This window comes from Hemitrygon akajei, chromosome 29, assembly GCF_048418815.1.
Source record: "Hemitrygon akajei chromosome 29, sHemAka1.3, whole genome shotgun sequence".
NCBI classification, from domain to species: Eukaryota; Metazoa; Chordata; class Chondrichthyes; order Myliobatiformes; family Dasyatidae; genus Hemitrygon; species Hemitrygon akajei.
The window spans coordinates 11,191,465-11,768,180 of NC_133152.1; the positions used below are offsets into that span (position 1 = coordinate 11,191,465).

At 40.8% G+C, this 576,716-nt stretch overlaps 1 protein-coding gene across 3 annotated transcripts; it reads left to right on the forward strand.

Annotated features, from left to right (window-relative positions):
- The first annotated feature begins 154,581 nt into the window (after nucleotides 1-154,581).
- Nucleotides 154,582-454,484, forward strand: ajap1 (adherens junctions associated protein 1). 3 transcript variants are annotated; one of them, XR_012096654.1, is made up of 6 exons: nucleotides 154,582-154,962; nucleotides 239,592-240,403; nucleotides 329,858-329,945; nucleotides 362,562-362,804; nucleotides 432,265-432,391; nucleotides 444,322-454,484. XR_012096654.1 is itself a non-coding variant. In XM_073031684.1 (5 exons), the coding sequence occupies exons 1-5, from the start codon at nucleotides 154,835-154,837 to the stop codon at nucleotides 444,341-444,343; spliced, it is 1,293 nt and encodes a 430-aa protein (XP_072887785.1). In that variant the 5' UTR covers nucleotides 154,582-154,834; the 3' UTR covers nucleotides 444,344-454,484. The 3 variants fall into 3 exon arrangements, 1 of the variants encoding a protein (XP_072887785.1); XR_012096655.1 differs by lacking the exon at nucleotides 154,582-154,962 and adding an exon at nucleotides 155,219-155,563; XM_073031684.1 differs by lacking the exon at nucleotides 432,265-432,391.
- Nucleotides 454,485-576,716: the final 122,232 nt, after the last annotated feature.

The following is a 576,716-nucleotide window of genomic DNA, read 5'->3' on the forward strand; positions in this document are numbered from 1 at the left end:
ATGCACCATCAATAACTCTTGGAGACGTGAGGCGAGATATAGACTTTAATTGGCTGGAAGAAAGAACAAGCAGCAATTGACCACCACACTGCATCCTGGAGACTGAGGCCGGGGCGGAGTCCCCAATCGCCTTTATACCGGGGTCCGTGGGAGGAGCCACAGGAGCAGTCATCAGGGGGCATGTCCAGACAGGTATATGTAGTTCACCACAGGGATACGAATTGACAATAAACTGGACTGGTCAAAGAACACTGAGGCTGTCTACAAGAAGGGTCAGAGTCATCTCTACTTCCTGAGGAGACTGAGGTCCTTTAACATCTGCCAGACGATGCTGAGGATGTTCTACGAGTCTGTGGTGGCCAGTGCTTTCATGTTTGCTGTTGTGTGCTGGGGCAGCAGGCTGAGGGTAGCAGACACCAACAGAATCACCAAACTCATTCATAAGGCCAGTGATGTTGTGATGGTGGAACTGGACTCTCTGACGGTGGTGTCTGAAAAGAGGATGCTGTCCAAGTTGCATGCCATCTTGGACAATGTCTCCCATCCACTCCATAATGTACTGGTTAGGCACAGGAGTACATTCAGCCAGAGACTCATTCCACCGAGATGCAACACTGAGTGTCATAGGAAGCCATTCCTACCCGTGGCCAACAAACTTTACAACTCTTCCCTAGGAGTGTCAGACACCCTGAGCCAGTAGGCTGGTCCTGGACTTATTTCCACTTGGCATAATTTACCTATTATTATTTAATTATTTATGGTTTTATATTGCTATATTGTCGACACTATTCTTGGTTGGTGCGACTGTACCAAAACCCCATTTCCCTCGGGATCACTAAAGTATGCCTGTCTGTCAAATTAACATGTCACTGTCAGTTAAGTATGTTGTCACCTCATCCCTGGAGAATGACAAGTACACATTTATTTGACTTAGAGGAGTGCTGCTGTAAAAGAAATACTGCACAGAGAATGGGGACAATGGAAGCAGAAACTCTAACAAAATTTAAGAGGAGCTGAGATCATTTGAAACAAGGTGGCATAGAAGGCTACAGGCTTAGTGATAGTGGGATTAGTTTAACTAGGTAAATGATGGCCAGCACTGAAACAGTGGGCAGAAAGTCCCTTCACCATTCTGTATGTTTCTGAGTAGTTATACTGCTTGATACTTGTCTACTCCTTATCAGGCCAACTTATACCTGAGCTCCTTGGGCAAACTTCCAAAATGATGGGAAACAGACATAGTTGTTTTTGTCCTTTACTCCATCATAGAGCAAACAAACAAACAGTAGCTCCACTGGATATTAATTGGTTTCTAAGCAAATTAAATCTTGATTTGCTTTGATAATGCTTCAAACCTGCCCAATAATCTACTTCCTTGAAGTATTTCTTGCAATGTAGTAAAGAACATTTGAAAGTTAAAAAAGCAGATTTTGCATTTTATGCCATTGAACTTTCCACTGCAGTGACAGTTGACATTTAGGAGAATGATCAGTTATTCCCCAGCTGTCTCTCCACATCAGAACTTCTGCAGACCTCTGAGCATCAGTCACAGTGTGTTCATAATGAGCTTCAAGTGTCCCTGATTGTAAAATAACTGCGTCTCAATGCCCCATAGATCTCCACTCGCACCTGGTACTCAGCAAGTTTGACAAGATCTGACAGACCTTAAATCTGAATTAACTTCCTCTTTCACTTCCTTTGCTGTTACTCATATTCCATTTGGTTTATTTTCCTTTTATTTTTTTAAAGTTAGTCTCAGATCTATTGAGTGCTTATGGAGATCACAGAAGATTACTTACTCCAGTTTGGCTGTGGATTGAACTGGGGAGGAGAGGGTGGTCTCCGAATCAGACTCAGCTTTAGAATGAGAATCATGATTTCTATCACTAACATATTGTGAAATTTGTCATTTTGCGGCAGCAGTACAACGCAGGACAGAAAGTTACCTTAGGTCGCAAAAATAAATACATAAACAAATGATGCAAAAGAGGAATAGCAAGGTAGAGATCTGATGGCAGGGAGTAAGAAGCTGCTCCTAAGCATCGGGTGTGCATCTTCAGGTTCTTGCATCTCTTCCCTGATGATGGTTTTCTAAGAAGAGGACATGTTTTGGAAAGTAAGGCATCCTGAGTGATGGATGTGACCTTCTTGACGTATTTGAGTTGTTGGGGTCAGTCCCATACTTGAAACTGGAACCACTTGTACATGCAAGAAAGCCATTTTGTGCCATCATTCCCTTTGGAAGGTCCACGCATTGAAAAATTATTCCCAGTGGTTCCGGACACAATTCCCCTATTCTCCTTCATGCGGACATGGACTTTGTTTGCACGCTCATTCAATGTCACCTGTACATGGTGTTCATCTGAATAGGAGAAACACTGTACGACCTTTGGACTTTCTTCATAAATCCCTGTGGAACAAAGAGCAAAACCCTGCAGTAAGTTAGCAAGGATCCACAAACTAAGATTTCCTTAATGAATCCATGTGCTACTCCCTGCTTCTGTTTTTAATATTCAGTGTATTTTTACATCACTGGGTCTTAATGCTTGTTGTAAACTTTCATGGCATTTTATTACTTCCATGTAGACTGTTAACTCTGCACTCTACATCCAATTCACAAATTTGAGGTTGGGGCTCTATCTTCCCACAGGACTCGATTTACAAGGATGACTACAAGGGGACCAAAGAGATGGTGCTACAGCTGCTCACACTGAAAGCAAAGGTTACTGTTTCCCTGTTTACGTCTACTACCATTGCATTTGTGCACGTTGCTGCCCTCTTACTTTGCTATGAAGAGGGGTTCTTATGATAAATGAGAGATAGAAGTATTTGCAATCCTGAGCAGGATGAATGAGGCAGATAGTAAGAACCTTGTTCCCAAGATGAGTGTGTCTGAAACAAGTAGAGATAGATTCGGTGCGAAAGGTAGGAGATTTGTATTGGATCTGATAGGTATATTTTTCCATAACGAATGGCTGGCATCTGGAATGGAACCACTTGTACATGCAAGAAAGCCATTTTGTACCATCCTTCAATTTAGAAGTTTCACACATTGAAAAATAATACCTAGTGGTCCTGGAGAAATGGATAGAGGCAAATATTGTCAAGCCATTTAAGGAGTATCTGATGGCATGAACGTCTATTTATCTAACTGCTGGTAACCATTCCCTTCTGTTTCCTTCCCCCGCTTTGTGTTTTTCCTTATTTCTGTGACCCTCTCACCCTTTCTCTTCCCTTTTTCTACCCTCATGACTTGCCCATCATGGCCTTCTGCTTTCCCACCACCTTTGCTTTGTTCCATGACCTACACTCCTCTCCTGTCAGATTCCTTCTTCAGCCCGTTAATCTTCCACCATCACTTCCCAGCTTCTCACATCATTTGCCCTTCACCTACTCACCCACCTGGACTCACCTATTACCTGCCAGTTTGTACTCTTTCCCCCCACACACCTTCTTATCTTGGCTTCTGTCCCTTTCCTTCACAGTTTTGATGAAGAGTTTTACTCTAAAAACATTGACTATTTATTGCCCTCCATAGATGCTGCCAGACATACTGAGCTCATCCTGTGTTGTGTATGTTGTTAGACAAACACTTGAATTTCCAAGGCATAGAAGCCAATAGACCTAATGTGAGAGAATGGGATTAATGTAGATGGATGCAAAGGTCAGCAAGGACATGGTAGACCAAAGGACTTCATGAAGCTGTGACTCTACGATGCTGTCTTTGTGAAATGCATAGATCGCTTCACAGCAACTGTCCGGAAGAAGACCACCCTAAAGCTTCTTCTAAAAGTACATTTCACCAATTTGATAACTCCCTGACTGAGTGGTTGCTCTACATACAGTTTAGCACGTGAAGAAAGAATAAAAACCAGCTCCTTTGCTTTGGTAAACATGTACAAATCAAAGCAAGTCTAGTTACAAAGTGCCCTCAAGCAGGAAATTACTCGTCATACTCAGCCAAGATCAGTTCAACAGAATGGATGGATTTAACTGTTCTTTTAAGGTTTGCAAAGCTTAGTGTTTCAGACAAAAGGGTGCTTTATGCCAGACAACTGGGGAAGGTAGGTGCAGGTCTTCAAATAGAAGCAATTAATATAATGAATGTCATAGACTGAATAGTCAATCGGATGGCGTTCTGATTAGCATTATAATACAAAGTATATTGATTTATTCATGACATAAGCAAAGCAACACAAGTGCATTTTAATAAACATGAGTTATTGCTAATATACCACAGAATTAATAGAAGAAGAAAACAAATTGCAGAAGACGCTACTAAGGCAGGCACATTCATTATTCATGAGGCAAGGAAGGCATTTGAATGTTGATTGTCTCCTTCTGAATGTGCTTTTAATTATGAACTGCATGTCAGTGAGTTCATACTCCTGAGTGCACGAAAGCCCAGGCAGCAATTACTCATTTAATTTATTTATGATTAGACACTTTTCCTCATTTTGACTTAATCATCTTTGTGAGTGAAGTTGCAATATTTCATGGCAGAAAAAAAAACTCTGAGCTGCAAGATGGACTGAGAAGTCACCATGAGTTTCCCCTGATACTGATACTAATTAAATATTTTCCATGTCAGTTCTGCTGAATTCATTCAACATTATCTTCATGTAGGATTCAGGAGGAACTGAGTTAGCTTTATCTATTTAAAACTTACAGTAGGTGAAAGGCAGAGTTCAGATACCAATATCAGCAACAACCTTCAGTCATATAACATCTGTATTGCAGTAAAGTTTCTTCACAGAAACGTAACCCAGCAGGATCTGGGAGAGCGAAGTCTTGAACATCAAAGAGAAAGAAAGTGCAAAGCATGTAGTTATAGTTAAGAGATTGCATTTTATAAAGATGCAAGACTTTTGTAGGAACACTTTTCTATTAAATGCCACTTGCTTTTACTGTTTGGACAATTTGTATTTTTTTTCTCTCTTTGCACATTGGGTGCTTGTTGACACTGCAAGTGCTGGAAGCTGGAGCAAAAGCAAAATGCTGGAGGAACTCAATGGGTCAGGCATCATCTGTGAAGAGAAATGAACAATTGATTTTTGGGTCGAGACTCATCATAGTTATGGTGAATAAAAGTAAACGTAATTATATCATGCTTTCAGTTGAAAACACACAGCCAGGGTTTGGTCTGAAATATTGACTCTCCAGTTCCCTCAACAGATGTTACCTGGCCTTCTGTGATCCTCCAGCATCTTGTTCATTGCTGTTGGGTTTCATTATACTACATGGTCAGGAGAGTGATGAAGTAGCCAGGCCATCCATTTTGGTAGGTCAAATATGGTGGCAGAATATAGTATTAATGGTAAGACTCTTGGCAGTGTGGAGGATCAGAGTGATCTTGGGGTCTGAGTCCATAGGACACTGAAAGCTGCTGTGCAGGTTGACTCTGTGGTTAAGAAGGCATATGGTGCATTGGCCTTCATCAACTGTGAGACTGAGCTCAAGAGCTGAGAGGTAATGTTACAGCTATGTAGGACCCTGGTCAGACCCCCACCTGGAGTACTGTGCTCAGTTCTGGTCACCTCACTACAGGAATGATGTGGAAACCATAGAAAGGATGCCCAGGAGATTTACAAGGATGTTGCCTGGAAGGGGAGCATGCCTTATGAGAATAGGTTGAGTGAACTTGGCCTTTCCTCCTTGGAGCGACAGAAGATGAGAGGTGACCTGATAGAGGTGTATAAGATGATGAGAGGTGTTGATCGTGTGGATAGTCAGAGGCTTTTTCCCAGGGCTGAAATGGCTAAAATGAGAGGTCACTGTTTTAAGGTGCTTAGAAGTAGGTACAGAGGAGATATCAGGGGTAAATTTTTTATGCGGAGAGTGGTAAGCACGTGGAATGGGCTGCTGGTAACAATGGTGGAGGCAGGTACAATAGAGTCTTTTAAGGGACTCCTGGATAGGTACATGGAGTTTAGAAAAATAGAGAGCTATGTGTAACCCTTGGTAATTTCTAAGGTAAGTACATGTTCGGTACAGTTTGTGGGCCGAAGGGCCTGTATTGTACTGTAGGCTTTTTATGCTTCTATGTTTCCATGATTAATTCAGCCTCTTGATTATATTATATAGGAACTGGGAAATATTTGAATAAATCTCAATGTGATAAAGAATTAATGAGAAAGAAACAGAAGGGTTTAACAGAAAGGAACAATTTGTTATTGCAGAATTTGTTTTATTTGAGCCTCATATTGAAGAGAAGGACATTTTAAAAAGAAAGGGCCAGATCATTTTAAATAAACAAATTAATTTCTGTATTTTTGCTTCAAATGCAGGGACTGGTAATAGTTTTGGAACACACTCACCAGAGCAAATGTGGCCACAAGTGTATTGATCTTCCGTCATAGATGTATCTAAAACTGAAGGAAATAGGGTTAGCAGGACCTGGGGAAGAATTGCTTTCACCCTTAGATTGTGAGAATCTGGAATGCACTGCCAGAGACGGATGCCCTCATAGCATTTAAAATATATGTAGATGAACACAGGCATTTGAATCACCACGGTATAGAAAACCATAAGCCTAGTACTGATAAATCGGGTGGTATAGCTAGATGTTTGAAGACCAGCATGCACATGGTGGAATTCATCCATTTCTTCACGTCTCCCTTGGCCATGGTATAGAATCGATGTAAGACTTTTTTGAGGCATTATTAATGTACTGTAACATCACAAAAGATTCATAGTAGAATAATTGAATAGAATGCTCATCTACAGAAGAGAATAAGTTATCAAAGGGTCAACTATCCATTCCAGTGATGGAGAGGGCTGAAGGGGCAAAGGATCTTAATTGTCAAGCTCATTGATGACACAACAGCGGTGGGGCTCATTGCCAACAATGATGAGACAGCCTACAGACAGGAGGTGGAAGAGCTGAAGGCCTGGTGCCAGGCAAAAAAATCCTCTTTCCCAAAGTCAACAAGACAAAAGAGAGGGTTATCACCTTCAGAAGTACTCACACCACTCACACCCCTCTTTATATTGGCGGCATAGCAACGGGAACTGCAAGTAATTCCAGATCCCCGGGAGAGCACATCTCTCAAACTCTCATGATCCCAGAGCACATCCTACGCAACCAGTAAAACTCATTAACACCTCTACTTACTGAGGAGGCTGTAGAGAACTAGGCAAAGCACATGTATACTTACGGCATTCAGCTATCATGCTGCACCACTGCACGGCACGGAAACTGCACTGTGGCAGATAGGAAGGCTCTGCAGCAAGTAGTCAAAATTGCCCAATGCATCACTGGCACCAGCCTACCTGCCATCAAGGACATAGATACAGAAAGGTGTCAGGAAAGGGCCTGTAATATCATGAAGGATCCCACCCAGCCTGCTCATGGACTGTTTGTCCCATTCCAATCAGGGAGGAGTCTATGTAACTTTCATGCCAGGACCACAGACTCAAAAATAATTACTTTCCCCAAGCAGTGAGGTGTTCAGAATTTCCACCCACTAACCCACACTTCCACACCCCCACCACCACAACTTCAGTCATTTCCTGTCAGTGTAGATATGCCTGTGCTTAACATCACCTCATGGATATTCAATTAATCTATGTATATAAACTACCTTATGTACTTATATTTATGGAGTGTTTTTATTATTATTTTCTTTATATTATTGTGTTTTTATTGTGCTGCATTGGATCTGGAGTAACAATTATTTTGTTCCCCTTTACACTTGTGTGCTGGAAATGACATCAAGGAATCTTGAATTTTGAATTAGGATTCTTCAGAGTCTGAGGTTTAGGCAGCAGAGATCATGATTTCCAATGGTAGAAGTGCTGGGACAAGAAGTGCAAGAAACTAGAGTAAGATAAACTGAAAGAAAGCGATCAGGGGGTTGGAAAAAAGGTTGGAGAGCCCATGAGAGCTGGAATTGTAAGTTTTGGGCAGAAAGAGGTTAGGAACCAGTGGAAAGAATAAACATTGTAGTTGTGGGATGATGGAATTAGGTCAAGGATTGGGTAAAGCTGGAACTGGAGTTTTGGATGAGTTGCCAGATACAATAATAATAGGCACATCTGGAACCAACAAAACTGTGATTTAAATAGCAACGAGCCTTGGGTAGAAACACTGCTGTCTGTTGTGACAGCGTGGATGAAGTGAGCAATTGTGAGATACTGGAAAGGGTTCAGCACTAGAAGTAGTGGAGTAACATGACAAAGTTGTGTATCTCAGTTTATCTAAGTTTTAGCAAAAATGACACTGTTGCCAGTTGCACATGTTCATTGCCTTGAGCAGGGCCTAAAATTAGCTCTTTTTTTTTCTTCCATTTGTTTACCGGGCCTTGCTGTTCATGCAAGACTGTACATTAAGTTCTGGTACCATCTGTGGAGATAGAAGCACATTTAAGATTTCAGGTTGAAGATCCAGATTTTCTTTGCAGGAATTTTGACCTGAAACGCTAACTCTGTTTCTCTTCTACATATGTTGCCCAAACTGCTGAGTGATCTTGACATTTTGTTTTTTTTATTATTATTTATTTAGAGACGCAGCACAGAACAAGCCCTTCTGGATCAATGAGCCATGCCTCCCAGCTATTTAACCCAGGCGTAATCACCAATTAACCAACTAACTGGTACTTCTTTAGAACATGGAGGAAACCCACGTGCTCACAGCAAGAATGTACAAGCACTAGAGGGTGCAGGAATTGAACTCTGAACTCTGACACTCCAAGCTGAAATAGCGATGCACTAACTGCTATGCTACTGTGGCACCCCTACTATTTTCTGTTTCAATTTCAGATTTTCAGCATGTCCATTTTTATTAATGTTCATAAATATCAGGGTTGACAACTGTGTGCTCCTTCCCACATATTGTATGCAGCTCAGGTTGCCACACTTTCGGAAAGATGTGAATTCACAGGAGAGGATACAAGGGAGATGCATCAAGGGTTACCGTGCTCCAATTATGAGAAAAGACTGGGTAGACTAGGTGTGATTTCCTTGGAGCAGTGAAAGCTGATGGAGGCATGGATTTTACTGACAAGGTAGTTAGTGAGAAACTTCCCCCAACTCCATTCAGGGCAGAGAGTATATGGAGTTTATTGCTGAGCGCATAAAAAAATATCTTGCCATGAGGATATTGTGCATTTGGTCATTGACATTTTGAAATAGCTAACTGGGCAACTTCTTTTGAAAATTAATTGACTAATCATTTTTAAAAATTGTCTTGACTACTGTCTTTGATTCTGAATGGTACGATAAATAGTCTTTTATGAAATGAAGCCATGGATCACTCCACTTCATAAATGGTGATTCTAGCTTGTAGAAAAATATAACAGTCAGTGAAACTTTTAAATGAAGATTGAGAGTGAGCAGTTAACTGTCCTTTTATGGAAGAGCATCTTCATTACACATGATGCATTTAAGAGGATGTGACAATGTGTTAACATGATTTGTATTGTTGCTTAATGGATTATCTTAAAAAAAGATGTGCTTATTACTTTTTCATGAAAACACTGCGCTTTATTAAAATAATGTGATGGAAAGAGAGCAGTATTTTGCCATAAATAAATCTCAGTTTATGTCTTGGCTTTCACCCACATGAAAATTGTTCTGGTTATTAATTAAGGATGTCAAGCAATACGTTCTGATTCTATAAACATACTGAATACTGATTGACCCAATTCTTTGCTGCCTCATCTTTAACACTGAACAGGAGTGAGGCAGTTCCTGCGCTTTTGCACAAGTCACTGTTGGCCAACACACAGATGAAACAATTAACTAAGAAGGCATCTTCGCTGTCATTATAAAAGGGTCTATAAATAGAAGTTTAAAAAAAAAGACTTGTTGCAGCTGTGTAGGGCCTTGGGGAAAACCTACCTGAAATATGGACTTATCAAAGAAAATATGTATTTCCAATAGGAATATAGCAAAGGTTCGCTGGACTGATTGCAGGGAAGGTGGTTTTGCTGTATGAGAAGGGATTGAACAATATTCTCCACAGTTCAGAAGAACAAGAAGAGATCTCATTGACGTACAAAAACACATAACGGGTTTGGCAGTCTGGATGCAGGAGGTGATTGCCTCTGGCAAGAACCAGGAGGCATAATTTGGCAATATGTGTCATCATCATCATCAGGTGCCATGCCCAGTTTGAGCTTTGACTGCCATGGCCCACACACTCCAGTTTTGGGTCAACTGGTTCAATTCATTGGAATTCATTCCCAGTTCTCTGGCTGCCGTCTCCATCATCATTTGTCTTTGCCTTCCTCTTGTTTCCTTCCCTTCAATCTTTCCCACAGTTACTGTGCATTCTAACTCCTCTTTCCTCATCACATGTCCAATGAAGTTACGTTGCCTTGTCATGATTTCATACATTATTTCTCTTTTTGAGCTTGCTCTGTTCATGACATCCGTGTTAGATGTTCGTTTCGTCTATGATATTCTTTGCACCCTCCTCAAAAACCACATCTCTGCTGCCACAATTAATTTCCTCATGTCACTAGATATTGTCCAACATTCTGAGCCATATGACATAACTGTGCATGTGTATATGTGTAGCCCTTTGAAAACCAAGATGAGCAAAGATCACTTGAGGGCTGGTCAGCTTTTGTTACTCTCTAGCTTCAGTTGACTTATTGCTATATTATTTTGTGCTACAGCACGGCCACAGGCTCGTTTGGTCCAATGAGTCCATAATGATTAATTACACATTTGTGACCAATTATCCTACAAGCTCCTGCGTCTCAGGGATGTGGGTGGAAATGGAACACCTGGAGGAAACTTACATGGTCATGGGTAGAATGTACAAAGTCTGTACAGATAGTGGTAGAGTTGAACACTTGCCACTGGCACTGTAATACTGTTAAACTAACTGCTATGCTGCTGTATTACCCTAGAAATACTTACTTTATTCGTACCAGTGATGAATGGATTTTTCAGTGTTAAGGGAATTTGGGAATAGCGCTGGGGTTCAAGATCATCCATAATCTTACTGTTTGTTTGGTGGAACAGGAATAGGCCCTACAGTCCTACTTCACATGTACTTTAAAATCTGCAATAAACTGAATGTTCCCAGTGAACCACACACATCAAGAATGATGGAAATAACATCATCTCTGGAGAAATTTGACATGCCCACAAATGAGTCAAGTAAAACCATAAGACCATAAGGCAGAGGAGCAGAATTAGGACATTCAGCCCATCGAGTCCACTCTGCCATTTCATCATGGCTGATCCCAGATACTATTCAACCCAATACATCTGCACTCTCACCATGTTCCTTGATGCCCCTACCAATCAGGAATCTATCAGCTTCAACTTTGAGTATACCCATGGACTTGGCCTCCACCACAGTCTGTGGCAGAGCTTTCCACAGATTCACCATTCTTTGGCTAAAATTTTCCTCCTTACTTCTATTCTAAAAACTTGCCCCTCAATTTTGAGACTGTGCCCTCTAGTTCTGGGTACCGTCACCAGAGGAAATTTCCTCTCCATATCTACCTTATCTGGTCCTTTCAGCATTCAGTAGATTTCAATGAGATCCCCATGCACTCTTCCAAATTCCAGTGAGTATAGGCCCAAACTCTCCTCATATGTTAACCCCTTCATTCCTGGAATAATCCTCTTGAACCTCCTCTGGACTCTTTCCAATGACGATTCATCTTTTCTGAGATAAGAGGCCCAAAACTATTGACAATACTCCAAGTGAAGTTTGACTAGAGTCTTACGAAGCTTCAGCATAATATCCTTGTTTTTATACAGTAAGCCATTCCCCTTGAAATACATGCCAACATTGCATTTGCCTTCTTTACCATAGACTCAAACTGTGAATTATCCTTCTGGGAATCTTGCACGAGGACTCCTACTTTTCACTTCTGATGTTTGAATTTTCTCCCCATTTAGATAACAGTCTGCATTATTGTTCCTTTTTCCAAAACGCATTATCATACATTTCCAAATACAGGTAGTCCCCGAGTTACGAACGTCCGACTTACGGACAACTCGTACTTACAAACCGATGAAGGAGAACGCCGTCTGCCATTTTAAGTTGTTGCCATTGACACTGTGTTGAGTGTTTAACTTTGTATTTGGCTTAAATTTTTCTTATTAAGAGTCACCCAGACCCCGCCCACCCCTCCCCCCATTCCGGTCGGCTGGTGGCTCAGCGAGATCAGCGAGTTCGATCCAGTGACAGACCACTCCCGTGCCGGGTTGTTGTTGATCCAGTGACTCTCGTACCATCCGTGCTGGGTTGATGTTGAGCTTGCAACTCGACCTCGTAAAAAAAACACTGCCACCTCCAGTTTAAATACCTACGCGGAGTATTGTGGAGGAACAAATACCCATACCCAGCACAACCCCCACTTGTCCCATTCAGCCTGTCTCAGTGCGGTGGTCCTTAGGACCCAGCAGACCTCGGGAGCCGGCGCAGCTCGGGATCCGCCGCTCGTAGTGTTTCTGTTCCATTGATGGGAAGCGATCGCGATTGAAAATAAAGTGGAAATAATAAAGCATTTGGGAAGAGGTGAAACTTCATCGGTCATTGGAAAAGCATTAGGCTATAGTTGGTCAACAATCGGAACAATTTTAAAGGATAACAGATAAAGTGAGAATAATGGAGCATGTGAAACGCCCTGCCCCGATGAAAGCTACAATTATTACTAAGCAATGCAGTGGTTTAATTATTGGAATACATACATTTCTTAAATGTTTTATATGCATAGAAAGGTAAAATGTATACTGTATACTAAGACAAACGTTTGACGAACTAACACTAAATAATACTGGATGTACATGTTCCGATTTGCGTACAAATCGGTCTTAAAGACGGTCTGAGGAACGGAGCTCGTACGTAACCCAGGGACTGCCTGTACTGTATTCCAGATGCCACTTTTTTGCCCGTTCTTCCAATTTCTCTAAGTTCCACTGAAATCGCATTACTTCTTCAGCACTACCTACCCCTCCATCTATCTTCATATCATCCTCAATCTTTGCCACAAAGTTATCAGGTTCCACCATATAAATCATTGACAAACAATGTGAAAAGTAGCAGTCCCAATACTGACCCCTGAGGAACACCTCTAGTCATTGGCAGCCAACCAGAAAATGCACCTTTTATTCCCACTCACAACCTCCTGCCTGTCAGCCATTCCTCTATCCATACCAGTATATTTCCTGTAACACCATAGGATTTTATCTTGTTAAGCAGTCTCATGTGAGGCACTTTATCAAATGCCTTCTGAAAATCTAAGTAAGTCACATTCACTACCTCTCCTTTATCCACCCTGCTTGTAACCTTCTTGAAAAATTATAACAGATTTGTCAGGCAAGATTTTCCTTTCCAGAAATCAGACTGACTTTTACTTATTTTATCATTGGTCTCCAAGTACTCCGAAGCTTCATCCTTAATAACAGATGCCAACACTTTCTCAACTTCTAAGTTTGGCCAATAATTTACTCTCTTTTGTTTTCCTCCCTTCTTAAAGAGTGGAGTGACAATTGCAATTTGCTAGTCATCTGGGACCATGCCAGAATCAAGTAATTCTTAAAAGATAATGACTAATACATCTGTTACCTCTTCAGCAACCTCTCTCAGGACTCTGGGATGTAGTCCATCTGGTCCAGAAGACTTATCCATCTTAAGATCTTTCAGTTTGCCTAGCACTTTTTCCTTTGTAATAGCAATGGCACTCATTCTTGCTCCCTGACACTCCTGTTACCTCAGCTAGTGTCTTCCACAGTAAACATTGAAGCAAAGTACTGATTAAGTTCATCTGCCGTTTCTTTGTCCCCCATTACTACCTCACCAGCATCATTTTCCAGTGGTCTAATATCAACTCTCACTTCCCTTTATATAACTTTATATAACTTCTTTATATAACTGAAAAAAACTTACAGTATCATGCTTTATATTATCAGCCAGTTAGCCCTTATATTTCATCTTTTTCCTTCTTATAGTTTTTTATTTGCCTTTTGTTGGATTTTAAAAACTTCTCAATCATCCAACTTCCCACACACTTTTACTACCTTATATTCCCTTTCCTTGGCTTTTTATGCAGTCCTTAATTTTCCTTGTCAACAATGGTTGCCTACCCTTGCTATTTGAGAACAACTTCTGTGGGACATATCTATCCTGCACCTTGTGAACTATTCCCAGAAAATTCAGCCTCCTCTGTTCTGCCATCATCCCTGCCAGTGTCCTCCATTCCACCTGGACAAGCAACTCTCCTATGCCTCTATTCCATTGAGATACTGATACATATGACTTATGCTTCACCCTCTCAAATTGCAATATGAATTCAATCATATTATGATCACTGCTTCCTAGGGGTTCCTTTACGTTAAGCTAACTAATAAAATCTGGGTTATTACACAAGGCCCAATCTAAGATGGCCTTTCCTCTAGTAGGCTCAAGCACAAGCTGCCCTAAAATGCCATTTCATGAGCTTTCAACAAATTCCCTCTCACAACCTGAGACCATCCCGATTTTCCCAATCCCCCTGAATACTGGAATTCCCATTACAATTGTGACGTTACCCTTATTACATGCCCTTTCCAGTTCCTTTGCAATCTCAACCCCACACCTTGCCTACTATTTGGAGGCCTATATATGATTCCCATAATGTTTTTTTTTACCCTTGCAGTTTCTTAACTCCACCCACAAGGATTTGACATTCTCTGACCCTATGTCACCTCTGTCTAAAGATATAATTCCATCTCTTACCAATAGATTCACACCACTGCCTATGCCTTCCTGCCTGTCCTTTCGATGCAAAATATATCATTTGATGTTAAACTCCCATCTATGTCCTTCTTTCAGCCATAACTCAGTGATACCCAGAAAGTCATACTCTAATTGCACCATGGGTTTGTCCACCTTGTTCTGAATGCTACTTGCATTTAAATACAGCACCTTCAGTCCTGTGTTCTTTGACCCTATGAATTTTGCCTCTGTGGTACAACTTAACTCTTTGCTCGGTCTCATTTGCACTCAATCATTGGCTTGTCCTTCCTTACATTCATATTACATCATCTACTTGTAATAGCTGGCTCTCGCTCAACTCTATCATACTGGTTCCCATCCCCCGCCATATTAGTTTAAACCTCTCCCAACAGGTCTAACGAACCTGCCCAAAAGGATTTTGGTCCCTCTCGGATTCAAGTGCAACCTATCCCTTTTGTACAAGTAGTCAGAGAATGGACATCCCTTGGATAAAACTCCTTTCATTTTTCTTTCAGATGATGATTTTTCTTTTAAACTTTACAACATTTTCTTGTGATTATCGGCAATCAGCATTTGGAACAATTGTACAGAGCGTTTCTCAAGTAAAATTAAGAATGTGTATTTTGTTGACAATAGATGTCAATAAGTCATTAGCCCATGTTATTTGCAGAGTAAGTGTTCACCTTCTGCATCTTTTATGTGGTTTGATGAATTTGCGGTTGAAATCCAATGGTGCAGCAGCCACGCTGCAGCAAAGCAGCGTCCATCCTCGCAACGCTGGGTTTCAAGTGTGTGACGTTCCTCAGTGAGGTGGTGAGGAGCATCTCCGCCAACTGGGACGTGAGGTCGATGTCCAACTAACTGCCTGCGTACGGTGCCTCTGCCTTAAGAGAAAACAGCAGGGATAAACCCAGCAATCACACTGAACAAACACGATTTTGCTTGCTGAATACTTTTGGGTGTATCTTATGGACGTTGGGCTGCTGATCATGAAATCACCATGAAATTTCAATATCAATACCACTTTTTTGGGAATCACCTATATTTGTTATTTCAATTCATAATTCATTACCAATTAATATGTTGCCCACACTGTAAGCTGATAAACTTTCTAACTTGTCCCTAGGACGCCTGAGAATGCTTTAGGTTGCCAGCATGACACACAACAATGGCTATTTTTTTCTGTGCTTCATCAGCATTAAACATGAAAGCTGGGCTGGTGCACAATAGCAATGTTCACCCTTCGATCCCAATCGGTTATGCCGTACACATGGAAGAAAACTACCAAAATTTGGAAGTCTTGTTGGAACATGTACAGTACAGCAACTGGAACATCTCTAGTGATCTGAAAGCTCTACTGATAGAAATGTAGCTCGGATACGCCAAATACTGTGGTTTTATTTGTGAACGGGACAGCTGTAATAAAGAATCTCATTACATTAAGAAGGATTGGCCACTCCATAAACAGTTGGTTCCAGGTCAGAAAAGTGTGGCACATTAGCTGCTTGTAGATCCAACTAAGATATTTTTCCTCCTCTTCATATAAAACTGGGGCTTGTGAAATATTTTGTGAAATCAATGAACAAGGAAGGTGAAGGACTTTGATATTTAGGACAGATGTTTCCCAGAATAACTAATACCAAGATTAAGGAAGGCATTTTTTTTTGGCCGCATATCAAATAGGTCATTCACGACAGGCAAATTCAAAATCTTCTAGTGGGACCAGAGAAAATCACATGGAAGGCATTCAAGAATGTTATTGAAAATTTTCTTGACAGCTACAGAGCACCAAACTACATGTAGCTGGTTGACAGCATACAGAACCATAATGCTCAACATGTCACTAAAGATTAATTTTCTGCATTCCCAAACAGACATTTTCCCTGCAAATTTTGGCATTGTCAGTGACGAGCATGGTGAAAGGTTTCACTAGGACATTGCCGTCATGGAGAAACAGTATCAGGGCAATTGGGATCCATCAATGTTGGCTGATCATTACTGGACACTTAAGCCAGAAGCCTCAGACACTGAGTGCAAATGAAAATCATCAACAAAACATTTTTAGCTTAGTTGAAACATTGCAGAGCATCAGCCCTGTTAAATAATTAAGCACGTTATATTTAACAAAGATTAATTTCTTGTTTCTCCAAATTCCTACATGATACAAATAGTCTGAAAATATATTTGTGTTCAACGTCAAGATTTCTATCGTAATCACAGAAAAATTCTGAGGAAACAACGCATTAAAAAAACATTGCTGTCCAGTGTCACAAGCCTGTACTGTCAGTGGTGGAGAAGTTATTAGGAAAATATCCAAATGGCAGAATTAGGATCATGCAAGTCATCGAGTTTTATTCAGGAAGGAAACAGGCCAATTGGATCTATTGGTCCATGTTGACCAATATGTTCATCTAAGTGTTCCTGTTTACACACATGAGTCTCATATCCCTCTAAAACTTTCCTATCCATGTATCTAAAAGTCTTTTAAACATTGCAATTGTACCTGTCTCTTAACAATTCCAAGAGCAGTTATGTTGGAGTATTGTTTTTGCCATTGGAAATTTATTGCATAGTATGCAATAGGGATTGGTGTGAGACCTTTAGTATTTCTTAACTGCATTAACAATTTGGATTAAAAAAACTGCCATTCCCTCTCTCAGTTCCTCCATCTCTCCCACATTTGCTCTCAAAATGAGTCTTTTTATTCCACAACTAGAGAGATGTCCTTCTTCAAAGAAATGGTCTTTCCTCAACCATCAATGCTGGCCTTACCTGCATCTCTTCCATTTTGCACATATCTGCCCTCACCCCATATTGTTCAGTAGATAAAACACACAGAATTAGCAAGTCAAATTTAATCTCAATAATTGTAAGGCTATACTGCTTGGGAGGACTAACAATACAATGAGTTGTATCAAAACAGGTAGTTGGAACTGTTGAAGTGTCATGGATTTGTTTCACTGACCGGAAGATGGTGACTTTCCATTATGATTCCCAAACACAATATTTAGTGTGCAAGATTTTTGTTCAGCACTCCAGTTTTGAACACTGTTCTCAAAGAAGTACATTCCAGGTAGTGGTACGCAAATCATTATTGTTAGCAATGCTGATAGAGTGCTTTGTCTACACGATTAAATATTTTTGTTGCAGTGATAATATGTAAAAGAAGAGATATTGGTTTCCGAAGGGTTTAGTGATACAAAGCTTAGACACAAAGAAGATCCATATTTGTGAGACATCTCTTAGACAACGAATAAGCAGGCTGGCTGAGAATGCTGTCCTATCTTCTGCCCTCTTCCAATCTACCCCTGCCACTTCCTACAGCAAAACGTTCTAGTTTCTGTCATCATCCCAGCTAACAGCAGTTAATTCAGAAATGACTTGTGATGACTTTGGAAGCCTTTCCTATCTTTTTTGTGTCAATATTTTATACATAGTGTATGTGTCCTGATAAAGAGTCTCACCCTGAAACATCGACAATTTATTCCTCTCCCAGAATGCTACCTGATTTGCCAAGTTCCTCCAGCATTTTGGATATTTTGCCCAACTTTTTCAACAGTTGCTGTATCTGTTTTGTGTACATGTATGGTTATCTGCTTGCTGAGGTTCAACCACTTCTGGTGTACGTTACTTATACCCATAGTCCATTTTGGATGATGGAAATCTGAAATAGAAAAAAATCAAAAACTGCTAGAGACATTCACAAGGTCAGGCAAAAATGGTAGAGGAAGGAAATCAGTAAACATCTCTGATTGATGACCTTCTATCAGAATTGGAAATTGGGAAGACAAGAACATTTTAAGTTGAAGGGAGTGGAAGAAGTGAATAGGATGGAGATTAATTTAGTCCAAGTATTAAATCCTGCTGATTTGTGTGGAAGGAAATGAATGAGAAAAACAGATGAGATAATATCTGCAAGGAGGGAACAATCAGATAATATTAGTGAGCAGATCAGTTCTGATGAAAGTTCCATCATTCTCTTTAGCTTTCAGTAAATGCTGCGATCTGTATCTCAGCTCCAGAAGGTATTTTTTTCTCTCTATAACACTCTTTTGTCTCTCGCTATTTGCACTCTGTCAGACAGATCAGCTCTCCCTCTGCATCTCAAAACACTCTCGTTTTTTTCTCTTTCTAGTACCAGCGAAAGTTCACTGACCTGACATATTAACTCTGTTCCACTGTCCACAGCTGCAGATGGGCATTTTTTGAGTCTCCAGCATTTTCTGTTGTAAATAAGAATAGATTCTGTATGATGCTGTGGAGCTATGGGACTGGCTGGTGTCAGGGGAATTGGCCCAATGTTAAGTATAGTCTCTTCTTATGAGTGCCAAAAGCAAACTACTGCATATGCTGTGAAAAGAAATTGCAGAAAATACGCAGCAAGTTGGTTGGCATCCGTCAAAGCAGGTACTACATAGTATTGATTCAAGTACTGGAGGAGCTGCAGCACACCAGTTGATTTTAGCAGTCTGATGAACTTATTTTTAATTTTTAAGCTTTGAAGAGTGAAAATAAACATGTTAAAAGATGAAATGATCACCAATAAGGCATACAAAGTGGGAGTAGGGGTAGGAATAGGCCATCTGCCTCATCAAGACTGTTCTGTACGACTCATAGAGCACTTCACCACTGAAACAGGATTTTCCACCCATTCAGTTTGTGCCAGCCTGTTCTACCTAGTCCATCTATCTACATCCAGGCATAGCCCTACGTATCACTTTCATCCAGAAAACCACAAGACATAGGAGCAGTATTAGGCCATTCTGCCCATCAAGCCTTCCATCATGGCTAATTTATCATCCCTTGCAACCCTATTCGCTTGCCTTCTCCCCATAATCTTTGACACCCTGAATAATCAGACTCCGCTTTAAATATCCCCAATAATGTAGCCTCCATGACTGTCTGTGGTAGTAAATTCCACTGATTCACTGCCCTCTGGCTAAAGAAATTGTTATGTATGTCTGTTCTAAATGGAGGTCCCTCTATGTCCTATCAGGCTGTGCCCTCTGGTCCCAGATTCACCACAATAGGAAATATCCTCTTCGCAATCACTCTGTCTAGGCTTTTCAATATTCAATAGCTTTCAATGAGATCCTTCCTCATTCGTCTAAACTCAAGCTAGTACATGTACTTATCCAAATACCTCTTAAATGTTACAAATGAACCTGCATCTTACTCCTATATTGACAGCTTATTCCACACTCTGAGTGAAGAAATTCACCCTCCGGTTCCCTTGAAATATTTCACCTTTCACTCCCTAAACCTGTGACATCAAGTTCAATTCTCACTCAACCACAGGGGAAAAAGCCTGCATGTATTCACCCTGTCTATAACCCTCATTATTTTATATATATTTATAGATCTCCCACCATTCTCCTGCACTCCATGGAATAAAGTTCAAATTTTCTCTATAACTCAGTTCTTCAAGTTCCAGCAACATCCTTGTAAATTTTCTCTGTAGTTTTTCAATCTTATTATTATCCTTCTTATAGGCAAATGACTAGGACTATACACATTGCTCCAAATTCAGCCTCACCTTCATCTTATACAGCCTTAATGTGACATCCCAAATCCAGCACTTAACACTCTGATTTTTGAAGGTCAAAGCTCTCTTTATGACTCAATCAACCTGTGATACCACTTTCAATGAATTAAGGATCAATATTCCCAGATCCTTTCTAAGGCACACCTCAGTGCCCTAGTGTTCAATGTGTAAGCATTATCCTGATTGTCCCCACACTTGACCACATTAAAATCCATCTGCCATTTTTCAGCCTGTCTCCTCAGCTGGTCAAGGTCACACAGCATGCTTTGTTAGCTTTGTTGTTCACTACATCTCCAATCTAGGTGTCAGCAACAAATTTGCTAATCCAGTTTACCATGTTATCATTCAATCATTACTATAGATGATAAGTAATAAGAGACCCAGCACCAGTTCCTGTAGCACACCAATAGTGGCAGGTCTTCACTATCTGGCTTCTCCACTAAGCTGATGTTGAATCCAATTGGCTCCTTGATACTGAGTGCCAACCAACCTCACATTCTGGACCAGCCTCCTATGTGGGATTTCATTAAAGGACTTGCTAAAGCCCTGTGCACAATGTTCACAGCCTTTCGTTCATCACACTTCAACTTGTTTAATGAATTATGGATGTACTGATTGCAACCTGAGCTCTGATGTCTTGCATACACCAAGTAATTTTTGCCCCAATGTTTAGGAATGTATTTATCTCTGAATTACATAGATGTAAAAAGCATTGGATACAGTAAAGTCTACAGAACTAGGAACTATCCCAGCTGTAATAGCCATGTATCTGTCTGGTGGAGCCATTTACCTATTTTGGTCTGTATTGTAGCTTGTGACATGTTTATTATGGTAACCTGTCATGTGGGTTGAAGCGTGGTAGAAGCAAATAAGTATACTGTAGATATGTATTCATGCTTTGTCTAAGTTAGTTTACTTTAGTCTAGTGGAGGAGGGTGTGAGCCATGGAGAATGATAGTTTATTTTGCTGATCACTAATTTATTTCAACTGCTAGCTAGACTGCTGCTTGAATTGCTAACTTCGCTTAGCTAAATGGAACTGTTAATTATGCTATTATATTATATCACTAATGTAGTTTTGTTAGTTTTATATTGCTACAAGATTGCTTGTCTTTGCTGGCTTCCTAATAAAAGATTGAATGTACCTTTCTCATTTTGGAAATTCGTTATTTGGAAGTGTGTCCTACAGTGTTGAATATCTTATCCTAGTTCTCAGTGGTTTTGATTTGTTTTCAAGTTGCTGCTTTCACTTTGCCAACAAAAAAATAGTCACACCAAATAAACACCAGTGTACGGCAAAGATCTCTTGGCAAAACTGAAGCAGCTTTTGGCAAGTAAACTACCTTTTGTTGATTCATGCTGTGTATCTGGTCGGTGCTGCCTGTTCATTTGGAATCATTGCTTGATCATGTGGTGTTTGCCTGATGGTTCATCATTTTGTTTTTATTGAAGTGCTGAAAAATTCCAGTTGCTGTTTGTTTGGTCTGGTTTAAGTGCTGTAGATGTACGGACAGTTTGTTTGTTAACCACATTTATAGAATTGAATATCATTGGTGCTGCGGGCAAACAAGGAGTTAATTGTGAGTTGTGCAACTAGAGAAGATAACATGAGTGTATTGAAGTATGGAACCGGTGCCAATGACCGTGATGGTGGGGCTTTCATAAGAGATATTTAAGCTGAAGTTAAGGTTAACCTAATCAAAAGTCTTTGCAAGGAGTACAAAACAAATGTGAACAAAATTAGTGGTTTAATACATCAATTAATGATCTTAAAAACATTTTCAAAAATACCTTACAAGTACATTCTCATCTTGAGGACTGGAATAATCTCCATGAAGCTGTTGCTTAGCAACATCACATGCTAATCTCATTTGTTCTCAAGGCCGAACAAGTAAAACAGAACCAATGATTTTTCAAACATTGATCGTTATTGTTTAGAAGATGTGTAACAACGGTTGAATCAAACATATTACATTGAAAGCCATGTTGCTGCAACAAGTGAATATGTGTCTCACCTTCCATCAGACAATGTTTCTCAAATTCCAAGGCATGGTTTGACTACACATATAGCAGAGGACCCACAAGATGATGTGAAACCGAATGATAGTGTGTCAAATGTCTCTGCTCAAACTTCTGTTGCAGGAAGAAAATCTTCAGTATCTACTATCTCCTCTGTATGCATTAAATCAGTGGCTGATTTAGCTATATTAATAGCACATCAACAATTATTGAAGGGCAGACGTGTGCTGGAGAAGCAAGAGGAGTGATTAATTGCTGTGGAGCTATGGAGAAGGGAAGAACAGCTTAAGTTGGAGGAAGAAATTGCTACACAATTTCTGTGCTAAGGGCTCCAAGTGTGGAGAGTGCTAGAAGTGCTCCAGCAGGCCAATGCTGAACTCAATGTGTGAGTTCCTATATTGAAAGGACACAGAGGAAAACAAAAGCACTCTAGGTCAATGTTGATTCAGGTGTTTACTCTCAGCTTGCACTAATGAGGTACTTTGAACCTATGTCATATCTAACAGCTCAAAGGGTTCATGGGGACATTCACTTACTGCATGGAAACACTTGTTTCAGGTGATAAATATCAAAAGAGTGTTATTGATATTATGATGAAGCCAAATGGGATAACAACCTTATTGGCTCAACAGCAATGCATTTCATCTTTGCCTAAAAGAGAGATCAAATCTTTCATGAGGATCAAATGCAACATCATGCATTCATGAGAGCTTTTGAAAATAGTGTTGAAAACAAGGCTGACAGCAATAGTGACTGCCTCTATTTCCTTGAACAGTATACTAGAGGTTGTCCTAGATACATTGTCAAGAGTTGCCAGCATTTTGATCCTAAGAAAGGATATGTAAAAGCTAAGGCTTTACTACAGGAACATTGTGGTAATGAACAGAAAATTGCATCTGCCTACATGCAAAAGGCTAGTTTTTGGGTACCTATTATATCTAAAGATGTGAAATCTCTTCAAGACTATAGTCTTTCACTTAGAATCTGTTGCAATGCCATGGAAGATGCGTGAGCTGGACCTGCCAGCCAATATGTCGATTGTCATAAAGAAATTGCCCTGTATGCTCAGGGATAAATGGAGAACAGTGGTCTGTAAACTTCAAGAAAGGCACAACTGTAAGCTTACTTTTACTGACATTGTTGATTTTATTGAGAGGCAGGTAAAGGTTACAATATACACAGTGTTTGGAAATATACAGAAGGCTACGTCACCTGCATTAAGCAAAGATGTGAGTAAAACTAAATCACAGATTCATTCTAAGGCAAAAGGATGTAGCTTTGCCATGACTGTGGCCACTGTGAGAAGTAAAGCTAAAACTGAACCTAAACTAATGGTAGGGAAATAGTCACATTAATCAAAAGGGTTTGTTTGTTCTGCAAGTGTGGAGATACATTGGATTTAAGAAATTGCTTGTGCGTCTCAGTTGGAAGAGTAAGCAATTGAACATCACTCATGCACACTCTGACTTGGATGAAGAACAACAAGTGTATGCCATGGGGAGAGAGACCGAGAAAGCTGGTCACATCAGCCGAGATTGTGTCTCAGTGGAGGAGCTCAGAAAGGCTGAAATAGAGATCATTGTGTTTTGCCAAAGAAAGAGATTTCCAGATCAATTCTCAAGTTTGCAAAGGGAAGAAAGTGTGAAAAGGAACAGCCATACTTTTAAACTCAGTCAGTACTTGAAGATGGTGTCTTGAGGATTGGTGGCATGTACATCACGCATTATCCAGAAATATTGGATTCCCACTGCTATATGAAGAACCTTGTCTAAGTGTGTTGTTGGTCGATAGTGGTCCGCAGCTTTAGGATGCTGCACATGGTAGACCTACCTCTGGACAGGGTCCCTCCAGGTGAACCTCCATTTACACATGTAGGATGGACTACTTTGGACTTTCTGAGATGAAGAGGAGTACAGTGAAGGGGCATGGGGTTGTATTTACCTGTCTAGCCATTTGAGCTATTTGTATCGAAGTGACGTCTTCCTGAAACACAGATTCCTCTGTTAATGCTTTTCGACATGTTATAGTAAGACAGACAGGTATGTGAGCTGCACTCTGATGATGGGACAAACTTTGTTCAACAAAGTACGAATTGCGAGAATTGGATTTAAGTGGATTTTTAACCCCCCGGGCTGTTTCACATCATAGATAATTGGAAGAGTCATTCAAGTCTTTCCAGACAGAAGAGGATTTGTGTATCAGCTGTGCATCAAGACCAAGTCCAGCTGTCTGGACCGGTCTATAAGCAAGATCTGTCTTCTTCGAGAGGAAGAGGTCTGAAGAGCTACAGCTCTGGAAGCTTCATGATGTTGATTTAATTTCCTGACTTGACAAAACGCGGTGGTAAAAAACATTCTGTACTGGGCTAAGTGCTGGGAGCCTCTGGCCTAGATGACTGCTACATGATTTGACTGGAAGGAAAAAGAAGAAAAATAAGAATATTTGTATAAATGTTAAGATGTTTGTCTTTGAAGGTTTCATGTTCCTATCTTAGTAGTATGTGGTTGTAGTAATTGAGGGCTGGGATGTAGGGGCCAAGTATCTATTTTCTGTCCATTGGAGCCATGTAGCTATTTTCTGTCTGTATTGTACTTTGTGGCATGTTTATTGTGGTAATCTAGCATGTGGGTTGGGGTGAGGAAGAAGCAAATGAGAATTTGTTACATCTGCATACTTAGTTTAGTTTAGTCTAGTCTAGTGGAGAGAGGTTGAGACAAGGTGAATGATATTTTATTTGTTGACTGCAAATTAGTTCAGCCACTCACTGGATCACTAATTGGAATGCTATCTTTGGTAGTTATGCTAAAGGAACACTTTGATTAGCTAATTATGTTATTATACCTTTATATCACTAACACAAGAAAATCTGCAAATGCAGGGAATCAGCAGCACACACAAAATGCTGGAGAAGCTCAGCAGGTCAGGCAGCATCGATGGAAAAGTGTAAACAGTCAGCATTTTGGGCTGAGATCCTTCTTCAGGACTGAGAGGGAAGAGGGGAAATGCCAAAATGAAAATGGTGGGGAGAGGGGAAAGAAGATACCTGGAAACTGATAGGAGAAGCCAGGTGGGTGCGAAAAGTTAAGGGCTGGAGAGGAAGGAACTGGATTGAAGAGGAGAGCGGACAATATCAGAAAGGGAAGGAGGAGGGGACCGGGGGGGGGGGTGGGGGGGAAGTAATAGCAGGTGAGAAGAAGTAAAAAATCAGAGTAGGGAATGAAGGAGGGGGTAGGGGAATTTTGCTTACAGGAAAGAGAAATCGATATTCATACCATAGGGTAGGAGGATACCCAGACAGAGTATATGGTGTTGCTCCTCCACCCTGACAGTGGCTGTATCTTGACACAAGGATCAACATGTCGGAGTGAGAATGGAAGTCGGAATTAAAATGTTTGATCACTGGTAGGTCCTGCTTACTCAACGAAGCAGTCTCCCAATTTACACCAGGGCTCACCAATGTAGAAGAGTATGCATTAGAAGCACTGGTTACAATAGACAACCACAGCAGATCTGAAGGTGAAATGTTCCCTCATCTTGAAGGACTGAATGGAGGTGAGGGAGAAGGTGAGAAAGGTTAGGTGTAGCATTTAGGCCACTTGCAGAGATACATGCCTGCAAAGAGATTAGTGGAGAGAGACGAATGGACAAAAGAATTGCAGAAGGGAGGGGAGGTAAAGATATGTCTAGTAGCAGGGTCCCTTTGGAGATGGTGGAAGTTGTGGAGGATAACGTGTTGGATACGCAGGTTGATGGGATAGTAGGTAAGGTCAAAGGGGACTCTATTACTACTATGACGATGGAAAGATGGGGTGAACACAGATATACAGAAAAAGGAGGAAATGAGGTTGATGGCAGCATCAAGAGTAGAGGAAGGGAAACCCTATTCTTTAAAAAAGGAGGACATCTCTCTTGTCCTGGAAAGGAAAGCCACATCCTGGGAGCAGATGTGGTGCAGGTGACGAAACTGAGAAAAGGTAATAGCATTTTTATAGAAGATAGGATGGGAAGAAGTATAGTTGAGATACTGTGGGAAGCAGTTGGTTTATAATCGATGGCGGTTGACAGTTTGTCTCCAGAGATGGACACAGAGAGATCAAGAAAGGGGAGGAGGTGATAGAGTTGGCCCAAATGAATTTAAAGCCAGGGTATAGCAGAGGAAGAGCTGGGGAGTATACTGGGGGAAGGCTTCAGGCATAGACTGTTCCACATAGTCGATGAAGCGATAGCTTGGACTCATGCAACTGCTCATGGCTACCTCTCAAGTTTGGAGAAAGATTTCACTAATTTAGTTTTGTTCGTCTTTGCTGGTTTCATAATAAAGCATCAAAATGTACCTTTTTTAATTTAGAAATTCATTATTTGGAAGCATGTCATACAGTGTTGATGATCCTGGCTTAGTCTCTCAGTGATTTCAGTTTGTTTCCAAGTAACTACTACGCCAGCTATAGTAGTGAAGATCTTTAGTGTAGAACAATTTACCAAGATGGTACACTTAGAACAGTGGCATGTACAGTGAATCATAAACACGAGAAATTCCTGCAGATGCTGGTAATCCAAAGCAACACACACAAGATGCTGGAAGATCTCAGAAGGTCAGGCAGCATTCATGGAAATGAATAAGCAGTCGAGGTTTCACGTCAAGACCCTCAGGACCTGAAAGGAAGGTGAATAAATTGGCGAGAGTGGAAGGAGGATAGCTGGAAGGTGATAGGTGCAGCCACGTGGGTGAGAAAGGTAAACAACTAGAAAGGAAGGAATCTTATAGGAGAGCAGAGGGGATTACTAGAGAAAAGGAAGATGATAGACAGGTTAGAGGTGGTAAGTGGCCAGAGTGGGGAATAGAAGAAGAGGGAAGAGGCAAGAGTTGTTTTTATTGGAAGGAGAAATTGCCATCAGGTTGGAGGTTACCGAGACAGAATATAAAGTGTTGCTCCTCCACCCTGAGGGTGGCCTCATCTTGATATGTTGCAACGTGGATGGGAATTGGAATTAAAATGTTTGGCCATTGAGCAGTTCTGCTTTTGGCGGATGGAGCGGAGGTGCTCGATGAAGCAGTTAAGCAGTTTACAATTTACAATGGTTTTCACTAATGCAGAGAAGGCTGAATCGGGAGCACCAGAGACAATAGACAACCCCGGCAGATTCACAGGTGAAGTGTTGCCTCAAATGGAAGGACTGTTTGGGACCCTGAATGGAAGTGAGGGAGAAGGGCTGGTGTAGTACTTTGGCTGTTGCAGGGATAAGTGCCAGGAGGGAGATTAGTGGGAAGGACAACTAGATAAGGGGATCACACAGTGAGCAATCTCTGCAGAAAGAGGAGAGAAGGGGAGGTAAAAATGTGTTTGATGGTAGGATCTCTTTGGAGAAGCTGAAAGTTGCAGAGAGCGATGTGCTGGATGTAGAGGCTCTTGGGGTGGTAAATTAAAAAACACAAGGAACTCTATCACTGTTAAGGCGGTAGGAATTTGAGGTGAGAGTGGATGTTCAGAAAATGGAGGAGATGTGGGTGAGGGTAGCATCTATGGTGGGGGAAAGGAACCCCTGTTTTTTGAAGAAGGAAGACATCTTTGATCCTGGGATCAGGTACAGCAGACACAAAGGAACTAAGAAAAGGGAACAACATTTTTACAGGAGACAGCGTGAGAAGAGCTATCGTCAAGACAGCCATGCAAATTGATAGGTTTATAAGAGATGTTGTCAACAGTTTATGTCCAGAGATGGAGATTGAGAGATTGAGAAAGGAGGATGAGGTGTCAGAAATGGACCAAGTGAATTTAAGGGCAAGGTGGAAGTTGGAGGCAAAGTTGATCAAATTGAGGACCAGCACCAATGCTCAGTGTAGCGGAGGAAGAGTTGGAGAACATTACCAGGGAAGGCTTGGAATATGCACTTTACAATGTAGTCAACAAAAAGGCAGTCAAAGATAGGACTCATGCAGGTGCCCATGACTATCCCTTGAGTCGGTGAAAGTGGGAGGAACAGAAGGAACAGTTGTTAGGGGTGAGAACCGTTTCAGCCAGATGGAAAAGGGTGTTTGTGGAGAGGAACTGTTTGGTCCTTTTATTGAGAAAGAAGCAGAAAGCTTTAAGACCTTATTGATGGGGGATGAAAGCATATAGGGACTGAACAGCCATGTGAAAATGAGGCAGTCATGGCCAGGGAATTGAAACTTACCGAGGAGACCAAGGGCATGAGAAGGGCCATGGATGTAGGTGGGAAGGGACTGAACCAAAGAAAATTGAATGCATTTGGGATATGAGGAAGCAATTTCAATGGGGTGGGGAGAGTCAGAGACAATAAGCCTATCTGGACAGTCAGGTATGTAGATTTTCTGTAGGAGGTAGAAGCGAGCAGTGAGGGGAAAGGGAAATATAAGTTTGGTGACAGTGGATGGGAGTTCTCCAGAGTTGATGACGGTGAAAGCATCAGAGACAGTTTTCTGTTGGTCCAGAGTGGGGTCTCTTCAAGGGGTAATTATGAGGAGGTGTCTGATGGTTGTCTCAGCAATGTAGAGGTCAGTGCACTGCACTACAACTGCATCCCTTTGTCTTCAGGTTTGATGGTAAGCTTGGGATTGGTGCAGTGAGAGTGGATGGCAGTGTGTGCAGAGGGGGCAATGTTCGAGGAGGAAAGAGGAGTGCTGAAGTTGAGCTGGTTTATGTCTTGTCAAAGATGAGAAGATCCAGAGCAGACAGAGAACCAAGGTGGGGTGATAAGAAGATACAAAGGGTTGGAAATGGGAGAATGGTTCATCGATGTGTGGTATGTACCATGTACAGGAGCTGAATGTTGTTAAAGTTTGCTTAATTATGCCATGTTCACAAAAAGAAATACTAATCCAAATCAATCTACTTAAAATTAGTAGTGACCTCAAGGAAGTTTTTATCAACACTGCTTTTAGATGGCGCTTACTGATACCAATTTGGGTATTCCCAGGATGACTTTGTTCCACCTGTAATCATCATCTTGGCTTAAAGGCAGAGCAACGAGTTGAGTTCTGCAAGTAGGGTGAGTGTGACTACCTTTGACTACAAAGTACATTTGACCATGCGAGGCAACGAGGAGCTCTGGACAAACTGACGTCAATAAGACCATGATTTCCAATGTCATACAACATGACACATAATAATAATAATGAACAACAATGTAAAACCAAATTTAAAGCTTCTTTAGATCTGTTTTTTCAAAAAAAAAGTTGGCAATGTTTAGTAAGGTGAAAAAAGTTGTATTTAGCAACTTGAGGAAATATTTTGTGTTGGTATTCATTGGGGTGTGTGTTCCATGTGCACATATCATTGTAAGTTAATGTACACAATATGGAAGGAAAATAGTATGTTGGCCTTTATTACAGAGTAAGAATTAAGATGTCTTATTGCAACTATATAATGCTTTGACAAGGCAAGATTTAGAATATTGTGTACATCCCCAGTCGCCTAATTAAGGATATCCTTGTGACAGGTGAAATACAAGAGGGTTCATTGATTGATTCCTGGAACTGAGCTTCATCCTATGCGAAGCAATTAGACATAGATGGGAGGAATGAGAGGTGATCGCATAGAAACAATGAAAATTCTACAAAGCTGTGCAAGTGTAGAGGTAAGATCAGGCTCAGAATAGGGCATTGGCCATTCAGGGGAGAGATTAGAGAAAGTATTTTCACACAGAGAGCAGTAAAGTCTGGAATTCTTTACCAAGAAGGATGTGGATACTTGGTCACTGAAAGAATTCAAGTATTATTAGACTTTTAGAATTTCAGAAAATTGAGCAACAAGGCGTTATTGCAGAGAAATGGTCCCGGGTTTTAAGCAAACTTGATTACAGTGAATAGTGAACTAGCAAGGGGCTGAATGGTGTAACATCACTTCTGAACTTTGATATTTCTCTTGCACTTACCAAATAAAGTTAAGTGGAGGGATAAAATGTATGGACATTCTACTGTCTAACACAGCCTTTCTCAACCTTTTTTCTCCTGGAAGAACCCTTGAAATAATTTCAGGTCTCATGGAACACCTGTGTTAAAAATATTATATCTACAGCTCATGGTATGTTAGTGTGATCAATAAGTTATAGATGTAATAATCCAAAAATAATAGTTAATGCTCTTTTGAGTAGAGAATACATTTTAGCCAATCTTTCTTGAAAAAATCAGGTAGTTAAGCTTAGCTTACCTTTCTTGAAATTAATCTCTTTTTGGCACTTTCATAAAAAAACATAAAGCAAATATAATAAATTTCTGTTAAATAACTAGCTTAAGCCAAAATGGGATTTAACTTTTCTAAAAGTAGACTCAGTAGATTTAATTTAAATAAAGGCTGCAAGTTGATTTTAAGTAATGCTATTTACACCATGAATTTATTAACAATGTTGAATAATAAAGTTACTAAAAACCATAACCAAAGCAATATAAATAAAAATATAACCTAAGACACAATTTTATACAAGACTTTGAAAAATCATTTTTTGTTTTCGTTGCATAAGTACTCAGTTCTGGGTCGAACTTGAGATAAGCACACATGGATTTCACCTTCAATTGAAAAGAGGTGATTTATATCTATGCTCTTGATTCTTGTTAAACAAGAAAAAGCTTGCTCCCACATGTAAGAAGTTGAAAATTGCAGCAAAATGTTCATTGCTGTGCTATGAATGGCAGTACTGTATACTCTTCTTTCACAGAAATCCAGAACTTGTCCAGGGGTAGGTCAGAAAATCTCATCTTGAGTGCACGATAAAAGCGCAGCTCACAAAGTTCTTCCTCTTCGCTCAAAGTCAAGTTCTCAGGCTGAGCAGTAGATTCAGAGAAAGGGTCCCTCACCCAGTCATACTCTTGCCTTGAAAGAGAGGAAAAATACTGTTCAGTTTTGTTCTCCAGTTCTTCCAGGTGGTTTTCAATAAGACTCAAAACGTCCTGATATTCTTCTTCACTCTCGAGTCCAAGTAGCAGCGGAAACAGAAGATTTCCTTTTGTAACATGATTTTTCCAAAGATTCAGTTTCCTTTTAAATCTGAGAATCCGTCACTTGAAGTCAAGATTCAGGAGGAAGAGGCTGACGTCACAGCCCAAGTTAGGCAAGTCCATTTAATTCTCAGAAAGCACACTTCACACTCTTCATTAGCCTACCATCCACCTCTCTCAACACTCACCAGTTATCAATGGCCTCCCCTATATCACATCAAAAACTTAGAGTGGAACTGAACCAAATGAACACGGTTCAAATGCGCACTGCCATGTTGGGCTGAGGGACCTCTAACGAGATTGCTAACAAGGCTGCTCAGTCACTGCCCACCATTGCGAGAGCTAGTACTGCACCTTGCGTGAAGATCAATAAATCATGTTTACTTTTTTTAAATCACGATCTCTTGTAGAACCCCAGCTACCTCTCAAGGAACCCAAAGGCTCTACAGAACCCTGGTTGAGAAATCCTGGTCTAATATATGCCTTACTCTTGAACAGAATATTGACTTCACAAAGAAACTTGTTATGTTTTGTAACTTATAAACAGTAAACTAATTCAAAGGAAGACACGAGATTCTAAAATGTGAGTCTAAAATGTCTAACTTCATGTCTACTTTAAGCAAGACATGCATGTATCATGTGATAGTGTGAAGACATGTAATTAATAGATAGATAGATAGATAGATAGATAGATACTTTATTCATCCCCATGGGGAAATTCAATGTATTTTTACATACAATACACAATGATGTAAACTAACGAATGCTTAATCAACTATATATATATACACACAGGATTCCTCAAATATTATTGAAATATTAAATACATAACAAAGATTATTGCTGGTTATTTTTTTGATAACTTGGTATTTGAATGGTGAGGGAGCTGGCGAGGCAAAAATATCTAGAGAGAAATTCCTGAAGCAGGGAGTGTTGGCAGCTGACAGCATGAAGGGTGATGTTTAAAAGCAGGAAGCCACAAGAGGCTGGAATCAGAGAATGACAGATCTCAAAATAACCCTGAGTCAATTTCAGAGAAATGGAGAGTGAAGCAATGAGTTAATTGTAAAGTAACAAGCAAATTTTAATGTTGAGATTTTTTTCTGAGCCAAGAGGCTTTAGCAGTTAAAAATGCACAATGGCAGCTTAGCATTCCAAATAACAGTGAAATCCAGTATAAATGTCAGCCAAAAGTTGAACACCTTATGGGAAGAACTTCCTTTGGTATAGAGCTGCTGATCATGTTTCTGACTAATGTAGCACAGTGTAAATGTTTGCATGATTAAGACCTGCCTGGAGCTCACTAAGACATTGTAAAAGGTGCTCTAAACTTTGACAATTGCCTTCACAATAGATTGGATGCCTCCTTCACCCTCAGACATATTTTTCCTTTGCTCTTTGTTGTTACCTTATCCACATATGAACGTTAGTTCTCTATTATCTCACACTAAAACTTATGGATAAACATATCTACACCTCTTTGTATTCCATTGAAATCTCTCATTACCGGTCTGAAACAGGATTCTCCACTAATTGATTTTCCCTCCTTTGCATGGGGGTGCCAAGGACACCAAGGACACTAAGGACACTAATTGCATGGGGATGCCAAGGCTAATTTCAGCCTTTTGCTTCCAAAGTAAATAACATACTATTATATTCTGTATCTTCAAAATATGAAATGAATTCAAAGGAAGATGCAGGAGTCCAAAATGTGAGTCTAACTTCAGGTTTACTTTAAGTGAGGTGCGCATGTATCACATGGTACCTGATGATATGTGCAATTCACATATTTATACATATAATTTATTATTTAACCTTACATGTATTTAGGATTGCTCAAACATTTTTGAAGTATTAAATACACGACACATACATTAAGAATGCAATCCAGAACCACAGATGGATAAATTCAGAGAAGACTTCTGGTCACATCAATTTATACCTTAGCAAGGATTTTTGGAAGGGAAGTTGGAAAAAGTAGGAAGAGCTGAAAATGTGCAGGAAACCATAACGATAATCACTAAGTTTCCTACAGCTAGAATTGCAAAACGAGACGTGCAAGATTTATACGAAGGGTTAGTAAATGAGGTCCAAAGGGAACAATTTTATACTACAGCCTGTACTGATTACATCTTATCATTCAATTCTTCAGTATGCAAAGAAATAATTAAACTATGAATGCATGACAACTTGCTCATAGTTGTCTAAATGTAATTCACTAATGGTTATACTGCTGGACTGTGAAGCCTAGATTTCAGTCAAGGCTTGTCACAAGAATCCACAGAGGGATAAGCAGCTTGTGTTTGCTGTGAAGATGTTTTTTTTTTGTTTGATGGTTTCTAATTTGCTGAAGTTTCAAGCAGCTGAACAATGACTTAGCTGGGGCAGGCATCTCATGTGGTGTTTACACAACATTAGACTTGAAAAATCTTCTCTGTTTTGCTGCAGGAAATGTATACTTTTAAAGTTGCCTTGTTGTTTTGCACACCATTGTTACATCTATCAACCCTAGGCAGTATGTCTCTTCCTTGTTCTTAATTGTTATCTTATCCACAAATGGAAGTTGGTTCCCTATTATCTCACCTTGGAATTGATCCCTACATCTTTCAAAGTCTATTGTCTCTTGGCTGTAGCTGGAGCACAGAATATCAATGCACCCTGATTACTTCTGGATATTATGAATTGGAATATTTAATAATATATCTCTTCAAGGGTCACACAGACATCTAACAAAATACTTTATTCTGACATCCATCTTTGCTTTCTTATATCAACCATTTTTACCTGCTCAGCTGTGGTTCTACCTGGATGGTTAGAAACATTTCCTTGCTTCCATGGATGCACTTAATGTAAATGTTCATTGTGGATTATCAGTGCTTATTATCAATGCCCAATGGTTCCTTTGCTATCTAAAAATTAAAATCAACGTAGATTACATCAACTGTGCCCTCATCAATATATTTTATTTCTTCTCAAAATCCTAATCAAATGAGCCCAACCGATTCATCGCAACTGTTCTGACCATCTCTGATCACCTCTTACCCTTTTCAGGTACAGATTAATCCAGTCCCCAGAATAAGTTCCCTGCCTTTATAAGGCTTGTAATTCCTAGCCTTATCTCTGCTGCCTTTCTTGAATAAAGCTACCATTGGTGGTGTCCTCTAATTATCTAGTACCTGACCTGTGGCCAGCAAATCTCTGTTTTGCAACTTTCCTCTAACCTCCTCTTTTGCCTCTCCAAGCAGCTTGGAATACACCTCATCATCCCAGGGATTTATGCAACTACTGTGGATTCTGATTAACTAGAACACATCGAGACCAGTACATTTTGGCCCAATTAAGTGGCTGCCCCAGTTAGCTGAAGTTTCATGTACATCTATAAAATGAGCAAAAAAAAAACAAGCTACTGGTTAGCTGAGTAGCAATTTATGGATTTAAAGGAAATGCAGAACAAATTAGAACAATACTAATATCTCTACATTGCTACAAAACTGTGTATTAGTTCCTAATAGTTATTGATGGCTGCATTCATTTTCCACACTATTTGGTTTGACTGTATATAAACAAAATAAGTGCAGACAATGCACCACCTTCATACAATGTTTTAGGCAATTGCATCCTTCAAAGCTTCATTTTCATTGTAAAATTCAAGATGATTGCCAATAACTTTGTAACTCCTAATATGTTGAAGTAGTAAAATCATTTCACTTTTACTCCTGAATGTTTAGGCACTTCCAAGCCTCAATGCTTGAAATAGTGATGAATGAAACTGTTCCCAATTGTCTTACTGCTTATTTCTTGCCACTGTCAGTGGCAATAATCACTTCCATTTGATCACAAACACATGCAACAGACTCTATTTAAAACTGATCACTCTAAGCAAAGTGTAGTGTTTAACGGCCAAGCAAGTACAAGTGATTGACGCTAGTTAAAAAGGGTTTGGCAACAATCTCTTACCCCAATTAAGTGGCATAGTGTCCCAAATAAACCAAGGAAGTCCTGGTTATTTTCTTGATTTAGTTTTTGTTCTTTAAGAGTTGTCTGAAATAAACAGCTGCCTGGATTAACCGATTAAACTGAATCTACTGTACAGTATATGGTTGCTGAAACATTTAATGTCTGTTGCTCTTTAATCTTAAAACGTTCCAGAATATTCCATCGAAAATCTAAAACTGTAATCTCTTTCTCCTTCGTGATGTGCATGAGAAGTATTTATTTAAGAACTGTCGATGTCTTTGGCTCCCAACACAGATTGCCCATTTATTCAACTGGAGAACGCATCAAGTCAGGCAGGATCTGTGGAAGGGAACGAATGGTCAACATTTCAGACCAAGGCCCTTCACTAGGACTGAAAAAGAAGGAAGCAGAAGCCTCCTTCTTTCTCTTCCTCCTGCATTCTTATTCTGGTAACTGCCCCCTTCTTTCCAGTCCTGATGAGGTGTCTCAGCCTGACATGTCAGCAGTTTATTCCCCTCCATAGATTTTCCTGACCTGCTGAGTTGTTCCAGCATTTTGAGTGTTGGGACGCCGTGTGGCACTGATTACCTCCATAATCAATACTCCAAAACCCCTGAGATCACAGCAGTCCTGGATCCATTCTGAAAACCATGCTGTGCTTTCTGTCTTGATCCACTCAAACTTCTCTAGTCCAGACAACTGAACATAATTGACCTCATCTGAAGTTACATAGGGAGATCCTCACTCTAGTTAGTTGTTAACCTGCTCAAATGAAACTGCAAACATTCTCCATAATATGTGGATAACAGTAGTGCTAAATAAGATAGATTCTGAACAGATCCTGCAGCCTGAAAATATGGACTTTTGAACATTAGTTACACCACTAAATATACATATGCCACCAACTGCTACCTCCATGGCTCAGCATAAACCTACGCACAAGGGGCAATTTAAAGTGGCTAATTACCCTACCAATCTGCTTGTCTGTGGGATGGGGGGTGAAACTGGAGCACTTAGAGGAAATTCATGCAGTCATGTGGCCACAGAGATCCCACTAGCTAACATGGAAACTCCACAATGACCATTCCCAGGTCCCTGGATGGATAGACAATGGCTCTACTGGCTGTGACATCCCTTCACTGGGAGGAATATAACAATTCACGATGACCACCTTACCAAAGGTAACTGGGATGAGCGATAAAAGTTGCCATTGCCAGCAATAACTCCATCCTATTAAGGAATAAAAACAAAGACATGGTTTATTTTTCTCACGTGTCAGGATGAGCATAGTTAAGTGTTTAGTTACCATTTGTCACGTTTGTCAGCTAGTTTTCCCATACATTTCATCTTCAACCTTACCATTTCCCATGCTGAGAGATCCAGACGGAGAATCTTCCCTTGGCAATTCCTGGATGTACAAAGGTGACCACAGTTAACTTCTGAGACTATCGTTAACCATCTTAGCCCATAGATATACAGAAGATTGAAAACTGAATTTGGAATCTTTTGACATAAATACACATCTACCACTATGACTTGAATCATTCACCAAGCACCACAATTCTAAACGGCACTTCAACATGTATTAATTTTCATAATTGCTAACACTGGTATTCAGAAGGCTCTTGTTGCCAATGATGACCTGCTTTTGTCTCTAATGTGTGAATTTAAGGCCAGCACGCTTAATTGGATGGAAGTCTCTCCTTGGCAGTTTGAGATGCACTTAGAATAAAAGTGGTTTTGATCTAGTTTGTAATGAAGATGAAATCACAGCATAAAACAGAGAGAAAGCTTGATACCAAGGTCAGGATGCCGCTCCAGAACAGAATGTGTAATGTCTCTGAGGCTGAGACTTTATGAAAAATAATAAATATCTCAACAGCAATATTCACTATAATTTTAAATTTATAGAAAAGAAAATCACTGCCATTTAGAGAAATGCGGATGTTATCTAACAAAATTATCTGTGTTGTTTTCAAAAGATATCATGAGTTCTAATCTTATAGATAATTTTTATATAATTGACAGATCTGGTTTATTATTGCCACATGTACAATGAATGCTTTGTTTTGCCTGCTTTCATTACCGATTATTTCATCAGGTCAGTACATTAAGGGAGTATAAGGGAAAGACAATAGCAGAATACTGAATAAAGTGTGACTGTTAACAGAAAAAGAGCAGACAAACAATAAGGTGCAAGGACATGACAAAGTAGATTGTGTGGTTATGAGTCCATCTTATTGTATTAGGAGGCCATTCCATAGTCTTATAACGGCAGGATATTATCTGTCCTCGAGCCTGGTAGTACATGCTTTCAGCTTTTATTATTTTCTGCGTGATGGGAGAGGGAGGAGATTGTCTAGAATGAGGGTTTTTTTTATTATATTGGCTGCTTTACTGAGGCAGTGAGGTGTAGTCAGAGTCTGTGGTGGGGAGGCTGATTTCCATGATGTGCTGAACTTAAGCCATTAGATTAGGCCCAAATTATCTTATGAGGACTTGGTAGACATGTCTAAGGGCTCAGACATCTGCTGACTGGTCTTAGAGAGTGAGCACAGTTCATCCGGCAATGAAAAATAAAATGGTTAGCTGTCAAATACAGTTTTGCTCTGTTGCCTTCTGAGTCAAAGATTTTGGCTTGAATCCCCTTCTAGGACTTGAGCATATAATCAGGATAGCTCACTATTGACATTGACATCAGGTGCAGTCATAATATCTAAGACTCCATCAGGTAAAATGCCACAAAGGGAAGAAAGTAACTTATCAGGGGCATTATTCCTTCCCAGACCAAATGCCACCAAGTAGCTATTCCATGATTGATTGTTGTTGCTATGTGCAAATCAGCTGCTGCATTTAACCCACAAAATGAAGTGAACACGATATAACTCATTAAAACATTTTGTTTTCTTTCTGGGAAATTTGGTAAGTCCCTAGAGAACCGGATATTCTTGGTTATATATTTTTTTTCAACTGACAATGATACGGTTGAGCTTTTTACAGAGCTTTTCAGTCAAAGTTAAAGTCCTTGAAGGATTATTGTTTCCCCATGGAGCTCTTTTCCCAGTTGAACTTAATCACTTACAACCTCAGTAACATTTTGAAAAAGAGATCCCACAGAATGTTAAGCAATTTTAAATAACCATCACCTTCAGCTTTTCATCTACTTTGCTGGTATGGAGACTACAATTAGGAGGAGAGGACCTTAGAAGATTCCTTATCTTCCTTATAAGTAATCGAGAGGCGTGGCCAGTGCATGCCACAGTCATAGCGACATGTGATGTCATTCTATGGGAGGCATGAGAATATGTAAGTCATGCCTCTTTAAGGCAATGCTGACTAAGCAACAAAATTCTCATCTATCAAATAACCTAAGTTCTACAAACTTACTCATTCTAAATCTTAGTGCCTGTTAAAGAAGATAATGAAGCCCTGGAGGAGTACTTGGAAACTATCCTGTTTCATTTGCTGTTGTCCCTCATTGGCAGTCTATTTAATAGTCAGTGCCAATATCTCAAAATACGCTGCTCATTAAGTGAAGTCGACCCAGCAATATGTACCTTGGCTGGTGCAGTAATATGCCCCACGACTGCAATGAAAGCATCCAGATTAGTCAGTGTTCTGTCTCTGTTCACATACACAAGCCCCTTCCATCAGGAAAGTGCTTTCAGCCCATTATAAACCCTTATATTTTCCTGCTTTCTCTTCGTCCTACCTGAAACATCTGATTCATTCTGAGGTAGAGCTCCCAATTACTGACTCATATTACCTTGAGAGTAAGCATTTAATGTTTCAGCAATATTTGAGTAATCTTTTATATGAGATTTACGGGAAGGTGTTGCTTCCTGTGTGGCGTTGCTGTCTGCCGCACCTCCAGCAGTGTCAGCTGCAAGCTCATTAGCCGGGGACCAGCGCTCATTGATGCTTTGCTCCCTTTGCCCTGGGGAGGACTCTTGAAGGAACTCTTGGGTGGGTGCATTCACCATCCTTGCCAGCCTTAACAAATAGGATGAGTTGTTGTCCCACTGGGGAAAGGCTGCTCCTCGCATCCCACCTGTAGGTCTCCAGGATCTCCACCAGCTTCTTTAGGGACCTGGTCGTGCCACTGTCTGTTGTGCCCTGGGGACAGCACAGAATTGTATCCTGCCAGGCTGTGTTGGAACTTGGCACTGGTGGTATCACAGTTATCTTCACTGCTAAACCACTGGTGAAGATTTCGGGAGCAGGCAAGGTGTCATAAATTGCCCTGATGAGGGTGCTGACTCAGAATTGTGGGATCTTCCACTGGTCAGACCAGCTGAATGATGGTGCCCTCCCATGTTGTCCAGCTTTTCTGGTGGTCCTGTGCCACCGCGTTCACCCTGTGACTCTCTTGCTCTGTCCTTGTCACCTCCTCCACTACCATGGCTTTCCTCTCTTTTATTTTTGAGGCCTTGGACCAGAATCATCCTGCCTTCTCCCAGTCAAGTAGTCAAGTCCTGCATTTCCAGCGTGGACTCTGCTGACAGCCTCTTGGTGTTGCAGCCTGTCGATGGCCTGGTCTGCTTCAGCTTGGACTCTCTGTTTACAGCCGCTGTGGATTGGGGCGCTGGCACTCCTCGCCAGTGGGTTGATGGACATCATCTCAACGACCAGTTGGGTTTTCCCCTGCGTGTACCCCAGGCTGATGGATATCAGTGACAGGTACAACATGCTCTTCCGGAAGTGTCCAGGAAAGAACGAGACAGCCCTAGGATGTACAAGTTAGCTACCCCATCCATTCTGCTGGCTCTTGATGAGGGGTTTTACACATTTTCAGGGGCACATCACCCTTCGCTTCAGTGTGACCTGTAGCACAACACTCTATACTTTCCAGGTAATTGGTTCTAGTTGATTCTGTCCAGGCCCTCTGCTAGCTGAACTACTTTTCTCATCTGCCTGTCAGAGAGCTCTGCAGAGTAGATCATAGACCATAAGACCATGAAACATAGGAGCAGAATTAGGCCATCTGTCCCATCAAGTCTGCTCCGTCATTCAATCATAGCTGATCATTTTTATCTATCTCCTCCTCAATCCCAGTTCCCGGCTGTTGTGTTCTTTATTCATACATACTGCGGGTTACTAATAAAGAAGCACCTTCTGGAAGAAGTAGAACTTTTATTTATAAACAACCACGCGTGTTTACAATACCATGTATTTCTCGATCTTTCCATCATTCCTGCGCATGCTCAGAACTCTCTCCAATCAGTTTCTTACACGTCCTATCACCACATCTTCCTTTCCCTAAAAAGAAAAACAATTAGCAACATTGACCAGAGCAATTGTATAATTTAACATTTCTCTGTCTGTGGAAAGCGGCCAGTGAGTGAGTGGGCCAGTGAAGGAGTGGAGATTTGCGGCTTTGACTCGAGAGATTCTGGCAGTTTTGGCAGTTGGACTGTGCAATCAAGTCAATCAAGATTTGAATAGCTCAGCAGAAAGCCATTGATTAGTCAATCAAGATTTAAATAGCTCAGATTCAGCAGAAAGCAGCTGATTGGGCAATCAAGGTCAGGTGACCAAGCAGTTTGAAAAGCTCAAACAAATAAATAGAGGGTTACCTCAAGCGGAGCGGCCTGTGGAAAGCGGCCAGTGAAGGAGTGGAGATTTGAGGCTTTGACTTGAGAGCCTTTGAGGAGAAGAGGCAGAGGACGAGCTTGTTCTCAGTTAGTCTTTGCAATGCCTCCTGAGACGGTGATGTGCCTCTCCTGTGAGATGTGGCCGTCTTGGGGGAGCTACCCTCTCCTGCAGAGTCACATCTGACAGAAGTGCTTGCGGCTGGGCGATCTGGAAGACCGTGTGAGGAATCTAGAGCAGCAGCTGGATGACCTTCAACTCGTAAGGGAGAATGAGGCAGTCATAGATGAGAGCTACAGGGAGGTAGTCACACCTAGGCTGCCGGAAGCAGGTGGTTGGGTGACAGTCCGAGGGGAGAAAGCGAAGGAGAGTAGACAGGTAGTGCAGAGCACCCCTGTAGCCATTCCCCTGAATAATAAGTTTACCGTCCTGGATGCTGTTGGTGAGGACGACCGACCAGGTGTGAGCCACGGTGGCAGGGCCTCTGGCACTGAGTCTGACCCTGTGGTGCAGAAGGATGGGACGGAGAAGAGGAGAGCTGTCGTCATTGGAGACTCCATAGTCAGGGGAGCAGACAGGAGATTTTGTGGACGTGAGAAGGAAACCCGTATGGTTTGTTGCCTCCCGGGTGCCAGGGTCCGGGATGTCTCTGACCGGGTGCATGACATCCTGGTACGAGAGGGAAAGCAACCAGAAGTCGTGATACATGTTGGGACCAACAACATAGGCAGGAAGAGGGATGAGGTCCTGAAGTGTGAGTTTCGGGAACTAGGCAGAAGGCTGAAGAACAGGACCTCAAGGGTGGTGTTCTCAGGATTGCTGCCAGTGCTATGTGATAGTGATGGTAAGAATTGGAGGAGATGGCAGTTGAGTGCGTGGCTGAGGAATTGGTGCAGAGGGCAGGGTTTTTGATTTTTGGACCATTGGGATCTCTTCTGGGGCAGGTGGGACCTGTACAGATTGGATGGGTTGCACCTGAACTCGAGGGGGAGCAACATCCTTGCTGGTAGGTTTGCTAGCATGGTTTGAGAGGGTTTAAACTAATTTGCAAGGGGGATGGGACCCGGAGCGATAGAGCAGTGAAAGAAGTGCATGGAGTAAAGCCAGATCTAACATATAGAGAGGCTTTGAGGAAAGAGCAGCAGAATAAAGGGTTTAAAGGTAGTAAGGTAGAAGGGCTAAAGTGTGTGTACTTCAGTGCAAGAAGCATCAGGAACAAAGGTGATAAACTGAGAGCTTGGATACATACATGGAATTATGATGTAGTAGCCATTACGGAGACTTGGCTGGCACCAGGGCAGGAATGGATTCTCAATATACCTCGATTTCAGTGCTTTAAAAGGGATGGGGGGGGGGGGGGAAGGGGAGGAGGGGTGGCATTACTGGTCAGGGATACTATTACAGCTGCAGAAAGGGTGGGTAATGTAGCAGGATCCTCTTTTGAGTTAGTATGGGTGGAAGTCAGGAACAGGAAGGGAGCAGTTACTCTGCTGGGGGTATTCTATAGGCCCCCTGATAGCAGCAGAGATACCGAGGAGCAGATTGGGAGGCAGATTTTGGAAAGGTGCAAAAATAACAGGGTTGTTATCATGGGTGACTTTAAATTCCCTAATATTGATTGGCACTTGATTAATTCCAAGGGTTTAGAGGGACAGAGTTTGTTAAGTGTGTCCAGGATGGATTCCTGTCACAGTATGTTGACAGGCCGACTAGGGGGAATGCCATACTAGATCTAGTATTAGGTAATGAACCGGGTCAGGTCACAGATCTGTCAGTGGATGAACATCTGGGGGACAGTGATCACCGCTCCCTGACCTTTAGCATTATCATGGAAAAGGATAGAATCAGAGAGGACAGGAAAATTTTTAATTGGGGAAGGGAAAACTATGAGGCTATAAGGCTAGAACTTGCGGGTGTGAATTGGGATGATGTTTTTGCAGGGAAATGTACTATGGACATGTGGTTGATGTTTAGGGATATCTTGCAGGATGTTAGGGATAAATTTGTCCCAGTGAGGAAGATAAAGAATGGTAGGGTGAAGGAACTATGGGTGACAAGTGAAGTGGAAAATCTAGTCAGGTGGAAGAAGGCAGCATACACGAGGTTTAGGAAGCAAGGATCAGATGGGTCTATTGAGGAATATAGGGTAGCAAGAAAGGAGCTTAAGAAGGGACTGAGAAGAGCAAGAAGGGGGCATGAGAAGGCCTTGGCGAGTAGGGTAAAGGAAAACCCCAAGGCATTCTTCAATTATGTGAAGAACAAAAGGATGACAGGAGTGAAGGTAGGACCAATTAGAGATAAAAGTGGGAAGATGTGCCTGAAGGCTGTGTAAGTGAGCGAGGTCCTCAATGAATACTTCTCTTCGGTATTCACCACTGAGAGGGAGCTTGATGATGGTGAGGACAATATGAGTGAGGCTGATGTTCAGGAGCATGTTGATATTAAGGGAGAGGAGGTGTTGGAGTTGCTAAAATACATTAGGATGGATAAGTCCCCGGGGCCTGACAAAATATTCCCCAGGCTGCTCCACGAGGCAAGGGAAGAGATTGCTGAACCTCTGGCTAGGATCTTTATGTCCTCGTTGACCACGGGAATGGTATCGGAGGATTGGAGGGAGGTGAATGTTGTCCCCTTGTTCAAAAAAGCTAGTAGGGATAGTCCAGGTAATTATAGACCAGTGAGCCTTATATCTGTGGTGGGAAAGCTGTTGGAAAAGATTCTTAGAGATAGGATCTATGGGCATTTAGAGAATCATGGTCTGATCAGGGACAGTCAGCATGGCTTTGTGAAGGGCAGATTGTGCCTAACAAGCCTGATAGAGTTCTTGAGGAGGTGACCAGGCATATAGATGAGGGTAGTGCAGTGGATGTGATCTACATGGATTTTAGTAAGGCATTTGACAAGGTTCCACACGGTAGGCTTATTCAGAAAGTCAGAAGGCATGGAATCCTGGGAAGTTTGTCAGGTGGATTCAGAATTGGCTTGCCTGCAGAAGGCAGAGGGTTGTGGTGGAGGGAGTACATTCAAATTGGAGGGTTGTAACTAGTGGTATCCCACAAGGATCTGTTCTGGGACCTCTACTTTTCATGATTTTTATTAACGACCTGGATGTGGGGGGTAGAAGGGTGGGTTGGCAAGTTTTGCAGATGACACAAAGGTTGGTGGTGTTGTAGATGGTGTAGAGGATTGTCGAAGATTCAAGGGAGACATTGATAGGATGCAGAAGTGAGCTGAGAAGTGGCAGATGGAGTTCAACTCAGGGAAGTGTGAGGTGGTACACTTTGGAAGGACAAACTCCAAGGCAGAGTACAAAGTAAATGGCAGGATACTTGGTAGTGTGGAGGAGCAGAGGGATCTGGGGGTACATGTCCATAGATCCCTGAAAGTTGCCTCACAGGTAGATAGGGTAGTTAAAAAAGCTTATGGGGTGTTAGCTTTCATAAGTCAAGGGATAGAGTTTAAGAGTCACGATGCAATGATGCAGCTGTATAAAACTCTAGTTAGGCCACACTTGGAGTACTGTGTCCCGTTCTGGTCGCCTCACTATAGGAAGGATGTGGAAGCATTGAAAAGTGTACAGAGGAGATTTACCAGGATGCTGCCTGGTTTAGAGAGTATGGATTATGATCAGAGATTATGGGAGCTAAGGCTTTTCTCTTTGGAGAGAAGGAGGATGAGAGGAGACATGATAGAGGTGTACAAGATATTAAGAGGAATGGACAGAGTGGACAGCCAGCACCTCTCCCCCAGGGCATCACTGCTCAGTACAAGAGGATATGGCTTTAAGGTAAGGGGGGGGGGAAGTTCAAGGGGGATATTAGAGGAAGGTTTTTCACTCAGAGAGTGGTTGGTGCGTGGAATGCACTGCCTGAGTCGGTGGTGGAGGCAGATACACTAGTGAAGTTCAAGAGACTACTAGACAGGTATATGGAGGAATTTAAGGTGGGGGGTTATATGGGAGGCAGGGTTTGAAGGTTGGCACAACATTGTGGGCCAAAGGGCCTGTAATGTGCTGTACTATTCTATGTTCTATCAGTCTCTCTGGGGGTTAATGAACACGAGTAGATCTTCTAAGTGGTTCACACAGTTATTGGGTTTCGTTGTTATTTCCATGTTTTGTCTGGTCTGCATCAGTTAACTGAAACTCTGAAGTTGGCTCTTTCTTGAGGTCTTTGCAATTTCATCTTAACACCGCTCCTTCTTCTGTCTGGACCATGTATGATCTGGGTTGTACTTCTTCAAGTACTGTAGCTTTCTTAATTCCTTCCACTTCCATTTGTAATGAAATGCAAATCTTCTTTTCTTCATCTAATTCATTCATTAACAGTGTAATCTCTTTTTTATACTGAGACTTCATCACTTCAATAAAACTTCTCAATTCCTTCATTTGTGCTTTCACTTTTTCAGTTGGATCCTGATTCTTGTCGCTTTTTTGGCTTCAGATCAGTATTGTACTGTACCGGCAAGTTTGGTCTCTGTCCTCCTGCAGAGGTGAGATGGTGATGGAATGCATGGCCCATTGAGGCATGTGCGTTACTTCCAGAGGGCAAAATTGCAACTCTTGGTTTTGGTGGCAATGCTTTGTCAGATGCTGGTAACAAGGGGATGACTTCTAGCTGTTCCATTCTGTCCAGCTCTGTTTTCAGTTGATGATGTAATGCAAAAGGCACTTTTCTACATGGATGTACTATGGGTGGTACTGTGCTGTCAATTTTAATCATGTGCTCTCCTGGAAGACACGCAAGCTCTTTGAACAAGTCCTCATACTCTTTCAACAAATGGCTGTATTCTGACTCTGTGTCTGTGTCCAGGACTAAATCTCATTTCACCAAATTCGGTCTCTCACAGGCTGATAAACCCAGTATTGAATGTACATTCCTTTGCACCACCAAAAGTAAAAGCGTGTGCACAATATTTTTGTGTGATACTTTTGCCACACATGTTCCTTTAACTGGAATGTCTGCACCTGAATACCCAGTCACTTTTATATTTGTCTGATGTAACTTTGGTCTTCGCGTTAATGCATTAAACTCATATTCTGCAAGAACATTTACTTGTGTTCCAATATCAAGTTTAAACAGAATATTGTTTTGGTTCACTTGCAATGGAGTAGTCCATTCTTACTTTGTTTGTTTCCACAAAGCACATCGATACAAAACTCCTCACGTTCATTTTCAAGCACTGCATTTACTTATTTATTTTTTTTCTATTTCTGCTACAGCGTGAAAAATGATTACTCGTACCGCAGTCATTGTACATTTTCCCATACGCTGGACACTGTTTTGCCCGATGCTGCTGCCCACAGTGATCACATAGTTTTTTTCTCTCTCAGATAACACCTTGCTCTCTGTCATTTTTGTTGTTGTTTTATTATTCTTTTCTAATATGTCCAAGACCAAGGAGATGGTGGTGGACTTTAGGAGATCTAGGCCTCATATGGAGCCAGTGATCATTAATGGAGAATGTGTGGAGCAGGTTAAGACCTACAAGTATCTGGGAGTACAGTTAGACGAGAAGCTTGACTGGACTGCCAACACAGATGCCTTGTGCAGGAAGGCACAGAGTCGAATGTACTTCCTAAGAAGGTTGGCGTCATTCAATGTCTGTAGTGAGATGCTGAAGATGTTCTATAGGTCAGTTGTGGAGAGCGCCCTCTTCTTTGTGGTGGCGTGTTGGGGAGGAAGCATTAAGAAGAGGGACGCCTCACGTCTTAATAAGCTGGTAAGGAAGGCGGGCTCTGTCGTGGGCAAAGTACTGGAGAGTTTAACATTGGTAGCTGAGCGAAGGGCGCTGAGTAGGCTACGGTCAATTATGGATAACTCTGAACATCCTCTACATAGCACCATCCAGAGACAGAGAAGCAGTTTCAGCGACAGGTTACTATCGATGCAATGCTCCTCAGACAGGATGAAGAGGTCAATACTCCCCAATGCCATTAGGCTTTACAATTCTACCGCCAGGACTTAAGAACTTTTTAAAAGCTTTTATTAATGCTTTTTGAGATGGTGATTTAGATGCATATCATATTTTTTTACTGAGTTAAGTATTGTATGTAATTAGTTTTGCTACAACAAGTGTATGGGACATTGGAAAAAAAGTTGAATTTCCCCATGGGGATGAATAAAGTATCTATCTATCTATCTATCTATCTATCTATGTTTGCGCTTTCTCAGAGCATTTATATTGCAGTTCTCAAAGACTTCAGCCTCTGATGTCACGGTTTCCGAAGCTTTGCAGAGCATCAAAGCTTTTTCCAAGTCTAAGTCTTGTTCTCTTAACAGTCTTTCTCTCAGACCTTTATCCAGAATGCAACTAACAATTCTGTCTTTAATGAGTCTATCAGTTCTCCAAACTCGCATGTTTTACTCCAGTGTTTCAACTCAGTAACATATTGATCAATAGTTTCACCAGCTCTCTGCGTACATGTAAAAAATCTATGCCGCTTATACGTCACATTACACTTCAGTAAACAAAATGCTTCAAATTTGTCCATTATCGATTTTAGATTTAAATTATTAAAAGTAAAATGGTCATATACCTCAATTGCGTTGTCACCTATTATGTGGAGTAGAAGCGCAGCTTTCATTTTTTTTCGGTTTTTTATCCATTCTGATTGCCAATACACATAATTCAAAACATTGTTTAAATTTTCTCCAGTTCTCAGCTACGTTCCCAGACAATTGAAGTGTCGGTGAAGGTTGCAGCCCTTTCATTTGTAAAGCTGGTAGCAAACACCAAAACAGTTCAAACTCTTTTGGATTATCTTCAATTCTCCCGTGTTAGGTAACATATTATTCTTCCAAAACGACTTCTGAAACCATGTTGTGTTCTTTGTATTGATACATACTGTGGGTTACTAATAAAGAAACATCTTCTGGAAGAAATAGAATTTTTTTTTAAGAACAACCACACGTGTTTACAGTGACATGCTTCCAGATCTTTCTATCATTCCTGCGCATGCTCAGAACTCTCTCCAATCATGTTCTTACATGTCATATCACCACGCCAGACTTCTCCTGGTAACCTTTGATGCCATGTCCAATCAAGAACCTATCAATTTCTGCCTTATATACACCCAGCAACCTGGCCTCCAGAGCTGCATGTGGCAACAAATTCCACAAGTTCACCACTCTTTGGCTAAATAAATTTCTCTACACCTCTGTTATGAAAGGGTGCCCCTCTATCCTGAGGCTGTGCCCTTTTGTCCTAGACTCTCCCCCCCATGGGAAACATCCTTTCAACAAGATTCCCCCTTATCCTTCTGAATTCCAACGAGTACAGCCCCAGAGCCATCAAACGTTCCTTGTATGATATCCATTTCATTTCTGGAATTATCCTTGTGAACCTCCTCTGGAACCTCTCCAATACCAACACACCTTTTCTAAGATGAGGGGCCAAAAACTGTTCACAATACTCAAGGTGAGGCCACAACAGTGCCTTATAAAGCTTCAGCATCACATCCTTGCACTCCTACCGCCTCCTAAGGCTTTAGATGGGCTGCCTGGCCAACAATGGGATTTCCTCACCCCCTACAACAAAGATGATGTTGCTGCTTCTGACCCCTTTTCGGAGGGATAGGCCTCGTGACTTGAAGGGCTTGATCTTCATCCTTGCCCATGTCACTAGCTCATCCAGCCTCTTCAGGAGCTTTCCTGTGCATGCAGCCATCTGAAGGATACTTGTGACATCATTGCAGTGGAGGTAGCCTCTGTCCTGACTGTAGCTTTATCCCTCTAACCAACTGCCTTGCTCCAATAAGGATAATCTTGAGGGCTGCCACAAATATGACAGCAGAGGTGGAACACCCCATTGCAATGCCTACTTCGTGCTGCTTGCCACCCTGTTGTTAAATCTCATAAAGAGCAGCCCATCTGGAGGTTACTGAATTGATACATTTTCTAATGCAGTCGGGAATGTAAAACAACTCCATCGCAAAGTTGATGAGCAGGTGAGACATAGATCCATAGGCTTTCGCAAGATCCAGCAACACAACATGTAGGTCACCTTTCTCATGCTTGGCTCATTGGATCTGGTCCCATATCAATGATGTATGTTCCACATATCCCTGTCAAGCCTGAAACTCCTGCCTTCTAGCAGCTGGTGTCAACTTATCCATGTATGAGGTAGCTGGTCATTCCCTTAGCCACAACGGAGAAGATTTTCTCATTCATGATCAGCAGTGCAATGCTCTAGAACTGGCTGATGGAACTGGAGATCTGCTCTGTCACAGTCCTGACTGCCAATTCCCCATATTCTCCTAATTCCCTTTGATTGTGACACACCTGATTCTCATCTAGATCTGCAGCATAAATATCCCGGCTTTGCATCCACTCATCACCAGATTGTTGTTTTAGCCAGTGTGGTAATTCATGTTCCCAGCCGCTTAGGATTGTGTATTCTAAGTTTTACTTCAGTACTGAGGTTTGCCTGTGTAACTCTGTCTCTCTGTGTCAAGATAAGCATTGCCTGCCACCTGTGTCCTGTTTGCTGTTCAGCTCCAGTAACACCCTGTTTCAAGCTAAGTTTTGCCTGCCTCCTGCTTTTCCGTTCACCCTACTCTTTCTTGTTCAGCTCTAGCCACGCTCATGCCCTCGTCTGCACCCTAACTCTGTCTCTGTGCCAGTGTCCTGAGTCTGGGTTCACCCGTTCTCCGCAACAGAACGATCTGGCCTTACGTGGACCCGGCGGACACAAACACTATCCAACAAGCCCTCGCCAGTCAGGGGTGCCTAGTGGGACAGCAGGACCAACTCCTCCGGGAGGTCATGGAGAACCTCCATTCCCCGTCTGCTCACATCACACAGATCGGTGACCAGGTGGACGGCGTCTCCACTCAACCCACACCTGGAACCCAGCTGAGCCAGCCTCGAGAGCCCCATGTACCAAAGTCCGAGCACTACGCTGGAGACCTGGGGCAGTGCCAGGGTTTCCTCCTTCAATGCTCCCTGGTGTTTCAGCATCTACTCCACAGATAAGTCTGAAGTCGCTCATGTCGTTGGGTTGTTAAGGGGAAAGACTTTAGCATGGGTCACAGCAGTTTGGGACAACCAACCTGATACCTACTCCTCTTTCACCAGTTTCATTTCGGAGATGAGAAAGGTCTTCAATAACCCAGTCCAGGGTAAAGTCGCCGCTAAGCGCCTACCCATTCTCTGCCAGGGCCCCGCAGTGTTGCTGAATATTCAGTGGAGTTCCGGACGCTAGCGGCCGACTCGGGGTGGAACGATGAGTCACTCCATGGGGTATTTCTGGATGGACTTTGCGAACTGGTGAAGGATGAGTTGGCGGCAAGAGGCAATTCCGACAGCGTGGATTCCCTGATCTCCCTGGCCACCAGGTTGAACAATCGCCTCCGGGAGTGCCATAGAAAGAGAACTGGTCATCCACCACCTTTGGACACCCCTCGGCTCTCCTTACCGCCCCTCGCCAGAACAAGCCTCTCTCCCCCTCCTGCACCCCGAGTAGCTCCCAGCCCTGCCACCTCTACCGCCCGGGAGAGGAACCCATGCAGCTGGGTCGGGCCCGCCTTTCTCCCACTGAGCATCCCCGGAGAATGAGAGCCGGCGAGTGTCTATATTGTGGTCAGTCCAGCCATTTCCATGCCACCTGTCCCCTTCGGCCAAAACGGGGGGAGGGGGGCTCACCAGTAGCAGTGGGGACCCTAGTGAGCCAGACAACCTTCCCTTTCGACCCCTGACCCCAGATGCAGCTTCACGCTGCTCTGTGTTATAATCAACAGTCCTTGCGACTGCTAGCGCTAGTGGACTCCGGCGCAGAGGGAAACTTCCTGGACGAAAGCCTAGCCCTCCAAGCCAGTATTCCTCGTGAGCCTCTGTGTACCCCCCGGACGTCAATGCGCTAGATAGAAGATTCCTGGCCCATGTCACGCACTGCATGGAACCCCTGCTTCTCCTTCTCTCCGGGAACCATCGAGCACGGATACGGTTCAAACTAATCTCTTCTCCTCAGGCCCCTTTAGTTCTCAGTCACCCACGGCTAAGCTGTCATAACCCCAACATTGACTGGCCCACCAGGAAGACAGTCAGCTGGAGCTCGTTCTGCCATTCCTCTTGCCTGCAATCAGCCCTTCCCCCAGTGGAGATCACTGCTACTTCATCCTCCTCTGAACCCCCTGACTGGTCCACCGTTCCTGTAGAATATCATCATCTTGGAGAGGTGTTTAATAAGCAATGGGCCCTTTCTCTGCCTCCACATCGCCCTTATGACTACGCGATTGACCTTCTTCCTGGAGCCTCACTACCCACCAGTTGGCTATATAGCCTGTCCCATACAGAAAGCATATAAGCAAAGTCCAAAGATAAAGCACAAGGTGGTGAGGAAGGATCAGGAAAAGGTAATTTTGAAACAACTCAGTCATGTTCTGAGGATAAAGTGCCTTATCTGATTTGTAACGAGAAAACTGAAGAAACTGTAGAAGGGAAAAATGATATTGTACATTTTGAGTTGAAGGAATGGTATTTAGGAGAAAATGAAAAAGATAGTACAGAAGAAAAATCTAAAAATACATTCTCTAAGTCAAGTGAAAAATTTGAAAATGATCAGTCTAATGGTGAAGGAAATTGCACACGCTTCTCCAGGAAACATGGTACAAATTGTAAACTTGATAAAATCTGACGAGGAGAAATCGCCTGGAGTGGATGAACCTGTTGAACTAGTTCAAGCACAAGAGGAGGGAAGTCCAATACAATCACTAGAAGAGACTACAAAGGTTAAACAAGAAACCTCGCCAGTGATGTAAGTAGCCAGAATAAACCAACCACTCGTGCATCTATGAAAGTAAGCAGTCCTCAGCATTTGTCTGTAATTGAGCAAGAAAAGCATTCACTGACTTCCACAAAAGGGAAACCAACAACTGATTTAAAGTCGGGAAAATCTGCAGCACCAGGATCAGTTACAAGATCAAGAAATCAACCATCTCCTGTGATTAAAAAAGGCGTAAAGAAGAAGCAAGTCCAGAACGCAAAAGACGACAGCATGAAACTCAAGCTACCCAGATCCATGCGCGTTCATCCCATGTTCCACGTCTCCCAACTGAAACCTGTGTCCGTCAGTCCGTTGTGTCCCCCTACCGAAACCCCTCCATCCACCCAGGTCATCGACAATCTGGGCAAGCCTGGTGGTTTGGCTGGAGGCTGCCGTTGTTTGGGGAGTATTGTCACAGTCCTGGCCGTTAATTCCCCATATTCTCCTAACTCCCCTTGATTGTGGCACACCTGATTCTCATCTAGACCTGCAGCATAAATATCCCAGCTTTGCATCCACTCATTGCCAGCTTGTTGTTTTAGCCAGTGTGGTAATTCACGTTCCCGGCGGGTTAGGATTGTGTATTCTAAGTTGTACTTCAGTACCAAGGTTTACCTGTGTAACTCTGTCTCTCTGTGTCAAGATAAGTGTTGCTTGCCACCTATCTCCTGTTTGCTGTTGAACTCCAGCAACGCCCTGTTTCAAGCTAAGTTTTGCCTGCCTCCTGCTTTTCCATTCACCCTCCTGTTTGCCGTTCCCCTCCAGCCACGCTCACTCCTTCGTCTGCATCCTATCTCTATCTCCGTGCCAGTGTCCTATGTTTGGTTTCACCTGTTCCGTGCAACATGCTCTTTGTGGAAGGACACCTCCACAGCTCTTTGCCACTCTGATGGGATGTGCTGGTTTTTCCAGACAGTTCTCATTAGATTCCACAGGATCTTAGGCACACAAGGGACATTTTTTAGAGCTTGCAAGGAATCCTGTTCGGACCTGATGCTGACACAAACCTTGCCTTTTGGATGACTTCTCTGACTTCACTTAGTTTGGTGGGGGGAGAGGGGAAGGTGTCAAACTGGACAGTTGGAGGAGCAGGACATGGTGCATATCCTGGTGACCCAAGGGAAGTTTTCACTGTACTGGCCCTGGATTTACTGCTTCAGTTCCTCTTTGGTGGTTTCCAGCTTCCCACAGTTTTATTAAGCAACCTTGTTCATTTAAATAATTCATTACTGTTACATGTATAAATACGTCAATTGCGTAAGTCAACACACTAGCACATGATACGCATGTGCCTTGCTTAAAGTAAAACACAAAGTTAGAGTCACATTCCTGGCTCTCTTGTTTTCCTTTGAATTAGTCTGATGCTTTGAAGCTACAAAATGAAGACACACCAAGATGAGCTATATGTTAAAAAGACCAAATTCAATTAGTTTGTCCATCCACACATACCGATGTAAGAACATTTGGGTCGGTCTTGATTTTTTTTGCATTAGTGTAGATAATAGCAATTTAGTAGCCTGTTTTGTATCTTTCCTGCCGTTTCACTTACAATGGATCCTTAAAAATAGGCTGGCCAGTTTCCCTGCTGCAAAATGGCAGCATTGGCTCCTCGTGTTCTATTTAGAAATGGTTGGGCAGTGGCAAGATATCTGTCACTCCCTCCTAAATAGGCTTGGAGCACCTTCGAGCCAGCTGCAGCACCTGTACCAACAATCAGATACATAAGCCAAGATTTAATTTAGAATATCATTGGCCCATACATGCGTTATGAAATAGATCATCTCAGAAACAATGGTTTTTATCCTTGGCATATGTAGTGCCCTGGTTAAGATTTCTATTGCTATGCTGTAGGTATTTCACTTTAGTAGTTTTCTGCAAAAGCAGTGTGTTCTGCTGGTAGAATGTTTTGGTTTTGGCTAAAGATAAGATATCCTGCTGTTCAACTTAGGAATGTTGAATCAGCCAATCAGGATGGTGGGATCTGGAGAGAGTTCTAGAAAGAATGGGGTGCAGAGAGTTTTGTGAGGGACAGTAGGCTGGCATGGTTTTTTATTTTGGTGAGAGCTGTGGAACAAGGCAGAAGGAAAGATGCTGCAGAATGCCACGGGGAAAGAATCGGTTGCAAGAAGTACTCTGTGAAGATGAATAGTTCCAAGGAGGAATTGTTTGCGATGGACTTCAAGGGAAATTTGGACTGTGACTGGTGCTCTCATGCAGACTGTGGATTCAGCACTGACAGCAACATTTTTATCCAGCTTTGGAAGAGACGAGTTCCAAAGGTCATGTGACAGGTTTAACAGTAAAGGGGCCTTTTATTTTTTCTTTTCTTTCTCTTAATAGCTGTTTGATAAATCTGAAATTAGTAAATGTACTGTAGCAGTGTGCTACACGCAGCGCTGAAATAACGACATGTAGTCGGTGAGCTGCAGTTGCAAAGTGGTTTATTCAAACTTTGCGGCCTCGCTTTAAAGCCTTCCCGTTCCTGCCCTCCCCGGGCGGGAATGCTGTAGGGGGCACGTATTCACAGTCCCGTCCCGTGTGCGGGCTTTTCCCCTTGCTGGTGAAGCAGGCTTGGCGCCCTCTTTGGGACCGGCCTCAATGCCGGCGCGTGCCACTTTGTGAGCCAGTTCGAGTGCGCTGGAAAGTGGGTCGCCACATAACCCCCCCCCCCCCAGAACCGGCGATACACCCCCCAATGTCCTTAGTCTGGGTCCGACTCTGTTTGGGAGGTCCGCCTCTGCGCCGCGGTGCCTGAATCTCGACCGGCTGCGCCAAGTCCACATGGGCCGGATTGAGTCGGTCCACTGTGAAGACCTCCTCTTTCCCCCCGATGTCCAGCACGAATGTGGACCCGTTGTTCCTGAGCACTGTAAATGGCCCCTCATAGGGCTGCTGTAGCGGTCCCCGATGTCCGCCCCATCGTACAAACACAAACTTACAGTTTTGCAGGTCTTTGGGTACGCAGGTCAGGTTCTGCCCATGCTGTGAAGTGGGTATGGGGGCCAGATTACCGAGCCTCTCGCATAGTCTGCCCAGGACTGCTGCGGGTTCTTCCTCTTGCCCCCTTGGGGCTGGTATGAACTCACCTGGGACGACCAGGGGCGCGCCGTACACCAACTCAGCTGACGAGGTGTGCAGATCCTCTTTGGGCATCGTGCGGATTCCGAGCAGGACCCAGGGAAGCTCGTCCACCCAGTTAGGCCCTTTGAGGCGGGCCATGAGAGCCGACTTCAGGTGACAGTGGAAACGCTCCACTAGTCCGTTCGACTGTGGGTGGTAGGCAGTTGTGTGACGCAGCTGTGTCCCCAAAAGGCTGGCCATAGCTGACCACAGGCTGGAGGTGAACTGGGTGCCTCTGTCGGAGGTAATGTGGGCCGGTACACCAAAGTGGGACACCCAGGTGGCGATCAGTGCCTGGGCGCAGGATTCGGAGGTGGTGTCGGTGAGCAGGACCGCCTCTGGCCATCTTGTGAACCGGTCCACGATAGTTAGGAGGTGCCGCGCTCCTTGTGACACTGGCAGGGGGCCCACGATATCCACATGAATGTGGTCGAAACGCCGGTGGGTAGGGTGGAACTGCTGTGGCAGAGCTTTGGTGTGCCGCTGCACCTTGGCTGTTTGGTAGTGCATGCATGTTTTGGCCCATTCACTGATCTGCTTGCGGAGTCCGTGCCAAACGAACCTGTTGGAGACCATCCGGACGGTTGTCCTGATAGAGGGGTGCGCTAAGTTGTGAATGGAGTCGAAAACGCGCCACTGCCAGGCTGCTGGGACGACGGGACGGGGTTGGCCGGTGGTGACGTCACAGAGCAGGGTCCTCTCACCTGGGTCTACGGGGAGGTCCTGGAGCTGCAAACCAGAGACTGCGGTTCTGTAACTAGGGATCTCCTCGTCTGCCTGCTGCGCCTCTGCCAGCGCTTCATAGTCTACCCCCTGGGATAGGGCTTGGATGTTAGGACGAGAGAGGGCGTCCGCCACGACATTGTCCTTTCCCGAGACATGCCGGACATCCGTCGTGTATTCAGAGATGTAGGACAGATGTCGCTGCTGGCCGGACAACCAGGGGTCAGATGCTTTTGTGAACGCAAAAGTAAGAGGTTCGTGGCTCGTGAACGCGGTGAAGGGCCTACCTTCTAAGAAGTACCTGAAATGCCGGATTGCCAGGTATAGTGCCAACAGTTCCCGGTCGAAAGCATTGTATTTGAGCTCGGGTGGTCGTAAGTGTTTGCTGAAAAACGCCAGGGGTTGCCAACGACCCTCGATGAGTTGTTCCAGCACTCCACCGACTGCCGTGTGTTAGGGTTAATGTTAGGGTTAATTCGAGACTGCCATTACAGGTCAGGAGTGGCTCACGTAATATTAGGAGGCCGGAATGCGAGGGAGGGGGTAGCGAAACTGGGGATTCCGCTACACCGAAACTACCAGTGTCACGCGATTCAGTAAACAAAAGAAACAGGTAACACGTGAGTGTATGGCATCGGGCCAATAAGATGGACACAAGTGCCCGATATTACCTAATATGTAGCGGGGGGTTGTGCTGGGGGGAAAAGGGATATAAATAAGAGCAGATTGTAAGGGGAAGTCGGAACTCGCCTTCTCCAGCGACTCCGTGGATTCGCTGTGCCAGTTACGGATTCTGCAATAAACCCAAGTTTTGTAATATTCCGGTGTTGGTTGTCTCTCTTCCTAAACGAACACAGGGCAGAATTTCAAGCCCAACACGTGTTAGATGCGTCCACTGTGAGGGCGGTAGGGACGTCCATTCTGGGATGCACTAGCATCGCGGCGTTTGCCAAGGTTTCTTTGGTTTTAATGAAAGTGGCGGCGGACTCCTCGTCCCAGGTAATGTCCTTGCCCTTACCCGACATCAGGGCGAACAGGGGCGCATGATTCGGGCAGCTGAAGGGAGGAAGCGGTGGTAGAAATTCACCATACCCACGAATTCCTGAAGGCCTTTGATTGTGTTGGGTCGGGGGAAATGGCAGACTGCGTCTACCTTGGCGGGCAGAGGGGTTGCCCCGTCTTTAGTAATCCTGTGGCCCAGGAAGTCGATGGAGTCGAGCCCAAACTGGCATTTGGCCGGGTTGATTGTTAGGCCATATTCACTCAGTCGGGCGTAGAGTTGACGGAGGTGGGACAGATGCTTCTGACAACTGCTGTTGGCTATGAGGATGTCGTCCAAATAGATGAAAGCGAAGTCCAGGTTGCGTCACACCGCGTCCATTAACCGCTGAAACATCTGTGCGGCATTCTTTAGGCCTAACGGCATGCGGAGGAACTCGAAAAGGCTGAACGGGGTGATGAGTGCCGTTGTGGAGACGTCGTCCGGATGCATCGGGATTTGATGGTATCCGCAAATGAGGTCTACCTTGGAGAAGATCCATGCGCCGTGCAGGTTTGCTGCAAAGTCCTGAATGTGCGGCACAGGGTAGCAGTCCGGTGTTGTAGCCTCGTTCAGCCTGCGGTAGTTGCCACATGGTCTCCAGCCTCCTGTTGCTTTGGGCACCATGTGCAGGGGGGAGGCCCATGGGCTGTCAGACCGCCGTATGATCCCCAATTCCTCCATCCTCTTGAACTCCTCCTTCACCAGTCGGAGCTTGTCTGGGGGAAGCCTTCGAGCACGGGTGTGGAGAGGTGGTCCTTGTGTTGGGATGTGGTGCTGTATGCCATGTCTGGGCATGGCTGCTGTGAACTGTGGCACCAGAACCGATGGGAAATTTGCCAGGACTCTGGTGAAGTCGTTGTCGGACAGTGTGATGGAGTCTAGGTGTGGGGCTGGCAACTGGGCTTCACCCAGGGAGAACGTTTGAAAGGTCTCGGCGTGGACCAGCCTCTTCCTGGGCAGGTTGACCAGTAGGCTGTGAGCGTGCAAAATCCCAGGAGCGGTTGGGCTACGGCGGCCAGTGTGAACTCCCACGTGAACCGGCCGGAGCCAAACTGTAGCCGCACCGTACTGGTGCCATAGGTCCTTACTGTGCTGCCATTCGCGGCCCTCAGGGTGGGACCCGGTTTTCTATTGCGGGTGTCGTAACTCGTCGGAGGTAAGACGCTGATCTCGGCTCCGGTGTCGACGAAAAAGCGGCGTCCCGACTGCTTGTCCCACACATACAGGAGGCTACCCAATGGCCAGCCACCGTAGCCATCAGTGGTGGCTGGCCCTGGCGTTTCCCAGGAACTTGCAGGACGGGCTACAGTGGCGGGCTTCTGCGCCCCACCGCTGGTGGTAGAAGCACCATTGCTTGTTGGTCTCCTCACCCCTCCCTCTGGGGTTAGCGGGCTTTGCTGCCGGGCCTGGTCTGGTCTGCTGCTGGGAGCGTGGCCTGGTGATCTGTGCGACGGACGCCCCACTCTCCTTCTTAGCTTTCCACAGCACGTCCGCCCGGGCTGCCACCTTCTGGGGGTCGCTGAAATCCGCGTTGGACAGCAGCAGGCGTATGTCCTCGGGCAGCTGCTCCAGGAACGCCTGCTCAAACATGAGACAGGGCTTGTGACCTCCGGCCAGGGACAGCATCTCATTCATCAAAGCCGACGGTGGTCTGTCCCCCAAACCATCCAGGTGCAGTAAGTGGACAGCTCGCTCGCGCCGTGAGAGTCCGAAAGTCCTTATGAGCAAGGCTTTGAATTCTGTGTATTTGCCGTCCGCTGGGGGAGACTGTATGAACTCCTCAACCTGGGCGGCTGTCTCCTGGTCGAGGGAGCTCACCACGTAGTAGTAACGTGTGGCATCCGAGGTTATCTGCCAAATGTGGAATTGGGCTTCTGCTTGCTGGAACCATAGGTGAGGTCGCAGCGTCCAGAAGCTTGGCAGTTTTAACGAAACTGCATGAACAGATGTGGCGTCGTTCATCTTTGGCCCAAATATCGTTTGGGCCATCGGGGTCACCAATCATAGCGGTGTGCTACACGCAGCGCTGAAATAACTACACGTAGTTGGTGAGCTGCAGTTGCAAAGAGGTTTATTCAAACTTCGCGGCCTCGCTTTAAAGCCTTCCTGATTCCGCCCTCCCTGGGCGGGAAGTATTCACAGTCCTGACCTGCGCGCGGGCTTTTCCCCTTGCTGGTGAAGCAGGCTTGGCGCCCTCTTTGGGACCGGCCTTAATGCCGGCGCGCGCCGCTTTGTGAGCCGGTTCGAGTGCGCTGGGAAGTGGGTCGCCACAGTACCTTCTTTATAACTTTATGTGGTGTATGAACTGTTACTTCTTGCCAACCGAAAATTGTGTATGTGCAGTATTTACACAGCATTCACTCAAATCAAAGTTTCTTTAATTGGAACAGCACCCAAAATCATACCATCCCTAGACGTGCATTGTTTATGAAAGGTGACCTTCTCACCACAGAGTACTTGGCTGTTAGTAAAGCAAGCTAAAGAGCCAAGTTTGCACGTGAGCATGGTGATAGGGTTATATCCAGTTTTCAGTTGCTTGGAAGTAAGTACAGAGGAGATGTCAGGGGTAAGTTTTTAATCAGAGAGTAGTGAGTACACGGAATGGGCTGCCGGCAACGGTGGTGGAAGCGGATACGATAAAATCTTTTAAGAGATTCCTGGATAGGTACGTGGAGTGTAGAAAAACAGAGGGTTATGGGTAACCCTAGGTAATTTCTAAAGTAAGTACATGTTTGTCACAGCATTGTGGGCCGAAGGGCCTGTATTGTGTTGTAGGTTTTCTATGCTTCTATAGAGATTACATCTCACCCAAAACTTGGAGTACTGGCATTGCAGCAACAAAACAGAAAAGTATTTAGTTGGCTGAAAATTACTTTAGAAACTTGTGAAAGGGAATGAGAAGCATCATTTTTGGTGTATGTGATTTTGTGGATAGACTAAGATGGATGTTTGAAGCACGGTAGCAGTACAGGCAGTGCAGCTACCTGATTGCTCGTGCAGCTAGGGTTCAATTTCAATCTCCAGCACAGTCGATATTGAGCTTGTGCATTCTCCCCGCCATTGTGCAGCTTCCTTGCATACCGCCTCCTACATCCTAAAATTTGTGCAGCTTTTTGAATTGATTCATAGAAAAGGTTACAGGAAATAATTGGGATAACAGGCCTAATAGGATTGCTCTGACATACAGGTTAAATCTAATCAGACAAATAACGTTTGTAGTGAACAGATCTATTTATTTCAGTGCAATGACTCCCCTTAGCATCAGTTATTGACTTATAACTTACCCATGCGCATAGATACATAGCTCTCTGCAAAGTGAATAGACAAGTTCACTTCACCTCCCAGTTCATACCTTTATTTAGTTGATATGTAGTTGTACAGACACAACAAATTGGTGATGAGTAGAAACCTGAATGTCAGCGAATATTATCAACAGCACCAACAGTTACAAGATGACAAAACTTGGAGGAAAGGAGAGAGACAGCGAGAGGAAAGAGTGAACTAATACAGGGAGGGCAGTCACTGATGCTAGTACAGTGATGCTACAGTTCTTAGTGAGAGATGCACAACTAGCAATGCTAAAGTGAAAATAATGTGACAATGGCCTTAGTCAGGAAAGTTGATGAATTTGATAGTGCTAATGGGGACTCGGAATTATCTATCAAGAGGGTTGAACTGTTTTGTGATGCTAGCAATATCAATATGGAAAAGGAAGTCTCCACTCATCTTAGCTTAGTGGGTGCTAAAAAGTACAGTCTCAGAAGCAACTTAGTAACTGCTGAAAAACCAGCAAGCAAGACGTTCAATGAAATTGTTGAAATTTTACAAAATAACTAGACCTCAAAACCATTACTAAGAGCTGAGATTTAGATTTCACAAAAGGAGCCAATGAAAGCATTTCTGAACTTTCCCAGTACTGTGACTTTGGAGATGGAATTTCTGATACATTAAGACATAGGTTTGTATAAGGCATACAACCTTTGGCATACAGAGCCAAAGCACTCAAAAGAGGCAACTGTCAGAAAGAGACCTAGCCTTAGAATGGGCATTGACCATTGTAATATCAATGGAGACAGCAGCAAAGAATGCATCAGAACTATAGAAAAAGAGTTTAGAATGTGAAACACACAAAATGTCCCTAAATGGAGCAAAAGGCCAAAAATGTTATCAATGTAGCAATCCCTCCTATGATATAAACGACTGTTGGTTCAAAGAACAGGTTTGCAGAAAGAGTGTGCAAGTCAGACAAAAAGCACAACCAAAGAGAAAAATCACACAGAGTGAAAAGTTTCAAACAAAAAACTGAACAAATGCATAAAGTGAATGAGTGTGAAACTGAATCAGGCAACACAGAGTCTGACAAGATGAGCTTTCATGCTTAGCATCACTAAAGCAGATTGCAAATTCATATGGATCACAACAGATGTGTCTGGAGTAGAACTAAAATGGAGCTGGATACATGGTCAGCTTTGTCTGTAATTTCAGAGGGTGACTACAACAGATTGTTTTTTAAACTACCATTAGAAAAGACTTAGTGATGCTAAAGACCTATACAGGTGAAAAAATATCTCCTAAAAGCAAACTGAAAGTGAACGTGACATACAGACTAAAAACACAGCAGTTAGATCTTTATGTGTTGAAAAGTGGAGGACCAGTACTTTGTGGATGTGAATGGTTGAAAAAAAATCTAACTAGACTGGTACACAATCAAAATTATCAGTATGTCATCAATAGGCAAATGCAGCCCAAACAGTAGCACCAACCAGAGACTGTCCCAGCTGCTTAATGCTAATGTGAAGATGTTTGAGAAAAATTCTGGTAAATTCAGAAAGGCCAGAATTGAACTGGATGAAGTAGCAACACCAATATTCCATAAAGCACATCCAGTGTTTTACACATTATGTCCTAAAGTGGACGCTGAACTTCAGAGGTTGGAAGCATCTGGCATTCTCTCCAAAGTTGAGTGGAGTGACTGGGACATGGCCATTGTCCCAGTGAAAAAGAACGGGAGGACTGGAGCTGTTCTCATATGTGAGGTCTTCAAAGTGAGTATCCACACTGTGCAGTATCCCCTGCCAGGAAAAGAAGAAATTTTTGCATCTTTGGCAGGCAGGGAGAGGTTTTCAAAGATTAACTTTCACAATCCTATCTGCAGATGGAGACTGAGGAGTCAAGCAGGAAATTCCTCTCAATCAACACTCATAAGGGACTGTTGCAGTATAATCTTCTCATCTTTGGCGTCACATTAACTCCAGCAGTTTGGCAAAGAGTAATGGACTAGGTTCCCATGATGTCCCAGAAACACAATGTTGCCTTGACGTCGTTCTGATTGGCAAGAATGATGATTGGCACCTCTAGAACATTGGTAAAGTGCTTACCAGGTTGAGTGTGTATGGTCTGTGTTCAAAGAGAGAAAAATGTGAGTAGTTTTGGGAATTAAATCTCATATCATGGACATGTCATGACAATTATGGCTTACATAAGTCACAAGAGAAGGCTGAACTAGTGCAGTAGACACGCACTTTGGAAAATATGTCACAACTCAGGTCATACTTGGATTTGTAAACTACTTCCACAGGTTTCTCCCAAATCTCTCTGCAGTGCTGTACCTATTGAACAGACTGTAGCAGACTGGAACAAAGTGGGAATGGTCAAAAAGATGTGGAAGTGCATTCAGGAAACAAAGAGACCGTAACATTAGATGAACTGCTCACACATTATGATCCATCTCTATCCATCAGACTGGTGTACAATGCATCCTGTTATAGTGTTGGTGCCATTTTGTCACACTCTATGAAAGATGGATCTAAGCATCCGATTGCATTTGCTTCAAGATCACTGATGAATGCAGAATACAACTACCACACAGATCAACAGAGAGGCCCTTAGATTAGTATTGGATGTAAAGAAGTTCCACCACTTGTAATGTAATGTTGTAAGGTAATATTGCAGCTATATAGGACCCTGGTCAGACCCCACTTGGAGTACTGTGCTCAGTTCTGGTTGCCTCACTACAGGAAAGATGTGGAAGCCATAGAAAAGGTGCAGAGGAGATTTACAAGGATGTTGCCTGGATTGGGGAGCATCCCTTATGAGAATAGGTTGAGTGAACTCGGCCTTTTCTCCTTGGAGTGAAGGAGGATGAGAGGTGTACAAGATGATGAGAGGCATTGATTGCGCAGATAGTCAGAGGCTTTTTCCCAGGGCTGAAATTGTTGCCACAAGAGGGCACAGGTTTAAGGTGCTGAGGAATAGGTACAGAGGAGATGTCAGGGGTTTACTCAGAGAATGGTGAGTGCATGGAATGGGCTGCTGGCACCGGTGGTGGAGGCAGATAATAGGGCCTTTAAAGAGGCTTTTAGATAGGTACATGGAACTTAGTAAAATAGAGGGCTATAGGTAAGCCTAGTAATTTCTAAGGTAAGGACATGTTTGGCATAAATTTGTGGGCCGAAGGGCCTGTATTGTGCTGTAGGTTTTCTATGTTTCTATATTTCACCACCTCTACTGACAAAAGTTCACTCTAGTGACAGAGCACAGCCTCTTGTGACCATTTTCAATCCCAGGAAGGAAATCCCAGTGATGACTGCTACCCAGTTGCAACATTGGACACTTTTCCTTCGAGCCCACTCTTATGACATAAAGCGTAAGGAAACAAACAACACAACAACACTGATGGCTTGTCATATCTTCCATTGTTGGCAACTGAAGAAGAGAAGTCTTCATTCTGCGGAGTTGTTCCACACAGTTTTGGTGGAGCAGCTGCCAGCAACAAATTCTGAAATACAAAGAGAAACAAGGAACGACCTGACATTGCCAGAAGTCTATGACATCACCATGCAAGGATGGCCAGCTCAAGGTAATCCTATGTTTCCAGAGTTCTCAGTGAGACGAGACCAACTGCCTGCATGTCAATGAACCCTGATGTGTAATTTCATGATGTGGTTCCCTTTGAACTGCACACCAGTGTTAGAAAATCTGCACGAAGATTATCTGGGTACAGACAAGATGAAGAGTCTCGCACAGAGTTATGTGTGGTGGCTGGGAATAAATAGATAGATGGAAGACTTGACCAAAAGTTGCTTGACATGCCACAAAGTTCAAATGCACTTTTACACCTGTGGGAGTGGCTGTTGTCACAATGCAAAGAGTACATATTGACTTTACTGGGCTATTCATGGACTCCATGTTTCTGATTGCTGTGGATGCCTGAGGTCATACCAATGAAGCCAACCACATCAGAGTTACTGTTGCCGCTCTGAGGATCATCTTCTCCAGAAGTGGCTTTCCAGAACAAACTGTGAGTGACAACAGATCACAGTACACTTTCAGAGAGTTCAGACTATTCATGAAGAAAAGTGGCATCAGACATTTCAAGTCATCTCCTCACCACCCAGCAACAAATCGGTTAACTGTAAGGTTTGTCCAAACCTTCAAGAAGTCCATTAAAGCCATGGTCAAGGAAGACATTTCTCTTCAGCACAAGGTGGACAACTTCCTTTTTGTGTATCGGAACTCTGTTCATGCAACGACAAATCAAACATCTGCAATGCTGTTCATGAGCAGGAATCTGAGATCTTGTAGAGACCTCCTGTAACCAGATCTATGGACGGAAGTGCAGAATAAACAGTTCAGCCAGCTGCCAAGTAGATCAGCAAGGAGTTTTGAGTCTGGACAGGAAATTAGTTATGGACTGTTATTTTTAAAAAATCAAGCAAACCCTGTTACGGTGAAAGCATGTTTGTTTGAACATTGTCTGTTAAAGGGAAATTGAATGTTTTGTTACATATATAGTTTTATGTTACACTAATCTAAAAGGGGGAGGAAGTGTAGTGTATAGATCTATTTCTTTTAGTCCAATGACTCCTTTTAGCACTAACTATTGACTGATAACTTACCCATGCACATTGATTCACAGCTCTCTCTGCAAAGTGAAAAGACAAGTTAACTTTACCTCCAAGTGTGTGCCTTTTAGTTGTACGGACACAGTAATCTCCTTCCATGTTATAAACCAATGCGAACAAAACAATAATCTAATTTCCTCTTTGGCCATATTTTGTAATCAAAACTAGTCTGGAGAGATGGTTGGATAAAGAAGATTATGAAAAGCGTGGGATTTAGGAGGCAGCAGAATTTGTAGTTAGAGGTGAGCATTCCTGTGCAGGAAAATATGTCTCTTTTTTTTCTGAGGAGATGAATTTTAATGTTCTTTTTTCCTTAGGAATCAAGAAATTTATTAACCCAAACAAAATGAAATATCTTATTTTTTCTGTCACTGCAAGTACCTTAGACAATCACTCTGATGTGAGAGCTGTTTTGATGTTAATATTGAGGAGGCTGAAGCTGTGTAGCAATCTTTTAACAAAGGTTGTTAATTATGGCAAATCTTGTTGATAGCTTGATTAACAGAAAACCTTGCCAATTATTGTGCAGGCTTTCTAACATTTAAGGTAGGTCCAGACATAGGAGCATGTTCATTCTGTTTTATGTGACCTTGCTTCTGACAAGTACTGCTTCTGTCACTTACTGTTGTCAATATCTTTTTCATTCGTTGTCTCTCACTCACACCACTGCAGATTTCCCTGTCTCTCGGTTATACTATGTCTATACTTACAGCTTTTTGTAGCCCTTGCCAATAAAAGGTTCCAAACACATGACCAATGGAGGCTTATTCTTGGCATCATAGTGTCACTGAGTACTACAACACAGAACCAGGCCCTTCATCCCATCTAATCTGTGGCAGCCTGGTCTTCTGCCTAGTCCTATCTACCTGCACCTTGATCAAAGCCTTCTGTATCTTATTTTCAGCCATGTACTTGTCCAAACATCTCTTAAATATTACAACTGAGCTCCAATCTACCAATTCCCCAGGCAGCTCATTCAACACTCGCACCACCCTCTGAGTGAACAAGCTCCCCTTCAGATTCTCTGTAGGTATTTCACATTTAGCCACAAATCCATTAATCCCACAGTCCAAATCATTGACATACATCGTAAAAAGCAGCGGTCTCAACACTGACCCCTGTGTAACTCCACTGGTAACTGGCAGCCAGTCAGAATAGGATCCCTTTATTCCCACTCTGTTTACTGCCAATCAGCCAATGCTCCACCCATGCTAGTAACTCCTGTAATTCCATGGGCTCTTGTCTTCCTAAGCAGCCTCACGTGCAGCACCTTGTCAAAGGCCTTCTGAAAATCCAAGTGCAGGACATCCACTGCATCTCTTTTGTCTGCCCTGCTTGTAATTTCCCCAAAAAATTGCAGTAGGTTAGTCAAGAAGGATTTTCCTTTCAACCACTTTCAAGCTGAAAAAGATTATATCAATATTTATGTTCCAAATTATTTACTGTAAACATTGTTTATTATATTTACAAAGTGTTCGGTGTAGTTGTAAGGTGCTTCAAAATAGGTACCAAGCGGATGTCAGGGGTAACTTTTTCACACAGAGGATGGTGGGTGTGTGGAATGCACTGCCTGCGGTGCTGGTGGAAGTGGATAAGAGCCTGTTAGATAGGTACATGGAGCTTAGAAAAAATGGAGGGCTATGTGCTAGGAAAATTCTAGGCAGACTGTAGTGTAGGTTACATGGTTGACAAAACATTGTGGGCCGAAGAGCCTGTAATGTGCTGTAAATTTCTATGTTCTATGTTCTAGTTCTAGCAGTTAACTGGAGCGGTTTTGCTAAATTTAGTTTTTACAATTAGAATGACGGTAGTGTGATTTGTGATCTTTCATGTATTAGTACAATAACATGAAGAGAGAATTCTACAAGAGCTGAAAACAAACAAGAAAGCGGAGCTGAAAGAACAAAGAAAGGACAAAGGAAAAATGCAGCAGTGGGTGTATCATATTCAGACTAGAAATAACAAAATTCCAGTGCTAACAATTGACCTATAAACACAGCTCCTTCTAAGCTGCACAGTGCGAGGTCGTGCAGAAACTGAAATGCTCCTGCGCATATGCATACAGCTTCCGTTGCCGCACAGCTGGTATTTTCTTAACATTTAAATATTTAAAATTCCTCACAGTTTTCATGCTCCGTAAAAAATTTCTGCTCAGAGCAATGGCTGGTCTGCGCAGTTGTTAAAAAAAAAATTAGAGGGAAGATTCAAGTGGCCTGACATCTCTTGAAAACTTAGAAGTTTCTAGAAAAGTACAGAAGCAACTTTATTATAATTTCTAGAAAATTTACTGAACAATGCCATGTGTATGGGTGATTACATAAAAATACAAGCAATCATTGTAAAGTTAAACTACCAGAAAAATAATAATTGCACACCCCAATTGTAGTAAAGACAACAATACAACCAAATGTCTTGGTAGCTCAGTTTACACCACAGTGGATTGGCAGTCATCTATCAAGCTGTTTGCATGAAGGAGGGTTTCCTCCCAATTTGTGAACCAGATGGATTTTTATGCAGTTTATTAGGTACTTTCATGATCATCATTACAACTGATTACTTGTTGCATTTTTTTAAGTTCCACAGCTGGTTTGGTGGAATTTGAAATCTTATCCCCAGATTGTTAGCCCAGAACTAGTTGAGGATGAGAGTACCGGAGGTGAATTGCTCACAGAAGAGGTTTGGAATGATTCAATTTGGACAGGGAAATATGGGAGCATTTTCTGATTTTAATTAGAGCTCAGCTCTTGTCACATCATCCCCGACATCCTCTGAGCTTGAAGCAATATCCAACCTTCAGATCCGCCTCCTATTTATTCACATCTCCATTGCCACTCAGGTCAGCGCTTGTGCAATGTCACCATCTGTCTCATGGTCAGCAGTGCTGAATACACAGATGACCAGGGATGTCAACCTTGACTTCACTTATTTACTGATTTGTGTCTTTCCTTTCTGCATCTCCTCACATCCCTAGCCTTTCATGCTGAAGAGGATGAAAAATGGCAGTAGGCACATACCTCAAATAAAGAACTCACTGACACAGATAACTTTCATAGATGGGTGACCTTCTGCTCTGCTCCCAGTTACAGATGAGGTTCTGGTAACTCATAGGTAGCTGACACCAGAATTACGAAGTATTACTGTCACAAATACTGCCTTGATGCCATCAATGTCTGAAGCATGGTGATTGGCAGGGATAAGACGTTGCTGGAGGTAGATCATCTTCCTGCTTTCATGCATGTATCAAGTACAGTGGACATCAATAAAGACCATTCCTCAGGGAACTCCTTCCTTCTGAGGGTACGGTTTTACCCACATGTAGTCTGGCACAATGTGCACTTCATTGGGCCCATTTGGTTGGGGTTCCACCAGAAAGTTTGCATCATGTAAAACTGTACCCTCAGAAGGAAGGTACAGTTCCTGAGTAAATGGCTGACAGAGCTATGTAAAGTTTGCAACAGGGATGAGCAATATCTTAAAAACATGTTTAACTAAGCACAGACGCTGACTCCAGGAACTGTCCTTAAATGTTAGAGATACATCAGGAACCTAATCATGGGGATCGTGAATTAGGATTTGGAACAAGCTCTCAAGTTGCTCGAACATTTAATGAGATCATGACTGACTTGATGAGACTGTTGGGTTCACCATGTACCTATTCCAGAGTGGTTGACTTTAAGACCACAAGAACATAAGATATAGGAGCAGAACTAGTTGAGTGTAGGAGGAGCAAAGGCCAGTTCCCCATGCACTGGCAGAGGGATTTTGAAAGAGTGATGGACCCCTCCATCAATTTTTAAATGTGTTTTTGAAATGAGTTTCATGCTAGACATGATCACAGCTGGACAGACTATGGATGCAAGTTTCTTGGGTTTCTTAAGCAACATTTTTCACCTTTGGCCTCAACATCTCATGGCTCTGCCCACCTCTCCCCCCCCCCCCACCAAGTCCAGCTCTGCCTCTGCATGTGTACAAATGGAACAATCAATACAAGACTCTTGAGGGCTACACATCCTAATCTATTATCCTAAATCCCAGCAGTAAAGCAGGGATTTAAACAGCTTGTTTCAGCTGAAACCACAAAGGAAAAGTGGCACTAACTTGCACAGTGTTTCACACCATGTCATGCTGCAAGGTATAAATTTAAACAAATACTGACTGAATTATTGACCTGCAATACATCTCCATCTGATCGTTGTGCTTAATTTCATTAAATTCAATGTGTGTAGTGGGTGGCCGAGGATTGAGATTGAAGAGGGACGTGGTGGAAGAGATTGCTGGTACCAGTCGTGTGAATGGATTGCAGGATTTACAGTATCATTTACCTTTGTGTGTTAGTACATCTTGAGAAGCAATGTAAACAGTAGGTCTAACCACTGATGAAACACATTCACTGAGAAGATCATAAGACATAGGAGCAGAATTAGGCCATTCTGCTCATCAAGTCTGCTTCGCCATCCCATCACGGCTGATTTATTATCCTTCTCAACCCCATCTCCTACCTTCTCCCTGAAACCTTCATGTTATGTCTTTCCTGATGTGTTTTGTTAATCTCTCATTATTAGATCTCACTACTTGCATGTTCACAACTGTTGTTCATTACTTATTATCGCATTGTTAGGCAGCTGACCTTTGACTTTGGTCGACCATTATATAATCTCTTGTTTGTTCATTTATTCATTCGAAACACTTGTCAAAGGAATTTCAATCAATATTTGAATCTGCCTTTCATTAGAATGCCATGTACTGTCTTTTTACACCGGCTCCTTATGTACTCATTGGTGAATAATAAAACTGACTCCAAATACAGCAATGTTGGTACTGGAGTTATATATCTGTCTAACTTAAGAAAACAGGGAAAACTCTTGAGTGAGAGCAGAATAGATGCCACAACCCTGTCTTTTAAAGTCAATGAGAGCCCCGACATAGAAGTTCCTTCTGTGAAGGTGAGGTTAGTCACTCAGGAGAGGAGAACATAGAATCAAAGGCAGGTCTGAAGATCAATCTCTCATAAGACCATATCACCATAAGACATAGGAGGAGAATGAGGCCATTAGACTACTGAGTCTGTTCCTCCGTTCCCACACACCTGGTTTGTTCTCCTCTCAATCCCATTCTCCTGTCATCTCTCTGTAACCGTAATCATGAACCTATCGACATCCGCTTTAAATATACTCCACAACTAAGCCTCCACAGCTGACCAAGGCAATGAATATCGCCACCCTTTGGCTAAAGAAATACTTCTCATCTCTAATCAAAAGGGACATCCTTCTACTCTGAGGTTGTGCCCACTGGTCCTAGACTCTCTCATTAATGGAAGCATCTTCTCCACATCCACTCTATCTAGGTATTTCTAAACTCTAGCAAGCAAGGCAAAAAAACATTCAAACATTCCTCATTCGTTAATCTTTTAATTCCTGAGATAATTCTCTTAAACCTCCTCTGGACTTTCTCTAATGACAGCACTTTGTTTCTTCGATATGGGGCCCAAAATCGCTCAGGCTACTCCAAGTGTGGTCTAATCACTGCCTTATAAAGTCGTAGCATTACATCCTTGTTTTTTATATTGTAGTCCTGCGAGGGTGGCTCTGGAGAGACACGGTGATGCTTTGCAGGCAGCCAACAAAATTATTAAGAATCCTACTAAATATACTTTTTTGAGACTATGAACACTGCAATCTGCAGCCTACAATTTCCCATTGGGAGATGTGCTTTTGAACCCTCTGTACGACCTTGTGTTTTTCTGTGATACCCTGAAGGACTCAGTGAACTGGACTCTTGAGAATGCAGGTATAATCGCAGTCACCATTGCTAGAGTGGACTTTAGACTTTGGAGTGGACTGAACTCCAGGCCAGAATGGAACGGAAGGATCTGGGCCTGAGAGGGGATATGAACTGATGATTGGCTAATTAAAGCACCGAGCTAGATGAATTGATTAAGGCGTCAAGGCTGAGGGGGAAGGATGACTATGGCTCAGCTCACTACTCCATGAGGCTTGATTCAATGCTAAACTGACTCTGCAGCCATTGTCACTTGTCTCAGTACTGAATCAGGCTCCGTGGCTGTGGACCTAATTTCAGGAACTCTGCAGTTCATGTTCTGTGGACTGCCTGTGTCTTTTATTGGTTTGTACAATTTGTTCTTCCTTTTTCGCACATGGGATGATGGATTGTCTTTGTGGTGTAGGTTTTTTTTTGTGAATTCCATTGTGATTCTTTGTTTTGTGGCTGCCGGCAAGAAGATGAATCTCACGGTTCTGTAGGGTATACATACTTAGATAATAAATAAACTTACAAATTTTGAAATTTGAACTTTGCATTTGCCTTCCTTACTATTGACTTACTCTTGCTGGCTGGTGGCGTAGTGGCATCAGTGCTGGACTTTGGGGAGAGAGATCCCGAGTTCAAATCTAGCCGGCTCCTGTTAGGAGCTGGTGATTTCTTAAAAAGGAAACTCACCCGGCAGAAGGCAATGACAAACCACCGCTGTAACTTGCCTAGTACGCGATTTCCCAATACGGCAGAGCGGCATGGAAGGAAATTGTCCGCAACCTGGAAATAATTCTGGATGTGACATATGCCCCACTATTGACTCACACTGAAAGCTAACTTTTAGGGAATCCTGCACAAGGACTCCCAATCCATTTTCTTCCTGTTTAGAAAATAATCTGTGCCTTTATTCCTTTTACAAAAGTGTATGACCATACATGTCTTACACTGTATTCCATCCGCCAGTTCTTTGCCCATTCTTCTAATCTGCTTAATTCTTGCTGCAATCTTCCTGCTCAAGCTATCTTATCATTATCTTCCCCTCAAGCTATCATTTTCAAACTTGATCACAATGCCATCAGTTCTGTCATTCAGATCATTAATCTATAAACATGAAAAGAAGCAGACCCCACACGAGCCCTTGCAGAGCAACACTAGTTACCAGCAGCCAACCAATAAAAGGCCCGTTATTTCCTCTCTTTGCCTTCTGCCAGTCAGCTAATGAACTGTCCATGCTAAATTCTGTAATACCATGAACTCTTATCTTGGTTAACAGCCTCATGTGCCCCACCAAGTTGAAGGCCTTCTGAAAATCCAAGTAAGCAACATCCAGTGACTATCCTTAGTCCATCATGCCTGCAAATGTCCTCAGATTCTTACTGAGTATATTTAAAGTGGACTTTGATAGGTTCTTGATTCATCATGGTGTCAAAGGTTATGGGAGAAGATAGGAGAATGGCGTTGAGAGGGATAATAAATTAGCCATGATGGAATGGCAAAACATAATGAGCCTAATTCTACTCCTATACCTTATGGTCTTATGGTCATAAAGAGTCCTCTGTCCCCTATCCATGTCCTTCATCCCTTGTAGTTGAATTAGAATCAGTTTTAATGTCACTGTTTTATGTATGTAACATCATATATGATGTTTTGCAGTAGCAGCACTGTGCAAAGACGTAAAATTACTATAAGTTACAAAACTGTACAAAAATAATGAGATAGTGTTCATGGGATCATGAACTATTCACAAATATGATGGTGTAGGGGAAGAAGCTGTTCCAGAAACATTGAGTATATGTAGAGTCCCTTCTCCCTGATGGTGGTAACAAGAAGAGGGCATGTCCTGGATGGCAAGGATCCTCAGTGATGAATGTGGCTTCCTTGAGGCACCGCCGACTTCAAATTTTCAAGACTTGAAGATGTCTTCGATGGCTGTGAGGTCTGAGCCCATGATGGAGCTGCCTGGGTCTACAACCCCTTCCAGCCTCTTGTGATCCCATGCATTGGATCCTCCATATCACAATGATGCAACAGTCAGAATTCTGTCCATGGTACTTCTATAGCAATCTGTAAGTGTCTTTGCTGACATACCAAAACATCTCAAACTCCAAAGGACATAGATCCACAGGCATGCCTTTTCAATGATTAAATCAATGTGTTGAGCCCAGGACAGAAATTTGGAGATGTTGGCACTCAGGAACTTTAAGTTGCTCTCCCGTTCAACTACTGACTCCTCAATAATGATTAGTGTGTATTCTCCCAACTACCCCTTCCTGAATTCGACAATTAGTTCCTTGATTTTGCTGATGTTGAGTGTCAGGTTGTGTTTGCGATGCCACTCTTACATCTGTATGCCTCCTCATTACCATATGATATTTTACCAGCAACTGTCAACTGTGAATTTATAGATGACATTTGAGCTGTGCTTAGTCATGCAGTTATAGAGAGAGTAGAGCAGTGGGATAAGCAAACATCGTTGGAATGTCCCAATGTTGACTGTCAGCTGGAAATTATTACCATCCATTCTGACTGCTGTCTCCTGAAGAAGGAATCAAAGATCCATTTGCAGAGGAAGGTTACAGAGCCCTTTAAGTCTTGGGCACTGGTGGCAAACACATCCCAAATCCTCTCATCACAAAGCTCATTGATTTTAGGCAATTTCAGAAGTTGAATACTGTCCCTGACGAAGAATTCTCTGTCAGACACATAATAGCTGGAAATGAGACAACAGCTGTAATGTGTCTCTGAAATTCATAAATTTAACTAGTGGTATCCACATATATCCAATGAAGAAATCAGTGACAATTTCTAGCATCCTAAAAGACTTCCACTAAGTGTGAAAATGAGTGGGAATCACAGTCAATTAATCACAAAAATATATTATTGCCTTACCTTCACTCATCCCAGCCTCTCTTGATCTGGGGTTTAAAATACCCCTCAGAGCACCAGCTCTCACATCAGATCTGTTCCTGAAGAGCGTACCTCTTACAATGCAGCAATCATTCAGTACTGCATCAGGTTATGTCTGTCAGTACCTCAGGTCTGAAGTTTAGAAACTTGAACATTACAGGCACTTTTCCATGCACCAGGGCAGCCAATATGGAGCGTCCATTACTCATGCTCAGTCCACACTGAGGAATGCTGTATGCCATGCTGAAGAAGGGCTGATTTCCATATGGAAATAGACCCCATGTATGTTAAGGCTGAATGGTCAAATACATTTATAACTTGTCCTGGAGTCCAGTGGAACTGAAAGGGTGGGATGGGGTATACCTTCTGGTCATACATTCCTATTCAGCTCAGAGCATGGCGAGCCAAGGGTACTTTTTCATGTTCAGTATGGTTTGATGTCCTCTGCTCTTGACTATGAGTCATCCTCAAACAGATTGTCTCAGGTGTGTAAACGGTTAGGTCAGGCTGGATGTGGATGATATTGTAGGCTTGAGTCAGGTTTAATTTTGTACTTGAGTAGATCTTCACCTGATCCCAGACTGTCTGCATTTAGGAAGATGATGGAGGAAGCTTGTGAAGCAGTCAGATAGCACTGACAAATTCTAACCATAGCATAGTATCTTAGTGATTAGTGAAAAGCTATTACCTTGCCAGTGACCTGAGTTCAATTTTGCCATTTTCTGTAAAGGTTTGTTCATTCCCCTGGTGACCTCATGTCTCCAATTTGCTCCCACATTCCGAATGCAAATGGATTTGCAGGTTAATTGGGCATAATTGTGCAGTACAGGCAAGTGGGCCTGTAAAGCCTATTATTGTGCTGTATCTCCAAATTAATAATGTCCAGAAGATAGCAAGAGTTTCAGAACAAGGTGTGTACTTACTTGCAGACAAAGAATGATTAATACATGTAGTTATGTCACACATATGATGATATTAATGTGTTACATACTCACTTTAATTTCTACACAGCTTAACACCACAGAAAATGTCATCCACTTTGACCTTATAGATATGTTGAGTTTTGACATTGGGTGACCCAAATTATGATCAGTGACATTCTGTTGGGATCAAAAAAGAAACATTCCATTGGCATTAAGTGTGGGCTATGCATTTTCTGATTCCTTGAGACACTAGACCCATCTCACAGAAGAGATTGTCCATCTGTTGAGCAGTGTACACCTTATCTGTGTCTTGTCTGTGTGAATTCAGTACTGCAGTGATGGTCCTATTCAGACAGATTTGCTTGGGGGACTGGACAAGACACTCTCTGACAGGAACAGCTGCTGCTGAAGTTTTCAAGTGCCTGGCTGCAGAAACAGCTCGATGAGGCTGCTTGATGGATCACAATGTTAGAAGCCTGTTGATGTCAGTTTAGAATTGATTGTGATTGCTTTGTTAAACTGCCATAGCACTGAGATGGGAAATGCTGTTTTCTGTTTCTTTTTTATCCATTTTTTCCCCAGAAGAATCTGTAAATGAAATGAATTATTACAATGAATTAAAAATTAAAAATGCAGATGCTAAAAATCTAAACTAAATGCAAAACCTGCTGGAAACACATCTGAGGCCAGGCAGCTTCTATGTCAAGAGAGTCCGAGTGAACTGTTCTGATTTCATTTGTTTGATGAAGTGGCATTAACGATTTTCACTTTCTGTAACTGCTCCAGTTTCCAGCATTTTCTCTTTTGGTAATATTAAATTAACACGGTCCTTTTATCAATACGCAAGCCCCAGTGAATCCAATAGCAAAAGTGTTCGGCCTTTGTAGTTGGTATCAATGAGAAAAAGAACAGATCTCTCTGGGTTTTTAACATTTTTACATCAATGATCTCTTTTCCTGCTGGATTTCTGAAATGTTTTGTTGCTGCGACCATTTCAATGACAGTGTTTGAAGGGAATCTGTCATGGATTTCGCAGCTGGTAGCCAAGGTTGCGTACTGGCCATGTCATCTTGGGGAATCGGTGTTACAGATCTTCACACAGATATTTTGCTAGTAGCGGCCCTGCTCTGTGTGACAGATGCATAGAGTTCCACCAATGCCTGGGGCAGCGAATTACGTTATCCTCAGTGACAAAAACTAGAAACTTTTTTTGAAGGATTCAGTGATTTATAGGATAGTTTGTTTAACAGAAATTTTATCACTAAAAGTGAGTAGGCTACTGAAAACATGCAGAAGCTGCAGGAAGCTGCTCCATCTGTAGGGGTGGGGGTATGGAAGTACTGAGTCCCATGGCTGTGATATCAGCCCATGATTTATGTTGCTGCTGTGGTGTTCTAGTGTGAGAACATACTTCATAGATCACTGCAGTACAGAAGCAGGCCCTTCTGCCCATCCAGTGCTGGCTAACATGATCTGCTGCCTAGTCCCAGTGACCTGCAACCAGATCATATCCCTCCACATCTCTTCCATCCATGGACCTATCCAATCCCAATCTTCACTTAAGTGTTACAATTGAACCTACATCTTACCTCTTCCACTGGTAGCTCATTCCACACTCATTCCACCCTCTGATTGAAGAAGTTTCCCTCAGATTCCTCTTAAGTATTTCTCTGTTTACTCTAAATCTATAACATCTAGTTCTCGACTCACTGAACTTGAGGGGAAGTAGCTTGTATGCTTTCACCCTATCTGTGCTCCTCATTATTTTATATAATTTACCTCTTTTCAGCTTTACTTTCTACTATGCTCCAGGGAGTAAAGTTGTAATCCATTTAACTTTTCAGTGTAACTCAGTTCATAAACGATACAAGCCTCAAGTACTGGAGTAAGCCATACCTTAAGGTCAAAACCTGCTCTATCATCCAAGCTGAGCTTTTGCCAATGAACTGATGCTCCAAATCCTGATCGATGTTTCCAAGGTTTTCCAGGACTTGTCCTTTCTCAGTGAGGGATCTTGATTTTTATGATCCCTCCCCAGTGCCTAGGTACACCAGAACAACATCTCACCATTTATTGCCGTTGCTCCAGGAGATGCCACCGCCAATGATACACACAAAGAACATGGCGGTTAATTCACAATTTCCACATGTAAGTATTATAAAGGCCAAGAACCACTTTTAATGAAAATTAAAAACCTTGCCAATCATTCACGCAAATTATCTCACCTGTAGACCTCAAATTAACTCACCTGTCGACCTCAACATGTATTTCACTGCTACTGCAAGTTTCCGGGTTTGGTTTCTGTTGGTGCAACAATGAAGGTTGAACTCCAGCGACACAGGCTTAATTTCTGCCCTTGGGTACAGTGAGCTGCTTATCTTGCTCAGGAAGGCTAACCCTCAGGACCTTAGTGTAACTACCAGAGCTGGATCAATTAGATAAAGGAAACAGACTGCTTGTTCTGGGGTTGCATTCATTTAATGACTCTTTGTTTCAATCAGGTCATTTCAGCTGTCAGTTAAATGTGACACACACAAGAGCCTTCAAACTTAAATCCTGATAAAGCTCAGAATATAAAGCAGGCTGTCCATTACATTCTTATTTAGTCGTCATCTTGTGTTTCATATTTGAAATCCCTGTGCGAATTGAAGTGATTACACTGTACGAGGGGTGAATTTGACTTCTATTATGCTGTCGAAGATTTGAAATGAAATGTTACAGCAATAAACTCTATTATTGCAAGAGAGACATTATTGGACACGTGGGAAGTCTCAAAGGTTACTTACTTGTCTATGTTTAAAATGTGCTGTACCATATCAAGGCAATGCTGAGATTAAGAAGGTAATCCCTGCAAGGACTGAGAATAAACTTAAGGAAAATACAACTCATGTCCATATGCTTCTCTTCGGACATTTTATTTTACATTGCAAGATGTGTTTAAAAATGGAAATGCATATTCTCCGTAGTCAGTTGTTTTTTTTTTAACTCTTCTCCACAGCTGGCAGGTCACAACACTCCAAAATGAGAGTTCATAAGTAGCATTGATCTACCAAAACAATCCTCATTAATTAGTCCTTTCTCAACTTGGATCACTTTTCCATCTGAGTGGGTGAGCTTTGGCAGCAGTGTGCTAATAGGATTAAATACAGGTTTGTTAAGAACAAAATATTGCAATAATGTTCCAGAAAACTAACAGGCAAAGCAGAAGTAAAATGATATTTTTCATTTATGTTCCATAACCAGCTTTGTGAGTGAAAGTTCAAATTAAACTTATTATCAGAGTACATACTACCCTGAGAGTTATTTTCTTAAGGGAATTCACAGTATATAGAAAGAAACACAACAGAGTCAATGAAAAACCATACATGACAAAGACAGACAAACACCAATGTGCCAAAGACAACATATTGTGCAAATACAACAAGACGATAAAAACAATAAATAAATAAGCAATAATTATCAAGAACATGAGTTGTAGAGCATTGAACCTCGAGGTTGAGGAATCAATTCACAACCTCTGATTCAAGAGCTTGTTAGCTGAAGGATAATAACTGGTTCAGAACCTGGTCATGTGGGACTTGAGGCTCCTGTACCTCCTTCCTGGTGGCATCAGTGAGAAGAGCGTATGGCCTGGATAGAGGGAGCCCTTAATGATGGATTTTGCTTTCCTGGAACTCCACTCCTGTAAATGTGTTCACTGGTGATGAGGGCTATACCTGTGATGGACTAGGCTGTATCCACCACTTCTCCATTCAAGGACAATGGTGTTCCCATACCAGCCTGTGATGCAACAAGTCAGTATACAATCCATCGCGCATCTGTAGAAATTTGTCAAAGTTTTCGATGACATGCCAAATCTGTGCAAAAATTCTAAGAAAGCAGAGATGGTTCCATGTAATGGCAGTTACTCACTGGATCCAGGACAGCTCCTCTGAATTGATAAAGTTGAGGAATTTAAAGTTGCTGACTCTCTCTACCTCTGACCCTCCAGTGAGGATGGAGTCATGGCCCTCCCATTTCCTCCTACTGCAATCAGTAACCAGCTCTTTGGTTTTGCCATATTGAATGAGAGGCTGTTCTTGTGGCACCCATCAGCCAGAATTTCAATCTCCCTCCTATATGCTAATTCATCACCACCTTTGATTCAGCCCACAACAGTGGTGTGGTCAGCAAATTTAAATATGGAAATCTAGGTGTACTTAGCCTCACAGTCATAAGTATAAAGTGAATAGAGAGAGATCTAAGCACACAGTCTTGTGGTGCACCTGTGCCGATGGTGAATGTGGAGGAGATGATGTTGCCAATCCAAAATGGCTGCGACTGCAAGTGAGGAAATGATGGATCCACTTGCAAAAGGAGGTACTGGGGCTTAGGCCTTGGAGCTTACTTATTAGTTTTGAGGGGATGATAATACTGAATGCAGAGCTGTAGTCAATGAAGCGCATTCTGATATATGTGTCTTCCCTGTCCAAATTGTCCAGAACTGAATGGAGAGCCAATGAAATGGCATCTGATATTGACTGCTGTGAGGGCAGGCAAATTAGAGCAGATCCAAGTTGCTCCTCAGCAGGAGTTGATATGTTTCACAACTAAATTCTAAAAGCACTTCATCACTGTGGATGGAAGCGCTACTGGACGATGGTCTTTGAGGCAGGGTACAATGTTCTTCCCGGGCACCAGTATAACTGAAGACCAATTGAAGCAGGTGAATATGTTAGACTGCCAAATGTCTGATATATTCTGTGGGTTCACCCTCCTGAAGGATGCTCTCATGTCAGCCTCAGAGACTGGAATCACAGGGTCATCGTGGCAGTGGAGTTTGTGATGGTTCCTCCATGTTTAGATGGTCAAAGTGAACGTAAAAAGTGTTGAAACCTTGTAGTCACATATGTCGCTTGGTTTTACTTTGAAGGAGGTCATAAATTCAAGCCCTGCCGCAGCTATTGACAATCCTTTGGTGATTTACATTTGGTACAGTATTGCCACTTTGCACATGAAATGGCTTCCCAGAGATCACACTTGGACCTCTTGTATCTCAGAATTGAATGCCACTGAGCTGGCCCTCAACAGATTCTGGATATTTTAGTTCATCAAGGTCTTTGGTTGGGGAAGACCCTGAATGACTTTATGGAGACACGCTTGTTCTTTGACTGTCTTTATAAAGTCTGTGACAACCATGGTATATTCATTCAAACCCTAGTCCACTACCTCATAGCAATCTGGTAGTTGCTCCGCTAACTCCCACAACCACTCATACAATGTCCTTACTTCTGGAGCCTTGCTCTTTAGCCTCTGTCTGTATGCAGGTAGGAGGAAGACAGTCAGATGACTGGATTTCTCAAAATGCTATCTAGGAATCAAACGGTAGGTTTTCCAAATCATAATATAACAGTAGTCGCATGTGTTGGGACACCTGGTGCTACAAGGGATAAGTTGATGATCATTAGGCAGATGTTTCTTCAAACAAACTTGATTGAAGTCCACAGCAATGATTTGAAAAGCATTGGGTAGGGCAGGCTGTCTCTTGTTTGCTAATCATTGCACTCAGTATGTCTAGTGCTTGCTGAATATCGGACTTTAGTGGTACGTAAACTGCAGTCAGGATCATGGAGAACTCTCTAGGTCAGTAGAACAGATGGCAATTATTCATTAGATGTTTCATGTCAGGAGAACAAGAGGCCAACAGGACTGCTATGTCCAAGCACCATGAAGTGTTTATCATGAAACATAGTCCCTCACCTCTTGTTTTCCCAGAATGTTCTGCAGATCAATTCATCTGGTAGATCAAGAACACCTTGGACTGGATTGTCATATCCTTCATGTCCTGAGCAAGCCATTTCTCCCTTCAGCACAGAACACAGCAATCTCTCGTTTCCCTCCAATACAGCAATCTTGTCCTTAGGTCCTCAATATTGTTCTCCATTGACTATGCATTTGCTAACAAAAGACTAGATAGACGAACCTTTACACCCTGCCGTTTCAGTATGGCTTAGATTATTCTTCTCCTTCCTCTCTTCTGGCAAATGCAATATAATTTTGTTCACTCTAAGGTGCTATATCTGCATTCCTGAGAGTTAAGTCCATCAAGTCATTCAGAAGATAGTGAAATTTGCTAGATTGTGATCATTCAGATGGTTCAAATGTACTTACAAGGGAATTACAGGCTGCAGATTGCAGAGATAGCAGTACAGAAGTATATTTAGAAGTTTTGTAGGCTGCCCACAAAATTTTGCCATGTGTCACCAGAGCTTCCTTGAAAGTTATGAAACCTCAGCTGCATATTTAGATTTGCCAGCATTCATGTGACATATTAAGTTAAGTGAAAACTCATGTTGGCTGTCATTCACATTTAATGGAATATATTCATTTTGAGTGCATTTCATTTAACATAAACCAGGCTCTTATTTGGCCAGTTGAATTAACTTCTGTGCTGTGCCTCTTAAAACTAACCAGTCTCTTTCCTTCGTGGCTGGAGCAGATGTCAGCAGCCCACCCTGGAGACAGTAAAGGAAGGTCTAAGATCTAAGGAGTTTACCTTCAAATACAGGAGGTAGAACCTGGGAATGACCTTTCCCAGGTCCCCCATTGATTAAGATCTTTTATGGTCGCTCTGCTCTGCACTGCACCAATTGTACATCCTTTGATTCCCTTAGTATGTAAAAAAAATCCTGACCCAACTCAACAACTCCTCCTGAGTGCTGAATTCTGAAGTTTTAGAGCAGATAGTTCTGGAGGTTCATTTCAGGGTCTAGCTGCAAGAGCTCAGAATCAGTGCCAGAGGAGGAATGGGGGAGAAGGAGGTGTTGAGGAGAGAGGATGAGGAAGAGTACGTGAGATACCAATCAAAAGCCTGGTTCAACAACCTGGGTGATGATCCCAGTACTTTTCACCACTATCTAATTTCTCCACTCCAGATGTTCACACCACTCCCCTTGTCACTGCCAAATAATCCTTTGGAATATCTGACTATGAATAATGCAGTCTTAATATAACAACAGGTTGGAAGGATTTGTTTAAGCAAGTACAACAAAAGGGCAAATGGAGCACTAAGCTGATGGGAATTTCAACGATCTAGCGCAAACAAAATGGTTGAATAGCCTCATTCTGTCCCTTTGGAATACAGTCATTTTGAGAGTGTTTCACTTTGTGCTGTATGACTCAAAGAGCTGCGATTAAGTTTATTGTCATAGGCACAGATGAATTACGATGCTCCGATGAGAATCCTGAGCTAAATTACTTATTCCCAAATGATAGCTCTGAACATAAATGCCGGCTTACAATTTGATAATGGTGCAGAAATTTTGGATTCCAAATCACAGGCACATGAATGTGGAAATCCAAGGCTAGCGAACTGCTGATCATTCTGACTCAGTGTTTTCCAGGTATAACACTAGGCATTCAGAACTGTGTGGCTCAAAGGCAACTTTATTGTCATGTGCACAAATCTAATGGTAAACTTACTTCTGCAGCATCACAGACATATAGCACTCACAATAAAAAAACATAAATTAAGCTCAAATATACACACATTTTACAAGAAAGAACACAATTCCAACCAAAAAAAAGTCTATTTTCATTTAAAGTGGTCATAGTGTTGCTAAATTGCAATGTTTAGGGGTTTGTATGCTGGTTCAAGAACCTAAGAGATTATGCAAATTCTGGAAATCCAGAGGAACACACACAAAATGCTGAAGGAACTCAGAGGGTCAGACAGCATCTATATAAATGAATAGACCATCAATGTTTTGGGCCAAGATCCTTCTTCAGGATTGGATAAGAAGGGAGAAGACATCAGAATAAAAAGGTGGGGGAAAGGGGACCATGTAGCAGGTGATAGATGCTTCCCTTTCTCCCATGATCCATTCTCCTCTCCTATCAGATTCCTCCTTCTCCAGCCCTTTACCTTTTCGACCCACTTGGCTTCATCTATCACCTTATAGATGGCCTTCCTTCCTCACTATCCAACCTTTTCATTCTGGTGTCTTCACGCTTCCTTTCCAGTCCTGAAGAAGGGTCTCAGCCCAAAAAGTCAATCGTTTATTCATTTCCATTGATGCAGTCTAGCCATCTATGTTCCTCCATCATTTTTGTGTGTGTTGTTGTTTTGAGGAACCAAATGGTTGAAAAAAAATAGCTGTTCTTCAACCTGAATCCACTTTTGAAGAAAAATAGCTAATTTTCATGAAGCAAGTCCCCAGTATTAATGAGTTTCCTCCCCCTCCCCCCCAGAAGTTGCTGATCTTGCTGTGAATTTCCAGGATCTTCTGTTCAGATGTCAGGTTCCTAGGTAGGTGATGTTAGGATTTCTTTAAATTGTCTCATTCTGAAGTTAATTCAGTCAATAATTGATCCCGGCCTTCGGCTGTGCACAACGTGTTTACACACATTGGTTGACAGCATTCATTCTCATTGAATAATATCCAACAACATTTTTATTAGGTTTTGCATAGTCTGTCATGCCCTAGGTCACTGCTGAGCCCTTTTAGTTAAATTGCCTCCAGCCAGGTTCAATAGACAGTGTTACTGTCAAGAGGTTGTTGTCATCAGAGAAATTAGGCTAAATACAGGGATGCATCATAACAACAGTAACTTGAACTTAGAAAATTGAATCTCATGAATTAATACTGTATAAAAACATTTCAATAATAGTATGGTTAGACCATATGACATGTAACAGAGTCAGGCCTTTCAGCCCATCGAGTCTGCTGTGCCATTCCAGATCCCACTCAACCCCTTACACCTGCCTTCTTGCCATATCCTTTGATGCCCTGACCGATCAGGAAACTATCAACTTCCACTTTAAATATACCCATGGACTTGACGAATATTGGTTAATATTAGTAAATTCCCATTCTCGTTTGCTAAGATTTAATTGGCATTTCCACATCTTAGAAACTAAGCTACAAGACTGCTATTACAATCTACTGTGGAATGGGGATAGTTCATCCTCTTTGCCCTGGCAGAGGAACTCTGGGACATATCCTCAGCACATCCAAAAGCCCAGGGAGAAGGCCACGACCGCTGGTGCTATGACCAGGTGCTGCAGGCTGTGGCAGAAAGTATCACCTTGGCCATTAGCAACAGATGGTGCCTCCACCAACCCAGATGAAAGCCCATAGCCTTAGTCAATGCTAGAGTTCAACTGCAGCCTCAGCCCAGATCACCAGCAGACTTGCTTGCCACAATGTCTGATTGACAACTGGATGTTGATCTTGGCAAGCAATTAAAGTTCCCTGACTTCATTGCATCATCATCCCTGAGGCCTGACGTGGTCCTTCTGTCAGAAACCGCAAAGCACGAGATCACGGTGGAACTGACAGTCCTTTAGGAAGACTGGATTGAGGAGATGTTTGAACGTAAGAAGGTCAATTACCAGGAGCTAACAGAGCAGTGCCAGAGACATGGGTGGAGGGCACAACGTGAGCCTAAAGAGATGGGGTGTAGAGATTCTGCTGGCTGCTTGCTGTGCAGAACCTACTCACTCCTTGGCGTTACAGGAACTGCAAAGAACAGACTTTCACTGAGGCCACTAAGCAAGCCTCAAGATGGCTATAGACCAAGAGGTGTGACCCATGAACACAAGCCAGGGCTTGATTAACCCTGGCATGGTCACCTGGGTGACAGTGCCCGATGCTGAAAGACCTAAAGCACTGACGACCCCAGGTTAATCACGGAAGAAATGGCCCAGCACCACCTTGGATGTATCTCAGCATCAGTCGGAAATAAATATTTATCCTGTTTTTCATTAACAGTTTCAATGCAATTCATTTGTAGCCTTTGATCTGTATATGTTTGGTCTGGGAGTGCACAGGGATTCATTTGGCACTATTATTTATGTGCTCTGATTCATGCAACATAGCAAACAGAAAATGTATGTGGTCTGTTATATTCATGTTCTTTCGACAAGTTACTATAATGGTGCCTAGCAGCAACAAAATCAACTTGTACCTGTACAACAAACTTCACACTGAGAGAGAAAAAAGAATCCAAGTCAGTCCTTTCCTGAGGTTTAAAACTTGTCACTCTAGGACCATCTATGAACCTCATTTTGCACCCCCTGCTGAGCCTGTATATTCTCTTCATAACCACCAAAGTTCATGCTGTTTAACCAAGGTTCAGTTCAAGTTTAATAACACATCTACTTTTTAATTCTATCTCTCCAGAAATAAAACTCCTTCTTGTTTGCTTTTGTTATGGACTCTCTGACTGACATTACAACTTAAAAGTCATTTGTAGTCGTAGGTCCATTTGGTACTGCACTTCGCTTAGATTTTTCAAGTGGTAAGTGACCTCTTAATATGTAATAAGTCACTCTCATCCATGTGGAAATTCATCTGTCAGTTAAACGCCAGCAGGATTAACCCGTTAGTCTGCAGTTAACTGTCTTGTCTCATTCAGGGCAAAGGAACTTTCACACCTAGTAAACAGAAAATATCAAAGTAGTTACTTGTTTCTGACCGATGATCAGCTCCATGAAATGTACACATATTCTGTTTTTACCAGCATGTGCAATTGCTCCATGACTTGTAAATTTGGTGGGTTTGCTACTTGTTATGGGGATGTTATTTTATGAACATTACAGTGGCACACATAGTAAAGATTCAGAGACCTGGGTTCAATCTGAACCTCTGGTTCTGTCAGCATGAAGTTTACACGTTCTCCCTGTGATGGGGTCAGTTTCCTCCAGATGTTCCAATTTCCTCCCATAACCCCAAAAAAATGTGGGCTGTAGTACTAAAAGGCCACTGTAAATTTCTCGTAGTGTATAGGTAAGTGGTAGGGCCTGGAAGGAGTTAATAAGACCATGGGGAGAATCAATTATGTTATGATAGAACAAGAGTGAGCATGGATGATTGATGGCTGGTGCAGACTTGATGGGTCAAAGGGCCTGTTTTGTACTGTCTGAATTGTCCTTTTCTAGTGTTACTTGTCATACACTTGGATTCTAGGTTTGGTGAAACAGGCTAAACAGTGTTGTAGAGAGTCCAACAAAATGCTCATAGCTCAAAATTAAAATTAATGTCAGGTGTTCCTTTTCCTTAAATTATAGGACCACAGGATCACTTGTCTTTTAATTGACATAGAGACTTTTCAAACTGTTGACTTCCTGCTGGAGGTGAGGCTGGATCAGATGGTAATCTCTGATATGGACTCTATCAAAGATAGTCTGCATTCATGAGATCTTTGTACGGCTCTTTGAAAAATTGGTGCCAATTTGTTCCATTTTCCTTGAAAAGAATTCTTCCATGCTTGGCTGCTTCCTAGGGAAACCACTAGTGTGGTTGGGCACTGATGTTCTTGACAGTGATGCACATTATGGCCTTCCACAGTTTTCTGGACCTTCAGTTATCATTCCACTCACTATCTATTCTTTTGATCAATGTTAGCTCATGGGCTTCAGTTATCCTTATAGCAGCTTCTTTCCTTTCAAAATGCAGCAGCATTTCCAATTCATGAAAGCCTTGCATCTGTGCATAGTTGTCTCTAGGAGCTCCTGGTCATGCTTATCAAGACAGTCCTTGTTATTTTTCTTTTTTGGTAGAGAACTCAAGAGATCTTTCACTTGTATTATTAGACATTTCTTTCTTTAACTTCAGAATAGTTTGGTGATAGGGGCCAGGCTGTTTTCCTTGCGCACAAGTAAATAAAGTGTGATGGAGGAACAAGTGTGAATTATCAACGTCCAGTTGATCAGTAATGAAAACGTGATATTCCAAATTATGTATTACATACTCTGTCTGATGAGAAACATGCTAAATGCTTTCTTCACCATTCTATCTACAAGTACCTGTATCATAAACACAAAAGATTCTGCAGATGTTTGAAATCCAGAGCAACACACACAAACCATTGTAGGAACTCAGTAGGTCAGGCAGCATCTTTAGGAATGAATAAACAACTGAACATTTTGGGCCCAGACTCTTCTTCAGGACTGGAAAGGAAGGGACAGGACTCCAGAATAAAAAGGAGAGAGGAGGGTAGGAGGACCGGCTAGAAGGTGATAGGTGAGGCCAGGTGGGTGGGAAAGGTAAAGGACTAGAGAAGACGAAGTCTGATAGGACAGAAGAGTGGACCATACGAGGAAGGGAAGAAAGAGGGGCAACAGGGAGAAGTGGCAGGCAAGTGAGGAGAAGAGGTAAGTGGCCAGAGGAGGGAATAGAAGCAGAGCGGAAGGGAAGGGAAAAAATACCAGAAGGCAAAATTGATATTCATGCCATCAGATTGAAGGCTACCAGAGAAGGAATACGAGGTGTTGCTCCTCCACCCTGAGAATGGCCTTACCGTGCCAAAAGAAGATGTCATGGACCAGCATGTTGGTACAGAAATGGGGATAGGAATTATCTGTATTGCCATTTTCAGAAAACTATGGATTTATCGCCCAAGGTCTTCGTGTACCATTTACTAATTATGTCTAGTCCTTATCTGACTTTTTAAAATGTATCACACTACACTTGTGAAGATTAAATTTTGTATTGCAGTGCCCAATTCTTGAGCTAATCTATATCTCATTGTAGCCTTAGACAACTATTTTCACTGTCCCCAACACCATCAGTAGTCATGTAATCTGCAAGCCTATTAATGAAACCTTTTACGTCCAAATGCAAGTTGTTAATCTACACTCAATGGCCATTTTATTGGGTACCTCCTGTACATAATAAAGCAGTCACTAAGTGTATACTCATGGTCTTCAGCTGCTGTAGCCCATTCACCTCAAGGTTCAATGTGTTGCCTATTTAGAAATGCTCTTCTGCACACCACAGTTGTAACGCATGGTTATTTGAGTTACTGTTGCTTTCCTGTCAACTTGAATCAGTCTGGCCATTCTCCTTTGACCTCTCTATTTAACAAGGCACTTTCTCCTACAGAACTACTACTCACTGGATTTTATGTTTGTTTGTAAGCTCTACTGATTGTTTTGTGTGAAAATCCCAGGAGATTAGTAGCTTCTGAGATATTCAAATCATCCTGTCTGGCACCAACAATCATTCCACAGTCAAAGTCATTGAGATCAGATTTCTTCCTCATTCTGATGTTTGGTCTGAACAACAACTGAACCTCTTGACCATGTCTGCATGCTTTTATGCATTGTGCTGCTGCCACATGATTAGCTCATTAGATATTTGCATTAATGAGCAGGTATACCTGGAAAAGTGGCCAGTGAGTGTATATATCAAACATCAAAGGCCTCAGCAACAGTCATTATAGTGCGTAACCCATCATTGATTATATGCATTACTCTGCGTGTTGACGAGAATCTCCTGTTTTGTGAATATGTCTTTTTATAAAAAGTGCTAAGATGGTGTTGGTATTTTACAGGTCATCTGTTGATGCTCTATGGCTTATTCAATTTATTTCTGAAAGCTTTAGCCATTAGCCAACTTAGCAACCCAAGTTCAAAGGTCTTATTTCTACTTGACTCTCATTAAATTGATCATTGGAACAAGATGCCTTTATTGTTTTGTTAAAATGTATCACCTGCCTTTATTGCAGGTCAGTTTTGTTCTACTCCGGTAGCTTCAAAGCTGAGCTAGAGTAATTAAAAAAGACACCCTTGTCAATCCTGCACATGAACCAGCTTCACAGAGACAGAGCAGCTGTTGGAGCAGTCACACTGGCCTCAGCTAGGATGATGAGGAATAAACCATTGGGTTTCTCCCTCCTGACCTTTAACCAGCAGTTCATTTTGGAATGTATATATGCATGCGTACATGCTGCACTTGTACGCAATGACTTCCACAATGACATCATCCCCAGTACTTCCTCTAACCTTACGTATTGTTTGTTGAAATGCCAAGGATTTATCAGACTCCATGCTTCAGACAACCAGTTCTGGGATGCTTTATTTTGCAGTACAGTATCTTGGTCAAGTATTGCCCCCACAAATAGGGATATCTTCTCCAGTCCCGATGAAGAGTTTCAGCCTGAAACGTCAATTGTTCATTCATTTCCGGAGATGCTACCTGGCTTGCTGACTTCGTCTAGCATTTTATGTATGTTGCTCTGAATTTCCAGCATCTGCAGATTTTCACATGTTAGGATTATCTTTTGGTTATTGCTCTTCCCAGATAAAATTCAGGACAATAAATGGATGTTAAATCCTTTATTTTGAACTAGTTGTTAAGTTTCCTCAGTGAAATGTCTTGGAGCTTTCTAATCCCAAAGAACTGGACTGCAGGTAATAATCTACTTAGAGGTGTTGTGTGAGTGACACTTACTTGGAAACTTCACACAGAACAGAAAATGGAATACTCTGTAAAGATGTAAGGTATCAATCCAATGTGATGGATGAAGTGCCCTGTGAAATTATGGTTTACACACATCACTCACAGTGTTTGGAGGGACTCTTTTCTCCAACTGTCTAATACTGTCAATGAATGTAAAGTTCAAAATTCAAGTCAATTTATTATCAAAGTATATAGAAGGCACCACGTGCAACCCTAGGATTAATTTACTTGCGGGCATACGAAGTGAATTCAAGAAATCAATAAAAGACCACACCCAACAGGACAAAATATGCAAAAGTTAAAAAACTGTGGAGATATGAAAGAAATAATAAATAAATAAACAAACAAACAATACATATTGAGAATATGAGATGAAGAACACTTGAAAGTCAGTGCAGTTCAATGGGAGCAGTTCAGTAATAGGACTAATGAAGCTGGGTGAAGTTACCTCTTCTGGTTCAAGAGCCTGACTGGCTTATAGGTTAGAATTGTTCCTCAACCTGGTGGTGTAGTTCCTGAGGGTCCTGGACCTTCTTCCTGATGGCAGCAGCAAGAATACATTAAGGGCTGTATGGTGGGGGTCCTTGATGATGATGTTACTTTCCTGCTACAGCATTCTGTGTGCTCAATGCTGGGTAGGGCTTTATTCATGATCAACTGGGCCATATCCACTACTTTTTGTAGAACTTTCCTTTCAAGGATATTGGTGTTTCCATGCCAGGCCTGACGCAACCACCACTCATCTATGCAAGTTTGTCAAAGTTTAGGGTTATATATCAAATCTTTGCAAGCTTCTAAGGAGGTCGAGGCGCTGTTGTGCTTTCTTTGCAAAGGCTTTTGCTAGTTGGGCCCATGATGGATCCTCTTAAGTTATAGTACCAAGGAATTTAAAGTTGCTGACCCTCTCCGCCTCTGATCCCCCAATGAGGACAGTCTGGTTGACCTCAGTTTCCTCCTCCTAACGTCAATAATTAGCTCCTTTACCTGCTGACATTGAGGAAGAGACTGTTGTGGCACCACACAGACAGATTTACAATCTCCCTCCTATTATGCAGATTCATTGCCACCTTTGATTCAGCCAACAACAATGTTGTTGTCAGAAAAATTAAATATGGCATTGGAGCTATGCTTAGCCACACAGTCATAAGTATAAGGCAAGTAGAGCAGTGTGCTAAGCACACAGCTTTGTGGTGCATCTGTGCTGATGGAGATTGTGGAGATGTTCTTGCCAATCCAAACCGACTGAGATCTGCAAGTCAGGAAATCAAGGATCGACAATTGCACAGGGAAATGCAAAGGGTTGATTCATATTATATCGCTGACACTGACATGGGTTCAGGTATCAATTACTTCCAGAACATTCTCTGCTCTGCCCTATTTTAGCCAACTGACTTAAAGTGCAGATGATAAAATGACATTCTGAAATGGCACTTAGAAATGTTTGATAAAGAGCATGCCATTGAGTGTGTTTCAAATCTGTGGATTTCATAATGGCAACATCCATTAAATTTACCAACAGTAAAATAATGAAGTTCATTACAAAACATTATTAGGATCTCAACAAGTTCAAATGTGAATTGTAGCTAATAAAAGACACTTGAGGTATAGTCACTATCATCATGAATACAGAACAGATCATGTAGTACATTTAAACATTCCAATACCACACAATGAAAAGCTTATTTCAATCCAACACAGTGATATATGTTACCTTCTTTCATGCTACCTTTAGATGTTCATTGTTGAGCTTCCTATTGCAAACTGTATCTTTTTTTCATTCTTGTAAATTTTAATTATGTTCGTAGTGATTTCCTAGCATCTGAGTATTTTAAAGTCCAGCAACCTGGCACTGAACAATATATTGTTCCATATATATCAGAATAGAAATTTGTACAAAATCATTTAACTTGACAGAGATTCACTGGCATATGTACAAATTGTGAAATGTGTGGGCATTAACAAGATGAAAAGCCACGGGATTGGGGAAAGAAGTCAGATATTATAGTTCCCAAGCATCATGATTTCAGAAACAAAATGGATTTATATTGGCCTTGATGTTCAATCATGCTGTCTTGTTACTTTTAGAACTACACGGCTACTTCCAAGTAACTTGCTAGCATTCTAGAAATTCAACTGAATATTTTTAGGTGTGAGTCTTGCTTGCTCAGCTGACATACAAGATGCATCGGCCCAGAAGTCGAACGCAATCCTGATCTCCAGTTATCAATGTGTGGAGTTTACATATTCTACCCATGATTATGTGGGTTTTGTTTTCTGCGGGTGCTCTGGTATGCTTCCCAGTCTGATTTGATAGGCTATTTGGCCACTGCAAATTAGCACGAAGATCATTACAGGACAAGGACAGGTCTTTTGGTCCACAATGTTGTGCCTCACCAATTAAAGGAACAATCAAATGCCCAAGTAAACTAATCCCTTCTGCTTACACAATGCCTTTTTCCTTCCATTTCCTGCACATTCATGTGCCCATCTAAGAGCCTCTTCAATACTTAAATCATATTTGTCGTCACCATCACCCCAGGCACCTATCAGACTTGACCTGCACATCTCCTTTGAACTTATCCCCTCTCAACTTAAATGGATTCCCTCTGGTATTAGCCATTTCAATGCTGGGAAAAATAAGATACTTATTGTCCAATATACTGGCATCTATACAGGGACCTCTGCTGTTTCTGATATACATAAATGACCTGGATGAATATATAGATGGCTGGGTTAGTAAATTTACAAATGATATGAAGATTGGTGTTGTGGATAGCATAGAAGATTGGCAAAGGATAGAGTGAAATAGAGAATCAGCTGTAGATCCCTCAGCTTCAGCTGCTCCAAAGAAAACAACCCAAGTTTGTACAAACTCTCCTTATAGCATATAATCCTCTATTTCAGGCAACGTCCTGATACACCTCTACGGTATCCTCTACAAAGCCTCAATATACTTCTTATAATGGGTCAACCAGAACTGAATGCAATAGATTAGATGCAGCCCAACTAGTTTTATAAGGCTGCAACATAACCTCATGAATCTTGAACACAGTTCCTCGACTAATAAACACAAGCTTGATATGCCTACTTTACCACTCTATCAACCTGTGTAGCTACTTTCAGGGAACTATGGATTTGGACTGCAAGATCCCTCTACACATCATCAACGTGCCATTGACAGTGTACTCTCCCTTTAAATTTGATCTACCAAAGCAGTACACTTTGGGCGTATAAAAACTCCACCCATATTTGCAGCTGATCTATATCTCACTGTATCCTTTGCCAGTCTTCTACACTGTCCACAACATGAATCTTCATATCATCTGTAAACTTACTAACCCGGCTATCTATGTATTCATCCAGGTCGTTTATCACAAACAGCAGAGGTCCTAGTATAGATCCCAGCAGGCCACCATTATTCAAGGACCTCCAGCTAAAATAAGTCCCATCAACCAATACTCCCTATCTACTATGGGCAAACCAATTCTGATTCCAAATCACCAATGATCCTGTGTATCTTTATCTAGATGAACCTCCATGTAGACAACATCCACAGCTCCACCTTCATCAATCTCCTTCATCACTTCCTTGAAAAACACAATCAAGTTAGTAAGACGTGACTTGCCCTGCACAAAGCCATGCTGATTGTTCCAAATTAGGCCACAGTTTTCTAAATGTTCATAAATCCAACTTCTAAGGATCCTCTCCATTAACTTCCTTACCACTGATGTGAGATTCACCGGCCTGAAGTTACAGGATTATCCCTATTTCCCTGCTTGAATATTGGAGGAAATCTGTCCAAACTGTAGGTGAGTGATCGAATAGGGGGGAGATAATGTGAAATTGGTGAGAATAAAATGGGTTAGGGTGGGATTTGTATATGGGCACAGAATGGCCACTATGGAATCAGTGGGCTACAAATCCTTCTTTTCATACACCTCCTCTGTCTTTATAGAGAAAAAAAATTGCAAATTTCCCTCTGATCTCACACTGCTTTTTCTCTGTCCTTCCCTCTCTTTTCCTTGTTGAAAATGAACAATAATTCAACTTCTTTGTCCTTCTTGACTCAGCTGTTATGACAATTTTAATGCTTGATCTCCATTATTTTAAATTGCATCACAGATGACAAAATACAACTTGAATATTTACAGAGTTACTAATGTATTTTGGGTGTGAAAAATTGCTTCCAGTAGATTATATATTTATGGTGGAAACACAAAACACAACGTAGGTGACAGCTTTGGAATGACAGATTTGGTTGTATCACGGCCTGGTAAGGAAACACCAATTATAAACACAATAAAGTCTGCAGATGCTGGAAATCCAAAGCAACACACACACACAATGCTGAAGAAACCCAGCAGGTCAGGCAGCATCTATGAAAATGAATAGACAGTCAACATCTTGGGCTTCGGGCTGATATGTCAAATGTTTATTCAATTCCATAGATGCTGTCTGACCTGCTGAGATCCTCCAGTATTTTGTGTGTTTTGCTTTGGAATCTGAGAAAAATTTAAAAATTAAAAATTAAACACCAATGCTTTTGAACAGAAAAACCTACAAAAAGTATTGGATATGGTCCAGTTCATTATAGGAAAAACTCTCCTCAATTGACAAAACCACACAGAGTACAGTTGCAGGAAAGCAGCATCAATTATCAAGGACTTCCATCATCCAAGCCCCATTCTCTTCTCGTTGCTGCAATCAGGAAGGAGGCACAGGAGCTTTCAGTCCCACATCACCAAGTTCAGGAACAATTATTATTCCTCAACCATAAGACTCCTGAACCAGACTGGATAACTTCACTAAACCCACTTTTTGTATTTGCACAGTTTGTCTTTTATTCATTGGCTATTCGTATTTGTGTGTTTTTTTCCCCGGTGATTCTATTATTTCTTTGTATTTATTGTGAATGCCCAGAAGGAAAAGAATCTCAGGGTAGTACATGGTGACATATATGTCCTTTGATAATAAAACTTTTGAACTTTGTGGATATTCAATCAGCCCAGGCAGTCAGATTTGTTAACTTCTCTCCCTCTCACATAGCTCTTTGCTTCTCTCAGCCCCTAGCCAGCATTCAGCACTTCCTGAAAGTCTATACTGAAGCATGATGAGTAAGGATGTTTTTTGATCAAGTTTTGTATCGTTCAAACAAACTTTCTCATTGTACAGCTCTAATAATGTAGGCACAGTCAGCTACTAATCCTGGAGATATCAGTACACCTCACAGAGCTTATATGTACATTTATATTTTGATATCCTATTTATTCACAGCATCTCTTTATACTGCATATATCCACTATCACTTTTTACATCCATTTCAAGGCTAACACTTGAACTATTTTTGCTGGTTAAATATGCCTTATTCCTTCACTCGAGTTGTAACTTTGTTTCTGTTTCACCTGCTTTCATCCCTCTCTCACTTCAGAATCTGTCTGAAATGCATTACACAGCTAGAAAATAATGTTGTGGAATGTGGGATTGTTCACTGATCAATGTCTAATTGTTAAACTTGTCACCTCATGATACTTATTTGATTATTTAACACTACTCATGAACCTCCACTGCTCCATGGACGCTGGATAATAGGGTGAGTGTCTTTCATACCATTATTATTTATAAAGCTTTCACCTATCTGTCAGTGATGAACATTATCCAATATCTAACATTATCCAAGACGAAACAGTAGAGTAGGAAAATGGATATCAATTCCTCACAGGTATACTCTATTGTGGTACAGAACACAACAGGCTTCAGCTCAATCTATTTCATATGAAGGGCACTAGTAAGTTATTTGTCACACAATAGTCACTTTGTACTTTTTGTACAGGCATCATTGGCCATTTCAATTCTGTAACGGTCTTATCACTGGATTGGCTCTGTAATCATGACAGGTAGAGCTCTGAAAGCTCTTCAAGATATTTTTCCAATCCTGTCCATTAAAAAAAATTCTAGCAATCAATTTATGCTCAGAATGCCTGAATTCTCCGTATAGAACACTTCTAAAACCTGAGCATCTTTCATTTAACATAACCCTGTCCTGTCAATGACTTAAATTATTAGTTGGAGTTCTAGCCTCATGTCTTCAGCTTGAATTTTGTGAAGGCATTGCATTCTTTTAAAGGTTTTGTAAACATTGTCGACAACATAACATTTTATTGTCTTCTTCATCAAGTCGTTGACATAACCAGAAATCACCATCTATCACTTTGTCTCCTTGTATTTGCATTTTCACATGGTTACCTAGACAACACATCTCCAATCAACTTTTGTTTTAAGGTTCTATATTCAAATATGTCATCTTGAAGTTGGAGTGCTGGTCCTTTGCATTCTCAGAGAATCTATTGTCAGCTTTGACAATTTAGGTCTAAGAGTTTTTTACAGATATCTGTGACCAAAGCAGAGAGTCTACTTTCTCAGAATTTTTAAATCCTTTTCACTCAAAACATAAATCCTAACGTAACTTACTCAACTAAAGCAGAGTGTTTTTTTCTTATTCTTTGTCACTCTACTTGAAACAAACATATATATTTGCTATTATTTACCATAGACAAATAACACCTCTGATCCCATAACGTGTTAGCTGTCAAAGACTAAGTTCTCAAGTTTTTCTTACAAAGATATTTTCCTTGTTAACCATTTGGTCAGTGCCTACTGCCACTTCCATTGCATTGGTCTCTCTGCCCCTTCATTCTCCTCTGTTGTCTCTCCTTACTCTTTCTCCCAGAGTGCATCACTTCTCCTTTCTCGGAATTAAACTTCACCTACCCATTCCACCAGACATTTACATTGTGCCACACTGTATCATTATCCTCTTTGCAGTTCACCGCATTGGCAAAGTTAGAGTCCTCTACTCATTTAGAAATTGTGACTAGCACCCCAAAGTCTGGGCTATAAATATAAATAAAAATATCAAGAGGTTTGACATCAATCCCTTCACTCCACCAAGGAACAATCACATAGAACCAATACTGACCTTGGCCCAAATATGTTTTATTTTTTGGCTTTCATCTTTCTACATAACACAAGAACATAAGAAGTAGGAGCAGGGGTAGGCCATCTGGCCTGTCGAGCTTGCTCTACTATTCAATAAGGTCATGGCAGATCTGGCCTTGGGCTCATCTCCACCTACCTGCTATTTCCCCATAACCCTTAATTCCCCTACTATACAAAAATCTATCCAACTTTGTCTTAAATATATTTACTGAGGTAGCCTCCACTGCTTCTTTCGGCAGAGAATTCCACAGATTCACCACTGTCTGGGAAAAACAGTTCCTCCTCATCTCCATCCTAAATCTACTCCCCCAAAACTTGAGGCTATATCCCATAGTTCTAGTCTCACCTACCAGTGGAAACAACTTTCCTGCCTCTATCTTATCTATCCCTTTCATAATTTTATATGTTTCTATAAGATCTACTCTCATTCTTCTGAATTCCAGCGAGTTCAGTCCAAGGCGACTCAACGTCTCCTCATCATCTAACCCTCTTATCTCTGGAATCAACATGGTGAACCTTCTCTGCACTGCCTCCAAAGCCAATATATCCTTCCTCAAGTAAGGAGACCAGAACTGCACACAGTACTCCAGCTGCAGCCTCACCAGTATCCTGTACAGTTGTAGCATAAGCCTCCCTGCTCTTAAATTCAATCCCTCTAGCAATGAAGGCCAATGTTCTGTTTGCCTCTTGACAGCCTGTTGCACCTGTAAACTAATCTTTTGTGATCCACACACAAGTATTCCCAAGTCACTCTGCAAGCAGCATGCTGCAGTTTTTACCATTTAGATAATAATCTGTTCTTCCATTTTTCCTTCCAAAGTGGATGACCTCACATTTATCAACATTGTGCTCCATCTGCCAGACCCTTGCCCACTCACGTATCCTATCTATATCACCCTGCAGACTCTTCGTATCTTCTGCACAGTTTGTTTTTCCACTCAATTTAGTATCATCAGCAAACTTAGAAACACTACCTAGGTCACCTCTTCCAGATCGTTAATGTATATCCTGAACAGTTGCAGGCCCAGCACCAACCCCTGCAGCATAATGCTCACCAGTGATCGCCAACCAGAGTAAAACCCATGTATCCCAACTTTCTACTTTCTATTAGTTAACCAAACTTCTATCCATGCTAATGCATTACATCCAACTCAATGGTCTATAAATCCTTATCTTATGGATTCATTTTTTATGCAACACTTTATTAAACACCTTCTGGAAATCCAAGTACCGTAGATGTCGGATTATAAGCCGCTACTTTTTTCCCACATTTTGAACAGCTTTGAACTCTGCGGCCTTTACTACGGTGCGGCTAATGCATGGTTTTTTTTCATGCCGCCAAAAACATTTTGCCTCGTAACAGTAGACCAATAAAATTGATGAGTAGTTCACAGAGGTCCAATGAAATTGTACGATAAATCAAGCGCACTTTCACAATTAAATTATTGTAAATCAGTCATTTGTACTCACCCTCATCAACATGGAAAACACTTGAAGAAAAGCATTGTGCTGCCTTTATGGCAGTTATTTAGTTTATAATATTTTCGCTTAGTAATTCATTTTCTAGTTAAAGTTAGAAGTGTTTTAACTATATTTGTTTTCTGTACTACATCACGGGATGCTATGACGTCACACCCGGTTTCGCCGCGTCTTGTGGGAAAAATGCCAGTTTGCGATAAACGGGAAGGCGGGGGGCGAGCGGCGGAGCGGCATTGGATCTGAGCGAACGCTGCTTTTAAGTTAAAGGCGATCAATAACTTTTCCTGGTAGGCTGCAGTATATATATTTTTTACCAGTCGTTAGGAGATATTGGAATGTTGTTCAGTAAAAAAGTATACGCAACGTATATTTAAAAGTAGCCGCGTTACAGGCACGGTTCGAAAAAAAGCATTTGCAATATGTATTTGTTTATGTTACCATATGGATTTAATTAAAAGTTAAAAAATCCTCACGTGTAATATCTTTCTGTGTAAATATCTCATATTACAACGTGGGACACCTGCGGCCGAAAATCCGGTGCGGCCGAAAATCCGGTGCGGCCTAAAATCCGGTGCGGCCTGTACAAGTAAAAAATTGATTTTCTTTCTAAAATTAGAGACAGCGGCTTTTAATCAGGTGCGCTCTGTAGTCCGGAATCTACGGTAAATAACGTCCACCTGTTCCCCTCTATCCATTGCACTCATTATATCCTCAAAGAACTGCAGTAAGTTTGTCAAACAGGACCTGTCTTTGCTGGATCCATGCTGTGCCTGCCTGATGGATCAATTTCTTTCCATTTCTATGCCATGGAATGACCCAAGCACTGCAACATTTTCAGTTTTTTTGCTTTTGCAATTACATACTCCTAATCGGATGTTTGTAATTCATTTACGGTTAGTTTTACTGTAAGTCATTACACTTGAACCAGTGTTGATAACTTCACTCATCTCAACACTAAACTGATTCCACAACCTATGTACTCACTTTCAAGGAGTCTACAACTCATGTTCTCAATATTATATATTACTTATACATTTATTATCATTATCATTATTATTGTATTTTTATTTTTTCTTAGCTCAAGCTGGTAAAACCTGAGATATGGGTATAGCCAAGCACATTCATTTCTCAATTGCTAGGAACTTTTGGACAATTCCAGTGGAGTTTAGTATTGCGGCTTTCTGGAGATTTACAAAAATATTGCTGTGTAGGCCTAATTGTTTAATGCTATTGCATAGCGACTTTGGGATGATACCAGTTGTAGATATTACTATTGGGACAATGTATGCCCTGCTCAAATTCCAAAGTCTTTCAATTTTCTCTTCTAATTCAGCATTTGTCTAGTGTTTATCATATTTTGATTTCTACATGTTATGTGTGCTTGGAATGGCTATATCTAAGAAGTAAGTTAATGCTGTAAATTAATATAATTATTATTAGTATTTGCACATTTTGTCTTCTTTTGCACATTGGTTGTGTGTCCATATTTCTGTGTAGCTTTTCAGTGATTTCTATTGTATTTCTTTGTATCTATTGTGAATGATGCCACAAGAGAATAAATCTCAAAGTAGTATATGGTGATGTACACATTTGGATAAATTTACTTTGAACTTTTTAAGATAAAATTGAAGGTAAACTATTCTTTCTATAAGACATACACCTGCCTTTTTTGTCTCTTTTTATACAACAAGCCCCTTGGAATAAGGGGCAACCTACCATTAGATTTTTCTGTTACCTGAAGCAGAACATACTGTGCCATTTTCTGTGTAATGGTGCCTAACACCATTCTGCAGCTGTAATATACCTAACCCATCCTGATGAGTTGCCACTGGTTGAGAAACCTCCCAATTTTGCTTCATTTTCAATTTCAATAACAGGACTTAAAAAAACACAGAGACCTGGACATAGAAAGAATTGCAGATGCTGGAAATCTGAAACAGAAGGTGAAAATACAGGAGATACTCAGCAGGTCATCTGTAAAGATAAATACAGAGTTAACTATTCAAATCAATAACTCTTCAGAAGGATTTCCAATAGGGGACGTCATTAGCATAAAATCACTCTCCACAGATTATGCGTGACTCACTCACTATCTCCTGCATTTTCTATTTCATAGGAAAGTTGGATAATTGAAGAGCATTTCTTTCATATAGCAAGATTTTATAGTGTATGGTTAGAATCTATTTCTTTTTGTAGAGTAAAGTCTAAGCCCTCTGTCTACAAAGAAACGGAATTGTATTCAGTATTTACCCTGGCTATTATTTTCAAACCTCTGCTAAACTCAACAGCACCAGCCCTGCCCTGCCTGTCAATCTTACTGTGACATTTTCACTAATATTATTCAGCTGATTTTGTTTCAGAATCCCTGTGGGCATCCAATGAAAACCCTCCTGAAAATTCATAAGCCTACATCTACTCCTGTCCCCTGATGTATAAAATTGGTTATTTCTTCAATAAACTTTTTTATATTTTTCAAATGTGATTTGACTTCAACATATCTGAGTTACTCAGTCTCAATTGTGGAATAGTTTACAAACAATAAAAAAATGCTTTATTTTTGGCCTATCAACAGTTTTCAGCTGAAGAGACCAGATGAATGATTTCCCCTAGAAAAAGAAGATTGGGTCCCCATGGCTAAATGTCTCAATTTTGCCTCAATATGTCAGTCAGTGAAAATGAAAACACTTTGAATCCTGTTGCTGCTCATTTTATGTTGGTGTTCAATACAGAGACAGAGACAGACCGGGAAATTGACGGATTTAAATGAAAATTTACCCAGCAGTTGGAATATTAACCGTCTCCCTGGAGAAAAGGAATAAAAGAAAACATTACCAATATCGCCTTATCACCTCCTGAGGCAAATAGCTTTCGTACCCAGGTGCAGACACCAATTCCCACACCAAATGCAAACTCATTACAGGAGTTACCGAATGAGAAAATTCTCAGCTTCATCAGGTTTGTCTTCTATTATTCAGGTGATTGCATGATACAGTGGAACTTGAGTTGTGGTTTAATCTTTAGCAATCAATCTCAATCAGTTGGATGAGAACAGAACCGGACATGAGATGATGAAACTCCCATTGATGAGCACATTGTGATTGATGGGCCCAAGTTTTGTTCTTCTGCAGAATGAAAAAAAAAACTCCGCGCCCTATCTTACAAAACCTCTTAGAATTTTAATGACTTCTAATAGATCATCACTCTTTTCTCCCTTTAGAAGAGGGAAGAAGTTCAAGTTCAGACAGTTCCACACTGCAGCCTAACACTGAGCCATGTGGAAGAAACCTTTTTGTTCTTACCCCAGCGATGTGCATTCGTGTTTTTTGCCATGGTCATGAAGCTATTCACAGATGGCTTTGTAACTTGTGGCACACAGAATGCAGTAAAAGCATCTGATCTTTTCTAGATCCTGATAGTTGGGAATCTGGCTCACTCATTCAATTTGAATGTGAGCTGGGGAACCAGTGTGCAGATAATAATGTCTGGACTGTGCCTGATACTGGGGTTTGATCTGTGTGCTAAATGTCTAGCAGGATCTGGGTCTGCAGCACTTATAGAACATAGAAGAGTACAGCACAGTACAGGTCCTTCAGCCCATGATGTTATGCTATCCTTTTAAACTACTCCCCGATTCATTTAACCCTTCCCTCCTACAAAGCCAATAGCCCTCCATTTTCTTACATCCGTGTTTGAATCTAAGGGTCTCTTAAGTGTACCTATTGTTTCAGCCTTTTATCACCATCCCCGGTAGTGCACTCAAGGCCCTCTACTCACTCCCAATGTTAAAAAACACCTACCTCTGACATCTCCCATATACGTTCCTCTACTTGCCTAAAAAGTATAATACCTATGTATTATACCATTGTTTAACATGTAAATTAGGGTGAAATATAATGTGCTTGTGTATTAATAGGGGTGACCTCCAAAATTCCAAAAGATGTCTCAGTCTGGCACCAGCAAATTCCCAAGATTGTCAGCTTACAAGAATGCTATCCAGAGCAACTCTGTCTCCGGCAGCCATGTTAAGCCATCATGTCTGTTAATTTTCTTACCACAGGTGACAGAGGCGATGATAAATGCTTGTTTCTCAGACAAAAGGAAGGTGAATGGTTGTTCCTTGGTGGAGTGAGGGGAAGGATGCCAAACTTCTTGTTTATTTTTATTTATACTTCTAGGCCAGACTTTGGAGTCCAAGTCACATTTCCTAAATGAGCAGAAGATTCTAATCTTAACTGTGTGGTGATAGTGATAAAGTGCAGCAGAGTAAAAATGTCTGGTAGGATGGATAGGTAAAGTGTAATGCAGAGAAAAGAGCAGTGATACACTCTGAGAGGAAGAATAAGGAGAGACAACAGAGGATGAAAGAGGAATACAGGAGCGGAGAGACCAAAACAATGGAAATGGCAGGAGGTATTGACAAAGTGGTTAACAAGGCATGCACTGTTCTGGGCTTTGTCAAAAGTGGCATAAGGCATAAACACGTACAAGTCACATGGAGATTTTTAAAAACACTTTCCTAGCTTCACTGCAACATTGTTTTTTGTTCTGATCACCTTATTATGCAAAAGCGTCAGAGGGGTCAGACAAAGGTTGGTGGGAGTGTTTGCTGTGATGAAGAACTGCAGTTACAAGGATAGATAAGAAAGTCAAAGGCATTTCTTTCAGGAGAATGATGCGGGAAGTTGTGATTGAAGTCCTTAAACTGATGGCAAATCTGGACAGAGTGGATGGAGGGGTTGAGCACTTGACATTAAAGCTACAATAAAGGGAACGAGAAATAAGAGTGACCAGAGAACCGTCCTGTTCACACACCCTTTCTCTGGAATCTGTTACGCACTGATTGTAGATGTGGAGAAGACCATAAGACCATAAGACATAGGAGCAGAATTTGGCCATTTGGCCCATCAAATGTGATCCACCACTTATTTCATCAAGATTTGTCCATTTCTCTCTCAGCCCCAATCTCCTGCCTTCTCTCTGTAACTCTTCATGTCCTGACTAATCAAGAACTTATCAACTTTGCCTTAAGTATACCCAATGACCTAGCCTCCACAGCCACCTGTGGCAACAAATTCCAATGATTCATTACTGTCTGGCTAAAGAAATTCCTCCTCATCCCCATTCTAAACAGAAGTCCCTCTATTATGAGGCTGGATCCTCTGGCCCTAGACTCCCCACCATAGGAAAAAATCTACTTCACCTTCACTCTATCCAGGTCTTTCAAAATTCAAAATTCAATACGTTTCAATGAGATCCTCTTCATTCTTCTGAACTCACTGGTAGGATTTTATTCCAAGAACCATTTTTGTGAACCTCCTTTGAACCCTTTCCAATGTCAGCATATCCTTTCTTAAGATAATGGTCCCAAACTGACCTCACCTGCAAATGAACCTTCAGGGAATCCAGCATGAAGACTCCTAAGCTCCTTATCTCAGATTTTTGAATTTTCTCTCCATTTAGAGAATAGTCTACACTTTTATTTCTTCTACCAAAATGCATGACCGTACACTTCCTGACACTGTATTCCATCCGCCACTTCTTTGCCCATTCTTTAATCTCTCTAAGTACTTTTGCAGCCTCTCTGCTTCATCAACACTACCTGCCCCTCCACCTATCTTTGTATAATCTGCAAACTTAATCAGAAATCCATCAATTCCATCATTCAAATCATTGATATATAAAGCAAAAAGAAGCGATCCCAACACAGAGCACAACAAATTACAAGCAGCCAACCAGAGAAGGCTCCATTTATTCCCACTCTCTGCCAATCAGTCAATGATCTATTCATGCTAGTATCTTTCTTGTAATACCATGGGTTCTTAACTTGTTAAGCAGCCTCATGTGTGGCATCCAAGTGCACCCTATCTACCAATTCTCCTTTGTCTACTCTGCTTATTATTTCTTTGAAGAGCTCCAACAGACTTGTCAGGCAAGATTTTACCTTGAGGAAACCATGCTATCTTCAATATATTTTATCTTGTACCTCTAACTACCCAAAACCCACATCCATAACAATTGACTTCAACATCTTTCCAACCACTGAGGTCAAATTAATGACCCATACTTTCCTTTCTTTTGCCTCACTCCCTTCTTGAAGAGTGGAGTGACATTTGCAATTTGCCTGTCCTCTAGAATCATGCCAGAATCTATTGATTCTAGAAAGATCATTACTAATGCCTCCAAAATCTCCTCAGCACCTCATACACAACCCTGTGGTGTTGGTTATCTGGTCCAGGTGAATTAACTACCTTCAGGCATTTCAGTTTCCCAAGCATCTTTTCCCTAGTAAGGGCAACTTTACTCACTTCTTCCCCCAGTACTCTTGAACTTCCAACGTACTGCTAGTTTCTTCCACAGTGAAGACTGATGTAAAATAATTAGTTAGTTCTTCTGCCATTTCTTAGTCCCCCATTCCTTCCTCTCCAGCATAATTTTTCAGGGCCTGATATGTACTTTGCCTCTCTTTTACTCTTTATACATCTGAAGAAACTTTTTATATCCTCTTTAATTTTGGCTAGCTTACATTAGATTCCACCTTTGCCCTCTTTATGAGTTTTTTAGTTGCCTTCTGTTGGCTTTTAGAGGTTTCCCAATTCTCTAATTTCCCATTATTTTTTTGCTGCATTATATGCCTGCTCTTCAAATTTTATATTGGCTTTGATTTCCTTTGTTAGCCACAGTTGTGTCATAAAGAGGGAAAAGATGGATTATGAAGAACAGCAGCCAATAATATTAAAGAGGATTCTAAAAGATTCTGCAGGCAGGTCTCATTGTAACTACAAGCAACAGAGAAGTTGTCTATTGTCTATAGTTAATAGGCCAACAGTTAATAGGTGAGGAGAATTTTTCAACACTATGGAGATAGGGCTGTATCGTGGATCTAGTGACTTGTTCTGCTGGTGAACCAATGCGAGCAGAATGGGCTGAACAGTCTCCTCCTGAGCATCAGCAGCCTGTGATTCTATACTTCAACTGACATGTTTAAATCACTTTTCCTGGTATGCCTCAATGTTTTTGCTTGTCCTGAAATTTGGGAACCATACATTAGAGTGGTTTTAATTAGCAAATTAACTTCCATGAGTTTTCACAGTGTCATTGAGTTATATGGCACAGAAAAGGCCCTTCAACCCAAGTGGTCCAGGACAAAGAAGATGCCCATCTACGCTGATCCTATTTGTTGGCCTAATGATGTACTTATCCAATTGCCTTTTTTATTTTTTTTATTTTTTTTATTAGTTTTTTATACATTTTCTACATAGCTACAGATAAAAAACCCACAGATCAAAATGAAGAACATTGATACAGTGCAAAAATAAACATACAATAATAATATGATACAAAGAAAGATAATTGAGAAAGCACCCAAATTGAAGACATGTAAAATTAGTATCCTCCCCAAGCCCCGCAACAAAAACAACTCCAGACCAACCACAACACAATATAGAGAATATAAATCAGGACAATCAAACCCCCAAAACTGTAAATACACTTAGCAACAGAAGATATTAATGCCTACTACCTCCAATCGCCTTTTTAAAGTTGCATTTGTACCTGTTCAGCCACTTCCTCTGGCACATATATACCACACTTAGTGTAAAGAAGTTACCCCTTAAATCCTTCTCCTCTCACCTTAAACATTTGCCCCCTCGGACTTGATTTCCCAACTCTGGCAGAAACATTAAATACATTCATCCTCTTCCTGACCCTTATTATTTTATACTATTCTATAAGATCAACTCCTGTTTCCTACTCTCCAAGAAATAAAGTATTGTCTTAGTTCTACATCTCCCTGTAACTCAGTATTTCATGTACTGGCAACATCCTTGTAAATATTTTCTGCATTCTCTCTAGTTTATTAAGATCTTTCTCCTAGCAGAGCGACTAAAACTGAACACAGTTCCCCAAGTGTGGCTTCACCTGTGTCCTGAATGACCTCCCAATTCTATACTTGGTGCCCAGACCGATGAAGGCCAGTATGCCAAAGGACTTCTTCACTACCCTGTCAGAGCTACCTCTGACTCCACTTTCAGTGAACTATGCATGAAATGGTGGAAGTCAAAAAGTTGTGGAAAATTATAAGAAAGTATCTTTGAAGCTTAGACCATCAAACAGGTAGAGCTGAAATCACAGAAGCCAGAGATTCTGAGGTCAGCTGATTAATCCTCCTTCATTAGCAAGAGGATAATCAATGAAACCTCTGTCCTTAAATCTGAGGACGAGTATTCAGCCATGATTCCGTTAGCTAGATTCTTGTTAGAATAATGGACATTAAACAATAACAGCAGGAAAAGATAATTTAGAGGTTTGAACTTGTTCCGACATTCAATAAAAACTTGGCTGCTGGTATATCATAAGACTATAGTCCCGCTCTTTCTCCATATTCTTTAGTCTTTCAAGAAATTCATCAAACACATTTTTTGAATGAGCTTGTAGAAGATTCAGAGCAGATTTGATAGAGGTATACAAATTGTGAGCGGTAAAGATAGAGTAATTGCAAGCAGGCTTTTCCTGTCGAGGTCGGGTGGGACTACAACTAGAAGTTATGGGTTACGGGTGAAAGATGAAACATTTAGGGGAACAAGGGGAAACGTCTTCACTCAAAGGGTCGTGAGAGCGTGGATCGAGCTGCCAGCGCAAGTGGTGCATGCAAGCTCAATTTCAACATTTAAGAGAAATTTGGATATGTAGAGATATGGAGAAATATGGTCCTGTTGCAGGTCAATGGGGAAAAGGCAGTTTAAATAGTTCAGCACTAACTAGATGGGCCAAATGGCCTGCTTCTGTGCTATAGTTTTCTATGACCATATGACTTTACCTCCATACTCCACTGGAATGGAGAATTCCAATGATCCACCACCCCCAGAAGTTGTCTTCAGCTCTGTTTCTTATCCTGAGACTGTGAACACTGATACTAAACTCCTAATTAGCAGAACCATTCTTCCTGCATCAGTCTATTGGCCATATGTGTAATATTACTCTAGTCATAATGTATGTGTGATTCTAAGTCATTTAATGTTACAGTTAAAATGGATAATTCCTCAAAATTATGGTTAAATCATTTAAAAAAGGCTTTTTCAAAAGTGTGACTACCAAAGAAATTAATCAATAACACATTTTATAACAAATTAAGTAGCACTTCAATGTTCCGTTTTGTAGACATCCTATTGCAATGAGTACATAAACTTAAAGGGAGTTTATAAATTGGAATCCTGTGTGAATACAGTCCCATGGCGATGGCTGGGAACAGATTCTGAAGGTATTGTAAGAGACTAGAGTAGCAGGTCTATTTCGATGGAGATTTGATTGTTAGCAAAATGATGAAGTATTTTGACAAGGTAAGTGGAGAAAAGACCATTTATTTTGCTTGTGCCATCCATAACAAAGGATCATAAATTCAAAATAGGCATCAAGAGAAAGATTGGGATCATTTTGTGTTCTAGGATAATGTAAAAGCATGGAACACTTTGCCACAGGGAGTAATGAAACAGAGACAACCTTCCAGAAGAAAATTAAGATCACCTTGGACTGTATTATTATTTCACACGGGGCAGCACTAAGAATGAAAACTTAAATTTGAATATTGCTGCGTTTACTACCAAGTAAGTAGGCACTTGGGCTGGGACTTCTCACATGTCACTAAAGTGGAATCGTGAACACATTTTCATACCTACCCTGATGTAATCTCTTTGCATTCAACTAATTTAGTGCATAAAATCTGTGTTCTGTTATTCTGCATTTCATTACTTGCTTCTACCTGGGCTATTAGGAGAGCATTAAATTGGACCTAAGCATTTCATAGACCCATAGACTTTTATAGCACACAAGTAGACCATTGAAACTAATCCAGGCATCCTTACAAAAACAATCTATTGTTCTACTTGATCCCTCAAGGCCTATAAACATCCTGCCTTTTTATATAAGAGCATTCATCCTTTTTTTTTACTTCATAACTGGAAGGAAAGATTGGTATCAAAAGAGTCACATCATCAATTCCTAGAATGACAATGTGAAAACAGGCCCTTCATCCCAAGTGTCTGCACTGACATAAACCATCCATTTAAACTACCGTAATCCTACAACTAATTTTTTGTTCTCCCTACATTCTCATCATCTCCCACAAATTCTACCATGTACCTACACATTAAGGTCCATTCATAGTGGCCTGTTAACCTACTAATGCATGCTTCTTTGAGATATGGGAAGAGTCTGGATGATCCTGTAGAGTTGTACACTATCATGAAGGTCATAGATAAAATGAATGCGTACAGACTTTTTTTCCCAAAGGGGAAAACTATCAAAAAATAGAGAGCATCAAGTTAGAGAGGAAACTTTAAAGGGACCTGATTTAAATTTAAAGGCAACTTCTTCACACAGAGAGCTGCTAGAGGAAGTGTTTCAGGGCTGAACAATAATATTTAAAAACTTCAAAGTAAATTTTATTATTTAAGTACATATATGTCATCATATACATCCAAATGCATTTTTCAAAGATAACTACAATGTTGATTTTTTTCTACCACAGATCAATATTAAAGTGCATAAAAAAGGAATTTAATTGCCTGGCAAAGAGGAATGTTGAAGATGTGGAAAACAAGACAAGAGCGATGAAACTAAATAGATGAAGTAGAATAAAATCACACTACAGAATTAGTGGCTCATTTCTGCACCTATTGTAATATGCAGTGCAGGAATGGCTTCTGGTGGCTTTTGTTATTTTTAGTCACACGTTCCAGGATAATAACTCACCGGACACCCAGCAGAGATCATTTTGTCGTTGTATCTGAAATTTAGCATAAGGCCCAAAATCAACTGACAAGACTGGCAAAAAAAAATAAGATTCTCAGTTGCATTTCATCCTTCAAATATTGGATCACTTAAACAATGACCTCAGGACATCCCAAAAGAGTTTAGCTACCAATTAAGTACATATGAATGGTTTGGAATATAGGAACTACTGAATTATTATTGCCATGGGAAAATAGTCTCTCAATGTAAAACCACCTTGACAGCCAGCAGCGTATTTAATGATGCAATTTAATATTAAGTAGAACTAGTCTGTAATCATTTAACCTTTTAATACTGTAATTGAATTACCATTATCAGAATTTCTATTCATTTGGCACAGTGGAATGCTAATATGCTCTATTTTTTTTTCTATTTTTAGACCAAATCCTAATATTTTGACCTCCTTAGAATCAGTTAAAAAAGTTAGACATTTAAAATTATTTTAATTCTAGTCACATGTGAAATTACCACTGTACAAGTCTTTTAGCAGAAAGGCATGAATATAATTATATGCTACTTTGGAACATCTATTATTCCAACATCAGTCACCAATGAACCTATATAACATCTCTGTGTGATTGGGGATTTGGTTTATATTCATGCCAGGATTTGCACTTTGGGAATACAGAAATACATTCAAGTTTGGAACAGTTTGTGCTTGGCCCAAGATCTTATTTTAACCCACGAAACCTGTTCATATTCTATACCTTCACAGTATGGTCCGGGTCAATTTTGACCGGGCCCAGGAATCCCCTCATAACAAGTGTCTATACCAAATTTTGAACCACAGATCTATTTACAATGTATAATTAGCCCATCTGACATTAATAAATGGGTGATTAATCCTTAATTAATGTTTCAGAGATCTAAAATCCATTTCAATAGATACGGGTCAAATTTAACCCAAAACAGCCTCAATGTACAAAAATTTGTAGCACCCGTACAAAAGTATAAATTTATTAAATATTTTCATTTTTGCGCATTTTGGGTCAGTTTAGGAAAAGTCATCAAACTTCAGCTAAAAAAATGGCATTTAGGGTGTTTTTACTGCTGTCAAATTTGACCCGAACAGTATGTAAGGGTTAACTAATTGCACTCCCAAATCATAATCAATTTGCAATGCCAACCATGGTAGCTGTGCCAGAGACAGTCCATCAGGGATACTAATGCTTGCTAATATCCACCTTCTCTTGCCAATTAAGTAAGGAGAAAACTGGGCTAGCTAGCTGAACTGCAGTAGGTTGAAGCATGGAAGGTATTATAATACACTTGCATGTACTCACCATTGAGGATCAGTTCTGATAGCAAATAGTGGGTTCAGAGTTGTTGCATTATAGGAAGGCAAGCTCAAATGATACATCTTAGATCAAGCAACACTTTGACCCACTCTGGACTCTCAGGCATATTTAAGCTTTGAAGGTAGCATGAAATGTCAGAAGGCTAAGTTGTGAGTAAAAACTGCAGAAACATTTTAACCTAACAGCTGACAGATATCCTAATGTCACAAGGTACAGAAATGAATCCTTTAACATCTACCGTGTCAATGCTGGCCATCAAGTAATCAAGTACCCGTCTATACTAATCTCTTTTATCGTTGCTTGGTCTGCAGCTTCAGCAATTCAAGTGTTTAAATCTCTTTGATATTGTTAATCTTCTGCCAGTTCCCACTTCCACCACTCCCCCCAGTAGAATGGCACAGTATCATTTTGAAGTCTATAAGACAGTAAATAACAGAGTTAAGATTGCAAAGCTAGATTCTGGCAGTGAGGTAAACATCAAGACAAGAAAAAAATCCAATTTAGGTCAGGAAATCCTTGATATAAAGTAAGAAAAATGCACATGGAGTTTTGGGTAGATGCATTTAAACAAGAGCTGAATCAATTCTGGTCACAAATTAAAGTTCAAGGAATTTGAAACAAAACACAATGTGCTTCAATTCTGTCTACTTCTCAACAAATTCTGCTCCTAGATTCAGCCATCAGATTTCTGAATGGTCACATTTCATGTCATGTGTCAGTGAAAACAAATCTGATTGTGATTTTAACAACATAGGTTACTGAAGTAAATAATTGGCTGGTAATGGGGCTGACTGCTTTAATTTTAACATTTAATCTATTTTAAATATGTATTGGCTGGGTTTCCAGGTATTGAAACACTAGAAAGGAGGAAAGAGGTACCTCTTTCTGGATCTGTGAATGGACAAACTTGTTAAAGAGAAATAAACTCCTCTCCAATGTGTGCCTAATAAACCTCTCCCCTAGTGTTCCCTCCCATATGATAGGAAGAAAGACTGGATAGGATTGGTTTGTTCTCCTTGGAGCAGAGAAGATTGAGGCAAAATTTATGACAGGCACAGATAATGTAGAGTGTAAGAAACTTTTATTTATAGGCTCTTCCAAACCTTCAAGCTGCTCTGCCCTGCAAACCCTGATTTAATCACAGGACCATTTACAATGACTAATTAAACCACCTTTGGATTGTGGAAGGAAACCGGAGCGCCCAGAGGAAACCCAGGCGGTCATGAGAAGAATGTGTAATCTCCTTACAGAGAGTGCTGGGAAACGAACACGGGTCACTGGTACTGTAAAGCATCATGCTACCGTGCCACTCAAAAGCCATGGGTTTAAGATAACCAATCAGAGGTTCAGAGGGATGTGAGGAGGAATTGTTTCACCCAGTGGGTAGTTGTAATCTGGGACGTCCTGCCTGAATGATAGTGGAGGCAGAGAGTCTAAGTGGTTTCTGGACAAGTATTTGAAAGACATAACAGGTTATGGACCAGGTACTGGTCATGTGAATAGTTTAGAAAGGTATTTGATGATCAACATAAAGTGGGGCAAACTACCTGATTCTGTGCTTTGGTGCTCTATGGCTCTTTAAGAGCGGTGAACTGACCATAAATCACACAACTATCACGCCCCATAAAAATGACCACAAACCCACAACTGCCCACACCCACACTATTAACCAAAGCCCTACACCTGACCACATCCTACAACTGACCACACCCCCCGCAATTGATCACACTCCCCCACAGCTGACGTCACCCCTCACAATTGACCACACTCACACATCTGACCACACACCCCGCAACAAATCACACCCCTGCAATTGACCAGACCCACGTGACTCACCACATCCCCGCAATTGACCAGACCACACCTCAACAACTAACCACACCCCTACAACTGACTGCATCCCCACTATTGACGAAACCCCCACAACTGACCACAACCTCCACAACTGACCATACCTCCAGAACTGATCATATCCCTCACAAGTTACCATACCTCCACAACTGATGTCAGATGTCCACATCCCTCATAATGGAGCGTATTGCCACAACTGAACACACATCCCTCTTCCATTATCAAGTCAAGTCAAGTCAAGTCACTTTTATTGTCATTTCGACCATAACTGCTGGTACAGTACATAGTAAACATGAGACAATGTTTTTCAGGACCATGGTGTTACATGACACAGTACAAAAACTAGACTGAACTATGTAAAAAACAGCACTAAACCTCCATACTCTACTGCACTCGAGCTTAATTGCAAACTCATGTTTTATCTACAGTGTTTGAGATGACTCCAATATTGGTTGTGGGGTAAAGAAACTCACAAAAAAGGTAAAGTTATCCTTTGTGTGACTACTCCCAGTAGAAGTTGCAAAACTATTAATTCCAAGTCTCCTGATCTCAAAGCAGGCAGCATCACGGGGTTTTAACCCAAAACTTTGACAATTCCCCTTTCCTCCCACAGATACTGCTTGACCTGCTGAGTTCTCCCAACAGATTAGTAGTTGCTCCATCACACCTGATCCCACCCCATGCAGAACGTGGCTCTGAGCAAGAATCCAGGGTCAACGTGATTTGAGAAAAGGAAGGTGGTGTGAAAGAGATTGAGATAGTCCACTTGGCAGAGTTTCTTCAAGCACAAGCCTAGTAATACTGTTTGCATTATTAATGTATGAATGCTGTCTATAATCATAGGACTGTAACATTTTGTACCTCCTTTCAATACTGGACAGAGTAGTGTTGTACAAACCCTTCCAGGATTCATCCAGAGAGATTTCACATTCTGTCATAATACAGCTGCAGCTAAAGGTACCCTTTATTTCACCTCTGACAGCCCACCACAGAATTTACTGGCCTAATGTGAGAAATGCTCTGCAGTCATGTCTCTGCAGTCCTCTTTGTTTCATTATTAAAACATCTGTCAGGCCCAAACAACAGATGGCAGCAGGAGTTCTGGTGAATAAGATGTAATTATGAGCTGAATTGGAGAGGTGAGGGCTGATTATTCTTCCAGTTATGCAGCTGGTTTTAATCCAAGTGATCTACATTGGCTGCTCATTTTGGAATTTGAGGTGCACCATCACCTCTGCATTGGCTGCTGCCCAGTTGTGAAGTATGTTCCCGTTAATCAAAGTATTTGTTACAACATTTGTCTTTATCCACTGAAGTGGATTTTTTTCTCTCCATTTTCTTCCCTCCCTCAACAAAATCATTCAAAAATCTCTGCACTCCTATTTCTGCTTTCCAGGTATTGCCATTCCATTACATTCTGTCATTAATATCTATAAGTCTACAGGACTATGACAAGTTCTCCAAGATGCTTGAAACAACCCACCAGCCGATTTACTTATAAAACTGCACAACAGTGTACCTAAGAGAATTGATGCAGTTTTAAAGGCAAAATATAGATTTGATTTATTTTTTATGGTTTACTGCTCTTTACAGTAAATTTTTTGATACTTATGAAATTTTCATTTCATTATTTTTGAGAGTATCTTTGTTTTACAGAATTTTTTTCATATGTGCCTAAGACTTTTGCACAGTATTTTATATGTCACCATTTTCTCATGGGATTCAGAGTAGAATAAAGAAATGCAATGAATTCAATGAGTAAGTACACACAAACACAGGCTGACAAACAACCCCAATGAGCGAAAGAAAGTAATGTGAGCAAGTAAAATAACAAGTAAGAAAGAAAATAAATAAACAACACAGAGAACATGGATTGTAGAGTCCTTGAAAGTGAATAAATAAATTGTGCAAGCATCTAAGAGTTGAGGTGAGTGAAGTTATTCAAGTTTGTTTAGAAGACTGCTGGTTGAAGGGTAATAACTGTTCCTGAACCTAGTGCTGTGGGGCCTATGGCTTCTGTACCTCCGTCCAATGGCAGCAGTGAGAAGAGTGCATGGCCTGGATAGCAGGCAACAGAGTTACAAAGGGTTCAAAACTGAGAATCTAATTTTCCTTGGTCACTTGACTCTTCGGCCAAACAAGCAAGAAAGAAAACGTGGTGAGGCTGACACTGTCAAAAGAGATGAACTGAGTATTGTTTGTGATAAATAGTGGAGAGTTAAGTCCATTTAGGTAGTTTTACACAGTAAAGGAAAAAAAAACATTGGGAAGAAAAGTGTACATGTCTTCACGCCCCTCCCTCACCCAAAAAGTAGCCACACTGTAGGAAAGAGTGTAACTCAAATATAACAAAAATATGCTAAAAGTGGAAAACAGTGATTATGGGATACTTGAACTTTCTTGAGTTATTTAAATTGTAAAAGGTTGCTCGGAAAACAAATTCATAAAGTGCATTCAGGATAGTTGAAGGAACAGGCTGTCTTTGGTAATGTATAATGAGGTTCGATTTATAAATTGCCTCAAAGTAAAGATTCCCCTAAGAAGTAGTAATCACAGCACTGTAGAATTTAGTATTCTGTTTGAGAACAAAAAACTTGGGTCTGAAACAGCCACGTTTAACTTACAGAGAACTATGGATAAAGTTGACAAAAGGATGCAGCCAGCGGATTAGCAGCAAAGTTGTGGCAAACATTTAAGAAGGTAATTCATGACAAAGTTCTATCCCAGGATAGAGGAATGATTCTAAGGGAGGGGTGAGCCAACTGCAATTAACCAAGGGAAGGAAGGAGAGAAGTAAGCAGAATGCAGAAGCATTTAAAGAGACAGAAGGTACTGGCAGATGAAGAAAGGAACTGGAATAAATTTAGAAACCTGTAAAACATGAAAAGAGAATACAATGAGAGAAGTAAACTTTAATAAATGGCAAGGAATATAAAATTTTTGTACATTAAGTACAAAAGGAAAGCAGAGGTCTGACTGTGCCATGCCGAATGGAGAATCAGCCAAGAGCAATAATTCTTTGTTACAGGGAAATAACAAAGGGATACTACAGATGTTTTACATCAGCCTCTGTGGTTAGAATATATTACAAACATCTCATGAATACTGAGGAGAAATTCAATACCATCAACATCAAAGAATTGGTATGAGATTAACTAAAGTATTAAAGACTCATAAATCCTCAGGTCTGAACTGCATGCATCTTAGAATTCTAAAAAAAATGTGGCTACAAAGATATAGAGATGGATTTTAAAAATATAATCATCTAAAAAATCCCAAGTTTCTAGGGAAGTGTCAGTTGACTTACAAATTACTAGTGTTACATTCTTACTTAGAAGGAGACAAATAATAACTGTAGGCTGAATAACATTTTGTTCAAAATGTTAGAATCCATTATTAAGCAAATAATGGTAGTACATTTGGAAAATCATAATCTAATCAAGCAGAGAGTATGGCTATCTGAAGGAAAGCCATGTGTTTTTAAGCTAGATTGTGCAACTCATAAAACTGCTACCTCCCAGTCCTCGGTTTATACCCAACCTTGGATGCTCCCTGTGTGGAGTCTGCACATTCTCTCTATTCCTTCCCACATGCAGCTCAGTAGTTTAATTGGCAACTATCAATTGGTTTGGGTGTGTTGGTGAGAATCTGGATTTGTTCTTGCCGATTCCCAAATAACACTCTCAAACTGGTGCTACATCTGGATGTCTCTGCCTGCCTGATTCTACCTACCCCTATCAATCTCCCATTGGCCATGTCACAGCAGACACTCCCAATATGCTGCCTCGTTCTGTCCAACATGCCCTCTGGATTATGCAGCAGAAGAAAATCAAAGCATACCAAGCCCTAGTTAGAGGCGAATCAACACTGAACATCCCATTTGGGAAATGGGATGTCCAGTTTTAATTCACCTCCAAGTAGGCCTTAAGAGTCATAGAATTAATACAGCATGGAAACAGGCATCTCGGCCCACCACATTCATGCCAATCAATGGGCACCAGTCGTTCCATCTTCCAACATTGGTACATGCAGAGGTGATTCAAGTGCTTGTCAAACAACTCTACCACCACCATTCTTTCCAATAGTGTATTTCACGTACCTACCACTCTGTAAATCCTCTCCGACTCTTTTTCATCTTTCTCCAAATTTATGTCCTCTAGGTTCATTCACGTATTTATGGAGTTAAAGTATCAGATTGTAGATTCCTCTGTTCTGCATGGGGACAAGGAGAATTCAAGGTCTGTGCAGCCTAAATTAAATAATATTTAAGACCCATATGCTTTTAAATAAAAATAAATCCCTCATTTTGCAATGCAGGTTGTTTGGGGTCTTGTACGCTGCCTATAATTTTAACACAGAAAATATCAGACTCCCAGTGTAAAACGATTTCCTTACTATATTTAACATTTATCCAAATTCAGTAAATCTTAGCACTACATATATCACTCCCTAGTCTTCACCTTGCAATTGGGTTAATTTTAATCATTCCAACATTGGAAAAGTTACTGACAGATTCGGAGGAGCTCACCTAGCTGAGTAGTGGATATGAACTATGTTCCTGAATGAAGCAGCAAATTTATGAGTCTGTGTCTTGTATTTAGCAAGAGAAACAAGTAAAAAATCAATCCTGTTAATGCAGAACACTGTGAAATGCTGATGATACAACCATTGTTTGCAGAAACTCTGTGGAGATGAGAGGGCATACAGGAGCAAGATATATCAACCAGCTGAGTGGTGTCACAGCAATAACCCTGAACTTAATGTCAGTAAGACCAAAGAGCTGATTGTGGACTTCAGAAAGGGTAGAACAAGGGAACACCATCCAATATTCATAGATGGTTCATAAGTGGAGGGACTGAGCAATTTCAAGTTCCTTGGTGTCAAGATCTCTGAGGATCTAGCTTGGTCCCAACATATCAGTGCAGCTTTACAGAAGGAAAGACAGTGACTATATTTCATTAGGAATTTAAATAGATTTGGTTTGTCACCTAAAACACTTGAAAACACCCATGGTGAGTATTCTGACAGGCTGCATCACTCTCTGGTATGGGAATGAGTCTACTGCACAGGATCAAAAGATCCTGGATCCAGGATCAACAGACAGTTGTAACATTGGTCAGCTCCATCATGGGTACTAGCCTCTGTAGCATTCAAGGCATCTTCAAGGAGCAGTGCCTCAAAAAGGCGGCATCCATTATTAAGGACCACTATCACACAAGGCATGCCCTCTTCTCATTGTTACTGTCAGGAAGGAGGTACAGAAGCCTAAAGGCACACACTTCGCTTCTTCTCCTCTGACACCAAATTCCTAAATGGACATGGAACCCATGAACATGACCTCACTTTTTAAATTATTTCTGTGTTTGAACTACTTTTAATTTAACTATTTAATATACATATTTGGTATATATGTACTTGATTGATTTACTTATTTATGTTCTATATCATCATGTTTTGTGCTGTTCTGTTGCCACTAAGTTAACAAATTTCACGGCAAATGCTGTGATTTCTGATAAATGTTGATAAATTTATTCTAGCAAATTCTGATAAAATACAAAACAAGAACAGTGAGTTCATTTGAAAGGGTGTGGTTAGTTTATGCCAAACTTATGTGTTAAATAATTCGCCAGGAGTGGGACTTTTTGAGGTCTTAGAAAGGGAACTGCTAGTGTAGGAAATGAAGATGAGTGAAGATGAGGATTAATTGCAGACTGTCAAAGAGCAAACATGACTGAAAATTTCCGGCTTGGCAAAATCAAGCATGCTCAGAGAACTAGCACTTGATATCAACAGGTTGAAGAAGAGCAAGAGAGAGAGAGTGTGTGCGTGTGTGGGTGTGTGCATATGCGTGAGAAAGAAAGAGTTTTTGCAAACCTTTAGTTGTTTAAGTGCAAATACATGACATAAACTTTTGGGCTGTACTTTCTTGATTAAACCACTCACTTTACCAGCCTCAGGATTTGCAGGCTGTGGTTGTGCTGGAGCTTCGTGTCAGGACCCCGTGAGATGAAAGGGACTGGAAGAATGCATTGGGACACATGGCTACGCTAGGATAATCCTACCTAGAAAATTGCTCTGCGAAATGGATAATAAAGTCCTGCTCACAGATTTGGCATGCTTTGAAGCTGCGATCCTTCCATTTTCCATTATTGAAAACCTATTAAAAGCTAAGCAACTAAATGAAACTTTTATATAATATCTCCTTAATAGCATTTCAATGTGCTATTAAATGATTAACAGAATTGGAGAATGACGGAATTGAATTATTATTGTCGCATGTACTGAGCTACAGGGAAAAACTTGTCTCGCATTTTGGTCATACAAATTAAATAATTGAACTATGCATTGAGATAGTACAAGGTAAAACAACAGCAATGAAAAATGAAGTGTAATAGTTGCAGAAAAAGTACAGTGTGCTAATCAATAAGGTGCAAGATCATAAAAAATAGATTCTGAGGTCAAGTGTACATCTTATTACATGAGGGAACCATTGCATAGTCTTTTAACAGCAAGGTGGAAATTGTCCAAAAACCTGGGGGGGGGGGTGTGTGCTTTCAGGTAGTACATACAAGGTAAATGGTAGGGCATTGAGGAGTGCAGTAGAATGGAGGGATCTGGAAATACAGATACAAAATTCCCTAAAAGTGGTGTCACAGGTAGAAAGGGTTGTAAAGAAAGCTTTTGGTACATTGGCCTTTATAAATCAAAGTACTGAGTATAAGAGTTAGAATGTTATTCTGAGGTTGTATGACGCATTGGTGAGGCCGAATTTGGAGTATTGTGTGCTGACAAAGGGTCTCGGCCCAAAACGTAAACAGTACTTCTCCTTATAGATGCTGCCTGGCCTGCTGTGTTCCACCAGCATTTTGTGTGTGTTGTTGTTTGAAAGAGTGCAGAGAAGGTTTACAAGGATGTTACCAGGACTTGAGAAACTGAGTTACCGAGAAAGGTTGAGTAGGTTAGGACTTTATTCCCTGGACCGTAGAAGAATGAGGGGAGATTTGATAGAGGTATATAACATTATGATGGGTATAGATAGAATGAATGCAAGCAGGCTTTTTCTACTGAGGTTAGGGGAGAAAAGAAACGGAGGACATGGGTTAAGGGTGAAGGGGGAAAAGTTTAAAGGGAATATAAGGGGGGGGGTTCTTCACACAGAGAGTGGTGGGAGTGTTGAATGAGCTGTCAGATGAAGTGGTGAATGTGGGCTCACTTTTGACATTTAAGAAAAACTTGGACAGGTATATGGATGAGAGGGGTTTGGAGGGATATGGCCCAGGTGCAGGTCAGTGGGACTAGGCAGAAAAATGATTCAGCACAGCCAAGAAGGGTCAAAAGGCCTGTTTCTGTGCTGTAATGTTCTATGGTTCTATAAGTATAAAGGGCTATGGACCTTATGCTGGGCAGTGGGTTAACATGGGAGGGTACCCACTGGTCTAAGTGGATAAGTTTGGTCGGATTAATTCTTACCATGCTATCCAATATTTTGATACTGTAACATTGTAGATGGAGAATTCAGGGAAGTGGTCAGGAATATTCAAGCACAATTCATAATTAAAGAAGGATGAGATGCTGATGCTGATGCTTAAAGGTGTATGCTAGGCTTCAAAGGAAGCCAAGGAGGGGGGAATATTGCTGGGACCCTGACAGAAATCTCTGAATCTTCACTTGTCATTTGTGAGGTGTTCAGATAGCTTGAGGACTGACAACACGGTATTGTCAGTCTGGCAATGTTCAGGGGGCAGCAGGGATAAGGTGGGTAATTAATTACAGACTAGTAAGTCTAACATTAGTGCTGGAAAGTCATTGGAAATAATTTACGAGGGACGTGATTATGCTTGGAACAATAGAAGTTCAGCAAAAATACTCTGCATGAATTTGTTAACGGGATATCCTATTCAATAATTCAATATATTTGATTATATTTTACCAAAGGATGGAAAGTCTGCTGGACAGGGTAGTGTGATTGAGGTAGGTTCCCTAGATTTCAAAAGTATTTTTGACACTGTCCCTCATGGGAGACTGGCCCAGAAGGAGAGAGTACATGGAATCTACTGCAAGTTGATAAATTAGTTAGGTAATAAGAGGCCAATGTTTATAATAGAGGGTCAATTTTGTAATTGGAAGTCTGTGAACTGTGGCATTAATCCTGGGACTTTCAGTCATAGTTTTATATACATCTATGATTTTGATGTAAATGTTAGAGGTATGATTAGTAACTTTGTAGTTGGTTTTTTTGATTATGAGGAAGTTACTCTTGGCTTACAGCATAACTTTTCTGATGATATTGGGTTGCCTGTCTGCAAAGCCCTAAATTCAAAAGGTAATTTTAATCCCTATCTGATATAGGTATATGCTATGGGTATTCTCACTACAGGGAGGTTAATCTGTATCTACCTACTCTTCCCTGTCTAGTCTCTGCCCTGAGGTCCTGTTGTAATGCACACTGGGTCCCCCCCTTCCTACCAAGAAGGAGGTACTTCAAGCTAATAAAGTTATTTATACACGATGAAAGATCGTGTTTCTTCCCAGGAATTATAATGAATTACATGCTTCTCGAGCTTCCAGGTATCAATTATAACCAATTTTTGATGCCACTCAGCCATTTTCAACATTATTTTAATGACACATGTCTAAATTTAGACAAATAGCTCTGAACGCACATTTAACAGAGGATTTCTGATTTATAAAGCACTTTCTGAATGACAAATGATTTTCAAACTACAAAGTATTTTCCAACATACATACAATTCCTATGAACAAGAGGTACATACAAATGAACTGCAGACAAACACATCAACCGTCACAGAAACTGTAGGCTGAGGAATGAATTCTACTTCTTCTTTCTGTCACCCCATCTATCTGTCATTCTCCTTGTCATTTCTAATAATCCCAATTTTTTCTAATATTTACACTGTTTATATTTATACTGCTACTAGATGATATCATTGGCATATGTCGTTTTTCAGATGCATTTGCTGGGACAAAGTAATTTACACAGATGGTATAAAAGCTTTGGAGGACCATGGTGTAAATAACATAGGTGCAGTTGTCTGGTTTAATGTTGAGAAACTTAATGTATTCCATTGTTTTGCATTTGGCTATTGCAGACAAAAAGGGTCTCATGGTCACTTCACTTTGCAAACCACATCTCTCAGCCAGCCGAGGTGTCCTTTTAACTTCAAGTAGATTACTGCTTGCAATTTACATTAAGGGCTGAAGACTGGTTCTTGTTTGGAACAGGAAATTGAGTAAGCAATACTTGTCGGAAGTTTAACTTCGCGAACAACTCTGACCCGTTGGAAAGGCCATGTTGCTGTAGTAGAAAACTGAAGTTAGTAATAAGCTTCTGGAGCCCTGGAAAGTGAATATCCATCACACGTTGAGAGTTGTGAGATAGGCAGAGCAAAAGAAGATGGAATTTACTATTTGAATTGGTTTATTATTGTTATATATGCTGAGATATGGTGAAAAGCTTTTCTTGCATACTGGGCGTACACAGTGTATTGAAGTAATGCAAGATATACCAACAACAAAGCAGATTAAAGTGTAACAGCTGCAGAGGAAGTGCAGTGTAGGTCATTATTACTGCGCAAGATCATAGCAAGGTAAATTATGAGGTCAAGTGTCCAATTAAGTGAACTATTCAATTATCTTATAGCAGTGGTATAAAGCCTGGTGGTATGTGCTTTCAGGCTTTAATTTAGTCATAATAGGTATGAGCTGGTGCACTTTGTACAGTCTAATAAGGCTATGATATACATAGTGAATAACAGAAGGAATTGGGTGTACAAGACCAAGGATCCTTGAAGGTGGTAACACAGGTAGATAAGGTAATAATGAAAGCACACGGGATACTTGCTTTCATTCATCAGGGCATAGGATATAAGAGAAGGGAGGCTATCGTGTAGCTGCAGTCCACAGCTGGTGTACAGTATCCAGTTCTGGCCATCCCACTATAGAGAGGATAATTTTCATTAGAGGGTGCAAAAATGATTCGCTAGGATATTATTAGGGCATAACATTTCAATGGTGAGGAATGGCTGGATAGTTTTGTTTGGAGTGAGGTTAAATGGGGTCCTAATGGAAATATACAAAATGGTGAAGGGCAAAGACTGGGTAAGCAAGAAGAGATATTCAACAGGTTTCAATAGGTATATTTCATGGCAGAGAAATGTATAAAATATCCATTCTTAAATTCTTTATCTTCGCAGCTGTTCACGAAAACAGAGGAGTGCCCTAAAGAATGAACGGCAGTTAAATGTTAGAACCCCCCCAGCTCCCCCCTCCCACGCGTAAGCAATGACAAATGAACGACCCCCCTCCCCAATACTGCAGTGTTTAACATTGAGGACACAGGTTTACGTTAATGGACAGGAGGTTTTGAGGGGATCTGGAAAGTTTTTTTTCATACAGAGGGTGGCTGCCCTCTGGAATGGACAACCAGAGGAGATGCTAGTGGGAGAGACTCTCACAACACTGCAGAAGCACTTGAGTCACCGAAGTATAAAGAATAGCTATGTCCTAGTCCCCATAGCTCAGAGGCACAAGAGACAGCATATGTTCGAATTTGGAGCAATAAACAATCTGTTAGAGGAATCCCGGTATGGGAGCAGAATAATACCATTCAGCCCATTGAGTCTGCTCTGCTATTCAATCATGGCTGATGCTATTTTTCAGTAACACACACACACAATGCTGAAGTGTCTCAGTCCAAAGCATTGACTTTTTATCTCCCTCCACAGCTACTGAATTCTCCCCACCTTTTTCTCTGTGTTTCTTAAGAGTTCCAGCATCTACAGAATCTCTTCTGTCTGTGAATATTTTTGACAAACCCATTATCCTGCCTTCTTCCTGTAACATTTAACACCCTCACTAGTCAAAAATCTATTAATCTCTGCCTTCAGTACAACCAATGACTTGGCTTACATAGCCTAAGAGGCACAGGATTTCACAGATTCACCATCTTCTGCTTTTGTTCTAAGTACATGCCCCAACTCTTATGGTAATGGAAACATCATCTTAAAGTCCATTTTATCCAAGCCTTTCAGTATCTGGTAGGTTTCAATGAAATACCCTGTTATCCTTCTGGATATAGGCCCAAAGACAATGAAACACTGCTCAAAAGGCCCTTGAGTTCATCTCCAGGGCCTTCTCTGGGACCAGCACATCTTTCCTTGGATATGCGGTCCAAAACTGCTTCCAATCTTCCAAATTCGGTTTGACTAACACCTTATTACGCCTCAGCATTACAACCTTGCTATCATATCCCTCTCATAATGAATGATTATATTGCATTTCTTTTATTTACTATCACCTTAGCCTGCAAGTTAACCTTTAAGAAATATAATGGATCATGTGGATCTGTGGAGAGAGGAATCGTAGATGTTCAGGTCTTGTTGATGGATTTCTGTACTCCCACAGGTGTATTTCAACCAGCTAAGTTCCATCTGTTGCTGGTATGCTCCTGGTAAGCAGGATTAGTTATGATCAATACTGAATGCTTAGGATGGACATCCTGTACTGAAGCACCTCATTCTCTTCTGTAGGACTTTAAATTGAATCTCGCTGATGACAGCAACATTATAATCTTGTTAATATTTATAAGGGCCAAAGGATTTTAAGAATATTGATTTTCAACTTTAAGTAGTAAAACTTAATATTTCAATTAATGTAAATATATCATCAATGACGGTGTAGAAAATTTAGATGGAGAATCTCATTGTACAGTAATGTTTCTGTCTGCAGAACATTTGGATCAATTTTATAATTAAATGACATTATTTAATGGAATTCACTTCATCCCTAACACCATGTAAAGCATTCACAATTTAACCTTACATCTAATTAAAGATGCTGCAGGCAGATACCCTGTGAGTTTGTTTTCTCACATTTCTTAATGAGAATAGTGTGCTAGTGTCTGGTTTATACCATAAGATCATAAGATATAGGAGCAGAAGTAAGCCATTTGGCCCATCGAGACTGCTCCACCATTCAATCATGGACTGTTCCACTTAATCCAGTCATCCCACTCCACTGCTTTCACCCCATACCCTTTGATGCCCTGGCTAATCAATAACCTATCTATCTCTGCCTTAAATACACCCAATGACTTGGCCTCCACAGCTGCCCATGGCAACAAATATCACAGATTTACCATCCACTGACTAAAGTAATTTCTCCGCATCTCAGTTCTAAAAGGAGTCCTTCAATTCTGAAATCATGCCCTCTTGTCCTAGAATCCCCTACCATGGGAAATAACTGCCATATCTAATCTATTCAGGCCTTTTAACATTTGGAATGTTTCTATGAGATCCCCCCCCCCCCCCCATCATTCTTCTAGGGACTACAGCCCAAGAGCTGCCAGACGTTCCTCATACGGTAACTCTTTCGTTCCTGGAATCATTGACGTGAATCTTCTCTGAACCCTCTCCAATGTCAGTATATCCTTTCTAAAATAAGCAGCCCAAAACTGCACACCATACTCCAAGTGTGATCTTACGAGTCCCTTATGGAGCCTCGACATCACATCCCAACTCTTATATTCTATGCCTCTAGAAATGAATGCCAACATTGCATTTGCCGTCTTCACAGCCAACTCAACCTGCAGGTTAACCTTTAGGGTATCTTGTACAAGGACACCAAAGTTCCTTTGCATCTCTGCATTTTGAATTCTCTCCCCATCTAAATAATAGTCTGCTCGTTTATTTCTTCCACCAAAGTGCATGACCATACACTTTCCAACATTGTATTTCACTTGTCAATTCTTTGCCCATTCCCCTAAACTACCTAAGTCTCTCTGCAGGCTCTCTGTTTCCTCAACACTACCAGCTCCTCCACCGATCTTTGTATCATCGGCAGATTTAGCCACAAATTTGCTGCTGTTTGGAGGCCTTTATACAACTGCCATTAGGGTCCTTTTACACTTGCCATTTCTTAACTCAAGCCATAGAGGCTCTACATCTTCTAATTCTATATCATCTCTTTCCAATGATTTAATATTATTTCTTATACACAGAGATACATCTCTCTCTCTGCCAACTAACCTATCTTTCTGATACACCATATATCCTTGGACGTTCAGCTTTCAATGGCAGCCATCCTTTAGCCAAGTTTCAGAGATGGCTGCAACATCATACTTGCCAATCTGTTTACATTGTTCTCAAGCACATCTTAACTCACCCCCAATGGGATACTGTCTTTAAACTCTTCTACCACTGCTCCTTGCTGCAAACAGTTAGCTTAACATAAACTGGGTGTGGAGCTTGGGAACATTCTAGAGATTTCTTCATGCTTCAAAACCAGTAAATAAGTTGGCAAATGTGTGTTGGCCTATTGGCATGCTGTCAATAATTATTTCATTCATGGACTTGCAACCTAAAAATTCTGTGGTGCCTAAGACACTTGGCATGTTAATTTCTGTACAGGGTTTAACTTGAAAATTACCTCATAGTGGGGGAAGAGGTTTGAGGACTGGGAGCTGGTATGATGTAAGGCACTGTTTAGGCACCTGTCAGTCAGTAGTCATTGAAGTTTAGAGATCAGTAGCTACGGAGCATAGGGTGCTGACAACCAATAGGCAAGCAGTATGCATTCAGCTGGCCCATAGTATGGGGACCAATAAAGGAACAGTGCTGTCTGAGACAACTAGAAGCTCATATCTGGCATTGCTCTTCCGAATCTTCTACCAACTTGGGCAGTTCCTCTTCAAATAACTTTGGCTGATCATTGTCAGCCTCGGTCCATGGAATGTCAGCTAACACACTCCAAGTACCCTGCACCCTCCATGTGTTGTATCATGAAGGCTCTTGAAGAAAAATCATGAACTTTGGCCCAACTCATGGCACATCTTGAATTTTCCTTTGAAAGTGATTTTTCATTGAAATTGAATCACAAAATTCACAACTTTGAAATTAGTCCTTAAAACAAAAAAATGACATCTATGATTACCCATGGCATACCATTCATTCTTCCCTGAAGTATTTACAGCCCTTAATAAAAGCACATTCTACAGATAAACTAATTTATTATGGTGAAACAACATCTTGAACTCGCACTACAATTCTTTAAAGATGGATTAAATTGTATTGATTTCCCTTCAATTCTCTTATCCGCAGTAATGTTGACAATGAGAGAATAAGTACACAAAAGTACATTGATTGCTTGAGCAAATATTCATGTTCTTATAAAATGTTGACTGGTGTCCTGGGAGAGTATGGGAAAGTTGTCGGCCAAGGGATTTTAATGCCACTCTGCCCTCTACTGTTAAGGAATTGTGTATTCCAAGTTACACGAGGCACTGCAGAACAAAGCTCAGTTCATTCTGTAAGAATGTAGAGAGATCTGGATGTGGTGATGTAAAACAGCTTACAATAATGTGTATAGAAATTTCACTAACACAAATTCTATACACAATTATTTCTATACACAATTATTTCTATACACAATTTTCACTAACTTCAAAAGCGGATTTTAAAATTTTAATATGTCAGTTTTAATTTTATTTATTGCTTATTATGTCCAAAATATATGTAAAATATAGATTCTTTATACTTTCTTATTTCCAGGCTTTTCTCATGTTAACTTTCATTCTTTCTAATTTTCTCTCTCTTGCCTTTTTCTTTTCTCCCTGTTTTTCAAGGAGAAAAATATTTTTTTTGGTTCATAGGGATTGTTTGGGGACAGAGAGGGGAGTTGAGGATCAGGTTGGGTTTAGGAACGGGGGTATGGGGAATTGAATGTTGCAGTCCAAGTCTAAGCCTCCGGTCCTAGTTTGAAGGCCTGCTGCATTGGTCAATTGAAACTCGAGACCTAGTTTTCAGGGTCCTGTCATCACTAACGTTTGAGGCCTAGAGTTTGGGCCCTCATCCAGTGTCTATATTCATCATCATCTGCAAGTCCTAGGCTGATACATGTTCAAAGCCCAAAGGTTGATCTCTTCCCCTTGGCCTTCCTTTTCACATTGACTCGCCTTCCTTTATCATCTAGCTTTTTGTCTTCGATCTCTTTCTAATCTTTTCAGTCTACTAGTTATAATTTATGCAAGTTTACCCTTCTCCCAGTCTTTTTGTCTTAATACCTATTTACTCAGCCCATTTTTTTTCTGAATTATTCCTTGTCATTTACACGTCCAATAGTTGCTGTCCACTGCATATTGTAAGGGACCTGGCACCTAGACAGAACCCACTTCAATGCATCTGTGGTCAACAAAATGGAGGTAGAAGAGACTGCAGATGCTGTAATTTGGAGCAGCAAATATGATGCTGGATGAACTTGGCATGTCAGGCAGTGGTTGACGCTTCAACCCAAATTGTTGATTATCCATGTGCTTCCACGAATGCTGTCTATCTCACCAAGTTGCTCCAGCATCTTATTTTCTGAAGTCATCAACATACAGCTTCCAGGTCAGGAAAATGGAAGGATCGATTGTATTAAAAAAGTATTAGTTGATTGAATTAAGAAAATCCTATTTTCAAAATATAATTAGAGATAATTACCTAGAAATTGGATTTCTAGTTTAATAAATTTCTGTAATTAGCCTGAGTATATAACAGGGAAACCTGCTAGAAATCAGTCAGTTAGGAAAGTTACCATGGGAAAACCCTTGAAGTGATTTTCCTTTAACTTTATGCATTCCAATATGACCTTTGTAATCCCAGAGGTAGTTACTGCTCGGGTTCAGCCTGAAAGTACACTCTCTGTGACCATCCCCACAACCCTACAACGGGCTTCTGTGGAGAGAAAATATTGGTGGAAATGCAGAATCGAATGAGCTCGGAACTAAAGATTTGCTGGTGGCAGTATAACTAATTGTCTGCACAACAGAGCAGTGATCAATTAGATGACTGAAAAATCCATGCTGTGACACTTGAATTCATGCATGCTTGGCAACTTAATGGAGGATTTCCATGAAAAACGCAGAGCACAGATTGCACATTTTTACATCAATTTCAATCGTTCTTCAACAAGTCAGCATTGCGCAAGTTCATGACATTATCACAACATGACAAATGTTGAGGCAATCTTGCCCTATTTTAAGATGAATTGAGGCAGAAGATACAGCGAATGCTGGAATCTGGAGCAACACACTAAGAAGCTGGAGGAACTCAGCAGTTCAGGCAGCATCTACAGAGGGAAATGGACTGACAATGATTCAGGACAGGACCCCTCATCTGAACCCAAGATAAATGGTCTCAACCCAAAATGTCAACTGCCCAATTCCCCTCATAGATACTTCCTGAAGCTAAGTTCCTGCAGTTCCTTGTGTATTGCCTAAGATAAGTTGAAAACAGAAGTCCATGAAATTTACACCGGCAAGTGGCACAAGCACTAACAAAATGCTTAAAAGAATGTTATTATGTCCTTGATACATAAAATTGAATGCAAATGAATCATAGTGATTGTTAGACTGTATATATTGCAAGATACCAAGTTAGAGTCGAAGATACAATGAGAAAAAATGCATTAATGTGAAATCATTCGATGCAGTCAAAGGACTTTCATTTTAATCTTTGCATCTAACAGTCGTTCATTTGATTACCTGTGGTTCAGGTGCTCAGACCAGGAAATACTGTATCAAGTTGATTATTGGACTGTGGCGAGCGTGCATGCGGTCAGTTGATCCTGTGGTGAATCGATGGGGACTCCAACGTGCAGGACGCTCTCTCTTTTGGGCATGGGCTTTCGAGCACGCATGTCATTTGTTTCGGGGCCTGGGTGTAGCTCCCACTCAGTAAGTTGGCCGGCATGGTCTGTTACTAATAAAACTCAGTTAATAGCATTTAATGATAATACTCCCTGTGGTGCCCCTTGTCCCGCTGATATGTAACAGTAATCATGCTTGTTTTCAAATGCACTGCACAATTTACCAAAGCTCTGTCAGTGAGCCTTTCCTAATCCTCGGCACAATTTTACAATTGCATTTTTTGATGGAAGGCCTATAATTATGTCCATTTGAAATTGGGTAACTCATATAGAATAAAATCATGCATTCTTTTGGGAGGTGGGAACTCGTTTAAAAAAAAAACTCTTGAATTTTCTCTGGAGTCATGCAAGCAGCTTTCATTCTGAGTGTAATTATGTGGTAGTTATCGATTAACTATTTTACCATGACGGCACAAGGGGTGAGCTTGATCCTGTCCAATTATTTGCTTCTAATCATTCATTTTTCACTAGGGTTAACAGACAGATCAGAGGTGAGTGATCCCATCCTAAGAACTCCAATGAAAATCACTGAAGAAAGTCAGAAAGATTGATTGCTTCTTCATACATGGATGCTACCTTCCAGAATTTTTTTTTGTTTAAATCTATAAGGCTCATCATAGCCTCTCATCAGTACACAGACTGAACTAATTTGGGGATAACTGACTCATCATAACACCAATATTTTCAGGGTGAATATTCTTGAATAAGTAGTGATGCTCATGCTAAAACAGCAAAGATACTTGAATAATATTTCATTAATGGTGACGCACTTTGAGACAACCTGAGGCCATGAGCGGTATCTTGGTTCAAATTCCATCTTGCTTGATGCTGCTCCTGGGATGAATGCTTAACACAGACTCTGGCTGCATAAAATCAAATTCATTTTTTTTTCTCCGGCACCCTTACCACTCAGCAAAATATGCATATTGATCAAGAGAAATATTTGTACCAACAGCAATGAGTTTCTCAGCAACTGTCATAAGAGTTTCACAGCACAATAACAGGCCCTTTGGCCCATCTAATCCAAGCTGACCTGATCTTCTCCCAAGTCCCATCGCACGCAGCTGGATCATATCACTCCAGATCCCTCTCACCCACCTACGTATCAAAACTTAATTGTTACAACCGTTTAATAAAAATGCCTAATGCTGGTTGACCCAATGATTTCTTCCAACAGTTTACTTTTTGTTTCATATTGTGGCAGCTTCAGGCTCTCATGTCTGAATTTAAAAGTAGTTCATTGGCAGTAAAAGTCCTGAGCTCACTGGAGCCATTAAATGAACTCAGGTTGGTTTCGTTCCTTTTCTTGTTATCGTTATCAGGAGCAAAACTGCACCAAAATCATTACATGGATGCAAATTATATCAACAAGGTAAACAAGTCATGTTTGAGAGGTTTCTGTGAGTAAGGTATTCATTTTGTAGATAATCTAATTTTAACCGGGACTCATAGATGCTGCTCTTCCCTGCCTCTTGGTGACTTCTGTCTTCTGCATTGTTCCACCGTGTCATAAAGTTCAGCTCAGAAAGTCAACCATTGCTTGAGCGATTGACATTCATCTAACTGAAATGAATTGGAAGGCAGTACTGTAAATATTACTCAGGATACAGATGATAGATCTTGTACTACCAACGGCAGGTATAGCTGCAGGTTTAGAAAATTGCAGCCCTAACCCATAACGGAAAGGTAGAATCCCTATCTATGTTAAAGCTTAAATTCACTTTTCATAAAGTGTTATAATTTGTTATATAAAGATAAATGTAAAACATTTCCAAGGTAAGTTGATTAATTCATAAGAAAGAGCTTATGTAAAACATGGACCGTAATAAGGAAGGATAATTGCACGGTGCACTTCTCAGAATCAGAATCAAGTTTAATATCACTGGCATATGTCATGAAATTTGTTGACTTTGCAGTAGTAGTACATTGCAAAACATAATAATAGAGAAAAAAACTGAGAATTACTTAAATATATATCTATATTAAATAGTTAAATTAAATAAGTAGTGCAAGAATAGAAATAAAAAAGCAGTGACGTGATGTTGAAGAGTTTGATGTCCATTCAGAAATGGGATGGTGAAGAGGCAGAAGTTGTTCTTGGATTGTTGAGCATGGGCCGTCATGCTTCTGCACCTCCTTCCTGATGATAGCAATGAGAACAAGGAATGACCTGGGTGATTGGTAATGATGGATACTTCCTTTCTGAGGTGTTGCTCCTTGAAGATGTCCTGGATAGTATGGAGGCTAGCGCTCCAGACATACTACAGAAGCTAAGTCTCACAGACAGTTTTCTTTTCAGCCCTTATTCTGTGCTGAATTCTGCTGAACAGATTGTCAGTGGGGTCAGACTGGTGCTATATCACTGTTTCATAGACAGGCAGACTAGGTTCCTCATCCTGATGCTATCCAGTGACCCCTGCTGGAATCTCCGGGTATATGGTTGGAACTGGACTCAAATGTATGGTTTCCCACAGCTGAACATTAGAACAAGCCAGATAGCAATGTAGTTAAAGTGACCAGTCTGTCAAATTCTAGCATTAGCATTCAGGGGAGGAATAGAAATGAAGTGTATGACCTAGGGTTGACTCAGTTGGAAGAAAAATATCCTGATTCCTTTTGCAGTCTATATGAAAGGTTTTGACCTGAAATATCATCTGTCCATTCCACTCAATAGATGGTGCAGGACCCACTGAGTTCCTACAGCAGCTCAATTTTCCTCTTCTTAATTCCCAGTTTTCATTTCACATCCTCCTCAACTTCATCTGGTTCTCTTTTCCACAGTGTGGATGCAATGGTGATCATGACTAAATAAGTCCAAGTTCAATTCCTCTTTTAAAGCCTCCCGCAATTCTTATCCCTCTCATAATAGCTGTTAGAAAGTAGTCACGGCAAAGCCATAAGTTCTCCTCAGCGGCACATTCAGACAGGCAAACATCCATTATTCACGGATGGCTTCATATCAGGAGTGAGAGTCTTGGCTCTTCCTAACCCCTGAGGCCAAAAAACCTTCTTGGGAAAACCAACAAAGCATGGCACAGTAATCAAGTCTGCTCCAGACCAATTTATTAAGATCAATGATACAATTAATAGCAAAATCAAACTTGTCTAGTCCATTTCGGTAGCCTCTAAACAAATGGCATGAGTATCAATTTCTCCATCCTGTTAAAAAAACAATTCTCCCTCTCCCCTTCTTCTTTTCACCACTTTGGTCTATTACCTCTTCTCACCTGCCTAACACCACCCTCTGGGTCCCCTTCTCCTTCCCTTTTTCCTGTGGTCCACTCTCCTCTCCTATCAGATTCCTTCCTCTCCAACCCTTTATCTTTCCCACCCACCTGGCTTCACCTATCAACTTCTACTTGTCCTCTTTCCCCTCCCCCCCACCTTTTTATTCTGGCATCTTCCTTTCCAGTCCTGAAGAAATGACTCGGCCTGAAACGTCGACTGTTTATTTTCGTGGACGTCTGACATAAAAGAACATTTTATGTGCGTTGCTTTGGACTTCCGGTATCTGCGGAATTTCTCGTGTTTAAAATGAGTTTTTATATTTATTGTTATTGTCATGGGCTGGGTAGAAATACCATGAAAATATCATTAAATACCATTAGGTTTTTGTAGCCACAACAAGTCATATTAAATAAATGACAAACATTCATTTAAAAAAAACCTTAAATGAACATTAATTAATTATACATAAATTACAAACCAAGTAAATAAAAATAACATGATGGCATTAGTGGAAGTTGAGGTAAATATCATCTAAGGTGGAATTAGAGTTTTTCAGGTCAGTTCAAGAACCTAATGGCTCTTGAAAATTCAGAGATTGGTTCAGATAATGGTTGCCCTTTGGCCCATTTGATCTCACTTTTCAAAAGTAAGCAACGTACTGTCCTCTCTTCATATTATGGAACTATTTGTTAAGTGACTTGAGTGCCCTGGCCTTGGCCATACTTCATAACAAACTGTCCCTGCCATTGATTGTATTGTGTACAATGAAGTTCTTTTTGGCATCCTGCCTTGAGTTTGTCCTTCATTGTCCTGTGCAATACAATCAACTCCTGGCTATTTTCAGCACCAAATATAATATTGCATACAAATGATTCAGACTACAGCATTTTTGAATGGTGCATTTATACTCTATTGTAGTATCAAGTGGTTCTGCCAGTACACCTGAGATCCTTCCAGTTAATAGTGCTACTCAGATTATACCAAAATAAAACATGGATATGATTTTTCATGACATCTCATGAGCTTCAAGCCATGAAATAGTTTTGAAGTGCTTTACTACTGTCATCTCGAAAATGAGGCATAGTAAGCTCCCACTGTTGTTTTATTATCCAGAGCATTAGGAGTACTCCACTATCTTGTTCAGATTAGTACTGTAAGTCATTTCAAAGTAAATTTATTATCTGAGTACCTATGCGTCACCATATACTGCCTTGAGATCCATTTTCTTGCAGACGTTCACATTAGAACAAAGACATACAAAGGAATCAGTGAAAAACTCCATACAAAGACTAACAAACAACTAATGTGCAAAACAAGACAAGCTGTACATCTACAAGTAGCTAAATCACAGCTGAATTTATGGTCACCTCTTTGAATGAAGAAATTATTACTTAATATCCCAACTAAGAAATAAGTAATACTGAGAACATGAGTTGTAGAGTCCTTGAAAGTGAGCCCATAGGTTGTGCTTAGTGATTAGTTCAGTGTGGAGAAGAGAGAGGTTATCCACGCTGTTGACTAAAGGGTAATAATCATATCTGAACCTAGTGACGTGGGACCTAAGGCTGCTGTACCTCCATCCCGATGGGATCAGCAAGAAGAGAACAAATCTCTGTGGTGGAACTTGAACCCCTAATCTTTTGGCTCCTCCCTAAAAGTATTGACTTCTTCTGAATTTTTGGAGAAAATTCCCCTACCCAGTCTGGTCCCATGGGTGCTTTGGATCATGCCCTCAAGCATATTGCCCATTTCATTTCTAATCTCAATCTAAAGTACCTTTTTATTAGTTTTGCTCCTTGTTTAATGTATTAATGATATCACAGCAGTTATGCATGGAAGAAAAAGGAAAGAATATAAAACAGAATGTGAGTCAAATGACAGTCAATGCAATTGCGGGTATGTTCTGCTGAAACCTAATTACAACATGTCTCCGTTGAAAAAGATGACGTCTCCCAAAATGCACATAATTCTATTGGGCAATAGCTTTATAGATGTAACAGTCAGAAACTAGGCCTAGATTAAATGTTAAACATGTCCAAAAATTAGGTCAGAACTATATTAGAAAGAAAGTAATATTTCAATATGGGTCATGAAAGAGAAATGGGATATTAAGTAATAATTTCTTCAATCAAAGAAGTGACCATAAATTCAGCTGTGATTTAGCTACTCATAAAATATGGACAGGGGAGAGAGGCCATTCTAGGTCATCTTTTCTTACCCATCCGGAAGGCAGCTATTTCTGAACTATCTCATTGTTTTATAGATCCAGCACCACACTGAAAGTCTATTTGAAGTACTTGATCCATTCCCTGGTATGGATTACTCACTCATTAACAGTCATCAGAGAATAGCAGTTAAATTATTCCTGTAAATGGTTACATCAACATTGGCTAAGTGAACAAAAGGTTGCTCATGGATTAGTTCAGGATAACCATGATATAGAAATATTTGTTTCTATGGCAAAAAGGCCAATTTGTTTCCAATCCCTAATGTTAAACACATGTGCAGTCATTAACCATTGCTTGTATTCACCAGCTCATATTTGGTTTCACTGACCTCTAAGTAATTAAAGGTTTACCAGTGATTACAATTGGTGCCCAATACTCAGTGTGCATTTGTTGCAAATTACCAGAATTAAGTTCTTCGCACATTTTATCTATTTTAGCAAAGAGGCAGGGGGCTCTGATGTTAGATAGTGCAATTGGAAACATGGTGTGCAGTTGAAATTAATTTGGAAACTGAAAAACCATCCCCCATAAAAACCTTCACTATAATTATGGATGCAAGGCAATGTCATTCATGTCTTCGGCAAACCTTGAGGTCAAGATGAGAACAAAATACATTAAACAGAAACATATTAAACTCTTAACATGCTGGCCTAGAATCTGGATGCATTGAGAAACCTATTTTCAAAGGTAGAGGTTTCTCAGTCACAGAACTTTAGAATGACTGCATTGTTACAGCTTGGAGAGGACCACTTGACCAAAGTCTGTGTCAGCTCTAAATAGAGGCATCGCCACAGTTCCAGTCACTTACCCTTTCACATCACACTATAGATTATTCTCTCATCAGAGCCAAGCCATTTCTTTTTTGAAGTCATTGATTCTATTCCTGACATTCTTAGTGGAAGGAAATTTCAAATCATAGCCATATGAATGAAAAGGAATTTTCTTACATCCTCCTTTTTGTTCTCCCCCTGGTATTATTGATAAAATGTCATTATTCTCAGCTGCTACAGGTAGGAGAATAAATGATTAAATCAAAGTAATTGATTAGTGACATCGAGTTTATAGAATGTTGTTGGATGGAAAAGTAATAAAGGTGAGTGGGAAGAAGGGAGGTTCAAGAAAACAAAAGAATGGAGAAGAGTTTAGTTAGATTAGTGAAATTCCTTACAGAACCTATTATGATGGTGCTAATAACGAATGCAATGTAAGTAGCCTACCACTTCTTTCAGCTTTCAAATATTTATGATTCACTTACATTTATTTTTGTTAGCACTGTTCAAAGTGCCAATGTGCAATCAAGGTTCAACACCATCGAATAGGTGATTTTGAAAGATAATTTGATTTCTCTGCAAGCATTATTTTTGTAACAAAAAAGCAATGGTAATTTTTAAAATGCATTTATTGTTGGGATATGGGCAATGTCAGAAAGCTGATGATTACCTTCCTTTGATTGCCTCAGGATATGTTTAATAGTCAATTATATTGTCGTGAGATTGGAATTACACAAAGTCAGCTTGAGTAAGAACAATGATTTCCTTTCTGAGTGATATTAATGAACCATTTGTTTATTTACAACATTCAATTAATTTACAATGTACTTAATGGCAGAGAAAATTCAGCCCATCTTATAGTTATTGAGTTATACTGAATGTAAAAAATGCTGTTCAGCCTAATTTATCCATGCCAGCCAAGGTGTCTTTCTGAGATAGTTCCAATGCATGTATCTGTCCAAGTGACTTTTAAATGATGTGATTGCACCTGCCTCAACCACCTCTTCTGGCAGTTCATTAAATGTACTGATCACCCTCAATGTGAAACACTTACTTCTCAAATCCCTTTCAATCTTTTCCCCTCACCTTAACCTAGTTTTAGACTTCTCTACCCTAGGAAAAATTTCCGGCCATCATGATTTTATAAACTTCAATAAGTGCACCCCTCAGACTCCTCCATTGCAAAGAAAATAGCCCCAGCCTATCCAGTCTTTCCTCATAACTCAAACCCACCAGCATCCTTGTGAATCTTTTCTATGCTCTCTCTAGCTTAATGACTTTCTTCCTGTATTATGGTGACCACAACTGCATGCAAGAACCCAGGTCCTGTCTCACTAGCACCTTTTACATCTATAACATGTTGCCACAATTCTGCTATGCAATGCTTTGTTCGATTAAGTCAAACATGCCATAAGCTGCCCTCTCCACTTCCTTGTCTAGCTGTGCCACCTCTTTCGGGAGTTATGTTCTTATACCCCTAAATCTCTATGTTCTACAACACTCCAGGCTCCTACATTAAACTGGCCTGGTTTCACTTTCTAAAATGCTTCACACAGAGTTAAATTTTTGAATTAACACACACAAAATGCTGGTGGAACACAGCAGGCCAAGCAGCATCTATAGGGAGAAGCACTGTCGACATTTCGGGCCGAGACCCTTCGTCAGAACTAACTGAAAGGAAAGATACTAAGAGATTTGAAAGTAGGAGGGGGAGGGGAAAATGCAAAATGATAGGAGAAGACCGGAGGGGGTGGGATGAAGCTAAGAGCTGGAAAGGTGATTGGCAAAAGTGATACAGAGCTGGAGAAGGGAAGGATCATGGGACAGGAGGCCTAGGGAGAAAGAAAGGGGGAGGGGAGCACCAGAGGGAGATGGAGAACAGGCAGAGTGATGGGCATAGAGAGAGAAAAAAACAAACAACTAAATATGTCAGGGATGGGGTAAGAAGGGGAAGGGGGGCATTAGCGGAAGTTAGAGAAGTCAATGTTCATGCCATCAAGTTGGAGGCTACTCAGCTGGTATATAAGGTGTTGTTCCTCCAACCTGAGTGTGGCTTCTTCTTGACAGTAGAAGAGGCCATAGATAGACATATCAGAATGGGAATGGGACGTGGAATTAAAATGTGTGGCCACTGGCAGATCCTGCTTTCTCTGGTGGACAGAGCGTAGTCCATCAGTCTCCCAGTCTGCGTCGGGTCTCACCAATATATAAAAGGCCAGACCGGGAGCACCGGACGCAGTATACCACATCAGTCACCTCACCTGGAAGGACTGTCTGGGGCCCTGAATGGTGATGAGGCAGGAAGTGTAAGGGCAGGTGTAGCACTTGTTCCATTTACAAGGAACGAGTAGACAAGGGAGTCGCGTAGGGAGCGATCCATGCAGAAAGCAGAAAGAGAGGGGGGAGGGAAAGATGTGCTTGGTAGTGGGATCCCGTAGGAGGTGGTGGACGTTACCGAGAATTATACGTTGGACCTGGAGGCTGCTGGGGTGGTAGGTGATTTTCAATTGCCCTCTTTCCCTGTTATAACCTTGATAATCTTCACTACTATCCTCTACATCACCCACTGTATCACACAGTGTCATCTGCTAACTTACTAATCATGCCACTTTGATGGATTATGAACATTACAGCGAGGAAAACTTTATTGCCCACCCAGAATTCCTTTAAGCAGATTGTGATGAGTCACTAACATTCATGTGGTAAAGCTATTCCTAATGATGACTGAGAATACTACACCTTGGGTGCTGTCTGTGTGGTGTTTGCATGTTCTCTGTGTGATTGTGTTCATTTCTTCCAGTTTCTTCCCACATCCCATGTATGTGCAGTTTGGTAGGTAGATTGATGACTGCATAATCCCCTGGGTACATACGTAGAACGGTGGCAGAATCTGGGTGGAGTTAATGTGAATGTGGTGATGACAAAATAGGATTAGTGTGAATAGGTGCTTAATGGTAGTTGTGTATTTAGTGTGCTAATGGGCTTATTTTTATTGTGTCCAGAGCTCCTTATGTGGCCTCCTCTACGTTGGTGAGACCCATCACAAACTGGGGATGGCTTCATTGCGAACCACCACACCATCTGCCAAAAGCGGGACTGCACAGTGGCCAAATATTTCAATTCCCATTCCCGTTCCTGTTCCAATGTGTCAGTCCATAACCTCCAATTGTGGCAAGATGAGGTCACCCTGAAGGTGGACGAGCAGCACCTATAATCCATCTGGGTAACCTCTAACCTGATGGCATGAATATCAAATTCTCCTCTGTTCCCCACTCTGACTTTTTACCTCTTCTCACCTGTCCATTACCTCCCCTGGACCCCCTCCTCCTTCCCTTTCTCCTATGGCCCACTCTTCTCTCCTATTAGCTTCCTTCTTCTCCAGTTCTTTACCTTTCCCACCCACCTGGCTTCACATATCACCTTCTAGCTGGTCTCCTTTCCCTCCCCCTACATTTCTATTCTGACAACCTCTCCCTTCCTTCTCAGACCTGGTGAAGAGTCTCAGCCCACATCGCCAATTGCTTATTCATGCCCATGGATGCTGCCTGACCTGCTGAGTTCCTCCAGCATTCTGTGTATCTTGATTTTGTTTCTATGCTGCATTTTTTTTCTGTGAGCTATTCAATTCCCTTTGAACAGTACTGTTAAATCTGCTTCCAGCATTCTTTCCATAACAGCTCATAGTTTTTATAAAGAATCATAGAAATATTGTAACACAAGAGGTGGTCATTTGGGCTATCACATCAAATCTAGTCAAAGCACAGAGACTCAACGTAATCCCGCGCTATAGACCATGGACTGCAGGTCTTGGCTCCTCAAATGCACATCAAGCATCTTTAACAGTAGTAGGAGTTTTATCTTTTGGCATTCTTTCATCTTGTGTGATCTAGGTGAAAAAAAAAGTATTTTCAGCTCCCATTCCTCTTTCCTTGATTTTTTGATTCTTCTACTAAGAGAAATGTATCACTTTATTCTGGTCTCACATTATCAAATGCACCTTCATTTAGTCTCCCCTTAGTCTCCATTGTTCCAAAGTAAACAAATTCAGCCTATACAATGTTTCTTCATTGATAATGTTCTCCAGTCTTGTCAATATTTTCATAAGCCTCTCCTGCTCCTTCTCCATACAGTATCGTCACATCCTACCACTAGTACAGTGACCATAACTTCTCACAGTACTCAAGCTGTAGCCTTAACTAGTGCTGTTCATAATTCTATCACAACTTCCCTAGTCTTATATTCTATGCATTGCCTAGGAAACAAAAATATATTGTATGCTTGCTTAACCATTTTATCAATGGGTTTGGCTACTTTAAGGACCTGTGAGTAGATATGAAAAAAATCTCTCCATTCCTTACATTTCACTGGATATTCCTTTCTGTTTACCAAATTGACTTCCTTCTTTTCTTTTCAATTGACTGGACCATTTGTATTCTTCTCTCTTATGTTAAGAACTTTCCTCCTTGTTATTGTAATATGAACAAAGTCACTGGAGGGACACTGAAGCTAGAGAATATAGAAGTGTTTTATTCGACACAATGAGACCCTCTTGGAGGAAGAGGCCTGTTCAGCACAATATTACATGATGTTATATATGCTAAAGTAAATAGTAGTAGGACAATTCTATAGTTACAATGTATCTACAATGCTTCCTTTAAATTACATATAAATTTCACACTTCCTTCTTTGTACCCACATTCTCCAGTCAACCAAACTGAAGTAACTGACGTCCACAGCTCCAGGAAACTATTGCTGAGGGCTGCATTTTAAATTTAATCTACACTTCATATTCAGGTGTAAAGATCGGTTTCTGAAGTTAGTTATTTCTATATACCATAGCTCCAAAATACACCCTAACACTGTCAACCACTAGTTTTGTACTCTTTGTAAACTTCTTTATCATGCCCGCAACATTTATATCTAAATTATTAACATGTATTATAAAATCCAAATGGTTGAGTATAGAGTCTTGTGATAATAGCATTCCTCGCAGAAGAAAATCCATGAAAATTTTGTCTTTGCACCAATTTTAGATCTTATTTATTGACCTCACTTGGATCCTATGCACCTTTATATTTCAGATCACTCCTCTTGCTAAAATTCATGTAGACTACCTTAAACATTGGTTTTACATGTCCCCTCCTTACAAATGAAATCAAGTTGGTCAAATGTGACCTTCCCTTACAAATCCCTACTAGCAGACCCTGTTTAATCTATCTTTGTAACTGAAGGTTGATACGGCCCTTCAGAATTGAGCTGAAACTTACTGGCCTGTAATTATTTGATTTGTCACTTTGTTCCTTCTTAAACACCACTACAGCAAAAGTAGTCTTAAATCACCACTTTGGACTGGCTTAGAAAAAATTGGATCATCCTGGTTAAGGACATTGTAATTTCCTCATTTGCTTTGAATAGCAAGGTAATCCACTTTGGCAGGGCAGATTCTGGCAGGACATACAGAGTAATTGGCTTTAGAGGAGCCACTTTTGCTCCCTGAAAACAGTGCAACAGGTGGATGGGATATTGAATAAAAGCATTTTGTATGTTTGCCTTAATAAGCTGGGTGCACTCAATGTAAGGATTGGGACATCACATTGAGATTATACAAGAGATTAGTTGGAGCATACTTTGAGTATTGTGTGCAGTTCTGGTCACCACACTTCATGAAGGATGTGGTAACAATGAAATAAGACTATAAGACCATAATGCATAGGAGCAGAATTAGACTATTTGGCCCATAACATATAAGAGCAGACACAGGCCATTCAGCTCATTGAGTCTGCTTCACTATTCCATCATGGATGAGTTATTGAACCCTCTCAATCTCATTCTCCTGTCTTCTCCCTGTAACCTTTGACACCCTTACTAAGCAAGGACCTATCAACTTCTGCTTTAAATATACCCAATAACTTGACCTCCACAGCCAAATGAATGCAAAAGAGGTTCTCCAGGATGTTGCCTCAAGTGAGAGGTTGTAGTTAAAGGAGAGTTTAAACAGGCTAGGTGTATTCTCATTCGAATGTAGGAGACCTGAAAGAAATTTACAAAATTATAAGGGACATAGATAAATATATAGACAAAAGCTTTTTTTCACAGACCAGTGGAGGTCAGAACTAAAGAGCACAGATTTAATATGGGTTTAATTTAAATGAAATCTGAGAGGTAAATTTTTCACAAGAAGGTAATGAATATCTGGAATGATCTGCCAGAGGAAATGGTGGAGGCTGATACTATTACAATGTTCAAAAGGCATTTGGATGGGTAATTGGAGAGGAATAGAGAGTTGGTCAGCACAGACAGAGTGGGCTGTAAGAGTCCTCAATTGTGATATACATCACTATATTTCTATCATATTCTTCACTCAAGCCTAGTTATTTCAAAGCTATTACACTGGCATTTACCATTGGATTTCTGAATGGGCATTAATATCATCAATGCTACATCACTACTTTTTGCACTACTTATTTAATGTAACTATTTTATATATCTATATCTATCTATATATATCTGCAGTTTTTATTATTATGTATGTCAATGTACTGTTACCACATAACAACAAATTTCACAACATACGTCAGTAACATTAAACCTGATTCTGATAAATACTTCACCTTTACTGTGCTTATCCTATCCAACATTTTATTCACATTCCCTCTTTACCGTAACATTGACATAGTTCTCTCTGTTCTGTAAAGACAAATGTAATTTATATGTTAATAGTCCAACCCTTACCCTCTGATTCCCCATATGGCTCACCTGTTTGTTCCTCAATGAGACCTGGTCTCTCTTTTCTTATTGTTTTGCTATTTGTACAAACATTCCATTGATTTGATGCTAATTGTTGGTACATTTCATTACCTCAATTTGCTTTGCCTATCTTGATTTTAATTTTTACTCACACGTTCCCTATATTGCTCATAACTTCCTATATGGGTTTCTCTCGTTTCTTTTTCCTTTTCTGCCCTCTGCATGGAGGGTAGATCATCCACGATTGTCTAGGTTTGGCAATCCCACACGTTTTCTTCCTGGGAACATTTTATCCAGTGTTTCTTGAATCTCCTTTTTAAACACTTACCATTGCATAGGGCTGATTTACCTTCATGTATCCATTTCCAGTTCACCTTTTCTGAATCTCCTTTCCATCCAGTAACATTGGTTTTATCCAAACTTGTAACTTTTACTCCCATAATGTCCCTGCCTGTTTCTGTTAATATGCTAAATCTAACTGAATTAGAACACTACCATAAATAGCTCTCCACCAATTTCCATTTGCCCAGCCGCATTGCCTGAAAATAAATCTAGAACTATATCTCCTCACTTTTTGCTGGGCTTTTTTTCTACTGGATAAAAGTGCTTCCCTTTGGAAGGTACAAGCTCTGTATCCTCTTTCCCATTGCAATAACAGTATGCCTGTTGATATTGGGGGTATTTAGAACGCTCTTCTATAATGATCCTGTGCTTTAGGATTTGTCAGAAATGTACTTATAAATTTGTTTTTCAAATCCCTTCATTTTGTTTGGAGCTCTAAGATAGCTAAATCACTCATAGAAATGTGGACCATAACCTCTAAATCTTTACTCTTCCTTTCAGAACTTTCTGCAGCTGCTCAGTGATATCTTCAACCTTGATACTATGAGTTCACCATACCACCCTGAATTCACATCCTTGATCACAGAAATGCCTGTCTCTTCCCTCATCATGGAATGCCATCACATTTGCTTCCATGAATTTTCTCCGCTCTCCTTGTACACTGAGCCACCCTTAGTTCTCTGGTCTTAATTCTGGTGGCTTTTCCCCAGAGTACCATCTGTCAATTGGGATTCATGTAGGGTTTTGACCTGAAATGCCAGCAATTCATTTCATCCCATCGATGCTGCTCAACCTGCTGAATTCAATCCAGCAGATTATTTGTTTCTACATACTTAAATTACTGTCATAAATCACTGAGCCTCTCTTTCAAACATTCCTTTTAAAGTCTTGCTGATTACCTTGAAGTACTGTTCTCTGGTTACTGACACTTCAGCCACAGGATAAATTTTTTCTGAGTATAACTTTGTGAAAATCTTCCCTCATTTTGATCATCTCCATCAAATCTCTTCTCTATGTTACAGGCTCAGGGAGAATAACCCTTGCTGGCCCATGCCTTCTACGTATCAAAGTTGCCCAAACTTGTTACCTGTTCTCTGGTCAGCATTTCTTTTATCATCCCAAACAGTTTCTCTGTATTTGCACACGTATTTAAAATATTTAATTTTTCGCTCAAATAGTCCTAATTTTAAAAGGTAGCTTGCCTTCTGGCTGCAAATATGTGATACAAATAAAGAATAAATTTTAGCAATATTTATTCCATAAAGCTAGTGAGAGATTTCACTTCCAATTATTCTTCCCAGTGGAAACTGAATTGAAAAAAGTGTCGCTTAAGGAAACTGTTGAATCAATAGGCAGATGAAGCTAAGTACCATACATAACAATGAACACAACTGTACCAATGAGAGCAGCTTTTTATCAGCGAAGAGATGATTCAACCAGTGATATGTTAACTCTGCACTGAGAGCAGTAGACAAAAGATCGGAGACAAAGGGCACTCGGGAAAGGATGACATGGTTTTGCAGTTCACACTGCAACTGACTTGGGTTCAATCCTAAATTTGGGTGTCGTCAGTATGGAGTGTGCAAGCTCTCCTTGTATCTGCATGGGTTCCTGACAGGTGCTCTAGTTTCCTCCAATGTCCCAAAGGCCTCACAATATGAAATAGGCATTTTGGCCCAACATGTGTATGCTGACTGTGTTGTCCAATGAGTTGGTCTCAACTTCCTGCATTTGGCCCATAGTGCTCTCTCAAACTCTCCCATTCATAAGGCTTTTAAATATCATTAACGTGCTTGCCTCAGCCATTATTTCTGAGGTGTATTCCAAATAAGCAATACACTTTGTGAGAAGAAAATGCCCACCGCAATGTCACTTTCAAATTTCTCACCTGATATTAAACAATGTTTTTGGTTTTAGCACCTCTTCCCTGGGAAACAGAAAATGTTCTTTCACTCTGTCTATGGCCATCATAATTTTATATACTGTGGTTCTGTAGATTAGTTGGCCACTAGACATTGCCCCTAATGGTGACTGTAGAATATGGATAGGGTGGGGAGGGGGGTGCTGTTTGGAATTGGGATAGCATTGAAAATGGGAAAAATGTAAGGTTTCTGCAAATGGGTGCTTGATGGTTGGCGTGAAATTGATGGACCGAATGATTTATCTGATTCGACCCCCAGGATTTGCCGATCACAAGTCTCTGACCTTAGGACCTAGCAACTGACCTCAGGCCTCAGATCTTGGGACTTGCTGACCTCAGTCCTCTAATCACAGGACCTGCTAACCTCAGCGATCACTGGCCCTTGCACTCATGGCCCGTATACTTCAGACCTCCTCTTGGTCTCCAATATAGGAACGTTCCAACCTGAACTCTGACCTCGCTGTCTCCTCATCCCTGTCCCTACACACTAATCTGACCCCTAACATCCTGTACTGTGCCCAAAAACCTTCCCTATGAAACTAAAAACCTAAGTTTCAGCCATGAAACTGAGAGATAATGCAGCTCAGCTTCCTTGAAAAATGAAAGGGAAAATGAGGGAAGGACAAAAATTAGGGAAGAAATACTGATGGGGATTCCATTTTAAGGAAAATGGCAGATGGACATTTCTGATATCATAGATCTATTCCATTTAATACAGCAGTAGAAAAGAGGGAGAACAAAGCCAGCATGTGTATGATTCAAGGTAATGGATACTAAAGGATCCATCACAATAATAGGCATAGGCTGCAGATCAGTCAGGATTCCATCTGCAAGAAAGACTTAACTCATGGTGAAACAAAACTGATTAATGATGATAATATTCTACATTCTGGGCGCTAAGGAACACCACTGGCAGAACATTTGCTCTGACTCTGCTGATGATAGTTACCTAATCTTCTCTCCATGCTGACATTTTCTTGACTGTGATGAAATATTTGAGCTATGAGGAAAGATAGGATGCGTTTGTTTTCCTTAGAACAGTGGGAATGTCAGGAGAGGGGCACTTGATGGAGGCATACAAAACTATGAGAGTATACTCTACCTCTACCTCTCTATCTCTCTATCTTTATCTCTCCATTTCCCTCTCTCCTTTGCTTTCTCTCCCCTTTCCCTCTCTCTCCCTCCTCCCCATTTCTTCTCTCTCACTCCTCTCACACTATCTCTTCCTCCCACCCTCTCGCCATTGCTCCCTCCCTCTTGCCCTCTCCCTTTCTCCCCCTCCCAATATTTCCCAATCTCTCCCTTTCTCTCTCTCACATTCACTTTATCATTCTCCTTCCCTCTCTCCATCTCTCCCTCTATTCTTTTCCTTTCCTCTTTCCATCTCTCTCTCTTTGTCTCCCCCTCTCCTAAACTTTCCCCTCTGCCCCTTCCTCCTCTCCCTGTTTGATGCACCATCAATAACTCACTCTGAGACGTAAGAAGTGAGATATCGGCTTTTATTGACTGGAAGAATGAACAACACAACATCCTGGAGAATGAAGGCCGGCCTCAGGCCTCATTCGCCTTTATACAGGGGTTTGTGGGAGGAGCCATAGGAGCAGTCAGCAGGGGTCTGTTGGGAGCAAACCACTCTGGTATATGTAGTTCACCACACTGTTTGACTCTGTTCCACAGCTATTCCCTCTTTTAATCATTATCTCTCTCTCTCTCTCTCTCTCTCTCTCTCTCTCTCTCTCTCTCTCTCTCTCTCTCTCTCTCTCTCTCTCTCCCCCCCCCATCTCTCTCTCTCTCTCTCTCTCTCTCTCTCTCTCTCTCTCTCTCTCTCTCTCTCCCCCCATCTCTTTCTCTTTCACTCTGGTGATCAAGAATACTTGAATCATAATTGTGTTGGGGGCTGGAACATATGATTGATTGTTCATTGCCAGCTTGCCATTAATGATTTGGATGAGGACACCCCCTTCAATGATAGTGAATGTTACAAAATTAAATGCTAGTGTCGGTTGTGAAGAGAATGTAGAGAGATTTTCATGGAGTATGCACAGGCTAAATGGCATAGCAAATTGTTCATAATGTGAGATAATTTTCAATTTTTAATATAATGTGAGATAAAATTCTGAGGTAATTTTCTTTGGTGGTAATGACAGAAAGGCTGAACATTTTTTAAATGTGCGAGACTGAAAGTTGTTGATATTCGTAGTGATCTGTATAATCTTTTAAATAAATCACTGAAACCTAACATGCAGTAATTTGGAAACCAGATGTTGGAGATTTATAATAAAAAAGATTTACTGCAGGTGCTGAAACTTTAAAATATATTTATATTTTCTTGCAATATAGCCAAAGGTCAGGGTTATTTTGTTCCAATAATATAAATGTTTTGGGAAAATTGTCTACAGGCTTAGCCTCGCTCCTTAAGGAAGGATAAAGGATATTCATGAGACTGCAGATGCTGGAATCTGACCAGATGAAATTCTTCAACCCAAACTTCAACTGTCCACTTCCCTCCAATGATGCTGCCTGACCCACTGAGTTCCTCCAGCATTTTAGTGTTGCTAAGGAAGGATGAATTTGCATTTGAGGGGATCCACTGAAGTTCCACCAGGTCCGTTTCTGAGATAGTGGGTTTGTCATATGAGGAGCTTACGTGTTATCTCAATGTAGGAAGATTGAGAGGTGATCCAGTTGAAGAGAAGAAACTTCTAATGGAATTTCTTCACCCCGAAGGTTGTGAATCTAGAATGTTCTAGCCAAGGAGGCATCCACTCCAAGGACTTCCTTTACACTTGTCACCTCCTTGGTAAAGCAGCCAACTGAATCAAAGACCCTACCAACCATATGCAGTCTAATTTCTCTCATTTCTTCTCAGGCAAAAGATACAAAAGCATTCTGAGTCAGGCTCAAGGACACCTTCTATCCTACTGTTATTGGAGTACTGAAAAGTGTCCTTGTACAATAAAAGGTATAATTGACTTCTCAACTTCCCTCATGTTGACTTTGCATTGTAATGTCTCCCTGCACCATACTTTCTCTGACACTATATTCTGCATTCTATTATTACTTTCCATGATACCACCTAAATGTACTGATGTAACAAAAGTATCTGTATGGATAGCACGTAAAACAAAGATTTTCACTGTCCTTTGGTAGATGTGACAATAATAAACATATTTACTTTGGAGTTAAAGCAGGGAAGTACTCTGAAATAAAAGATTAGCTGTGATGTTATTGCATGGCAGAGGAGTAACTTGGGCTGAATGGCCTAATCTTGTTTCTACCTCTTATGTCTTCACGTTCACTTTCCTTGACTTCCACTCCCTTTCCCCAAAGTTTTTATACTGTCTAATGGAGCAGGCTTCAGGAGACTGATTAGGGAGATGTTCAGTGAAACACTTGGTGCGTTATCACATCTGTCAGATAGCCTGTGTGCAACACAATGGAACATGAGTGGGTTCAGCATCAACCTTGAAGCTTGGAGACTATCCTTCCCACTGTAATCCTTGCAATCAATTCCTGTGTCATACTTATTAACCAAATCCAGTGTTTCAGTTTCCATTGCATCACCATGTCCATGTAATCCAGTAGGAACTCAGATCAATGCCAGCTAAGATCACAGAAGCCCAGGCAGCTAGCATCATGGCCTTAGATGCCAGTGCTATCTCCAAAAGACTGCAAGGACTACTGATATAAGCTGCAGCCAATGACAATGCCTCTGAGGATCTGCTGCCTTCTCTCAGTTGGACAACTTTTGTCCTCCCAGCACTCCCTGTCTGACTGCATCTTTGCTGTTGCCTTAACAGTGCTGTGGATGTGCTGTAATTCAAAAAGCAAGGACAACAACAGGGAGAAGGAAACTGGGAAGCTACAGATCAGTTAGACTGGCGGCTACCAGACTCAGAATCAGATCTAATAGCACTTGTATATGTCATGAAGTTGGTTGTTTTGCAGCAGCAGTACATTGCAATGCATAATAATAATAATAATAATAATAATATTGCAAACTATAAATTACAAGTATATAGATTAAAAATTCAATTAAAAAGTATGCAAAAAGATACCAAAAAAACTGAAGAAATGTTCATTGGTTCATTGTCCATTCAGAATTCTGATGGTGGAGGGGAAGAAGCTGTCCCTGAAACTCCAAGTGTGTTTTAGGACCCTATACCTCTTTTTTGGATGGTAGCAATGAGAAGAGGGCATGTCCAGGGTTGTGGAAATCCATAATGGTGGACGCTGCCTTTTCGAGGCATTGCTTTTGAAGGTGTCCTCCATGCTGGGGTGGCTAATGCCCATGATGGAGCTGGTAGAGTCTACAACACTCGGCATCCTCTTTCAATCCTATGCATTAGAGCAGAAGGTGACATTAGTAGTCAGAATGCTCTCCACCATATATCTGTAGAATTTTGTTGGAGTCTATCTACTAAATCTCCTCAAACCAGTTACTGCATTTATTACTACTATGGATACTGTTTATTCTGTGAACGTCAGACAAGAAAACAATTCCAGTGTACATAACACTAAACTAACCTGAGACTGAATGTTTGAAAAAGTAACATGCTGTGGACAAAGTTGAATGCATTCTACTTGGAATTCCAAAAAGATATTTGGTAAGTGGTGTGTTAAAAGTTATTGCAGAAACAAATCTCAAGGTATAAGAAGTAAAATGTTTGTATGGATGGAAGATTGGCTGGTTAACAGAAAAAAGAGCGTAGACATGTATTGACTTTTTCCTTGTTGGCAAGATAATACATGGGGTCAGTATTGAACCTCCTTTTATTTACAATTTATGTGAATGATTTAGATAAAGGCATCAAAGGTAGATTTAGTAAATTTGCCGGTGACACGAGGAAAGGGAGAGGAGTAGGAAGAAATAATGAGGAGTCTTTGGAATGTGGGACAAAGCTGGAGCACTCTATCGAAACGAACACTATCACAGGGAAAGCATGCTAGTTCCACACTGCACCAGAGGTCAGAATCAAACGTAGGTCACAGGAGCTGTGTATCCGCTACCTGCTGTCCCAATGCACCATCTGTCGAAGTGATGAGAGGTTGTATAATACTGAGATACAGACAGATCTAGGTGTCCTAATGTAAGATTCACAAGTGGCTAGTTTGCAAGTACAGCAAGTAATTGGCAAGCTAACAGAATGTTACTTGCTGCAAAGAGAATTGCTTCAGTTATAAAGGGTGCGTTGGTGAAATCTCAGGAGGAATACAGTATTGATCTCATTTCAGGAGGGAGGTTTACAGTTTGAAGCAATTCAGTGAAGGTTTATTGCACTAATACATGGAATAGAAAAGCTGCATTATGAGGAAAGCTTTGATAGGAAAGACTTGTACCCATTGGAATTTAGAACAGTGTGTGGGGACTTGGTTGAAATGTATAAGGGATCTTTTAATGATGAATGTAGAGAGAAAGTTTTCACTGAACTATACCACCAGTTACAGCATAAATTTGATGGGCTGCCCATTTAAGCCAGAAGCAGAATGTATTTTGTTTATTTCAGCAGATGATGAGCCTTTAGACCTTTATCTATGAGGGGTGAAGGAGATTGTTGGTAAGAAAAGGGGTTAAAGTTTTCTGCAGGTAGACAGGAGTGCAGAATTGCATTTCCAATCAGAACTACAGTCGTACAAAAATCAAGAATGCTTATTGTATTAAATGGAATAGGGGAACTAAAGGGCCAGATGGTTCACTGCTTCTCCTATTTTGCCTTGTTCTTATGCTTTGCGTTACTGGGGTAGCAACACGTCTTTTGAAGGCTTATGGAAAACAAATGCATTGGTCAGTGTTTCTATGCAACATATACTTAAATCCAAAGCCAAGATGGTCAATGAGGTAGGAAAAGTGAGCTGTGGGACTGGTGCTGTATAGGAAGTGGTTTTTCATTGAATGGATGAATTGCTTTAGAGAATATCAGTTGGAAACCTCCCTTCCTCTTCTTCCTGCTCCACAGCTGCTCGTGGCTACAGTTGCTGGCAAGTGCCATCCCAGTTGATGATGACTGTCTATGGCATACTGAAAACTATCATAAGTTTTAGCGTCTGTTTGGGAGAATAATACCAAAGCAGTCATGTAGTCATATAAGCAATATTTCGGTGTTGTCTGTTTCATGTGACAGGAAATTACACATCGCATGCATGTTGTTTATCCCTCCACTGGGTATCTAGAAGGCATGGGTCAGGTAGCCAATCTAATAACAATGTCACTTTTTAGTCATCCTTTTGTTTCTCTTTGTGGATTGAAAACAAGTGATACAGTGGTTCTCACAGGATCAAGGAATCATGGCTAATGTCAGGATACTTGCCACTGACTTTCATAATTGAGCACATAACATTTGGCGTGGGGGATGGAATTATTTGTGGGGTAAACTCACTGTTATACATATTCAGTCAATGGCCGCCCTTGGGATCATTTCTTCATACCCTCTGTTGTACTGTAAACAAGAGGAAATGGATTCACATTTTTTGAAGGGACTCATGTTGACCTTTGTTAAATAATGACAGTTTGTTGCAATACCCTCAGATCCACCACGGAAATTAAAGACAACAGCAATCACCTTGACACGCACATTGGCTCCTTGCCCTGATCTTGTGTAGTTGTGGCTGGACCAGCAGTACAGCAGAGATCATTCAGTAAAGATGTTCCATTTAGATTCTGAGTGGATATGTCCTCCAGCTACGAAACCTTCTCACCGCCTCCTCCTAATTTCATCAGTCCATCTTGTTCTGCCATTCACACCAGTCATGTCTCTAAGTCATGCCACATTACCAAGGGGATTACTGCTAATGCTCCCATGTTTTGGGACAGCTGAAATGTACAAAACCTTTAAATTTAGCACCAATTTAACAACATATGACTCCCTGCAGACTTTAGGAACTCAAAATAATACCAAACTGAAATTGACAAATTTCAGCAATAGCAGTTGAAATTAATCAAACACTTTCCTGCAAGTTGTGGATGATCAATAAGAAGCATGCCTGTTAATAATTTGATTCAATGTTCAACATGTGTTTAGCTGGGCACAGGCTGGAGTGTTAACATCCTTGAAGACAACCCTTATGATATGCTAATACATATCGATCAGTATTCTGATCTGCCTACTCTGCTTACTTCCATGAGGTTAACGTGGATTCTCCACCGCTGATGCAATCACATACAACCAGTGATGTTTTGGAACCAAAGCATTAGCAGAAGCACCCAGAAAAACACATGCTAAGGAAGAAAAGATGGATTGTTAATATTGTTACAAAATGCTTCCATTCCTTCTGGCATGCTGATTGTGACAATGAAAGCAACATACATATTTAATCCTTATATGATGCACAATTATCATGACATTTTATTGCATACTAATGCATGTAGTAAGATGATAAATATAAAAAGACATTACATTAGCAACCACAATATTTATAGATGATTTTCAATACTTAAACAGTTTGAAGAACTTCTGTGTCATTGATTTAGGACTGTTACCTGCAACAGAACTGGAAAATTAAAATTGTAAACTAATTACCAACTCAGCAGCTACCCTCTGATCTTGGTCAAATGCCAATCTCCACCTGTTCCCACAAACAAAACTATTCACTGCTTTCTTGCTGTGTTTGTACTGACTACCTTTTATGTAAGTATGATCTGAGGGCGTCACTCTTGAGATGAGTACTTACTGCACTTCACTGCCTCTGAGAGGGTGTTGATGAGCCACCAGCTTGATTGTCTCCTGGAGAAGGAGCTTCCATGGCGCTGGTGGACTTGCAGAAATAAGATCCAGTAACAATGAAGAAATGATAATTCACTTCCAGGTCAGCATGGAGCTTATTGTCTAATGTACAAGTACAAGTATGCACAGGTGCATTGCAAAACCAACCTGCAATATCCGAAACATGCAGATTCATATAAGCAGCATTCACAAAAAAAAGGACAAGCATCAATTATAAATAATTATTACAAAAAATAACACAATTAGAAGAAAATGTGCAAAGGCCATATTATTGCAAAGTGATCAAAGAGGTCATGGTGTTTCTATACTGAGGTAATGATTAGAATTTTGCCTTGTGATCATGGAGACAAACCCTGAGTAGCTTAGCCACACAGAGAAAAAAATAATCTTACATAGAAGCATTTGCACACCAGTCCTTGCAGATTTTAAAGAATACCAACTCGCCATACAATACCAAACTCAAGTTGATCAGTAATAGTGGCCGCTAGAAATAAATCAGACGAGTGCCTTTGAAAGTATGCTCCTGACAAGGTGGCTTACTCTTTGATCTGGTAACTGTGGATTGCATGTAAAGGTTACCCCTCTTGGGGGTGGGGGAAGGTGGAAGAATGTAGTTTGGCCATACTAAATTATGGCCAAACAGTATGGAATCAACCCCTTCAGCCCACAGTTCATGCTAGCCATCAAAGACCTTTGGGTCTTTTATTCTCTGTGTCTAGTGATCATAAATGCTGAAGTAATTAGCTCTCACACATCATGATGACCTGCCACAATCATCTCTCCAGTCACCTTCTGAGTGGAAAAAATAAACATCAAATCTCCTTTATCTTATATCTTTTCCCTTTGGTAGCAAACCCCTCAGCTAAGGGTAAGCGTTTCTCTCTATCCACCCCTACTTATTCCTCTCGTAGTTTATATACCTTACTTAGGCCCATCTTTGATTTTCTCCGCTCCAAGGAAGCACATTTCCAGGCACCGTCCTAGTGAATCTCTTTAGTACCCTAACTAGTGTGGTCACATCTTTCCTGTAGTGTAGAGAGTCCAGAAATACTCACAGTATTCCAGCCCCAGCCAAATCTAATGTCTTAAAAGTTGTACCATATATTCTAATATATTGTTCATATATATTCTAAGTCCTGGCTCATGGAAGGCAAGGATCCTACATGTATTCCTCATCTATCCCTTCAGGAATCCTGAACTTGTAGACTACTCCTCGGTTCCGACTATTCATTGTCAATATTATAGCTTTATTGGTCCTCCCAATGTGCAAAATGTGTCTGTGGCCAAGGCCTGATCTCAGCTTGCTCGCAAAGTGAGAGCCCCTCATTGTAATGTCACAGTTGTTACTGCATCCTGAGAAACCTCATTTTGCTCCAGGAGGCAGTGACATTACAACTGGTTCACGCACTTTGCCTGCCTGTAGATAAACAGCTTCTTTCTTGAATAAAGTCTCCCTGCTATAACCACAAAAAAATTACTAATTTACTGTTACAGCAATTTTGTGTGTGTGAGAATATGTGTGGTTTCTGCAGGAGTGTGGGGTAGATAGTGAGGAAGGGGTTGGGAGGAGACTGAGTAACTATTGCTCCTAGGTGCTTCTACTACTTCCTCTGGCAGTTCATTCCATATACGTACCACCCTTTGTGTAAAATATGTTGCCCTCAACTTTTTATTAATTTTCCTTGCCCCCCCCCCCAAACACCTATGCCCTCTCATTCTTGATTGCCCAATCCTGGCAAATACATGGAATGCATCCACCCTATCTATATCCCTTGAGGTATTTATGCATTCTTATAAGATTACCTCTCAGCCTCCTACCTTCCAAGGTATAAAGCAATTGGTCAACCATCAGTTGCTAGTTTGTGACCACAGTTTATAGATTGAAATTGTTAACTGATGTTTTCTATCTAGCTCAATCTGAGATAATATCCCTCCTGTGCATGGATAGGAATGCCATAGTTGGGCTATCATTGATGCTCAGGGCGATTGAACATCCAAGGAAGTGATTTAGCAGGACCAGTTTTCCCTGCACGTTGTATTAATCACAGAGAGCTGAAATACAGGGGTGTTCTGGATGGCCTTTGGTAAAATGAATTCTGCACACATACAGCTGAAATGGCCAAGTTCGTGCCCTGCTCCCGCTTAACAAGATTGCTTCACTTATTGAACATTTTAGTGTGAAAACTATAAACGATGTACTGGCAGTTCACAACGTCCTACCAGCACGGAGGAAGCGAAAATGCAGCTTGGTGCATAGGAAAGAGAACGGACAGTAAATCCTTTTAATGCAACTCATTGTGTCCGTTATGGGGGAGAGTCAATCGCTAACACCCTCCCCCCCATCACGTACCCAATTTCCCTGTTATTTCCTGCTGTATTTCTGATGCCAAATTTGGCGCTTTTTAAAATCGTTTTAACGTTAAACATATGCTGCAGTCACAATCTTCGTGTCTAATTTGTGAACAAGTGCACTACTTGGCGTTGCAATCTGTTCTCCTACAGGGCAATGCACATAAACCTTCATCTTCCATTGCCTGGGGACTAGTTGCGAGAGGCTAATCCTCAGTTCATAGAGAAGGATTTTTCTCGTAGAGCAGTTCTAAGTGCCGATGTTTTAATGCACTTTATTAATACTGACGGCTTTCACAGAAGCTACACGACTGAGAGCTGCAGCGTAACCATAAGGTACTTCACTTCCCGCAGAAGAAATTACGTGCCCACTGGAGTTATTTCTGAAACGCCTCTCATTCGAAAGTCACTTTTTCGGGACAAATTGTATTTTCCCTTCAGAGCATCTCAACACTAGTTAGCGGCTTTGCATTAAACTCCAAATTAGTGTCGGGCCAAAGGTTCAAAATTGCTGCCTGGGATTTTATTTTATAACTTAGAATTTAAGATGGTCTTAATCGTGAAATTCAAATTAGATCAATTAACCACTTAGCCCCTATCAGCACGACAGAATTAATTCTCTCTGTATGCTAGTCTGTCTGATTTTGTAAAGGAAATCAGTGCTCTTTAAATTGCGGATTCTCATTTAGCAAATCAAAAACATGAACTCAAATCATGAGAAATTTTACTGAGAAATCCTTTAAGAAATGCATCTATTTCCCAACAGACAGGCACAGTGCCTCACATTTGGAAGCACAGTACCTGGGAATGCAGGAACAGTCCAAATGATTTCAGCAATAAACTACAAGCATTATATTAAATGGAACATCTTCAGCGTGGTATTTATTTTGTTTTTTGGTTAAGTGTTGATAGGGTTATTCATGTTGTGTGAGCTGCCTGCCACCGTGCTCCATTCTGATAAACGCCTTTAAACCATATCAGATTATCTCAAGGAACATCAATCGCATCTGGCACCCGGCTACTTGGCTGTAAGACCGTTACCCAACTGCCAATCATTTTCACAACCGTGGATAGTCCGTCAATCCAGAGAGAGAGAAAGAAAAACAAGACCCCTGCATTTTGGTCACGGTAGAGCCCAAATAGTGCACATTGGAAATCAGCGATAGTTTTTAGCATTGAATTAATAATTATATCAATAAGAAGTGGCGAAATAATTTTCGGGCATTTTCTTTGATTCAGCGTCAGAATTAAGTTTGCATGTGGAGTGAAGATAAAGGGTTAATATTTCTTGCAGCCGGTTTTTGCAGCTCTGCTTTGGGCCGGGTAACTGACTTGTGGACGTGGTTCCGGAGAACATGGACGATGCTCAACGATAGCGGCATTCCTGGACACTACTAATAGTTGTGAATCAACAGTGACCCGTTCACTCTGTGAATTCCGTTACTTCCAGCGTTTAACATGCTCGCGTCTACTACTTGAACCGGCGGACATCAGAACTCGGGCTTCTGCAAATTTAACGTACTGTTTGACAGTTTTGGCAGTCGCCCTGTGTATTTAGAGAGAGGGTACGCTCCCTTAGTAATGCCAAAGACAGAATTTTACGTGAATTGGACTTGATCAGTTCACGGCTGTTCCTTTGAAAGTAGGTGGATCACTTCCCCGACAATCCGTCGTTATACCAATCCGGGGACCCAATCAAAGAGCGAAAGCAGAACCAAAACGAGCTGTCTCTGCATACCTCCTGTTTTTCGCTGGAATTAAATACTAGAAATCGATTTATCGTTTTACTGCTCGCCCGGGGGTGTTATACAACAGCATTGGCATCAGTGATTCGGAAGTTTAAAGAAATAGGTTAAGCACTATTAATTCCGGTGCTGAGGATTACTCCGGTTTGAGTGTGGGTCTGATACCTTTGGTATTTTTTTTTGCTTTCAGGGTGGTAGTGTAATGTTGGGGTGGGGGGTGGGGATGTTGAACTGACGTCAGCTGAAACCAGACAAGGCTCTTTCCTTAGTCCCTTGGATCCTCATCATTTCATTGAAAGGCTCCGTGAGCCGAACATACGAGAGGAGACTACTCTCAAATCCTGTCAGCCAAGACACTTCGCTTCTCTTTCCTTCTGACCTCTCTTCCTCTTCAGTTTTCTCATATCCGTGTCAACACAGACCCCTTTCTGGAGTGGAGGGGAGCTCTTACTTCCAAGCAATGGCCAGTTCACCACCGACGTTTTGGGAACTACTTGAGCGAGAATGAATTGCAGCTGTCTCTTAGGAAGCTTGGCATGGGATGTTAATATTCTTTGAAACTGTTCGGGTCAAGAAAAAAAGATGGTCTCTCCTTCTTTGGGTTGCAAAGACACGGTTATATGAGAAACGAATGCTGCGTGTGTTCACCATGCTGCTGAAGCGCTTGTGGTAAGATTTTTTTGATGAATTCGCTTGCAGTTAGGAGATTTGGCTGATGTACCTATCCTTGTTGCTGACAAGATGTTTTATTTTGTTAAGGCAGGGTTAGGGTTGCAGCAGTGAACCTTGCCATTGATTTATATAATACCTTTATTGAAAGGCTAGTGAAAGTAAAGTAGTTAGGCATGTGAAAAACAGGGATGAAAAACGGCAACAAAATTGCAGAGCTCTCCACTGGGCAGCGCTAGACATCTACGCACATACAAAGCGGAGCACATTCAGCACCACGGAGCTTGGACAGCTCCAACACCAGGCAGTCAACTTCAATGCTGAAACTGGGCAGTCAAGACTCCCAGGTCAAGAAGTGCAGAGAAATTGCAACGTGAACCAAAAAGAACGAGAATAGTTTAAATCACAGTAGCACAACCGCGTGAGAGCACGTCTTGTTAAAAATGTTCCAGTGCACACCTCTCGGACATGGGATTGGAATAAACCGTTTGATAGCTTTGGCATTTTATTAGTGAAGGCAGATGTTGAATAAAATGCAAGATTTGGAAATAGCTAAGTGTGGACAGCGTACACGGATTATAAAAGTATAATCAACTCTGAGGTATGTGTATATCTGTCAGATTTTGAAGATACGCAGAGCTGTATATTTGACGACCTGCAATGCCATGCTGAAAATGTAGCAAACTTGAAATGAGTGGACAAGGCTGTAATAAATAATAGCTATTTAATATGAATATATCGAACATTATACTCAGAAAATGCTTGTTTTGCTGACACAATGAAATATTATATAACATAACAATCAATACTAAATTAGGGCAGTTTACTGCATCAAATATTGTTAATTTTGTTGCTGAAGTATTCAAGACTAGCTGGTTGAAGTAAGAAAATAGTAAATGCAGGAGAATAAATTGTAAAGAAGTGCTAGAAGCATACAAGAATCTGAATAAAATTGAAATATTAATAGATCATTAACAATATAACATTGAGTTAAACACATTCAGTAAAAAAGATTGCCCCTTCAGCGTGTAGAAGAAAATCAGTCTATTAATATATTTTCAAAAAATGCAAAACTTGTATTAAAGGTTATAACTATTTTCATTATTTATGGACAGTTGATTTTTCATAGGATCACCTTACCTTCCACCCTTTCTATGTTGACAATGGTTTGGCAGATGCCCATGTTAAAAAAAATGTGTCTCATTGTCTGAAGCTGTGATCAGGGGAGTTATAGCGGAGATGGGGGGAAGCAGCAGGATTTCCAAATGGGAGTTTTATGTGGAACAATGGCAAATTAAAGGTTCTATGAAACTAATTAGATTTTCCAGGGAGGGACTAGTTACAATCACATATGAGAGAGACAGACAGGCAAAAAAAAACAGAGGGGGGGGGAGAGAGGGGGGAGAGTGAGAGAGAGAGAGAGAGCGAGAGAGAGAGAGAGCAATATATTTCTATATATATTTGTTCATGCAATGCTTCCTTAAATGTAGTCTGTTACCTTAACATCTAGCTGTGCATACGTGAGCAATTTCTATTCCAGACTACTCCAGAATGGAACTATAGATTCACTGTTTGATATGCTAATGTTTGTACATATTAACATAGGAAAAGACTGATTTTGTTAACATTACTCAGAATTTTAAACAATATGCATGGAATTAGAGATAAATTATGTTATAATCCATATATATTTACTCTATGCATATATGACATAAACATATAGAGACATACAGCTGACGGACAAATAATAAGATATATTATATTTTCATCTACCCTAAGACTTCTTAAAGCACAAAATATTCTTTTGATTTTACTGCACAGGTCCTAATACTCTCCCCTTTCACTCCCAAATCACCCACATGCCTGCCCTCCTTCTGTTAACACTGTGGGCTATCTGACTGTGGAAGGCATTACATATGAGGCTGATCTTGTCCTCTGTTGAAATCCACACACATGTACTTGCCAGCAGAGGTCAGAGCATAGTAATTAGGAGTGGAAAAAGTGATTGATGTTTCCGTTTCTCAGCCTAAGGTCAAGCATGACAACTGAGCCGTTCGTTTAAGATCAAATAGTGCTGGAAAAAATATCAATATTATGGCTTATAACTAACTATCAAAGAGCTATGCTAATTAATGTTTGACATAAAGAATTATCTCTTTATACTAGATTATCTGTACACGTGTTTATGGAGATAGAAAGATGCATGCAACTATACACACCATCTCTCAGCAGGATTTTGATATACTGCTGCCCACCTATACTCATATCTGCTTCATTAATATATATCATCTACTAAACTTAGCAATTCCAGATTGTAGAATTTATCTATGTAGTTTTAAAAGTTTTTTCCCCCATAGTTCAGCTAGTTAGGCATGTACTCACACTTCAGCTGCTACCTTGTTACCATACTAATGTGTAATGAATATATTGGCTGGCAATAGTATGGGCGAGCAGTTCAGAATGACTCATTGATTATTTTCCTACTGCTGAGCCAGGTGGGTGGAGCAAGATGTAATATTGGGTCATTGTCTCACCTCTGCCCAGATAGAGAGAGCGTGCTGCTGCCTATATTGGTTGGTTCCTTTTTATCGAAGGCGTAAGAAAATTGATATATGCAATTCTGCTGCTTAGGTCTCCCAGAAAGAGACTAGATTTTGTGTTTCCGAACTGATTAATATTATTAGAACCAAAATTGCATTAAATTTCACATATTCTCGGCCGTCGTGCATATTTTCTCAACATATTGTTTGGATTATACTGCTATTCTATTGAGCTAACCATGTGTTGGTAGCAGTCTTGGCAGTGAGCCTAAGAATATCTGGTTTGTGTCACACTTCGAACCACAGACCACAGAAATCCAGGCTGACACTTCAGCACTGCTGTGTTGGAGGTGATGTGTTTCAATTGACACCTTAAACTGTCCATGTCTGAGGAGCAAAGGAACTCTCCCCAGAGGGCTGGCCAACATGTATCCTTCCACTAACATAATCAGAATGAATAATTATTGGGAGCTTGCTATTCTCTGATTAGTTGCTGTATTTTCTACACTGTAGCTGTGCAGAAATGTCTTCATTTGGCTGTCAAGTGTTTTGGGCATCAGGACAGATGCTTTTATAAATGCAAGTTGTTCTTTCTTTAAGAAATGCTTTGCACTGCACCTAGTTATGTTGAAATAACCAAAACAAAAGAATAGAAGCTCAAACATGATATGGAAAGATCTTTCTGCACTTGCGCTCATGATTAACCTGTGGAGGAATGGCACATCAACAATTAACACATTTTCTAATACAGCTTTTCAATACTCAGTATGGAAGAGGATTAAAAGAGCAATAGATTTTGTTGGACAGCTTGACCTTTATCCATTTTGTGGCTTATAGTGTACATTGAAAAATCAATTATTGTAAACAATGCCTTAGGATCAAGGATGACTTGCTTCCACTCCAGATTTGTGGGTTCTGTGAAGGCTGATGAAGCCATTCTGGAAACAGGAAATTGTCCCAAAGATGAAGTCGGAGTTGGCAACTCTGATAGGTGGATGAGCGCTTGGTGAGTTTGCGAGTTCCTTCCCTGCTTACACAAAGGGTCTGTGAGTGCCTAGTGCATGGTTTGAGATTCTCAAAGTGTTCATTTTTCACTTTAACCAGGTGTGACTCAGAGAGTTGGAGGAGTCAGATGTTGCATCCCTCAAAGAAGCTTTGAGCACAGCCTCATTTTTTTCCACTGTCTGCCTGATAATCTCCCCCCACAGCACACAGTTTTGGGTGTGATAGTGGCAAAGCCTACCCAGTATAGTCAACTGTGCTTAATTAGAACCTCATTGCTGGGGAGGATACTGATGTTAATTTGCTTCTACTTACAGCGAATATTGAGAATTTTGTGGATGTGATATCATTATCATTTACTTTCCATCAAATTTTTGTTAGAACTCCTCCTTATGTAAACACTTTGTCACTAACAATGCTCCATAATTCCTCAATGTATCCCAGGATACAAATCTGATTTCCACTTTAATTTCCAGGCTCCAACCAATTTTATTTCTGCTTCCTAAATTGTTGTGGGATTTGTTTTATGATCATAAATGACAACATCATATCACAAGATCAAATTACATTGAAAGTAGGAACAGGAAACCAGGCATTCAAATGCCTAGTAAATTATGATTTTATATCCCTGTTTAATTATCCCTTACAGTTTGACCGCACATCAACTAAAGAAGGCATATGATCTGGTTTCCCACTTCCCATAACTACAGGAAATTGACTAATGTTGTGTTTCAAATGATGTTAAAATTGGCAAGATTTAAAAAAAAAATGTTCCTCTAAGTTTCCTGTTTTTTTTTGTTTTCCATTTTCTTTTCCATACACTGGAAAAGTGCCTTTTGACACCTACTATATACTACATATTTCTGACTCACTGAATTATCAGAGCATCAGAAGCAATTTTAATTTCATACCAAGTGCATCATTGAATGAGGTAGATTGTAATCTCTGAGCTGTTTTATTTTATGTCAATATATATCTTATTACATGATACTAAAAAGATAATTGTAGTCACACTTCTATAAGAGAGTAAAACATTTTAAACACCTGTTTTTCTGTTTTAAGTAGATACAATCTCTGTGAACAGTTGGAGATACCATTGCCTCACTGAAAGTATATTCTGTTTTAAAATAAAATCTTGTTGGGTGAGCTCTTTTCTAACTCATGGGTTTAGCTGAAATGAAGGTAAGATCCTACAATAAAACTCAATCCAGTGACAGGTCCACAGCAAGTTCATCTCAGAAGAAAGATGCAGGTTTCATTCATGGCCATAGAAAAAGGATCATAGAATATTGTGGTTTGCTGGGATGTTGGCTGCATTGAAGATTGCAGTAGAACAGAGTGATCTAGGAATAATGGTGCATAGTTCCCTGAAGGTGGAATCTCATGTGGATAGGGTGGTGAAGAAAGCTTTTGGTATGCTGGCCTTTATAAATCAGAGCATTGAGTATAGGAGTTGGATGTAATGTTAAAATTGTACAAGGCATTGGTAAGGCCAAATTTGGAGTACTGTGTACAGTTCTGGTCACCAAATTATAGGAAAGATGTCAACAAAATAGAGGGAGTACAGAGAAGATTTATTAGAATGTTACCTGGGTTTCAGCACATAAGTTACAGGGAAAGGCTGAACAAATTAGGTCTTTATTCTTTGGAGCATAGAAGGTTGAGGGGGGGACTCGATAGAGGTATTTAAAATAATGAGGGGGATAGATCAAGTTGACATGGATAGGCTTTTTCCATTGAGAGTAGGGGAGATTCAAAGAAGAGGACATGATTTGAGAGTTAAGGGGCAAAAGTTTAAGGGTAGCACGAGGGAGAATTTCTTTACTCGGAGAGTGGTAGCTGTGTGGAATGAGCTTCCAATAGAAGTGGTAGAGGCAGGTTCAGTATTGTCATTTAAAGTAAAATTGAATAGGTATATGGACAGGAAAGGAATGGAGGGTTATGGGCTGAGTGCGAGCCACTGGGACTAGGTGAGTGTAAGCGTCGGCACGGACTAGAAGGGCCGAGATGGCCTGTTTCCGTGCTGTAATTGTTATATGGTTATATGGTTTTGCTGGAGTTTGAAGTTAACTCAAGGGGAATTGCACTTGCAGTATTATGTTCAGTTTTTGGTGACACAGTTGTGGGAATATCATCATTAAGCTTGGAAGAATGCAAAGAAGATCTACAGGAATGTTGTCAGGACTCAAGGCCTGAGTTCTAAAGAGAGGTTGGGCAGGCTAGAACTTTATTCCCTGGAGTGTACGAGATCAGGCAGTGAACTTCTGGAATTGTATAAAATCATAACTGGCAAAGATCGAGTGAATGCACTCAGTGTTTTCCTCAGAAAATGAAACAAAGTAAAACAGAAACCGGAAGGGTTAGGAATATGGTGAGAAGAAAATCTTTTATAAAAGAGACCTGAGAAGCAACTTCTTCATGCAGAGGGTAGTGCATATATGAAATAAGCCAGCATTCTAAGCAGTTGTGGAATGTATAATAATAATCTAAAAGACATGTGTAGATAGGAAGGGTAGAGGGACATAGGCTAAATGTGGGCAATTGAGACTAGCTTAAACAGCCACCTTGATAGGCATGGGTGAGTTGGATTGAAGGTCCAATTTCAGTATGTTTTACTCTATGACTAATCTGCTGCCCTGAGAGATGTGAGCGGTGCCAGGTTTTGTGGTTTAATATGGACCACTCCTGCACTGCTTCACTCCACATTGCTTCAGCCAAAGAAATGCTCAACTGAACCTTGCTGGTGGCTTCCTAGGGGCAGAAAATGTGTAATGCAAATGAACAGTCAAAAAAAAAAGTGCCAGCCATAGAACATCTGTTTCCTGGCTGGTTAAGAAGATCTTGATAACTCAGATGATACTGAAATTAGTGAAAAGAGAAATTAAGTGCTTAAGTCTGTGGATAATGTCCTGTCAAAACAAGATATGAGTAATGAAGTAGTGAAACATCACTTAAAGAATCTAGCACTCACCTGAAAGCTGGGACATACTGCAATCATAATTAATAAGGAAACATAAAACATAATTGACGAAAAAATAATTTTGATCACATTTTGAAACCTGTTGTACTTTGGGATTTCAGAGGTCTTCATAATCTGCTTGTTCTATAAACTTGATTGTAAACTGAAAGATTCATCATCACATAAACCTTATGTATACATGATGGATAAATGTTGAAAGAGGTTTAATATGGCAGGGTAGCAATGACCAAAGCAGCTGCATTGTTGTGGTGTGCCAGAAGGTCCATAAAATGTTAATTTGCACAGGCACTGAAGAGCATTCAGAACAAAATTAGAGGGCAGATGCTCTTTTGGTCTGTTCCCTCCAGTTCTTTGCTGACTGGAAAATAAACAAAAGTTGCTGAAAACACTCAGCAGGCCAGACAGCATCTGTTGAAGAAGGATCAGGCTTAATGATTCCGGTCAAAGACCTTATGTAGGAACTGGGAAAGAAACGAAACACGTTAGTTTTCAGGAGTAGAGAAGTGGAGAAGGGATGGATAGAACAGAAGGGATATTTCTGAGAACAAATGGGTTAGTATGGGTGGTTAGAAGTAGATTATGCTGCTTTGTCTGCAATACATGTTACTCATAGCAGAGTTATGGAGCAGAAAGGGAAAAGCTCAGCCAAAATCACAGAGATATGATTGGCAAAAATGGTCAATTCTGATACATTCAGAAATAAGTGTGAGTGATCTGAATTTGCTAAGTTGGATCAGAGTAGATTAAATTCCTTCAGTACTCTCAACAAGTCATCAGTCTTTATGTATAGCTCGCACAGTGATAATTAGAAGGCTTTTCATTTGCAACTGAATGTTGGGGATTTGAATGGCAGCATAAGCTGGATTTGATTTTGTTTGTTTTCAGGTTAATACACTTCCTTGCATCTTGTGCTATGGAACTGACTCTCAAAGACAAATATTTTATACGGTAAAGTTGGCTAGACCTCCGGAGATTTATCACATTAATAATTTGAAGGCATAAGATAAAAAGTCAACACCTTTTGGAGACTATCAATACTGTCATGTGGGGTCAAATGCCACTCTTCTATCATGTTGAATTTCACGACACTCTGTCTCACCTCTACTCAATCGATGACTTTACCTCTATTTACAAAGCCTTTCTTCTCCCTACCTCCTGTGTGAAATAGTGTCACAGAGACCTGTGCTCAATTAAGGATACATTTTTGCCAGTTATCCTCCTCTGTCTCTCTGAAGAGTGATAAGACAACCTCTAGGGGATCTTCCTGATCTGGAGACATGTCCGGGCATTGAATCTAGCATAACGGTGGCAAATAGTATGACACTTGCATTAAATCTTTCTGCCCGCCACCCTTTCCCTAAACTCCTTTATGGGTTATCATTAGTTTGAGGGAACTTGTCAATTGTAGCATTAAGGCAGTGAGAAATATGTCATGGCCTGGCACTGCAGCAACAAATATATCCAATTAAACAAGGAATATCAATTCTAGTGTCAGCAGCAGAAGAAGCAGTTTCATTCCTGCAGCAGCGTTCTCGGAATGCAAAATCACATAGCATCAACCATAAACCACATTTGCATAGATTGTGATCATACTCTTCATATGTGTTTACATCATGTAGCCTCTGATCAATGGAAACATTGCCTTAGTTAAGATCTGATTTCAGTTAGAAACACATAGTACTTTGAAACAATATGCTTCTGATCTCAGATTGCTTTATTTACAGGTTTTATCACTACATTCCAATATGTAGAGTTATGATGGAATATTCCACGGTGTGCAACCTTGCAATATGCATAAAACGAACTCAGCATCTGCAGAGTCAAAGCGAGGGTCGAAACTTTGGTCACGTTGGTGCATCAGGATTACGGTGGATGCTTGGTCTGTTGAGGTCATTCAGTAGTTCATTTATTTTGCTCCAGACCCAGGCACTTGCAGTCTGTTGTGTCTCTGTGTTGCGATAAGCATGGACCCATGTGCAGGAAAAGCAAGTAACAAATAAGGTGGAAGGAAGAAGAGAGTATGTAAGAACCACACAGAACAGAACTGTCTAAGGGTTAGTCAAACTGCATCTGTATTCCTTAACCAGTTGATATAAAGTTGCCAGAAGATGGCATCTCTGATCACTTTCTTAAATGATATAAAGTATAAATGGAATAGTGCTGAGCCGTTCAAATACATTCCAAAGCATTTCTTGTTCTATGCAGCCCTTTTAATCAGTGCAGAGGTACAATTCATCCACTTATGCTGTCTTCTTTCCTGCACGTCATTCCCTAATGTACCTCGATCTCTGCACTGTTCTATATCTCTCGTTATGATAATTGCAGCAATCAAAGTCAGTTACTGCTAATTAGTAAACTGAAATGTTTTTATTCTTTTAATGCATTTACAGAGAATTTGAACCACTTTTAAGAATAAAATCTCACTCAACAGAAGCATGCATTGGGAATGGACTATGACTTCAGCTCCTGAAACTTGTGATGTTCTTTAAACATTGCTCATTCAATCTTAAATTTGGAAAATTCAGCATGCTTTGAATTGATTGTTATTGAACCCAGCAGATAATGTCTCAGAGGGAAATCCCCAGCTCTGGTCCTTGTGTACACCCGTTTGTTCCTCAGTGAAGCAATCAATAGCCTTATATTCAACCCACACTTGTTCTTGAGCTGAAACATATACAGTTCCTCCGGCCCTATCCCTTCTCTTTCCCACCCCACGGCTCAGAGGCTGGTCAACCCACTTTGCTCTTCACTCTAAACTGCAACATTTACAATCCCTTGTGTACCCGTTCTGTGGAATTTGTTTTGTAAATTGTTTCATCTCTTCACCTCTATTTCCTCTTTCAAGGCCCATGAGAAGACCCATCTAGTAAACTAAGCCTCTGCTCAAATATCCTTCATCACAAAATTCTTTTTTTTTGCCTGATTTTGATTATGCAACATAATTTGAACTGCTTTTCAATGCCAAAGACATCAAATAGAGATAAAGCTGCTGCTGTTGTTGGGGTTTGGGTTTAAGGAGCTGATGTCAGTAATCAGGGGTCAGAGTAATAGGCAACACAGTGGCACATTGCTGATTCCTGTGTGCGATGCTGATTTCCAGTGCTCTCCATGTGGAATTCACATGTTCCCTCTGGGATGTGTGGGTTTTCAATGGGTGTACCAGTTTCGTCCCCCCAACCCAAAATCATCTGACTTGGTAAATTATTTGTCCTTTGTGCAGTTGAGTGGTAGAATATGGGAGAAACTGATAGAAATAACGAGAAGCAAAAAGTGAGTAGTATAAATGAGTATATAGGGTGGTTAACAGTCAGTAAGAAACCCAAAGGGTCGGTTTCAGTAACACTGATTTAAGGGTGAAGCCAGAAAAGATATTGATCATTTTAGAATCAATGCTCAATATGTCAGAATAAATGGAAGGTTATTTAAGGTTGAACTGAAGAGAAACTTTTTCATTCAGCGTGAAGACACAAAAGGCTGAAACTGTGTAACCATCAGACTCAAGGACAGCTTCTGTCGCACTGTTATCAATCCCTTGAATGGACTTCTTGTACAATAAGATAGTCTCTTGACCTTGAAATCTACCTCACCATGATCTTACACCTCATTGTAATGTCGCACTTATTGTTTACCCTAACCCTGTCTCATGATTTAATCTTTACGAACATTATGTACGGCAAGCTTTTAAAGTTCAAAGTTCAAATTAAATGTTTTATCAATATACATGTATGTCACCAGACTCTGAGATTCATTTTCTTGCAGGCATTCACTGTAGAACAAAGACATTCAATAGAATCAGTGAAAAGCTATACACAAATTCTGACAAGCAACCAGTGTGCAAAAGAATATACTCTGTGCAAATACAAAAAATATATATAAATAATACCAAGAACATGAGATGCAGTGTTCTTGGCAGTGAGTCAATAGTTTGCAGAATCAGTTCATAGTTGACCACATCTACAACACTCCTTGTAGGTGTCCTCAATAGTGGGGAGAGCTTTTCCTGTGATAGACTGGGCTATGTCCACCACTTCTGTAGGCTTTTCTGTTTTTGGGCATTTGTGTTTCTATTCCAGAACGTGATGCAAGATGCTCTCTACTGTGCATCTATAGAAGTTCGTCCAAGTTTTGGATGACATGCTGAATCTGCGCAAACTTCTAAGAAAACAGGGATACTGTTGTGCCTTTTTGTATTGTCAATTATGCGTGTGTGGCAAGACAGATTCTGTGATATGATATGATATCCACTAATGAAGGCTGAGTCATGGACCTCTGAGTCAATAATCAACTCTTTATTTGAATGAATGGCTGTTTTTGTGGCACAATTCAATCAGATTTTCAGTCTCCTTCATAAGTGGCGATTCATCACTACCTTTGATTTGACCAACCACAGTGGTGTCATTAGCCAAATGAAACATTGGGGATGCCTCACAGTCATAAGTGGAGGAGGGGGATAGCTCACAGCCTTCTGGTGCCCTTGTGCTAATGGTGTTTATGGAGATGTTGTTGCCAATTGGAATTAAATGGGGTCTGCAAGAGAGGAAATCAAGAGTCCAGTTTTACAAGGAGGTACCAAGCCCTAGATATTGATTAGTTTTGAGGAGATTGTAGCATTGGATGTTGAGCTGCAGTCGATTAAGAGCACTCAGATGTATGCACCTTTACTGTCCAGATGCTCTAGAGCTGAGAGAAGAGCCGACAAAATGGCATTTATCGGTGACTTGTTGTAAAGATAGGCAAATTGGCGTGGATCCAGGTCACTCCCCAGGTAAGAGCTGACATGCTTCATGGCCAGCCTCCAAAAGCACCTCATCATATACAAGTGTTCCGGAAAATAGTCACTGAGGCAGGTTACCGTGTTCTACTTTGGACTGGTATTGCTTGAAGCAGGTGGGTACGTCAGAAACAAGAGTTTAAAGATGACTGTGTCTTGTTGCATGGTATCTTGGTACATGTGACAATGATAAAAGAATAATCTTCAAAATTCTCAGTCCTAGAGTGATGTGGTGGTTCACTTAGTGAGCTCATTCAAATGGAAATTGGACGATAAGATACTCAGAAAGTTTTAAGGTTGTGCAGAAAAAATAGCCCTGAGATTAGTGATTATGACCTTAATAAATGGCAGAACAGGTTCCAAGGGCTGGGTTGCATAATTTACTAGTTCTTATTTTCTTAAAGGAGATGATAAGAAACTCATTACAAACACTGATTCTAATATCAACAATCTGTTGATTGAGTGAACACTGAATGCTGATTGAATAGTAACTTCCACAGTAGAAATGGGCATCAATTTGAAAGGAGAGATGTGCAAGCCAATGGAAAAGAAGCAGGGGAGTGAGAGTAATTAGATTGCTTATTCAACAAGCTGGCAGATGGGTGTGTAATTCTTTGACTTTTGTCTGCAGAGTAACATTTTAGCGAAATGTATCATTCATTGTGAGAAAAGGAATGCAGGCTGCACAAGATAATAAGTAGAAAAAAACAATCCCAATATTTGAATTGTCATCATTTGGGCTCTTCAGGGAAATGTATCCCATCAGATCCACAGTTGTCTCTTCAAAACTGTCTGGTGTTTGGAATGATGTCTGCTGCTTCCAGCTGCCTGTAATTCTCTTTCATTAAATTGTAGATAATTCTGTAAAGAAATGAGTGCAGTGCATTTACAATGCCAAGTTTGTGTACGATTATAAAATTATTTAAATGAGCTGTAGCTGCAGACACTAAAAAAAAACTTGTAGCCTCATAACTGTACCGAAATTTACTTGAAATAAAATATTCATGTCCAGATTAATAGCCCCTAAATACATTTTTGTATCTTTATAAATGTCTTTATTGCCTTTTACTGAGTTTTCAACTTTGTCATCTCTTTTCATGTCCTGTGCTTAATATTATGCTTCCTATTAAATGCAGACACTGTAATCAGCATGCCAGTTTTCTGTTGCCATGACTGCATTCTGTAATGATTTTTTATAGGCTTCTCTGGTCCCCTAGATACGTTCCAATGCTTTACCATGATTTCAAAAAGCTGTATCAATCTGTGAACACAACTGCTCACTGTTGCTTTCCTCTTTCATTGCTAGCTGATATTACAGCACAGAATAGATCTTCCGTCACATTAAATTGCTGAACCCTCATTAGCGACTGGAAATGCTGTGGAAATTATCAGTGAGCCTTCGCTGTCTGCAGGGAGTCTTGTTAAAGTTTCAAGAACAAAAATCTGTGCATATGAGACTGACAGTGCATATTTCCCATGCCCTATGTGTTTTCTATAGGTGACATCGGATTGTTTCTTTGGGTTGCTAAGCACAACTAACATTTAGCATAAATCATATGTTTTCAGTGTTATCTAAATCAGAAAACACTTGTCTCACACACCATAGTAAGACTTGTGCATACACCCTAAGGTAACAGTTCAAAGCTGTACTGAGGGAATGCTGTCTCATCACTGTTGGAAGACTTCCAAGGAGACCTGCACCTATTTGTTCATGTGGAATTTAAAGAAAAGGATTTGCTGAAAAGCAATGAAGCCTTTCCTTTTCCTTGCTCTAACATAACTGGTCAGTCATTTTATCCCAGTTTGTGAGATCTTTCTCAGAGGGCTATTGCTATATTTCAATGTAACTACACTATTACATGAAGGCAAAAAAAAGATTGCCAATGCTGGAATCTGAAGCAACAAGGAGTCTGCTGGAGGAACTCAGCAGATCAAAAAGCCTCTGTGGGGGTGGGGGTGTAGGAATCACACCAATAAAGTATTGGTGTATCGTCATGATTGAATCAATATGTTGTCCACAGGACAGGTCCTCTGAGATGTTGATGGCCAGGAACTTGAAACTGCTCACCCATTACACTACTGACTCCTCAGTGAGGATTGGTGTGTGTTCTCATATCTTAACCTCCCTGAAGTCCACAATCAGTCTCCTGATATTGGTGACGTTGAGTGCAAGGTTATGACGCCACTCAACCAGCCTATCTTCATCACTCCTGTACACCTCCTTATTGCCATCCGAGTTCAATAAACCATAAGTCCAATAAACCACTGAGGATTCTATTGGGTATTTGCAAAGTTGAAGAGTGAATATTTCTAGAGGCACAAGAGGTACTGCAGATGCTGGAAGTCTAGAACAATACACACAACCTGCCGGAGAAGCTCAACAGGTCAGACAGCATCAAGGAAGGGGGATAAACAGTCAACGTTTCAGACCAAGACCCTTCATCAGGACTCAATACCCATTTTTCAATATTTCTCAATGCCTATTTTTGTAAATGCATGCACAATTGTGGCTCTGATTCATATCGTTCACTGGTTATGGCAAACAACAACCATTTTCAATCCAAGGGATGCAAACATTCCTCCTTGGTGATTAGCTCACTTTTTTCCATTCTGGTTTAATGCAGTTAGTGCTCTCCATGTGAGTTCAGTCATAGTTCAGTCTTACAACACATGAGCAATTCCAATTGCACATCATGTTTATGTCAATCATGTTGTATGTACAAATCTGCTGATTGTTGGTGGCGAATGACATATGTTGATGAGTCAGTTTACTGGACTTTTTCTTTTTACAATATTTTTATTCAGAAGAAAAAAAAGATTTACAGAGTGCAATACATCTCAACATAACTTGTGTACATTCATATATTGTAATAAAATTGATAAAAATGTTATAGCATAACACATAAAGGTATACCACTCTGTAATCAAAAATTTAAAGATAGGTCATACATCATAAAAGAAATTTTTTTATATATATAAAAAAAGTCAACCCTCTACCAACTACCAAAGAAAAAAGCTGATGGATGACAATGGATAATTAGAAAAAAAGAAATATTCACTTAAGAAGAGAAGATAAAAATGCACATAAAAGTCTGTGCACTGTTAAACTTTATGAATTGGAAAAGTAATTTAGGGAAGGTCATACTGGACTGAGATAGGACACCCGGTTGAGCGGCACTGTAATTTCATCAACATTAGTAATACTAAAGAGCTGTTTTCTAAGTTCAGAAAGAGGAAGGAGGGTGAACATATGCCAGTCTGCATTGCTGGAGGAGGTAACAGCTTTCAGTTTCTGCGCCTTCACATACCGGATGACTTGTGCTGGGTTCAACAAATAGATACAATCATACGGAAGGCACACCAGTACGTTTACTTTTTTAGTAGGTTTAGCTTGGCACTGAATCCTCTAACAAATTTCTACAGATCCCCTGTCCGCCGGTCCAGCCGGTTCAGAGGGTCAGCTTAGTGCTGACAGAATTGTCATGGAAACAATCCTTCTACATCTGAGTGTGTTGGTATTCCTGAGCCACCACCCATGACTGACAGTACCTAAAACCAGTAGGAAGCTACTGACATGGTGAAGGAAGCCCTGAACACCACCAGCAATGGAGGAACTTCGTTGCTGCCCTAAGCTCCAGTGACATAACAGAGAGTAAGTAAGAATACTCTAGCAAACATCTGCAGGTAGATTGTTGAAAGTACCCTGACTGGTTGCATCATGGTCTGGCACTGAAATATAAGAAGCTGCAGAGACTAGTGCCCAATGTATCATGGACATATCCCACTCCACTATCAGTAATATCTATAGGACAGACTGCCTCAGGAAGGCAACAGCCATCGTCAAAGATCCCCACCATCCAAGCCATGCCATCTCTTGCAGCTACCACCAGGCAGGAGGTACGGAAGCCCGAGGTTCCAGACCAGCAGATTCAACAACAACTACATCCCTTCAACGATTTCAGATCTTGTCCTATCTACACAACTCTATGATTCAAATCTTCAAAGTACATTTATTATACGAGTGCCTATACAGTATATAACACATCCTCCTGCAGGTAACCGTGAAACAAAGAAATCCATTCAAAAAAAAAATCATCAAACACCCAAAGTAAGAGAAAAAACATGGAAAAATGTGAGGGAATAGCACACAGAACATCAAACTGCAGAGTCTGAAAGTGTCTAAAATTTTGATGGAATGTCTAAGGATACAGGAAGGTTATAACCATAATCAACAAACAAAATTAGATGGGGGGTTAGAAACTTCTGTTGCATGAGTTGTTATTATCTGGGCTGCCATTTAAGGAAGGACACTGAACCAGATTCAATAGTAGCTGATAATGGAATTGTTTATTTGATGAAGTATTTGTAGTGGTATGGTAAACATACATGTAAGATTAATTTTATAGCCTTTTCAAGAACATATTCGTTGAACCTCCCCTTAAACACCTGTATTGTAATAAATCCAGTTTCTTCAATCATCTTGTAAATTATCTTCATGCCCACACAAAACAATGAAATGACTGCATTGCAATGATGGCACTGAAAGTGCGATTTATTTGGTATGATAGATGGGTTGGCCTTTGGTGCTGCATGATTCTATAATTCTATGATTTGGTTTGATAACAGTGTTAGGACTGTACATAGTGCTTCATTATAGAACATTACCAAATCGCTGGTTACACTTGCACGCAAGGAATGCCCAACGCCAATGTGATGTATTGCTGACTGCCTGTCATGTTAATCCATTCAATTACTGCCTTTCAACGGGACAAGAATTGGCTGTGAGAAATCTGAGTTTACAGCGGCAGATGAGAGGGTCATCCAGCTAGACTTTATCATTGTCATCTGGCATGATAGGTGACCATAGGAGGATGAACATAAATTCAGATTTAAGCCAGCCTCAGGTTTATTCAAGTCTGGCTGTGTCACAGGTATCTTGTTTGGAGATGCGATCTGAGGTTGAAACTGCAATTATTTGATCTACAGTGTGTGTCATGCAAGCTGTGAACTCATCTTAAGCTTCAAAACAACACCCTGAGACGGAATCTAAATGCACTTGCTTTCTTTCAGACCAGACAGAAGTGGGGCTGCGTTCCCACTTTGGGTGAATGAAGAATTTTATTCTGGATACCTAATGCTACAATACTGGTACATAATTTACTCAACTTTGGTCAGTTGCAAGGAGCCCAGCAGACTTATTGTTTAATGAGGGGGGTCTGTTTTCTAGCTGTGTTTTATTTTCTGTGGTGAGCTTTCTAGTCTTGCCCAGCAGAGGTGGCATTGCCTCCTAGAATTACACTGCAACTACATTCCCCACTCAGTCCCACACCATCCTCCTGTCACAGAGATATTTTGCTGTCTCTAACTCCTGGAACACCCTTCCAGCAGCACCATGGGAGCATCTTTAGCAGAGGACTGCAAGAGTTCAAGGCAGCTCACATACCGCCTTCTCAAGGATGAATATGGAGAGAGTAGTAAATCCTGAGAAATCTTGTTTATAAAGAGGAACTTTATGAAGGAGGCCCTTCAAACCTGTTCCACGGTTCAGTCATGTGAAAGGGGAACCATGTTTACTTCAATTACTCTGTTTTTTAAAAAATTTCCTTACTGCACTTACTGAACAAATATGAACCTCAGGTTTTAAATCTGGAAAATAATGCAGAATTAAATTTTTCTATAGAGTCTACACCCACTTTAAAATTATAAGGTAATTCATAACTGCTTTTAATATTAAGTTCCCAGAATGCTATCTTATTCAAAACTTAAATAGTCTGGTAATTCCATATTTTAAGCACAAATTTTGAATTATTAGATACAAACTGCTAATGGTGGAGGAAGTTCAGCCAGAGTGAACAATACTGATGTTTAGAGAGAGAACAGGACTTTTTGTAACAAACAATGTGCCAAGCTTACATTCAGCAAAGAAATAATTAAAAAAGAAAATTGACAGTTTTGTTTTTGCAGAATGCTAAGTCCAGCATTAGAATGAGAAACAGAAGGCCCTTCAACCCTTCAAATCTGTTCTATTATTCAGTCAAGTGTTAGTGGTTTCATATCTCCTTAAATTACCCTGGTTTTTGATTTCCTTATTTTACTTATTAAACAAACATAAACTTTATTGAAATTTTCAGTTATCACTGAACCTCGCTAACATTCTGGTGAAAAGATGTCCAAATTTCCTCTCCCTTTTGTGTCTAGAGTTTCAGGTACATCCTAACATCACCTCTGAACAGCCCAGGCATCTATTCTCCTTTGCACTTTGTGCTAGTGACACCAACCATAGGAAACTGTTTTCTTTTGTTCTACTCTGTCATATTTTCATTATAATTTGATTATAAGTATCCTTCTGAAGTCATGGGAGTACATAAGGACAATCTTCATAAATTAATCCTTTTAAATTTGGGATCTTCATTGATCTGCAATTACAAAATGTGGCCTTGTTTCAATTATATTTAAATTTCTTTATTGTTATTTCCACAAATTTAAAAACAGAAAACACTGGAAAAGTGGAATTAACTCAGCAGCTAGGGAGCATACAGTACCTGACAAATAAAGCAGGTCAGCATTCGATTTTAATGATCTTTGGAGTTTGTTAGATATTGTCAAATATGCCCAAATTTGCTAAAACTCTCACTGTTCAGTACTTCTTTATTATATAAGCACAATTTCCTACAATAAAGTGCAGTGTGAGCACAAGTATTTGTGCATATTGGTGTACTATCATGATATGCAGTTTATGGTACATAGATTATGGCCATACAGGGGCATTTACAAGACTGCAATTTATTGAAAGGTCTGGTGATACAATAAAAGCTCAGTCAGGTGCATGAACAATATTGGATCCTAGCCCTCATGATACCTTCTGTGAACATTGGTGTTTTCTTTTCACAGCACTGATTTCAGTTTAAATCTGCGTGAAATCCCTTTGCAGTCACTGATGTGAAAGGTGGCAGCTTCGCGGGTTAAGTGTTATCCTAATTTTATTCTCTGGTCTCTTTTCTCAACACCTGGGAGCTCTGGATCTTGGTTCTACAGCACGTAGTTGAGTGTAAACATTGAGTCCTGGGTATTACGACTGGAATTTGATCAAATCCAAGCTCAGTTTCATACTCCCAGAACTGTTGATGGACTCCAGCATTACTGTTACTCTGATTATACTTTCCTTCCTCTAGAATAAAGCAGGAAAGGCAAAACCAGCTACAGTCTGTATGCCTACAGGCCTACACAATGTTTGTTTTTATTTGTTTCCAAAGTACTAGTGGTCAATACAGTACAATATACTGGTTAGTATCTTGGAGCAGACTTGATGGGCCAAATAGCTTAATTCTACTCCAAAGTCTTATGGTCTTACTATTTCCCCGTGTTAACCCCATATCCAGCTTCCCTAGATATCTAGAAATCTTTTGCTATCTCAGATATATTCAATAACTATAGATCTCTTGAAATGAGAGTAATATTTTGTTCCATCTAAGATCAGAAAATTAATTACTGATCATGAATGGGTTTTCAATATGCTAAGGTCTCAATTTTACAACAAGTTGTACACTTTCTGAATTTTCATGTTCTCATCTATTTCCATTAGAGTCATAGAGAGATATGGCTTGGAAACAAATCTTTCCACCCACTGATTCTTCATCAACCATCGACAATTGATTTATACTAATCCTTCATTAATCCCAGTTTTCTACCTATCAACCTTCCCCTGATTCATCCACTCACCTACATACTTAGGGAAATTTGCCATGGTCAATTAACTTCTTAGGTTATACATCTTTGGGATGTGAGAAGAAATCGAAACAACTGGGAGAAATCCGCAGGATTACAGAGGGAACATGCAAACTTCACATAGACAGCCCCCAAGGTCAGAGTTGAAACTGGGTGTCTGGAGTTGCGAGGCACTGGCTCTCCCAGTTGAGCCACAAGCAGATATAAAGGAATGACTTCTCGTTCTGAGAATAGAATTATCACCTGATGAAAGGTTTCAGCCCAAAATGTCGACTGCACTCTTCTCCATAGATGCTGGCTGTCCTGTTGAGTTCCTCCAGCATTTTGTGTGTGTTGCTTGGATTTCCAGCACCTGCAGATTTTCTCTTGTTTGCAATAGAATTATCACCATTTGTTCTGATTAATTTCTGGATGCATTTAAGGATTTCCCCCCTGGATAGCTATCTGGTATTGAAGTCTAACATTCGCATTTATATGGAACAAGTTTTTAGAAGACTCAATATCCGTAAATTGCATGCACAACGTGAAATAGATTGAATTGCTTTTCCATGGAAAATAACCTCATGATATTCAAGGTTTACATGCTGAGAGTAGACTGAAGGATATTTCGCTGTTTGCGTGACTTGTTCTTTCTTTATTTTGCACTTGGGGGCTTGATGTTTTTCTTTAAATGGGTTCCATGCTTTTCTTTGCTTCATGGCTGTCTGTGGAGAAGACGAATCTCAGGGCTGTATACTGCGTACGTACTTTGATAATAAATGTACTTTGATTGTATGGTGAAACAAGAACTCTTACCCTACGTGTGCCTTACCTTTTTCCCTTATTTAAAATGTAACAATGAGTGAAGTGGTGTTATGATCAATGGTAATATTCCCTATAAAATGCAAATAAAAGACATTGAGAAATAGGTACACAAGTAACTGCAGGTACTTGAATCTGGACCAGAAAAATAAAAAAAACTGCTGGAGGAACTCAGTAGATCAGGCAACATCTGTGGACAGAAATGGACAGTCAATATTCTGGGTTGTAACCTTTGACCTGGACTGAGGTAGCGGGGAGGTGACAATATAAAAAAAAGTGAGGAGCTCTCAGATTCCACCATCTGTATACATTTCATGTCTCCACCTATCACTTCCCACCTTCTGTTGTTCTGGCGATCAGCCGGATTCACTTATTGCTTGCTAGCTCTTATTCCACCCTTTCCTCTACCCCCACCCCCATCTTTTTATTGGTTCCTTTCTGTCCTTCAGTTGAGGTCTGGGGACTTTACCGAAAATGTTGACTGTCCATTTTTTCCACAAATGCTGCCTGACCCTCTGAGTTACATTTTTTGTTGGAGAATTGAGTATTTGTTAAGTTGCTATAGACTAAGGTATTACATATGGAACATTTTTTTTTATTTTTAGCAATTTTTGCCTCAAAATGCTGCAGTAATGAACTTGCAAGAAGCAAAGAAAACTATGTTGGCTTCATTGTTAGATGTTACCTTATTCTTGTGCTTATGGCTTTTGTGTAAATCATGAATCTTAACTAAACTGAGGGACTAAAGGGGTTAACATATGAGGAGTGTGATGCAGCTTTGGGCCTGTACTCACTGGAATTTAGAAGAATGTGGGGGGGGGGGGGGGGAGATCTCATTCAAACTTACCGAACGTTGAAAGGACTAGATAGAGGACATGTGGAGAGGACTTTTTCCAGAACTAAAGGGCACATCCTCAAAACTGAGGGGTGACCTTTTAAAACCGAGGTAAGGAGTAATTTTTTTAGCCAGAGCATGGTGAATTCCACAGACTGCAGTGGCGGCCAAGTCCATAGTTATACTTGAGGCAGAAGCTGATAATTTCCTGATCGGTCAGGGTATCAAAGGATATGGTGAGAAAGCAGGTGTATGGGGTTGAGTGGAACCTGGGTTCAGCAGAAATGGCAGTGCAGACTTGACAGGCTGAATGGCCTTATTCTGCTCCTATGTCTTATAGAATGAGAAGAAATTCAACTATATATACATATCACAGTGAGTTCTGAAGATTAGAATGAATATATCAGGAATAATCGGCTGTTAAGGATCAGATACGTAATTAAGACACTGTGCACCTCTATCAAAGTTAACATCAGTCATACAGGGCCTTGCTATCTAATGAACTGAAGGCATCTGATTTTGTCCTATCTTATTTTTTGTGCCTTACACATACTGACCAATAATCATCCCTGTTAAGAAAGATTGGTTGAGATCAAGGAAATATTAATTGTGTAAAATTAGTAAATTGATTCATTATTGCCGTATGTACTAAGGTGCAGAGAATCACTTAGTCTTGCACACCACCCATACAGATCAAATTCTCAAATGCGATGCTGTTCAGAAAGGTTATGAGTCCTGCATTTTAAATGAGACCATCAGCCCTGGCTTAAACTTCCACGTTTACTCATTTTCCAAGGCCATTAGCATCCCTTCCTACTATTCTCAAAAGTAAAGGTTTATTATACTATGATTCTGATCCAATGATCCAATCAGTGTGTTTGGGAAAATTGTTTTATTAAGCAGTTATTATCAGGAGTAAACTTTTAGATATGCCTATCTATGAGCCTTTTAAAGCTACTATTGTATTTGTTTCCACTTGCACCCTAGCATTCCAGACACCCACCTCTCTCTGTAAATAATTAATATGCCCCAGACATCTCCTTTGAACTTACTTCCCTCTCATCTTCAATACATGCCCTCTAGTATTAGACATTTTGACTCAGTGATGGGAGGGGTAGGGGAATATCACCTGTCTATTCTATTTATGCTTCTCATGATGATATAATGTTCTACCAGGATTTAAGAAATGTCTAGATGTGTACTGTATCCAATCTGTGGTCTAAATAGTATTGTTTCTCGTCCCTTCATAACCACCCTACTCTTCAATGTTATCCCTTGGTAATAAAGGAAATAGCCCTGTATCCATTTGTAACCTTCTTATGCACATGTCTTATTGTCTTAAAGCATCAATGGGCATTCACTTAAAATCCTTGCCTCTCCTCATATCTAAACATCACCCCATTTACTATCCTTTCCCTTATAGTATTTCCCCTCACATCTTACTGGATTAAATTCTGGTTACCTCTTCTCAGCCCAACAGTATCTCCATGGTGTCTGAAACATTTTCTTCTTTTTCATCACAGAGATATATTTTATATCATCCGCAAACTTCAATGTCATGCTCATACATTTAAATTATAATTATAATCATATATTAATAAAAGCAAAGGACGCTGAGCCACGTGAGCCATTCGAGTAAAAGCCTCCAAAACCCCAAAATACGTAACACTGGTTTACATTGCACTGGTTTCCTATTTAACTGAGCCAATTTTGGGTCAAATTTGCTACTCTTGCCTGGTTACTGTGGTTCTTTCTTTTGATCAGCCTATCAAAAGTCTTGTGAAATACATGTATACCACATCAAATGCACTGTCCTCACCAATCTTCCTTGTTACTTTCTCAATAAGACAATCATATGTAAAACACCACTTTCCCTTAACAAATCTATGTTAATCACCTCCAATTAATATATATTTTTCAAAGTTCCTTGGAATGGATTACAATCAATTCCCGCATCACTGCAAATTCTTAGCTCATCTTTCCTTCGTTTTTGAACGGTGGATGCACACGCAATTTGTCAATGACAATGAGATAATTATCAGCCAGCCTGTTTCAGTGATGATGATTGAAGTGACACTAATTTTCTGCGCTTTCCATTCCACTCCAATTCTGAGACCTTTGTCTGTAACCTCCTGCACAGTTAGAGAGAAGATGAGGTCTTGTTCCCTGGGCTTGCTGGGATGGTGCAAGCTAAATGAACAAGACTTCAAACACCAGAAAATCTGAAGATGCTTGAAATCTAATGAAGAAGACCTTACCTTCTACATTACAGTCTTTTGGTCTTGAATATCCAATTCTCCAAATTTAGGTAACTCTTTCTTTTTGTCTGAAACATTCTTTGCTATTTCTGTTTGTCAGAAGACTAATAGAGTTATCCTTTTTCTGTTCATATAGCCTTGCATTTTGGGCGTGTTCCACACCCTTGCTACCAACAACACATTAAAAAAAGAAACATAATCTGGTCCTAAATTCTACAGTAAATTATTTGGTCGCACCCTGTCAAGGTATTTTGTTTGTTCCACCAATCTTTTCTGATACTTAAAATGTTCGTTTTCTACCTCTGATGAAGGGTCTTGAACCTGAAACATTACCATGTTAGGGATGTGGAGGAGCAGCCGGATGACCTTCAGCTTGTACGGAGAGTGAGGAGATAATCAATCAGAGTTACAGGGAAGTTGTCACCCCCGAGTTGCAGGAAACGAGTTGCTGGGTGACTGTCAGGAGAAATGGGAATGTGAATAGGCAGTTAGTACAGAGTGCCCCTGTGGCCATTCCCCTCAATAATAAGTATACCATTTTGGATACTGTTATGGGGGATGACCTCCCAGGGGAATGCCACAAGAGACCGGGTTACTGGCACTAAGCATAGGTCTGTGGTGCTGAAAGGAAAGAGGGGGAAGAGGGGAGTGGTAGTGATAGGGGACTCAATAATTATTGGACAGGAGATTCTGTGGACATGAACTGGACACCTAAAAGGTATGTTTCCTCCAAGATGCCAGGGTCAGGGACACCTTGGATTGCGTTCAGAGTATTTTGGAGGGGGAGGGAGAGCCAATGACATAGGAAGGAAAAGCAAAGAGATCCTGAAAAGAGAATTTACAGAGCTAGGCAGAAAGCTGAGAAGCAGCACCTTCGGGATAGTAATTTCTGGATTGCTACCTGTGCAATGTGCCATTGAGGGTAGACACAGGCTGATTTTTCAGATAACTGTGTGGCTGAGAAGCCGGTGCAGGGGCAGGGCTTCAGGTTCTTGGATCATTGCGATCTCTTCTGGGGGAGGTATGACCTGTGCAAAAGTGACAGGTTGCACCTGAATCCAAAGGGGACCAATATTTTCACGGGCAGGTTTGCTAGAGCTGTTGGAGAAGAATTAAACTAACTTGGCAAAGTGGGTGGGACCAGAGTGAAGGAACTCAGGATAGGATGGATGATAAAAAAGCAAAGATAGCGTGCAGTCAGATTGTCAAGAATGGCAGGCAAATGATAGGACAGAATTACAGCCAGTGGGGTGAGTATCAGTGCATTAGGAGTGCAGAGTCAAAATGGGTAGCAAACACGTACTGCATGGAGTATAAGAAATCAGATGGATACTCTTGTTGCACTATTACAGATTGTCAGGTATGATGTTGTGACCATCACTGACACATGGCTGAAGGATGGTTGTAGTTGGGAGCCGAATGTCTAAGGTTACACATTGTATCAGAGGGATAGGAAGGTAGTTGGAGGGGGGAGGGGTGGCTCTACTGGTAAGGAATGACATGATATCAATAGAAAAATGTAACATAGGAGCAAAAGATGTTGAATCCTTGTGGGTTGAGTTAAGAAACTTCAAGGGTAAAAAGGACCGTGATGGAAATTATATATCGACCTCCCAACAGTACCTGTGATGTGGACCACAGATTACAAAAGGAAATAGAAAAGGCATGTCAAAAAGGCAATGTTATGATAGTCATGGGAGATTTCAACATATAGGTAGATTGGGAAAATCAGGTTGGTAATGGATCTCAAGAGAGTGAGTTGTACAATGCCTATAAGATGGCTTTTTAGAGTAGTTTGTTATTGAGCCTACTAGGGGATCAGCTATACTGAATTGGGTGTTTAGTAATGAACTGGAGGAGATTAGTGAGCTTAAGGTAAAAGAACCCTTAGGAACCAAGTGATCACAGTATGATTAAGTTCAACTGGAAATCTGATAGGGAGAAAGTAAAGTCTGACATAGCAGTATTTCAGTGGAGTAAAGGAAATTACAGCGGTATGAGAGAGGAGTTGGCCAAAGTAAATTGGAAGAATATGCTGGCAGGAATGACAGCAGAGCATCAATGACATGAGTTACTGGGAAAAATGAGGAAGCTGCAGAATAGATTTATTCCAAAAATGAAGTAATACTCAAATGGCAAAATAGTACAATCGTGGCTGACAAAGGAAGTCAAAGCTAATCTAAAAGTAAAAGAGAGGGCATACAACAAAGCAAATTTAGTGGGAAGATAAAGGATTCAGAGGTTTTTAAAAACCTATAGAGAGCAACTGAAAGAATCATTAGGAGGGAAAAGATGTCATATGAAAGCAAGCTAGCAAACAATATCAAAGTGGATAGTAGAAGCTTTTTCACATATGTAAAAAATAAAAGAAAGATGAGAGTGGATATAGGACCACTAGAAAATGAGGCCAGAGAAATAATAAAAAGGGACAAGGAGTTGGCAGATGAATTTAATGAGTATTTTTCAGTCTTCACAGCAGAAGACACTAGCAGCGTGCTGGATGTTGAAGGATGTAAGTGAAGAGAAGTGAGTGCAGTTACTATTACAAGGGAGAAGGTGCTCAAAAAGCTGAAGAACCAAAGGGAACATATGTCACCCGGATCAGATGAACTGAATGAGGTAACAGTAGAGAGACGGAGGCATTAGCATTGATCTTTCAAAAATTATTGGACTCAGACATAGTGCCGGAGAACCGGAAAATTGCAAATGTCACTCCACTCTTTAATAAAAGAGGAAGGCAGTAGAAGGGAAATTATTGACCAATTAGCCTGACTCAATGGTTAGGATAATTTCGAAGTCTATTGTTAAGGATGAGATTATGGAGTACTTGGTGATGCAGGACAAGATAGGACCAATTCTGCATCATTTCCTTAAGGGAAAATCTTTCCTGACTAACCTGCTGGAATTCTTTGGGGAGATTATAAGTAAGATATATAAAAAGGATAGAGAGAATGTTTTATATTTGGACTTTCAGAAGGCCTTTGACAAGGTGCCACATATGAAGCTGCTTACTATGTTAAGAGCCCATGATATTCTAGGAAAGCTACTGGCATGGTTAGAGCATTGACTGATCATTAGGAATTAGTGAGTCAGAATATAAGGATCCTTTTTCCATTGGCTGCCAGTGTTGGAATCCCTTTGATTTATGCTGTATGTTGATGATTTTGATGATGGAATAGGCGGCTTTGTTGCCAAGTTTGCAGATGATATGAAGATTGGTGGAGGGGCAGGTAGTATTGAGGAAACAGGTGGGATGCAGAAGTACTTAGACAGATTAGGAGATTGAGCAAGAAGGTGGCAAGTGAAATATAATATTGGAAAATGCATGGTCATGCACTTTGGTAGTAGAAATAAATGTGCAGACTATTTTCTAAATGAGGAAAAATCTAAAAATCTGAGATGAAAAGGGACTTGTGAGTCTTTGTGCAGAACACCCTAAAGGTTAACTTGCAGGTTGAGTCAGTGGTGAGGAAGGCAAATGCTATGTTAGCATTCATTTCAAGAGGTTTAGAATACCTGAGCAGGTATATGATGCTGAGGCTTTATAAGGCACTGGTGAGGCCTCACCTTGAGTATTATGTACAGTATTGGGTTCATCATCTTAAAAGAGATGTGCTGGCATTGGAGAAGGTCCAGAGGAGGTTCACAAGGATGATTCCAGGAATGAAAGGGTTATCAAATGAGGAACATTTAATGCTCTGAGTCTGTACTTGCTGGAATTTAGAAGGACGAGGAGGATCTCATTGAAACCTTCTGAATGTTGAAAGGCCTAACCAGAGTAGCTGTGTTTCCCATGGTGGGGCAATCTAGGACAATAAGACACAGCCTCAGGATAGAGGGGTATCCATTTAAAACAGAGATGAGGAGAAATTTCTTTAGCCAGAGGATGGTGAATTTGTCTAATTTGTCATCAAAGGGGCACCTGTGGATGTTAGGTCATTGGATATATTTAAGGCATAGCTTGATAGGTTCTTGATTGGACCCAACATCAACGATTACAGGGAGAAGACTGGGTAGTGGGGTTGAGGAGAGGAGAAGTGTATCAGCCATGATTGAATGGCGAAGTAGACACAATGGGCCAACTGGCCTAATTCTGCTCTTGTGTCTTATGATCTTATTAATAGTTTTCCTTTCCACAAATGCTGCCTGACCTGTTGGAAGCTTCGGTATTTTCAGTTTTGATGGTGCTATACTGCAATCGAAGGGAGCCAGCGTGCAAAACACCCTAATAATCTTTCAGTTAGAAGATCTGGTTTGCAAACGACAGTTGAAAATATTTATTATGAATTGCATTATCTCTGAATGAGAACTTCTGTGTGAAACAGTTCATGTAATTAAATCAATGTGCCTTGATTTTTTCTGCCTTGAATGTTTAACCAGATTCCTCTTAAGTGCTTTCAGATGATGACAATCTCAATTTTCTAACCAATAAATGTTAGAAGGAGATGCTTTCCAGTTCATAGGTTGCCAATTCATTTCACAGCCTTGTGATTGCAGACTAGCACTTGAGAGAACATACAAATTCATTTTCAGTGTCATTTTTCAAAGATCTGGGTAAACTTGTAAAATATTCCCATGTTTACAGAGCCACATTTTCTCCTCTTGCTGCAGTGTTTCACAAGTTAAACAATACAGCTCAACTGTGCATCCAGTATCATCGCCTGCACTAAACTCCAGCTCATGTGTCTTCACCTTGGGATAGAATAGGAGGGACCAAACTGAAATAGCTGAAGAAAGGGTTAAAGTGATGGGACTACTCAAGATCAACAGGTGCACATTAGAAACTTGTTGCTCATATATGCATCTCCTTATTAAAATAATGTAGAAAAGATTTTCTTGGGATGAAAAACCAGTTATGTGGAACCACAAGAGAAACTTTAGTAAAGTCCTTGAAACAGAGATTAAAAGGAGATGGGACTGAGATTATTAAATCCACAAAGACCCATGATACAGAAGATAAGGAAACTAGTTTCCGGTGACAGACAGCCATCAACCAAAGGTTTGAGTTAATGAAGCACATGGAGCATCAAATATTTTTATATATAATAGGTTATTACAACATTGAGCATTGAAAAGGAAGTAGAAGAAGAACTAGTAACAACTTTTGGAATGTAGTTGGATAGATTCCAGAAGCAAAACCATTTTCAGGATGGTGTGGAAAGAGTGGGGATATGGTACTATTTGTGCTCTAGCTGTTTCTAAGATTCTACAAAGAGCCAGGACAAAACCACAATGGCATCAGGATTCCACAGGGATGTCCCTGATCCTGGCACTTGGGAGGCAACAGACTACCTATCAGTCTCTTTCATATCCATAACATGTCTGTTCCACTAACTCTTAAATTCCCTGGCACCACTGTTCTCTTCTGCCTCCTTCCCTTTTGAGGCACAGAGCCAGGCTCACTTCCAGACACCTGGTCACCGTAGTTTTCTCCAGGTATTGGAGGTCCACCAGATCTCCCACATCTTTGCAAAAGGAGCATGCCACCTCATGGATCTATTCTCATTGCTCTACCTAGCCACTAATAAAGAATGAAACGGAAACTTAACCAAAACCTCAAACTAACCTCAACCTCTTTCACCAAAATCTCTTGATTCAAAGCCTCATTTCCTCACTCTAACTTTGTCTTACTCATACAATGGCTGCTCTCACATTGGCCACCTCACTTAAACCTAAATTATTTTCTTCTTTTCGTCCTTGCTGGTTGCTTAGTTATCCAAGCAATCTCAAGGTTTGCAAGAAGTCCTGATAGACACCACGCACTTTTAAAAATCTAGTTCTACTCATCACAAATGTGTTTTTAACTTTTGATAATAGTCATTTATTCAGGACTTCATGGATTGTATTGTGAACATCTGAGTAAAGTTATGTAAAGGTCTGGTAAGACTGTCCATCTAGCTAAAGAAGAGTCTGCTTTCTTTAAAAGGAGTGCAAGAAATATTTACCAATTGATTTCTAAAATCATTATACGAGACATTTACATCCTGGGCTTCTATGCTCTTGAATTTAAAAGAAAGAAATGATCCCATCAGAAAATAGAAAATTCATACAGGAGCTAACAGGATAGATGTGAAACAATATTTTTCCAGCTTTAATGTCCATAACAAAGAGTAAGAGGCTCACAGAAAGCAGATAGATCAGGTCAGATATTGGTAAAATTTTCTTCACCCAGAAGGTTGTATAACTTCCTAGTTCCCCCCAGGACTACAAATGCATGTATACTAAGTACTTCAAGACAGAAGCTGATTGAGTTTTTAACAAACAAGGAATATAGAAAAGGAGCTGAGTGTTATGATTTTGAATGCATCATGTTGTAACCAGAGCTTTATATGAAACAGGTCTTTGCTCAGCACAAGCAAACACCCAAAGGAGACCTGGTGGTAGATTATTGTGGAAAAATCTCTCTGAACTCAAAGTACATCAAGTTTTTTTGTATCTTTCAGCATAAAGGTAGCAGATTATCTATGGGATATAATTTCAAATGATACAGTCATATACTTTGTTTCAGTGTTTTGAGTGTGAACAAATGGTTGCAAATGTCTACAGTGGAAGCAAAACTCAAATGACCATTCTAAATACTCAAGCACCTTTTCAGGGATTCAGCAATTCCCATGGATGGTCTAAAGGCTCTTAGAACAAAATCCAGACACTCAAATACAGTGCTGTGGTGAAAGAAGGTTGTTCAGATGTCTATGAAGATCATTGCTATTGGTTGGCAGAACATATATGTCCATGGTCACGTTTGATGTCTTAGTGGCAAAATGGATAGATTGAAACTTTTCTAGATCTCTTTTGCAGTGACACAAAGTATTTCTGCTCATGATGTTTAAGCCTGGTATAACGTAGGCCTTCAGCGTTGCTCTACGGTCACTACATTTAGCCAATACATTTGAGAATGTTCCATCACCATCAGTTTCGACAACATATTTCTGAAGAGATTTTCTACTGTGAGCTGATAACTTGCCTTCCTCCTAGACAGATTTTATTTTCAAGATGATTTAGAACTTGTTGATTACATATGACAACCGTCTGGAGGCCAGTTCTAATTTGTATTGATGGTTACCGCCCTATAATTTCCATTTTTTGCTATTCCTCCCAAAGATACTGTTGGTCGTGAAGGATTTAAAATATGGAAGAAAACATGGAACTCAATTGAGTCAAAGATAATGGAGGTAGACAGCCAACTGTTCTTGCCATATGGATGAAGGAATAGAGTTTGCCATTTTGTGAGCTGTTTTGTAAATTTGTTTTGCTCAGACATAGCTGGATCAGAATGTTTCAGAATGAACATGATGATGATCCTATAATCTGTTGAACTAAAGATTATTTCCAAATAATAGGTTAATTGTGAGGTGATTTTTGGTATGACAAAACATGCAGGTTTATGAATAGGGGAGCCTGTGTCTGAACTGAATAACCCAAACCTCGCAACTGCTGATTTGATTCAGAAAGAAGAGACATTATGATTTGACACTTATGAGAGGGCAATAAAATGATGCTGGCTTGGACCATAGCCAATGGGAAGCTGACACAAATTAGCCAGATAGACCAGAGATACCAAAATTGACAAAAAAACATTCAAACTGATAAGTAAAGGGTATAAGAATGAGGAGCTTTGAATGCAAAGCAATGAGAACACCAGAGATTAAATATCACAAGGACGACTCCCATTCCAGGGCTGGGAGAAGAATGATCAATTGTTTGGACAATGGAAGATGCCCAATTTCCGAGCTATATATCGGACAACTAGTTTGAGTGAGTATTGGTACAGAGGAAAAAGTAGAATTCATGTTTTGCGTTATTGGCTCAGGATCAACACAGTTACGTGATTTTTGCACTTTAATTAATTAAGGGTTGTGTAGTGAATTGCCTAACTTAGATCTGTTGATGATAGTTAGAAATACCTTCCTGTTGTGCCTCAACCAAATTCTGTCCCAGAAAGGTCAAACTCTGAGGGTGTAAGTTAGATAGGGCTGTAACATCGCTAACTGAAAATTATTCCCAAATCCCAATGTTACCACAAGTGTGACAGATATTGACCGTCCTGGGCCAGGGGCTGGCTTCTGTTTTTGCCAAGCTCTGCTTTCTAAACACAGCCATCTGCACTTTTAAAGATCAAAGTTTTGATTTTTAAGTATGTTAAATTTCCAACCAACATTCTTTATTTAGCTTCTTGTTGTAAATGTGAGCCATTTTTCAGTTCTTAATGCAAATGGCAGGCAGTAATCAATTTGAAATTAGAAAGTCAGCTTTGGAACCAAGCACTGTCTGTAGGCAGTGCAAAGCTGTCTTTTTTAATTTCATTATCTTACACAACACCTGGGTTTACTGTTCTTAAGGTGCAGTGTGAGACATTGGGTTATGTAATTTGGCTTGTTTCAGACGACACTGGCTAGTTAGTTCAAGGAAGTTTGCAGACCAGATTAATAATATCACGTAACACATAAATAGTGGATCGGTAATAATTAGAATATTTGTATACTCAAAAGTCAGCTTCACAGCATTAACTGTGGGTCTCTTGGATCTTTGTCTCCAGAAGCTTTTAGACTATTTGTGTTAAAAGGTATCTGAAAATTATCACCTGTGTGTGAAATCACCCAAGCGGCAGAGAAAAAGTATAAATGTCGAGCTTATTAAAAACAGTTCAGGAACATCAAGAAGAATGACAGAATCCTGAGGTGAACTGGAATCCAATCCTCTGCCTTTGAATTCTGCAAGGAATTCATTACTATGTCTTTTTAGCTTATAGGAATTGTCCCTGTGCTTTGGAAATCTTTTCTGTTTTGGAAACGGTTCGGAAGCCTTTTATAAGATACAAATCCTCTGTGAGTTATAAATCTATTGTAAGAATATATGAATTCAAATTTGTATCACTGATAATAATTGAAGGGAGGGACCCACTACTCAAATAGTGGGTATTGGCAGCTAAACTCTGCATGTAGAATAAACAAAGAAGTGAACTATTATTTGATAATCGGGTTTTTTACAGTAAAATCTCCCTTAGTTGAGGGGATCCATAGCTATCTGTTTTGGATAGGGCTTAAGGTCTTCATTTGAGTTTAGAACTTTTTGGTCAGCAAACCCAGTACAGTACCATCACAGGGAGAGACAGATGGTAATGCATTAGGGTCGCATTCTGCCTATGCAGTTACTCTCAACTGCTTTTCGTAGGTTTTGGAAGAATATTTGAACGACTGCAAGAAGTTTACCGTAATGGTACCCTTTCGTATGCCTTGTTGCTGGCCATCTGAAAAGGGTTCAACTCATAGGTGATCACTCTCAGCCAGGCTGGAGAGACTGGCTTCTGGTGTTCTCTGACAGATCACAGGACAGTTACTTCTGACCTGGTTGGCCATAGAAATGTGCCTGGTCACACACAAGTGTACAGCCTTCAAATTCCTTTCATCATCCAGGCCAATATAATGCCATGCATTTTCCTTCCTTCTCTGGTAACTGAGTCAGCGTTGTTTTTGTGATCTGGAAGCTTGATATATCTCTTGATATAACTCATATTCCTTTCCCTTTCCATTTTCCTCTGCTCTTCTATCCTACTTCACATCTAGATGCGTTTTAGTGCTTCCTTCACAATCTCCAGCAGCATTCTCTCTCCATTCCCATTCCCAGGTGTCCATCCGAAGGAATGAGTTGAGAAGGACGAAATCTCATGTTCAAGTTTCCTGTTACAAGATTGCCCAGGCCGATTCTGCCTTTGGTCCATCTGAATGGCTAAGAAAGCTAAGTGTAAATATTTATCTGAGTCCAGTGCTTCTACTAATTGCCTCAATGTGTCTGTACACAGATTCAGGTATTGTCGGGCAGGAGCACCATTGGTGGTCCAGCCCGCCTGAGAGTGAACCCTGCTTCTCTGGCAGCTCCTTTCCCAACACCTGGTCATCCAGCTGCATGGGGATTCTCCTTTCCCCACTCACCCTCCCTTTTTTGCTCCTCATCTCCACTCTCCTCTGTTTCCAATCCCCTCTCCCTTTTCCTCTCATATTGTCCCAAATCAGGAATGAGCGATGGTGACTGCTGTATGGCCCAGTCCCTAATTCAGATGGAACGCCTTATTTACATTTTAGAAGTCAAAATGTAATTAAGTCAAAGCTAAAGAAGCTTTTCGAAAGAATTCTAAAACTTGAAAATCAGTATATTGAAAAATCCTGAGCAATACTTCTCAATGAAAACACAAGAAGCTCTAAATGCTAGGATCTGCAGCAAAAAGCAATCTGCTACCTCAACAAATTAGGCAGCATTTTTGGTGGAGGGGAAGTAATTGTCAAATTCTTTGGGTTAGGATCCTGAATCAAGACTTAGTTATTTTAACCTTCTGCAACAAAAAAAAATTCCTGTTAAGAAAAGCAACCGTGAAGACTAACTTCCCATTATTCCAAATTATCTCTCAAAATACCAATTTCAAATTCTTAAGTTGAGTATGGATTACACATCAGTCTCCTAATTGCTACTTTTCACTAAGATGTGGAATCTCAGATCCAAAATAGCCAGTGTAGAATCTGGTTTCTCTCTCTGTTACATGAATTCCAAAAGAAAGAAATAGAAGAATACCAAGTTAAGGTAAAAGCAAAATGAACGTGGACAAGTGCTCTCTTTTGCAAAACCCTTGTATAAACAGTGAAGTTCCACAATGGGAAAAAACATTGACCAGTATTCCAAACTGAAAGGAACAAAATAGTTGGTGGAGCCCCACACAACTAATACATTGACCCAGCTTCTTCATTACAACCCTGAAAACAAAAAGCGACCTGCAATTTATTTCACATCAAGTAGAGTATCTTTCACTCGTCACATCCTATTCCTTGGTACATAATATTAGTTCAAACGTCCTCCCAATGCAGTCTTAACACACACCAAACAACCTGTGCATTTCTTCACTTGTTAACTCAAGCAAGGTCTCCTACTGTATTCTGAGCAAGTCAAAACAAACTCATAAATTGCTACATCTCATGCAATATGTTTAAACACATGGACTTTTCATGCTTCAAACTAGCTTAGAAAATAATTTGCTTATCAGGAATAAATAATTAACAGAACAACTTAAAATGCACAAATATGAATTTTAAAGAGGGTTTTATACCTCGGGGCATTAAACAAAAGAATACTGGAACAAACACCTCCACCCAAACTTCGAAAGTTTCTCACATTCTCACATCTATGATGGGATTTAGTTTGAATGCTTTTGTATTTTTCTACAGCTTCAGGCAACCTGTCTTGAATTACAATAATTAAAACATCTATCTCCAGAACAGTCTTTTATTTCATATCCCTACTTTGAAGTTCTGAGTAAATTTATTATCAAAGTACATATATTTCACCATTTACAACCCTGAGATTAATTTTCTTGCAGGCATTCACAGTAGAACAAAGAAATACAACAGCATCATTGAAAATCTACACACAAAGACTGATAATCAATGTCAAAAGACAACAAAGTGCAAATACAAATAAACTTGCACAAAAGTAAATAAAGAATGAGAACGTGAGTTACAGGATCCTTGATAGAGCATCCAGTGTTTGTGGAATCATTTCAGTGTTGTGTGTAGTTATCCATGCTGGCTCAGGAGCCTGATGGTTGAAAGGTAAAGACTGTCACTTAACCTGCTAGTGTGGGACCTAAGGCTTCTGAACCTCCTTCCTGGTAGTAGCGGCGAGAAGAGAGCATGGCCTAGATTATGGGGTTCATTGATTATAGATGCTGCCTTCTTTTGGCAGCACTGCTTCCACATGAGACTGAGATTGGTTATTAGGGAGATACATTCAGCTGTGGTGTGTATCTAGTCTGATGGTGGACTCTTATTGCTGGCTGCGTCTACTACAGCCACTCTGTAAGTTCTCTTTGGTTTATCCCCCCTGCCCTGACACTATTGCATTGCAAACCCCATAACCGGCTGTCCTGTAGAACTCCGGTCTTGAGCATAATCCACATCATCGTACTTGAGCACAATCCACCCAGACTGCCTGCCATTAAAATTTATGTTCCATATATCCAAGGCTTATTGCATTTTTGAACAGCTGGTAATATCATTTCACAATTACTCTCATTGCTCCTACTACCCTATTAAAGTTGGGATACTTCTCCTCATTACTGCTAGCCCCATTTATCAGCTGCCTGAACTAATGCTTCCCAATACACAGCACATCATCTCCTTCCTCTGACAGTTTCCCTGCTGCTATCTAGCAAGTACAGGTCTGTTGGGCCCTATCTGCTTTACCTCTCAGACCATCTAGTTCATCCTTGTGTTGCTCGAATCCGACTGACTACTTCTCACCAACACCCCTCTTTCCCTCTCAACTGATGATCCAGGTGCTCCCAACATTTATTCAGCACTGCCTGTATTGCCTGAATGCATTCTCCAGATTTGCATTCATCTTACACATCTCATGCTGTGCCTGATTTATAGTTCCTTCTTGTAAATATTTCCATATCAATTCCAACAACAAGCAAAAATGAGGGAAATAAATTAAACTGAAGAGTATACCTATAAGCTGCCCCATTTGTGACATTGTAAGTTTTCTTCTACACACAAATACTGTTTATAAACAGACACTTTCATAAGCAAGCATACTGCTCTGAAGATCTCCTGAGTGAGTGTACATGCCCCCTCTGGTATTCTGAAAGAGGCCATGCACACTATCACACATCCTCAGTGCTCACACCATGTAACACAAAGGCCCCCATCCCCAATGTCCTAAAAAATGAGTAACAATGCCCCACCAATAGTGACTCTGTCAGCACCCTCCAAATTGTCTAGTACCAGCTAGAACCTGCTATACTGACACACAATGGCACTTTATGTTTACCTCTCCAGCTCTTTGATCTTTTCTTATTGGCATGTTGTGACTTGTATTTGTTGTACTGAACAGATCAAACTGCAGGGTGTTACACATGAAAACTACTGTCCCTCGTAGACTGCTGGAGTTGTTGGCCATGGACCCTGCCAACTATGTCAATTGTGACATTAAATGAGCTACAAAGAGACTGTAGCTGTTGGTCATTATTCATCTGGAGACCTGGAAGAATCTTTCTGAACTCTTCAAGTGTCACAACATACAAAATATTTTAGCTCTAGATGTTTAATTAGATAATTAAGGTAGTCCCATGTTCTGTACATTTGGCCAACGTGATACAAGTTTATTTCATGGACATGTCAGTTTCCAAATCATCTTGTTTAAGTAGTTTTGAGATAGAATTGGGTTTGCTGTCCGTGAGGTGGGTAGGGAAGATAAAGGGTTGGAGAGGAAGGAATCTTTTAGGAAAAGAGTGTGCACTATAAGAGAAAGGGAAGAAAGAGGGGACCCAGGGAGAGGTGATAAGCAGGTGAGCAGAGGAAAGTGGCCAGAGTGCAAAATAGAAGAAGAAGGAAGGGGGAGGGATTTTTTTTTACCAGAAGGAGAATTCAATTTTCATGCCATCAGCTTGGAGGCTATCCAGATGGGATATAAGGTGTTGCTCTTCCATGCTGAGAGGGGCCTCATTTTGGCAGAAGTCAAGGCCATGAACCAACTTGTCAGAACAGGAATGGGAAATGGAATTAAAATGTTTGGTCACTGGGAAAGTTCACTTTTGGTAGATGGAGTGGAGGTGTTCAACGAAGCAGTCCTCCAATTTATCATGAGTCACACTGATGTACAGGAGGCTGCATCAGGTTCACATTAACAGAGGATTTGTATTTTATAAAAGACTTCCATTTACAAAAAAATTCTAAAACATAAAGGATTTCCAAAACTCTGTTGCAATTCCTATAAGCTAAAAAGACATACCAATGAGTTGCAATTGAATGATTCAATTGTTGCAGAAATCAAAGGTGGAGGAATGGATTCTAGTCAACCGGTCTTTCTGTCATTCTTCTTGTCATCCCCTGATCATTCCTACCTAGCCTGACAGCCTATTATCATTTATGCTTGTTTTTGCCACCTTTGTGGCTTCACACAGATGGTGTAAAAGCTTCTGGTGTCAGAGATGCCTAATATCCACAATTAATGTTTTGAGGGCTGACTCTCTGAATACACAAATCTCTCAACTATTGATAGATCAGCTGTTTGATATGCTAAGTGATAGTGTCAGTCTGGCCTGCATGTCTGGTTGAACTAAATAACTTAGCCAGTGTTGTCTGGTTTATTACAAGTCAATTAACATAAACCCATTGTCTTATATGGCATCTCTTGAACAGTGGGCCTGCAGTCTGTTCTCTGTAGACATTGTTGTTTGTCTGTAAAGCTGTCCTTTTAACTTCAGATTGATTATTACAAGCAAATTACATTATTAACTGAAGACTGGCTTCCATCTATGACAAGAGGCTGAACAATGAATATTGGTTGGAAGTTTAACTTACTGAAAAACAGCTCTTAGATTTCTAGAAATGTCAGTTGGTGTGATAGAAAGCTGAGTTTGGCAAATAGGCCTGCCTAGACCTGAAAAGTGAATATTCACCACAGCTTTCCTCCATGAGATAGTATGCTACTTTCCTCACAGACAATGTTGTTTGATTACATAACAGTCTTCATAATTTTCAGATTAATTTAAATTTATAGATTACATTGAAAGCACTTTGAAGGCTGGTTGAGGTTTGTCTTAATGGTTACTACCTAAAACTCCTGATTATGTTTGTTTCTCCTGAAGCTGAGATAAAGGATCAGTCATAATCTTATTGAAGAGCATGGCAGGTGCAAGGGGTTGGCCTGCTCCTGGTTATATTTGATGTTCTAATTTCCCTGTCTGATTATCTGCCTATTTCTATCAAGAATTCAGTCAGCATTGTCTAGACTGATCTCCTTTTTATAAATGTACAATGTTGGTCTTCCTGCCCAATTGAAAATTTTCAGGAAGTTTACAGAACTTTGAGAAAGAATACCCGTAATGTTCTCAAGTATTACTTACAAGATTCATGTTTTCCAGCGCATCTTTTATCATGAGTTCCATTTTCCACATTTCCACTGTCTTTGGTTAGCCCTATCCTTCATCCAATGTTAGATTCCTTGGGATTTTTGCCATGTTGTCTTCTCCTCTTCTCTAAGCACTGCCACAAAATAATGAATGAAAACAGTATTAACTTTTCAGGTCATTAACACTTTATAGCAGTAAACTTGAGTAACAGCACCTCAGCTCTGTTTGGGAATGTCACGGTCTTCTAGGCTCAGTATCGACTTCAACATTCTCATATAACTTGCTTTTTTGTATCACAGCTGACCTGTTATCTATTAATAATTTTCTCTGTCCATTGATGCTAACCAATTCTAGAATATTTTACTTTATTTTAGATTTCCGATGTCTTCAGATTTTTGGTTTTCATTCACTGCAAGTTATTTACTAGATGTATTTTTTTATGTTTTCAATTTTCTACACCATGATCAATTTTAAGAAGGCACATTGATATGGAATTCTTATCAATAAGTATTTCAACTATAACATATATACGGTCAGAATCAGACCATAAGATCTTGGAGCAGGATTAGACCATTCAGCCACTGAGTCTCTCGGCTATTACATCATGGCTGATTCAATTTCCCTCTCAACCACATTTTCCTGCCTTGTCCCCATAACTTGTGATGCCCTATTAAGCAATAAACTATCAACCTCCACAACCATCTGTGGAAATCAACTCCACCGATTCTCCACCTTGTGGCTAAAGACATTCCTCTTCATCTCTGTTCTAAAGGGTTGCTCTTCTGTTCTGAGGTTGTACTTTCTGGTCCTGGACTCGCTCCACAGTTAGAAAATTTCTTTGCATGCCAATCTTATCTAGACCTTTCAGTAGGTTTCAATTTGCATAGATACCAATATCGCTTGAAAATTTAGCTTCAAATTCCTTTTTGGTAGTTGTTACTATCTGCTTTTCAACTTTTGTCGTTCATTTTCCTTAGTAACAGCTTTGTCATGTTTACTGTGAAAACTCCCAGCCACATCTTGTAAAAGTCAGTCTTACCTAAATCTGGCATCTGAACATCCGTTTCACGTTTCTCCTTTGAACACAATCACAAAAAGCCAAACTGTTAGAAACAACTTATCACCCCAACTTTTCTAATTCATCAGACAGACAGAGCAAGTCACACTCTGTACCGCCATCATAAAAAAAGCATTGCATATGTGAGGTTTTGTTTGCAAAGACCATGTGTTATGGCAGCACGTACTTTGCATCTACATGCATATAGTTAGCACCATTTGCAGCTGCATTATGTGTTTTCAAATTCCTACGTATCCATCCTACTAAATAGCGCAAAATGATGTGGTTAATGACAACAGCATAACACAGGTATTGACAGGCTCAGCAAAAACAAAAATTGTGATTCCCTTCTGTATTTCATTAACAGGTGAATTTATTGTCCAACTTCCTCTTCAAAGCCTTTTCATTCCAATCTCTTCCTTCAACTTTCTTTCTGTACACTCTTCCCTGGTCTTCACCATTGGCTAAAAGTGTGCAGTATGCAATCCAGCTAATGGTCTTCATGGGGAAAGTGACAGGGCTTGAGTGACTCAAACAACAGAAGTATTCTTGTGTACATAGAATAGTACAGCACATTACAGGCCCTTTGGCCCACAATGTTGTGCCGACCTTCAAACCCTGCCTCCCATTTTTCCCCCAGGAACTATACATTTTATATATTTGGCAAGATCTGGTTGTGAGGCCAACATTTAATGCACATCGCTAGCTGTACCTCTATAGATGTACTGTGGAGAGCATACTAACAGGGTGTGTCACTGTCTAGTATGGCACGGAGGGCTACTCCACAGGACCGAAAGAAACTGCAGAGAGTCATAAATTTAATCAGCTCCATCTTTGTTATGGTCCGGTCCGGAGCCTGTATTCCGGATCTTGAACCAGTCCGCGGACTCTGGACTCCGGGTCTTGCAGCCATCCCTCCTGTCACCCTGAAGACAAAATAGGATCATCTTGGCTTAAGAAAGTGCACCTGTTGCCTGTCAGCTGGCAGGTGGATATAAGGGACTCTGGGACCAAGCCTAGTTGGGGGGATGATGATGATGATGATGATGATGATGATGATGATGATGATGATGATGATGATGATGATGATGATTATTATTATTATTGAGGAGGGAATCTCATTGCTGACTTCTTGGACGCTGGAGTTGGTGCATGTGTGAAAGTGGTTTGGAACTTGTTGAGGGAAAGAGAGTGGGGAAGGAGTAGGAATTGCTGGGAGGGGGTTGCCTGGGTCTGGTAATGGCAGACAAGGTGAGAGGAGGGGCTGAGGGAAAGAGAGTGGAGAAGGAGCGGGTTAGGGATTTGGGATCAGAGGTAGGCATCTGGGGAATTGTGAAGGGAGAAATAAAGGGAATAAGGAGATTGTGATGGGATGGATGAATGAAAACCGAGACAAAGGGAATAAAAGAATAAGAAATGACAATGGAGAGAGTTCTGAAAGTGAGGAAGATGAACAAGTTCAGAGAGGAGGTGTTGTCATAATTAGGTTTAATGAGAAGGCGCAAGGACACATGAAGAAAATTAACCCGTTTGTGCTAACAACAACTCTGGCAAATAAGATAGGGGAAATAGTATTTGCAAAAGTCCTTAATGATGGCAATCTATTGGTAAGATGTGCAAATGAGGAACAACTTGAGAAAGCACACAAGCTAAAAGAGATAGGAAAATGCTAGGTGGAATATACAGGGAGGGTGGGAGCACGAAATGGTGGTTGTAAAGGAGTGATCACGGGTGTACCGATGAGTATAAACATGGAGGAGTTAAAGAGGAATATCAAAGGGGGGAAAGTAGTTAATGTTATAAGACTGAAAACAACAAAGGAGGGAATGAAAAAGGAAAGTGAAACAGTATTGATTGAATTTAAAGAAGAAAGAGTTCCAAGGAAAGTGTTCCTGGGTTTCATGAGTTACCCAGTAAGGGTATATGTGCCAAAACCATTGAGGTGCTATAATTGTCAAAGGTTTGGACACATAGCTAAAAACTGTAAAAGGCAGAGGAGATGTGCTAGATGTGGGGATGATCATGAATATGGAAAGTGCGGAACAGGAGTGCAACCAAAATGCTGTAATTGTGGAGGAGCTCATAATGTGGCGTATAGTGGGTGTGAGGTTATGAGATGGGAGAATAAAATTCAAGAAATAAGAGTGAAAAGAAAGATCACTTATGCAGAAGCTGTAAGAATGTCAAGAGCACAGAATAATGCTCCTAATGACCAGAGAGCAATAGGGATGCAAGAGATGCAGAGAAGAGTAAATGACAGGATTTATGTGGAAAAAAAAGCTCTAGTAACATTCATTGCAGGAGTCATTAATAGTACGGCAGAGGTAAAGTCAAAAAGTGACAAAATTCAGCTGGTGGTTAAAGCAGCAGTAAACCATTTAGGGTTAGTAGGACTGACATGGGAAGAAGTGAGGGAGAACCTCACTAATCAGTCAAACCAGGAAGTGTCATAGGTTGGTTAGTACTCAATATGGTGATTCTTTTGCAATGGAATGCAAGGATTTTACTGGCCAATGGCCAGGAATTTAAGGACTTTATTAAGGAAATGATTGTAAAACCGGATGTAGTGTGTATTCAGGAAACTTGGTTGAAACCAGCTTTAGACTTTGTGGTATATGAGTATACAATGATAAGGAAAGATAGAAATCTAGGGGGAGGAGGAGGTTGTGCTATGTTAATCAAGCAAGGTATACCGTATAGAGTACTGGAAAAAGGAGATGATAAGGAATACATAGTGGTGGAAATATGGGAGAGAGGGGAGGGAGTGGTTATAATTAACTACTACAATCCTTGTAAAAGGTTGGATTTGGACAGCCTACTAAGGATACAAGGACAAAATAGACATAAAGTAGTGTGGTGTGCAGATTTCAATGCTCACAGCACAATATGGGGGGATCCGATTACAGTGGATTTGGTACAAATGGAACGGTAATTGAAGATTTGATGGAAGAAAGAGATTTGGTATGTATGAATGATGGTAGAGGAACAAGGATAAACATAAGAACAGGAAGTGAGTCGGTATTAGATATTATGTTAGTGTCTAATTTCTTGGCTGGCATCACTAACTGGGGAGTTCGGACTGCTTCAACAGTAGGCAGTGATCACTACCCAGTTTTATGTTCAGTGGGTGAAAGAGTTGAAATGAGACCAGGTGGGGGAGTCCCAAAGTGGGTGTTTGGAAAAGCAGATTGGGTTAAGTTCCAGAAGTTAAGTGAAGAAGCATTGACAAAGATTGTCATTTCTGGAGATATAGATGAATTAAACAGTCAGGTGACTTCAGCAATTATTATGGCAGCAGAAGGATCTATACCCAGGAGTAAAAATAGGATGAATAGAAAACTAGTGCCATGGTGGACAGAGGAATGTTGTCAGGCTGTAAAAAACAGAAATAGAGCATTCAGGCTAGTTAAAAGAGCCCATAATATGCAGCATTTGATTCAATATAAGAAGGCACAGGCAGTGGTGAGAAGAACTATACGTCAAGCTAAAAGGGCAAGTTGGAGGAGTTTTTGCAACAAAATAGGAAGAACAACGCCTGTGGGAGAGGTATGGGGAATGATTAAGAGGATGGGGGGAGATAGAAGGGATTGGGAGTATCCAGTAATGATATCTGAGGAGGAAACAGCAGTGTCCAGCAGGGATAAGGCTGAGATCATGGCCAAGTCATTTGTAAAGATACATATTTCAGAAAATTTGTCTGAAGAAGGGAGAAGGAGAAGGGAAAGAACAATGAGTCAATACCCAGGTGTGTTAAACAGGAGGAAAGAAACAGATGATATAATTGATGATCCATTTACTTTGGCAGAAATGGTGAGAGCAATAAAGAGATTGAGACCAACCTCCCCAGGGAAAGATCTAATATGCTACGTTATGCTAAAAAATCTAGGAGAAGGAGCACTCTTGAAGTTACTGCATTTTTACAACAGAGTGTGGGAGGAGGGAAGATTACCAAGTGCATAGAAAGAAGCAGTAGTAATTCCAATAAGGAAACCTGGCAAGGATCTGTCAAAACCCACTAGCTACAGGCCAATAGCACTAACATCAAATATATGTAAGGTAATGGGAAAGGATGATAACTGAGAGGTTATCATATGATCTTGAGAAGAGAGGAATGCTGGCAAGTTATCAGAGTGGTTTTAGGAAGGGAAGGAATTCCATGGACTCAGTGATAAGGTTAGAGACTGAAATAAGAAAGGCCCAGGCAAATAAAGAATCAGTAGCTGCAGTGTTTTTTGACATTGAAAAAGCCTATGATATAATGTGGAAGGAAGGATTATTAATTAAACTGCACAAGATGGGGGTTGGGGGGAGAGTTTTTAATTGGATTAAAGATTTTTTGTTTGGTAGAAAAATTCAAGTTCAGATTGGATCAGAATTATCAAAACAGTACATAGTGGGAAATGGCACACCTCAGGGTAGTATGATTAGCCCGTTACTTTTCATCATTATGATCAATGATGTCTTCACAAAGGTACCAGTGGATATAGGTAGGTCACTGTTTGCAGATGATGGGGCCTTGTGGAAAAGAGGCAGGAACACGGAGCATATAATCAGGAAACTACAAGGAGCAATTGATGAAGTGGTAGAGTGGGGTTATGATTGGGGATGTAGATTTTCATGGAAAAAACTCAAACTGTATTTTTCACTAGGAAAAGAATTGAAGTAGGGAAGAAGTTAAGGATGTATGGGATTGAATTAGAAAGGGTTGGATCATTTAAATTTCTGGGAGTTATATTTGATTCACGATTAACATGGGCAGACCATATCAGGAAAGTTGAGGAGAAATGTAAAAAAGTAATAAACGTGATGAGATGTTTGACTGGTAGGGAATGGGGAGCAAGTTGTTCAGCATTAAAGAGAATGTATGTGGCTTTAGTAAGATCTGTGTTGGATTATGGAAGTGTAGCATATGGATCAGCAGCTAGGTCTCTTATAAGGAAACTGGATGTGATTCAGGCTCAGGTTTTGAGAGTGTGCAGTGGGGCTTTTAAAACATCACCAGTACCAGCCCTGCAGGTAGAAATGGGAATAATGCCTTTGGAATTAAGAAGGATGCAATTGATGGCAAACTACTGGGTTAATTTGCAGGGACACAATGATTCCCACCCTGCTAAAGGAGTGTTGCAGGAGTCCTGGGAAAATGGGAGGTTTCAGAGGGAAAACTTTAGTCGGGTAGGGAATGATATTGCTAGATCATGTGGAGTGTTTGATCTAAGGATAAGTCCTTCAGTAGTTTATCCGGTTGTAGCTCCATGGAAGCTGGTATGGCCTGACGTAGACTGGCATTTGTTAGAGGTAAAAAGGAAAGGAAAGTATAAAACTGATTTGGTAAGTGCATTTAACTGTCATGTGATGGAAAAGTATAGTGATTATACTCAGATCTATACAGATGGTGCTAAGGAACCTGAGACAGGAGTGACAGGGTTTGGGGTGGCTATACCAGCAAAAGCAATTGCAATCAGCAGAAGAGCATCTGATAAGTTAGCGGTGTATACAGTGGAGATGATGGCAGTGTTGGTTGCGTTGCGCTGGGTGGAGAAAACTAAACTAGTCAAAGCGTTGATATGCTCAGATTCATCTTCAGTTCTAGCAAGTTTAAGGTCTTCTCACTCAAACAGCCGGCAAGATGTACTTCATGAAGTCCTTCAGTCAGTCACAAGAGTTGCAAATCAGGGAGGTCAGGTTAAATTTCTATGGGTTCCAGCTCATGTAGGGGTGAAGGGCAATGAAAGGGTGGATGAGTTGGCAAAGAGGGCACTAAAGAAAGAAAATATGGAAATGCACATTAGTATCAGTAAAGCAGAGGTTAAGTATGTAATCTGGGAAAAAAATTAACCAAATGTGGCAAGAAAGAGGGGAAAGGGAAGCATTTATATCAAATACAAAAAAGTGTTGCAGGTACTAGGGTAGGAAGTAGATACAGAAGAGAGGAAATTGTGTGGACTAGGTTAAGGCTGGGGCACTGTGCACTAAACCAAATATTGAAATTGACAGGGAAACACCAGACAGGATTGTGTGCGGAATGTCAGGAAGAGGAGTCAGTAGAACATGTAGTTCTGAGTTGCAGGAAGTATGGGATACAGACGGAGATGAGAATTAATCTAAGGGAATTGGGGGTGCAGGAATTCACATTAAAAGGGTTGCTGGGCATGGGTGAGAGAACACAGGTCAGGGTATTTTTAGCTTTCTTAAGGGGTACAGGGGTTTTTTATAGGATATGGTGGATAAACAGAAATAGGGTACTAGGATGGGGAGGATAAAATGTAGGTTAGGGTATGTGTATGTGTGCGATTGGGTGAAGGGATTTAGAATGTGAGTCCATCGCATACTCTGGAACAGAAGGAGGCGGTAATGCACCATTAAGCTGGGTGCCAACCGCCGTAAAACAAGACGGAGAGAGAGAGAGCCTAGTTGGGGTTTGTCCTGTATGAGTTGGTTCGCCATGTTCTGAGGTGTTTTGTCTGATTGGCTCTGTTTGTTCTGGTTGTCTGGGCTTGGAGGCCCACAGCTTCATCCTCAAGTTCTGTGAGTCAGCCTTGGAGTTATCCTGGACCAAGTTCCCTTCTGATTCCTTGCCTCTGTTGGGTAACAGGCTGCACTGCTGTTGCCTGGCGGGGGACTCTGTCCCCTTCCTACCCCTCACCTCTGATGGGTTATACCTGCTACCTGCCCAGGCGTCCTGTGTCTTGCCTGGGCCTCTGTTCCTGCCTGGGAGGTGGCCCTGCCCAGGAGTTATGCGGCTGCCCAGGGAGCTCTCCGGCCTAGCTAAGGACTCTGGGATCCGGCCTAGCCATGGACTCTCTCTGAACCCCAGGATTACCTAGCATGCCCCGTCTGTTTTGCACGCCCTGGTCTCTGCATCTGGTTCTATCCTTTAGTTATTCCTGTCCTGCCCCTAGTACTTCAGTGCCTGTGTCCTGTACTTGCGTCCAGCCAGTCCAGCCTCCTGTCCCCATGTGACAATCTTAGTAACTAGCCTGCAAAGTACCCAGAACATCTCAAAGGAATGGTGTCTCAGAAAGGCAGCGTCCATTATTAAGAATCCCAGGCATCCAGGGCATGCCCTTTTATCACTGTTACCATCAGGTAGGAGGTAGAGAAGCCTGGAGTCACACTGTGTTTCAGGAACAGCTTCTTCCTCTTGACCATCCAATTCCGAAATCAACATTGAACCCGTAAACGCTACTTCACTTTTAAAATATATATTATTTCTGTTTTTGCATAATTTTTAATCTATGCATTATGTTTCCTGTAACTTATTATTTTTATTTTTCCTTTTATATTATGTATTGCATTGAACTGCTGCTAAGTTGATAAATTTCACAACACATGCCAGTGATAATAAACCTGAAATGATTCTGATCTTGGTGCAGTGACAGTGGGCCTCTTGAACCCTTGCAGTCCTTCTGCTGGATGTGCTGTACTGGGTGAGTTCAAGGATTTAGGCCCAGTGATTATGAAAGACCAGCCATCTATTTCCAAGTCACTTGAAGGGGAAATTGCAGCTGGTGGTGTTCCCTGTGCCTGCCAGAGGGCAAGGCTTGGGAAAGCATGTACTGGTCACTGTAGTGCATTTCGTACAATGCCACAGTGCATTAGCGCTGGAGGAAATCAATGCTTAGGATGGTGAAATGGATGCTTTTATCTGAATGGTGTCACGCTTCTCAAGTATAATGGAGCTGCCCTCAACCGATAAGTAGGAAACATTTATTTGCATTCCTGACTTGTGCCTTGCAGACTTTGATGTGTCAGGATGTGTATCATCACCCCAGGGTGTTTGGCCTCTGGCCTTTTTTAATCACCATGATATTTACATATGTGGAAAGAAAGTTAAAATAAGTGCTTCAAACTAAGGGGACCCTTGCAATTCCTTGAAAGCATGTCTGCATTTTAATTGGCATATTTCACATATATTTCCTTGCAACAAACATTCAGCTCATTGAATCTTTGCAATTGTTCAGAAAAAGTCCCTCTGTCCCATGTTACCATTTCTTTCCCTGTAGTTACTCTCTCTCACATGCCGATAAACTCTACATCCACAAATGCAAATAAGAAAGTTACAGTGATTGGTAACTAAATAATCTTCACCCTTCATTTCCAATGAAGAGTAGAGAAAAAGAACAGTATGGCACAGGAACTAGTTTTTTGGCCCACTATGTTGTGCCGAGCTAATTAAACTAATAATTAAACATCTAACTAAATGACTCCCTACTGCCTATGCAATATCCATACCTTTTCACTCTCTGCATTTTCATCTGCCTTTCTAAGAGCCTCTTAAACCCTGCACACATACTTACCTCTGCTACCAAGCTGGGCATTCCAGAAACATGCCATTCACTGTGCAAAAAAAATTTGCCCTCTATTTTACCTAATATATGCCTTCTTCTATTAGGAATTTTGAACCTAGGGATATTGGCTGCCTACTCTATCTACGCCTCTGATAATTTTGTAAACTTCCGACAGGTTTTCCTTCAACCTTAATTGCTCCAGAGAAAACAATCCAAGTTTGCGCAGTCTCTCCTTATAGCACATACCATCTAATCCAAGCAGCATCCTGTTAATACTCCTCTGCATCCTCTCCAAATTCTTCAGACATACAGGTTAGTAGGTTAATTGGTCACATGGGTGTAATTGGGAAGCATGCGCACATTGGGTTGAAAGGACGTTACTGTGGTGTATTACTAAATAAATAAAGCCATCTGAACCAGCTGCCAATTCCTGATGCCATTTTGAATGGCTGTAGTTTGATTGACAGTTTTCCTGTAGAATTCCATGCCAAGGGAAGAGATCAAAACCACAATTTAGAAAGAAAAGCAGAAAGAAAGACTTCATACCTTGAAAGACTAAATCCAAATACAGGTGCAAAAAACAAACCTTGATTGAAAATTGAGAATTAAATAATCAAATCATGGCTGAAGCTGATAAGGAAAGGGAAATATTAAAGTGAACATCCTAGCCACAACTTAATTGGTGACAATTAATGACTATTGGAAACAAATTAGTCCTAAGAAATATTAAAGCATTATCTTGCTTAATCATGTGTGGTGGGCTTCTTGGGATTACATTGACCTTGTCTTATCAGTGTTCATCTGTTATGTTTAGAGTGCAAGATTGGAGAGGAGATACGAAAAGACAAGTTTTAAAGTCAAGAGCATTATAAGTACCATGAATATTGTTTTATTTGTATATATAACTTGGTTTTGGCCAGTTAAGAAGAGCTTGTCAATGAAAGTAGAAGCATTGGAGTAAATAATCATGCATTCAATTGGTGCCTGTAATAATGTCTGTATAGTAGCCCCAGTGCCTTCACATTGTGATGTTTACTGTGTATAAAAATATTGGATGTGGTATGGCTGAGGCTCATCAATATTCATAGTTCAAATAACATTCATTACTTGTGCATACTGTATATGTCACCATAGTATACAAGCCTGTGATTCATTTTCTTGTGGGTATCCTCAATAAGTCTATAATAGAGTAATAACCACAATAGAATCAATGAAAGACTGCACCAACTTAGACATTTAACCAGTGTGCAAAAGACAAAAAACTGTGCAAATACAAAAAAGAAATATTAATAATAAATAAATAAATAAATAAATAAATAAATAAGCAACAAATAATGTGAACATTAGATCAAGAGTTCTTGAAAGTGAGTCCATAGGTTCTGGGAGCATCTCATCGATGGGACAAGTGAAGTTATCCCCTTCTGTTCAAGAGCCTGTTGGTTGATAGGAAATAACTTTTTCTGAGCCTAGTGGTGTGAGTACTGAGGCTCCTATATCTTCTTCCTGTTGGCAGCAGTGAGAAGAGAGCATGTCCTGGGTGGTGGCATTCCTTGATGATAGATGCTGCTTTCCTGTGACAATGCCCACATGGATGTGGTCAGAGCTCGGGAATACTTTACCTGTGAGGGACTGGGTATATCTACTACATGTAGTAGGATTTTTCACTCAAGGGCATTGAGGTTTCCATACCAGGCTGCAATGCGGCCAGTCAATATACTTTCCACTAGACATCCATAGAAATTGTCAAAGCTTTAGACATCATGCTGAATCTTTGCAAACTCTTAAGGAAGGTAGAGGAACTGCCATCCTTTCTTCATAATTGCACTTCCTTGCAGGTCCTTCAAAGTAATAACATTGAGGAATTTAAAGTTGTTGATTCTCCCCATCTCTGACTCTCCATTGTATAAAAAAGTTGAAGAGGCATCCCAGCTGGAGGAAGCTGGCTGCTTCAGACTCCAGACCAGTCTCTTTGGTAAATGGCAAACATTACCTACCCCGGAAGTAGACCTCAGCCCTCCAGTTAATTTCCAGACCTTGTAAGTGCAATAGAATTTCACACATCATTTGTCCAGTTTGTAAAGAGTTTCACAGCCTATTGGCTTCCATATGTCAGTGCACTATGCACATGAAATCTCAAATGAATATTTTCTAAATTAATTTCATAAATCATATTTACCATTATTTTTCTCTTTTAAACAGTGCTTAAACACATTGCCCTACATAACAGTTTATGAGAATAGTAAACTACAGTATTATATAGGTCAACGTGATTAGCTACTATGCAAATCTGGGGTTCCCCTTCGATATTTGTATATTGACCTTTGATGATATGAAGACACATGAATGACCACAGTCACTGGCATCACGTGATCATTCCTATTATTGATACTTGTTCTCCATGCTGATGTATAATGGTCCATGCTTCTGGTTACAGCCCCAGTCAAACTCTTTCAATTATCTCTTTGACTGTTAAAAACTCTGAGGAAAATATTTCCATTTATTCTGTATCTAGTTGTACGAGGGGAGATTGACAAGTTTGTGTCCTAAGGTAGAAGGAGTCAACTTTAGAAAACCTAGCACATTTATTTTTCAACATTTAAACACTTAGTCCAGTGGTTGTGGAGCATACAGACCTTGGACCTCCAGAAAGTGTCCACAGCAGGGGTGATTGATAAGTTTGTGGCCTAAGATAGAAGGAGATGAGTTATTAACTTCAAATTTTCTGCATAATCACTCAAAGAGTTGACCTGCATGTGCATGTAACAAGAGCTGTGTAACTCATCTCCTTCTATATTAGGCCACAAACTTATCAATCACCCATCTGTGGACACTTTCTGGAGGTCCAAGATCCGTATGCTCCACGACCGCTGGACTAAGTGTGTAAATGTAGGAGGGAACTATGTTGAAAAATAGATGTGCTAGGTTTTCTAAAGTTGACGCCTTCTACCTTAGGCCACGAACTTATCAATCACCCCTTGTATTCTGTAAAAAGATCTGAAAGCATATCATGTTTGTTAATGTGCTTTGAAATGTGGCAATCAGTGCATGCACTGGCAAGGTCTATAATGAAAGAACATCTTAATCATGGTGGCATTGAAGTGAACTTTGGAATAGTGTGATGAGAGTTTTTTAATATCTGGACTGGTCAAAGTATGGGAGGGTGAATCCTCCAACATCTCTTATTGCTCGAACAGAACATGCAAGCATCAGTACAGAGAATGCACTGAGAAGCTGCAGAGTATCCATGTAGAATAGAAGAGCATCATCTGAGCTGGATGACGTGCTTCACCCCCAAACCATTTGTTACTTTCTTTTTCATGCTGAACCTTTGGAGACATCAATCGTGAACCTTTTTGCTTGAAGCAGCATCGGATTAGTGACCACCTATTTCATGTCCTCTGCCACACTAGGTATGTTCCTGAGCAGCTGGGTGGTGGGCAGACACCTTGGGTGAGCGTGGATGATCTGTGAAAGCACTCTTTGTGTAGCCTCTCCTATCTCATCTTTCACTGTGTCACTGTGCGCAAGTGGTCTGTTCATGTTATCTGTTGGTCACTGTTCATTGCAGTCGACAGTTCCATTCTGGAAGGCAACTTATCATTAGCCACTGTGTGTTAGTCTTTTCAATTACTCAACAGAGTGCCTTCAAGTAGCAAGAGCAGGCAAAATTCCCAGAACCATCTATAGAGTGTTTGAATGTTTGGTTCTTGAAGTACTGTACATATTTGGCCTATCATTGCTTTTCTATCTCTTTCTTTTGTTCTGAATATAAATCGTCTCTGACGTCATCTGATTCCAGTCAAGTTCAAGGTTTGCCAGAACCCTTTGAGTGAAAGCTAAATGCATTGTTTTTGTATGTGGTTGCATGATTTGGCTTTCTTTATTACAGAAAGGCTTTCAGAGCCAGTGGCTTTGTGCAAGGTTGTATAGAAGGCAGCCATGGCAATTAAGGATATTTGCACGGTGAATTGCAAGCAGTGAGATCTCACAATCAAGTTTGCCATGTGGTTCCTCTATTACATTATGAATTTCTTGTGTTGGCTAAAGAAGTGTGTTAGTGTCATTTACACTGTACAGGATTAAAACAGAGAGGGAAATCATTGGAGTCGGCAGCCTGTTCTGAATCACTGATCAGTGGTGTTTTAGCCCAAATTTTTAATTCACAAGTTCCTCCTCCTAAAGCACCTGTCTGTTGAAAATTATTTATAGACTCCATTTCCACTGACTTTTTAGTCAAAGTATTCTACATCCCGAGAATTTCCCAGGTGAAAATTGTGTTCCTTATTTCATCTGTTTATCTTCAAAGTCTCTAGACACTGGTCACTGACCTCATTAGCAGGAATGTTTGTCTTCTATTTAAAGCACTCAACTTGAAAACTTCTTCTCTGTTCGAAGGAAAGTGATTTAATGCTTTTCCAGGCTCTCCTCATTCCTTCTAACATCCTAGGAAGTTTCCAGTTTCTCCTCACTCCGGGTAAGATAAAACATTCTTCCCTGAAGTTTGGTGTCCGGAGTTGTTCATGGTATTCCAGCTGAGTTCTAACATGATCTTTTTGTACAACACACACAAAATGCTGGAGGAACTCTGCAGGTCAGGCAGCATCAATGGAAGGCAATCAGCAGCTAATGTTTTGAGCCAAAACTCTTCATCAGGACTGGGAAGGAAGGGTTGTCACCTATTAAATGGCAGTTCGTATTCCTCTCCTTCCCCTTCTCCCTATTCTGGCCTCCTATCTTTCAAGTCTTGATGAAGGGTTATAGCTGTTTATTTCCCTCCACAGATGCTGCCTGACCTGCTGAGTTCTTCCTGCATGTTGCTCAATAATTCTAGCATTTTCAGAACTACTTCTGTCTATGATCACTTTTTATCTTCGATATTTCTCTTTGTAAATATAAGTAAACCCTAAAGCTTTTGTAATTACTTGCCTTGCTACATTAAAGAGCTGGTGTAAATTGGCAGCAAGGATTTTTTGCTAATCTACATTATTCAAGGTTGTGCTACCCTTATACTAACTCTTATTCCATATTAGGCTCACCTCAGCATGCACAGCTTCCCAGTTTCCTGCACTTTATTTCATGCACTAAGCTTTGAGAGAAGGAGTATCTTCACTGAACTGGATGTGGATGATTGGATGAAATAGCCAATAATTGCCTATTGGACTCGTGTTTGTTTACCGGATCAGAAATAGCAGCGTTCGCATCAAGATGGCGCTGATAAGTGTTGACTCTTTGCATGTGGTCCAATGGGAATCATCCAATATTTCTGTTTAGGATGTCTGCTGAAAGCCACAGTCACAGCATTGGGTAATTCAGTGAGCAACTTCATTTTAAGATGTTTAAATAATCTATTGATCCTCAAAACTGACAGACCCTGGACAGCAGACTGAGCTCGCGAATGCAGTTCCCCTTTAAGAAAACGGTGCCAAAAAAGTGGGTGGGGCTACAGGTACGATTAGTATGCAGAGACCTTCGACCCCAACTATTGACTATGCTGCTGGTAAATATACAGTCTCTGGAAAATAAAATTGAAGAACTCAGAGCAAGATTGCAGTAACAGAGGATCATTCAGGACTGTTGTGTACTTTATTTCACGGAAACATGGCTCATCCCCCACATTTTGAATGCAGCACCGCAGCCCAATGGCTTCACCATTCTCTGCAAAGGTTACAGACGGTTGTCACTGCCACATACTGGACATATCCAAACCAAACACTATGGATGAATCAAAAGATTCGTAGTCTGCTGAGGGCTAGGTCTGTGGCATTCAAGACTGGTGATCCAGAACTATACAAGAAGTCCTGTTATGACCTATGGAAGGCTATTTTAAGAGCAAGAAAACAATTCTGATTTAAGTTAGAGACAGAATTGGATGCACACCAGCTCTGGCAGGGTTTGTAGGGCATTACTTCTCACAGAGCAAACACTAATATTGTGAATGGCTGTGATGCTTCACTCCCAGATGACCAAAAAACCTTTTATGCACACTTTGAAAGGGAGAATAAAGCTATACGTGTGAATCCCTGCAATTTCTGGTGACCCTGTAACCTCTGTCTGGAAGGCAAACATTAGAACATCTTTCAAGAGGGTGAACCCTTGCAAGATGTCAGGCCCTGATGATGCACCTGTTAGATCATTGAAAACCTATGTTAACCAACTGGTGGGAGTGTTCAAGGATATCTTCAATCTCTCACAGAGGCTATTGGAGATTCTTACTTCCTTCAAAAGAATGACAATCATACCAGTGCCTATGAAGAGCAGGGTAAGCTGCCTCAAAGACTATTGTCCAATTGTGCTCATATCTACTGAGATGAAGTGCTTTGAGAGGTTGGTAATGGCCAAAATCAACTCCAAGCAAGGACCTTGACTCATTCAAATTTGCCTGTTGCCACAACAGGTCTATAGCGGATGCAATCTCACTATTTCTCCATTCGACCTTGGGTGAGCTGGACAGTAGCAATACTTGTGTCAGGCTGCTGTTTATTGACTATATCTCAGTGCTCAACACCATTATATGCTTAGTACTAATCAACAAACTTCAAAACCTGGCCCTCTGTACCTCCCTCTGGCAACTGGATCCTTGACTCCTTCATTGGGAGACCACAGTTACTGTAGTTAGGAAATAACATCTCCTCATCTCCTCCTTGCTGACAATCAACATTGTCATTCCTTAAGGTTGCACAAGTAGCCCACTGCTCTGCTGTCACTATACCCATGATTGTGTGGCTAGGCAGAGCTCAGATGTGATCTATAAATTTGCTGATGGCACAGCTACAGTTAGGAGAACTTCAGATTGTGACAAGAAGGCATACAGGACTGAGATAGATCAGCTGGTTGAATCATGATGCAACAACAACCTTGCACTCAATGTCAGTAAGACCAAGGAATTGATTTGGACTTCAGGAAGGAAAGGGTGAGGAAATACACACCAGTCCTCATCAAGGGATCAGCAGTGGAAATGATGAGCTGTTTCAACTTCTTGCATGTCAGCATCTCTAAGTATCTATCCAGGGTCCAACATATTGATACACTTATAAAGAAGGCATGACAATGGCAATATTTTATAAAGAGCTTGAAAACACTTTGTACGTCATCAAAGATTTTTGCAAATTTCTGCAGATGCACCGTGGGGAGCATTCTTCTGGTTGTATCACTGTCTGCTATGGAGGAATCACTACATAGAACTGGAAAGAGCTGCAAGAAGCTACAAACTCTACCAGCTCCATCATGGGCTAGCCTTCCCACCATCAAGGACATCTTTAAAGGTGTTGCCTCAAAAAGGCATCATTTGTCATTAAGCACACCCATCACCCAGGACTTGCCCTCTCCTCAGTGTTACCATCAAGAGGAGGTACAGGAGACTGAAGACACACACTCAACATTTTAGGAACTGCTTCTTTCCCTCTGCCATCAGGTTTCTGACTGTGTACAAACACCACCTTAACACCAAAGTTAACTGTGTACACCACCTTACTTTTTTTGTTGTTTTTAATTCTCTTTTTGCACTACTAATTAATTTAATTTGTATATATACAGAGGATTCGAGTTAATTGGGACACATCAGAACAATACATTTTGGCCCTAGTTGGTGGCTGCCCCATTTAGCTGGAGTTTCATGGAAACAGTTAAAAAGTTATAAAATAATAAAAAAAACTACCTTTCAACTGAGTAGCGAATTATGTATCTAAATGAAATGCAGAACATGGCATTTGCCAGTTATATTAAACCCGATTTGCAGTCTGATTCCGATTCTGTTATAACACATGCTGTATTCCTCAGAAAGCAATTGACCTGCTCTAGGTAGTACAATCTCCTGACTCCTGGCGAGCTAGGTTTATTCACTTCAGTCAAAACAACTGCACAACGGTTTCTCAAATGAAATTAGGAGAAGATTTCAGGCACTGCTGATCAATATTTCCAGTCAATATTTCTGGCATTTTCCACCCTATAATTGCACCCCCAAGCACGACTCAGCCTATTGAGGATGGTTATACAATTCCATTCAAGCCTTTTTTATCTCTGTGCAATGAAGATGAGGGCAGAGGTGGACAGTCAATAAGAAAAAGGAAAGAGTAACCATTGCTCATGCAGTCCGCTCAATTTTCTAATCTTCCCTCACATCTGTGATTCTTGGTAGAAATTGGGGCTGGAAATCCACTGGAAAGAAATGCTTGTCTGGATGTTTTTGATTGTGGTGCACAGGCAAAGAAAGTAATGGAAAGTGGGGCCAATTTGTTTTCTGTTTATTTTTAACCTTCCTCCCAGAGTGAATTAATTGGATGCAATCAGTGTCTCTCTCCAGGCATATGTAAGGGCTTGCTGGGCACATCCTGTAGCCTTGCCATGAGCATCACATCATGCAATCAAAGAACCATAACACACTTCTGGCTGACACATTAATCCACTGAGTTTCACCCTATCGGTAACATTCCCTTGATTCCGTCTATCTTCTACACAACTGAAAACTGGTTTGTATTTGCCTTTCTCCTAATTCTGACCAAGGGTTTTGGCTCTGAAATAGTAAAACTGCTGATGCTGCCTGGACTGCTGACCTTCAGCATTAGCTGTTTTTATTTCATATTTTCACCATGCGACTTTTTAAAATTGTCTTTAGAGTCATAGAATGCAGGGCCTTTGGCCCATCTAGTTCATTCTGAATTATTATGCTGTCTAGTCCCATTGACTTGCACCCGGACCATGGCTCTTCATACCCCTCCTATCCATGCACTTATGCAAATTTCCCTAGAAAGTTGAATTTGAACCATTAAGTCCATTGGCAGCTCATTCCACTCTCACCACTCTCTGAGTGAAGAAGTTCCCTCTCACGTTCCCCATAAACATCACTGTTAATCCATGACCTTCTAGTTTTAGTCTCACCTAAGCTCAGTGGAAAAAGCTTACTTGAATTTACCCCGTCTATACCCCTCATAATTTTGTATATCTCCGTCAAATGTCACCCGCCCATCCCCATTCTGCTACAGTCCAGGGAATAAAGTGCTAAGCTATTCAAACTTTTCCTATAGTTTAGGTCCTCACATACTAGCAACATACTTGTAAATTTTCTTTGCACCTTCAATCTTATTGGTATCTCTTCTGTCGGGAAGTGATCAGAACCACACGCAATACTCCAAATTAGGCCCCACCAACTTTATTTTCAACTTCAACATAACATCCTAACTCCTGTACTCAGTACTTTGATTTATGAAGGCAAACATGCCAAAAACAGTCCTTATGATTCTACTTCCCTGTAATGCCACTTTCAAGGAATTTTGAATCTGTGTTCCCAGATCGCTCTGTTTTACTGTACTCCTTAGTGCTCTACCACTCACTGCATGAGTTGTACCCTGGTTTGGCCTCCCAGAATGCAACACCTCACACCTGCCTGCATTAATTTCATTTACAAACCAGAGAAAATCCGCAGATGCTGAAAATCCAAGCAACGCACACAAAACGCTGGAGAAACTCAGCAGGGTAGACAGGCAGCATCTATGGAAAAGAGTAAACAGTCGATGTTTTGTGCTGAGACCCTTCATCGGGACTTATGAAGGCTGAGTTTTCATGAAGGAATAGTGTCCCAATGAAAGGTCTCTGCCTGAAACATTGACTGTTTACTGTTTTCCGTAGACACTGAGAGCCCTGCTGAACTCCTCCAGCATTTTGTATGTGTTGCCTTAATTTCATTCTGCTGTTATTGAGCCCTTTTAGATGAACTGTTCAATTTTCTCTGAAACCTGACAGATATTTCCCATATTGCCAGAGCCAAGACAGTCTCAGGATGTAGGATGTTTTGAAGCAGATGGGTTATGGGGATTGTCCACTTTCAAGCATCAGTGGAAGGGAGGATGGCAGATAGTACAGAAAGCTACCACAAAGATAGTTTTGTGGTAGGAATCAGAGGGAAAGAAATGTAGTAGGGTGCAGAGGGGTTGGGGAATGGATGGTACCTGGAAGGGATACATTAACAGTTGAAGAGAGTTTACCTAGTAATGCATACAAAATGCTGGAGGAGCTCAGCAGGTCAAGCAGCGCCTATGGAAAGGAATAACGAGTCAATGTTTCAGACCAAGACCCTTCATCAGGCATGGAAAGGAAGAGAGAAGAGGTCAGCATAAGTAGGTTGGAGGGAAGGGAAGAAGTATAAGCTAGAAGGTCATAGGTGAAGTCAGGTGAGATCGAAGGTAGGTGGCTGGGGAGGGGGAATGAAGTTAGTAGCGGGGAGATGATAGGTGGAAAAGGTAAAGGCTAAAGAGTAAGAAACCTCTTGAGAGAGGAAATTGGACCATGGGAAAAAGAAAAGAGGAGGAGCACTGGGGGAATGTGTTAGGCAGGTGAGGAGAAGAGATAAGAGCGGAGCCAGGAGTGGGGAATGGAAAAAGAGGAATGGGGGGGGGGGGTCTAAAGATTATTGGAACTTCGAGAAGATGTTCATGCCACCAGTTTGGAGGAACCTAGTCCAACCTGACAGTGGCCTCATCGTGGCAGTAGAGGAGGCCATGGACCTGCATATTCGAATGGATTGGGGATTGGAATTAAAATGGATTCCCACTGGGAAATTCTGCTTTTTGTGGATGGACTGAAGGTGCTCGACAAAGCAGACCCCAATCTACATCAGGTCTCACAAATGTAGAGGAGGCCACACCGGGAGCATTGGATGCATAGGTGAAATGTTGCCTAACCTGGAAGGACTGTTTTGGGCCCTAAATGGAGGTGAGGGAGGAGGTGAAGGGGCATGGGAAGTGTAGCAGCTAATCAAACAAACCAACTCCACTCTTAGAGACTAAGCATGGGAAATGATCCCTAATGGCACACCTTCTGATCTAATCCAATAATAATAATGTTCAGAGATCAAAGAAATTGCAGTCAATCCTGTATTAAGCAACTAGCAAAACAAACAATCTTGGAGTGATAATACTAATGAAATAAAAACATAAAATTATATGTTCTTAAGTGGAATTAAGCGGTCAGCAAAAGATATCACCCCGTCTCACTCTCCACACTTCCACCCATGTGACTAACTACCGTAATAAACAAAATAAATACAATACAAAATATAATGTGGATAGAAAGCAGATACATGGCTCTTACAGTTAGCCCTTCTCGTGTTGTGGGGAAATGTACCAGGAGGGAGATTAGTAGAGAGGGAAGAATGGGCAAGGGAAATCAGAGAGTGCAATTCCTGTGGGAAGCAGAGTGTGTGAGAGGAGGGGGGCAATGATGTGTTTGGTGGTCGGAATTTACCTAGAATTTACCTACCTAGGGAATTTACCTACAAGGAATCTGGGCATTGATAGGCCAAGAATGTCTGTTCCCATGAACTAACACTAAAGTATAAATGACTCTTACCAGCTACAGACAATGCATGTGCAAAAGAATTTTAAGAGAATAATGTCCATTCTTGCATTAAGCACTGTCAGATAAGGCTGCACACATCCAGGAGATGCAGGGCAGTGTATAATCTTCCAAGAACAAAGTGGTATATATTAATGAGATTTAAGAAGGGGGCATTTGGACCATTCAAATGGGACACACGCACACACAGTGTTACATTTTTATCTTTCTCCGTATACTTACTTTAAACCTTGCCTGCATATAAAATGCATCATTAATTTTAATTTGTTGATTATTTTAATTTGGTGAGTGAAGACATACTGTAAATATTAGCTGCCACTCTACTGCACCAATCTGCAATATATTTGTAATAGTCACAAAAATTAATATTCTGCTTCTAAAATGCAAGCTGGCCTTGAACCATGAACAAATTGATCAAAGGGAATTTCTAGAAGAGCATTAAATGAAAGGAGTAATACACACTACCCATTTATACAAATGAGACCCCAGCAGGGTTCTACGGTGCACGTCTGCTGACCATACAGTACTACTTACTATCATGTACACCATCCTGTTGCCATTCATGTCCAACAATCACTGAAATAATTAACCTTATTTCTCCAGCATAGTTAGTCTTCCTGGCATTGTCATGAAATAGGCAGCATCTTTACAGTATCCTGCCAGAGACTCCCTTCTTTCTTTCCTTTGGCTGCATGCAGTAACCATAGGTAAGTTCATCGCTGTTGTGACTTTTACAACTACCACAAGCTACGTTATGTTTGGTTTGGCTACTCTCATGGCTCTGGCATAGTCGGTTTTGTAAAAACAACTCTGGCATTGTGTAAGGTGATACTTGTTCAGTAGGTTAATTACCTGTAATTGTGCTACATTGATGCAGGATGCCAAGACCAATTACCCTGTCAAATGGAGAACCATATTTAGTATCAATATACATGTCTTTCAGAACTATATCCTCCAATTTCTTCCTCTAGCAAATGGAATTTGCCCAGTTCCTTTTTGAATACTTCAGCGAGACTGACAATCACACTTGTCAGTGACTGCTGACGTGCTGCTGTTGGTTCTCTTACACCTTCAGGCTTGTGAACTGGCCCAGGATATTTCACGTCATTCTTATCCTTTCTGGGAATGCTGTATTCACGCTGCAGCAGAATGCTTCCAGTACTCCAAAATTACTGACGTGGTCAGAATGAAAACATTTGCAGTGACATCCAAAAGCATCACTGTTTCGTATGGCAACTGCTGTGCCCAAGACCTCAAGAATGGGCAGAGTGTGGTAAAATGCAGCCCAGTACATCACACAGTACATTTTCCCCTCCATTGCTTTGGGAAAGCAACTAACACAATCAAGGACGCTACCATCCCAGTAATCCTCTCTTCTACTCTCTGCTGCTGGGAAAAAAGCATACTCAAAGACAGCTTCTATCACACCATTTACAGACTTTTAAATGGTCTGCTCATACACTGAAAGATGAACTTTTGCTTTCTCAATCTTCCTCATCATGCCTTTGCATTATATTTATCGACCTGCACTTCACTTTCTCAACCTTGAGAATCACCAGTGCTGAAGATCAGCAAAGAGGTGTTATTGACAATCCTCACTGGTTGAAATTTGTCATCAAAGAAGTCAAGGATCTAGTTGCAGAGCAAGGTACTGATGCCCAAGTAGGAAATTTCTTGATTAGAAATGGTCATAGCAATTCTGAGAAACATGAAACAAACTTTAAATTACGGCCATGTTTCTGTGTGTGTGTGTGTGTGTGTGTGTGTGTGTGTGTGTGTGTGTGTGTGTGTGTGTGTGTGTGTGTGTGTGTGTGTGTGTGTGTGTGTGTGTGTGTGTGTGTGAGAGAGAGAGAGAGAGAGAGAGTGAGAGAAGAGAGAGAGAGAGAGAGAGAGAGTGAGAGAAGAGAGAGAGAGAGAGAGAGAGAGAGAGAGAGAGAGAGAGAGAGAGAGAGAGAGAGAGAGAGAAAGAAAGAGAGAAAACAAAGGAGGAAAGAAGGCATGAGGAATGGATTTCCTGTCACATAAGAGGCTTTTTCTTGTTTCCTGTACAGGTGCATAATGACAAGCTAAACTAAAATCTGCCTTTTCTGAATACAGTTTTAATCTTTTGAACTTATAGTCCTTTAACATCTTTGGACTATTTTTACTGTGCCAATGGTCTGTTTTTTTAATCAATTATGCTATTGTTTGAACTGTTGTAACTATGTGGTTTTGTGCAGATCTTGTAGCTTTAGTTTTTGGTCTTGTTTCTGTCTGGTGGATTTTGGAGCTCCTTTCCGGGGAACGCGCTAAGACGGTAGCGCGATATTAATACGCAGCAGCCTCTCCGGACTCTGGATTGGGGATTGCTAAACGTTATGTGGATTTTCTGGTGTAGTCTGTTTTGTCATATGCTTTTGTGATATCATTCTGGAGGAACGTTGTCTCATTTTTTAACTGCATTGTATTTGTGGTTTCTAAATGACAATAAACTGAATCTGAATCTGAATCTTGGAGGCATGCAAATTTGGAAGTGTTATTGAAAGTGACCAAGTGAGATCTAATCTGATTCAGATGATAGTGAACCAACTTTACCAACTAGAGTCTGTCCATTCTAAAAATGCAGGTCTATTGCTGATATTCACCGTTGCAGTGCACATTTGTGCTGCCAATTCATATAAGTGAACTTTACATCTTGCGAGCAACTTTCCATTCCTATTAGCTCAAGTAAATCAGCGGAGCTTCCAAGATTGCTGGCTTCCTGCACTAGAATTTCTGACAAGCCAGTTTGTGCCATGATCATGGATCAATTGCTGTTCTAACTAAAGAACATTGGCAAGAGCTTTTCAGGGTTCTGCTTGAAGTTAATGTGGAACCGATACCAGAGAAGACTGATTAAGTTGGATTAATATCGAGTCAATAGAACTAAAAGTTCAGAGATATGAAAGAGCTGGCTGATTATCCACTTTGCACTGTGGCTTAAAGTTAAAATTATCACAAATGTGATTTTCTTTTTGTCACAGTTGCCAAGTGAAAATAGATTTGAAGTTGACGTTGGGCTGGAAATGACTCTGGTTTATTTAATAGTCAAATGTTTAGGGGAATCTGTTGATGAAAGTGTGAAAACATTGCTATTCTGAAGTTGGAATTCTGCTGGCTGGTACAAGGTGTCTTGTTTCACGATGACTCTGAAGCTCTGTCCACACTAGACTGGATAAGTCCGTAACCAAAGTTTTTTCTCTTTGTTTTGACCCTCTGAAACACTGAAACAGTGTTTTCCTCTCCCGAAAACTGAACTTTTCTAAAACACTCTTCAGAGTGTGTAAATCCAAAAACGCCGATTGAGCAGTGTAACGTGTACGGAGTGACCAGAGCTTTTAAAAAATGCTGTCAAGACGTGCTGGAACAGATGGTGGCGGCAGTGCAGCGTTGCATTGTTTTCTTGAACGCAACCTCCAACACCACAACAACAATGGCGGACGGCTTCAGGAGACTGTCCCTGTTTCTGCAGCTTTACAGTATGACAGAGGATTTCAACCCCCCACACAGCCTAACAATTTCAGAACAGACAGCAATGAGACTGAAGCCAGAAGAGTTAGAAATGTACTCACCAAATACTTTGACCTATAACTTACTGAATAAGTATGTATACTCACTTTGCCCTGTTTTCTGTCCTTGCTTGTATGAAGGTGGTTTACCTATTTATGCAAGTACTTCTCTGACAATAGATGCGTAACAGCCTGATGTAACGTTGTAAGTAAGGACAACAGAGGCATTAAAAGTCAATTGAAACTTGAGTGGACAGCCGATGATATTTAGAAGTTAGTAAATACAACAGAGCCTTAGCTGTTGAGTATGCTTAACGTCCTTCTGTTAGCTCACCTGGCACCCCATATTGTGCAAAAGGATACTATGTGTTAGAAAGACCTTTCTGTAGAAGTCTCAGGACAGAGGCCTCACTTGTTTGGCTTGAGAGCCTGCTGCTGCAGCCTTATCTGGTCTGTAGGAAGCAGAGGTATCTCTGGCGGTTTCATTTCAAAGGTCTCGCTTGACTGCAAATGCTTGAGGATATCTTTGTCTTTCTGCAACTTCAATAAAACCATGTTGTTACTCAAGGAACAGAATCCATATGACACTCCTATCTTCCTAGTTCCCATTTTCTGATAAACTTGCTATTCATTCTACCTTGTTTCATCTCTTTCTCCAATATCTCCGGTCTGTGGCATTCTCCTGGTGATTCTTATTTCCGTTTAATATCTTATATTGACCTTTTCATGGGTTCTTTTAACAATTAAGGTAACTGGGTGATATTCCCCAAAATGCTTTTGAATAATATTCCTCTACCTACTATTTTAAGTTGGTTAATCACTTATCCAGTGTTTTCTCCAACAGTAATCTCCTGGCCATTATGATTCTGCAAGCCCCAGTTTCAAGCTAATTTTAAGATTCATTATAATCCAAGACCGAATAATACCAGATTACTAATAGAGGCTTTAAACTATACAGAGTTCAGTTTCTGTGAATAACATTCACCTTGCATCTCTGTGTGAAGTAATCTGCATCAAATCAAATATTATATGTTGCAAAGGTATTGGTAGTTAAGGAGTTGTTTCAGGATTACGGTATAATACTTATAACAAGAGAGCTTGCTGAAGGAAAAGAACATGTCAAGATGCCAGCACCGACTGCATCATTACAATTGGGATGCTGTTGTGTGTAATTAGACGAAGAATGTGTAGCCCCAGAACCCCTGCTGCAACATACTCCATTCTCACTAAACTGCATTACTCTAGGCTGCATTTCAGTTGTTCATTGATCTTAAGATTAGGAGGACACATTTCAGGAGAGTGATGTGTGTCTGATTACAATCTTGTCCAAACTGTTGAAAAGCCTTAATTATTGTCACAGGAAGGTACACTAGCCAAAAACTGTATAAGCACGCAGAAAAAAAAAATCTGAAGTAAAGGACAGTGAAATCAAAGTGTCATATTGGCATTTCTATTTTTAGTTTTGGTAACTAGAATTGCAATGTCATTTGAAAGCACTAATGAGATAGGAGTCCTGTTATTAAAAAAGCCAGAAGTGGGATTTAGTAATTTTGTGAGTGGTGTAAACTTGTCTTATATATTTATGTTTTAATTAGCAGCATTAAGTCTTACTAAGTGCCACAAGGCAGCAGAGGTCCTTTATCCTTAGAAACTCAAAATGGTTCATTGCCTCTAAGCACTATGGGTACAAATTGAAGTGAGCGTTCTTTTACAGTCCTTCAATAATATTTCACACAAACTCATGCTCTGAATATGTTGAACCACAGCAGTTAAAAAGTGCAGAGTGCAGACATATCAAAGAAGTCTGTCTTTCCATTTTGCAGTGGAGAGAATAAAAGTTCTGCTCCATGTTTTAACTTTGAAGCCTTGTTTCAGCTTTCAGATGGGTTGGAATTAGTTAGATGTAGAGATGAGTGCTTAAACTGGGTCAATTAACCTCTTCCCGAGTGCGTTCACTGAAATATACATTTAGATCTGTTGGTGGATTTTTTAAGAACAGCATGAAAATAAAAAAAGATATTCACTAAGTTAAGCAGCATTCATGGAGAGAAATGCAGTTAACATGTCAAATCAATTACTTTTTTATCTGTGGAAAATTACAAAGCAAGCATATTGCATAAAACTGGGGAGTGTGGGATTAAAGTAGGATGGAGACCAAGAGAGACTGTAGTGCAAGTAGTTATCAAGCTGGCAAGCAGAATATGGTGCATGCAACTGATCTGTCTGAAGAAGATAAAAAGAGGAGATAAATTACTTTGAAAAGATGATAGAGCAAAACCATTTTACTGATGGAATTCCAAGGATTGGAATTTAGGAGATTTAAGGATACAATGTAGAATCTTCTCCTCCTGTCAATGCAAATGCGATCAAGGAGAACATCCAATGAAGATTCAGCAAAGCTATAAATGTCTTTAGATCAATGAGCAACATATGGGGATCAATGGATTACAGCATCCACACTATGGTGAAGTTGTATCAGAGCTGTGTTCTGTCAACACTCTTGTACAGGTCAAAATTCTGGCTCCATACAATGAGCCTCCGGAAGATTTTTCACATTTTCTGGCTAAGTAAGATCTCCAACCATGCCCTACTCCTTCAGTGTCACCAAGTGGACATGGCCACAATTATCACGAGGAGCTGGGTTGGGCATGTTATGAGAAGAAAGGCCAGCGTATTAACCAAGACACCACTTCATTGGATCCCTGAAGGACAGAGGAAACACAGGAAACCAAAGATAACTTAGTGCCGTACTGTGGTGACATAAATGAGGACCCTGAAGTGCACTTGGGGAACAATAGACAAGTTGGCCAAGGACAGACAGAGATGGAGGACCTTCAATGCTGCCCTAAATGCCAGCAGTGTAACAGGCAGTAACTACCTGCTAAAGATGCATACCTAGTAATAATGAAGGATTGGCAACGTTAGTGTGTGACTTTGAACTTGCAGGTGCTGCAGTTCTTGTGCACCTACTGCTCTTGTCCTTGTCCTTCTTGGTGGTAGAGATCAGTGGGTGGAGTATCCTGAGAAGTGGCTGCAGTGCATTTTGTAGTTGATGACCACAGCATCATCGGTGTACCTGTGGTAGAGGGAATGAATATTTAAACCGGTTGTTCGGAAGCTATTTAAGTAGGCTGCTTTGTCCTGGATAATGCCAACCTTCCAGAGAATTGTTGGAGTTACTGTATACTCATCTAAGCATATGGGGAGTATATAATCACACTTCTGAATTGTACTTTTTAGATAATGGAAAGGAAAATGAAATTTAGAACCAATATCTGATCAAATCTGGATGCTTAAAATAACCTTATACTCAGGATATTCATCAGGGATGTTTAAAATGCTGTTTGATGGGACAAGAAATGAGCTTAGATGTTAACAGCTGGTGGGTGGCGTGTCAATGCTGGCACTGGGAACACGAGAGTAATTACTTAAGATAGTTGTTTAGGTTGGGGAGTGTTCATATTTAACTTGATTGAATCTGACAAAAATGTCAGGATAGTTTCAGTCTTCCAAACATGGGCGGGATATTTATTTATCAAATCTTAAATCAAAACCAAAATACCAATCCATGCCCAATTTAGCAACCTGTTGGCTTAACCAAGGAGGGTCTGAGATCCTGAAGCTAACATGCTCCTAATGGCTGGTTAATTCCTTTAAATCTCATCAAGAGGATGGAAATCTCAAAATAAACTTGCTTATTAAGTTACTTAGTCAACTAAGTGACTCCGACTTCTGTGATCCTGACAGCTCATTGAAGATGGCAACAGACTTGAGGAAAAGGTACATTTCCCTGTGGTACAGTGACACAATGTGTAGTGTCAATATCCGTCAGCACCAGTGATCCTGGTTCAATCTTGACTTTAGGTGGTATCTGTGTGAAGTTGGTATGTTACATGTATGTTCTTTCTCTGAGTTTCTCCCATGTGCTTTGGTTTCTTTCCACATTCCAAAGATGTGAGAGCTGGCAAGATAATTAGTTGCCATAAATTGCTGCTGATGTAGGTGTGTGGGGAATCAGAGTGTCGTCAATAGAATAGGGATGTAATAAAAATGAGATTATTTTGGGATTAGTGTAAAAATGGTGGTTTTTGTAGGGCTGGACTTAGTGGGCCAAAAGGTCTGTTTGTAAGCTCTATCTCTCAATGATTCTATCAATGTATTCCAGAAGAATCAGGAGTGGTTTTCCTAGCACTTCTGTCTCACCTACTGCTTTGGGGCTGAACATGTTCCTTATCTAATTCCCATACAAATGCTCTTTCAATTTATAACAGATTGGAACTTTCAGTATTAGGGATGGGAACTCCCCTCTGACTCAGGAATTGGACCATATGGAGAAGGCTGTGGAGAGAGATGGACAGGTAACATTTTGAGTAAATGACCTTTGACCTACTAAGTTCCTCCCACAATTCAATTTTTTGCGCCTTACTCCAGTATCTGCAGTCTTTCGTAGCTCCAGTTGTGGACTGCTCTCTGTTTACCTCCCCTTTGTTTTACAATGGTAATAATTTTATTTCATATTGATGTTTCACCACGACGTGTGCAGATGCTGGTGTGTAAAACCTCTCAGACCAAATATCTCAATGTAAGACAGAGATATTTCAGCCAGATCACACAATTAATTACCAATAGCATGGCTTGACTGAAACATTGCCATCTTTAATTTTGAAGGCAGCCAATTCACAATCAGCATAACCTTTATTCACAAGCTGGAGTTCTAATAGTCAGTCCAATAAAAAATGTCTCAATAATAGGGCAAAGCTGAAAGGGTAGCAATGGGTAAATAAATGTTAGCTTTAAAGACTAAACTACAACAGCTCAGAAGAACCTGGCGAAAGGAAGCGGAAGCATCACCTGACAATAAATCTTTAAATAGTACCTTTGCTTTTAATCAGAATCAGAATCAGGTTTATTATCACCGGCATGTGACATGAAATTTGTTAACTTAGCAGCAGCAGTTCAATGCAATACATAATCTAGCATAGAGAGAAAAAATAATAATAAATAAAATAAAAAATAATAATAAACAAACAAGTAAATCAATCCATATGTTGAGAAGATTATTAAAGAATGTGCAAAAACAGAAATACTATATATTAAAAAAATGTAAGGTAGTGTCCAAAGCTTCAAATTCCATTTAAGAATCAGATGACAGAGAGGAAGAAGCTGTTCCTGAATTGCTGAGTGTGTGCCTTCAGGCTTCTGTACCTCCTACCTGATGGTAATAGTGAGAAAAGGGTATGCCCTGGGTGCTGGAGGTCTTTAATAATGGGTGCTGGCTTTCTGAGGCACCGCTCCCTAAAGATGTCCTGGTTGTTTGTAGGCTAGTGCCCAAGATGGATCTGACTAGGTTTACAACCTGCTGCACCTTCTTTCAGTCCTGTGCAGTAGCCCCTCCATACCAGACAGTGATGCAGCCTGTCACAATGCTCTCCACGGTATAACTATAGAAGTTTTTGAGTGTATTTGTTGACATGCCAAATCGCTTCAAACTCCTAATAAAGTATAACCGCTGTCTTGCCTTCTTTATAACTACATCAATATGTTGGGACCAGGTTAGATCCTCAGAGATCTTGACACCCATTAATCAATGCTCCATAAACGTACTTTCTGTCTTTTTTTTCTTTCAGCAGTCAGGAAGACATTCTTCTGAAGCTACTCTGCCCATTGTATTATTGTGATATGTTAGAAACTTGTGACTCTTACTCTCATATTCTTTTTCCCTGAAGTGGAAAAAAAGGAGAACTCCATTTACAACCTCTTCCTCTTTCTTTAATGCACTTATATTCCAAGCTTGGTCATGACCAATTATTCTTTCTGCAGTTTCACTTTCTCCTGGCTTTACATCATAGGGTCATAGGCTCTGCTGCCCAACTTGTCCATGCTGGGCAAATTGTCTAAGTGAACTGGTCCAGTTGCCTGAATTTGGCTCCACTTTCCCTATCCGTTTACCTGTCCAAACGCAAGTTTAAATGCTGTTATTGTACCCACCTCAACCATTTTTCTTCTGGCACCTCTCTTATTTGTATGTTCTCCCCATGACCCTGTGGGTTTCCTCCAGGTGCTCCAGTTTCCGCTCAGAATCCAAAGACATACAAATTGGTAGGTTAATTAGTCAACGTAAATTGTCCCATGGTTAGGCTAGGGTTAAATCATGCGTTGCTGGGCAGAGCGGCTCAAAGGGCTGGAAAGGCCTATCCAGCACTGTATCTCAACAAATAGGTAAATATACACATTATCTTCTTTTTCACACAGAGGGTAACTCTTTGCAGATGATTGGATCCCAAATCTAGCTGATTCTTCCTTCTCCTGTTATTAATTTCCAAGTATTGTGTCACCACTTTATTAATGAGAGATCCCAGTATTTTGCCTTCATACTGACAACATATTACAGATGATCAGAATCAGGCATTCCCTATTCTTTTATCCTAATCAGGGTGCATATCAATGGTGTCCACAGCATGCTCCCAGCACAGCCAATTGCTGTTTGCTCAATATCTCCTCTTAAAAGAGAACTGTATGTAACACTGTAAAAAGAATAAATACTCTGGGGGATTCAGATAGCTGTAGATGATTAGAAAATCAATGTGACTACAGAGTTCACATGATACAGGTAGTTCTGACATAATGAGACAGTTACATCCATAACAAATCTCATATTATAGTGGACACACAAGGTTTCAGAGATGCTGGAAGTCTGTATTAACACGTACAAAATGCTGGAAGAAATCAGAAGGTCAGGAGGGATCTACAAAGGGAAATAAACAGGCAGCATTTCAACCAACATCTATCACTGAATTTCACCCTCCCCATCACAGAATTGTTCGCACAATCTATGGACTCACTTTCATGGACTCTTCAACTCATGTCCTTGATAATTACTTCTTTCTTTATTATTATTTTCTTTTAATATTTGCACAAGTTGATGCCTTTTGCATGTTGATTATTTTTCCATCTTATTGGGGGAGATCTTTCATTGATTTTATTGTGTTTCCTGTACTTACTGTGAATGCCGATTAAAAAAAGTGAGTCTCCGGGTTGTATATAGTTATATATACATACTTCACTGATGAATTTATTTTGAACTTTCAACGTTTTGAAGACCCTTCATTTTGTTTGGGAAGGAAGACGGCAGAAGCCAAAATAAAGGAGCATGAACTGGTGGGTGATAGATAATCCAGTTATGGGGGAGAAGGCTGGGGAAGGAGAGGGGAAGTGGAATGATGTGAGTAGCTGGGAGGTGATGAGTATAAGAGGCAAAGTGCTGAAGGAGAAGGAATCAGACAGTAGAGGCATCAACATCTTTCTCACTAACAGCCACTACCCAATATCTCCTCTCTCCACGCCAGCTTTGTCTACCCTTATTCCTGTGGCCCCTTTACACCTTCTCTTTCCCATGCCCTTTCAATCCATCCATCACCTGCACTTTCATCTCTCTGGATCCCCAGCTCCTTCCCTTTATTCCATGGTCTTCTATCCTCTCTTTTCAGATTCCCCTTTCTTCAGACCTTTGCCTCTTACACATGGCCTATGTAATGCATCAGTTTTCCCTAATCCATAAATCGTAATATAGCAATTATGAAAACACGCTGTAACAAGGTGAGAATGGCGAGGACCCAACTGCTGGATTATCCAAGACTTGGATTGAGACATGAATTTGAGACTCAGACGAGAACAGGGTTCTTGACTAGATGCTAGACGAGAACCTGACAAGACAAGATGAGAATTCAAATGAGACAGAAATCCTAAATGCAATTGCAGACCGAACTGAAGCTGAGCTGATGATTAAGCCCCAAACCTGAGTCCAGGTGTTCTTTAAATATCCAAATATTGGCACTAAAACATGGCTGCCAATTAGTGGAGCAGGCCAGAATCTTTAAAGGGACTGCACCAGCTATCCATCCTCTGGAGAAATGGAGCATCTAAACCCAGATGGCGGCGCGATCGGTTTTTGAAAGTGTTTTGCAACATTCCACAATACTAGCCTGGCATATCTCAGTCAGAAGAGTATTCCAGATTTTTGGTGAATAAGAGTAAAAGGCTGTATCACCAGTTCTTATATGCTTGGCTCTAGGAACACTAAACAAAACAATATTCACTGATCTATGATTACAATTAAGGATGTTCAAGGATAGACACTCCAAAGGAGGAGCTAGATAATTCAGAACCTTATATATGATTAAGAGTATTTAAAAATTGATCCTAAAGGACACAGGCAGCCAGTTTAATGAAGATGGTTTGATTGGTCCAACTTCATTCGTGGCATTTTTCCAATTTGTGAAACTGGATATTTTTTGAGTTGGAAGTGTGTGATTCTAATTTAGAACAATATTTTTGAGAAACTGCACATATTTTCCAGAGACCTTAATTCTTTTCTGAGGTTAATCATCAAAAAAAAAGTATTTATTATCTGCTTCTGCCTGAGGGCTGTTTCATGTTGAAGATGGTAATACATGCTAAACTCTGAATGCCTTTACTGCAGAAAATATACAGAAAATGCAGAATAACCAGATTCCCCACAGCCTTTTAAAGAGAAATTCTTACAAAAATTATCAGAGAATGATTAAAATTTCAGTGTACTTTATTCCCTCTCTGTCAATCAACCAGTCTTCCTTTCAGTATCAATCATATAAATTAAAAGATATATGATCTTTTAAATCATCCATTTATTAAAGACTAAAGCCTCTCCTGTACTTTTAGCTCTTCATCTTTTTTTCTGAACTAATCCAAGCAGTTTCCATTTGCTCAGATAAACAGCCACTTATTTACATTTATGAAGTGGAAATAAATTAATCGGTTCTCTGAAAGCAAGGACATTGAATAATTAGTCATGGCATAATCTTCACTTTGATAGAATCCTACTGACTCCACAGTGACAATAGAGAAGTGCTCCATTTTTCTTCCGAAATACCCATGGATGATTGCACTCAAACACTTTATCTTATTCTAAATGCAGGCAGCTGTATTTCAAAATAGGTCAGGTCTGCTGGGGTCTGCGTAAACTCTCGGGAGTACCTAATATGAAACATCTTTAATGGTTGTTTTTTCTCATCTGGTAAAATAATCTCATTAAAAGCCCATTCACATTATCTGGCCAAATACTTTCCAGAAACATGGATCTACTAGTCACCATGTTTTTTACATTCACTGATCAAGTCATATTTGTACTCATGGCCATATGATTCACAATATGGCTAGTTCCTCTCATATATATACACACACACAAACGTTGTATATATATATATATATATATATATATATAATATAGCTAGGGTGCCTAAGACATTTGCATACTGTAGTAATTTTGCATATTGCACCCTGTACTGCTGCTGCTGCAAAAAAAACAAATTTCATGACATATGTGGGTATTGATAAACCTGATTCTGATACGTGTCTCTGTTGTGAACTGAGAGTGGGAAGGAGACAGGCAGATGGAAGTAGTGGTTGGGAAAAGGGGAAGGAGAGGAAGCTCCAGACATTCTGTAATGATCAATAAACCAATTGTTTGGAATCAAATGACATTGTCTGGTGTTTTGAGGATGGGTGTGCCTATATCCATGCCACCTCCTGTCCCTGGCACTCCTTCTATGGCACCTGTCCCAGAATCCTCCCATGGTGCTCTATCCATGCCATTCCCAATGTCCTATGCTCCTGTCAGATTTACAAACTCGCCCTCTGATCGACATTGACAAATGCACTACTATGTCTGTAAGACTTTTTGTAGAGGACTGTATGTGGAAAACAATCTGCTGTCCTTACCTACTGTAACTTATATGTGACACCAGACACAATAATGTGCTTGACCCTTTCCTCCTTTATGAATTAATTAATAAAAGCTGGTGCTGCCAGCGTTATCCATGCCACATGGAGTTTTTTTTTCCCTTCTCTTTCCTTTGCCTTCCCTTTCCATTTCAGCCCATAGTTTTTGCAATCTCATTATCCATTCTCCCTTTCCCATCATGATTTTCCCATACTATCACTGCAGGTAAGAAGATATTGTCAAAAAAACGCTTACCTATTCTGCCCACTTTCTACTACTTTGTTCGGCTTTGTATTTAGAGACAGAAGCGAAGACGTGACAGGCATTATGTTTTAGACAATTTGCCTGAGAGGTTAAAATATTTGCTTTTATGGAGATGGCAATAAACCTAACTCTTTTGGAAGAGCATAAGATAGCAAGAAAACACCATCTACCTTCTTAACCACCCTATCAATTTGCTAGACTTCTCTGAGGAATCAATGAACATGGACCCCAAGATCCTTCTGTTCATCCACACTGCTAAGAATTCTACATTTATCTTTGTGCTCCGCCTTTAGTTGTGATCATCCATAGTATATCACTTCACACTTCCCTGGATTGAATTATTTCTGTCATTTCTCTACCCAGCTCTGCATCTTGTCTATGTCCCATGACAACCTTCTGCACTATCCACAACATCATCAACCTTACTATCCCACCTTTCCACTTCCTCATGAACGACATTTATAAAAATCACAAAGAGTAGAAGTCCCAGAACTATCCCCACAGAAGACCACTTGTTACCTGTCTGCAGGCAGAATAAATTCCATCTACTGCCTCCTTCTGCTTTCCATGGGCATGTCAATTCTGAATCTACGCAGTGAAGGCTTGGATGAATCCTCTGTCTTCTGACTTTATGCTTGAGCCTACCATTGGGGACATTGTAAAATACCTTAGCAAAAGTTTATATACCACATCTATCACTTTGCCTTAATAAATTTGTTTGTGACTTCCTCAAAAAAGTTAATCAGGCCCATGAGGCAAGACCTGCCCCTCACAAGACTATGCTGACTATTGCCAAGTAGACTACATTTCTCCAAATGTTCATAATTTGTTTGCCCACTCTGATGTAAGACTAACTAATCCCATGACCTTCTGGATGAAGCTGTGACATAACCCAGCCATCACAAACAATGAAAATCTACCATGACCTCTACAGTACAGAACAAGAATGGTGTTAGAGCAGAGTAATTTAATGATATTTATCTTGAATTCATTCTGATTATCGGGTTTGAAATGGAAAGTAATTCTATAAAAATTCTAATCAGATTGATTTTAAGCATATTTTCGCTGCCTGTATTAATGGCAACTTACTTTATAAAGCCTATTATGATTATGTATTATCATCCATACCATTTGTCTATTAGGTTTACTTTCAGACAGTGGCATGCATTTGTAGAAAGTAGCAATTTTACTGGGCAAATCCCAGAAGTATGTGTGGATTCCAATAGTGGCTGCTTTTCAGGATAGATGTTGTTTACCCTTGATAAAAGTTCTGGACATAGACAGTAGACGTGGGGTGGCACAGTAGCAAAAGGTTAGCACAAAACTTTACAGTACAGGTGACCTGGGTTCAATACCCACCACTGCCTATAAGGACTTCGTACGTTCTCAGCGTGGCTTCATGGGTTTCCTCCTGGTGCTCCAGTTTCCTCCCACAATCCAAAGATGCACCGGCTGCCAGCTGGTAGGTTAATTGTTCATTGTAAATTGTCCGGTGATTAGGCCAGGATTAAAGTGGGGGGATGTGGATGGTGCAGCTCAAAGGATCGGAAGGCCTTATTCCATGCTCTACCTCAATAAATAAATAAATAAACAAAAAATATTTAGACAAAATATTTAGGACTAAAATAAGAAACCATTTCTTTGTCCTAAGATAATCAGAGTTCTATATGTCAGATAGCTGTAAATACAGTCAATTAAGTTATTCATGGCAAAGCTCATGATTTTGATTTCAAGCAAATCGTGATGTTGGAATTCAATACAAAAGACTTTTGTGATTAAGGATCAGCCATGATCTTATTGATTGGTGGAGCAGACACAAAAGGTTTTATAATCTACTATTTATAAAGTGCTTAAAAGTAGTAAGATAACACCTGTGGTTAAATTAAGCTGCAGTCTGTGATATAGGTAAAAATTCATCCTTAATGACTAGTGGTGTTGTGCAAGGATTGATGATGGGACCCTTTCATTTCATGTTATTTGTCAGTGATTTGTATGATGGAATTGATGGATTTGCAGCCAAGTTGCAGATGATACAAGATGGGTGGAGGGGTAGGTAACGTTATGGAAGCAGGGCATCCACAGAAGGACTTAGACAAATAAGGAGAACGGGCAAAGCTGTGGCAGATGGAATACAGTATAGAAAAGTGTATGGACATGCAATTTCGTAGAAGAAATTGATAAAAAAATAGATTGTTTTCTAAATGGGGAACAATTTAAATGAGAGGTGCAAGGGAATCTGGGAGTCTTAGTGTAGGATTGCATAAAGGTTAACTTGCAGATTGAGTCAGTACAATATTAGCATTCATTTCAAAAGGACTAGAACAAACAAGCAAGTATATAATGCGGAGGTTTTATGATTGTCTTTTTCCCCTTATCTGAGAAGGGATGTGCTGACATTGAACAGAGTTCAGAGAAGGTTCATGAGAATGATCCTGGAATGAAAGTTTTAACATATGAAAAATATTTGATGGTTCTGGGCCTGTATTCACTGCAGTTTAGAAGAATGAGGGGAAAATCTCTTTAAAACCTAACAGATATTCGACGGCTTAGATAGTGTGGACATGGTGAGGATGTTTCCTAGAGTTGGGAGACTAGAACCAAAAGGGCAGAACCTCAGAATAGAAAGACATCCATTTATAGAGATTGGGAGGAATTTTTTTTGCCAGTGGTTGGTGAATTTGTTGAATTCAAAGTTCAAAATAAATTTATTATCAAAGTACATATATGTCACTATATGCCACCCTGAGATTTGTATTCTTGCGGGCATACTCAGTAACTCTAAGAAACATAACAGAATCAATGAAAGACTGCAACCAACAGGATCAAACAAACACCGTGCAATGTGTGATGTCCATTGCCGCAGATGATTGTGGAGGCCAAGTCATGGGTATATTTAAGGCGAAGGTTGAGAGGTTCTTGATTAGCAAGGGCGCCAAACGCTACACGGTTAGGCAGGAGATTGGTGTTGGGAGGGATGATAAATTAGCCATGATGGAATGGCAGAACAGATGTGAATAGCTGAAGTATACTCCTATGTCTTATGGTCTTAATAATTTGATGTAACATTAACTCTTTCAAGAGCTACTAGATTTGTTTCTCTGCCTGTCTGCCTGTAATGGGTTAGGTATATAACTGAACCAGTAATATACCTATTGTTGCAACAGAACCTTTAACACCACTGTTTAAAGCAGCCACTCTGTTCTGGGAATGTTAAATCAGTAAACATAACTTCTGATAGACTATATTGATCTACCTGTTTGGTGTCCTACACTTGTAGAAGTGAGGTGATTCATCCCATAATGTATATGTAATTTTAAATGTTATGTAATAACTCATTTCCTATTTTTGATCCAGTATTTATTACACTTAGTGTCATGTACTAAACATATGGCAGAATATCTGATCTAATTCATATTTAGTACCCAACACTAATGAGTTGTTTTTTTTGGAGTAGTGGTCCATGTTATATTTTGCTATTATGTGAAATTTACCTATGCTATGACTGGAGTCTGAGACTTGCTTATTTTCATGTTAAACTTATTTTTGTCTAATATTGTGTAAAGATCTATTTCGAGTTTTGTATCTGAAAAGATATAATCCTCTCTGGCTTGCTCCTGTAGACACCTTTCAGTTTCCACCCAACTAATGGGATTCACCTACCACTCATTCCAGACTCATCACCTGCAGCTTGTTTAATCCCAGTTCTCATCTTTAGCCCTTGTTCACTTATTAAAACAACTGACCGCAGCCAGTTTCTCCTGGACGCATTTTGTTTATGTTCTCTCTTGGCTTGTGGTCCCTTGTGGCTTGTTATTTTGTGTCTGGTATTAAAGTTATCACTTACCGCTGAATCATCTCTGCTGCTCTGCTTTTGAGTCAAGCCTCCTCTACATTTCCAGACGGTGAAACCTCGTTTGACCCAGCAGAGTATGCTCACCTAGAGAAAGCCATTGACCATCTGCTTGCCACTATCTTCGAATGGATGACCTTGGTACAGCAACTCCACACTAGTTAACCTCTTATCTCTGAACTCCAGATTCCTGTGTCCGAATGTTTTGCCGGAGCTCTATCTCGATACCACAACTTCCTATCTACAACTTAGAGCTTCAGCTACCTCTGTAATCTGCCGACTGGGACAAGGTCACCTTCCTCATCTCTCTCTTGACTGGACCACTGCTAGCTGGCACAATAAAAGCCCCACCTGCAACAGATCTAAGGATTTCACTGCTGAGATGCTCTGGGATTTTGACCATCCGGGAAGTGGAAGGAAGACAGTGGATCTGAAACTTTACCTACATCAGGGCTCACGCTCTGTGTTAGTTTACACTGTGGAATCCAGTACCCTTGCGGTAGAGTGCTATTGAAATGAGCAAGTGTGCTGGCCCATCACCATCCAGTCCTCTTGGAGCACGTGAAAGATAAGTTGTCTACCCAGGTGAGGTCCACCAACCTAGAAAGCCTCTTCACTCCGGATTTCCATTTGGACAAGCGTCTAATGGAACATTCCTCTAGATCATCAGCCAGAGCTCCAGTTCCATTTCCAGAACTAGTTCAGCTGCAAGTCCTTCTTCACCAACACCTCAAGAACCCAGACAGCTAAGGGAAGCTCTGTTAAACTGCTCAAAGAGCACAAGAGTCAGTGAAGAAACAACTTGTATGTCCACTTTGGAGCAGAATACCAGCAATGCATTAAATGTCCACTGCATCCAAGAAATGACACCTCCATGTACAGATGAGGGGCCACCTACCTGACAAGTTCTTCCTGGTCCCTCATTCTAGCACCATTACCTGTCAACTCTCTTTGTCCATCTCCACACTCTGTTGGCTCCACATGCCCAGGAAGCTATCATAGATTCTGGCGCAGTAGCCAATTTCTGGATCGAGCTCTGTGTGTACAATTTGGACTTCCTACTGAACCAATCTCTCACCCCTTCAAGATCATGGCCCTTGGGATCTGGGACAGTCGGAGTGCACATACAGCCTGTGCACATGTGTATGGGAGAGCACCACCAGCCCATCCAATTTCTCCTGATCAACTCACCCAACACTCCTCTTACCCCGAGTTACTCTGGTTCTCCACTCATGACCATCACTTCACCTGGTCGTCCAGTGAACTGCAGAGTTGGAGACCCACCTGCTGGACCACTTGCCTGCAAATTCAGTTGACTTCACCTTCTAAATCCGTGGAGATGATAGAAACCCTGTACCTCACCAAGCTCCCAAAGAGCTATCTCAGCTTAGCCAGCACTTTCAGTCAAAGGGAAGCCAGCACCCTGCTGTCTCAGAGATTACACAGTTCTGCAATTGATTTCCTCCTGGGCACCAACCCTCCCCGAGGCCATCTGTTTTTCCTCTCTCCTCCTGAGACCCAAATCATGAATAACTACATCACTGAAGCACTAAAGCATGACTTCATTTGACCATCCTAGTCCCCGGTCAGTGCAGGATTATTCTTCGACCAAAAAGGAAAATGGAGGTCTTCCTCCTTGCATTGACTATGGTGGACTCAACAATCTCATCATTATAAACCACTACTCTCTCCCCTTGGGATCTGCACTCCAAAGGCTGCAGAACTTCGCCAAATTGAATCTAAGTCTGATCCACTTCTACCTGGGAGATGAGTAGAAAACTGTACTCATAGCTCCCATTGGTCACTACGAATACTTGCTGATGCCTTTAGAACTTTCCAGCAGTCCAGTCATTTTCCAAGCCTTCATTAACAAGATCCTCCAAGATATGCCACACAGATATGTGATTGTCTACCTCATCCTCACCCTCACCAAGGACTCCCAAGACCACATTTATCTCATCTGTTCTGTCTTCAGTGTCTCCTTGAAAGCTAACTGTACTGCAAGATAGTAAAATTTCAGTTCCATAACCCAATCATTTCTTTCCTGTGTTATGTCCTTTCACCCCAAGGCATAACCATGGACTCAGAGAAAGTGCGTGTTACTGTTGAACAGTCCTAACCATGCTCTCTCAAACTACAAAACTTCTGGTGCTTCTTCAGCTTCTATCACCATTTCATCAGAAACTACAGCCAAGTTGCCTCTGCCATCTCCTCCTTCACCAAGCCACCTACTTCATGGATAACCTGGACTGCCGCAGACAATATTTCCAGGAACTCCAGAGGTGCCTCACCACTGCTCCCATTCTCCACCACCTGAATCCGTCCAATACTTTTGTGGTAGATGTGGATGCACCAGGACCATTATCTCACAGTGAGGACTGGTTGGGAAGATACATCCTTGTGCCTTCTTCTCACACAAGTCAAACCTACATACCGTTATGCAGTAGGAGGCAGAGAGCCATTTGCTATTAAATGGGCCTTGGAGGAATGGAGACTGGCTGATAGGAAATACCGAACCACTCCTGACCTGGACTGACCACCAGAACCTTAAATCCATTCACCAAACCTGCCTATTCAATCCACATCAGGCACACCAGGCCCACTTCTTCAAACAATTCAACTTCACCATTTCCTATCGATCCAGTTCCAAGAACACAAAGGTAGATGCCCTGCCACAACAGTTCAACCCAGCTGAAATGGAGGCTGAATCCTCAACCTATCATTTAAACCTCCCAGATTTTCACCCTGATTTTCTGGGACCTTGAGAACCAGATTCATCCCTACATCATGAGCCTGGTCTGACTGACGCACCTGAAAACCACATGTATGTACCACCAGGCATGCACTCTGTCAGACTCCTATATATCCACTCCTCACTCCTCTCTGGTTATCCAGGTGCCCAATGAGCTCTGGATTTTCTGCAGTGCTGGTTCTGGTAGACATCATTATCACAAATGTACATCAGGTTGTCATTGTCTGCCCCAGTGCACCCTGTCCAACTCCTCCAATCAGCGGCTTTCTGAGCTCTTGCAACCTCTACCATTCCTTCAAAGTGCATAGTTAACACAGGTTTGCCACGTTTCAATGCGGCCAGAGTGATCCTGATAGTGATGGACTAGTTCTCCAAGGTGGTCCACTTCATTGCCCTCCCCAGGCTTCTGTCAGCTGCTGAACCTATCATTCAGTGGACCAAGGACATTGTATCAGATCAGGGCCCACAATTCATATTCCACTTCCAGTGAGCCTTCATGCCTACCACCCCCTTTTGTTCCCCACAGAGGAGCACATGGTGGACTTCCCATCTGCTAAGGCCTTGATTCGCTGATGCCTCAATGCTTGGAGGAGGGGATGAAGGCCATCTTAGTCTCCAACCATGCCTACTGCCAGCTGACCATCTGCTGTCAGTGCCCAGCCAGACTACTCTGGCCTGGGGACCGTGTCTGTCTGTCCACCAAATATCTGTCCTTGTGCACTGACCCCCAGAAGCTCAAGCTCTGTTTCATTAGTCCCTTTAAAAATCACCCATCACATAAATCATTTACTGTCTTCAGCTGCCACCGGTCCTCATGATTATGCCTACCTTCCACGTGTCCTACCTGAGGCCCTTTGTCTATGGACCACTCAAGCCACCTGAACCTGAACCTCTGGAACCTAAAATAATGGGTAGTGATCCTGTGTACACTGTTCTCCAGTTGCTGGATTCATGTTGCTGTGGATGGTGTGTGCAGTACCTGGTCAACTGGGAAGGATACAACCTGGGAGAAAGGTCTTGCATACCATCCAATTACATCTTGGATCCAAATTCATCTGGGCCAACAGGGGCTGGCTGTAAGGTGGGGTGGGGGAAAAGGTGGAGAGTTATGGTTCCTGTCATCAGGTTGGGCAGCATTTCCTGGAAATGGGCAGTCAACGTTTTGGGCCGAGACCCTTCGTCAAAACTGAAGAGGGACGGGGCAGGGGCCTCCCTCTTCAGTCCTGACAAAGGGTCTCGGCCCGAAACGTGGACTGCTCGTTTCCACGGATGCTGCCTGATCTGCTGAGTTTTTCCAGCTTGTTGTACGTGTTGCTTTGACCACAGCATCTGCGGTGTACTTTGTGGTTCCTGTCAATTTGGTTCCTGCAGTCACATCCCAGTCTCCATGCAACACATAGGATTAATCTGCCACTTGTTCTAGACACATCACATTAAGCCTATTTAACTCCAATTCTCGTCCGCAGTCCCTGCTCACTCTTTCAACTAGCTGGCCTCAACCAGCTGCTCCTAGCTGCCTCTCGTGTTTCGTTACTATTCTCTCTTTATTTGTCGTCTATCGTGGCTTGTAGGTTTGCTGTCTAGTATTCAAGTTATCGGTTAGTGCTGAATCATCTCCAGTGCTCTGCTTGTGGGTCAAGCCTCCTCCATATTTCCTGACAAATCCATTTTTATGATTGATGCATGACATGTGTATGTTAATATGTCTTCATATAGTGCAACATTCCTCTTTGTGATTTGTAATTGCACAATCTGATCAAGTGCAGGGTGTGTCAGTTATGGGTGAGTGGGCTGGTGAACGGAGACTATGCGTACAGACAGCTTTGTAAGGGGCAGATAACACTACGGTACTATGACAGGTGTAATACTCCAGTCCACCAGAATTGAGCATGTAATATCACTGCCTTTGCTTCAGTTCCCACTGTTGATTGCAGTCAGGTGATTCTTGCAGAAGAGAAGGGAAATAGGAATTTTGTAAATGTAATTCCCACCATTTATTATCAACAAAGACTTGCTAAATGCGGAAAACACCAGCTATCAAGTGGATGGGACATTGGCGCAGCTAGTAGAGCCATTGCCTCACAGTTCCAGGAACATGGTTTTGAATAAGACTTCTGGTGCTGTGTTATTATGGGGTTTACACCTTCTGTGTAAAACATAAACTTGCTTCATAAAACTAGTTTCCACCCACATTCCAAATATGTGTGAGGTTATGTGTAAATCTGCCCCGGCGTGCAGGTGAGTGGCACAACCACAGAGAGTTGATGGGAATTTGGGCTGAATTTATAAAACTGCAAGATGAGTGGGATGGATGTGAATGAATGTGTGATGGCTGGCAGGAATTCTCTGGGCTGTAGGGTTTGTAGCATTATGTCTATGTGCTATACACAGTATGTGGTGATGGTGTTACGTCTCTGAATAATGATTGAGAATTCTGAATGATGTCCTTCCCTTCTTTACAGAAGCATGATGACCAGTTATAACATTGTCACCTTTGGACTACTTAACATCAACCAAAATAGAAATGACAAATGTTGTATTGTGTACCTTTTGCTAGATCTTATAACAAAGAAACAAAAAAAGAACACAGAGAGAATCTGTTCAAAAGCACGATTATTACTAGCAAGGATAAGATCACCTCCACTCCTTGAATGGATGGCAGGTGGCTTCTATTTTATAACTTACACAGTTTGTTTTCTATACAAGTTTTCAGACTATTCTTTGGCTGTTATCTGCCTGGGGGTCAGTTTATCCACTTAGCAGCTATGGTACTTTTATTCAAAGCCATGCAATGTACCCTTAGTTACACAATGAACAATGATCAGAACATTACATGCCTCCTTCCACCTACACACATAGGTTATAGCAAAGCAGTCTGAGATTATACAGGTTCCATTTTGGCACATTACAAGATTAAATACATTCAATATCTCAAAGTTATGAGTATATTTCCACAGTTGCAACTTTATTCTCCATCATAGTTAGTACCACATTAGATGATGAGGTTAGTAGTTGAGCCAAATGGGAATTAAAATCATAATTTAAGTCAAATGTGCAATTTTCTATAATTTAAGGGGATTAGTCAATTGTGAACCTGAAGTTGCCTTTAACTTAGAACAGTATGCATTAAAATAGCATGTTTCATTGGGTCAGGGAATTCCATTTTGTTTTACAGAAGTGTAGTTGCTATTCAGAAATGAAGGAGCTAATGTCCATAACACAATTCCTGATAGCACAATGTAGTTTATTCAAGGAAGAAAGCCTTTGCTTCTCTATGTAGCAACTGGATACAATGTGTATTACATCATCCAAGAGGGCAGGTAGAGCTTCGGTTTAACATCTCATCTAAAATACAGCACCCTTGGTTATACACTGAGAGAGAATTTGAACTGACAGGCTTGTGATTTAGTGAAGAGAGTTGTTATCTCTCAAAGTACAGATGATACCAATCAAGGAGAATTACATTGAAGGGAGCATCTAACCTCAGTGACCTTAGACAGAAAAACATTCATCATTGTTAACCAAAATAGCCATGTGGAAACTTTACAAGTCTGCAGTGACATTAATCACAAGATAAAGGACAGCTGTGAGCATATACATCATCCCATACACAGATCTGCAATTCAGGCTGGCCAGAGAAGTCTTAGATAGAAATCAATAGATCTTTGGATATTATAGGATTAAGTGAGGAAAACGATACTGAGGTAAGCAACCAGCCAGAGTCTCTTTGAGACACAGAGTAGCACCAAATCAGACAGTTCTGCTTCAAAATCTTAGTTAAGTTTTATGTTCATACACCAAAGGCAAGCAGAGAGTGAGGGCCATAGGTATAGATATTTAACATGGCATCTGCAGACAAATTGTATATTGTCCAATGGGTTCTCAGCTGAGGAAAACCCTTTTTGATAACATATTATTACCAGGCAGGAGAATCTGACCACCAAGGTGTCAAGGATGGTACTAGTTTGGGTTTCTTATTTAGGTTGCTTCCTTTCTGACTAAGTCCATTTTCTTGGTTCACTTTAGAATGAATCAAATGACCAATTTTTCCTTCTGTCCAGACCATTAATTTGCAGACAACTCAAACAAATGCGATCACAACTAAGACCATTCTCTCCTTTGACTAATCAGTGCATTTTTCCTATGGGGAGGTAACTTCACTGTCATTGGGCACGCTAGCCTGTTTCATCCAGCTCTCTGTTACTTTGGTGGTGCTGAAACTAACTGAAGCTCTTAAAATGTCTAAATATTGGAAAATACTAATTGGGAACTTCAATGAGTTAATTGTATGAGGAAGCTGGTAAATATCTACATTAGACCTCCCTGAGTCTGTGTAATGTTGTCTGACAAATTTTACACATGTTTACAGACAACCCCTACATTACAGCTGTAAGGCTATGGGAATTCATCCTTACAGAATTCACAAATCTCTACTCAAAAATTTGATATATAAAATAATGTTCTCTCACAACATTTATGTGGATTAAAAAAATAAGTACAACATGCTCCTTTTTTCAGCTCATTTTTATTGACACGTACAGATAATGTCTTGCCATTACTATAAACTGCAATAGAGATTGCTTTCTATTTAAGTCACTACCCTCTTTCTCTCTTTCTCATAGCCTCTATATCAAAATTTGTCTGGATATTTCTCCCAAGTTGCCTGCATTAATATGCTATATAAGAGATGCTGTGCATTGTGTTCTCATTCTGAAGTTTACTCTTTGAAGATCAATGAAATAGATTTAGGAGGCGAAGAATAATGTGCTGACTCTGCAGTGCGTTATGTTCACTCCCAGCAATGGGGAATGATTTTCTATAAAACAATCCCTTGTAACTTTCAGAAAGTGGATGAAGATGAAGTTTGGCATGGGGATGCCATGATATTATAGAGGACATTAACACATCTAATGAGATATCTTCAGGTTGTGACCACAGGGACTGCTTAATTGCTTTGTGGTTTCTGTTGATTGGTGGAGGTGCAGTTGCTAGGGGAACATTTCTGGTTTAATTCTGGAATAGGTGGATGCAGTGAAAGCACTTCTTTCGTTGATAAATTGAAACTCAAGTGAGAAGCTATCATGCAGGTCACCTTCAAAACTGGCAGCATTAGATGAAAAGACGACGGTCAGCAAACATCGAGCTCAGGGTTAGGGAGCAGCAGGCAGGAAGGGCTGAGGAAGCAGGGCTTTGGGCTGCTGAGCTTTATTTCATTCATGTTTAATTATTTAGAGATACAGCATGGTAACAGGCCCTTGCAGCCCAATTACAAACATGTGACCAAGAAGCTTGCATTTATTGTTTGCGTGATTTGTTTCTTTCTCTCTGCACATTGGGGGGTTTGATGGTCTTTTTTTTAAATGGTTTCTTTTGGGTTTCTTTGTTATGTGGCTGCAGGGTAAGAGATGAATCTCAAGGTTGTATGATACACACATACTTTGATGATAAATATACTTCGAACTTTGAACCTGCTCATCTTTGGAACATGGCAAGAAACCGGAGCAGCTGCAAAAAAACCTATGCAAACTTTTAATCGATAGCGGTAGAAATGAACCCAGTTTGCTGGCAGTGTAATAGTGTTACACTAACCACTATGCTACCGTGACACTCACAGGACGTTATGAGACGTAGGACTTTAAATGTGATGAGGACATAGTGAATGGGAGTACTTTGCACATTTGGTACTTGGTGTTAGAAATTTGTCGTCATTCACGTGGATATTATTGGATTCATAAAACTGAATTTCAAAAGTGGAGCACAGTATTGTGCATTTAACTTGTGTGGCAGAGGATGATTTAATATTTCTTTAACTTTAGAAGCTCGTCTGTCCCATATACTAGCTCATGGCATGGTCAGTGGTATCAGGAAGTTGGTACAGGACAGTACATTTTATTGGTTGCAATAAAGATCTCTTGAGATGTCATTTTATTTGCATAGCATTAATTGAACTGACTACTGTACTCTATTCTCTTTGCAGCCCAATGCCTGTCAGTAGATTTGGACGAGCTGCTGGGTTCCATGCCTGGATACTGCTTGCTGTCTTTCACCTAGTCATGGATTTTTCTTCTTGTGAATCGAAGATGAGGGATCAGGTTCTTTCTCAATCTTTTGGGTCACTACACCCATCACCACGACACCGAGCTGCCGGTGATCCTCTCTGGGAGTACAAAATTAGCCGCCATGGGAGAGTTTCAAAGTCGTGGTTGCACAGAATGTTCTGGCCTGAGGCTCATCTTGGACAACAAAGCCCGAACAAGCCAACAGAGATTCACAAACACAAGATGGGCACAGGTAGCCTGTGTATCAACTGTCAGACCAAACTATCTGTGTCTCACAAATTGGACCCTCCAGTCTCCATGGAGACCAGGGATTCGGTAAAATTGACCTCCTTGAAAAGGGCAAGAAGGCAGAGTGATAATTTTGCATTTGATAATTTTGAAAAACCCAAATGCACTTCCTATGACAGTGAAGGAATAGCAACTGTAATGCCTTGTGCTATTGAATGGGGTCCCACGAAAGAGGAGCTCACGGAATTCAACATGTTTTCAACTCCAGCGAGACTTTCCACCACAACGCAGACTTTGCTGTTCCCTACCAGAACTACAACTGCCAGAACTACAACCACCACCACAGCCAGCACCACTACCACCACTATGCAAAGCACGACCGCCTCACTTAGGAGCCATAACATAGTGGTGCCAGGGCCAGCTCTGCTCAGCACAACAGATCCAAGCCTTAGGTGGGAGCTGTCCAGCACTGCACGACCCTCCCGCATTGGAGAGACAGGAGGTACCGTCACCACTACAACTAATCAGTTCCTTTAATAAGTATAACCCACAATGAATGGATCATTCTTGATTTTATGAGGAACTTGTTTTTAAAATATTTCATTTTCAAATGGGCACAGGCTTTGATGTTCACCGTACACAGTGTCAGTTGGAAGCTTTGATCACAAGACCAAGGTATTTATTAGGGATTTAAGAGATTGCTGTAGCCCGAGGGATCACATGTTGTTCATTATTAATTCATTCCCACATCAATGATAAATTCCTGAGTCAGACTGAATGAATGCTCAGATGTAAACTTCCTGAGCAAATCTTCCTTAAAGTAGTCAATACACTCTTGGCCCTTAGTGAGGCAGAGAAAGAAAAGTGTGCAGGTCATTAAGGAAATCAAATGTTTAAAGTTCAAGGTAAATTCTATTATCAGAGTACATATTTGTCACCACATATAGCCCTGAGATTCTTTTTCCTGTGGGCAAATCTATAGGGCAGTAACTATAAACAAGATCAATGAAAGGTCAAGTAGAGTATAGAAGACAACAAACTGTGCAAATGCAAATATAAATAAATAGCAATAAATAACGAGCGCATGAAATACCAAGTGATATTCCTTCAGGTGAGATCATTTGTTTGGGAACATCTCAATAGATGAGTGTAGTTAACCTCTTTTGTTCAAGAGCCTGATGGTTGAGGGGTAGTAACTGTTCTTGAACCTGGTGGTGCAAGGGAGAGTGAATGATGCGAGAGTTTTTTCAAAGGACTGTGTTTATTAATGGTTGGGGCTCTGTAAAGGGATTATTCCAATTTTTGGTGACAGAACCAAACACCTGAGTGACAAAAAGGTAAGTGAAGTGTTATCCCATGGGTAAATATAAAGGCAGGGTTTATTAAACTTCAACTCAATAGCTTACTGTTGTCTCCAGTTCTTAAACAGGTGGATGATGACAAAACCTGGAAGTCCTTGGCCAGAGCCAACCAATTGCTGATGTGAACTTTCAGAGTGAGTGTGGGGTAGTAGCAGTAGCAAATCAGGGAGCTGTTGGGCGTATGGTGGGGTCAGGAGGGAGGAAGGGAGGAAGGAGGGGGTTGATAATGAACCGAGGAGGATACCAGAACCTGTGAGAGATCAGGGAATTCTGGGGATAGTGGAAGGTACCTCCTGTTCATCCCGACTCATAAGAGGGCCAAGGGAACTAGATCCTTTGTTTTGATTTGTAGCTAGCTTACTAACTGCTCAAAAGGTCTTCTCTACTCTTGTGCAGAAGGTTCTTTGGAAGTCAAGACTGAGGCATAAATCTTGTGGTTACAGCAGTTAATTAAATGTTCATAACAAAGTGACAGTAAGTAGCAGCAGAGAAGAGCAAGCGAGAATATGAGAGAGAAGGTTACAAGGAAAGCAAAGGGTACCGTGTGTTCCCTCTTTATACTGCAACCCAGTTCAAGGAGGATAGATGAGAATGAGGATAATCTCTGAAAGAGCAAGGACAGAAGTACAAACAAATATAATACAGATTACTGAAATATCACTGAAGATTTGCAAACAAACATGTGACTATAGAAATATTTACACTAAGCAAGCATAAAGGAAGTTAAACTACAAGAGAACTGACAGTTTGGCTCTTTATGTGGCATATGGGTATAAGGTACACAGAGTATAGGGTTATATGATTTAGGTGGTATGTAGTGACATATATGTATTTTGAAAATAAATTTACATTGAACTTCAAACTTAATCCAACATTGACCTTCCATTAATGTTAATTCACTGTCCGAATAATGAACATCATTCAAATGTTAGCTCAGGGTCATTTAATAATACCCACCCTAATAACCTCATAACAATTATAGCACAGAAACGGGCCATCTCGGCCCTTCTATTCCGTGCCGAACGCTCACTCACCTAGTCCCACTGACCTGCACTCAGCCCATAACCCTCCATTCCTTTCCTGTCCATATACCTATCAAATTTTGCTTTAAATGACAATACTAAACCTGCCTCTACCACTTCTACTGGAAGCTCATTCCATACAGCTACTACACTCTGAGTAAAGAGGTTCCCCCTCATGTTACCCTTAAACTTTTGCCCCCTAAGTCTCAACTCATGTCCTCTTGTTTGAATCTCCCCTACTCTCAATGGAAAAAGCCTATCCATGTCAAATCTATCTATCCCCCTCATAATTTTAAATACCTCTATCAAGTCCCCCCTCAACCTTCTACGCTCCAAAGAATAAAGACCTAACTTGTTCAATCTTTCCCTGTAACTTAGGTGCTGAAACCCAGGTAACATTCTAGTAAATCTTCTCTGTACTCTCTCTATTTTGTTGATATCTTTCCTATAATTTGGTGACCAGAACTGTACACAATACTCCAAATTCAGCCTTACCAATGCCTTGTACAATTTTAACATTACATCCCAACTCCTATACTCAATGCTCTGATTTATAAAGGCCAACATACCAAAAGCTTTCTTCATCACCCTATCCACATGAGATTCCACCTTCAGGGAACTATGCACCATTATTCCTAGATCACTCTGTTATACTGCATTCTTCAATGCCCTACCATTTGCCATGTATATCCTATTTTGATTATTCCTACCAAAATATAGTACCTCACACTTATCAGCATTAAACTCCATCTGCCATCGCTCAGCCCACTGTTCTAACTGGCCTAAATCTTTCTGCAAGCTTTGAAAACCTACTTCATTATCCACAACACCACCTATCTTAGTATCATCTTCATACTTACTAATCCAATTTACCACCCCATCATCCAGATCATTAATGTACATGACAAACAACATTGGACCCAGTACAGATCCCTGAGGCACACCACTAGTCACCAGCCTCCAACCTGACAAACAGTTATCCACCACTACTCTCTGGCATCTCCCATCCAGCCACTGTTGAATCCATTTTCCTACTTCAATATTAATACCTAACGATTGAACCTTCCTAACTAACCTTCCATGCAGAAAGATGAATAGTTGATTCAGAAGATGGCAGGGACAAGAGACTGTTGCAGAAAGGATCTTGACCTAAAATATCAAATGTCCGTTTCCCTTCAGCGATGTTGTCTGACCTGTTGAGCTCCTTTAGCAATATTTATTTGTTCAAGATGCCAGCAACAGCAGTTGCTTGTGTCTCCATTAACCCTGGTTCACTCTTAAATATAAAACTGAGCGAAGGAAGAATCATAATGTCAGAAAGGTTGTCTTTGAGGTGAGATGTTCAAACAAAGGTCATACTTTCTCACTTTGATGGACATAACATTTCTTTGGAACCAGTTTGCAGAAGAGCAGGGAAATTTTGCCTGATCTCCAAGCTCATGTTTACTCCTCAAAAAATGGGTTGAATTAGCGACAGCCTTGCCAGATGTTCCTCCACACTCAGGAATGCAGCCAGGTCTCAGCAGTTCATAGCTAGTGAAAAGAAAATGCTCCACATTGGAGCATGCTGGCATCCTGAGGTAGGAGATTATATTGTAAATGAAACCTCGTTGTCTGTCAGAATCCTGGAATTAGAGCTGGTATTGGTTTGTTAGTCTCACATTTTGTATGATGCAGTGATAAGCTTGTCTTGTGTACTGTTCATACAGATCAAGTCATTACACATTGCATTTAGGTAGAAAAAGATAAAACAACAACAGTTCAGAATAATGTGTAACTACACAGAAAGTGCAGTTCAGGTAAACAATGAAATGCAAGGTCAGAACGAGGCAGATTGTGAGGTCAAAAGTCCACCTTACTGTACAAGAGGTCTATTCAAGAAGCAATGGGATAGAAACCGTCCACGAGCCTGAGGGTGCACGTGTTCAGGCCTTTGTGCTTTCTGCCTGATGACAGAGAAGAGGGGAATGTCCAGGGAGAATGTGGTCTTTGATTATTTTGGCTGCTAATGGTTTTTACATGAAATTCAGAAATGTTCACACACCATTAAAATCATCCAAAGCAATTACAAGAAAAGGATATGAGTTTCTGGTCTGAAACTGGCATTGGATTGGAATGGCGGATTATTGGAGGTTCATTTCCGCAGTCTAGTGGGGAACTGGCTGACCACTACAGACATGAGGTCTGTTCATTGTTAAATTGCTCATTGAGGGAGTCTTCACTGCCACATTTTCAGTTGTGTTTCCAATATTCCAACATCCCTAGATTCAGTCTTGCAGCTCAGCAAAGCTGGATATGTTGTTCAGAAAAGGGTGAACAGATAGATTTTATTTATTTGTTTATTTAGAGATACAGTACAGAACAGGTCCTGCTAGACCAATGAGCCCAGCAGGATTAGCCTAATCACAGGGCAATTTACAATGACCAATAAACTTACACGCACAACACGCTGGAGGAACTGAGCAGGTCAGGCAGCATCCGTGGAAACAAACAGTCGATGTTTTGGACTGAGACCCTTCATCAGGACTGAAGAGGGAGGGGGCAGGGGCCCTATAAAGAAGGTGGGGGGAGGGTGGGAAGGAGAAGGCGGGTAGGTGACAGGTGAAAAACCTGTAAGAGGAAAGATCAAGGGGTGGGGAGGGGAAGCAGGGAGGGGATAGGCAGGAAAGGTGAAGAATGAACTTACTAGTCTTTGGACTATGGGAGGAAACCAGAGGAAACCCATATGTTCACATGGGTAATTTAATCTCAGTGGCAGGGTAAACTCGTGAAGCAATATTCGGGAACAGAATTTGCAGACAGTTGGTTAAGTGTGGATCAAGTATGATAAATCTGATAGAGATTTGTTGACGGTAAATCAGCCTAACCATTGTGACTGAGCATTTTAATGACAACACAATGAGAGAAATCTGGTTGATAAGGTACATATGTACATTCAAAAGGTGATACGTATATTTGAGACTCAAACCATAGAGTGAAAAGGTCTGTAGCAATATTAACTCTAGAGTTGTCTCAGTAATTGGAGACAGAGAGCAGTGTTGAAAGGTTGCTTGTCAACCTGGTGAGAATTGCAAAGTGAAATGGGGGAATGGGCTGGCGCAAGGATTGTTGCTCATACGAATACATTTTAATTATTTAGGTTTGGGTGTAGGAAGAAATGAAAGAAATCAGAGTAGGATTTGGTCGTTTGATCCCTCAAGCTAGCTCTGCCATCCATGAAGATCATAATTGAACGTCTACCTTAACATAATTTAAATGCATTCTCCCATACCTAGAACATAGAACAGTACAACACAGGAATAGGCTATTTAGCCCCGATTTTACACATCTCCTTTTCTCCTCTTATTTTAATTCCATATCCTGTAGTATTACATGTTAGTTCCATGAATATTACATGTTAGTTCCAAGTGTGCATGGAACCGGAGGAAATAGCAGAGGTACTTAATGAATACTTTTCTTCAGTATTCACTACGGTAAAGGATCTTGATGATTGTAGGGATGACTTCCAGTGGATTGAAAAGCTTGAGCATGTAGATATTAAGGAAGAGGATCTGCTGGAGCTTTTGGAAAGCATCAAGTTGGATAAGTCACCAGGATGTACCCCAAGCTATTGTTGGAAGTGAGAGAAGAGATTGCTGAGACTCTGGCAACGATCTTTACATCATCAATGAGGATGGGAGAGGTTCCGGAGGATTGGAGGGTTGTGAATATTGTTCCCTTATTCAAGAAAACGAGTAGGTATAGCCCAGGATATTAAAGGCCAGTGAGTCTTACTTCAGTGGTTGGTAAATTGATGGAGAAGATCCTGAGAGGCAGGATTTATGAACATTTGGAGAGGCATAATATGATTAGGAATAGTTAGCATAGCTTTGTCAAAGTCAAGTTGCGCCTTACGAGCTTGATTGAATTGAGGATGAAATTAAACACATTGATGAAGGTAGAGCCATAGATGTAGTGTATACAGATTTTAGAAAGACATTTGATAAGGTACCTCATGGAAGGCTTATTGAGAAAGTAAGTGGGCATGAGATCCAAGGGGACATTGCTTTGTGGATCCAGAACTGGCTTGCCCACAGAAGGCAAAGAGTGGTTGTAGACGAGTCATATTCTACATGGAGGTCGGTCACCAGTGGGTGCCTCAGGAATCTGTTCTGGGACCCCTGCTCTTCGTGATTTTTATAAATGACCTGGATGAGGAAGTGTTGGGATGGGTTAGTAAGTCTGCTGATGACACAAAGGTTGGATGTGTTGTGAAGGGCTGTCAGAGGTTACAACGGGACATTGATAGGATGCAAAACAGGGCTGAGAAGTGGTAGATAGAATTCAACCCAGATAAGTGTGAAGTGATTCATTTTGGTAGGTCAAATATGATGGCAGAATATAGCATTAATGGTAAGACTCTTGGCAGTGTGGAGGATCAGAGGGATCTTCGGGCCCGAGTCCATAGGATACTCAAAGCTGCCACGCAGGTTGGCTCTGTGGTTGAGAAGGCATATGGTGCATTGGCCTTCATCAATCATGGGATTGAGTTTAAGAGCTGAGAGGTAATGTTGCAGTTATATAGGACCCTGGTCAGACCCCACTTGGAGTACTGTGCTCAATTCTGGTTGCCTCACTCCAGGATGGATGTGGAAACCATAGAAAGGGTGCAGAGGAAATCTGCAAGGATGTTACCTGGATTAGGGAGCATGCCTTATGAGAGTAGGTTGAATGAACTCGCCCTTTTCTCCTTTGAGTGACGGAGGAAGAGAACTAACATAGTGAACTAACATGCAAAGGACTGTGGGAACTCAATGGCTCAATCAGCATCTATGGAGGGAAATAGACAATTGATGTTTTAGGTTTAGACCCTTCATCCAGCCCAGTCCCTTATTCCTTCAGAACTATGTGTATTGTGGTCTTCAGTTGGGTTTGTACGGATTTAGTGAGCTGAATGGGCTCTTTATTTAATGAGTCATAGACTCATACATCATAGAAACAGGCTCCTCACCCATCAAGCTAACTATCACATATCCAGCAACACCAATCTCATTTACCAGTACTTGGAGTGCAACCTTCCCTGTATTAGTGATAAAGCGCTCATCTAGATCATTCATAAACTTCCAAATTCCAGCCACCCTCTGCATGAACAAGTTCAGATCCACATCAAACCACTTTCCCCTTAACCTTCTTTTAAATATTTCTATAGGGGGAAAATATTCTATTTACCAGTGCCAATGTGGTCTGGTGCATTGTTCTCTACCTGTAGAGGCCAGACAACAGCTCTCAGATAAAAACCAATGAATAAATTGTCTCTGAGTCCCATGTAGGAATGTTTGATGTTCAACCATTAGCACAACGAAGAAGCTCTGATGGGGAAAAAGTTTTTCTTTGGAGTTTATCAGCAGCCTAATACTTATTAATGAATATTTTGACTAGTATTCACACCTGCAAATGACTGTTAAAGACAGAGTTAGATACACCAGAGTAATCCAGTTATTTTTTGCAGAGGTTTGTTATTTTGGTGACATTACCATGTATCATGGGTCCAGATGAAAAGTCTGTTCCTTAAATAAACAAAACTTGAGGATTTCCTTTCCAACAGATGAGTTTCAGCTCTGTCATTGTGCTCCACAGAGCCTTTAGATAGAAATTTTAGTCAAAATGTTGGTCACAATGAGTTAGGCATTCTTGCTGCAGGCATCAGCCGTCAAGACTATTTAGCCTAGTATCAATATTTTGTTATTTATTTATTTCGAGGTATAGCATGGAATAGACCCTCTCAGTCCTTCAAGACATGTCGCCAGTAACCCCTGATTTAACTGTAGCCTAATCACAGGACAACTTAAAATGACCAACTAACCTATGAACTGCTACATCTTTGGACTGTGGGAGGAAACAAGAGCACGTGGGGAGGACGTACAGACTCATTACAGAGGATATTGGGATGTATTTCTATATTTATGTATCTGTTTGTTAGTTTAAATATTGCTGCTGTAGCAAAAGAATTTCCCACTTGGGATCAGTAAAGTATTTATTATTATTAAATTCCAAACTCCAGTGCCCTGAGCTGTAATAGGATCACACCAACAGCTACGCTACAGTGGTGCCCAGTGCTAGAATCTATTAAATAAGTAGTAAAATAACACTTTGAAAATAATCATGGGTTTGGGCAGAGTCAGGATGGATTTATGAATGGAAAGCTCATTAGAAATATCTGTTGGATTGAGAATCTTACTAAAAAGAAACTCACAGGGAAATCAGTGGATCTGATATATATTTTGACTTTCAGAACGTCTTCTGTAAAGTGTCACACTAAATTGGAGCACTTGTGATGGGTGTAATGTGACCGGTGTACAGTGAGGAATGCTCTTCCAGTCCTGATGAAGCATCTCAGCCCAAAACATCAACTGTTTACTCTTTTTCATAGATGCTGCCTGACCTGCTGAGTTCCTCCTCCATTTTGTGTGTGTAGCTTAGATTTCCAGCATTGCAGGTTTCCTCGTCAAATGGGATTAGTATAGGATTAGTGCAAATGAATGCCTCATGCTGACTGCGGACTCACTGCCGATTGCAGGTCCTGTTTAAGAACTGGGTGATTCTTGACAGTTGATGAGGTAGGCAAATGGTTAATTGGTCTTTACTGCAGGAAGATTTGAGAGCAAGTATAAAGACATCTTAGCGTTACTATAGCAACACACACCAAGTTAAGGAGCAACTTGACATGTCAGGCAGCACCTGAGGAGGGAAATGAATAGTCAATGTTTTGTGTGAAGATCTGTCATCAGGACAGGAATGAAAGGGGGGGGGGGGGGGATGCGGAAGTTCAATTGAGAAGGTAGAGGAAGGGGAGGAATACAACCTGGCAGGTGATAGGCAAAACCATGTGAGGGTTAAAGTGGGTGGGTGGGGAAGAGGGAATGATGTAAGAAGCTGAGAGATGATTCCCCCACCCATCTCAAATGCTTTTTTCAATAGGTAAAGTTGCCAAAATGAAGAACAAAACTCCCTTCAGCCCTTCAGTTGAGAAATTCAGATTGAATGTTTGGCTGACAGCATCTATTTAGTACAGGTAATAATTATAAAAAAACACAGAAGAATATTTATTTGTATTCGCCGCAGTCAAATAAGTTAGTATGGAGACCCAACAGCAATAAAGCACAGAAACAGGCCCTTCAGTCCATCTAGTCCATGATGAACCATTTAAGCTGCCTACTCCCATTGACCTGCACAGGGACGAAAGCCCTTCATACCCTTGCCATCCATGTACCTACCCAAATTTCGCTTAGATGTTGAAACAAAGCTCGCATGCGCCACTTGCGCTAGCAGCTCAATCCACAACCCTCTGAGTGAAGAAGTTTCTCCTCGTGTTCCCCTTAAACTATTCACCAGTCAGGTGAAACACAAAGAGCTATAAGCAATGCTTTCTTAATTTAGTTTCCAAAGACTTCATAGTAATCTTTAATCTAGTACAAGAGCAACTGTACTTCCAAAGGACAAGTTCGGTTTGTGAAGTGAATCAATTATGGCAACAATGAAACCAAGGTGCAATAAATGGCTAAAAGAAGTGACATAGAAACAACAGTTAAAAGATATAATTCATCATGGAGAGATATAGAAAACAACAAAAACCTTTCCTTCAAAAAACAAAAAATATCTTAAAAATGAGAGCACAGCTATAGACAGTTGATAACTGTCTATAACTTATGATACTCATAGAAAATATTTTAATAAGATTAATAATCAAAATCGATTGAATAAGGGAACCATTGGCCCAGGCGATGTCAGCTTTATTCACTGAGATCATTGTCTCAGAAGTGGAAGAGTGTAAAATACCATTGACAGAAATGAGCGACTGAAGGTAAATCAACAGGAGGAACTTTCTGACATAGACATAGAACATAGAACATAGAAATCTACAGCATATTACAGGCCCTTTGGCCCACAATGTTGTACTGACCATGTAACCTACTCTAGAGTCTACCTAGAATTTCCCTACCACATAGCCCTCTATTTTTCTAAGCTCCATGTCCCTATCTAAGAGTCCCTTAAAAGACCCTATTATATCTGCTCCTACCAGCTTCACTGGCAGTGCATTGCATGCACCCACCACTCTATGTGTGAAAAACTTAGCTCTGACATCACCCTTGTACCTACTTCCAAACATCTTGAAACTATGCCCCTTGTGTTGGCCATTTCAGCCCTGGGAAAAAGCCTCTGGCTATCCACATATTCAATGCCTCTCATCATCTTACACACCTTTATCAGGTCACCTCTCACTCTCCGTCGCTCCAACGAGAAAAGGCCAACATCACTCAACCTATTCTCATAAGGCATGCTCCCCAATCCAGGTAACATTCTTGTACATCTCCTCTACACTCTCTCCATAGCATCCACATCCTTCCTGTAATAAGGCAACCAGAACTGATCACAGTCCTCCAAGTGGGATCTTATATAGCTTTAACATTACATCACTGATCTTGAACTCAATCCCACAGATGATTACAGCCAACACACCGTACGCCTCCTTAACAACACTGTCAACCTGCAGAACAGCTTTGAGTTTCCTATTGACACAAACCCCAAGATCTCGCTGATCCACCACACTACCAAGAGTTTTACTATTAATATTATATTCTGTCTTCAACTTTGGCCTACCAAAATGAACCACTTCACACTTACCAGGGTTGAACTCCATCTGCCACTTCTCAGCCCAGTTTTGCATCCTATCAATGTCGCACTGTAGCCTCTGACAACCCTCCAGACTATCTGTAACACCCTCAAATTTTGTGTCATCAGCAAACTTACTAACCCACTATGCTACATCCTCATCCAGGTCATTTATAAAAATCACAAAGAGGAAGGGTCCCAGAACAGATCCCTATGTTCTGGTTTCTGGTTTCTGTCCTCCATGCAGAATACAAACCATCTACAACCACCCTTTGCCTTCTGTGGTCAAGCCAATTCTGAGTCCACAAAGCAAGCCCCCATTCCTCCTTACTTTCTGAAGGAGCCCTGCATGGGGAACCTGATCACATGCCTTACTGAAATCCATAAACACTACATCCACTGCTCTACCTTCATCAACGTGTATTGTTACATCCTCAAAAAAATTGAATCAGGCTCATAAGGCACAACCTACCCTTGACAAAGCCATGCTGACTATCCCTAATCAGATTATGTCTCTCCAAATGTTCATAAATCCTGCCTCTCAGGATCTTCTCCAACAACTTGCCTACTGCTGAAGTAAGACTCACTGGTCTATAATTTCCTGGGTTATCTCTACTCCCTTTCTTGAACAAGGGAACAATATTTTCAGCCCTCCAATCCTCAGCTACTTCTCAAGTCCCTATCGGTGATGCAAAGATCATCATCAAAGTCTCCTTCCTTACTTCCCATGGTAGCCTGGGGTGTATCTCATCCAATTCTGGTGATTTATCTAACTTAATACCTTTCACAAGTTCCAGCATATCCTCTTTCTTAATGTTTATATGCTCAACCATTTCAGTTCGCTAAGTCATCCCCACAATTGCCAAGGTCCTTTTCACTGGTGAATACTGAAGCAAAGTATTCATTAAAAACCTCCGTTACCTCCACTGACACCTTGAATACACTTCCACTATCGCTACTGATTGGTCCTATTCTCACGTCTCATCCGATTACTCTTCACATACTTGTAGAATGACTTGGGGTTTTCCTTAACTCTGCTCGTCAAGGCCTTCTAATGTCCCCTTTTAGCTCTCCTAATTTCATTCTTGAGCTTCTTTCTGGCAGCCCTGTAATTTTCTAGAGTTCTAACAGTACCTAGTTTCTTGAACCTTTAGTAAGCTTTTCTTTTCTTCTTAACTAGATTTTCTACATCCTTTGTATACCCTGGTTCTTTTACCCTACCATCCTTTCCCTGCCCAATGGAACATACCTCTGCAGCATGCCATGCAAATGTCCCCTGAACATCTGCCACATTTCTGCTGAACATTAACTTGAGAACATCTGCTCCCAATTTATGTTTCCAAATTTCTGCCTAATAGCATCATATTCCTCCCGACCACAAATTAAACTTTTTTCTCAAATTGACTACTACTATCTCTCTCCAGCACTATGATAAAGGAGAAAGTGTTGTGATCACTACCCCAAAACGCTCTTCAGCCAAGCGATCTGACACCTGACCAGGTTCATTTCCAATGCCAGATCAGCTACAGACTTTCCTATTGTTTGCTTATCTACGTTTGTACATTGTGCGTCAGGAAACCTTCCTGAACACACCTTACAAACTCCATCCCATCTGAGGAGATGCCAGTTAATATTAGGAAAGTTAAAATCACCCATCAAAACAACCCTATTATTATTGCACCGTTACAGAAACTGCCTCCAGTATCTGCATCTCAATGAATTTAATGAAAATCTTTGAAATGATGTTAATGTGAATAATGGAAATTGAGATGGATAAATCTTGAGAGATTTATATCTTCCACCTGAGGGTAGTAAAGAAAGAGATGAGAAAATGAAGAAACACTTTTCATGATCTTTTTGAGCTCTTTTGGTTTGTGAATCAAGACTTTAAATTGAAAATATGTTAATATCATTACTAATTGAAAGTGAGACAGATTAAAACGTTCGTATCATTTAGCCAGTTAGCATTGGCTAAAGAGAAACACTGAGATTTTGATATTCAGGATAAAGTGTCCAACAGCTTGAACAATTTTAAGATTATTGTTCAGGATAAGCCTTGTTTGCAGTATATGTTTAGATATGTTTCAGATTCACAGCAACTAGCCTAACTATCAAAAAAATATGAGTACATGGAACAGAATTTATTAACATAAACATTTGGCCAGCCTATTAGCAGAGAGAGAGAAGACAGAATCAGATTTCAGTTCTTGTGTCTTCTTTGCTCACTAACGTGTTATGGAAAGTCATTGTAACTACATCAAAACTACATACTGCAGATGAAAAGAAATATCAATTCTCCAGCTCTTCAAAGAAGTTCAATTACTTGTTGAAACAACTGTACGGTAGTTATTTTTTCCAAAGTTAGTCACTCAGTGTCACCTTTGATAAGTAGATTTTACCCTTTCCTCTGGGATGGATGGTTCTGCTTTCAAAGTCACTCAGGCATAAAGTTCTAATCTTACCCATTAGCTCACAGTGGGCACACTGCACTATTGTGGGTCTTGCCTTTCCAGAAGATTTCAAACAGCTCTTGCGGTCAAGATGACCCTGAGCTGTAGTTTCAGTTGAGATTATGGCTCAGACTTAGTTGAGATTTAAGTTCACAGGGATGGTTTTAGGGACAGAGGGGAGAATAATATGTGAGATTAGTGTTGGGGGCATTGACGTAGAGGAATTAGAGATCAGGATCCACTGCATGCTCTGTGTCTGAAGTCTAGTAATGTGGATAAGGAATTTAGGATTACAGACTTCTGCTCTGTATTCAAAGTCCAGCAAGGTAGACATGGGGATGAAGGACATCCAGAGACTAGACTTTTGCTCCATGCTCAAAGGCCACCAAAGAGTAGTTATATCAAAGATAGTAACGACATCCAGAGTATAGATTTCTGCTCCATGTTCAAAGGCCAGCAATGTGTAGTTCAAAGGTTTAAAAGTCAGAGAAATGTATACAATATACGTCCTGAAATGCTTTTTCTTTGCAAACATCCACGAAAACAGAGAAGTGCCCCAAAGAATGAGAACCCCAAAGTCCCACCACAGTTCCACCCTCACGCGTGTAAGTGGCGGCAAGCAACAATCCTCCTCCTCCACCAGCAAAAGAAACGCACCGGTACCATCACTGAGCCCAAGCATGTACTAAGCAATAGCAAAGACATAGACCGAAGTTACCCCAAAGGCTTTGCATTTCATCTGACATTCGACATCCACAGGTTCTCCCTCTCCCTTATAAGGGAGACGGAGTTGCCACTCCCCATTTTCACAGCAGGTGGGGGACATAAAAATAGCCCGCTGGTTTACGATGTTAGAAAGTCCATTTTGTCACTTTTTACGAGCTCTGTGTTTTGTAATATCAAAGGTAGTAATATTGGGATTACTACCTGTGCCATGCAATGGCAAGTTTAGGAATAGAGTGAGGTGGAGGAATAATGCGAGGCTGAGAGATTGGAATAGAGGGCAGGGATTCAGATTTCTGGATCATTGGGACCTCTTTGGGGCAGGTGTGACCTGTACAAACAGTACGGGTTGCACTTGAATCCCAGGGGGACCAATATCCTGGCAGGGAGGTTTGCAAAGGCTATTGGGGAGAGTTCGAACTAGAACTGCTGGAGGGTGGGAACAGAACTGAAGAGATGGAGGAATAGGCATTTGGCTCACAAATAGGGAAAGCTTGGAGACAGTCTGAGAGGGAGGATAGCAGGTAATAGAGAAGGGGTATGTTCAGACCGATGGTTTGAGATGTGTCTATTTTAATGCAAGGAGTATTATGAACAAAACGGATGAGCTTAGAGCGTAGATCAGTACTTGGAGCTATGATGTTGTGGCCATTACAGAGACTTGGATGGCTCAGAGGCAGGAATGGTTACTACGGGTGCCAGGCTTTAGATGTTTCATAAAGGACAGGGAGGGAGGCAAAAGAGTTGGCGCATGGCGCTGTCGATCAGAGATAGTGTCATGGCTGCAGAAAAGGAGGAAAACATGGAAGGATTGTCTACGGAGTCTCTGTGGGTGGAAGTTAGGAATAGGAAGGGGTCAATAACTCTAATGGGTGTTTTTTATACCCAATAGTAACAGGGACATCGAGGAGCGGATAGAGAGACAGATTCTGGAAAGGTATAATAATAACAGTGTTGTTGTGGTGGGAGATTTTAATTTCCAAAGTATTGATTGGCATCTCCCTAGAGTGAGGGATTTAGATGGGTTAAAGTTTGTTAGGTGTGTTCAGGAAGGTTTCTTGACACATTATGCAGATAGGCCTACAAGACGGAAGGCTGTACTTGATCCGGTATTGGGAAATGAACCTGGTCAGGTGTCAAGTTCTTCTCAGTGGGAGAGCATTTTGGAGATAGTGATCACAATTCTATCTCCACTACCATAACATTGGAGAGGGATAGGAACAGACAAGTTATGAAAGCTTTTAATTGGAGTAAGGGGAAATATGAGGCTATCAGGCAGGAACTTGGAAACATAAATTGTAAACAGATGTTCTCCGGGGAACATATGGAAGAAATGAGGTAAGTTCCAGGGGACATTTGCATTGAGTTCTGCATAGGTACATTCCAATGAGACAGGGAAAGGATGGTAAGGTACAGGAACCATGGTGTACAAAGGCTGTTGTAAATCTAGTCAAGGAGAAAAGAAGAGCTTATGAAAGGTTCAAAAAACTAGGTAATGATGGAGATCTAGAAGATTATAAGGCTAGCAGGAAGGAGCTTAAGAATGAAATTAGGAGAGCCAGAAGGGGCCGGAGTATTGGAGGGTTGCAGATGTTGTTCCCTTATTCAAGAAAGGAAGTAGAGATAGCCCAGGAAATGATAGACAAGTGAGTCTTACTTCAGTGGTTGGTAAGTTGATGGAGAAGATCCTGAGAGGCAGGATGTATGAATATTTGGAGAGGTATAATTTGATTAGGAATAGTCAGTATGGCTTTGTTAAAGGCAGGTTGTGCCTTTCGAGTCTGATTGAATTTTTTGAGGATGTGACTAAATACATTTATGAAGGTAGAGTAGTAGATGTAGTGTATATGGATTTCAGCAAGGCATTTGATAAGGTACCCCATGCAAGGTTTATTGAGAAAGTAAGGAGGCATGGGATCCAAGGGGCCATTGCTTTGTGGATTCAGAACTGGCTTGCCAGAAGGCAAAGAGTGGTTGTAGACAGGTTATATTATGCATGGTAACTGGTGACCAGTGATGTGCCTCAGAGATCTGTTCCCCTACTCTTCGTGATTTTCATAAATAACCTGGATGAGGAAGTGGAGGGATGGGTTAGTAAGTTTGCTGATGACACAATGGTTCGGGGTGTTGTGGATAGTGTGGAGGGCTGTCAGATGTTACAGCAGGACATTGATTGGATGAAAAACTGGACTGATAAGTGGCAGATGGTGCTCCACCCAGATAAGTGTGAGGTGGTTTATTTTGGTAGGTCAAATATGATGGCAGAATATAGTATTAATGGTGAGACTGTTGGTAGTGTGGAGGAACAGAGGGATCTTGGGGTCCGAGTCCATAGGACACTCAAAGCTGCTGCGCAGGTTGACTCTGTGGTTAAGAAGGCATACGGTGCATAGGACTTCATCAATTGTGGGATTAAGTTTAAGAGCTGTGAGGTAATGTTGCAACTATATAGGACCTTCGTCAGATCCCACTTGGAGTACTTTGCTCATTTCTGGTTGCCTCACTACAGGAAGGATGTGGAAATCATAGAAAGGGTGTAGAAGAGATTTACAACAATGTTGCCTGGATTGGGGAGCATGCCTTATGAGAATAGGTTGAGTGAACTCGGCCTTTTCTCCTTGGAGCGATGGAGGATGAGAGGTGACCTGATAGAGGTGTACAAGATGATGAGAGGCATTGATTCTGTGGATATTCAGCGCTTTTTCCCAGGGCTAAAATGACTAACACGAGAGGGCACAGTTTTAAGGTGCTTGGAAGGAGGTACAGAGGAGATGTCAGAGGTAAGTTTTTTATGCAGAGAGTGATGAGTGCGTGGAATGGGCTGCCAGCAACGGTGGTGGAGGTGGATACGATAGGGTATTTTAAGAGTCTCCTGGATAGGTACATGGAGCTTAGAAAAATAGAGGGCTGTGGGTAACCCTAGGTAATTTCTAAGAAAAGGACGTGTTCAGCACAGCTTTGTGGGCCACAGGGCCTGTATTGTGCTGTAGGTTTTCTATGTTTCTAATTTTCTAAAATGGGCTATGACAACGGATATTTGTAGATGTCAGGCTGCCACAGGTTGGTGGGTCCCGGAATTAGATGTCCTGATGTAGGATCTCAGCCTGAAACGTTGACTGCTCATTTCAACAGATGGTGACCGACCTGCTGAGTTCATCCAGCTTGTTTGTATGTGTTGATTAGGAAAGGGAAAGATGGAGTTCCGCAGGAGAGCTGTGGGACGGGTAACAGAGAAAGAGTACCGGGGCGGGTGGGTGGAGTGTGTGCAGACACACCCATCCCTGAGACACCAGGCAGGCTCATTTGATCCCAAACAATTGTTTTATTAATCTTTATAGAATGTCTATCTGGTACAACCTGCCTCCTCCCTTATCTCTTCCCCTTTCCCCAACCGCGATTCCCCTCTCTCAGTCCACAATAGAAACCCATATCAGAATTAGGTTTATTATCACTCAGATATGTCATGAAATGTGTTTTTTTTTGCAGCAGCAGCTATATGCTGTATATGTGCCTAAGACTTTTGCACAGTTCTGTATGTCCTGCTGAAGGGTCTCAGCCAGGATCATCAAGACTATTTTCCTTTCCATCGATGCTGCCTGACCCGCTGAGTTCCTCCAGCATTTTGTGTGTGTTCCTCCTCCAGAACCCGCAGAATCTCTTGCATTTTTGTCTACCATGTCTTACCTGTTCAAGTGTCTGTCAAGTGCCTCTTAAGATTATTAATTGTATCAGATTTCATCACCTCATTTGTCGGCGCAGTCTAGGTATCAAACTTTCTCTGCGTCTCTGTCGTCGTCGATTTCAGCAAAAGCATCCATAAATCAAATGAATATCTCTCTGCTGAATACGTATCAACCAGGTTCATGGCTCTGTTCAGCCTATCACACTGCTTGCAAAGCCAATGGGTTCAAGGTCTATGCTAGGCCTTGTGGGCATGAATCAGCACAGTATTGATGGAGGGTTACATACTTGAACACATGTACTTCCAACAAAACAGAAGACCAGCTGTATATCTCTCATGTCCCATATGTCATTGGAGAACAGAGAAACTAGTGACTGAAAATTTTTGGTTAATTATACTCAATGTGTGGCTTTTGCAATCCTTATAATTAACTCCCGTTAATTATCATGTCACTGGGCCGCAGATTTGACACCAACTCCCACGGCATAAGTAAAGGCCAATTCTCTGGTGATTGTGAGTAACGCCTGCCTTTCACTAAGTGTGAAAATTAGAAGTGTGATGCCACAGCTTTGGATTTTCACACCTTCTAAAGATAGACCCGGTGGCACGTTGACTTCCATCCACACAGAAAATTAGTTTAACATGCCCTCACTCAAAATAGGATTAAAACTCACCATGTGTTACTGCTTTTAATTTTAGCAAAGGTCACTAGTCTAAGCTGTCATGTCTTGCTTGAGAGGTTCCTAATACTTAACATGAACTTTAAGAAGGTTAAACCTAACTTAAGACAGGTGATACAAGACTTTTATGAGGGCACCAGAGGATTGCTGGATCATCTTAGGCCAGGAGAACCCTGGAATGCAGGTGACTTCAAGCATGTGCTGAGATGTTGCTGAGATCTACAACCTTTGTTGTTAAGCAGCCACAATGCACCAAGCATCTCCATTGTCCACCTTATTCTATCTTTCCTGGTGTCGGGGTGGTAGCTGGTAAAACTGACTTTTGCAATAATTGGATGCCAGAATTTTCTGACCTCTGTTAACTTCATTGAAGAGCTGTCCCTGGCTGGAAAATTAATGAAATAATTGGAAGAGGACTGGGATGGTGAAAGTGTAGGGATAATCAGGGTTCTGGGAACATTGTAGGGTAGATTGATTATTGAGGATAAGAGAAAAGTTATATTAAATAAAGGGTGATATAACTATAATGATAGATCAATGTAAGACTACCAAAAATTAATCAAGGATGAACTTGCATTAGATCATAAGACTATATTACATAGGGGCAGAATTATCGTCTGCTCTCCTCCTATCGTCTGCTCTCCGATTCCATCATAGCTGATTTATTATCCATCTCAGCCCCATTCTCCTGCCTCCCCACCCCATAATGTTTGATGCCCTGACCTATCAATCTTCACTTTAAATATACCAATGACTTGGCCTCCATGGCTGTCTGTGGCAATGAGTTCTATGGATTCACTACCCTCTGGTTAAAGAAATTCCTCGTCAATTCTGTTCTAAATGGATGTCACTCTATTCTAAGGTTGTGCCCTCTGCTCTTACACTCCCACACTATAGGAAACAACATCTCCACATCCACTCAGTCTAGGCTTCTAAACTCCAATGGGTACAAGCCCAGAGCTATCAAATGCTCCTCTTAAGTTAATCCTTCAGTCCCAGAATAATTTTCATGAACCTTCTCTGGACCAGCTCCAATCCCAGCATATCTTTTTTTAGATAAGGGGCCAAAAACTGCTCATAATATGCCAATTGCAGTTTGACCAATGCCTTGCAAAGCCTTAGAATTATACCCTTGTTTTTATCTTCCAGTCTTCTTGAAATGAATGCCAACATTACATTCACTTTTCTTACCAGTGACTTGCAAGATAACCTTTAGGGAATCCTGTACAAGGTCTCCCAAGTCCCCTTGCACCTCTGATTTTTGAAGTTCCTTCCTGTTTGGAAAATAATCTACATCATTATTCCTTATACCAAGGTTCATAACTACAGGTGTCCTTCGTTTTACGAATGCTTGCTTTACGTCACTTCGCTTTTACAAAAGACCTGACCCGCCGCAAACTGGGAGACCGTTTCGCCGAACACCGGCGCTCAGTCCTCCAGCAGTGGCGGGATCTCCCTGTGGCTACACACTTAAATTCCACAGACCACTCCCACTCCGATATGTCTGTCCATGGCCTCCTCTACCGTCAAGATGAAGGCACACGCAGGTTGATTGAGCAACACCTTATCTCCCGCCTAGGTAGCCTCCTACCTGCTGGCATGAACATTCAACTCACAGACATCCGTTGATACCACTGCCCCTTCCCTTACCCCATCCCGATCTATAATTTTAGTCTGGTTCTCTTTCTCTCTCTTTTTCCCCCCTCACTATAATCTCCCCCCAACCCTACCTTTCTTTCTCTTCTATTTCCCATAATTCTCCACCTTCCCCCTAGCCCATTTCCCTTCAGCCTATTACTTCCCAGCTCTCTACTTCATCCCGCCCCCCACTTCTTATCCCCCCTTGACCATCCCATGTTACTTCACTCCTGATGAAGGGTTTCGGCCCGAAACATCGCTACTACCTCCTCCCACAGATGCTGTCTAGCCTGCTGAGTTCTGCCAGCATTTTGTGTTTTTATACATTAGTAACCTGTTTTTGCATTACAAAGAGGATTTTCGCTTTTATGAAAATTTTTCCCATATAATTTAATTGTTCTTCACTTTACACCATTTTGGCTTAAGAAAGGTTTCATAGGAATGCTCTACCTTTGTAAAGGGGGGGGGACACCTGTATATAGTTCCCTACACTAGATCCCAACTGCCACTTCCTTGCCTATGCTTCCAATCTAAGTCCTTCTACAGGCTCTCTGCTTTCTCACATTACCTGCCCCTCCATCTACCTTCATATCATCTGCAAACTCTGCCGCAAAGACATAAATTCCATCATTCTAATCCTTGACCTATAATGTGAAAAGAAGCAGTCCCAACATTGACTCCTGCAGCAAATGACTAGTCACTGGCAGTCAACCAGTAAAGGTACTCTTTATTCCCATTCTTTGCCTTCTGCCAGTCAGCCAATCTTCTATCCATATTAATATATTCACTATAATACCATGGGTCTTGTGAACATTGATGTATACAACATCCACTGACTCGCCTTTAACTTTCCTGTTTGTTATTCCCTCAAGTAATTCCAACCGATTTGACAGGCAAGATTTCCACTTAAGGAATCCATGAAGACTTTGGCCTATTTTATCATTTGCCTCCAAGAACTTTGAAAACTCATCCTTAATTATGGACTCCAACATCTTCCCAACCACTGAGTCAAACTAACTGCCCATAATTTCCTTTCTTCTGCTTCCCTTCCTTCCTAAAGAGTGGAGCGACATCAGCAATTTTCCATTCCTTTGGAACCATTCCAGAATCTAATGATTCTTGAAAGATCATTACAAGATATGAAGTAAAAATATGTTGAAAGTTATGCATTCAGTATTGCTTGCCATGCAATGGGACAGATGTCACTGAGCTGGAAGGAGAACAAAGAAGATTTACAAGAATGTTGCCAAGTGTTGAGGGCCTGAGTTATAAGAAGAAAATTGGACAGGATAGGACATTATTTAGAAAATAAGAACATAAGAAATATCGGCAGGAGTAGGCCATCTGGCCTATTGAGCCTGCTCCACCATTCAATAAGATTATGGCTGATCTGGCCACGGACTCATCTCCACCTGTCTGCCTTTTCTCCAGAACCCATAATTCCCCTACTAAGCAAAAATCTATCCAGCCTTATCTTAAATATATTTACTGAGGTAACTTCCACTGCTTCATTGGGCAGAGAATTCCACAGATTCAGCACTCTGGGGAAAAGTAACTCCTTCTCATCTCCATCTTAAATCTGCTCCCCCGAATCTTGAGACTATGTCCCCTAGTTCTAGTAATTCCTTGAAGCATACAAGAATGAGGGGTGACTTTACATAGCTGTATAAAATCATGAATTGCATGGATATGGTAAATACACACATTTTTCTTTTCTTGGGGAAGAGGAAAAAAAGTAGAGAGCATAGCTGAACATGGAGGAAAAAGATTTAATAGGGATTGGGGGGAGTGGTATTGCCACATGAGTGAGCAGTGAGTTCTGGTGGGGTATTTGCCACAGACAGTAAGTTCTGAGCCAATACTTTTGATCCAGGTGCACGAACTGGAAAAGGTTACAACTAGGACAGATGCATGGAAGGCGAAGGAGGATGGTAGAGGGAAAACAACAAAAAAGGGAAGTTGGCAACAGGCTGGAAGGCAGGAGCATTTAAGGGCCAACAGAAATGACAGTGCAAGAGATGTAAGAAATAAAAAGGGCAAAAGACTTATCTAAAAGAGGTGCAAATCAGAATAAAGAAACCATTAATATTACCCACAGGGTCAGAAAACAGATAGGGTGACTTTGGTCTAAAAATATAGAAAAAAGTATTGGGTCCAGTCATTGAGTGCAGAGATTGAGCTGATACATTGCACTGCAGCATTGTTCGGGACTAAACACAAAAGTATCCTTAGTTCAAGGTTGCGGGTTCAAATTCAACTAGGTTGACTTCCCTGACAAGAATTTACTACAGTCTATTAAAATAGATTGGAAAATAATTGGCCTCAAGAACTTTAATTAATATGAATGGTGATTCAAGAATGAGAGTATAATCACAGTAATAAGTAAGTATGGATACAATCTATTCAAGCACAGTGATGCATGTGACAATTTGGGCTGCTGAGTTATTGCATGGGAAGCAAGCTTATTTGATGTTGCTCAAGCAAGGGCAAACCAGTCTTGTAAAAGTTTGTAGACAGATTCAGGCAGCTGGACTAAAATAGTGAGCGGACCAGGAACAATCAAAGCAGGTACCTGCAAATCCCACCTAGTCTCCTTCATCATCAAATAGAGTTTTGGCCTTATTTTTCCCTAGTTCATAACCCTTGTATTGCTAATGAATGCAATTATGTTTGAGAAGGCATATTAATTAATATTTTCAGTGATCCAGCAGAGAGTCACATTCAAACTAAGTAGAAGACAGAGCTACAACACTGTAGCAGTGATCTCTTGACACCCAGTCAGAAGCCGGACAGTGACAAATTTGCCTTTACATCCATGAATGCTCTTGTAATATCACAAAGACGTTGTTCAACTGCAGTGCCATTTTTCTGGAATTAGTTTTGATGGTGAATTTTGAACATTTTAGTTGTGATGTATGTTTTGCTAAATGAAATTACGGATAGTTGAAAAAGTCGTGATGAAGGGTCTCGGCCCAAAACTTCGACTGTTTATTCATTTCCATAGATACTACCTGGTCTGCTGAGTTCCCTCAGCATTTTGTGTGTTGTTTATGGATGGCTGTTTGTTTTTCACAAGTTTCTTATGATATTGTCAACCTTCATGTCTATGTGACTGGTTTTATCCATAATTAACAGTATCCAGCAATAGTCTCCCCAGCAGGTCACTCTCCATCGATGGGTCAACCAAGATTGTGGATTGCCGAACTGAGTTGATGGAGCATGGTGAGGTAGTGAAGCCAGGTTTAGTATTATATTGAAGCCATGAAGCATTTAAGCCAAGATTTATTTTTCATGCACTACCGGTAATGATCAATTTGTGGCAGAACAGTAGCATAGTGGCTCGCACAATGCTGAACAGCACCTGTGACCCAGGTTCAATTCCCGACACTGACTGAAAGGAGTTTGTATGTTCCTATGACCATGTGGGTTTCCTCTGGGTACTCCACTTTCCTACCACAGTCCAAAGACCTACCATTTGGTAGGTTAATTAGTCATTGTGAATTGTCCAGTGATAGGCTAGGGCTAAGTTGGGGATTGCTGGCCAGCACAGCTGAAAAGGCCTGAAGGGTTTATTCCATGCTGTACCTCAGTAAATAAGTGAATATGTAAGTAAGTAAATACATCAATCAATCAATCAAACAAGATTGGGAATAAGAACACAACCCATCTGATTTCTTTTGACCTGGAAATAATGATAAACCCTGCAATGCTGAGTAGTTGAGATTACATCACTGCTGTTAGAGTTTACTACTATGAAAAAACTGGGTTCTTGATCTCACAATCCACTTTGTTATGATCTTGCACCTTATTGTTGACCTGCACAGTAGTTTTTCTGTAGATGTTACACTTCGTTTTGCATTGTTATTGTATTATTTTATTCTACCTCAATACATTATGTAGTGACCTAGTCTGTAGGAGCAGTATACAAAGCAGGTTCTTCACTGTATCTCAGTAAATGTAACAATGAAAAATCAAAACCCAAACCATCACAGTCCACAGAGTACAGAATTGAAATCATACCATCTCCCCCAAGCGTTATGGAAATTGAATTTGGCCATAATCATTCCTAAACTTAACGAAGAATTCATAAGCTTCCTTTGGAGCAATTGCAGAAATATTACCAAATTTTGCAGCACTCAACAGACCACAGTTTTACGTGGTTAAAGGCTTTATCACAACTGCGCCTGCCATTGTGAGAACAATGTTGGTACAGTTCATGAGTAGTTACTGGAGAGATCTGGGGTTGTAATTGGGTTTGGAGATTGGGATTGCAGCGAGAACCCTCTGACTGAACTTATGTCTTTTAACTGGTGCAGGAACTGCCATTGTATGCTGTGGGCTCTTTCAGCAAGAGTACCTCTTGCTGCCTGAAAGGCCGATATGGATCAATTAAAATAATAACCAGGTACCTGTGTTAATAGCACATCAGGTGTACAAAACACTAGCCTCGAAACTGGCAATATTTTTGTGGTCCACTGTCAGCCCTTGTTCAGTATACATAAACAACTTCTTGGCCTGTACTGGTATACTGAAAATTGTTGAAATTGGATATTTGAACTCACCATGTTGACATGGTGTAATTAATTTCAAATTTCTTCCTGGTAACTTGTTCAAGCAAAACAACATCTCATGTGGATGAGATGTTAAACCAACATCCCCTGGACTCTTGAGTGGACATCAAAGATCAATGAGTGGAAGAAAAGAGGAATTATTACTGATGCTTTCTTTATCCATTACTTATTCCTCAACCATTACCCCTAATGCAAATTACCTAACCAGACTTTCAGTGGGATAAATCCAGTGCTTTTTCTCTATGTTCTCCCCTCTGCTAACTTTAAATCCAAAGATGCAATTGTCCACCAATCATTCTAGCAAGATCTATAAGGAGGTGTTAATGTGTAATATGATAACTAATTATTTGGTAACTGTCTTACTCAAATTAAGGTGTTTAAATCATTCCTGAAATCCTATAGTGCATTGGGACTCTTGATTCTTGATGAAAGATGTCAAAAAACTCCCCAGTTACATTATTATTTAAGATAAGAAATGCCGGCCTTCATCAGTTAGGGCATTAAATATTGAGTAACACATGCAAAATACTGGAAGAATTCAGCAGGTCAGGCAGCATCTATAGAGAGGAATAACAGCCAGTGTTTTGAGCTGAGATATTGACTGTTTATTCCTCTGCATAGATGCTGCCTAACCTGCTGAGTTCCTCCAGCATTTTGTGTGCTACTGTGGATATCCAGTATCTGCATAATATTTTGTGTTATTGAATATTGAGGTTATGCTGTGATTGTACAAGACATCGGTTAGGCTACAGTTAGGGTAGTGTGTTCAGTATTTCTGGCTCTGCTATAGGAAGTGCAAAGGGAGCATCAAAAGATTTATAAGAATGTTGCCAAAACCTGAAGGATTGAAGTTAGTCAGGCGGGCCTTTACTCCTTGGAGCACAGAAGAAGGAAAGGAGATCTTGTAGAGGTATGTTTAATTCTGAGGGGTAAGAGGCCTTTTTTTCTGAATTGAGGATCCAGAAACTTGAAGACGTACTTTAAAGATTAACCTTTAAATGTTTAAAAAGATCTAATGGGAAACTTTTATATACAATGGGTGGTAGATATATGGAACCAGCTACCAGAGTGAATGGTTGAGTAATGTATATAAGATTATTTTAAGAATTATGTGGTCAGCTATATGGATGACAAAACTTTAAAGAGGTATGGGACAAGTGCTGGGAAATGGGCTTAGCTTAAATATACATTTCGGTCAGCCTGGGCACATATGGGCTGAAGGGCCTTTTTGCATTCTCTGTATGACCCTGTGACTGTATGGCTTTAAATGCCAAGCTGCAAGATCTAAAATGAACATATAATTTTGACATGAACAATTGCAAGGCCTTAAACAGCAATAATTTGCATCTAATTGGCTCTTCTAATTACATTAATCCAAATTAAGGAAACATGCTTGATCACTATCTAGTCCCGATTTTAGTTTTTAGTATTTACATTTTCACATATGAACTTACCAAAAAAAGTTTTAGGACAAACGATCAATAAAGCAATCAATTAAGTGTCTGGTGACGTTTTATGCATTGGTATCGCTTAGTGGAAATGCATTAAGAAATCTGGTATGACTGGTTAAATCATGTCCAGTTAACACATTGTTGTTGTTCCGAAGGCAACACATGTGACTACTCTTTGATGCAAAAGGGCTCCATTTTATATTTATGGATTAGGATAAATTGGCCAAAAGCAGAACTCTCTCAACAGAGTTCTCAATGTGTTAAACAGCGTTTTTCAAAGACGTACATTTATATATCATCTTGCCTCATTTGACAAAAATTTGATAGATTTCTTTGCCTGCAATGGATCACCCTGACACACACTTGTTATCTGAGCAAATATTATATCTATATGCTCTCAAAAGGGTTCACATAATTGGCAGCAAGGAAATACAGTTTGAAGTTGGATGACAGTTGTAAACTAGATGGGATTATGAGTATAGTAAAGGATGTAAAGGAGCTACAGAAGATCTGGAAATCTTAATGTCTGCGCAAGGCAGCAAATGGAATCAAATATGGAAAATGTGTGGCCATCCATTTTGGTGCACAGATCTGAAGGACAGTGGCTAACAGATTGAGTTATATTGCCATCCCATCAACTCTTATTCTGAGTCTCATGTCCCCTTTATCACCACCATGCTTTTCCTCGCAATGATGGGGTGGTTGAGGTAAAACCTTTATTTTTTGTGACACTGATGTGGAGACTTGCGGGCCCAGAAATGTATTCCTATCTGAATGTAACTTTTTAAAAAAAATTCTCTCTGAACTAACATCTATTTCTCATATGAAGGATGGCCCTTCAAACGTTCAGCACTATGATACTGAAATGTCAGCCTAGATCATGTCCTCTTGCAAGAAAACAAAAGCAATAGAAAGAAAAGTTTCAAGGAAGAAGAGTTGACATCACTCGTCACCTGAGTTCTAGTCTAACTGCTAAAGCTTTCTATGTGGAGTTTGTACATTCCTTCTGTGATTATGTGGGTTTTCTCCAATGTTGTTGTTTCCTTCCTCGTCCATAAGAACTGTGCATTAGTTGCTTAATCAATTATTTCTAATATAGATAAGTAATATGGTAATGATTGGCCTCTGAGAGGGAATACATTACAAGAAAGTATGTGGGGAATGGGACTGATGGGATTGCTTCAAGAGCCAGCACACTCAATGTGTAGAAAGAGTCACAAATAACAAGTAAATACAATAAAAAAAAAACTGCCCAATGTTTTGGATAAGGGTAAAGATGACAAGAATGTATTGAGAACTGCCCTGTTCTTTTTAAGTAGTGCTTTGGGAGCTGTTAATTGATAAGATCATAACATTTAGGAGCAGAATTAGACTACTTGACACTTTGACACTGCTCCCCGACTCAATGGGCCAAATTAATTTATTAGACAGATCATTCCCGGCATCAGTACAATAGGATAATACACAAGGAAAATCAAGAATTGCATGTAGAATAAAATGTTAAGACAGAATACAGTGCAGGTAATCAAATATGGTGCTAAGACTAGGAAAAAGTAAACTGAGAGATCAGGAGTTTACTTGTATTGTATTAGAGGTCTATTCAAGAACCTTATAACATCAGGATAGAAGCAGCCTAATGTACACACTTTCAAACTTTCATATCTTCAGTCCAGTGGAACGAGAATAATTGTGTTTGAGGGGTTCTTTATCAAGTTGGTTGTTTTCCTGAAGCAGCAAGTATTGACGGAGTCAATGTAGGGGAGGCTGGCTTTTACGGCACCTGAGAGGCACCATGTTTCCAGTTGTCATTGAGAAAACTGTATGACAATGAAGAGTTCCCTCAAACATGCATCAAATTTGGAAAGCAGAATAACACAGAATTCTCTCTCTCCCTCTCCATTATTCAATAAGATTATTGCTAGGCTTTTTCATCAACTTCACTTTCTACTCAATTCCCATATCTCTTCCCACTCTCTTCCCATCTGAAAACCTATTAAACTCAGTCTTGAATATATTCAACAACTGAGCATTCACACACATTTGGAATAGTGAGTTAGTTCAAAGATTTACCAACCTTTGAAGGAGGAAATTTCTCATCCCAGACCTAAATCTCCTCTCACTTCAAATAAGGTGCCACAAGATGAGAAAACCTGACTGATCTCAGCAATTTTTCAGTATTACCCTTCATAATTTTATACATTTGAGTAGGAGCATTGCACATCATTTCAAAATGCAAGAATAAAGAGACATAAGAGACTGTAAATGCTGGGATATGAGGGGAGAAATGAATTGTCAACATTTCACGTTGAAACTCTGCATTAGGGTTTCATCCTTGCTTTCAATCCTGATGTAGGGTTTTGACCCAAAACATTGTGAATTTCTCCCCCCTCCAATGGATACTGCTCAATCTGCAGACTTCCTTTAGCAAATTGTTTCTTTCTGCAAATATATTGTAATCCTACTCTTCACCGACCTTCAGCTTTGCAGCCTTCTTAACACATCTCCAAAGCAAATACTTTCTTATGTGAGGAGGCTAATCAATTCTGTAAAAAGTATTCCAGATCTAGTCTTACCAAAAAACTATACAATTTGATCAAATAAGCTGCTGGAGGAACTCAGTGGGTCAGGCAGCATCTGTCGAGGAAATTGGTCAGTTGACTGCATATGGATTGAAAGAGTAGAGGGAGATTGCAAGTCTAAAGGGGTGAGGTGGAGGGTTGGATCAACAGCTGGCAAGGGATAGGTATATCGGCGTTGACTGGTAAACAGAGCTAGGTTGGGGAGGGTGTGGTGGGGACAATGTCAGAGACTGGGGGGAAACAACAGTTTGCAGATGTTGGAATCTGATAGGAAAAGAAGGTGCTGAAGAAGAAAATGGAGGGAGCGAGGGTATAGGATGGAAGGGGTCCCAGTGGGAGGAGTATGTGGGTGAGGAGAAAAACTGGAAAACAGAGGGTTGGGTGGGAAGGGGGAGTGAATGGAAAGGAGGGTCTGTGTCAAAGCCTTGGGGAGATCAAGAGGAGAGAAAAGGAGACAGAGGGTGTTCAGATTGCATTAGAGAATTCAATATTCATCCTCTAGATTTGAACCCATGCCTTCCAAATTGATTTCTTCTTTGTAAGTTCATTTGCTTCCTGTGTCGCTAACCCCTTTGATACCAACCTTTACCTTTTCTATTGAGGGAAAACACAGTATGTCTTCTATTTCATTGTCCAAAGTAGATAAGTTTATACTTCCTTACTTTCCTATGAAAACCTCAGGAAACTTGTTTCTATTAATATTTAATATGTGCAATTCTGAAGACTTCTCATGCAGAAAATCATAATCAGATGAAGAAGGAGTACTTCATTCTTTCCTGGAGCAAATAAGGACTGCTCCCAAATAATTTTTGTTTTAATCACAGCAGAGTGCTGCCAAAGCTCCAGTTACACACAACAAATTCATTGCATTATTTCTTCTCTCATCACAGCTGTGAGCTGCAGACACTCAGGACACTCTATCCTCTAGTCTTGATAGTGTTCTTTGTCAAGTGATAAAAATAAGCTGTTGGCATGTTTGCCCAAGGGACAGTTGTCACAATGTTGGCTGAACTGATCTGAACTGAAAAGCTTTTGTTTCAAATCTCACTTCCATGGAATTTAACTTTTTTGTCCTGCTTTTGACTGCATTTTGACTGTTCCCTTCAGCCTAAATTGACCCTGTCTGACTAAATGTGAGGCAAGATTTTTAAAAAAATGACAAGGGTTAAACCAAGAATGCATGTTGGACCAATAATGCAACTTGGACTCCAAATATAATTATTTGTAGGTCCTTGCATTTGCATTGCTCTCTCTCCCTCTCGCTTGCTGGTATTGGAGGAAGGGTGCCAGAGTGCTGGGTCTTGGGCAAGATTTAATCGACACAGTTAGTAGATTGGACTCTTAGTCCATGTTATGATACATTTCTGGTTCTGACTACTCCTTTATTGTTACTATTTTGTGCAATTTTGATCAGAGTGGCCTGAAGTTAATTAATGACACAGCACTAGATTGAAATGACCTGACCTGAACTGAATATGCCTGAACTTTTCAATTATCTGTGGTTCGGTGTTTTATATTCTGATTTTTTTAGCCTTTTTTTTTGTCATTTGTGCAATTTGTTCCTTTCTTTGCATGTTGGGTGTTCGATGGTTTTCTCTGAATGCAATCCATGGTTTTTCTTTATTGTTGCTTGGCTGTCCGTGGGAAGATGAATTTCAGGGTTGTATACTGTATATGTAATGTACTTTGAATCTTTGAATTTTTGAAGCAGAGAGATCCATATAGAATACTACACAGCGTGGCTAGCATCATGGTAAGAGGAGCAATATCTCAATCTTGGGGTCCTGAATTCAAATCCCATGTTGCACATCCTCCCCTTCACTGTTAGGATGGTGGGGATGTGGTGGCTCAGCTAGTGGAGCTGTGCCAGAGATGTGGCTTCAACACTGACCAGTCTGTGTGGAGTTTTTATGTTTTTCCTGTGAATGCATGGGTTTCATCTAGGTGCTCGTTTTTCCAGGCACATCCCAAAAGAATGAATAACATACACAAAATGTTGGAGGAACTTAGCAGATCAGGCAGCATCTATGGAAAGGAGAAACTGTCAATATTTTGGACTGAGACCCTTCTTCTGGACACTGAGGATTGGTTGATTAATTGAGTCCCTAGTACGTAGGTACATAGTTAAACTTAGGGAGAGTTGAGAACACCGGATAAATAAAGAAGTAGAATTACTATAGGATTGATGCAAATAAGAACATAAGACATAGGTATAGAAATAGACCATTTGGCCCATCAATTCTGCTCCATTCCATCATGGCTGATTTATAATTCATATAACATATAACCATATAACAATTACAGCATGGAAACAGGCCATCTCAGCCCTTCTAGTCCATGCCCAACGCTTACTCTCACCTAGTCCCACCTACCTGCACTCAGCCCATAACCCTCCATTCCTTTCCTGTCCATATACCTATCCAATATTTTTTAAATGACAAAATCGAACCTGCCTCTACCACTTCTACTGGAAGCTCGTTCCACACAGCTACGACTCTCTGAGTAAATAAGTTCCCCCTCATGTTACCCCTAAACTTTTGCCCCTTAACTCTCAACTCATGTCCTCTTGTTTGAATCTCCCCTACTCTCAATAGAAAAAGCCTATCCACGTCAGCTTTATCTATCCCCCTCATAATTTTAAATACCTCTATCAAGTCCCCCCTCAACTCTCTATGCTCCAAAGAATAAATTCCCTCTCAACTCCATTCCTAAGAGCATAAAACCATAAGATTTAGGAGTAGATGTAGACCATTCGGCCCATCGAGTCTTCTCTGCCATTCAATCATTGGCTGATCCAATTCTTCCAGTCATCCCCACTCCCCTGCGTTCACCACATACCCTTTGACACCCTGGCTAATCAAGAACCTATCTATCTCTGCCTTAAATACACCCAATGACTTGGCCTACACAGCCACTCATGGCAAAAAATTCCACAGATTTACCACCCTCTGACTAAAATAATTTCTCCGCATCTCAGTTCTAAAAGGACACTCTTCAATCCTGAAGTCATGCCCTCTTGTCCTAGAATCCCCTAACATTGGAAATAACTTTGCCATATCTAATCTGTTCAGGTGTGGTTTCACAAGTGCCTTATAGAGTCTCAACATCACATCCCTGCTCTTATATTCTATACCTCTAGAAATGAATGTCAATATTGCATTCGCCTTCTTCACAACCGACTCAACCTGGAGGTTAAACTTTAGGCTATCCTGCACAAGGACCCCCAGGTCCCTTTGCACCTCTGCATTTACATCACTTTTAACACCCTTACTAATCAAGAACCTATCAATCTCCATTTTACACATACCCAGTGTTTGGGGCTCCACAGCCACCTGTGGCAATGAATTCCACAGATTCACCAAAGATACAAAGTATGTTTATTATCAAAGTATGTATGCAGTATACAACCCTGAGACAAAGAAACACCATGGAACCTATTTAAAGAAAAACATCAAACACTCAACCTGCAAAAATAAACAAATCATGCAAATAAGAAAAAAATGAGCCAAAAACACAGCATATAAGACATCAAACCACAAGGTAATTTCAACAATCTAGGAATGTTCAGCTTAGTGCTGTGACAGCCGTTGACTTCAAGCCACAGAGAGAGTCCGCCCCGATCAAAATCATATAACATAACAATAAAAGAAAAGACTGACCAGAAAGCAGAAACACATCATAATGTCATCTACAGAGTCCAATCCACAAACTCCATTGATTAAACCTTGCCTAAGACCAAAGAGTCTCGCACCATCGTATGGCAGCTTTGAGTGAGAGAGACCAGTCAAACCCAGGCATATGGCGCTGAACACCCACCCGTTTTCTGCTCTCATCCTCGTTGATTGCAATCTTGCTTGACACGTTAATCAGTGAAATCAGCAAGAAATGAAGTTGATCATGGTCTACAGACTTCTTGGACTCGAGGCTGCACTCTGCATTCAAAACCTCTCTAAGCTCCCTTTGAGACAGCAAAGCACCACATCACTCAACTGGCCTGAAAAAACACCATCAAAATGTAAATCACAGGTCTCAATTGTAGCAGAATCACATTTGAAAGAAGAAGAAGTAAAAGAAGTAGTTTTCTGAACAGTCTGAAGGACATCGCCTTTTGGTCATGTTTTTCTCTAGCACCAGACTCTGGCTAAAGAAATTCCTTCTCATCCCTATACTAAAGGGATGCCCTTCTATTCTGAGGCAGTGCTCTCTGGTCCTAGACTCCCCCACTAAAAAGAACAACCTTTTCCACATCCATTCTATCTGGTCCTTTAAATATTCAATAGGTTTCAGTTAAATTCCCTCTTCATTCTTCTAAACCCTCACAGGTACAGGCCCAGAGCCATCAAATGCCGCTAATATGTGAGCCCTTTCACTTCTTGGCTCATTCTTGTTAAACTCTTCTGGACCTTCATCAATGCTAGCTGGTCCTTTCTTAGATAAGGCCCCAAACTGCTTATAATACTCCAGGTGTGGTCTGACCAACGTCTTACAAAGCCTCAGTATCACATCTTTACTTTTATATTCCTGTCTTCTCAAAATAAATGCTGACATTGCATTTGTCTTCTTTACCACTGACTTTCCTTGCCAATTAGCCTTTAGGGTATCGTGTACAAGGGCTCTCAAGTCCATTTGCACCTTTCATTTGTGAATTTTCTCCTCGGTTCGAAAGTAGTCCACGCCTTTATGCCTTCTACCGAAGTGCCGGGCCATACTCTTCCATATGTTATATTCCACCTGCTCATTCACCGGCCTGTTACTGTTTTTATTTTCTGTTGGGCAGGGGTTGGGGATTTGCTGTTACTGTCGCTGTTTTTCTCCACGAATGAGGGGGTCAGAGATTGTTATTGCCGCTGTTCTTTTTTCTGTGGGGGAGGGGTTTGGGATTTGTTGCTATTGTTGCTGTTTTTTCCCCACGAGTGAGGGGTTGGGGATTGTTATTGTCACTCTTTTATTTCTTAGTGGAGGGGTGGAGAATTTGGGGTTTGCATGTTTTATTTCTTTGTATTTTTCATGCGGGGGGGGGGGGGGTTAGTTGATGTCTTTTCTATCAGTAGCTCCCATAGCCTTGCTGCATTTCATGGTTACCTGGAGAAGGGAAATATCGGAGTTGCATTGTACATGCACACTTTGACAATAAAAAAATAACCTTTGAACCTTTGATGAAATCTTTCTGCAGACTTCCTGCTTTCATAACACGACCTGCCCTTCCACCTGTCTTTGTATTGTCCACAAACCTGGCCACAGAGCAATCAATTTTGACATACTATATAACTCAACACTAATCCCTGCAGAATACCACTAGTCACAGACAGGCAACCTGAAAAGGCCCCCTTTATTCCCACACAGTTCCTGCTGCCAGTCAGCCATCTTGTTTCCATGCTAGTAGCTTTTCTGTTACACCATTGGCTCTTCTGTTATTTAGCAGTGTCACATGCAGTACCTTGTCAAAGGCCTTCTGAAAATCCAAGCACACAACATCCACTGACTCTCCTTTGTCTGTCCTGCCTGTATTTCCTCAAATAATTACAAACAATTTTTCAGGCAAAATTTCCCCTTAAGAAAACTATGTTGACTTCAGCCTATTTTATCATGTGTTTCCAAGAACCTTGAAACCTCATCTTTAATTAATGGACTCCCACATCTTTCCAACATCTGAAGTCAGGCTAATTGGCCTATAATTTCCTTTACTGCCTCCATCCCTTCTTAATAAGTGGAGTGAGATTTGCAATGATCCAGTCCTCCAGAACTATTCCAGAATCTAGTGACTCTTAAAAGATCACTACTAATGCCTCTACAATCTCTTAAGCTTGAGTGATTGCTGGTCTGCATGCGCTCAGTGGACAGAAGGGCCTATTGACATGCACGTTGTATTTCTGTGTCAACCAGTACAAATGAAGGTTGCTGATAAGTCATCATGAATAAGTCGATTTATCCTCAGTAGCCTAGGATGAAAACTCATCTCCAAAACACTTTTGACAGCCAGCATAGCTTGGAGAAGAGCCCCTGGTGTAAAAATCCATTGTTTTCCTATAAACTTTTAAAGATCATGACTTAGGGAAAGATTTTAAGTCAGTTGTCACACTCTTACACTTCAGTTAAATATTAATTGCTTTAACTGATCAACAGATTCTGAGATGTTAAAGGTAACTATCAAATAATATGGGGATGGGTGCAGAAGCATTGAATCAGGGCTTTACCATGATCTTGTTTATTGCTAGAACAGGCATGAATGGCTGAAAAGCCTGCAATCTTGGCTGCAATCCCGAGAAGTAATTGCGTGCTGAAAGTTAACCACTCAGCCTGAAGTCTCAGCCTGCCTCCTGAAAGGATAAGGAAGGGGAATCTCAGCCCAGTATTGGGGTCTGACTGATACGTGGGCACTCAGGCGGTACAGCAAGGAAGCTCCTCCTCCAGAACACATTTGACAGCCTGCGTAACTGGGGTGGGAAGTTTCTGGTTGTTACTGATGTAAACATTTAAATATCTCTGCTATTTAAAAACTATTAAAATTGAAGCACTTAATTAAACTATGCACATCTGAATAATTTAACAAAATACTTTATAAAACATATAAAACTTCTATAAATAATTAAAAATATTGAACTGAAGAAAAAATGTAAAAGGAACTTTCCTTTTCCTTTACTGTCTATATCTCCATTAACCTCCATTGTAATTAAAGGGGTCTTGGATCCTACACCAGGTCTAACCCACATCAATGCCAGAGAGCTGATACCCCTGTGTAAACCTATGGAACTGCACAAGACCAGACCTGTACTCACCTCCTTTGCCATTAGACATAGGAGCAGAATTAGGCCATTTCACCCATCGAGTCTGCTCCGCCATTCAATCATGGTCGATCCGTTTTTTCTCACTTGCCAGTCTTCTCCATGTAGCCTTTGACGCCATGTCCAATCAAGAGCCTATCAAGCTCTGCATTTAATACACCCAGTGACCTGGCCTTCACAGCTGCCTGTGGTAATAAATTTCTGAAATTCACCACCCTCTGGCTAAAGAAATTTCTCCGCATCTCTGTTTTAAATAGATGCCCTTTATCCTGAGGCTGTGCCCTCTTGTCCTAGACTCCCTCAACATGGGGAACATCATTTACATATCTACTCTAAGCCTTTTGAAATTCAAAGAGCTTCAATGAGATCCCCCCCTCATCCTTCTATATTCCAGTATGTACGGACCTAGAGTTATCAAACATTCCTCGTATGATCAAATCTTCATTCCCGGAATCATCCTTCTGAATCTCCTCTGAACCGTCTCCAATGCCACCACATCTTTTCTTAGATAAGAGCCAAAAACTGTTCACAATATTCAATGTGAGGCTTCACCAGTGCTTTATAAAGCCTCAGCATCACATCCCTGCCCTTATATTCTAGAAATGAATGCCAACATTGCATTTGTCTTCCTCACCACCGACTCTACCTGCAAGTTAACCTTTAGGGTGTTCTGCAGAAGGACTCCCAAGTCCCTTTGCATCTCAGCTTTCTGGATTTTCTCCCCATTTAGAAAATAGTCTATACATTTATTTCCTCTACCAAATTGCATGTCCATGCATTTTCCAACATTGTATTTCATTTGCCACTTTCTAGCCCATTCTCCTAATCCTTCTACATCCTACCTGTTTCCTCAACACTACCTGCCCCTCCACCAATCTTTGTACCATCTTCAAACTTGGCAACAAAACCATCTATTCTGTCATCTAAATCATTGATATACAGTATAAAAAGTAGTCCCAACACCGACCCCTGCAGAACACTACTAGTGTTTGGCAGCCAATTAGAAAAGGATCCTTTTATTCACGCTCTCTGCCTCCTACCAATCCGCTAATGCTCTGACCATTGTAATAGCTTTCCTGTAATACCATGCGCTCTTAACTTGGCAAGCAGCCTCATGTGTGGCACCTTCTGAAAGCCTAAATATACAATATCCACTGCATCCCTTTTATCTATCCTACATGTAATCTCCTCAAGTAATTGCAACAGATTTGTCAGGCAATATGTTCCTTTAAGGAAACCATGCTGACTTTGTCCTATCTTGTCCTGTGTAACTAAGTACTCCATCATCTCATACTTAAAAATTAACTCCAACATCTTCCCGACCACTGAGGTCAGGCTAAATGGTCTATAATTTCCTTTCTGCTGCCTTCCTCCTTTCTTAAAGCGTGTGGTGACATTTGTAATTTTCCAGTTCTCTGGCACCATGCTAGAGTCCAATGATTTTAAAAGATCATTATTAATGCCTCCACAATCTCTACCGTTACCTCTTTCAGAACCCAAGTATGCAATTCATCTGACCTGGGTGCCTTATGTACCCTTAGGTCTTCCAGCTTTTTGAGCACCTTCTCCCTTGTAATAGTAACTGAACTCGCTTCTCTTCCCTCACACCCTTCAACATCTGGCATACTACTAGTGTCTTCCACAGAGAAGGCTGATGCAAAATATTCATTCAGTTCATCTGCCATCTCCTTGTCCACTATTATCTTTTCTCTGGCCTCATTTTTTAGTGGTCCTATATCCACTCTCATCTCTTTTAATTTTTACATATTTGTAAAAGCTCTTACTATCCAATTTGATATTATTTGCTAACTTGGTTTCATATTTCATCGTTTCACTCCTAATGATTCTTTTAGTTGCTCTTCGTAGGTTTTTAAAAGCTTCCCAATCTTTTGTATTTCCACTAATTTTTCCTTTGTTGTATGCCCTCTCTTTTGCTCTTACATTAGCTTTGACTTCCCTTGTCAGCCACAGTTGTACTGTTTTGTCACCTGAGTACTTTTTTGTTTTTGGAATACATCTATTTTGCACCTTCCTTATTTTTCCAAGAGACTTACACCATTGCTGCTCTGCTGTCATCCCTGACAGCACCTCCTTCCAATTTACTTCTGCCGACTCCTCTCTCATACCTCTGTAATTTCCTTTACTCATCTGAAATACTGCTACGTCAGACTTTACTTTCTGCCTATGAAATTTCAAATTGAACTCAAACGTATTGTGATCACTGCCTCCAAAGAGTTCTTTTACCTTAAGCTCCCTAATCACCTCTAGTTCATTACATAACACCCAATCCAGTATTGCTGATCTCCTGGTTTTAATGGCAAACTGAGAAACTGCTCCAAAAATCCATCTTGAAGGTATTTAACAAGCTCGCTCTATTTTTTTTCCCAATCACCCTGCATGTTGAATTCTCCCATAAATGTCATACATTGTCCATTTGGCATGCCTTTTCTATTTTCCATTGTAATCTCTGGTCTACATTCCAACTACTGTTGGGAGGCCTGCATATAATTGCTAGGAAGGTCCTTTTACCCTTTCAGTTGCTTTACTCAATCCACAAGGATTCAACATCTTCCAATCCTATGTCACATCTTTCTGCTGATTTGATACTATTCGGCACCAGCAGAGCCAAGCCACCCCCTCTGCCTACCTTCCTATCCCTCTGATATAACGTGCAAATTTGGACATTCAGCTCCCAACTACAATCATCCTTCCGCCGCGATTCAGTGATGGTCATAACATCATACCTGACAATCTGTAATAGTGCAACAAGATCATCCACCTTATTTCTTATTCTTCATGTGTTGAGATATAACACTGTGAGTACTGTATTTGCTGCCCTTTTTAATTCTGCATCCCTCACGCACTCATATTTACCCTGCTGGCTGCAATTTTGTCCTATCATCTGCCTGCCCTTCCTGACAGTCTGACTGCATGCTATTTTTTTTCCCATCCATCCGCTCCTGAGTCCCTTCATTCCAGTTGCCATCCCCCTGCCAAATTAGTTTAAACAACAGCGATAGTAAACCTGCCTGCGAGATTATTGCTCCCTCTCAGGTTCAGGTGCAACCCATAACTTTTGAACGGGTCATACCTCTCCCAGAAGAGATCCCAATGATCCAAGAACCTGAAGCCCGGCACAGGTTCTCAGCCACACATTAATCTGTCAAATCATTCTGTTTCTACCCTCACCGGTGCATATCAGGCAGCAATCCAGAAATTACTGCCCTGGATGTCCTGCTTCTCAACTTTCTACCTGGCTCTCCAAATACACTTTTCAGGACCCCTTTCCTTTTCCTTCCCATGTCATTGGTACCAATATGTACCAAGACATCTGGCTGCTTTCCCTCTCTCCCCAAAATGCTATGGATTCAATCAGAGACATCCCTGACCCTGGCAGCTGGGAGTCAACCTACCATCCGGTGTCCTTTTCACGTTCACAGAATCTCCTGTCTGCTCCCCTGGCGACTGAGCCCCCTATTATTACTGCTCCCCTCTTCTCCCTCTTTCCCTTCTGTACCATGGACCAATGCTCAGTGCCAGTAACCCAGTCTCCATGGCATTCCCCTGAAAGTTCATCCTCCACAACAGTATTCAAAGCAGTATACTTATTATTGAGAGGAATGCCCACTGGGGTACTCTGTGCTAACTGCCTATTCATGTTTCCATTTCTCCTGACAGTCACCCACCTACTCGCCTCCTGCAGCTTAGGGGTGAGTACTTTCTCTGTAACTCTGATCGATTGTCTCCTCACTCTCCCATGCAAGCCAAAGGTCATCCAAGTGCTAACGTGGTCTTCAAGGAGCTGCACCTGGATGCATTTCATGCGGATGTAGTTCCTAGGGAAACGGGGTCTCCCAGGACTCCAACATCCAGCATGAAGAGCACACAACAGCCATTTACTATTCTAGGTACAGTAAGACAGAGAAGAAAGGAGACCTTAACAGAAGCTTACCCGGAGCCAGCGCCTCTTTCAAGCCGAAGCCTCCTTTGAGACAAAGCCTGATTCTGCTACTCTTACCACTGGCCTGCTCCGCTTGTCCCTTCTGTACTTTTAAACAAGTGCCACTGACCTGTGGGAAACCTCGTCAAAGTGGCCTGCTCCTGCCACTGATTGGGCCACCTGTCCAGCCTCTCCTTATAACTCTGATGCACCATCAATAACTCTCTGAGACGTGAGGCGAGATATCAGCTTTTATTGACTGGAAGAAAGAACAAGCAGCAATTGACCACCATGCTACATCCTGGAGACTGAGAGGCAGGGCTCAGGCCCCAATCGCCTTTATACCGGGGTCTGTGGGAGGAGCCACGGTCAGTGGGAGGAGCCACAGGAGCAGTCAGCAGGAGGGGCGTGTCCAGACAGGTATATGTAGTTCACCACAAACTCAAACCCTTCAGTCCCAGCACCATCTTTGTGACTCTTTCTTTCTTGCACCCTCTCTATCTTAAGCATGTCCTTCTTCTAATATGGTGACCAACACTCCAATACAGCGCACGATCCTCCAATGTTTTGTAAACTGTAACATGATGTCACACCTCCCATACTCAAAGCCCTGACCGAGGAGGGCAAGTGTGTTGTTTACCTTCTTCGCCACCCTATCTACTTGTGTTACCTTTTTCAAGGAGCTCTTTACATTTATCCTTAAGTCTTGCTGTTCCACAGCATTCCCCGAAGTTCCTAACATTCTTTGCTTATACAGAAAGAAAAATTTCTTCCATTAACACACAAAATGCTGGGGGATTACAGCAGGCCAGGCAGCGTCTATGGAAAAAGTACAGTCAATGTTTCAGGCCGGAACCTTTCGGCACATGTCAGGCTGAAACGTCGACTGTACTTTTTTCCACAGATGCAGCCTGGACTGCAGAGTTCCTCCAGCATTTTGTGCGTGCTGCATCTGCAGATTTTCTCTTGTCTTTTCCATTATTTTTTTTTAGCACTTATTTATTCAGAAGTCAGCTTTGACCATTCTTGCTTGAGTCTCTTGTGGCCCCTTTGTGATCTGAACTGAATCTTTTCAGCATTTTGATTTTCTGTTTTTATGTTGCTAACAAATTAGATATCTGGCTTCAAGGTTAACAGTTTAATAGGCCTGTCATTCTTTCAGAGGATTTCTTCCCAGCCTTGCTTCTTATTTTCTCCTCTCCCACTGGCCCTGTCAGAATATTCAAATATGGCCCAGGTGCAGAGAGCGAGAAACTGAAGCAGGATGACAGTTCACTGACTTTAATAAGAAATGTAGCAAAATTGAAAGAAAAAACAATTAATGCTCGGCCAACAGGGCCATTAACTCTAAACTAAAAGTTAAATACTAAAACCGTGGCTGAAAGCAATATCTATATACTAAATGAATCTTGCTCCTTTCCAGTGTCAGTTGAAATGTAGTCCCCTTTCCTGGACAAGTATGAGGGTAAGCAGGGAGCATAATGATACTGTGCTTTTGGTCAAGACTACATCAAAGAGAAGGGAGTGAAATACTGACATAATGAAACAGTAATTAGCTGGAATGTGGATATCCACAAGCATAAGCCCCACAGCAGAGTCCATTGTTGTGACAGACCCAGTGTCATTTTCCGCCCAAATCTATCCAAGTGATCCTCTTTTCCCCACTCTTTTATTATCTTGTTTGCCATTCCCTTCGATACATCAATACCTTTCATCCCAGTCTTTCACTGTATAGTGCACATCAATTAAAGTCAGAATGAAGTTTATTCTCATTTGCAACATTATATGTGTGTACCAATCAAATTGAAAACTCACTGACATCCGCATCACAGGCACATAGCATCACACACAACATTCACAAGGAAGAACAAATTAAATATAAATTAGACACAAATTTTACAAGAAAGAACGCAATTGCAGCAAATAAAACTCCATTTTAGTGCAAAGTGATCAAAGCGGTCGTAATGTTGCTATATTGAATAGCGATTAGGTTTGTGAAGGTTGATTCGAGAACCAAATGTTTGAAGGGTATTATCTATGCCTGACCCTGTTGGTGTGGGACCTCAGTATTCTGTGCCTCCTTCCCAAACCACCTAGCATGACTTAGTTGTTAGTGATCTTTGCTGCTAGATATTGCCTTCTGAAGCTGGTGCCTTGTATAGATACTTCCAGAGGCTGAGAAGGATATTCCCATAACGTATCGGGCTGATTTCACTACTTTCTGCAGCTTCTTGCCTTCTTGCCCATTCAAGACTCAATTCCTAGGCCAGTTTAGGTCACAGAGCAACACGGAATCAGACCCTTCGGATAATGACGTATGTGCCAACCAAGATGTCAATCCAAACCAATTTCATCTGCAGGAACATGGTCTTTATCCTTCCAGTCCCTTCATCTCTACATGCCTCTTAAATGTTGCTATCAGAAGAATCACACAGTTTCAAAACGCAGAGTCAGATGTGCAGACGGTGGTGGGAAAGAGCACCTTCCTCACCTCAAAACTCAGAGGTGCATCATGGAAGGCAACTGGGGAGGGGATAAAGTAGGGGGAAGATTACATTGGCCCTCGCCTTGCTCACACCTGAGTTCTAGATATTTGCTGACACTCTGTGCTCCCCCCATTTAAATCAGGCTGCATTTCTCAGATTTGGGAAACTCTCTAATTAATAACATTAAACTCATTAATGTTTGCCTGTCAGGCAAAAGCTCAGCAGCTGGAAGGAGACAGGAGCTGGCAGATTCACCAAGAAACAGCTCTTAACAGTAATACCACAGGGCCGCAATACCCAATACTGGCTCAATACATGAGCTCTCTCCCTCCATTCACTCGCTGATTGAATTTCCTAAGAGACCCTTAGGGTCCACTGGTTCCAACCATCTGTCCTTGTACTGCAGTCAGATCAAGAGCAGGCTGTTGTCAGGCGGGAAACTCTGTCATGAAATGGAGTACTGAGATCCAGTAGAGCTTTAACAGTTCCACACTTACATGCATGTGACCATATGGAACTGCACAGAGTTGGGGAAACAGGTTAGCACATCATGGAAAACTGTCTCCCCTCCATAGATGCTGTACATACTCCTTATTGCCTCAATTAAACAATCAATGTAATCAAAGACCATCCACCCCAGATTGAAATCACATTAAACCCAGTTTAAGGACAGCTTGTAATGGGCTTTTATTAGACTCTTTACCAGGCCTCTTGTACAATAAGATAGACTCTTGACCACACAGTCTGCCCTGTTATGAACGTGCACATCATTGTTTAACTGTACTGTACTTTCTCTGTAGCATTTACACTTTATTCTACATTGCTTTTATACCCTTTTTGAGTGCAATGTATTATGTAATGATTTGATCTGAATGAACAGTATGCAAGACAACCTTTTCACTGTACCTTGGGACATGGGACAACAATAAGCCAATACCAATATCACTTGCCTGAGATGCAGCATACAAATATTTGCCAGGTTTATGCCCACTTTCCCAAAATAAAGGGTATTATTTCAGTGCCAGCTGCCTGATAGAGTAATCTAAATGTACGTATTTGCTTCAGTCTCACTGCAATCTGTCTTCTTTCCAGTACTCGTTTTATATATATATTTTCCCAATGGTATTTTCTCAGTCTCCTCATTCAGGGAATGTTTTGATTGTGTGAAGAACCCTCTCGATAAAGGATTCATCCTGACAGTTCATTGTTATGTTAAAAGATTTCAAATTGATTCAGTCAATTTGAAATCCAACTTACAATTCTAATCTCATTTCTGTCTTGTGGTGAATTTATCAGTTCTTTTATTTAAATTGATGTGTGGACTACTTTCATTAATGCAAACTTTAATTTTGAACGGAAAATATCCAGGGTGATTATTTCATCTTAAATAGCCTTTCACAGACAAGTAAATAATTTAGTTTTTCAACTGGTGTTGAATATTTATTGGTTGTAACCATTTAAAGACACATTATTACGTGGTAAGGAATCCTGTGGACAGGCAGCTTGCAGAACAGCCGGGAACAGATTGCATGTTAATGGCCTCCATGGAAATGTTCGCACCACAACCTGCAGCAACTCAGTTTTCTGGCAAATCCAACAGCAAGACTTTGAAGTTAACTGTGTATGTTTAAAAATGTGCAGCATATGCACATGGTTTGATAATGGCATTGTGCTTTTGATGGTGCCATCGTGTGCAGTGTTAGTAAACATGGTAAAATGCCTTTGCAAGTTTTAATCAGGTGACACGAGAATCCTTTGAAATAACGCTGTGAAGTTTTCACAAGTTCAGTGCCAATGCAAATGTGTTTCACTGAAGTACTAATTATTTACTCTGATAAAACTTATCTATATGTGAGCAAATCAAATCAAGAGCGGGAATCTGCAGCAGAATCATCTGATGATGGTTTATTTAGCCACAGCTAAGTGCCTCAGATCAGCTGCAAGTAGTTCAGTGTCATAGAGCAAGACGATTCCAGATTCCTGAATGCACTAACTATAGTCTATCGCCCATTGTTGGAAAAACATGAGGATGAATTTTTAACAAAGTATTAGAAACATATCCAAGCAGAGTCAATGTTACTTTGCAACCATGAAATTATGTCTGACACATTTATTAGAGAGTTCTGAGTATGAAACCAGTAGATATACCGAACATAGTCTGCATTAAGGCAGTGTCAAGGTGTATCACAGAAGATTATGTCGTAAGATTGAGGCGATGGTGCTGAAAGTAACATACGAGCATGGGTGGAGGACTGGATAACAGGCAGAAAGCAGAAAGAAAGGACAAGGGAGTAATATTCAGCCTGACAAACTTGGGCCAGTGTGGTACTGCAGGGATCAGCGGTGGTACTGCAGCAGTTTATAATGTCTATTAGTGATTTGGAGGAAGGAAGCAAACACAGAGCAGCCGAACTAGTGGACAACATAGAAGCAAGAGTTCTCAACATCCAGACCTGCTCTCGCTCACTGCTGCCACCAGGTTGGAGGTACAGGCACTTAAGGACTCACACCACCAGGCTGAGGAAAAGTTATTACCCCTCAATCATTGTGCTCTTGAACCAGAGGAGATAACTTCACTCAACTTCACTTACCCCTTCACTGAACTGTTCTCATAACCTATGAATTCACTTTCAAGTACCTTTCATCTTGTGTTCTCATAATTTATTTCTTTTTTATTTATTGTTATTACTTTGTTTTTTTTTGTATTTGCACTGTTTGTTGTCTTTCACACATAGGTTGTTTGTCTTGTGTGTGTTGTTCATTAATTTGATGGTGTTTCTTTGCATTTCCTGTGAATGCCCACAAGAAAATGAATCTCAGGATCGTATATGGTGACAAATCTATATTTACTTTGCTAATAAGTTTACTTTGAACTTTGAACATTGAACAAACTGCTTATAAAGACATTTTGATTGCTATGGGTAACTGTTGAAAAGTGGGTAAATAGAGCAGAGTGTGGAAAATGTGCATTTGAAGGTTAAATAAATACTATTTAAATTGAAAATAAAACTGCAGAAAGACGTACCACAGGGGATCATGGATCCTTGTGCATTGAATACAGAAAGTAAGCAGAGAAATGCAGCAGGTAGTAGGGAAGGCTAATGGAATGTTAGCCATTATTTCAAAAGGTTTACAGTATATAAATTAGAAAAGTCTAATTACAACTGTACAAGGAACTAGTATACCCAACTCCAGAGTACTATTCAGTATATAATTTTGGTCCCCTTATTTAAAGAAAGATATGACTTCATTTGAGGTGGGTCAAGGATGGTCCACTGGGATAATCCTGCAGATAGAAAGATTGTTCTGTGATAGAAAGTTGAACAGGTCTGGAAATGTACTCTTTGGATTTCAGAAGAACGGTGGGCAACCTCACATCATGATTAATGAATTCTGAGAAGATGTTTGATCTCCTGGGAGAGTTTAAAACCAGAGGGCATGGTCCCAGTTGAAGGGGTTGCCCATTTAACACTGAGACGAAGAAGAATTTCTTCTCTCAGAGGATACTGAGTGTTTGGAACTCCTCGTTACAGACCTGGAGGTAGAGTAAGGGAATAAAACATTGAAGAGTAAGAGAGTGAAAGTTGGGGGAAAAGACAGAAAAGGGAAGCGATCAGAGGAGCCACAGTGGCATTGAATGGAGGAGCAGATTTAAGGGGTGAGTGGCTCACTCCTGTTCCTATTTCTGTTGGCCACCTAGCACATGGCAGATTTCAAATAGCCTCAGGATGTTCCCCAAAAACATTCAGCTTCCACTTAACCTCATAAGATGCCTATTTAGGGTACCAACATTTTTTATGCTCTTTGAGTGGCAAGTCTTTTGATTATAACTACCCAAAATCCCAATACTCTGGGGCAGATCGTAATTCTGTGTACCGATGTGAATTTTGTGACTTGGCAGAGAGAAAGTTCTGATGCAAATTTATGCCCACATCTGCCTTATTGCAGAGGACTTCAGAAATGCTGTAATCACGTTCAAGAAAAGTGAAAAGGAAATGCTGATGTGGTAACTGTAGATGCAGCTGCTTTGTTTCACACCAAGGTCTTCCTCAACTATCTTCTCACAATGGCTGAAAAACTGTCTGTCCATCCATCAAGAAGATATTAACTGTATGGAGAGTCCAAGAGAAATGTAGAGGACAGCATAAACCACTGAATATTTATTTACTTGACCTTAGCAAAGCCTCCTTCTGGCAGAGGTTTCACTCTAATTCTCATCTGCTATGTGATGTCGTGCAGGCTGGGATTCTAACCAATAGACCCCACCTCACACACAACTCCAAATTGAAGTTGATTGACATTGTAACGTGACTTCATCCTTCATCCTTCTACCATCTTAAGAAAAGAGTGCACAAAATCTAAGATCTCAAACCTGGCTCTCTCAGAGGCTTGGATTTCCAACAATGGGCATATTTTTTCGAATTACTCTCATCCAAGCAAATTGAGAATGTGTTAAGCTCGGGGTAGACAATGGAAAAGCAGTAGCTTATGAGGAAGTGAGGCACTCAGCACAGGATGCCAGACCTCTGGTCTGCTCTTGTTGCCACAGTGTTTATGCAGCAGGTCTAGTTGAGTTTCTGGTAAATGTTGACTCCCAGCATATGGATGGTGGAGATCTTGTCAGTGGTGATGTCATTAAAGATTGAGTGGAGGTGGTTAGATTCTCTCTTCTTGGAGACGATCATTGCCTGACCCTTTTGGAGTCATTTGAATCATTCAGCATAGAAACAAACCCTTCAGCTCACCAACCTGCATGTCCATCCCAACCTACAAATTAGCAACTAGACTTATTCCATTTACCGGGACATAGGCACAAGCCACACGTATTTTGCTCTCCGTGTTCTGCATCGTGCTGAGTTGTTGTTATATTTCAGTTCCATTATCATTGCTGGGTGGAAGTAGAGAACCACTCAGCAATTCACTGAGGGTGACTTCACCTGGAGAGATACAGCATTTGAAAAGAATAATTCACTGACAACTTCCCAAGTGGGACTGGGGAATGGAAATAACTGCTTGCTTTAAATCATAAACACGAGAAATTCTGCAGATGCCGGAAATCCAAAGCAACGCACACAAAATGCTGGATGAACTCAGCAGGCCAGGCAGCATCTGTGGAAGTGAACAGTTGATGCTTCAGCCTGAGACTGCTTGCTTCACCAGTGATCCCCAGATACTGAAAACGAATGCATTAAAAATTTGAAAGAAGGTGAGGACACCGGAACTGCACAGCACATTTAATAATTCCCGTGAAAGCTGATGTAGTGGATGAGTCACTTGATTATTAAGTCGAGATATTAGATAGACTGGGATTAAGACTCATGTTCCAAAGATGTTTATTTCATTTAAGTCATTTGGACTGATTCTGTACTTCTGTATACCTGGGCAATTATTGAACAGACAGAATAGATTGTGAGGATCAGCAGATTCTCCTGGCCATGCATTTTGCGCCCTGATATTTATCTCAAACTGTGATTGTAATTATAAAAGATGCTGAGGCAAAGTCCATGCCAGAGGTGAGATCTTGGCTGTGGTTCAGGTTCCTGTCTGATGCTGGATCAGCATTTGAAAGAATGAAGTTCAAGGACTCCTGGGCAGAATATGGGCTGAAATGTAATTGTCCTTGTTTGAGTACTTCATTTACTCCAATACACAGTCGGTGGAAGGAGCATAGGAACTATCGGAGTCCATTTAGTCCTTTATTTACGTGATGGTGTTCAATGAGATCACACCAATCTGCAGTCACATTCCTTCTGCTGGTTTTACCTTTCACCCTTTAACAAATCTCCATCAGTCACATATATAAAAAAAAACACTCCTTCTACCAACTATTATTTACAGAAGAGAGCTTCAAATTTCTCACACCTTTATAGAAATGTTAGAAATATTTGTTTAATTCCTTCCTGAAATGTCAGCTCCCACTTGAATCCATGCAAAAACCTGACAGCTTTTATGCTCAAACTGATTCGATGTCAAAGCTGAAGTTATTGAATTTCAAACTTACTAAAGCAGGATTTAAAAGCCCAAAGTCTGGACTGATAATCTGCTGTTATCTCTGTCATACAGCATGCAGGGTTTGTTTTAAAGGAAGGTTGAGACAAGGCCACATTATACTGTATGTGTTACCGAGTAGAAAATGTACTACAATGTCTTTAAGAAATATTTAACATGAAAACCAGAAGAAACAATGAAGGGAAGCTTAAACTGGAGGATAAGAAATGATGATCATGTTGTGAATATCTTTGATGAAAAAGTTGGCATTAAGGAGCTTAAAGAGTAAAAACTATAAACAGGAAATTGGCAAACTTATTATCTGAACATAAAGGTGAAAAAAATTAGGTAGACTTGTGATGTGCTTCACAACTTCTCGTCAACAATATTCCTTTACAATAAATTAAAGTTAGTAGGTTAGTCTGCAGGAAGGTAATTGGGGAAATGTTGTCAGCATGTTTTCTTATCAAGATGGTTACACTCAGGATAAGATAATGAAGGTGAAAAGCTTTGGGTCATTGAGAGTACTTCACTAGAATGAGGATTTGCAATCCTAAACTGAGATTAGGAAAGGTTGGGTACGGGCAGCAGGGTCCAGGACCAGAGCCTATCGGAGCAACAAGGCCCAGGTCCCAGAGCGAGGAATGACCCAAGGTTTGGATGATTTAAAAAGCAGGATGTCAGGACCAGAGGCAAGGGCCAGACTTGTTGTGCTTGCTGTTCCACAAGCTTACTTGGCTCTGTGTTGAACTGAGACTGTTGCCGGCTCCGGCTGCAGTGATGCTTGGCTTCATGTCTGTGGACATACTTTTGGACTGAATGCTATTTGCTTTCTGTTTGCACAAACTGTTTTTTTTAAATCTCTCTGTACATCGAGTATTTGCCAGTCTTTTTTAAATGTGTTCTATTGGGTGCTTTGTTTTGTGGTTGCCTGTAAGGCGATGAACCTCAACATTGTATAATGTACACATACTTCAATAATAAATGTACTTTGAACTTTAAGTTTTGAGATGAGGCAATGTTCTCCCAGGGATGATTCTTAAATGTGGGAAATAGAAGTATGTAGACAACCTTTAAGCAAATTTCCTGCACAAGGGCAATATCTTGAAAACCACACGGTGATACCTGAAGCTAAAGTTCACAGCTTGTCGGTGTAGAGGACTGGTACTTATTTCCAAGTTCACCATCCTTGCTGTTGATGCATAGGCTTTCTATTAATCCTTGGGGAAAAGATGCAAAAAAACCTCAGTAGAAAATCACATCTAAAAATCGTTTTTTCTTCACCTTCAGGTGATTTTAATATTTCTTAGAGATGTTCAGAGACACAATTTGCAACTTCTATTTCATTCAATGTCATTCATTTGATTTTTCTTTGAGCTCTGTCTGTCTCATTGATAATGGCTTCATTCAATAAAATATAGCCCTAATACTGCACTACGTGTTATCAACAGCTCACAGAATATTACTCTGTTTCATAAAAGGCTTGGACAGTTGACAGATATAAGGTTTGCCCTGTTTCGAGTGAGCATTATAGCATGAACTCAACCCAGTACTCCAGGAGAGGGTTACACTTGCTGCAAACATAGATTTCTAAATCAACACGCTGGGGTTGCTAAATGTACTCTTACATCTCCACATATATATTTCTAACATATTATTTAAAATAAAAGTTGTTTCTGTTTTGTTAAGGTTTGCTTTACCTTGGCCTGAAATGCCATTGGGAAAGTGACAATTTATCAGGCACTCAAGGAGGATACTGTCCTATTCCAAACTATGCAAGCAATTGAGATTGATAACTTAACCTAATTTATCTAACATCAAAGTCACGATCAAAAGAACTCTGTCCCTATTTTGGAAATATTCCTCCCCCATTTTGGAAAGGAATAGTCATTGTATGTTTTTCATTTTCATACACACCAGCTCTTTGGATGTGCAATGCAATGAAGTGTAGTGTGCTTCTTACGGTACTAATCGACTTATACATTACTAGTGGTAAAAGGAGAGATTATTAGCTGTGGAGCATCTTGTATCTTATTCATGAAGTGAAGTCTTATTTCAAAATCATTGCATCCTATCTGGGAACCTTATGTGGTGAGTATTAACAGGTAGTCAGAATTGTAGCCAAAGACAGGTAAAAAGTATTCATATACAGAAATTGTACTAAGCATGAACATTACAAAAATTGATGGTGTTGGTGCTTGGGGGAACCATACAGTATATAAATTTTCTGCTGTATTTCTTTCATTATAATTGCACCTTCACTCGTTCATTGACTCCAAAGCACTTGCATGTCCTGAGGTTATAGAAGATGTTCCTTCTGTCTACTCTCCTGTTGTTTTTGGACCATATATTGGGGATGTGGAAATGCAATGCGTAATGACATTTCAAATCATATTGAATTAGATTTCAGTGTTTCCTAGAGCTAACGATTGAAGGGATTCTTGCCAAATCCTCAATTATCAAATGGTTGTCACAAATTTGTTTTTAATTATGGGACAACATTAATGAAACACATCAGACATTCTGAAGCCCTACGATCATTAGCTTCGGTACTTTGATTTGCTGTATTTGTCATATTGTATCGTCAGGCAACCAGAGTATCAATTCTGCAAACTTCGTAATGAAATATTAATGACATGTAAACTACCAGACCTTTCAAATGATGAACTATTGCCACTACATGTCCTGTAAAATATGTCTGAAATCATAACTCGTGGAATGGTCAGTGTACTTATATTATTTAAACCTTTTGTTAAATGTTTATCCGTGCTATGGATGAAAATTCTTAGTATTAAGGACGTTTTAGCTCTCGCTTTACAAATCAAAACTTTTCCAACAAATACAATTCATGATGATTTCAGTCTATATAAGATTTTGTAAATTATTTGAGATTATGTGATAATCCAAACTGATAAATTCATCTAAATCCTAAAGAAATTGATGATCTACACATTCAGATTATTGACATAAAAATGCTCTTCTTGTTCTTCCAATTCTACACATAACTTGCACAGTTTTGAAAAATATACCATCTGGAAAGTACTATCCTCAGTGGAATTCAGAAAAGGCTATTTGAAAATTAATGGCAGTAAAAATTGACAAGTTCCTGGAACCTTTGGTTTCTGCCATAGGAAACAGAAGAGGCAATTCCAGAAGATTTCCATTCAGGAATTCTTAATTTGGATTGGCGTAAGACCGTAAGATATAGGAGCAGAATTAGGCCATTCAGCCAATTCAGTCTGCTCCGCCATTTCATCATGGCTGATGTACTTTCCCTTTCATCCCTTCTCCCCGTATCCCTTCATGTCCTGGCAAATCAAGAATCTATCAACCTCTGCCTTAACTTGCCCTCCACAGCTGCCTGTGGCAACAAAGAGAAATTCCTCCTTACCTCTGTTCTAAAAGGACAACCGTCTATTCTGAGGCTGTGACCTCTGGTCTTAGACTTCTCCACTATAGGAAACTTTGTATCCATATCTACTCTATCAAGATTTTTCAACATTCAATAGGTTTTATCCCTCATTCTTCTGAAGAAGAGGGAAGAGGGAAGCCAAGATATTATAAACCAGTTACTTATTAACTCTGTCCTTAAGCTATGAGCCAAATAACCTTCTGCAAAAAGTTATTTGGATCTTAAATTAAGGACAGAGTGAATGAATATCTTGGAAAAATTGAGTTGGTGAGTGAAAATTAACATGAATCTATAGAAGGCAGGCCATTGATTGTTTTTGAAGAAGTGAATGAAGTAATGGACAGGAACGTGGATTTTATATCAAGGATAGATATCACATAAAAGGTTTTAGCTAAAATTAAACTCATTGACTTACCTACATTGTTGAAAGAATAATTAAGTTAGAGTAGACAGGGTGTGGCAATATTAGGTATGTACTGATAACATAAGGATGTATTTATTATTGTTATCTTATTAAGATCTGCCCTGGGGCCTGTTATTAGATGATATAGAGAGTAATGAATCCAAGTTAGTGACACAAGGACTGGTGGTATTATATCTCATATAGTCAAGGACTGGAGAGGATAAATATGAGATTCATCAGAACATTGCCTGGGGTGAAGCATTTCAATTCTGAGGAGATTTGGATAGGCTGGGTTTATTTTCTTTGGAACACGGAAGGCTGAAGGGGCCTTGCCTAAGGAATCCAAAATCAAGAGGGGCTAAAATTAGGATGGGTGGTTGGAAACATTTTCCCATTGCCCAGGCAGATAAAATAGAAGGCATAGGTTTATGGTAAGTGATACAAGGTCTGAGCAGCTTCAAAGATGAACATCTTAACCAGAAAGTGATTAGAATCTGGACTGAGTGGAAGATGATGGCAGGTTCTCCCACAACATTTAAGATGTTCCAAGATGATCATTTGAACCACCTGTGCAGCAAGTGATGGTAAATGGGATGACTTGCTGGTTGGCATGGATATGGTAAACCAAAAGCTGTTTCTGTGCTCATTCTCTGACTCTGAATTGACTAAGAAACATGGATAAACGGTGATTAACAATAAGAATGGCAGTTAGATTTTTGTGTGCTTAATATCAATATCACAATTTTGGGCCAAAACTGATTGATTTGCTTACTTTTCAAATAAAGAAAATTACAACTAATGAGGGTTGGTGGTGGATGTTGGATTTATGGGCTGACCCTAGCTACTGAACAGGACCTGAATATATGCAGTCCGAGGTCCTGGCCATGTTGCCTGTCCCTTCTGCTAAAACAGTTGCGAATCTGGTTCAGTACTTTCACCAGCTCAGGATGATTTGGTGAATGTTATTGATGAGATCCTCGATTCTAGATCAGTGGCAATATATACCCAGTAAGGGCAAGTCTAGTTTGTGATTTTTGCTGAATCAGTTCAGGTTGGGTATTGAAAAAAATTATAAGCAATTTAGGTTGGTCATTGCTGGACCTGGTTCTAATTTTACACCCAGCTTTGTGGCCACTGTCCCGTTGTCTTATTATACTAGTACCATCACAATTCTCAGAACTGTTTGCCCAACTTATTATGATTGGGTGGAAAGTATTGCCAATAACATTGGAATGAGGAATCTATTTTACTGTTGGCAATAACAGAGTATTTAATGAAGAAACTTGTGCAACCAGACCGTTTTACCTGACGGGTTGTTAATGTTAGAAATCATACACTGGCATTTGACCTCTATTAACAAATGTCAGTGGCATTCAGTAAAAGACAGGATCTAATTTTAGTTGCCTGAATAATATAGGTAAAGCTGAATTATTTTCTTTGAGTGTAAAATTTCAATTCATAACTGGCAAAACAACATAATTCAAAGATGGCAAGTAACTACTGAAATTGAAATAATAAAGTTAGAAGACATATGATATAGCACAGATTTTGTACCTTATTGCTCATTAACAATAATTTATTTTACCGATATAAAACATCCATTTATCTTGGAACACAGGTCATAATAAGATTTCATTTTGTAATTATTAAACAGCTACAAGGTCACATGATTAAGAAGGGCTTGCTCTGGCTAGCAAGCATATTATTTGCATAACTCAAAGGTTGTAGCTCAGCAAGCTGTACTTCCAGTACCCTTGTGATTTATCAGATAAGATCACCACCCGGTGTCACTTGATATTCTCTAAAGACAGGATCCGATCATTCCCAATCTCTGCTAGTCTTATTTTGAGTAGTGGATTAAACAGTTCAGCAATTGTACATTAGAAGAAAGCTAAAATCAAAGAGTTCCTGATTTCTATCCAGAACTTCCTTTTGGAAGATTCACATATTTCAGGTCAAGTCAAGTTTATTATCGTTAAACTGTATGCATATATACTGCCAATTGAGACAACGATTCTCCAGACCATGGTGCAGAGCAGAGGAGGACACATAACACATGTATAATAGACAATAACTTAAGAAAGTAAGAATTAAATCTACAAATGAATTACAAACAGATAAACAAAGTAAAGTGCCTAAATTAAATATTGGAGGGTACAGTACAAGTTATGTGGTGATGCAGCAGGGTGTTCAGAAGCCCAGTGGCCTGAGGGAAGAAGCTGTTCCCCAGCCTGGTCGTTCTTGTCTTTATGCTTTGGAGTCTCATGTCTGATGGTGGAAGGATTCTGGAAAAATGGGTGGGATCCTTGATAATGGTAAGGGCCCTGCGTATGCAGTGCTCCTGATAAATGACCCCAATAGATAGTAAGGAGACCCTTGTGATCCCTGAGTTGTTGTCACAATCCTTTATAGGGACAACCAATCCGATGCTCTGTTGCTCCCATACCAGATGGAGATGCAGCTTTTTAGGATGCTCTCAATAGTGTTCCTGTACAATTCAGTTAAGGAGGGGGGGATCCTCACTTGCCTCAGGAAGTGGAGGCATTGCTGTACCTTCTTATTCAGGGAAGTGATATTGAGGGACCAGCTGAGGTGGTCCAAGATATGAACTCCCATGAACTTGGTGCACTTAATTCTTTCTCTGGAGGAGCCATGTATGTGCAGTGAGTGATGGTTCATTTTCCACTTTTTAAAGTCCACAATCCTTTCCTTATTCTCCTCTACGTTCAGATTTAGTTTGTTGTTCTCACACCAGTCCACCAGCAGCTACTCTGACTCATCATTGTTGCTGATGAGGCCAACCACTGTTGTATCATCTGCAAACCTGATGATACGGTTTGAGAACAGTCTTGGGTCAGCAGTGTAAGTTGTAAATTGGTTGAGCAGAAGATCATGCTATTATTTTTCTTCAATTTGAAATGACCTGCAATTGGACAGTTGGAACCTTTTGTAGGTGTGCGTCACCAAGGCCAACTATTTCAGAGGCTTCAAAGGTACACTTAATGTCAGAGAAATGTATACAATATACATCCTGAAATGCTTTTTCTTTGCAACCATCCATGAAAAGAGAGGAGTGCCCCCAAAGAATGAATGACAGTTAAATGTTAGAACCCCAAAGGCCCCCCACAGCTCCCCTCCCACATGTAAACAGCAGCAAAGCAACAATACCCCCCACCAGCAAAAAAAAGGTATCAGCACCCACCAGTGAGCATTGAAGCATGCAGCAAAGCATCGCTTGTTCACCTGGTATTCGACATACCAAAGGCTCTCTCTCCCTAATAAGGGAAAAAGAGGGTGTCTCTGTTTCACAGCAAGAGGGGAGACATAACAAACAACTTGCTGATTTATGATGTTAACGGTCTGTTGCATCACTTTTTCCAAGCTCTGTGCCCAAAGAACTTGGGTCTCTGGGCACACAGCCAGCGGCCAGCTTGTTCCTTTCAATCTTCCGTCTCTAATGACACATCGGATTCCTGCAGAGACACCGACCTTCGATCCGCCCGTCTCCAAAGCCACGAGATCTTGGAACTCCAAAGGCGAGCTAAACTCTTAGGCCGAACCCTTGGCACATCGAGTAACGGGCAATCGTGAAACCCCGAGAGCAGGTCCCATTCCCGCAAAGAACTGAAGTCAGCGTATAACTCCAGGTCAGGATCATCAAAAGAATAGAGATATTAAAGATGGAAATAGCGCTGTTTCCAAAGATGCAAGCAAAGGAGTCACCGTTAGGCACCATTGTCTCTCCTTCTCTCTGCTTCAACACCTAACTGGTTCCCGCTGAGTGTATCTGCTGCTGAAGCCATGAACTATGCCGTTGTTTCCTTTTGACGTCTCCATAGCATCTTCAAATAGTCTCTGCTCCGCTTAAGTCAATGTCATTCAAAATTCTACTACCTCTTGTTCAATGCATTTCAGCCTGCACCCTATATCTTCTCTCCTCTTCCAATTCTTATTTAATTCTGTCTCTATTTAACATTCTTCCCGTGCCTTGCACTTCCCTCCATCAACCTGCCTCTGCTTATCCCTCTAATCTCTTCTAGTCTTATCTCCACTTCTCCCATTCTCAGCACTAAAGCATTCACAAATTTATTTGTTCCAATGCTGACATCTCAGTAAATCACAGTAAATTTATTATCAAAGTGCGAAAATGTCACCATATATATTGATGGCGATTCATGTTCTTGCATGCCTTCACAGTAGAACAAAGAAATAGAACAGAATCAGTGAAAAACTACACACAAAGATGGGAAAACAATGTGCAAAAGAAGACAAACTGCGCAAGCAAACAAATAAATAAATAATCTGATAGAGTGAGTTATAGAGTCCTTGATGGTAAGTCCATAGGTTGTAGAATCCGTTCAGTTCTGAGTGAAGGTATCCACGCTGGTTTAGGGGCCTGGTATTTGCAGGATAATAATTATTCCATAACCTGGTGGTGTAAGGTGTACCCCCTTCCCGATGGCAGCAGCGAGAAGTGAGCACGGCCTGGAAGGTGGGGGTACTTGATGTTCGATGCTACTTGTAGGTGTGCTCAGTGGTAAGGAGGTCTGGGCTGTGCCCATTATTTTTTGTAGGCTTTGCTGTTCCTGGGCATTGGAGTTGCCATACCAGGAGGTGATGCAGCCAGTCAGGACACCTTACATCGTGCATCTGTAGAAGTTTGTCAATGTTTTAGATGACATGCCAAATTTGTGTGACTTCAAAGAAAATAAAAGTGCTGTTCTACCTTCTTTGTAATGACACTTAAGTTCTGGTCCTAGGACTGACCCTCTGAAATGATAACACAAAGGAATTTAAAGTAAAGAAGACTTGCTTATGGATCTCTGGTTTCTTTCTTGTCGTCTATAATCAGCTGTTTGGTTTTCCTGATGTTGAATGATAGGTTGTTGTGGCATCAGTCAGCTAGATTGTCAATCTCCCTCCTATATGCCAATTCAACACTAACTTTGATTCAGCCACCACAGTGGTATCATCATCAAGCTTCAATATGGCATAGTTGCTCTTTGCAGACATCCATGAAAACAGAATGGTATCCCAAAGAATGAGTGACAGTAAAAATGTTAGAACCCCAAAGAAACCCCCCGGCTTCCCTCTCCCACCCACAAGCAGCAACAAAGCATCAAATCCTCCCCCTCCCCCGCTTACTTCAGCACCCATGAAGCAACCAATAGCAAAGCCACCAAGAGAGATCATAATCTGCAGTACAACAAAAACTAAGGTTCACCCGACAATTCGACATGTCACAGGCTCTCTCTTTGTTAATAAAGTGGCAGAGAGGTGTTGCACAGTGGGAGGGGAGACCAACAAGTAAAAAATAACTCACTGATTGAGATACTGAGGACAGCCGTATCACTTTTTTTCCAAGTGCTGTAACTCAAGAAACTCTCAGCAAACTCTCCCCCTAGATATATATATATATATATATGTAGAGAGAGAGAGAGAGAGAGAGAGAGAGAGAGAGAGAGAGAGAGAGAGAGAGAGAGAGAGATCTGAGTACAGAAGCCTCCAGCAGTTGTTCCGCTGTTTGTGATGTTCCATTTCACCTGCGAACGTTTCAGGTGGCAGCATCGGCCGAGAATTGGTTGATCCACAGGGCCACAGGACCACAAGGCACGTCGATGGGATATTGAAAAACAGCCAGTTAGTAAACCCTCACCCGGGGAGTGGGAACCATCACCGTAAAGAACCGCAGTTTGTGTGCAGCTGTAGGTCAGGGACTTTGACCGATTCCCGTCCACCTTGAAAAGGAAAAAAAGATGTTAAATGTAGAAGTTAAGCTGTTTCTGCAAATGAGCTCAGAAAAGCTGCTCTCTTGCACCATCACAGCTCCGCTGTAGTCAATGAATATCATCCTAATGTATGGATCTTCACTGTCCAGATGTCCAACGGCTGAGAGAAGAGCCAAGGTAATGGCATCTGCTGTTGAACTGCTGTGAATGCAAACTGGAGCAGATCCAAGTCAGTCATCAGGAAGGAGCTGATAAGCTTCATGACCAACCTCTCAAAACATTTAATCATGGTGGATGTACAACAAGTGCTAATGATGATCATCATTGAGACAGGTTACCAAGGCCGGAGGTTGACAAGTCCCTCCCCAAACCCCTTTACTTCTATATATTTTAGTACTCTTTAAGGATGTTCCTTTCTCAAATTTCTTTTACCTAGATTTTGCTTATGTGCCCCAGTTTCTCTGTGGATTACTCAGCCTGATTTTGTTTGGTAACTCTTTTGTGAAGTGTTTAGGACATAGTATGTTAAACATACTATATCTATAGAACCTACAGCTTCCACTCACACACAGATAAAAGAAATAGAGATTTCGATGAGCAACAAGACATGTATAGAACTATATGTGACACAAAACAAGAACCCCAGGAGTTTGAGATAAATAATGAAAGGAAGGTTAAAATAAGACATCACTGGCATACCCTGTTAGAAGGTCTGGTGCCAATGGGCAAAATGGATCTGTAAAGAATTGAAGTTTCATCTCTGCTCAATGCATGTAACTGCCGGCTTAGAATGACAGAGCATGAGATGGAAATGAAAGAGTCCATCTTTCAACATTTGCACCAAATAGCTGTGCTGTCAGTTCCTTCAAGATTACACTGGGTGATGATTACAGTCTTCCTAATGTAATGCTACTTGAAGATTACAGCTTTGAAAGACAATATCAGATCTCTGAGAAAATCTACTATAATACAACTGAGTTTGCAACCTGACCTTACTTCAGTTTAAAATTAAACCTAATAGCTATAAATATGCAAAGTGATCCAGTAATTAAATAAAATGGACGATCAGTACACAATTGTGGTTGTTTATTAGTCCTGCTCTTGACAACCTCAATAACCCAAAGCAACAAATTATAGACTCTCACTGTTGTTAATATCACTTAAAATGCTTGCATGCAAGGGAAGTAATGTGTCATCTTAGCACTGTATTCCATCAAATTAATAAGATTAAATGCTGATTTGATTAGTTTTAATGATATTAAGGGAAATTTGTAGAGAATAAGGACATGGGTGAATGGTGTGTGTACTACGTCTAGAACTGTATAATGCACTTTTTAGGAAAGTGTTGCTCTCTAGACAAAAATCCTTTTCTCTATGGAAGATGACTTCTTCTTCCTCTGCTTCTCCCTCACTCTCATCCTCTCCCCTCCCTCTCTTTCTGCTGCCCCTTCCTCCTGCTCTCTCCCTCTCCTTCCATTTCCTCTCTCCTCTCGCTTTCCCTCTCACTCCCCCCTCACTCCACCTGCCCTGCCTCCTCTCTTTGTGATTTTACTGGACTCTTGCTGAATGTCCTGCACTGTGGTTGAATATACTACTGCCTTGGAACAAATAGTCTTCTCTGGGTGACAGTGCTCCATTCCACAAACGTACACTGCACTACATATACTATTTATGACCTTCATGAGCCATATGCTGCAAGTTCTGCTGGTAAACACTGCACTCTACGACAGGTGTTCTCAAGCAGAGACAAAACTTCCAGAAGTCAAATTATTTAAAATGTTCCTTACAGAAGGTAGCAAATACCCTCAGCAGGTCAAGCAGAATGAGTGGAGACTAACCGTGTAAGTCAGTAATTCGAGACAAGGTGCTGCAGCAGGACTGAAAGGATAAAGGAAAGTTGCAGGGGAAATGTGTCCTGTAATGAGAGGTTTGGGTATGTGAAGAGGGGTGACCAGACCAGCAAGTCATAAGGGGAGTGTTCACTGCAGAAAGAAGCAAGGTGGGGAGAGAGAAAATGTGACTGGTGTTGAGATCACATTGAAGCTAATGGAAATGTTGGAGGCTGCTGGGGTGAAAGGGGAGGTCTGAGAGATCTCCATTGCTGTTTTACTTTTGGAAGAAAGGTGAGAGTTGTGAAAATGTGCTGATATGAGGAGATATGGACTGTGGCAATCTTGACATCATTTCTCAATCTTTCCATCTCCATTGCATCTGCTCTCAAGATGAATTCTGCTTTAGGGATTGCCCTATACTGTATTTGTTTGAGTTCTTGTGTCTAGTTCCTCCATTTCCCTCACATCTGCTCTCACTCCAGTACAAGCCAATGGCATTGTATGAGTAACCCACATTCTCAGCGATTCCTTCCCATATGCTCTTCACATGTCCACATGGTTTCCTTTGTTCATCTTTCCCATTTCCTCTCCTCCTACCTTGTTCCAACTGCCATCATCACCTCCTCATCCAGCTCCACCTTTCATCTGCCCACCTCTGTCCCACCCCTCCCATATATTCGCTATGATTTCCCTTCTAAATGCAGGGGCTCAACCCGAAATGTTGATTTCGGTATACCTGTTTCTTCACAGACGATACTCAACCTGCTGATATTTTCCTCTATTTGTTTTTTTTAATGCTTACAGATTTGGAGATTTTTGCCAAGCAGAGATACCAAGATGCTTGCAAAGGAGCTTTGTCACTGATTATACTGGATAATGTGTTTAGAGGTTATTGTTGGAGGAGGAAGAGAAGATTCAAAAGATTTAAGATGGAGATTCTAGAGGTAATTTTCTGCTGACTGATAACCCAGCATCAGCATAATGCAAAATGGATTCAAATGCAGTGGATTCTGATTAATTGGGGTAGCCTGTTTATTTGGGACAACTCTTACAGAGGAAAAAAAATTATCGAGAGAGTAGGCAGGATTCCTTTTGATTTTTGGGATACTATGCCACTTATTTGGGATAGGAGATTGTTGCTGAATAGTTTCTGACCAGCATCAGTTGCGTGCAGTTGTGTGGCCGTTGGACACAATACCATGCTTGGGGTGAACAATTCTTAAGTAACTTCATTTGTGCGTATTTGTGTTCAAAAAGCAGTGATTTTTGTCATTGATAGCTCGATGAAAAATATGCAGTAAGGCAATTCAGAATGGCTTTGCTCACTTCATTTTCAAGCAATCAGGGTAGGAGATGCCAGAAATGGATGGGAGTAAAGATTAAATGATTTCATAACTTCAACAGGTTAGGAACTGCAAATAATTTGAAGATATCAACAATCATCTGGGAGAAGATGACACCAGTGAACAACGCTGTGGTAAACTATGTATACCTGTCTGGCCACACCCCTCTGCTGACTGCTCCTGTGGCTCCTCCCACAGACCCCTGTATAAAGGCGATTGGAGGCACTGCTCCTCCCTCAGTCTCCAGGATGTTGAGGTCCCTTTTGCTGCTAATAAAAGCCTATCGTTCACCTCCCGTCTCCGAGAGTTATTGATGGTGCATCAAACGCGACCAAGGGCAACACCCTCCTTCTGCTTCGCAAAACTACTTCTTTCAATTCTTTTTCTTTCATTTGTCATTCTGCTACTGTTGGAGTCTGGTCTACATTCGGTGGCGCGCTTTATGGATGGTTCAGCAATCTAGTGCTTTGCTGTCTTTGAGTGGGTTCCATGAGGCTTTGAGTGAAATGTGTGGCTTTGAGGCCAAAATGCCTACAGATGGGGTGCGAGCCAATGATCAACTCCGTTTTGCACTAATCTTGCCAACTGAAACTCTGAGCAAGATTGAAATTATCAAGGCAAGTGAAGAAGGCAAGGAGGTTTTCAGGTGTTCATGAGGTCTTTGGCCTCTCACTCGCTACTGATGGAAGAAGGTGTCTACATTTGACAGTTCCGCTCACTCACTGCCCCTGCATATGAATGGTCTCTCTCCCTCAATGCTGTCAAGGGATGGGGCCGGATTTCTGGGTCTCAGGCGAGGTTTAATCAACGCGGCTTGTGGTTTGGACTTTGTAGTTTACATTTTGTGTGTCTGGTCTCCGGTTGCTCCAATTTTTGTTGCTATTTTGGGTGACGTTGATTGGGCAGCCTGCAGATAACGAAGTGAGCTGAAATGAATATGCCTGCACTCTTTTGATTTTGAGTCTTATATCCCCGTGTTTTTTCGCTAATTTTTTGTTGTTGCCATTTGTGTGATTTGGTTTCTCTGCACATGGGGGAGGGGCGGCATTGATGTTTTTCATTGAATGGGTCCCATGGTTTTTATTTCACTTTCTTTGTTTCATGGTTGTCGATGGGGAAATCGGATCTCGGGATTGTAGACTGCATAGATACTTTAATAATAAATGTACTTTGAATCTTTGAATCATCTTGAATGTTATAATGAAAATGAAGATTTCGAGGATGCAATTGTCAGAAGCATTGCATGAAGGCAGTCCATTTTCTGCACTAAGCATCCACACTTATTTTGTCATTTACAATCAATCCAAAGAACATACACTGGATGGATTCCTCCAGGAATAATTATTGGGATCTAATACACAGTTTTAAAGCATTGTTGTAATAGTGGTAGTGTTCTAATTTGTTCTGTGTTGCAGTTAAATACATAATTTGTTACTTAGTTAAAGGGTAGTTTGTCTTTTTGTACCTTTTTTAACAATATGGACTTGGACTATAGACTTTTTCTCAGTCTACAGTTCGTTATATTCTGCGTTTCCTGACCGATCTTTCTCATTTTTTTGTGCGGGAGGGGGATTTAGGGGTTGATGTGTCTGTTCTGTTTTTTTTGTTTGGGGAGGAGGGATTTGGGAAGATCGTGCTGCCTTTCTTTTCCTATTTGGTTTCATGGCTTCCCAGAGAAGAAGAATTTCAGAGTTGTATACTTCGATAATAAAATAATCTTTGAACTTTCTAACTATTTTCATGAAATTTTGACTAATTGGGCAAAAATGTATTATCCCAGTATGTCCCAGTTAACCACTGCAGTCAAGTATTGTGGGAGACTGCAAGGCACAACATAAGAGTGTACAATATTCAGTAAGGCCTACATCAATCAAGACCCCACATGGAACACTGACCTAAATGTTATGGATCCATGGGTTGCAATGCAACTTGGATAATTGGATTCAAGGTTGTCTCAACAGTAGAACAAAAAGGTTATGGTGGATGATTGCTTTTGTGATCGGAAACTGACCGCCAATAGAGTCCCACAGAGGCTGGGGTCAGGACTCTAACTGTTTGCCATATATATTACTGATTTAGATATGGTTGTAGGAATTGTATGATCAGTAAGTTTGCAGAGGCCACGACAATTTATGGCATTGTTGATAGGATAGTTTTAGGACAATATTGATCAGCTGGAAATTTGGACAGATCAGTAGCAGGCAGAATTTAATTGCAGTGTGTGAGGCGATGAATTTTGGAAGGACATACACCATGAATGCATGCTAAGGGAGGCCTGAAAGAGAAATACAGAATTATGAGGGACACAGATAGTGTTGATATGAGAAGCTCCCCCTCCCCCCCCCATAATGATTACTTCTACAACCGGAACGCATGGATTTAGAGTGAGGCAGTGGGTGGTTGAAATTGTAACTCACTGTCTAAGAAGGTGGTGAAGGCAGGCTCTCATATATTTAAAAAGCATCCGCGTGAATGCCTGAACCCCTGTATCCAGAGATACCGGCCACGGGACAGATGCACTGCCACCTGGCTGGTCGGAGGACACACCACATGCCAATCAACATTTGGTCCCCCCCAACTAATCAATGCACACCTAAATTATTGCTCACCAAAATTGGATTATCTCGCCCAGCCCCATGCTATAAAAGGTGAGACTTGGCCCTGGCTCGGTCTCTCTTACAGAGCACCTCATTGAAGGTAAGTGCATTGATTTATGTTTGGGAAGGTCTATCGTTTGTCCTGGTAAGGGAGCCGCGGCTATCCAAGGTCAAGGGGGATAGCTGTTGTAGTGCTTTTCCCTTGTTCTTTGTTTGTGTAACTGTACCCTGTCCCCACACCGCTTCCTGTGTATTGTAGTTGCTTGTGTTGACCTGATTTCCCCTTGTAAATAAATTCCTTATTATTAAAACTGTGTGTGTCCAGGCCTCTACTGTTGAGACTCAAAGAACCAGTTATTTTCCATCACAACAACCCCCAACACTTGGAAGGCTATGGACCAAGTGCTGATAAATGGGATTGGTGTATTTGGATATTTGACCATTGGAATGTACATTGTGAACTATAGAGTCCCTTTGCTGGATGTTTTAAGGCTCTATGACTCTGGTCGATAAGGGGATGTGATCATTCAACAGGTTATTTCCTGAAAACATATAAATTCATAAGTGATAGCACAGTGAGATGGATTAATATACTACTGCGCTTACCATAATTTGTTTAATGTTCAAGACCATTGAGAATTTTGATTTCAGTTCAATACTCATTTGCTATAACAAAATTTCAAAAGGCTGGAATGTATTTTTTTCTTGTGAGCCTTACTCTGATGTTATTAGCTGACACACTAATTTCCTGGAGACAGATCTCATCAGTTCTTCATCTCGTTACTTGCTGGGAAGATCTGGAGCGAAACCCACTGACAATTTCTGTTCAAGCTCTTCAGTGAAAATAGTTTGTTTTCTGCCTTGCTTGCATAAGCACAGCACCAAGAATAAAAGCTCAACATCATGTGAGAAAAGCAGCTCATTTAATTGGCAATTCAAGCAATATCTAGAACATTCCTTCTTCCACCACCAAGCTGTAAACACTTCCAAGATGCACCAGAGCAAACGTTTGAAAGCACCTCCCAAATATATCAACTAGAACAGTGGTTCACAAACTTTTTTGGGTTATTGACCCTTGGCTAACAGATAACATCCCCAGAATCCTTCTCTCCCTCTCCATCCATTATATAAAAACTATGAAGGATTTTGATTTATGGAACACAATCAAAATAAAAGGAACTGCAAATTCGATGTGATGACAAACAAAGGCAAAATAAACAAATCTATTTAAAGCTACATATAAAACTATTTATTTAGTTAGAGTAAAAATATTTTTTCCATAATTTTAAAGCATAGTACAACTATTCACTTCCTCATTATTTTTTCACCTTTCATTGAGATGAACAGGCTTGATATCAGCTTCTCAACATCAGGGTGAATGTCACTCAGAAAAAGCTCAGGAATTTGCAATCTGTTTTCTTGCCGTGAAAGATGTTGCCTGACTGCATTGTGATAGTGTTACACTAAATATGCTGTTGGAAAGTCAATAAAGACCTTGACCTTTTTCCACAGTGCTGGATGGCGTTCAGAGTTTGTTTCTGCAAACAAAAGCCTTGATATGATTTTTTGAACCTCAGCTTCTGCTCAAAGCAATTTTGTAGCACGAGCAGTCCTTCCTCCATCCTTCCTGTTAATTCCTCATTACACATCATCAGGATTGGATTTATTAACCAATCCAGAATCTGGATCACGAGAAGATCCTGAAATCTCTCTGACATGTCATTATGCAGCTCATCCAAGTGGGCACTTGGATTGAAAATCTTCATCGGGTATTCTTTCTCTCTCTCTTCCAACTCAAAGAGACACATTAATTGGAAACGGTTACAATGGCCAATCTTACACTTAAATCATGTTAAATTGGACAGAAATCTGGAGATGATTGAAATGACTTTGATAAGATTCACATAATTTCCTTGCACTGATTTCATTGAGTTGATTACTGAATGAAGCATTCGAGTCTTCAGAGAATTTTATCAGTTTCAAATACCCACAAAACCATCTGAGACACTCTTGTCCTTTAGAGTGCTACCTGATTTCTGTGTGCAACAGCAAGGGTTCAAACTGTTCACAATTCTCATTACAAAGCTCTTGAAATAGTAGAGAAATGAGAGCATGGGACTTGATTTTATTTACCACTGTGTTAACAGTATTTAATGATTTGCGCAGCAAATCACTTGGGTTTTTTTTGTGACAATACAATGACTGTGAATAACACAGTACATTGTAAATATGCTAGGTACAACTTTTTTTTGAGTAAGTAATTACCCCATGGTGACGCCATATCTTTGATGGTGCCCTATCTGTTGCACAAGATGAAAGCTGCTGAGTGGGACGTCCTTCTCTTTGGAAAAATTGTTCAAGAACTCAAACTTTGCAGATGTGTAGGCCGGGTGGAATCGCTGCCGTGCAGACTAAGGGTCTGATATTTTGGCAATTGTGTGCACGAGGGGTTTGTGGTCAATGGACGCTGTGAAATAGAGACTGCTGTACTTCCTTTCAGGGGGACGGAGCTGCTGATTGAAGAAGGCAAGCACTGCCTCACGCCTCCAACCAGCAGTTTGTGCACAGCGCTACAGCATTGTCGAGGGTTCAGCTGCAATGCCCATGGGTGTGTTGGGGAGTGAGGACACCAGTAGGGTCACATTGGAAAGAGCTCGTTTGGTATAATCAAATGCCCTGGTCCTGTCCGCTGACCAGTCAAGCACTTCATTAGGGGTATTACCTTGAAGAGCACTATTGAGGGGAAACGTAAGTTCATCAGCTTGAAGAATGAAGCGGTGATAGAAATTCACCATACCTAAAAACTCCTGTAGATTTTTGGTAGTGCGGGGTGGTGGGAATCTATAATGGCTGCTACATTTGATGGGAAGGCTTTTGCACCTTCTGCAGAGATGCAATGGCTGAGAAAGTCAATGGTTAACAATCCAAACTGGCATTTAGCAGGGTTAATAATCAGCCAGTGTTGGCTTAAGCACTTTAAAAGTGTGCGGAGATGAAATCCATGTTCGGATTTGGACGCACTTGTGACAAGTATGTCATCCAGGTAAACAAAAGGAAAATCTAAATCTTTTAATACAGAACCCATCAGCTGTTGGAAAGTCCAGGGAATGCGCCCAGTAGTCAAGTAAACTCACAGGCGATGATGCGTGCACTTGACAGAGTCATTGTGGGGAACATACTGGGGAAGCAGGGTAATGACTTGATCTGGCTACCATTGGCGGCTTCCAGTAAGGTTTTGTCATTTGTCAACAGGCAATACCAGCAGCACACACTTATTTGAGCAGCCGTGTTGCACAGGAGAAGTCTCCCTGAACAATGTCTGTGATGATCAGCAGATGATCCTGGCAGTTGGAACCCAGGCAGATCTCCGATGTCCTGATCAGTCGGCACAGTCAAAGCCGCAAGGCGGTCGGCACTTCCCAGCGCTCTTACCAGAGCGAGCATGGTAAAAGCAGCTGCGGACCTCCTTACGTTGGGGGCCTTGCTGACTGGGCGTGTTGAGGTAGAGAAAGGAGGATGAGTGATGCATTGCTGCCTGGCTGGGTGAAGATTATCAGCCATTTTAGCAAGCTCCATCACGGATGCACTAGTGAGAGCAACGCAAACTGGGTCAGGCATTTGCTATATGAAGAGTTCTTTAAAAAATAAAAGAAAAATGGTGATTTCCTAGGAGAGACAGCATGTGGGCCATCAGCTCCAGAGGCTTACAATTGCCCAGACCTAGTAAGGAGAGCGATTGTTTGGCGCGCTCAGACTCCAATAGTCCAAAAGTCTGTAAGAGGGCAGTTTTCAGTGATCGTTATTTATTTTGCTCAGGAGGGTGTTGAAGCTGACTCACCACTCTCACAGCCGTGGAATTGCTGAGCGATGCTAGCACATAGAAATACTTGGTGTTGTCGGCGGAGATTTCTTGCAGAGCAAACTGAGCCTCTGCTTGTACAAACCAAGCGACGGCATTTTGTTCCCAAAACTCCAGCAGGTTCAAGGCGACTTCATTGGCCGACATACTCAACAACTCCAGAATCATCTGAGAGCATCGGGGTCACCAGTGTAAGTTTCCGCAAATAAAACAAAGTGAGTCATTTCACGTTTAACAAAACCCATAAAATATTTTATTGAACTCCAAAACCAAGCCAACAAAAACACACTAAAAACCTTTTACATAATAACATCATCACATCAGACCAGCCTTCAAAGTGAAACCTCAACTCAATGTTGGTGGTTGTGAATTATGTACATTTCTCTCAATTACTTTACCCTATAATAACATCTACCTTATTCCGTATACAGAGTGCATTCAAATATAACACCTTCAGTCCTGTATTCCTCACCTTTATCGAGGTTATTCCCATGTTACACTTCAACTCATCTTTCTGACTGCAATTTTGCCCTATTGTCTGCCTGTTGTTCCCCACAGCCATACTATACACAGCATCAATTTGTATACAAGCTGCCCCATTCTCAGCCCTATCACTTCAGTTCCCATGCTGATGAAGTGAATATAGCAAAGAAGTAAAGAGTTGTTGCTTGGCAAAGTTGACTCATTGAACTGCAGATCAAATTTAGTTGTTAAGTGGTGGTGGCATCTGTCGGTCTCGAGAGACCATGGATCTGCGCCTGGAGTTTCCAGGGCGCAGGCCTGGGCAGGGTTGTATGGGAGACCGGCAGTTGCCCAAGCTGCAGGCCTTCCCCTCTCCACGCCACCGATGTTGTCCAAGGGAAGGGCACTAGGACCCATGCAACTTGGCACCGGTGACGTCGCAGAGCAATGTGTTGTTAAGTGCCTTGCTCAAGGACACAAACACGCTGCCTCAGCTGAGGCTCGAACCAGTGACCTTCAGGTTACTAGTCTGATGCCTTGCCCACTAGGCCACGCGTCCTGTTAAGTATGCTGATCTATATTTCACTAAAAAACATAATTTGTTACTCAGTTTGTCTTTTAATAGCTTTTTTTTTATCTACTTCCATGAAACGTCAGCTAATTGGGGCAGCCTCCTAAATGGGGCAAAATGTACTGATACCAATGTGTCTCAGTTAACCTGAATCTACTGTAATGGGAGTAATCTACACACTTACGGATCATGAGATGTTAGGACTATTGCTGATGAAGAAAATGCACTAGAAGACTAGGTGAGTGAGACGGTAACTCAGAAAGAGTCAGTAATTTATATACTGTGCCTCATCATCAGACTAAAGGAGAATAAAGTAATTGAAAGAGAGCTGGAAGTCCTTCTGCATTAGTTCTCTAAGGGTTCACTTTCAAGGCACAGGCATCACTGACAAAGCCAGAATACATAGGCCACAACAGCAATGCTGCAAAAGCAATATTTAGGCTGAATGGTGTAGTCAGGGATGGAACAAGACTATATAGCCCTCGTGTAACGATGATCTTGAAGCAAGATATAGATATGCAATAAAGGGATTCACAAAGAGAATTCCATAGAAAAGGCTCACAGTGAGTAATCTTTTTTCTTTTCCCACTGAGGATGGAATGGGAAATGAGGAAGCAGAGTTAGATCTTGCAGTCTTGGACGTGGCTGGAAAGGATTACAGAAAGAGAGTGGGCTGAAGCTACTGTAGTACGAGATTAAACAAAAAATGTATGGAACTTCTGGTGCTGGCAATCTCACAGCAACAGCTCAGTGTTGTAGATCTGGAAGCCTGTCTGTACAGTATAAGAATATCATATTTAAGTATTGTATTTGGATACAGCACAGATCCTGTATTCAAGACCCGTCTCTGGACTGTCACAGTTCACCAGCAGCCCTTAGAATCAGCAATTCTGTGAATGGTATACACAGCAAAAAAAAATGTAGAAATGAACTACCTCAATGGAAATGAATAACCTTAGCTGCACAGGGGAATGCTCAATGGAAGTGAGAGCCTTTGGTTGGAAAAATGCTCAGTGCTTTTATTCAGAAAATGATTCAAGAGCACAGCCCACACATTTCAATAATACCGAGCAGCATTGTGCTTCACACCTTCCTCCCTCACAGTTCATTCCCCACACCCACGCCATCCTCCATACATGTAAACAAGCCAGCACAAACTGTGTGGAAGATTGAAACTTCCCTCCAGCTATCATGAGAATGGGTGGCTGCATAAACCACCTTTGGCTTCATTCGTTTATGAACTGTGAATATCTTTGACAAGGAAGTAATTACTGCCCTTGAGCATAACCAATAGACCATAAGACCATAAGGCATAGGAGCAGAATTAACCATCTGGCCCATCGAGTCTGCTCCACCATTCAATCATGGCTGATCCTTTATTTTTGTCCCCTCCTCATCCCCAGTTTCCGGCCTGCCCATTACATTTGATGCCATGTCCAATCAAGAACCTATCAATCTCTGTCATAAATACACCCAATGACCTGGCCTCCACAGCTGCATGTGGCAACAAATTCCACAAATTTCACCTCCCTTTGGCTACAGAAATGTCTCTACATCTCTGTTTTGAAAGGGCGCCCCTCCATCCTGAGACTGTACCCTCCTGTCCTGGACTCTCCCACCATGGGAAACATCCTTTCCACAACTACACTGTCTAGGCCTTACAACATTCAAAAGATTTCAATCAGATCCCCCCCTCATCCTTTTGAATTCCAGCGAATACAAACCCAGAGCCATCAAACATTCCTCGTATGATAACCCTTTCATGCCTGGAATCATCCTTGTGAACTTCCTCTGGAGAATGACTGCAAATCTTTTCTAAGATGAGGGGCCCAAAATGTTCACAATAATCAAGGTGAGGTCTTACCAGTGCCTTATAAAGCTTCAGCATCACATCCCTGCTCTTGTATTCGAGACCTCTTGAAATGAATGTGAACATGGCATTTGCCTTCCTCACCACCAACTCAATCTGCACGTTAACCTTCATGGTATTCTGCACAAGGACTCCCAAGTCGTTTTACATCCCAGATTCATGGATTTTCTCCAGATTTAGAAAATAGTCCGCACATTAATTTTTACTACCAAAGTGCATGAACATGCATTTTCCAACATTGCATTTTATTTGCCTCTTTCTTGCCCATTGTCCTAATCTGTCTAAGTCCTTCTGCATCCTACCTGTTTCCTCAACACTACCTGCCCCTCCACAAATATTCATATCATTGCAAACTTGGCAACAAAGCTATCTATTCTATCATCTAAGTCATTTATATTCAGCATAAAAAGAAGTGGTTCCATCACCGACCCCCGCAGAACACCACTAGCCACTGGCAGCCAACCAGAAAAGTATCCCTTTATTCCCACTTGCTGCCTCCTACCAATCAGCCAATGGTCTAACCATGTTAGTAACTTTCCTGTAATACCATGGACTCTTAACTTGGTAAGCAGCCTCATGTGTGGCACCTTGTGAAAGACCTTCTGAAAGTCCAAATATACAACATCCACTGCATCCCCTTTATCTATCCCACTTGCAATCTCCTCAAAGAATTCTACCAGGTTTGTCTGGCAGGATTTTCCCTGAAGGAAGCCATGCTGACACCAAGTACTCTATCACCTCATCCTTAGCAATTGACTCTAACATCTTCCCAACCACTGAGGTCAGGCTATCTGGTCTATAATTTACACAAAGTACACTGCAGATGCTATGGTCAAATCAACATGTACAAACAAGCTGGATGAACTCAGCAGGTCGGTCAGCATCTGTTGACTGCTCGTTTCAACGGATGCTGCCCAATCTGCTGAGTTCATCCAGCTTGTTTGTACGTGTTGGTCTATAATTCCCTTCCTGCTGACTTCCTCCTTTTTTAAAGAGTGGAGTAACATTTACAATTTTCCAGTACTCTGGCATCATGCCTGAGTCCAATGATTTTTGAAAGATCATTTCTAATGCCACCACAATCTCTAACTCTACCTCTTTCTGAACCCTAGGGTGCAGTTCCTCTGATCCAGGTGATTTATGAACCTTTAGGTCTTTCAGCTTTTTGAGCACCTTCTCTCTTGTAACAGGAACTGCACCCACTTCTCTTCCTTCACACACTACAACATCAGGCATACTGCTGGTGTCTTCCACAGTGAAGACTGATGCAAAATACTGATTTAGTTCATCAGCCATCTCCTTGTCTCCCGTTATTATTTCTCCTGCCTCATTTTCTAGCGGTCTTATATCCACTCTCATTTCTCTTTTATTTTTAACATACTTGAGAAAACTTTTACTATCCACTTTGATATTATTTGCTAGCTTGCTTTCATATTTCATCTTTTTCTTTCTAATGATCTTTTAGTTGCTTTCGGTAGGTTTTAAAAACTTTCCACTCCTCTATCTTCCCACTATTTTTTGCTTTGTAGTATATCCTTTCTTTAGCTTTTACAATAGCTTTGACTTCCATTGTCAGCCATAGTTGTACTATGTTACCATTTGAGTATTTTGTCATTTTTGGAATACACGTGTCCTGCACCTTCCTCATTTTCCCCAGAAACGCACACCATTGCTGCTCTGCTGTCATCCCTGCCAGCAGCTCCTTCCAATTTGGCCACCTGCTCTCTCACACCACTGTAACTTCCCTAACTCCACTGAAATACTACTACATTAGACTTTACTTTCTCCCTATCAAATTTCAAGTTGAACACAATCAAATTGTGATCATTGGTTCCTAAGGGTTCTTTTACCTTAAGCTCCCTAATTGCCTCCGCTTCATTACATAACATCCAATCCAGTATAGCTGATCCCCTAGTAGGCTCAATGACAAACTGCTCTAAAAAGCTATCTCTTAGGCATTCAACAAACTCACTGTCTTGAGATCCATTACCAACCCGATTTTCCCAATCGAGCTGCATGGTAAAATTTCCCATGGCTACCGTAACATTGCCCATTTGACTCACCTGTTTTATTTCCTGTTGTAACCTGTGGTTCAACCCCCAGCCACTGTTGAGAGGCCTGTATATAATTGCCAGCAACGTCTTTTTACCCTGGCAGTTTCTTAACTCAACCCACAAGGATTCAACATCTTCTGATCCAATGTCATGTATTTCTACTGATTTGATGCTGTTCTTTACCAGGAGAACCACACCACCCCCTCTGTTTACCTTCGTGTCCCTCCAATATAATGTGTAACCCTGGACATTCAGCTCCCAATGACAACCATCCTTCAGCCACGATTCAGTGATGGCCACAACATCATACCTGGCAATCAGTAATATTTCAACAAGATCATCCACCTTATTTCTTATACAATGCTCATTTAGATACAACACATTGAGCACTGTATTTGCTATCCTTTCTGATTCTGCATACCTAATGATTTGATACTCAGCCTGTTGGCTGTAACTATGTCCCATCACCTGCCTGCCCATCCTAACAGTCTGACTGCATGCAATATTTAATTTTTTTTTTACCATCCATCCTATCCAGAGTCTCATCACTCTGGTTCCCACCCAATAATGAGAGGAACTCTTGAATTACTTTCATTCTGTGTGCAGGTTGTACTCTCTATCTGTCAGATAGGTGTCTCCTGGATTTTAACTCAGCAATATTGAAAAAGTAGCAAATAGGGACCTGGGAATATAGATCCATAATTCCTTGAGAGTTATATTATAGATGTCGGTGATGTTAGATTTAAATTATTGTATGCAGTTCTGATCATGTACCTACAGGAAATTTGTCAATAAGCTTGAAGAAGCATTTCCAAGGATGTTGTCTGGTCTTGAGGACCTGATTAATAAAGACAGGTCGAATAGATTAAGACTTTGTTCACTAGAGTACAGGAGAATGAGGGGAGAGCTTATAGAAGTATAACAAATTATGAAGGGTATCGATAGGGTGAATGAATTCAGGCTTTTTCCCCTCAGGTTGAGTAAGACTAGAATTAGAACACAGGTTTAGGATGAAAGATAAAATACTTGAGAGGAATTTGATGAAGAACTTCTTATACCCCTAAAAAAGCTAGGTAATGATAGAGACCTAGAAGATTATAAGGCTAGCAGGAAGGAGCTTAAGAATGATAGAGCCAGAAGGGGCCATGAGAAGGCTTTGGCGAGCAGGATTAGGGAAAACCCCAAGGCATTTTACAAGATTGTGAAGAGCAAGAGGATAAGATTTCAGAGAATACGAGCAAACAAGTGTTACAGTGTGAAAAGTGTGCATGGAACTGGAGGATATAGCTGAGGTACTTAATGAATACTTGGCTTCAGTATTCACTATGGAAAAGGATCTTGGCGATTGTAGAGATGACTTACAGAGGATTGAAAAGCTTGTGTATATAGACATTAAGAAAAACAATGTGCTGGAGCTTTTGGAAAGCATCCAGTTGGATAAGTCTCCGGGACCAGATGAGATGTACCCTATGCTACTGTGAGAGGTGTGGGAGGAGATTGCTGAGCCTCTGGCAATGATCTTTGCATCATCATTGGGGACAAGGGAGGTTCTGGAGGATTGGAGGGTTGCAGATGTTGTTCCCTTATTCAAGAAAGGGAGTAGAGATAGACCAGGAAATTCTAGGCCAGTGAGTCATACTTCAGTGGTCGGTAAGCTGATTGAAAAGATCCTGAGAGGCAGGATTTATGAACATTTGGAGATGCATAATATGATTAGGAATAGTCAGCATGGCTTTGTCAAGGGCAGGTCATATCTTATGAGCTTGATTGAATTTTCTGAAGATGAGACTAAGCACATGGATGAAGATAGAGCAGTAGATGTAGTGTATATGGATTTCAGCAAAGCATTTGATAAGGTACCCCATGCAAGGCTTATTGAGAAAGTAAGGAGGCATGGGATCCAAGGGCATTATGGATTCCAGAATTGGCTTGCCCACAGAAGGCGAAGAGTGGTTGTAGATGGGTCATATTCTGCATGGAGGTCAGTGACCAGTGATGTGGCTCAAGGATCTGTCTGAGACCCCTTCTCTTAATGATATTTATAAATAACCTCAGTGAGGAAGTGGAGGGATGGGTTAGTAAATTTGCTGATGACACAAAGGTTGGGGGTGCTGTGGATAGTGTGGAGGGCTGTCAGCGGAACATTGATGGGATGCAAAACTGGGCTGCTAAGGGGCAGATGGAGTTCAATCCAGATAAGTGTGAGGTGGGTCATTTTGGTAGGTCAAATATGATGGCAGAATATAGTATTAATGGTAAGACTGTTGGCAGTGTGGAGGATCAGAGGGATCTTGGTGTCCGAGTCCATAGGACATTCAAAGCTGCTACGCAGGTTGACTCTGTGGTTAAGAAGACGTACAGTGCATTGGTGTTCATCAATTGTGGGACTGAGTTCAAGAGCTGAGAGGTAATGTTACAGCTATATAGAACCCTGGTCAGACCCCACTTGGAGTACTGTGCTCATTTCGGGTCACCTCTTTACAGAAAGGATGTGGAAACTATAGAAAGGGTTCAGAGGAGATTTACGAGGATGTTTCCTGGATTGGGAAGCATGCTTTATGAGAATAGGTCAAGTGACCTTGGCCTTTTCTCCTTCGAGTGACGGAGGATGAGAGGTGACCTGATAGAGGTGTATAAGTTGATGAGAGACATTGATCATATGTAAAGTCAGAGGGTTTCTCCCAGGGCTGAAATTGCTATCACAAGAGTGCACGGTTTTAAGGTTGTTAGAAGCAGGTACTGTGGAGATGTCAGGGGTAAGTTTTTTATCCAGAGAGTGGTGAGTGTGTGGAATGGGCTGCCGGTGATGGTGGTGGAGGCGGATACGATAGGATCTTTTAAGAGACTCCTGGATAGGTACATAGAGCTTAGAAAAATAGAGGGCTATGGGTAACCCTATGTAACTTCTAAAGTAAGTACATGATCAGCACAGCATTGTGAGCCAAAGTGCCTGTATTGTGCTGTAGTTTCTCTATGTGTCTATGTTTCTTCATCAGAGGGTGGTGCAAATCGGGAAGAAGTTATCAGTGGGAGAGATGGAATCAGGTTCAGTTGTAATAATTAAATTTAGATCAATTCATGGATGAGGTATAGAGGGTGCAGCTAGATGGGACTAGGCAGAAGACCTAGTCTAGAAGAGCAGGCTGGCAAGGACTAGATGGGCTGAGGGGTCTGTTTTTGTGCAGTAGTGCTGTATGATTGTATTTCAAAGTAAAGTTGATTTGTGACTTGGATGGGAACTTGTGTGCTAACGCTCTGATCTACAGCTGTTCTTGACCGATCAGTGGATTACCAAATGGGCAATATCGACACCCTGGTGGTGGTGGGAGTTTCTAAGGGGCAATAACAATAAAGAAGGTGGTGGGGTGCACTTGGTAGCAAGGGGGGCAGCTGTTGAGTAATGAGGTTAATTTAAGAAATGAATTACTGATTATAAACATTTGATCCTCAGTGCCTCATAATTGATTACAATGATCATGTAACCACTTTCTCTTAGACTTTGCTGAAAGCATGTTAAAGTTGTTGAAAAGTAATGTGATGCTTCTGTATTTGGCTTTTCATGAAATATCTGGACTGAAGAAAGTGTGCTATTTCTGGTCCCAGCCTGCACATTATTGCCATTCTTTACAGCAGTATTGTGTTATCGAATATGATCCCCATACTCTAATCATGCAGTGACACAATCCCTGTGAATTTAGGAATGAAGCTCAACAGGGTGAAGTTCAGATTCTGCCCTTTGGAATGGTCCTGACTGCATTTTTCCTAGCTCATGATGAACCAGAATATCGCTGCCCAACTTCCTGTACCTTCCGGCCGAGAGCCATGTTCTGCATGAGTTATAATGGCATCATAAATTTACCCTTTATTGATTACAGCTCTTGCGGTTAGACTTAAACAATGAGCAATTTACTGGTCATTAATCAATAATGAAAATGGCAGAAGAAGACCAAATGAAAAAATAAGTGTTAGAGTATCTGAAATATGGATTTATACCAGCACCCAAACAACCATCAGCAACCAATGTGTCTGTTGATTGAAGAGGTTTTTTTCACGAGGCAATGAAACTATCTAGGTTCCTTAAACATTTGAAGGTAATACCCTCTAATAAAACAAACAAGAACTTGGCTTCTTCTCAATTACTTCACAAAAACTTTCTGAAACTTTCAGAAATCTTCAAAACATGTTTACCTGCACTTCACAGCCAAATGATGATTTGCATTTATTATACAACATTTCAATGCCCATTGCTAAAGCCACGTACAATTAGAGAAGAACTCATACTGCCAGCAGCAAGGTAGGTTGTGAGTAGAGTTTTGCATAAGTCACCAGGCCAAATCATTAAAGTGATACAGTTCAGAGACAACTGTTGTGTTCCTTTAATTGACTAAATGAATTAAATCAGAGCAGACACCTAGTGTAGATGATGGATTGCCTTCACGTGATGCTTTCAACAATTGCATCCTCCAAATCCTCATTTTCATTGTAACATTCAAGAATATTGTCAATACCTTCAAATTCTTCACAGTTCCTAATTTGTTGAAGTAGTGAAATTGTTTCATTTTCACTCCCAGCCTGAATGCTTGAAACTTCAGTGAGAAAAACAATTCTGTATTGTTTTAATGCTTATTTCTCATCAACTGTCAGTGACAAAGATCACTGCTTTATGAACACAAACACATGCAACTGATGCTATTTTTAAAAAACTGTTTGCTCTAAGCACAGTGTAGTATCTAACAGCCAAACAACAGCATGTGACTGATGCTGGTTAGAAACTGTTTGACTACAATCTCCTATCCCAATTAAGCACCTTAGTGCCCCAAATATAAGAAGAGAATCCTGGCAATTCTCTCAATTAGATCTTGATCTGTAAGAGTTGTCCTGAAAAAGCGGCTGCCCTGGTTAACTGATGGCCCAATTAATTGGAACCCAACATATTTCTCATTTACTTTAACAATAATGCTAATGACTTTGAGCAGCTTGATCAAATCTCCCTTTAGCTCTTCCTCTCTGTAGGATGCTAACTCCAGTTTCTTCACATAATTCAAGTCCTCCATTCCTGGTGTAATTCCCATCTCCACTGTTAACTGTTAGAAAGTGGTACCTAGAATTAGAAAAATATCTTCTCTTCTCTGTATTAGGATCCTTTGTGTCTTTTCAATGGACTTTTCAAATGGTGCAAGCTTAGAAACATAGAAACATAGAAAACCTACAGCACAATACAGGCCTTTCGGCCCACAAATCTGTGCTGAACATGTCCTTACCTTAGAACTACCTAGGCTTACCCATAGCCCTCTATTTTCTTAAGCTCCATGTGGCCATCCAGGAGTCTCTTAAAAGACCCTATCATTTCTGACCACACCACCACCGTCGACATCCCATTCCATGAACTTACCACTCTCTACTTAAAAACTTACCCCTGACATCTCCTCTGTACCTACTTCCAAGCACCTTAAAACTATGCCTTCTCATGACAGCCATTTCAGCCCTGGAAAAAATCCTCTGACTATCCACGCGAACAATGCCTCTCATTATCTTGTACACCTCTATCAGGTCACCTCTCATCCTCCATCGCTCCAAAGAGAAAAGGACGAGTTCACTCAACCTATTCTCAAAAGGCATGCTCCCCAATCCAGGCAACACCCTTGTAAATCTCCTGTGCACACTTTCTATGGTTTCCACGTCCTTCCTGTAGTGAGGTGACCAGAATTGAGCACAGTACTCCGAGCTGCGTCTGACCAGGCTTCTGTAAGGATTAGTATTTATATGTCCCTACACTCTGAGGCCACTTTATTCCATGCATGTGTACACTTGTCCATTAATGTAAATATCTAATCAGCCAATCATGAGGCAGAAACTCAATGCACAAAGGTATGCAGACATGGTTAAGAGATTTAGTTGTTGTTCGGATAAAACAACAGAATGGGGACGAAATGTGATCTAATGAATGATCTAAGTTTCCATGGTTGAGTACCTTCGAAACTGCTGATCTGGGATTTTCACGCACGACAAGCTTTAAAGTTTTCAGAGATTGGTGAGCAAAAAAAAACCAATGAGCATCAGTTCTATGGGTGAAAACACCTTGTTAATGAGAGAGGTCAGAGTAGAAGGGCCAGACTGCTTCAAGCGGACAAAAGGGCGACAGTAACTCAAGTAACCATAAGTTACAACAGTGGTGTGCAAAAGAGCAACTGAAAATGATCTCAGACATACACTCAGAGCCCACTGTATTAGGCACAGCAAGTACTGTAATAAAGTGGCCACTGAATATATATCTCCCTTGTCAACATGCACCTCCTTTAAATACACATTATATATTCTTGGTCAAGTTAACTTGCCATCTTGTTGAAAAAGGGAAGAGAAATTTTGAAAGGAAATTTGATTGTGCAATTTCACCAAGCACTGTTGGATATTAAGTACTTCAGGGCTACCCCACTAGCGAGCTGCTGGATAGAGATGGAGCTCAGCATGGGTTTGTTGTGTACGGTGTCATCTCCTACAGCCACCCAGAGAGGAAGGCACCAGAGCAGTGCGTTGTCCAACAAACACTGCTCTGTTTGAACATTTTTCCTCTGATTTCAAGACCCTGTTGGTCATTGGTCATGTGGTATACTGCAAATTTAGTTTATTGGCTCATTGGCAAGACCAACAGTGGCAGATATAGTGCAGGCCAGGCCCGCATGCTGTGGCATCACCTGTAGTAGCCGCCCAGGAAGGAAACACCAGATGCGATGTGGGAGAGAGCAGAGGCACGGCAGGTGCCCTGGAGTTCGAGCTGAGTTGGTGGTAGGCTCCTCCTGTCAGCACTGCCTTGCAGTGTTTGGTCAGTGGAAGACAAGCTGGAGTGTGCTCATCTGTGATTGCACAAACAAGTGATGAGGAAATGCTGCATTACTGTTCTTGCAGAAGCATGGCTCCAGGACAACATCCCATGTGCCATTAATCTTCAGGCCATGCCACTCAGGGATTTGAGCTATATTAATTTTTTTTTGTGACTTTGTTCATCTGCTGCCATAACAATATGTGGTAAGTGTTGTGTGTGACCGTCGGTACCGTGTTTTGCACCTTGGTCCCAGAGGAGCAAATGTTTCATTTGGCTGTATATGTGTGTGTGCTTGAATGGCAATTCAACTTGAACTTCATATCCATGCTCAGTTCTGTTACTTCACAGGCAATGAGTTTTCTTTCAACTGAAAGTACTCTACTGTGTGGGAATTACTGGCTTTGAATTTTTCTCATGAGGCTGAGCCAAGTTTGCGGTTAGGAATCTGAAAAGTTGATATAGATATTCAGTAAAAAAAAATGGAGATGCTGGAAAGTTCAGAATCAAAATTAATATCACGGGCATATGTCCTGGAAGTTGTCGTTTTAGTGGCAGAAGTACATTGCAATACATTGGCTGATTGACTGATGTAGAGGGCAGGGCTTCAGGTTCCTGGATCACTGGAGCATCTTCTGGGGGAGGTAGGACCTGTACAAAAAGCACGGGTTACACCTGAACCCAACGGGGTCCAATATCCTAACAGGCAGGTTTAACAGAGCTGTTAGGGAGGGTTTAAGTTAATTTAGCAGGGGGTGGGAATGATAGGGCTGAGGAAGGGGAAAACAGATATAAATCAAAGATAGTGTGCAACAGAGATGATAGAAAGGACAGGCAGGAGATGAGGCATAATCACAGCCAGTGGGATGAGTTTCAGGGCAGTAGAGGTGTGGTGCAGTTAAAACAGAAAGCAACAAATACTGGACTGAAAGTGTTGTATTTGAATGCACGCAGCAGAAGAAATAAAATGGACAATCTTGAAATTCATCTACAGATTGGCAAGTATGACATCGTGGCTATCTCTGAAACTTGGCTAATGGATGGCTGCTATTGGGAGTTGAATGTCCTAGGACATACAGTGTATCGGAAAGATAGGTTAGTAGGCAGAGGGGGTGGTGTGGCCCTGTGTATAAGAAATAATATTAAATCATTAGAAAGGGATGACATAGGATCGGAAGGAGTAGAGTCTCTAAGGGTTGACTTAAGAAATGGCAAGGGTAAAAGGACCCTACTGGCAGTTGTATACAGGCCTCCAGTCAGCAGCCGGGATATGGATTACAAATTACAGCAGGAGATAGAAAAGGCGTGTCAGAAAGGCAATGTCATGATAATCGTTGGGGATTTTAACATGAAAGTGGATTGGGAAAACCAGGCCAGTACTGGACCTCAAGAGAGAGAATTTGTGGAATGTGCATGAGATGGCTTTTCAGAGCAGCTTGTTGTTAAGCCCACTTGGGGATCGGCAGTGCTGGATTGGGTGTTGTGCAAAGATTTGGAGGTGATAAGAGAGCTTACAGTTAAGGAACCCTGAAGGAACAGTGATCACAATCAATATGATCATGTTCACTTTGAAATTTGAGAAGGAGAAACTAAATTCCAATGAGTCGATAATTCCGTGGAATGAAAAAAATAAAGCAATGAGACGGGAACTGGGCAAGGTTGACCAGAGAGGGACACTAGCAGGAAGGACAACAGAGCAGCAATAGCTGGAGTTTCTGCAAAAAATGAGGGAAGTGCAAGACAAATGTATTCCAAATAAGAAAAAAAAATTGAGTGGAAGAAGGACACTACCATGGCTGACAAGTAAAGTCAGAGCCAAAGTAAAAGCAGAAGAGAGGGCATACAAGGAAGCCAAAACTAGTGGGAAGATAAAGGATTGGTAAGCTTTTAAAAACTTGCAGAAATAAACTAAGAAGGTCATTAGAAAGGAAAAGATGAATTATGAAAAGAAACTGGTGACTAATATCAAAGAAGACACGAAAAGTGTTTTTAAGTATATAAAGGGTAGAAGAGAGTTGAGGGTAGATATAGGACCAATAGAAAATGACGCTGGAGATATTTTAATGAGAGTTGCAGAGATGGCAGAGGAACTGAATGAGTATTTTTCTTCAGTCTTCACAATGGAAGACATCTGCAGTATACCAATCATTCAAGAGTGTCAGGGAAGTGAAGTATGTGCAGTGAAGATTATGACTGAGAAGGTGCTCAGGAAGCTTAATGGTCTGTGGGTGGACCATTAAATCTCCTGGACCTGATGGAATGCACCCTCGGGTTCTGAAGGAAGTAGCTCGAGAGATTGCGGAGGCATTAACAATGATCTTTCAAGAATCGATAGATTCTGGCATTGTACTAGATGACTAGAAAATTGTAAATGTTACTCTGCTATTTAAGAACGGTGGGAGGCAGCAGAAAGGAAACTATAGAGTTGTTAGCCTGACATCAGTGTTTGGAATTTGTTGGAATTGATTGTTAGGGATGAGATTATGGAATACCTGGAGAACAAGATAGGCCAAAAACAGTACGGTCTCCTTAAAGGAAAATCCTGCCTGACTAACCTACTGCAATTTTTTGAGGAAATTACAAGCAGGGTAGACAAAGAAGATTCAGTAGATGTGGTGTACTTGGATTTTCAGAAGGCCTTGACAAGGTGCCACACATAAAGCTGCTTAGCAAGATAAGATCCCATGGAATTACAGGGGAGTTACAAGCATGGGTGGAGCATTGGCTGATCGGCAGAAAACAGAGAGTGGGAATAAAGCGATCCGATTCTGGCTGGCTGCCAGCTACCAGTGGAGTTCCACAGGGGTCAGTGTTGGGACCACTGCTTTTTTATGATGTATGTCGATGATTTGGACTACGGTATTAATGGATTTGTGGCTAAATTTGCTTACGATACAAAGATAGATGGAGGACTGGGTAGTGTTGAGAAAACAAAGAGCCTGCAGAGAGACTTAGATAGTTGAGGGGAATGTGCAAAGAGGTGGCAAATGAAATACAATGTTGGAAAGTGTATGGCCATGCACTTTGGTTGAAGAATAAAACAGCAGACTATTATTTAGATGGGGAGAGAATTCAAAATGCAGAGATGCAAATGGACTTAGTAGTCCTCGTGCAGGATACCCTGAAGGTTAACCTCCAGGTTGAGCTGGTGGTGAAGAAGGTGAATGCAATGTTGTCATTCATTTCTAGAGGTATAGAATGTAAGAGCAGGGATGTGAGGTTGAGGCTCTATAAGGCACTCATGAGGCCACACTTGGAGTATGTGTACAGTTTTGAGCTCCTTATTTTAGAAAGGATATACTGACTTTGGAGAGGCTTCAGAGAAGGTTCACAAGAATAATTCCAGAAATGAAAGGGTTACTGTATGAGGAATGTCTGGCAGCTTTTTGGCAGTATTCCCTGGAGTTCAGGAGAATTAGTGGGGGGGGGGGGGATCTCAGAAACATTCCAAATGTTAAAAGGCATGCACAGATTAGATATGGCAAAGTAATTTCCCCTGGTAGGGGAGTCTAGGACAAGAAGGCACGACTTCAGGATTGAAGGACGTCCATTTAGAACTGAGATGCGGAGAAATTACTTTAGTCAGCAGGTAGTAAATCTGTTGCTATGAGTGGCTGTGGAGGCCAAGTCATTGGGTGCATTTAAGGCAGAGATAAATATGTTCTTGTCTAGCCAGGGCATCAATGGGTATGGGGTGAAGGCAGGGGTGTGGAGATGACTGGAAGAATTGGATCAGCCCATGGTTGAATGGTGGAGCAGACCTGATGGACCGAATGGCCTACTTCTGCTCCTATATCTTATGGTCATATTATAATAAAAACTGTGAATTACAGTAATAAGCACATTGTTAAATTGAGTAAGTAGTGCAAAAAAGTAGTGAGGTAGTGTTCATTCATTCAATGTTCATTCAGACATCTGATGGCAGAGGGAAGAAGCTGTTCCTGAATGTGTGTGTTCAGGCTCCTGTACCTCTTTCCTGATGGTAGCAAAGAGAAAAGAATATGTCCTGGGTGATGGGGGCCTTAACGATGGATGCCTCCTTTTGAGGCATTGCTTCTTGAGTATAGTGCGTGGAATGGGCTGCCAGCGACAGTGGTGCAGGCGGAAACGATAGGGTCTTTTAAAAGATTCCTGGATGGATACATGGAGCTTAGAAAAATAGAGGGCTATAGGTAAGCCTTGATAGTTCTAAGGTAAGGGCATGTTTGACACAGCTTTGTGAGCCAAAGGGCCTGTATTGTGCTGTAGGATTTCTATGTTTCTATCTCCTGGATGCTGGGGACGCTACTGCCCATGATGGAGCTGACTGAGTTCTCAATTTTCTGCAACTTATTTTGATCTTGTGCAGTCAAACTCACCTACCCCACCCAAAAACCAGATGGTATTGCAGCCAGTTAGAATGCTCTCCACAGTACATCTGTAGAAATTTGCCCGTGTCTTTAGTAACATACCAAATCTCCTCAAACTTCTGAAGTGAGGACTGAAAATGCTGGCAATATTCAGTAGATCATCTGGTTTCTGCAGGCAGAAACAGAGTTGATGTTTCCGAATGATGATTTTTTAAAAGGTTTCAGAAAGTTTGGAGATAAATATGCAGAGAAAGCAGGAAAGGAGGAGAAAATTGTAAATTGTTTTATTATTGTCACACATACAGAGATACAGTGACAAACTTGTCTTGCATGGTATTCATATGGATTAATTCATACAAGAATCCATTTAGGTAAGTACATTGTAAAACAACAACAGAATACAGAATGACACGCACAAAATGCTGGAGGAATTCTGCAAGTCAGGCAGCATCTATGGAAAAGAATAAACAGTCAATATTTTGGGGTGAGACCCTTCTTCAGGTCTGAGGAGGAAGGGGAAAGATGCCAGAATAAGAAAGGTGGGGTGAGGGGAAGGAGACTACCTAGAACGTGATAGATGAGGCCAGGTGGGTGGAAAAGATAACGGCTAGAGGGGAAGAGATAGGAGAAAGGCAAGGAGGAGTGGATGCATGGGGAGATGACAGATAGGTGAGAAGAGGTAAGAGGCCAGAGTAGGGAAGAGAAGAAGGGAGGTGGAGGGAATTGTTTTTAACCAGAAGGAGAAATTTATATTCATGCCACCAGGTTTGTGGTTACCTGGATGAAATACAAAGCTGTTGCTCAAGGGTGGCCTCATCTTGACACAAGAAGCTTGTCAGAAAGGGAATGGGAATCAGAATTAAAATGTTTGGTCAGTAGGAAATTTTGATTTTGGTGGATAAAGTAAAGGTGGTTGATTAAGAGGTCCCCCAGTTTATGACAGTTCTCACCAAAGTAGAGCATGCTGCTTTGGGAATATCACTTATAGAGAATGGTACAGGCAAATAATAACATGCAATGTCATAACAAGGTAGATTGTGAGGTCAAGAGCCAATCATTTTGTACCAGAGGACCATCTGATACTCTTGTAACAATGGAATAGAAGCTGTCCTTGAAAGAAAATAGTGAGGCCAGAACGAGGAAGATTACTGTATACAGTTAAATATGTAGTCAAGGAGTTGGTGCAGGAGGAAGGACATAAGACTTTTGGATCATTGGGCTCTCTTCCAGGGAAGGTGGGATCTGTACAGGAGAGTTTATACCTGAACTAGAAGAAGTCTAGTATCCTTGCAGGAAGGTTTGATAATGCTACACAGTGGGGTTTAAACTAAAGTTACAGGGGGATGGGAACCAGGGTGCCAGAACTGTTAGTGGAGAGGTTGTGGAGGCAGATGTTACTAAGACATCAGACAAAGTTAAGATTCAAAAGGTTGGACATGGTGCCACTAGTGCCCTGAGCTGCTTATATTTCAATGCAAGACTAGAAAGGCGGTTAATAGTGCTGAAGACGAGGTAGCTCGTTTACAACGGAGGCAATGTGTGGTGAGGAGAGGCTGTTGACAAGGCAAAATTGCAGTCAACAGGATGAGTTGCAAAGTGAAGTGCGGACAAAATTGAAAAGGACTGAAGGTGTTATATTTGAATGCACACAGTACATGAAATAAGGGAGATGAACTTGCAGCGCAGTTGCAGATTGGCAGGTATAATGTTGTAGGCATCACTGAATCGTAGCTGAAAGAAGATTGTAGTTGAGAGCCTAATGTCCAAGGTTACACATTGCATCAAAAGGACAGGCAGGAAGGCTGAGGGGGTGTCGTCATTCTGTTGGTAAAGAATGAAATCAAACCATTAGAAAGAGGTGACATTGGATCAGAAGGTGTTGAATCTTTGTGGATGGAGCTAGGGATGACAGCAGAGAGGCAATGCCTGGAATTTCTGGAAGCAATTCCAAAGGTACAGGATATAAACATTCTAAAGAGGAAGAAATATTCTAAAGGAAAGCCATGACTAACAAGAGAAGTCAAAAAGAATATAAAACCAAAATGAGAGGGCATATAATTGAGCAAAGATTAGTGGGAAGTTAAATGATTGGGATGTTTTTAAAAACCAACAGAAGGCAACTAAAAATGTTATTTAAGAAGATAAAGATGGAATACAAAAGTAAGCTAGCCATTAATATTAAAGAGGATACCAGAAGCTTCTTCAGATATATAAAGTGCAAAAGAGAGGTGAGAGTGGACATCGGACTGCTGGAAAACAACACTAAAGGAGTAGCAATAGGGGACAATAAAATGGCAGACGAACTGAATAAGTATTTTGCTTCTATCTTCACTGCAGAAGACACTAGCAGTATGGTGGAAGTTCCAGATGTCAGGGGTCATTAAGTTCATGAAGTTACCATAACTAGAGAGAAGGGTTCTTGGGAAACTGAAAGGTCTGATGGTAGATAATTCACCTGCACCAGATGGTGTACACCCCAGGGTTCTGAAGGAGGTGGCTGAAGAGATCTTGGAGGCATTAATAATGATCTTTCAACAATCATTAGATTCTGGAATGGTTCCAGAGAACTGGAAAATTACAAATGCTACTCCAGTCTTCAAGAAGGAACAGAGACAGAAGAAAGTAAACTATAGGCCTCAGTGGCTGGGAAGATGTTGGAATCGATTATTAAGGATGAGGTCTCAGGGTAAATGATAAAATAGGCCATAGTCAGCAAGGTTTCCTTCAGGGAAAATCTTGTCATACTAATCTGTTGGAGAACTAACAAGCAGGCTGAGCAAAGGAGTATTGGTTGATGTGTACTTGGATTTTCAGAAGGCTTTTGACAAGATGCCACACATAAGGTTGTTTAACACGGTACAAGCCCATGGTATTACAGGGAAAATTATAGCATGGATAAAGCAGTGGCTGATTGGCAGGAGGCAAAGAGTGGGAATAAAAGGAGCCTTTTGTATTTGGTTGCTGGTAACTATTGGTGTTCCACAGGGATCTGTGTTGGGACCGATTCTTTTCATATCATATGTCAGTAATTTGGATGATGGAATTGATGGTTTGGTTGCAAATATGCAAATGATATGAAGATAGGTGGAGGGGCAGGTAGTTTTGAGGAAGTAGAGAAACTACAGAAGGACTTAGGCAGATTAGGAGAATGGGTAAAGAAATGGCAGATGGAATGCTGCATCAGGAAGTGTATGTTCATGAACTTTGATAGAAGAAATTACTATTTTCTAAAATGAGAGAAAATTCAAAAAAACTGAGGCGCAAAGTGAATTGTGCAGGATTCCCTAAAGGTTAATTTGTGGATTGAGTAAAGGCAAATGTAATGTTAGCATTCATTTCAAGAGGACTAGAATATAAAAGCAAAGATGTGATGTTGAGATTTTATAAAGCAATGCTGAGGCCTCACTTGGAGAATTATGAGCAGTTTTGAGTCCCTTTCTTAAAAGGATGTGCTGAAACTGGAGAAGGTTCAAAGGAGGTTCACAAAAATGATTCCAGGATTGAATGACTTATCATACGAAGAACATTGGATGGCTCAGGGCCTGTATTCACTAGAATTCAGAAGAATGAGGGGTGACCTCTTGGAAACCTAGCAAATGTTGAAAAACCTTGATGGAGTGGATGTGGAGAGGATGTTTCCTTTGGGGGAGAATCTAAGATCAGAGAGCACAGCCTCAGAATAGAGTGGTGTCATTTTAGAATGGAGAGGAGGAGGATTTTCTTTAGCCAGAATGGTGAATATGTGGAATACTTTTCCACAGGGAGGTATGGAGGCCAAATATTTATGTTTATTTAAGGCAAAGGTTGATAGATTCTTGATTGGTCAGGGCATGAAAGGATATTGGAAAAGGCAAGAAATTGGCACTGAGAGGAAATTGGATAAGCCATGATGAGATGGCAGAGCAGACTCCATGGGCTAAATGGGCTAATTCTGCTCCTATATCTTATGGTCTCATGGTCTTAAAAACCTCTGTTAGAACTTCATATTTCCTTGTCTTATAATCTTTACCTTGCATTATATTTTCTTTTTTATGATTCAATTTCTCTTGCATTCCTTCCTTATTAGAGACCAGTTTTTCTTGCCCTCTCCTCACTGTCTGTATTTTATATCTGTTTACCTCTAGATTTCTTCCAGTTCTGATGAACAGGTTGATTTCTACTTTTGTTGACACAGCCACAGATCCAGATGTTTCCTGTTACTTTCAGCAGGGCTCCTTAATCCAAGGAATTGAGGAGATTCAATGACTTTCAAAAGTTCAGTGAAACCTACGGAAAATGCTGCTGTGAAATGTTTCTGACAGCTCTCTATAGCAGTTTGTGTATCGTGCATAAAAAAAACCATTGCTGTTATTCTGAAAACAAAACTCCATTTTCAATATTCTCAGAAATTTATGGACTGTCAGTTTTCAGTTTGTTGTTCTGGTTGATTTGAGAATTTTAAACTGTTAATAAACCCAACAGTCAGCTGTCATTTGAACTGTGAAATCTTGTCCAGAAACTTGTAAACAACTTCAAATGCTGATTCACTGTTTTATTTATTCACTTAGAGATACAGCACCGAAGAGCCCTTCTGGCCCAATAAGCCACACCACCCAGCAACACATCTATTTAACTTTAGCCTTGTTACAGGAAAACTTACAATAGCCTACTAACCAGTATGTTTTAAATCTGTGGGAGGAAACTGGATCACCCAGAGGAAACCCTTGTCAGATCTCTCTCTCTCTTTCTCTCCAGTTCATGTTTTATTGTTTAATATATTTTTTTAAAGATTATATTTTGCGTGAAAATGTACATTCCAGTTGTTAGACCTTGAAACACCAAGTCATTATAAGGTATTTATGAGCAGCTATAATTATCTGTTTTCCTACTTAGAAGACTTCACCACAGGGATCACAAGAAGTAGTCTTAAAGAGTCATGGCAAATTAGCAGTTATCGACTACAATCATATTTTAGACCCAGAAGCATCTTAAGAATTGTCATAAGAGATTTGTTCATTCATTATATGTATGAATTAATCTACTTCTTTGAAGAAGAGGTATTGAATTATTTGATGTTTTATTCAGTCAACTTTTTGTAATACTTTTAATGGCTGACTTTGCATAACAATTTGTCTCTGTTGATTTTTGTGGACAATGAGATATAGTTAGTAGTCCATATATACTTCTATTTATTTATTAGTTTAACCCCCCCCTTTACCTATCAATTGGTTTAACCATATCTCAACCGTAGATTCACCTCAGTATCTACTCTAACTCTATACTTATCAATATAACTATTTGACTATAAAATCCCACAGCTAGTCTATGATTAAAGTCTTAAAAATCTCCCTGTTTATTTTCAGTATCAGGATTATTATAACTGACATATCTCATTAAATTATTGGTTTTGCAACAGAAATACAGTGCAAGATATAACATGACTAGAATTTACAAGATAACTCACTAGTGTAGGAGACAAATTGTGAGATAGTGTTCATGGGTTCATGGAACGTTCAGACCTCTATTTCTGTAATCTATCCAACGTTGGCAATTGCTTTGTTGTTTGACTTACTGGGACTGAATTATCAGTTCCAAATGTAGAAACAGAAATTACAAATCAGCATTGTTCTCCCAGTGGGACGTTGGAAATGAATGGAGATTGTGGGAAAATGTATCCATACCAGTGCCAGTCACTGTCTTTGAGTGATCACTTCACATTCATTTCTCCAGCTCTTCAGGCAGCATGGTCCACCTCTACCCCAGTTCCTTAGCTTTACAGTAGGGTCAGCTCTATTCCTCTGTCTGATCCCCACAGTGATGCATTCCATTTCCACAGGCATTGGCATGGAGAGAACTGTTTTATTCTTTCTTTTAAAACTATAGCCAATTAAGTGCATACAAAAGAATGTATACTGTACATAATTTGAGAAAATTATCCAATGTTCATACAATAATCCCATAATGTTATTCACCTATCCTTCAACATTACTCAGTTTGACCTCAATAAACATCATGGTGAACTCTTCCATGCTCAAGTGATCCTCTGTATGAAAAAAAGTGTTCTAACTTTACTTACTTACAGACCATTACGCCACTGGCATTTAGGGCAGCAATGAAGGTCCTCCATCTCTGATGGTGTTCAGGGCTTCCTTATTCACGTCAGTAGCTTCCTCTCAGTTTTCACTACTGCCAATCATGCAAGTCCGAGGTGGACACTCAGGAATGCCATTGCACTCAGATGTAGAAGGATTCTTCTTTACTATTTCCATAACAATTTTGTTTCACCAGTCAGGGTTATTAGCCCCGAGCTGAACCCCCAAATCTGAAAGACCAGTGGACCACTCTTAGTCCGGCATCTACCTTTGAAATATTTGGTTTGGTGACCCTACCTGGAGCCAAAGCATAAAGCACTGACTCCAGCTGACATAGCTCTCTGGGTCTTCGAAGCAAGCAAGCCTCCAAACCACAACAAGAGGGAAGTTTTACCTTTGTCTGTCATTCATCTGTCTGGATCTTTGGTGATTCCCTAGCCGGTGAAATTATTATTACATAGGTTTTCACAATTGATGCATTCTGTTTGAGTTTGAAAATGTTCAGGTCCTATGAGGAATTACATTTCAAGCATAGGATGGCATCCAGAAAATAAAAAGTGGTTTTTTTTTTCTTTGAATCTTTAGGTCTGGCCGTTCATCAGATCATTACCATCACAGTCTCCCTCATCATGATTGTTGCTGCTTTGATAACAACACTGGTGTTAAAAAATTGGTAAGTACATTCTTTGCAAGATAAAATACAGCTATAATAAATAGGTATCTGAGATTGAAAAGGGTAAAGGACATCCAATAGGTAGCTATCTGGAAGAGGCACTGATAGGTTGACATCTTGGAGAATCCTTATTGCAAATTATTGATTGTTGATTAAAGATGGCAGTCAAAATATTACCCTAGTTCATAGATTGGATAGATGAGATCTCGATCAACATGTTTCTTCCAAAATCTTTTTTGATCAGTTTGGTAGTCATCCTAGATCAAGGACATTTGAGATGTGGGGCAGAAAAATTCAATCATTAAGCATTGAGATATATTTCCAGTCAGGTATATCATGGTGTTATGTCATGTAAACTGGTCCAGGTTCAGATCAAACCATAGAAGGTATTCCTTATTCCACCAATATAACTTTTCATCACCCATTCTCGTTCTCCAAGTGTGTTTGCCAGTTAAAGGTACTCTGTTCCTGTTCTACATCTGTTTAAAGAAGCACCCATAATTTCACATATGGTACTGAAGATCTCGTCAATTTCAGTGCTTATTCTATTTCTTGAGTTTAGCTTTAAATCTGAAAGATCTGAGGATAATCCATATTGCATTCTTTTTTATTTTGGTGTTTCTGGGACTGTTTAGATGTACTACCATTGTCTTCGTAAAAACTAGCAATGAAATCTCATATCAAACACAGTCAGCTAGTTTTGCAATGCAAAGGATAGTTTGTAACTCAAATAGAAGTAAATTACGCATCTAGCCTTCTGCCATGTCAATATGTACCAGCCTGTGGTGTAGAGGCATCAGCACAAGACTTTGGGGCATGTGGCCCTGAGTTCAATTCCAGCCAGCTCCTTGTCTGCTTTCCATCTGTGCTGGGTTGAGCATCAAGCTACCAGCTCAGTGTTGAAATTTAAAAAAAACCAGACAAGTTTTAAAGTAATGGCAAGTTTACTGCCTGATGCGCCACAAGGTGTGAAGAGGAACAACATGTCTATGCTGTAATTGTTTGCTTTTTTCCAGTTTTTTTCCCCCGATTTATAATGAAGTCCCAGTTGATAAAACTGTCAATGAAGCTCTCCGGATTTTGAAAACAACTCACTTTCCACATCAAAATGTTTAGAGTGCAGCTGTCAGGAAAATGTTTGAGATGAAGCATGTTAGAAAGTTTGAACTTGGAATACTGTAATGCATCTTTTATCCCAAAGGATAATCAAAGTTCAGAGTAAATTTATTATCAAGGTACACATATGTCACCATATACAACCCTGAGATTCATGTTCTTGTGGGCATATTCAGTAAATCCTTAATAGAATAATAATCATAATAGAATCAATGAAAGACCTCATAAACTTGGACATCGAATCAATATGTAAAGGACAACAAACTATACAAATACAAAAAGAAAGAAATAATAGAATAATAGTATTAAAGAAGTAAGCAATAAATATTGAGAACATGAAATTAAGAGTCCTTGAAAGTCAGTCCATAGGCTGTGGAAACATTTCAATGATGGGGCAAGTGATGCTATTCCCTCTGGTTCAGGATCCTAACGGTTGTGGAGTAATAATTGTTCCTGAACTTGGTGGTGTGAGTCCTGAAGTTTCTGTGCCTTCATTTTGATGCAGCTGTGAGAAAAAAGCATGACTTGGGTGGTGATGGTCCCTGATTATAGATGTTGCTTTCCTGCGACCATGCTTTGTGTAGATGTGCTCAATGGTGGGGAGGGCTTTGCCTATGATGGAGAGGGCCATATTCATCACTATTAGTAGGATTTTCCATTCAAAGGCATTGGTGTTTCCATACCAGGCTGTGGTGTCACCATACTCTCCACCAAACATCTGTAGAAATTTGTGAAAGTTTTAGGTGTCATGTGATTTATCACAACTTCAAAGTAGAGGCACTACCGTACTTCATAATCGCCTTAACGTGCTGGGCCCAGCATAGGTCCTCCAAAATGATAACAAGGAACTTAAAGTTGCCTACTCGGTCTACCTCTGATCCTCTGATGAGAACTGGCTCATAGACTTCTGGTATATTCCTCCTGAAGTCAATAACCAGCTCCTTGGTCTTTCTGACATTGTGTAAGAGGTTGTTGCTTTGGCACCACCACAATCCTACAAATTGATTGGCGAGGTTAGCAGGATCAGTTCGAGTAGGATCGTGCAGATAGTAGAGTCACTGCATCTCATATCAGAGACACAGCTTCAATTCAGACCTTGGGTGCTGTCTGCGTGTAGACAGCATGTTCTTTCTATGACTGCAAAGGCTCCCTACCCCCACCACAGCTGATCGGCTTTGGTGTCCCTCCACATCCCAAAGATGATCTGGTCTGTGGGTCAATAGTCTAATGTGAATTGGCCCTAGTGTGTAGGTGAATAGTAGAAACTAGAACAAATGAATGCTCCATGTAAACTTCATATAGAATTAATGTAGATAGCCTTTATGCTCTGTATGATTGGATGGGCTGAATAGCCTGTTTCTATGACTAAAGTAGATTTCTGGACAGAGGCAAGATGGAGGGGCTCTGGTTAAAAAGGTAATTTTTGGGGTACATGGAATATAAAGAACCAACACACCAACACAATGGTGGGGGTAGGTTACATTCAGACTATGCCAAACTCTGAAATTCAGCATCATCAAAGGTTTATTGTTAAAATGTTCAGAGTGCCTCAGGGTGAAAGGAGAACGTTTGAGATGCAAGTTCAGAAGTTAGAACTTGGAATGATGTTTTTTTTAATCCAAAGAATAATCAATTGATGGATGAGGTAATGTGGATCAATTTAAGCAGGCCAGCACAGAGGTTAGGAATGGAAATCTGAGAAGGACTCTGACTATAGAGCATTATGTGATTGGTTTTACAGGCAGAACAGAAGAAGGAAACAAAGAAACTGACCCATTCTCTTTGCGAGAAGATATTCAAATTGTAGTGAAATATAGCAATATATTCACCTCTTGTTTTGAGGTGAATAAAGTACACATGAGCACAGGAAATACTAATTGCTATCAATAGTTTTGAGACCTAAGATAGAGTAGCAGAAGTAGGCCATTTGGCCCATCAAGTCTGCTCTACCATTCAATCATGGGCAAATCCAATTCTTCCAGTCATTCCCACTCCCCTGCCTCCTCCCATACCCTTTGATGCCCTGGCTAATCAAGAACCTATCTATCTCTGCCTTAAATGCACCCAATGGCCTCCACAGCCACTCATGGCAACAACTTCCACAGATTTACCACCCTCTGACTAAAGTAATTTCTACACATCTGAATTCTAAATGGACATCCTTCAATCCTGCAGTTGTACCCTCTTGTTCTAGAATCCCCACCCATATATTAACGTTGCCATCTCTAATCTGTTCAGGCCTTTTAACATTCAGAATGTTTCTATGAGATCCCCCCTCATTCTCTTGAACTCCAGGGAATACAGCCCAAGAGCTGCCAAACGTTCCTCATATGGTAACCCTTTCATTCCTGGAATCATTCTCGTGAATCTTCTCTGAACATTCTCCAATATCAGTATATCCTTTCTAAAATAAAGAACCCAAAATGGCACACAATGCTCCAAGTCTGGTCTCACAAGTACCTTATAGAGCCTCAACATCACATCCCTGCTCTTATATTCTATACCTCTAGAAATGAATGTCAACATTGCATTCGCCTTCTTCACAACCGACTCAACCTGAAGGTTAACCTTTAGGGTATCTTGCACAAGGACTCCCAAGTCCCTTTGCATCTCTGCATTTTGAATTCTCTCCCCATCTAAATAATAATCTGCCCATTTATTTTTCCACCAAAGTGCATGAACATACACTTTCAAACATTGTATTTCATTTGCCACCTCTGCCCATTCCCTAAACTATCTAAGTCTTTCTGCAGGCTCTCTTTTTCCTCAACACTACACACTTCTCCACCTATATTTGCATCATCAGCAAATTTAGTCACAAATCCATTCATATTGTAGTCCCAATCATTGACGTACATCGTAAAAAGCAGTGGTCCCAACACAAACTCCTGTGGAACTCCACTGGTAACCAGCAGCCAGCCAAAATAGGATCCTTTTATTCCCACTCTCTGTTTTCTGCCGACCAGCCAATGTTCCACCCATGGTAGTAACTCCCCTGTAATTCCATGGACTCTTATCTTGCTAAGCAGCCTTATGTGCAGCCCCTTGTTAAAGGCCTTCTGAAAATCCAAGTACACCATGTCTACTGCATCTCCTTTGTCTACTTTACTTGTAATTTCCTCAAAGAATTGCAGTAGGTTTGTCAGGCAGGATTTTCTTTTCAGGAAACCATGATGACTTTGGACTATTTTTTCATGTGCCTCCAGGTACTCCATAATCTCATCCCCAACAATTGATTCCAGCAACTTCCCAACCAATGATTTCAGGCTAAGAGGTCTATAGTTTCCTTTCTGCTGCCTCCCACCGTTCTTAAATAGTGGAGTAACGTTAGCAATTTTCCAGTCATCCAGTACAATGCCAGAATCTATCAGTTCTTGAAAGATCATCGTTAATGCTTCCACAATCTCTCCAGCTAATTCCTTTAGAACCCAAGGGTGCATTCCATCAGGTCCAGGAGATTTAATGGTCCACCCACAGACCATTAAGCTTCCTGAGCACCATCTCAGTCGTAATTTTCACTGCACAAACTTAACTTACCTGACACTCCTGAATGTCTGGTATACTGCAGACGTCTTCCACCGTGAAGACTGATGCAAAATACGCATTCCGGTCCTTTGCCTTCACTGCATCTCTCATTACAAGATCTCCAGCGTCATTTTCTATTGGTCTTATATCTACCCTCGACTCTCTTTTACCATTTACATACTTAAAAAAAAGCTTTTAGTATCTTCTTTGATATTAGTCGCCAGCTTCCTTTCAGACAGTTGGAATTTGAGGTCTCTGGTTCACAATTGCCAAAGGCCAGATGTGCAACTGAGCCATTGAGGACAGTAATTAAAATCAGAACTTTGGGTGTATTTTGGAAAAGTAACCATTAGAATCTACAATAGGAAGTAGTTATATCACTGCTCTTGAAGAACTAGGTCACACCGTGAATAGGTCTTCATCTTTTCATCAATGATGAATGATGCTGCTGGCAAGTGCAATGATTTATATATTTTACTGATTGCCATTTGCAGAGAGATCAGTGGCAGCAGTAACCTCATTGCACATTGAGGAGTAGGCCTCCTGTGGTCTTTCATTTTTGATCTTTGTCTTGAACAGCCACTTTGACTTGGAAATCCACAGATCTACACCGGTTATTTTTGTCTGCTTGCTCGTATTTTATCCTGGGAGTTCCATTTTCAGTGTGTCTAGTGACAGATTTGTGACATACGTATGGAATCTCAAAGTCAAGTAGGTTTTATTCTTCTTATTTGAAACACTGCCAGGTCTTCCCTTTTCCCGAAGATCCTCATTGGCTGTTGATCCAGTGAAATGAGATCGGATCTTACCACAGTAGCTGGAGAAATTACATCCAAGTATTAAGTAAATCTATAAAATTAAAAGAAAAAGAAAAGGTTTTAGAAATAGTAACTATTTTTCTACAGATTATTGGAAAAAACCCATCTGATTCACTGATGTCTTTCAGGTGAAGAAATCGGCCCTGATCACTCTGTATCATAAATAACTCTAGATTTCACTTGATACTACTGTGGTTCAAGGGTTATACACGTCAGCCAACAAAAAAAAAAGAATACATCTGAATCCAGTTTCTCCATCAAATGAGATGTAATTTTAATTATTCACTTTGTTCATTTGACAAACAACCATATTTTTCAGGAATAGAATGAAAAAATATGATAAGACATTAAATACACATTCATCTCGGAGCGATTTCCTCCTGCTAAGAATCATATCAATTAAAACCAAATAATGATGCAATTCCTCATAATCCTGTTTTGAAAATGAGCCAATTCAGTCATTTTTATTGTGGTGTCTATTAATGAATGGATCTTAAAATAATTTGCTGGAGGTGATAGGTGAAAGCAAGTCTTTCAAATTGAATGTGTGAAAGATGGCATGTAAAAGTCTAAAGGATATATTAATTTGCAAAAACATCCACTTCATAAACAATTTGTTTTGAAGCAGAGTTGCTATTCGTTTTAGCAATTTTAAAATTTTAATTTAATTTCTAGAAATTGATTGATTTCTGATTCCCTGATAATCAACCAAAAGTCAAATTCCTAGGCAATATGTTTTGTGATTCTTTTTACATCTCTGTAAATTTTATGCCTTCCAAACGATGCAATATGTTTGGAGAATTTTGGAATGCCTTGGACAACCCAGCTGCACTGCTGTGGGTGACACAGTGGTGCAGCTAGTAGAGCAGTTCACTCACAGTGCCAAAGGCCCAAGTTCATATCTGATGTCAGTTGATGTTTGCGTGGAGTTTCAATATTCACTCTGTAACCATATGGGTTTCCGCCCACACACCATAGATCCATGAGTAGATTGGTTAACTGGCCATTATAAATTGCCCCTAGTGCTTAGGTGAGTGGAAGAATCTGGGAAGAGTTAATGAGAATGTGGGATGTGGACTAATGCAGGTTGAGTGTGAATGGGTAGGCATAGATGGGTTGCAGGGCCTGCTTCATTGCTATATCTCTGTACAATATCCCTCTGATATATTAAACTCCTCGCAAGCAAATTGGCACTGCATCTGCCCAGAGTTGACATCAGAATCTCTTGTATTTGAGAGGCATTGTGATAGTTTTATAGATAAAGTTGAGTTTATTGAGTATGCACAGGCGCAGTGAAAGCTTACCCACAGCAGCATCATGCGCACATATCATCTGATAAACATCAGTCACAAGAAAATCATAAATTAAACACTAATTATGAATTTGATACTCATCTGATAAGCTGAAAATTTATCCTAGACTGTCCTTTGGGGTTGGACACAACTTTGTATTAAATGTCAGTGGGGAGAGAATTTCTTGAGAAACATAAATCTGAAGGAATCAGGAGAGCAGTGGCAGTGAATGGACTTGCCCAGGCTTATTCCTGTAGGTAGGAAAGAAAGGATACAGAAAAGCAAACAAAAAACAGTCTCACTGATCAATGTTCTTGGACAGGTACACCTGAGGGTAAACCACAAAATAAACTTCAGTTCAACACTGGAGAATATAGAGGTAAGTGGAGTTGAAGAAACAGGAAAGCTCTATTTATCATAGCGAAACAGGTGTCGAAGTACTTGTTCTTTCATATTTACTTTACAGTTTTCAGAAAATATATCCACAAGCTAAAAGTATAACCTTGCCCCCAAATGTTGATTGGGGATGATCAGAATAGAAGTTAAGATCTAACCTGATCTTCAGTTAAGATCTCAGTGCCTTATCTCTCACTTTGGAAGTACTAGCCTAGTTTGTCCTTCCAAAATGTAACACCTTGCACTTGTCTGTTTTCAATTCTATCTGCCATTTATCAGCCCATGTTTTCAGCTGATCCAGATCCCACTACAAGCTTTGATAGCCTTCTTCGCTGTCCACTATGCCCCCAATCTTTGGATCATTTGCAAACTTCCTGATCCAGTTTACTCATTGTCTCATTGTCATCCGGATCGATGATACAGATGACTACAACAATGGAGACAGCACCATTCCCTCTGGCACTCGACCGGTCACAAGCCTCCAATTCAAAGAGGCAACTCTCAACTACCACTCATGGGCTTCTCCCACGAAGCCAATGTCTGTTCTAATTTATTATCCCATCCTGGATGACAAGCAACTGAATCTTCTTCACCTCCCCTCTAATGTTTCTCTTCCTCCTCTCTTTCCTCATTTCCCACTGTAATTACCCACACTTGTAGGTGATGCCTTATGCTGCAGGATTTTTTTTGCCCTCAAGGGCTCAAGCCTATCAGTCAGCTTGCCTTTGGATGATAAACTTTTAATATACAAAAATAATGGAGCTCTGAATTTGAAAATGCATTTGAGTTTCTCAAAATCGCCATAAAGAATCCCACTTTTTTGGATTCTGGAGCAAACACGAGGAAATCTGCAGTTGCTGTTAATTCAAACAACAACATACACAAAATGCTGGTGGAACACAGCAGGCCAGGCAGCATCTATAAGTAGAAGCACTGTTGATGTTTCGGGCCAAAACCCTGACGAAGGGTCTCGGCCCGAAACGTCGACAGTGCTTCTCCTTATAGATGCTGCCTGGCCTGCTGTGTTCCACCAGCATTTTGTGTGTTGTTTGGATTTTGGAACTGTTTGAGACCATAAATAGCAATTTACTCAACAGATTTTTCCATCAGTTGAAGCCATAGATCATTTTGTAGAATTACAGTATAATTGTACTTAACATTTTAACCCTGTATCTGGCAATTTGCAAATGCACCTGGCTAGGAGCTGAGCACTGTGATGGGACTTTTCACCTGAAAGAGACCAATATCCAGCACATTAACTTACCTTTGTAATTTTCCGGTGCTGACAGAGCTGCTGGGTGCTTTTGGGATTTACTGCTCTATTTTCAGATTTGCAACATCTGCTTTGAGCATTTCACCATTTTAACTATTACAGTGTTCTAGCCAAATTGGGCTGGATTGCACTTTCCTTGAACTTACCCCACTGCACTATCCTCATTTCAACGCATTACCTCTTTGAGGGCCTAATTGAGTTCAAGGCTTTTTCACCATGGCCACCCCACAAAGTGGAATGGTCCACAAACACGTGACTAAGTGTCAGGTGGAAGTCTTTAGACTTCCTTGACTGCTGTTTGATATCTTGTAACAGCCAAAGGACACTTCTAGTCTTTCTGAACGGCTCTTATAGTCATAGAGAGACACAGCACACAGTAACAGGCTCTTCAGCCCGATTGGTCAATCCCAACCAAGATGCTCATCTAAGCTAATCCCATTGCCAGCATTTGATCCATATTTTTCTGAACATTGCCAATCCATGTACATGTCCAAGTCTCTTTTAAATGTTGTTCTCGTAACTGCCTCAACCACTTCCACTGGCAGCTCACTCCACATACATAGTATACTCTGTATAAAGAAAAGTACTTGATTTCTTCATCTTGACAAAAAAGACTGAGAACATTCACCCTGTTTAGGCCCCTCATGATTTTACACACCTCTATAAAACCACCTCTCTGCCTCTTAAACCGCAATAAATGAAATTCCAGCTTGTCCATCCTCTCCCGGCAAACTCATTCCTTCAAGTTCTAACAATATCCTTGTAAAGCTTTTCTGCACTTTTCCAGTTAAAAGACTCCTTTCCTATAACAGGATGACCAATACTGAACATAACGTTACAAGTGTAGCAGCAGTAGCATCTTGTAAACACAGCATCCTGACTGCTGAAGGTCTGGGTGCCAAAGTCTCCTTCACCGTACTGTCTACTTATGACAGCATGACTCTGACCTCCATGGGCTCTCTGTTTATAAACACTCCCCAAGGGTCTAATATTCACTGTGAAAGTCCTACTGTGAATTTCAAAAATGTAACAACTTGCACTTGTTTGAATGAATCTCCAGTTGCCACTTTTTGGGTCACCTACTCAACTGATCTAGATAACCATCTTCATTTTCCACTATGCCATGAGTATTCTGTCAGGTGATGATGGCATATAGTTTAGGACAACTGAAGTAGATTAAAATAATAAAAAACCCCACAAATAACTGCTCAAAAATAGTGAAGAAGCACATCTATCTAATGTGACAATATCAATTAAATACAAAACACTTATCCTCACAAATCTTTTGCATTCTCGTTAGTGGCCTCTTTGAAGTGAAGCAGCTGTGTCAGATATACTTAGCTATGCTTGGTTAAAAGCTACAGAACCAAATAATAAACCAATTTACCCAGACAGGTTGAAGAAGTGTAGCAATAGGTCAGGTGCGCCTGCATCTGATCGCAACATGTTCTGGATATCTGCTCCGCTTTGCCAACATGGGAGTCAAGCCAAGCAAGAGATATCTCACCAATGGTACTCTTCTGAACCTCCAATAAAACAACTGGGCCATTGTCAAAGTCAAATTGATGTTTATTATGATATGCACCAATTACATATGTGCTCAGTTACAATGTAAAATTTAATACAGCAACATCAAAGATACGTATAAAAGCAGCATTTATAAGGGAAATAAAAACATCATGTATCCACACTTTTTGCAAGAATGATCACAATTAGAAAAAACATGTCCATCTTAGTGCAAGTTGCAAAAGTGCATTGTGTCCTTTGAAAATTGACCTATTAATCTTCTAGGCTGAATGAAAGCTTTGTTGAATAGTAAGTAATCCTGCTCATGGCCATGATCTGCTTCTCTGCATCTGAAGCACAATTCAACTCGCGTTTTCTATTACTTTAGATGAAAATGTTATTGATTTTAAATTGAATCACTTGTTACCAGAAAGAGACCTGGTAAATAGGAGTTCATGTTTGAAGTTGTGTACACATCGTCAGCCACAGCCGAAGTGATTAATGCAACTTTAAAGGATTACCATGCTCCCTCCCTCCAAAGAGGTTGGCAAAGGCAAGGCATTAAAGAAAAGTAAGAGCTTTCCTTTACATTCTGCAGCTGCTAAAGCCTCTGTATTAAAGGATGATGTGGCATCTACAATTGAGCCTCCACCCCACCCACCCCCCCATCACCCCCCAAGACAAAAAGGATTAATTATGCCCTCAGTTGTGCTTAGAGGAGGATAAATTCTTTTTAACCACTTGGTGCTCTGAAGCCCTCAAACACTAGTAACCCCTTATTAGTAGAAAAATTTTCAGCCAGGACCTACTTTCATACATTATACACCAGATTTCTCAAATGCTTCCGTCTATACCACCATATCTAGAATTCAACATATACAGTGTAAATTGAATCCTAACTGCAAGATCCTGTTAATTCTGTGGTATTTCTTGATTGGTCACAGCATGAAGGTATACAGGGAAAAGGCAGGAGATTGGAGCCGAGAGAAAAATTGAATCAGCTATGATGAAATGGCAGAGCAGACTCAATGAACCAAATGGCCTAATTCTGCTCCTATATCTTATGGTTTTGTTATTAAATGTTAATGTTAGATAGGTGACTGGGTGGAGATATATCTCTACCAAAAAAAGGGTTAGGCACTCCTTCCTTCTGCTCTCCTGCAGGTAACCCTTCTGCAAAGTGCAGCACCGGCTTAGCCCCCTGATCAGGGTGCCATGGAAGCAGGTGGTGGATAGTCATATGAGCAGCTAGTGCATATAGAATAGTACAGCACTGATGCCAGGCTGACAATCTTTGAAGAGTATTGTTAATGACTGGGATCACCCATCTGATAAAGACATTAGCGATGGCAAACCGTTTCTGCATAATTTGCCAAGATCAATCATGGTCATTGACCATGATCGCCCACGTCATATGACATGGCACAGAATGATGATAATGAGTGTTGGGTATTTGGGATTAGGGATTAGGGATCTGTGTATCAGAATGGTAAATGATACGTTAGTATTTATTCAAGGGACTGTAGGGGAAGAACATGAATAACTTACAATTATTGTACAAGAATTTGATCAAATTTTACTTGGAATTATATGTGCAGGTTTGGCCTTATTACTGAAAGTACAATATGCTACAGTAGTCCTATGACTGTGTGGCTAAGTACAGCTCCAATATCATATACATGTTTGCTGATTACACCACTGTTGTGGGCTGTAACAAAGGGGCTGATGAATCAGAATACAGGAGGGAGATTTAAACTTGGCTGAGTGATGTAGGAATGACAACCTGTCACTCAATGTCAATAAGACCAAGGAACTGATCGTGGACTTCAGTAGAGGGAAACCACGGGTCCATGAGTCAGTAATCATCAGAAGATCAAGGGTGGTGAGGGTCAGTAACTTTATATTCCTAGGTGTCACTATCTCAGAAGACCTATCATGTAAATATTATTGCGAAGAAAACACAACAGTGTCTCTGCTTCCTCAGGAGTCTGCGGAGGTTTGACGTGTCGTCAAAAACCTTGGCAAACTTCTACAGATGTGTGGTTGGAAATGTGCTGACTGGCTGCATTATAGCCTGGTATGGGAACACTTAATGCCTTTGTGTGGAAAATCTACAAAAGGTAATGGATATGGTTCAGTACATCACTGGTAAAACTTTCTCAACCATTGAGCACATCTACATGAAACTTGTACAGTAGAAGAGCAACATCCATCATCAAAGATTCTCACCACCCAGGCCATGCTATTTTCTCTCTGCTGCCATCAGGCAGAAGGTACAGGTGCCTCAGGACTTGCACCAAGAACATTAACTACAACTCAGCTGCCAGGCTCTTGAACAAAATGGGATAACTACACTCATTTATGGACTCTGTTATATTGTTATTTTGTGCTGGTTATTTATTGCTATTTGTTATATCTGAATTTGCACAGTTTGTTTAGAGTTTACAGTTACTGTTCTACGGATTTGTTAGCTATACCCATGGAAAAGGGATCTCAGGGTTGTATGTGGTGACATCTATGTACTCTAATAATGTTTTTCTTTGAACTCTGAGTAGTCAGCACAAACAATGATGGGTTGAAGCCCCTTCTCTTTGCTGTACTCTTCCATGTCACAATGCTTCCCTTGAATGATTGCTGGATGAGGAAATTATCACCCAAAGAGAAGCTGAGCAAAGAGGAATGGAACACTGGAAATTACAAGTGTGCATGTGTGAATTCACTGAGAAATATCTGAGAGAGTTTAACAGGAAGGATGTGGAGGGTTTGTCCTGGTTGGAGAGTGAAGAACTATGGGACATAGTCAAGTGATAAGGGTGAGGTAAGATAATTCTTCACTTAGATGGCGGTATGTTATTGGAAGTTATTCCTCTGGATGGGGGGAGGGGGGTTGGGTTAAGTATTCTCGGACACTGATCATTTCAAAAGCTTAGACTGAGATATTTTTGAACTCAAAGTGAATCAAAGATTAAATGAGAAAGTGAACTTGAGGCACAAGCTCAGCTATTATTGAATTGAGTGGCAGAGATGGGGCTTATACAGATGGGGTTCCTTTGTCCCTTTTGCATTGGATTATTTCACTATTACCCAAGTGGAAAACACCACACAAAAACACTAGCCAATCCCGTCAACAAAATCTCACTTTTTCTGCTTTACCCATTATTAAACTTTACAAATATGCATCTCCTTTGGGTAAGAATTGAAAATCAAAGATTTAATGTACATTTATTATCAAAGTGCTGTATGTATGTAATGTACAACCCTGGGATTCAGCTTTCCCACAGGCAGCCACGGAACAAAGAAAGCCATTGAACCCTTTCATGGAAAAACATAACACCCCCTCCCCAACATAAAATAAATCACATAACATCAGAAACAAACATAAAACACAGAATATGAAACATAACATTTGAGAAGAGTCCAGGCACATTCAGATTAAGATATCTGTATTCCTTTTAAAATCAAAAGCAAAACAATACCATGTAGATAGCATAGAATTTAACAGAACAGATTAATTGAATTATTTAACATTCCTTCCTGTCAGCCATTTCAGCTTCAGTGCATTACAGAGAAACAGCCTGAAGTTTTAATCATTTTTTTAAATATGCGATTAAATGATTGATAGATGGTGTCCATTATGTATCATCCCAAGGGCAGCAACAGGCCATCCCAAGCTGGTGATTTTCAATGCAGGCTGCATACAAGAGCTACACCACTAATGGATCTGATCACAGTCACAGCTCTGCCACCTTGATACAGTCGGGTCATGACTGGTGGTGGTGAAATTCCTCAGCGATGGCGAACCCCAGCTCTTGCCTAAAGCTAGAGCATTAACCACTATCTATAACCAGAAAGGCTAAACTGGTTCTCTGAACCCTCCTGACATGTGCACCATCAAAGTCAGTTTTCAACTGATTTGATTGCCTGCTTGGGCTATTAAGATTCAGCTAAGGACAATAGCTGAAACCTTGGGACCCTGAAGCATCCAAGTCAAAATCAAATTGATTGTCATTTGCACAAGAACATGTATGCACAGGAGCAATGAAAACCCATTCACAGCAACATCGCGGCACATATCGTCAGATAAGTAGCAATCACAAGAAAAATATAAATGAAATATACACAATTTATACAAATGAAATATACACAAAAGAAAACACAGAACAAACAAGTCAATTTCAGTGCAGAGAGTTAAAAGTAGTGATAGTGTTGCTAAGCTGTAGTGATTAGTGTTTTGTCGTTGGTTTAAGAACAGAACGATTGAAGGAAAGCACTGTAGCTATTCTCAAACCTGGTGGTGTGGGACTTCAGGCTTCTGTAGCTCCCGCCTGATGGTAACTGTGAGATGCCCAGTCCAGTCTATGGATTCTGCTGGTGATGAGAAGGGATGTACCCTGTTGTATTAGGTCTGCAGCTTCTTATGTTCCTGTGCATTCAGATTGCCATACCAGACCATAATACAACCAGTCAGGATATTTCTAACAAAATATCCGTAGAAGTTTATGAGTGTGTTTGGTGGCAAGCCAAACCCCTTTAACCTCCTAAGAAAGTAAATACGCAGGCACATTTTGTTTATGACTGCATCTACGTGATAGGCCCAGAACGTCATCGGGCATGTGAACAGCCAGGAATTTAAAGCTGTTCACTCTCTCCACTATTGATCTCTCAATATAGATGAGTACATGTTTGTCCTCCTTCCTCTTTCTGAACTCAACAGACAACTCTTCAGCTTTGTCAGATTTGAACCGGGGTTTCTTTTTGCGACACCGCTCAGCCAGGTGACCCCTTTTCACTCCGGTAAGCTGATTCATCCCAGTCATCGTGGTAAACACATGGTCTGGAATCACCAGTACTCCCAGTTGATTCAGGACAACAACTGCACCAGCATCATTGAAATTGTAGCAATAACTTGAATCTAACTCTACACAAAGAAAAATGAGGAATTATTCTTTGAAATCAAATAACCTGCATCTGAATGGAAACTAAAGGAATTATGATCACCAGATCAATCAAATTATCTCCTGATCACAATTCCATTAATTTCAAGATAATTATGCTCCTTGAGTAAATATTCTAAACTAGAGGAAGGCCATTTCTGATGACATCAGAAGGGACCAGGCAGGTGTGGATTGGGATAGATTGTTTTCCAGAAAAGGGATGCTGGGTAAGTGGAAGGTTTTTGATTGTGAAATTTTGAGAGAACAGAATCTGTATGCTCCTTTTAGATTAAAAGGCAAGGCTGTCAAGTTTAAGGAACCTTGGTTTCTGAGGGATATTGAAGCTCTTGTACTGAAAAAGGAGCTGTTTGTCAGGCATTCTGCAGCAATGAGCAACACGCACCAAATGTGTTAGGCGGCATCTAGAGAGGGGAATAATTAGTCGACATTTTGGACTGAGACCCTTCATCAGGACTAGAAAGGAAGGGCAGAAACCAAAATAAGAAGTGGGGTAGGGTGGGGGGAGAGGAAGCAGTAGAAGTTGGCAGATAATAGGTGAAACCAGGTTCAATGGGAAAGTGGGTGAGTGGGCTGGGGGGATGAAGTGTGAAGCAGAGAGATAACAAGTGGAAGAGGTAAAGGGCTGAAGAACGATGTAAGCAGATAAGATAGGACAGGGAATTATGGAATAAAGGGAAGGAGGTCGGGAACCAAAGGGAAGTGATGGACAAGTGAGGAGAAGAGAAGGGGTGAGAGGGTATTCAAAAGAGGAATGGAGAAAGAAGGAAGGAGGTAGAAGGGAGAAATCAATGTTCATGCCATCAGATTAAAGGCTATCCAGTCAGAAAATGAGGTGTTGCTCCTTCAGCCTGAGTTTGACATCATTGTGGCAGTAGTGGAAGCTATGGAGAGACACTCTAGAATGGGAATGGGAAGTAAAATTGAAATGGGTAGCTACTGAGAGATCCTGCTTTTTGCAGCTTACAAAGCAAAGGAGGAGGATACTGCAACGGAAGTGCTGTGTACAACCTATGACCTCAACTGACTTGCAGGTGAAGTGTCACCTCACCTGGAAGGTCTGTGCTGAGCCCTGAGGCAGGTGTCGCATGTATCACACTTGCAGGAGTAAGTGCCAGGAGGGAAATAATTTGGGAGGTGCAAGTGGACCTCCAGTGAGTGCTCCTTATGGAAAATAGAGTGGGAGGGGTGATCAGTTTAGGGGAAAATGTGCATAGAGTTAAGATCCCATTTGAGATGTGGATGATATGGGGAATGAGGTGCTGGATATGGAGGCTCGTGGGATGAGAGGCAAGGACAAGGAGAGCCCAGTCCTGGTTATGATGATGGGATGATGGAGTAAGTTCAGATGTACTGGAAATGTAGGAGAAGTGGGTGAGGGCTGTAATGGAAACCCTCAGCCTGAGAACAGATGCAGCAGAGGTGGAGTAATTAAGCAAAAGGAACAGCATTTTCACAAGTGACAGTGTGGGAAGAGGTATAGTCAAGATAACTGTGAGAGTCAGCAGCTTTTAAATATATCATTGGATAGTCTTTACAGATAGAGACATAGAGATTGAATCAGACATAGACCGTAAATTTAAGGGCAGAGTGGAAATAGGAGGCAAATTTGATGAAATTTATGAGTTCAGCATGCCTCCAGGAAGCAGTATCAATGCAGTTGTCGTTGTAGTGGAGGAAAAGTTGAGGTGCGTTACTAGGCTTGAAACTTGGACTAGTCCAGGTAGTGAACAGAAAGGCAAGCATATCTAGGCCCCATGCAAGTGTCCATTGCTCCAGCTTTAGTTTGAAAAGTGAGAGTATCAGGCATAGGCAGATAGGAGGCATTTGAGATGTATAAGAAAAGTAAGTACACACTTAAGAGAGAAATCAGGAGGGCTAAAAGAGGACATGAGATTACTCTGGCAGACAAAGTGAAAGAGAATCACAAGGGCTTCTCTAGCTATATTAAGAGCAAAAGGATAGCAAGGAGATAAATTAATCCGCTTGAAGTTTATGTTTAAGTTTATTGTCATTCAACCATATGCATGAATTCCACCAAATGAAACAACATTTCAATGTTCCCTGATAATCAGTTTCGTCTTCTATGCATGGAGCTGAAAGAGATAGGGGAAACCTTAAAAATTTTTTTGTGCTTGTACTTAATTTGGAGAAAGACTGTGTATAGAACTGAAATAAAAAAGTATTTTGAAGATATGGACTAAATCGGATTATAGAAGAGAAGGTGCTTGCTGTCTTTAAGTGAATTAGGGTCCCCAGGGTCTGGCAAGGTGTCCCCTTGGACCTTGTGGGTGGCTCGTGCAGAATATTTACAATGCAGGATAGCAAATGTTCTGTTATTTTGAAGAAAGGCTCTAACAATAAGCTGGGAATGTATATGCCAGTGGGCTTCATGTCAATCATGGTAAATTATTGGATGGTATTCTAAGGGGCAGGATATATAAGTACTTGGATGGACAGGGCTTGATTAAGGATAGTCAACATGGCTTTGTGTATTGCAATTTATGTCCAATCTTTTAGAGTTTTTCAAGGAGGTTACCAAGAAAGTTGATGGAAAGAAGAGAGTGGATGTTGTCTACATGGATGTTAACAAGGCATTTGAGAACATGGGAGGCAGGTCCAGAAGGTTAAACCACTTGGCATTCCAGAGGAATTCATCAATTGGATTCATCATTGGCTTAGCAGGAGAACTTAGCGAATGGTAGTAGATGGTTGATTCACTGACTGAAGGCTTGTGGTGTGCCACAGATATCGGTGCTGTGTCCATCGCTGTTTACCATTCATATCAATAATTTAGGTGCTAATGTGGTAAGCTGGATTAGTAAATTTGAAAATGCCACAAAGAGTGGGAGCATGATGGACAGCGAGAAAGGCCATTAAAGCTTACAAATGATATGCTTAGATATGCTGGGTAAATTGGCTGCAAAATGGCATATGGAATTTAATGCAGACAAGTGTGAGGTTTGGGGAGGATAAACCAGGAGAAGTTACACAGTGAATGGTAGGGCACTGAGTTGTGCAGTAGAAGAAAGGGGCCTTGGAAAACAGATTTATAATTTCTTGAAGGTGGGGTCTCTTTTGGGTCATAGAGAGAGCTCTTGGCACACTGACCTTCATAAAACTGGGAATTGAGTATAGGAGATGAGGTACAATGTATAATCCATTGGTGAGACCAATTTTTGTATGTAGTTCTGGTCAACTACCTGCAGGAAAGAAATCAACATTTAAATGGCACATGATGATGGGTTCTATTTTTCTGGCTGCTCCTTTTTTGTTGCTATTTCTGGGTGATTTTTGGACCAGGCCAGCCTGCAGATAATGAACACTGAGCTGAACTAAACTGAAAAATGCCTTTTAATTTTGTCTTTTATACTCTGTGTTTTCGCTCATTTTTTTTGTTGCCATTTGCATGATTTTTTTTACACTTGTGGGGGCGGGGAGTGCTTTTTGATGTTTTACTTTGAATCGGTTCTATAGTTCTTCTTTGTTTCATGGCTGTCTGTGGAATATCAAAGTTCTATCCTGCATTCAGGCTTTCAATCTTTTGAATATTCTTGAAAGAGTGCAGGGAAAGTTTCACAGATCTTGCCAGGTCTTGAGGACCTGTTACAGGGATAGGTTAAATAGGTCAGGACTTTATTCCATCGAGTTCAAGAGAATGAGGGGTTATCTTGTAGAGGTTTAGATGGGGTGCATGCACGCAGGTTATTTCTCCTCAAGTTGGGTGAGATCAGAACTGAACTTTAAGTCATAGGATTAGTATGATGGATAAAATATTTAAGGGAAATCTGAGGGGGAAGTTGCGAGTGGAAGTAGAAGTTGTAGGCTCAATTGTGACATTTTTTGGATAGTATGCAGGAAGCTTAATAAAGGAGATTCAATGGCTTCATGAAAGAACAAAGTGGGACAGTGAAATCTAGAGCGAGCAACTAGATGAAAGAGAAAGCGGAAGAGGAAGCTGAAATCAGCAGCAAGAGTTGAATATTACGAAAAGACCAGACTAGTATGGGCAATATAAGGAGGATATTAAAATGAAAAGTCAGTAAAGAATAATACAGAAAGAACATCTAAAGCTGTTTTAATCAGGGAAAGTCCAAGGTTGTTTTATGCACTTAAGATAACAAAGTAACGTAAGAATGAGAAGGGCCAGTGGGAGCCCAAGGGCCCCACATGTTGAGCAGAAATATAAGGCATGATTTGTAATACTCTGTAGATCTCTGCACAAAAAAAGATATGATTTCAATGCTGTAGTTAAGGAGGATGAGTTTGGAGTAATGGATAGGACAAGCATGATAAAAGTGAAAGGATCAAGGGGATGAACAACTTTGAAAGTGAATTAATATATCCCTGAAACCTTTAATCAAGGACCTTGGGGGCACAGTCCATAATTTTTGTATCATTTCTAGGAGTCAGAGGATTGCAGGTGCCAATGTGAGTCCCTTTGTTTTAAGAGGATAAACCTAGTAACTACCAGACAGATTGCTTAACCGATTGTTACCAAATTATTGGGATCCATTCTAAGGGATTGTATAAACTTTTGTATCCAAAGGCATACACAGATCAAGGACAGTCAGCATGGATCTGTTAAGCGAAGGTTGTGTCTGGCTAATTTGATCAAAATCTTTGAAGAGGTAATGAGGAAGATCATTGAGGGCAGTGACTTTGATGCATTCTTCATGAATTTCAGCAATGTTTTTATAATGTCCCATGTGGCAGGCTAGGTAGAAGAAAAAATTAGAATCCATGAAATCCAAAGAAGACTAAGAAATTGGATTCAAAAATCAATGAAATAATGGGAAGCAAAATTTAACAATTAATGAATATTTTTAATACTGAAAATCTGTTAACAATTCAGATCCACAGGGCTCAGTACTCAGCTCTAAATAGATGGTACAATAACGTAGTTCATAAATAACACAAAGATTAATCATTTTGTTGGCAATGAGGACAGAAGGTTTGGCCTGAAGAACATCTGGTCAGTTAGGCGAAAATGGAACATGAAATTCATTCTGAAGTATGGATGAATTCATTTGCGAAGGTAAGGGACTAGATAATAATTGGGAAGGTAATAACAGGCTTAGAGGAAAGAGGGACTTTGGAACATGTGTCTACAGATTTTTAAATGTACCAGGGTAATAGACAGATAGATAGATATGGCACCTATATAAAGTATTCACACCCCACCCAGAAGTTTTCATGTTTTATTGTTTTACAACATTGAATCACAGTGGATTTAAATTGGCTTTTATTGACACTGATCAACGGTAAAAGACGCTTTGGTGTCAAAGTAAAAACAGATCACTACAAAATGATCTAAATTAATTACAAATGTAAAACATAAAATCATTTATTACATAAGTATTCACATCCTTCAAGTAACTATTGAGTAGATTCACCTTTGGCAGCAATTACAGTCTTGAGTCTGTGTGGACAGGTCTCTATCAGCTTTGCACATCTGGACACTGCAATTTTTCCCCATTGTTCTTTACAAAACTGATCATGCTTTGACAGATTGCATAGGGATCATAAATGAATAGCCCTTTTCAAGTCCAGCCATAAATTCTCAATTGGATTGAGATCTGGACTCTGACTTGGCCTGGGAATTAACTTTGTTGTTTTTAATTCATTCCAGTGGAGCTTTGGTTTTATGCTTGGGGTCATTGTCCTTCTGGAAAACAAATTTTCTCCCAAGTCACAGTTCTCTTGCAGACTGCATCAGGTTTTCCTCCAGGATTTCCCTGTATTTTGCTGCATTCATTTTACCTTCTACCTTCACAAGCCTGACAGGGCCCTCTACAGTAAAGCATCACCAGAGCATGATGCACCCAGCATCATATTTCACTGTAGGGGTGGTGTGCTTTTGATGATGTGCAGTGTTTGGCTTATGCCAAACATAATGTTTAATCTGATGGCCAAAAAGCTCAGTTTGGGTTTCATCAAACAATAGAATCTTCTTCCAGCTGACTTCAGAGTCTCCCATATACCTTCTGGCAAACTCTAGCTGAGATTTCATGTGAGTTTTTTTTCAACAGTGGCTTTTTCTTTGCCAATCTCCCATAAAGCTAGTTAAGCATTCATACAGCAGTTGTATGCACAGTGCCTCCCATCTCAGCCGCTGAAGCTTGTAACTCATCCAGAATTGTCATAAGTCTCTTAGTGGCCTCCCTCACTGGTCCCCTTCTTGCACCATCCATCAAGGTCCGGTCCGTGAAGTCTGCGTTCCAGTTCACGGTCCGGTCCGTGGACTCCAGATTCCGGGTCTTCTGGCTGTCCGTTGATTAAGTTGGGCTTAATCACAGGCATCTGATTCTCATATTGGGGCTGGAATATAAGTGGCCCTGGGTTTGCGTGTGATTGCTGGTTTGTCTTGTTGGGTACGTCAGGCTGTCACCCTGAGGTTGGACCGTTCCCTTCCTTCCCTCTGAAGCCTGGCCTGCTGGCAACCTTGCCTGTATCGCTGTCAAGTTCAGCCGCCGGAGTGAGACCGGAGCCTTGCCACGCCAACAGAAGGAGCTATCTATTGTTGAGCTTGGAACTGTCTCTTTGTGTCCCTGTGTTTGGTGGCTGTGTATGAGTCCTGGTCCTATGTCCTGTCCCCAAGGAGGGGTCCTGACTCTGTGTAAAGCCCTGGCCCTATGTCCTGTTCTCAAGGAGGGGTCCTGACTCTGTGTTTTGTGCTCCAGTCCAAGGCTCAGTGGAGGTTCCATTTTGTGTCCAAGGCTCTGTGGAGGTTTCCTGTCCTGTAACCTCCCTGTCCAGTCTCTGGCTCGGAGTCCTTGTCCAGGTTCTTATTTCCCAGTTCCTCCCCCAGGTCCAACTTTCCTACCCTAGTCCTAGCCCATGCCGTGTCTCCTAGTCTTGTCCAGGGCCTGTGTCTTGTCCAGTGTTGTTTCTTCTCCACTTCCCTTGCTTTCTTGACACACCTAGTCCTGTCCCTAGTACTTCAGTGTCTGTGTCTTGCATTTGGGTCAGTTCCCAATGCCCACCTTATGACACGATCACTCAGTTTTTGAGTACAGCCTACTCTAAACAGATTCAGAGCTGCGCCATATTTTTTCCATTTCTTGATGATGGATTTAGCTGTACTGCAAGGGATATTCGGTGACTTAGAAATTTTCTTGTAGCCATCTCCTGACTTGTGCCTTTCAATAACCTTTTTGCAGAGTTGCTTGGAGTGTTCTTTTGTCTTCATGGTGTAGTTTTTGCCAGGATACTGACTCACCAGCAAAGGGATCTTTTGGATACAAGTGTATTTTTACTACAATCAATAGAAACAACTTGACTGCACACAATTCTCCAAAAACAGATCTCCATTTAACTAATTAAAACTATTTTGACTTCTAAAATCAATTGGCTGCACCAGTGATAACTTGGTGTGTCATATTAAAAGGAGGGGGAGGGAGGTGAATACTTAAGCAATGAATTAATTTGTGTTTTATATTTCTCATTAACTTAGGTCAGTTTCTAGAGATATCCTTTCATTTTGACACAAAAGAGTCTTTTTCTGTTGATCAGTGTCAAAAAAGCCAAATTAAACCCAATGTGATTCAATGTTGTAAAACAATAAAACATGAAAACTTCTGGGGTGGGAGTGAATACTTTTTTTAAAAATAGGCACTGTAAATACTTTATAGATCCCGAAGGAAATTAGTGTCACAGTAGCATTACAAGTGCAGTGATATACAAATATTAGAAGAGAAGTATGAAAAAATAAAAAATTAGTCACGGGTACCTCAAACAGTCTAACAGCAGAGGATCATCACTTCCCTGGCTATAGGTTGACTCATTATAGAGCCTAATGGCTGAGGATAAGAATTACCTCATATAGCACTCTCTGGAGCAGCACAGTTGTCTTAGTCTATTACTAAAAGTGCTCCTCCGTTCAGCCAAGGTGGCATACAGAGGGTGAGGAAACATTGTCTACAAATTCCAGGATTTTCTGTATGGTCCTTTGTTCCACCACAGCTTCCAGTGTGTCCTGTTTGATTCCTATAACAGAACCAATCTTTCTAATCAGTTTATTAAGCCTTTTGTCATCACCCATGTTGATACCATTGCCCCAGCACATCACCACATAGAAGATGGTACTGGTGACAGCAGACTGGTAGAACATGTGAAGGAGAGGCCCGTATACTCCAAAGGACCTCATTTTCTCCAAGAAGTAGAGGCAATTCTGGCCCTTCTTATACACAAACTCTGTGTTGGTGTTCCACTCAAATCTGTCATCCACGTGCACCTGCAGGTACTTGTAGGTCCTCACCGTCAATAGTTACAATGAGCTATGCAGGCTTAGTCTTCCTAATCAATAATGTGGTTTAAAAAGTAAACAGATTCCATACCTTCTTAGCCAAGTGATAGAATGAAAGAGCAGACAGCCATGCCCGGAATGTCTCCATCACCAGTTAGACCTCTGCTTGAGTACTGCCTAGTCAATACATCAAAGGAAAGAATTGATTTACGGGAGTTGGTACAGCGTGGACAAGAATCAATTGAGGTTTATTGGATTATCAATGGGGTAAGATGCCATTAGGCTGAGGATATATAAATAATAAGAGAGGATGAGGTAAATATGGGATAAGACTAATCCCAAGTTTTGAAAGGAAATGGTCTCACTGTAAATCTTTCCAGACTTTCAACATTCTGTGAAATATTAAACCATGATTCCCCACATGGACAATAATGTGGGATCTTTTCCAGGGCATTTGAGACTGGGCTGTGATTTCTAGTAACAACCACATCCCACCAATGAACAAAAGGTTGCTTAATTTAAATGCTTCTGTTAATTCAACTTTATTTTCTATTTTAATGTGTGATTTATAATACTAGTTTTACAATTTGAACAATTCAAAAATTTGTGACACAGAAAAATAAATTGAATTCTAGAATAGACTGTATAATTACACATGCATAATATGTAAACAAGTTGAATAACTTGCTATAGATCCTCAGACTTCATTTCATCAATTTTAAACCTGCACTGTCTCTACTTCCCATCTCTCTGAAATTAAAGCTTACCCCTTCCCTGGGCTGTTTTATCATTATGTATTAATTGCACAAGCTGAAATTTATCCCAATGTCCACCTTCCTCCATACTTTATAATTGCACAGAGCTCTGGAAGTGTAGAGGCGTTTATATCAGTAGTATCTCCCTTTTAAAATTGAGACTAGTTGCATTCCAATTTGCCCCTCATTCATCCTCTTACTCCTTAGGTACACCTCCTGCTGCCTGATGGTTCTTAACCTTTCCCTGACAAATTTAATCAGAGGCACATCAAAATGACCACTGCAAGCAGTGAAGTCTATGGTCTGTTCAGATAAAAATGACCATGATTAAGGATGAATTGCATTCACAATGTAACTTCCAAAATTGCTTCTGGTTTCAACAATATACAGTAACTGAGGTAAAATGGAGAAAAAAAGAGACACCTAGATTTGAAGTGACAATTTGCCAGAGGAACTCAATGGTTCAAGCAGCATTTGTGAGTGGAAAGGAACAGCTGATGCTTTGGGTCAAAACCCTGCATCAGGCTTGATGAAAGGTTTGGACCTGAAATGCTGACAATTGCTTTCCTCCCCTAGATGCTGCTTGACCCACTGAGCTCCTCCAGTAGGTTATTTACAGCTAATGACACTTGGATAGACACTAGTAAGTGATGCACAGACTGTTTTTCTCCCCTGCTTGCCTGTTATTAGCTGAGTTTTCAAATAAAACTACAAATCATCTTCAGAGACCTGATGCCTGCATTTCGTCTTCCTGAGTATGAAGTTCCACGTCACCTGAAGTGGACGCCCAGAATTACAACAGGCCAGTTGATTGCCGTTTTCAGGTTGGGATGTCTCATTAATTCATCCAAGATCTAAATTGGTAGGCATTAAATTTCAAGCAATTTCCAGAAGGGGCATGTCTGCTGACAACTTCTGCAGAGAACAGCCCCGTGTGAGATTTCCACTGATTATACAGTATTTAGCAATATATGTGTGCACACTGGCCTCCTCACTTTTAATGCTCTTCATTGTAAAACAGACAGATGCACATGAGACAAGAAAAGCTGAAACTTACTGTAAAATGTTTATTCAAAGGACTCCAAGGACATTTATTATCAAAGAATGTATGCCGTATACAACTCTGAGATTCATCTACCCACGGATAGCCACAAAACAAAAATGAACCAAGGAACTCATTTGAGGAATAAAACATAACACACCCCACACACACACACACATATACAAATTGTGCAAATGGCAATTAAAAACTGAGCAAAACCACAGTGTGTATATATATAAAAAACAATCAAAAGTGTTAATTTTCTGCTGGACACCCTGATTCAAAATCGCCCAAACTGCAACAAGAATTGAAGCACTCTTTTCGGATTGTCTCTTCAACTTTCTAAACCCATTGGACAACAGTTATTCATATAGCATAAATGGATGAAGCATAAACACAAGAGATTCGACAGATGCTGGAAATCCAGAACAGCGCACACAAAAGGCTGGAAGAATCAAGCAGGTCAGGCAGGATCTATAGAGAAATGTAAGAAGATGATGCTTCAGACTGAGACCCTTCAAGACCTGTATTACATTTCAGTTATTACCTCACTGCCACCATCTTTCCTCACGTAGGCAGAATTGGACTGTCAGAATTAGGTTGAGACCTTCTTCAGTAGAGCCGGGTCAGATGGCTCATTTGACAACAAAAATGAAACCAGTAATCTCTACCACCTAGAGCAGAGGAAAAGTATTGGAGAAAATCACTATCATCACGTTGCTTTTAATCACACATAATCCGAAGGCCAGGATTTCCAATACTCGAGAGCGTAGATTTAAGGTGGAAGTGAGCAAGTTCCGAGGAGCTGTGCAAGGAATTAAAAAAAAACAGAGAATGGTGGGTGCCTGGAATGTTTTGCTCCAGTCCGTTTACTTTGCATTGGACTGCAAGAGAAGTGAGGAAACTAGTCAACACACATACATTGCTGTATTGTAAAACGGATATAATATATTATAAGTAATATATATTGGATCAGTTTCAGTTTGGCATTTAATTGCTAGTTTAATTAGTCTGGCACATCGTCATGGACTGTAATGCCCGTCCCTGTGCTCTACTGTTCTGTATTCTATCCTGAGTCCATCAGAGATTATAATAACCCCAAAGCTGGAATCTGCTCCGGGCAGGTACATACAGAATAGGTGGAAGAAGTGAGAATTGTCTAACCCAGCAGTGGAACCCTTCAGGAATGGAATACAATGCTATGATTAATGAGATTTGTAGGGTTTTAATGCATTAAAAAGTTCAAAGTAGAAGAAAAAAAAATAAAGATAAACTGAGTACACCTTCTGTCCTGAGAGTTTCCAGGCCACCCTGTTTGTTTAAAAGAAGCAACCAGTGACATCATCGGGCATTGGGAGATGTGCATGCTTAACCAGTGGGAAAATGCTGGGATTTTATTCAGAGAGGTTGGGTTCTGTTGGAACCGAATGTGGAAGTTAACAAGATTTGAATCAGTCCCAAAGTAACAGGAAGAAAGTGCAATACAGATTGGGGGCAGAACAGAATTTACTAAAAGACAGATGTGACCTGAACAGATTTTCAATCTCCTCATCATCCTCTGCTTCCTTGCAAGAGTTTAATATTCAGGCACAGAGATTTTAATGTCTTGATCTGCTCATTGCTGTGAGGGAGTATGTGTTGAAATTACCTCATTCCACCGAGCTGGAAAAGTGTACCCATTGTCCCTGTTCCTGTTCAGTAGCCTGCAAATCCTTTCAAAAAGTAATTGGAAACAATCAGAGATCATTAAATTGCAAAGTCTAATCCCAGAGATGGAGATGACTCAACTGTCATATTTCAAGTAGTTCCCTGTATATTTGATGGCTGTAAGTGTTGCTGAAAGGGAAACATTTATTGCCCTTGAGAAGGTGGTGATGCACTCTCCTAAATCACTATAGTCCTCTTGCTGAAGGAATTGAAAGGTAGGTTCTTCCAGGTCTTAGATTTAGCAATGATGAGGGGACAGCAATATATTTATAAGTCAAGATGTTTGCCACATGCTGGTGGTGTCCCATGTACCTGATTGGGTTTGAGAGGTGCTAAATGTAGTCTGGGTGTGTAACTATAACTGCTCACCATGGAGATAGTGGTAGTGGACTGGGAGTGAATCAGAAGGGCTGTTGTTTCCAGGATGATTCTGACTTGCTTGAATGTTATTGAGTCGCTTCCTTCCAGAAAGTGCAGACAATTCCTTCATATTTCCATTTCAAAATTTCTCACCAAAGGCTAAAACATCAGCCAGTCCACCATCAACAAGATCCCATAGACAGCAATTCAGAGAGTGAATAATTAACCATTTTTGATGCTCTTGCCAAGGTTCAAGTGGTGAGATGGAATCTGTAATCTTCACAAAAGAAAATGCAGCTTCAGTTTAGTTTTAACTGACTCTGAATCAATGGTGTAGAAATAGCAGTTCAACATTGACATTGAACAGAACTGCTTGTCATCACGGGCAGTCTTAAGGAGTTGTATTTCCCTTTCCTTGATATCAGATACCAGACTCTGCCAGCTCCAGGGAATCTCGGGTGTTCAGCAACTATGGTATTACCAAGGCGGCTGTCCATACATAGGCTGTAACAAGTCTTGCTCCAGTTTCAAACCCTCTTACAGCAAAGGCCATCACATCTTTTGCCATCTTAACTACTTGCTGTATCTGCATACTTGCTTCTAACATCTGGTGTACAGGGACTCCCAGATCTCTCTAAGTGCAACATTTCCTTATCTATAACTATTTAAATATCATTCTGTTTTATTGATCTTCTAATCAAAGCAAAAAATGTTACATTTATATTGCCTCTGTCATGTGTTTGCTGACAATGTGGTTTAGCATGCAATTAAAAACTCTGATCCCTTTGTCCAGAACAGGGAACTACTGAGGGCAGCTTCTTAAATTTCCATATTTAGCTAAATGTATGCTTACTCTTGAAGCTATTGTTGGATTCCAATATGATACAAGTGAAGGCAGGTACCACATGGTTATTTCTTAGTGAAAATCATAGACCTTTCAGTTGTGATATATCATTAATTTCAGTTGTATGCTGGAATAACTCATGCAAATACTTAACATGTAAACTCTTTTCGATACCCTTTCCAGTCTATGAAACATGTTCTTGAGTCAAAGTTTAAAATTGGTATCAATTTTGCTTCTGGAGCATATGATGAGATCTCAGATATGGGGAACGTTGGGAGATGTCTAATGAATGGTTAGGCTGGGTTTTACAGACACCTTCCATGCTTGGTGAATGTTACAGAGCTGGTTACAGATGCTGGTGTGTCTCTGTAGGTGTCAGCTTCGATCAATTATGTAATAGAAAAAACAGTAATTATGGGCATAATAATGAAAGTACATACTGTCTTATAAAACCGTGTGAGAGGAAGGAGACAGGCTCAGGATTTGTTAAGCAGCAGGTTGCCAGACTGCTCGCCGTTGGTGCTATAATGCATTTTCAACTTTGCAACATTAACATGCTGCCGGATTTGACAGTGAAAGGAGGGGAACTGCACAAACAGTGTAATTTTTTTTGGATCAAAAGGAAGTGGTGAGTCAAAAGGTGAGGTGTAGATCAACTCAAAAGTAAACTGGAAATTCCTCTGGATCATGTTCAACTTTTTTCTCCTTTTGTTTCTTTCCTGGGTGGGGTCCATCCTGCACGTGATGTCCTCAGGTGGGAGCACAGGTGAGAGCCCTGAACCTCAGCTGTCAATGTACATCAGTGCTGTCTGTTTCTTCATGTGTTGGCTGAACACTGTTAATGAGCCTTGATCCACAAATTGATACACATTGTTACTCAGTGCTGTGCATTGCATTATTAACCATTGTGCCCAAGTTGTCATGTTATAATTGTTTGACTATTGTTTGGTCGAGACCCCAGTTTGTGACGCCTGTTCGTATCATTGGAACCAGACTTCAGAAGCTGAGAGAGATTTCCACTTTAAAAACTCTCCCGCACAGGTTTCCTATCATTGCTGTGCCCGATGGACAACCACCATTGTTTGGCCATGAGCAAAAATCCTTCGAAAACACCTGTCACAAATAACACTATCTAATTAGAGAAACGATAAATGATGTATGAAGTGTGCTGGGCAGTAACAGGTGAATTTGACTTCTAGGTACTCAAACCATTCAGTGGCTGCCGGCAGAACGTAGGTTTAGGGAGAAGGCAGAGGGCGTGGATCGATAGCTCAGAGAATGAGTGTAGTCAGAAAGAGACAGAAAATGAGCGTTTGTGAGGTATGACGAAGTGCCAAGAAGCATGGGGCATGGGTTGAGGTAGGGAGAGTGGATACAAGAGTGGGGTGTGGTTAGAGGTTGGTGAGTGGAAGTTGGTAGAGCAATATGGGGAATGGGCACATGTGTAAGGTGTGAGGAGAGAGAGTGAGAAAGAAAGATGGTGGTGAGAGTCATGGGGGTGCAAATTTAGCCAGAAGACACAAGAGTGGAAACTGAAGTGGGCAGAGGCCAGGTATGTGGGTGTGGGAGAAGGTAAAGTGTTGGAAAGGGGAAATTACTTTTCAGGGAGGACAGGGGCAGTTGGTGTAGACAGAAGTCTGAAGTGAGGTGTGAGAGAACTCATGTAGAATTGATGCAGGCAGCAGTCACAAGACAGGGACAGAAACGATGGACTCTGGAGTGGATTACAAAGAAAGTGGACACAAGGAGGATCTAATTCTTTCCTCATCGGAAGGCTATGCATAGAGTACCCAGCCTAATGTGCGTGTTATGATTATGCTGGAAACATTGTGCATTTAAACTCACCCAGCAGTACAAGAGCCTATTCAAACTTTCTCATTGGCCACTGTAACTGTTAATTCAACTCAGTTAAAATATTTAATTGATAACACTTACTCTTGGTTGTGGAGAGCTGTTTCACATTTACAAATGTTATCAGGGGATTTGGACAGGCTGTTAGAATGGAAATTTCTTGGGGGAAATGAAAATTAATGTTGTGAAAAGTAACATATTTCATTAAAAATAGAACCTTTTGGCAGGAAGATAGAGAAAAGGAAATATATTATGAAGGTCACGGTTCTGAACGGGAGCACTAACAAGTAGTGCATCAGTATAAATGACAACACACTTAAAAGCTTGTTATAGTCTGACATTAAATATAAAAGTTGGCAAATTTTATTCCATCTCTTTAAACATCGATGTTTAAAAGCGTGCAGTGCATCCAATTCTGGGCACTGTGCTTTGGGAAACAAGAGTAACCTCAGAGAGTTATAGGAAAGATTTGCAGGAATGTTTCTAACCATGAAGAATGTATAGTAGATTTCATGGGTAGATTTATGGACATGGTTGTTATTTTTAGATCAGGGAGGTTTGGAAGGTGACGTGATAAAACCATTCATAATCGTGAAGCATCTGGACCAAGTTGAATAATGAGATGTCATGGAGCTGGTGGAAGGGTTGAGAAGCGAAGGACACAAACCAAAGCTGAAAGAGCCACAAGGAGAATTGAGGAAATTCTTTTACAAACAGTGAGCAGTTATGATTTGGAATTCACTGTCGGAAAGGTAAACTGAAGCAGACACAATGGTACCTAATTTATATCTGGTAGCAAGTAAATGCTGGATTAAATTGGTAAATAGGTAGGTAGGTTCATGATAGTTGTAGGGATCAAGGTACGGTGAATAACTTTGTTTCGTATGACAGAGTACTGAGATAGTACAAGATGTAATGAAAACTGAATGTAGAGTTATGTGTTGCAAAGACAGAGAAAGTGCACTGCAGGTAGAAAGTATGGTGCAAGACCAATACAATGTAGATTGTGAAGTCAGGAGTCTATTTCATTGTACTAAGAGACCATTCAATAATCTTATAACAGTGGGATAGATGTAGAAAGCCTGAGAATAGGGATAACCAAATTGGCCTTGTGAAAAGCTGGTACAATCATGATGTACAGTACAAAGTCAGCTTCTCTTCCGCCTAATGATTCAATGATTCTGACATTGTGATTCAGGCCTGCTTTGTGGGATAAAAACTGGAGTCTCAGATGTCCTATCTTGCTTCATGTTCAGTTCTAGTGAAGGTCGAGTAGAATGTGATGTCGCTACTATACAGCAGGTTTACCAACTGGGGTAACATCTGCTGCTAACTAATTTTTAAGGTGCTCCTTTTGAAAATATTCTTGCAGGGGCTGTTTAGAGGAACCAAATTTATTGGTGTCGAACAAGAGAAACTCTGAGTCAACTTATTACATTGTGGATCTGAAAGAGCAGGTTCAAATTTAACATCCAAAGGTTAAGGACTTTGTGGTGATCAACATTACTGTGCCACTGACAGGATTCAATAACTTCGAGAAAATGCTGCCAACGCAGGCTATATATTCTATGTGCAAGATACTTTTTTCAGTCATGACCTTTAATTCTGGAGATTTTGGATTAAAAGTTAGAGCCTTTGCAAAATAACGAGACAGTGTCTGTCACCTTAACTTTAAGGAATACCCAAGTACCATTCATGTACTCTCCACTATGTTTTTTTATCCTTATTCCGTTTGCTCTTAACTCTTTTCATGAGCTTCTTGTGAGATTTGTCCACGTTTTCCTCTCACCTGTTATTGTAACTGAAAGCTGCTTTCACTGTGGTGATTGCTGTAGTGTACCTTTTTCTTGTTTTTCCATACAAGAAAGCAAGAATAACAATAAGGCAACTAAAATCCACAGACTTCCTGTGAAAATTCTGCAGTAACATTTTCTATTCTACTGTATTGCGTAGTCCTGATTCCTTATAAATTACATGTTGTTTGATTCAATCAAATACGATTTTGTCCTGTCCTGTTTTATCATCGTTGCTTCTTTACTATGAACGAAGTGCACTGAAGATTTTTTTTGAAAGATTATTGAGAAGTAAATCAGCAACCTCTTTGTACATTTGGTTGTACATTGAGGTGTCATGTCTCTAATGGCTGCCTCTACATATTTGATCTCTTCACCAGATTGAAAACTCTATCCATCTCAAGCCCACAAACCAGTCTCGAAGAATCTGCACAAGTGATCCCTCAGCTTCCTGCTACCAGCACAGAGCAGCATTGTGGCACAGCTAATAGAGCCACTGCCTCACAATGCTAAGATCCAGGCTCAATCCTAACTTCCACTACTGGAGTTTGCATGTTCTCCTGGTTTCCTCCCAAAGCTATATGGGTTTAAATGCCCACTTTAAATTTCTCTTAGCTTTGGGGGATAGTTACTATATGTCGCGGTGTTGATGAGAAGGCGGGAAGAATGCAGGTTAAGCTGGTTGCTTGGGAGCACAATCTGATGGGCCAAAGAGCTTAATTTTGTGCAACTCCTCTCATTGCCACTATCCGTTTTGTAGGAGATTGCCCAGAACCATCTGATGGAGCTTTAGTAACTGAAAGGTAAACAAATCTGGTTAGTGACCAAAGCAAGAAAGAAACTACTGGAGGAACTAAATGGGTCAGGCAGAATCTGTGGAAGGTTGATGTTTCAGGTCAAGACACTTCATCAGGACATTCTGTCCATTTCCTTCTGTAGGTTCTGCTCACACACACTGGGTTCCTCTAGTGCTTTGCTTGTTTCTCTAGACTTCCAACATCAGCAGTTTCTTGTGCCTCCTCTCTGGTTAGAGTGCATTTGTCCAATCCACATTTTTATAACTGAGGGTTGCCATATTTGTGCTTTGCGAAATGGAGACTTGATACTGCTGTGATGAATGTGTTTGTTTGTCTTGCAGCTGTGCACAAAGTGGGAATGGCCGCCGAAACAGCCACCAACGAAAGATCAACCAACAAGAAGAAAGTTGCCAAAATCTCACTGACTTCACGGCGGCCCGAGTTCCAAGCAATCTGGACATATTTACAGCATACAATGAGACCCTGCAGTGCTCCCACGAATGTGTTCGGGCATCAATGCCAGTCTATACCGACCAGGGCCTGCACCAAACCACAGTCTACAAAACCACATTCAATGGAAACCGGTAAGGTCATCATGGTAGCATGCAAGCAACAATGTCTTTACTTCATGGTGCACACCTCTAACACTTCAGGAAAGGAAGTAGGTTAGAGGGTGAATGTTTCAAATAGCCTACTTGCATTGGTGCCAAGAGTAGGGAGACAGGTCTTGGATTATTATTAGTCAACTCCAACACAACACAAGTTATTAGACACTATCGCTCCATGCTCTGTTTGGCGGGGAAGCAACAAGTAGACTATAAGTAAAGTGACTCCAATGATACTGTTAGAAAGCTGAGCCAACTCACTTGATGATTGATTGTTGAGTTGTGATTCAAAACAAGTGCATGCTGGTTCAGATACATCAACCAAAATTGAGCAAGGGGTGGCATTTATAGTTTGCCATGGCAGCAATGCACCACAATCTACAAGGTACCAACATCAACTAAAGTCATCAACACATGACAAGGTTTTATGCATTGTCAGATTGCTACCAAGAAATAGCCAAAACTAATAATACTCCTTGCGATTTGATTTATCAATACTTGGCACCTCTTTCCGTACAGTCTCTACATCCCAAGGAGCTGTCCTGAAAGAAGTTCCCTTCCAAATTAGTCACAAACCAGCCAACAATCACATAGCAGCTTTTGACCAATAGGCTCCTATACGACTGTGAGGTCTGTGCTCTAGAAATATGATGAAAGGTTTATAAAGTTAGCAGGTCAATTCTACATTCTACCTAAGAGTGCAAATTCATCATAAGGGTCAATTATAGAATCTGCATTCCCCAATTTAAATCTGCTGGAGCTATCGATATCTGTAATATGTGGAACCTCTGAATGAATCAAGAATTACCCAGCTGCTCTCTGGACTTTTCTTGAGATGTCAAGACTTTTGTATTTTAGTTTTCCCTTGCTGTACTTAGTGATAGGAAATGCCGTTGGCTCACTCTAGCCATTTGCATTTCCTATTTCTTTCTCCTCATCAGTCTTTTCCTCACCCCAGCATTCCTGAAGGCATTGACTCTTTGTTGGGACAGAGTCACATGGACACTGTTACCCTCTGATAGCCTGTCTGGTGTCTCTAGTTTCAATATTAGCTTGACAGGGGTGGTGGTTGTTGCCAAAGAATTATGCAAAGCTTCTTGACATTCTGCTGCTCCTGAATTTGAGACTGGTCTCGAGTTTTGTTTTCTTTGCAGTGGAAGCAACACCTCAGTCACCTCTTCACAACAGATCAGGTAATTTAATCAGTTACAGCTCCTTGACTAGATCCTCAAGCTAATGTGGTGTCTCCCTCCATCCTGGCTGTGATGGTTAAGTTAGTACGGGCCCGAGTTACAGATACTTTCGCTGGAGTTGTATTTGCTCAGTTCCACTACTGTGCATTCTTCCCAGAGAACAATAAGGCGCAAACTGTGATCTCAATGTTTACATCCACTGACAATACAGCAAATGCAATGTATTTCCCAACTGCAAGCAGTACAGACCTAGTTGTACTGATCAGTTTTCAAGAAAGGCATCTTTTATTCTCTAATTGGAGGTAAAGAAACATTTTGTTCAGTTGCAAGTATGTGCTTCAAACATGACATCCTTTTGTGTAGCTTTCACATTGCAGAAAAAGTTTGACATTCAATCTTCTTTTCACAAAGCAGGATATCTGTATTTTTGTTGAAAAAAAGAGTGTAATATAGATTATTTGCAGTGGGTTAAAATCTTTCTTTAGGGTAAATCCACTTCTACTTGGAACAATTAGCTATTGTGAGCAGAATGATACTGGGGGTGAATTGTTGAGGACTATAAGTGAACATCACTTCTAGCTCAGCATGAACAAAGTGGGCTCATCTTCTTGCAATCTTGACCGTGGGTCTTTCATGACAAGCAGTCCAAAGCAAAGGGAGGAAGTGGAACAAGGAGTATAATGTCCAACGTGGAGCAGGGGTACAGTGTTCCATGTGGAGAAAAGTTCAAAACACTTTCTGCCATCAAGTCTCTCCTCAATGGAACCATGGCATCTCTGATTTCTCTGTAATATCATCAGCTTCATTTAGAGATTGGGTAACTGGTGTGGAGGATATCACTGATTTATTGGAGAAGGCAATTTGATGGTCGCAGCTGAAGTGACCTCAATGTTAGTACAGTGTGCTGGAAATGGAAAGTGTCCCATTCTCCTGCACAAGCATTTTTCTCTTGGTGCATGGATAATATTAGGCACATTTAACTATATCTCCCAGACTGCTTGTTCATTTGGGCAGAGTTTGGAACTTTGGGGTGGAGTCAGAATGTCAAGTTTCTTCATTCAGAACCCGTTGAAAGAAAGTGAACTCTCTAATTCCAACACTGTCATCAGCACGTCATTCTCTGTGAGGTGAGTTTAGTTAGAGGTGACTCCAGTAATCTTATAGTTCTTCTGTTCATCCACGGACAATTGATACACCATCAATATGGAATCTGTGGTCAGAGACCATCAATGCCAAACCTCAAGTAAGGACTGAAGCTCATTCATATCCTCTGACTATCGTGTAAAGTCTATTCGTAAAACCAACTAATGAAAGAAAAGATGGCATAATTTCTATAATCATATTCCAACAATGCATGGACAGGTTGGTCTTGGTGTAATTCTGAGATCCACAATCCGATGTGAAGTGACTGTGTGTCAAGATAACTTTCTTGAAAAGTTTACAACAGTAATAAATGCAAGTACAGAGCATGCCAATAGTCATTGATTCAATCTTTATTTTGCTTAAAAAAACTATTTTATGATACATTTTGTGGAAGCAGGATGAAATGGAGATTTATAGAGATGTTGAATTAGTTTTGAACATAGTACCATTTGAGAAATAAAAAAAACACCACAATACAGGCTTCTTCGCATGTTCTTTATTCTCTACATATGTACAATGGTACTTAAAGAGGAAGCTCTTTACTTCAGTTTTTGGAACAATAGCTGTTCTTAATACACTGAGTACAAAGGTTACAAGACTTTGGTGATGATATTTCAGTGGTTATAAGCTTGTTCTTGCTTCAACCAAAGAATCACTAATGATAAAGAAGCTGAATTATTTTTAATTTTATTCATTCAGACTCTTTATGAGCCATTTCTGTTCTGGCTCCCTTTAGAGTTGCACAGCATGGAAAGGACCCTAAAGCCCAACTCATTTATGCTGACCAAGATGACGTGCGGGCTAGTCCAAGCTGTCTGAATTTGGCCCATCTCCCTCTAACTGTTCCTATCATGCCGCAGTCTAAAATTTAAACATTGTGGTAGTACCGTCTCTACAGCTTCCTCAGGCAGCTTGTTCAATATGCTTTCCACACTCTGTGTTAAAAGGTTTCCCCTGGGTCCCTTTTAAATCTTTCCTGTCCTACGTTATATCTGTGTCCTTCAGTTTTAGACTCCCCTTGGTTGGAAAAAGGATGTATAATGCCTGTAAATTGTTATTCCTCAGTTTCTTACACTCTAATTAATTAAGTCCCTGCCTATCCAGGCTCTTCAGTCCCTGTATCATCCTTGTAAATCGTTACTGCTCTCTTTCCTTTAGGACATATTTCCTTTAGCTGGGTAACCAGAAATGCATGCAGTTTCACAGCGATGGTTTTAGTAACAACTTGCACAGTTATAGTCTGACATTCTGACTTCTGTACTCAATGCCATAACTGATGAAGGCAAATATGCAAGTCACTTTTCCACCAACTTGTCACTTTTTTCTGGGAACTATGTACCTCCACCCCTCTTAGAGTAAGCTTTGTGAATATCAACATTATTAATTTTGTGGAGTCAATTTTGAGGTTATAAATCTGTTAATCACCAGATAGATTGGTTTAAGGAAGTTATTATATTCGAATCTTCGAAGGAATGCCTCTACATGTTGTTTCTGAAATGCCAGGGAACACAATTATGCTCCAAACCTCTCCCAGATCATTTTTAACATCCTGTCACCCCTCTGAGTATTTCGTCTCAATGTATTCGCACTGCCTGGAGTGAACATTAAACAACTCAGTGGAAATGGCAGAAATCCAATAATGTAGTCTTGTTAAAGAATTAAATGACTACATCAATAGAATTTAAAGATGCATAAATAAATATGTTATATGTTTGACCAACTGTTTTGCTGTTAAGCTACCCACCCCATGTTGGGATATTTATGAGTGGTAACATCACATGCAAGGCAAGTGTATGGGAAGGTGCACTAAAGCAAGGAATTATATAGGTAATGGGAATATATTGAATGGCAGGAGTAAAGGGACTTTGGAGTATGTGCTGATAAGTAGCAGAAGAGGTGAACTTGGTGGTTAAGAAGGTAAATAAGATGCTCTTCTTTATTTGCCAAGTCATTGAATATAATAGGAAAGAGGTTGTGTCAGAACTGTGTGCAGCACTCTGACCATGGATTGATATTGATATTCTGGTCACCAGGAAGGATGTGACACATTGGAGAGAGAACAGGGGAAAAGTGCTAAGACTGGAAAATCACAGCTGAAGGAAAGATTGCATTAGCTAGGCATGCTTTTCTTGGAACAGAGGAAACTAAAATTAGATTTAATTGAACACTGTAAAATTTTGAGGGCTGCCTCATATCTTCCATATCAACTCATGAAAGGCATGGATAGGGTGAATGCATACAGTCTTTTCCGCAAGGTTGAGAAATCTAGAACTAGAGTACCAAGGCTTCGGATGAGAGTAGACAGATCGAATGGAATCCTAAGAGACAACTTTTACATCCAGAGTGTGGTCAGTATATGGAATAAGTTGCTGGAAGAAGTGGGTTGAGGAGCTGCATTAATAACACTTAGTAAGGAAATTGACAACAATAGATTGGAAAAGTTGAGCGAGATACGTTCAAATATGCGCAAATAGATCCAGTTTAGGTGGGAATCTTGGTTAGCATGGACCAATTTAGCTGACGGACCTGTTTCTGTACTGTAGAAATCTATAACAAATGAGGCCAAAGATAGATTCAATTGAAAGCCATAAAGTAATGAGATGTCTAGACACAATAAATAGTTCTTTTAGCTGAGAAGACCAAAATAAGGAGACAGATTTACAGTAATGTTTTTCTGAAAGGTTGGTAGAGACAAAATCCCTCATTACCGTTAAAATATGCTTAAATTATACATGAAATTCTTAATCTCATGTCCAGAACAACCACCAACAATGCAAGGACCAAGTGCTGGAAGTGAGGGGAATTGGCTCTTTTTGATCAGCATGCAATGATGGGCCAAATGGTCTCCTTCCGTCTTGCAATGTTTTTATGAAGTTTATTATGCTGCTTCTTTTGATTTGATTTTACTCTTTTCATGTTGGAGGTCATGTAAGTAGTTGAAAACAATCATGGAAAGAATTGATATTTCTTTTCCTGATAATGACAATGAAAATATTTATATGGAAAAGGGGATGCCATTTCCCTTTTACCTTCTGATTTGTGAAATCATGAACCTGTTTGAAAAGATTAACTTCATTACAGGAATCTCCTATCGCACACTTCCCCCAGATACGTCACTGGGTGGTTAAGTTATAAGACTGAATTGTATAGATGTGAGTTGGCTACATTAAGGCCATGGATCAATGTGCAAACAATGCAAAATTTGTTTATTTTAAGCACACATGTAAAATGACAAGGTATTAAAGGATTACTGGTGATGTGCAGATCAGCTACTGATTCATCCTGGTGAGAAAAACAGTCACAGTATAATTTGAGGAATCTAATTGTTCAAATTATCTGCAGTCATCATTGATTGTGCAATATTCTATTTCATTTGTAAATTCTCTGCAAATAAAACAGATATGCCTGCATGCACTACACCCAGAAGAGTGAAATCTGGACTAATGATGGGGGAAGAATAACATCTGTTTCACACAACCCCCAGGCAATGACAATCTCCAACAAGGTAGATCCACACTTCATAATAAGTGGTGTTACCTTGGTGAATCTCCCACCTTCAACGCTTTGGAAATCATCTTTGACATGATACCCAACATAGGTACAGTACTGCCCTCACTGAGGTGTTGTAACATCTATTAGCCAGTCAGAAAACACCAGTCAAAATTGACATGAGAGTCAGGGTAGAGCCTCCTGGCTCTTTGGTTTTATTGCAGACTCAATGGCATGACATAGTGAGTAAGGAATGAAACTGAAAAAAGACAAAATATGGTGTAATTATCTCTATTCACACAGGTAACATATACACAGATAAGTAAGAAGTTAGTTAAGTTTCCTGCAGGTAAATATTATAAGATTCCTACGAGTAAATCCTGCAGGTACATACTACAAGTAAACAATTAGCATTGAGGTTAGTGTGAAATAAACTGAAAAATAACGTTCTATTTTAGCAAAATCTTATTGATACCTTAAGATTATCTGCTAAACAATATAACATCAGCTTACAAGAAATGTCTATGCTGCAGAAACAACAGGATGGCTTTAGATAGAAACTTCTTTCACTCTTATCATAAACCTCTGCCCTCCTGCCAGCCAATACGCTTTTATACTTACTACATCCTGCTTGCACAGGAAGTGACGTAATGCAGATCTGAAAGTGATTAATATAAATCAATTGCCTGAAAGGCAGAACAGGTGCCATGGCTTCAAAGCCAAGCCAACACTGAGCAACTCATTTCTGAAGACTTTCCACTATCTGCCAAGGAGCAAATCAGTGGTTTGATGAAATTCTGTTCATCAGCAGGGTTAATTACAGATCCAAAATTCTCAAGCACCTCAATATTTTCCAGGGAAAGTCAACCCACATGGTTGGTCAACCCATCACGTATGCTTTCTCCACTGCTAGTGCACAGCGGCTGCAGAGTGTATCATGAACACAATCCACTTCACACATCCTGGCTACTCTGTACACCACTCCCACTTGCCTTCTCTATTACCAACAAGGGCATGGACAGGAGGTATATGGGAACACCGCCATCTTAAAGGTCCTCCCCAGGCTGGAACACTGTCCTCACTTGGGAAAGTCCTTAGCCATTACTACAACAAAATCCTGAAACTCCTTCCCCATCAGCACTGTGGGAGCACTTTCACCAGAAGGACTACAGTAGTTCAAGTTGGTGTCTCAATGGCATCTTCTCAAGGGTAACTAAGGATGCCCAAATATGGAAAAAAAATTGAATAAATAAGATAACCAATCATTGAACATTGTTAAGGGAGCGGCCACTTTCAGTAATCTGTCCTTCATGTAAATACGTTATCACTTGGTCTACTGTTATGTTCCCAGTAACTGGGTGACTTACCAACAAAGATAGAGAGGTCCGCTGAAGTCTGATGGTACTATTTTCAAACGTTTTTTATTTACAAAGGGGCACAAACGTATGGTTAATACAAAACATTCAGATCAGATACGTCGTCAAAACTCAATCTAAAACACAGGTATAGTAATAATCAATCAGAAATAAGCTCTATCGTTGTCTAGGGGATAATACTGAGTCCAATGGAATATAACAGTCACTCATAAATCTGCAGGCTTTTCCGTTTGGGAACCGCTGGCATTTCACGTGTTGGAGAGAGAGGATTGGTGAGAAGAAGGAACACTTGCCCGTCGTCTTTGCGAAGCAAATCCCGGTTGTTAGTTAAAACGGTTTTCCTTTGGTTTCAGCCACAGACTCCCGATCCGGAATCTAACGCACGTGGCTTCCTTCAAAATGGCTTCCCGCTCCGACGGGAAGCGCTATTGTGTCTTCTTCGTGTGTCTCCTTGGTGCGTCTGAGGGGCCGCCTCGGCAGCCCACCTTTTTATCGGGACTTGCAGGGTTGTAGCTGTCAATCAGGGTGGGGTGTGGCAATCTTTCCCCATCACCCAGCCCACGTTGCCCTGAGGGTTTGCACATAGTCCAGTCCCCATTTCACAAAGGTGTCTCCAAGAGACAATGGCTATGTCCATGGCTTTTGTCTGGCTGAGAGGCCAGACCACATTCCAAACCTTAAGGCTTCTCTCTAATCTTCCTGAGTCCAATTTCAGCATGTCTCTCTCTCTCTCTTGCGATTCTCACAAAGGAGGGGGCTGGGGTCATAACACTACTGTGTTCAGTGTTGTCTGTGACTCACTCTGAAGGTCTGTAAACTTGTTTTCACAGAATTATAGAATGATACTGTGCAGCAAGAGCCAATTTTCACCTACACTTTTCCAGAAACAATGCTGTCAGTCTTACTCACCTCACGCATTTATAATTGTTCTTTCCTTTTAAACAATTCTCTTTGAAATGTCTAGCTATCACACTATCAAAAGGTGCACTATTAGTTTTAGCCATGTGTTCTGTAAGTAGAAAAGCCTTTTTTATATATCATCTGGTTTAAGTCAATACCTTAAATTTGTAATTATTAATCCCTTGAGTCACTGGAAGTTGTTACTTTGTTATAATTTGCCCTAAAATCTCCTCTTGATCTTTACAATGTATCTATATATATTTGTAATCATTATGGACAATTTACAGAAGCTAATTAACTTGTCAACCAGAATACCTATAGGATGTGGAAGGAAAACTGGAGTGCCAAGATGGAAACCCACACATGCACAGGAAGAACATGTGAATTCCCCACACGCCCAAGGTCAGGGATAGAAAGCAGGTCTCCAGAACTGTGAGACAGCAGTGCTAATTGCTTTTCCACTGTACTGCTCCCTGAAGGAGTCTCATATGAAACACATTTGGGAAAAAAACACAAGTTAGTGTCGGTGAATAATCCATTTGGAAATAACAGCAGTTATGTGAGTTAAGTTTTCTTACAAAGTCCAGTGCAATAATCTTAAAGGAATCAAACCAGTGCAAATGAAAGCTTGGATAAAAACTGCATTTTGTACATTATTCCAGTGGTTATGAAAGTTTAGTGTGCGATATAATATATTATCTTATTTATTAATATGTCTTGCACCTTCAAAGATTTATCAACAAGCACTGCAAGTCTCAATTATGCAGTATCTATTGAATATTGCATCATTGACACCTGTTTGGCTGTCTTCTAAAAACAATTAATTCAGAATTTTCTGCTCTGAATATCATCTACCTTTAGACCAATCTCTTTGCCAGCGCAGTCCTGACCTCCCAGACTCTGCCTTCTGCACTATTTATTGGATTTTGGTCGACTGTTTCCGCTTCCTACTCCCAAATCCAAATCTTCGATGATTCACGAAAACAGCAATCCTGGTGCAAAACTTTAAGTAATGATGAACAGTCTCAAAGCTGAAATATTACTCCTATTTCTCTTTCTACAGATGCTGCCTGACCTGTTGAGTGTTTCTAACATTTTATCTATTTATGACTGAACTTTCGGAGTTCTACTGTGACAGTATTTAAAGAAAACCTGCCACTCTTCTGTCTAGAAATTCTTCTAAGATTGTTCCCCACAGTGGCATCAGCACATTGCTCTCTGATACTGACATTCATTCCAATGGAGTACATGAAATTAATTTCAGAAGCAGAGGACAGTGCACTTTTATTATGTATGTACAATGTTTAGGACCCAGAGAGAATTTCTAGATAGCTAATTTTATCTAATTGTGTAAATTTGCTTCTGTGCTGTTACTGCTCTTTCAATACCACGAGTTTCAATTTTGCTAACAAGCTGGCATAATTTAAGTGCCTTATGTCATTTCCACATTCACAGCATTAATGGTGCTGCCCTTCTCTACTCTCACTGTGACCTCATCAAATTTTGAAGGTAGCTCAGTAAAACAATTTGCACTTAATAAAACCATACTGGCCCTTGACCATTCTATGCTTGTTGAATTGCTTTTAATTTTCCTTTGTTTTTGAAAAACTTCCCCACCAATGTCTCTTAATTCACTGATCTGTAATTACCAGCCACCTCTGTCATGTTTCTGATCTTGGCTGAATCATTTCAAATCCTTGTGCTGGTTTTGTACTCTCACTGTATCCACTGAACTTCTGGCTAGAACCATTGAATCTATTGACATTACGACCTTCAGTGGCCTTAAGATATATCCAACAGGAAGTGTGAGACATCAGCTTAATTACTCCCAACTTTGCTGGTCTACCTATTTATCCATTTTTATCTCTTTTGCTGTGCTTGCAATCTCTTCTTACTTCATACCTTTGACGAAGAAATCTTAGTGAACTTAGACTGATCTGCGTGCTCATTTAGTGATTTAGTTGTATTTTCTGACCTCAGCATTAAAATACGACTGGGCTCAAGGACACATTGTATCTTATTATCATAAAACTATTGAACAGATCCCTTGTACAACAAGATGTCTTTTTGACCAAACTACCTAGCTATGACATTGTACGTTATTGTCTACTTGTGATGCACTTTCTCCATAACTATAACACTTCATTCTGCACTCTATTATTGTTTTCCCTTGGACGACAGTACTGTGTAAAAGCCTTCAATGTGTATACATAGCTAGAGTGCCTAAGACTTTTGTACTGTACTGTATTTGTCAACAGGGAGTGGAGAGCAAGTTTATAAATCTGGCAGAGGCAAAGGATGATGGGAATGGTGAGGGTGGAGTGAAGCGCCAATGGGGTGGGGGTTGAGGAGGGGATATTGGGACAGATGACAGAGAAGCTGTGCCAGGAAAGTGACAGAGGCACAGACACACCCAGCTCTGAGACACCAAGCACGATCATTTGATTCCAAACAATTAGTTTATTGATCATTGCAGAATGTCTCTCGGGTGCTTCATGTTCTCTTCCCCACTCCCTTCTCCTTTTCTCAACTCCCAGCCCCCTTCTCACTCTCAGTCCACGATAGAGACCCATATTAGAATCAGGTTTATCACCTCTCACATATGTCATCATATTTGTTTTTATCCGCAGCAGCAGTAGAGTGCAATACATAAAACTACTACAGTACTGTGCAAAAGTCTAGCTATATATATTGTATGTGTGGAAGACTTTTGCTTAATACTGTATCTCAGTGTACTTTTTAATAGAAAACGCAAGTCCCTACATAGGATTGCATGGACTTCTGAGAGGATCATCGAGATCTCTCTTCCACAAATCAGAGATATTTATCAGGAATTCTGTATATGCAGGGCACTAAACAGTGTCAATGATCCCTCCCATCCTTCCAACCATCTCTTTGACACCCTACCATACGGCAGGATGTACTGTAACTTTAAGACAAGAACTGTTAGGGCTACTGAACGCTAACACCTCCCAGGTCTCATCACGTATGAAGAGGCGGTTGCATTATACTGTTTACCTTTAAACTTGGGTCGTAAGTGCATCTCAGTATTAGTTTATTTGTGATAATGTTACTTTATGTGTTGAGTACTTAAGTTATATGTAGTCTGCTGTACACCTTGGTCCAGGAGAGTATTGTTTTGTTTGGCAGAATAAATATGTATAGTTGAATGACAATAAACTGAACTTGAAATTGAACTAAAGAATTGATTTGTATGCACAGAATTCTGGACAAGTTCAACACTGTACCTTGATACATATGACAATTATGAATCAATTTGCTAACTTATTAACTTAAATCTCTCCTTTTGATCCCTTATTGTTCCTATTGTACATCTGGAAATACTTTCTTTCATTATTAGAATGTAAGCAGAAGATATTTAATTCCCTTTAATGTTAGCTATTCATTGATTTTCTTTCATCTCTTTCCCTTATTTCCTTTCACTTCTCCTGTATGGTTTGAATTTGGAAAAACTCATCTTCATTATCTTGAGCTCACTTGAGTTGGTACTGCATTTGTTTGAAAGTAGCTCATTCTGTGTTTAATTCTGTTCCTGTTGAGTTCTGACTAAAAGGAGTGTGTCTGAAAGAAATTAGAACAAATCAGTTGTGACTCATGTCCTGCATTGATTTCAAGTCAGATATATTAAACTCACTTGATTGCACAACACCGATGGAAATATCCTGCTTTAATGGCTAAACATCTACAAGCATGCTGTTAATTAGTTCCTAATAGACAGTTGGAGAACCAGATTTAAGACATAACCTTGCAGCCAAACCAAAGCATATCCAGACATTAAGCTAGTCTGAAAATCGCAAAACTGCTGACGTTGAAAATCTGAGAAATAAATGACATTCAGCACGTCAGGCATTGTGTCTGCAGAGAGAGGTACAATATTTCAACTCATTGAGCTTTCTTCAGAACAGGAAAACAAAAGCAAAATGTTTAATTAAGCTGCAGAGAGAATAGTGAGGAGTGGATAGGAGAAAGGGAATGTCTTTGACAGCGTGGGGCCAAGACTACCCAGGTAAAACCAATCCTTACAAAGCTAACTATTTTGCAGATTATTCTGGCCAATGAGTCCTGACAAGAATTTGGACCGACCTGAAAACAGCCCTCTCATTCTCAACCCTAACAAACCTGATTTTCATCATTGAACTTTCTCCAGCAATTATTTCCTCTAAGAAAACAATAACCAAAATGATAGTTCAAAGATATTCTCATGCTGGCTTTGCTTTTGAGGGCCTTTTGAAATAAACTACTTATCTTCTAAACAGTTCAGTGACCCTAATGCTGTCAGAAAAATAACACTAAAATATTTCCTTTTGCTCTAATGAATTATCCAGTCTCTATCAGAAATATAGACCGTGGACCATCGCTAGATAGAATCAGTTATACTGTGATGTGATAGTAACTTCCTACTACATTAGTTACACAGATTTAATGCAAGGATGTTCCTATTGATGTTTAGTGCGGTATATCATGACCTGGCCATAGATTCATAGAACACTATAATACGGTCACAAGCACTTTAACCTGTCTAGTCTGTGCTAGCCCGGTTTTCTGCTTAGTCCCATCAAACTGCACCCGGAATGCAGATGACATACCTTGCCTATCCGTGCACCTATCGAAATTTATTTTAAATGTTAAATCAAACTCACATCTACACTTCCACTGGCAGCTCATTCCACATTCACACCACACTCAGAGTGAAGTAGTTCCCCTCAGAGTCCACTTAAATACCTCTCCTTTCATCCTAAGCCTATGACCTCTAGTTCTAGTTTCACCCCACCTGAGGGGAAAAATACCTGTTTGCATTCACCCAATCTATACCTCTCAAAATTTTGTATTGCCGATGGGATATAATCAGGATAAATGTGAAGCCATCCAGTTTGGTGCACCTAACAGTGAAACATTGCATTAGTTAAACAGTGCTGGTGCTTCTATAGAAGTCATTGACAACTGTATCCAGCTGCAGCAAGTGATTCTGAGGGCAAATGTTATACTTTCATTTTTAAGACCTAAGGAGTAAAGAAGATATAAAACAATTTAGAGTGACCACGGTGAGTAGTATTTTGAGCTTTCATCTAGTTACCTGAGAAAGAATGTCCTTGCCATAAGAGAGTACAGAGAAAATTGGGCGGCACAGCAGTGTAGTGGTTAGCACAACACTTTACAGTATAGGTGACTCAGGCTCAATTCCTACTATTGCCTGTAATGAGTGTACGTGCTCCCCAAGACTGTGGGGCTTCCTCTGGGTGCTCCAGTTTCCTCCCACAGTCCAAAGACGTACCGGTTGACAAGTTAATCGTCCCATGATTAGTCTCGGATTAAACTGGAGGATTGCTGGGTAATATGGCTCAAAGGGCCAGAGGGCCTATTCTCTGCTGTATCTCAACAAATAAATAAGAAAATTCACCAAATTGCTTCCAGAGAATGCAGATTTGTCAGATGAGGAGAGATTCGATAGACCAGGGCTGTATTTTCTAAAGTTTAGAAGAGTGAGAGGAAACGTCACTGAAAACTTTTTGAAAAATTCCTGAAGGGCTTGACAAAGGAGAAGCAAGAGGGTGGCTGAGGAACCTAGGACATGGGGTCATGGTCTCAGGATAAAAGGTAGGCTATTTGGGACCGAGCTGAGAAGAAATGTTTTCGGTCTGAAAGCAATGCATCTTTGAGATTACCTACATTTGGGAGCTGTGAAAGCTCATTCTGTATTTATTCGAATCAACAGATTTCTGGGCATTGAGGCAGACAAGAATTATGGGCACAATGCTGGAAGACTGCAATGAGATAGAAACTTAGACATGATCTTGATGAATATTTGAACAAGTTGCGGGCTGGCTGATCTCTTTTTCCTATTTCTCTGAGTTTGTTATAGAAGAGGAGAAGACCATTTGGCCCATGAATTATCTGCAGTCTGTCAGACTAATTCCATCAATCGATTCCACCCCTTATTTCATTGTAACTTATTCTCTTCTTATACTCCTACTATCTACTCCCATTCTCCTGCCAGCCATCAGCATCAGGGGCAACAATAGGTAATTAAACTAACAGTTCATTTTTAGAATGCAGACAGAAACCAGAGCATCTGGTGGAAGTGCACCTAGTAACAGGAAGACTGTGCAAGCTGCAAAGAAGAAGTTCTGGAGATCAGGAAGGAACCCAGGTCATTGGAGTTACATGGCAGTAGATGGGAGATCAACATCACTAACAGAATAATTATTGGGGTGTTTGACTCATTGCCATTTGTATGGCTGTGAACTGTAAAACAGTTTCCTGCAATGACACCACTCACGAGTGCTTCAGTGACTGTGAAGTGCAGTCAGGTGCCCTAAGGAGATGAACAGCAAGTATTGTTTTTCCTGCGTAGAGAAATTGAGAAACTGCAACAAGGGAAACATTAAATCTGATATTAGGTAGAATTGCTTTGTACAAAGATTTACATACATTACATCTAGAACCATTTGTAAGGAAGGGATGTTGGAAACAACAAGCATGATGTAGTTCTGAAAGAAAACTTTGGACATGACTATGAGTTACAAAGTTACAAAGTAAGGGAGCTGAAAAGAGCTTCATAGATCCAACAAAGATTGAGAGACTGCTTCACAGAGAATCTATGCTTCATCTGCCAGAACAAACGGGATCTCCCAGTGGCCACCCATTTTAATTCCACTTCCCATTCCCATTCGGATATGTCCATCCGTGGCCTCCTCTACCGTTGGGATAAAGCCACACCTTTGTTATAAGGAATAACACCTTATATTCCATTTGGGTAGCCTCCAACCTGATGGCATGAACATCGATTTCTCAAACTTCCAGTAATGCCTCCACCACCCCAACCTTTTTTTCTTTTTCCCATGGCCTTCTGTCTCTTTCACCAATCAACTTCCTAGCTCTTTGCATCATCCCTCCCCCTCCAAGTTTCACCTATCGCCTGGCATTCTCTGTCCCCTCCCCCCACCTTTCAAATCTACTCCTTAGCTTCGGCCTGAAACATTGACTGTACATTCTTCCATAGCCTGGCCTGCTGAGTTCCTCCAGCATTTTGCGTGTGTTGAAAGGAGCTAATATCTTTACTAATCTTGACTTCACTTTGAATTTTATGAATTGAGAAACTGATTTGTGCAAAGGGCAGTGGGTAAGTTAATGGATTATTTTAGGGATACTTTAATGTAGCGGCCGGCTGGTGGCGTGGGGGGTGGGGGGGCGAATGGTCCCGAGTTCGAATACAGCCGGCTCCCTTGCACACTTCCCATCCGTGCTGGATTGAGCGTTGAGCTAGCAACTCGACCTCGTAAAAAAAAACTGGAGAATGCTACAGAAACACCACATGATGAGCAATCCATGACTCCACCAGGAGTTGAGGGCATTCTTCTTCCTAATGTAGCATAAATCAATATAAAAGTACAGCAAATAAACAGACCCTTTGGCCCGTATTTGCCATTCTTTTAGTTTTATTTTGGGGTACAGAGCAGGAAAAGCCCTTCTGTCCCTTTGAATTGCTCTGCCAGGAACTCCTGACAACCACGAATTTAACCTAACCTAGTCACAGGACAATTTACAATAACCAATTAACCTGCCCGGTATGTTTTTAGACTGTGGGAGGAAACCAGAAGACCAGGAAAAAATCCACGTTTTTTTGGGAAGGACATATAGGGTCTTCTTACAGAGGCTGTTGGGATTGAACTCTGAATCCTGATGCCCTGAGCTGTAATTGAGTTGCTCTAACTGCCATGCTATCATGGCGCATTTTGGCACCATTGACCCAATAGCCTGGGGTCCTGGCACTTAAGTAGCTTCAGCTAAGGAATTGGTGGTTATGATTTAGTTACAGTTGGCCTATAGACTGACAATTTGAGTTCAGTTTTTTTCACTTCAGTTCTACCATGAAAATGTAATATACGTAAAAGGAGCACATTGGCACAGTCAGTATATCAGTTGTTGGGCTCCCATTTCAATTCATCTGGTCATTGGTTCTAAGATCAGGTACGTTGAGTTGGGATGACTGATGGCTATTCGTCCAAGGACCCTCAACTGAACAATGGCACAACTAGGAGAGACCTAGCCAGAAACATGGGTTCAACCCTGAGTCTGTGTGTAGTCTGCACATTCTCCCTATGACTTCATGGGATTTGTCCAGGTGTTCCGGCTTCCTCCCAAAGGTGTGTAGATTTGAATGTTAACTGGCTCCTGTAATTTGCTACTTGTGAGTCACTGAGTGATAGAATCTTAGGGGAGTTGGAAAGATTGTGGGGAAAACTAAAAACTGGGATTAAAATCGATTGATGGGAAAAAATGGGATTAAAATAAGTGTGTGGTTGATGGTCAGCATGATGCAGGTCCAAGTTTGATGAGGGAGACACCCAGCTGGTATGTTGCCTTCCAGACGCCAGGGTCAGGAATGTCTCAGATCAGATCCACGACATTCTAAAGGGGGAGGGGGAGCAGCCAGAAGTCTCAGTATATATTGGCACAAATGAAATAGGTAGGAAAAGCGAGGAACTCCTCAAGGGATAATTTAGGGAGTTAGGTAGAAAGCTGAAAAGCAGGACCTTCACAGTAGTAATGGCTGGATTTCTGTCTGTGCCATGCACCAATGAGGGTAAGAATAGGATGACTGGGCTGATGAAAGTCTGGCTGAGAAATGGGTGTTCCAGATTTGTGGATCATTGGGAACTTTTCCGGGCAAGATATGACCTGCACAAAAGGAACCTGAAGGAGATGAATGTTGTTGCAGGCCGGTTTGCTGAAACTGTTGAGGCTTTAAACTAATTTAGCAGGGAGATTGATAGCCAGAGTGATAGGGCTGAGGATAGAGCAGTTGGTTTACAACCAGAGGCAGTGTGTAGTGAGACTCTCAGGAAGGACAGGCTGATGACAGAACAAAATTGCAGTCAGTGGGAGGAGTTGCAATGTAAAGGGGGATAACATCGAAAAGGGTGACGGATACAAGACTGTGTTACATTTGAATGCACACAGTACATAGAATAAGGTAGATAATCTTGTAGCACAATTAGAGATTGACAGGTATGATACTGTGGGCATCACTGAGCTGTGGCTGAAAGAAGATTATGTAGCCCGGTTGTGGGCTACAAATTAAAACAGGAAATAGAAAGGGTGTGTCAAAAGGGCAATGATATGATTGTCATGGGTGATTTCAATACACAGTAGATTAGGAAAATCAGGTTGGTGCTGGATCCTAAGAAAGAGAATTTGTGGAATGCCTACAAGATGACTTTTTAGAGCAGCTTGTGGTTGAGCCAACTGGAGGACCAGCTATTCTGGATTGGGTGTTGTGTAATGAAGTGGATTTGATTAGGGAGATTAAGATAAAGGAATGCTTTGGGAGCCAGTGATTATAACATGATAGAATTCACCCAACACTTTGCAAGAGATAAACTAAGGTCAGATGTATCAGTATTACAGTGGAGTAAAGGGAATTACCGAGGCATGTGAGGATATGGCTTAAGTTGATTGGAATGGGGCACTGACAGGGATGACAGTTGAGCAGCAATGGCTGGAGCTTTTGGGAGCAGCTTGGAAGGTGCAGGATAGATACATCCCAAAAAGAAGTATTCTAAAGGCGGGATGAAGCAACTGTGGCTGACAAGGGAAACCCATAAGACATAAGAGCATAATTTGGCCATTCAGCCTATCAGGTCTTCTCCGACACTCAATCATGGCTGATCCCGGATCCCACTCAATCCCGTACACCTGCCATTTCACCATACCCTTTGATGCCCTGACTGATCAGGAAACTATCATCTTCTGCCTTAAATCTACCATGGACTTGACCTCATCTGCAGTCTGTGGCAGAGCATTCCACAGATTCACTACTCTGTCGCTAAAAAAAAACCCCTCCTTATCTTTGTTCTAAAAGGTCACCCTTCAGTTTTGAGGCTATACCCTCTAGCTGAAGATGTTCTATAGGTCAGTTGTGGAGAGCGCCCTCTTCTTTGTGGTGGCGTGTTGGGGAGGAAGCATTAAGAAGAGGGACGCCTTACGACTTAATAAGCTGGTAAGGAAGGCAGGCTCTGTCGTGGGCAAAGTACTGGAGAGTTTAACATCGGTAGCTGAGCAAAGGGCGCTGAGTAGGCTACGGTCAATTATGGAAAACCCTGAACATCCTCTACATAGCACCATCCAGAGACAGAGAAGCAGTTTCAGCGACAGGTTACTATCGATGCAATGCTCCTCAGACAGGATGAAGAGGTCAATACTCCCCAATGCCATTAGGCTTTACAATTCAACCGCCAGGACTTAAGAACTTTTTAAAAGCTATTATTAATGCTTTTTGAGATAGTGATTTAGATGCATATCATATTTTTTACTGAGTTAAGTATTGTATGTAATTAGTTTTGCTACAACAAGTGTATGGGACATTGGAAAAAAAGTTGAATTTCCCCATGGGGATGAATAAAGTATCTATCTATCTATCTATCTATCTATCTAGCTCTGGATATCCCCACCATAGGAAACATCCTCTTCACATCCACTCTATCTAGTCCTTTCAACATTCAGTAGTGAAAGCCAACATAAAGGCAAAAGAGAGGGCATATAACAGAGGCAAAAATTAATGAGAAGTTAGTGAAAACCTTTAAAAACAACAGAAGGGCACTAGTAAAGTCATGGGAGAAGATTAAATATGAAGGTATATGAGTCAACAATATCAAATATATAAAGGGTAAAATAGAGTCAAGAGTCAATGTTGGACTGCTGGAAAATGATGCCGGAGAGGTAGTAATGTGGAACAAGGACATGTCAGATGAACTGAATGTATTTTGCATCAGTTTTCACTGTGGAAGATATTAGAAGTGTGCCGGAGATTCGAGACTATCAGGAGGCAGAAGTGAGTGCAGTTGCTATTATGAATGAGAATTGGCTTGGGAAACTGAAAGGTCTGAAGGTAGATAAGTCACCTGGACCAGACGGACCTCACCCCAGAATTCTGGAAGAGGTAGCCGAAGATATTGCGGAAGCATTATTAATGATCCTCCAAGATTTTCAAGATCAAGAGTGGTTCAGAAAGAGTGGAAAATTGCAAATGTCTTTGACAAGGTGCTACACATGCATTTTCTGAACAAGTTAAGAGCCCAAGTTATTACAGGAAAGATACTAGCATGGATAGAGCATTGGCTGATGGGCAGAAAGCAAAGAGTGGGAATAAAGGGAGCCTTTTCTGATTGGCTGCCAGTGTCTGGTAGTATTCCACAGGGGTCAGTGTAGGGACCACTTCTTTTTAAGTTGTATGTCAATGATTTGGATGATGAAAATGACAGCTTTGTGGCCAGGTTTGCAGATGATGTGAAGATAGGTGAAGGGGCAGGTCGTTTTGAGGAAGCAGGAAAATTGCAGAAGGGCTTGGACAGGTTGGGAGAATGAGGAAAGAAGTTGTAAAAGGAATACCATGAGCAGAAGTGTATGGTTATGAACTTTGGTTGAAGGAATAAACAGACAATTTTCTAGATAGGGAGAAAATTCAAAATCTGAGGTGCAAAGGGACTTAAGAGTCCTTGTGCAGGATTCCCTAAAGGTTAATTTAATGCTTGAGTCTGTGGTGAAGAAAGCAAATGCAATGTTAGCATTTGTTTTGAGAGGACTAGGATATAAAAGCAAGGATGTGCTGCTGAGGCTTTATAGGGCACTGATGAGGCCTCACCTTGAAATATTGGGAGCAATTCTGGTCCCTTTATTCAGGAAAGGATGTGCTGACATTGGAAAAGGTTCAGAGGAGGTTTATGAGAATGATTCTGGGAATGAAAGGGTTATCATATGAAGTGCATTTGATGGCTCTGGGCCTTGATGGAATTTAGAAGAATAAGGGGGAATCTCATTGAAGCCTATTGAATGTCGAGACTACTAGATAAAGTGGATGTGAGGGGGGTGTTTCCTATGGTGGGGGAGGCAAGAACCAGAGGACGCAGCCTCAAGAAGAGAGGAGTGTCCATTTAGAACACAGATAAGGAGGAATTTCTTCAGCAGCTAGAAGGATGAGGCATCAGAGACTGTGCTGTGAATAGAAGGGGATGAGAGTTAGGGGAGACACCATGGGCTTCTGCCTTTATTTGATGAGGCTGTAGCGTAGGTTGAGACCTCAGTCAGCAATGGCTACAAAGGATTGGGACTGGGTACCACGTATTTTGGGAGTGGAACAAACTGCAGTCAGAAAACAATGGCCAAAAAGAGCATTGTCTGGGGAAGACATCACCTTGGGCATCCCTGAAACTGAAGTCACATTGTGGAGGAAAGGCAACTTAAGCCTAATTGAATTTCAATCATATAAAGCTCTTGTAAATTACCAGTAGCTGACTCCTCAAAGTAGGGATCTTTTTACAACTGCATAATATTGAAGGAAAAACAATTATGTGTTTAAAAATTTCTTGGCGCTGACATGAATTGCATCAGCCTGTCATCTCAAGTTCTGCTTTTGCAGGTGATCACTGAGAATTTTGGAAGCATACCAGAGGCTTGGTTATTTAAACATGGTTTGAAACATTAAATACAGTGCATTCGGCACATATTTCCCCTCGACACAAATTTTGGCCACAGCTTCATCAACATTTCCCTTTAGTGACTGACACAATGCCAAACGTCAAATGCAGGGTGAACATCTGACTGCTGATAACTTTGGAGAATGAAGTTCATTCCTAAACACGATCCCAGATCTGAAACTGTTGGCTGGAGCAATATACAGAGCTAGTGATTGTGTATAAAAATCATTGATGGTAGCAGAACAAAGTGGAATGGTGCTGGAGACAGAAGATGTGATTCTTAATATTTAAAAAAATGGTTGAAGAATAGAAAAGGAGATAATACTCTGCCTTTATAAGACACTAGTCCAGCCACACTTGGAGTATTGTCAACAGTTTTGGGCCCCATATCTCAGAAATGATGTGTTGTCATTGGAAAGAGTCCAGAGAAGGTTCACAAGGATTATTCTGGGATTGAAGGGGTTAAAATATGAGGAGTGTTTGGCAGCTTTGGGCCTGTACTCACTGGAATTTAGAAGAATACAGGGGAATCTTATTGAAACTAAACAAATGTTGAAAGGACTAGCTAGGGTGGTTATGGAGAGGATGCTTCCTCTGGTGGGGGGTATCCAGAACTAGAAAGCACAACCTCAAAATTGAGGGGTGACCTTTTAGAACAGAGATAAGGAGGATTTTTTTTAGGCAGAGAGCAGCGAATCTGTGGAATGCTGTGCCACAGACTGTGCCAAGTCCATTGGTATATGTAAGGTGGAAGTTGCTAGTTTCCTGATCAGTCAGGGCATCAAAGGATATGGCAAGAAGGCAGGCGTGTGGGGTTGAGTGGGATTCGGGATCAGCCGTGATGAAATAGCGGAGCAGACTCAATGGGCTGAATAGCCTAATTCTGCTTCTACATCTTATGGTCTAAGAACTTACATAATACTATGAGGGCTATCATAGAATTGTTGCAACAGAAGCATTTGGCACATAAGATCAAAAGGCCATTCAGCCCATCAAGTTTTTTTCTACCATTTGATCCTGGCTGATTTAATCTCCCTTTCAACCCCATTCTCCTGCTTTCTCTCCATAATCTTTGATGCCCTTAATAGTCAAGAACCTATCAACCTCTGCTTGAAATTCCCAAAGACATGGCCTCATTGAAACAATCACTGCTCCTAGAATTTTGATTCCTCCACTGCACTGCAATTAGTTCTCCGAAGTATTAGTTATTTTTCCTTTTTGACATTCTGATTTAGCTTCCACCACCCGTACCACCAGTGAGTTTGAGAACATAACTCTTCTCTGAATGAATATGTTTCCCTCACATCCCTCTTGCATTTAAAGCTCAAAGTTTTACTTTCTCCTCTTTCTTGACCCTGGTTTCCTTTTTTTGATACTATCTAAAGGGACTATGATTTTGTCCACCTGTGAGAAGTCTCCTTTCAATGTCTAGAGAAAAACTCATCTTTTCCACTTTAAATTCATTGGTGGGACCAGTGCAGTAAAACCTTCCTGCACCTTCTCTAGAACATTCATGGAATAAAAAATACAGATGGAATGACCCTGTAAGTATCAGGTGATATCACTGCTGCAGAGATGGTAGAGAACAATTGCATGTGATAGGAATTGTCGAACCATGGAATGACTCAATATACAGTAGCAGGAGAAAATTGGCTCTTTGTCGCCGTTCTGATTCTTTGGTAGATTTAACCAATTAGTTCAAATCCTTGTTTCTCCCCACTACCTTAAAACTTTTTGTAACCCATTATTAAACTACTCAGTGCAAACTTGATCTTTGCAATGATTGAGTGGGGTCACAGTTTCCCTCAGTCAGCTCAGGACCTTTCACAAGTTACCTTAAGATCTGTGTTTACAATCTCTTCTGCCATGAAACACATCAAATTTCCCCAATACCTTCATTTTCTAATTATTGCTATTGCTTCAAACCTGCTGGTGGTGAATGATGAAGCTATGGGTTATTTATGTGCCTGTGCATATCCCACCTGCTAGGAGCATGAAGCGGATCTTTGGGAATGCACTGACATTCCAGTCATTGGTCAGAGTTGCTTAGCAATGGTATTGGATAAACTTCCTTGTTTCTTCATACCCTACTGAAAACACAGTGGGGGGGGGGGGGCGAATAAAGCAGAGGATTATCTATATTACATATTCCACAGTATTAGGGCATTGCAATGACTTTTCTAGCCAATCAAATGCTTCTATTTTAAATTCAATGTTCAAAGTAAATTTATTAACAAAGTATGTTAACACACAGTATGTTAACACACACAACTTTGATATTCATTTCGTTACAGATATACTCAATAAATCCATAATAGAATAATAACCATAATATAATCAACAAAAGTCTGCACCAACTTGGGTGTCCAACCTGTGTGCAAAAGACAACAAACTGTGCGAGTGCAAAAAGAAACAATAATAATAATAAATAAATCAGCAATAAATATCAAGAGCATGAGATTAAGAGTACTTGAAAGTCAGTCAATAGGTTGTGGGAACATTTCAATGATGGGACAAGTGAAGATGAGTGAAGTTATCCCCTTTAGTTCAAGAGCCTGATGGTTGAGGGGTAATAACTGTTCTTAAAATTAGTGGTGTGAATCCTGAAGCTCCTGTATTTTCTTTCTGATGGCAGCAGTGAGAAAAGAGCATATTCGTGGTCGTTGGGGTCCCTGATAATGGATGCTGCTTTCCTGTAACAACATTTTGTATATGCATGTTCAGTGGTGGGGAGGGCTTTACCTGGAGGACTGTATCCATTACTTTTTGTAAGATTTTCCGTTCAAGAGCATAGCTGTTCCTGTGATGCAGTCAGTCAATATGCTCTCCACTACATGTCTATAGAAGTTTATCAAACTTTCAGATGTCATGCCAAATCTTTGCAAACTCCTAAGGAAGAAGAGGCACTGATGTACCTTCTTTGTAATTGCACTTACGTGCTGCGCCCACAACGCGTCCTCCAAAATAACAACACTGGAGAATTTAAAGATGCTAACACTTTAAACCTCTGATTCTTTGATAAGGACTGGCCATAGACCCCTGGCTTCCTTTTCCTGAAGTCAATAACTAGCTCCTTTGTCTTGCTGACATTGAGTAAGAGGTTGTTGTTATGGAAGCATTCGGCCAAATTTTCAATCTCCTTCCTGTATATTGATTCATCACCACCTTTGATTCAGCCTATGGTAGTGGTGTCATCAGCAAACTTGAAAATGGAGCTGTGATTACCCACACAGTCATAAGTGTAAAGTGAGTAGAGCAGGGGATTAAGCACACAGCCTTGTGGTGCACCTGTGCTGATGGATCTGTAAGTGAGGAAATCGAAGATCCAATTGCACAAGGATATATTAAGGCCAAGGTCTTGAAGAAAATTCTATATCCCCCCCCCCCCCCATATCACTCCATCCAAAAGAAAATGGAGGCTAGTAGATTAACTAGTAAGTAGTCCTCAGTGTGTAGGTGAGTGGTGGAATCTGTGATGTGGATTGAGATAGAAGGAGAATAAAATTGGATAGAATAGGATTAGTGTAAAGTAGATGATTGAAGGTCTCAGTGGTTTAGTGGACCAGTTTCTGTGCGGTATCTCTCACTGACTACTGATTTCTATACTTTACCTCTATTATCCAAGTTTTGTTGGAAGTATCTCCCTTGTTAAAGGTTCTCTCTTTTGAAGGCTTATAAAGCATTACCGGTAGTTTCTGTCCTGCATCTCTCGGTGACTCAAGCTTTGAGATTCTTGATAAGTATAGAGGGGCAGAAATCCACGGTTAAGGAAAACATCTCAGAAGTACTGTAGTTGAAAGTATCATCAGAATGGAGCAAGAGTTTAGCAGAAGAATGGAATGAAAGGAAGCAGTATGTGAGAGGGGACGGGACAGAAAGTTGTATGAGCTCCATCAGTGTATAGCACAAAATCTCCCAACTTCTAAAGTTATGTGGGTCGATTGATTAATCAGCCACTGCACACTCCTGTTAGTCTGTAGGTAATGGGGCAGGATGATGGAGTTGGTGGGAATGTAGGGGAAAAAAATTAAGATTAATGTAGATACAGTAGATACTTAAGGGATGTTATAGACTTGGTAGACCAAACAACCTGTTTCTGTGAAGTATCTCTTGATGATTCATTCTTTTAGTGCTTCACTATAAAACAGCCTGTATAGCTTGTGTCTCCAAAGTCCTTAACCAACCATCCCTTCACTCCTAGACAAGAATCTTAAAACTGGGATCCAGTTAAAAATCACTCAAACTATTTTTGAGCATCTTGCTCATTTACGTTTACTGAACGTAGTAGGAAACCATATTTACCAACATACAAACAGCTTGACTTCCAAAAACCTGGGAGCGTTTCACACTCTTTCCAAATCAAGGGAAAGCCGATGTATTAATGCCCTACTGCGCAAGGGACTTTTTCCTTGTCTCATGGTTGTCTTGATACCTGCAAAGCTAGTGGCTAGTTCATACTTTATGACTTAAATGAGATGTTGCGCAACAAGTCACTGAACTTGGAGTCAAATGGCAGATTTTATGTACTCTGAGATGACAGAATGCATCTGCCTGTGAAATTACATGCAAATTTATTCCTGGTGCATTCAGAGAGAAATTAAAGGGTTAGAATGCTTTTTACTTTAGTGAGGACCCCACAAAATAATCATTGAATGTAATTGCCATTACTTCATTCATTCTTTTAAAATACACAATTATCTTTATCTTAAATCTTTGCGTCAGAAGTTTTACAAACACTTACAACTTTGTTTTCATTCTAAAGAGAGAATAGAATGATCTTTCACCATTTGGTTCTTGAAATGATTTGTCAAGTGGTCGCAAGCATAGCCTTCTTGTTCCTTCATCCACAAATCTGAAGTGAAAGTAATATTGAGGATTTCCCCTCTTAAAACAAAATGATTATTATATCTTCACCTTGTGAATCCCTTTGCCCCAATAAACTATGCCATCAGTGAACACAATGCATTCAATTTTTAGGCAATATTTATGCCCAATACACTTTAAAAAAAACTAGTACTTCTATTTCTCTCTGAAATGGCACTGCATTTCCTGTATTACAGCAGAATCTTCTTTCCAAAACACATTTAATCAGGCATGATACACTTCAAATGTCTTGAGATATTTGCTTGCAAGTTCTTTCTTAAGGATTTCAGCCACCAAAATCTCTGCAAGGCCTATAGGTTCTGTAGTGCTCTAGTTGAATTTGAGCCATGGCCCCTTCCTCTTTCAAAACAAGTCAAGATCAGGAGTCTGCCTTTGGGGAATTGCCTTTGATACATGTCATTGTGGCTCTGAAAGTTTTGTAGGCTGCTCCATCATCCCAATTGTGGTAAAGCAGGTTGTCTTCTTGTTAGTCCCTGACTTGAGACCCTACTTTCAATCTTGGGACCAATGAATGGTCTCCAGCTCATAAAAGGGAACTTCAGTGGCAGTATTGAATTTTCATCATCCATTGACCAGGCTAAGATGCTATTGAAAGGCAGAGATGTGTGGTTTGGCTGCATAAGATAATTCAATCTTTTTTGGTTACATTTGTATTTCAAAAGAAGGTGCCATTCCCAATCCAAACCTATTTCCTGAAGCTACTAGTGGTTTGGATGACAGAATTTCACTTTGTTGTAGAATGGCGAGAAATATTCCCATCCAGGAATGTCTTCTTTCTGATCCCCAATAAAATGTAAAAGGCCAGGACAGAAGAGGAGGAAGCAGGTTATATGAAAGGTCTAGAATTGAATTGTTGACTGCTTATTCCTCTACATAGATGCTAGCTGACTTGCTGAGTTCCTCTAGAATTTTATGTGTATTGCTCATGTTACACCCAGTTTCCATTTTCCAGCCCAAGAAGGAAGCAAACAATAGGCTGTCAGAACCTTTGATTTGATACATTCAGCAATTTCCTCTCTGTAGGTATACGATTGTAAATCTGTGAGCTTTATTAAATTAATTTATTCAGCAAGGGTTCAAGCTTTGAGCTGTTTATTTCTTTCTTTTTAATCAGTCAACACGATTAATTTGTCAGCTTTTCTCTTGATCAAATCAATTTTCAAATAAGGAATTGCCACTTTGTTGATAAATACAATTTTATGGACTTTGCCCAGAATCTCTGGTGCCAAGGTATCAGATGGCAGTGAGTGAAACACGAGATCTGTATTCTCTAAGGTTGTAGAATTTGAAAACCACAGGTCTTGGATTTATTGCTTCTGGCAAGCTTTCCCAGTGGAAAGCAATTTAAAAGAAGAAAATCAAAAATGAGCTGTGTGTCTGACTGAATAAATAAGGACAGAGGTTTGGATTAGAGCAGGCTTTTAATCACCAAGTAAAAACAGAAATCATTGGAAATGCTCAATAGGTTAGGCAGAATCTGTAGCGAGTGAAAGACGGTTAATATTTTAATCACTGAAAAGACCTCATAGATTCTTGACCTGATGTATAATTATGACTAATGATGAACAAAATCACACAAGCTCAATTTTGTAATGCTCACAGATCCCTATGAAATCCAATAGCCATAGACAAGTACAGCATATAAACAGGCCCTTTGGCCCATCTGGACCATGCCAAACCATTTAAACCGCCTACTCCCATCAACTTGTACTGGGACCAAAGCCCTCCATTCCCCTACCATCCATATACCTACATCCAGGAGGGTAACATACACATCTTATGCAAAAATTCTCTAAAATAATTGTAAAAGAGTTCAGTTCATACAATAAAATAAAAGATCACTTAGTTTCCATTTGTTCAGAAGTCATGATAGCTTGCTATCTGACTTGCTCTTTAGTCTGGAACATGAGTAATAAGTGCATCTGTTCCTGGGGTTCAGAATGTGGATTGGATATGTAAATAGAGCTGAATTTGGTGTCCAGAATATCAGTGGTCAGGAATGTGAGTAGGTTTAAAAGTAGACTCGTGATCTGCAGAGATTATTTCCCCCAATCCCTGTAAACTCATAGGATTTAATGGAAAATATATGGAAATGTTGTGTAATATGATAAGGAATGAAATAATGAGTTGTGCAGGTATATCTAGTAGTTTAAATCTATCAACATTCCAAGGGTGCTGAATTATCTGAGTTTTACTATATAGCTGCTGTGTGTATCACACTTTCCTTTAATGACTTTGCAGAAATAGAGCACATGTTTCTTTATGGCAAGTGCATCATCTTCAGTAAAAAAAAATCATTGAAAAAGATTTTTAAAAAATATTGCTTGCTTCCAATTAACAGATTTACTGTGCCTCAAATAAACGGACCCTCTGTAACTGTCGTGTGCACTTAGCTCCCGTTGGAGTCTCATGTGGATTTCCAGGCATGGCCTGGTTTGCTGTTGTTGGTAGGTGCTTTCATTAGGTGCAGAGAGGTAAAACAAAAATGCAGGAAAAATCTGTAGCAGCAATAGAGAAAGTGCAGTGCTGGAAAACAGTAGGGTGCAAGATCATAAAGAACTAGATTCAGTAACAGTGCTTTGGTGTGCATGTTTGAAAATATTTGTGTTTTCTACATAATTTTAATTGTTCTTTAACTGTCGGTTTACTATTGTTTCATGTGCCAAGACGCAGTAAAAAACTTGCCTTTCATACTGAACATTCAGATCAATTTATTGCACAGTGCATCAAGAAAGAATGAAGAGCAAGAGCTACAGAAAAGGAGAAATGTAAGTAAACAATAAAGTGCAAGATCATAATGAGGTACGACGGATTGTGAGGTCTTCAGTGTCTCTTATCACTCAAGAGTCTGAAAACAGCGAGATAGAAGCCGTCCTTGAGGCTGGCAGTATTGCTTTCTGGCTTTTGTATCTTCTACATGATGGAAGACGAGAGAAGAGAATCTGTCCAGATTTTAATATTCCAAATTCCCAGGACAGATGTTGGAACATTGGTCAATTGAAGATCGGGAGTGAGAGAAGAGATGACTCACATAGGTCATTGAAAAGCAGCAGATCACGGGAGATTTGACATTTGAATAGCCGCCAATCCGAGATTGGGAGTGAGAGAAGAGGTGACTCACACAGGTCGTCGAGTGTGTATTCGAAAGCAGGGCTTCACGGGAGTTTCGGCATTTAAACAGTGGCAAATCAAAGATGGTGATTCACTGGCAAAGGCAAATAAAAATAAGGCAGGGGCAAATGGAGTGGCCTTTGTTGAAGTGCCCATTGTTGGAGAGGACAGTGTTGGTGTGACTATTTGAAGCTTTAGCTCTTCGAGGCTACAGTGTGGAGATGCTTGAGCGAGAGAAAGTGAAATGCTGTTGGTAGACTTTTTTTCAGTTTATTTATTCTTTCCGGCCCCTCAGTGCAGTTAAAGCAATAGAGATTTTACACTTTTACAGTTACAGCCAGGGAGGATAGTTGAATGCTCCTCTTGCAGGATGAGGGAAAGCAGGGATAGTTCCAGTGTTACCGATGACTCTACCTGCAAGAAGTGCATCCAGACGCATCTTCTGACACTTGGAGTTAAGGGGTTGGAGCTGGAACCGGATGAACTCCAGATCATTCAGGAGGCAGAGGGGGTGATAGGCAGGACACTTAGAGAGCTGGTTACACCCAAGGTGCAGGACACAGGAGGCTGCGTGACAGTCAGGAAGGTGAAAGAAGTTAAACAGGCAATAATGAATACCTTTGTGGCCAACGCTTTCTACTCTTAAGGGGTGGGGAAGAATGGTCTAGCAGAGGAAGGTCACAGCAGTCAGGCTTCTGACACTGAGTCTGGCCCTATGACCCAGAAGGGAAGGTTAGGGAGAAAATGCAAGCTGTGGTGATAGAGGATACGTTAGTTAGGAAAACAGAAGGAGGCTCTGTGGATGAGAGCAAGATTCTGGGTGGGTTGTCTCCCAGGTGCAAGGGTTCAGGACATCTTGGATCAAATCCTCAACATTCTTAAGTGTGAGGGTGAGCGGCCATAGGTCATGGTCATATCGGTACCAATATGATAGGTAGGAAGGGAGACGATGTTCTGCAAACTGTGTTCAGGAAGTTAGATGCTAAGTTAAAGGACAGGACCTCCAGGATTGTAATTTCAGGATTGCTTCCTGTGACACACGCTAGTGAGGCCACAAATAGGAAGATCATACAGTGTAACACATGGCTAAGGAGTTGATGTAGGAGGGAAGGCTTCAAATTTTTGGATCAATAGCTCTTGCAGAGAAGGTGGGACCAGTACAGAAGAGCTGATTTGCAACTAAGCTGGAGAGGGATTAATATCCTAGCACAAAGGTTTGTTAGTGCTGCATGGGGAGATTTAAACTAGAATTGCAGGGGAATGAGAACCAAAGTGCCAGAATAGATAGTGGAGACAGATGTTGTTAAGACCTCAGACAAAGTCAGGAAGCAAAAGGTTGAACATGATGTGACTAATGCCTCGAGCTGCGTGTATTTCAATATAAGAAGTATCATAGGAAAGACAAATGAGTTCATGGCTGAGTCAACACATGAAATTATGATAATGCAGCTATTAGTGAGACTTGGTTGCAGGAGGGAAAGGACTGGCAGCTCAATATTCTACGGTCCCATTGTTGTAGACGAGATTGAGCAGGAGAAATTAAAAGGGGAAGTTGGTATTAGAAAATAATTCATGGCAGCGCTCAGTCAAGACAGACTGGAGAACTCATCTAGTGAGGCTTTATGGGTGGAGTTGTGAAATAAGAAAATTATGGCCACATTAATGGGGCTATATTATAGACCACCTAACGGTCCACATATTGATGGAACTCCCACACTGTAAGAGGACTAGATGGGATAGACTTTGTCGAATGTGTTCAGGAAAGTTTCCTTAATCAGTCCCAATGAGAGAAAGTGCAACACTTGATCTCTAACTAGGGAATGAGACAGGGCAGGTGACAGAAGTTTGTGTAGAAGGACACTTTGTATCCAGTGATCATAATGCCACTAGGTTCAAGGCAACATGGAAAAGGATAGGCCTGGTCCTCTTGTTGCGATTGTAAACTGGAGGAAGATCAATATTTATGGTTGGTTTCAGAAAGGTTCTGGCAAGTGTGGATTGGGGCAGGTTGTTTTCTTGGTAAAGGGGAGGCCTTCAGAAGTGAATTTTGAGGGAACAAAGACTATATTTGCCTGTCAGAATAAAATGCAAGGACGACAGGTTTAAGGAACCATCGTTTTCAAGAGATATTGCAAACCTGGGTGTAAAAAAAAAGGAGCATGGCAGGGATAGGCAGGTAGGGACAGATGAGGTGCTTGTGGAATATGAGAAATGCAAGGGAACACTTAAGAAAGAAATTAGTCATGTCTAAAGAAGCCATGAGGCAGACAAGGTGAAGGAGAATCCTAAGGGCTTCTATAGATATGTTAATAGCAAAAGGATTGCAAGGGACAAGATTGGTCCTCTGGAAGATCAGAATAGTAATCTATGCTTGGAGCCACAGGAGATGAGAGAGACATTAAATGGATTTTTCCATCTCTATTTACTCGAGAGATGGACACAGAGGGTGAGGCAATGCAGTAGGAAGGTATACAGATTACAGAGAAGGAGGTGTTCGCTGTCTTGAGGCAAATTAAGATGGCAAATCCACAAGGCCTGACAAAGTGTTCCCTCAGACCCCGTGGGATGCAGAAATTACCGGAGCTCCAGCAGAGATATTTAAATCATCCTTAGTGACAGGTGAGGTACCAGAAGGTTGGAAAATAGCCAGTGTTGTTCCACTGTTTAAGATAGGCTCTAAAATAAACCAGGAAATTATAGCTCGGTGAGCATTGATTAGGAATTGTCAGCATGGCTTTATACATGTTTGGTCGCGTCTAACCAATCTTATATTGTTTTTCACTTAAATCGAAATTGCATCCACCACTTGTGCTGGCAGCTCATTCCACGCTCTCAACACATTGTACGTGAGTAGTTTTCTGCTCATCTTCTCCTTGAACATTTCATCTTTCACCCTTAACCGTGATCTCGAGTTATAGTCTCATGCAACCACGGTGGAAAAAGCCAGTTTTCACTTACCCTGTTGACACCCTTCATAACTTTGTGTACCTCTGTCAAATCTCCAGTTAGTTATCCTTTGTTCATGAAAAAGTGGAGACAAATGGAATAAGGGATGTAGAGGGGAGGCCGGAGGTGAGAAATGAGCTGTTGATCAATCATGTCTAACATGGGCTCATATGAAGAACATTCTGTATAGACTTTGAAGTTTAGACAACCCACTATTGAGAAGCAACGGGATCCAATTCCTGTCCTTGAATGGGGGAGCTAGTGACTCCCCAGCAAAACATAGCAGAAGATCAGGACTGTGAAAAAACAGCAGCAACTTTCAAAGCAATGGGGGTGGGCTCAGATTATGTATTTAATTATTTGTTCTTAGTATTATTCATTTATTGTTTTTACACAGCTTGTTTTCCTTTGCACATCAGTTGTTTGTCAGTGTGGATGGTATTTCATTGATTCTATTGCATTTCTTTACTCTACTGTGAATGCCTGCAAGAAAATGAATCTATGGTGACATTTATGGACCTTGATGGTAAATTTACTTTGAACCTTGAACTTTGAGGTGGCTTGACAAGTATGCCGGGTGAGCATGAGCAGTGGCTTAATGCAGCCTCACAGGAACCTCACCCTACAAGTCTAATGTGCTGATTGCGGGAAGCGGCTCACAAAATCACACTTCCTCCCAATAGGACAGCACAGGAACCGGCTCTCCGGCCTACGATGTTGTGCCAAACTGATGGAAATACCTAACTAAACTTATTCTTCTGCCCAAACAATGTCCATAACCCCTCCCTTCTCTGCACTTTAATGTGTCCTAAGAGGCTCTTAGACTATTAATGCACAAAAGTGGGAAGGTGCAAACAATGTCTGCGCTGTAGACTATGTAACATGACATGAATATTAGAACCTGTAACAAGAATTTATCAGATAAACTCTGCATGATGAATAAATTACAAACCCCTGCATCCACCTTGGAACAGGGCCTTGAACATGACAAGCAGAGAGAAAAATGTAAAAATGCCGGAGGTAAGCCTAGTTACTTAATGAGCTTTGACTGCATTTGTGCCATCTGCTAACAAATGGCAGTGGTTATTTTTCCTTACTGGAAGCTCCATTGATGTTAGTAATTAGACAAACATGAAATGACAGAATGAATCATTTCACTGGTGATGACTTCATTCTTGTATCTGGCACCTTGTGCTTCTTTTAAGCAGTACCCTCTGTTTATTTTGGTCGATGGTGTTTGTTCAGAAACAAAACATAAATTGAAACCAATGTGTCAGACTCATCCAGCAATGATTTGAATAAACAATCTGCTTGGTTGCTCAATGTCCATTTTCATTGAAGGGGAGCTGCACTGCGCTGATGGAACGTAATGGTTTTGTTGTGTTCTGCTCAAGAAGAAGCCTGCACAATGTACACTGCATTTATGCACACACATGCATCTTACCTGAATCTGTATTGCAAATGACTGGTCTTTTCTCCTGGGGCTAATGCTTGAAATCCTAGCTTGATTAAAATTCAATGCAGATCATGCCTCTATCAGAATTCATGCGGTAATCTAGTGTGGAACTCACTGACAAGGTATGTGCTTCGGTCCCTGATATCAGCCACAGAGGGGTAAAGTAGTACAGCACAGAAGCTGACCCTTCTACCAACCAAGTCCATATCCACTGTCTGGAACCCATTTACACAAATCCTATTTTATTCCCCTCCTCCTCCCTGCCCAATCCCCACTCCCTACAATTCTACTACTCACCTCTGCACAAAGGACAATTTCCATTTCCATTGACCAGTTAATCTACTAATCTGCCTGCCTTTGAGATATGATGGGAAACTAGAACACCTGGGGAAAAAACTACGCTGTCACGGGTCCACACAGACAGCACCCAGGGTCAGGTATAAAATCCCACTACTGAAGCTGTGCAGCATTAGCTTGAAGAATCATAACACTGTGCTATCTGATATTGGTCTAGGACAAAACCAGACAAGACCATCCAAATTATCTTTAAAATGCAGAGTAAAACTAAGGCGTGCTGGAAGCAGGGTCCTGGTGAGTTTAAAGGGAGCGACTGATGTTTGATGCTATTGCATCATATAAAGCTCTCAAATCAATGTGAAATGAACTGTGATCCATTGTCAGACACTAACTCATCTGACATTCAAGCTTAACAAAAATGCATTTTGATTCTTCACTGGTGCATTCCATTGTCTGACTTCAATAAATGCCGAAGAACTTGAGAAAATTATTCTCCCCTCTGGATAAATGTTCACGAGCACTCTTTGCCTGAATTGTCCATTTCTTCGCTTGCTATAAAATATTGGCAATAATTTCATCCCAAATGGCATCTGTACTAAAACTTTCAACATGCATGTTAAATGAACCTTTATATGATAATTGAACTCTGTCATATGTGACCTTCAACATCATGGAACAGTCTGCCATCATGCTCATCCGTCTTTCCATTCCTTTTCTAGCAATTAGACATGTAGCCTGTCTCCGCAATGCTTGCAGCATAGATCCAATGTCTGTATCATTATCAAATTGTACAGATGCTCTTTTTTTGTGAGTTCATTGAATAGAGTCATAGATTCTATTCAAAATTGCAGGGTGAGAGTTTCAAACTGGTTACTAGAGAGATTTCCAGTCTAATTCCACTTTTTAATCACTGAGTTCATAACTGTGCAGGTGATGATTCTTTAGAGACATATCCACAAATATACATTGCCTTAAGTCAATGTTCCCAACCCCTACTACCCTCTGAGTGTTTATTTCTCCTCATTTCCCCACTAATTCTTCAACCAATCAATTTTGACTCCTATTCTAAGGGAAATTGGTCCTTGCTTTTATCTCAGTCTAAGCCACTCATTATCTTGAACACTTCAACTGAGTCACCCCTGGCATTTACTGTTGTAAAGAAAACAACTCTAGTGTATTCAATATTTCTTCCAAGATAGAGATTCTAGTTCTATATGTCAATATACATCTTCTCTGCATCCTCTATACATCTTCTTTCCTCTTAACATGGTGAAAAAAACTGCATGTAGTACTGAAAATGTTGTGTTAACTGCTTCTATACATAATTTTAACGATCTCTCTAATACACTTTTGCTTAGCCAACAATAAAAAGAATACAACAGAAATGCTTTTTAAAGCATTTTACCTCTCTGACCTGCTGTCTCTTAAGTATCTGTCGATTCAGCTGAAAGATTCCCTTGTACTCTATACTTCTCAATTTCCTCCATTTGTTGAGAACTCCCTAGCCTAGCTGCACCTCCCCAAGTGCATTAATAAACACACTCCTCTGGATGAAATTCTACTTTCGGTCATTCTGGCCAACTGACAACTATCAATGTTCAAACCACAAACAGAAAATCTTCAGATGCTGGAAATCAAAGTAATGCACACAAAATGCTGGAGGCACTCAGCAGGCTAGGTAACATCTATGGAAAAGAGTAAACAGTTGACACTTTGCCCCAGAATGTCGACCATTTACTCTTTTCCTCCAACAGTTTGTGTGTATTACCATTAATGTTCCTTTGGTCCAGGGAGTTCCTACTTCCTACAAACCACTGGCTGTTCTCTCAGGACGATTTTTCAGAGCTGATGTTACATTTGAGATTTGTCTAATTCATTTTATATGCCACTGTTGTGAGATCTTTCTTCAGATGAGAATCTCACTGACCTTTTGAATGAGCACTGGTATTACAACTAACTGCCTCTACAAGTACAACAGTGATTTAGGCCTAGTGTAGCTACATAAGGCTTAAAAGCCAAATTGACATGTTTCTACTCCTACCATTTTCAAAATTCAAAGTTATTGAAGTATTATATATCATCGTACACAATTTGTTTTCTTGTGGGCATATTCAGCAAATCTATAGAATAGTGACTATAACAGGATCAATGAAAGACCAGCCAAAGAGCAGAAGGCAACAAACTGCAAATGCAAATGTAAATAAATAACAATAAATAATGAGATAAAGAGTCTTTAAAAGTGAGATCATTGGTTGTGTAAACATTTCAGTGATGGGTCAAGTGAGTGTAGTTATCCCGTTTGTTCGATAACCTGATGGCTGATGGGTAATAACTGTTCTTGAACTTAGTGGTGCAACTTCTGAGGCTCTTGTACCTCCTACCTGATGGCAGCAGCGAGAAGAGAGCATGGTCTGTGTAGTGTGGATACCTGATGATAGATGCTGCTTTCCTACAACAGTCTTTCCCGTGGATGTGCTCTATGGTTGGACCATGATCTGCCAGTCAATACACTCTTCACTACATTTCATGGAAGTTTGTCAAAGTTTTAGATGTGAGACTCCGTAGACTCCTAAGGATGTAGAAATGCTGCCGTGCATTCTTTGAAATTGCATTTATATGCTGGGCCCAGGACAGTTTCTCAGAAATAGTAACACCCAGGAATTAAATTTGCTAGCCCTCTCCACATCTAATCCTTCAATGAGGACTGGCTCATGGACCTCTGGTTTCTCTTTCCCTTCTTGACCTTCAATATCATGCCACAGTATTCAAGCCTCACATTTGTATGCACTCTTATTCTCATCTTGTTCTACAAATTACAAACTTAATCTGTTCTCCTTGCTTTGTTCCTGTTTTAATGACTGGTTAGTACAGCTTTAAGAACATGTGATGCCATTCCCAGAGTGAAAAAGCAGTTGCCTCCATTTCTCCGCAATTCCTTTTGATCTGATCCACAGACTGCACTGACTGAGTTTGCTGGGAGTTGATTGAATATTCATGCCTGGTTTACTGCTGCTTTTTAACAGTTCATTTGCAGCCATGGTGTTTACACAAAGTCTAAAGGGCTTTTGTTTATTTTTTTAATTATTTTTCTCTATCTTTATAGCTGCTTTAATAAAATGGACCTTGGATATACCTGGAATGTTGATGTCTACTAAGTAGAGCAGTTAAAAGGCATAGGGGTATCAAACAGAAAATGTTGATTCTAATTCTGACAGAAGGAATACTTTACATGTGCTGCAGATTCCATTTATACTAGATGACGTCCTTCAAACTTAAGGCAACATGGAGACAAATTTGAGAAGAGGGATGATGATTACAGGACCGAAGGTGTTAAATTTGAATGCGTGCGATATATGAAACAAGGTAGATCAGTTTATAGCACAATGAGAAATTGGCATTGTGGGATTCACATCATTGTGGTTGAAAGAAGACAGCTGGGAGCTAAATATCCAAAGATACACATGCTTTCAAAAACATAAGCAGGTGGCAGAGGGTGGCTCTGTTGGTAAAAAATGAAATCATATCCTTAGCAAGAAATAGCATAGGATAAAAAGATGTAGAAACTTTGACTAGAATTTAAAAATTGCAATGGTAAAATGGGAATTATATACAGGTCTACAAGTAGTAGCTAAAATGTTGGGTACAAATTAAAACAGGAGAAAGTAAAGACTTATAGAAGGGGGCAAACACTCATGTCCTCTTATTATTCAAACAAGAGGACATGAGTTGAGAGTTAGGGGGCAAAAGTTTAAGGGTAACGCAAGGGAATTTCTTTACTCAGAGAGTGGTAGCTGTGTGGAACGAGCTTCCAGTAGAAGTGGTAGAGGCAGCTTCGGTATTGTCATTTAAAGTAAAATTGGATAGGTATATGGACAGGAGGTTTATGGGCTGAGTGCGGGCCAGTGGGACTAGGTGAGAGTAAGTGTTCGGCACAGACTAGAAGGGGCAAGATGGCCTGTTTCCATGCTGTAATTGTTATATGGTTATAAGGGCAATGTCAAGGCAGTCATGGGGTCTAAAATATGCATGTCTGCCTGAAAAATCACTTTGGCATTGGATCCTAAGAGAAGGAACTTGAGGAATCCTTATGATATGGTGTTTTAAAGCAGCTTCTGGTCAAGCTCACTGGGGAAAAGGTAATTCTAGATTTGGTGTTGTGCAATGAACCAGATTAAGGGGCTTAAGGTAAAGAAACGTTTAGGAGACAGTGATCATAATGTGATAGCGTTCACACTTAACTTTAAGGAGAAGCTAAAATTGGATATATTAATAATACAGATGAGTAAAATTAACTGCGAACCTGACTGATCTCATCACACATCCATCTCTGGCCATCGCGAGTAAAGCCTTCTCCATCATTAACCACATTTAGATTGAGCACTGTAGTATGAGATCAGCATCCATCTGTAAGCTCCCCACCACCCAGGCCGTGCTCTCATCTCACTCCTGCCTTCAGGAAGAAGGTACAGAAGCCTCAGGATCCACACAATCAGGTTCAGTAAGCATTATAACCCTTCAACTATCAAGCTCTTGAATCAGGGCAGATAACCTCAATCAACTTCACTTGTCCCATCACTGAACTGTTCCCATGCTGCAACTATACAGGGTACTGGTGAGACCGCACCTGGAGTACTGTGAGATCTCCATACTTGAGGAAGAATATACCGGCCTTGGAGGCAGTGCAGAGGAGGCTCACCAGGTCGAATCCAGAGATGAAAGGGTTAACCTATGAGGAGAGATTGAGTTGCCTGGGACTATACTCTCTGGAATTCAGAAGAATGAGTGGGATCTTATAGAAACATACAAATTTTTGAAAGGGATCGATAAGGTAGAAGTAGGAAGGTTGTTTCCATTGGTAAGTGAGACTAGAACTAGGGGACATTACCTCAGGATTCAGGGAAGAAGGTTTAGGACAGAGATAAGAAGAAACTGTTTTCCCAGAGAGTGTTGAACCTGTGGAATTCTCTGCCCAGGAAAGTTGCTGAGGCTTCTTCACTAAATATATTTAAGATACAGTTAGATAGATTTTTACATAGTAGGAGAATTAAGGGTTATGGAGAAAAGGCGGGAAGATGGAGCTGAGTTTATGGGACAGATCAGCCATGATCTTATTGAATGGCCGGGCAGGCTCGATGGGCTGGATGGCCTACTCCTGCTCCTATTTCTTATGTTCTTATGACCTACGGCTCACGTTCAAGGACTCTTCATCTCATGTTCTCAATATTTATTGCTGATTTATTATTATTATTTTTTTTTCTTTTGTATTTGTACAGTTTGTGGTGTTTTGCACACTGTTGTCTGCCCTGTCTTTTATTGATTCTATTGTGTTTCCTGGATTTCCTGTTTTTGCTGCCAGTAAACGATTCTCAGGGTTGTATATGGTAATGATTATGTACTTTGATAACAAATTTGTCTTGTGCTTTGTACTTTGAGAGAGGAGCTGACCAAAGTTGATGGAAGGGGACCTGTACAGGGACAATGGCAGACCAGCAAAGGCGGGAATTTCTAGGAGCTATTCAAAAGACATGGGATCATTTCATCCCAAAGAAAAAGAAGCATTCGAAAGGGAGGATGAGACAACTGTGGCGTCAAATAAATCAAAGGCAGCATAAAAACAGAGAGAGAGAGCATAAAATGTTGCAAAAAATTAGGGAGAAGCTAGAGGACCGGAAACCTTTAAAAAAAATCGACAGGAAACAAATAAACAGTAACAGGAGAGAAGGTGAAATATGAAGGTAAGCCAGCTAATAATATAAAAGTAGATAATAAAAGATTGTTCAGATCTATAAAAAATAAAAGAGAGACAGGAGTGGAAGTCAGACCATGGTGAAAATTATGCCAGACAATTGGAAATGGAGAAAAAAAGAAATAGTGGATGAACTGAATGAGTACTTTGTGTCAAACATCACTATGAAATCACTAACGATGCAACAGAAATCAAGACAGTCAGGAGCAGAAGTGAATGTCGTTGATATTACTAAGGACAAAGTACTTAGAAAGCAGAAAGGCAAAGGCGGATTGGATACTTGGATTGCACCTCAGGGTTCTGAAAGAGGTAACTGACAATATTGTGGGGGTATTAATAGTAATCTTTCAAGAATCACTAAATTCTGGAATGAAGCCAGAAGATTGGAAAATACAAAATGTCGCTCAATTGTTTAACAAGGGAGAAAGACAACAGACTGGAAATTATTGGCCAGATACTCTGACTTGTGTAATTGGTATGATATTGGAGTCCATTCTGAAGGATGAGGTTTTGGGGTTCTTGGATAAAATGGGCCAAAGTCAGCATTGTTTCCATAAAGGAAAATCTTGCCTAACAAATCTGTAGGAATTCTTTAAGGAAATAACATACGTAGCCTTGGGAAAAATACACACACAGGACAACAAATACCTTTTTGGGTCTTAAATTCCTTTATCTGTTTTAGATGTTTTATTGCAGAAAGAGGGTGTCAAAATTAAAACGACGAAATAAATTAAAACAGTTCCTGCTATTAGAATCTCGGTTTAACTTCAGACCACACCTTTGTTATGTATGCAGTATGAAAATAACTAAAACAAAATATACAAAACCAATACGGTAGTGGCAAATCTAAAAAAATACAAACAATGTTAGACTCCCACCAACCCTGTACCTTATACACATCAAAAATATGAATAAATACATCTCATCTCAACTAAGAGATATACTCACATTTGGAACACACATGCTTAACTTCCAAACACATATAGGCTAGACCTTGAAATGAGTTCTCCTCACTCACCCTAGAAGGCCAATTAAGGAACTTTGCAATCACGCTATCCAGCGCTGAGCAATTTACTCGCGAAAATCTCACCAGACCTGGGAAAAGCATTCGAACGTCGTCCTTTATAGAACATGGCAACTCTTCATTGTACTCCACCCATGCAAAATGACATCACCATTTTCACTTAAAGGCGCAGGCAGTTGTTTTAGCATTACCAAGGTGAATATATAAATGTATTTTAAGAATTAAAATATGGATATTCACGGTCACCTGGTTACACATATAATATAGACAAGGGAGAGTCAGTGGATTTAGTTTACTTGGATTTTTAGAAGGCCTTCAACAAAGTGCCACACATGAAGCTGTTAAGCAAGATAAGAGACTAGAATATTGCAGAGAGCAAATAGTGGAAAAAGGGTATTTTCTGGTTGGCTGCAAGTTATGAGTGTTGTTTCTTAGAAGTTGTTTTGTGTCCACTACTTTCATGTTATAGGTTAATGAACTGGATGATGGAACTGATGTTTGTAGATGACACTAAGATAGGTGGAAGGGAAGGTAGTGTTGAGGAAGCAGGGAATCTGCAAAAAGATAAAAAACACAAAATGCTGGCAGAACTCAGCAGGCCAGACAGCATCTATGGGAGGAGGTAATAACGACGTTTTGGGCCGAAACCTCGTTATTACTTCCTCCCATAGATGCTGTCTGGCCTGCTGAGTTCTGCCAGCATTTTGTGTTTTTTATTTATTCGCAGCATCTGCAGATTCACTCGTGTTGAATCGGCAAAAGGACTTGGGCAAGTTAAAAGAATAGACAAAGAAGTGGCAGATGGAATACAGTGTAGGGAATTGTATGGTCCTGCTCCTTGGTGGAAGAAATAAAGACATAGACTATTTTCTAAATGGGGAGTAAATTCAGAAATCAGAGCTTCAAAGGGACTTGTAGGTTGGGTTCATGATGAGGAAGGCAAATGCAAGTTTACCATTTACTTCAAAAGGTCCAGAATATAAAAGCAAGGAAGGAAACGCTAAGGCTTTATACGCTGTTGGTCAGACCAGATTTGGATTATTATGAGCAGTTTCTGACCTCATGAAGAATGTGATGGTGTTAGAAAGGGTCCAGAGGAGGCTTATGAGACTGGATTAGTATATAAGGAGCATTTGATGGCTCTAAGATCATATTCTCTGGAGTTAAGAAGAATGTGGGAGTGGCAGGGAGATCACATTGAAAGTCCATATAGAGTGAATGTGGAGATAATGTTTCCACTAGTTGGCGAGTCTACAACTAGAAAGCACAACCTTAAAATTGTAGGACATCCCTTTTGAATAATGTGGGGGTATTTCTTTAGCCAGAGGGTGGAAAATCTATGTAATTCATTGCCATAGATAGCTGTGCAGGTCAAGTCATTATGTACATTTAAAGCAGCAGTTGATCAGTTGTGCTTTCAAAGGCAGGAAAATTAGTTTGAATAATTTGTGATTGAATGGAAAAGCAGACTCAATAGGCTAAATGACTTAATTCTGCACCTATGTCTTATGGTCCAACACATCTGAAGAATAAATCTTACAAATGTAAATCTGAAACAAAAACAAATAATGTTGGAAACAATTAGTAGGCCAGGCAGCATCTGTGGAGAGTGAAACAGAGTTAATATTCTAGGTCAAAAACATAGTTCAATTGAAGAGATTTTGGCCAAAAACATTGACTCTTCTTTCCACAGATGTTACTTGTTTCTACATCCATTTCCATATAACATATTTACTTAACTACTATGTACAGATTTATCATATATTCTCTGCCCATAAACACTGAAGTAACTTTATATTTTAACAATGTGACCAAAGGCGACGTCCTTCAGATGGTTCACAAAACTACTTCTTCTTGTTTTAATCAAGATTCTTCTACTACTGGGACCTGTGACTTACATTTTGTTAGTGTGTTTTCAGGCCAATGGAATGATGTGGTGCTTTGCTGTCTTTGAGGGAGGTTGGTGAGGTTTTTAGCAGAGTGTGTGCCTGGAAGCCAAGAAGCCTGGAGACAGCTCGTGAGCCCACGATTGACTCCATTTCCCACCGATGTCTCCAATCAAAGCAATGCGCAAGATTGAAATAAAGGAGAATGAGAGTGGAAGGTGTTCAGCATCATCTGCCTATGTTTGACTGCTCTCTGTCTGTCTGTCTATCTGTCTCTCACTCTCGCTCAATGCTCCAGCAGAAAGATGCCTGCATTTGACTGGTTTTAATCTCAAATTCTCACTCAGGATGGTACCAGCTCCTTGGGTCTTGGGCAAGGTTTAATCAAAACAGTTTGTAGATCAGCCTTTGTAGTTCATGTCATGCTGTGTTTCTGGTTACTCTATTTATTTATTGCTGTTTTTAGTTATTTTGATCAGAGCAGATTGGCTTTGCGGCCAGCAGTCAATGAATGACACAGTGCTAAATTGAACTGAACTCAACTCAACTGAACAGTCCTAGACTGCCTCAATTATTTTGTGGTTTGATGCTTTACATTCTGTGTTTTTCACTTTTTTTTTGCTGTTTGAATGGTTTGTTCTTTATTGGGTGTTCGATGTTTTTCTTTCTACGGTTTCCACGTTGTTTCATTGTTTAGTGGCTGTCTGTGGGAAGACAAATCTCAGAGATGTATACTGCATATATATCTTGATAATTACGTACCTTGAATCTTAAATCTTATTACAATCCACGGCCAGAGAACTGCATGCCGGAGAAGGTATCTGTTCTCTAGACAGTCTCATCTTTTGTAGTAAACTGCAGCATCCTCATTACACCAAACAACGCCCTTGAAGTATTTCAGTCTTATCCTCCTCAGCACGTTCAGGGAGTCTGTTCTAGATGCCAGACCTTTTTTGCTGAAGCTCTTCTTTAGTCTTGAAAGCACTACTTATTGCTCTGTTGCTTTCCTCAATGTAATGAAATATGGTTCAGGATTAGCTACGTCATTTATCAAACAGCATCCACTCTAACCTCTTTTTTCAAAGTGTAATCAAACATAGAATAGTGCAGCACCAGAAAATGCCCTTTGGCCCACAATGTCTATAGCAAACATGATGCCAAATTAACTTTTCTTTTCTGCCTACACAAAATCCGTATCCCTCCTTACTTGCACATTCATGTGCCCATCTAAAAGCTTCTTAAATGCCACAATTGTATTTGTGTATGAGTGCAGGACTTGCCAATATGATCTCAAATGGACCCACAAGCACAAAAAACAACCTGACAACCACAGCATTCTTTTATAACTTTCATTAACTAGGACTTAGCACAGTCCTCAGGGTTCCTGGACAGCACAGCTTCAGCATTTCTCAATGTTACTCTGTGTCAATATTTCGATGCAACTGATTTTGTTTTCTTGATCACCATTCCGCAATAATTGGACACCGGAGATGTGCTCAGTGATCAATCATCTGCACTTTGTTTGAAAGTCTCCCTTTCATTAAGTGTCATATTGTGTCATGCCAATCTGGCATTGAATTCATGGTGTAAATTTCAAAGATTCAAAGTGCATTTACTATCAAAGAAGGAATAAATTATACAACCTTGAGATTTGCCTGCTCACAGGTAGCCACAAAGCAAGAAACCAATTAAAGAAAACAGATATAAAAGAGCAAGGCTCAATGTGCAAGATAGAGGAGAGAAAAAGGCAAATCCTGAAAACAATTGAAACGAACAACGACAGTCTGAACCTAACTGAGCCCTCAGATCCAAAACCCAGGGCAGCCTCTTATATCAGTGGGCACAGGTCACAGCAACTGGGACCGTCTCAGCCTCAGCACCATGGAGAGAGGAGTGAGCTTTGTAGAGAGTGTGCAAAATTGGCTCTCACCTAAGATCCGGGCTGGCATTTAAGTTGTCTAATCTGTGAATCGTACCTCGCACTAGGACTTGGCTACTGCGAAAGGCTCCGGGCCTAGACTATACTGCTGAGAGACTCGCTCTGGGCCCAGATTTCTTTGCCCAACTGGAAACCACTTTCAAGCTTTTCAAATCAGCTCAGCGCCCAGAGCGATCCAATCTTGCACTCTTGCACTTGAGCCAGTGGTACGGGCATTGAATCTCCTCTGCCCTGATTTCTCCTCTCTCGGAGCCCAGTGTGACACAAACTTGCACCCAGGACAGTTTGTATGGGCATCGGAGCTCCTCTGCCTGGACTTTTCCTCTTGGCACCCAGAGCATTTCAACCTCGCACCCGGGCCAGTTGTATGTGCCTTGGAACTCCACTGCCCCTGCCTTGACCTCTCCTCTCCGATTGTCTCACTCTATTTGCATTGATTCTGCAACACACCACCTTGGCTCATTCCCCGAGCTCGCCCCCTCACTGTCTGCAGCGATAATTTAACACAGTTTACCTCAGAAAAGATATTTTTAGTGATATTTTAAGTCAAATTGCTAAATATGTCCATCTGTAAAAGTCCGTAGATGCTTTTCCCTGCTTTAATAGACCTCTGTCAGTTCCTCTCTGTACTGGGCTAACCATCTTCTGTCTCACATTACAAATTAGTTTTATTGATTTCAAATTAATCTTTTCTGCTGTCTTTTCATTGCTGCCAATACAATGTTGAGTTTATCTCTTGGAAGGAATATGGTGACCAACCCTTATTTAATGAACTTAAGTACACGAGTTTGTTTCAGTTCCAGCATTTATTTTATACAAGAAGCAAAACTCGGGGATCAGCCGTCTGTAGCATTGCCTTGAGTGATTTCCTTCTTCATGACAGGGTGAACTCTGTGAGGGCCAACTGCTGTCAGGTACCTAAAGGCCATTTCCATGCTTCTAAATGCTGGGCATTTGTGCAAGGATAGACAACTATGCATTTCCTCCCCAGAGCAGCCATATCACTCAACAAACCTGAAACCTTCCTTTAATTAGTTCCTAGTGCTTTCTCTCTTTCAGCTAAGTTGCTTACTCATCTCCACATGTTGCCATATGGATGTGCATTGACTTACACTGTGCAGAAGATTGCTTCAGGGATTGTCAAAGAGCTTCCATCAGTTCTGTTTATTGACATTACCCTGGAGTTACGGGGAGTGATGAAATAAAATCTTTTTAAACCACTGAAGCTGCTACTTATTGTATAGAAGCAATTCTTACATTTATACCTTGGTTTATAATATTAACGTATTGCCCAGAAATTGGCTGCTCCTTTTTAAGTGCACTTATCACTTAGTACATTTATCATTCAGATCATGCTGAGCCAAAGATGATTTCTCTGAAAGCTTGCCACTGGGAAACTGAACAGCCAAATGAAACCCAAGGCCTTGTGTTCTTTGGATAAGCCTTTGGTAGTTCACATGCCCTTCATTTCAAACCCACTATGACTGCATAGCATTTCACAGGATAGAACAGTGGAGGGCGAGAAGTTTTTTTTGTACCCCTTTGGGAGGGAGGACGATTGACAATGCAGAGTATAAGGAATCTGAAAGAGGTTTATGGCTGAACAAAGGGTTGTGGGGCTCAGATGAAGGCTGCTAAGTAGGGTATGTGAAAAATTATGGTTGGTGGTCAGGTGAAAAGAGTCAGTCAGCAGACAGGTAGATGAAATGGTGTCTACCAAGCATCATCGGTATTGAAGAAAGACACACAAAAAGCTGGAGGAACTCTGCAGGCCAAGCAGCATCTATGGAAAAGAGTAGAATCAACATTTTGGGACCTGTCAGACTCTTCAGCAGGTTATTGGTATTGACTTAGATTAGGTAATTTACTACACAACTTTCCATTAATTCAAAGTTTGCACTTTATTGTCTCTACACAAATTTCAATGTAAATTATATTGATCCCAAGCCAACAATTTAAGTCATGAAGGCTATTATTCTCTTTGTACCAATTCTATTTCAGACCACCTCTCCAACAGAAAACACTAAATGGGGAATCTCCCATTGGTCAAATAATTGATTATTCTTCTCTTATCTCTGACATGGGGATTTTCCTTGCAACAATTTGTCTGCAGGATTTTTGCTGCTTTGCATTTAAAGCTCCCCATTCTTCCCTTATCATTTCAATCTGTTGTGTTTTGATCTTATTTGCTCTGGTCAATCTAGCTCAGGTGTGCCAGCTTTTCATTAGCTCCAGTCCAAGGCTTATTTCCTTACTTATTGCCCATAACACCACTGGCACTTAGGGCAGAAATCAAAGACCACCATCTCTGGTGGTGTTCAGGGCTTCCTTCATTATTTCAGTAGCTTCCTCTCGGTTTTCACTACTGTCAGTCATACAAGTCCCAGATGGAGATTCAGGAATACAACAGTACTCAAGTGCAGAAGAATTCTTCATTGTTGTTTCTGTTAACAATTTTTCTTTACCAATCAGAGTTGTTAGCTCTGAGCAGAAGCCCCAAACTTGCAGGACCAATGGACCACTCTTAGTCTGGCCTCTACCCTGTGACCTGTTTACCAAGAGCCAAAGCATAATGCCTTGACTCTAGCCTACATATCTCTTCAGGTTATTGAGGCATACAGTCCTCCAAACCAACAACAAGGTTGCGGTCATCATTTGAGGCAGCATCATTTTATTGCCCATCTTACAAATAACAACACAATTAATGTTTCTTTCTTTGCTTTTGCATAATCAAAGTAATTCAGCCGGATCTGCCAATTGTTAGGCTCAGGTTACGCCAGGGTCATGATACAGACAGCCCTATTTATAAACCAGCATATTCTATTGTACCAAAGAACAAACAACTTATTTGGAGCAGATTATCAGTAGGGGACCCATTGCGTCCACTTTTAAGTGCTTTGGTCCAGCTATTCCTAAACATGTCAATTCAGAAGATGAATGTTGCAAAACAGTTTTACAAAATGGCAACCTCCATTCCTTGCACCACGTGGCAGGAACAAAGACATTTGGTTTGTCTGCCACCACTCTCCTTGACTCATTACATTTACATCTTCTCTTCCATTTTTTAATTCCTTCATGACCAGCAATGAGTTTGGGTCCCATGTGGGATTTCTACAGAGTTAAGGGAGAGCTTGATAAATAAGTACTTAAAGTATACCTATCTGAGGTTTTGGTCTAGGACCAATCTGAGCAAATCGCTTTAAATAAATTGGAGCAGGCTTGCAAGTGGAGTGAAGCCCGGCTTTGGTTGACTGTGTAATCCCACCACTGGACATGACCGCCATCGACTGGGCTCCTCCATGGATCTATATGTTCCATTGCAAAAGTAACCCAGAATAAACAATGTGACCTTGTACAAATTGTACTAAATTCCTAATACTCCTTCATGGTTAATTTCCACTCAATGCTGAATTCTGTGAACAGAAACATGTGGTGCTAATGGATCTGATTCCTGGCAGAAGTTTGTCATTTCCCAGATTCCTTTCCTATTTGACTGAAGAGATGTTAATAATGCAGTGCCTTTGAAACATTTTCTTCAGTGTTGCCTCTCACACGATGAGAGTCTAGTAAGTTTGACTCATCCTAACCTCGGAGGCTAACCGAAATAACAAGGTGACTTGCAAACCATTGCATTGTTTTACCCATTTCCTTCGATAAGGTTGGAATATTACTGGAAGATGTGTAAATATTGCAGTGCATATCTCATCTTTGTATACCCAAATGCTCCATAATGTTAAATACCTAGCAACAGTCATTGCTAGGCAACGTGCCTAGCTACACATATCATTATTGTTCCCTGTGTCAGTGACAAATCAGTTGATCAGAGGCTGCAGACAGGATTCTGACAGTGACTGATCCCATTAGTGATGGTCTCAACATGCAGGTGTCTTCATGAATTGTGGTCAACAATTACATGAGCTTCCAGCTAAAGGATGGATTTATAGACTTCAGTGATGTTTAGTCCAAGCTTTCTCACAGCTACAGGAAGTGTTTCTATGCGGCATCTAAAAGGCTGAAGCAATGTTTAGTATTGGAACTTGCTAATCTGACGTGCAAATACATTTTGGATCTGAAGTGGTCATCTTCAGTTTGTGACTGAGGGTGTGAAGCCTTCAGCGAGCAGCGGCAATATCCTACTGCTATAACATGAAGTGTAACAGTGCGTGGGGGTGTAATTGTACAAGCTCTCCATTCACAGTACTTCAAATAATGGCTGTTCAACAGGACAGCTTTATCCTTCCCTTTAGTATCTACACAGATAAGGAAAGCAATATAAATGTTGTGGTTCTTTCGATATCCCCTGTTGGTTGTACTTTATGCATGTCTAGAAACTTGGCTGTAATCTTAAAAGTTCAATCATATACATGAAATAGTGCTTCTTCCAGGGAGCTTTTCCTGACGTCTTTATTCGATTGCATTTATTGGTTGAGGAACTGAGTTCAGGATTCTGGAAGTTAGATCGCAGCTTTATAAAGAATCCAGTAGACTGCGCCTGGAGTATTAAATTCCATTTACTCTACTATAAGAAGGATGCGAAGAATACGGAGAAGGTTTATCAGGATTAGAGGGCATGTGTTATAAGAAGAGGTTGGGCAGTCTTGGCTTGTTCTCTCTGGAAGGGGGAAGGGTGAGGGGACTTCTGATAAAGGTCCACAAGATTATGAAAGGAATAGATAGAGTAGACAGCCAATATTGCTTCCCCAAGGACAAAATGTCCAATACTAGACAGCATGCTTTTAAGGTGAGAAGGGATAAGTTCAAAAGAGATGTCTAGGGCAAGATTTTTACACAGAGAGTGGTGGAAGCCTGGAATATGCTGCAAGGGATGGTGCTGTTAGCAAATATGATAGAGGTATTTAAGAGATTCTTAGATAGGCACATGAATGTGCAGAGAATGGAGGATATGGATGTGTGTAAGCACAATGTCCATATCCCTCCTCACTTTACATTTATGATGCGTGCCTAAGCACAGCTCCAAAGCCATATTCAAGTTTGCTAATGACGCCACTGCTGTTGGCTGAATCAAAGATGGTGATGAATCAGCATGTGTGTGTGTGGGGGGGGGGGGGGGGGGACCTGGCATAGTGGTGCCACAACGACAACACTTATTCAATGTGAGCAAGATTAAGGAACTGATTATAGGCTTCAAGAAAAGGTAACCAGAGGTCCATGAGCCAGTCCTCATTGGAGGGTCAGATATGAGAGGTGGAGAGGGTCAGCAACTTTAAATTCCTCGGTTTTATTATTTCAGAGGACCTGTCCTGGGCTTGGTACATAAGGGCAATTACAAAGGAAGTGCAGCTGTACCTCTTCTTCATTAGGAATTTGTGAAGATTTGGCATGACATCTAGAATCTTGAAAAAACTTCTATAGATGTGTAATGGAATGTATATTGACTGACTGCATCAAAGCCTGGTACAGAAATACTAATGCCTTTGAATGGAAAATCCTACAAAAAGTACTGGATGTGGCCCAGTCCATCACGGGTAAAACCTTGCCAACCATTGAATACATCTCCATAAAACCTTGTCTTGGGAAATCAACATCATCAGTTGGGACTCTTACCACCCAGGGCATGCTCTCTTCTCACTGCTGCCATCATGGAGAATGTGCAGGAGCTTCAGGATTCACATCACCACGTTCAGGAACCATTAATACCTCTCAACCATCAGGCTCTTGAACCAAAGGGGATAACTTCACTGAACCTCACTTGCCCCATCTTTGGAATGTTCCCAAAACCTGTGGACATACTTTTAAGGATTCTTCATCTCATGTTCTTGATATTTATTGCTTGCTTGCTTATTTATTTGTCTATCTATTTATTTCTTATTCCTTTCTTTTGTATTTGCACAGTTGGAAGTTTTTTTGCACACTGGTTAGTGCAGACTTCCAGTGATTATGTTATGATTACCATTCTTTAATGGATTTATTAAGTATGCCCATAACAAAATATATCTTTGGGTTGTATATGGTGACATACTGTATATATCCTTTGGTAATAAATTTACATTGAACTTTGAAAGTGCATTGAAAGTTAGGCATTTAACTTACTAGTTTAGTTAGTTTGGCCCAATATCTTGGGCAAAAGGGTCTAGTGTTGTGTTGTACTTCTGTCTATTCTACCTCTACAGAAAATTAGAACAACCTTAAAATCTACTAAGTTACTGAAAAATATATATTGGCATATGTTACCAATGTTGAGAGATCTTAAGTGGTCAAGGGAAATTTCAATGGAGAATGGAGCTGCTGATGGAGATAGTTAGTATGTGTTATTCATGCAAACTGTCATTCAGTTGGGAATGTTGTTGATTGCCCCTGAAGATTATGTGTTTAGAGACTGGATAGCAACTATCTAATCGGACGCTTTTTGGTGGCAGAAATGCCAGTCACGGTGTTGCAGCTGATATGGTGAACTAGCACACGCCTGCACCTTTAGGAGCCTTCAAACTTTTAATTCCACAATTAGGAAAATAAGCAGGAAATTTACCCCAAACAGGCCCCTGGTACTTAACCCTCAGTGGACCCCAGTTAGACAATTATCTTATTTTTGTCAATTTGCTGTTTTAGGGGACATTGCTGTGTGCAGACTGGCTGCTGTATATTCTCCAAAAATGTCTTCATTTCAGTACAGTGTTTTGGCATGAAATGAGGTTCAACAGTCCTTTATCTTTTTTTTTCTCTGAAAGATTGTGGACCAAATGGTGATAAATGGAATTTGTTCAAACATGAATAATATCGTACAGAGTAGGCCAATGTTGTGCCGTTATTTTAAAAAAAAATTCTTTATTTAAAAATTTTTTTTAAATTGAATTTTCAAATGGTTACAGAAGGAAAAAAAAATTATCAACCCTTCCCCCCTCCCCCTAACATATCCCTGTAGAAAGAGAAAAAAAAAGAGAGAAGAAAAAAGAAAGAAAGAAAGAATGCCTGGATATCGGAAGATCCCCATATGCTCCATGGAGTTCATAATAGCTTTAGTATATATATTTATTTCTTTCCCCAAATAACCAATAATTTTATCTTTGGAGCACCTATATAATTAATCCTATCTTTTGTAAATAAGGGCACCAAATTCTCAGAAATATTTCATATTTATCTCTTAAATTATAAGTAATTTTTTCAAGTGGAATGCAGCTGAAAATTTCATTCTTCCAACGATCTATACTTAAGTATGAATCCGATTTCCAAGTAACTGCATTAGCCATTTTGGCTACTGTCAATGCAATTTTTATGAATTCTTTCTGATATTCATTCAGTTTGGATTTCGGTTTTATCCCTTCAATATCGCCTAGTAAAAATAATGTTGGATTATGTGGAAGTTGTGTTCCAATAAAACTCTTAAATTTGTCCAAAAAGGTTGAATTTTAAAACAAGACCAAGTAGAGTGTAAAAAAGTACCAATTTCTTGATTACATTGGAAACATTGATCAGATAAATTTGGGTTTAATTTATTTATTTTTTGTGGTGTAATATATAATTGATGTTAAAATTGTGCCGTTGTGCCATTATTGGTGTCAATTTATACCAAATGTTCTCCTCCTGTATATCATCCATATCCTTTCATTTTCTTCATAGTCATGTGCCTAACTAAAAGCCTCTTAAGTACCACCAAACTGTCGGATTTCACTCCTACCCTGGAAAACTCTAACCTAAAAGCATGTCCTCTGGTGTTTGACATTCCTACCCTGGAGAGAAGGTTCTGCTGGTCTGCCCTATGTTTGCCTCTCATAACCTTAAAATCCTCTTTCAGGTCATCTCTTAGCTGCCCGTACTCTAGGAAGAACAACCCAAACTTGTCCAACTATACTTTATAAATGATATCTTCTAATCCCACGGTTTGATAGTAAACCTTCACTGCACCCTCTCCACAATCTCCACATCCTTCCAATAACAAGGCAACCAGAATAGCATGCAATACTCTAAGTATCATCTGACTGAAGTTTTACATAGCTGCACCATGGCATCCCTACTCATACAATCAGCACCCCTACCTATGAAGGCAAGCATTCTTTTCCACCTTATCTACTTGAGTAGCCACTTCCAGTGACTGTAGATCTAGACCTCCAGATCTCTCTGTACCGGAATGCTACTAAGAGGTCTACCATTACCTGTAAATTTTCTCCTTTGATTTGATCTCATAGAGTGCATCCGCAAAGGAAACAGCATTATGAAGGACCCCACGCACTCCTCGTACAATCTCTTCTCCCTCCTGTCATCTGGGAAAAGGCTCCGAAGCATTCGGGCTCTCACGACCAGACTATGTAACAGTTTCTTCCCCCAAGCTATCAGACTCCTCAATACCCAAAGCCTGGACTGACACCTTGCCCTACTGTCCTGTTTATTATTTATTGTAAATGCCTGCACTTTTTTTGTGCACTTTATGCAGTCCTGTGTAGGTCTGTAGTCTAGTGTAGCTTTCTCTGTTGTTTTTTTATTACGTAGTTCAGTCTAGTTTTTTGTACTGTGTCATGTAACACCATGGTCCTGAAAAATGTTGTCTCATTTTTACTATGCACTGTACCAGCAGTTATGGTCGAAATGACAATAAAAGTGACTTGACTTGACCGCAAACTTGACCAGACTAAACCTGCCCTGCCACCTGTCTGTCCATATCTGTATTTAACCTATATCCGTCCATTATCCTGGTGTCATCCACAACTTGCAAATTAACCAATCAACATTTTCATCCAAGTTATTGGTGTACTGTATATCACAAGCAATTGAGGTCCTAGCGCCAATCCCTGTTGAAGGCCACTGGTCACGGACCTCCAGCCAGGATAACAGTCAACTACTGCAACTGTCTGTCTTCTAGATTTGATGCAGTTTTATGTTCTGAATGAATTTATGATGAGGGACCTTACCTAAAGAACATGCAGACCACTGCCTTTCCCATATCAAGCTCCTTTGTCACCTCTTAAGTTTGTAAGGCATGACCTGCCCTGAACAATGGCATGCTGACCATCCATAAGCAGGCCATGCCTTTCCAAATGTGCATAAATCCTTTCCTTCAGCATTCTCTCCAGTAACTTCCCTACCACTAATGGGTACTTACTGTCAACAAAACAATACAGCTGGTCATTGACTTCCGGAAGTGGGGCAGAGCACATACCCCTGAATATGCTAATAGTGCTGAGGTGGAGATGGTTGAGAACTTCAAGTTCCAATATATAAACGTCACCAATAGCTTGTGAAGCCGCCTGGTTACTAATCTTAACTTAACTAGAGGGTTAGTAAAGAAAAACAAAGTAAAGGACCTATTTTAATTAAACAGTCAAATGTGCACAAGTTGGAGCTCAAAGTTTCATCATTTTCATTGATCCTCAGTTGATCTTGAATTGCGGTCCCATCTGGGTTGAATCCTATGACCTCTTCTCTGCAGTGTCTTCTCTCTTCATCTCCCACAGAACAAAAGTCCCAAGTCCAACTTTAGTGTCCCTCACCGGAGAGACCTCCCCTCAGCTCTACCATCCTAATTGGATGGCACACATTTCTCCTTATCCCTTATCTTAAACAATAACCCAAATAAGCTGAAAATGGAACAGACTGCTCTAATGAAATACACATACTAAAACAGGAAAACTATGAACCGGGCATTACACTTGTCCTTGCCCAACCGCGTAGATGCTATGACTAAGAAAGTACACCAACACCACTACTTCCTCAGAAGGCTAAGGAAATTCAGCATGTCCCTGTTGACTCAGACCATTTTTTTATAGATGCATCATTGTAAGCATCCTATCTGAATGCATCACAGCTTGGAACGACACCTTCTCTACCCAAGACTGCAAGAAATTGCAGAGCATTGCCGACAGAGTGCAGTTCATCATGAAAACCAGCCTCCCTCTCTGGATTCAGTCTGAACTTCTCACTGACTCAGTAAAGCAGCCAGCTTAATCAAAAACCCCTCCCTCCCTGGGCATTCCCTTTTTCACTCCTTAGACTGGGCAGAAGATATGGACAGCTTCTATCGTGCTGTTATAAAGCTCTTCAGTGTATCTCTTGTAAGGATGAACTCATGTCCTCACAGTCTACCTCATCACTGGCCTTCTGCATCCTTGTCATCCTGCACTGAGTTTTCTCTGTAAATGTAATTATAAAATTGTATTCCAATTCTGCTATTGTTTTTCCCTTGTAATACCCCAATATACTTGTTTTTAAAGTGATTTGTATGGGTGGCTTGCGAAGTTTTTCACTGTACCTCAGTACGTGTATGAATAATAAACCAAAAGCAATATCCCAATATGTGATATGCAGTACAGATTCAGTGGGCCAAAGATTCTCAATGCAATTCTACTTTTCTTACTATGCAGTATTCTGACTCTGCATAATGATGTAATCAATATCCCAAATGAAAGCATGCATTTTGTGGCATATTTGCACTATACACCCCCCTCCACCAAATTTTCCCTTCCCAGCATCTCCCTGTTCTTCTCTCAGATTCTGCCTGTGTTACTTCAGGCATTGTCAGTGATGATTTTACAGATTTCCTTTCACTAACCAACAATGGGTTATCTATCTAATTTAGTGCTACAAAGCAGTATCAAAATGGTAAATTACCTGAGCTTCCTGACCTTAAGGAATTTATTCAAATTTGTTCTATGCTCCAACTTTCTTCGTTATCAGATTCTGTCATCTTCAACCCTTAGTCATTTCCATCTGTCACCTCCCATCATTTGACATCATTCCTACCCTCCCCTCCTCCATCTGCTCATCACACTCACCTGGCTCTACCCTTCATCCACCAGCTCTTAATCCATCCCTTCCTTTCACCTTTTTATATGCGCTATCTCCTCTCTATTTTTTGGTCTAGGGGACGGGACTGTTCATTGTCCTTCACAGATACTTCATGACTCATTGACTTCTGTGCTTTCTGTGTTGCTTCCAGTATCTGCAGTTTTTATGTATCAATACTTTTTTCTTGCTAAACAAGTCAAGTCAAGTCACTTCTTATTGTCATTTCGACCATAACTGCTGGTACAGTACATAGTAAAAATTAGACAACGTTTTTTAGGACCATGGTGCTACATGAAACAGTACAAAAACTACACTGAACTACATAAAACAACACAAAGACTACAAACCTACCCAAGACTGCATAAGGTGCACAAAGCAGTGCGGGCATTACAATAAATAATAAACAAGCCAATAGGCACAGTAGAGGGCAGTAAGTTGGTGTCAGTCCAGACTCTGGGTATTGAGGAGTCTGATGGCTACATAGTCTGGTCGTGAGAGCCCAAATGCTTTGGTGCCTTTTCCCGGATGGCAGGAGGGAGAAGAATTTGTATGAGGGGTGGGTGGGGTCCTTCATAACGCTGTTTGCTTTGCGGATGCAGCATGTGGTGTAAATGTTTGTACTGGCGGGAAGAGAGACCCTGATGATCTTCTCAGCTGGCCTCACTATCCACTGCAGGGTCTTGCGATCCAAGATGATGCAATTTCCAAACCAGGCAGTGATGCAGCTGCTCAGGATGCTCTCGATACAACCCCTGTAGAGTGTGATGAGGATGGAGGTGTGGGAGATGGACTTTCCTCAGCCTTTGCAGAAAGTAGGATGCTGCTGGGCTTTCTTTGCTATGGAGCTGGTGTTGAGGGACCAGGTGAGATTCTCCGCCAGGTGAACACCAAGAAATTTGGTGCTCTTACCGATCTATACTGAAAAGCCGTTGATGTTCAGCGGAGAGTGGTCACTCCATGCCGTCCTGAAGTCAACAACCATCTCTTTTGTTTTGTTCACATTCAGAGACATGTTGTTGGCTCTGCACCGGTCCGTTAGCCGCAAAAGAAAGGCAGACAGAGTGAAAGGCCTGTCTCTACTTGGAAACAGAAGAGTTTGCAGATGTGGAAAACTGCTGGAGGGACTTAAACAGCATCTATGAGAGGAAAAGAATTGTCAATGTTTCGGGCTAAAGCCCTACATGAGGATTGTACCAGGTTCTGATACATGGTTTCATCCTATAACATCGACAATTCATTTCTCCCCACAGATGCTGCTTGACCTACTGAGTTTGTCCAACAGATTGTTTGTTTCTCCCTGCTTGTCTGACACCCAGTACTGAAAGAACAGAGCTGTTTCCCAATTAGACATGAGGATATTCTGACTGCTTCCCAACAGAAACACTGTTCCATGACTAGTATGGTGAAGATAACATAGTAGTGGGACTGATTCACTACTTCAGCAACCTGGGTTTGATCTGAACCTCAGTTCCCCTCTCTATAGGGTGAGCACATTCACTCCATAGTCACGAGGACATTCCATATTTGCATAGATTCTCCATCTCCCTGTGATCTCCTGGTGGGTTAATAGCTATTGTCAATTGCACTTTTGTGTAGTTACACTGCAGGGTATTTTGAGGGAAGCTGATGAACATGTGAAGGACAGTTGTGGGGGAGGGAGATTGCTATGCTGGTGGATAGCACACGCCCATTGGACAGAATGACCTCCTTTCACATTTATAAGTAAGGATCTTCCATTCCTGGCTGGTAAGGTGAGGATGAACTGCCTCCACTTTCTGGTGATTGTCTGCACCTCAGCACGATGGTTCCTCAGCTGGTTACCACTTTCACACTTGTTCCTTTTGGATTTGAATGTCTCTGTGCTCTCCCAGCTAGTCTCCATTGTTTTACCCTGCATCAGTTTGAACTCTTCCAAAAGGCCACGAGTCATGTGCTCACTCTCCTACATTAATTCCTTTTCCAATAAAGCCTCAATTTTAAACATTTCATCCTTGTTTCTATTTCTGTCTGTGCCCTCATCTCTCTCTGTCTACTTAAGCTACTCTGATCCTTCAATCCTTTCAAGTTCTTGCACACAGTCTGACTTTATTCATGTCACCTTCATCAGCTTCATGAGTCTATCTGTACTTTCAGCTTCTGGGGTTTTAAGTTCTGGTGCTCACTTCCTAAAACCCTCCAATTCCTTATTTATCTTTCTTCCTTTAAGATACACCTTAAACTCATGTGGATTAAATGTTTCGTCTTCATTTCCTCTAATATCTCAGATATAGCGCAGTGTATTATGGCATGATGGCATTGCTGCTAAGGCGAGTATGTGTGGCTGAACCCGAATTATCCATCAGAGGGTAGATAGTTGCTGAATGCCTCCCTGACCGTCTGTATCTGCTGCAGTAAACCTACTTGTACAATGGTTTTGGTAAAGGCCAGTGCTCAAGGACGAACAATACACTTTTGAGTCGGAATGGTGTGTATCCGGAGAGGAAGGTGTCAATGGTGCTGGTTCCACAGTACGTGGTATTCAATACCCTCATCATTGTTCTGATGTTGTAGGAGTGGTCTAGTTAAGTGTATTTTTTCGATGGCATTGTTTATGTGATCAGAATCAGGTTTAATATCACTGGCACATGCCGTGAAATTTGTTGTTTTTGGAGCAGAAGTACAATGCAATACATCATAATAAAACTTTGAATTACAGTAACTATATATAAATTTATGCAACCCCCTGGTGTCCTTGGCTGCATGTCTGTGCAGTAGCCACCTGCGCCCCCAATCCACCCCCTGGCCGATGGTGGTGCATCCATTTAGAATGATCTCCACTAGTGATGGAGTGCATGTGGTGGGATGGTGAATGGGCTGGGTGTTTGTTGGTGGAAACTTCCACTAAAGCATCTCAAGTCCTAAACGGAGTGACTGGGTCTAAAGAAATAAGCTACTCGCCATTTTTTACGACCATAGCACCAATACTACTAAAAGTAAGGGGGAGAGATACAGCTGGGAGATCCCCAAGTACACTCTACCCTTACTTCACAATGCAGAATGTATACAGCATACAGTTTGTTCCAACAGCCACAAACTTACAGAACAACACCTGCACATCTGTTGATCAGACAGATAATGACCATATCCCTCTTACAAATAGATTCTACATGTCCACTTACTAACCATTCTCTGTTACAAGTGCTCTCATTTTTATTTATTCCACTCCATTCCTGCTCTTTCTACTTTTATCCCAGGCAACCTGTTCATATTCTATACCTTCACAGTATGGACCGGGTCAATTTTGACCCCGCCCAGGAATCCCCTCATAACAAGTGGCTATGCCAAATTTTGAACCACAGATCTATTTAGAATGTATAAATAGCCTATCTGACATTAATAAATGGGTGATTAATCCTTAATTAATCTAAAATCTGAAATCCATTTCAATAGATACGGGTCAAATTTGACCCGGAACAGCCTCAATGTACAAAAATTTGTAGCACCTGTACAAAAGTATAAAATCTTTAAATATTTTAATTTTTGTGCATTTTGGGTCACTTTTGGAAAAGTCATCAAATTTTGGCTAAAAGAAATGTCATTTAGGGTGTTTTTACTGCTATCAAATGTCAAAATGGGTCAAATTTGACCGGAACAGTATGTACGGGTTATACACCGAACTATATTCTGCTTTAGTCACCTACAATTTTATGGTACTCTGCCATTCTATGGTGAGGTGCGGAGGTTATATTTGTCACATATGTATTAATCTTGCAGCATTCAACCTTGATATACCAACCCTGTTTAGCTTTATAAATATTACCCTTAATTCCCCAATTTCACGGTTTATCTTGGACAATGCTGAGGTGATACATAACAGCCTGTGGATAGACTAGACATTGAGAATCCAGCAGCAGAACTGTCAATCTACAAACCTGTTGAACTTCCATCCAGTATTTACTGTTTCATGGCCATTAAACTTAAAAACATAATTCTAGATTAAAGGAGGAGATTTATTTAAACCCTTTTAGAATAAGATGAAGACATATATTTTCATATTTTGTGCTGAGCCATTTATCAGACACACCAGTCTTTTCCTCAGTTGGCTGTCGATATGAGTCATCTATAAGTTATATGTGAGTCATACATGAGTCATCTATATGAGTCTATATAAGTTCGCCATCTATATGAGTCATCTGGTGATTTGACAATTTCAGGAAAGGTTATCTTTTGCTGGTAAATATAAATTGATTGATAAATTAGGAGAAATAAAGTTGCTCCTGCTCAAACTCTCATTATAGTTCAAGGAGCTTCTCCTCATTTCATAAAAATATAACACTAACACTGCCAAAACAACATTTTTAACACAAAACTGAACTTTAAAAAAACATTGGCTAAATTTTTTCCTCAGCTTTAAAATGCATGCTAAACTAGCATTGCATAGGAGGTGTTTGTTATATTTGAGTGAGGTTATATGGGAGGGATATTTTAGTAAAAAACCACATTCAGCCTTTCACGTAAATTGAGACTGTGAATTTTTGAGCCTTCTGTCTCCTGAAGGGTCACCACGAAACAAAGGAACCCAAAAGAATTCATTAAAAAAGCCCACCCAACACCCAATGTGCAGAAAAAAAAACCAAATCATGCAAGCGGTAAACACAAGCAAATAGTGTACAACTGAGTCCGACCACAGATCATTAGTTCAGTGTAGAACTGAGTAAATGTCTTGGACCAATGTGTTGAACTAGCCCAGCTTTTGCCTCAGGCCCCGACACCCTAACATTTTCAGTCTGACCTGGTGCCAAAATCATCGTCCAAACTTGCTATTTACTCACCTCGATCCATTTTGGGGCCTGGACCCCGCCACCTTGATTCAGCACGGTGCTTAAATCGTCACCCAAACATTGGGTTCAGTCACCTCGATCCATTCTGGGGCCTGGACCCCGCCACCTTGATTCAGCCAGTACCCAACCTTTCTGATTCAGCACGGTGCTTAAATCATCACCCAAACATTGGGTTCAGTCACCTCGATCCATTCTGGGGCCTGGATCCTGCCGCCCTCATTCGGCCTGCACCCGTCCTTTCTGATTCAGCCCAGCACTTAAATCGATCGAACCTCGGGTCCTCCTTGCTCTTGACGATGGGCCCACTGCCTCGCCTCATCTCGGTTCTGCTACATTGAATTGTCTCCAGGTCCAAACTGAAGTAACAGGCTATTGCTTGCAATGGTTGCTTACCAGAACTTTGAGACGTTGCAATAATTTGCATATTCAGTCCTACATTGACAATATTAGAGAGAGCAGTATGCTTCTGCAGTGAATGGATTATGTATCTGACTGAGACAGGTTTTTTCATTGGCTGGTGTTTGCATTTCCATTTGTTACAATCTACTGTTGTATATGCAGTGAACCAAACATCAACTTGGAAAGGAGATACCAGAGACTACAGTAACCCAACAGATCAAGCATCAGTGAGATTGGGGAGAATGGGTGAGTGAAAGGATTTGCCCGTGTTACAGAGTCCTGATGGAGAGTTTCAATCCAAAACATTGACAATTCCTTGATCCCACTAAGTTCTTACAACAGATTCTCCATTGCCCCATAACTTTGAAAGGTGTACTATGCTTTTAGATGAATTACATAGTCCAGAACATGCAGTGGAATCTTTAATTGGCATTTTTACAGTTCCTGCACTGAAACTCACTCTTATACAAAGCATGCTTAAGCAAGCTAATTAACATTTTGTGTCTATCAATTAAAATCCGGATGAGACAAAATCCTCAAGCACCTTAATGCTTAGAATGGGAACATCACTGGAATTCTGAATTTACAAGTTATATCTGCTAAGTGAACACTAGCATCTGCTGTGAAATTGATGAATATATACTGTGTATCAAAACTCATTCCTATTCATAGCTCCCATAATAGCCATTTGTTCCATTAGTTTCTCCTTAGATCTCTGATCCATTTTATAATGTTCCTAAGCTCTCTTCAGAGTGAAGATTCCAACCATTTATATGCTTGATAATGATAATTTTGTCAAACAAAATTGTAGGTTGTGTTTATAAACTAGGCTGATAGTCCCCTCTTCATTCTTTTACCTCAGCTACTCAATTATACTCTTGACTTGGGAAATTGAGAAGAAAAGTTTTACTTCTCAGGTAGTTGCAATCAGAAACATGCTGCCTGAGTCTGTGGTAGAGGCAAAGATGTTCACAATATTTAAGCAGTATCTGGAGGAGTACGATCAGTGGTCACTTTATTAGGTACACCTGTATACTTGCTTGTTGCTGCAAATATATATTTGGCTGATCACATAGCAGCAATTCAATGAATAGAAGCATGCAGACATGGTCAAGAGGCTCCAATGTTGTAACACAGAGAATGAGCAGTGCAAATAACCAAATAAAGGGCAAGGGCTGTAATGACGTAAGTTGGGAGATCAAGAATTCACTTCTAGCTTTCAAGAGTCTAATAACAGTCGGACAGATGCTGTCCTTGACCTTGGTGATATGTGATTTCAAGTTTTTGTATCCTCTGCATAATAGGAGAGGGAAGAAGAAAGAATGACTGTGGTGGAACTTGTTGTTGATCATGTTGGCTGCTTTCATGAGGTAGCAGGGAAGTAGAGCAGGAAGCTTGTATGGTTTGAGTTCACTACTCTGCAGTTTCTTGCGCAAAGTGTTTGCTATACCAATCTTTGATGCCTTTAGAGAAGATAGTTTCTATATTGCATCTGGAAAGATTGGTATGAGTCATCAGGGACAAAGTGAATGTCCTCTGATAGGTGTTTGATGGTTCACCACGACATGGCTGAATAGAACGTACAATGGTGCAATCACTCAAAGTTTTAAATTCATGGTCATTCGATCCTACCACACTATTCCCCCCACTTCCTTCCAAGGGGATCACACATAGGAAATGGGAACAGCATAGATAGTGAATTTCCATCTCTGGCACTCTCAGAAGCACGGCATTAAGTTGCAAGCAGCTCCATAGGGTGGGAAGAAGCACCTACAGAATCAGTGAAGGCATTCTGGACCTCGAGAATAATGTGAATACAGCTTTAAGCTTTGATTTAAAATCAATATCTCTGCAGGAGAGAAGTGGAACAGCAATCTTCTGTCCAAGAACAAGTAATAACTTCCAAATAGATATATCAAAATGGACAGTGAGGGCACATCTAACAGAATTGCCAAGACTTTTATTATTTTTAATGTCATTTGAAAGTTATGCCAGTTAGGTGCCAGCCCCTGATGAGTGAGGTCACTGGTAAAGTGTTGCAACATACCATTAGTGAATATACCATCTATGAAGGTATCAATGTGCATTTCTGATATATTAACTGTGCTTGAGAGGGACGAACACTTGTACTAAATATACCCAGGTTAACAGATAATTATATATTTGTTTGGGGAATAATCGTTCTTTACGATTTACCACTCACAGGGGTAAAAGTTGATTTTAAAATTAATGGGTAAATGAATTATATTTTCCAATGAGAAAAGGTTAATTTTAAAATTAATAGGTAAGTGAATTATATTTTCCAATGAGAAAAAGGTTGATTCCATCTAGTTGAGTTCAAGAAGTCACAAAAAATTGTTATATCATATTCCCATTCACCCGAGCCCTTTTGTCATATGTTGTGACTTTATTTTATAACTAGTTGTGTTTTACTGACAGCTTATAATTACACTTCAGTTAAATGCACACAAAGATTTCTTTAACTTTGTTGATTGCTGTATTAAATTGAAGACGGTCTGTCCTTTCAGGTAGACAGAAGAAGCTAATGCCTCTGTTTGAAGAAACAGCAGGAGACATCTTTGTACCCTGCAGTCAAAACATTTCCTTCAACAAAAAAACGATTATCAAGTCATCCTCACATTGCTGTTTGTGAAACCTGTCTGCTTGCATTGGATTGCCATGTCTCCCCTAGACTACCATAATAGCTATACCTGGGCCATAAGTTTTTTTTTAAATATTATTTATTTATTGAATTTTAGAGATTACAAAGAATAAATAAAAGCTATACCTGGGCCATAAGTGTGGCTGAACAAGCAAATCAGAAACATGAGATTCTACAGATGCTGTAAATCTTGAGCAACACACACACACACACACACACACACACACACACACACACACACACACACACACACACACACACACACACACACACACACACACACACACACACACACACACACACACACACAGCTGTAGGAAGACAGCAGGCAACATCCATGGAGGGAATAAACAATCAACATTTTGGGTTGAGACCCTTCATTAGGACAGGGAAGGAAAGGGGTAGAAGTGAGACTAAGAAGTGGAAGAAGTGTTAGCTAGCAAGTGATAGGTGAGACTGAGTGAAGGGAAGGTGAGAGTGGGAGAGGGTGGATGTATTAAGAAGCTGGTAGAGGATAGGAGAAAAAGGTAAAGGGCTGAAGAAGAAAGTGTCTAATTGGAAAGGACAGTTGGACGATAGAAGAAAGAAAGGAGGAGGGGTATCAAAGAGAGGTGATAGGCAGGTGAGAAAAAGAGAAGAGGCAAGAGGGTACCTAGAGTGGGGAATGGAAAAAGAGAGAAAGAGGGTGGAGGGAGAACTCAATGTTTATGCTGTCAAGTTAGAGTTGACCCATGTGGCATAGGAGGTGTTGCTCCTTCAACCAGAGTTTGGCCTCATCGTGGCATAGAGGAAGCCTTGGGCAGACATGTTAGAATAGCAATGGGTAGTTGAAATGGGTAGCCATTGGGAGATCCTGCCTTTTGTGGCAGACACAGTGAAACCGTTCAACAAAGTGGTCCCCAAATCTATGCTGGGTCTCGCTGATGTTGAGGAGGCCACACCAATAGCTCCACATACAATAGATGACCCCAAAAGACTTGCAGGTGAAGTATCGTCAGACCTTGTTTCAGTTCCTGAATGGTGGTGGGGGGGGGGGGGGGGGGGGAGGGGATGTTGTGTAACGACAGGTGCAGCACTTGCAAGGATAAATGCTGGGAGGGAGATCAGTGGGAAGGGACAAGGGAGTTGGTAGTGTGATATTCCTAGGAAGCGGAGAGGCCAAATTAAAGTTGGATGAACAGCACCACATAGTCAGCCTGCATCTAATGGCATAAACAGCTTTTTCCATTCCACATTCTTTTTATCCTCTCCCACTTCTTTCATCACACCTGCCTATTTCCTCTCTATAGTTCCCCTTCTCCTTCCTTTTCTTCCATAGACCACTGTCCACTCCTATCAAATTCTTCCTTCAGCCCTTTACCTCTTCCACCTCAACTTTTCAACTCAACATCTAATAGACATTATCATTGGAATCTCCTGGGAACAAATTGTTTTTCATACAGCTGTTGTGAAGGGGGTATCCTGCAAGGCTTAGATTTATTATCAGATAGGCTCCTGTCCCTGCATTGAAATGACCCCCAGCCCATCAATCCATGATATTCAGGCTCTTTCCCCAGCCACTCTACAATCGCAATTCTTGTCTCCACAGTTCCATTCCCCTCCCTCCCTGCCAAAAGGAATTCAATCCCAACCTATTCTGCAGATGTGACTGTCCTCCAGTTCCTCCAAACTTTCCTGGCCTCCTATTCACCCAATTCCCCCAATGTTCCCAGCCCCCCATTCCCTTAACCAATCAATATTCCAGTACTTTCCTCCCCAAATCCCCAATTTTTCTCCTCTTCAATGCAACCGACTCCTCCAACTTTCCTGCTTTCCCGCTTAGCCAATGGTGCTATCACTGCCCGTCACCCATTCCCCTGACTTTCCCAAACTTCCCAGCCTCCTATTCCTTCAACTTTCCCAGCTACTCATCCCCATGATTTTCCCCAGTGTTCTGCACTCTCAGCTCCAAATACTGGGCCCCATCACTTCCCACTACAGGATGGATCAAAACTCTGGCCAGTGGTCTGCCATGCCTAAATGGTCACTGCTGTCTGATTCTCCACTGGTTTACTCTGATATGCGTACCATAAATTCTAGCCAAGTCTCCTTCCTTTGTTTTGTTCATGCTTTTTATTTTATTTTCGTGTTCAATTGTTTTTAAAATCTGCATAGGTTCTTGCTTCTGCATTTGGGTTAGTTCAAAGCCTGACAGTTGTCAGATTTTTCTCTGCATTCTTTTGATAATAATCTGGATATTTTACTGATTCACTGATCAGTGGAATAGCTTTTCCAAATTTACCCCCACAAAGCTTTGCATAGAGCAGAACTTATCCCTTTAGACTTGAATTAATTTCTGTTTGTTCACTCTTATCGTTACTTATCTCCCTTCTTTTCCCAATGAAGGCTTATGTGGGATTGTAAATGAAATGCCTGATTAATAACATTTCCAATATATGTTTACTTTTGTCTTATTTTTCATATCAACTAAATAATTTGCAGTTGCATTTGTGAAAACTAAGGGAAAATGTCAAGTACAGAGTCTCACACAACTGCACACTAAATTGTGATGCCTTGTGAGTTGCATACCTTCCACCTCACTTTAAACAGCTAGAAGAGCCAGTATCTTACAGTACCAGAGATGCAGGTTCAATTCCCACACCAGGTGCTTGGGATTTTTCTGTGAGCTTCAGTTTTCTCACATATCCCAAAGGCATGTGGGTTAGTATATTAATTGAGTCACTGTGCAGTGTTTCTGGTATAGAGTGATACAGTTTGAGTATGTAGGGAGAATTAAAAATGAGATTATTGTAGGATGAATTGTTAATTGGTTTATTAATGTCATGTATTGAAATGGAGTGAGTAGTTTTATTTGCATACCATCCAGCCAGATTGTTCCAAACTGTAAGTACATCAAGGTCATGGAAAGGGAGAATAAAAGCAGAAGGCAGAAGATGGTGTGACAGTTATAGAGGAAGAGGTGTGCAGTTACTAAGTGCACGGGCCATGATGAGATAGAGTGAGAAATAAGAATTCATCGTTATCATAAAAAATGTCAATACAAGATTCTTATAGGAGCATGGTAGAAGCTGTCCTTGAGCTTGGCAGTACATGTTCTCAAGCTTCTCCATCTTCTGCCCAATGGGTGGTGGAGGAGAGAAAATGACTGGGGCAGGAAGTGTCTTTGATTATTCTGTTGGCTTTCCTGAGGCACTAGGAAGCTTAGGCAGAAGCACAGGAGGGCAGGCTAGTGTTTGTGATGAACTGGGCTCGTCCACAACTCCACAATTTCTTGTAGACCTGGGCAAAGTAGTTTATATCTCATGCTGTGATGCATCTTGATCAGATGCTTTCTAGGGTACCTCACATTGGTGAGAATCACGTTAGCCTGATGGATATATTTAGCCTTCTGAGGAAGCAGGGGCTCTAGTGTGTTTTCTTGACCTTGGTATCCAAGAAAGAATTGCTAAGGAGACTGCTTCCTTGCTGTAAGAATCTATAACACCATGATTCAACATCCTGGGGGAGGCAAAACAAATTGATTGAATAACCATACCAATTTGATTCAATAAAATCTGGAAAACTCATCTATGTGGTAGACCACCGGTGTCTGTCTCTGTCCACAACTATGTCTTGCCCATGTCCTGTCAGTATTTCTCAGTTCAACTCAATCTATTGACATTATATTCAGAGCCTTCAAACTTGAAGATAAGTCTTTATCCAGAACTGCATTTAAATCCTCACAGAACATTAAGTATATGATTGCTCCTGGGGTCCTTTCAAATTCTATGGCATGACCATCTTGTTATGAGGCTAATGTTAATGTAACCCTGCTACGAAGGAATTATATCTTCCATCCTTAATGTCAGATTACTAAGATCGAGGTAACTGATGAAAACCGAGGTAAAAGATGAAAAAATATTCCTTCTGGTCTGTGAGAACAATCACAAAGTTATAAATATGGACTGGGGAGCTTGTAGGGACTGTATCTTCCTGACAACATCAGGATTTAAAATCTGTGTAAGATAATACCTTCCTTGAACTTATTACTAGTGTTATTATACCTGTCATTCAACTTTTTTATTTGGACATTAACTAGATTAATACCTTTTCCTCAGTTAGTCTGTACACAGAACCAAGTGACAGATTTATAAATTGTATTTATTAAATCATTTTATATATTAGTATCTGTATAATATAATATATTAATAAAAAGTATGCACACAGCTTATATGTATATTTAATTTATGTGTATAAAATGTTATTATATATTCACATATAAAATAAAATATAAAATTAAAATATCAGAAAATCCATAAACCTGTCACTGGCTGCACTTGTACAGATTATATATATATTTTTTTTTTCCTTCTAAATTCACTTGCCCATTCCTTCCACAGTTAACTATGATTTTCCTTTCCATTAACCTTTTTGTTCATCTCATTGGAGGGATCAATTTAATAGATTCAACCTTATTTGGATGAGTAGAGAATTCCTTTAATTTAGAATGACATTACTGTTTTCATGACCAACCAATCACCACAGTTTTTGTTCCTCAGCAGACTCCTAACCTTTAATGTTTTAGTACATATTCATCATTTATATTTGTTATCTTGTTCTTATAATATCTTGTTTTGTAATCAACATTGGTTTTATCTCCCAGTTGGCTATTTAACTTGGACAGGCCATTACGCCTTTTCAATACGTTGCCAACAGGGGCCAAATTCAAAAGAAAACCTGAATAGAATTGAAAATATAAAATAACTTACGCCAAAGAAAAACATCAAGCTTCCATAATTAAATAGATCTGATAACCTATTATGTTTTGCCACGAGCTCAACTCTGATCTGTTTATGATGATGTTAAGTCAATATTTCACTGTTATATAACTTTAAGTACATCAAAATATTTGTCATTGTACACCAATCATTGAAGGTGGGTATGCAGGTACAGCAGGCGGTGAAAAAGGCAAATGGTATGTTGGCATTCATAGCAAAGGGATTTGAATATAGGAGCAGGGAGGTTCTACTGCAGTTGTACAAGGCCTTGGTGAGACTGCACCTAGAATATTGTGTGCAGTTTTTGTCCCCTAATCTGAGGAAAGACATTCTTGCCATAGAGGGAGTACAGAGAAGGTTCACCAGATTGATTCCTGGGATGGCAGGACTTTCATATGAAGAAAGACTGGATCGACTAGGCTTATACTCACTGGAATTTAGAAGACTGAGGGGGGATCTTATTGAAACCTATAAAATTCTAAAGGGATTAGACAGGCTAGATGCAGGAAGATTGCTTCCGATGTTGGGGAAGTCCAGAACAAGGGGTCACAGTTTAAGGATAAAGGGGAAGCCTTTTAGGACCGAGATGAGGAAAAACTTCTTCACACAGAGGGTGGTGAATCTGTGGAATTCTCTGCCGCAATAAACAGTTGAGGCTGGTTCATTGGCAATATTTAAGAGGGAGTTAGATATGGCCCTTGTGGCTAAAGGGATCAGGGGGTATGGAGAGAAAGCAGGTACAGGGTTCTGAGTTGGATGATCAGCCATAATCATACTGAATGGCCAAATGGCCTATACCTGCACCTATTTTCTATGTTGCTATGTTTCTAAAATAGTTAAGCATTTCCAGACATTCAGAATCCCTGAGGTGGACACAGCAAGAATTCCCAATCTCATAAGCATTGATCAGATTATCTCAGCTAGGAAACATATTCAGAAACTATAAAGTTGGGGGATGGGTTAATTGCAAGGAAAGAGATGGGAAACATTACTCACACTTTTCTAATGGTTATTTCACTGTCCTTATTAATGTGGACACATTAGGATCCGACTTGGCTAATAGATGAACAAAGATCACTTGATCAAATGCCCCAGTGTCAATGCCTTCAGGAGCGGAGTGGGGAAAAGCTGAGCCTCGGTGAGAGAAAAACTATGCAGCCACCTGATTTTCAATAGTGGCCCAAGTAGTCATTAAAGGTGAAGAAAGAGTAACATTTGTGTATTTGGGTCTTATCCTGGAAACACTCATGTTTCAGGAGTATCCTTTGATAGATACTTCCAGTCAGTGTTTAGAACTACAGTCGTCCTTGACAAACTGCTGATGTTGGCAAGACATTTAAACTTTTATTTTCTATGACTAATGTATAACTATTATAACTAGATAACCTGCTTCTCGCATATGAAGTTTGTGAACTAGTTGCAGTTAATACACTTGAAAATTAGAATATTTGCTTTTAAAAAATATAGCTACCTCTTTTGGGAGTTATTTCCTTTATATATAGTGAAAAAGATGTTATCTAGCGTTATATGTGAGATACTGTCAGTACACTGGATGCCAAGCTCTTTGTCCTGGGCTCTCACTTAGGGCAGTCTTACATGTAGTGGTGAAGAGAAGTCAAACCACTGCTGTATAGCTAACTTGAGTTAGCCCAGTCATCCAAGGGAAGAATGCAGAACCAAACAGATAATGTGCCTAGTTTTAAATAATTAGTGAATAAAGCATTAACCTACTCTAGTTAACCCACAATATACAAACGTTCTAACCTGCTTTGATGCAAACTTAATCATCGATTAAATGTGTTTGAAGGTTTTAAGGAAAAACTGACCCAAGTTTAACTGAGTAATTAATGTTTGATATTTGTTGTTATTAAGGGTGTCAGCCTATCAATTTTTAATCAATTCCATGAACTGATTATATAAAAAAGGACTTAATTTTTCTTTCATTTGTAACTGTAGTTGTTAATGTACCAAACTTTGGGGATCTCGATCAAAATAACAGTGAGTTTAAAATGCCTAAAATATTCTTTTTCATTTAAGTTAGAGGTCGATGTTCTAATAATTTGATAAAGTGCCACTTTACACAGACTTTTTCTTTCAAGCTTAGCTTGTAGCAGGCCTGACTAGGCCTGCCTGATGTGTATTACGTGCAAGCACGTGCAAGCCCATTTCTCTGCTCACTGCAGAACACCCCCACCTGAACGGCAGCTTATCCCAGTGCCCTTCGTATCGGAGAAATGGTTTGAAATCTCCTGCTGACTGGCCGAAGGCTCTTTCTCCTGGGGCGGGCAGACGTCACCTTTCTAATTCTTGGTAAGTATGACTCTCCAGTTTAGACCATCTACTCCTTGTAGTTAATTGTTAATATTGTCCAAGGAGGCAAGACCACATATCAAAGGACAAATATCCAGTTAATGACATCTACTGGGTTCAGTTCCATTCAGTGTTATTCTAACAACATTGTTGACATTTCCATTGACATCTTACATCATTTGAGGAAGTAGTTTTCATTGTCCCCAGTAACAACTTTATTCCACAATGGACACAATTCTAACTGTTGGGTATAGTTACATCCTATCTATATTTGTTGGGACCTACCTTCAATATTTGCAAATTCTTGAGGTTTAGTTTATTTGGGGTTCAGTCGGCATTGGTCAAGTTTAGCATAATTGGCATTGGCTATAAGGATCAATGAGATAGTTCTACAAGTTTAAATCCTATTTAAAATCTGGTAAAATGCTAAATCCAAATAAATGGCCCATGAGGTACATCAAGTTCCATTCCATACTGCTATGTTTACACCAGTACTTCACACCATCAGGTAATGCAGTTTTTTAAAAATTGTATTCATGAAGAAGACTTTCCAAACACAGTCATGAAAAAATACGCCTACATTGTGGTCCTTCATACTCCTGAGGAAGCACAAGGGCTTAGTGTGTTATCATGTTACATATGTTAAGAGGGAAGTAAATAGATAAAAAACCTGTCTTGAAACTTAAATTCAAATTTAAGCCTGAACTTAGTTCAATGGAAGTCATTCTGAAGTAGTGTTGTAGTCAAATGGTAAACAGAAGATTGGTCATATCACTTTCAGGAAAGAACATGTTTCAAAAGATCTATTCATATGTCAAGAAGATCAGTCATTATTTGATTCATTTCTTCCTTTTTCTCCTGTCCTTTAGGAATCTTTCTCAGTAATGTTATGAATAAATATTTGAACTAAAATGTAAAATTGTTGGGGGCTAAGGGATGCCATCTAAACATTATTTTCACAGAATTCATTCAATTTGAACCTAATTTCATGAAAATGTGCTTCAAAAGAAGTGACCTGATTTGTATCTACTTTTAATAATTATGAAGCTTGAATTAACTTAATACCAAGTCTTTTCAACTCTGCAGCAGATTGCACAGTTCACTGTATTTTTAGCCTTGTTTGAAATGAAGGTAACAGGGAAAAAATTAGCTTTTTTGCCTTCCTACTTACCAAATCATTCTTAACCTGAAATATGTCTCCAAATTAAGGCAGAATTTCAGATGGTTTAGTAAGAGTGGTAAATCCTACAAGTGACTAAATTTTAAAAATATGAATGCTAAGTTTATTGATCTTCTATAAGACAACAGCATTTACATTTGTTTCTGAATTAAATTATAAACGGGAAAATTCTACAGATAAAATGTAGTTGTATTATATATGTATCTCTTTGGTAGATCGTAAGATCTTGACATAATGAAAAATTGAGAAGAGATTGGAATTATTATTTGGAACTTGCTTATGTTTTACCATGTATTATTTGATTCCATTTTGTCTTGTCTGTTTTTAAGATAAATGACTTATATGTAAATAATGATGATCGCTTATGCAAACCAGGCAATAAGTTAGGTTTCACAAACATCCATGGCTTTTCTGTTGACCCAGTTATTGATTTATTCTAACACACAGTACATTTGTTTATTTTTGCATGTATCTTCATTAATTTTACAATTTCATAACACCCAGTTAGAATTTACACTTTGGTTGTTGGCACCTTCAACATTGAAAGCATGTCAGGGTATTTCACAAAGATTTAAGGAGAAAACAGTCAGTCCAAAGAAACGATGGCCAACAACTTATTTCCAAAAGTGACTGAAAAATAAGGTTTTTTGAGAGCAGAAGGCCTTGAAAAAAATGATGCCAAGTTATAAGGTTAGGAGCAGAAAACTTTTGTCAACAATGGTGGGCTGACAGAACAGGAGCCTAAAGTCAAACAGATGTAAACATTTGCAAGGCTGATGGGTATTTCTGGGACAAAAAATGGATGAAGACTTGAGAAATACAAACAGAGGCTTTAAGAATATTAATGCTTCTACAGAATGCTGGAAGTCGGTGTAATTGGGTGAAACAAGGTGCTAAAGCAATAATGCTTGGTTTGGTACTGCAGATGGTTGGTAAAGTTCTAGACAAATTGGAATTTTAGATAATGGAAGATGCTGGAATATTTGAACAGCAGTAGCCATTATGGGAGGGGAAGTATGTTGAACAGAGAAGAGAGTGAATCTTGGTATTATAGACTATTCCTCATTCTTTCCAACTCCCTTCATACATTCCCTTCCAAGGAATTATGGACTGCTGTTGCGTTTGGAAATCTTCACACATGATCCATCATTTTGACTTTTTGGAATATTGAATATTGTTTATGAGAATAATGTGACCATGCCTGTTAAGGCAGAGAGGTTTCCTCAATTCTTCCCAAATGATGTAATATTTGCCCAAGTGGAAGGGTCAACTTGGACCGAAATCAGAACTCTTTCATTGTCAAGAGCCCAAATCATCTGCACTCAATGGAAACAAGAATGCTTTTATTGCTTCTGTATCATTTCATATCTGTTAATTTCCTGTAACTTTTATGTGGACTGTACCCTTTCATTCAGGTATTGGAATATAAAAATATTCACAGGATCCTGACAAAGGGAGTTTTTCTCATAAGCTAGGTCAAGACCATTTCACCAAACGAAAACTGCAGATAATAATCATTTGGGAGCTATGGGAGTTGGCACCTCCACACATTCCTTCAAGTCTGTTACAGAGTGACAGATGTGTAGCAGCTTCTTACCTTTCACAGTTTTGACAGAATTTTCAAGAAATCTTGAGTTTAGCATAAATAGCAATATTTAACTAACACTTCGAAATAAGTGCCTGTGTATAATTTTTGAAATTATGTTGTTGATTTTGTGAATTTTTCTAAATGAGAATTATCAGCAGAGCATTAATTTGCAAAATTCACTCTCCAATTTGTCTGATTGTAAAAAGATCTGATGGAAAACCAGTTTTTCCATTTAAATTCCTGTCACAGTTAATTTAAAAAGTAATTTAGCTGTACAGTTCAGTGTATTGCCTAGACTGGTATTAAACAAGAAGATTGAGGACCAAACCTTGCTCACTGTTAACATAACCACTTTCAGTTAAAGTAGTACCTTGCTTTGTGAATTAGATAATCCTTTGGACCCTGTTGACATCATGGCATGTATGTTGTACAGAGATCTAAACTGGGATATCTCAGTGAAAGGAAAGTCCTACGATTACGAAGCTATTTATGTGCAATAGAATGGAAAACAGTTAACATGTTAACAAGTGAGTGATTTAACAGACAAGTAATGCTCCTCAAATAATAGTTGGTCCAGGAAACCTCACTATGCCAGCTGCAGATCTGCCGATATCATTTGTAATCTATAACATTCATGTCAAAGCGTTTAGACATGAACTTACTGATGGGTAACTCAAAGTTGGGCAAGTATTCAAAAAAGGGGATGGTAAATTTTTAGAAGAAACCAATATATGTGGGCAGCAATGGAGCAGTAGGTGTTTTATTCACTGAGTGCAATAGATGTCTATTTATATAAGAAGAATAAAAGATGCACCTCAATGAATCTGATGTATATGGACATTTAACAGGTCATAAATGCACTATATATTCTAATATATAGAAGCGACAATAAAGCCCATCTGTTCCATTTGTCACATCAAAATTAGTGATTTAACAGCTCTGATAATTAACCACAGCCATTACCGATCACTTCATGATCACATTATATGCAGTTGCTCAAAAGCCAAATTATACAAAAGGGTCAGTTTCTAATTCATTTGCCTTAAAGGGGAATGACCTTTAATTCAAAGTGTTTCACTTTAGGATTTAACCATCACAAATCTACCAAGGATGTTTAAATTATCATATGAGTATTTTGGATCAGTGAAATGGCACTTTCACTTCCACTTTGTCAATACTTACTTGACTTTGCCATTTTGAACTGAAACTGCTTTACAGTGGAATTATGCTGTACATTAATTAATGTACCCTATTTGCTGCCCCATGGAGTACCACTCTTGAAGACCATTCAAATGTAAATAAAGGTTTTCCTATATTTTGTTAAGACTGACTAAAATATATTTAATTGTTTTAACTGCACACTGTTGTCACATTTTAATGCCATCAGACTTTAAAAAGCAGGGGTGTAGTTCACTAAATGTAATATTGTGCTTGTGTTCTGCTGATAGAAAAACTGAATAAAAATGAGGTATTAATCTTTTATCAATGGAAAATGTTCCTCCAGGTAGTGTGAGTAAATGGTAAATGTAAAAATAACTGAGCATCATTAAACTGAGAACGAACATGCCATTGGGTCCCACAATATAAAACAGCCATTTGTACTCCATAAAATTATCCCTTAGCTTGCCAATAAATTTCTGGACCAATGTTTACTCTCCACCTGATGATGTACTTCAAAATTTATAATGATTAACAATTAAAAATCTCTCTGTGTATTCTTATGCCAAACAGCATCCAAATAAATCCTTGCCACATCTTCTCAATCCTAACTCTGACTGGAACAGAAAATCTTGGGAGCACTCCACAGATCAAGCTGGGTTTTAGGTCCTGGAGTCCTCATTAGAACTGGGAAAGGGAGAAAATGAGTTAGTATTTAGCAGCAGAGAAGGTGAGTGAGGGATTGTTAGAACAAGAAGAAGAATATGTCTGAGAGGGGGAAACTTAATCAGTTAATGCAGCAGTTGGGATCCATTTATATTTCTTTGTCTGTGTTTGCTCTCTTTGTTGCATCCATTGCTCCTCTGTCTTCTTTCCTACTGAAAATTAATGTGTTTTCTCTCTTTCCTGTTCTGATAAGGATCCTGTTTCTCTTTCTGCAGAAGGGTTCCAGATCTGAAATATGAACTGCATCCCTTCTTACTTGAGTCTTTCCAGCTTTTTCTGCTTTATTTCAGATCGGAGTTTGAGTTACTATGTAAGATACCATAATGGTTGAGAGTTCTAAAGTGTAAAATATTTTGCATATTTTAAAGTTTAAGTTAGCTCCATGTAAGCCAGGTATCTTATTATGTAACTATCAGAAGTCTTCAAATTAAACATTAGTTGGGGATCATCAATCTGATTAAATGTAGCTAGAAAGCAACCAAATTCCAAATATGAAGCAAATGACTCTTCAAGGAGTAAAGTCAATTTTATTGCCATTTGCATAACTGCAATGAAAAACTTATTTGAAGTAGTATCATAACACAAGCTTATATAAGCAGCATTCACAAGAAAAGCCTTAAACCGTAAGCAATTTTAACTAGAAAGAAACAATTAAAAGAAAAAAGTCAATTTTAATGCCAAGTGATCTAAGTGGTCATAATGATGCTAATCTGTAGCGATGAGGTTTTGCTGGTTGGTTCAAGAACGAACGGTTGAAGGTAAGTATTTGTTCTTCAACCTCCAATGATTACAATTGTCACTTCATTGAGTACCTCCTCTCCATTCATAAGCGGGACTTCCCGGTGGCCAAATATTTTAATTCCACTTCCCATTCCGGTTCCAATGTGTTGGTCCATGACCTCCCCTTTTGCCAAGATGAGGACAGCAACACCTTATATTCTGTCTCGGTAGCTTCCAAATTGATAGCATAAATATTGATTTTTCCTTCCAGTAAACAAATTTCCCCCTATTTCTATTTCCCACTCTGGCCTTTTACCTCTTCTTACCTGCATATTACTTCTCCCTGGTGCCCCCCTCCTCTTACTTTGCTCCTCTTGCTCACTGTCATCTCCTATCGGATTCCTTCTTCTCAAACCCTTGACCTTCTCCACCCACCAGGATTCATTTACCACGTTCCAGCTAGCCTCCTTCCCCTCCCCCCCACCTTTTTACTCTGGCACCTTCCCCCTTCCTTTTCAGTCCATAAGACTCAAAACATTGACTATTTATTCATTTCCATAGATGCTGCCTAAGCTGCTGAGGTCCTCAGATCCTCCAGCATTTTGTGTCACCATCTGCAGACTTTCTTGTGTGTATGAATTGTTAGGGATATTCACCAATTAATGATTTATAAGTCTTATATTGTCACTTCAAATATTGCATAAAATAGCAATTGAAAATACAACAGGTACACAAAAAAAATCACAAGTATTGATACTAATAATCCAAATATATGTGAATTCAAAGACTGTTCAGTCCCAGGAAGTTTGGAGCAAATATTTAACAGTATGCCCACTAGCAGGTTGAGTTTGTAACAAATGACTCTGTGTAATCTTTTACTCCAGCTGACTGAAGAACTCAGGGCTGAGAAAAAGTGCAGGTCATTGAAGAATGAGTTGGGAGAAACATCTCACCCAAAACATGGTGAACCTTTGAGATTCTCTACCCAAATATCTATAGATTTCTGGGCATTAAGAGAATCAAGGGTTAAGTGAATGTGCCGGGACATGTTACTGAGATAGAAAATTGATAAAGTTTAGATGAATGATGGAGCTGGCTTGAAGGTTGAGGTGACCTACTCCTGTCTCTATTTCTCACATTCATATGTAAAAATAGTTGGTTTAAAACTTGGCTAAAAACCTGTACCCCTGGAATATTGACACATATACGTTACCTGTTCAAGTTGCTGGAGAAGGGCCGACATGAGGTGAGATGTTGTCACTGACCCATAGCTAGGAACTAATGAATTATTTCAACACTGCAGCAAACGTTTGTAATTAACTGCATTGTCCAGCTCGTAATCAGGGAAATCCAACACACTGAAGGGCCAGTTATGGCATAAAAATGGCTGGCTGGTGAGGAAAAGTGGCACACTTGCCAGAGATGCTTCTATCAGCTTACAATCCACTACATAATGAATACAGTATGCTGCACAATCAGATGTGCAGTCATTTGGCTCCTAAACTAAGGAACCTGTTTGATAACACAACTCTGCTTTAATCCAATGCCCAGTTCTTTTTCAGCTTGCTAATAAATATATATTAGTAAGCCAATATCCCTTAAGCAGTAAATTTGGATTGGATGCACTCAACAAATTCCTACTACAGGAGGATATGTTTTTATTGATGAATTTGATTTCTCTGAAATCACCAGAGCTGAACACTGAAAGCAGGTACAATGTGTGAACATTACTGTATCAAGCACTTAAAACTCACCACCGACATTGTTTACAGCTCAGAATAGTCTGATTATGATCACATTACTACTCTGGAAGCTTGCTCTGTAAAGTTTATCGACTGTTTAGGTGAACAGAAGTGTCTTAATCTAAAATGCAGCCTGTCCACTTCCCTCCATAGACCGCTGCCTGAGCCATCGGGTTCCTCTAGTGCTTTTGTGTGTTGCTCCAGATTTCCAGCATCAGCAGACTCTTGTGTTTCTGATCTTCTGCGCAGCCTGGATTATTGCAATTAAAATTGCTTTACTATTGTCACATCTACAGAGATACAGTGAAAAGTTTTTCTTGTGCACCATTCACACAGATCAAATCATTAACTGGTACATTGAGGTAGAACAAGGTAAAAACAATAGCAGAATGCAGAGTAAAGTGTGACAACTACAAAGGAAGTGCAGTGGAAGTAAACAATAAGTTGTAAGGTCATGATGAAGTAGATTGCGAGGTTAAGAGCCCATCTTGTTGTACTAGGGAGCCATCACCAGCATGGTAAAAGCTGCACACACAAAATGCTGGAGGAACTAAGCAGGACAGGTAGCATCTATGGAAAGGAGTAAACAGTTGGTATTTCTGGCCGAGAGCCTTCATTAGGACTGGTAGAAGCTGTCCTTGTGCCTGGTAGTACTTGCTTTCAGGTTTAACACAAAGAAATATAATTCAGAAGTATCTTATTGGTTGTCAAGTGTTTTGAGATCTAAAAACAAAAGGTCTCATATAAATGAAAGTTTACCATTTATAACTAGCCATCACATAGGCAATGAGCTAGTTAAGTGTTCTTTGCAGAATCCTGCAACGCCCAGGTTTGATATGCTGATGCCCAACTTTTCACCAAGCATGGTTGTGTTCCACCTCTTTTGGAAGGCAGTCCAGTAATTGAATGGATTTGTTTGGAACTTCCAGTCTCATTTCACTGATGTCACTGATGTCTCCTCAGGTCACTGATAAATCAAATGTCCATAGGGGCTATATGCCTGACACCGATTTAGCCATTGGAGAATTTCCAGAACTTAATCGAGAAGGTCATTATTAGTGTTATCACCAAGCTACTAATTTTGAATAGACTGTCTTAAAGACCACAAGGATATTTTATGTGACCAGTGTACGTAAAGGGAAAATCGAATGCTTTTGTCACACTGAACTGAATTGTAGAACTGCGTTCTGTATCAGTGTATACTTGGAAATAGTATGGAGGAAAACAGTTCATGTGGTTTTGGGCTTTCATAGTGTCAAAGTCAGGTTGATTTTATTATCATATGAATAAGCACTATAAAATTAGGATATGTTACAATACATAAATAGTTGTTTTGCTCTTTTGCATTATTTATTTATTTTAACTTAGTTTTTTTTATTGTTTTGCCTTGTACTGCTACCACAAATAAAACAATTTTCATAACATGTCAGTAATAATAAAACTGATTCTGATTTTGATACATGAATGGACAAGTGCATTGAAAAGTTTACTTGTAGCAGCATCATAAAAGCAATATTCACAAGAAAAATAAAAATTAAATGTAAATTATACATATTTTTTACAAGAAAGAGCACAATTAGAACAACAAAGAATATATATTTTATTGCAGAGTGGTCAAAGTGATTGTAATATTGCTAAACTGGAGTGATTGGGATTGGGTTGGTTGGTTGAAGAATTGAATGGTTGAAGAGAAGTAGTTGTTCTTCACAAACAAGAGGAAATCTGCAGATGCTGAAAATCCAAGGCAACATGCACAAAAATGCTAGAGAAACTCATCAGGCTAGTCAGCATCTAGACTTGGACTGAAACGTTGACTGTTTATTGCTTTCTATTGATGTTGCCTGCCCTGCTGAGTTCCTTAAACAATTTATAGTTATTTTTGAATCTGGTGGTGTAAGACTCTAGGCTTCAGCGCTTCCTGCTAGCAGGTGCTGCAGGGTGATGGATTAGCCTGGATAGGAGGGATCTTTGATGGTAGTGTTGCCTTCTTGGGGCATTGCCTCCGTTAGATACTCCTAGTGGTTGGGAGATGTCCATGATGTAATGGGCACAGTCCACTGATCTCTGCTACTTTTTTATTTCTGTGCATTTGAATTGCCGTATCAGACCATGATGTATTTTTCATGGATGGAAAGGAAAATTCCCTTCCAAAGGTGAACAAGCAAACCGACACTTTTATTTAATCTCCACGGATTTATGTGATCTGAGTAAGTTTTTGTATTTCTCAGAATGGTCGAAATTGCTCCAGTTCTCAGCAGAAGTGTGATGGAGAAGAGAGAGGCCAATGAATTTCTCCAGTATGTGACAGGATGTGTTGGCAGACCAGATGCCCAGGAAATTTACCGTGTTGCTTCCACTAATTGAGAGCACAGCTTCGGAAGAAATGTTGAGCAAACTAGCCCCTTTCCCTTTGGTGTAAAGCAGGGTGAGAGGCTACTTGATAGAGGTGCATAAGATTATATCAGCCATTAATAGACTGGACTGTTTTTCCCAGGGCACCAGTATCAGAGGACATCCTTTTATGGTGAGTGGAGGAAAGTTTAGAAGAGATATCAGAGTAAGTTCTTTACACAAAGAGTGGTGGGTGCCTACAATGCACTGCTGATAGTGTGGTACAGGCTGTTACATTAGGAAACTCTTAGATAGGCATATGGATGAAAGATGAATGGAGGGTTACAGCCTGTGAAAAAGTGATGGTTTAGATTGGTCATGGAGTAGGTTAAAAGTTGGCACAAAATTGTGCGGTGAAAGGCCAAACTTTGCTATGCAGTTTTATGTTCCATGTTCTCTCTATTGGTCTTATCCAGCTTCCCAATGCTAATTATCTTTGTGTGCTTAGATAAGTAGGGTCGAGTGAGCTCTCAGAGGAATTTGAAGCCAAAGTGCTTGGAGAGAGAGAAACCAATAGAATTTAGTGACAGCCAGGGTGCTTGTGCTGACGGCACACAGGAGTGAGATATATCAGCTATTTGAGTAGTGGGTAGTGTCATAGCAACAACCTTGCACTCAACATCAGTAAGACCAAATAACTGATTGTGGACTTCAGAAAGGGTAAGATGAGGGAACACACACTAGTCCTCATAGAGGGATCAGAAGTAGAAAGAGAGAGAAACTTCTGATTCCTGGGTGTCAATATCTCTGAGGATCTAACCTGGACCCAAAGTATCAATGCAGTTACAAAGAACACATGGCAGCAACATTCAGAGTTTCAGAAGATCTGATATGTTTCCAAAAACAGGTGAAAAATTTTACGGAAGTACTGTGGAGAGCATTCTAACTGGCTGCGTGACTGTCTGGTATGGCGGGGGGAGCGCGGTTGCTACTGCACAGGATCAAAGTAATTTGCAGAGAGTTCAAAATGTAACCAGCTCTGTCATGAGCAATAGCCTCTGTAGTATCCAGGACACCTTCAAGGAGCAATGCCTCAAAAGGAACATCCATCATTAAGGACCCCCTTCATCCAGGTCATGCCTTGATATCATTGCTACCATCAGGAAGGAGGTACAGAATTGTGAAGGCACACACATGCAACAATTCAGGAACAGCTTCTTCCTCTCTGTCATCTGAATGGACATTGAACCCATGAACACTATCTCACTACTTACTTTTATTTCTATTTTTGCATGACTTATTTAACTAATATTTATATAATTACTGTAATTCACAGTTTTTTCTCTATTATTATGTATTGCATTGTAATGCTGCCACAAAGTCAACAAATTTCATGTCATATGCTGGTGGTATTAAACCTGATTCTGAGGTAAAGAAAATGGTGTAGAGTTGGGATGAGACAACAGAATTTGGTCAATAGGAGAGGTAAATCTCCATTTTAGAAGTTGTGCTGGTACTCAGAAGGAAATAATAAATATCAAAGTAGTGTAGTTGTTATTGAGGGTTTCAGAGCTTGTGAGGATGAGATGATAACAGAAAAAATAATGCTGCAGGTGATATTCAGACCCATTTGAGAGTTAAATAGAAACTCTAGGGTGCCGACGGTGTGAATAACTGTCCAGGAGGATGGAGGTGAGAGTTCTAGTTCATAATGTTCCACATTCAACTCTTTGAGGAAGGACTCCATGGGCCTTCTGAGGTAAATGCTACAAGTGTTGAAGAACCAGGTGTAGTGTGATATCCTTCCTGACCTGTTGCTTTGGACTTCTGGATTTCCAGGTATAGTCTGGACAGAACAGGCTTCACAGCACTAGAAATTCACTTAGAAGCCCTGTAACCTGACCCCACTTCTTCTTGAAGTCAGTCTCTACAGCAAACCCAACATCAAAGACAAGACTCCACCCTTCACTTGTGCCTTTCATAGCCAATCAGAATGCTTACACCCACACCACACTGTTGTCTCCACTTTGACACTCACCCCTCATCAACATCCTTTTTTTGTATATAAAGCTTTTCCTGGTGCCAAATGATTCTGTTCTACTTATTCCACTACAGAATTCTCCATTTGCTTTTGATCTGACATTCATTCCATTCTCCCTATCTACCTGCTTAAATGTTGATTACCTTTAGCATCTCAGTGTTCTCATGACTTACTGTTTTTCTCTCCAGCAGTGCTGCCTGGCCTGCTGATTGTTTGGTGTCTTTTGTAATCTCTCAATGTAGCTAGTGTTAAAAAGAATGTCCCACAGATCTGTAGCAAGAGCTATATCCTAATACTTCCATTCTCTCAGACTTTTTCAGCATGTTATGTTTTACTGATTAGAACAACTAACATAAAACTTATTGGAAATGGGTTTGGTTAAATTTCATCTGGTTAATTTTCCCTTCACAAAAACAATATTTTTTCTCTTTCTCTCTCTCTCAGGATTCCACTGGTGAATCTGTAAAACACACGGATGTCGACTTTTTTTTGCACACCCGTAGGACAGGGAGCGAAGAGAATCTTGTTTATTTTTGTAAGTGCGGATGCCAATAAAGTAACATTATTTTATGAAGAAGAAAGCGTGGAAGAAATATTGAAGACTTGACCGTTTGCCAGAACTGGAATGGCATGCAATGTTGGGTGAGGAGAACTACACAGCAGCCAAATTCCGATAAGACAGATAACCTTTCAGAAGTGTCTATGGTGGAGATACAATCTCATGAACTCGGATCCACTACCAACAGTGCCATTAGATGCCACGTACTTAGAGACTGCAGGCTGGTACGATCCACTAACAGTACTTAACTCTTTGAGAAGCATTTAATATTTTTTGTCCTGGAGAAATAATATTTCTTCTTTATGTAAATGGGACCCTAATCAGAAATGATATTTCCTAAAGTAGTGTGTGTTGCTAAAATTAAGTCTTGGGGCAGTGATGAGAAATTTGAATTCAGTATATTCCACTTAAAGCAGAGTGTATATCGTGTTTAGCAGAGTTAATCTTTAAAGTCTTCATATTTTTGATTTATTTCCTAATCCTCTTTAAGTCCTGAATTGTTTTCCCAAAGCATTTGAAGTGAGGTTAAGAATCTACCCAACCCCTGAGAGAACATACCAGGGTGATTCTTCCACATTCCTGCAGGGGAGATGTTTAACATTCTGTCCAGCTCCTTCCACTGGAGAAACTGATGGGCTTTGAACTTCCAAGAGTCTTTAAGTCCATAGCACAGTGTCTGGAGTGGAGGCAGATGTTTTGGTAGTGATATGATGGAGGAATGTGATGGCCATACATGTTGACCACATTGCCGTCACCATGAACACTCTGTCACTTTTAGTCCCCAAATGAAAGGTGAAAATTCTGAGAACTGATCATTTTCCATCCTGTCAAAGAGAGAATAATTGCAAATATCATATGAAACTAGAAGTCTGTTCATTTAGTTTTCTGATTGGCTTTTGGTGGAAGTTAAGTTCTAAAATGCAGACAGTGTCAGCCGTTCCAAAACTCATACTATTAAACATGCTGTACACTCAGACGGACTAACTGATAGTTTCTCAGACTTCATTGCTGTTTTTATCAAGTTATAAAATGGCAGAGAGATCATTTTAACCCTCTGAGGTGCAAAGAACGTTTAAGTTTCTACTGATGTTTTCTGTCACTTTTATTTCTTTAATTGTATTGTGAAAATACTTCGAGCTGTGGGACACAGATCGCAACATCAAACGTGAAGGATGAAGATCTGTGTACGGCCTATGAAGACTGAATAACTTGCTCTTTGCATTGTTTTCTTGTACACCGATGCTGTTGTTGTCTTGAATATGATTCCTAGCCATGACAACTGTGGGTTTTACTTTAAGATCACACGACTATCTCATTATAAATTATGCTGTGTGATAAGTTTTCATTCAGCAACAGATGTTTTCCAGGGTAGAATAAATGGTCCTTAGCTAAGGGTACATGGAAGGACTATATGCTTTCTCAACTAATATTGAAAAATAATATTGCTTTTGAAGTTACTTTTAACCTGGTGATGGGGCAGGAATGAAATCTACAGGTGTAAGCAATTCTCTTTTTGTTAGCCCGTTTCCTTTATCTAAATTCAAATCACCTGCTCTGACCTCCAAAGATTCATGTCAAACATCTGTCTCCTCCCAAGTCTCACTCCAGTGCCCAGGTTTCCTGCAGGGCCAGTCAGACGTCATTCGTGTTCCTATTTTCACTGTAGGTAAAGTAACATCAGGTAACATTTTTACCCCTTCCCTGACCCCGGGATGCTATGGCTAATGTATGGGCAATGCACAAATAAGGGAGGTGTTACACTGAATGTTTCAAAACTTGGATTGTTGTATTTTATTTATTTATTGAGATGCAGAGTGGAAAAGGCCCTTCTGGCTGTCCGTGCCATGCCGCCTGGCATGCCCCCGATTTTACCCCAGCCTAATCACAGGAAGATTCACAATGCCTAATTAGCCTAATTTGGACTGTGGGAGGAAGCCAGAGCAGCCGGAGGAAACCCACGCTTGCACAAGAAGAACGTACAAACTCCTTACAGGCAGTGGTGGGAATTGAACCCGCGTGCTGGTACTGTAAAGCGTTGTGCTGACCACCACGCTACCATATCGTATGGGTGTGGAATACAATAGCACAAACACCATTAGATACTACAGGCGGTTCAGTCTTACATAAAATCTATCCGTAGCTGCCATAACGTTACCTTGCTAACCATATCCCAGACATAAGTAAAGACTGGGTACGGACCAAGTTGCTGGTTGCTTAAGAGTAACTGTTTCATTGTCTCCAGTTATAGGCTCAATTCTTATGTATGTGAAATGTTAATGCAAGTTTGCAGCATCCTCTGTGTTAAGTTTGAATCAGAGCCCAGGCAAGAACCCATAAGAGGAATGTTAATTAGGGTTTAAACCTGCTCTGATCCCTTCAGTCACCTAACAAGTCTGATATTAACTGTGCAGATCACCTACAAAGTATTGCTCACACACTGAAATGATTTGGAGACTAAATTAAAGCACAGAGAAGAAAATTATTTTTATCCAATAATACTAATTTAGGCTGTCCACTGGGGGAGTCGAACAACAGAGGACACAGCCTCTGAATAGAGGGACGTCCATTTAGAACAGAGATGGAGAGGAATTTCTTCAGCCAGAGAGTAGTGAATCTGTGGAACTTGTAGCCACAGGTGGCTGTGGAGGCCAAGTCATTGGGTATATTTAAGGCAGAGGTTGATAGATTCTTGATTTGTCGGAGCATGAAGGGATACGGTGAGAAGATGGGAGATTGGGGTTCAGAAGAAAAATGGATCAGCCATGATGAAATGGAGGAGCAGACTCGATGGGCCAAATGGTCTAATTCTTTTCCTATATGGTCTTAAAAATATTTTTATCCAATAATGCTAACTTAGGTTGTCACATGACATTTGGTTGAGTTGATCTCAGATCTAGCTGTAAAACACAGATCCATCCCCCTTTGAGACTACGGTAGTTACTGTATAGGTCGTGTTTGTGGTACTGGGAAGCCGGGTGGCTGTGAATTACACACGACAGACGGAGAGGTGAGGAACAAATGTGCAGCTGTTTATTTCACTTGTAAGTCACCTACCCAGAATGCCCTCTCACATTATGTTCAGTACATAACACACAGGGAAGCTTGACAGCAACCTGTAAGGGTCAAAATATATATGAATACATAATATATTCCTCTGCCTTTACCTTAAAGGTTCCAAAACACAGACCAGCTGCTGAACAAATAACATTAAATGGAATAATTATCAGATTCAACCAACAACAGAAAAACATTCTTTTTCTAAAATAGGGAAAGAGGATAGACTGCCTCTATTCCCCTGTTTAACCCTGGGGATTATTCTGCCCCACGTGCTGAGGGTTAGTGACTAAAATGGAGATTCAATCTGTCTGGAGGCCACCTGTTCTTGTGAGGGTGCCGACAACCTGAGGCTGACGGCAGAAGATAAAAGTTATTTTTATCTCTTGATGGTGTATGTGTAGATCTTGGGTTGGGTACTGCATTGTCAGTAGGGGACACCTCAGAGAGCACAGGCGATGGCGGAGCACTGGCTGTGTAATCTGGTCTTAACAGAGTTTCTGCAGTTGTTTCAGAATCCTGTCCCATTTCTAAAATTGGATCGAGATTGGTCAGTTTGTGTTGGTTTTCAATAGCCGCAGAAGTGGACAACAGCTGATCAACATGTCTTCTTGAGCTATTGTGGTTGCTAGTTTTCACTGTGTATGACACAGGATTAGTTTGTGCCACCACCATCACAGGTATCCACTTTGTTCCAGAGATGCACTGTAGTTCTGGGCAAATACTCTTGCTCTTGCTGTGAAACTTCTGTACTTTGCCTTGGTATGTGTCTCTGCTTGGGTTTTCTGTTCATTTAGCACAATCTATTTTGTGTTTGGAGGTCTAAGCAATTCAAGCCAGGTGCAAAGCTATATTTTCATTAGTGCACTTTGGTGCTGGCACGAGGTGTGTTCTGGTATGTCAGCAAGAAAGTGCTGAAGATGCTGGTTGAGAGATCCATTTCCCACTGAAGTCTTGAGGGCATGCTTCATTGTTTGTATGAATTTTTCAGCAAAGCCATTAGTGGCTGAATGATACGGTGCTGCCTTGATGTGCTGAACATTGTTTGCTTCCATAAATGCCTTGAAGTTTTCAGTCTGGAGTTGTGGGCCAATGACACTTACAAGCTGTTGAGGAAGCCCCAAAATGGCTAAAGATGGAATGTATCTCCTCAATATATTTTTCAAATGCTGTGCTCTTCATGATGGCAACCTAGGGCCATTTGCTGTGTCCGTCTACTGCAACCAAGAACATGCAACCATCTACAGGTCCTGCAAGATCTGTGTGAATCATTTGCCACGGTTCCTCAGGCCATTCCCATGGATGCAAAGGAACATTTGAAGAACATTCCTCACTCGCTGACAATGTGGGCATTCTCTTGAATAGTTACATTCAGTCTTGGCTACCGTAAGTAGCTGTGTGTGATTTCTTTCATGTGCACTACGCCACAGTCCCCTGAATGTAGCTCGTCAAGCATTTGCTTTCTTAGCGGTGGAGGAACGGCAACAGTCCATTGAGCATGGTAGTTTTTCAATACTATGGTTGGCTCTCCTTTCCGTTTGTGAATTACCACTTAAGATAGAACAGGGTCAGTTCATGTGTGCTTCTCCACTTGTGCCACTGTTATCGAAGCTGTGCTATTTCCTTGAAGTAAAAGATCTGTTTTGGGGATGGCTCTAGAGCTGCAACAGCACAGGGAAGTCTGAATAGTCTATCAGCATTCGAACGGTGCTCAGATATTCTGTGTCTCATGTCATACCAATGTGCAGTTGGGAACAGAGCTCAATGTTGCCATCATTTGACATCCAGGGAAGGAATGGCTGCCTTAGGACCAAAAATTGTTATCAATGGGCAGCAATCTGTCAGTAATGCAAACTATTGACCAAAGAGGAATTGATGGACTTCGTTAGCTCCAAAGACAATTGCAAAAACTTTCCACTCAGTCTTGACATAATGGCTTTCTGCCTTTCTTAATGTCCTTGATGCAAAAGCGATTGGATGCACTTCACCTGTCAGAATGATGTGTGAGGTAACTGCCCCCACACATGATCCATCACAGGCCAACCGTATGGGCAATGGAGTGTTGAAGTGCGTGAGTGCTTCAGATTGTGACAAAGCTGGTTTGGCCTTTTTAAGAGCCTCTTCGCAGTGATCTGTCCATTGCCAGTGTGTTGATTTATTTAAAAGCTCATGAACTGGTTTCAGAATGCCAACTAGGTTAGGAAAAAATTTCCATTGTACGTTAGTAGCCTAAGAAAGATCTTAATTGACTTGCATTTTGTGGTGATGGAGCCTCCATGACTGTCTTCACCTTTAATGGTGCTTTGTGAAGATCTGAGTTGTAGATCATATGGTCCAAATATTCAATCCAAGGTTAAAAGAACTCACACTTGTCCTTCTGGATTCATAGCCCATATCCTTGAGTCCTTGTAGTGTAACATTCAAGGCTTGTAGGTATACATGCTATTTTTTCCCCAGTAATGGGTAAGTAATCAAAATAGCATGGCACCCCAGTCAACCCACTCAGGATCTGGTCCATTGCTTGCTGAAAAAGTACGGGAACCGAGGTAATGCCAAGTGGAAGCTTTCAGTATCTGAACACTCCCTTGTGAGTCACTATGGTCAACAGTTCCTATGACTCTAGCTCCACAGGCATCTACAAATATGCTTGACAAAAGTCAAATTTGCTACAAGTCTGTCCTCTGGCCAATCCTGAAGAAATTTCATTAATGGGGGGAAGAGGCCTTAAGAACCTGGTTAATGGTTACCTTAAAGACCCATCTCTTTTTAGGACAAGAACCACTGAAGTTGCCCATTTACCTACACACACTGGTTCCAATATCTTAGTTTGAAGCAGTCTTTCCAATTCAGCCTCTCCCTTTGGTTTGAGAGGATATGAAACAGGTTTTGGCTTCAGGCATATAGGTGTTGTGTCAGGCTTAACAGCCAGACCAACAGTTATTCCATTCATTTTGCTCAGTTATCCTTTGAATACTTTTCCCCATTTCTTCAAAACCTCTTGTAAACCAGTGTCCCCACGAATCAGGTGCACTTTGCGCAGATAAGTTTGAGCTGCTCCAATCAGAAGAAGCAGAGAAGTACCAGATAACTATAGTATCTTTAACAATGTACAGTGCAAGTTTCTTTCTCTATTCGTTAATCTCCACTGCAGTCGGTACTGCTCCCCTCACTAGAACAACCTCACCAGACTAAATCTTTGAAGTCACCCTTGCCCCCTTCTGTAATCGGATGCTGCAATTTCTCCTTGTAATCTATCTCTGACACCAGCGATACTGCAGTACACCAGTCCACCTACATCCTCAATGTGGCCCCATGCAACCCAATAGCTGCTTTAGTGTCCTGAAACAGATAAAACATGCAAAGCTTCTTCAACGACAGAGTGAGGGTCACTCAGTTTATTTTATCTTGTTCCCATGTTTCATTTTGTTCCTCCAATAGTCATTTTTCTTTAGCATAGTGTTTTTGGTTGCTAGTGTCATTTTACTTTTAAATACACGTTCAATAAGTCACTTTTTTCCACGGCTTCAGCAATCTAAATCCTTATATCAGCATTCTTTTGCTCGATGCCCAGTTTTGCCACTGCAGTAACATTGTCTGCCAATAGGAGTCTTATTCTTAATTTTGGCAGAAACTTTATGGACTTGGGAAGATGTACTTAATAGCTGTGCTTCTTGAGCTGCCATGCCCGTTGATGTACTAATCTCAATGTCAGTCTGTCTTCGGTAAGCAAATATTTCTGAAATGCCTCACGACCACAGACCACATAGGAGTCTATCATGTAACATGTTATTCAGCAACTGCCCAAAACCACAGGGTTCAGGCAGTTGCCTCTGCACCTCCACAAACTGTGAAATCAACCTGCCTTCCTCTTGATTCCTTTTATGAAACCTAAGCCCCTCAGCAGTAATCAAAGGTTTAGGTGAGAGTGGTCCTTTACAATTATAACTATCTCATCATAGGGCTTATTGCCAAGCTTAGCAGGTTGGACTAGACTGGATAATAAATCAAATGCTTTTGCACCTATCACAGTCAGAAAAGTTGTAATATGAATATCATCTGAAGTTTTGATTTGCCAGTGCAAAATATTCAAATCTTTCAGTATATGAACCCCATTGCTCTGCAGCTGGTCATACAGCCCCATAGTTCCAAACATTGTTGCCATTTTCAAACACAATCATGTTCTAGAAAAGCTAACTGGTCTTATCTGTGTGTCTCTCTGTCCCTTAATTGTTCTATTTAACCATCCCATTCTTGTTCTTGCCCCTTGAGCTCTTCACTGGCCATTGACTTTTCAATCACCCACATTGCACAGCGCCAACATTGCACATGGATTTTTCCTGCTGAAGGAGCGATAACAATAAATATTGCGTGAGGGCTTGTCAACTCGTCGCCAGTTGCCCTGTCTGTGGTACTGGGAAGCCAGGTGGCTGTGGATAACACACAGAGATGGAGAGACGAGGAACAAATGTACAGCTGTTTATGTTTCTTGTTAGTCATCTACCCAGAACGCCCTCTCACATTACTTTTGGTTTGTAACACACGGGGAAGCTTGACAGCAACCCGTAAGGGTCAATATATACAGCACTCGATTACATAACTGTATTGTCCATATGAAAGAGATTAGCTGTGTACAGACTGAGAAATGAAGCTTGAGTATGAAGAATCAGGATCAGCCACTTCCATGGATCAGCTATCTGAGGGAAAATTCCAGCTTACACCCAAAACAACAATAGTTTCCTCCCAAAATAAAATTATCCCAAACACTGGCCTAAAAATCCCTCCACACCTGTTCACAATAAAAATGCTGGGAAATTTATCTTAATTTGCTCAACTCTGTTCTTTGATTTGCTTATAATGACAAAGGCAACACAGATAGAGCTCCTGAGATGATCAATCATTTGCTATCCCCGTGTGAGCTGACTGTCTGTGAAAGAAATTATTCTGTGTTTTAAGCTTAGTACCCAGGCAAATCTACTTAATGAAATTATGCTTTGTTCCATCTATTGTTAAAAGACCAATGCACCTACGTATGCATGTGAGTGTGTGCGCGCACAGACCCATGCACACACATTCCAGGTAATGGGGAGTATTAGAGTTAGACTTTTGTGTGTTGGCCTCATGTAGTCACAGAACAGTGTCATACCCTAACCATTTTCTCATACACTCTTTCTAACCAACGTCTTTCCACCTCTTGATCATTAAATATATACGTTTGTCAATGCCATTGAATCATGTGTCTCTAAGGATTTATAGACCTGCAGTATCTTCCCTGTCACTTTCCCCAGTTGCCATAATCTCTCTCTAAAAAATATTTTGCACTAGAGAATGCCAAAGATGGAAGCATGGTTTCTGTAGAGCATTGAAGAGCATTGGTGGTTGAGCAGTGCCTACAGATGAGCACACCAGCATGATCAATTAAAGCAGGCAGAAAAGTGAGATCTTATAACAACAACAACAGCAAGAAGTTTGGAGTTTGCAAGCCCAATGCCTGGCAGCGAATGAAATGCATGGGTGAATCTGAATATTGAAGCCTCAATGCAGATGCTACTGGGACCTGTTTCATGTCAATAAAACTTCAATGAAGATTACAAAGCTAATTGAACCACCTTCTTTCCCATTTTCCATAAAAATTCATTAAGATGTTGGCCATTATTAAATAATACATTTGTGCAGAAGGAAAATATTGTGCTTATGAATTATCATTCATTTGTTGACTTCAATTTTTAGTTCCTTAGCTGTTTACCCTTTTGGGGTACCACATTTCAATTTCACTTCCTTGACATATTTGGGTGCCCTAGTACAGGGACCCAACAGAGATGTCTTCCACCAACGTTAGTGTATTTACACAACAGACTCACTCTTCAAAAAAACAACTTGTAGATGTTCACCATCACTGTTAGGTGATAATTGAATGGATTTTGTTTGGAATGCAGACTGTAGTTTTATAAAAATGGGAAGTATAAACTGCTCTTTATTCTAGTTAAAAGTGAAAATTTAATCCACTAGTTGAAAACCAAGGATATGTATAGGTAAAAGAGAAAAAGATATTAAGCAAAATTATATAAAATATTATTTAGTGTTAGTATGAATATCAAATATAGCCTTTGATCACCTTTTTTTCAAGTTCCATGTCAATCAATTGGCTAATTATTAAAAACACATAGGAATTAATTTGTTAACCCAAAAGAACCCATTTCAACCCTCCACATCTCCACAACAATCCAAGCAATGGTCTCTACATGTGCCCATTTCGATTTCAGAATGGAAAGCTACATTAAATAATGTCTTCCTTATTTTTAAAATGAACTTTGAGAAAGAAATCAGTATCCCAAAGTGTTCAGAATCAGATTGGCCTTGGAACCTTTGCTAGTTGCACTCCATAGTTGGTGTTCATCTTCCCTGCACCCCAACAACAGTAAAGGACTTCACTCATAAATTTGATCAAAAAATTTAAACTCTCCTATTTGTTATTATATAACATAATACTGTAGACGTGCACACATGTGACACATAGACCTCTCTCATACTCTCACTACATGAGCAGTATTAACACAGAGACAGTCCTGCACATTGCATAGACTGTTACACAATGAATTCTTCCACACATTGGGTATCCCAGTCGACAAAGTTTGGTCATCTGACTGGGGAGCCCCTGAGGCTGCTGGAAAATATAGTACTGAAAAGGGTGTTCAACTATGGAAATGCCCAGACTAGATGGTTTTCCAGTGATGGTTACTCCATTGGATGGTCCTTGCGAATGAGATGCATGTTGGAAGGAGAAGTTCTCCGAGCTGGGGAGCATGCTGTTGAATTAATGTGTGTATTAAGCTGGGAAGCTCACTAGACCATGATTCCAAAACCATATAGGGACAGGGCCCAAATCATGGAAGAAATTTTACAGAGGGATCTTTTGTGAGATGATAAGGAATAAACTGAGCAAAAATTCCAAAAATTTTTACATCTTGATAGAATAATGAACAATTATTCAAACTGCAATGATGCAACCTGCTAAGTTGTAGCGAGGAATAGAACTTTTGTAAATGAACTCCATCTGCTTTTTGAACTGTCAGCAAGTATTCATAATATGGACTGAAATGGGTTCTAAAAATCCCCATGGTAACAATAATTTGAACAATGTTAGTGAGGTTTAATTACTTTTGCAGTAAATACTCACTGATGTTTCGTCTTAACAAGAAAAAACAATACCTTTTTTTTCAATATTGTGTTAACACGATTTTACACTCTCACTGAATACCACTCCTGCATTTTAAAAATGTAATGTGTTATTCAAAAGGCATTTTAAAATATTGTGTCAGTTAAATAATACTTGTTTTATCCTTTTGGCTCACAAAAGGTGAAATTCTTAGCGTAAAATCTGGTCTATAAGCGACACTTCAAACTGGCTTTAGGTCTGTTAAAAGCAACAGTAACTTGTACACCAGGACAATTTTTAAATATATTTTATTCGAATGCAGAACAGAAAACTATAAGGTTAGAGATTAATATTTTCAATATTCTTGTGTCAGATTGCTTCCTTTGATATTTCAAAAGCAGGCATTAGATCATCTAAAACACGCTCACATCAAGTTTCTTGCTTCACTACGTTAACAGCTTCCTTTAATATGACACGGTGAGGAGCCATGATACAAACCACCAAATTGCTTGTAGAATAATGGCAAATAATCTCTACCTTATAGGAAGTATATTTTATAAACCTGCAACACACTGTATAGTCCGTATTGTACGCTAAGTTTTAAAGAGGAAGAAAAGCTTTTGCTGTCACTATCTTTTTCTATTGAAACAAGTGGTACTTTCTGGAGAGAGAAAGAGAGAGAGAGAATATATATATAAATAAATATAATATATATCCATCTTCCAGTGAGAGCAAAGGTGTATTTTTTCCTCAAGGGAACAGTTTCATTGGGGGATGGTTTCTATTTTGTCACTGCTGTACTTCTGAACTGTGTGTTTGAATGCACTGTAAACACAACCTGTACCAATTCTCTTGTGTAAGTTTAGTACTCTGATGTTGCTATTAAACCTGTTTAACAACAGTTCTCACTGCCTTTGTACCCACTTCATGCCAAAACCCTGGCTCATGCCGCAGATTCCGGAGTCGGGAACATGAGGCCCGTCAAAGAGCAATACCCGGTTTCCAGTTTATGTTCATAAGCTTTAGGTTGTTCCATGAGTGAAGAATAAGGGATTTGAGGAGACCCTGAAGGAACATGAATTGAAACAGAAGATACACACACAGTCCATGTACAGGTACGAACGAATCCACAGCACGTTTTCAGGTAAGGAATTATACACATAGAACACAGAACAATACACATTTCAGAGTAAACAAGGATATAGAAAGCAAAGCAGAATACAAATAGGATAAAATTTACAAAACAAATCACTGACATATAAGTGAAATAAAGGGTGCATGGCACACATACATGTCAAACAGTTTACTTAATGTTTGTACTATTAGGAATGAATGCACAGATCATACGTACAGATTGGATAGAATATACTTGGCTGTGATAGATAGACAAGGATGGGGCACAAATTGCCCCATCAGGAAGAGGGGGAGAAAATGTAAAATAAAAAAAAGACAGGAACAAATCAGAGTGTGAAGGAGAGAAGGGTGTGTGACCAAACTTGCTGATTTTGCCCTCTTTCCTGGGATGTCTGTGGGAGCATGAAAATCCAGTGATTTTAATGTCAACCGAAGAGTTCGCTGAGAAATCTGGCCTATTGCAGTGAATCCATGCTAACTGCTCCAAATGGATCGCTCCCATCTGCATTCAGTGAGCAGAAGGCAGCCAGCCTGGAACCAGCACAGTGAGGTGCACCTGCTATTGAGGAAATAGGCAAGAGCCAAACCCTGTGGAAAGGCTCCGTGAACAGGATCACCAAAATAATTGCTTTGCTTATTTTCCCATTTACACTCCAACATCTGTAAGTAAATGGAGAGTGTCTGAAGGGCAGTGAGTTGTTGGAAATCCTCCAGCATACAATGTTCAACCTGTGTTATTCTTGTTCTCTGTAAACATTGGATTTACCTGAGGTAATGTCCCCACCAGGGCTGGGGATTCTACCCAGCAATGGACCGGGTTGAAAGGGGGAGTGAGGGGGATACTAATCCTAGGATATGTTAGTGTAAAGACTAATTTTAACTTCCTAGTGATTACTGACTTCCTACTTGACACGTATGGGGTGCTGCTATTGGTATGTGACACTTGATGTTCTAAAGTCAGGTGGTGTACTTTGCTTGGATCTATTAATCAATTGGCTGGATCATATTTTGAGGCTTCCAGGGAGTGAAAGTCACCCTTGTGCTTTAAATTGCTTGCCCAGAAATTGAAGGCTATGACGGAACGGATCTTCTTCCATAAGATGCATATCCAGTGACTTAATGAATCAAGCCAAGTGTTGTATGTGAGACAGTAACCCCGACAACATCATGAGGGCCTAAGTACAATGCAGGAAGTCTTTGTGTCAGTAAGCAAGCAAACCTGAGTTCATCCCTCCATCCTACACCTGAAGCAAACACCTCTCCAGCCTTCCTACCGGTCTCACCAATTCACTCTCCACATCACACCTGTAACAACGCCACCTGATCATGTGTTCTTGTTTCCATTCTAAATGTACTCACCTCTTCCTTTTTGATTCCTTACACATTCACAGAACTCTCTCTTGCATCCACAATCACTTGCACAACTACCAAATCTTCCCCTAGAAACATAGAAACATTGAAAACCTAAAGCACAATACAGGTCCTTTGACCCACAAAGCTGTACCAAACATGTCCTTACCTTAGAACTACCTAGACTTACCCATAGCCCTCTATTTTTCTAAACTCCATGTACCTATCCAGGAGCGTCTTAAAAGGCCCTATCGTATCCGCCTCCACCACCGTCACCGGCAGCCCATTCCACGCCCTCACCACTCTCTGTGTAAAAATCTTACCCCTGACATCTCCTCTGTACATCTGTCATATTTCTTTCTCCTTTCCGTCCTGTTGTATGTTTGTTCTTTCGTATTCATCCCCTTGCCATCGTTTATCCAACCTATTAACTCCCCACGTCATATATTTGCATATTGTCTCTCAGACTCTCCCTATTTACACTCTCTCTTGCAGAACAAGAGAGGGGGAGGCTCAAAAGCCAGTGATCTTATAGCCCCATGTCTTAAAAAAAAGTGTGATCATGACAATTGTAAAGCTGCCATCAGCTCCTGACAAGCCACACACTAACCCTGAGCAGACTGAAGTGATAAGCTTCTTTTCTTGAGTCCGCTTTTCTTGCCCATTCCAAATCTGAGTATGATTTTCACTTACAGCTACATGGGTGTTTGGGCGGATACTTGAACAAGATTTCTATCTCTGATTTTGTTGGGTTTCTCTGCTGAAATTGAGATTCTCAGCACGGATGATTCTACAAGGAATCGTTCTAATCCATTCTTCATGAGGCAAAGTTTAAAGCACTGTTTCAAAGGTGGTTCCTCTTGTTACCTGGAGATGTTCCCCACACAATGCAGACAGAACAGTTGATCACTTAGAGACTGTACAGAAAGAATAAGCTTACACTCACATCAAGCACTTCACAATTTGCAAATATACAGAATTGATTTGCACCCAGTGACGTTAGTGCAGTGTGTGCTCGCAAATTGGTAAACAATCTTATCTTTTTCCCTAGGTTATCTTGGATGATGGTTCACTCATCTGAAGCATTCTCATGAAACTTTGTTTCCAGGTTTAACCTGAAATGGGTCTCCTCCTTTAGTTCCCTACTGGAGTATCCTTGGAAACTATAGCCTCAGTTTTCCAGAGAGGGTCCCACCGACCTAATATGTAAGGTTCACCTCAGCAACTTTCTGGTCATGACTCGGTCTGTGTCTCTTACAGCAAGATGGGTACAGAGCCAGTAATCAACTGCCAAAGATAAAGCTGCTTCTATAAATGTTAAATATTAGCCAAAGCTGGGAATATAAGAGTAGGCAGATTTATAGTACACCTTTATATAATATTGGTTAAGGCACATTTGAAGTTCTGATTACAAAACTACAGCAAGAATATGACTGCCTTTATATAAAATGCAGCTACATGCAGCATTCTAGATTGCTGATTGTCATTCCCCAGTACACAAGTGTAAAGGAGAACAAAATGGTTGCTACTCAGGATACAACATTTAAAAAACACACACAATAAGCATAAAGAACACAACTAAAAAATCACAATAAATGCAGTATTGTACAAAAGTCTTAGGCACATGTAAATATCTCTTTAAAGTGAAGATGCTTTCAAAAATAATGAAAAGTTTCTAAATTTTAAAAAATACTATAAAGAGCTGTAGAAAGAAACTAAATCAAGTCAATATTTGATGTGACCAACCTTTGCCTTTCAAGTTGCATCAATCCTTTTAGGTACACTGTCATGCAGTTTTATTTAAAAAATCGGCTGGTAGGCTGTACCAAGCATCTTAGAAAACTTGCACTAGTTCTTCTGCCAACCTTGGCTGTCTTGCTTGTTTCTGTCTCTCCAGGTAATCACCGACAGCCTTGGTGATGTCGCGATTAGGGGTGTCTGGAGGCCATACCATCTGAAACCATGTAAGAAATCTAGGCTGCCTAAGACTTTTGAACAGTATTGTATGAATACACAAGATTACTTATATACACAAACCGACTGAATGTATATAAAAAAGATACATAGGGTGACAGACAGGAAATGATAAAGAGTTGATGGTGGGGGTTTGGTGGGATGGGTTAATGGGTGGTGGTGTTCATTAGTCTCTTAACTTGGGGGAAGTAACTGTACATAAACAGTGGGTGAGAGTTAACAGTCCATTATTAAATACCTGAACCTTTAAGTGAAATTAATAATTCATATTTTATTATGTTTGGACAGATGGGCTAAATCAATGTGAATGGGTGATAGGGGACAACCAAGTTCTCAAAGGTTGGAACACCATATTTGGACAGGCTCACTGTGATTGTTGAAGGTATTGTGGTCTTGTCCCAGCATACATCTCCACCTCAGCTCTATATCAGTGTTTTGATTGCAACTCTCCTTTTTTCATGCTTGTTGTCCTCATATCTGTATTTTGTGTCTTTCCAGGACACCTGGATAACAGGTTTGGTGGGGCAGTGGTGAGTAAAATGGTTGGACTATTACTCAATAATGACACTGGTTACAAGTGCTCATTGGACGTTTAGGATTGAGAATGGATGGATCACAGCTGCTCTAAGACCATTGGTGTTGAAGTTCACAGTATTGGGTATCTAGAGTATTTGTGATGCCTCATTAGTCAAATACATTTTTGACAGGAATGATTAAGAATGTTGTTGCAATAATAGGTTCTGAGACTTTAGTTGGAAAGGCAGCACAGGGCAAAGGTCTGGGATTACCTCTTGTGCTTAGCTTCAGTGGATACAATCAAACTCAAAGCTTGCCCAGTCACAGAGGTAAGAAAGCAGGCACAGTCTGTGGTCTGTGCGTCTGCAAAAGATGTGTCCTTTTCATTTCCTCATTCTCTCAAGCCCAGAGTATGTTTAAATTCACCTTGATTAAATGTAGTGGATGCTCACTTAAAATTAAAATCAAAATGATTCTAGGCAAGGGCACAGCAGTTCCAAGAATTCTTTTTCTTAATAACGCTTTCCTGGCCCCTTGTGTGTAAGAAACATCAGCAGTGTATCCATTTGTCCCCTCTTGCCTTTTCCAATAGTTTGTAAGATCATGGCTAATATTTGAATTCAGCACCACTCTCCTTTACCATTCCCATATCTAATGATTCCCTTAATACCTGAAAACCTACCAACATCTTTTTTAATATACACAGTAATTGAGGTTTCATAGACACTTTAGGTATGGAATTCCAGGAATTCATTGCTAAAGACCATTCTTCTCAACCTAGTTGAAATGGTCAATCCTTTGTCTTTAGACTGGGACCTCTGATTCCAGACTCCCCAGCCAAGAATCATTCTCATTGCATCTCCTGTTACTTCCTGTACAAGGTTTGCATCCTTCAAAGAGAATGTCTCTCATTCTTCAAAGATCAACGTCTGTTTGATTCCACTCAGGGGACAATACTCCCACCCAAGAATCCATCTAGTCAAACATTGTTGCACTCCCTCTCTCATGTGTTTTCATCCTTAGGGAGGGAGATCAGAACCATACACAATTATCCGGGCGCAGCCTCACCAGTGTGGTATGATCTTAACTCTTGTATTCAAATCCTGTGTCATACAGACCAGCATACTATTTGCCTTCTGCATTTTAATTTTCAGTGATTTGTGTTCAAGGATATCCAAGTCACTCTGATACCATTCAAAAATTTACCTTTTGAAGACTATTCTATACTTGTGTTAGAAACATGGAAAACCTACAGCACAATACAAGCCCTTCAGCCTACAAAGCTGTGCCAAACATGTCCTTACCTTAGAAATTACCTAGAGTTACTTATAGCTGTCTATTTTTCTGAGCTGTATGTACCTGTCCAGGAGTCTCTTAAAAGACCCTATCGTATCTGCCTTCACCATCATCACCGGCAGCCCATTCCAAGCACTCATCACTCTCTTCGTAAAAAACTTAACCCTGACATCTCCTCTGTACCTACTTCCAAGCACCTTAAAACTGTGCCCTCTCATGCTAGCCATTTCAGCCCTGGGGAAAAGCCTCTGGTCAATGCCTCTCATCATCTTATACACCTCTATGAGATCACCTCTCATCCTTTGTTGCTCCAAGGAAAAAAGGCTGAGTTCACTCAACCGATTCTCATAAGGCATGCTCCCCAATCCAGGCAACTTCCTTGTAACTCTCCTCTGCACCCTTTCTATGGTTTCTACGTTCTTCCTGTAGTGAGGCGACCAGAACTGAGCACAGTACTCCAAGTGGGGTCTGACCAGGGTCCTATATAGCTGCAACATTACCTCTCAGCTCTTAAACTCAATCCCACGGTCAATGAAGGTCAATGCACCGTATGCTTTCTTAACCAAAGAGTTAACCTGCGCAGCTGCTTTGAGTGTCCTATGGACTCGGACCCCAAGGTCACTCTGCTCCTGCACACTGCCAAGAGTCTTACCATTAATACTATATTCTGCCATTTTCACATTTTCCCACAGCAAGAACATAGAACATAGAAGAGCACAGCACAGGAACAGGCCATTCGGCCCACAATGTTGTGACCAACTCCATGAACTTTTTTTTAACAATGCAGATGACCACCAAGAATTTCATCATCATTTTGAAGTTGCAGAGCAATACAGGACAGAAACAGACCTTTGGCTCATTGAGTCTGCACAGACCACAGGACACAGAACAAGGCAGCATAGCAATTGGCCCTTCAGTCCATGATAAAATCATCGAACACTACAGCACAGAAGCAAGTCCTTCCACCCATCTAGTCACAACAAATTATTTCTGCCAGTCCTGTCGAAGTACACCTAGCCCTCTGTACCCTGCCATTCATCTTCTTATCCAACCTTCACTTAAATATTTCCATCATTTATTATCCCTCTCAACCCCAGTCTCCTGCCTTTTCCCCATAACATTTGATGCCCTGTCTAATTAAGAACATATCAACCTCTGCTTTAAATATTCTGAAATTTCTGGCCTCAGTAGCCATCAGTGGTAATGAACTCCACAGATTCACCAGCTTCTGGCCAAAGAAATTCTTCCTCATCTCTGTTCTAGATGGCCATCCTTCCATTCTGAGGCTTTGCCCTCTGGTTCTAGAGGCAACATTCCCTCCATCTCCACACTATCTAGGCCTTTCAAAATTTGATAGGCTTCAATGGGATCCACCCTCATTCTTCTAAACTCCACTGAGTACAGGTCCGGAGCTATGAAATATTCCTCAACCTTTCATTCGCAGAATCATTCTTACGATCCTCCTCTGGACCCTCTCCAATGACAGTACATCTCTTCTTAAATAAGGGGCCCAAAACTGCTCACAGTACTCCAAGTACTGTTTGACCAAAGCCCCTTTGCACCTTGGAATTTTCTTCCCATTTGGAAAATGGTCTATGCCTTTACTCCATTTACTTAAATCCATGACCATGCACTTCCCTACACTATATTGCATCTGCCATTTCTTTGTCCATTCTGTCAATCTGTCTCAAGTCCTTCCACGGACTCCATGCTTCCAGAAAACTATCTGCCCCTCCACATATCTTTGTATAATCTGCAAACGTGGCCAAAAAATCATCAATGCTATCATATAAATCATTGAAAAGAATAGTCCCAATACGAAACCCTGCAGAACACTGCTAGTCACTTCTAGCCAAGCAGAATAGGCCCCCTCCCCCATTCTATCCATGCTAGTATTTTTCCTGTAATATTATTATTCTTCTTACCTTGCTATCCCTGATAGTGTCTCATAAGACCATAAGGTACAGGAGCAGAGTTAGGCCATTTGGCCCATCACATCTAATCTGCAATTTCATCAAGCCTGATCCAATTTTCCTCTCAGCCTCAAACCCCTGCCTTCTCCCTGTATCCCTTCATGCTCTGACCAATTAAGAATCCCTCAACCTCTGCCTTAAATATACAGAGACATAGCCTCCACAGAGCCTGTGGCAAAAAATTCTTCAGATTCACCACTCTTTGGCTAAAGAAATTCCTCCTCATCACTGTTCAAACGGATGCACATTCCAATCAACTTTGCCATCTCCTCTCTCATGCCTCTAATTCCCTTAACTCCACTGTAATACTGATACATCTGACTGTATCTTCTTCCGTTCAGACAGCAGGATAAATTTTATCATATTATGATCACTGGATCCTAAGGATTCCTTTACCTTAGGATGCTAATACTGAAACAGGAAAGTTCCATTTAGTCTCACCAGACCGCAAGACCTTTTTCCACAACTTTACAGTATCTTCTATGAGATGCTTTGCAATGTCGTTAAAGGCAAGGGTATGCTTTTTTTCTTGTGGTACATATGCCACAAACCTAATACTGCACATCAGCCACGTAACACTATCCCTATGTAAAGTATGGTGGAGGTAGCATTATGCTATAAGGATGCTTTTCAACAACAGGGACCAGAAATCTGGTCAAAAGTGATGGGAACATGAATGCTGCTAACTGCAGAGAGATCCTGGATAAAAACCTGCTAGCCTCTGCCAGAAAACTTAGACTGGGGAAGAAGTTAATCTTTCAGCATGACAACCACCCAAAGCACCTTGAGTGGTCCAATCAGAGTCCTGACCTTAACCTGACTGAACATCTCCGGTAAGATTTCAAGATCACTGTCCACTGCTGCTCCCCAACTAACCTGGCACTGCTTAAGCAATTCTGCAAGGAGGAATGGGTTAATCTTGTTCCATCATGTTGTGCAAAGCAAATAGAGACTTTTTGAATAAGACTACTGGATTAATAGCTGTGAAAGGCAGTGCAACTAAGTACTGAGCAAAGGGGGATGAAGACTTTGAACAGCTGACATTTCAGTTTTTGGATTTTTTCATTCTTTTCAATTTCCCCTGGGTTTTTCGGGGACTCCTCTGTGAAAAAAAGAGCATGTGATTCACAAATAAAAAAACCTCAGTTAAATTGATCAAAATCCCTGGTTGTAATATTCATTTATGTGAGCCAAGCGTTGGGGGCTGACTACTTTTTCAAGGCTCTGTGTGTACATGCCTTTTCTATCTCCCATTGTAATTTATATCAGATATCCTGGCTACTGTTTGGAAGCCGGTATGTAACTCCCATCAGGGTCTTTTTCACTTTTGCAGTTTTTTGCCTCTATCCACAAGGATTTTACACCTTCTAATCCTATATCACCTCTTTCTAGGGGTTTGATTTTATTTTTTTACTAACAGAGCCACCCCACCACCTCTGCCTACCTCCTGTCCATTCATTACAATAGTAATACCCATAACATTATACCTGCCAATCTCTAACTATGCTCTAAGATTATCTACCTTATTCTGTTACTATGTGCATTCTAATATAACACCTTTAGTTCTGTATTTATTTCCCTTTTCAATTTTGCCAGCATGTTATACTTTATCCTACTGACAGCAATTTTTCCCTGTCATCTGCCTGTTTTCTCTCAGTCTCATTAGACAATGCATTGACTTGTCTACCAACTGCCCCATCCTCAGCCCTATCACGCTGGTTCCCATACCACTCCTAAATTAGTTTAAACCCTCCCCAACAACTCTAGCAATCCTGCACGCAAGAATATTGGTCCTCCTCGGATTGAGATGTAACCTATCCTTTTTGTGCAGTTCATACCTTCCCCAGAAAAGATTCTGATGATCCAGAAATCTGAAATCCTTCCCCGTGCATTCCTTCAGTCACTCATTCATCTGTACTATCATCTTATTCCTGCCCTGCGTAACATGTGTACTGGGAATAATTCAGAGATTACTACCTTAGTGGTCCTGTTCATCAGCCTCTTCCCTAACTCCCTATAATCATTGTTGAGGACCTCTTTTCCTTTCTCCGTGGGGTCAATGTACACCACAACTTTTGGTCTGCTCATCCTCCCTCTTGAGAATCTTCTGCAACCGTTCTGAGACATCCTGGACCCTAGAAACTGGGAAGCAACACACCATCCTGACTTCTCTTCTGCGGTCACAGAGTCCGCTGTCCAAACTCCACCTCCAGCGATCAAGCCTCCTATCACTACTACTCTGCCTGACATTACCCTCCCCTGCTGAGCCTCAGAGCCAATCGCAGTGCCACTGGCCTGGCTGCTGCCACTGTATCCTGATAGGTCAACCCCCAACCCCCAACAGTATGCAAATGAATGTACTCATTTCTGAGGGGAATGACAACAGGGAAACCCTGCACTGACTGCTTACTCCCATTACTTCTCCTGGTGATCACCCATCTACCATCTAAAGCCTGAATTCTGAATGTGACTACCTCAATGAAAGTTTCATCTAAGACGTTTCCAGCTTCCTAGATGATCCTTGAAGTACATCCATCTTCATCTCCAGTTCCTTGATGTTGTCAGTCAGGAGCTGCAGATGGGTTCCCTTCCTGCAGATGTATTCATCAGGAAAACCATTAGGTACCCTGAGATCCCACATCTCACAGGAGGAGCATTCTACTGTCTTAACTACCATCCTGCCGACATTTGTTTTACCTCTAACTCCTCATGCTTATATTCTACCCTGTGCCTGTACTCACCTAAGCCTGTTGAGCCAAAGCTTGGCCACTCTCACACTGCCCACTCTAACAATGGCCACTCAGCTTATACTTCACTTATTGGCCCTTGCTGAGCACCTGAGAGACTGTTATGATTGCAGTCTGCTGAAAATTTCCAGAGGGCCCTGAGCTCTTTTTAAACTTCGTGCTGCCTCACCAACGAACAACTTCTCGTGATGGTTGCAGCCCGCCAAAAAGTTCCAGAGGCCCCCGAACTCGTTTTAAACCTCGCATTGCTTCAACGACAAACGACTTCCGCAACGTTCACAGAATGCGCAAACTTACAGAGCGGCTCTGAGCAGAATAGAGACTGGGTCAGTGGAGTTGTGAGACAGCTGCACTAAATGCTGCAGCACCATTCCACCTGTAGTGCCAGTTACAACCACCTTAGAGAGAGCTTATTCTCACTCACATGTTCTTTATTAGTTGTTACCTTTTACCACTTACCCATAATGAAGTGACATTTACAGCAGTCAATTAACTTAACAGTAAGATTTTGAGATGTGGGAGGAAACCCACACCATCACAGGGAAAATATGCAATCTTCACATGGACAACGCTGCAGGCAAAGATTCACTCGAGTTGTGAAGCAACAGCATCAACTGCTGTACCATGGTAGAATTTGTCTTTTGAATATATTTACATGTAAATGCATGCACCTAATCAGCAACATACTGTTTTCCAAACCTTATTTGATATTGTGATTTTCCAACCTTTATTTTAAAATTTCATTGAGTACACTGTAAATACTTGTTTGGAGTCCTGGCGGTATTTTATTATCCGTGACAGTACTTTAGAAGCCCACTTACAGGACAATGATCTGGCATGTTGCCTTCAGTCACCTTAAAGTTTTCTTGTGTGAATGACTGCTGTCAGTATTTACTCGGCTCTGCGCCGAACTCCTGCTCCGGGCTTTCATTCTGAATGATTCTTGTTTACTTTTTTTGTTTGCATCATTTCTTTTTCTCTCTCTCTCTGCGCATTGGGTGTTTGATGGGTTCCTTTAGGTTTTGTTGTTTTGTGGCGGCCTATAAAGAGATGAATGTCATATAATGTATACATGTTTTGATAATAAATGGACTTTGAACTTTCAGTTGCTTACTTTAAGCATTTCGTATCATTGGTAAATCTGCCCTTTAGAATGGTCTTGGCTGCATTTCCCCAGCCCACAACCCAACCGTGATGTCGTTGCTCCACTTTATGTACCTTCAGACACAGAGTCTGATTTTGCCTGAACTATTATGACATCATAGTCTTCACTTTATTGATCGCAGCGCATGAAGTTGGACATGAACAATGGGTGATTGACTGTGGTAGTTAATATATAATGAAAATGGCAGAAGAAAACCAAATAAAAAAGAACTGTACAGTATAGTGTGGAGTATCTAAAATATGGATTTCTCCCAGCAGCAAGCAACCAACAGCAGCTAATGTGTCCATTGTGTGAAATTTTTTTATTTTCAAATGAGGCAATGAAACCATTCAGGCTTCTTGAACATTTGAAGGGAATACACTCTGATAAAGCAAACAAGAACTTCACTTATTTTCAGACACTTCATGAAAACTTTCAGAAATAGAAAACACTTCAAAAAAAAATGTTTTCCAGCAATTCATGACAAAACAATGATGGTTGCGTGCTTCATACAAGAATCTAGATTTAGCAATGAGAAATGAAAAGTTCAAGTTTAATTGTCATTGAACCATAATTGAACACATGAATACAGCCGAATACAGTATTACTCTGAGGCGAAGGTGCAGAACACAGTGCCAACTCTCATACACAACACAAGGTGCATACAATGTAGCACATGTAAGATAGCAAACACACAGCAGTGAAATGCAATCACACAAAAACATTTTGTCCAAGCCCCTGAGTCCATGAATGTTGCAGCAGTCTGCAGTTGAATATAATACAACTTGTCTTCTGCCAAGTAAACACCGGGGGACAGCACTAACTCCAGCATGGAGGCTGCGCCACACTGCCTCCCGCAGGCTGGAGGAGTGCCTGACTCCGACACTTCCCCCTGGGCAGCTGCAACCCGAAGACACCATGGCCTGAGGCCCCGTCCTCGATAAAACCGAGACCATGCAACACCCCTGCTGTTCACCAATAAGCCAAAGAATTGAACTTGCAGCATTCCACATCACCAACACTAACATCCAATAGGCTCTTCAGATCACAATAAAAGTGACTAAGATGATCACTCACTGTTAGATTGCACATCTCCTTCAGCACCAGCACCTCTCTGTTGCAGGCAGTATCAAGGTCCACACCAATTCCTTCTCCTACAGTTTCTCCACCAATAAGCAACTCACTGATGGGGTAGCTCTGCAGAGATTTAAGTTCTTAATGCCCAGCAGGGTTTTGTGATCATAAAAAAAATAAGTTTAAAGAAGTAACAATAACACCGTAGAAGCCACTGCATACATGCGCACCACCATCTTAACAGAAAAGTAAGCCCCATACAATTGGAAATAGACTGATTCTGCCAGCAGTAAGGGAGGTTCTGAGTATTTATAAGAATGCAGCAATAGAGCAAATAAACTGATTCCATTCAGCAACAAACCTGTTCAAAATTTAATCAATGAAATGTTTTAGAATGTGGAAGACACAATCTGGAGCATATTAAGTAATAGAATTTGTTCTGCAGTTGGATCAGTGATCAGTCAACATTGCCAGGCAATGCATCTTTGCTTCTCGGTTATGTTCTCTTCATAAAAGAAGAAAGACCATAAGACCATAAGATAATAAGATATAGGAGCAGAATTAGGCCATTTGGCCCATCATATCTGTTCTGCCAATTCATCATGGCTGATTCAATTTTCCTATCAGCCCCAATCTGCAATCTCCCATATCCCTTCATGCGCTGACCAGTCAAGAGTATATCAAACTCTGCCTTAAATACACATAAAGACTTGGCCTCCGCAGATGCCTGTGGCAAATAATTCCACAGATTCATCACTCCCTGGCTAAAGAAACTCCTCCTCATCTCCATTATAAAAGGACACTCCTCTATTCTGAGGGTGTGTCCTCTGGTCTTAGACTCCCCCACATTAGGAAACATCCTCTCTACATCCACTCTATCAAGGCCATTCTCCATTTGATAGAGTTCAATGAGATCACACTTCATTATTCTGAATTCTAATAAATACAGGTCCAGAGCCATAGAACACTCTTTGTATGACAACCCATTCCATCCTGGAATCATTTTTGTGAACCTCCTTTAAACCGTCTCCAATTTCAGCACATTCTTTCTAAGATAAAGGGCCAAAACTTGCTCACAGTACCTCAAGTGGAGCCTCACCAGTGCTTTATAAAGTCTCAACATTACATCTTTGCTTTTATATGGTAGTCTTCTTGAAATTAATGCAAGCATTGCATTTTCTTTCCTCACCACAGACTCAACCTGCAAATTAACCTTTGGGAAATCCTGCACAAGGATTCCCAAGTCCTTTTGCACCTCAGTTTTTTTTTTGTATCTGCTCTCCATTTAGAAAATATTCAGCACTTTCATTTCTTCTACCAAAGTTCATGACCATACACTTCCCAACACTATATTCCGTACATCATCTCTTTACCTATTCTCCTAATCTGTCTAAGTCCTTCTGTAACCTCTCTACTTCCTTAAAACTACTTGCCCCTCCAGCTATCTTCATATCATCCACAAACTTTGCAACAAAGCCATTAATTCCACCATTCAAATCATTGACATATAATGTAAAAAGAATTGGTCCCAATACAGACCCTTGTGGAACATTACTAATCACTGGCAGCCAGCCAGAAAGGTCTCCCTTAATTCTCACTCTTTGCTTCCTGCCAGTCAGCCATTGCTTTATCCATGCTAGAAACTTTTGTGTAATACCATGTATCTCATAGCTTATTAAGCAGTCTCATATGTGGCACCTTGTCAAAGGCCTTCTGAAAATCCAAATACGTAACATCAACCGATACTCCTTTGTCTATCCTATTTGTTATTTCTTCAAGGAATTCCAACATATGTGTTAAGCAAGCTCTTCCCTTAACAAAATCATGCTGATTATGGCCTATTTTATCATGTGCCTCCAAATGCCCTCAGACCTCATTCTTAATAATCGATTCCAACATCTTTCCAACCACGGATATCAGACTAACTGACCTATAGTTTCCTTTCTTCTGCCTCTCTCCCTTCTTGGAGAGCGGAGTAACATTTGCAATTTTACAGTCTTCCGGAACCATCACAGAACGTAGAGTTTCTTGAAAGATCATTACTAATGCCTCCAAATCTCTTCAGCAACCTCTTTCAGAACTCTGGATTGTATACTATCTGGTCCAGGTGACTGATCTAACTTCAGTCCTGTCAGTTTCCCAAGAACCATCTCTGTAGTTATGGTCACTTCACACACTTCAATACCCCCAACACCTGGAACTTCCACCATACCGCTAGTATTTTCCACAGTGAAGACTGATGCAACATACTTATTCAGTTCATCTGCCATTTTGTACCCCCCCCCCCCATTACTACCTCTCCAGCATCATTTTCCAGGAGTTCAATATCAACTCTCACCTCAGTTTTACACTCTTTGTATCGGAAGAAACTTTTGGTATCCTCTTTAATATTGTTGCCTAGCTTACTTTCATATTCCATCTTTACCTTCTTAATGACTTATTTAGTTGCCGTCTGTTGGTCTTTAAAAGCTTCGCAATCGACTAACATCCCACTACAGTAATATTTGCTCTATTATATGCCCCGTCTTTGGCTTTTATGTTGGTTTTGACTTCTCTTGTCAGCCACGGTTGTGCCATATTTCCTTTAGAATACTTCTTCCTCTTCGGGATGTATATATCTTCCGACTTCCAGATTTCTTCCTGAAATTCCAGCCATTGCTGCTTTGCCATCAACCCTGCCAGTGTTCTTTTCCAATCAATTCAGCTTAATTCCTCTCTCATGCCTCTGTAATTTCCTTTCCTCCACTTTAATGCTGACTTTAGCTTCTCTTCCTCAAATTTCAGGGTGAATTAAATCATACTGTGTTCTCTTTCCCCCAGCGTTCTTTTATCTTAAGGTCTCTAATCAATTCTGGTTCATTGTACAATACCCAGTCCAGAATAGCGGATCCTCTAGTGAGCTCAACCATGAGCTGCCCTAACAAGTAGCAATAAATGTATGCACTCTAGAAATTCCCTCTCCTGTAATACAGCACCAATTGGATTTTTCCAAGAAAGCATGGTTCAACAGTTGTTTTTTGCAAGTGGTTTCGAAACAACTATGAAGGATGAGTCAATGTTTCAAGTTGTCGTACATTCTTGGTTGTGCAACAAAATGGGGCTCCATCAATGACAGGGTTCCGCTGTGGGGTTATTACTTAAAAAAAAATGGTACTTAACATATTTGCCATTCTCTGTGTAATTCACGGACAACAGCTTGTCATAGAGAAACCTAAGTGATCGGCTGCACTATTCATTAAATACTATTATCACAGTGGTAAATAAAATCAAGTCCCATGCTCTCAACTCTCAACTATTTTGAGAGCTTTGTGTTGAGAATGATACACAGTTTGAACGCTTTCTGTTGCACCAAGTCAGATGGCTCTCAAAAGGAAATTACCCTGAGGTGCTTTAATGCACTTTTTGAAACTGTGATACAATTCCTTGAAGACTCAAATGCTTCATTCAGCAATCAACTCAAGATATTGACCCCTCTATAATAATTCTTACCTGTCAGATACCGTTTAAAGCTCCTTCCTTTCACTTTGCACCTATAGCTTCATGTTTAGGATACCTCTAATATACTAAGAATATTCTGACTAACTACCTTATCTACGCTTCTCATAACATTATCCTGTATCCTTCAACCACCCCCTCAGTGTCCTTTACTCCAGATAAAACAAGTTCAGCCTATCCAATTACTCTCCATTACACTGAATAGAGGATTCAATGCTTGCAGCTCACTGTGTTAATAAATATTGCTCTTCTAGATAAAACATAGATGCTATGATGATAAAAAGTCAAGAGAAAAATTAATGAAATTAATTCCTACTAATCCTCTATCTGTAAACAAGAAAAATTAAACCTAAAGCTCAAAGATGAAGTGTTTCTTATTTATTGGCTTCATCATTGGTGGCTGCTGATGAGTTAAAAACTTATGCTTCTGTGGAGATAACAGATAGAGCAAGTTCAGATATTTCTTCTGCAATTGGATCAGTCAACTTTGTGTTGTGTAAGGACAGTGGACTCTGAAACTGAAGCTAAGTAGACCTGTTGATGTTCATGCCCACATTTTGTACTTAAATATTAATCTACAGGAGAGATTTGTTGTTAAGATTAAATGCATACTTCAAGTTTGATTAAGAATCACAATAAAATATTGTTGAAGAATTAAAGCACCTCGAGTGGTGTCAGTGTACATTCTGGATTAATTGCAATTGGCAATAAATATTGTGACTAGAAGTGAGAAGAAAGGAAATCTGGTTCAAGAAGTAATCAAACAAAACTTAGTTTGGCACTAGGTGATTACAGTGGCTTGATGGAAATTATTGTCAAGGTTATGCACTCTTCTCGATGTTGCCATCAGGTAGTAGATACATCAGCCTGAGGACCCACATCTCAAGATTCAACAACAGCTTCTTCCCCACTGCCATCAAGTTCTTAGACCAACTTCAAAATCCTTAACACTACTTTGGACTACATTAATTTTTCCCACTCTCCCTCAATCTTACACTCATTTCTTTTGTTTAGTTATGTTGGATAGGCTATGTAAGTTATGTACAATTTACGTTAATGTAGTTTTATGTCTATGTATGTTTCTTGTCTTGTAATGTACTGTACTATGCTGCTGCTGCTAGTTTGGCCTCTGGCAAAACTAAATCGAAACTTCCCATAAAGAGGTAATGTTGCAGCTATATAGGACCCTGGTCAGACCCCACTTGGAGTACTGTGCTCAGTTCTGGTCACCTCACTGCAGGAAGGATGTGGAAGCCATAGAAAGTGTGCAGAGGAGATTTACAAGGAAGTTGCCTGGATTGGGGAGCATGCTTTATGGGAACAGGTTGAGTGAACACAGTCTTTTCTTCTTAGAGTGACAGAGGATGAGAGGTACCTGATAGAGGTGTATAAGATGATGTGAGGCATTGATCGTGTGGATAGTCAGGGACTTTTTCCCAGGGCTGAAATGGCTGCCACAAGAGGGCACAGGTTTAATGCGTTGGGGAGTAGGTACAGAGCAGATGTCAGGGGTAAGTTTTTTACGCAGAGAGTGGTGAGTGCATGGAACATGTTGCTGGCAATGGTGGTGGAGGCGGATATAATAGGGTCTTTTAAGAGACTATTGGATAGGTATATGGAGCTTAGAAAAATAGAAGGCTATAGGTAACCCTAGTAATTTCTAAGTTAGGGACATGTTCGGCAGAACCTCGTGGGCCGAAGGGCCTGTATTGTGCTGTAGGTTTTCTATGTTTCTATAAAATTAATGAATGGAGTGAGGTAGAAGAACACATGTTGAAATAAAAGGGAGGGAAAGCTTTAGATTAACCTGCATACACCTGTCCCCAGCACGATGTTTGTCTTTTCCAGTGTCAGAATGAACAACTGATTCTGATATGATTAAAATTAAGTCAATAACATACTTATTTGTTGGAAGGCTACAAATTATTAAGAATATTTATTAATTAGCAGAAGTTCCAGTGATTATAATTAAACAAAATCATTACAGAGGCATGAGTACCAAAAATTACAAACCAAATTATTGTCAGGAAATGTTTTCCATTAACTTATCTCTGGTTAAATGAATAACCTGACATCAGTACCTATTGTTACTGTTTGTGCATCCAAAACTTAACAAAGGTATAATTGACACTATGACTTGTACAAAATAATTAGCTATTGGACTTAACTGAGTTACCTCAGGAGCTGAATGTGTCCTTGCAAACAGAGGTAAAATTTCTTTTCACATCAATATAGCTTTGAATGTGAATTTCCCCACCCCCAACCCTACCTCAACTCCTCCCTCCAAAGATCAACACCCAACACTCTGGGCATGCTGAAAAATTCTGGTGGAGCCCAGTTGACTGAAATACAGTATGTAGCCATCCAGCTATGCAGTTGATGTAGTCCACATGGACTTCAGTAAAGCCTTTGACAATGCCCTGCATGGACAATTAGAACCCTGTGGGATTCAAGAGAATTGGGAAACCTGATCCAAAATTGGCTTGGCACCAGGAGACAGAGAGCAATGGCGGAGGGCTGTGATTGGAAGTCTGTGACCAGTGGCGTACCATGAGGATTGGTAATATCAAAATAGTGTAATAGCAATAGTGAGATATAATATCAAATATTCATGAACATGAGGAAGTCTGCAAAGGCTGGAAATCCAAAGCAACACACACAAATGCTGGAGGAACTCAGCAAGTCAGGCAGCATCTCTGGAAATGAATAAACAGTCGTTGTTTCGACTGAGACTCTTCTTCCTGGCTGGAAAGGAAGGGAGAAGACAATAAAATAAAATGGTAGGGGGATGGGAAGGAGGATAACTAAAAGGTGAGAGGTGAAGCCAGGTGGGCAGGACAGATAAAGGGCTTGGAGATGAAGGAATCTGGAGAAGAAGAGATTGGACCATAAGAGAAAGAGCAGGAGAACAAGATCCAGGAGGAGGTGTTAGGCACACAAGAAGGGGTAAGAGGCCAGAGTGAGGAACAGAAGAAGAGGGGATTTGGAGGTCTGGATCTGCTTGGGGTCATTGGCAGATATGAATATGAATGGTATAACTAATAAGTTCAAAGATGACATAGAAATTAATAATGTTGATAAAGAGGAGAATAGACTCAGGCTACAGGGTGAGAGCAATCATTTGCCAAGGTAGGTAGGGAATGGCAGATAGGACCTAATCCTAACAAGGGGAGGAATTACATATTGAATGGCAGGGCCATATGGAGAACTGAGAAACAGAGGGTTTGGGGCTCTAGTCCAAGGATGCCTGAAGGTTGCAGTGCAGGTAGATAAAGTGGAGAAGAAGGTATATAGGATACCTGTCTTTATTAGCCATGGGATTGACTATCAGAGTAAGGAGATGGTGGTACACCTTTATAAAATATTGGTTAAGTCACAGCAGGAGCACTGTGTGTAGTTCTGGTCACCACACTACAAGATGGGTATGACTGCATGAGAGAGGGTGTAGTGGACATTCAGTAGAATGTTGCCTGGGATGCTGTGTTTTGGTTATGAGGAGAGATTCAATGCGCTAGGTTTGTTTTCCTTTATATTGTAAGAGGCTGAGGATAACTTGATAGAAGTTTATATAAATATGAGGGGCATAGATGGGAGAAAATTCTTGCCCATAGCAGATATTTCTGAAACCAGAGGACATAGCTGCAGGGGAAAAGATAGAATAATTTAGACAGGACCTAAGGAGGAATGCTGAATCCATAAAATTGGTGATCTAAAACCCGTTTGATCACCACAGCACAGAATGCTGCAAATCCCTTGCTGGTCAATGGAATTACTGATGAATGGTCAACATGGAGATGGTAGGCCAAAGGTCCTATCCCGATATTGCATGACTCTGCAACCATGACATAAGGGCAGAGAGATTATAAGCTCAATGGAAAATGGTGAAGCATCACTAAATGGGTGATGGACAGGTCGATAGCCTCAGTGTTTGCCTCCCTTGCTCTGGAAGTGAGATGGTGAAGCCAGTGGCTGCATCATCCAGGATTAAACTCTGACATGGACACCAAGAATAACTCCCCTGCTCCTCTTCAGAATATTTCTGAGGGATTTGTATCTGTCTGCCTGAGAGGCCAGCTCATCATCATCACTGTGAGCATAGATGATCATGGTCTTTCCATGACCACAATTGTTCTTGGCAAGCTTTTCTACAGAAGTGGTTTGCCATTGCCTTTTTCTGGGCTGTATCTTTACAAGCTGGCTGATCCCAGCCTTTATCAATACTCTTCAGAGATTGTCTGCCTGTCATCAGTGGTCACATATCCAGGACTTGTGATATGCACCACCTGCTCATATGAACATCCACCACCTTCGATGGTGGTAGACTTTAGGAGATCTAGGCCTCATATGGAGCCAGTGATCATTAATGGAGAATGTGTGGAGCAGGTTAAGACCTACAAGTATCTGGGAGTTCAGTTAGACGAGAAGCTAGACTGGACTGCCAACACAGATGCCTTGTGCAGGAAGGCACAGAGTCGACTGTACTTCCTAAGAAGGTTGGCGTCATTCAATGTCTGTAGTGAGATGCTGAAGATGTTCTATAGGTCAGTTGTGGAGAGCGCCCTCTTCTTTGTGGTGGCGTGTTGGGGAGGAAGCATTAAGAAGAGGGACACCTCACGTCTTAATAAGCTGGTAAGGAAGGCGGGCTCTGTCGTGGGCAAAGTACTGGAGAGTTTAACATCGGTAGCTGAGCGAAGGGCGCTGAGTAGGCTACGGTCAATTATGGATAACTCTGAACATCCTCTACATAGCACCATCCAGAGACAGAGAAGCAGTTTCAGCGACAGGTTACTATCGATGCAATGCTCCTCAGACAGGATGAAGAGGTCAATACTCCCCAATGCCATTAGGCTTTACAATTCTACCGCCAGGACTTAAGAACTTTTTAAAAGCTATTATTAATGCTTTTTGAGATAGTGATTTAGATGCATATCATATTTTTTACTGAGTTAAGTATTGTATGTAATTAGTTTTGCTACAACAAGTGTATGGGACATTGGAAAAAAGTTGAATTTCCCCATGGGGATGAATAAAGTATCTATCTATCTATCTATCTATCTAACAGGCTGATGCTGATCGGTTGTTGAATTGGGAAGCCCTGGAATAAAGAGCCAATATTTCTAGGTCTGTTATCCCAATGCTGTCACTTGCCTATAGAGAGGTGCCAATTATCTATTTTTTATAGACCATTTGAGTACTCCTACAAATGAGGGAGACTCAGACCATGCCTCACTAAAACATCAATCCACTCTTCAAATACTATTACTTTTCTATTTTCACTTCAGTCTTCCAATAATCATCAGTTGTTTCCTATCAACCCTCACAATACATTCAGTAGCTTCTCTATTAGCTACACCTGCAGTGCTGCTCGTTAACGCAAATACCTAATCAGCTGATCATGTGGCAGCAACTCAATGCATGAAAGCATGCAGACATGGTCAAGAGGTTCAGTTGTTGTTCAGACCAAACATCAGAATGGGGAAGGAATGTGATCTAAGTGACTTTGACCGTGGAATGATGGTTGGTGGCAGATGGGCTGTTTTGATTATCTCAGAAACGACTATTCCCCTGAGGTCTTTACCCACAGTAGTTACTCAGTGTGCAGAGAATGGTGCGAAAAACAAAGAAGGGATCCACAGAGCAGCAGTTCTGTGGGCCTGTTAATGAGAGAGGTCAGTGGAGAATGGCCAGACTGGTTCAAGCTGACAGGAAGCCGACAACAACTCAAATAGCCATGTGTTACGGTAATGGTATGTAAAGGAGCATATCTGAGTGCCCAGCAAGTCGAACTTCGAAGTGCAGGGGCTACAGCAGCAGAACTCCATGAATATACACTCAGTGGCCACTTTACTAGATATTAATAAAGTGACACTGTGCATAGTTTTCCAAGGAAACAGGAGTCATTGTCCAAATAATTCAATGTAATATTTCCATAATATCTGAGAAATACAACAAGGCATCATATGAAAGCAAGGTTCTACTTGCACTAAAGCTTTAAGTCACTGAGATTTATATTCCTACTTTAAATATAACACACTGCAATGGATGCCATGGTTACCAGTTGATATGATTATTTTTGACATGATACAATGGTCCTACAGAAATTTAACACAAGGTTTTTCAAAACCAGTAATGATGAGTAAGTTTTTTTATTTTTCCTGTATGCTAATTCCTCTTTATAAAACAGAGAAATGTGACCTCCCTCTCTCATATTCAGTAATTATTGTTGTTGTGGTTATTGCTATGGTTTCATTTAAAAAGAATAATAATTGTGCGTAAATCATGGTGACCTATGTAATATAAAGTTAGGGTGTTAGTGTTTTCATAAATCAGAAAGGAAGGAATGCCCACTGAAACTATTTTGGATATTGGCAATCACGAAAATGCTGGTGGCGGTGTCTCCTGAGAATTGCTGTCTCAGGCTTGAGGGGAATAAGGTACGAACATCAGAGACGATCCCTCTATAATTTTCAAGTTTCCCTTCATTCAGGAACTATTCCTGGAGTTTTGAGAATTACAGTGATCCTTCAATATTCAAGATAACTGAGATAAAATGGAGTTATGTATTTATTTATTATTTTCAATGCCCTTCACCTGCCTTCTCCCTGTAACCTTTGACACCCTGACTGATCAAGAACCTAACAGTCTCTGTCTTAAGTGCTAAATGTCTTAGCCCAACAGTCAGCTGTGGCAATGAATTCCATAGATTCACCACCCTCTGGCAAAAGAAATTCCTCCTCATCTCTGTTCTTAAGGGGTGTCCTTGTATTTTGAGGCTGAGCTCTTTGGTTCTAGACAGCTCCAGTATGGGAAACATCCTCATCCACTCTAATCTATCTAGGCTTTTCAGTTTCCCATAGCTTGCAATGAGATTCCCTCCCCCCTCATTCTTCTAAACTCTAGCAAGAGCTATGAATTGCTCCTCTTGCATTAACCCTTTAGTTCCCTGGATCATTTTCATGAGCCTCCTTTGGACCGTCTCCAATACCAGCATGTCCTTTCTAAGATAAAACTGCTCACAGTACTCCAAGTGTGGTCAGACCAAAGCTTTATAAAGCCTCAGCATTACATCCTTGTACTTATATTCAATTCCTCTTGAAATGAGTGCTAACATTGCATTTGCCTTCCTTACCACAGACTCAACCTGCAAACTTTAGGGAATCCTGCACTAGGATTTCCACGTCCCTTTGAACCTCTGATTTCTGAATGTGCACACCATTTAGAAAATAGTTTATTCCCTTATTCCTTTTATCAAAGTGCATGACCATATACTTCCTTTGCACTGCATTCCATTTGCCACTCCTTTACCCATTCAGGCGATCGAAGTGAAAAGTATTGAAGGAATAAACACATGAAGCAAATGTAAGAGCAGGTGACAGTGACAGACTTTAATAAAGAGAGAGGATTGAAAGGACTGGTGGAATGAATTGCCATATCTGTGTCATAGTTGTTAAGTACAGGTCCACCCCATCTTATGAATGTCTGGCTCATGAACAACCTGTACACACAGCAAGCATTTGAAGAGCAATGGGATGGAATAGTTAGCTACTGTGGATCTGCAGGCATCTTATGACATGTGGGAACTCAGTTCATAGCTAATTTTTTCTGACGTGTGTTACAAACTGTTCACAGGAACAGAACTCTTCTGTAACCTGTGGAGGACCTGTAATCCATCAGAAAACCAAATGTAATGAAATGGATGGTGAAATTGGGAGCTTGATGGAGAAGACTTTGCACGTTAAGAGAATGAGAAAAGATTATGTCAGCAGAATAATCCCTATTCCTCAGATAGTAAAGCTGACAGTTATGCATTAAGCCCCCTCCATTATACAATATTCCTGTTTGTACAAATAATGGGATGATTGCTATATGAAATTATAACAGTGAAGCTCAACCCATAGCAGATATTACCATTCCTGTTCTGCATATAATTGCTTAACAGCTCACATTCTTTCTCATGCTGAACCTGAAGATGTCCTGTATTCCATTTATCAATTACATCAAAGCATGAATTGTCGTTCACAACAGAAAATGTGGCCATAGAATTGGGCTGCATGGTGCCAGAGATTTCTATGCAATGGACTTGTCCTCGTTTACAATCAAATCTTGTGACCATCCATTCTCCAGCACCATTAGGCAAATTGATTGGTGTAATAATGTGCGCCGAATCCAGCCGTGGAACAGTGCAGTATCGACCCAGCTTGGACAGCAAAGGAGTTAGGGCTGAGCTCTTACCTCAGTGCTACTTTCAAGTTCTCATCTCTGAACTCTTGAATTTTTCAAAAAATCTACTGATCTCTGTCCTGAATATGCTCAGCCTCCAGTCAAGAATTTTGCATGTTTTAATGTGATCTCTTTTCTTTGAACTCAAAAGACTAATGTCCCAGTCTGCTTAAAGTCTCTCATCAGATAACCCCCAATCCCAGGAGTGTTACCAGTGAACTTTAACTTGTAATCAATGCAAGTACGTCTTTCATTATGTGGGGAGATAGAATCCTTCCTAAATCTGTACTTTATTCTGCATTCTGTTACCATTTACCTTGTACTACTTCAATGCACTGTGTAATGATTTCATCTGTAAGAACAGGTTGCAAGGCAAGTTTTTCACTGTACTCCGTATATGTGACAATAATAAACCAATTCCAGTTGCAATTTAAATTAGTATGTACTAAATCCTAAGCAACACCACCACACATTTTCCACAAGCTAGCATGGTTCCTTGTTGGTAGGTTTGCTAGAATGGTTCGGAAGGGTTTAAACTAATTTGCAAGGGGGGTGGGACCCAGAGTGATAGAGCAGTGAAAGAAGTGCATGGAGTAAAGCCAGATCTAACAAATAGAGAGGCTTTGAGGAAAGAGCAGCAGAATAAAGGGTATAAAGGTAGTAAGGTAGAAGGGCTAAAGTGTGTGTACTTCAATGCAAGAAGCATCAGGAACAAAGGTGATGAACTGAGAGCTTGGATACATACATGGAATTATGATGTAGTGGCCATTACGGAGACTTGGCTGGCATCAGGGCAGGAATGGATTCTCAATATTCCTGGATTTCAGTGTTTTAAAAGGGATAGAGAGGGGGGGGGGGGGGAAAGGGGAGGAGGGGTGGCATTACTGGTCAGGGATACTATTACAGCTGCAGAAAGGGTGGGTAATGTAGCAGGATCCTCTTTTGAGTCAGTATGGGTGGAAGTCAGGAACAGGAAGGGAGCAGTTACTCTACTGGGGGTATTCTATAGGCCCCCTGGTAGCAGCAGAGATACTGAGGAGCAGATTGGGAGGCAGATTTTAGAAAGGTGCAAAAATAATAGGGTTGTTATCATGGGTGACTTTAACTTCCCTAATATTGATTGGCACTTGATTAGTTCCAAGGGTTTAGATGGGACAGAGTTTGTTAAATGTGTCCAGGATGGATTCCTGTCACAGTAAGTTGACAGGCCGACTAGGGGGAATGCCATACTAGATCTAGTATTAGGTAACGAACTGGGACAGGTCACAGATCTGTCAGTGGGTGAGCATCTGGGGGACAGTGATCACCACTCCCTGACCTTTAGCATTATCATGGAAAAGGATAGAATCAGAGAGGACAGGAAAATTTTTAATTGGGGAAGGGAAAATTATGAGGCTATAAGGCTAGAACTTGCGGGTGTGAATTGGGATGATGTTTTTGCAGGGAAATAGACTATGGACATGTGGTCGATGTTTAGGGATCTCTTGCAGGATGTTAGGGATAAATTTGTCCCGGTGAGGAAGATAAAGAATGGTAGGGTGAAGGAACCATGGGTGACAAGTGAAGTGGAAAATCTAGTCAGATGGAAGAAGGCAGCATACATGAGGTTTAGGAAGCAAGGACCAGATGGGTCTATTGAGGAATATAGGGTAGCAAGAAAGGAGCTTAAGAAGGGACTGAGAAGAGCAAGAAGGGGGCATGAGTAGGCCTTGGTGAGTAGGGTAAAGGAAAACCCCAAGGCATTCTTCAATTATGTGAAGAACAAAAGGATGACAGGAGTGAAGGTAGGACCGATTAGAGATAAAAGTGGGAAGATGTGCCTGGAGGCTGTGGAAGTGAGCGAGGTCCTCAATGAATACTTCTCTTCGGTATTCACCACTGAGAGGGAGCTTGATGATGGTGAGGACAATATGAGTGAGGTTGATGTTCTGGAGCATGTTGATATTAAGGGAGAGGAGGGGTTGGAGCTGTTAAAATACATTGGGACAGTTAAGTCCCCGGCCTTGACGGAATATTCCCCAGGTTGCTCCACGAGGCAAGGGAAGAGATTGCTGAACCTCTGGCTAGGATCCTTATGTCCTCGTTGTCCACGGGAATGGTACCGGAGGATTGGAAGGAGGCGAATGTTGTCCCCTTGTTCAAAAAAGGTAGTAGGGATAGTACAGGTAATTATAGACCAGTGAGCCTTACGTCTGTGGTGGGAAAGCTGTTGGAAAAGATTCTTAGAGGTAGGATCTATGGGCATTTAGAGAACCATGGTCTGATCAGGAACAGTCAGCATGGCTTTGTGAAGGGCAGATCATACCTAACAAGCCTGATAGAGTTCTTTGAGGAGGTGACCAGGTATATAGATGAGGGTAGTGCAGTGGATGTGATCTACATGGATTTTAGTAAGGCATTTGACAAGGTACCACACAGTAGGCTTATTCAGAAAGTCAGAAGGCATGGAATCCTGGGAAGTTTGGCAGATGGATTCAGAATTGGCTTGCCTGCAGAGGGCAGAGGGTCATGGTGGAGGGAGTACATTCAGATTGGAGGGTTATGACTAGTGGTGTCCCACAAGGATCTGTTCTGGGATCTCTACTTTTTGTGATTTTTATTAACGACCTGGATGTCGGGGAAAGAAGGATGGGTTGGCAAGTTTGCAGATGACACTAAGGTTGGTGGTGTTGTAGATAGTGTAGAGGATTGTCGAAGATTGCAGAGAGATTGATAGGATGCAGAAGTGGGCTGAGAAGTGGCAGATGGAGTTCAACCCAGAGAAGTGTGAGGTGGTACACTTTGGAAGAACAAACTCCAAGGCAGAGTACAAAGTAAATGGCAGGATACTTGGTAGTGTGGAGGAGCAGAGGGATCTGGGGGTACATGTCCACAGATCCCTGAAAGTTGCCTCACAGGTAGATAGGGTAGTTAAGAAAGTTTATGGGGTGTTAGCTTTCATAAGTCGAGGGATAGAGTTTAAGAGACGCAATGTAATGATGCAGCTCTATAAAACTCTAGTTAGGCCACACTTGGAGTATTGTATCCAGTTCTGGTCGCCTCAGTATAGGAAGGATGTGGAGGCAATGGAAAGGGTACAGAGGAGATTTACCAGGATGCTGTCTGGTTTAGAGAGTATGGATTATGATCAGAGATTAAGAGAGCTAGGTCTTTACTCTTTGGAGAGAAGGAGGATGAGAGAAGACATGATAGAGGTGTACAAGATATTAAGAGGAATAGACAGAGTGGACAGCCAGCGCCTCTTCCCCAGGGCACCACTGCTCAGTACAAGAGGACATGGCTTTAAGGTAAGGGGAGGGAAGTTCAAGGGGGATATTAGAGGAAGATTTTTCACTCAGAGAGTGGTTGGTGCGTGGAATGCACTGCCTGAGTCAGTGGTGGAGGCAGATACACTAGTGAAGTTTAAGAGACTACTAGACAGGTATATGGAGGAATTTAAGGTGGGGGGTCATATGGGAGGCAGGGTTTGAGGGTCGGCACAACATTGTGGGCCAAAGGGCCTGTAATGTGCTGTACTATTCTATGTTCTACAAGTTAGAAGACCGTTGTTTATCACTCATTTCCTGCTTTACTCTATATTTTCCATCTGACCATAGTTTCAGCTCAGTTGCTCAGCTTTAACTTTACCAGACAATCTATAATGCGAATGTCAAATGTCTTTAAAAGTTTCATTCAGATGCATTCAATTTTACATCGAACCAATGTTGATTAAATGAACTCAGTTAGTGTTATCAGACTGTCTTTAACAAACCCACATTTTTCCAGGTGCATGGATGTTATGCTGCTACTGCCATAAATCCGAGCTTTTAGAGTTGGACTGAGTGAAACTGAATGTCTTATGAAGTTGAATGGAAAATTTTCCCAGTGGCAGAAGTCAGTGAATGTTTGGAATAATACAGTATTGAAGAAGACATACTTTGCATTTCCTCTGCTTTTTGTGTGCCTATTAATGTGAAGGGTAGCTGCACCAGAGGAATATTATTCATCACCTTACATTTGCATGAAGTGCGAGCTCTCCACTCTAACAAGCTGAGAAAGCGTACAATGATCAGCCAAGCTATTGCACACCTCAGGGTCTTTCCCTGAGAGATCACACTATTCATATGACAAGTTAAATGGTTCATTGTTGGCTTCCTTCCTGTCAAACTGAATTACTATTCTTCAATAAATCATTTTATTTATCTCTCTTCTTCTTCCACTTCTTCTCCCCCACTTTTTCTGGTGTGTTGGAATCTGCTTTAAACCGAATTTAATAGAATGCAACTTTTCCGCAATCCCTCACCATCTTGTCATCAGCATTTGAACCTATTTACAACCAATGCTCACACACATGAACACCTGGCTAGAGAAGAAGAATACAACTAGTGCCTATATCATCCTCTGCTGGCCAGATGGAGGTCAGTAACCTTGGTAGAAAGCAGGTATTAGATGATCATTTCTTTGTGCCTTTGATCCAGAGACCAGTGAATTTTCTGACTGTCAGCAATTTCATTCTTGCTTCTTAATGTGGTGGATCATTTTGCAATATGTTCTTAATCCAGAGGGACGATGCAGCAATAAGGCCGTGGATTCTCTCTGGGGTTATTGTGCCATTATCTGAAGAAAAGCAAAGGGATTCAGACGAACTTTCTGGTCAAAGTCACATTAAGTGGACAGTCTGGCCATAGGCAAATGCTTGCTGGTGGAGCCTCAGGATGGCTCTCAAACTTCCCTATTATGTTAACTGTAATAAATACAATTAAGTAGCAATTTAAAAGCCTCTGAAGCATGGTCAAAGTTCAAAGTAAATTTATTTACAAAGTACACATATGTCACTACATACTACCTTGGAATTAATTTGCTTGCAGGTATTTACAGGAAAGTAGAGAAATACAAAAGTATTTTTGAAAAACTATACATAACAAAGACTAATCAATTGAATTGACTTTATCACTTACATCCTTCATCTACATGAGGAGTAAATATCTTTACGTTACGTATCTATCTAAATGTGTAATGTGCACTGTACAATGTGTTACAGTAATTTATGGTACATACAACAAGACAGTCAAAATAACATAGAAATACAATTGAATCAGCATGAATTAATCAGTCTGATGGCCTGGTGGAAGGATCTGTCCCGGAGCCTGTTGGCCCTGGCTTTTCTGCTGCGGTGCCATTTCCTGGATGATATCCAATGTGCAAAAAATGACAAATTGCACAAATAATTTAAAAAATAATAATACTAAGAACATGGGTTGCAGAGACCTTGAAACTGAGTCTATAGGTTGTGGAGTTACTTCAGTGTTGATGTGAGTGTAGTTATCCATGCTGGTTCAGGAGACTGATGTCTGTAGTGCAGTAATGTTACTAACTGCTCCTGAACCTGGTGGTGTGAGACCCGGTGCCTCTGTACCTGCTGCCTGATGGCTGAAGTGAGAAAAAAAAGCACGGCCTGGATGACAATGTCCTCTGATAATTGAAGCTGGAAATATGCTTGTAATTGTACTCAGTGCTGGGGATGGACTGAGCAATATTCTACACTTTTTGTAGACTTTTCTATTCCTGGGCACTGGTGTTTCCATATCAGGCCACAGTACAAGTCAGGATTCTCTCCACAGTACATCTAGACAACTTTGTCAAAGTTTTAAATGACATGCCAAATTTGTGCAAGCGTCTAAGGAAGTAGTGGTACTGTCTTGTATTCTTTGTGATGGCACTTAAGTGATCATCTGAAGAATGTCACTGTCATTTGTTTAAGGGATATCATTTGTCGGTGTAATGTGAATCTCAAGGTTAAATGGATGGTGATTTTTCCCCAATCCTTCCTTCATTCTTGTTGGCTTCTCTTTAAGGTCAAAGGTCTTTGTGGATCTTGCCCAAGTTGGGCTTCTCCATGTGTAAAGAGAGACTGAGTGGTGTCCATGCTGGATATCAGGATTTAGATGCTCTGGGATTCAAACCTCTACTGTCTCTCCCCATCCCTCAACCATTTCCTTTTCCATTAAGTATTTTGGGTTCATCAATTTGATCAAACTTTAGATAGCATAAGTAAATATCTTTTCTCATGTCTGATACCAGTCCTAAAAATTGAGGACTTTTCAATGTTTTGAAGGTTCCATCCATCCAGTTTCTCCATGCATAAATTTTCTTATTACTCAAGATCTAATGGAACCCTACAATCTAATGGCCTGAGGGAAGAAATTGTTTCCCATCCAGACCGTTCTTATTTTTATGAACTGAAGTCTCACTCCTGATGGTAGAAAGTCAAAGAGGATGCTCGATGGATGGGTGGGATCCTTTATAATACTAAGGGCCCTGAGTACGCAGCATGACTGATAAATAGAGGAACCATGTATTCGCAGAGTGGGGTGGTTCATCTACACCTTCCTGAAGTGCACAATGATTTCCTTGGTCTTCTCTATGTTCAGACAGGTTGTTCTTCTCACCACCAGTCCACCAGCCGTTGCATTTTTTCTCTGTACTCCAACTCATCATCGTGTGATGAGCCCAACCACTGTTGTGTCATCTGCCAACTTGATGACACGGTTCGAGCTGGACCCCGAGACACAGTGATGTGTCAGCAGTGTGAACAGCAGCGGGCTGAGTACACAGCCTTGGGGAGTGCCAGTGCTCAGCGTAAGGGGACGAGAGACACTGCTGCCCACAGAGACGTGCACATGAGACCCCATTTTTCAGGTGGGACAGGGCAGAGTGGAAGGTAGGAATTATTGCATCGTCAGTAAATTGATTTAACCGAACTGGAAAGGGTCCGATGTAGCCAGAAGTAAGGCTTTAATGTGCTCCATTACCAGATGCTCAAAGCATTTCATAATGATTCATGTCGATGCCACCGGATGATAGTCATTTAGGCAGGTTACTGTTGCCTTTTTAGGTGCTGAAGTGATGGTTGCTGCCTTGAAAACCAAGGGGACAGTGGACTGTTCCAGAAAGATATTAAATATGTCCATCAGCACCTCAGCTTTGCACGAGTTGACTCTGGTTAGGGTCTTCCTCAACTTAGCTTCAGGCGGATGGAGTGTCTGCTCCCGGGGGGGGGGGGGGGGGGGGAGGTTTGCCTTTCTCGCCAGCACTTTGTTCTGCACATCGAACTGGACATAAGTTACATTCGGCCTGATTGAGTCATCCCGGTCACTGTCACGTAGGGTGGACTTGTAGTCCATAATCCTCTGAATCCCTACCAGATGTGCTTGGTGTTCCTGATATCACAGAAGTAACTGTATATTCTCCGAAGATGCTCCAGTTCTGCCTTCCTTTGGCATTATCAAAGTCATCCAGGGATATCACAAACACCAAGTGTGCAATCCAGTGAGTGGCAAGAACCCCTGAAGACAGAGAAACAGTAATTGTGTAAAATCTCCCCTACTGCAGTTCTACCTTTGACTCCATCCCACAACAAACTACTTGATCCAGGCTTGTCACCACTCCTGCCCTACAAAACATTATAACAATCCCTTCCAAAATAAAAAAGTAAAGGTGTCTTGGGAGCAGACAGTATCCTCATTGAAGCTCTAAAACTCTGAGGCATAGAACCTCTCTCTTGCATCCACTATCTCAATATTTACAACTGCCAGGTGAAGACTTGTCCAAGGGCATCTAGACATGCCATGATCTATGTCCAGCTTGAAGAAAGAAGGCAAATCTGACTGCAGTAACTATGGAGAGGTCTTCCTCCTGACTTCCAGAGGGAAGCCATCACTGACATCTTCCTCATTTACCTCATCCCAGTATCCTACAAGCTGCTCCCAGTTAACACAACAGGAAAGTTGAGAGCCATTTTGAGGATTCACCAACAAACATTAGCTCATGACAAGACTGTCTATTGGACTTAGAGCAGAAAGTTGGTCTAAATCCCTTTGCTTTTCTTCTGACCTGACTGGTTTCTAGTCTGTCCTGACTGAGGACGGCCATAACATCTTCCCTGACTAGTAACACCGCCCCTTCTCTTTTAATCCCTCCCGCTGTGTGGCAACTAAAAGAATGGAACCCCAGAATATTAAGCAGCCAGTCCTGCCTCTCCTTCAATTAAGTCTCACTAATTGCTACAATATCATAATGTTATGTGTTGATCAAAGTCCTGAGCTCAGAACATTAGTTGCAGCAAGCTCAACCTTTTGATTCCTGACTTTGTCTGAGGTTTTAACAAGATCTGCCTCCACAACCTCTCCACTATTTGTTCTCAATTTGGTTTCTATCCCCCTGTAACTCTAATTTAAACCCCCACCATGCAGCACAATTTTGATGCAAAATGACAAATAAATTCTGATTCTAACCAAAGGAACCAACTTCCATGAAGACAAGCTTCAGCAATGCAGCATTATTGCCCTAATATCCTTATCATCCTTTTTAATTGTGTTTATGAACCTCTCTCCTTTTCTGTAGCGAAGCTGATCTACATATATATAGCTATTCAACCTACATCACCATACTCAAGAACTTCATTAGCTGAACTCGAGTGTGGCGAGTATGTGTCATCGAGATCTTCGCTGGCCCATTCCCCTTAGAAAAAGGACTTTTGATCCAACATTTGCAAGATAGTTCTCCAGTAGCCTACTTCCACTCTAAAGGATTTTCCTCCAATGACACATGCTTGTGGTGAGGTCCAACCAAATTAGACCACTTCCCATATCTCAGGAGCCAACTCAGCAAAGGCAGAGACAATTAGAGAATAGAGGAAGAGGATGTTTGAAGCTCAAGATCTCAGTCCAGGCATTATCTCAGCATTGCAGGCAGCAGTGTCCCTGCTCACTGAAAAGCTACTGAGACCCGGACTCTCAACATGATGTACCTTAAGGCATTGAAAGGTATCAGCAATACTGCCACTGTAAAGTCTTACATTCATTGTTATTGATGATGATCAAGGACATCAGGGGAGAAACCTTGGTTCTTCAATGAAATGTCCCATCATTGTCATGTCTGTGCACAACTACATATAGATTAGTTAAAAACACGCAGGCTTTAACTGGTGTATTTACAAGAGAGAGAGAGAGAGAGAGAGAGAGAAAGAGAAACAATGCACATGAGTAGACATCCGATCAATACATAGTGACAGATGGTTAAGGGGGGGCACTGCTCTAAAAGAAATAGATCCATACATTACAACCATTATCATTGGCATTCAGTGAGCCTTTCCTTTCAGTATATTCCAAAATACCTGACACAGGTTCGAGGAGCACCAGCTCATAGTCGACCTGGGTAGTGTCCAACCTGATGACATGAACATTGACTTCTCTAACTTCTACTAACCTCTCCCCTCTATTTCTCCTCTACACACTTTTTGGTATTGTGTCCTCATTCTGATTACCTGCTCACCATTTCTCTTCTTCCCAGCTTTCATGACCTGCCCATCGCCTCCTTCCTGCTCCCCTCCTCCTTCGCTTCATTTCATGATGCTGTCTTATCAGTTTCTTCCTTCTTCGCCCCTTTGCCTTTTCCACCTGTCACCTCACAGATTCTCATAACAACTCCTCCCCCATGCCACCACTTTTCCCATCATTTGGTCTCACCTATAAGCTCATAACTTGTACTCCTTTCCCTTGCCCCATCTTCTTATTTTGGCTTCTGCCCTGCATCCTTTCCAGACCTGATGAAAGGTCTTGGCCTGAAATGTTGACTGTATATTTCCCTCCTGTAGATGCTACCTGACCTGCAGAGTTCCTCCAGCATTTTGAGCTCGTTATAAACACGTGGCATTCTGCAGAAGCTGGAAATCCAAAACAATGCACACAAAATGCTGGAGGAACTCAGCAGGTCAAGCAGCATCTATGGAAGTGAATAAACAGTCGATGTTTCGGACCAAGGACTGAAAAGGGGGAAGATGTTAGAATGAAAAATGGGGGGAGGGAAAGGAGGCCAATTGGAAAGTGATAGGTGAAGCCTGGCTGGTGGGAAAGGTAGGGGCTGTAGATGAAGGAATCTGATAGGAAAGTGGATCATAGGAGAAAGGGAAGGAGGAGGGGACTCAGGGAAGAAGTGATAGGCAGGTGAGAGGTGGTAAAAGGCCAGAGTGGGGAATAGAGGAAGAGGAAAGGATGAGGGGAAAATGTTTTTTTACCGGAAGGAGAAATTGATGTTCATGCCATCAGGTTGGAGGTTACTCAGACAGAATATAAAGCGTTGCCCCTCCATCCCGAGGGGGGCTTCATCTTGGCAGAAGAGGAGGCCAATGTGTGTGTTCTTCTGGCCATACACTGCTTTCCTCATTGCTGTGTGTTTTACAGTTTGTTGTCAAGTCCCTGGAGTGAGGCTTGAAATTCCAGTGACTCAGGTGCACATCGACTGGTGATTGCGCTGCAGCTGACAATTGGTTAAATTTCTCTCGCTGTCTTGTCTCATAACTGTCGGTGCAGTTGGTGGTATTCTCTGACACTCAGGATCACACTCGTTGCCAATTTGTTGTGTCTGTGCATGACTACATAAATGCTAGATAAAAGCACACACACGGGAGATGATTTTAACTGGTGTATTCACGTGGCAGTGAGAGAGAGAGAGAGAGAGTGAGAGAAAACAATATACATGCGTAGACAACCACACATGTACAGACAATAGATCAATACATAATGCTCTAAAAGAAATAGATCCATACATTACACTTTCTCCCACCTTAGATTAATGCAACATATAACTGTATAAATACAAAACATTTAATTTCCTTTTCATAAATCCATATTCCAAGTAAACATGCTTTCACAATAATAATCTAAAACAAACTTCACATTTCTAAAGGTTCAGGCATTTGGTTGGTGCTATTTCTTTCAGGATAGTGCCTCTGAGCCTGTGGATTGGCATCAGGTTTGGTGGGTGTCTTGTCTAAGACAACATCCTTGGTTTCCGGTGTCGTGTTGCTGTCAGTGACATGATCACCACTGATGGTAAGTTCGGTGACTGTAATGTGCCCATCTTGTTGGAAGCAATCATCTCAGATGTGTTCATTTCTTTGGCATCCAGTCTCTGGTCCCCATGATGTCTCCATGTCTGATCTCCAACATCCACTGAGAACATTACTGGTCCAGTTCTTGTAGCTATCCTACCGGGCGTCCACTTGTCTTCTTGGTAATCATGTGCTAGAGTTTCCTGTCCAGTCTTGAAGCTCTTTGGTGCTTCACTTGGCAATTGGTTGAACTTCTCTTCAGAGAACACACCATTGCTTAATTTGGAACCCTGACGGTTGCTATCTGAAATGCTTCCTATTACTGAGTGAGCTCTGTGTTTTGTTCTAATAGAATCATCGCAAAGGGCAATGATATTTTGACTTGATGTGTGAGCACAGAACTATTTATCTCCATTATCAACATTACTTCAATGTATCAGAGAGTGTTTGGTTACCACCTGGAATCTCCACATCATACATCTGAGATCGTTCCTCAGATTTTACACTAATAACTTTTTCTCTGCCAGTCCGAATCATAGATTTATATACAGCACAGAAATAGACCCTTCCATTCTGTAACAAGAGAAAATCTGCAGATGTTGGAAATCCAAGAAACACACACAAAGTGATGAAGGAACTCAACAGGCAAGGCAGCCTCTATGGAAAAGAGCAAACAGTTAATGTGTTGGTCTGAGACCCTTCATCAGCACTCTCTGTGCATGCTGGTCAAGCTACTCCCATTTGCCTGCATGTGGTTCATGCCACTTTATAATCTTTGCTACCCTGACTAAAAGTCACCCACAAACCTTTCAGAAAGAATTCTGGATATAACAAATATTAATTCAAGCAAGAACTAGTCTTTAGTTCTTATTATAAACTGCAAACAGTAAACTGAAGTTAAAGCACAGGCTAACCCACAGACTAAGAGATTGGGTTTGCAAAATTGTGACCATGAGACATTTGCATAAAGCAAAACTTTAGGACCATGGGGTATTAATTGGCTTGCATCAATCCAGTTAACTATGGGTTTAAGTAATTTGCACCATTGTGACTCAAGTTAGAGGAAGCTTGCCGACCAGACTGATATTATGATGTCATTTAGTTTGTCCCAGCAAAGGTACTTTAACATTCAGAGGTGTCTTCCACTGTAGATATGCATTTTGAAGGAAATATTGTGAAACCAAATTATTGAAGGAAACAATATCATTGTAGCTTTTGAATTTGTAATGAATCACCTACTGTTACCTCTCATATTAAGGGTTTAAATGTGATGTACTTTTGAGTTGGCGAGACTGTACCACGAGGATCTCCAGAAAAATGCCTATTTGTTGTGATGAATAAAGATTTCTATATCACCAGCTCCAGTGACTTCAATCATAAGCATAGCAAACCCAAAGGTATCTGGCCTTGTAGGTTATTTAGACATTGTCCCCATGTGTGGGTAAGTGGTAGAATCAAAGGATATACAGTAATGGGAATTAGGAAGAATGAAAGCAAATCAGATTAATAATGCCTTAATATGAATGGATGGTTGATGGTCAATGTGAACAGAGAGTCAATTCCATTATATAGACAGACAGACAGATATACTTTATTGATCCCGAGGGAAATTGGGTTTTGTTACAGTCGCACCAACCAAGAATAGTGTAGAAATATAGCAATATAAAACCATAAATAATTAAATAATAATAATTTAATTATTCCAAGTGGAAATAAGTCCTGGACCAGCCTATTGGCTCAGGGTGTCTGACACTCCGAGGGAGGAGTTGTAAAGTTTGGTGGCCACAGGCAGGAATGACTTCCTATGACGCTCAACGTTGCATCTCGGTGGAATGAGTCTCTGGCTGAATGTACTCCTGTGCCTAACCAGTACATTATGGAGTGGATGGGAGCCATTGTCCAAGATGGCATGCAACTTGGACAACATCCTCTTTTCGACACCACTGTCAGAGAGTCCAGTTCCACCCCCACAACATCACTGGCCTTACGAGTGAGTTTGTTGATTCTGTTGGTGTCTGCTACCCTCAGCCTGCTGCCCCAGCACACAACAGCAAACATGATAGCACTGGCCACCACAGATTTGTAGAACATTCTCAGCATTGTCCGGCAGATGTTAAAGGACCTCAGTCTCCTCAGGAAATAGAGACGGTTCTGACTCTTCTTGTAGACAGCCTCAATGTTCTTTGACCAGTCCAGTTTATTGTCCATTCGTATTCCCAGGTATTTGTAATCCTCCACCATGTCCACACTGGCCCCTTGGATGGAATCAGGGATCACTGGTGCCTTAGACCTCCTCAGGTCCACCACCAGCTCCTTAGTCTTTTTCACATTAAGCTGCAGATGATTCTGCTCACACCATGTGACAAAGTTTCCCACCGTAGCCCTGTACTCCGCCTCATCTCCCTTGCTGATATAAGTCCTGTAACTGTTGACCTTCACTGAAGTTATTGTCTGAAGGTTCTTGTCCTAGGTCCTGCCATTTCCTAGTATGATTGCTTTCCAATGGCAAAACTTTGAGATGAAGAAATATATCTGAGGGGTCAGTATCTTGTGTTATGTGCCTACTCCTGTCTCTATGTTATTGAAGTGCTGCTTCCTAACTGATAGCAGTATCCTTGTTTGGGAATTTATTCTATTATAAGGACTGGGCTGCATAGCCCATTTCTGGGGTAATCTGCCCTTCCTCACTTAGCGTGGTCCTCTCCCGGTGCTTAGTCCATTATGAGCCCTGCAATGTACAAGTTCTCATTGTGAGTGTTTTCCAATGTCACCAGCTGCTATGATGTTTGATAACAAGGACTGTTGTATGCACTGCCACTGCATATATTTATCACAGGGTTTCAACAAAAAGCATTGACAGTTCCTTTCCCTCACAAATGCTGCTTGAACCATTGAGTTCTTCCAGTAGATTGTTTGTTATTCCAGCTTTTAACATCCGCAGTCTCTTGCTTCTCCACTGAAACACAATATCCTGTTGATCATGGGAATAATAGCCTAGCCACTGCACACAGATTGCAAAGCACAACTAATGTGTTCTTAAAAAAAACAAAACAAAGCTAGAAAGATTCAGCAGGTCAAGCAGCGTCTGTGGAGAAAGAAACAGTTATTCTTTTGGGTCTGGGGAACCTTAAACAGGACCTGAAGTTCAGATGATGAGACCAGAGTTTGAAACTTTAACTGTTTCTTCTTCTACAGATGTTGCTGGACTAGTGTGATTTTGGCTTTGTTTTAGATTTTCAGAATCTGCAGGAACAGAACAGTTTCAGTCAGTACAGTATTCTATTTGCTATGGCCATGGATATTCTTTCAAAGGTGTAATGAGTTATTCAGAGGATGCAAGTGGCATGGCTGAAGAGAGCATTGGATTTGTTGGTGTCAAAGATCAAAATTTCTAAATCTTGCAGGACATGTTTCCAAAGCCTACGGTTATCCTCAGCTCCAGTCACCAAGTGAAAATACTCAAGACTGAATAAGAGATTAGTGTCAGTTAGTACCTGATAGTCTGTATGAACAAGATAGACTGTGAAAGGCATGCGTCAGTGCTGTATGACTCTTTGAATATCAGAGGAAGATAATTCGGCCCATCAAGCTATTCAGTTAGATCTGAATCTGAACTCATATCCCCAACGCTCTTGCCAATAAAAACCTATTGACTGTGAAAGCTCCAGTTGTTCTATCAGCCACATATTTAAGATACAGAGAATACAGGATTTCTAATACCCTTTAGCTGAACAAGTGAAGAAAATCGAACGGTTTAAATTGCTCCTTGGCTAGAAAGATTGATTGTTACTTTCCTCACAGTTGTCACATCATTAGGAAGCTGTTTAGACCGTTAAGTTGCAACCCTACCATCCTGTATTGAGTTTAATCAGCAAATGATGTGCAAATCTGGCATGTTGTTAGTGCAAAGCAGAGTGGAATACACAGGCCAGAAACTTCCGATCATGCAACATCTTTTAAACCCTTGAGTTTACTAGCCAATGTGGAGCATACTGTACTAGTGGACGTTCTAGCTAAGTTTTGGACTGATAGCCAGATGGGGGCATGTCCTATGATATCCTTGGATACAGTATTTGTTGGGACAATAATAGATGTGAAAGGAAAGCTTGTATCCTCCCCTGTTTTCCACCCAATAATACCCAGCAATTTAGCAGGATAAGGCTACAATGCAAAACAACTATTTTACCAATAGTGGCAGTAATGTGCTTTTTCTGGGTACAAGTAATGGAATGATGGTAGGGACATCAGATTAGGACAAGTGACTTTCTTCACAGTTACATGAATCAGAAAGATCAGTTAAGTTTGCATATTGGCTCCACTGAAGGTTGCCTTTAGCAAATCTGAGCCACATGGGCAATGAAACTACTTGTCCCATCCACAAACTGTACTAACCAAGCTCCACTTGCATGGTATTACAACAAGAAAATTCCTTAAACTTTGTATTTACAGAAGTGTATCCTAGCCAATTCAATGCCTTGGAAGGAAGAGAAAAAAGCAGCATTTAAAATAAATCTGCATTTCATTGACCATGAAAGATTGTAAACAAAACAAACCACATTTTGGCTTTCTGTAACAGTTTCAAATCCTCCCGTATTCATCACAAAAGCCTTCTCATCAACAACAGTGAATATTCAACTATATCTCATCAATATTCAGACTGTGTAAAAGTTCTCTTTGTTTTTAATATTCATCTGGCTTCTTTTCATGTTTCTCAGGTCATTTCCTCCTTTTTTTCCCTCTCCTGCATGCATATTCTTTTCTCATTTGAGATGTTCCGCCCTCATTAATTATTTGGTACTCTCTCCAGTTTTGAGTTTGCCAGAATCAGTAGGGATGTGGGAATCACAGCAGGAAAGTCGGGGCAGATCTGAAATGTTTCATCTGCTTTTGTTGTGTTGAAGGATCTGAAATCAGTTGTGGAAGTCCTACTGCTCCCTTCAGCTGGTGGATTGGTATTTGATTGGTACTCACCTTTAACTTGTTCTTTTGATCTGGGGTATATATATTTATAAATCAGTTTACAAAATTGCTTAAATTTGTTCAGGTGTATAGATACATCTATTTCTTTTTGACTCCTGCATAGATAACTAGCAAGCAAGCAGGATTCATCTCCCAGCTCTTTTCTTCCCTCCTCTCCACCCTCCTGGTTTCACCTATCACCTTGTGTTGCTTCCTCTGCTCACCCTCCCCCCACCTTTTTACTCTGATACCTTTTTTCTTCAGTGCTGATGAAGGACCTTGGCCCAAAAAGTCAACTGTACTCTTTTCCATAGATGCTACCTGCCCTGCTGAGTTCCTCTAGCATTTTGTGTGTGTTGGTTAGATTTTCCTGCAGTTCTAACTTGGTTACTATTAAGCTACTCCATCCAGGTAAGTCAGGGGCTCTATTACTGAATTATGTGGTATGAGTCAACATGCTCTACACTTGACCAAGAAAGAAGAGTTCTCTCTTCATGCCTGCTGCCTTCCTTCTATTGATATAAGTACCCCAATTGTCTGGGTGTTGGAAAAAATACTCCACAAATATGATTTTTTCATCACAGCATAAGTTTATTTGATCTTGAATTTGCTCCCTATCCCATGACATAGCTATCTGGACTCCTTCAAGATCAGCAGAATTGACTGATATTATGACCGAAGAATGTGAGTGAGAGTGAACAAGTTACCCAGCCATGAAGGTGAATAATATTGAGTGATTCTGACCTTATATGTCTCTAGAACTATGCATATTGTATCAAAAGTCTGTATTCCAGGCATTGGGGCAGGGAAAATGGCTGCTGCTCCTGGTTTATCCCTAAGAAAAATCATACAATTAGTCCAGTGGAACATTCTGACCTGTCCACCTGAGTAATTTATTGGACATTGCTTTTCAGATTGGAAGTGTCACAACCATGGACCACATGCCCCCACAGGTAGGGTGCATAACAGGGGAGGTAACTGTGCACATGAGTATGCACATTCCAGCTAATTACTGTTTCATTATGGTTGTATAAAAAATCCTTCTTTTGTTCTAGTCTTGGCAAGATTTAACCAAAAGCACAGCAATGTTTTTGCTCTCTGCTTGTCCTCGTGTTGTCCAGGAAAGAGGACTATCGTTTCGACAGACGTTGTAAACGTAGCCGTATTCATGTAGTATTTAGTTATTGCTTCCAACCGCAGTGCTAGCATTTAATTTTCAGTTTGAGAGCTTTACTTAACGGCCCTGTTGGCCTATTTTAATTTTCCTTTAAATTCTACAACAGTTCTCATTAAAGTCAGTGAACTGTCGACCCACTTCAGTGTGTCTCTCTGCACTTGGGCCATATCCAAGTGCTCTAATAGGAACAATCCTATTGGGAGAATGTATACAAGGACTTTCTCCTAATCCTTAAAAATCACTTCATTCTCTCTTCTCCCTTCTGTTTAATTCGCTCTTCTACTCACATTCATTGGGCAGGATATACAAAAGTCTGAAAACTCATATCACAGCTTCAACTCTACCTGTTATAAGACTATTGAATAGTTCCCTAGTATGATATGATGGACTCTTAACCTTACAATCTACCCTGTTATGATCTTGCACTTTAATATTTACCTTCACTGTTCATTATTTTTTACACTTTATTCTATATTCTGTTATTGTTTTACCTTGTTCTTGCTCTGGTGCCTGGCAAATAACTTCTTCCTCAATGTCAACAAGACACAGGAGATGATTATCGACTTCAGGAGAACTCTCACCACACTCAGCCCTCTTCACATCTGTGGCACAGCAGTGGAAACTGTGACAAGTTTTAAACTCCTGGGACTGCACATCTCAAGCAGCCTCTCAAGGTTCCAGAACACATCCTGCACCATCAAGGACGCCCATCAGCACCTCTACTTTCTGAGGAGGCCGAAGAGAGCTGGACTATGCACATCAATACTCATGATCTCTGCAGCGAGAGCGTTCTAAAATGCTGCATCACCTTGTGGTACGGAGTTGCAGCAGACGGGAGGGCTCTTCAAAGGGTAGTTTAAACTGTCCAACACATCACCACCAGCCTACTCTCCTTCAAGAACATGTGTGCAGAGAGGTGCCAGAAAAAGGCCAGCACTGTCATGAACAATCCCACCCATCCTGCTCATGGATTGCTTGTCCCACTCCCTTTAGGAAAGAGGCTACATAGCATCCACGAGATTCAAAATCATTTACTTCCCCGAAGCCATTCGACTGATGAACACTTCCACCCATAACACACACTTGCACATTACTTTATCATTTGTTGTCAAAGTCTCCTAATGTACTCCTGTACCTAGTGTCTCTTTATATACATACAATCTATGTATGTAGCTAATCATGTATTTATATTTATTGTGTTTTTTCTTGTGCTCTTTATACATAATGTATTTTTTATGCTGCATCAGGTGTGGAGTAACAATAATTTTTTTCTCCTTTACACTTATTTACTGATGACAGGTAATAAACAATCTTGAATCTTGAATCTTCTACCTTAGTGTACTGTATAGTGATTTGATCTGAGTGATCGGTACGTGAGACAAGCTTTTCACTGTATCTCAGTACAGGCGTCAAAAACAAAGCAATTCCAATTCCAGTTTCAATTCATTATATGGTGGACCTGAATCCCAGAGACTTCTTGCAAAAGGCAGTCACTACCACAATGATCCAAGCTCCTTCATCTGGGAACTGAAGCATCTCCATGGCGATACAGCCTGTCAACAAACAGAAAACTGAATTTTTAAAAATATAAATCCAAGGGACAGTTACCATGCAACTAAATGTTGTGGTCATTTTGCACAAAGCAGGATCAACATTAGAAAGAAAATTCTCGCATTTATACTGTGCCACCCATGACCAGAGAGCTTTAAATATCAATGGTAAATGGATTATCAAGGAGCCAAGGAGAAGGATTTTGCATCCAGAATGGGATGCTGAAGAAGTAATTAATTGAGAGGATTGTAGAGGCGCAGAAATTTACACAAATTCAGAATTTCTACAACCATTTGAATGATCTCTTGAAGGAATTTAGCTTATAAATGCTCGTGCCATAAGCCCTGGAGGTAGATTTAAACCGGATAGCTTTTCCTTGGTTAGCTTGCATTCAATGGGATGAACGCATCTGCAAAGGATACTTTGATTTGATATTCTCAGCCACTTTAAAGAAAACTTAAGGTATATATTTGTAATGATGTCTGCAGCAAAAACTGGTGATTTGCCATTATCAAAGGAGAAAGGTGACTGTCCTGTAAAAGCCTACACACATAAAAATTGGCAGACTGCAATATGCTGACATGCCACATGATGCCAAGGGGAACTGGAATGAATTTCTGAAATTGTGCTGTGAGCAGAGAGAAATGTGACAAGAACTGCCAGATCTTTGTTGTGGTTTAACACTTGCCTTCTTGAGCCCCTGTGGTCTGGATGTTTAAAAGATACACAAGACTAAGGACAAATGGTGACCATTAGTTGACAACAAATGGGTTAACTCCCAGGTTTACAATGAACATAATGACGATAATGCATTAAGAGGAACGTGTGGGAGACGTACCAAAGTTGATATGCAAACAAGCATTTAGTGCTGCCTGTTATACCTTTTCACACAGAATCTGAATAAATTGAAGATTTACTGTATGATCTAGTGAAATTGTACCAAGGCAAACATAAGGTTGACACGGTATAGATAAGATAACACAGACCAAGTGTTGGGTTGAGTTATCTGAAGACACAAGATACTGCAGATGCTAGAATCTGGATCAACACACAAAGCATCAGAGAAATCAGAGTCTCGACTCTGAACTTTAGCCATCTAGTTCCCTTTGTAGGTGCTGCCTAAACCAATGAGTTCCACTAAAGCTTTGTTGTTTGTCTGGAGAGCTGACAATCACAATGTTCAATCTTGATTGGGGATCAGTGGGGAAGCTGGGGTGATGGCAGGTAACAAACAGCAGCGATTGATCTTAAAGGAATGGACAATCAGTTATGAATGCCCTGCTGGCAGGATTGGGAGATCTGGTCAGTCACCAGAAGATGCTTGCATGTTGACCACCCAGGCAGCCATGAGTATGTGGAGATCAATCTTGTGATTTTAGAAGTGGAGGCCATATTTTTTTTTTGTAGTATTTTATTTGAAATAAGGGTGGATCCTGACAGGATAAGAAATTCTCTTGGCAAAATTCTCTGGTTGGATTCTCGTACACGCAGCAGTAGTTCAATCCCCGCCCACTGTAAATGTAGGTCATCCTAGTGGAGATATTTGTCCTACATATCTTAAGTTGATATCTTCAGTCATAACCACATTTATAGGAAATACACTACTGAAAAAGTGGAAGTATTGCAGTCTCACATTGAATCTTTAGTGTAGCTGATGAATTACAGACTCCTGTATCTCTGGCCAGTAATTTAATCTACTTATTTTGCTTTCATCTCTTTTCTAATATATTTACTCTGCATCCTGGATGAATTCTAACCCACACAAAGGATTATTGCACAAAGGATCATTCCTGAAGCCTAAATGGCTCTTCCTCAGCAAATACTCAATTAACTCTGCTCCACTTACAGAGGCTTGTGCTGAGGAACCATTCTGACCTGATGCTTATTTATATTGAATATTCATTAATTCTAACAAATTCCGAACCTGATAGTAAATTGCTGTTTTGAAAAACCATGCCAAGATTTTTTTTAAAAAAATTTCTCTATGCTAATTTGATCATCTCTGTTTTGCAAAATATCTGTTAGTCTTTGCAGAACAACAGACAGTGCTGAAACGGCTATTGAAAGTGGGATGACAGAGTGGTGCAAAAAATTAACCCTGTACTAAACAACCTTTGGAGGCAAACAAAGGGTGCAGTTGGGATTAGAGAGCATGGGTTATAAAGAGAGATCAGACGGACCTGAGTTGCTTTTTTTCTGTAAAGGTAGAGTCCAGATAGAAGTGCAATATTTAAATTTATGAGAAGTATAGACAGAGGTGGCAACTGGCATCTTTTGCCTCTGGTGGAAATGTCTAATACTGGAGGACTTTATGTTGAGAGAGGGGAAGCTTAAAAATTAGACAAATTCACTTTGGTAGAGTGGTGGCATCCCAGAATTTACTGCCAGGGCTGGTAGGGGTGACAAATTTGATTGTGGTGTTTAAGAGGTTCTTAGGCACATGAATATGTAGAAAGTAGAGGGATATGGAGACTCTTTGAGCAGAAGCGAATAGTTTAATTAGCTTAATTAGTTCCAGAACCATATATTGGATTGAAAGGCCTATTCTGCTGCTGTACTGTCTTTGGAATGTGGGAGGAAACCAGAGCAAACAGAAGAAACCCATGTGGCCATGAGGAAAATATACAGACAATGGCAGAATTAAGCACAGGTCGCTTGCACTGTAATAGCATTATGATTACTGCTACGCTACCATGTCACCATATGTGAAGGTTGGGCTGGAGGGAATGGCATTGACAGGAGAGAGGATTTCATTCATCCTTGTTGTGCATTAACTCTTCTCGGGCTTCCAGCCGCATTCACGTATTGATTTTAACCGATGTTTCGATGGCAAACTCTGCCATCTTCGTCAGGGATGATGCCTAGGCACGTCTAGTCCAGTGACCTGGGCATCATCCCTCATGAAGCCGGTGGAATTTGTAATCGAAACATTGGTTAAAATCGAAAGATGGACCTGGCTGGAAGCTCAAGAAGAGTTTCTGTGTCCTATACACTGGGAAAGCACTGGATCCTTTATCATCCGCATTATTTTCAAAGTAAATAACCCCAAAACCTGCACCACGTCTAATCCCACGTGCCAGTGGGGAAGGAAAGGCAAGAGAACTAATGGGGCAATTGATGTTTGTGTGATCAGACTGAACTAAACAGCACAGGATGGCTGCTCCAAAGACAGACCCATGATGGCAACTTTGAGTAAAGGCAGAATTAGAATTGATGGTAGGGATTTCTGTGCAGAAAGTGCAGAGGGGACAGCGGGGTACTGTAGTGGTTAACATAATCACTTTACAGTGCTAACACAGAGCAGGATTCAGTTCCTGCTGCTGTTTGCAAGGGGTTTGTTTGTTCTTGCTGTGACCTCGTAGGTTTCCCTTGAGTGCTCAGGTTTCCACCCACATTCCAAAGATGGACGATTAGGGTTAGTCAGATGTTGTCATGCTATGATGGTGCAAGAAGCATGGCGACTCCTGTGGGCGGCCCCCAGCACAATCTTCATTGAGTTACTCACTTCACTGTACGTTTTGATGTTTCGATGTATGTGTAGCTTCTCATTGATTCGATTGTATTTCTTCATTCTACTGTGAATGGGCACAGGAAAATGAATCTCAGGGTGGTATACAGTTCTTTCGTAATAAATTCACTTTGAACTGTGTACATGAGAGCAATAAAGCTAACCTTTATTTTTTTTATCTTTCAACCTAAAGAGTACACTGTTGAATATAATTGAGGTCACTTACTCTGACAGGAGGATGTCGGCGTCTGGAAATAAAATGGAAAAAGGAGCGTTCCACATTCATATCTGTCTTGTGGTAATTTGATAATTGGTTTGTTTTTGTCACATGTACAGAGATACAATAAAATCATTTACTTGCACACCATCATTCCATACATACTGTGACTATATTGTGTAGTATAAAGGGAAAAAGTACAGAATAGACTGTTACAGTTACAGAGAAAGTGCAGGCAGACAAAGTGCGAAGGTCATGATGAAATGGATTGGAAGATCAAGAGTTCATTATTCAGCAGATAAGAGATCCAGTCAAGAGTCTGATAGCAGCAGCCTTGAGCCTGGTGATGTGTGTTTCTAAGTGTTTATATCTTCTGCCCAATTGTTTGGGATGGGGAGAGGATTGTGGAGTGATTGAAATGGGAAGAAGGCAGAATAACCAAGGAGTTGGCTGCCTTCCTGAGGCAGAAGGAACAATGGATTGATTTGATGGAGCTGAGGCTGTTTTTCATGATAGACTTGGCTGCATTCACAACTCTGCATGCCATGTTTTAGAATCATAGAGAGATACAGCACAGAAACAGGGCCTTTGGCCCATCTAGTCTGTACTAAAACCATTTAAACTGCTTGCTCCCATTGACCTGCACCAGGACCATAGCCCTCCATCTCCCTACTATCCATGTACCTATCCAAGCTACTCTTAAACGTTGAAATCAAGCTTGAATGCACCACTTGTCCTGGCAGCTCATTCTACACTCTCATGACCCTCTGAGTGAAGAAGTTTCCCTTCAAGTTCCACCTAAACCTCTCACCTTTCACCCTTAGCCCATGACCTCTGGTTACAGTCCCACCCAACCTCAGTGGAAAAGGCCTGCTTGCATTTACCCTATCTATACCCCTCATGATTTTGTATACTTCTATCAAAACTTCTCTTTAACTTCTACGTTCCAAAGGATACAGTCCTAAACTTTTCAATCTTCCCTTGTAACTCAGGTCTTCCAGACCTGGCAACATCCTTGTAGATTTTCTCTGTACTCTTTGAACTCTGTTTACATGTTTCCTGGGTGACCAGAACTACACACAATATTCCAAGTTAGGCCTCACCAATGGCTTATACAACTTCAACATAACATCCCATATTTTGCATCAATACATTGATTTATGAAGGCCAATGTGCCAAAAGCTTTCTTTATGATCCTATCTACCTGTGACACCACTTTCAATCAATTATGGAACTTCATGCCAGATCCCTTTCTTCTACCACACTCGTCTGTGTAAGACCTTTTCTGGTTGGTCCTACCAAACTGCAAAACCTTGCACTTTCCTGCAGTAAATTCCATCTGCCATTGTTCAGACCATTTGTCTAGCTGGTGCAGATCTCTCTGCAAGCCATGATAGGCTTCCTCACTGGCTACTATACCCCCAACCTTGGTGTCATCCACAAATTTGCTGATCCAGTTAACCCCAGATCACTGATACAGATAACAAATAACACAGCACCGATCCCTGCGACACACCACCAGTCACAGGCCTTCAGTCAGAGAGTCAACACTCTACTATCACTCTTTGGCTTCTTTCACAAAAAATCAATGTCTAATCCAATTTATTACTTCATCCTGAATCACAAATGACTGAACCTTCTTGACCAGCCTCCCATGCAGGACCTTGTCAACTGCCTTACTACAGTCCATGAAGACAACATCCACTGCCTTGCTTTCATTCACTTTTCTGGTAAATTGCTCAAAAAACTTTGTAAAATTGGTTAGACATGACTTACCACAGTCAAAGTCATGCTGACTATCCTTAATCTGTCTCTATCTATCCAAATTCTTATATATCCGGTCCCTTAGAATACACTACTGATGTCAAGCTCACTGACCTAAAATATCCTGGTTTATGTTTAGAGCCTTTTTTTAAACAGCAGAAGAACATTGGCTATCCTCCAGTCCTCTGGTACCTCTCCTGTTGCTAAGGATGATTTAAATATGTCTGCTAAGGCCCCAGTAATTTTTGCACTGGCCTCCCATAGGGTATGAGGCAACACCTTGTCAGGCTCTGGGGATTTATTCACTCTGATCTGCATCAGGGCAGCAAACACCTCCTCTGTAACCTGTATGAGGTCCATGAAATTCATACCACATTTACTCATTTCTATAGGCTCTGTGTCCAACTCTGAATAAATACAAATGCAAAGAATCCATTTAAGGTCTTCCCCATCAGTTTTGGCTGCACACATCAATTACCATTCTGGCATTCCAGAGGACTAATTTTGTCTCTGCAATCCTTTTGCCCTTAACATATCTGTAGAATCCCTTAAGATTCTCTTTCACCTTGTTTGCTAGGTCAATTGCATGCCTTATTTTAGTCTTCCTGATTTCTTTTGTGTGTTCTCTTGCATTTCTTATAATCCATCAGCACCTAATTTTTTCCTACTTGCCTATGCTTGTTGTGCATTTTCTTTTTTCTCTTAACGAGTGTCTCAATATTGCTTGAAAATCAAAATTTCCTACACTTGTTATCTTTACCTTTTATTCTGACAAGTACATACCTGCTTTATACTCTCAAAATTTTCTTTGTGAAGGCCTCCCACTTACCAAGTACACCTTTGCCAGAAGTCAGATTGTCCTAATTCGCACATGCCACATTATTTCTGATAGCATCAGAATTGGCCATTCTCCAATTTAGAATCTCAACCCGTGGACCAGACCTATCTTTTTGCATATTTACTTTGAAACTAATGGCATTGTGGTTCACTGGGTGCAAAGAGTTCCCATACTCAGACTTGTCACATATCCTGTTTCACTTCCCAATAGCAGATCAAAGTTGTGATGCATCTGGAAAAGATTCTTTCTATGGTGCATTTTTTATCTTCTTCTTTGCTTCATTGCTTCTCAAACTTACCTTTTCCGACTAACCTTATCCTTCTCCCAGTCAAATGCTGACTGAATCTATTTAGTCCCTATGACCTGTTTGGTCTATTTTGCACCAACAAGGGGTGAGAAAGTATAGTGGTTAAGAAGGCATTTGGGATACAGTTAGTCCCCTTTTACAAGTTGGTGAAAGATATGGAGCATATTTCTATCCAATGGGAAAGTACAAACCCTCTGCCTGCCTCACCCCATAAATGGTAGGGGTAAGAGAGAAGACAATGTTTCCAAGCATTCCTTTCTATGTCAAGTGGACAAGGGATGGTTTTCCAACCCTCTCCAGCAGCCCAGCCCCTATACACCCTTCAACAGCTTTGACAGGATTCTTAGAACCTGAACAGACATAGAAACACCCTAGTCAAAGTCGAGAATCCAGAGAGGGTTTCTAACTTTAAGGAACAAAGTAAAGAGCTTTTTCATTAAGTTGTCAATGCAAGGGATCACACTAGGCTCTATGTGAAACAGCAAGAAATCTAAGGCTTTGACACATTTTGGTCAATGATATTCTGTGAAAAGTTATCTCAGAGCGAAGAACATTCATAGCAGCTACCAATACCACCTGCATCACCTCTCTCACTATTGTAACTCATCCTAATGAACATGGAACAGTAGAGCACAGGAAATGCCCTTTAGCCCACAATGTCTGTGCTAAGCATCCTGGATGCCAAATGAAACTAATTCCATCTGCCTGCACAGGAGATGTTCTCTCCACTCCCTTCATGTTCATCCATCTAGATGCGTCTTAAATGTGTCTGTTTCCACTCCTACTGCCAGAAGTGTTTTCCAGGCACCTACCACTTTTTGTGTAAAACACTTGCCTACAAGTCTGCCTTAACATTTCCCCTCTTATCTTCTACCAATGCCTTCCAGTATTTAAAACTTCCACCTTGGAAAACAGACTGCGACAATCTACCCGATCTATGCCTCTCATCGTTTGATTAACTTCTGTCGGTTGCCCCTCAGCCTCCAACACTCCAGAATATACAACCCAAGTGTCCTGGTGAATTCCCTCTGGGCCCATTCTAAAGCCACCACATCCTCCCTGTAATGGGCCAACTAGAACTGAACACGATGCTCAGCTGCCTCACATTCTGTTGGTGGTGTCAATGTAGTAAGTGAAATAGCCCTCCAAAACCAATCAGAGATTAGTGTTAAATTTCTTTCACATCACTTTCAGCTGGCAGAAATAATAAAATGAAGTACTTATGTGTCTCCTGGTAGGTTAAATCATTCTCCTGTCCAGCAACAGCTGCTGATGTTCCACCAGTAATCCAGAGACCCATGGGCTAGTGAAACATGGCCAATCACTGACAAAAGCATGATTAGTGATACTGCATTACTTCATAGTAAAATCATTTCAATTTTCATTTTTCTATATGCTCCCTTTCCTTCCATGAGCTCCTGTTAATTAGCATCCATAGGCACTGGTTCTTCCCCTCCAAGTGGTACATGAACACATAAACACTCCTCTTTAACACCATTTCCTTATTTTAATTTTATTGTACCAAAGTCATGTCTTGCACTGTACTGCTGCCAGAAAACAACAAATTTGACAATGATTCCAGTGATAATAAGCCTACTTCAGATTCTTTCCTGTACCACTCTTCCCAATTGGGCTTATTCAGACGTTATATACAGGACTTTCAAAGATCCTGTCACAATGTCAGATCCTGTGCTCTCCTAGAAATATGTACTTCTGGGCATGACATTTGACCCTATCCACCAATGAAACAGCATAGTTGTATCTGATCCTGAGATGAGTCAGTACCCTTCAATTGGGGAACATCTGTTTATTTGTTCCTAGCATTTAGACACAGCAGGTTTCTGACCCAGAAAATAAGAAAGTAGGAGCAGAAATAGGCCACCTGGCCTCTCAAGCTTGCTGCATCTTTAATATAATAATGCTGATCCGCTCCTGACCTCATCTCTGTGCCAATTTCCCATCGCCCTCAATTCGCCACTCTTTCAAAGTTTCCACTTTAAATACTCCTAGTGACCTAGTCTCTACCACTCTCGGTAGATAATTCCATATGGTTAATAATTCCAGAAATGAGCTAATGGTAATCAAAGACTGAGACACCATTTTATTTCTACATTCTCCAATTCAGGATTGGAAGAACAGGTCTATTTTCACTGACATGCAGTATATTGTGAAATTTGTTGTTTTGCAGCAGCAATAGGGTCCCATACCTAAAAATATTACTGTAATTTTACAATAATAATATACAAAAAATAAATAAATAGGGCAAAAAGAAAGCAAAATGGTGAAGTACTGTTCATGTACTCATGAACCGTTCAAAAATCTGGTGGTGGAGGGGAAGAAGCTGTTACTAAACTGTTGAGTGTGCATCTTTCAGCTCCTGTAACTCCTCCCTGATGGGAGTAATGTGATGAGGGCATGTCCTAGACGCTGAGTGGTTTCAACCTTCCTGATATACCACCTTTTGAAGTTGTCCTTAATGTTCCAAACACTTCTTAATAAGAACTTTTCTTCATCTTCAACGATTATATGAAATCATAGTCATAGAAAATGACAGAACAGAAGCAGGCCCTATGAAGTCTATGCCAAACCATTAATCTGCCTAATTCCATTGACCTGAACCCAAGCCCACCTATTCATGTACCTGTCCGATTTCTCTTAAATGTTGAAATCAAACCCACATTCACAACTTCCTCTGGCAGCTTGGTCCACACTCTCAGACTGAAGAAATTCCACTTCATTTCCCCCTTAAACATTGCACCTTTCATCCTTAATCTTCCTTGACATGAAGACTAGTTATACATGCTCTGGAGGTTAATTTCATGATTCAGTTGATAAAAGTTATTCCAGAAGGACAAATAGTCCTCTATGGCCTTGTTCATATTTGCTTAGAACTCTTCATATCTCCATGTTTCTGCCTGATGACTAAAACATTTCCAGGAATGTTACAAGATGTGATTTTTTGTTCGCATTTTTAGGGAGATCTTTCATCACCACATCTATGTTCAGACGTTCATTGTACCATATCCACCTATTTCTAGCATGTTGTCCATTGCCTCACCACTCATGCATGTGGTGTAGGTTAGTGCTTTTCTGACCAGCTGCTTTACTTCTTATTATCAAAGCTTTTGGTTACATGTTTCTGCCTTGTCTACCACTGCAAACCAATCATGAAAAGTGACCTTTGGAACCAATTCACAACACTATCTGACCTTATCCCTGCCTCAGTTCATCTGCTGTGGTTGTAAACATCCATTTTTCATTAACCTCCAGCAAAAAAACAATCCACTGGAGGAACTTAGTGGGTTCAGCACTCCGGGGGGAAATAATTTGTTGAAGTTCCCTGTTGTACCTCACTATTAAGAAAGCTCGGCAATGTCTTTATTCCCTCAGGATACAAAATAAACTGGGCATGCTCCATCAACCCTTGCTGATTTTCTCAATGCAATATAGAAGGCATCATCTGGATGCATATCAGCTTGGCATGGCATCTGCTAGGTTCTGCTTGATATGCCTTGCAACTGCAAGAAACTTTATAGAGTTGTGAACACAGCTCAGAACATCATTGAAACCACCCTTCCCTCCGTGGACTCCGTCTGCACTTCTCCTTGCCTCAGTAAAGCACCAGCGTAACCAGAGACCCCATCCACCCCAGATACTCTCTCTTTCTTCCTCTCCCATTGGCCAGAAGTTACAAAGCCTGAAAGCAAATATCACCGGGATTGAGGATGGCTTCGATCCCACTGTTGACTCCTTGTACAATAAAACGAAGTCTTGACTTCAGAATCTACATAATGCATTGTGATTCTGCACTTTACTGTTTAACTGTATCACACTTTCCTTGTAGCTTGCACACTTTATTCTGCCTTGTCATTGTTTTTTTTTATTCTACCTCAATGAATTGTGCAATGATTTCGTCTGTATGAATAGAATGCAAGAAAAGCTTTTCACTGTATCTTGCAACATGCGACAATAAAAAATATCAATACTAATACTAACTTTCCAGGATCTGCAATCTATTATGCCTCTTTTGTTATCTGCAAGATCTGACCATTCTGATGTAATCCTGACCAGCCTTTCTAATTTAAACTTCTGCTCCCCATTTTCAAACTCGCTCCCACCCAGCAACTTTCTCTCATTGTTGTCATCAGGAAGAAGGTAGAGGAACCTCAGGACTCACACCACCATGCTGAGTAGCAGGTATTACCTCTCAACCATCAGGCTTTTGAACCTGTGGGGATAACTTCACTCAAATTTATTCGCCCATTCACTGAAATGTTCCCACAATCTGGGACTTACTTTCAAGAACTCCTCCTTTCATGCTTTCGATATTTATTGCTTATTTGTTTATTTATTTTCTCTCTTGTATTTGCACAGTTTGTGTTTGTCCATCCTGTTGGGTTCAGTCTTTCATTGATTCTATTATGATTTATGGATTTACTGAGTATGATTGCAAGGAAACGGACCTCAGGGTTGTATGTGGTGACTGATATGCACTTTGACAATAAATTTACTTTGAATTTTGAAATTTGTATTCCAAATCTAAACCTATGTTCCGTTGTTCCCTTATCCACTCTTATTTTAGCAACCATTGCACCAACAAGGGTCAACTAACCCTGACGGTGGCTTCTCATTCAGTTGTCTGGGTTTCACATTGAAAACAAACCACTGTGCATGTAGGATTGATGTCATTTCTCATTGCGCTCTGCCACCAGATTTCTGAATGGACAATGAACCCATGAACACCACCTCACTAATTTTGCTCTTTTTTTGTACTACTTATTTATTTTTTTATATAAGATCCTAAGATCACAAGACATAGGAACAGAATTAGGCCACTTGTCCTATTGAATGGTGGTTGCATGCTCCACCATTCAATCATGGCTGATTTATTACCTTACTGTAATCGATAGTGTATTTTATACTGCAAAACAATAAATTTCATGTCATGTGACAGTGATAATAAGCCAGATTCTGATTTTGAATCCTTTAGTTTTAGTTGCTCGTCCTATGGGCACAATTTCTTAAAGTTAAAGGAATTATGGGATATGAGAAGATGGGAGTTGAACATTCACAAAGGACTGAATGGCTTTCTCCTGCTCCTATTTTCCATGTTGCTATGAAACAACATCATCAATAATTTGAGCCAAATGGGAAACCTCTAATCCTAAAAAGACATACACTTCTTTGGACTATTTGTTTCTTAAGCTGGGTAAGTACTCTCAGATTCTAGAGAATAACATAAGTGCTATTAGAATAGCAGCTGGTAGCAAGGACTTTGACAACGTCCAATAAGGAAGGTTGCTTCAGAAAGATAGATCACATGGAATGCAGTGCAAGCTATCCAACTGAATGCAAAATTGATTTGGTGGGAAAAATCAGAGGATGGTATTAGAGAGTTGTTTCTCATATTGGAGGCCTGTGAGTAGTACGTCCTGCAGGGATTAATGCTGTTTATCATCAATATTAATAACTTGGATGAGAAGATAAGTGACGTGCTTTGTGAATTTGTGAATGACACTGAAAGTGATGGTGCGATGGACAGTGAAGAAGTTTAGAAAGTAGGCCGAGGAGTATCAATAGTTGGGTGTATAAAGAGAGGATGAGAGAATGAATACAGGGCCATGGTGGAGGACTTTGTCAAATGGTGCAAGTTGAATAATGTGCAGCTTAACATCAATAAGACAAAGGAGATGTTGATGGACTTTAAGAAGACTAAGCCAGCACTCCTCCCTGAAGAAGTTACTTTTGACAATGAGGATGTGGATGTGCTGAGGACCTACAAGTACCTGCGGGCGCACCTGGTTGACAGATTTGAGTAGAGCATCAACACAGAGGCAGTGTACAAGGAAGTACAGAGTCACCTCTACTTCCTGGGGACTATGCAAACCTCTCCTTCACATGTTTTACAGTCTGTTGTCACCAGTACAATCTTCTATGCAGCAATGGCATCAACACAGTGATGCCAACAGACTGAATAAACTGATTAGAAAGGCTGGTGCTGTTATAGGAGTCTAAGTGGACACACTGGAGGCTGTGGTAGAACAAAGGACCCTGCAGAAAATCCTGACAGTTCTCACCCTCTGCATGCCACCTAGGCTGAACAGAGGAGCACTTTTAGTAATAGACTAAGGCAACTGCGCTGGTCCAAAGAGTGCTAAATGAGGTCATTCTTACCTTTAGGCAGTAGGCTCTATAATGAGTCAACCAATAGTCAGAGAAGTGATGACCCCCTCCTGTTAGAATGGTTGAGGTAACCTATTTTTTATGCTTTCTTATTTCTCTTCTAATATTTCTACATCTATATATCTGTGCCCGTAACACCACTGCAACACTGTCATTTGCTTTGGGATCAATGGAGTATACATCTATCTATCTACCAAATGAAATTAAACTCAGGCAAACACAAAAGTGTTGCATTAAGTTAAACCACTGTGGACTTGGACAGTGAATGGTAGAACACTAGAGAGTGTTGTAGAATAGAGAGACAGAAGGATCAAATGCATAATTCTCTGAAACTGGAAACACAGGTAGACAAGTTTGTGAAGAAGCCATTTGTCACAAATGTTTTTATCAGTTAGATCCTCTAGACTATAAGAGTTGAGACACCATGCCATATCTTTATGAGATGTTGATGATTCTGCCCTTGGAGTACTGTGTGCAGTTCTAGTTACCCAGGTATAGAGAGAATATTAGTAAGCAGTTTTCCTTGGAGTGTAGCAGGCTGTGAGTCACCTTTATAAAGGAACATAAATATGGTGAGTCACAGTCTTTTATCCAGGATAAGGACATCTAAAACCAAAGGGCGTAGGATTAAAGTGAGAGAAGAAAGTTTTAAAGTGGTCCTGAGGGATGTGTTCACACAGATTGTGATGGACATGTGGAATAACCACCCAGAGGTAGGTACAAATATGTTTAAAAGATATTTTGAAAGGTATACTGATAGGAAATTTTTAAATTCACCTGGGACCGGCTCAGGTAGATAACTAGATTAGAATGGATGACTTAGGCTGAAGGTTTGATTTCTGTGCTGCAAAGACTCTGCAACTCTAGAGCATTCCTGTTAATTATATCTAGGTTGTTCATATGTGTAAAGAGTGCATACAAGGAGCTGCAGGGAGTGTCAGTGATGTCACATAATGTGTATGACTCAGCTTGATCAAACAAAGCATGTGTGCCCCTTACATGCTATGGCAGGTCTTAACTTGAGAACTGACATTTGCAATGTTGCAATTTAAATGTGGCCCCCAGACCCATCTGAATCTCTGCTGTGCGGAGTCAAAACACATATGCTCCACTAGATGAATTTAAATATTCTTATTAAAGATGATTGGCACATTCCATTCCAATTCCCTTTCAGTGTCCTAAAACATCCCACCCATTGTGGCTTCCCTGGTGATCTCTTGCTTAGGATTCCAGTCCTGCAAAATGATTTTTATAGACGCTGCTGCAGTGAAGCTGATAAAGCCACTCCCTCACCACAATGGAGACACAGATTCGATCCTGACCCTGCGTGGGTGTTGTCTATATGGAATTTGCACATTCTCCTTTACTATGTGGGTTTTATAGTCAGTTTCCGTCCATTTTCCAAGGACATGGGTGTTAGTCAGTTAATTGTCCACTGTAAGTTGTGGAGGCGAGTGTTTGAATCTGTGGTGAACTGAAAAAAAATTATGAGGAGGATAAAACTGGGAGCAATGTAGGATTAACATAAGTGGGCAGTTGACGCCATCATGGACTTAATGGGCTGAAGGGCCTGTTTCTGTGCTGTGGGTATATGTTCCTGTGATCAGCATGATGCTCACAGGTTACCCACATATTCATTCTTTTACTGATCCATAGCTCTCTTTCTTGCCTCTCTGATTCCCCCTGACCATCTTTCTGCCTCCCTTCAGGCCCCAGTCATTACAAATGTAAGATTATGCAGATGGGTGAAATTTGACATTAAAACAGCAAAAAATTAGAGATACTTAGGCAGCAATTGTGGAAAGGGAGATGGGCTTAATCTTTTGGACCACTGTTGTCAGAAATGAGATGTGTTTCAAGTTGCAGAGAGGAGGAGGGCTGGAGACAGCAGAGAGAATGTGTGTGATAGGTTGAAGGCCATGGTTGTCAGGCAACCCAATGTTTCTGGAGCTAACTCATTAAAAGATCAATGAAGTAGATGCCTTCAGCTCAAAGCAAAAATGAAGTACCCTACATATCAGGCAGCAGCTGCGGGGAAAGCTGATCTGAATGATCTTACATTGAAAGTGCTGAGTTCTGTCAGAAGCAGAAAGGGTTGTCATCTGAAATTGTTAAAGTTAATATTGAGCCCAGTTTGCCAAAGTGGAAGATGAGGTGTTTTACTTAAGCTCATACTGGATGGCTTTGGGACAGTTCAAGAGGCACAGAATTGGGATGACGGTTGGATGATCCGAGGTCACCTTTCTGTGACGGTGTAGATGTGTTTTGCAAAGTGATCACCAAATTTCCATTTAGTTTCTTCGTAAGGCACCCAAATTGAGCCTTGATTGCACCAGACAAGCTTGAAAGGCATTGGAATTGGTCCAGAAGAAGTTCACAAGAATTATTCCGAAATTAAAGCTTTAATGTACGAGGAGCAATTTGATGGTGCTGAGCTTGTACTTACTTGAGTTATTAAAAAAATGAGGAGGGATCTCAGTGAAACCTATTAAATATTGAAAAGGCTAGATAGAGTGGATGTGGAGAGGATGTTCCCTATAGTGAACAGAGGGATCAGAGGGAAAAACCTCAGAATTTGCAATTTGCCAGAGGATGGTGAAACTGTGGAATTCATTGCCATAGATCATATATGTCAAACTCAAGGCCTGCGGGCCAAATCCGGCCTGCGGTGGAATTATCTTTGGCCTGTGAGATAATATCTAATTACCATTAAAGCTGGCCCCAGTAATCGAAGCGCCTATGGCGTATGATATGGCTAATGCTGAGTTTATTCAGGTACCAGGTTTTCAGGGTTTTTAGTGTTTATTCGGCAGTCTTGCTCGGCAGTCTTCTTCATAAGAAACGGAATTTGTAAAGTGAAACACTTTGTAGTTATAGCAGAGACTGAGACACATGAGAGCAGGCTGAAAAAACGGAGGCAACGAAAGCTGCGTTCGCACGCGTCCGACTGATCCGGCCCACATGAAGCTGCATTTTGCTCAATCCGGCCCGTGACCTAAAATGAGTTTGACACCCCTGCCATAGATGATTGTGTAGGCTAAGTCATTCGGTATATTTAAAGCAGAGGATGATAGGTTTTTGATAAGCAAGGGCCTCAAATGTTTCAGGAAGAAGGCAGAATAATAGGGTTGCAAGGGATAATAAATCAGCCATGAAGGAATGGCAGAGAAGACATAATGAGCCTAATTCTGCTCCTGTGTCCCATGGTCTTATGGAGAGAAGAGTGAATGGATTGCTGCATCAGAATCAGAATAACATTGGTTGCTGAGATGGTGGAAAGGGATTGGGTAAGAGACAAATTTTTCATCTCCTATCGTTACATTGTGAGAAGTAGAGTGGTTGGCGGAGATAGCAAAGCATAAAAGGAGGATGTAGAAAGAAGAGTCATTTTTGAGTGCTGAAAGGAGAGCTAAAATGTGGATGGTGAAATATGCATTTCTCAATAATAAATTTACTTTGAACTTTAAACTTTACGGTGCCTGGCAATTGAACTCATTCAAACTGATTCATTGGATATGGAGACTGGTGGAGCTGAAAGCTAAGGCAAGAAGAATCCTATCCTTGAGGGCAGAAGTGCACCAATACAGGAGATATAGTTGTACGTCATTTCAACGAGGATAGAATGATCCACTGGTTAAGGAAAAAGGTAGACTTCTCAGAGAAAATGACATGGAAAGTCTCATCATTAGTACAGGCATAATGAAGAAACTAGGCAAATGGAATAGAGTCCTTCAAGAAGTGAATTAGGTAGGAGGAGATTAAGTTAAAATAGTTGTGGAAGTGTGTAGTTTATTGGTTGCTAACCTACCTATAGAGATGGAGATCAGGACAATAAGAAAAGAAGAGTTAGTTATGAACATTGAAGTAGTAAATGGTAAAATGAAAAATTAAATATTCAAACTTTATATTAATGTACAAAGCTGCAGCAACAGTCATCAATGTAGTGGAAAAGAGTTGATGAAGAGGACATGTACAGGTTTGTTCCATGTATCCCACAAAAGAAACTGTGTATTTTGGATCCATATGAGTTCCACAGTCATGCCATTAAACTGAAGGAAATGGGTGGAGCTGATGTAAGAATGAATACAATAAGGTGACGAAAGCGAGCTGTCTGTGACAATTCAAGGGCTGAAATGATACAGATACTGGAAATAAGAAATATGCATTACAAAAAAAAACTTCCTGAAGTAACTCAAGCTACATTGGTGTTTGATAAAAACAGAGCTAATATTTCAGGTCCATAGCACTTAAATTTCTAAATGGGAACTAAGCAGTATTGCACCCATATTGTACTGTCTCAGTAATTTTATATTTGAGTGCTATAGCACTTACTTTTTATTCACGGTTATTTTGTAAATAACACTATTCTTTCCATTTCTGGTTAGATGCTAACTGCATTTCATTGATTTTGTATCTGTACCCGGCACAATGACAATAAAGTTGAATCTAATCTAATCTAATCCAGCAAAGTACAGCACTGCAAATTCATTCAGGGTATGTTAGACAGTAAGTGTAAAGGTTTGTGATGTTACAGTGAGAATCAATGCAAACCTGAGGACCAACCCTACATCTTCTGTTAGGGCAGGCTGCAGCTTCTTGGACCGTTCTCCTTCAAGTTCTGATGAAGGATCAGCTGAGTGTTTCCAGCACTTTCCGTTTTTATTTTTAAATTTCTGTTGTTGTTACATTCAAAAACAATGGAATGTTGAGATGATCAGTGGTGTTATGACACCGGCTAGTGATGACCAGATCTAGAAAATTCAACAGACTATAAGGATGGAACCTGATGGATCAGTGTACTAGAAAATATGAGAGAGAAGGCCTACAGTGTGGGGTAAGACTCCTAGCCAAGACATGAGCATGCTGTAGAAGATTAATTCGATGTCAAAATGACAATAAATTTATTAATTGGGGGGGGGGGGGTGAAGCTGTGATCTCTGTAGAAGATTGAATATTTGGAATTAGTGAGGAAGACCACGAAGGGAAACATGGTGGTAGACTAGAGGAAGTGAAGGAACCAGGTGAAAGTGACAGGATGAAAAATCCAGAGGCGAATTAGCATTCATTAACTGTTGGATTTTGTGATCTCAAAGGAAGTCAATAAGAATTTTGTAAAGACACTGAATGTGGCAAAAGATAAAGTGGATCAATAGACCAGAACAGTGAGGATACAGAATGAGTCAATGCTATTGCATGGACGTCATGTAGAATGCACAGCACTGAAAGAGGATCTCAGAACCCTCAAGAGCAGTGATCGGAGAAACATTAGATAGTCTGAACATATCTGTGCTAATCTTGGATTTGAACTGTGAAAAGGAGATTTTCAGCCAGAATTCACATAGAGTAATCTAGAGGCAGAAGCATATGCTGAAGAAAAGGATGTGGCTGTGAGAGTAAGTTTTAATCAACATCTTTTCAGAAAACATCTTATCAAACAGAAATAGTCTCCCGGGAATCCCCTTTCCTCTTGCAGCACTATTTCCCTTTTCCTCTTCTCAACCATAAATCCATTCCGAATGTTTCCTTTATGTCACCACTGTCAACACTGTTGGAAGCTCATGACTGAAATCCTCCAATGTCAATGGTGCCTTTTAGTAAATATCACTTCAGAAATGAAGAGCTGGCATCAATCTCAGAACTGCAGAGCTCCAATGCAACAGTTTCTCTGCTAATGGGAGGTAAGTGGCTCCCTTTGTCTAAAGATTGATAGTGTTCCCTAGTGCAATGCTGGGTGGTGAAATGAGATCTGAGAGGTGGAAGGGGACATCTCAGTATTTCCAGAGTCACTGATACACTGATACAATGAAAGATAAAGATTGGCTTTATTTGTCACATTGTCATCAAAACATGCAGTGAAATGTGACACTTGCGTTAAATCAAATCAGTGCGGATTGTGCTGGGCATTCTGCAAGTGTTGCCACACTTTCAGTCCCAATGTAGCGTGCCCACAACTCACTAATCCTAAGCGTACATCCTTGGAATGTGGGAGGAAACCAAAGTATCTGGAGGAAACCCATGCAGTCATAGGGAAAACATTCAAGCTCCTTACAGACAGTGGCAGGAATTGAATCTGGGTTAATAATTGTTGGCGCTGCAAATGTTATGCTAACCTCTGTGCTACCATGTAGCCATGCCATACTGTGGGATGTTTTATTACAGTAGAGTGAAACTAACATAGAAAGATAGAAAACCTACGGCACAATACAGGCCCCTCAGCCCACAAAGCTGTGCCAAACATTTCCTTACCTTAGAAATTACCGAGGGTTGCCCATAGCCCTCTATTTTTCTGAGCTCCATGTGCCTGTCCAGGAGTCTCTTTAAATACCCTATTGTATCTGCTTCCACCACTGTCGCTGGCAGCCCATTCCACACACTCACCACTCTCTGAATAAAAACTTACCCCTGACATCTCCTCTGTATCTACTTCCAAGTACCTTAAAACTATACCTTCTCATGCTAGCCAATTCAGCCCTGGGAAAAAGCCTCTGTCTATCCACCTCACCTTATACACCTCTATCAAGTCACCTCTCATCCTCTGTCTCTCCAAGGATAAACGGCTGAGTTCACTCAACTTATTCTCATAAGGCATACTCCCCAATCCAGGCAACATCCTTGCAAATCTTCTCTGCACACTTTCTATGGTTTCCACATCCTTCCAGTAGTGAGGTGAATGAACTGAGCACAGTACTCCAAGTGGGGTCTGACCAGGGTCCTATATAGCTGCAACATTACTTCTTAGATCCTAAACTCAATCCCACGATTGATGAAGGCCAATGCACCATATGCCATCTTAACCCCAGAGTCAACCTGCACAGCAGCTTTGAGTGTCCTGTGGACTCGGACCCAAGATCCCTCTGATCCACACTGCCAAGAGTCTTACCATTAATACTATATTCCGTAACAAAATGAACCAGCTCACACTTATCAGGGTTGAACTCCATCTGCCACTCCTTGGCCCATTTCTGCATCCTATCTATGTCCTGCTGTAACCACCGACAGCCTTCCAACTATCCACAACACCTCCAACCTTTGTGTCCTCAGCAAATTTACTAACCCATCCCTCCACTTCCTCATCCAGGTCATTTATAAAAATCATGAAGAGTAGGGGTCCCAGAACAGATCCCTGAGGCACACCACTGGATACTGACCTCTATGCAGAATATGACCCGTCTACAACCACTCTTTGCCTTCTGTGGGCAAGACAGTTCTGGATCCACAAAGCAATTTCCCCTTGGATCCCATACCTCCTTACTTTCTCAATAAGCCTTGCATGGAGTACTTGTCAAATGCTTTGCTGAAATCCATATACACTACATCTACTGCTCTACCTTCATCAATGCGTATAGTCACATCCTCAAAAAATTCAATCAGACTCGTAAGGCACAACCTGCCTTTGACAAAGCCATGCTGACTATTCCTCATCCAAATGTTCATAAATCCTGCCTCTCAGGTTCTTCTCCATTAACTTACCAAGCACTGACCTAAGACTCACTGATCTATAATTTCCTGGGCTACACCTAATTCCTTTCTTGAAGAAGGGAACAACATTCTCAACCCTCCAATCCTCCAGAACCTCTCTGGTGCCTATTAATGATGCAAAGATCATTGCCAAAGGCTCGGCAATCTCATCCCTTGCCTCCAACAGTAGCCTGTGGTACATCTCGTCTGGTCCTGGTGACTTATCCAATTTGATGCTTTTCAGAAGCTCCAGCACATCCTCTTTCTTAATATCTACATGCTCAAGCTTTTCAGTCTGCTTTAAGTCACCCCTACAATCATATAACCATATAAGCATATAACCATGTAACAATTACAGCACGGAAACAGACCATCTCGGCCCTTCTAGTCCATGATGAACATTTACTCTCACCTAGTCCCACTGACCTTCACTCAGCCCATAACCCTCCATTCCTTTCCTGTCCATATACCTGTCCAAATTTTTTTTTTTAAATGACAATATTGAACCTGCCTCTACCACTTCTACTGGAAGCTCGTTCCACACAGCTACCACTCTCTGAGTAAAGAAGTTCCCCCGCGTGTTACCCCTAAACTTTTGCCCCTTAAAAGGATCGCCAAGATCTTTTTCCATAGTGAATACTGAAGCCAGGTACTCATTAAGTACCTCTGCTATCTCCTCTGGTTCCATGCACACTTTTCCATTGTCACACTTGATTGGTCCTATTCTCTAATGCCTTATCCTCTTGCTCTTCACATGCTTGTAGAATGCCTTGGGGTTTTCCTTAAACCTGTCTGCAAGGCCTTCTCATGGCCTCTTCTGGCTCTGCTAATTTCTTCCTTAAGCTCCTTCCTGCTAGCCTTATAATCTTCTAGATCTCTATCATTGCCTCATTTTTTGAACCTTTTGTAAGCTCTCCTTTGCTTCTTGACTAGATTTACAACAGCCTTTGTACACCACTGTTCCTGTACCCTACCATCCTTTCCATCTCATTGGAATGTACCTGTGCAGAACTTCACGCAAGTATCACCTGAACGTTTGTCACATTTTTTCCGTACATTTCCCTGAGAACATCTGTTCCCAATTTATGCTTCCAAGTTCTTGCCTGATAGCCTTATTTTTCCCCTTACACCATATAACCATACAACAATTATAGCACGGAAACAGGCCATCTCGGCCCTTCTAGTCTGTGCTGAATGCTTACTCACACCTAGTCCCACCTACCTGCACTCAGCCCATAACCCTCCATTCCTTTCCTGTCCATATACCTATCCAATTTTTTTTTAAGCGACAAAATCGAGAGTTAATTCTGATTGAGGAATTTAAAGGTTGTGTTTTGGATAATATCCGGATGTATCTGAACAAGAAGACGAATAAGTCTATATTGGAATTTGCCAGGTTCACAGATGAATATGCCCTAACCCACAAGACAAAGTTTTCCTCAAATAAGAGTTACCAGAAAGGCAGTAGGGACGATAAAGAAAGTCCACTGGCTAAGGTCGAGAATAAGCTGGGAGCTAGTGGTAAAGGTAAGGAGGAGGACAAGCAGGCTGGCAGGAAGTTTCCTGGCTTGACCTCTTATAATTGTGGAAAGGTTGGGCATATTGCAGCTAAGTGCTTTGCTCTGAAGAAGGAGACAGGAAAAGGGAAAACAGCAATCCCTACAGGTTGCATTAGCAGATCGACGAGGAAGGCAAAGGTAGACGTAACCCTAACCCTAACCCGAGAGGTCTGGGTTCAAATTCCGGATGAGCCCCCAATTTGTAACGTACCCCATAACTGGGTGTCTAATCAGCAAAGATAGAAGAATCCATTGGAATCTGATTGTACTATTTTCAAACAGTGTTTATTAGTAAAATATACAAATCAATATCAACAATGCAAATATATAGATAATACACGTTAGCAATACTAAACCTAAAAGTGTGGGTATAATAATAATCAATAATAAACAAGCTCTATCGATGTCTAGTGGAAAATGAATTGTCATATGTGAATATAAAGTTCAGTTCAGTTCATACGGGCTGAGGTAGTTGTTGGTTCTTGTGTTTTAATCGTTGGAGAGAGAGAGCGAGCAAACAGTAACAGCTATTGTCAGGCAAACCTTCCTTTACGTTCTTGATCCGTCGGGTTGTTGTGGCCATTCAGGTATGACCCCTCTGTCCTTCAGCTAGACTGTTCTTCAGTGGTGGACTCGTCACCCAGGCAAGGGCAGACACACACACACAAGCCCCCACCGGCCCTGCTATAACACTGTGAGTTAAATTGACCGATCCTTCGTTCGGTCTCCAATGCCCCACACCTTCACGTGGGTTCCAACACTCAAGCAGTGCTCACTAGTGTGTCTCCCGGTATGTCTGAGGGGTGTCTCCACAGACCTCACTTTTATCCCCACTCACGGGGTCTCAGGTGTCAATCAGTTTTGAATGGCTTAGTCCATCAAACCAGCCCATTCCGGCTGTCCACTGAGGAATTTTAATGAACAGAATGGTACCAAGTAAACAGCCCTCTCCGGAGCCATAAGTCTTTCAGGAGTCATAATATGGTGGATCAACAAGTCTCTCTCTATCGGTGTTATCTCTCCCTTATCTGAAGCAGATGTTCCAGTCCCAGTATGTTTTCCCTTTGTCTCTCTTTCTCTCTCATTAGCAGCAGAGTTTGTGACTCTCCCGGGGGGGGGGGGGGGGGGTCATGGGCAACTCTGCACCCTTCTGCCCATCAACTCGATTCAGGTTATGTCTCCACCTGCATATGATATGGATCGGGTTACATATTCTGAATATCCACTAGAGAGGTCAGATCATGTTCTACATCACTGTTAATTTGACAAGGTGTTACCTGTCCTCTCAAAAACAGAGCCAGAATCCCAATTGGCCACAACAATTGCCTTGCACCATTGCCCTACTGTAGGGATCATCAGTTAACTGCTAATTTGATGGGGTTTTTTTCAGCTTTTTGCAAAAAATCCACTGGTATTTGGAGCTTTTTCAAACTGGATCATTTACAGATGGGCATAGGAGCTGTTATGGTGCCAAAGGACTTGTTGATTTCATCCAGTTCGACTCAATCAGATGCTAAATGTACATTTTGCCTGTGGCCTGATACAGAGAGCATGAGACATAAGAGCAGAATTAGGCCACTTGGCCCATCAAATCTACTTCATTATTCAATCACGGCTGATTTTTTTTCCCTCTGAATTCTATTCTCCTGCCTTCTCCACATAACCTTTAATGCTGTTATAGATGAAGAAACTGTCAACCTCTGCATTAAAGCCTGAAAATATGAGTAGAGGATCTGCAAAGCAACTAACAGAACAAGGAGGAAAAGGAAAAGAACAGAGAGACTGTGAAAGTAAAGGGAATGGAGAAGGCACATTGTTCTCCTGATCTTCACTTCAAAATGGTGAGTGATATGTCTGCACTTCCATAAAGATTCTTCATTGAAATCTAATCTACTGCAGCCACATACAGCATTGCATACAACATCGTTATTCTTGGGTTTTGTGGTTATTCTAGTGCTTTACCTTCATCACCCAATACAAAAGCTGCCATTTCCTGAGTATTTCAGGGCAATGAAGTCTTACCAGATCTGTAAGTTAGAAGTCAAAAGTATTGGAAATTATCAGGAAGTTCTGTTTCTTTCTACATTCAATACAAACATTCCCTTTATCCTCTCTATCACTCTCCCTAGCCCTATCTCTTCACTGCAACTGAAAAACGTGTGTGCTTTCTAACTTGTCTCAGTTCTGATGAAAGGACATTGACCTAAAACATAATGTTGTACCCACACTATGGATGCTCTCTGATCTGTTGTTTTCAGCATTTCCTATTTGATTTCTGAATACTGGTATTAGTACACTTTTTCTGGTTGATAAGATGTCACGTTGGGGCATGTTGCTTTTAGTACACCAATCTTAGTTTAATATATTTATAGAAAGATGTTTTATTTCTCCTTTCATTGTTGCCTTTTCTTATTTTGCTCTTGTAACCATTTTCTTTGTATCATTTGTTTGATGTCTCTCACATTCCAAGGGCTCATCTGCACCTTGCTTTTATATAATCATTTTCTTTTAGTTTCTTCCCTCATTCTCCAAGTTCACTGTTTACACAGGCAAACCTAAGTCTTTGATTTCAATAGATCTTCTTTTGAAAGCTTGTGATCAATTGCAAATGTTTCTGTTGTCCATTCTGCTGCTCATTAGACTTGGTTCCTGTGCCGCTTCTCCAAAGTTAGCTCTACCTAAATTTAAAACCTACCCTAATCCCTCCTATAGTTGATATATGACATCAAATATCATTTTACTCTTGCTGGATACCAGATATTTCTTTTTCTGTAAAGCATTAAGCAACCAGACTCATTCATCATTATATCTCAGGTGACCAGTTGTCTTGTTGGTTCAAGAGCATATTATAGCAAAAGATGTCCAGATTACACATGAAAAATTCACTTTTTAGGACTTGTTCTATTCTCTGCTCCTATTTTGTGTGAACACTAAAGTCTTGTGCTAAAACTACAAAACTTGAAGATATTCAGATAATCCTTATCACAATAACTTTCTTCATTCCAATAAGGACTCTTCTAATCTCTTGTACATATTGTGATATGAACAAAGTCATCAGAGAGACACTGAAGCAATTGGATATAGAAGTGTTTTAATCAATAAAAAACAAGCAGCAGGCATCATAATGAAAGTCTTTCAGAGAAAGAGGCCTGCTAACCCAATATTATATGACATTTTATATGCTAAAGATCAAAGGACCATACTATAGTTACAATGTATCTACAATGCTTCCTTTGAATTACATATTTTCACACCTCCTTCTTCACACCCACACTCCAGACACCCAAAAGACTGATAATCAGCATTGTCTAGTTTTCAATTAACTGGTATCCACAGCTGGAGGAAACTATTGTCTGGGGCTGCATTTTAAATTTAATCTACAATCCACTCTCAGGTATAAAGTTTGGTCGCTGAAGTTAATATTTTGCTATATGTCTTAACTGTAGAATAATGCTTCATCACTACACTCAAGTTTTTTTTTGGCCTCAATATTATTAGGTCACCTTTGGATGTCGAGAAGTTAGTGAATTGCATTCAGGAGGTATTGCTTCAGATCAGAAACTGCCAATATTAGGTAAAATAAACTGGAAAGTAATAGGCACATTAATCTAGCACAAAGAGAGTATTATTAGGATTTATTGTTAAGGACGAAGTGACTCATTTGCAAATTCATTGCAGTCAAGATAGTTTTCAAAAAGGCAAACCACATTTCACAAATATACAGTGTTTATGAAAAGTATTCAACCTCCCCTTGGGAGTTTTCATTTTTTATTGTTTTACAACATTGAATCACAATGGATTTAATTTGGCTTTTTCTGACACTGATCAACAGAAACAAACACTTTCATCTCAAAATAAAAACAGATCTCTACAAAGTGATCTAAATTAATTACAAATATAAACACAAAATAATTGATTGCATAAGTATTCACCCCCTTCAAGTCAGTATTTAGTAAATGCACCTTTGGCAGCAATTACAGCCTTGAGTCTGTTTGCAGTTTTGGCTTTATGCTTGGGGTTATCGGTTTGCTGGAAAACAAATCTCCCAAGTTGCAGTTCTCTTGCAGACTGCATCAGGTCTTTCTTTAGGAATTCCCTGTATTTTGCTGAATTAATTTTACCCTCTACCTTCACAAGCCTTCCAGGGCCTGCTGCAGTGAAGCATCCCCACAGCATGATGCAGCCACCACCATGCTTCACGGCAGGGATGGTGTATTTTTGATGATGTGTGGTGTTTGGCTTACGCCAAAGATAGCATTTAGTCTGATGGCCAATAACCTCAATTTCGGCTTCACCAGACCATAGAACATTCTTCCAGCTGACTTCAGGCTCTCCCACATACCTTCTGGCAAACTCTAACCAAGATTTCATGTGCAAATTTTTTTTTCCAACAGTGGTTTACTCTTTGCAACTCTCCCATAAAGTTGCAACTGGAGAAGCACCCGGGCAACAGTTGTTGCATGCTCAGTCTCTCCCAACTCAGAAAATTGTAACTCCTCCAGAGGTGTCATAGGTCTCTTGGTGGCCTCCATCACTAGTCCTCTTTTTTCATGGTCGTTCAGTTTCTGATGACAGCCGGCTCTAGGCAGATTTGTAATAGTGCCCTATTCTTTCCATTTCTTGATGATTGACTTAACTGTGCTCAAGAGTTGTTCAGTGAGTTGGAAATTTTCTTGTATCCATCTCTTAACCTGTGCTTTTCAATAACACTTTAGCAGAATTGCTTGGAGTGTCCTTTCATGGTGTAGTTTTTGCCAGGATACTGACTCCCCAGCATTGGACCTTCCAGATACAGACATATTTTTAGTACAATCAATTGAAACTCACTGACTGTAGACAGGTCTCCAAAAAGATATCTCCATTTAACTAATTATGTGACTTCTAAAACCAATTGGCGATACCAATGATGATTTGACGTGTCATAACTTGAGCAATCTATTATTTTGTGTTTCATATTTGTAATTAATTAGATCACTTTGAAGATATCTATTTTCACTTTGACAGAAAAGAGTCTTTTTCTGTTAATCAGTGTCAAAAAAGCCTAATTACCACTGTGATTCAATATTTTAAAACAATAAAACATGAAAACCTCCAAGCGGGGCGGGGTAGGGGTGGTAATAAATTTTATAAGCACTGTAATAGATTATTTTGAGGAGGTGACTATTAATGATTTCATGTTGCTCTTTGGGCTCCAGAAATCATTCAACATCTTCCACATATGAATGCTTGAACAAAAGTGGTAATACATGCAATATGGGGAAATTGGTTGACTTGAATATGTTGGTGTACAATAAAAATTGGTTATATACCGAGAATAAGAGGAAGTCACCAGTGATCAGGTGATCAATGTTTCTGAGTCTATTTTTTAAATGGTGTAACCACTTGCAAATGATACAAAGTGTCAGTGCAGCAATCTGGGCTTGAGAACAGAAGTTATAATGGGACGCTGATGGGTTTAGTGGGTTAAGTAAGTCATCAAAATGTGAGAGATATCACTGAGGTGAGGGTGAGGTCCTGCATGTTGAATTAAAAATAACAACTTGAGTAATTTCTCATTGACAAGGAACTAGAAACTTGATAAACAAAGGTTTGAGGGATCAAGCATACAAGCACCAAAAGCTAATGGAGAGAGCTTTAGAAACAGAATGCTCTTTCATGTGTAAAGTTATACAAAGCATGTAAAATTATACTGCAGATCATCAAAGCTCTGATTAGCCCTCATCAACTATTGCAGTCTGTTCTGGCCACTAATCCTACAGGAGTGTTTTTTGACTTTGAAAGATTTGGAGAACCATACTGGGCTCTTGAGGATAAACTTGACTTCCTTGAATGTAATATCATAGAGTTATAAACTGAGATGAAAATGAGTTTTCATTTTGCAGACGGAACAGTACAGCATAGTAGTGTAGCACTCAACATAATGCTGTCACAACACCCGGGTTCAGTTCTGCTGCTGTCTGTAAGGAGGTTGTGCATTTTCCTTGTGACCAGATAGTTTCCTCTCACATTCCAAAAACACATGGGTTAGAAGGTTAATTGATCACATGCATGCAACTGGGCAGTATAGGCTCATTAGGCCAGAAGGGTCTACTTCCTGTGCTGTATCTCTAAATAATAATAAAAATAAAACACAGGACCAAGCCAATAGTACTTCTTTTGTGACCAAACCAGTTTTTGATCTGACTTACCGCTCACCGTGAATCTTGTATGCCTTAGTCTAATTTGAGGGGCTTTATTGAAGTCCATTTTGGCAACATCCACTGCCCTACTCTCAGTGATCACTTTCATTACTCTTTCAAATGACTCAGTCGATTTTGTGAGATGTAACTTCACCCACATAGAATCATGCTGGCTATCCCTATGCATTTCCAAATGTGAGTAAATCTCCTTCCTAAAATCTTCAGTAATTTCCTTGCCACTGATAGAAGGCTCATTGAGTTATAATTCCCTGGTTTGCCTCTGATGTCCTTCTTAAGCAAAAGAACAAACTAGCCTATTTGTTTGTCTTCTGGCACTTTATCTATGACTGAATACAATTCAAAAATCTATCAAGGTTCTCGAGATCTCTTCCCTTGCTTCCCTCAATATCTTGGGATAGATTCTTTCTGGACCTGGAAACTGACCCTAATGTTTTTCAAGACACCAATAACTTCCTCCTTGATAACAACATACGAGGGGTGATTGATAAGTTCATGGCCTAAGGTAGAAGGAGTGAATTTTAGAAAAACTAGCACATTTATTTTTCAAGACAGTCCCCTCCTACGTTTACACACTTAGTCCAGCGGTCGTGGAGCATACGGATCTTGGACTTCCAGAAAGTGTCCACAGATTGGTGATTGATAAGTTTGTGGCCTAGGGTAGAAGGAGATGAGTTATACAGCTCTTGTTATATGCACATGCAGGTCAACTCTTTGAGTGGTTATGCAGGAAGTTTGAAGTTAATAACTTAGCTCCTTCTACCTTTGGCCACGAACCTATCAATCACCCCATGCTCTGGACACTTTCTGGAGGTTCAAGATCCTTATGCTCCACTACCGCTGGACTAAATGCGTAAATATTGGAGGAGACTGAGTTGAAAAATAAATGTGCTAGGTTTTCTAAAACTGACTCCTTCTACCTTAGGCCTCAAACTTATCAATCACCCCTCGTACCTTAAAATATTAACATACCAATCCATGGACTTAACATCATCCATGTATTTCTCCTTGCTAAATACCAATATGAATTACTCATTAAGGACCTCACCAAATTCCTCAGATTCCAAGCGTCAATTCCCTCCTTTATATTTGAGTGGATCTCACTGTTCCATAGTTATCTTCTTGGCCAGTAAGATGGGCTTTTGGCCTCACATTCTACCTTATCATGGCTTTGGATCTGATAATCTGCCTACGTTGTCCTTTCCCTATAAATTTAACACTATATTCTGCATTCTGCTCTTGTTCTTCCCTTGGTAGACTGACGTGGTAAAATGATATATGTAGGTGGCATTCAAATGAATTTTTCAATGAACATTGTTATGTGAGAAAATAATAACCCAATCTACCAATTTTTGGTAGGGGTTAATGAAATGGTGAACAGCACCAGCGATTATTGATCAGGGTTTATTTCCCGCCATTGTTTGTAAGGAGTTGGTGCATTCACCCCATGATTGCATGGCATTTCCCCTACATTTCATAGATGTAGAGTTAGGTTTAGTAAGTTGTGGGCATAACATGTTGGTGCTAGAAGTTTGGGAACACTTGCAGGCTGCCCCCTGCACATTTCTCATTGAGCTGATTTGACGCAAATGATGCAGCTCACTGTATAGTCGATGTACATGTGACAAACAGTGATGATCTAATCTAAGCTAATGTTTATAAAAAGCTTTGGGGTTCTCCTTAATCCTTCTTATCCTTCTTCTCCATCAGATATCTGAATGGTTCATGAATCCATGAACCCATTCTTGTTATTCCTTTTATTTGTACTGTTCACTTATTTTGTGATTTATGTTAAAATTATATTTTTGCACTATACTGTTGCTGCAAAACAGTAAATTTCATATCACATAAAGCAATGATAATAAATCTGACTCTAATTCAGTCTCTTTAAATCCTCCTCCTCTCTTCTTTAAATTCTTTCCTACTTTATTTATATTCCTAAATGTTGATTAAAATAAAACAAATATATATAATTTTTTTGGTGGTGAAATCAGAACAAGGAAACATTACCTTAAACTGGAGATGAATGATTTGGATATGACGCCATTAAATTCTTCTCAAAGGGAGATCTGAAATTGACTATCCAAAACTCAGTTGAAAATTTAAAAGTTGAGCTCAATATATTTGCAAGTAGGCTGCGAACAATGATTTGGATTTCTTTGTTCTCTTCCACAAAAATTGTAACACAGGTGTTTGTTAGGTAAGTTATGGAACAAAAACAGCTGGGTAGAGTTAACATAAAATCAGCCTTCATCTAACTGATTGATGGAATAAGCTTGAAGGGCAGATGTTCTACCCATATCCCCTATTTCATATTCCATGCTAATATTTTAAATCAATGTAGTACTCAGGAAGGAGGCAGACTAAGTCAGCAAGAATGTTGAACTTATATAATCTGTACTGGAAGCAATGTATTGTTCGCCACTTTCCCAGTGAAGTCTCCCAATACTTAAACTACAACCAAAACTCAGCTACAATCTTTGGCTTAATTTGGCCCATAGAGCATTTGTGTTCTATAATCAATTAAGGTACAGTCCTACTGTATCTCTGCACTGATTACAAATTGAGAAAAATGCCAGTTTTTCAACAAAGTCAGTCACTTCCTATTATCTTAAATAGATAATTAAGGCTCTGCACCACAGGTCATTTTGCTCATTAGCTCAAGAAGCTAAATTGCAAAGGAAAATCTGTTTCCTCTTCAAAAGAGATTTAGAAATAATGATTCAACTTTCCAGATATTAATGCAGTGGTAATGGATATTGTATTTTATGAAAGTAACTACCATCAATACTTTTCATTCTCATAGACTGTGAATTTACCTAAAACAAAGGGAGTTTAAAGGTTATTGGTCATCACCTTTCTGAAAATTGGCTTCCTTTCCTCACTGAGAGCAGGCACTTATTTTTAAACAATGGTTCCAATCTCTTCCAATAACAAAAACATTGTGAGACTGCAGTAGTACAAATCCCTTCAGACCTTATTTACAAGAGAATAACGACATTTAAGGAATGATTTATACTGGCATTAAAATTCTAATTTTGCGCTTCGTACCACTTAAGTAAAGACTCACTTGGATTACAAATACCATTCTGGACTATTCAGACAGAATGGTCTGTTCCTGTAAAATTTAAACCATAGAACTGTATAGCACAGAACTCTGCCATGGATAGTCCCAGGTCCAGCTGCAAAAAGAGGAGGGTTGGACGTAAGGCTAGCAACTACATCCCATAAAATTCCAGAGCTACAGAAACACCAACAGAAGCTCCAAAGACCTCATCCCTGGGAGAAGAAGGATCTTCACCAAGAAGTTGTAAGATGGGCTAGACCTGAGGACAACTTGAAAGATTGGCCTAGGACTGAAGAACCTGGTGAGCTACTGTCAGCAGTCTATGCCCCAGTAGGGGTAATGGGCTAATTAAGTAGAGTATACCACAGGAATTGGCCCTTCACCTCAATGTCGTGTCAAACTAATTATGTGAATAATGTGAGTTACTGCGGCTGTCTGCACATTGTCCTTATCCCTCCATTCTCTGTATATTTTTATGACTAAGAGGCCAGTAACTTCCTCTGTTGTATTTGCCTCCAACATCAACACCATCCAGCATATTCCAGACACTGACCACATTTTGTATGCACATGAAAATAAACATGCCTTGAACTTTCTAACACTCACATTAAATGTATGCCCTCTAGTTTTAGATATCTTAACCCTGGGGTAAAATATACCAGTTGTCCATGTAATTAATTCTTTATGGAAGCTGTTATATAACCTGTTCCTGATTTCTCAACTTATTTGATGTACTAAGCAGTGACAGATGCCACATCAAGTCTTACATTTTATAAGGGAATGGTACGAACATGCAGCTGAGAGACAGATGTAGGATGTTGAAACAAACTTGTGAAACTGGACCACAAAGTACAGTACTGATGCAGCAAGACAGATCTCAATGTTTCTGGATGTCCTCCCCCAGCCTCTTCTGAGGATTCTGTGAGGAGTAAGGATGGAGCCGGCAAGAATGTGTCTGAGAGGGTCATATCAATGGAGCACAGGAACCTCTTTCCAAGATGACAAAATCCAAAAATAAATGTATAAATGAACAATTTTTTAAAACATATGCTGCATTTGTAGTTGATAGCTGATGCTTTCCAAATATTAAAATTAAAGTTCTCGGCTCTGTTGCTATAACAATGCTGGATGCCAGAGGTAAACGACCGTCTCTGGTATTCAGAATTGCTTTGCCAAATGACATAATTTGCTGCACTTCCATCACTTAAATATTATTACAGTCAGCACAGTCAAACACTGCCAGTGAGAAATTGGGAGTGAGAATGTGAAAGCTGAGTGGTGGGCCTGTTGTGCAGGATCACACTTTAAGATGGAAGTGTAGGTGGCCTGTCATGAATGAATTAAAGGAAAGACTTGGAAAGCACCACACCCATATCCACAGAGTCTGTAAATTGTCAAAGTTAAGTAACTTCAGAGGGAGCTAATGAAGCTGCATGGTTTTAAACCCTGGTTCTACATTCTTTTTAAATGTGGGAAACCAGTTAATTGTGCAGTATAATGGATATCTGTTTATTTGTACATTAAACATTAGTACCCTTAATTTTCAAAACTATTGTCTGCATGATGATATTTGGCATTCCAAAGTTAATCTGTTCATATTAGTTGAGACTGGTGAAGTTACTAAAGTGATCCCTCCAAGTGACACAATTTTTGTTCCTCCGAAAGGAGGTTCAAGGGTGGAGCTCCGGGTATGGAGGACAGGTACAAATGCGAAGTGATCCTTGACTTTAGAGAATCAAGACAATGCTAAAAGGCAAGTTTCATCCAGATGAAGGGTCGCAACATAAAACTTTCTCTGTCCAATTCCCTCCGCAGGTCATCCAGCAGTTTGTGTGTTGATCCAACTTCCAGCATCTGGAGTTTCTTGTGTCTCTAAAAGGCAAGTGCCTCCAGTGTATGGGGGGAGAAGTGTTTGCACTGATTGCTGTAAAAATCAAACAAACAATGGCACTAGCATTTTCCTCCATTTATATATCTCGGGCATTACTCATTGTCAGATCCGAGTTCACCACTTGTCATTCAAATTTGAAAGACTCTTAGATAGGTACATGGATGTAAGTAAAATGGAGGATTACACATTGTGTAGGATGAAAGAGAAGATTGATTGTGAAGTAGGTTTATATACAATAAGTCAGCAGACATCATAGACCAAAGTGTCCTTACTGTGTTGTACGGTTCTGCAGTCCAGATTGTCGTATGCTCCAGGGGTATCTATCGCTGATGTGCTGCCCAGTCCATTAGTAACTGCTCCTGATACTTGCAGCCTACAAGTTTCATACTGCTAAAGCATTTAAGCTAATATTATATGCTTATACCAAAACCGAATTAAACTAAACTCTCCAAGAAAGAGATTAGTGAACTTTGTAAATACTTCTGCTCAGTAGTCAGAAAACTTGTCCATTTTGTCATTTGAGACATCCTCATTAAAAGATTGCTTAGGAAAACAAGCTGACATTTTTGGGGTAAGGTAGCACCCAAGCCATTTTGCATCAATGTGGAAATTGAAGTATGTCGCCTGATAACTTGCTTGCCACGACATAGCAGACTGAAGCCTGATTGTCAATTAATTGTCAATGGGATGGGCATAAAAATTACACTATTCGAGTATGGTTTCTGGATGTGTACTAATCTCTCCAAAGTTGGCAGGGGGTACTTTCAATTTCTATCCTTTCAGTCTAGAAAAATGGGCAGGTGTCCAAACCCTTTCTCACAGATGTTGAGAGTTTGAAACATGAAGGAAAAATTAGGAACTTCTTGGATAACTTCAAGCTTAAAATGGATTCCATAGCAGCATATTGTGAAAGTGTTTTTTAATGTTCTTCATCTATGCAGATTATATAGATGGTGAGGAGTGACATCATCTGTGCATGTCTGGGTAAACAAGCAACAACCACCTCCAAGTCTTAGCAATAATTAATATGCATCACTAAGTTGTTAACAGCAGAGTCTAATGAAGCCCTGTTTCACACAGAGCCCAGGCACAGTTGGCCATCGGTACACTTTTGTGTTGGAGTGCCACTGCATATTGTTTGAGGAAATTATCTTTGGTTCGCAGACTGATGCCTCAAAGGCAAGATTATATTTCAAAGGATTTTATGCCTCTAAGAATCAAATGCTTTTGGTTCACCAGCTTGTAATGATCTTGATCCAACACAAACATGGTCGATAAGATGCTATTCTTTTAAGGTAGGATATTTCATATTTTGTTATCTCATATTTCCTTATGAGATAGAAGGAAGCTGTTCAGCTCATCAAGTCTTGGCTGCTTCTCAGAGGAATTCAGTTAATCCAATTTCTCTGATGAGCAATTTGTGTTAGTTTCAGCAAGAACCAAATAACTTTTGCTTAGAATTGTGTGACCATCTATAAAATAAACATAAAAGAAAATAGAACTCGCCTTTATAATCTTTTCACAAACTGAGTCAATGTTGTGCTGAGTTATTTGGACTGACGTGAGCAACTTCGCATTGCAGCTTTCTTTCATAAAGGATTATGCCTGTGAATAAGCTTGTTTGAGCATTGAATACGATGTAGAAAAGTTGAAGGCATAACTAATATTGACCATCCTTTGAAGTAATATTTGCCCTGGTGTGACTGCTCAAGTGAATATCAGAGAGGTTCTAAAGAAGAGATCATGCATTCTAAAGACACAAGGGACTACTAAGGCTGGAATCTGAGGAAAGAACCTGGAAGAACTAGACCAGTCTTGCAGCATCATTGGAGGAAAAATGCTAGTCAATATTTCAGGTCTGAAGTGTGACAAACCTTTTCCCTCCATAGATGTTGCTTAACTCGCTGAGTTCTTCCAGCGTCATATTTGTGTCATCCATGCTAAATTCCATACAAATGAAAGTCAAGCAGGATGTACAAAGACCAGTTGATCCAATTTGTCATCTTTAGCCAATGACCTGCTTTACTGTTCACTTAGTGAAGGCTGCCCGTCTTTACTTTAAATGCAAGTTTTGCTTCACATCCGAGGCTTGAATGTGGAAAATAGCTTTTGTCTTTGGTATATTTTCCTTTATTGCACTTCACATCTAATAAGAGTTCCGTTGGACCAGGATAAATTGAAAGGCCATAAGGAAACTGTTAACTACAGTAGTCTCCATCTAGAATCATGGCCACCTAACCTTTCTATTCAAATTTCAATATGCAGGACACATTTCCAGAGGCTGAGCTCCTCATCGTGGTTAACTAGTCACTTGAGCTTACAAAGGCAATACGCCTAACATCCATCTCAGCACAGTAGAGCCCTTACCAATCTGTCTTGACCCCACCTCCTGACAATATGAGTCCGCAATGAGATCTGGGAAAACATGGAGCTTGCCTCCATTTCTTGGGTTCCAGCATTCAGTGAAGGCAGATATTGATGAGGAAGTTCACCGACAGTTTTGTGCATCGGCACAGTCTTTAGTCTTTAAAAGTAATGCATGCTTGAACACAACAGCATAAAATTGAGCAATAGATTTAAGGTCATGACCTCTCAATCATGATAGCAGCCATGTCTGGCAGGAGCCCCTGTAGACTGAGTGGATAGAGAAATATTATGCCTGGGTCATTGAGTATATTCAAGGCGAAGATAGATAGATGAGTTCTAGTTTGTAGAAGAAACAAAACAGGAAAGGGGAGCGGGAGTTAAAATCAAACCAGCCAGCATCTTATTCAGAGAGTGGTGATTTTGGCCATTTCCATATGGGTACAGTTCTTCCCACCATCAAGGGTATCTACAAGAGGCAATTTCTCAGGAAAGTGGCACCTTTCACCAGAGTCCCCCATTATCCAGGCCATGCTCTCTTTTCGAAGCTACCGTCATAAAGGAGGTACCTAAGCATGAAGACCCACACCTCAAGATTCAATGGCAACTTCTTCACCACTACCATTTGATTCTTGAAATGATCTGAAAATCCTTGTACTGTCACTTGTGTCTCTCTACCTTGCATTGATGACACTACGATTGTTGCTTATTTTGCACATGCTTGCATTGTGCATAATTTATGTATATTTTATGTTAATTTATGTTTGTTCTCACCTTATAATGTATTGTGGTGCTGCTCTAAAAGCCAATTTAATGGCACTTATACCCTGTGTATGTACTGTCTGCCTATGAAAACAATGAGAACTTGACTGAACAGTATCAAGTCATTATCTCTAGGTTCAGTTCCTTATAGTATCCTAGCATCATAAAACAATCACATTGGAAAAGGCCATTCAACCCTTTGTGCCTATGCTTTTATATAGAGTTACAAAGTCTAACATCAGCACATACTCACAGCTCACATTTTGGAAGCCCACACCTTTTCAAATACATTTTCTACCAACTAGTCATGCAACGAGTTTCACACTTCCACTGTCCTCTGGATGGAGAGGGAAGATTTCCGCAGCTCTCCTCTAAACATTCCAAGTTACTTTCAAATCTATGCCCCCTAGTTTTTGACTACTTGGATAAGAGAATTAATAGGAATGACCCATCCAACCTATCATATATCTCAAGCAAGTTTACCCTCTGCCCCCTCTGCTTCAATTAAAATAGCTACTAGCTTCACTAATCATTGCTCACTGCTGCAATTTTCATACTTCGCAACATCTTGGATGCTACAGAGAGAGTGCAGAGCAGATTTACAAAGGTGTTGCCTTGATTGGAGAGCATGCCTTATGACAATAGGTTGAGCAAACTTGGACTTTTCTGCTTGAAGTGATGGAGGATGAGAGGTAACCTGATAAAGATGATGAGTGGCATTGATCATGTGGATAGCCAGAGGTTTTTCCCAGGGGTGAAATGGCTAACATGAGGGGGCATAGTTTTAAGGTGCTTGGAAATAGGTACAAGGGGGATGTTAGAGGTTAGGTTTCACACAGAGAGTGGTGGGTGCACTGCCAGCAAAGGTGGTAGAGTCGGATACAATACTGTCTTTTAAGAAACTCTTGGAAAGGTACATGGAGTTTAGAAAAATAGAGGGCTATGCGGTAGGGAAATTCTAGGCAACTTCTAGAGTAGGTTACATGGTCGGCACAACGTTGTGGGCTGAAAGGCCTGTAATGTGCTGTAGATTTTCTATGTTTTATGCTCTATCTTCAGTCATCAAGTCTTGCCTATTTGTGGTAACTGATCAATTCCTCGCAGTGTACTAATGTGTTGGTGACGTCCCAATATTGCTCACCAGGCTTGGAATACATCGCAATTTAGTGCTGGCCATTTTACCTGCCGTGAGAGATTTCAGTGATCATTTTGGTAGTGGTGTGCATTCCACCCGAGGCCAGTGTAAAACAGGCTCTAGACGAAATGAGCGATGTAATCAACAGGCATGAAACAGCACATCCTGATACCTTCCCCTTCATTTTGGGGGATTTTAACCAGGCCAGCTAGATAAAGTTCATAAATAATTATCAACAAATCACCTAGAGTACCAGAAGAAATAACACACTGCACCACTGTTGCACTAAGTTCAAGAGTGCCTACCGTGTTATTCCACGCCAACACTTTGGTAAGTCTGATCACCTAGCTGTATTTCTACTCTGTGTATAGACAGAGACTAAAGACTGCAACACCAGTAGTGAGGACAATGAAGGTGTGGACCAGCGAGGCACAAGAATGCTTATGGGATCCCTTTGATTCAGTGGACTGGACTATGTTCAGGGAGTCATCTTCTAGCCTGGATGAGTGTGCCACAGTTGTCACTGACTTCATTAAAACCCACGTGGATGACTGTGTGCCTACAAAAACTTACTGCACATTTCCTATCCAAAAGCCATGGATGAACCAGAAGGTTCAAAGTCTACTGAGGGCTAGATCTGTGGCATTTAAGTCTGGTGATCCAGGTCTGTATAAGAAAGCCAGGTATGACTTGCTGAGGGCTATTTCAAGAGCAAAGAAACAATTCTGGGAGAAGTTGGAGGTGGCATTGGATGCACCTCAACTCTAGCAGGATTTGCAGTACATTACTTCCTACAGAGCTAAACCCAACATCATGAACTACCAGACGAGTTCAACACCTTTTATGCTTGCTTTGAAAGATAGAATATAAAGACAACTGTGAGGATCCCTGCAGCATCTAATAACCCTGTGATGTCTGTCTTGAAGGCCGACATCAGGCTGTCTTTCAAGAGGGTGAACCCTCATAAGGCAGCAGAGCCTGTCGAAGCCTGATGAACCTGATAAGGCTCTGAAAACCTGTGCTAAACAGCTGGTGGAAGTATTCAAAGGCTTTTTCAATCTATCACTGCTTCAGTGGGGAGTTCCCACCTGCTTCAAAAGGGCAACAATTACACCAGTGCCCGAGAAGAGCAGTGTGAGCTGTCTCAATGACTGTCAGTACTCACATTTACAAGGATGAAATGCTTTGAGAGGTTGGTTATGACCAGAATCAACAATATCTTAGGAAGGATCTGAGCCCATTTGCAATTTACCTTTCAATACAATACTGTATGTCTATAGTAGATGTGATCTCATATAACCTTAGAACACCTGGACAATGTAAATACTTATGTCAGGATGCTGTTTACTGATTATAGCTCGGCATTTAACACCATCATTCCTACAGTCTTGATTGAAAAGCTACAGAACCTGGGCCTCTGTACCCCCCTCTGCAACTGGATCCTCAACTTCCTAACTAGAAGACCACAGTCTGTGCGGATTGGAAATAACATCTCCATCTCACTGACAATTAACACTGGCACTCCACAGGGGTGTGTGCTTAGCCCACTGCTCTATTCTCTCTACACCCATGACTGTGTGGCTCAGCATGGCTCAAAAAGCATTTATAAATTTGCAGATGATCCGACCATTGTTGGTAGAATTTCAGATGGTGACAAAAGGGCATTCAGGAGCGAGACATACCAATTAGTTGAGTGGTGTCAGAGCAACAGCCTTGCAGTTCCCATCAGAAAGACCAAAGAGCTTGGTTGTGGACTTCAGGAAGGGTAAAATGAGGGAACACAAACCAATCCTCATAGAGGGATGAGAAGTGGAGAGAAGGAGTAATTTCAAGTTCCCGGGTGTCAATATCTCTGAAGACCTAACCTGGATGCAACATATTGTTGCAGCTATAAAGAAAGCAAAACAGCGGCTATATTTCATTAGGAATTTGAGGACATTTGGTTTGTCAACTAAAACACTCAAAAACTTCTACAAATGTACCGTGGAGAGAATTCTGACAGGCTGCATCACCGTCTGGTATGGGGGTGGGGGAGTGAGGGGTAGGAGCTACTGCACAAGATCAAAGTAAGTTTCAGAAACTTATAAAATTAATCATCTTTACCATGGGTACCAGCCTCCATGGTATTCAAGACATCTTCAAGGGGTGGTGCCTTAGGAAGATAGCGTCCATCATTAATGATCCCCAACACCCAGTACATGCCCTCTTCACCATCAGGTAGGAGGTACAGAAGCCTGGAGACACACACTCAGTGATTCAGGAACAGCTTCTTCCCCTCTGCCATCCAATTTCTAGATGGATATTGAACCCATGAACACTACCTCACTATTGTTTTCTTTCTGTTTTTTTTGCACTTCTTATTTTAAATTAACTATTTAATAGACAAATATATAAATAATGTAATCCAGTTTTTTTCTTTATATTTGTTGATCATATATTTCATTGTACTGCCACCATAAAGTTAACAAATTTCACAACGTATGTCAGTGATATTAAATCTGATTCTGGTCAATCTCTGGCTCTGGTGATGTATCTGTTTTTAAAGGAGCTAAATCCATTAGTATTTTTTCTCTTGCTGACTTTATCCCATTTTAAATTTCACACTTTTTCTTAATCATATTATCAGCATAACCTAATCTTTTGTGAATCCAGACACAAAGGCTATTACCTCCATCTCCACACCAGGTTAACTTAGTTAACTTAGCTCTTTGACTTCTCTTTGTTATTTTTACCAGTTCTATATCACATCTTCTCTGTCCTTTTCTTTCTTAATTTTCCTTTCACCCCTACACCTTTCCCTTCTCTCTCCAAGATGTTCTCCTGAAGTATCTTAGTATTTTACATCAACCTTCCTTCTACCTTTAAGAATATGCCTAAGCTTTACCTGTGGTTTTGAGACCAGGTTTAATAAATTACTTCTCAGTTTTTGTAAAATTAAACTGAACCAAATTCAGAATTTTCAGATTTTTTCATAACTTTTTAAAATCTGAACGAATAATGATCATTGATACTGCTCCATTTGCACATCTTCAAACCTAAAACTAAATTTAGCATCTTATCTGCTTTTCCTACCACTTTTCTGGACTTGTGACACATTGACTAAAAAAAAATGCAATTTTGCCATTCTTTTTCATGCTTTTCACACTGATTCCAACTTCAGGTAATATTAGGGTAATCAAAATCTCCCAGTTTTACTGCCGTAGTGCTTTTGCATTAGACAACACATTTTACTGCTCTCTCTCTCTGGCAATGTTTGACGAACTTAACAACATTCCTAGGCTTGTAATTTCTCCTTCATTGTTCTGTAATTCAATCCATACAACCTCATAATCAATTCTTATAAAACACTATCACTTTTCACAACTGTAACTGTTTAACCATTAATACAATTGTCCTTCCTTCTCCTTTTTAATTCTTCTATCAAGTTATTCAGAAAGCCCTGTAACAATGCTGGGCATCCACTGCTGTCCCATTCTAGGTTAAGTTTCATTAATGGCTAACACACATTTGCGTGCAGACACATCAGCTTTCTTTACTGCACAACCTGATACTGGACATGTGCGGGTTCTTTTCACTGCAGTGGTGGAGGATTAAGGGAGACCTAATACAATTTTCTTTTAAGATGATGAGAGGCATTGATAGAGTGGATGGGTGATACGATTTTACTAGGGTTGAAATGTCTAATACTAGAGGGCATGCATTTAAGGTAAGGATAGGTAAGTTCAAATGAGATTGGAGGCTTTTTCTTTACACAAAGTGATGGGTGCCTGGACTGTGGAGGCAAATACGAAAGAGGTTTTGAAGAGGCTCTTAAACAGGCGTGTGAAATGCATGGTGAATGGAGGGATATAGGAATTGTGTAGGCAGAAGCGGTAACTTTAGTTAGGTGGTTAATTACTAGTTTGATTAGTTTGGCACAACATCAAGGGCCTGGTTTTGTGTTGTACTGATCCATGTCTTTAGGAAATATGCCTTAAGCCTGTTGCAAGCATATTTCAAGAGTTTTGTTTTCACGTATCTGTCTGGTGACAGATTGCCTGCTTGTGCTGAGTGCACACCTGTGTTTGCAGTGTTAGTGATACCACAGCTACTTTACCCCTAGAAATGGGACTAAACAGTTGGTGTTATTCTAAACATAATATTTGTAATCCCAAGCTTTTCTGTCTAAAGTAAAATCAACACTTCTTAGCTAATCTAGTCTTCCTTCTTATTCTCTGCCAACCACACTTCTCATCGCCTCGGTAAAACAGCCACCATAATCAAAGACCCCACGTGCACCAGGCACTCTCTCTTCTGCCCCCTCCCATCAGACAAAAGATACGGAGGCCTAGGAGGATGTACTACAAGGCTCAAGGACCACCTCCATCCTCAAACAAGAGAAAATCCGCAGATGCTGGAAATCAAAGTAATACACACAAAACGGCTGGAGGAACACAGCAGGCCAGGTATGGAAAAGAGTAAACAATTGTCATTTCAGACTGAGGCCCCTCCTGATGAAGGGTCTCGGCCCGAAACATTGATTGTTTACCTCATTCCACATATGCTGCCTGCCCTGCTGAGTTGCTCCAGCATTTTGTGTGTAGTACCACTTCCATCCTGCTGTTGTAAGACTATTGAACTTTCTAGTGCACTTTCTCTGCAATTGTACCGCCTTATTCTGCTTCTTGTTATTGTTATTGACAATGTTGTCTATTGTCAGTACTAGTTTGCCAATTAATTATCTCTAGCCTTGGTCACATGCAACATTCCAGATCTTGGCTCTTCACCACGCTCTCGAAGAAAAAATTTAAACCGAGTTAGATTTACCAGCTTAGAACATGAAGAGCATGGAACATAAGAGCACGCTACCAGACCCGTCAGCTCATGATATTGTGTTGACCTCTTAACCTACTGTAAAATTAATCTAACCCTTCCCTCCTACATAACCCTCCATTGTTCTATCATCCATGTGCCTCACTAAAACTTTCCCAAATGTCTCTACTGTATCTCGCTCTTCCAGCACCCCCCGGATTAAGCTTGTGTGGCTTATCCAGCCTTTGGTCTGTTATACTCTGCCGTCTCAGCCTAGTGTTCACACCTCAGTATATTTACTCCTAAGTCTCTTGATGCCATTTCTTCCAGTGTAATGAATTACTGGTTCAATGCACTTTTAAAATAGAGATTACACTTAAAATGCTCAAGTTCCACATCATACTTATATAGGTTACAGATGATTAAAATATGTATTGTAAATATTTTAATTTGTTTGTAGCTGTATGTCTGTGCTATTTTAATGCTCCCTCTTCCCATAACCCTTTAACTTGCCAAGCTTTCCATAGGCAGCTCATATATTGTTTTATTAAACCTTTATTCCATTAACCTATGAGCCAAATGCATTACAAGTTATGGCTGTTTCATGAACAGTAAAGCCTAAATTAAAAAAGCTTGTGTTTTAAAAACTCCTTCAGGCTGTGAGAGACTTTTAACGTTGATTGATGACACAGATGAATCTTTGCCTTTTGAAGGTTTGTGAAAGTAGGGCAATTGAAATAGAAGCTGGATTATTTCCATATTTTGCCTGCCCTGTCTCCTCCTTGCTGCCCCATATCCAACAGGCAGTCTCCTTCACATGGAAAGGCACTGCTGTGATTTACCCAAAACCCGTCCAAGTGCTCAGTGGTTGAAAGAGAATGGGATCAGCTTTATCGGTCTTCCTTCCCTTACTCAGAGCAGAAAGGCAATGCTACTTTTGTAATCCTTCCCCATGTTCTGAATTCCAAAACAGCTTCATTACAATGATGGTGAGAACAACTTAGAGCTATTTAATTTTCAGAACATACAAGTCCTCCAGCAACCCAGTGAAGTAGCTTGTACTACCTTACCTGAGTGTCACTTTCAGTCTGCAATGTGCTACTTTGGAGCAGGGGACTGAGATATAAGAAAAATAGCTTCAATCAACTCAATGGTCTCCGCTTCAAAATAGAGCCATTTGGAGAACACATTATTAGATGAATCACACATAAATTCAAGAGTGCTGGCCCTGTCTTGGAATTAGAGCCTGTTAGCTAGCCAATCATAATGTGCTAAGTACATAATTTATTCACTAATGGGTTTTTAGAGTGTCTGAGGGATGGACTTATAAAATGTTACAATCTTGGAAATGTCATATTTTTCACAAGTATTTCTCTGGGTTGGATATTATATCAAAGTACATGCTTGCCTTTCAAAGCATTAAAGACGTGAAAAAAATGTTGCTCAATATAAAGGTTGCATATTGTTAGTTATAATAGATTCTAGCCTGGCTTTCATTACCAAATGGTGGGAGGACAATAAACTCTCACTTTATTCACTCCTGTTTTCAAACTTTCTTTGGTGCACCATTTGTCTCTTCGATACATTTTAGTGACTGACTGAGATAATTTTCCAATATCATACAGCACTTTATTAATACTTTCCAAGGTTTTAATGAGCCTGCTTGCAGGCTATTAAATTCACCGACTGCTTCCTAGTGATAAGACATAGCTTAGGACTTTTTTTTCTGCTTCTTAAAAGGCTTCAATAGTCTTCCAGGTTTGAATGCCTGTAACAAAAACACTACTCTGCAGTTACACCTTCAAACTATGGTAAACAAACTGACTCTTTTCAACAAGTAATGGTATAAATCAAGACCTCCAATTATTGTCTTCACAGACGTCTTGGTTTCCTGGTTTGAAAACAGAAGCAGAGTTAATATTCCTGTTCTGATGAAGGGTTTTCAGCCTAATACATTAGCTCTGTTTCTTCTTCCACTTATGCTGCCTAATCAGTAGAGTGTTTCCAGCACTTTTAATTTTATGTTTATTTCAGATTCCCTGCGTGCACATTTTTTATTTGATTTTCTTTCTCTGTTGTGTAGTGCTTGGCTAATAAGTGCCTTGAGGTTGCCAATTCCTAATAATGGGCATCTGGATGAATAGAGGCAACATGTTGCTTTGGAACTTGGACAGAAAATCTTGTTCCATCATAAAACAAATAAAACTATAGATACTGAGATGCAAAACAAACAACAGAAATACTGGAAGAACTCAGCCAGTCAAGCAATATCTGTGTAAGGAGAAATAATTAATGTTGCAGACATAAATCCTTCATCAAAACTGAGAAAGATAGCAAAAATGACTTATTTTAAGCAGCAGAGAAGGCAGAGGAGGGCAATGAGAGCAATAAAAGAAATGTCTGTAAGAGGGTGAGATGATATAGCCATATGGAATAAAAATGTGAAAGAGGCTTTTAGATAGGCTCATGAATATGCAGAGGATGGAGGGTATGGAACTTATGCAAACAGAAGGGATTCATGTATAGAAGTATCATTTACTTAACTAGTTTGGCACAACATCATTGGCAGCAGTGCCTGTTCCTTGTTCTACATTCTAAAGAAAAGTCGAAGAGGAATAGAAAGCCCGAGAGGCAGACGCTCAGGGTTACTCAGTGGTGATGTTGGTGGAGCTGCTTTACTCACAGCACTGGAGAGCTGGGCTCAATCCTGACCTCCAGTGTGGAGTTTGCACATTCTCCCTGGGACTACATGGCTTTCTTTCTGCTTTCATTCCAAATCCCAAACACAAGCTGGGTGGTAGTTCATTAGCCACAGTAACTCACACCAGTAGTTGAGTGGAAAATTTGGTGAGGGGTGGTGGAGTTAATGGGAACGTGGACAGAAGAAATGGTATCAATTCAGGATTAGTGTAAATTACCACCACACGGATCATAATCTTGTCATGGCTTGGAGATTTGCACTCCTCAATGACCTGGAGAGCTATGTTGGCTTGAGTCAGGGCTTTAAGCTTTTGCTCTTGGTAGGGTCACCCATATCAAACAGATCATAAAGTAGAGGCCAGTTTTCCCAACCACACATCCTCTATTACCATGAAACTGTTTTTTTTTTGCAAGAGTTTGTGACGTACTTTTATGCAGTGTTCATTCTTGCAAGCACAAGAGAAGACAATATCTGTCAGAATAAGACATAAGAAAGAAAAGTGTGTTATCCACGTAACTAAGGAAGAGCTACTGTATGGCTGTCTGTGAACATGCAGCATGCTAACCTTTGTTAGTACTCGACCACGCAATGAACTTACTGCATATAATGAGACCGAGGACAATGGCACTGCAATATCATCATTGTACAGTAAATAAAGTGAACACTCGTCACAGTCAGCTATTATTACTAAGTGATGGTTTGGTTAAAAAAATGCAATGAGTAAATAATGCATTTAGATACAGTACAAAATGAAATGACATTTATTTTCTTGTTGCTCTGGCAACCTCTTTGAAATCATTGCAATTTCTTCTTCTTTCCGTAGAGTTTTATCGATAACAAGGTGACTGTTACCTTGTTAAAGCACAGTGTATCTGATCATTGCCTCGTAGTAACGATTGTCTGGAATGGCCTGCTCTACTAGTGTGGATAAATAGTCAGTGTGTTGTTGGAGTCCCCATTTTGGAAGTCCATTTGGTTCCTCACCAAAAAGAATACCTAAAGAACCCAGGCATTGTATATTCCTGCATCCCGGTTGCCAGTACAGTATATAGTCCAAATTCAAAGCTGTGTTTCTTGTCATTTGCACAAGAACACATATACACAGTGGCATTGAAAAACTTACACAGCAGCATTCACAAGGAAAGCATAAATTAAAACTTACACACAATTTTTGCAAGAAATATTATAATTAAAATTAATCTGCTTTGTGCAAAGTCCACACCATGCAACATGAGGTTTGACAAAGTTTGATAATAATTCATGTAGGTGCAGCAAGTCTAGAGATGTTCAAAGAGGGGCCGAGTAAGTATGAGAAGATAAAGAAGGCTCTCAGTCTCTGCTTGGAAACCAGAAGATGAACAATATTGCAGAGATGAAGGGAATGACAGTGATAATGAAACCATCTGTGGGTGAAAATTTACCCAGCTCTCTGATGGAACTGGACTTGTGTGCTTATTCCATCTCCGTTAATCTCTGAACAATTTACAGCCTGATTGATGCCAAGTTTAACAATGGTGTTGCCAATGAAGAGAGGGATTCTTACTCCATACCCTCAGAAATTTTTCACAAATTACAGATTTGGAAAGTAACCAATAGCCCATTAGTGACTTTATTGTTGAATTAAGGGAATTGCTACACCACTGAACTGCATTTCCAAGCTGGGTACCACAATCTCAACCTATGCCAGGACTTGCCAATGAACAGGCTGAAGCTTAGATGTCTAATACACCACGGTCCCATGGGGAAAGCTGTGTAAGGCTGCTATATTTGCAAATATGGCATTGGAACTTGTGGGGAAAATCCATTTAATACATGAGGCAGAGATGCCTATATACACTGTGTGTAAACAATTAATGCAAAAATAGGAATGCCATCTACTTCTAGCCTGAGTCATAGGATCGCAAGGAGTTGTTTCAGTGGGAAATCCTGTTACATCTGCTAGGGTATCCTTTCATTTCTATTGTAGCTATTCAGAACCGCTCACTATATTCACTGCGGCAAAGCAAGACATGGTGTGTTTATCTATAAAGGCAAGCAAAGCCTAACAAATATGAACAATGGTAAACCCTGGCTGTGTGCTCCATGCACTCACCACTCTCCATGTCCAAAAAAAACTAACTCTGACATCCTCCCTAAAATTTCTCCAATCATCTTAAAATGATACCCTCTCATACTAGCCACTGTTGCCCTGGAAAAATAGGTCTTGGTTCTCCACTCTATCAATGCCTTTTATCATTTATCAAGTCACCTCTCATCCTTGCTCACTCTGAAGAGAAAAGGCCTAGCTTGCTCAACATATCCTCATTAGATGTGATCTCTAATGCAGGCAGAACCTTGGTAAATCTCTGCACCCTGTCGAAAGCTTCTACATCCTTCCTATAATGACAGAAACAGAACAGAACATGTGTGGTCTAGCCAGAGTTTTTTAGAGCTCAATATTACCTTGCAGTTCTCAACTCAATTTACCCTAACTAATGAAGACCAATTCACCATTCGGCTCCTTAAGAACCCCATTAACTTGTGTGGCATCTTTGAGGGATCTATGGACATGGACCCCAAGATCCCTCTGTTCCTCAACACTGCTATGAATCCCGCCATTAACCATATATTCTGCCTTCAAGTTCAATCTTCCTATGTATATCACTCACACCTTTCCAGATTGAACTCCATCTGCTATTTGACGTGTGGTTGATAGTGCGCAGACTGCTCATTCATGTGAAAAGATGTACACAGTAAAGTGTCAAGTAGGATGCCATTAACTAACCATATTGTAACACTACGCACTTACTCATATGAGGCAATGAAGTCATGGACCAAATGTGCCAGGCTGTTTTTTACCCAAAATCTTCTTCCACAGGTTGGATTACATTAAGTCAATTTGAGACTATTGGCACCTGCATTGGTGCAGTGACATACAGATGTAATTAAAAATTATTATAGCAGCAGCGCAGGCATGTAGGTTTAGGTGACACGCAGAGCATAAATTATACATAAATTACACATAAATTTAACAAGATAGTGAAGAGAAAAAAAGACAGATGGTAGTTGGAAAAAACACAGAGACAAGTTGTGGTGGTCCATAGCAAGAGGTGGGTTGTAACATTTCGTTGCTGAGGTAGAATTATGGTTGGTCCTTCAACTTCCTTTCCAATCAGATTTCACTATCTTCAACCCTTTGTCAATTCCACATATTGTCTCCCAGTTTCTAGCTCTATTTATAACAGTGTCCACCTATTTTCTGCCAACACTTGCTCCACTCCTTCCGTCTACCTCTTTATTTGAGCATCTTTCCCCTTTCAGTCCAAATGAAGAGTCTCGACTCAATGTCAACTATCCATTTCCCTCCACCGATGCTGCCTTACCCACAGATTTTGTCCAGCTTCTTGTAAGTTGCTTCAGATTCCAGCATCTGCAGTCATTTGTGTCTCCTAGGGAAATGTAGATCAGTTCAATGGTTGTAGAAAAGTAACTGTTCGTGGAAATGCTGATGTGGAACTTCAGCCTTCTGTACCTCCTGACCAACAGTAATACAAGTTAACTAGTGCTAATAGTAGACTTCACTTGACCTTATTCAGTTCTGCCTGGAGTGAAATACAGTGGACCTGGTACAGGGCCATCAATTAATAGGAACAGCCACTTATTTGGGACATCTCTAAGCTAATTTGGGACAATAACAGCCACTTATTTGGGACAAGTGCACTTGACTGATGCTACTTAGAAACTGTTCGGCAAGTCTCCTGTCCCAGTTAAGCTGCATAGCATCTCAATAAATGAAGGGAATCCTGGTTATTATTTTAAATAATAACCAGTGCACTTGTGCACTTGTGTGACCATTAGACAGGACACTGTGCTAAGAGTGTAGAGTTTTTAAATAGCAAAATCTGTGTGTACTTGTGCTATGTAATCCACTTTGGCTGAATGATGCTGAGTTAAAAAGCAGAGATTTTTTTTGATCATTTAGTTTTTCTTTTACTTTGTCTTAAAAAAAATCAGTTTATTATCTGCACTAGGTGTCTGCACTGATTTTGTTCATTTACAGTCAATGAAAGGAACTTGGCAGTGTACTCTGGATGTATTCCTCCACCGATAGCTATTAGGAACTAATACACATTTTTATGAAATTGTAGTAGTATGAGTTGTGTTCTAATTTGTTTTATATGTAATTTAGATACATAATTTGTTACTCAGTTAAATGGTAGTTTGTCTTTATTATATCTTTATAATTATTTCCATGTCTGATTGGAGCAACTGCTTAATGAGACCAGCTTTACTGGTCTTGATGTGTCCCAGTTACCCGGAATCCACTGTGCTTAGTGTTTGTGCAAGACAACTAAATCAGAACAAGCTCAAACTCTCCTATCATACATCGAAGGTCATGGGCAGCAAGTCAACACTCAGCAGATTGCTGGTCTGGCTCTTTGAACACAGAGAGAAGCAACTGATCCTCAGCCAGCACCCAGCAGAAGCAAGGCAGTCATGGTAAAGAAAGGCAATAAGAGCTGGTAGTTACAGCACAGTCATGTTGTTTCTGTCTGTTAAAAGCCGAGGGCTGGAAGATGGGTTTGAATGATTTGCCTATGGTCACAATCTGAATCTGGCTTAACTTTGAAACTGGGGCTACTGGGAAGAGCTTTGGAAATCAATGGGAAGTAAAACTGCCAGGGTACAGATTTGACTTTAATAAAAGAAGCAGGAAGGAAAGCAATCCCATAAGCAGAAGAGAAAGAACTGCAGAACATTGATTGTCAAGAACCTTTGAAGCTTGATAACACAAAAGAATCTCAAAGAAATCTTTGGAATTACCTTCACTCTCAGAATTCCTGCCTGTCACCTTGCTTCATGAATTTACATTCTGAATGTTAAACCTAATTGCCAAGATGGTGTGGAATCGGCATCAGAAGAGAATCAGGTTAGTGAGGTCAAGAGCTGGTTTCACATAGTTTACAGGCAACAACGGACAAAGTTTTGTAAAAAACCTGACTAAACCAACATGAATTAGCAGCTACTGCATAAGCAAGCTGGTATTATTTGCTTCAGAAATTGTCACGGTCCCAATGATTAATTCTCTATTTTCCTTTGATTGTGCCACAGTCCTGACCATTAATTTCCCATTTGCTCCTAATTCTCTTTGATGACGGCACACCTGGTTTCCATCAGGATCTGCAACATATGAACCCTGGCATTACAACCACTAGTTGCCAGATTCTTGGTTTTGCCTGTGTGGTAATTAATGTTTCCCGGCCGCTTAGAACTGTATATTCTAAGTTTTGCTCCAGTATTGAGAATTTCCTGTAAAACTCAGTCTCTTCGTATCAAGATCAGTTTTCTAAGTTTAATTCCAGTTCTGAGGTTTACCTGTGAATGCCAGCCTCTCCGCACCAAGATAAGTCTTTTAAAGTTTTACTTCAGCGTAACTCCATCTCTCCGTAATAAGAGTTTTGTCCGCCGTTTCTTTCTTTACGCTCTGAGTCAAGATAAACTCTGTCTGTCTCCAACCTACTTGCTCTCCCTCCTGCTTGCCATTCATGTCTGCATCCTAGCCAAATCTCCGTGCCTGTGTCCTGCACTTGGGTTTGCCTCATTAGCTCATTGCAACAGAAATACTTCGGAATATTTTTTCAAAAGGCAGTGGATATCAATACACAAGAGAGGTTTCCAAACACAAGGGTTTTGAAATTGTCCATCTTCTCTACTGAGAAGTCCAATGAAATTACATTGTCACAGAGGGAAGCCCTCCATCGGCAAGGTCAACCACGGATATTGCGTTCTAGCTGTCTACATGATATGCATGTCAGGGCAGTACAATATGGAGAACAATTTGTTGCCCATGCGCCAAACTTCCCTTCTCCTTGCAGATGATGAATCCAAAGGAATGATTGAGACTGATACAGTTTGGCATCAGCTGTATCGCAGGAGTTGCCAGTCAACAGTGAACTGCATTAGGGATTAGGGCACTGAATATTTCCTTAGGATTTACTCCCGAAGCCTTCCCCATGAATGGGTATAATCACAAGGATCAGAATTTTCCTTCCAGATGAGCTGTGAACCACAACTGACAAGCCCCATCTGGTTCTTGTAACTAGTTTTAAGGAGCCCATAACCAGCCTTTGCCCCTTCTCCTGTCAGTGGAAACAGTATTACCGGGCTATTAGCTAAGCCACACATGAAGGCCAGAAGCTGGACTTGGTTGTCAGAAGCTATTTGAGATGTACACCACTAGGAGCATTTAATAGGTAGAAGAAGCTTATTCCATTACCTACTCCAACTATGACAATATTAAGGAGCATCATTACAGCAATACCCTAATTGGTGGGAGAAATATGAGCTCATGCAGTACTTCAGTCAAGGACAATGGTGATGGATAGCGCAAGATCATACTCTTTCTATTGACATGACTGAAACTCTCCAAGAATGCCTATTGAAGAGGTCAGAGAGGGAATGGTAAGTCAGAAGGGGCATGAAAAGCAATCGCACCATAGGCAAGATAAATTATTACTGCCAAGGTTTTGGTCTGGAGGATTTATCATTTGAGGCAGATGCAGAGTTAAAGAAGATCAGGATGGATGATATAGAAATGCACAGATGCATAATTGCTCAGCCCATATGTAGCAAGTGAGAGGATGGTCAGAAATCAGCATCGCTAAGATCAGAAAGAAAATGTTGTTGATAAGGGACGCATTGATGCGTCCTCAGATCATTCGTCAGCAAAGCTGTTATGCTGCGGACAAGGATGTCATTGTAATTGGACATCAGGTGTCACAGTTCTGTGTTCAACAATGATTAGGAAATTCAGATTACACTTCAACAATAGCAATTATTTCAAATAAAAAAAAAGAAAGCAAGAAAATGATAGGACTGCCCATAGTCTGTAAAAGGTTGTTGAGGAAGGTATTATTGTAGAACATGAGGAGAATGTTGCAGAAGGAGTAGGCACAGACAGCCCAAGAGAATTTTGGTGAATTATGAAGGGAATGACCAATGCAGTGTTAAGCAACTTTCTTCACACTAATGGCAGTATGGAAGCCTGAGACACTTTGGAAGATAACTTTGGAACTGTATTGGGTATCTGTAAACAAGGTTCTTCACCTTTACCTTTTTATTCCAAAGGATCGGTGATAAAGTCTTTTAGTATTGATTTTTATAAGGGTGACGTTAAAGATGCTACCTTGTTACAGACAGAGTCATGATCAACCTCTCCATGACATGTGATGGTTCTCAGCAAAGATTTATCCTAGAGTTGTGGAGAAGCCCTTGCAATAAACAATGAATCAGTTTCTCATGAGCTTCTAGTAGCAACCTAAAGCACAATTACTGATTCCGAGATTCAGTGTGGAGGAGAGAACGCCCAATCAGTCATTTCCATGCACTCAGATACCTTCTGCACCAGGGACTAACCTTACGTTAAAAAAAACATATTACGAAGTGGGTCCAACTACTACAGCACCTTGGGAGAAGCTGAATGACACGTAATGCTGGTTGGCTGTGCTTTGCGAATTGTGTATTCATGATAATTCAGAAGTTAGAATCTTTCTGTAATTGAGGGCAAACCCATAATTAGAAACCAGCGACCCAGGTTCAATTCCCACTTCTGTCTGTAAGGAGTTTGTATGTTCTCCCTGTGGGTTTCCTCCAGGTGCTCCAGTTTCCTCCCACAGTCCAAAGATGTACTAGTCAGTAGGCTAATTGTTCATTGTAAATTCCCCATGATTAGGCTAGGGATAAACTGGGGGTTGCAGGGCGTCATGGCACGAAGGGGCAAAAGGGCCTATTCTGAACTGTATCTCAGTAAAAATAAAAATAGAAAATAACTGTTGCTTTGTCTAATATAAAGACTTTAATAGATCTGGTATATTTTAGATATTGGCTAATGCCATGGCACCACTCCACTGCCTTAGAGAGGGTTTGACAGGAGCTAGTGTGGCAAATGCTGGAAAGTGTACCACTCCTGACCTTCTGATTCTGCACCTCGTCATCTGTTGAGTAAGTATTTATTCAATGACATCTCTAAGTTCACTTTTTCCTCCATTGGACTGACCAGACAGAGCTAACAACAGCACCCCAATCAGGAGTCATAATATGACTTGTATTGTCAACACAGACCATGATCCAGCCTCTCAAAACGTAGTTAGTAATGACTGATACACCTCGTGGTATCTCCAAGAGAAAAGCAGGGTTGCTGTACAGTACAGACAGTTTGTAAATCTAGAAATTTACCAGAAGTTTCATGTATACCAGGAAAGAATCAAATACTCTGCTAATTGCCAAATTATTAGAATAGAATGAGAATGTTGTGGAAGCCCCTGTGTATTTGCTTCTCTTCCTGTAGCTTTACTTATCTATAAGAGTGTAACATTCTCAAAATAGTAATGACTAAGGTTTCCAACAACCTTTGCAAATATGAGTATACTTGCAAGCTGTTGAAAAAGACATCAGGAAGATTTTAAGCTAACAAATAAACAACAAAAAAGCTGCAATTGGAAGTGTGTCTGAAACACTTGTTGTTTAGAATACTTCACACAAATATACAGTCAGCTGGTTTCAACTACAGAGGGTTTTGTTTTTTTTAAATTTTCCTACCTGAAATCAAGATTCATGATTATTTAATGTGATTTCTAGTGCAGTACACAATTAAGGAGAATGAAATAATTGTTTGGATCCAATGCAACACACAATTAACCACAATAAGATAAAGAACACAATAATTATAAATACATAAGATAATTTATATGCAAAATTAATTCTATGTCCATAAAGCAATGTTAGGCACAGGAGTGTCTGTGCAAAAGGTCACTCTGACAGGAAATTATAAAATAGTGGTGGAGGGGTGGGTTAGTGGAAGGAGGTGTTCATTCATCTTACTGCTTGGGGAAAGTAATTATTTTTGTCTCTGGTGTCCTGGTGTGGATGTTACGTAGTGGGACAAGCAGCCCAAGAGCAGGGTTGGCGGGATCTTTCCTGATGTTAGTGGCACTTTTCTCTATATATGTTCTTGATGGTGGGTAGGCTGGCAGCAGTGAAGCATCACACACTGTTCACTACCCAATGTAGAGTCTTCCTGCCTGCCACAGTGCAGCTTCCATCGTGTGCAGCGAAGCAGCATCTTAAGATGCTCTCTACTGCGCATGTGTAGAAAGACACGAGTGTAGATGTGCATAATCCAGCTCTCTTCGGCTTCCTCAGAAAGTAGAGGCGTCGATGCGATTTCCTGATTGTGTAGTGTGTGTTCTGGAACCATAAGAGATAGTGCACACCCAGGAGTTTGAAACAGCTTACATTTTCCACTGCATTGAAACCTTCTTTGCACTTGAGGAAGATACAGCAAATTTAATCTATTGTAACTATCGGAATAGAGTGCGACCACCTGGAAAACCCTTCGAAATTGACTTTGCAATTTATTAACATAGCATCAACCTGCTGACATAAATATCGGAACAGGAGAATTGAGCTGTAAATGTATTTTCTCAGGTCAAGTGGGATGAAACAATGTTAGACTAAAGGGGAAAAATGACAATTAATAAAATAAATAGCTTTAGTAAAAGAGAAATGTAAATTGATATACCATGATTATAGTCGATGAAGAACACTACTCCAATGGCCAGGAGATCTCCTGTTCCTACATTCTATATTTTATGTCGGCTGCCAAAATCAGTTTGTGACTCCATGTAAAAAGAGGTCGAGATAGGGACCACAACCCCATATGTACCACAGGACTGGGTTGTTCAGAACTCAAGTGTTGAGTCTGGCCATGCATCATAATTTCATTTACCTTCCTCAGTTCTATGTCCTTTGATATCTTTACTTCATTAAAGAGAGTCTATGTGGATTTGTAGAAGAGAGACCTTGTTTGATGGAAGGAGTAGTTGTTGAAGAGGAACATTGGTTACTATCTTCTTGGGTGATAGGAAAATGTTTGGTAAAGCACATATAAAAGATAGGTGAAAAATAAACCTGCTCAAAGACTAGAAGATTAAGCTTAGATTTTTAAAGAAGTATCAAAAGCAGGAAACAGAGAGATGTGGTCAATGGCCGTTTTTCAGACTAGAATGTAATGCTGGAAGCCACTTTTTTAAATTATTCTGTTTATAAGATTTGTATTTTTTAACAAACTAATGTATTTTCACACTCACTGGCAGAAATCAGTATAACAGCTAAACTAATGGTTTAGCAACTTTCTTGTTTTTCATTAGCAAAATGGCACTGAGTTTACCTCTGTGACTAAGGAGGAAAGGGGGGAGAAGAGGCATGCTCTGGTGATATGGGATTTGTTAGTTAGGGGAACGGACAGGAGGTTCTGCGAGTGAGAATGAGATTCTCAGATGGCATGTTATCTCCCAGGTGCCAGTCTGGGATATCTCAGATCAAGTCCTAAGAGGTAGAGAGAGAACAGCCAAAAGTTGAGGTCTATGTAGATACCAATGACATGGGTAGGATGAGTGACAAGGTTCTGCACAGGGAGCTCCAGAGAGTTAGGTGCTAAGTTAAAGGGCAGGACCTCCAGAGTTGTGATCTTATGATTGCTACCCATGGCACGTGCTAGTGAGGGCAGAACTAGAAGAATTATACTGTTTGAAATGTGGCTGAAGAGTTGGTGTGGGAGGGAGAACATAAGATTTTTGGATCACTGAACTCTCTTCCAGGGAAGATGGGACCTGTTTGCATCTGAACTAGAGGGGTATGAATATCCTAGAGGGAAGGTTGATTAATGCTGCACGATGGGGTTTAAACTGAAGATGCAGGGGGATTGGAACCAAATTGACAGAACAGGGTGTGGAGAGTTTGTGGAAGCAGATGTTGGTAGGACCTCAGTTAAAGTTAGGAGTCAAAAGGTTGAGCATGGTGCGTCTGAGATGTGTGTATTTTAATGCAAAAAGAGTCATAGGAAAAGTGGATAATATTGATGAAGATAAGGTAGCTGGTTTACAAAATAGATATAATGTTTAGTGAGGAGAAACTGTTGATAAGGCAAAATTGCATTTGACAGAATAAGTTTCAACATAAAATGTGGACAAAATGCAAAATGATGAATACAAAACTGAAGATGTTATATTTGAAAGTGTGCAGTATATGGAATAAGATAGATTAACTTGTAGAACTGTTGCAGATTGGCAGGTATAATATTGTAGCCATCATGGAATCCTGGCTGAAAGATTATAACTGGGAGCTTAATATTCAAGGATATACATTGTATTGAAAGGACAGGCAGGAAGGAAGAGAAGGTGGTGTTGCTCTGATTGTAAAAAAATGATATCAATTCATGATTAAGAAATGATATAGTGTCAAAGGGTGTTGAATCATTGTGGATAGAGCTGAGAAGCTTAAAAAGACCCAGATGGGAGTTGTACACAGAACCCCAAACAATAGTAGTGGTACATAGAAAATGCACACCCATTCGAGGCACGACTGCGCAAACACGTGGACATCAGCAAGTTTGACCGGCAGGAAGTATTTAAAAGAAATCAATTTTTTCCTCAGCGGATTGATCAAGGCACGACTGTGCAAGCACATGGATGTCAGTGAGTTTGACTGGCGGGAAGGATTTAAAAGAAGACAGCAGACGATGGAGTAGAGGGAATCAGAGTAGGAGGGCTTTGATTCAATGGGGCTTCAGTGATAACAGTTCGAGGTGAGGTAAGCAACTTGTGAGGAATAGGAAGTATGTCTGTGAGGCTGGTGTTCTGTGCTCAGTGTCAGATCTGGGAAGTACGGGAGACTCCAAGCCTCCCTTTAGCAAGGCATTTGATAAGGTACCCCATGCAAGGTTTATTGAGAAAGTAAGGAGGTATGGAATCCAAAAGGACATTGCTTTGTGGATCCAGAAATGGCTTGCCAACAGAAGGCAAAGAGTGGTTGTAGATGGGTCATATTCTGCATGGAGGTCGGTGACCAGTTGTGTGCCGGATCTGTTCTGGGGACTCTTCTCTTTGTGATCTTTATAAATGATGTGGATGATGAAATGGAGGGATGGGTTAGTAAATTTATTGATGACACAAGGTTGGGGGTGTTGTGGATAATGTGGAGGACTGTCAGAAGTTACAGTGGTACATCGATAGGATGCAAAACTGGGCTGAGAATTGGCAGATGGAGTTCAACCCAGATAAGTATGAGGTGGTTCAATTTGGTAGGTCAAATATGAAGGAAGAATATAGTATTAATGGTAAGACTTTTGGCAGTGTGGAGGATAATAGACAATAGACAATAGGTGCAGAAGTAGACCATTCGGCCCTTTGAGCCTACACCGCCATTTTGAGATCAATTACTATCCATACCTGGTTCCTGCCTTGTCCCCATATCCCTTGATTCCCCTATCCATAAGATACCTATCTAGCTCCTTCTTGAAAGCATCCAGAGAATTGGCCTCCACTACCTTCCGAGGCAGTGCATTCCAGACCCCCACAACTCTCTGGGAGAAGAAGTTTTTCCTTAACTCTGTCCTAATGACCTACCCCTTATTCTCAAACCATGCCCTCTGGTACCGGACTCTCCCAGCATCTGGAACATATTTCCTGCCTCTATCTTGTCCAATCCCTTAATAATCTTATATGTTTCAATCAGATCCCCTCTCAATCTCCTTAATTCCAGCATGTACAAGCCCAGTCTCTCTAACCTCTCTGCGTAAGACAGTCCAGACATCCCAGGAATTAACCTCGTGAATCTACGCTGCACTTCCTCTACAGCCAGGATGTCCTTCCTTAACCCTGGAGACCAAAAATGTACACAGTACTCCAGGTGTGGTCTCACCAGGGCTTTGTACAAATGCAAGAGGATTTCCTTGCTCTTGTACTCAATTCCCTTTGTAATAAAGGCCAACATTCCATTAGCCTTCTTCACTGCCTGCTGCACTTGCTCATTCACCTTCAGTGACTGATGAACAAGGACTCCGAGATCTCTTTGTATTTCTCCCTTACCCAACTCTACACCGTTCAGATAATAATTTGTCTTCCTGTTCTTACTCCCAAAGTGGATAACCTCACACTTATTCACATTAAACGCCATCTGCCAAGTATCTGCCCACTCACCCAGCCTATCCAAGTCACCCTGAATTCTCCTAACATCCTCATCACATGTCACACTGCCACCCAGCTTAGTATCATCAGCAAATTTGCTGATGTTATTTTCTATGCCTTCATCCAAATCGTTAACGTAAATGGTAAACAGCTGTGGTCCCAATATCGAACCCTGTGGCACCCCACTAGTCACCACCTGCCATTCCAAGAAACACCCATTCCGAGAAACTACCCTTTGCTTTTTATCTGCCAACCAGTTTTCTATCCATGTCAATGCCTTCCCCCCGATGCCCTGAGCTTTGATTTTACCCACCAATCTTCTATGTGGGACCTTATCAAATGCCTCCTGGAAATTGAGGTACACTACATCCACTGAATCTCCCCCGTCTAACTTCCTGGTTACATCCTCGAAAAACTCCAACAGATTAGTCAAGCATGATTTACCCTTGGTAAATCCATGCTGGCTCGGCCCAATCCTATCACTGCTATCTAGATATGCCACTATTTCATCCTTAATAATGGACTCTAGCATCTTTCCCACCACCGATGTCAGGCTGACAGGTCGATAGTTCTCTGCTTTTTCCCTCCCTCCTTTCTTAAAAAGTGGGATAACATTAGCTATTCTCCAATCCTCAGGAACTGATCCTGAATCTAAGGAACATTGGAAAATGATTACCAATGCATCCGCAATTTCCAGGGCCACCTCCTTTAGTACCATAGGGTGCAGACCATCTGGACCTGGGGATTTGTCAGCCTTCAGTCCCATCAGTCTTCTCATCACCGTTTCCTTCCGAATGTCAATCTGTTTCATTTCCTCTGTTACCCTATGTCCTTGGCCCATCCATACATCTGGGAGATTGCTTGTATCTTCCTTAGTGAAAACAGATCTAAAGTACTCATTAAATTCTTCTGCCATTTCTCTGTTTCCCATAACAATTTCATCCAATTCATTCTGCATGGGCCCAACATTGTTCTTAACTATCTTCTTTCTCTTCACATACCTAAAAAAGCTTTTGCTATCTTCCTTTATATTCCTGGCTAGCTTGCGTTCGTACCTCATTTTTTCTACCCGTATTACCTTTTTAGTTAAGTTCTGTTGTTCCTTAAAAACTTCCCAATCATCTGTCCTCCCACTCACCTTAGCTCTGTCATATTTCCTTTTTTTTAATGCTATGCAATCTCTGACTTCCTTTGTCAACCACTGTGGCCCCTTTTCCCCCTTTGAATCCTTCCTTCTCTGGGGGATGAACTGATTTTGCACCTTGTGCATTATTCCCAAGAATACCTGCCATTGCTGTTCCACTGTCTTTTCTGCTAGGCTATCCGTCCAGTCAACTTTGGCCAGCTCCTCCCTCATGGATCAATAGTTTCCCTTGTTCATCTGCAACACTGACACCTCCGAGCTGCCCTTATCCTTCTCAAATTGCAGATAAAAGCTTATCATATTGTGATCACTACCTCCTAATGGCTCCTTTACTGCGAGATCGCTTATCAAATCCTGTTCATTACATAACACTAAATCCAGAATAGTCTTGTCCCTGGTCGGCTCCCATACAAGCTGTTCCAAGAATGCATCCCGTAGGCACTCTACAAACTCCCTATCCTGTGGTTCAGCACCAACCTGATTCTCCCAGTTCACCTGCATGTTGAAATCCCCCATAACTACTGCGACATTACCTTTGCCACATGCCAATGTTAACTCCCTATTCAACTTGCACCCAATATCCATGCTACTGTTTGGTGGCCTGTAGACAACACCCATTTGGGTCCTTTTGCCCTTACTGTTCCTCAGTTCTATCCACACAGACTCTACTTCTCCTGACCCTATGTCCCCCCTTGTAAAGGACTGAATCTCATTCCTCACCAACAGGGCCACGCCACCCCCTCTGCCCACATTTCTGTCCCTACGATAGCACGTATACCCTTGTACATTCATTTCACAGGTCTGACCTCCCTGCAGCCATGTCTCCGTTATCCCAACAACATCATAGTTACCCATTCGCACCTGGGCTTCAAGCTCATCCGCCTTATTTCGGACACTTTGTGCATTCAGATATAGAATTTTTAACCCATTTCTCCTCTGTTTGAATCGCTGCCTATTGTGCTTAACCCAGCTCCCCGAACTCGCATCGGGCTATACGCCCCTAGAATTTTGTTGTCCTTCCTAAATTTACTTATTCTTTCAACACATTTAACTCCATGTTCCGTCAGATCATCCCTCTGTACATGAGTCCTCCTTATCACTTGTTCCGCCCCACCTTCCTCTACTACACACTTAATATTCCGGAACCGTGTAGTCCCCACCTGTCCTTTATTCTTCCTCTCGCTCTCCTCTCTCACATTCTGGATCCCCACCCCCTACAAATTTAGTTTAAACCCCGCCAAGAAGCACTAGCAAACTTCAGAGTTTCCTTGGGGTCCGAGTCCATAGGACACTCAAATCTGCTGCACAGTTTGACTGTGTGGTTAAGAAGGCATACGGTGCATTGACCTTCATCAACTGTGAGATTGAGTTTAAGAGTTGAGAGATAATGTTACAGCTTCATAGGACTCTGGTCACACACCACTTGGAGTATTGTGCTCATTTCTGGTCACGTCAAAACAGGAATGATGTGGAAGCTAAAGAAAGGGTGCAGAGTAGATTTACAAGGATGTTGCCTGGATTGTGGAGCATGCCTTATGAGAATAGGCTGAGCAAACTTGGCCTTTTCTCCTTAGAGCGATGGAGGATGAGAGGTAACCTGATAGAGGCGTACAAGATGATGAGAGGCATTGATCGTGTGGATAGTCAGAGGCTTCTTCCCAGGACTGAAGTGGTTAACATGAGAGGACACTGTTTTAAGGTGCATGAAGTAGGCGATGTCAGGGGCAAGTTTTTTTGCAGAGGGTGGTGAGTGTGTGGAATGGGCTGCCGGCAACGGTGGTGGAGGCGGATATGATAGGGTCTTTTAAGAGACTCCTGGATAGGTACATGAAGCTTAGAAAAATAGGGGGTTATGGGTAATTTCTTGGTAATTTCTAAAATAAGCACGTGCCTGTATTGTGCTTTCTATGTTTCTAATGGGCAATATTTCAATCGTCATGGGGGACTTCAATATGCAGGTACATTGGGAAAATCAGATTTGTGTTGGATTCCAGTCGGGATAATTCTTGAGTGCATATAAAATGGCTTTTTTATAGCAGCTCATGGTAGAGCCCATAAAGGGATCAGCTGTTCTGGATTGGATGCTGTGCCATGAACTATAATTGATTAGAGAGCTTAAGATAAAAGAATCCTTAGAGGAAAGTGATCATAATATTATTGAATTCACCCTGAAATTTGAGAAGGAGAAGCTAAAGTCCGATGTATCAGTATTACAATGGAGTAAAGGGAATTACAGAGGCATGAGAAAGAAGTTGATCAGAATTGACTGGAAATGAACACTTGCAGGGATAACAGCAGAACAGCACTGACCTAAATTTGTGGAAGCAATTCAGAAGGCACAAAATATTTACATCACAAAGAGGAAGAGACATTCTAAAGGAAAGATAACACAACTGTGGCAACAAGAGAAGTCAAAGCCTACATAAAAGCCAAAGAGAGGTACATAGTAGATCAAAAATTAGTAGGAAGCTAGAGGATTCAGAAGCTTTTACAAAGCAACTGAAGATAACTACAAAAGTCATTAAGAAGGTAAAGATAGAATATGAAAGTAAGCCAGCCAATAATATTAAAGAGGATACCAAAACTTTCTTTAGATGCATAAAATATAAAAGAAAGATGAGTGGACATCAGACCATTGGAAAATGACGCTGGAGAGTTAGTAATGGGGAACAACAAAACAGTAGATGAACCAAATTAATATTCCGCGTCAGCCTTCACTGTGGAAGACGCTAGCTGTATGGAGGAAGTTCCAAGAGTTAGAGGTCATGGACTGTGTGAAGTTACCGTAACTAGATAGAAGGTTCTTGAGAAGCTGAAAGGTCTGAAGATAGCAAGTCACCTGGACCAAATGGTGTGCACTTCAGGCTTCTGAAAGAGGTAGCTGAAGAGATTGTGGAGGCATTAGTAATAATATTTCAGGAATAACTAGATTTTGGAATGGTTTCAGAAGACTGGAAAACTGCAAATGTCACTCAACTCGTCAAGAATGGAAAGAGGCAGAATAAAGGAGACTATAGTTATATGTTATATATGTAGTGTTGGCGCGTGGCCTAGTGGGCAAGGCATCAGACTAGTAACCTGAAGATCACTGGTTCGAGCCTCAGCTGAGGCAGCGTGTTTGTGTCCTTGAGCAAGGCACTTAACAACACATTGCTCTGCGACGTCACCGGTGCCAGGCTGCATGGGTCCTAGTGCCCTTCCCTTGGACAACATCGGTGGCGTGGAGAGGGGAAGGCCTGCAGCGTGGGCAACTGCCGGTCTCCCATACAACCCTGCCCAGGCCTGCGCCCTGGAAACTCCAGGTGCAGATCCATGGTCTCTCAAGACCGACGGATGCCACCACCACCATGTTAGTGTAACCTCAGTGGTTAGGAAGATGTTGGAGTTGATGATTAAGGATGAGGTTTCAGGATATTTTGAGGCACATGGTAAAATAAGGCATAGTCAGCATGGTTTCCTCAATGGAAAATCTTACCTAACAAATCTGTTGGAAATTTTTGAAGAAATAAAAAGTAGGATAGACAGAAGAGAATCATTTGGTGTTGTGTTCTGGGTTTTTAAAGGGCCCTTGACTAGATGCCGCACATGAGGCTGTTTAACAAGCTATAAGTCCATTACAGGAAAGATTCTAGTGTGGATAAAGCAGTGGCTGATTGGCAGAAGGCAAAGAGCGGGAATACCGTCAGCCTTTTCAGGTTGGTTGCCAGTGACCACTGGCATTCCACAGGGGCCTGTGTTGGGACCAAAACTTTTTACATAATATATATCAATGATTTGAATGATGGAATTGATGGTTTTGTTGCAAAGTTTGCTGGTGATAAGAAGGTAAGTGAAGTGGCAGGTAGTTTTGAGGAAGTAGAGAGGCTACAGAAGGACAGACAGATTAGGAGAATGGGTAAAGAAATGACAGATGGAATATAGTGTCAGGAAGTGTATGATCATGGATATTCACAGGAGAAATGAAAAGGGTGAATATTTTCTAAATGGAGAGAAAATGCAAAAAAACAGGTTAATTTGCAAGTTGTGTCTGTGGTGAGGAAGGGAAATGTAATGTTAGCATTCATTTCAAGAGGACGAGAAATTAAAAGCAAAGATGTAATGTTGAGACTTTATAAAGCACTCATAAGGCCTCACTTGGAACATTGTGAGTAATTTTGTGTCACTTATGTTAGGATTTGCGGAAACTGTTGATGGTTCAAAGGAGGTTAACAAAAATGATTCCAGGATTCAAAGTCTCGTCATATGAAGAATGTTTGATGGATCTGGGCCTGTAGTTACTAAAATTCAGAATAATGAGGGGTGAACTCATTGAAAGCTATCAAATGGTGAAAGGCCTTGAAGGAATGGATGTGAAGAGGACGTTTCCTGAGGCTGGGAAGTCTAATACCTGAGGACAGAGTCTCAAAATAAAGGGGTGTCCTTTTCAAATGGAGATGAAGAGGAAATTATTTGGCCACAGAGTGGTGAATGCATGGAATTCTCTGCCACCAGCAGCTGTGGAGTCCAAGTCTTTATGTACTGTATATTTAAGGCAGAGGTTGATGATTTCTTGATTGGTATGAAGGGATATAGGGATAAGGCAGGAGACTGGGCCTGAGAGGAAAATTGGATCAGCCATGATGAAATGGCAGAGTAGCCTCAATGAGCCAAATGGCCTACTTTTTGCTCCTACACGTTATGGTCTTGTGGTCTGTATTGGCACGTTGCCCATCTGATGTAATTGTTTTAATGATTTATCCTATCAACTAATTAATTTCTATTTAAGGAATTTTTCTTATCTATAAAGATGATAGATTTTTCAGAGGTGCCATTTTGGTTTCCTCTTTATTCCTTTCTCATACACCCCTTAGCCTTAATTTCCCTCTTAGCATAGTTTCTCAGCTCTTTGCTTAGTTTGCTTTCAATTTGTATGTTTGTTTGTTGTTATGATACCAGCCCCCTCCTTTGTGAGAATTGCAAGAGCCCTAGTGAAAGGGGGGTCAATGACCCGAGAGAGAGAGCAAGAGAGAGAGAGAGACAGGCTGAATGGACACAGGAAATGGAAAGACAGCGACGTGCTGGATACAAACCATTTTGAAATAAGCCACGTGCGTTAAATCGCTTCCCGTGGGAACGGGAAGCCATTTTGAAGTAAGCCACGTGCGTTAAATTCCGAATGCGGGGTTTGTGGCTGGAACCAACGGAAGATCGCTTTTAACTAACAACGGGGAAGATCGCTCCCCTGATTCCATGGATGTTTTGGGCAAGTTTTTCCGTTTTATCTCTCTCTCTCTCTCCAACACGTGAAACCAAAAGGGAAAAGCCTGCAGACTTCCGAGTGACTCTTTATATTTCCAATTGGACTCAGTATTATACCCTAGACAACCAAAGAGCTTATTTCTGAGTGATTATTAATGTACCTGCGTTTTAGATTGAGTATTGACGCATGTTATCTGAATGTTTGTATTAACCTTAATTTTTGTGCCCCTTTATTAATAAAACTTTTGAAAATAGTACCATTGGACTTCAACTGACATATCTATCTTTGCTGGTAAGTGAAACCAGTTACTGGTTTCATAACAAGTGGGGTTCTCGTCTCGGGATTTGACACCAAAAAGGGGGAGGTCAGTCAATCGGGATTGTAAGTCAAAAAAAAAATTAATTTGGATCTGGTACGCAGGTAGCCAGACAGAAAAACCAGCAAAGATGGACGTGTGTGAATTTATGAGCACCAAATCAGACTTGTTAAATTTGGCGAAGGGGTTGGAGGTGGAAAACGAGCAGGATCAAGCTGAGAGGCAAAGACAGCATGAAATTCGGATCAGAGAGTTAGCGGCAGCGGGGAGAGAAAGAGAGAGGGAGGAGCTAAGGAGAGAGCGGTTTAATGTTAGTCGGGAGCTGAGAGTAGTACCTCCGTTCGAAGAGACGGATGTTGATAGTTATTTCTTGTTTTTTGAAACGGTGGCAGCTAGGATGCCGACCCGCAGACTGGCGAGTGCGGTGGCCCCGCCCCTAGAGTCCCAAAGCTATCGCGCATGCGCGGTCACACGCAGCCTGTCCAGAAAAGCAGTGAGCAGTTTAAATCGGGCCAGCAGTAATCTGGCCAAGATGTTTTTACCGACCCTGCACCATGAGGGTTCCGAGGGTGGTAAAACAGAAAGCAGTAAAGTAAAAGGGGGTAAGGGAGAGGAAATAGCCCTGCCCTTAGTGAAGAGAAAGGTCCTAGAGGTAGGAACTAAAGTTGAGAAACGGATAAAGTTGTTAAAATGTCCAGAGTTGGACATGGTTAATCTGTCTGGTATGGCAGAATTGTTTGAAGAAGTTCAGAGTTCTAAAGGTGTTCTCGATGGTCCCGAGAGTGAAATGAGGGCAGTCTTAGAGAGGAAGGGTATCCTTGCTGTGGAGAAGTCAGCTGAAATGGCCGAGGAGGTTGTTTCAGCTCGCAGGGTTGCGCCTTCCCCAACGGGGGGCTGCCTAGAGAGTAACTGGAAGGATCGGGGGACGTTAGAATTTGAAAAAGGTACGGGTATTGAAAGCCTGGAAGGGGCCAATGTCCCGTTTGAGTGTGTCCAAGATGGGGGCGCACGTGGTGCTGAACCTGGTAACAGAGCTCAGGGGAAGTCTGAGGTGTTTGATTCAGGGGGACGGGGCGGCCGTCTTTGTGGATCAGATAGGGTTGGTTCAGTAGGAAAAGGGTTAACCTTGGTAACCGTGGGAAGTGTGAGTTCCACGGTGTTTGTATTCGAGAGTGGGGCCAAGGTTAATGCCGAATTTAAGGGGGGAATGAGGATTGTTATTGAAGGAAACGGAAAGTCTGTAGTTCCCAAGTCGAAGGAAGAAATTTTAAACCTGGCAGATCGCTCACAGAGTGAGTCGGGAAATAGCGGGGCCCCCCACTCTATTGTTACGCCAGGGTGGGGTGTGAAGAGGTTGCATTCGAAATGCTACCTGAAAGAGGAGTTGGAATTAAAAACAAATAGCCTGAAGGGTCTTGACAGTTTGGGGCATGGTGTTAAAAAAATAGCCCCGATGAACGAGGCGGGCGGGAGTTCACCACGCCAAATTACTCAAAGTCCCAACGGGGGGACTCGCCAGAAAAGAGGTGACGGTTAATGGGGATGCCATTTTTTTTTTAAACAGCAAAGCAGGTTTTACGGGTTGCGCCAAAGCCTGTGAATAATAAAGACAGACCTTTGGAGACCTGCCGGCGAAGTAAACCGACCGAAACGATTAGTATTCGCATAAACTTTTGTAGATGCACCTAAGCTAAGATCACACCTCCTTAGTTATGTTGCTGAAGAAAGCAAATAAATAAGCTGGTTATTGAGCTGAAGTCTGATGCTGCCAGGCGTTAGCATGGCACGTGAGGTTAAGGTATTAAAGGAAAGGGGCACTGTACTTGTTACCTGTTTAGATGCTGACTTGAATGTATAACTGTATTACTCTGTAGTGAAAAGAAAAGCTTCTGTATTGTGTTAGATTCAAAATTTCTGTAAGACTCTGTACCACTCTGTGTTTTTAACCGCTGGTAAAAAACCTTTAAGAGGGGAGGTGTTATGATACCAGCCCCCTCCTTTGTGAGAATTGCAAGAGCCCTAGTGAAAGGGGGGTCAATGACCCGAGAGAGAGAGCAAGAGAGAGAGAGAGACAGGCTGAATGGACACAGGAAATGGAAAGACAGCGACGTGCTGGATACAAGCCATTTTGAAATAAGCCACGTGCGTTAAATCGCTTCCCGTGGGAACGGGAAGCCATTTTGAAGTAAGCCACGTGCGTTAAATTCCGAATGCGGGGTTTGTGGCTGGAACCAACGGAAGATCGCTTTTAACTAACAACGGGGAAGATCGCTCCCCTGATTCCACGGATGTTTTGGGCAAGTTTTTCCGTTTTATCTCTCTCTCTCTCCAACACGTGAAACCAAAAGGGAAAAGCCTGCAGACTTCCGAGTGACTCTTTATATTTCCAATTGGACTCAGTATTATACCCTAGACAACGAAAGAGCTTATTTCTGAGTGATTATTAATGTACCTGCGTTTTAGATTGAGTATTGACGCATGTTATCTGAATGTTTGTATTAACCTTAATTTTTGTGCCCCTTTATTAATAAAACTTTTGAAAATAGTACCATTGGACTTCAACTGACATATCTATCTTTGCTGGTAAGTGAAACCAGTTACTGGTTTCATAACAAGTGGGGTTCTCGTCTCGGGATTTGACACCAAAAAGGGGGAGGTCAGTCAATCGGGATTGTAAGTCAAAAAAAAAATTAATTTGGATCTGGTACGCAGGTAGCCAGACAGAAAAACCAGCAAAGATGGACGTGTGTGAATTTATGAGCACCAAATCAGACTTGTTAAATTTGGCGAAGGGGTTGGAGGTGGAAAACGAGCAGGATCAAGCTGAGAGGCAAAGACAGCATGAAATTCGGATCAGAGAGTTAGCGGCAGCGGGGAGAGAAAGAGAGAGGGAGGAGCTAAGGAGAGAGCGGTTTAATGTTAGTCGGGAGCTGAGAGTAGTACCTCCGTTCGAAGAGACGGATGTTGATAGTTATTTCTTGTTTTTTGAAACGGTGGCAGCTAGGATGCCGACCCGCAGACTGGCGAGTGCGGTGGCCCCGCCCCTAGAGTCCCAAAGCTATCGCGCATGCGCGGTCACACGCAGCCTGTCCAGAAAAGCAGTGAGCAGTTTAAATCGGGCCAGCAGTAATCTGGCCAAGATGTTTTTACCGACCCTGCACCATGAGGGTTCCGAGGGTGGTAAAACAGAAAGCAGTAAAGTAAAAGGGGGTAAGGGAGAGGAAATAGCCCTGCCCTTAGTGAAGAGAAAGGTCCTAGAGGTAGGAACTAAAGTTGAGAAACGGATAAAGTTGTTAAAATGTCCAGAGTTGGACATGGTTAATCTGTCTGGTATGGCAGAATTGTTTGAAGAAGTTCAGAGTTCTAAAGGTGTTCTCGATGGTCCCGAGAGTGAAATGAGGGCAGTCTTAGAGAGGAAGGGTATCCTTGCTGTGGAGAAGTCAGCTGAAATGGCCGAGGAGGTTGTTTCAGCTCGCAGGGTTGCGCCTTCCCCAACGGGGGGCTGCCTAGAGAGTAACTGGAAGGATCGGGGGACGTTAGAATTTGAAAAAGGTACGGGTATTGAAAGCCTGGAAGGGGCCAATGTCCCGTTTGAGTGTGTCCAAGATGGGGGCGCACGTGGTGCTGAACCTGGTAACAGAGCTCAGGGGAAGTCTGAGGTGTTTGATTCAGGGGGACGGGGCGGCCGTCTTTGTGGATCAGATAGGGTTGGTTCAGTAGGAAAAGGGTTAACCTTGGTAACCGTGGGAAGTGTGAGTTCCACGGTGTTTGTATTCGAGAGTGGGGCCAAGGTTAATGCCGAATTTAAGGGGGGAATGAGGATTGTTATTGAAGGAAACGGAAAGTCTGTAGTTCCCAAGTCGAAGGAAGAAATTTTAAACCTGGCAGATCGCTCACAGAGTGAGTCGGGAAATAGCGGGGCCCCCCACTCTATTGTTACGCCAGGGTGGGGTGTGAAGAGGTTGCATTCGAAATGCTACCTGAAAGAGGAGTTGGAATTAAAAACAAATAGCCTGAAGGGTCTTGACAGTTTGGGGCATGGTGTTAAAAAAATAGCCCCGATGAACGAGGCGGGCGGGAGTTCACCACGCCAAATTACTCAAAGTCCCAACGGGGGGACTCGCCAGAAAAGAGGTGACGGTTAATGGGGATGCCATTTTTTTTTTAAACAGCAAAGCAGGTTTTACGGGTTGCGCCAAAGCCTGTGAATAATAAAGACAGACCTTTGGAGACCTGCCGGCGAAGTAAACCGACCGAAACGATTAGTATTCGCATAAACTTTTGTAGATGCACCTAAGCTAAGATCACACCTCCTTAGTTATGTTGCTGAAGAAAGCAAATAAATAAGCTGGTTATTGAGCTGAAGTCTGATGCTGCCAGGCGTTAGCATGGCACGTGAGGTTAAGGTATTAAAGGAAAGGGGCACTGTACTTGTTACCTGTTTAGATGCTGACTTGAATGTATAACTGTATTACTCTGTAGTGAAAAGAAAAGCTTCTGTATTGTGTTAGATTCAAAATTTCTGTAAGACTCTGTACCACTCTGTGTTTTTAACCGCTGGTAAAAAACCTTTAAGAGGGGAGATGTTATGATACCAGCCCCCTCCTTTGTGAGAATTGCAAGAGCCCTAGTGAAAGGGGGGTCAATGACCCGAGAGAGAGAGCAAGAGAGAGAGAGAGACAGGCTGAATGGACACAGGAAATGGAAAGACAGCGACGTGCTGGATACCGCATTCCACTGGGACAAAAGCTGGGGACTGTGGCATTGTTCTCAGGAGACACCTGGGAACTGCAGACGTGCCAACTCGCAGGGACATTGTAAAGCCCTCGGGCAAAGTGGGCTGGTTGAGAGAGAGATTGCATCACCTGCAACCTGATTGACACCTGAGATCCCGTGAGGCAGTATAAAGAAGGGTCTGAAAGAGGACGACCCTCAGACGCACCAAGGAGACACCAAGAAGCACGATAACGCTTCCCGTGGGAACGGGAAGCCATTTTGAAGTAAGCCACGTGCGTTAAATTCCGAATGCGGGGTTTGTGGCTGGAACCAACGGAAGATCGCTTTTAACTAACAACGGGGAAGATCGCTCCCCTGATTCCACGGATGTTTTGGGCAAGTTTTTCCGTTTTATCTCTCTCTCTCTCCAACACGTGAAACCAAAAGGGAAAAGCCTGCAGACTTCCGAGTGACTCTTTATATTTCCAATTGGACTCAGTATTATACCCTAGACAACGAAAGAGCTTATTTCTGAGTGATTATTAATGTACCTGCGTTTTAGATTGAGTATTGACGCATGTTATCTGAATGTTTGTATTAACCTTAATTTTTGTGCCCCTTTATTAATAAAACTTTTGAAAATAGTACCATTGGACTTCAACTGACATATCTATCTTTGCTGGTAAGTGAAACCAGTTACTGGTTTCATAACAGTTTGTACTCTAAAATAAACTGTAATCTTGGAATTGAGACTATTCATCATTCCTGACTCCTGGAAGAACCTTAAGGATCAGAAAATAAACAGAGATCAGATGCTGAAATACCATCATGTTCACCGAAGTTCAATGATATCCCCACTATTTTTGATGAAATATATTTCTACTGGAATTGGAATAAAGAAGACATTTTCAAAATTTGCAGATCAAAGCAGTCTGGGAACTATTACAAGCAGACAGGATGATGCGCCAACAGACTGCAAATAAAAACACAGCACAGTCAGCAAAGAATGACAGATGAAGTATAATGCAGAAAAGTGTCAATTGGTGCTTTTCAGCAGAAAGGATGGAGAGAGGCAATATTAACTTAATGACATAGTTCTAAGAAGTGTGTAGGAAGTGTTGAGCATATTACCTTTTGGAATATCAATTGCTGTGTTGTACAAAACACTCTAGATCAAGGTTTAGTAAAACTTAATCTTTATTTGCACTCAACTTCAAAGGTTCAAAGTAAATTTTATTATCAAAGTTTATAAATGTCACCATATACAGCCCTGAGATTCATTTTCCTTAAGTTACTTAAACAGGCATGCATACCACTTACTTTTACCTTTCCAACTTATATTAAATCACAAATCTCGGCCCTTGGACAGAAATGTCATTTATATGGCTAAAGCTAACCATGTTCACTCCAGCAGGTTTATGGTCTCCTCTGAGTTCTGATCTCAAGGCCCTTCTTCTTGTGGTGGTTATTCCAGGCTATCATTACTGATGTTGCAGACACCCCCTCTTTTATATGATCTTTCTTCCAATCTGAAGGCTCTCTTTGAACATTGATTTCTGGAACTTCTAGTAATGGCTCCTCCACCATTTCTCATTCTAATTTCCCTTTTTCACCTAATCACCTTACCTGCTCATCATCTCCCTCTGATGCTGCTCATCCATTCCTTACTTCCATGGCCTTCTGTCCTTTCCTATCAGATTCCCCATTCTCTGGCTTTTTATCTCTTTCACCAATCGACCTCCCAGCTCTTTACTTCACCCCTCCCCCCTTCCAGTTTCACTTATCAACTATAGCCTCGTACTTCTTCCTCAATCCCTCCCCCACCTTGATACTGTGACTTCTCATCTTTTCCAGGCCTGATAAAGCGTTTTGACCCGAAATGTCGACTGCTTACTCTTTTCTATAGATGCTGCCTGGTCTGCTGAGTTCCTCCAGCATTTTGTGGGTGTGTTGTTCTCTTTGTCCTATCCCTAGCAAAGAATCTCATCATTCTGAAGTCAATCATTCAAGCTATCAATCGTTCAGGGACTGAATAACAATACTCATCTGTGTCTGATTCTTTTTGCCAACCTTAACTTAGATGTGAGCCCTGTCACTTTTAATTATTGCTTGCAATTGACATCCAAGATGTAGTAAAGAAGAGCATTCATTTTCTTATCAGCCATAGAGTAAAGGGTGCCTGTGCTTTACAAACTTGGGTTATTTTCTCTGGAGAGAGGTTTTTACAATGATGAGAGTCATAGATACAGTAGACAGGCAGTATATCTTTCCCAGGGTTGAAATATCAAGTACTAGAACAATAGAGTAACCTCTTGCTCTTCATATAGTACTGCCCTGGCTTGCATACCAGCTTGCCTATCACATAGACAAGAGAGGACACAATATGCATGGTCAACACCAACCAATGGAGGGCCTCAGAGGAATATATTTAAGATGAGAGGGGTAAGTTCAAAGGGGGGTGTGCAAGACAAATTTTTCATCCTGAGAGTGCTAGGTGCCTGGGATGTACTGCTAGGGCTTTTTTTAGAGGCAAATATAGCAGAAGCATGTAAGAGATGCTTAGATAGGCACATGGCATGGACTAGATGGATGAAAGGGCTTATTGTGTGCTGTACTGTTCTATAACTTTATGACTCAGTTAATGTGCAAAGAATGGAGGGATTTGGGCATCATGTAGGCAGAAAGGATTAATTTAGTTATGAGCTTAATTACTAGTTTTATTAGTTCAGTTTAGGAACTGGGGTCCATTCCTGTGCTTCAATGTATTCTATGTCCATAAGTATAACCACCGAAGTGGCAGAACATGCTGTATATTAAGAAAGTTAGTGCAAAGCACGTAGAATATCAACTTTATTTAAGTGCCAAGGCAGAGAAATTATGCTGAATCTTGAATGATTTGGTTAGCTCACATCTAGAGAACTGCTTCGACTCTGGCTACATCCTTATAGCAGGATATAAATGTCTTGAACTGATGGGAAGGAGATTTACCACAATGGTTCCCAGTAAAATATTTCTTCAGCAACAAGATTATTTGTAGCAGGTATTGTTCGTCATGGGGAAATTGAGGTTGAAGGAAGATTTGATGAAGGTGTATAAAGTTAGAGTCATAGATGGAACAGAAAAAGGCCCTTTGGCCCATCTCATCCTTGCCAAAATCCTGAGAAATTATTTAAGAAAGAAAAACTCTGGATTCCAGCATAATAGACAATAAGACCATAAGACGTAGGAGCGGAATTTGGCCATTCAGATCACTGAGTCTGCTCTGTCATTCCATCTGACTGATTTATTAACCCTTTCAACCCCATTCTCCTGCTTTCTCTTCATAACCTTTGATGCCTTTACTAATCAAAAACAACCTCTGCTTTAAATATACCAAATAACATGGCCTGCACAGCCATCTGTGACAATGAATTCCACCCTCTGGCTAAGAAAAGGGTATACCTCAGATAATTATTATGTGGAGATTTGTGACAAATATGGTTATATGATATACATGTACAGTATCTGAAATACATCTTATGGAAATGTTTGATGATAAACTTCAATAAAAAATAAATTACAAAAAAGAAAGATATTCCTCCTCATCTCTATTCTTAAGGGGTACGTCCTTCTGTTCTCGGGCTGTGTCCTCTGGTCCTGGCTTCCTCCACTATAGGAAACATAAAATAATGGGTTAGGTAGCAAAATCTAGGAATCCCAAGTTGGCGCTGGTGAAACATGGCAACGTTTTCAAAGCTGCTAACAAAACTTCTAAATATTCTTCTTCTGCGCTACTCTGCCTGCATTCTGCAACCTGTACTTTCCCTTTAAGCAACATACTTCTGAACTATCTGAACAAACTGGTGATTTCATGATCTTCTGAAGGACTTAATTCTCAGATATCCAGGTTTAAGTGGATGACGATTACAGCACCATGGTCAAAAGAGAGGTAGCAGAGAATGACTCCAAGACAGACTGAAACGATGAGATTTAAAACTTCCTCTACCCAGCATTTTGCTTATTTTTCTTCCCTTGTGCCTTTCTTTTTCTTTTCAGCGTGGTAGTGGTTCCGTCAAAGTCCGTGATCTACAGTTCAAACTGCAGTCCTTCACAAGCAATGGGTTTTCAGACTGATGGTGTGGCCTGGAGCTTAGTTATCACCAGGAGCGACCTGGAAGACTTGTACCCTTGGGGCTGGGAGGTCAGAAGTCGGGAAGTAGCCCCACGGATGACCCAGTTCCTCACCAATGTCATGGACTGAAGCATTGTGGGAGACTGTGACATCAGAACTGGAACACTGAGTCAGCAGGCGGTGTGTCTACAAATTGCTGGCTCCTGTTGGAAGAAGACCCCCTGTATTTGAGCACTCTCTCTTTCTCTCTCTCTCTTGATGGTGATTGAGAGCCTGTTGGTCCTTGAGAAGGGAGGGTGGGGTGTGGTGGTTCTTGGAAATGCTACATGAAAGTTTGTAACATCGGAAGAGCGAGTTGCTGGTCTCCGCTCTTGCTGTTGCAGGAGTGACCTCTCTCTCCCTTTATGGAGAGATAAAGCCTGCCTAAGATACTGAAGTGCTGCGGTATTGACCCCTGGATCAAAGTTTTTTTGGGGGGGTGGTTCTGATGTTACTTATATGGTGGGGGGTTGGGGGGGTGTGTGCTTCTGCTTGCACGAGTGGGGGGGAGGAGGGGTTTGAAGCTTTTGCTGCTGCTGGTACAAAGGGAGAGGGAGAGGTGCTTTGGGACTCCAGTATTCCTATCATTCATTCTGTGGGGTTTCTTCTTTCATAGATGTCTGTGAAGAGTACAAATTTCAGTCTGTATACTGCATACATATTCTGCTACTAAATGAACCTTTGAACAGGAACAAAGAGATGACTGTGAACTTTAGGAAGGTGCAGACTGAAGGCTCCTCACTCCACATACACGACTCTTCCATAGAGAGGGTTAGGAGCACCAAGGTCCCTGCAGTGCACATAAAGCATGATCTCACCTGGCCCCTCAACACTATCTCTTTGGTCAAGGAAGTGTTGCAACTTCCTCACTTCCTGAGCAGATTGATGCGAGTGAGGCTTCCCTCCCCATTTTAATTCATTTTCACAGCAGAACAATTGAGAGTTCCCTGTCCAGCTGCATCATCACGTGGTGCAGGGAACTGCAAGGCATCTGACTGCAGGTCCCAGCAAAGGATTGTGTGGAGTGCTGACAGTGCTCAGGATCTCTCTTCCACAAATTAGAGGCAGATCCCTCAGCACTGTCAGTGATTCCTCTCATCCATCCAATGATCTCTTTGAACCCCTACTCTCAGGCAGGAGTTAAATTGCATTAGGGACTGTTAGGATGGGCAATATATTTCTCCACAAGGCTGTAGGACTACTGAACTCCCTGTCATGCTCCAGGTCTCATCGTGTTAGAAGCACAGGAGTGTTATACTGTTTACTTTTTAACTTGTAATGCCTATGCACCATATAATGTGGAGCTTGTCGACTTCATCAACTTTGCCTCCAACTTCCACCCTGCCCTCAAATTTACCTGATCAATTTCCAACACCTCACTCCCCTTTCTTGATCTCTCTCTGAAGACAGCTTATCTACTGATGTCTATTATAAAGCCACTGACTCTCACAGCTACCTGGACCGTGCCTCTTCCCACCCTTGTCACTTGTAAAAATACCATCCCTTTCTCTCAATTCCTCTGTCTCCACTGCAGCTGCTCTCTGAATGAGGCTTTTCATTTCAAAACTATGGAGATGTCCTTCTTCAAAGAAAGGGGCTTTCCTTCCTGCACCATCAACGCTGCTCTCAACCACATCTTTTCCATTTCACGCACATCTGCCCTCACCTCATCCTCCCTCCACTCCTCTTGTCCTCACCTACCACTCCACCATCCTCTGCGTCCAGCACATAATTCTTCCCAAATTCCGCCATCTCCAACGGGATCCCACCGTCAAGCACTTTCCCTTCTCTCCACTCTACTTTCCACAGTGATCGTTCCCTAAGCGACTCCCTTGTCCATTCGTTCCTCCCCGCTGATCTCCTTCCTGACACTCATCCTTGCAAGAGGAACAAGTGCTACACCTGCCCCTGCACCTTCTCCCTTACTACCATTCAGGGCCCTGAACAGACCTTCCAGATGAGATGACACTCCACCTGTGAGTCTGTTGGGGCCATCTACTGTATCTGGTGCTCTCAGAGTGGACTCTTGTATATTGATGGGACCCAATGTAGATTGGGAGACTGCTTCACCAGGCACCTATGGTCCGTCTGCCAGAACAATGGGATCTCCCAATGATCATCCATTTTAATTCCACTTCCCATTCTCATTCGAACATGTCAGTCTACGGCCTCCTCTTCTGTCGCGATGTGTCCGCACTCAGGTTGAAGGATCAACACCTTATATTCCAACCTGATGGCAAGAACATTGATTTCTTGAACTCCTGGTAACATCAACTTCCTCTCCTTCACAATTCACCGTTCCAATTTCCCTCTTTCTCCTTATCTTCTTACCTGCTCATCAACTCCCTCTGGTTCTCTTCCACCTTTTCTTTTTCCATGGCCTTCTGTCCTCTCCTATCAGATGCTTCCTTCTCCAGCCCTTTTTCTCTTTCACCGATCAATTTCCCAGCTCTTTACTTTACCCCTCTCCCTCCTTGTTTCACCTGTCATCTTATGTTTCTTCCACCCTCCCCCCATTTTCTTACTCTAACTCCTTATCCTTTTTTTCTAATCCTGATGAACAGTCTCAGCCCAAAACGTCAACTATACTCTTTTCCATAGATGCTGCCTGGCTTGCTGAGTTCCTCCTGCATTTTGTGTGTGTGTGTTGCCTGGATTTATAGTATCTGCATATTTCCTCATCTTTGTGATTGAACATGAACTTGATACATCAGGATGCTCTACATTGACTACAGTTTGATAGTCGGTACTGTCTTCCCCTAAAAATGAATCATTAAGCTCCAAGAGGAGCTTGACTTCAATCCCTCTTTGTGCAACTGACTTCGGTTTCCTTGCTTGCAGACCCCAGGTTCTGTGCTTTGTCCCCTCCTCTACTTATGACTGTTAGGCTAAGCACAGCTCTGATGCCATATTTCAGTTTGCTGATGATACCACTGTCTTTGGCCAATCAAAGGTGGTGATGATTCAGTATATAGGAGGGAGAATGAAAACCTGGCTGTGTGGTTCCACTACAACAGCCTCTCACTCAATGTCAGTAAGACAAAGGAGCTGATTATTGACTACAGGAGGAGGAAAATATTGGTCCATGAGCCAGTCCTTATCAGAGGATCAGACAATAACTTCAAGTTCCTTGGTTTATAATCTCAGAGGACCGGTACTGGGCCCTGCACCTAAGTCCCATTACAATGAAAGCACGGCAGTACCTCTACTTTCTTTGAAGTTTGCGAATATTCACTACACAATAGTATTAAGCAATTAGGCTTACACAGCAATATTTATGTAAATCTCCAGAAAGCAACAGTACTAAACATTACAAGAACAGTCTGAAAGTCCCAAGGAAGTTTCATCTAAAACTTCGACAAACTTCTATAGTTCAGTGGTGGAGAGTACATTGACTGGTTGGATTACGGCCTGGTGTGGAAACACCAATGCCCTTGAATGCAAAGCCTTCAAAAATCAGTGGATACATCCCAGTCCATCACAGGTAAAGCTCTCCGCACCATGGAGCGTGTCTACATGGAGTGCTGTCACCGGAAAGCAGCATCCATCATCAATGACTCTCACCTTCCAGACCATGCCCTCTTCTTGCTGCTGCCATGACAGAACAGGTTAATGAGCCTCAGGACCCATACTACCAGGTTCAGAGCACTTACTACCCCCTCAGTCATCAGGCTCCTGAGCAAACGGGATAACTTTTCTTAACTTCACTCACACCAACGCTGAACTGTCTGCACAACCTATTGACTTAATTCAAGTACAGTACTCTTCATTGCATGGTCTCGTTCTATATTGCTTATTATTATTATTATGGTTGTATTTTTAATTTTTCTCAGTTCAAGCTGAGGTGCAAGCATAGCCAAGCATGCTCATTTCTCAATTCCTTGGAACTTCCAGATTGTTCTTGTAATGTTTAGTACTGTTGCTTTCTGGAGATTTACATAAATATTGTTGTGTAAGCCTAATTGCTTAATACTATTGTGTAGTGACTTTGGGATGATACCAGTTGTAGATTTTACTATTGGGAAAGAGTATACCCTGTTCATGTTCCATAGTCTTTCAATTTCCTCTTTTAATTCAACATATTTCTGGTGCTTTTTGTTTATTGATTTTTGTATGTTATGTGCACTTGGAATGGCTATATCTATTAACTAAGTTGTTCTTGTTGTTTTCTCTGTCATAATAGATTGGCAGTAATATAATTTGTAGGCCACTGACTTTAAAACCGGGTCAGGCTTGGATTTATAGGCATGGTGTTTTTTTATGAGTTTGTATCTTAAAGCATGATTTTGGTGAATGATGCTTGCCATTTTATTGTGCCTCTGCAAGTAATCAGATTGAGTTAACCTGATGCAGGATCTTGTAAGGTGTTGGATTGTTTCAGATTTCTTTTGGCATTTTCTGCATTTATTGTCTTAAATTTGTGGGTCTTTTATCATGACTGTTTGATTTTTTTTGTGTTAGCTTGGTCCTGTATTGGCACTGAAAACCTGTCTGTTTCTGGGAAGAGGTCGCCACCTCTGAGCCAGGCGTTCAATGCTTCCTTGTTGACATCTCCTCAAGTCATGGGGATGTCTTCCACGGAGAAGCATGCTCTTCCATTGGTTATGTTTTTCTTCTATAACAATAATTTCTTCATTTTTCTGGTTTGTGTTTTCATTTAAGCTTAATGTTGTGTACTTCTTATCAGATTTGCATATGCTCATATGGAGTGCTGAATCCAGGTTGCAATGATGCAAGTACATCCTTAGAAGTCTTATTTGACTGTTGTGTATTTTTTATGTCTGTAATTCCTCATCCTCCTTCTATCCCAGGTAGTGTTAATCTAAGTGTGTTCAAATGTACAGTGTTTTCTAAAACTTGTCATTTCAGTTCTTATTTTTCATTGCAATTTTTCCAGATTGGTTTTGGACCAAAATATTATACCAAAACAATATGTTAATATGGGTAATTGCAAAAGTGTTTACTGGCTTTCTTATGCATGGCAGGTGGGAAATAAAATACCACACATGGACAAACTCTGTCCCCACTGGGTGTATCCACAGGTGGGAGATTGAAGAAAGCTCTGCAGATATAAGACCATAAGACCGTAAGACATAGGAATAGAATTAGGCCATTTATTCCATTGAGTCGGTTTGACCTTTTTGTCACAGCTGATCCATTTCCCTCTCAACCCCATTCTCCTGCCTTCTTCCCATATCCTTTCATGCCCTGACTAATCGAGAACCTATCATCTTTCATCTCAAACACACCCAGTCACCTGGCCTCCAGAGCCACCTATGGCA

Coding starts and splice junctions, on each gene's coding strand:
- ajap1 (XM_073031684.1), top strand. CDS start 154,835: ATGTTAATATTCTTTGAAACTGTTCGGGTCAAGAAAAAAAGATGGTCT. Junction 154,963..239,591: donor ATGCTGCTGAAGCGCTTGTG/GTAAGATTTTTT, acceptor TTCTCTTTGCAG/CCCAATGCCTGTCAGTAGAT. Junction 329,946..362,561: donor ACACTGGTGTTAAAAAATTG/GTAAGTACATTC, acceptor TTTGTCTTGCAG/CTGTGCACAAAGTGGGAATG.